The 550,579-nt window shown below is 46.3% G+C and overlaps 2 protein-coding genes and 1 long non-coding RNA gene across 3 annotated transcripts; 2 read left to right on the forward strand and 1 right to left on the reverse strand.

The window, feature by feature from the left end:
• The first annotated feature begins 38,196 nt into the window (after positions 1-38,196).
• PERCC1 (proline and glutamate rich with coiled coil 1) lies at positions 38,197-66,122 on the forward strand. Its single transcript, XM_085628469.1, has 2 exons — positions 38,197-38,328; positions 61,679-66,122. Exon 2 carries the CDS (start codon positions 61,711-61,713, stop codon positions 62,548-62,550), a length of 840 nt encoding a protein of 279 aa, XP_085484595.1. The 5' UTR covers positions 38,197-38,328; positions 61,679-61,710; the 3' UTR covers positions 62,551-66,122.
• Positions 66,123-83,801: 17,679 nt separating this feature from the next.
• Positions 83,802-210,305, forward strand: LOC146790114 (uncharacterized). The gene is made up of 4 exons (XR_014969539.1): positions 83,802-83,894; positions 189,291-189,400; positions 189,510-189,667; positions 209,768-210,305. It is a non-coding gene; the product is annotated as an uncharacterized LOC146790114 (long non-coding RNA).
• A 32,963-nt stretch (positions 210,306-243,268) lies between these two features.
• Positions 243,269-479,475, reverse strand: CLCN7 (Cl-/H+ antiporter 7). Its single transcript, XM_085628470.1, has 25 exons — positions 479,152-479,475; positions 428,754-428,825; positions 405,363-405,434; positions 400,341-400,406; positions 374,276-374,408; positions 364,540-364,649; positions 356,587-356,667; positions 355,161-355,223; positions 354,339-354,422; positions 347,214-347,307; positions 335,910-335,974; positions 335,388-335,504; positions 299,165-299,219; positions 293,003-293,063; positions 289,471-289,609; positions 282,766-282,859; positions 281,913-282,082; positions 281,197-281,248; positions 279,255-279,382; positions 278,564-278,649; positions 277,064-277,184; positions 264,523-264,582; positions 261,248-261,424; positions 248,820-248,900; positions 243,269-246,478 (listed from the first exon to the last, which is right to left on the reverse strand). Exons 1-25 carry the CDS (start codon positions 479,320-479,322, stop codon positions 246,392-246,394), a joined length of 2,439 nt encoding a protein of 812 aa, XP_085484596.1. The 5' UTR covers positions 479,323-479,475; the 3' UTR covers positions 243,269-246,391.
• Positions 479,476-550,579: the final 71,104 nt, after the last annotated feature.

The raw sequence follows: 550,579 nt of genomic DNA on the forward strand, positions 1-550,579 counted from the left end.
GGGGGCAGAAAGACTGGCTTTTGGGGGGTTGGGGGCATTGGGGTGCCCATTCTGGTCAACCCCCACCCTTGCGCAGGGCCGGCTTAAGCGCTGGTGGCGCCCTGTGCAACAATGTTTGTTGGAACCCCCAATGACCACCTTCATTAGGGATTTCCTCACTACCACTCTTCTAGAGTTCCCCTCAACTCTTCATAACTACTCTCTCACAGATGCATTAAATTAGTTTTATAGCATCACCCATACCAGTTTACTGTGTCAGACCCTTTTACATCACAAATATTACACAGAGACAATCAATCCAGTGGCGTAGCTAGCCCTTTGGCTGCCCGTGGGGGTCACTGCATTTGCTACCCCGCGGTGGCCGATTGAAGAGGTTTGCAAGGGATTCTGGGTAACAGAACCTGGTGAGAGCCAGACAGTCACCCCATCCTGGATTCCCCTGGGTGTCTATTTTTTAAAAATGTATAGGTTTGCCAGGTTTCCCTAGGTGCCGGCAGAGGTAGGGTTAAAAATCTACAGCTAGGCACTTTGCAAAAAAAGGGTCCGTTCTCACTGTGAAAATGTGGTGAGTCCACGTTGTGTTTTGGGCTGTTTCCTGCTGCGGGCACTAGCCCTACACACACAAGTGAGGTACCCTTTTTCTCGGGAGACTTTGGGGATTGCGGGCGTGTGGAATTTTGTGGATCCACGCAGATTCCAGAACTTTCCACCACAGAAATGTAAGGAAATTGTGGGGTTTTTGACAAAGTTTGAGGTTTGCAAGGGATTCTGGGTAACAGAACCTGGTGAGAGCCAGACAAGTCACTCCATCCTGGATTCCCCTGGGTGTCTAGTTTTCAAAAATGTATAGGTTTGCTAGGTTTCCCTAGGTGCCGGCAGTGTTAAGGTTCAAAATCTACAGCTAGGCACTTTGCAAAAAAAAGGGTCAGCTTTCACTGTAAAAATGTGGTGTGTCCACGTTGCGTTTTGGCCCGTTTCCTGCCGCGGGAACTAAGCTCTAGGTTTGCAAGGGATTCTGGGTAACAGAACCTAGTGAAAGCCACACAAGTCACCCCATCCTGGATTCCCCTCAGTGTCTAGCTTTCAAAAATATATAGGTTTGCTATGTTTCCCTAGGTGCCGGCTGCGCTAGGACCCAAAATCCACAGGTAGGCACATTCTGAAAAAAAAGTCAGTGCCTAGTGGGCTTTCTGCTGCCCTGGGGAGGGGGGAAATCAGGGGCTATTGCCCCGATATGCCCCAGAGGGGGGCAGAAAGACTGTGGCTTTTGGGGGGTTGGGGGCATTGGGATGCCCATTCTGGTCAGCCCCCATCACTGCGCAGGACCGGCTTTAGCGCTGGTGGCGCCCTGTGGGACAATGTTTGTTGGCGCCCCCCAATGACCACCTTCATTAGGGATTTCCTCACTACCACTCTTCAACAGTTCCCCTCAACTCTTCATAACAACTCTCTCACAGATGCATTAAATTAGTTTTATAGCATCACCCATACCAGTTTACTGTGTCAGACCCTTTTACATCACAAATATTACACAGAGACAATCAATCCAGTGGCGTAGCTAGCCCTTTGGCTGCCCGTGGGGGTCACTGCATTTGCTACCCCGCGGCGGCCGATTGAAGAGTGGGGGGGATTTCTGAACCGAGACAAAAGGTAAGAGTGGGCGGAGGCCGCTGCCACCAAAACTCGTGCTGCCTGGGGTGGACCGCCCCCACCTCCCCCTTTGCCACACCACTGAATCAATTATACGTGTGTAAATAAGTGTATGGGAAACATTACATAAGACAGAGGACTACAATAGGAGTCATGTCATCCATACTCGTTGGCAGTATAATTTAAGAGTGCTTGGTCTGGGGTTCTCTTTGATAATCAGAATTGATTTCTGCCCAAACTAACCCATTTTGCAACATTAGGATAATGAAAGACCAGTGAAAAATCATAATGCTCCAATCTATACCTTGTAGTTTGCATACAGCGGTTTGATGACAGTTAATAGCTCCTTGTTCTACATTAGGATTTTAACTTACAAACTGCAAGTAACAATATGATCTCTCTGATAAAAGCAGTAACCTACTGACTTATTTAGAGTATAGGCTCTTTAATATGTGCATGGTACATGTTCTTTGCAGCAGGCATCTTAACCCTCTGTGCTACCTTATACAATGAATCAAAACTTCCACTTAACTAAGCTCTAATGACTCTTCCTACTGTAAGAATATTAATCACCAGTTACTCTGACATGTTTATTGTTGCACGAAAATTGCTGGAAGAAAAGAATGCACCAGCAGGTGCTTTCAAACCCATAATATATGTTGCACCGCCACAGAGCCGGCCCTGCCTAAAACTTACATGTTTTAATTAATAACCTGAAAGTGAATTACACAAAATTAAGCTGGCATGGAATGTCTCTAGTAATCAAGGCGGTAAGAAGACATACTGAAAGTGAAAGTTGTCCAGCTTGAGTTTGTCTCTTCCGTAGCCCAAACCTTCTTTACTGTATTCTTCCATCAGTACTGGATTTCTGTAAACAGGCCTTTTAATCTTGTTCTTATTGTGTCACATTTGCTGTGCATTCAAAGACAGAGGTCAAATGTCAAAATCTGTCTTCCGGGAACTTGGTGTTTACTTTTCTTTCTCTGAATACAAAGTGAGAGCATTTCTCTGGCAATGATGCTGGCTACATAGGATATCCTTGAGGAAGGCTGCTCAATGTTATTTTTTTTCTTGCAAACAGCAAAATTTAAATGTCTGTATAGGAACTGTGCAGATATTTCAAAATTTATCAGAATTTGGACGGCGCAAATGAAGCACATATTTTGGTAATGCAGAAGTGTGCTGGAAATAAATATTTCAATATGATCAAAACAAATCAATAAGCTAGCTGATGATATTTCCACTCATTATTGTTTGTGCGCAGTATACTTTCATCAGTAAAACCTTATATCTATGCAAATGTAATAGGCATTTCAATTGAAGATCTGTTGTGTATTATTGCTATACGTTACCACGCCTTGCATAATCCACTTTCCCCTATCCCACTCTACTCTGCACTACTCCACACCACTGGACTCTACTCAACACTACTTCACTGCATCACTGCACTCTACTCTGCCCAATCCCACTCTAAGCCACTGTGCTCTGTGCCTCTCTACTCTACACAACTCTACTCTATGCTGATGCGCTCTACCCTACTATGCACCACTCCATTCTTCACCATTTCACTCAACACCACTCCACTCTGCGTCACTCCACTCTGTCACTCTACTCTGCAACACTGCACTTTATGCCAATGCACTTCACTCTGTACCACTTTTCTCTATGCCAGTGCACTCTATGCCAGTCCTCTCTACGCTATTCTAATCTACTCTGCACCACTGCACTCTACGCCACTCTACTCTACACCACTGTACTGTATCGTGCACCTCTCCACTCTGAAACAATCTACTCTACGCCATTGCACTCGATGCCATTGCACTTGGAGCCCCTGCAAACAGCGCTACTCCACTCTACTCTGCTCCACTCTACTCTACGCCACTATACTCTACTCTGCAACACACTGTGCTCTAAGCACACTGCACTCTACACCACGGTACTCTACGTCACTTCACTCTACACCAATCTATTCTACCCTGCACCACTGTACTCTATGCAGGGCCACTGGAATTATGCAATTGTGCGGCTGTGGTGTTTTTTGAATAATTGGGGATGTGCTGCATTTGCCACATAATCCATCATCTGCTGCATAATTTGCAGACTTTTAGCAAATAAAAATTGTTTCTAGCTCAAGTGGTTCAAAAACTCAGCAACACGTGTTGCAGAGCAGTAGAAGGCACTTTGTAAAGGTTGACTGGTCACCTTTCTGTTTATTGCAATGTTTGGGAGTCAAACTGGTATCAATGAGGAGTAACCCTTGTCCAGACAGTATTAACAAGTGTAAAAATGACAAAATAACAAACAAATCGTATCAGAAAATATGCTGCATTATGCTGCATAATTTGCCTTTTCTTTTTTTTTTTTTTTTTTTTTTTTTGAAACCGTTTATTACAATCTCAAATATATACAGGCATGGGCCTACAACCTTCCGGCCGGCCGCTAAAGTGACAGAAATAAATGACATAGATACAATAAGGCACTTGGCGTTACAGAGACGCTAAAGCAGGAGGTATCAACAACGTGGGCCACATGACTCTGAGCCCACAATACGGTTTCGTTTTATACAACACAACAACATAAAACCACACCCGCAAGGCAACCCGAGAGCGAAAGTGACAACATATGCTCCTCAAATGGGGGGACCCCAACCATACACTAAAATCGAAGGAGGGGAGGGGGAATAGGTCCGGGACTGGGAAAACACTGTGCCCGGGATTGAGGGAGGGGGTCATCTAGGGGGACGGAGCTGGTGAAGCGGGAGGCAATAACGGCGGCTCACAAATACCCCCGCGGTATGCGTTCCAGGGGCCCCAGACCTTCAGCCACGCCCCAGGCTTACCCCGCGCCACATACACCACCTTCTCTCGGAACATGCACCAATCCATGTGTTCTTTCCAGGCCGACACTGCCGGGGGCCTCTGGGATCCCCACAGTTGAGCGATGTCACGTTTAGCAATCATATAACCCAGCGTCACCCATCGCGTCTGCGGAACCGAGTAGTCGGTCGGTTCCCACACATTCAGCAGGCATCTCCTCGCTTCAGGCACCAGCGCGACATGCGTAACCGCTCGCAGGACCTCATGCACACCACGCCAGAATCGCTCCACCCTCGGACATTCCCACAGAATGTGTAAAAAAGTCGCCAATGCACCGCACCCACGCTTACACAGTCCATCCTCGGCATAGCCCATACGCAGAAGCCCTGGCCCCGTCACGTACACCCGGTGAAGTATCTTAAGCTGGACGAAGCGAAGGCGAGCCGGGATGGCCACCTCCTTCGGGGAGGCCACCGCGGAAATCCAGTCCTCGTCGTCCAGCTCCAACCCATCGGCAACCCAAGCCTCGCGGAGCCCAGTCAGTAAGCTCGAGCGGTCATTAATCAACTTCTTGTAGATGAGGGAGATCGTGCTGTCCGGAACGTGGCCATCTAGCACTCTATCCTCCAGTGGGGAGGACTCCGGGATGGCGGCCACGTCTGGGAAGACAGAGCCCAGTGCGTGACGGACCTGCAGGTATCGAAAGTATTCACTGCCCTGCAGCTGAAACTCCGCCTGCAGTGTCTCGAATGTTTTGAATCCTCCCCTCGTCCAGAGATCCCCCACTGTACTAATGCCTATCGTGTCCCACCTATCGAAGCCCTTCGAGGTCCATAGGGAGCCCAACCTCTCAGACGCATACAACGGTGACGCCCGGGTCAAACGGTCTTTCCATCCCATAGCTGCATTGGCCGCGTGCCATACTCGCACCATGACACGCGTGGGTCCCGTCAGGCGGGAATCGGGCACGCTAGTGTAGAGCGCTCGATTGTAATCGCCACCGGGCAGGAGCGTCTTGTCCATTTCAAACGCCGGGTTTAAGGCGGGCCCGTAAAGGCCGTGATTAATTGCAGCTAATTGGGAGGCCCAGTAATACCGCTTAATATCCGGGAGGGCAATCCCTCCGTCATACCACGGGAGCGTCAACTTTGCCAGGGCTATACGCGGCCTCCCGTCCCAGAACAGGCGGCGCTGCAAACTCTCCACCTCACGGAAGTAGCGCGCCGGGACCAGGTCCATCGAGTTCTGGAGAGCGTACAGAAAGCGCGGTAATGACATCATCTTGAACAATGCCGCCCGGCCGAGCGGCGAGAGCGGCAAGCGCCGCCTGCGCGCGACGTCCTCCTTCAAGCGCTGGAGGGGGGGAAGCAAATTCCGCTCGTAGCGGGCCACCGGGTCCAGCGTAATATAGACGCCCAGGTAACGAAACCCCTGCGAGGCAATCTGGATCGAGCAGCCCCGCGGGAGAACAGGAGCCTCCCCGGAAAGCACATAGACACAGGATTTAGCCCAGTTGATGACAAGACCTGAGTTACGGCCGAAGGAGCGCAGAACATCGACCAGGACAATCAGTGATTTACGCGGGGAGGCTAAGTACAACAGGATGTCGTCGGCATAGAGGGACACGCGGTCCTCATACTCAGGGGTCCAACGGAGACCACGGATAGAAGGGTGCCACCGCAGCCACTCCGCCAGGGGTTCCAAGGCCAGTGCAAACAGGAGTGGCGACAGGGGGCAACCCTGTCGCGTGCCCCGTCCCAGCACGAATGGGGCCGAGACTCGACCATTCACCACCACCTGCGCCAATGGGTCAGAGTACAACAATTTGACCCAGCTGATGAATCCCGGGCCAAATCCAAATTTCGCCAACATCGCCCAGATGTACGGCCACTCGAGCGTGTCAAACGCCATGGTGGCGTCCAAGGACGCCAAGATGGCCGGCTCCCGCACGAATGGAACACGCGCGAGCACCCCGTGCAAGCGCCGCAGGTTAAGGGCCGTGTTGCGATGGGGAATAAAGCCGGACTGGTCTTGGTGGACCAGATCGCCCACCACGCCGACCAGCCGGTTGGCAAGCACCTTGGCGAGGATTTTAGGCTCCGCGTTTAAGAGCGAAATCGGCCGATAGGATGTAACCCGGTCTCGCGGTCTCCCCTCCTTGTGGATAACCACGATGGTAGCTAGACGCTGGTCCGGCGGGAGGGAGCCCCGCGAGTGGGCCGCAAGGAACATCGCGCGGAGGTGAGGTGCCAGTACATCCGGTCGCAGCTTATACAATTCGATAGGAAGGCCATTCGGGCCCATGGCCTTGCCCGAGGCGATCGAGCGTATGGCGAGGGCGATTTCATCCGAGGTGGGAGCGGCATCCAACGAATCCCTGTCCTCCACTGAAAGCGAGGGCAGCGCGATGTCCCGCAGCAGGGCATGGGAATCCTCCTCCGAGCAGGGAGAGACCGGAGAATATACCTCGCGGAAATAATCCGCGAAGCAAGAAACAATGCCTTCCGGCTCAGTAATTCGTACACCATCCATCCTCTCAATCAGCGGGACCACACGACTAGCTCTCTCCTTCTTATCCAACCACGCAATCAGTTTGCCAGCCTTATCACCCACATCGTACAGTCGCCCCTGTTGCTCTCTGCTAAGGCCCCTGGCCGCCTCCGTGACGAGGGCCCTATAGGCCGCCTGTTTAAGGTGTAGAACATGCAGCGCCGCGTCAGTCACCCCACTCCCCAGACCACCCTCCAATTCAGTAATTTCGGCTTCCACCCGGGTCACCTCCTCCTGTGCGCGTCTGCGGGCATGGGAGATAAAGGAGAGGGCCTCCCCTCTGAGAACTGTTTTGAAGGCTTCCCACAGGGAGATAGCCGACGGGACGGACCCCACATTATCCTCAAAATACCGTTGCAATGATTTAATCAGGTCAGCACGAATAGTGGGGTCACGCAGGTACCAAGCATTGATTGGAGCTACCCTGCCCTCTCCCTTCGGGAAGACACCCAAGTGCAACAGGAGCGGGGAATGATCTGAAATACCCCGCGCCAGATGGCGCACCTCTCCCACCCTCCCAGCATAGGCCGCAGGGACAAGGACATAATCAAGCCGCGAGAGGCTACCATGGGCACCCGAATGGAAGGTGTACTGCAGCTGGGTGGGATGCTTTAAACGCCAGCAGTCCACCAATCCCAGTGTGTCCAAAAGGCCCGCTAGCCACGCCTGTGCCCGGGGGAGGTCCCTAGGGGGATGACGATCCATAGTCCCAGAAGCCACCGCATTGAAATCCCCCCCAACCACCAGAAGCCCCCCCGGGAGGTCAAGAAGGAGGCGTCCCAGATCTGCAAAGGTGGTGGACTGTAGCCCCGGTGGGACGTACACAGAGACAAAGACAACTACCTTGCCCTCCATCCTCCCCACCAAGACAGTGTAGCGTCCCCTCTCATCATGGCGCACCTCGTCTATTTCTAGCGGGAGCGAGGTCTTGACCATAATGCCCACCCCCCGCGAGCCTGATGTGAAGCCCGAGTGGGCCACCAAGCGAAAGCCACGGCGATTCATGGCACAAAAGGAGTTACCAATAAGGTGTGTCTCCTGCAGGAAGACCACATCAGGCGAAATCCGTTTCAGATACTGCAGGACCACACCCCGCTTGATCCTATCACCCAGTCCGTTAACGTTCCAGGACAACAAAGTCAAATCCCTACCCCCCATCACATAACGAAGCCATCATTTGTCCCCTCTAGAGCATCTCAAAAACAACAATACAATAACGGGTTTGCCTTGCGGTAGAAACGAACCACACCCCACCCCAACCCACCCAACCCAACAGAACTCCCCCCACCCTGCACCCCTGCATGAGCCCAAACAGCCCCCCCAAAGTGCAGTGTGCCTGTCGCCCCATAGATAAGAAAACTAACTAGTCCCCCAGAGGAGGAGGGAGATCCCCCAAGAGACCCCACACGACCTCCACCGGAGGGGAACTTACCCTAACAGTCAATAGTGACAACAACGCAGTCCAGAGCAAGGCCTACCATTAGTCCCTCAGTCCTGATCCGGCGGGCCCTCCCCACCAACCGCACCCCCCCCACCCCCCCGGCCCCGATCTCCGGGCAAAGTGTCTAGCCAGTCCCCGGCCACCTCGGGACGATCAAAAAAGTGCGCGTGGCCATCCACCTCCACTCTCAGCTTAGCTGGAAAAAGCATCGCATATTTGAGATTCAGGTCCCTTAGGCGACGTTTAACTCCAAGAAAGCTCAGTCTCTGCTTTTGGACTGCCGGAGTGAAGTCAGGATAGAAATTGATGTCCATATTGTCAAGTTTGACCGGCCCTTGTAGCCTGGAAGTCTGTAGGATAGCGTCTCTGTCCCGAAAATTGAAGATCCGGGCGATGAGAGGCCTCGGAGGGGCTCCAACCTTCGGCCTACCCCCGGGGACCCTGTGGGCACGCTCCACCGCAAATAATTTACTCAGCCCCCGAGGCTGGAGATGGGTGAGAACCAGGTCCTCAACAAATAGATCCGCCGCCTCCGCCTCGCGTCCCTCCGGCACCCCGATAATGCGGACGTTGTTCCTCCGGGCCCGACCCTCGGAATCCTCCAGCCGACGATTCATCAGGGCGCTCGCCTGGCCAAGCCTGCGCACCTCCTGTTGAAGGGCCGCCACGTCCGTTGTGAGGCCCGTGGTAGAGTGGGCCAAAGAGTCGACCCGGTCGTTGGTTTTAGACAAATCAGCCCTCACGAGGCCCACGTCCACGAGGACCGAGTCAATCTTCTGCGCCAGAGTGTCGAAGCGCTGGTCCACCGAGGCCTTCATCTCGGCGATGGCGCCCATGACGTCTCGGAGGGTCAGGTCCGTGGGCAGAGCGGAAGCATCAGTCGGGCCCGTAGGGGACCTACGCGGCGCCTCTGGGGATCCCTTCTGGAGGGTGTAGCGGTCCATACTGTTGGATTGATGGGCCGCGCCACGGCGGGTCGATTTTATCTTAGCCCGATCGCCATCTTGTTTTGTGGACATGGTTTCAATCCCCAAGACGAGTCAGTCTCCTCAAGAAAGGGGGGGGCCGACAATCCAGTTCAAGGGGTCCAGGGGGGAGCGACCACCGCTCCGCAGGACGGACCGCAGCTGGCGGACCGGCAGGGCACCCCAACGAGACCACACCACCGCACACCGCCCCGCAACCCAACCTCGCCTGGCAGCAAGGAGGGCGCAAAAGCGAAAGTGAAAGTGCGGGGTACGCGAGTCGCCCAGCCTTGCCCGCCGTTGTTGTTCACTTTGTGTCCGGATCGCCCCACAACTCCAGTACGGGGGGCCGGTGTGGAGAAGGCCGCAAACCTCAATCGATGCTCCTGCCGGTGTCCGAGGTCCGATTTAAAAACGGAAAACGGGCGTCACCTCTGCTCGGGCTCACAAATACAGTCCCCTCATCTGGGACAGGATTCTGTCAGGATTTATGCAGGAGGTCGCGGAGGTCCTCGGGAGCCTCGCACCTACGCGGCCATCTTGGTTGCGCGCTAGGCTCCTCCCCAATTTGCCTTTTCTTGCCATATAATTTAGTCAATGATGCCTCATAATTTGGCCCACCCCTGCCACATAACTCCAGTGGCCCTTACTCTATGCCACGGCTCTCTATGCCACACTACTTTGCACCACTCTACTCCACTGCCCCACACCAGTTCACTCTATGCCAATCTACTCTGCATCACTGCACTGTATGCCACTATACTGTACTCTATACTGTTGCACTCTACGCCACTCTCTTCGACACCATTTTACTGTACATCACTTTACTCTGCACCACTGTATTCTTTTGCACTGTACACCAATGCACTCTACACTACTGTACTCTCTGCCACTGTGCTCTTCGCTACTCTGTGCCACTGCACTCTACTCTGCACCACTCTACTGAACTGCCCCCAACCCAGTTCACTCTATGCCAATCTACTCTGCATCACTGCACTGTATGCCACTATACTGTACTCTAAACTGCTGCACTCTATGCCACTCTCTTCTACACCATTGTACTCTACATCACTTTACTCTGCACCACTGTATGCTTCTGCACGCTACACCAATGCACTCTACACTACTCTACTCTCTGCCACTGTGCTCTGCGCTACTCTGTGCCACTTCACTCTACTCTGCACCACTCTACGCCATTCTAATCTACTGTGCACCGCTGCACTCTACGCCACTTCACTCTGTCACTCTACTCTGCCACACTGCACTCTATGCCATTACTCTATGCCACTGCACTCTACCCTGAACTCCTCCACTCTATGCCACTCCACTCTACTCCACCCACTTCATTCTACCCTGAAACAATTTACTCTACGCCACTGCACTCTATGCCACTCCACTCTCTGCCATTATACTCCACTGTACACCACTCCACTCTACACCACTGCACTCGATGCCACTGCACTCTACGCTGTGCCTATCTACGCCACTCTACTCTGTGCCACTCTACTCTACGCCACTGCACTCTACACTAATGCATTCTACACCACTTTACTCAAACCAATGCACTCTATGCCAATGCACTCTATGCCAACTACTTTGTAGCACTATACTGCATGCTGTCCCACTCTACACCTGCGCTCTCTTGTCAATGCACTCTGCGCCACTCTTTTCTACTCTGCACCACTGTACTGTCTGCCACTGTTCTCTACACCACTCTACTCTGCACCACTGTACTGTGCACCACTCTACTCTACACCAATGCACTCTCTGCCACTTCACTCTACAATACTGCACTCTACAACACTGAACTCACCACTATGCTACTCTGCACCACTGCACCCTATACCACTGCACTTCCTGCCACTGTACTCCACTTTACGTCACTCCACTCTACACCACTGCTCTCTATGCCACTGCACTCTACAATACTGCACTCTACAACACTGAACTCACCACTATTCTACTCTGCACCACTGCACCCTATACCACTGCACTTCCTGCCACTGTACTCCACTTTACATCACTCCACTCTACACCACTGCTCTCTATGCCACTGCACTCTTCGCTGTGCCAATCTGCTCTGTGCCACTCTACTCTGTGCCACTCTATGCCACTGCACTCTAAGCCAATGCACTCTACACCACTTTACTCAAACCAATGCACTCTACGCCAATGCACTCTATGCCAACTACTTTGTACCACTACACTGCATGCTGCACCACTCTAAACCTGCGCTCTATTGTCATTGCACTCTACGCCACTCTTTTCTACTCTGCACCACTGTCCTCTATGCCACTGTTCTCTACACGACTCTACTCTGCACCACTGTACTGTGCACCACTCTACTCTTTACCAATGCACTCTATGCACTCTACGACACTGAACTCACCACCATTCTACTCTGCACCACTGCACTTTATGCTACCGGCACTCTATGCCACTCCACTCTATTTTGCAGCACTCAAATCTAAAACACTCTACGCCACTTCACTCTGTATCATTCCACTCTATGCCACTCTAACCTATTCTGCATCAAAGCACTTCACACCAGTGCACTCTAAACCAATTTACTCTATGCCACTGCACTCTACGCCCCTCTACTCTACACCTCTGCACTATATCCTGCACCGCTCCACTGTACCCTGCACCACTTCACTCTATGCCACTTCATTCTACTCTGAAGCAATCTACTCAATACCACTGCACTCTACGCCACCCTACTCTACTTTGCACCTCTCCACGCCATTTCATTCTACGCCACTGCCATCTAATCTGCACCACTCTACTCTATGTCACTCTACTCTACATCACTGCACCCTATACCAATCCACTCTGCATCACTGTACTTTATGCCACTTCACTCTAGGCCACTCTATGACACTCCACTCTAGGACACTGCACTATACTCCACTCTATGATGCGCTACGCTTTTAAACTCTACTCCAATCTATGCAACTCAACTCTACAACACTCTACTCCACTGTACGCCCTTACACTCAACAATATTATACTCCCTTCACAACACTCTACATCACTGCACTCTGCACCACTCCATGACATTGCACTTCACTGTACTCCATGCCACTCAGCTCTACTCTACCCACTGTAAGCCCCTCCACAACTCTCTATGCCACTCCATAACTTTCCAATCTACTCCACTTTACAACACTCTACACCACTCTCCTTTACCGCACTAACTTTTAGCCATACTGAACAGCAGCAACGGCGGTGTATAGCGTGGCTAAAACATAATGGCAAAGCCAATAGCCTTTGCATAAGCGAGACCTATTGGCTTTGCCAATGCTTGTTACTGTTGGTTTTCCTGATAGTAAAACAAACATTGCCTTTAGCCATTCAAAATCCACGCAGTCTTCCACACTGTGCAAAACATTTCTAGAGAGTGTCTTTATAAGTTTAAAACTGCCCCAATTTTCAAACATGGGCATTTTTTTTTTAGCTATCCAATAAACTAATGAGGGTCACTTTCATTTTAGTGCCGGGTCTATTTTCAGTCACAGTCCCAACTTGTCGCAGGGCATAGAGTCAGGCACTGTTCCTACATTTAGGCACATGATTGTTGATCAGTGTCATGCAGCGATGCCTGACCCAGGCACATGGACCTCTCACGACCATCGGTTGCAGAGTAGGATGCAGCATTTCAGGGTTCAGACACTCGGGCCACTCATCCTCATCATCAGGCATTGAACATGACCCTGTGATGCAAGATCCAGACACACAGGAGCGAGCAGGCCAAGGGCCTTGCAGGCCAGGGGCCACAGAGGTCAACTGAGCAGCCACACAGTTGCATCTCCCACTGCTGTGGTGTGCAGAGAGCTTTGAGGGAAAAGAGGAGAAGTGACCATGCTGAAGGGGCAGCTTATACTCGGGCCCGGGACAGTAACAGTTCTACCTTTCCTTTCTAAGTTTCTGATAGGCAGTTGCTCCTCTCTGGACTGAATATGGGGGTGGAACAGCTAGCCCAAGTCTTTCTCTAGGTGGTCCCAGTCTTTACCTACGCGTTGCTTTCTGGCCAGGTGACATCTCGGCTTGCTGGCACGGGTTCACTCACAGTCCCTTGCGACAATAGATCCATCAAAGCTAAACCTCAAGTTGGAGCCCAGGAGAGCATGCAGGGAGAGGAAAGGCAGCCAACTCTGGCTACCAGTAGCCCTGTCGAACTTTATAGAACTTTATGGGCTACCTAGTCGCTGGCCGGACCCGAGCATGGGTGTACCACCGCACGTGTCATTCAAGCAGGTGCAAGCACATGCCACTGACAACCAGTGGGAGGGTAACCAGCCATGACACTCAACAGGGATTTACCACTGAGAGCCATTACACATCCTTCCCATTGGCTTCAGGTGAAATGGACCATCCCAACACTATCATTATCAGCTGCCACCAGCCAATATCATAGTCTGGTCATTGGGGCAGTAGTCATCTATGTTAAAAGGAGTACCACTTTGGATGGTCCCCAAAATCCAGCAGAGTGTAGCACTCCACTGGTCAGCATCATGCTGTAACAACATAGAGCATTGGTCAAAAGACTTTGACATGGGTCTCTAACAGCAGGAAACATACTGGGTCTGTCGGAATATTAAAATTAGGAGCAGAGTCTCAAGGGGGCGCTGAGCCAAATAACTTTGAACCCTTTTCACAGTTCTAGGGATTCCCTACCAGTATTGAATGTGAAATGTCACATGTTCCATACTGACCAGGGCAGGATCAGGATGCTGGGCACATGGTCAGATACGGGTTTTTAGGTCATCAAACCCCACTTGACTCAACTCATCAGGGTACCTCCGACAAGGAGCCAAGGCCCAGCTCATTGGAGGTGGTGCAAAGGATGAGCTAGGCACAGTATAAAACAGCTGCCTCAACACACTCTCCATACACTTCAACTTCGAGTAACTTAGAGTTATTACTTTACAACGACAAAGCACTTACTAGCCACCTTAGAAGAAGAATCCAGTAAAAATGAAGAATTCTGAAAATCTGAAGCCTCTGGCTCCCACTTTTGAACTAATATTGTTGAAAGTAGCTTTCTGGTTAGTGTGGTGTCACACTGTTCATTTCGACCTAGTCAAATATAAAAGGCTGTAGGGGCAATATTAAAATATGAGAGTTCAGCACCATGTATTGTACTGTATTGTAATTGCATTTATATAGCTCTTACTACCCCTTACGAGGCGTCAAAGCGCCTTTTCGATGAGTAGCATGCTACTCAGAACCCATAAAGGATTAGTGGTGAGTTAGTATAGTGAAATATAAAATAAATTGACCGGTGGATAAGTCCCAAGATGTCCTCAGTGCTGCAAGCTTTTAACATGGGAGCCTAGAGGCGTCCTGGAGCATGTTGCACCCAATGCTAGTGGGAGTTACAGTCTATGAGCACTGCCAGGGTCTGGCTCATATCTTCTCCCATTCCAAGGTTTTCGTTTTTTTAGTCTTTCATAAACTGGTCCAGACCCCAAAAGTGTTGATATACCAGTTCCTAATATCCATGTTCATAAAAAGACTACCATGACTGATATCTCATGAGCTACAAACAGCAGTGCAGTTGCAAAACTCCATTGTGCAGCAAAGGCCTATTGAGAGAGTCTTCTGGTGGTCTCATGTAGATGAGAAGGCTAGGCGTGACCCGAGACGGGGAGGCACAATAGAAGGGCATCCGGTGGAGCTTTTAGCTTTTTCCCAGACTAGAGGAAACAGACAAGTTACAGAATGCATGGTGGCTACTGGACCATGCAGGTCAGGTTGATGGTATTTATTCGAGCTTGGAAGAGCTTTGCAAGGATTCAGCTCCAAACAGTAATGTGTCAAATATCAAAGTTTAGGATACCAGTGATTTTGGAGATTACCGATTTGCAGGCTTTTCTCTTTCGCTGAGCCTTGGAAACTGTTTTATGTATATTCCACGTCCCAGATTACAGAAGACAAAAACAAGCATTTGCAATGCAATAGGTCTCGCATTTACGCGAGTTTAAGCTATTGGCATTGTAAATGATGATGCCTTTTATTTATGTTTGAAAAACGAAAACACAAATAAAAGGCATTGTTATTTGCAATGTGAATAGCTCAAACTCGCGTAAATGCGAGACCTATTGCATTGTAAATGCTTGTTGTTCCTTTCACTGTAGCAGTGACCTGGTTTGTTTTAAAAAAAATAAGACCTCTTTCCTCACGCTGTTTGTTCATTTGCATCTCCTGATGCTGGGAACAAAGAGATTGCAATCTTTACTGCCTTTCTTTACTGCTGTGCAGCCGCGAAAGTGAAAGCAAACAAGTGCTTTCAGGCCTCCAAATGGTGCGCGCGCCCGGCCGGCGCACATGCACTGTATTTGGAGGCCTGAAAGCACTCGTTTGCACTTCCAGATCCCCATTTACAAAAGCTCTCGCGAGGGCAGCGCTAAAGCGCTGTCTCAGGCGAGACCTGATAACTAATATGAGTTTCTTCCTTCCTCTAGGACGGAAATGTCGCAGGCCTCCTCTCATACTTTTTGGTAGAGTGCTTGCTGGGCAAACATTCTGTGTATTCAAGGGAGTGCCAAGGCAGGGATAGGCGGGAAGGGAGTGGTCACATCTGCTGCCTTTGCAGGCACTAATCCCTTTCAAAAAGGCATATTTTTTCAATATATGTTTTGCACTACACACTCGAGGTGAGAGGAAAGTGGTCCACATTATGGGGGGCTGTATGGATTTTAACAGACCTTTCCACCTGGAGTACAACACAAAAGAACACCTAGCAGCAGCCTAACATACAGCTGTAGAAGCACTGACACTGGCATCTGAGTGGTGTCTTGGATGAGGGGCTACAGAATATGTTCAATGGGGAGGGGGCAGAGTTTGAAGGAATATTGAAAAGATGCATAGAGGGACGGGTGTGAAAAACAGTTGTGAACTTTTGTCACCCAAATACGCAGTTAGTACATAAGTTGCAGAAGAGTTGTTTGTAGATGGGTAGTTCTTATGAATCTAGTCTGTAGATCAATGGTTTATGGGTGATAGTGTGAAGGTGTGTTGTTTGACAGTTTGTACAGAGATAGTATAGGGATTTGTTGTTTGTAAATGTCTATAGTTTATGGATGGATAGCATGTGGCTGGATTTTCCAGTTGCATTGTATGTAGATGGATCATGTGTAGATTGGATTTGTTCATGGGTATTGGTTGGAGCGGGACTGTCTGATTGTTTGTAGACTAACAGTTGGTAGATGGGTAGTTTGTAGATGGCTTGATTATGAATGAATCATATGGGGAGAGATTGACTGATAGTATGCTATGCGGTGGATTGTTGGTTGACGAATGGTTTGTGGATGGAAAGTGAGTTTGCAGATTACTTTTAGCTGGATGGTTTGTAGATCGTTTACCGGTGGATAATTTGTAGATCCTGCCAATTCTACCAACAACATTTTCAAGAATTATTTCCCACTTGATTAACAAAGTTCTGTGAATACTAAGGTTTCTGTGGTGTAGGTCCTAATATGTAGATCTGCATATCTATGTGGTATTTGGCTTACCCACCGTTAATTAAATATTGAAACTGTGAGACGTTGGACTGGTATATGCTGTCCACTAGTTATAGTGGGCACCTTGCACAGTCCAAACAACCCTTATTGATGATTAGGTTAAAGACAACCTTTATTAAAAGCCATCTTAGTGGTAGCTATGGAGAGCAGCCTTCAGGCTAAGTCTTGAAGGAATGTAAAGCAGCTTGGTTTACCAGATTATAACCTCTTGAATAACTAAATGAAAGGAGAACCACACAAGGTATATATATATATAAAAATATAGGTATTTATTTCTAAACACTCTCTACTAACCTCTTTATGAGATTAGAGAGCAAGGCTCACAATAATACCGTTCTAAAATGACAGTAAATAGCACAATATACAATGGGCCCTAGGAAAGGACCAAACCATATATTAAGAAAGTGGTATAAGAACCATGACTTGACCAGGCACAGTGCCTGGAGCACGTAGAATCACTGGGACCCCGAGGAACCACCCAAGGTAGTGACACAGGGGACCCACGGGGTACGTGTGCAGTGTGAGAACACAGCCGCGAGCTCCGTATAATCCTATGGGAAAGTCGCGGTTGGATTTTTAGAGTTTAAGGACACTTAGGAGAGGACTTGGAGCAAACCCTTTTAGACTTAGAAGGTTCTAAGGCCAGCACCCACATGAGCACCAGAGCACTCGTGTTACCTAACCCAGGGAAGCCGGGTGCCTAGGTGTCAAATGGTGTCGGGAATCTTGAATGTCGTCAATGGAGAGTTGCTGCAAAGTGCTGCTGCCGTGGAAAGGAAAAGTGTCTGGTGTGATCCAAGCCTGGATCGAAGATGTGAGGAGCCTGAAAGCAGAGGGATCAGAGTCTGGGTCACGTGCCAGTGACCAGGGGCACGACAGACGAATACCCACCGATGTCGGGTGTTTCAGGTGCAATGAGGTGAAGCTTGACTCCACTGCCACGGAGACCAGGAGGTGTCGACGATGACCACAGTCTGCAGGCAAGCTGTCCCATGAAGGATGTCGAGTGCTGGGGGGTCGGTGTCCAGATTGGAGACCAACAAGCCTTGGCAACGGCAAACCACATTGTGAGAGTAAAACGGCTTTGGTGTAGACCAGCAAGGTCCTGTGGACTCCCCAAGCGATGGAGAGTTAGGGCACGTCTGGAGCAACCAGGTAAGCCCATTGAAAGTCAAAGTACCCTGCTCAGGGACCCACAAGTCCACAGACAAGTGATCATGAAGGGACCTTGAGAGGAATCACCAAATACCAGCCCACGGGTCACTCGAGGAGTGTAGGCCAGTAACCTTCAGTGGAATCACTGCTCGGGGTCTGGACTATAAGTAGCCCAAAGCACAGCCTCAGGGATTGCCAAGAAGCATATGCTGCTACAAATGTGCACGGTGTCCAGGGGTTCGGGTTGCACGGTCCCCATGAGGGCTTTGGATCTCAAGATTGCTGAGCGCATGGATCGGCCTCAGGGAAGCTTGGAACCCTACCTCCTGTGTTTCAAAGTCTTCAGAGTCCTTCAGGAGCTGCGTAGTTGAAAACCGGACAGGTGCGTCTTTGGTGCCTGCCTTGCAGGGGAGTAACTCCTTTACTCCAAGGGAGATTCTTCGGTCATCCAACGTCATGTAGATAGTAGAAGTTCTGGGATTCTGTAGCAGAGTTTCGTCCAGGTAAATCTAAAGTCCTGTAGTCAGGGGTTCCTACTTTATAACCAAGGAAGGGGTGGGACAAACTCTGGGGACCCACCTATGGGAGTGTCAGGACAGAGGGGTGGCTACACCCATGTCCTTTGGCCAGTTTCGTGCCAGAGCAGGGGCCGGTAGCCCCTGCAACCGGTTTGAGCTGGACTATGCACAGGGACACCAAATGTGCCCCCAGTGCAAACATCAAAGCACACTTGTAGTGCACCCATCCAGCCCCAATACACTAAAGCCTGTCTGGGAGGTGGTCACACCTCCCTGTGACAGGAAGCCTATTGTCCAGACACCCCTACCGGAGTTTTGTCCAGCAGCAGGAGGGCAGACTCGTGTCTGTGGCTGGCAGCATCCGTTTTGTGATGCCAGGGTTCTGTGAAGCTGGTACTGGGTGTACTGGTGAAGTCATATTTCTCCCTCTAGTAGGGTGGAATCAAACCTCCCCCGCCAGTTACTGGCGGGGAGGTATGATTCCAAGGTGTTTGACACCAAACACAACATGTTTCCATGCAGCCATTCCAAAGTTAGCATTTACCGCGAGGTTATAATGCACTTAAGAGTATATGGTTTGGCTGAATCACAAACAACCCCGGAATAAAGGTTCCGAAGGCTGCAGAGGGGCTCAGCTCATGCATGGGCACCCTCTCACATAAAACCCAGCATCCTGCCTTCAGGACGGATAAGGCCTGCCATAGGGGTGACTGATAGGTGTATATGTGCAGTGATATGGATAGATATAGGGAACCTATATCTAGGTAAGGGGTGCATACACCACCTTACACAGGCTGCTGTAGCAGAACTGTTGTGTCATTTTAAATGGTCTCTCATAGGTGGCATAATACATGCTGCAACCCCTGAGAGGCCTCTGGGGTACGTATGCCCTAGGTACATAGTATACCATATACTAGGGACTTATAAGGGTACCCCAGAATCCAATCGGTGGTGTACCTAAAGTACATGCAATCAATTTAGAGAGGAAGCAGCTAGGCTGAGGCCCTGGATAGCAGGGTCCCAGCCAGACTAAAGTCGAAAAACAGTGAAACATCAGCAAAAAGTGGGGGTAACCATAAGAAGCAGATCCTACTCTCCTACAGAAACTACAACCACATGTGTTGATATAGCAAGCCGAACTTCATTGTTTCAAAATTAGATACTGTATATTGATGACCCTTAACCATAAACCTTGAACCCACAGCGCTTATACTCCGAACATTTAACACTTAACTCTATACCGCTCATTTAACTCTACACCCGTGGTCCTTTACACTTAACTCATATCCTTAACCCTATACTCCTAAAACGTATACCTCTATCCTGCAACCCCTTTACCATGTAAAAAAACCCTATACTCTTCACCCTATAGCCATAACTCCTATACTCTATACCCTTAAACTCTACTCCTAACCCCAACCCCTTCACACCCTACATTTGAATCCCCAAAACCCTTAAAAACATACCCCAAACACTTAATCTCATACCCTTAACTGCAAACCATGTACCAGTGTATCTCAAACCCTTATCATTATACCCCAAGTCCATAACACTATATCCCAGGCTCTTAATTGTATACTTTTAACCCTATACTCTGACACCTTAACTGCCTACACTTATCCCCGTACACTTAACCTTATACCCTTAACACCTAAATATTTCTCTTAACCCATAATGCCTTACCCTCTAACCTCATAACCTTGAACACTACACTTAACCCTCCAATCCTTTCACACTCTCCTTACTTAAATATAGTTTGGGAACAAACATTTTCCAATGTGTTTCACTTTCAGTATTTTTATACTGATTCATTTTAAAGTGTTGTTTTTAGAACTGTTGCTTTTGAAGTTTTGAGGCAATATTGAATAGTTTGCTTCTTGAGTGTTTGCAGATGAGTACTTTGTGGATGTATTGTTAAAGAGTCTGTGAATGGAGACTTTGTGCATAGCTATTGTTTGTCGTTAAGATTGTTTGCAGGTGAATAGTATGTGAAAGGGTTGTTTGATTGCTTGTAGTCAGATAGTTGGCAGATGAGTAATTTGAAGGTGGATGGTTTTTAGATGGATGGTTTATAGATGAATCATTTGTTGATGGATTATTCAAAAGTGCATAGATGGAAGGATTGCAGGTGAGAGGTTTGCAGATATATGGTTTCTGTGGGTGGACAAAATTTAGATAGACATTTGTGAATTGATTGTTTGATGGTTTGTCAATGGGTAGTTTTGGATGGGAATCTGAAGGGTGGATTCCTTGTGGGTAGTTTGTGAACTACTTGTTTGATAATGTGTGTACAGGTGTATTTTGTGCATAAATAGTTTGTAGATTAATTGTCTAATGGTTTGAAGATGGTAGTGCGGAGACGGAGTGTTTACAGTTTGATAATTTGTCCCTCAATGGTGTGCATATGGATTGTTTCTTGAAGGATGGTTTGTGGGTAGATTGTATGTGCATAGTTTGTAGACTGATGTTTTTTGTATGTAAAATATGTGGATAGTGTGTTAGTGGGTGGAAAATGTGTATATAAATATTACTGAAAGGATTGTTTGGAAGTTTTTCATGGATACTTCGTAGATCAGAAGTAAGTTTTAGGTTGGATTGTTTGTAGTTGGGTGGTTGGTAGACTGTTTGGTTGATAGTGTACGTAGGTTGGGTATTTGTAGATGAACACTGTGTAAATTGACTGATTCATACTTTGAAGATGGAGCATTTGCACATGGTTATAGTATACTGTCGTGTTTCCTGCATGGCCCATTGTAGTTTTCCCTATATTAGCCTAACTGTGCATGGTGGAGGCCTCATTTTCCTTTGCACATGTTACTATATAAACATATTTTGCTTTTGTGCCACATTCACTTTCACACGGAACCTGCATACGTATTCATGTTCTGTTCTTTTCCTGGGATTTGGTCTGAACACCATGGACAAGGTCAAACAACAATGTCCCTTGTTATTCTTTCTGGCCAGGCACTAGCACCTAGACATAACACAAGAATGCAGCTGTTGTTTATGTGCACACATGTCCTGTCATATAGATGGGCACATGAGCAAAAACGGACACATGGAACGAGAGTTCAGCGACAAGAGATCTGCGTTTGCTGAGATGTAGCGCAACCATCTGTGTATGCTAAGGTACGGGGTCTGCCAGTAATCCCAGAGATCTTTGATATATTATCATTTTGGTTCATTAGCAAGGGGGGTGGGTTAGGTTACGCTGTCCTATAAAATGACAGGAATTTTCACGATATATTAATTATTAACCATGCTAACAGTATGTTTTATTTTCTAATTGTGTTACGTATACTGCACTTCAAAGCACGATAGTTTAAATAGATATTCGAAACTGCCTTTGTGTCTCCTGGTTATCTTATTATGGACAAGTATGAGTGAGAGAGCGAAAGGGGGATGTCCCTTTCACCACAATCCATGAGAGGGATTGAGAGTGTTGTATTCTGGGGTGACAACTCACTTGTTTCTCTGTTACGGTTAGGAGGGCAAGTGAGGCACTACAGCTAGTCGGACTCGGACCCGTGGGTACTGGGGTGGTATGGTGACTCAGTCCCTGCATATTGATGTTCTATGGTTCTATGCATAGTTCTGTTCTAAGAGCAGAATCCCTGCAGCAGTACATGGATTTATTACAGATGGATAGTTGTCCATTGATAGTGTGTAGAAAGATTGTTGTTGATTGGTGGTTTGTAGATGGATAGCTTGTAGATGGTAAATTTGTGGATATGATGTAGGAAGCTGACACTGTATATACTATACCAAAAGAAGGTATAGTGTGCACAGAGTCCAGGGAGTCCCCAGAGGTATAGCAGAGGCTAAATTAGGTGAGTACTAACAGCTCTATTTATGGTAGTGTGGGGGAGCAGTTAGGCTTATCCAGAGGGTGCGTTAAGCATTTATTGTATTAACTCAATCAAGACTGATACACACACTCAGAGACTGAATCCAGACCAATTGGGTAAGTATAAAAAATGTATACTTCTATTTTATTTCTAGAACCAAGCAGGACACGGTACAGGTAGGTAAAATATACTTTCAGTTGTAAACCTTTACACAGAAATGCAATTGAGGATATATTTGCAGTTGTTACAGGTTTGTATCACTTTAAAATGCAGTTTGAATTACACAGTAATTACTTTCAGAATATTTGTTTGTTACTTTTGGATTACTTTGAGTACTGGGGTGGTATGCCTAGATATCACACATTAGAATCTCACAATACACAATAAGTAAGACGTTTTAAAGTTTACAGTTTAGTTATCTTTTCTCCATGCAACATCAGTTTTAGGCCCAAAATCTCTTAACATAGGTTTCTAAGGGAGAAAAAGTGTTAGCGATTTCTCAGGTAAGTACACATATTACGGGTGGGAGTTTTGGGGGTTAGGACCACGGTTCCCCAAGGTCTAGATGGACACTTGAGTTGCACCACCAGCTGCACTGGGGCGTCATGGTGAAGAGTGCAGTGGCCCAATGTTAGCCAATGGGGCAAAGGGGGCCTTCGGTTAGGGTCTGCTGATGAACAGGCCACTCAGGTGTGGGAGCAAAGTGCCTGGGGTTAAGGTCAGCACTGCAAGGGCCAATGTCCAGCTCAGGAGCTACACCACCACCGGCACTGGCACAACGAGGTTCAGGGTGCCAAAATGATATCTGGACCCTGTGCTTTAAAATGGAGACCTTTGGTTCGGTGAAGTTTCTGCAGGCTCTGGCAGGGAGACTTCCTGAAGGCAACCACTGGCTGGAGTGGTAAGCTGGGATCTTGGGGGATGCCTGGACACTGTTGGCTGGGCCACCCAGGGCTTTGGGGTGTCAGGTGCAGGGGTGTCTTTCTGCGTCAGGTATTCTTACCAGCTCCTATCACAGTCGTGGGTACCTTTCAGGTTAAGGCGGGAGGCGTTGTCATGAAGCTTGAGGGAGGTCGGGGATCACCAGATCCCAGGTCAGGATTGCTGGGAAGATCTCCTTGTGGTGTTGGGCCACTTTAACTCGGCCCATGGGCGTCGGGTGCAGAATCGCGAAGTCGCCGGAATCCAGATCCTGGTCTTGCAGTCTTTGTTGAGAAAATCCGGTGCTCACAGGAGACAGAATCTATAAGGTGGGTGTAGGGCAGGTCCTCTGGACTCTGGGGGGCTGCTGGACATGCCGGTTTCTTTGTTATAGGCAATTTGGAGTCGGACAGGCCGGTAGGGCTGGGGCCTAAGCAGTAGGCGTCCTCTCCTTCCAGGGTCAGCACAGCTCTTTGGTCCTTCTTCTTTCTTCCTCAATTCTGAGGAGGCAAGGTTCAGAGTTGCTCCTAAATACTAGATTTAGTGGCGTTTAAAGGGGTGTGCAGGTTCCTTCCCTGGGATGGGTACACCCCATATTATGCCACCTTCCAGTGCGAGGGGGCATGAGCCTCTCCCTAATTGGTTGCGTCCCCTCATCTTCAAGATGGAGAGGACTGAGGTGCGCTTCACCTCGCCTCCCCCACCTGAGGTTTGGGGTTGGCAAAGGTGGGCACACCCCTCTTCCTAGCTTGGTTTTTCCAGCTGATTCTCCAATTCAAAGTGGGAGGCAGAACCAGTAGGAGGCAGTTGTTGGGGGCAGCAAAATGCAGGGTCATCTTCCAAAGGTGGCAGGCCTTTGCAGCTTCCCCTTCGTGGATCCAGCCCATCCCGGGGGAGGAGGCATGACACCTCTGCCCAGGATGGGCTTTGTCTCTGGACCCAGAGAGAGGAGGGTGGCTACCTAGGGGTCCAGAAATCTGTCTGGTGGTGGCAAATGGCGGGCAACCATTCAGGAACCCCACCAGGGCTGGTTGTTTTTCAGGGGCCATCTCTAAGATGCCCTCTGAGTGCATTTTCACTTAAATCCCACAGTGGCATCAGTGTGGGTTTAATGTGCTGAGAAGTTTGTTAGCAAACTTCCCAGATTTTAGTAAAGCCATTATAGAGCTGTGGAGTTCGTAATGACCAACTCCCAGATCATATACTCTTTATGGCTTAACTACACTTACAATGTCTAAGAACAGACCTGGACACTGTAGGGGTACATGGCTCATGCCACTGTACCCTCATCTGAGGGCTAGTGCACCCTGCTAGAGGGGTGACTTTACTAGGCCTCAGCCAGTGGGTTGCAGGCATGGCACCCAGGGATGTCTGCCATGTCGAGTCCTCACTTTTCTCTGCACCAAAACACACTGCCTGCAATCGCAGTGTGTGGTTGCGAAGGTACAGGGCCCCTAAGGATGCCACAATAGGGGCTACAGCCCTTTGAGGCCTTGTACATTAACACCCACACACCGGTCACAGTGCCCTTGGTACCCATGGTACCTTTTACAAGGTGCTTACCTGTGGCCAGGGATGTTCCAATTGTGAGTACAAAGGTACAGTTTTGGGAAAGAGCACACACCCTGGGGACCTGATTGGCAGGGACCCAGGGCACATCAAATCAGGTTGCATCAGATGTCCGGCAAAAAGTGGGGGGTAACCATGCAAAAAGGGCACTTTCCTACATAAGTGGTTAGAGGGTGGACAGTTTTTACATAAATAATTGTGAAAGGATTATTTGGTAGTTTGTTGTGGATGACTTGTAGAAAAGTAGTTTGAAGATGGACTGAATGTTGTTGAAAGGTTTGTGGACAGATTGATAGTGTGTGTAGGGAGCAACAGTTTGTCTACTGACTGATGGATAGATTTTTTTATGGATAGTGCATAGAAGACTAGTTTGTAGATCTATATATTTGAAAGTGTCTAGTTTGTAGGTGGATAGCATGTAGATGGGGTGGATTGATTACTCATGGATAGTTTGTCCTTGAATAGTCAGTTGATGGACTTTTTGTTGCTAGATGATTTATCAATATTTTGTAGGTGAACTGTTTAGAGATGGATAGCTTGTTGATGCATAATTTATCGATAAATTCTTAGCTGGTAGCAAATTTAAAGATATTTATTTGTGAATGGATTGTTTGTTGGTTTGTTGTTGATAATTTGTAGATGAGTAGTTTGAGAATGGATTGTTTGTGACAGATGTCTCACTTTGTAAAGCCCTGCTCTACATTATACCTGTGTCAGGTATAATATATGCAAGGTGGGCGTTCCCCCGCAAAAAAAGGCTCGTAGAAGAGTCGCAATGAAATCTATGAGATTTCACTCTGACACTCCTAGGACGCCACTCTGTCAAATCCTTATGCCTTCCTCACAGCAGGCGTAAGACTGACGCAGGCCCTTTCTGAAAGGACACATTGCTGGAGTTGTGTCTGTTTTCAGACACACCCCAGCAATGCATCACTATTGGCCTACAGATACGTCAGGAATACTGACGTATCTGTAAATCCTTGCGAAATGGAGCACAGTAAAGTAAATACGGCTCATCCATGGTGTCACAAGGAGGGCGCACTGAAAAGTGTTGCGTCGCTGTTTTCATGCAGCAATGCAACACTTTTCATAAATGAGACCCTATGTTTTTAGGTAGGTTATTGTAGATGAACAGTTTGTGATTGACTGATTGATAGCTTCTAGATGAATGATTTGTTGATGACTAGTTTATAGATATTTTTATATTTGAAGGTGAATAGCTTGTGGGTGGAAAGTGTGTAGATGGATTGATTATGGATGAACAGTTGATCCCTGAGTAGTGTGTTTTTTGAAGATGGTTTCTGGGTATTTTGCTGACGGATAGTTAGTGTATGTACACTTTATGAATAGACTTAGCCAGTGGATAGTTTATGTAGAAATTTATGAGTGGATTGTTTGTTAGTTTGTTGTGGATAGTTTATACATGAGTAGTTTGAGGATGTATTGTTTGTGATTGAATTGGCTGTAGACATGTTGTTTGATAGTGTGTGTAGGTAGGTCATTTGTAGATGTACAGCTTGTAGATTGACAGATTAATAGTCTGTAGTTCGCTAGTGCATGAACCACTAGTTTATAGATATGTATATATTTGAAGATGAATAGTTTGTAGATGAAAAATGCCTGATTGATTAATTATAGTTGAATAGTAGGCCCCTGAATAGTCTGTTGATGGATTGTTTGTTGATGGACAGTCTCTGGATATTTTCTGTAGATAGTTTCTAGACGGACAGTTTGTGGATTGATAATTTGTGAATAGATTGTTAGTCGGTGAATAGTTTCTAGACGGACAGTTTGTGGATTGAGAATTTGTGAATAGATTGTTAGTCGGTGAATAGTTTCTAGATGGACAGTTTGTGGATTGAGAATTTGTGAATAGATTGTTAGTCGGTGAATAGTTTCTAGACGGACAGTTTGTGGATTGAGAATTTGTGAATAGATTGTTAGTCGGTGAATAGTTTCTAGACGGACAGTTTGTGGATTGAGAATTTGTGATTAGATTGTTAGTCGGCGAATATTTTCTAGACGGACAGTTTGTGGACTGAGAGTTTGTCAATAGACATTTTGGTATGTTTAGTTTTGTAGTCTGTTGGGGATAGTTTGTCAATGAGTAGTTTGAGGATGGATTGTTTGTGGATGGATGGTTTGTAGAGAGGGTGTAGATGAATGGTTTGTGGATAGAGCATAAATGAAAGGTTTTTAGAGGGATACTTTACGCACACAGAGTGTTTGTGGATAGTTGGTTTGTGTATGGATAGTTTGTGGATAGAGTGTAGATGGATGGTTTGTGGATAGAGGGATATATTGTGAATAGAAGGTTTTTAGAGGGATAGTTTAAGCACCCAGAGTGTGTGTGGGTAGGTGGTTTGTAGATGGATGGTTTGTGGATAGAGGGATATATTGTGAATAGAAGGTTTTTAGAGGGAAAGTTGAAGCACCCAGAGTGTGTGTGTGGGTAGGTGGTTTGTAGATGGATGGTTTGTGGATAGAGGGATATATTGTGAATAGAAGGTTTTTAGAGGGAAAGTTGAAGCACCCAGAGTGTGTGTGTGGGTAGGTGGTTTGTAGATGGGTGGTTTGTGGATAGTGTAAATGAAAGGTTATAGGAGGGATAGTTTATGCACAGTGTTTGCGGATAGGTGGTTTGTGGATGGATGGTTTGTAGGTGCCGCTCGCTGCATTTGTTTGCTGGTCACTGGGAAGCTGGTCTCTTTCCCTGCCTGGGACCGCTGACTTCAAAGGACGCTGAACCTGGGGATGTCGTTGTGAAGCACCGCGACCTGGGACTGCGAGTACCAGGGTGCTCGCTGTTGCGCTGACCCAGCACACCTGTGTCCTCTTCCCGGCTCCACCCCCACCAAGTACTTTACCTCTCGCGGCCCCCGCTTCGCGGGAGCCGCTCGCTGCATTTGTTTGCTGGTCACTGGGAAGCTGGTCTCTTTCCCTGCCTGGGACCGCTGACTTCAAAGGACGCTGAACCTGGGGATGTCGTTGTGAAGCACCGCGACCCGGGACTGCGAGAACCAGGGTGCTCGCTGTTGCGCTGACCCAGCACACCTGTGTCCTCTTCCCGGCTCCACCCCCACCAAGTACTTTACCTCTCGCGGCCCCCGCTTCGCGGGAGCCGCTCGCTGCATTTGTTTGCTGGTCACTGGGAAGCTGGTCTCTTTCCCTGCCTGGGACCGCTGACTTCAAAGGACGCTGAACCTGGGGATGTCGTTGTGAAGCACCGCGACCCGGGACTGCGAGGACCAGGGTGCTCGCTGTTGCGCTGACCCAGCACACCTGTGTCCTCTTCCCGGCTCCACCCCCACCAAGTACTTTACCTCTCACGGCCCCCGCTTTGCGGGAGCCGCTCGCTGCATTTGTTTGCTGGTCACTGGGAAGCTGGTCTCTTTCCCTGCCTGGGACCGCTGACTTCAAAGGACGCTGAACCTGGGGATGTCGTTGTGAAGCACCGCGACCCGGGACTGCGAGGACCAGGGTGCTCGCTGTTGCGCTGACCCAGCACACCTGTGTCCTCTTCCCGGCTCCACCCCCACCAAATACTTTACCTCTCGCGGCCCCCGCTTCGCGGGTGCCGCTCGCTGCATTTGTTTGCTGGTCACTGGGAAGCTGGTCTCTTTCCCTGCCTGGGACCGCTGACTTCAAAGGACGCTGAACCTGGGGATGTCGTTGTGAAGCACCGCGACCCGGGACTGCGAGTACCAGGGTGCTCGCTGTTGCGCTGACCCAGCACACCTGTGTCCTCTTCCCGGCTCCACTCCCACCAAGTACTTTACCTCTAGCGGCCCCCGCTTCGCGGGAGCCGCTCGCTGCATTTGTTTGCTGGTCACTGGGAAGCTGGTCTCTTTCCCTGCCTGGGACCGCTGACTTCAAAGGACGCTGAACCTGGGGATGTCGTTGTGAAGCACCGTGACCCGGGACTGCGAGGACCAGGGTGCTCGCTGTTGCGCTGACCCAGCACACCTGTGTCCTCTTCCCGGCTCCACCCCCACCAAGTACTTTACCTCTCGCGGCCCCCGCTTCGCGGGAGCCGCTCGCTGCATTTGTTTGCTGGTCACTGGGAAGCTGGTCTCTTTCCCTGCCTGGGACCGCTGACTTCAAAGGACGCTGAACCTGGGGATGTCGTTGTGAAGCACCGCGACCCGGGACTGCGAGGACCAGGGTGCTCGCTGTTGCGCTGACCCAGCACACCTGTGTCCTCTTCCCGGCTCCACCCCCACCAAATACTTTACCTCTCGCGGCCCCCGCTTCGCGGGAGCCGCTCGCTGCATTTGTTTGCTGGTCACTGGGAAGCTGGTCTCTTTCCCTGCCTGGGACCGCTGACTTCAAAGGACGCTGAACCTGGGGATGTCGTTGTGAAGCACCGCGACCCGGGACTGCGAGGACCAGGGTGCTCGCTGTTGCGCTGACCCAGCACACCTGTGTCCTCTTCCCGGCTCCACCCCCACCAAGTACTTTACCTCTCGCGGCCCCCGCTTCGCGGGAGCCGCTCGCTGCATTTGTTTGCTGGTCACTGGGAAGCTGGTCTCTTTCCCTGCCTGGGACCGCTGACTACAAAGGACGCTGAACCTGGGGATGTCGTTGTGAAGCACCGCGACCCGGGACTGCGAGGACCAGGGTGCTCGCTGTTGCGCTGACCCAGCACACCTGTGTCCTCTTCCCGGCTCCACCCCCACCAAGTACTTTACCTCTCGCGGCCCCCGCTTCGCGGGTGCCGCTCGCTGCATTTGTTTGCTGGTCACTGGGAAGCTGGTCTCTTTCCCTGCCTGGGACCGCTGACTTCAAAGGACGCTGAACCTGGGGATGTTGTTGTGAAGCACCGCGACCCGGGACTGCGAGGACCAGGGTGCTCGCTGTTGCGCTGACCCAGCACACCTGTGTCCTCTTCCCGGCTCCACCCCCTCCAAGTACTTTACCTCTCGCGGCCCCCGCTTCGCGGGAGCCGCTCGCTGCATTTGTTTGCTGGTCACTGGGAAGCTGGTCTCTTTCCCTGCCTGGGACCGCTGACTTCAAAGGACGCTGAACCTGGGGATGTCGTTGTGAAGCACCGCGACCCGGGACTGCGAGGACCAGGGTGCTCGCTGTTGCGCTGACCCAGCACACCTGTGTCCTCTTCCCGGCTCCACCCCCACCAAGTACTTTACCTCTCGCGGCCCCCGCTTCGCGGGAGCCGCTCGCTGCATTTGTTTGCTGGTCACTGGGAAGCTGGTCTCTTTCCCTGCCTGGGACCGCTGACTTCAAAGGACGCTGAACCTGGGGATGTCGTTGTGAAGCACCGCGACCCGGGACTGCGAGGACCAGGGTGCTCGCTGTTGCGCTGACCCAGCACACCTGTGTCCTCTTCCCGGCTCCACCCCCACCAAATACTTTACCTCTCGCGGCCCCCGCTTCGCGGGAGCCGCTCGCTGCATTTGTTTGCTGGTCACTGGGAAGCTGGTCTCTTTCCCTGCCTGGGACCGCTGACTTCAAAGGACGCTGAACCTGGGGATGTCGTTGTGAAGCACCGCGACCCGGGTCTGCGAGGACCAGGGTGCTCGCTGTTGCGCTGACCCAGCACACCTGTGTCCTCTTCCCGGCTCCACCCCCACCAAGTACTTTACCTCTCGCGGCCCCCGCTTCGCGGGAGCCGCTCGCTGCATTTGTTTGCTGGTCACTGGGAAGCTGGTCTCTTTCCCTGCCTGGGACCGCTGACTTCAAAGGACGCTGAACCTGGGGATGTCGTTGTGAAGCACCGCGACCCGGGACTGCGAGGACCAGGGTGCTCGCTGTTGCGCTGACCCAGCACACCTGTGTCCTCTTCCCGGCTCCACCCCCACCAAGTACTTTACCTCTCGCGGCCCCCGCTTCGCGGGTGCCGCTCGCTGCATTTGTTTGCTGGTCACTGGGAAGCTGGTCTCTTTCCCTGCCTGGGACCGCTGACTTCAAAGGACGCTGAACCTGGGGATGTTGTTGTGAAGCACCGCGACCCGGGACTGCGAGGACCAGGGTGCTCGCTGTTGCGCTGACCCAGCACACCTGTGTCCTCTTCCCGGCTCCACCCCCTCCAAGTACTTTACCTCTCGCGGCCCCCGCTTCGCGGGAGCCGCTCGCTGCATTTGTTTGCTGGTCACTGGGAAGCTGGTCTCTGTCCCTGCCTGGGACCGCTGACTTCAAAGGACGCTGAACCTGGGGATGTCGTTGTGAAGCACCGCGACCCGGGACTGCGAGGACCAGGGTGCTCGCTGTTGCGCTGACCCAGCACACCTGTGTCCTCTTCCCGGCTCCACCCCCACCAAGTACTTTACCTCTCGCGGCCCCCGCTTCGCGGGAGCCGCTCGCTGCATTTGTTTGCTGGTCACTGGGAAGCTGGTCTCTTTCCCTGCCTGGGACCGCTGACTTCAAAGGACGCTGAACCTGGGGATGTCGTTGTGAAGCACCGCGACCCGGGACTGCGAGGACCAGGGTGCTCGCTGTTGCGCTGACCCAGCACACCTGTGTCCTCTTCCCGGCTCCACCCCCACCAAATACTTTACCTCTCGCGGCCCCCGCTTCGCGGGAGCCGCTCGCTGCATTTGTTTGCTGGTCACTGGGAAGCTGGTCTCTTTCCCTGCCTGGGACCGCTGACTTCAAAGGACGCTGAACCTGGGGATGTCGTTGTGAAGCACCGCGACCCGGGTCTGCGAGGACCAGGGTGCTCGCTGTTGCGCTGACCCAGCACACCTGTGTCCTCTTCCCGGCTCCACCCCCACCAAGTACTTTACCTCTCGCGGCCCCCGCTTCGCGGGAGCCGCTCGCTGCATTTGTTTGCTGGTCACTGGGAAGCTGGTCTCTTTCCCTGCCTGGGACCGCTGACTTCAAAGGACGCTGAACCTGGGGATGTCGTTGTGAAGCACCGCGACCCGGGACTGCGAGGACCAGGGTGCTTGCTGTTGCGCTGACCCAGCACACCTGTGTCCTCTTCCCGGCTCCGCCTCCTGTCTCACTACTACTTCCGCATAAGAGTCCCGCCTCTACGCGCCAGCGGAACGCGCCCGGAGCGAAGACCGGGCAAAGAGCGGGCCGTTTGAGGCCGTTAGAGGGCGGGAGAGGCCGGGCCTGGCCCATCCCCCTTAGAACATTGTTGGACGTAGCGGGCCATCATCAGCACTTCCCTGTAAAGATGAAGACAATAGAAACAAGGAGTAAAAGTGCCATGGCTGTTGCACCTTTATCAAAGGGAACACTGGATAACTATTTTGTGAAAGCTGGGTCACTGCTAATTGAAGACATCACGCTTCTGGAAAGGCGAATATCCCAAGAACTTGACTGGGTGCGGAGATCGTCTATGGGCCCTTTGGCTCAGGCAAAATCTCCTGTGGTAAGCCCTGAACTTATTGTGTCGGACACAGGGGTGGATGGTGTGAATAATCTCTCTGAGTCGCTGGATATATCAAATTGTATTTCTCAGCTAAGTAGGAAGGATTCCAGTGATTGTGCAGATCTTAGCATGTTAATTCTCCCGCCTGCTCAACCCCACCCCATATCTATTACTTTAAATCCCACGCCAGATATTGACAATACTAACACCAGAGTCACTAAAGTGAACAAGAGAAAGGGGATCAGAGAAGGAGCTATCCCCAAAAAGAGCGGAGGACCCAAGAGCAAGGGTGTGCGAAAGCCAAATATCACAAAACTATGCACAAACCAGTTAATAAAAAGCTCTTGTTTGAATGTCAGGGAAAAATTGCAAATAGACAGGGCTGGGGCCATGTGTTCTGATATACCAGGGGAGACAAGTAACCATCCTGAGCTAAATCTACTAGAGCCTACTGAGGAGGATATTACCCTTGCGGACATAGGTGCCCTCATAACAAACCTCCTCAGTCCACTGGAAGAAAGGCTAATAAAAATGGAAGCCAGGCTAGTGGTCATAGAAAAATCCACAGTCCAACTAGCTGACAGTCTGAAAGCAGCCAACAGTGGTGTAATAAAGGGTCCCGATAGAGGTACAAAAACAGGTTCCTCCCAGCCTATTAATCGGGCTAAAAGCGCCACACATATAACACAGCAGGCAACACCCATCTTGCCCACAAATACTAACACTCATTCGAGGGCAGATGCTCCAAAAAATCATGCAGCTCAGCTCAATCATCCATTTTCTCCCCCAACCAGGACAGACCAAATTGGGCAAAGTGACTTGGCTCCCATCGACTCACTGAACAATGTGGAGTCAATGGCAGAGGGAGTGAGCAAGAGGCCAAACTCTGGACCAATAAACCTCCCCCCAGAGGCAGCTCCATATACTGTTGTCCTGGTAGGGGTACCAGAATTGAATGTTACCTCCAAAGAATCCACTGCTTCCCTCAAAAATAAGGTGATTAATTGGCTATGTACTTATAGACCGCTCCCTGAAGGTATATCAAGCCCCGTTCTCATGGTACGTAGGGTCCCGTGGTTGGGCAGCTTAACTAAATCCATAAATGGTGACTGCGTCATAGTTAATTTTAAAGACCAGAGAACCGTCCGTTATATTTGTGGATGGACCGCTAAGGAAGAGGGGACTATTATCCAATCCCTACCCCTCTCCTTTTTTTACCCACCTCTAGCATATAATAGGGAGGATGAGATCTGGGGGGCCCAGATACAAAGACCGGCTGGGAGGGGAGACTCTTAAAAAAAGGGGAGTCCTTTATCACCCTAGTAGACACCATCAAGGGTACCCTGAAATCAACACTCACCACTCACACCCAGAGAGATTGGGCGGGGGACCACCAAGAGGTTGGAGAGTATTACCCAACTCTCGAAGAGAGGAGTTAGCCCATTATTCCTCCAATATGGCTGAAGAGGGTTGGGAAATCTGCCACAGGAGAGGCGGCAATTGGGGCCTAGGTCAGCATAATCATTCTTCCTGGGGACCCTACCAGCAATTTTATCTTCCAACCCAGAATAGCTACAGCCTACTAGATATGGTTGACTGACTGCCTACAGATGCAGGCGGGAAGTCTAATAATTTTGTATCATGGGAGACTGTGGACGAAAACAGTCAAGAAATAGAACTGCCCAATCACCTGGAACACCATGTGCCCTTGAGCAATTCCGCCAGCAATATATTTCATAATGCGGGGGAAGAAACAAGCATCTCCCTGTCACACATAGAGACTATGACTAGTGATAAAGGGAACGTTTGTACCCTTACCACTACTCCGAGTGATAGGCCCCTGCCACTAAAAATACTATCATGGAATGTGGCGGGTTTGGGAAATAAGTCCGATTCCCTGGAATGGATTGAATATATTGATTCCAAAGACCTATGTATGTTCCAGGAAACCTGGGAGAGAGAGGAGCATGCGAGACAGGGCTTTGCAGTATTCTCCATTCCCGCGAAATGGGGGGGAAGGGGGCGCCCATCAGGTGGACTTGAAACATGGGTCGCAGTTCATTTAGGATGCAAAGCTACGCGTTTTCCAGTGGTTTCAGAAGATATACTAGTGGTTCTACTGGAATGGTCCCACTGCTGTAGATTAGCGGTGGTGAATGTCTATTCGAGACCGGTCGCCACTTCGCAGGAATCCCCTACAATTGACAAACTCACAGATCTTTTGGCTGAATTGCCCAAGGGGTTCCCCTTCGTAGTGGGCGGGGATTTGAATTCACACTATGAACCCCTACCAGGTCTCTTAGATGGGGCATGCCTAGAGGAAGAGGCAAGATGGCGAGTACCACCGATAGAATCCATTTCGCCAAAAGCTTGGAGCCCATTGGCAGTACAGATTACCGCCCTAACTTTGAGACATGGAGTTAGGGCTTGCAACGGGCGAGTTAAATCTGATATCCCGAGCAAACCCACATTTAATCGGAAGGGCAGGGAATCAAGACTTGATTACATCTTAGTACAATTATCCTCATGGTCGCACGTCATTGATTTTAGGGTCACCGACAGAGAAGACAGCGACCATAATGCCCTGGAATTGGACTTTCTCCTCCCTGGTCGGGGCTGCGGGGAAGCAGAATTGTATAAGACACACCCTGACCTGGTTCTAGAGAACAATAGGAGAAGAATTAAGTGGGAAAAAATAGTAACTAGCGCAGATAAACTCCCCCCGCTTTATAATAGCCTTATTCCCACCTTGGAAAAAAAGGCGCTTTTGAGTACTGAATCTAGTACAGGGGCTAATAAAAAACAAATTTGGCTACTTCATGAAGAACTCGTAAAGACCCTATCTGTGGATCTATTTAACAATGGTCCAAGGAGGGGAAGAGGAAGGAATCAGTGCACCTGGTACAATGCGGCGTGCCGTAGGGCAAGGAGAGATCTCTTGTCGAGCATCAAGAACCGCAATAGCAGGTTGGAGATTCAAACCAAGAGACGTGAATACAAGAAGTTAATTACTAATGCTAAAATAGACTGGGACCAGAACAAATGGGAAAAACTTGCTAGTGCTCTAACCTCCATGGACTCACGGAAGTTCTGGAGAATTGTCAACTCAGGCTCTGAGGAACTTGTTTCGGCAATAGAGCCAAATATTTCTTCCAAGACCTGGCAGGAGCATTTCCAGTCTCTGTATTCAGAGGTGCCAGGCCACGGCAGCTGCACTATTATCCCGTTGGTCTATAATTGCAAGGAAGGGGATCCATTCACTATAAAGGAAGTCCGGCTTGCTATAACAGGCTTGTCAGCGGGAAAGGCACCCGGCTTGGATGGCCTCCCAGGTGATCTCTTCAAACAGGAGCCAGATATATGGGACCCCTATTTTTTGGCGTCATTTAATGCGATTCTCAAGGGCATGGATGTGCCTTGTACTTGGCTGGGCGCAGAGGTGGTTCCGATCTTCAAGAAAGGCTCGCCTCTGCTCCCATCCAACTACAGACCCATCAGCTTGATAGATATGTCGCAAAAACTCTTTGGGAGGCTTATTCTAGACCGTCTGCAGAATTGGATAGAGGAGACCGCTATTATGAGCCCTTACCAGGCTGGGTTTAGAAAGGGGGTATCCACTACCGATCAAATTTTTCGCCTTAGTCTCATTTACTGGAGGACGGCACTTTTGGAAGGGGGCAGCCTGTACACGGTATTCGTGGATTTGCGGGCTGCCTTCGACCTGGTGCCTAGATCCAAACTCTGGAACGTCCTGGGCGACATGGGAGTCCCGTTAGACATCCTGGCTATACTGATTAAATTACATCAGGACAACTTTGCGCAGGTCAGGTGTGGCCGGATGGGGGGCTTAACAGAAAGATTCCCCGTTGACAGGGGGATGAGGCAGGGATGTGTATTAGCACCCACCCTGTTCTGCCTCTTTGTCAACGGGGTAATCGCCCATTTGTCTAGGTTAAAAGACATCGACGCTCCCAAATTGAACGGCAGCAGGGTGCCTGCTGTAATGTTTGCAGACGACACCCTGCTGCTCTCCAAATCCCCCATGGGAATTCAAAGGATAGTGGACGGGTTCCTGGAATTTTGTACTGAGAGGGGTCTTGAAATTAATGCCTCCAAGACAAAATTTATGATTTTGAACCCAACATCTTCAACACGTCCAAACCCTCTCCTAGGCAAGGTGCGATTGGAGAGGGTCTCCACATTCGAATATTTGGGGGTTACCCTGAATGAGAAAATGACATGGGGGACTCATCTAACTAAGGCAAATTTGAAATTATCACAGAAGGCGGGGGAATTCTAAGAATGGCGGGTAAATCTATATATCGCCCACTGGGCCCCATGATACAGATTTACAAATCCCAAGCTCGGGGCTCAGTTGTATATGGGGCGGAACTTTGGGGCCATGTTTCTGCAAAAAATTTAACAACTACTGAGAACAGGTTTCTTAGGCAGTTAGTGGCCCTCCCTTCGAGTACCCCACTGCTTCCCCTGAGATTGGATCTAGGTTTAAGGCCAATTGCCGAGGAGTTGGGGCTGAAGCCCCTGGCCTTTTGGCGAAGAATATGGAGCAGCCAGGATCTGGGTGATTACAGAAGAGAGCTCCAAGAGTTTATGGCTTTACCAAATATTTGCAATATCCCCTGGTTAAAATATATAAGGAGTACATGTGAAAGCTTAGGTCTTTCCGAATTATGGATTGACCCTGCTAACTCATGTAAGAGGACCTCTCGAAAGGCACTTTCACAATTCTATTATCAGTCAAAGTTGACCACTGATATAGATAATACACGGGTGGGATCACTGACCTACAACTGAAAGATTCCTACCAAATGGAAAGTGTATTGGATGGAATGGGTCCTGTGCTGGCAAGAAAATTATACCTACAATGGAGATACGGATCTCTCCCTCTGAGGGCCTTCACCAGTTCTTGGTCCAGGCCCTCAGTGGAAGAGCAGTGTCCTGCCTGCACATACCCTCATGAGAGCGACCTACATGTGGTTCTCTTTTGCAGAGCTTACCAAAGAGCGAGGAGATACTGGCTTCTACCTATTCTTAAAAACATGGGCTTTAGGAAATATTTGCCCGCGTTTAGAATCCTCAAAACTGACTTGTCACCTCCGATTGTTTTTGCACTATCAAAGTATTTAATGGCCATGTGGTATGTTCGATCTCGCATCTTAAAAGCGGGGGCCTCTGTTTAAAGTATTAAGACATCGGTGTATCTTTTATGACCTTTTTAATGTTTTTTTAATGTTTTGAATTATGAAATTTTTGAAGGTTATTGAGTGATTGAATCTGTTTAAAACATTGTTAACTTCCATCTTTTTAAAACAAAATGTACTGTATTTTTATCTTTGATGGTCTAAATGACCGAGAATAAAGATTATTGATTGATATTGGTATAGATTCGTGCATTTCTGCCGAAGGAATAGTTACTGGAACCCCTTCCCCTGTGTGCTGACAATAATTGCTCTGTGTATTTAACAGCTCAATGTTATTCTATCAGGGGAGGCCCAGTTCCCCGGTGGACATCTTTGCCCATTACGATCAGTGTCCTGTTTGCACAAGCTCTGTTTGATAAGCGTTACTGTATGTTCTTTTTCAAGATGCCTACTCCAGTAGTCAAAATAGCATGAAATTTAATTTTACGCCTATTTGAGCAAGGGAGATAGGGCCCGAAACCCAGGGTGGCGATAAGCGTGCTCGCCACAAGGGCCCGGGGCCGGGGCGGCATCTGCGGCTCCCGGTCTAACAGCTGAATGTTTGGGAACAACACTCGAGTGTCTCCCGGAGAGGGGCCATTAATGCGAGGACGCCGCCCGCCCCCAGCCGCTGCCTTGTCCCATCTTCCCCCGTTGCTGGGTGCAAACAGCGAGCCCGGGCTCTGTTTGCCAAGCTGGCTGTGACAATATGGCCCTCAAATATTTGTCAGCCGCCGGCGCAGAGGCCTTGTATAAATACGCGTTTCTCTGGCGCAGGGCGAGAGGTGCCGCAGTCTTTCCGAGAGGGCCCTGACTTCATCAGCGACAGGTAAGGGGGTGTCAGGCTGGAGTGCACCCAGGGGGGAGCAGGTACGGTGGTACCCACAGGCTGAAAGCCCCGGTAAAGGGTTGTTGGGTCAAGCGGGGTTTCGTTTTCCAAAGGTAATGTTTAATTCGCGGAGATATGGTTTTTAAATCATTAAATGTAGACACGTCTTGAGCAGCAATCCCGGCTCCCCACTTGACCAAATTGTGGTCCTGGCAAAAGCGCTTAGTCTCAAATCAGAGCTACGTCCAAGACCAGTGCTATACAGACAGGAAATGTGACGTGTCTCAGGTGCGAAGTCCGGCATGCGAATCCTATACTTTACTCTTCCCACGTTTCATGAAATAAATTCCGATTTCAGTTTTGTTTATTAATATTAATAGTATACTAAAGGTTCCGCGCGGTGCTACACAGAGCGCTTTGAGTGGAAGCGCTATACAAACAGTCAATGAATAGCCCCGCGAGCCGCAGTGTCTTTATCCATCAAGGCTGTTCCAGAAGAAGCGGGTTAATTGCCAATTTGATCCCCATCACGTCCCTCTACGGTGCTCTTATTTTGACAATATTACTTGAATTACTTTGCCCCCATTGCTCTTCTGCTCTTGTGGGGGGTCAGTGCCTGTAGGCGTGCTTCTAGGCGCGCATTAAGTATTAGAGGAGTCTATCGCTATCTCGGTCGGTTCGAGCATGACGACGCAGCTGACTTTCCGATGCAGCTCAGTGGGCTAATGCTCATTTAGCAGGATCACATGTCCGACTTAACTTTTTCCTTAGTCCGATAAAAACCGTATATTTTGGGTGGTTAGTATCAACTCACGTCTAAGTCAGATAGACTCATTTTGTGGCTGTGCTCTATACGCGCAGAAGAACAAATATATCTGCATATATTACACAAGGACACATTCATTTTTTTGGGGGAGTAGGCATGGGGTGAATAAGTGATTTGCCCAGATTCACAGGATCTTGAGCCGACGCCGTGGCTCGAACCTGGTTCCCTAGCTCCAAGCTCGGCAGCTCTGACCATTACGCCCCATTCTCTCTTTCCAGAACACATCTTCTAGGTACTTGTTTTCTTGTGGAGCATTCACAGTGGTGTGGAATTGTTGATGTGGGAGTTTTTTAGGGGCATATTTACGCGCCCCTTGTGCTACTGGGTCACGTTTTGTGGCGCTCTGGTGGCGCAAACTACTAAATCATATTTATGAGGTCACGCCAAGCCAGTTGGCGTGGCTTTGAATGGCCTCACGTATATGAAGTAAGGCAAGGCAGCGCAAATTGCTGCATTGCCTTACTCTGCGTTAGGGAGGCGTTCCATGGGCGTTGCGCTGGGTTTTCCATGCAACACCCATGGGTTTTGATGCTTTACAAGAATTACAAAACCATGTAAACCTGGGGATGCGCCAAAACCTTACGCCTCCCCAGGGGAGGTGCAACGAGGAGAAAAAAACTTTATGGCTCCTTGTTTTTTAGGTCTCGCCTGACCCAGCGCATGCGCTGGGTCAGGCGAGATATTTTGTGAGGGCTCCAAAAAGTGCTACCAGGCCAGCCTAGACCTACAGTGCATGTGCGCGGGCGCGCGCGTCGCGCTTTACTGCGATTACTTTCACTTTCACGGCCGCACGGCCGCTTTGATGTTTGATCGGGAGGCTTCAATAGATTGCAGCAGTTAAAACAAGCATTGGCATAGCCAATAGGTCTCGCTTTTGGGACCTTATAAATGTTTAGTTATGCAACTGTTGCATGGCTAAACACTTATAAGGTTCCAAAGGTGAGACCTATTGGCTATGCCAATGCTTGTTCCTCTTTCCATGGGTGCTGCATTTTGCAGCACCCATAGAAAGGGGAAAAAGCCTCCCAGAATTCTTTTTGTCCAACTAGATGCCCCTTCATGCCCAAAAACAATCCTACCGACAACAAAGGCCTCCTTGCACCATGGTGCAAGGGTGCCTGCATTGGGCTAGGCTGCCGTAATGGCGCCATCTCAGGGGGAAGGGACAGGAAGGGACGGTATTGGATAAATACAGCGCATTCCTGCCCTTTTACTTTGACATAGGGCAGCGCAGCAAGGTGACTTGCTGCGCTGCCCTAGGCCAAAGCACCTTTAATGAGGCCCATTGTCTGTGGTATAATTATTCAAATTTGGGCTTCTGTGGCGCAATGGAATGTAAATCGTAGGCCCATATTTAAGAGGCCCTTGTGCCACTGTTGCATCACTTTTTGTGACTCAATGATAGCGCAAACCATTAACTCATATTTAAGAAGCCGCACAAAGCCACTTTGTGTGGCTTTGAATGGCCTCATAAATATGGAGTAAAACAAGTCAGTGCAAATCAGTGTTACCTTACCCTGCACAAGGGAGGCGTGTCATGGACGTTGCGGTTGGTGTTTCCACACAACACCCATGGATTTTGAGACATCCCCAGATTTACAAGACCATGTAAACCTGGGGATGCGCCACGAGGAGAAATATCACTATTAAGCCCCGTTTTTTAACTCTTTCTATGTGTGCTGCATTCTGCAGCACACATTGAAAGAGAACAAAGCCTCCCAGGATTGTTTTTGTGCAGGAAAGTGTCTCTTCCTGCACAAGAACAACCCTGCATGCAATGCAGACACACTTGCACCATGGTGCAAGGGTGACTGCGTTGGCGCTAGGCTGCTGAAACAGCACCAGCAGAGGCAGAGAGCAGGAATGCGCCGTAGGCCATAGATACAATGTATTCCTGCCATTTCCCTTTGACGCAGGGCAGCGCAGCAGGGTAACTTGCTGCGCTGCGCCAAAATCTCATAAATAGGCCCGTTAGTGCCTATTTACTATACACTAAAAAGGCTTGCATGAACAGTGCAAAAATGTTTGCTCCACTCAATTACCTCGCAAATCTTTTGTAAATATACTACTAATACATGCAGCTGCCAGGGATACCTATAAGGATTATGAGTGTTCTTAATTAACTAAGCCCCAGATTTACGAATATTTTGATTTGAGAATTCATTACTTTTGTAATGCAAACCCGATGCAAAGTGTTAAAGCAGGATTTACTGTCCAATGCAACTTTGGATTTGCATTAGATGGTACCCCAAAGTAACGCAAAGTTGTGCAATGAGCTGCCTAGCGTTAGTTTGCGTCAAGGGGGTGTTCCATCGATGGTAGGCGGGCATTAAAATGGTTCCACCCGTGGGTTTTGATGCAATCACTATAAAGAATCGTCGACAGGGATTTGTGTCAAAATCCTATACCTCCTTGAGGTAGGTGCAACAAGAAAAACGTTTTTCATTTCTCCTTGTTTTCACTACTTTGAATGTTTGTTGTGTTGGGCAGCACACATGCAAAGTGAGGAAAGTCTTGAAACATAATATTTGTACTGGAAGAGACCCCTAAATACAAAACCGATGCTTTAGGGAAAGCAGACACAGCTTGCACTAAGGTGAAAGGATGTCTGCATTGGTGCATGGCAGCTAAAAATCACACGTTTCTCCTCTCTCCCTTTCACGCAACGCAGCACAGCTACTTTAATTCTGCGCTGCTTGGCAAATCTGGCCTTTATTGTTTCCCCGAATCAGAGCGTTTTTAAACATACATCCAGCAGGCCTGTTAACCTAGGCTGGTATCATTCAGGACATAACTTAAAACAAGCCGGCTCTATTACATGCTGAGCACTGCACTTCTTTCATTTAAAAGAGAGAGAACCAGCACTTCTCAGGACTGAACAAGATACTAAGAGGGTGCACGTGAAATCTCAAGAAAGAAAATACAGGACCAACATGTAATGACCAGAGAGTGTGGGAGAGCTATAGGAGGGTTTACAATGCCAGGAAAGCGAGTGCAGTCAAAGGAAGCTTGGGTCCAGATGTATTAAAAATGGTGGGAAATTCTACAGCGCTGCTTTACACAAAATGTGTGCAATCACATATTTATAATGCCTTGCGCAAAAGTTTCAGGCCACAAATAGCAGTGAGCGGTGTCCCACACCGGCATGTAAGAGGAGGGATGCTGACAGATTCCAGCAACGGCCGGAGTGGGGTGGACTGTGTGATGGCTACCGCCTGCGACGGACACAGCTTATGGGTGGGGGAGACCGCTGCCCCCAAAACTCGTGTCGCCAGGGGCGGTCCCCCCCCCCCCCCGTTACGCCACTGGTCCTGCATTAAATTTGCTAAATACAAATTTTAATGCACCATCAACCAAAACCCGTAAAATGTGTAATTTCCCAAAATTTACATGTAATACTTAGAACCATCACATGATATTGTGGTTGTCTATTGTTTACACCTGGTTTCATTTGGCTCTAGGAATTAAGGCAAAACACGCTATGGAACTTCAGTAGATCTGAAATCTTATGGGTGTTTGTGCTCTTCCCCATTATGCCCGCTTTGCGGGAAATTAGTGCCAGCTTGGTGGTATATAATGCATAGGTATTTGGTGCTGCACTCACGTAAACTTTCGACTCCAAACATTCTTTTGCGCGTTAAAGTTGATTGAACCTGCCATTGCGCTGCTTTGTGTCGCGAAAAACCCCTCAGCATATCGCCAGGATTTGTGCTAACCAATAGTGAATCCAAGCTTGAGTATAATGTAAGAAAATGGCGTCCAAAGCTGAGTGAGCACTGTGCAGGGAGAGTGAGTATAGTATAGGGTGAATGAGTGCAGTTCTCGATTATTGGGTGCAGTGCCAGAAGAGCGAATACAATGCTAGGGAAGGTAAGGAGAGTGAATGCAGTCAGGCAGATTAAGCGTAGCATAAGGAGAGTATGTGCATCACCTGTAGAGTAAGTACAGGGAGAGTGAGTGTAATATAATGGCAGGGCCACGAGAATGACAGCAGTGCATGGAAAGCGAGTGTAGTACTAGGAGGACATGTCCAGTGCCATGAGAGTGAGCGCAGTGAGACACGTAGATTTTGAAGTCTCGTATGGGTACTTGTGCAAATGATGTCCGTTGCAAGTGGGTGCCGTTTCAGTGAGAGTCGCGACATTTGACGGAGAACATCTCAATAGGTGAAAGATTGTCCAAACAGTGTGTGCGTGGGAAGGAGTGGGGGTAGATTTACTAAGATTTTGTGCAGGCACTCAGTTACACAAAGCAGTGCTAGGTCTTGGAAGTGTATTTACTTTCAAGAGCAAAAGTTGTTTTGTGCTGGAAAGGTGCCCTTTTATCTGTGTAAATAGCGAGTGCTCTGTATTGCCTCACTTCGCCCCAAGAGGCGTTACACAGTGCTTAATTTGAGCCAGAGGTTTCCGGTGCTCAGCACCAACACTCAATCATCAACACCGGCACTTTTCATGAGCACCAGCTAAGGACACATTTATTTATGTTGGGTACGAGGAGATTAAGTGATTTGCCCAGAATCACAGGATGTTGAGGTGACGCCGAGACTCGACCCCATCTCCAAAGTCGGCAGGTTTGGCCAGTGCCACATTCTCTCCCCTTTTCTTGGTTAATAGTTGGTTCTGTGTTAGGCGGCGCTAACCGGAGAAATGGGCTGGTGCAAGCTGCCTACTGATGAGAGCCCCAGCTCTTCTTTTTGTACAAATTAACTAATGGCGTTACATGGGTGTGAAATGGGTGGATCAACACGAACACCCGTAGATTTTGACTCGAAGAATGATTTTCTTTGACAGCCAGACCAGGTTTTGCGTAAAAAATCTACGCCCCGTTGAAGAAGAGGTTAACTTAGAGAAACATTTTCATTTCTCCAAACCTGGCAAACATTGCACGTGTGCTACACTTTGCAGCACATTTCCAGTGTGTGCAACATATTAGAATGTGCCTAGGCAGAGGATTTTGTACTGGATGGGTATTCTTTCTGATAAATTCTATGCTAGACATCACACACCGGGGTGCAAAGGTTGTGTTTGGCGCTAGGTAGCCTGTTTATGTACCAGCACTGGAGATGACAACAACAACAAGCCATTTTAGCAGTTTTGAAGGTCGTGTGAGTTGTAACACAGGAATAATAGGCCAGTGTCAGTGCACTTAGAGTAGGGTGGTGGGGATGCTCACAGAGGTACTGCATCAGGGGAAGTGTCTGGTGGGCAGAACCACTACCATGACATTCGCAGCTGCCAAGTTTCCCGGGCCAGGCATGATGGGCTGCTCGGATCCAGGTTTTCCTTTGCATTCTGGGATGTGTAGTCCTGTTTTATAATGGAATAAACAAGAACACAAGTCCCAGAATTCAACACAAAAAGTTTGGACAGGAGCAGCACATCACAGATGGACCTGGGAAACTTGGCTGGCTGTGCAGTGAGGGGTGCCAGTGCATCATGGCAGTGTCAAAGAGCGCATGTGGTACCACTGTAAATGGGCATGAGCAGCATCATGAGAGCGGCTGCGGTGTTGACGCAATTATGCTGGAAAGGGGGCATTGTCCATTTAGCACAGGCTCCTCCAATGAGTAGCTCGTGAGCTACTGGTAGCTCTCCAGTTACTTGTAAGTAACTCTCCTCTGCACAGCCTGGACTAGTAAATTAAAGGCTTTTGGCTGGTGAATTAATATATATATAAACTCAAATGGAAATTCATGTATTTGAAACACAAGTGAGTGTATTTGCAGAACTTATGAGCTGATCCTCAACCCAGGAAAAACAGAGGTTATGCTGATGGGAAAAGCCATAAATAGCTGGTCGTACGGCTGGTGGCTGTTGTATCCTTGTTTCAATGTGGTTCATGCTCTGCCAGTGAGATTCTCTCAGAATGATGTAATATGGAATGTTGGGAGTGAGAGGCTACAGTTGGAGAAGGGCTGAGCAGCATGCTGGCTGCTCCTGGTGGGGCTGAACTACTGGACATGTAACTTATACAATAAATACTCTTGAAATACTACAACCAGCCTGGAGTCAGTTACTACAATTTTATGGCGACGATTTAAAAGAACCTACTTCTGCTACCTCTGTAACCTTCTTCTTCAAGTCCAGAGTCCCTACTTTCAAGCTCAAGCAACTACAAGCAACTCAAGTAACCACATCTGCGAATGTTCAACTAACTGGCACATCATAGCCCCACCAGTGACCCCTACAACGGTCGCCCTCTACGCTACAGTGCCAGTTCCTGTTTCTACTCCAGCTCAAGTCTCTGGTTGCTGTCAAGGGGGGTAAGCCTCTGCTGTGCCCTCATGAGAGGGTAAGCCAAACGTCTTTATCAAGCGCTGTTCCCTTTTGTTGTGCCCTGAAGACTGGGTAAGCCTGTGCTGTGCCCTAAGCTTGACAATTTACTTCGTCCTGTTCTGTGCTGTGCCCTCAGAGGATAAGCCTACCTACGTCTACAGCTTTCTGAATTACATCATAAACATTCTTTTTTGGGAGTTTCCGCAGCTTAATATTTCTTTGGATCTGTGACATGTTATTAGCGCTGCATTTGCGTTATTTCCGCATTAACCAGCATCTTCATTTTGGAGTTGGCATCAGTGAATGACAAGCTGCAGTGTATGGCATTTTGAGTAAACTCGCACCCTTCGTGAACACTGGGGTTTCTGTAAGCCTGGAGGCATTCCAAATTACATGTGCTGGGCTATATTGTGCTGAATTGGAGGTGCGACGTTTCTCTGACTGGTTGCGGCTGGTTTTCAGTGTCATCTTAAGGTCCCCTGCCTGCTGCTGAAGAATGGCGTGATATTTTTGCCTTGGTAAGGTATTATTTTATTTAAAGGCATGTTTGTTTTTCAATGCCTGTAAAACTTGGCAGTTGCGCACTATTTTGAATTTAAAATTGTGTGCTCGCGCACCTTACCTCATCTATGGTGTCGCGCTCTTCAGCTCACGAGCCTCTTCTGACGTTTTCCGAGGTTCCCATCGACGTTTGGTGGCAAAGGCGTGCCGCGAACCACCCTGCACGACGTGGGATAGCGTGAGGCCATTTTGGACTTGGAGGATTCAACCATACAAGCTGTTTGTTTGGGAATGTGAAATATTCCTCCTCGGTAATTCTTGCCAACCACGTTTGTCAGTTGGGGTGTGCTAATAAAGTCAATTCAAGCTTTATTTTGTCAGCTGAGGGAGCAACAATTACAACATACTCTGTTCAACATTATTTCTGCTCGTGGAGTCCGTGACGTTTTCCGAGGTGAAGATGGAAGTTGAGCTGACAGAGTATTTATGTTATTTCAGCATTTCATGATACTTCAGCAAGAAGGTAATGAGCAAAACTTGCTTTGAAGATTTTACGGAACCAAGTGACATTCAATCTACAACAGTGACTTGTTTCATTTGTGTGGTGGCATTTCTGTACTCTAGTGCAGCGTTGTGATGTTTAACAGTGTGGAATCTTGTAGTTGGCATTTGATTTTTCACTGTTCTGTGTTACGCTGCCATTTTGTGACATTTTGTCACATTGTTAATTTGAGGCTTCATGGGCAATATTTTACCTTGGAGTTTTGGTGTGCGATCTGGAAGCTCAAATTGAGTTCTGTTCAATGTTCTTTATTTGTACAATGTATGTCACTGCTCATTAATCGCTTAATTGCGTGAGGAGTCAATCTTTAGAACCAGTAGGTTTTTAAATTTGCACACAGTGCACAATCGTATACTATCTATGTACCTCTCCGCGAGGTGTGTTTTGGGGTCTTGTCCCACTTTTATGTGCACATCAGCTTATCTCTAATTGAGGTATGTCGCACGGACGTGTTTCCCGTGTTTAATGCACAAATTCTTGACCTCTCCGGAGGTGTGTTTTGGAGTCTTTACCCATTATCTAGTGCATAATGATTTTTTTGTACCTCCACACGAGGTGCGTCCGTAGGTGGACATCACATTATGTGTCTATTGCCTTCATGGCAGTGCACATTTGCCTTTCTTAGTTTTCTAAGGTTGGTCAGTTTTTTTTTATGTTCAAAGGTGCACATGTTCTTACCTCCACATGAGGATGCCCATGCACATGTAAATGTCTTTGCCCTCAGTGGGTGTGTGGTTTAGTCGCCACAGTGCATGAGACACGTTACTCTGGGCGTTTCTATTGTTCTAGTTCTAGTTTTTACGCTCTAGCCCAGTTGTATTCGATTTATTGTTGTTGAGGTGCTCATGTTTTCTGTGACCGCATCTACTGGAACTGGATTTCAACTTCAGCTCAAGTCACTGCATGAAAGGTAATTTAATGACCTTGTTTGTATTTCTTGTGTGCCGTGAAGTGTTCCTATCTAACCTACAGTCTTCAACTGCACAACTGGAAAAGTTACATACGAGCTTTTGTTTCACGGTCACTGTGCTTGGTGTGCGCCACGTGGGTGCGATTGTGGCAGCTTGGGGCCTTCAACCTGTTTCAACCTGCTGCCTCCCCACACTGGGATCGAGATCCCCATTCACTTGTACCGGCTCAGAAGTAAGGAGAGATGAAATATCGCTCGTGAGGAGACACGGAACGTCTCTTCTACCTCCAAGGTGTGTTTTAAGATCGGCAGCAATTTGAAAGGTTTGAGACAATTTTTGTTGTTTAATATTGGGGTCGTTTGAGCAACCCTGCATTTTCAACCGCTAGGTTTTCTTTTGAAATGTTAGCGCAAGCCTCTTTCAGGACGCTCTCTCCTACTTGTTCTCTGCAGTCCTGCTATGTTCGTCATGGTTCCTCTATGACGCGTGCTCTTCCTCTGTCAAAGATGTGTTGGGGAGCACTGGCATGCCGTGAGCCATCCGGCTCGGCATCAGGGACATGCCTCCATCTTGCGTTTGAAGTCAGCACTTACACTTTAGAGCCATGTTTCTTTTTGTATGATCTTCGTGCTTCAGGACATCTGTGCAACGGATTATTTTATTGCTCTGCAGGTACTGTTTCTTCTTGATGAACCTCTTGTAATATTCCTGCATCCGACTGTGAGTCACATGACTTTACCATTTCTATGGTTTGACTTACCCAATGACCTGTGGAGGATAGAAGAAATTATCTTTGAATGCGACCACTTTCTCTTCCTGGTGACATGATTTCTCATCCATTGTTACAGTGTGGGTGAAATGATTTGTTTACCTTTGTTCTGTTACACAAGCAGTGGATGTGCATCTCAGGTGAGAAGTCGCTCACCGGCGTGGACATTTGTTATATAAATTCCTATAGCTACCGTTTTCTATACCTTGTCTATTAACAGAGCTTGTTTACTAATGTTTTTTTTTGTTTCAGAGGAATTTCACGTCCACAGCATACATTTCGCAACTTCCTCAGTATGGGTTGCCTTGCCTAGAGAATATACACTGTTTTAGTGTTTTTATGCATGCTCAACTACAGAACCATTTAGATTATGTTACTTTAATTTGTGCAGTGTTATTGCGCATAATTGACTATTGCATCACATTTTTTAGTAATGCCACACTTTATATTTTCTTTTGCAAGGAGTTTTCTAGTTTTTCTTCTAGTGGCATTCACGTGTATTCTCTTCCCTAAAGCATAGGCGAAGGATAGGTTGTTAGCTCCATCCATGCACAGTGCATTTCTTGACCCTTGGAGTTTGATTGCACACAGTCATTCTATCTCTAGTCTTGAGTCAGTTTTCGTTTTCAGGTTCTACATTCTCGTATACCACTACCCCACACGGGGTGTACGGTGTGGGTTTTGTTCCCATTACTACACTCTTCAAAAATACATTTACCCCACGTATGGTGTAAAGCATGGGTCTACCCCATCTCTACAGTGCACGTCAACAGACCTCCACACAAGGTCAAAGTTTCTTGTTTTGTTGCCCATTATAGGGTGTGTTTTATGGATTCTACGGCCATTGTTTCAGTGCACAATGTTTTACCTTAAAGTATACAAGGTGGGTTGCGTGGACTGTAGTCCCGCTCCTACAATGTACAGCTCTTGACCTCTCTGTGAGGTGTATCTGTTGGGTCTTCTCCCATCGTTATATGCATAACACATGACCTCCATTCGAGGTGCGTCTTTTTATGGATTTTCATACGCTTACCTTATCTTCACTTTTTAGTGCATGTTTTTACTTTACGTAAGGTGTCTAGTGTGGGTTATTGTCCCACTACTCAGTGCACAGCATTTGACCTTTCTCTTACTTTCGTTACATAGTGCACATTTTACAGTGTGGGTGTTTCTTTATTGCAACAGTGCACAATGTCTTACTTCCTCTCGAGTTTATCCCTGCACAAGCGAGTTGTTACCCTTATTGGGTGTATGGTTTGGGTCCCAACCTCATTTCCATAGTGCATGGTCTACGTTACACTGGGTGTTTGCTTTTCCAGGTTTCTTGTTTTTTGTCAACATTATATTGGAAGGAAGGATGGGTAGTGGATTATGTTTATCTCTATCCTCAGTTTCCCTTGTTGCCTTTCCTCATGCTTTTTCTGTTGTCTTCTGGTCTCTTTTAGCCTTTTCCCTTTTTCTTGTTTTTCTTTGTTCTTCTGTATTTGTGGGTATTCCTTCTTCTTCATCATTTTTTGGGTTTGTTTTTTGTTTTCCTTTTGGAAGAAAGGAGGATATGTTGTATCCTTGTTTCAATGTGGTTCATGCTCTGCCAGTGAGATTCTCTCAGAATGATGTAATATGGAATGTTGGGAGTGAGAGGCTACAGTTGGAGAAGGGCTGAGCAGCATGCTGGCTGCTCCTGGTGGGGCTGAACTACTGGACATGTAACTTATACAATAAATACTCTTGAAATACTACAACCAGCCTGGAGTCAGTTACTACAGTGGCCTATCCAATTGGGTCAGCCCCCCACCCCTAAAGAGTCCGTAAAAAATCTCGGCCTAAAACTGGATCAGGCCTTGACCATGAAAGATCATGTAGCGGCGACAACTAGCTCATGTTATTTTGGTTTAAGGCTGCTTAGGAAAATCTTTCCCTATCTGCCTACCTCCCAGCGCAGAACCCTAGTCCAGGCGATGGTTGTTAGCCGTCTGGACTATGGGAATGCTTTGCTGGCTGAAGTGGGTCAAATTCAACTGGCGAAACTGCAAGTGATTCAGAACACGGCAGCACATCTGATTTTGAATCGCCCGGCAGGCTCAGCTTCAACCCCCCCTTCTGAGAGAGCTGCACTGGCTAACAATAAAGAAAAGATCCTTTTTCAAGATCTGTTGCCTTACTTACAACGCCTTGAGGGGAAGTGGCCCTCTCTACCTTCGGAAAAAACTACTTAAATATTGCCCAGGTAGGAAACTTAGATCCAGCTCCTTAGACCTTCTTCAAGTCCCCAGAATTCGTCTTACCCGCACTGGAGGAAGAGCCTTTTCATATTTAGCTCCGAGCTACTGGAATAAGCTCTCTATAGCTGTTCGAAAAATCCCTTCACTAATTACCTTTAGGAAACATCTAAAAGCCTTCTTGTTTCAAATTTAACTCCCCTCTGAGATAGCTTCTTCCCATCCCTCAGTTTAGTCTCCCAGTCAGCGCCTAGATGCCCCAGGGTGAGTTGTGCGCTTTATAAGAAAAATTTAACATAACATAACATCCTTGGAGAAAAATGGCTACATTTCCAAAATATATTTAAAACTGATATTTTATGATGATATGATTATCACTTTGGTGCCAGGGGCATTACAGCTATGGCTATTGACAAAATCGTTTTTTACATTATTAACAGCAACCCTTCACCAAGATGATCATTGCTGGTAATCTTGCGTGCCATGGCCACTAATGTAGTCTTGTCTAATGTGCTCACTATTAAGACACTAATTATATTAGTAGCGCGGGTGATTTTCATTGAACATAAGTAGCTCTTACTGCAGAAAAGGTTGGAGACTGACGATTTAGCATAATTCAGTGTGGTGCAAGCATGTGTTGCCTACCTGCGTTCATATAGATGTGATCAAACAGTGTGGGCAAGATTTATCAAAATGTGACGCAACACAACACAACTTGCAGTGCGGAGCGACAGAGAGAGAGCAGGAATGTGCCGTATCTACTAAGATATGATGCATTTATTCTCTCGCCCTGTGCTGTGCACTGGATGCTGCCTAGTGCCAGTGCAGGCGCCCTTCCCAACGCAGAGTAATGCAGGGCAGCAATTTGCCCTACCTTGCATTACTAAACCATGCAGAGTCACGCAAGGTGGCTTTACGTGGCTTAGTAAATCTCACTTAGGCTGTAGCGTGGCGTAAGGGCAACACAAGAGCTTAGTATATCTGGCCCACTGGACACACGCATGGACATGGGCACATCCCAAATTCACTGTCACAAACATACAAATTCATCTTTTTAGTATTCATTATTTGCTAAATTATTTTGTCCAATTCGCATGATCTGCTTTTTAATGAAATGTGTATTTTGTATTTGTGCAAGTAATGAACTAAACTTAATTTTACCAACTTTATATTCATTATATTTCTTGTGCTTACATAAAAAATGCACATCACTTAGTTAAGCTGTACATAGAAAAATAAAACTAGAAAGGAAAGCTATTGTATTCCCCTGCCCTGCTATATGTGTAATGCATGGGGACTGAAATGCGAGTATGGTTGATGGGCAATTAATTGGCAGATTTCGGCACAGGGAGATGTTCTCCTTAGGTGGTGTATGTATGAGTGGCTGTATGGGTGTGTGAGTGGCTGTATGGGTACGTGAGTGGCTGCATGGGTGAATACGTGGGTGTGTGAATTTCAGTGATTTTTTTATGAGTGAAACCTGAGCCTAACTATAATGTCCCCATCACATTTGTTTTTTTCAGTATATTTACTGAACTATAACTGCTGAATTTCAATGGTTTTGTACGAATGAAATCTGAGCCTAAATATAACATCACTGTGGGCTGCCAGCAGCATTTTACTCATGCTGGGCCCCGCGCAGGAGGTAAATAGCAGGACAGTAGAAGAGTTTTAGTAGTCAAAGGCAGATAGAGAAAGGTGGCGATCACAAGGATTTTTTGTAGGTAATGTTAAGCAGAGAACGGTGTTTATCTGTGTCCTGAGGTTTAAGGAAAATTACTCTTCCCTCCCTCCTGGCTAAGCCTTGAAGATAAAGCAGTGGATTAATGCATGCATTGTAGATATCTTCGGGTAAGCTGGAGGTCACGGGTGTAAATCTTGGCCGGGTCCACTCAGCCGTTCACCCTTCTTAGGTCGATAAAGTATGTACCATTGAGTTGGATAATAATTAACACCAGTAAATCGCATAGACTCTTGACAGATAGTGGAGTTTGCTACATTATTAAGGGTAATAATAATAACAATAATAATAGCACTACTACTACTAATAATAATGATAATAATAATAATAATAATAATAATAGTGGATTGCTGGCACCAGTGCAGAGTTTGACCCTGCCTAGTCCCGGGTGTTCTCCTGTTGTTGATGGGGTTGTTGGCTCATGAGTAGTTCAAGTGGAAGGGGTGCCGATTGGTGGAGAGTCTGCCGCAGAGCATGATTCCAGTTTGTTTTCTGATCAGCTTCATTTGGTTGCAGGATATCTAGACATCTCACTCAGGTTGGTGGTTTGGCCAGTCTGCGTTTGGCTTGTTTTGAATCTGACCCGTGTGATTCCTATACACTTGAGAAAGGTGAGACAGAGAGGAGACATAGGTTGGACCCCAGAGGATCACGCTGGGGTAAGGGATAAATTCTTGGGCCGACGAAAAGGCGCAGATGGGCGTGGGAGTACAGAGAGGGAAGAGTGACTGAATTTTTTTTACTTTATCCCTGGCTAGAGTGACCAGATACCAATGGTTGGTGCTTTGTGTTTTTGGTGCCATTTTATTTCAAACTTTCAAAAATTCACATCTCTGGTTCAATTTATTGGATATTTGTCATTTTGGTGTAATTGTAGTTATTAAAATGTACTCTAGTTTTCTTAATTGATTTGAAATCTTTCTTGTGTTGTGTTTTCACTTTATTACTCTTTGAGTGGTGCATAAATACTTTACACTTTGCCATTAAGTTAAGCCAGAATGCTTTTGTGCCAAGCTACCAGAGGGTAAAGAACAGGGTTATTTAGGGACTTTGTGGTTCATGCTGACAAGGATTATGATCAACTACTACTCCTGTTTCTTCACTTAGTGAAAAGAAGTAATGAAATGCAGCGCAAAGAGCTGCCTTGCATTACATTGCATCAGTGAGCAGTTCCATTAGTGAAGCATGGGCGTTCCAGTATATTCAACTCACGAATTTTGATGGAAACCCAGAATTAATAAACTCTGTAAAGCTAGGCTTGTGCAAAAAGTTGTCCCTATCAGAGGCAGGCATAACAAGGAGAAACATCTTTATTTCTCCTAGTTACTTCCTCTTTGCATGTGTGCTCCATTCTGCAGGACACAAACTAGCTAACTAACTAAGAAGTTAGTTCAGTTCTTTGCATCTCTGAAAAATGGAGTTTGAGAGTTAATGGTGTGTTTAGGTGTTCAGGTGTGGTCCAGCTTTTGGTGCTTTTGCCTGCCAATATATTGCCACCCCACTTGTGTATCCTCTTCTTGTCTTATGGAATCTGTGCTTTCTGTCTGCTGCAGCTTTTGCAGGTCACTCACCCGATCTAGAATGTGTTAATCCTCGGTGCCTGCTGAAAACCAAATGGCTTATCCTCAACTTTACCAGTGGCGACTGCCATGTTCTGAGGGTGGTAGGGGGGGGGGGGGGCAAAGAAATAAAAACAAAAAACACTTACCTTCCTACGTTACGTCCTCTTCACTACGGTCTCATCCAGCAAGCTGGCAGCCTCCAACGCGGGACCAGGAAACTCCCCAAACCAATCCTGGCACAGCTCTCACAGCATGAGAGCAACACCAGGGTTGGTTGAAGCAGCCTCTCTCAGTGCTCCTGAGTGCATTGGAGGCCTGCGCTTTCTTTGACCCAGCTGTCTTTGACAGCTAAGTTAGAGAACTTTAAAATGCGCATGGCTGGCCGGCCCAAGATGGCCGGCCAAAGAGACATGGGCATTTTAAAGCACACTGTCACAGCTCCATGCTGCTGCCACTCGGCAGCGCTAGCCCCGCCCCGTCCTGACACTTATTTCAGGACGGGTCAGTTACTGAAAAATAAAATGGTAAGAATTAACTTTATTTCCGTTTTATTTTTCAGAGGGGATTGTGGGGTGATGCTCCTCCACTCAAATGGAGGAGCCGCACCTGAACTTCACTAGAATAAAGGGAGGGCTAAGGAGTCACTTGAAGCTCCGCTGTAAAGGTCTGGGACAATCTAACATGGAATTTTGATCATGCCCTGATCTGGAAACAATTAGTAAACATCATAATAATAATAATAATAAACAAGTTTATAAAGCGCCTGGTTACACTAGACTAGTGTGTACCCGCGCTACGGTGGAGCCTAGCGGCCCTCTGACATAACATGTAATTTACAGCCCCTCACAGAAAAAGACCGTAGTGGTCACTCTGCGGTAAAAAGATATGTTTTCAGCTCCTTACGGAAAGCTGCCTCCGATGCCTCCAATCGGATCCCCCACGGAAGTTTGTTCCACTGTTGAGCCGCCAGAAAGCGAAAGGAGCGACCACCCATCCTTACTTTCCTGATGAGAGGTTTACTAACCTGTCCTGTCCCTCTAGATCTTAACTGACGGGTAGGAATATATGGAGTTAAAAGATTGGATAGGTAGGTAGGCCCCTTCCCCTGTAAGATCCGATGGCTAACACAGAGGGCTTAGTACAGGATTCGTTTCTTGATCGGAAGCCAGTGCAAGGTGGCCAGAGCCCTCTTAGAGGGAGCTCTCTTAGGCAGCATCAAAACCAAGCGAGTTGCAGCGTTCTGGATGCGCTGCAGCCTCTGAATGCATTTGACATTAGCTCCCAAATAGAAGACATTCCCATAGTCCAGCCTTGATGTTACCAATGCGTGGACCATGGTTTTTCTGGGTGTAATAGGTAGCAAGTCCAAGATCTTCCTGAGTCCCCACAGGACTCCAAAACATGTGCCCGCCACTTGTCTTGTATGGTGCTCAAACGAGAGCTTAGTATCAAGCCACACCCCTAAATTCCTGACCTGTTTGCTAGGCATGGGAGTAGGCCCCAGCGACTGTGGCCACCAAGCCGATGTCCACACTGATGGAGCCTTCCCTATGATCATCACCTCCGTTTTGTTTCCATTCAGTTTAAGACCGTTACTAACCATCCAGGACGCTTATTCTTGCATACATGTTGTGAAGTTACTGGCTGCCTTCTCATCTGGTTGTGTGAGGGACACAACCAGTTGAGTATCGTCAGCATAGGACACAACCTTAACCCCAAATCTTTCCGTGATCTCAGCCACCGAAGTGACATAAAGATTAAATAGGGTTGGACTGAGAGTGGACCCCTTTGGCACCCCCTGTTTCAACATGATGTTTTTTGACCGATAGGGTCCCTGCGCTACCTGAAAACTGCGGTCTTGCAGAAAGGATTCCATCCATTCCCAAGCCTTACCAACCACCCCTCCCTTTCTAAGACACTGTAGCAACAAATGATGGGCTGCAGTGTCAAATACGGCACTTAGGTCTAATAGAATTAAGGCCGCTGTTTGTCCCTCATCCGCATATTTCTGTATGGTCTCAGTAGACAAGAGCAGAGCCGATTCAGTCGAGTAAGAGGCTCGAAAACCTGATTGGGTCGGGTGGAGAAGACTATGTTTACTAACATGAGCCATCAGTTGGTTGTTAACTATCTTCTCTGTGATCTTCGCAGAGTAAGGTAGGAGCGAGATAGATCGCAGATTATCCAATTGATCCATGCTGACATGGGGTTTCTTTTTCAAAGGGAGAACAACAGCCTCCTTCCATTTTTAGGAACAATGCCTGTGCTAAACGAAAGCTCTAAAATATGTCTGATATAGGGCTCAAGGGTCTCAATGCTCCCTCTCAGCACCTTGGGCGATGCCGGATCTTTGGGAGAACCAGACTTAATGTTAGCAGCTATCTTGTTTAGGGTATCACAGGATGGAACAGTGAATGTATCAAGACATTCTGTCCTCGTTATATTACTGGGTACATCATTGTCTATACACCCCTCCCGAGCTGCGACCGGGTAAGGAGAGTAGCTCTTCCTTACCTTCTCTGCAAAGAAGTCAACCACCCGATTGCAGGACTCTACTGAGCCTACCAGGGGTGTTTCCCTGTACCAGGGCCTTGTTAAAGTTCTCTGACAAGAAGCCCACCCACCTTCTGCGTTTTTCTTTAATTCCCGCCTTCTCCTGTGCTTTGGCTGCAGGCAGCCTAACCTTAAAAGAAACCAGAAAATGGTCTGACCATATAACTGGAACCGGAGGTTCTATTTCTAAGGCCCCCCAATTAGCAAAAATCGGGTCAAGCAAGTGGCCCAAATAATGCGTGGGGAGTCTAGATTTTAATGTCATCTGTAATGCTGCCAGTTCCTGACAGATCTCTTGAGCCCCGGCATTAGATGCATCATCAAAGTGGAGATTTATGTCCCCCATTAAAAGTAATTTCTCATATCAGTTTCAGAGAGACCTAGGTATAGCTTTTCCAGCCATTTTGAATAACGTAATGTATTTCCAAGTAATGCAGCTTTAAAATATATGTAGTTATTTTATTAGGATTATTGTATATATTTTTATCCATTTTAGTGATAACCTCACTAGGTAAGTAATTTCTTGCAAAGCTGTTTCAACAATGCAAGAAAATTAATATTCTGTTGATGTCACTTCCTGTGATGTCACATCTTAGAGGGGCCTCGCATGTTCCTATTCTGCCCGGGGCCTCCACAAACCCTAGAACCAGCCCTGAGCACAGGGAGGGAGCTGAACAGCACTATGTCTTTGTAAATATGGGGCAGTTCAGCTTTCTTCCCTTCACGCAATGCAGCAATGCTTGTTGCCTTGCTATGTTGTGTTGCATGAAAGATAAGTAAATCTGCCCATTAATCTTTTTGCCCCGTTACTTTTGAAAGAAGAGGTTAATTGTCATTCATATAGGGCACAATCTACCATTACTATAGCACTAAAGTACTTTGGTAGTCTTGGGATGACTTTCGAGTGGTTTGAGGTAAACATTGCAGGCCAAACTCTGACTCAGTTTGCCAGATGATGAGTCAGTGGCGTTTTGGCCTCTGTTGGGTGAGTGACTTAGAAAGATGTGCGTTTGAAGGGGATGAGGCCGGAGGTCTGTCCCAGATCACTTATGTGTCTCCTCGTGAGATGCACCTGCTCTTTGCATGGCAGTTGTTCATGTGTGTTAGGCAGTTAGGGGCATTAGGGGCTGTTGGTTGCCCCAGGAGCCATTTCATACTGGCGCCGTCTTGGGTGCAGTGCATAATTTGAGCCAGTGGTTTCCGGTGCTTGGTTCCAGCACATAATTGTCAGCACAAGCTCTAGTCAGATCCTCCAGCATTTCGCGATTTTGAGATTCACGAAAAAATCATGAAATTAGCTGACAGGCGTGATGGCCGCAATATTTACTATTTCGGCCGCAAAAAAAGGTCTCCCGGCAGGCATACAAAAAATGCTATTTTATTGGCTGGACACGCATACGCCCCCACGTGAACTGCGTTGTACAGTCGTAATAGCTGCCTGCTTCCTCCATTACAATATCAAAGAAAGACAAGCGAAAAAATGAAAGTATTGCTTCTCTGGCACATTCTGTAAAGACTATAAATGATGCACAGTGCGTGCATCATTTATAGGGACAACTAGACAAGCATGCCCTACAGGACACGTCTGCCGCCATCGGATGGTGTCTGGGACCTAGTGACCCATCAATGGCTCGCAGTGGCAGAAGCTGGCCGACTCTTGCTCTCCAGCTCGCAGGCTCGACTACTTCATGTGTTCACGTTATTGCAGGAAAGACTGTAAAAAAAAAAGACAGAGGATCCCAGCACGGGGACGGGCAAGGAGGGCAGAGAAGGAAAATAACTCTGGAGCATATTATCAAAGTACAGCGTTAAATAGCGCTGAGCGGGCTTAGCGAGGATTTGCCTAACGCCGGCTGTCGCCGGATCAGATCGCCAAGATATCGCGTAATTTACAACGCTTATCTCCATGGCGATGTGAAATCCGGCAATGGCCTGCGAAATGCAGGATTATCACTGGGAATCCAGCGATAATCCTGCAGCGATAGAGGAATACTTGATTATAGGGAGATGTGGCTTTAGCCACTCAATCCTCCTCCCATCTAAAATATATGTTAGTCAGGAAAAAAGCAGACGTACAATAACGGCGATAACCATTGTTAGCGCATCTTTGAATATCGCTAAGGGTGTCCTGGGCCGTATTGTAAATACGGCAAAGGACAGTTAGCGAAAATCTCCCATCTGTTTTCCCAGGGAATGCCTACTTTGCATCTCATTAGAGATGCAAAGCGAGGCGTTCACAAAATGGGAGCAGAATCAAGGAAACGCGCCCTAGCGTGTCCTTGTAAATAATGCGATAATATTATCGCCGCTTTTCGTCCGAAAATGGACGCTAAAGCGGCGATAATATCATCGCCGCACCTTGATGATATGCCCCTCTATCTTTTTCTTTTTGCCCAGGGAATACAAGGACAGAGTCCACTTCTGCTCTGTGCCTTCAGCTGCCCCCCCTTTCTTTCTTCCTCTTATTCCCTCTCTTTCTGTCTAGCTCCTTCTCACTTACTGAAAACCGTGACTTCAAGAAATGGTTCTCACCTTCTCTTTCTTTCTTTCGTTTATTCGTCCCCTGTGAAATAGATCCAGCTAAGAAAAACACTGGAAATGTCATCTTTTACTGACATTTTTCAATTCCAAAGTGCAGCTTCGGGAATAAAAAGTTCAAAATATGAAAAATAAATAACTAAATAGAGCCAGAGTGGTAGCAAAGTGGCCAGATTGATTTTATTCACACCCAAACACATTTGCGCCACTCTATAGAGTTTGCCAGTGAAGCGTTACTTTTGTTTTCTTGTGTTTTTTAGGTCTCGCCTGACCCAGCGCATGCGCTGGTCTGGCGAGACTTATTGAGAGGGCTCCAAATGTGCTACCAGGCCAGCCTAGAGCTACAGTGCATGTGCTTGGGCGCGCGCACCGCTTTTACCGCGATTACTTTCACTTTTGCGGCCGCTTGGCATAGCCAATAGGTCTCGCTTTTGGGACCTTATAAGTGTTTAGTTATGCAACTGTTGCATGGCTAAACACTTATAAGGTCCCAAAGGCGAGACCTATTGGCTATGCCAATGCTTGTCTTTGAATAGCATTGTCTTTCCCGGGCAGGGAACTAGTGAACCAATCCTGGAGGTACTGCAACAGGTGGATTGGAAAACAAAATGTGTACTGCGGCTCGGTGTTCAGGGATGTGGTCTTTTTACCATACGGCTTACGTTTTGTAAGGATATAAGCAATAGACATTGCAATGGGTCCATTTCGTGCCCTGTAGTCATGTCCTTAACTTTTCAGGCAAAAGCACTCACTGATTTCTGAATAGTGAGTGTAAAAGCGTTAAAGTAACCATGTTGTTCCTGCTTACATTTCACATGCTTTACTTAATCTTGCACCCCCTGAGTGTTTGCTATTTCCAGGATGTTGTTACTTTTTTTTTGTAGGCAGCATATTGCTCGTCTAGTGCGTAAAGGAAAATGAGCCGCATCCAGGTGTCTATAGCAGAGCACAATTGGGTTGGAGTTGAAGGTAGTGCGAGTTTCTCTCAGTGGGGCAGTATGGTGTTCAGTGGGTGAGAGGATGTGGCACTATGGTCAGAGCTGCAGAATTTGGAACTGGGGAACCTGGTTCTGAAGGATGATTATTGCGAGATGTCAGTCCTGTCAGCACTACCTATAAATGGAGTCAGTGCACGCGACACAAGAGGTGGCTGTATGTCTGTACCCAGGGAGCGAAGGGGGGCCGTGTGACTGAAACCAGAGAGTGAAGGGAGCTGTATGACTGAAACCAGAGAGGAAAGGGGCTACGTCTTAAACCAGAGAGTGAAGGGAGCTGCGTGACTGAAACCAGAGAGAGAAATGGGCTGCGTGCCTTAAACCAGAGAGTGAAGGGAGCCGCATGACTGAAACCAGAGAGGAAAGGGGCTACGTCTTAAACCAGAGAGTGAAGGGAGCTGCGTGACTGAAACCAGAGAGAGAAATGGGCTGTGTGCATTAAACCAGAGAGTGAAGGGAGCTATGTGGCTGAAACCAGAGAGGAAAGGGGCTACATCTTAAACCAGAGAGTGAAGGGAGCTGCGTGACTGAAACCAGAGAGAGAAATGGGCTGTGTGCATTAAACCAGAGAGTGAAGGGAGCTATGTGGCTGAAACCAGGGTGTTGTGAAAGTGGTGCCCCGGCAGGGGTGCATACATGGGCGCTAGAACATCCCAGGGAGAAATTCAGCCCCCTCCCACAAGGTTAGCAGATTGGAGCTGTGGTTACGTAGTGCTGCAGAAACCTTAAGCATGCCTATTTCAAGGTGGAATACTCTGATAAAACAGGTTCCATTGATGAAGGGCTGAAAAGGAATGATTACGAGTAAAATACAGTGCCGCAATAATGCTGCAAAACTTAAATTTTTATGTCGCTAAATTTCAATTTTTGTGCTGCAAAACTTGCAAATCTATGCCACAATATCCTGGGGGTCTGTCTAGTGACAGTCCACTATATGGTGGTGCTGTCTTGTTAAGTTCGAGATGAGCACAAGAAGTGTGTCTAATGAGTCAAAATACATAAAAATAGTCTGAATTGTATCACTTTTAGGAGTGGGACGGTTAGTAGTTGTGTTGGTACTGTCATTGACAGCACAGCAGGGGCAATGGATGGTCCAGGCAGCAGTGGCCTCCTGAGAAGGGCCCTGGCACTTACTGTTTACAAATTAAGCACTGTGAGTGTATGTTCAGAGTTCTGTTTTCATACCTTCAGAGGCAGGAAGGGTTGCTGTGTGTCCTGGAGAACTCTGCTGTGCTCACTGTGATACTGGGCTGTGGGCGTCATTACCATGGCCTTGGCATAGGGCCCGTGTTAACCCCGACCTAGAGAATTACCAATACAAGGGGCATCGCTAATAGTACGAGGCCGGAATTACCAAGGATGACGGGGTGTACTCTGAGGATCCCTTAAAAATGACCGTTTACTGGAGGAATCGAGAATATCGCCCCCCAGTTCCCCTGGGAATTCCTCAGTTTCCATGGAGTTTGATCCTGATATTGTGACTGCTTTTTGCAGCCAGAGACTTCGGTTGTGTAAATAAATTGTGCTGCTTGCAATTTATTTAAAAAAAATATTTTACAAAGTAATGGTTTGAGTGTCATCCATCACTGATAAAATACAACAAAAATGACCTTTTTTTTTAACCTTTACAAAAAACATATATATATATATATATACACATACAGTGCATTTTATCCATACAGTGGCAGTGAAAGTGAATATTGTGATGCGCTAACCAAGGCATTTTGTAGTTTGTTTTGAAAGTCTCTCTCTGTGTGAGTTCTAATCTCACTTATTCTGTTGAATGAGAGTAATGTTATGTATAGTAAGTAAAAATGGCATTGCATCTGTGTTGTGTGTATGCGGCCATCATGAATCCCAGCTGCCTGCTGACCACCTTGTTATTTTCGTCTCCTCAGACCGCGGCATCCGTAACTATCCGTGACTAAAGATGGCGGCCGGGGTGATCCGAACCATGTCCGAGTTCTGCCTCCTACCTGCCTCCTTTCAGCGCCCTTACCTCCCCACCAGCCTCGAAGCCATGAAGCTGGACTTCCAGGAGACGTCCGACGAAGAGGAACTGGATGAAGAGGAGGAGGAGGAGGACGAGATGGAATATGAGGGATCAGACGACGGCTCTGTCAGCCTTGAAATGGCAGTTGGCAAAGTTAGCCCTGAGCTCAGTGACGCAGATATGACCAGTCAGCTTCTTCACTTCTCTGATCTCATCAGCCGAGACATCCAGAGGTACTTTGGGAGGAAGTCTAAAGAGGATGACCCAGACTCCTGCAATATCTATGAGGATTACTTGTCCCCTGCAAAGTCTGGGCGGGAGATGTACTACGCTGACCTGGTGAGGATTGCACAAAATGGTGGCATTGATGACGATCCCTACAGCCCCACATCCCCACCGGTGGAGATCAACCAGCAGGTCCTGAAGTCCATCTGCTGCCAGGATGGGCCGGGGACACTTGGGCCTCTCGCAGAGCTCTTTGAGGTGGGCCTCAGGCGATACATCCGGCATAGGATCTCAGAAGAACAGGAGAACAAAAGGCCAAGGGTGGCCAGGAAATATGAGCAGCTCATCCCCATGCACAAGCGGCAGCTGCCGCTCTCATTTTGGAAGGAACCAACGCCGGCCCCGTCCTGCCTCTTGAACACCAGTGCACCAGACTTCAGTGACCTGCTGGCTAACTGGACATCAGAAAGCGGGCAGGAGATGCAGCAGGCCAGCCGGGATCTGGCCAATGAGCTCAGCCGACAGGCACTGGAGGAGGACCCCTTCAGCTAAGACTTGGTTTCACCTACCTCAACTTGTGCCTGATTGTGCATGGTTGACTGTCCCATTGAATAGTGAAAGCCGGAAGGTCAAAGCAAGGAATCACCTTCAACTGAAGGCAAGAGCCCTGACCAAATCACACTGTTGACTGGAACTGGCGAAATGGTATTTCCTTGTGGGCAGTACCAATGCGCCATAGTAAATGTTGTCAGCCAATCGTATAGTTCTGTTCGCGCAAAAGGTAAATGTGAGTTTCTCTTAAAAGAAGCAATTGGCTCATGGAAGTGGTAGAGAATGACAGAGAAACAGGCCTGTCAGATATTTAACACAAACATTTGGAGAAGTCACATAAAGGCCCTGCACTCCACAATGAGTAAAGGCACTTTACTGTAGCCAACCAACTGAGTGACGGCAAGTGAGCAGAGACCAAAGCTGAGAGACAGCTGGGGAGAAAACTGTGAGCCGACTGGCGGGGAGGGAATGGAGACCTCAGCTGAGTGACAGTGAGGGAACAGGCACTGCAGACCAAGTGGAAGTGAGGGTTGCGGGACTGTGCGAGAGTGATATATGGGGACAGAGAACAGCAAAGACGAAATGGCTAACAGTGAGCAAGTAGGGGCAACAAGCCAGTGATAGTGGGTGAGTACAGAGAGTGGCTTTCTGAGGGAGCAGGGGCAACACATCAGTGGTAGTGATAGAGCACAGATGTCCTTGGGATAGTGAAGGAGCAGGGGTTGGAGGGGAGTGACAGTGAAGACGGAGGGGATTATGGGTTGATTGACACTGAGGATTCAGGGATAGACAGATAAAAGGCAGTAAAGGAATAGGAATAGCGGACTATGGAGCAGTGAAAAGCTTGGGGAAAGGAGAGTGAAAGTGTGGCAGCAGCAGCGGACAGTCGGTCATGTAACAGTTTTTTAAAATTTATTTTTAGAGTTTTATATAGCGCGATCTTGACCCAAATCAGGTATCAGAGCGCTTTACATAGCACCAGTTGCATTACGTGAGAACACATTCATTTTTGTTAGACACAGGGAGATTAAGTGATTTGCCCAGAATCACAGGATATTCAGCGTCATTGCCGAGACTTGAACCCAGTTCCCCAGATTCGAGGTTGACCGCCCTAGCCATTAGGCCAGCTCCTCTCCCGGTGATGGAGCAGTCACGCCTGTAAGTCACTGACTATGCCAAGCCGCTCTACGGTACCCGTGTGTCTCTGTAGACTGCTCTGTGGTGTTGCTCAGTCTCTTTTGTGTGTGGTTTCACTGTGATTGTGTATTCAAGACTGCTCCACACCTGCTTGCATTGCTGAATTTCGACGGCGCATATATTATCAGCTGGAGCTGTACAGCCTCTAGATCGTCCCAGAAACCTTGCCTAATTACAACTGAATACATTGGGCCTGATACACAAAGGTAACTTGCACTTTCGAGTAAGTTTACACTTGTGGCTGCTATGTTTTGGTAGTCACAAACTACACTGTTGTAGTAACTTACACTTTTGTAGCAAGTCCAGCACTACACATGGCCAACAATTGGTACTTCAACATCCTCCCGTCGAAAATAACTGCATTAGGAACTTACTATGAAAGTATAAGTTACTACAAAAGTATAAGTTACTATTCAAGAGAAGTTTTTGAATACTGACAAGTTGTAAAATTACTCATAAGTATAAGTTACTACAAAAGTGCAGTCTGTGAATAGCACTTTGTAGGGCTTTTTGTACTACTACTGTATTACTACAAAATTTACTATAAAGTGAAGTTTGTGAACCAGGTTCACTGTGTGTGCCGTTGTGGCTTACAGGTTGCTCCCTCAAGAGGGAGAACAAAATTATATACTCCCAGTGTTCTAATAAGCACAGTTTCATAAATAGGAGATGTTTTTTGTAATTTGTACTTCTCTTTGCCCCCACTTAGAAGAGGCTGCAGCCCCTACCCAAGGTTACCTGCTTAGTACATACTATCGAGCCACCATATTCCACTCCAGCTTTTTCTTCTGCACTCCATTGTAAACAAGAACTTTACCAAATAGTTTAGCTGAGGTGAACCAGGATCACAACTCGCAGAATGCATTAGGGTCCTAGGGAAGCTCATGCCTGAAAGATGTTGAGCGTGACAATCTTATGCTGCCATAACTTGTAATATCCTTAACCCTAGCATTGCTGGTAGACTAAACGCAAGGAGGGGGCAATCAGAGAGAGGCACTCTTGCCACTTTCCATTTGAACAGAGGGTCCAGAGAATCAATAACATAGTCTCAGGGAATGGGGAATAGAGAGAATCCAAATAATCATCACTCAGAATTAAGGAATCAGATGATCCATATCAAAACCACTCAGAATCAGTGGCAGAGGATCCATATCGGTCACTCACAGCAGTCTTGCATAACAAAGGGGGGCAGAATATCCAATGCATAGTCACTCAGAACTGTCCCTAAGGTGACTGTCTTTCCATGTAAAAGTCAGTGCTTAATTTGAGCCGGTGCTTTCCGGTGCTGAGCACCAGCACCAAATTGTCAACACCACACTTAGGGCAGTCTGCCACATGGTGGCGCTGCTCATGTAATTTAGAGATGAGCAGTATAACAGTTGTTTAGGAAAACAATATACATTAAATAATGGCTAATACCTGCCTCCCCAGCCGTTCCTATAGTTTTGGGGACCTGGAATAATCTGAACTGTCGCAGTTACATGCAAGAGGAATGGTTAGTAGTTGTTTTGGCAGCAATGAGAAGGGCGAGGGGTGGTGCAAGCTGCGGTGGCCTCCTAGTCAGAGCCCTGGCACTTAATATTTTACAAATTAGACACTGGTAATAGTCCCTAAGAACAGTTGGCCCCCAAAGAGTCTAAAGGGTAATATCTAAGTCACTCAGAACAGTGGGACTAGATGATTCAATCCATAGTCACTTAGAACAGGGGGATCAGAGACTCTACATCAGTAACACACAACAAATAGATCAGACAATCTATGTCATATTCACCATGAAGATGGGAACCAGACCGCTCATGTCACAGTCACTCAGAAAAGCGGACCATATAATTTGTACCAAAGTTCCATAGACACTGAGACCAGAGGATTCACCCCACAGTCACTCAGAATGGAAAGTTTGCCCTATCCGTGTCATAGTCACTTACATCAGGTGTTTCAACAAATTCATGTTTAGTCACTCGGAACAGGGGGTTCAGCCAATCCACGTTTAGTTGCTCAGAACAGGGGGAATCAGCCAATCTATGTCATTAACACTCAAAACAAGGAGTCCAAAGAAGAGAAATTGCTTTGAGACCAAACCACTGCTCTGTATATAATGAAGTGAAAAAACAGATTTCAGATTAGCGTTGGAAAAAGAGACCAGACGTTTAGGACTAAGTAGCCCTGACAGAAACATTCTGTACTGCCACCTTAATCATGACTCCATGCCAAGCAAAGAAAGGATCAGGGCTTTCCACAACTTTGCACACAGCTAAAATGTATTTTTCATGATAACTTCTTTGGTTGTTTTTATTCTGTTCTCACTATTGAATGCCAATTGACCATCATTGCAACATTTGTGATTCCTGCTATGTGAAAATAAATGTTTATTTTTGATATTCCATGCCTTGTCTTCTGTTATTGACTTGGGGATTGGGTTCTAACTTGAGCTAGAGCTGGGTTGCTGTTTTGGGAATGTCCAACTAAGCACATCGGAGGTGGCTATCTGAGAGGGGCCTGTTGGTATGGCCTTGCTGAGTGCACGCTCAGTGATTGACGATGAACCAGTATATCCCATGCTCCTTTCTTTCCTATTTTCACTTTCTCAACTACCAAGTATCTTCAATTACTTGTTTCCTCCTTACTGTCTCGGAAGAAAATGATGACCTTGATCAGAGAAATTGACCATCTACTGAGAACTGGCCATTTCTTTTGGTCAGCTGCGCCCAGTCAGATTTCCTTAGCCCCCAAATGTGGCTCTTGCCTCTGCAAAAAAGAAGGAAAGTAGATGAGTATTTTTCACACCTCCTGCTACTTATGAGTACAGAGGAGGTATATGGATTTAGACAAACCCACCAGAGAAGCTCTTACTCTTGGCAGGTCATTGATAAGGGACCCCAACCAAAGCCTGGAATCAGTACACTCACAAAAGTTGGGGCCAGATTTATGAAGTTTTGATGCAATGCAATGCAGCAAGATGCCTTTCTGCGCTGCGTCAAATGGAGAGAGCACTCTGCACTAGCACACTGTGCACTTCCTAGTGCAGAGACTCTTGCACCAGGACGCAAGGGTACCTGCGTTGCAGACAGGATTGTTTTTGTGCATGAAGGGGCACCTTTCTGCACAAAAACAATCCTCAGAGGAATTTCCCAGAATGCAGCACATGTAGAAGGAAGAAATCGCGAGGAGAAATAAACATACTTTTCCTTGTTACGCCTCTGTCGGGATGGTGTAACATTTTGACGCATTCCCAGGTTTACTACCCCCAGTAAATGCGACAATGCACCAAAATCCATGGGTGAATGCGCGGGAACACCCAAACTCCACCCATGGAACCCTTTCCCAATGCAAGGTGGCTTTGCATGGCTTGGTAAATGTGACTTAAGCCCTTGTTTTGCTCTGTGTCAAGTCAAATTCACTTTATTCGATTAATTAAAATCATAAAAGCATACTACATCAAATATCAAAGGTTCATCCATAAAACAGTTGATAAATTTAATACAATATTAAACAATTTATGAGTTAAAAAACAGATTAAAAGGGCGATAGATACGTAAAATACATTAAAAAACACTCAAATGGGCAATATGGCTGAATCCATATTCCTATTGTTCTTCCAAACTTAGCCTTATTTTCTTGCATCTCACAGATGCGGCTAGAAAACTAGCAGTGCAATACATAATAAGAGGAGAAAGCAACATTTGTAAATAAAACAGTGCAGGCTTATACTGGATAAATCCCAAGTCCTTCAGAATAGATTTTAAGTATTTTATACGCGGTTCATGATAGAAGGAACAAAAAAACAAAAAGTGGGCGTTATCCTGAACAGAGAAACCATCACATTTGCATGGAGCCGATTCCTCCAGCTTGCACCAGTCTTTCACATCCCACAGCACTGTATAAATTTGGTTAAACCGAAATTTGGTTAAAAGCCATCTATGGAAATGGTTGGTTACCGTGATTAAATAGGGGGCCAGCACACAGGAAGGGGATATCAAAACGTGAGCCCTCACGGAGGGTTTACATAAATCGCGGGCTTCACGCTCGGCCGTGCGAATTCTCAGAAAATTTAATTTCACCCACTGTAAGTCGGCTCTACACAAGGCTTCAGGGCTACTAAAAATTTCAGGGCGTCCCAAAAGAGCTGTCATAGTTTCAATATATGACAGCCACTGAATTTCCCTTCTGTGATCAAGTTGGAGGCAATCTTTGATGATCCGATGGTTTAGGCTAAGGTTTGGGTTAAGCCAAAGCTTTATCCACATCAAGAGTGGAGCTAGATTTAAAATGTCTAAAATATAACCCATTCCCAGCTCTACATGTACTGAGAAGGTAGCAGTTGACTGGGGTAACCCCAGCAATGAGCGAAAAAATTTATTTTCCTCTGTCTGGATATCTGTGACATTAACGTAACCCCAGACAGCTGCACCATATCTAGCAATAGCAATTGTCTTGGCTTTATAGATGGCCATAATGGCCTCCATAGGTTTTCCCCCCAATCTCTTTGCAAAACCCAAAATTGCAGCATATGAACTTCTTACCGCATTAATTTTGGATGTTACCTGCGGTGTCCAGGAGCCCCTCTGATCAAAGATCACACCCAGGTAGGTGAAAGTCTTAACACTAGTGATCACCTCTCCGTCACAGTAAAAGGATTTTTCTCTACGCATACCACGTCCGACGGACATGGTATGTGATTTACTTTTGTTGATCACCAGATCGAGACTACTCATAAAGTTACAAAAGGCGTCCAATAACTTTTGTAGGGCAACTGGGGTCCTAGCTATGAGTACCGCGTCATCTGCGTAGAGGAGCACCGGAATTGGTGCACCCCCCATGCACGGGAAATCTTTTGTAACAGACGTTAGGTAACCCTCCAAAGAGTTCACATAAAGCGTGAACAACATTGGAGCCAGGATACAACCCTGGCGGACCCCTCTGGTAGATCTAAAGCTCTCAGTGCACTTTCCATCGGTGGTCATTCTAATGCGAGCCCTCAGATCTTTGTGAAGCTCCGCTAGAAAGTACACCAAAGGGCTATCGAGGCCCATCTCCAGCAACATTGCCCACAGCTTTGATCTATTAACAAGATCAAAGGCTGTGGACAAGTCCATAAAACCCAGGAATAAGCTGCCCCCTTTTGCTTTAGTATATTTGGACAAAATAAGGTGGAGGTTGAGGCATTGGTCCTCAGTACTCCTCCCTGACCTGAAGCCAAATTGAGCCTCGGATAAAATGTTATTTCCCCTGGCCCACGCGGAAATCCTCGCCAGGACAACCTTGCCTAAAATTTTAACCGAGGAGTCCAAAAGCGATATGGGTCGATAACATTTTGGATCTCCTCTCTGCCCTTTTTTAAATATAGGGACGATTGTAGCGAGGGACCAGGATTCAGGGAAACCCACTAATGCGGCGGCATTAAAAACTCGAGTTAAAATATTTGCCCAAAACAGTGGATTTGCCCTGTACATATCTGCTGGTACTCCGTCGGGGCCTGGGGCCTTACGCCCTGCTGTCTCCTCTATGGCTCTAAGTACCTCACAGATTTCAAAACTCACAGGCTCCTTTGGACTACCAGTTGCAGGGGTTATAAGAGGGCCCAACTCTCTGTGGCTGTCATATATTTTTTCAAAATGGGACAGCCACTCAGCTTCTGAGATGTTTAATTCCTGTACTGAGTTTTGGGCACCTGTTAGAAATGGGGAATTTATTATTGTCCAAAACTCAGCGCTGTTTTTTAGGGTAGCTTTGTCCCTTAGGTCCTCCCAAGCTTTACTTTTTAATTCTTTTTTACGTAAAGTGATGGCCGTATTATAATCCTTCCTCAGTCGTGCCACAAGCTCCTTGTTCCTTGGGCGGGCACTCAGGGCTTTTTTGAGGCGGTTATGAGCTTTGCTACAGTTATTATCAAACCAGCCTTTTACCGGATATTGTTTATTCCCCTGCCCTTTAGCTAGAAGACTACCAGACACAAACCGGCAAATGCCTTCAAATGAAGATATAACATCATTGTCCCCAGCTAGAGGAGTAGCACACACCCTTAACTCATCTGCGACTGAATTAGATAAAGTTACAAAAAAAAATTCCGGTACAACCGACTCCCATTTAAGTCTTCTCCCCTGGTCCTTTACTTTTAAAGGCAAAATAGTCTGCTGGAGAACAACCGATTTTGACAATAAGGCACTATTTGTTAGCACCAGACCAACCGGATTGTGATCACTCATGGGCATATCAATAGCATTATAAGTGATCACATAATTGAGAAAGAATCTCGAGATAAAGATATAGTCAATAATCGAATCGCTAGCCCTGCCCGTGTAGGTAGCAACCCGTGTGGTGATATCAGAAAATTCAGGTTCGAATAGCTCATTTCCCAGCAGTACATATTCAAGTGCTCGACCATTCAGTGTGTGTTCTAAATGAGGGGGTGACACACTGTCTGGCCCCTCCAATTCAACCATAACACATTTATAGCACAAATGAACATTAAAATCACCCATTAAAATAATTCGAAACAAAGTGGTTTGCTTGTCTCCGTAGAGAGTTAAAAAATCTAATAACCAGTTAAAATGCAGAGATTCTGGGTTGCTATTGGGGGCATTGTAACAGTTAACCAACAACAATTTATCACCATCCTCTACTGTTAACTCCAGAATGATAAAATTTTTGGAAGCACAGTCTAGCATAATCAGTTTGCCTTTCAGATTCACTGAAACCAACATCATAAGGCCGCCTTTGTTCCGACCAGCTGGAGAAGGCGAAGCAGGGACGAAAAAGGAAGTGAAGCCATCTAACCAGTAGTCACATTCCAAGTCCCAAGTCTCTTGCAGGGCAACAACATCGTAACTCTTGACAAAGCTTTCCCAGCTGGGGTCTCCCTTCTTGGCCCGCAAACCAGCGATATTCCAAGATAACAGCCTAACCGTTCCCCCATTATCGCTAATAATAATCTCAGGTAAATTGTTCTTGACCACCTCAGAAGAAGGTACGTGGACCATAGATGTTGGGGCCGCGGCCGCGGCGTCCTCTGTCCCCTCTCCCTCTTCCCGTCAATCACAGAGGTCAAGACCTGAGAGCACATCAAACCTATTATGCGTTAAAATTGGGGGACCCCATGAACTGGCATTTTCACGGCCCTGCAAAGAACATTGCTGCGCCGGATTAGGCCCCACCGGGGTAAACGGATAAGATCTTGGTCTCGACGCGGAGGGAAAATTGGCCTTATTGTAGAAATACCCCAATGGACGAACACGAATACTGTTACAGTCCTCCATCAGGGAAGCTGCCCGCAGGAGGACAGTGGCCACGTGTTGTGGATATTTAAAATTCACAACCACGCAGTCCCCTCTACAAAATTTCCTTGATGGGCCAATCCAATTCACTCTCCTTGTCGTGATTATGTCTCAAGCAAGTTTGGAAGGAAAACCACATTTAGCACCTAACCAGGCCACCACTTTGTTCTTGAGGGACTCATGCGCTTCCACTTGCAGCTCTGTGTTACCTGAGCAGAGTAGTGGGACGTCTGTAAGTACAATGACGTATGGGGCGCATTCCGGGGGCAAATTAATAGTGTTGGCGCGTCTGCTTTGTACAGCACTACTGCTAATGTCAGGTCTCTGCAAGCCCCTCGCCTGAACGCAATCCACATCTGTTGATGGGGGATGAGTTACTAGGGGAACAGTAAGATTATGGCCCGAACTAATAACAGGACGAATCATAGGAAAAGAGTTGGGAGCTTTTGTAGCACTACGTCCCGTCTCCCCAAGGTTAGCTAAGCTATTGTGAGTGGGTGAGGGATTCGCCTGAGAGGTTTTAGCCAGCTGTCGATCCAATAGAGCTCCAAGTCTTTTGATTTCCGCATTAGCGGTATCCAGTTTGACTGTAAGACAGTCGATACAGGCTTTAAGTTTTAGGTCTACCGCAGCCTCAATACGTTTGATTAACAGATCGAACTGCTCTAGGCTCAGAGAAGTCTTGGGATCCTTCATAGACTCTGTAATTGGGTTGGATTTGGGGGGACTGTGGCTATCCGGCCGATGAGTTTCCACCCTTCTCCTATGGGTGGTCTTACCCCCCCTCTTACTTTGGAGCCTTCTGCATGTTCTAACGGGTCTCTTGCCCCTAATTTCTTCCACTGTTTCTGACTCTCCCTCAGAATCAGGACGTAACGTATCATTCACTAAGGAGGCCATTGCTGCGTTATCATGCTCCTGGAGAATAGGGGCTACTGTATTGCAAATTAGTTCGGTAACGTTATTATCTTGTGGTAATAAGTCCGTGATTCTATCGCCAACTAGGAAATCCTCCAATGTAGCGGCTGTAGCTAGGGAGGGAGTGCGAACCGTATCATCTACCTTGCCCAACGAAGCTCTTCTATCCTCGTTAATCTTGGTCACCCTCTTGACTAAAAAGTTGTTCATAGAGCCAGCCCCCGAGACTATCTTATTTTTCTTGGGACCTGACATCGTAAAATATGGCTAAAAGTTGCGGTCCCCACGACAGGACCCAGAAAATAGCCACAAGTTCGACTATACTGCACAGCACCACAACAATGCACAAAGGGCGAAGCAGTAAAAGTAGCGTACAGCAGCAGTACCAGTAGTGCGGTGGGTGATCAGGTGTCCGATGTCAGGGGGATGGCCCCGCCCTGCCTCCTTCTGCCCCTGACGGCCACAGACGGCCCGCCCTCTGCCCGGGCTCAGCCCGGCGCCGCCCGCGCGCGTCCCGCGACGCGGAGGAAGGCGCGGGTTTTTGAAGCGCCTCCGGGCGCGTTGGCGGCGTCAGCAGCCGCAGGGGTGCTTGGGAGCTGTAGTCTCCCCCCGCTCTCGGCCGCAAGTATGGTGATGGCGGCGGCGGGGGAGACAAACAGCGAAGAGTGACCCAGGCTGTAGCGCCAGCAGCGCTGGCGTGACGGTATCCAGGCGGCTCCCTCAGCGGCGGCGGCAAGCAAGTGGCGGAGTCGGTCAGTTTCCCAGCTCCTCAGTGGGAGGCGCGGGTTTTTGAAGCGCCTCCGGGCGCGTTGGCGGCGTCAGCAGCCGCAGGGGTGCTTGGGAGCTGTAGTCTCCCCCCGCTCTCGGCCGCAAGTATGGTGATGGCGGCGGCGGGGGAGACAAACAGCGAAGAGTGACCCAGGCTGTAGCGCCAGCAGCGCTGGCGTGACGGTATCCAGGCGGCTCCCTCAGCGGCGGCGGCAAGCAAGTGGCGGAGTCGGTCAGTTTCCCAGCTCCTCAGTGGGAGGCGCGGGTTTTTGAAGCGCCTCCGGGCGCGTTGGCGGCGTCAGCAGCCGCAGGGGTGCTTGGGAGCTGTAGTCTCCCCCCGCTCTCGGCCGCAAGTATGGTGATGGCGGCGGCGGGGGAGACAAACAGCGAAGAGTGACCCAGGCTGTAGCGCCAGCAGGGCTGGCGTGACGGTATCCAGGCGGCTCCCTCAGCGGCGGCGGCAAGCAAGTGGCGGAGTCGGTCAGTTTCCCGTGACTCAAGGGCAAGGCAAGGGCTTAGTGAATCTGGGCCTTGGTATTTTATAAAATGTGCGATTATTATGTGCTAAAAAAATATTAATAATATGGATAGAATTATCACCATAATGATAGGTAAATCAACAATTATGAATGCTGGCTAGTCAAAAAAATATATACCCCAAACATTATTCATCATACATTCCTAACCTATTAGTTTAAAATTCGCTATTTGCTTTGCAGCATTTTATTATTATGTTACATTATTGTTATTTATTGCAGACTCATGTAATGCCGCCACATACCTACTGTGAATTGAAGGTTCTCAGTTCAATGCCCCGCTTTTGGTTTGGTTTCTTTCCACTCCTTCCTACTTATTGAGGCTTTACGCATCCTTCGCCTCAAAGAAGTCCTATGGAGCTTTCTCGACGGTATTCCCAATGTTGTAACAACCAGCTGAGCACAATGCTCTCAGGTGAAGCATACTGACGTTTTAGTAGTTGTTACATTTAGAAACTCGCTTAATAAGGATACCAAGGGGCATATCAGCAAACTGGCGATGAAAAATTATCGCCGCATTAGCGTCTGTTTTCGGACGAAAAGAGGCGCTAATTTTATCGCTTAATCAGCAAGGTCACGCTAACGTGTGATTCCTTGCTTTAGCTCCCTTTCCCATAACGCCCACCTTTGCATCTCTAATGAGATGCAAAGTGGGCGTTCCGTCCCAAAATAACTGGAGAAATGTCGCTAACCGACATTTCTCCAATTATCAAGGGAAACGCTAACAGGCATAGCGATAAGAAAAGTAGCGCTAACCACAGTTAACGCTGCTTTCCTTACGCCTGCTTTCACCCTGACTTAGCCATTATATCCAATGTAAGGTGGATATAATGGCTAAGTATGCCCTGCCTTATCAGCAAGCTAACGCCAAAATGTGTGAGAATATCGCTGGGTTTCCAGCGATAATCTCACTTTTGGCTGTTAGCGCGAGGAATTTTATCGCTTTTGAGATAAGCGTTGCTGATAGCACGCTATCTCAGCGATAAAATTCCACGATATCCGGCGATAATTATCTTAGCGCTAAGTGCGCTTAGTGATACTTATCGCCGGCCCTTGCTGATATGCCCCTAAATTCTCAGCAAAGTCACATTGTAGAAAGCTGAAAAAGATCTACATCATATATTCAACAATATAGAGCAACAAAAAAAATGGAAATGTCCCTTTCATACTGAGCAGCACAGAAGAGCACAAGACTTTTCGCAACGTTGAACGCACAAAATAAAAAAAAAATATTCTGCCTGCTTTACACAGATGAAGCCAGAATCTCTCACTTATGAAAAGGGGCTGATTTTAGGTCTAATTTTAAGAGAACACACTCATCTCAAACAAGACTTGTGGGAACATATAATAAGACATGTAATATATATCAACACAGGAATAAAATGCCAAGGCTAATATAGGAAACTTGGCACACCTTGTTTCTATGTGACTACACCTAGGGCAGAAATGGAGGAACCAGTTCTGGTCATTAAATGCAAAGAAAATAATTTGGGTATTAACAGGATCATTTAGAACTTGGCAGGCTACCCATCTTCTCACAAGGTCGACGGAAGCTATGGCTATACTTCTCAAGCGAAGGACCACCTGCCATATGTACAGATCTTTACCAGAAAGACTGTGTTCTCTGGTCTTCAGTGGGATCGCCACGTCTCCCCTTAAGGGGTTGAAGCTTTGTCGCATGGACACCATGTTTTATGCGCCACTTCAGCAAACTTATTTTGTTTTCAAGAAAAAAACTCTAAAAGCTGGAGTTTGTTTCATTAAAACAGGGAAAACACAACGGCACTGACACATTTCCCTTTGTGCATTTTCCCTACCTTGGACGGCCATGCTCCGCACCAGCAGATTGTTGGGATTGTGCGGCGTGCTCTTGGAAATACATTGGCATGGTATCTCTCACAGGACATTTGCATGGTATCTCGCACAGGACACTGTCATGGTTTACTATCTCTCACAGGACATTGGCATGGTATCTCTCACGGGACATTTGCATGGTATCTCTCACAGGACACTGGCATGGTATCTCTCACAGGACATTGGAATGGTATCTCTCAGGGGACATTTGCATGGTATCTCTCACAGGACATTGGCATGGTATCTCTCACAGAAGTCTGTTTATATAGTGACCTTTACATAAGGACATAAAACAGAGCTAAAAAGGAGGTTTCTGTGGGGCATATTCTCAAGGAGCTATCACCGAGTTATCGGCACTTTATCGCAGCCAAAGTCGTGATAAATGTACCGCCCCATTCACATGCCGGTGCTAACAGCCCATATCACCAGTTTTCCGGCGATAGCATCCTCAAAAAACATCGCCACGGATGACTCCGGCATCTATGTCTAATGAGATGCAGAGTAGGCGTTCCTGAGGTAGAAGCAGGAAACTAACACCTGCTCTGACCTGGTGTAAAGTCATTTTGACAACTGGCACCAGACAAGGGAGCAAGGCCAGAGCCACACCTGAAGAACAACAGATGCCATGGAGCCAACAATCCTGCAGCTCGGAGCCCCAACAGGGCCACAACACCCACCGCAACACATCCCAGGACCACCCCCCCTCCCCGGACATCCCCCACCTCCCCCGGACCTAGAGACTGCACATCAATGGCACGAAATCATGAACAAAATCATCTGCCTGATGCCGCAGAATCACAACAGCTAACTGTCATATGAGTACAGAAAAAGCAGAATGAATCATTCACCATTGAAAGTCCAAACAAAATGTAACAATCAAAGTTCTCCCCAAACAGCTATTTGGAAGAGTCATGGCAGGTCATCCCTGGACAATCTGTAAGTGATAGCCTGTAAGACAATATCCAAGATAAGAAGGTGTATCAGGCACTCATCAAAGGACAAAGAGAGAGATAAAGAGAGAGAGCGAGAGACTGAACAAGAGGCGCAAGGACAATCGGGCCCTTGGCTCATACATGCCAACTGTTGCTTGTGTTTCGCAATTGGTGCACCCTAAATCTAAGGCCTGGCAACGATTTCAGCGTGAAGGCCACATCACATTTCAGAAATGCAAGCAGTAGTCAGACTAAAATTGGGCATGAAAGCATCTTTGTCTCAATACACAAGGCAGAAGGACATCCGAACCTCTGACCTTGGTCTCCATCGCTCCCGGCACCTCCTGAGTGAGATACCATACCAGACTCCTACGACTCACACACCACGAACTGCACTAAGGAAAGAGCAACGTGTCCACACCCCACACACACTTGTCCCTGCCCGAGGTACACTTGCATAGCATGCCCCCAACACATTACCCAAAATAAAACCATACGTGCAAACGTTGAACACACATACGACTCATTTCTCCGAGCTGTGGCATATCGTCCACAGAACTGCCGCCGGACTGAGGAGTGCTGGTGGTACAAGGCCAACAAATGCAATGGCAGGCAATCTCGGGCACACGCACAACCCCTGTCAAATGGAACTGTACCGTGCACGAATGCTGCATCTGTTGGGAGCCCTGCCAGTGGCAGTTTTGCGAATCAGTTACCGTCTGAGTTTCCGGCTTGCGTACGTCACATGCATCCAGCCCTGGTTCCACTGTCGATCATGCACATTCGAGTGGCCCATGGAGGTCTGCCTATCCAACACAATGGTAGCCGAACTGGATTATGACTTGTGTGTGCACCCCCTGTTGGCCCACGAACAGGAGTGTAACCAGGATACCCGGGCATGGGATGCCTTGATATGTGGTGTCTGTGCCAGCAGCAGTGGATGGGAGATTGCACAACTCCTCGTGTGCAGTGACCACATTGAGGCGCTCACCCATTGGGCTGTGTTGCGGATTGGTGTAACTGCGTAGTCGGAGCACATCTGTCCGGACCAGTTAATGGATTGGCTCTCCCTCGTGTTCCTTGAATTCGAGAACAACGTACTCCTGGAATTGATTGCCTACGAAGTAGCGCTCGCATTCATGGACGAGTAACTACCTTCCCGCAGCCACAACTGATTGACACCCAGAGCACAGGTCACAACACCATGTTACATCGTGAAGGAATGGTCCCTTGAGCCAGAACAACAGTGGACATGTCTGCATTCGGACTCAGAATGCGTATGCGTGCACCTCCGAGTGTTGTCACACACCTGTGCAAGGTGAGGCTGTACCATGGGCGGAGCTGCACAGCATCGTTTGGCAACGTTCCTAAATCTGACATACTGCAGGAGGGAGACTACACACATGGCAATGTAGCACGACATGTGACCTTGTTGGTCCCTGTCACCTGCTCACTGTCAGCATAGCACACAGTCGGCGCAGTCCGGTGGTACAGCTCCATGCAGATACCATGGGCTGTGAGTGGTGTCCCCTGACACGGGACCATGAGCAGACGCCTTACATCACATGACTCATCCAGCAAGGAAAGGTGGGCTGAGACCGTTGCCAAATGTAAGGATATGTGTTCATTTTTGCGTCCCCATTTGTTGCACCTCGACACATTCCCAGTCTGCCAGCAAGTGTCTCAAGCATTTGTCGGCCTGTCGTGGCCCATTAGTTGCCCGTACTGACATGCACATGCCAATAAAGTCTATGCAACTACAACAGTGTACAACTGTGATGAGTGTTGATTTGTATGTCAAATCGTGTGCCTCAGTGAGCATTGTCTATACACAGGGAGGGACAGACTGCCCCTGGTGCATAGATGGTGAATCCCTATTCGCAGCTCCACCTCTGTGAGCCAGACATTGTGTCTTGTATAGTTGCTGGTAGACCTGTACTCTTACGTGTCTTCAGCAATGTGAGTATGGTGTAAAACCTCTTGCCATGTGGATCTATATGATCCATTAAAACAGACTGTGTCCACAACTAGTTCACACCTTCACATTCATCTAAAGGTCCATGTGGGTCAGGGTCAAACATGCGCATTGATGACATTTACCAGGGTGTGCCTTTTGTGTGCCATCAATTTCCCTACATTCATCCATTCATGTACACGTGAGTGAACACAGACATTACACATCTGTGTGATTTGGAATGTTTTATTCACTTTCTGGGGAGTGTCGGAGCCGGAGGGGTACATGACCAGTTCAAGCCCACATTACATGGTTGCCCAGTGGTGGGACAACCAGAAACCTAGGGGAAATGCAAAGTTAATTTGGAGAGGAGGAGTTCAGTCCTCAGCCAGATTGATATGTTAGTGGAACAGAAGCAGATATGGCAGTACATGTTGGGGTCCAGGTGAATGTTGCAGAGTGTTCTGGGGGACAGTGGGAGGTGTTATTCCAGGGCATGATGCATAGGGCTGAACCAGGCAGGGACAGGCCATGTGGCGGCTACGGATGCTACTGCCTCCTTCCTCACACAGTCATTACCCTCCACATCGTACTCCTCTGAGACGCCTTCTGTGTCCGGTGTGTCAGGTGTGTGTGGTGGTGCTATGGCCGCATCACTGTGTGCCACTGACACATCAGGGGTCGGAGGTGGTAGGGCTGCATCACCATGTGCCACTGACACATCAGGGTGAGGTGATGTGTGTGTGTGTCTAAGTTCCAGCAGCACTTCTCTGTGACAGGCTCTGTGGCAGCAATGGCAAGATGAGGATCTGCATGGCATGGAAGATCACCAGCGAGATGTAGCTGGGTTCAGCCGTGGCAGTCCTACTGCCAGGCTGCATCGGCTCCATGGTCTCCATTGTCCTCTGCAACTGTGCCAACTCTGTGCTGTCATCGCTGGAGCCTGTCTGACTAGACAGTTCTTGTATCCGAGGAATGACCCCAGCGAGGTCACCCAAGTATTGTTGGTGAGCATGGTGCGGACAGTGGGTGTCCGTTAGGGACTGTAAGTAGTCCCTGATGGGAGTCAGACACCCACTTTTGTCTGCCATGAGGTCTAACCCCACCCGCAGCTGATAAGTCTTCTTCTCCTGGCACCCTAACACACAACGTTGGAATTCCATGTGTTGGTCGTGGAGGTCCTTTGAGTCAGCCGTGGTGGTGTGTGCTTCCTGCTGTGTGGTCTGTGCAGGGTGTGGTGTGACCGTGATGCAGCTGGGCCCTCTGCTCCTGGGGTGGTGTGCAGATGCTGTCCACGAGCCGTTGGAGGGTGTCTGGGCAAATGTGCATGGTGTCCTCTTCATCATCACTGTAGACATGTGTGGTCTGCTCTGCAGGGGGTTTTGATTGTCCCTCTGCAATGTAACGGGGAGATACAGGTTAACAGTGTGTTCCATGTATGTTCACGCATTGGAGATGTTTACATTCAGACTGCATGACAGTGTACATTTTGGCTGTTTTGGTGTAGCTGGCTATTTGATGGGAGACAGTGGACATTTCGCCTACATGATGGATGTGAGGTTGTACTCGTACATTATCATATCACAGTGTCATGCATTGCCAGATGTGATTGGCCAGTTACTATGCACGGGCGGCAACAGTTGTGTCATCTGTCCTGTGGTGTAAGGGTTGCACTTTGTATGGTCAATGTTGATGTACTGTGCTTGCATGTAAAGGTCCACAACTAGTTCACACCTTCACATTCATCTAAAGGTCCATGTGGGTCAGGGTCAAACATGCGCATTGATGACATTTACCAGGGTGTGCCTTTTTTGTGCCATCAATGCCCCTACATTCATCTATTCATGTACACTTGAGTGAACACAGACATGACACATCTGTGTGATTTGGAATGTTTTATTCGCCCACATTACATGGTTGCCCAGTAGTGGGACAACCAGAAACCTAGGGGAAATGCAAAGTTAATTTGGAGAGGAGGAGTTCAGTCCTCAGCCAGATTGATGTGTCAGTGGTACAGGAGCAGATATGGCAGTCCATGTTGGGGTCCAGGTGAATGTCGCAGAGTGTTCCGGGGGACAGTGGGAGGTGTTATTCCAGGGGATGATGCATAGGGCTGAATCAGGCAGGAACAGGCCATGTGGCGGCTACAGATGCTACTACCTCCTTCCTCACACAGTCATTACCCTCCACATCTTCCTCCTCTGAGACACCTTCTGTGTCCGGTGTGTCAGGTGTGTGTGGTGGTGTTATGGCTTCATCACCGTGTGCCACTGACACATCAGGGGTCGGAGGTGGTAGGGCTGCATCACCATGTGCCACTGTCATATCAGGGGGCGGAGATGTGTGTGTCGAAGTTCCAGCAGCACTTATCTGTGACAGGCTCTGTGGCAGAAATGGCAAGATGAGGATCTGAGTGGCTTGGAAGATCCCAGCTACATCTCGCTGGTGTTCAGCTGTGGCAGCCCTACTTCCAGGCTGCATCAGCTCCATGGTCTCCATTGTCCTTCGCATCTGTGCCAACTCTGTGCTGTCATCGCTGGAGCCTGTCTGACTAGACAGTTCTTGTATCCGATTAATGTCCTCAGTGAGGTCACCCAAGGATTGTTGGTGAGCATGGTGCGGACAGTGGGTGTCCGTTAGGGACTGTAAGTGGTTCCTGATGGGACTCAGACACCCACGCTTGGCTGCCATGAGGTCTAACCCAACCCGCAGCTGATCTGCCATCTTCTCCTGGCACCCTAACACACGGTGTTGGAATTCCATGTTTTGGTCGTGGGGGTCCTTTGAGTCAGCCGTGGTGGTGTGTGCTTCCTGCTGTGTGGTCTGTGCAGGGTGTGGTGTGACCACAATGCAGCTGGGCCCTCTGCTACTGGGGGTGGTGTGCAGATGCTGTCCACGAGCCGTTGGAGGGTGTCTGGGCAAATGTGCATGGAGTCCTCTTCATCATCACTGTAGAGATGTGTGGTCTGCTCTGCAGGAGGTGTTGATTGTCCCTCTGCAATGTAACGGAGAGATGCAGGTTAACAGTGTGTTCCATGTATGTTCACGCATTGGAGATGTTTACATTCAGACTGCATGACAGTGTACATTTTGGCTGTTTTGGTGTAGCTGGCTATTTGATGGGAGACAGTGGACATTTCGCCTACATGACGGATGTGAGGTTGTACTTGTACATTGTCATCTCACAGTGACATGCATTGCCAGATGTGATTGGCCAGTTACTACGCACGGGCGGCACCAATTGTGTTCTCTATCCTGTGGTGTAAGGGTTGCACTTTGTACGACATTGTCGTCAATGTTGGTGTACTGTGCTTGCAGTGTGGGTGCTGCATTGTTGGCGAATATCCCATGCACCTCTGATTTTGCAGCCCCTTATCCCTTTTAGATGGTGTGCCTTTGACTTGTGTGCTTTTCAGGTGCTGGTATGTTTGCGTCTTGGGTCATTTGTGCTCTTGTACGGTTTTTGTACTCTTGTGCATTGTTTGTCTGCAGATGTGTTTTTGACATCATGGGTTGTAGGTGCACGTGGATGTGTCAGAGTGTGGCCTGCTCCTTTACGGATGTGGTCCACACTCAGCCACCTCAGAGTCGTCTTGTGCAACATGTCATGTATTGTGACTGCAGCCATGCTATCTGTCATGCAGTGTCACTTGCATTGTCCGTGTGGCTCACAGAGCCTCAGCTTTTCTGGATTCAGCACATGTACATGGGTAGGTTGTGTCATTGGTGATATGGAGGGCGGCCCATTTGTGCACATTGTGGACAGGGGCCTAGTTGGTGTTTCTATGTGTGCTGCAGTATGCCAAGGGTATCAGGGACATGTTGGACACTCATTGTGGCTGTGCAGTGTGCTGCTCATTATTGTGCATGTGTGCCATTGTGCCCATCTCCCTCCGTCCCCCCAGTCCCTGGTCGTTACTCACCCTGTTGCTGTTGGGTCAGGTCATATCGAGCTGTGTCCAGACCCCCAACTCCTTGCACCATATCCACACTGATGACTGTGGCCATCATTTCCTCCAGCTCTTCCAGCTCCTCCTGTGGCGCAGGACTCCCACCTCCAGTTGGCTTTGCTGCCTTCCTGTTGGCAGCGAGTTTCTCCTTGGTTTGGCTGTGCACTTCATGCCAGTGCCTCTTGGCCTCCTCCACTGACCTCCTGGATACTCCGACTGCATTCACGATGGTGACGATGGACTGCCATATTTCCGTTTGTGTTGCCAATGATGCAGTGGAGGTGAGGAACAGTTGTTGGTAGTGTTCTATAACCTCCGTGACGGTGATCCGGTCCCCTGCGGCATGAACCCTGTCTTCCTCTTCTCCTTGCCCTCATCCGACCCCGGGGTTCCAGGCTGGTCCTTCGTGGGGCTTGAGGGGCTTGGGTTGTCCTCTGCACTCGGTCCGGGTGCATCCATGGTGCTACGCAGATTGTTTTGGTATTGGTGGTTTTTTTTTGCTTTTATAATGCTTTTTCAGGAATGACGCATGGGAATTGCAGGCCTGTGGCTGGTGTTCGCTGATTTTTATATCGCGATTGGCCTCATCGCAGCTTTTTTTGTGTTGATGTTTCACATTTGTGCGGTGTCGCGTTGACTTTATTGCGGATATTTGACGCGTTATCGTGAGCCTATCACATGGTACCGCCGTGTTGTGAATACCACGTTAACACGGTGTTATTTTCCCAAGAGGGACTGCGAAGTGAAGAGTTGCGTTAAGCTACTTTTGCGGTAGTGATCACACGTTCTTGAGAATATCCCCCTGTGTTTGTTGGCATCCAATTTATGTTCTGTCTGTGTTCAGTCAGCTGAACCCTCTGTGTCCTGGTTTGGCTCATCACTGTCATTGCCATATTTAGATTAAATTGGTAGTTGGTCTTCGAAAGGGGCCTTTGGAAAAGGTGTTACTGACAGAGGACGGTAGCACACAGGCTGACCAGATAAGGATACGGTAACGGGGTGGTGGTATCGGTTTGCGTGCAGGTGTCACCGAGGGTCTTGCGCCCCCCTTGACGACTCCTTCTACCTGGTCCGTGGCACATTAGAGTGTATCTATGCCGCTGTATTGGGAACTTCAGTCGTAGTGAGTTATGTCACTGATATGCACATGTATGCACAAATACATGCTTATGTACAAAAACGTACATTTACCCTGGAACACAGCACTCGTGACCCACGTCTGCACGCGCTTGCGGTTTCCCACCTCCTGGTTCACGCCTCCTGCTATAGAATCTTGATTGACAGCTGTCAATAGTATCATCTAGGTCCAATCTCCTCAACCCAGCCGAAATTTGGGCTCGGATTGCAGGCAGTGCTTTTTTCTAAATCCCAGCTTCTGTTCGGGCATTAGGTCTCTGGAGCAACATGCCCCAGAGAAGCTCCATTGTACTGCATCCTATATTTCTTAAAGCATGCCCTACAACAGCTGCACCAGAAGCGGAACACTGGAAATGGAACGTTCATGAGATTACTGGCCCTGCGACATGATGTCTCGAGCCGAGGCCCAATGCACGTGCAGAGGGGAGCCGCCTCCACTACAGCAGAGAGAAAAGGAAAGACCACCGTTGGGACCGTTATGTAGGACAGCATTGGGTCTTCCTTAAAATTCACGTCTGGATCATTTTTTGTGTGAAATAGATGTATCTCGTCAATAAATCACCTTTTGAACTTGCCTTGTTTGGATCCCCCCGTTAACATGAAAAACATGAACTCGCCCACAGTGGTGATGTAAGATGACATGCTGACAGCCTCCATTATGACGTGTCCTTGGTGTAAAAGGCTGGTATCCAGGGACCCGCTGCACTGCACACAGGGACACCAGACCAACAGGACCCGTCTGTGTGACTGGGACTGGAGCCACTGAGAAGTCGGAAGCTCTAGGGGCTGAGCAGGCTCCAAAACGGGGGCGGGAGCAAGAGAACAAGGTGAGTAAATGAACCAAATGAAAACTGAACTGAAAACCAAACTGAACTCGAAACCAAACTGCACTCGAAACTAAATTGAACTGAAAATAAAACCGAAAACGAACTTGAAACTGACCTGAAATTCCCATTATCCTTTATTTCTTCAACCCTATTCTTTCAACTTGCAGCCCTTTCTACCCAATCCTTAATTTCTCGACCTAATATTTTCTTAAATTCATGCCCTTTCATTCTCTCCCGTCCTCTCATTCCCTCCCCTTCAATCTCCACCCCTACTCCTTTTCTGTTCTCGTCTTTCAGTCCCTTCTCTTCCCTCCAACCCCACACATTCCTCTAATTCTCAAGCAAGCCTTTCTCCCATTTCTTTCTTTTCCCCCTTCCTTTTTTTAATGTAATGTTTTTTCATTGTATTTATTTTCCACACCCTTCCATTCCCCTCCTCCCCCTTCCACTTCCCTTCTCCCCACCTCCATTCCTCACCTCTCCCCTCATCCCTTCTACTTCCCCCGCACATACCTTCCTTCCCTTCCACTTTCTCTCCCCTCCCATCCCGTCATCTCCCCTCTTCGACTTCCCTGTTCTACTTCCCTCCACCTCCAATGCTCTTCTCCCTACTCTTATACCTTCTACTTCCCTCCCACCCCTCCTCTCCCCTCTCCTGCCCCATCTTCCCTTCCCTCCACACTCCCATCCCTTCTCCCCCTTGCCATCCCGTCCTCTTCTCTCCCCTCCCAACTTTTCCCATCCCTTTCTCTCCACTACCATCCTCTGCTCTCCCTTCTTCTTACACCTCTCTCTTAATCTTTCCCATCCCCTCATCTTCTCTCCCATTCCTTCCACTTCACTCCCCTCTTCCACATTATATCACATCCCCTCCTCTCCTCTCCCCTTCCCTCCTCCCTCTCATCCTCACCTATCTCCTCTTCTCTTTCCCCCCTCATCCCCTCCTCTGATTCTCTCCCCTCCCACTAACCTTCCTTCCCCTTCTCATCCTTCCCCTTTCTACTTTCCTTCAATCTTCCCCTCCCATCCCCTCTTTTTCCCCTTCCCCATCTCATTTCCCATCACATCCCCTCCTCTCGTCTCCCTACTATCTTCCACTCCCCTCCCATCCTCTCCACTCCCCTCCTCTTCCCTTCCACGTACCTCATCTCCACTTCCCTCTTCCCATACACTTTGCTCCCAACCCATTCCCTTCTGTCCACCCCTTCTACTTCTACCTCCCTCCCCCTCCCATCTCACCTTCTTTCACTTCACAAATCCTTCCCATCCCCTCATCCCCCCTCTCCTTCCATTTCCCTCCTTTATCTCCTTCCACTCCACTCCCCTCCCTGTCCACTTCCCTTCTATACCCACCCTCTCACCCCCCTCCCCTTCCCGCACCTTCCCTCCTTTCTCCCCTTCCACTCCCCTCCCCGTCTACTTCCCTTCTACACCCATCCTCTCATCCCCTCATCTCTCCTCCCCCTTCCATTCTACTTCACACTCATCTCTCCACCCATCTACTTCCCTCCCTTCACATCCCCTCCTCTCTACCCTTCCACTTCCCTACCCCTCCCAATCCTTCTACTTCCCTTCCAAGTTTCCCCCACCTCTTCCCTTCTCCTACTCTCTTCCCTCCCCCTTCCCTCCCATCCCTTTTCTCTCCTTGTATTCCCTCCTTTCACTCCTCTCTCCTCCACCCTTCCCATGCCACCCTTTCCACTTCCCTCATCCTATCCTCTCCTCTTTCCTTCGACTTCCGTCCCACCCCCTCATCTCCACTTTCCTTCTACTTCCCTCCACCCTTCCACCCCTCCACTTTTTCCTTCCACTCCCCTCCTCTTCTACTTCCCCTCCCATCACTTCCACTTCCCTCCTCCCCTTTTTCCTTCACTTCCACTTCCCTCATCTCCACTCTGCTCTTCCTTTCCACTTCCCTTCCATCCACTCATCTCTACTCCCCTCTTCCCTCCTGTACTCTTTCACTTCCCTCTGATCCCCTTCCCTTCCACTTCCCTCCCCCTTCCATTTCCTCTACTCTTTCCTTCCACTCCCCTCCCTGTCCACTTCCCTTCCACCTCTACCCTCCCATCCCCTCCTCTCCTCTCGTTCAACCCCCTCCCCTCTTCCATCCCCTCCTCTCCCCTCCCCTTCTATTTCCTCCCTCCCATCCCTACACCATCCTTCCTCTCCTCTCCCCTCCTACCTCCCAAGACCTCCTCTTTTCCCTTCCACTTCCCTCCCTTCTGTCTACACCATCCCTTACTCTTCCTTTCCAACTCCCACTTCCATCCACACTCCTCTCCTACCCTCTTCCCGCCCATCCTCTCCCTTCCCACTTCTCTACCGTACCCTCTTTCCTCTCTCATCTCATTCCCTCCTCTCCCCAGTCCCCTTCCATTTGCCTCCCCTCCACCATTCCATTCCCTCTTCCTCTCCATCTCCTCTCCTCTCCTCTGCTGCCCCCTTTCTTCTCATCTTCTCTTTTCGCTCCTCTATCCACTCATCTACGGGGAACAACCTTTACAACGCAACTTTTACAACGCACTACACTTACAACGCATTTTTTACAACGCACAATCCATTACAACGCATGACATTACAACGCATGACACTACAACGCATTTTTAAAAACTACCTTTACAACGCATTCCATTACAACGCATACTACCATTACAACGCATACCATTACAACGCATAATATAGTAATTTTTACCCCTATACTATCCAACACTTACCCTACTGTTGCACCCCCTGGAGTTAGAATAGTAATTTTTACCCCTATACTATCCAACACTTACCCTACTGTTGCACCCCCTGGAGTTAGAATAGTAATTTTTACCCCTATACTATCCAACACTTTCCCTACTGTTGCACCCGCTGGAGTTAGAATAGTAATTTTTACCCCTATACTATCCAACACTTACCCTACTGTTGCACCCCCTGGAGTTAGAATAGTAATTTTTACCCCTATACTATCCAACACTTACCCTACTGTTGCACCCCCTGGAGTTAGAATAGTAATTTTTACCCCTATACTATCCAACACTTTCCCTACTGTTGCACCCCCTGGAGTTAGAATAGTAATTTTTACCCCTATACTATCCAACACTTACCCTACTGTTGCACCCCCTGGAGTTAGAATAGTAATTTTTACCCCTATACTATCCAACACTTACCCTACTGTTGCACCCCCTGGAGTTAGAATAGTAATTTTAACCCCTATACTATCCAACACTTTCCCTACTGTTGCACCCCCTGGAGTTAGAATAGTAATTTTTACCCCTATACTATCCAACACTTACCCTGCTGTTGCACCCCCTGGAGTTAGAATAGTAATTTTTACCCCTATACTATCCAACACTTACCCTGCTGTTGCACCCCCTGGAGTTAGAAAAGTAATTTTTACCCCTATACTATCTAATACTTACCTTAAATGCAATTTAATATTATGCGTTGTAATGGTATGCGTTGTAATGGTAGTATGAGTTGTAATGGAATGCGTTGTACAGGTAGTTTTTAAAAATGCGTTGTAGTGTCATGCGTTGTAATGTCATGCGTTGTAATGGATTGTGCGTTGTAAAAAATGCGTTGTAAAAGTGTGCGTTGTAACGACATACATCCGTCATCTACACTCCTCTCCTCTCTTCCCTTCCACTTCCCTCCTTCTCCACCCCTCCCTTCTACTTTCCTCCCATCCATTCATCTCCCCTCCTACCTTCTACTTCCCTCCCCTTTCCACCCCTATTCTCTTTCCTACCACTTCCCTAATCTTCCACTCTCTAATCACTTCCACTCCTCTCCCCTCTTTACTTCTACTTCCCTACACTCCATCCAACCTCTTCCAGTTCCACCTCTCCTCTACCCTTCCATGTCCCTCCCCTCCTCTACCCTTCCACGCCCCTCCCTTCATTTCCTCTTCAATCCCCCTTCTTTCCCCTTCCCTCCATCATCCCTCTCCCACCCCATTTCTCTTCCACTTACCTGCACTCCAATCCCCTCCTCTATCCTTCAGCTTCCTTCCTATCCCTTCCTCTCCCCCTCTGACCTTCCGAATCCTTCTTCCCCTCTTTCCTCCTACCCTTCCCTGTCAACTTCCCTTTCCTTCCACCTCCACACTCCCATTGTCTCTTCTCCCCCTTACCTTCCACTACCCTTCCATCCCCTCCCCTTTTCCACCCTTCCTCCTCTCCCCAAACCCCTATCCAATTCCCCCTCTCCTCCAATCTCCTCCTACCTCCCAAGCCCTCATCTTTTACCTTCCATTTTCCTTCCTTCTCCCTACCTCCTCCCATCCCTTACACTTCCCTTTCAACTCCCACCTTCATCCCCACCTCTTCCATTCCCTCCTCTCCCCATTCCCCATCCACAGGCCTCCCATCCACCTTTCCCATACCCTTGTCTCTTCCCTCCCCTCTCATCCACTCCCCTACCCTACTCTTTTTCCTTCCACTTCCCTCTTCTCTTCCACTTCCTTTCCACCTCTATCCTGTGACCCTCTCGCCTCCCCTCTTTTCTTCTTATTCCCTCCACGCCCTCCTCCCATCCGCTTCACATCCCATCCTCCTCCTCCTCCGATCTCCACCTCTCCTCTCCCCTCCCCTACCCTAACCTCCCACATCCCTCTCCAATCCCCCTTCCCTCTATTCTCCCCCTGCCACCTGTCCCCATTTCCCTTCCACTTTCCGCCATTCCCATCCATTTCCCTTGCCTTTTGCTTCCCTCCCATCTCCCCATCTTCCCTCTTAACTTCCACTTCGCTCCTCTTTTCACCTTCCCAACTCTTTCCTTCCACTCTCTTCCTTTTCCACTTCCTTTCCACCTCTACCCTCCCATCCCCCTCTTTCCACTCCCCTCTTTCCTTCTACTTTCCTCCACTCCCTCTTCCCCTTCCTATCATTCCATCCCCTCCTTTCCACCACTTGCCTTTGTCTCTTCTTTGGTCTCTCCTCCATCTCCCAGTCACTCCACTCCCTTCCGCATTTACCTTCCACTTCCCACCCCTCTACCCCTCCCATAACCTTTTCCCTTCCACTTCCTCTCCTACTCTCCTACTCTCCCTATCTTCCCATCCACTCCCCTTCTCACTCCCACTTCCATCCCTACCTCTTCTCTCCCTCTCCCATCCCCTCATATCCCCTTCTTTTCCCTCTTTCCTCCCCTCCCATTCCATCCGCTTCCTATTCCACTTGCCTCCCCTCCACTCCTCCCATACCCTCTTCTCTTCCACTTCCTCCTCCTCTCATCCCCTCATCTCCCCTCTTACCTTCCACATTCTTCCTCTTTACTTCCACCACCCTCCTCTTATACTTCCTTTCCACCTCCACCTTCACATAGCCTCCCATCCACTCCCCGCCCCTCTTTCCTTCTATTTCCCTCTACTCTCTCCTCCCCTCCCACCCCCCCTCCCCTCCTCTCCTTTCTTCCCTTCCACTTCCCTTTCACCTTCCGAATCCTCATGCCTCCCCTGCGCTCTTCCCCCTCCCATCCACTCCTACCCTCTTCCACCACCCCTCCTCTTTCTTCACTCTTTCCTCCACCTCCCATTTCCTCCTCTGCCCTCCCGATTTCCCTTACACTTCCCTCCCTCAACCCATACCCTCTTCCCTTCCACTTCCTCTTCTCCCACCTCTTCCCTTCTACCTCTCCCTCCCTTACCCCCTTCTCCCCTATTCCCTTCTACTTCCCTCCCCTTCCCCTCTCATCCCATCTTTTTCTTTTCTACTTCCCTTCCACTTCTATTTCTCATATACTCCTCTACCCTTCTACTTCCCCTCCCATCTCCTCCTCTCCTGTTCCTCCTCTCCCTTCCCTTCTCCTCCTCTCCCGTTCCCTCTTCCCCTTCACTTCCCTCCTCCTTTCATCCCCTTCTCTCCCCTGTCCTTTTCCCTACCACTTCCCTCCACCCATTCCCCATTCTCTTCTCCTACATCCCATACCCTCTTCTCTTCCCTTTCACTTCCCTCTACTCTTCCCATCCCTTCCAATTCCCTTCCAACGCCCACTTCCACTCCCCTTCCCTCTTCTAATTTTCCATCTTGCTTTCTACTTCACTCCACTCCACTCCCTCCTCCCTTCCCACCTCCCATCCCCTTCCCATCCCTTCCACTGCCCCTCCTGTCACCAACTCTCCCTTACCCTCTTCCCTTCCACAGCCTTCCCTTCTTCTCTAATCCTCCCTCCTCTACCCTCCTCTCTATCCTCCCCTCCCATTCCTCAACTCCCCTCCTCATGTCCCCTTCCACTTCCCTCCCATCCCCTCTTCTTCCCTTCAGTATCCTTCCAGTCCCCTCATCTCCCCCTCTTTACTACCATTTCTTCCCCTTCATTTCCCTCCCATCCTTTCTTACCCCTGCCCTTCCCCTTTCTGCACCCATCCATTCCCTCCACTCTTTCCTTCCACTCCACTTGCTGTCCTCTTCCCTTGTTATGTTATATGCATTTATATCGCGCGCGGCTACTCAGGAGTGTGCCGGCGCGATACCTTGTGAGCAGATGGGAGTCAGTCAACGGAGTTCTCTACAAAGAGCAGTGTTTTCAGCCGTTTCCTAAACAGCTTGGCATCTTGGATGCAGCGCAGTTCCAGAGGAAGTGCGTTCCAAGCCACAGCAGCCCTATAAGCCAGAGATCTACCGCCCATTCTCACCTGGCGGAAACGTGGAGTCACTGCGAGAAGCTGTACCATAGAATGTAGGTTTCTTGAGGGCACATAGAATTTAAAGCGCTTCCTAAGGTAGCCAGGGCCCCACTGATACAGGGCTGCGTGCGCTGTGGTAAGGGCTTTAAATCTCACTCTTTCCGCAATCGGCAGCAAGTGGAGATCACGCAGATGTTGTCGTATGCTTGACCTTCGAGGGATATTCAATAAAACCCTGGCTGAGGCATTCTGAATAGACTGGAGTTTTTTCAACTGGTAACCAGGAACACCCACATAAAGAGCATTTGCATAATCAGTGCGTGATAATATTAGGGCGCGAATGACCATCTCTTTAGCCGGCTGTGGTAGAAGTGGCAGAAATTTCCTAAGAGAACTTAGGACACCAAAACATTGTTCGGCTAATTTTTTTATCTGAGCGGTAAACCTGAGATCCTCATTGAATCAGAACCCCAGATTTTTTACAGGTTGGCTCTCTGAATTAGCAATAGGATATTCGGCCGGCCAGAGTGATTCCTTAAAATGCGAAGGAAAGGAAGCGTACTATAGGATTACGGACTTATCCTCATTGCACTTAAGCTCCGCAGCACAAAGCCATTTAAAAACAGCTGTCAGGCAGGCTCTGGCCAGAACCGGAGAAGAATCATCTTTATTCCAGGTAAAGAGGAGCTGGGTGTCATCAGCATAAGCAATGACCTTGGCCTCCAGCTCCTCAGCCAGATAAATCAGAGGGGTCATATAAATATTGAAGATAAGAGGGCTAAGGGTAGAGCCCTGAGGGACTCTAGTGGACAGAGCTTGAAGCGTAGAAATGAACAGGGCAGCCAAACTTGCTGTGAGCGTTGGTCCAAAAAAGAACTGACCCAACACAGCGCAGACCCTGTCAACCCAATGTCAGCCAGCCTGGCCAGCAGCAGCATGTGAGGGACAGTATTGAATGCCGCAGAGAGGTCTAATAAAATAAGAGCAGCTGTCGCCAGCATCCAAACACTCTCTGATGGCCTCAGTCACATCAACTAAGGCCGACTCCGTACTATGCTTGGCCCTGAATCCAGATTGAGCTGGATGAAACAGGCCTTTGTCTTCCACGAAGACAGTAAGTTGTCTATTTACCGCCTTCTCACAGACTTTAGCCACTGCAGGCAGAAGCGAGATTGGCCGGTAACTTGTGGGAATCAAAGGATCAAGAGATGGCTTTTTAAGCAAAGGCACGAGTTTGGCTTGCTTCCACGTCAGAGGGACAGTGGCTGTCTCCAGGGAAAGATTAATCAGAGTGTTAACCTCTAGGTTAATTGTCTCAGTCACTGAAGCCAGCAGCCTGGCCGCGCAGGGATCTGACAGAGAACCAGATTTGAGAGCTTTTAGAATTGCCAAAGAATCTTGCAAAGTGATTGAGTAGAAAGCCGAGAAAACAGAGGATCCAAGTGGACCCCCTGGTGCGGCTGACGGGATAGCGCCCTCAGCTGATAGAGACATGGTAGAGGATATCTTAAAGTTTTCTTTAATTGCCAGAATTTTATCGATAAAAAAACTCAACAGTTTCTCACACCAAGCAGCCGACGTGGGAAGAATAGTGTTTTCAGCCGTGGGTGCCTGAAAACTCTGTACAATTGAGAACATTTCCTTAGCATTATTTTTTGAGAGAGCAATTCTCTCAGCATAGTACATGCTTCCACCCTCCCATATCCTCTTCCCTTCCACTTTCTTCACCTCCCTCTTCCATGACCTCCTCTCCCCTCCCCTCTTCCATCCCCTTAACTCACATGCCCTCCTTTTTTCCCTTCCACTTCCCTCCCTTCCCTCAACCCTTTGCATTCTTTCCACTTCCCTTTCATCTCTCACTCCCACCTCTTCCTTACCATCTTTCTCCCCCTCCTATTCCCTACCTCCCCACTCCTCTCCCTTCCCCTCCTTATTCCACTCCCATTGCCCTTCCACTAGCGTCCCTTCCACCCTTCCCATACACTCTTCTCGTCCTTTCCACTTCCCTCCCTTCTCATCCACTCATCTCCACTCACCTATTCCCTTCCATTTCCTTCCTCCTTCCAACCCCCTTTTCCCTTCAGCTTACCTCCCATCCCCTCATCTCCCCTTGTACCTTCCACTTCCCCCTTTCCGCCCTCTCATCTTTTTTCTACTCCCTCGCCTTTAACTCCGGGCAGGTAAGTCTGCTCCAACAACAGAGTTTGCAAATTTTTGCCTACTCTACGCTCCGTTCCAAATGTGGCATTTAGGCAAAAACTCCCCTCCATGGTGGAGCGGAGTTAGCCAGCCCCTCCACCTCCCAAATTAATAAAAAAGAAGGCACTTACTTGCATGGCTGCCTCCTCTTCTGCCTGGCCAATCTCCTTCCTGCTCATTGCCGTCCTACTCCAAAAAAAAACCACCACATTGTGCGTCTTGCGTGTGCGCAAGCCCAAGATGCACAATGTAGTGTTTTTTCATAGAAGGACGGCGAGGGAGCGTATTACCACTGAGTTTTTTCAAACTATGTGGAAATACGCGTAGCGGCACTACGCCTGCTACGCCCACCCATACTCATCTTCCTTTCCACCTACACCCTCCCATCCCCCTCCTCCCCACTCCCCTTTCCTTCTATTCCATCTACTCCCTCCTCCATTCCTTCCACTCTTCGCTTCCACTTTCCTCCATCTCCCATCCCTTCCACTTCCCTTTCACCTCCCCCTCCCTCTCCCATCCCTACCTCACCCCTCCCATCCCTACCTCTCCCACTCCATCCCCTCCTATCCCCTTCCACCAACCCTCCTCTTTCTCCGCTATTTCCTGCACCTCCCAATTCCCCCTCTCCTCTCCCCTCTCCATTTCCTTTCCACTTCTCTCCACTCTGCTCTTCCCATACCATCTTCCCTTCCACTTCCTTTCTTCCCCTCTTCTCCCCCTTTTCCCTTCCACCTCCTCTCATACCTTCTTACCCCTTCCCATATACTTCCATCCCCTTCTCCTCTCATCCCTATCTCTTCTTTTCCACTTACCTTCCACTTCCATTTCCCATCTACTCCTGGCCCCTTCCACTTCACCCTCCCATCCCCTCCTCTCCTGTCCCCTCTTTTCTTTCACTTCCCTCCCACACCGTCCTCTTCCCTGCACTCCCCTCCAATCCGTTCTTCCCTTTTACTTCCCTCTCCTCCCCTCCACCCTCCTATCCCATCCTCTTCCCTTGCCCTTCCTATCCCATCCTCTCCACCTCCCGTCTTCTACTTTCCGCCAACTCTTCCCATCCCTTTCTCTCCCCTCCACTCTCATCCCCTGCTCTCCCCTTTTCCCTTACACTTCTTTCCCCTCTTCCTTCCCAGCACCTACTCTTTAATCCCTTACACTTTCCTCCCCATCCCATCCCATCCCATCCCAACCCTACCCCTGCCCTCTTCCCACTCATCTCTCTCCTCTCCTCTTCACTTCCCTCCTTCATTTCCTCCTTCTCTTCTCTCCCCTCCCACTTCCTCCCCTCACCCTTCTCATCCTTACCCTTTCTACTTCTCATCCATCCCCCTCCTCTTCCCTTTCCCTCTCTTATCCCCTCATCTTCTCTCGCATCCCCTCCTCTTGACTCCACTCTTCCTTCCCCCATCCACTGCTTCCTTTCCTCTCCCCTTCCACTTCCCCTTGCACTTCCCTGATCTCCACTCCCCTCTTTCACTTTTCACACATTCTGGTCCTTTTTCTTCACTCGCCTCTTTTCCCCTTCCACTTCTCCCATCCCCTCACCCCTTCCACTTTCCTCCTCATCCATTCCCTGCTTTCTTTCTACTCCCCTCTCCCTGCACTTCCCTTCTACTTCCCCCTCCTATCCTTGCCTCCCCTGCTTTCCTCCCATCCCCCACCCATCACCTCCCACGCCTCCTCTCTTCCCTTCTGCTTCACTCCCCTACCCCTTACAATTATTCCACTTATCTTCCAACTTCCCCTACCATCTTCCCTTTCCCTCCCACCCCCTTATCCTTTCTCATTCCCTCTTTTCTCTCCTCCTATTTCCTCCCTTCTCTCCTCCCCATTCTCTTCCCTTTCCATCCCATCCACTCCCCTCCTCTTCCCTTCCACTCCCCTCATCTCCACTCCCCTCGTCCCTTTCACTTACCTCCATCCCATTACCTTTCACTTCCTTCCTTCTCCCATCCCCTCATACCCTCCCATCTTCCCTACCACTTTACTCCCTGTCGAATTCCCTTCTACCCCCTCATACCCTCCCCCTCTTCCCTTCCACTTTCCTCCCTGTCTAATTCCCTTCCACCTCCACTCTTCCATTCCCTCCTCTCTTCTTCCCTTCCACTTCCCTCATCTTCTTCTTCCATCCCCTCCTTTCCTCTTCCCTTGCATCCCTGCAGCATCCCCTCTTTTCCCATCCTCTCTTACATCCCTTTACCTCCTTTTCCATTCCATTGTCCTCCATTCCCCCACGTCTCCCATCCCTTCCACCCCACCCTCTTCTCTTCCCCTCCACTTTCCTCCCCTCTCATCAACTCCTGTCCATTGCCCTCTTCCCTTCCACTTTCTTCCTCCTCCCACCCTGCCCCTAACACTACGCTCCCGTCCACTCATTTTCCCTCTTATCTTTCACTTCCCTGCCCCTTACACCCCCTCTTCTATTACCTTTCGTTTCCCTCCTCTTCCACTTCGTTTACGCCACCACCATTCTCCCATCCGCTCCTCTCAAATACCTTTTTAGAAGACTTAATGACCCAATAGCAGAATGCAGCAGTGTGTTGGCTTGTGAGCTTCAACAGCAGCTATCGGTTCGGGAGCGAATGATTGAGGAAGAGGTCTTTGAGCTGTCTCTTGAATTTTATAAAGGAGGTGATAGTCCTGATATGGACTGGAATGGAGTTCCAGATTTTTGGCGCATTACCAGCGAAGGACCGGGTTGCAGTTTTTTGTATGCGTGTTTTCAAAGGGGTGAGAAGTAGGGTATTGGTGCTCCTGAGGTTCCTTGCCTGGCCGGCTTTCTTGAGTTTGGAGGCCAGGCATTCAGGTTTCCCTGTGTGCAGGGCTTTGTGCGTAACACAGGCGGTTCTGAAGCTGGCACGCATTTCGACGGAGCCGTTTTAGTTCTCTGAGTGCGGGTGAGATGTGATCGAATTTCTTAACTCTGGTGACCATTCTAGCTGCTGCATTGAGAGTTGTTCTGAGGGGAGCTAAGTGGGATTTTGCTGTCCCTGTGAGGGTTGCGTTCCCATAATCGAGTCTAGACAGCACTAGCGATTGAGTCGCTTGTTTAAGGTCTCTGTACGGAATGAAGGGTTTTATTTTGTTGAGTAGTTTCATGTTGAGGAAGGCACTTTTTGCGGAGTTCTTCATGTGTTTTGCCATTTCGAGTCTTGGGTCTAGGGTGATTCCCAGCGATTTTACAGAGTCAGCCAAGGTGAGATTGCTGTTGAGGGTTCTTTTCTTTGTTGGAAATAAGGAGGATTTCCGTTTTGCCTTCTTCCCTTCACCTCCACCTTCCCATACCCTCCACCTTCCCATACCCTTCTCTCTTCTCCTTCCCATCCCACTCACTTCTTCCCCTACCCATTGCCTAATCTCCTCTCCAGTTGCCTACTCACCCCTTCCCTTTCCCATACACTTTTCTCCCCATATCCTCCTCCCTCATCCCTTTGACTTCCCTCTCCTCACCCCTCCCATCCCCTAATCTCCCCTTCCCTTCTTCCCCTCATCCCCACTTCTTCCCTCCTGTCTCCCATTTCTCTCCTCTATTTATTTCTTCCCTTACTTCCACTCTCTTCTTTCCTCCCCCACGGTGCTCTTCCTTCCTCCCCACTCCCATATTCCTTTCCACTATTCCCTTGCCTCCTCCCAACTCCCTTCTTCCCTTCCTAGCCCCACCTCTCTACTCCCCTCTCTTCTCTGCCATCCCCTACTCCCTTCTTCCCTTCCACTTCCTTTCTCACTGTCCCTTCTCTCTCCTCTCCCATCCCCCAAACCCGTCCCTGTCTACTTCCCTCTTTCCCACTTATCTCTTCTCTTCCCTTTCACTTCCTTCTTCCCCACTCCCCTTTTCCCTTCCACCTACCTCTTCCCCACTGGACACTTCCTTCCACTTCACTTCCCCTCTCATCCATTCCTTTTCCCTTCACCCTCCCATCCTCTTCCCTTCTACTTCCTACCCCTTCCCATCCTCTCTTCTCTCCGTCCACTTCCCCTCTCTCCCATCCTATCTCCTCTTCACCTCTCCCTCTCTCTTCCCTCCCACCTCTGGTGTCCACTCCCATCTTCCCTTCCACTTCTACTTCCCACCCCTCTTCCCTCCACTCTCACCTCTCCCCTTTCACTTCCCTCCCATCCCCTCCACTACCCCCTCTTATTCCATCCCCATCCCCTGCCATCCCCACTCATCCCCTCCCCTCCTGATCCCCCTTCCGATCCTCTCCCCTCCCACTTTCTTCCCCTTTCCCTCATATCCCCTCTTCTTACCTTCTACTTCCCTTCCCCTAATCTCCCCTCCTATCCCCTCCTCTCCACTCCCTTCTACCTCCCCTTCCAATTCCCTCCAATGATCTCCTCTCCCCACTTCCCTTCCACGCCCCTGTACCCTTCCACTTCCCGCCCCTCTCATCCCCTCCTTTTTACTCCCCTCTTCCCTTCCACTTCCCTCCCCTCTTTCACTTACCGCCATCTCTCTTCCCAACCCCTCTTCTCTCCTTCCACTTCCCTCTCTTTCCCTGCTCTCTTCCTCCCCTCTCTGATTTGCCCCCTCACATTTCCCTCCCATCAAGGCTTTCTATTTCCCTTCCACCTCCCCCTCTGATTTCACCCTCTTCCTTCTGTCTCCTTCTCATACCTTTATCTCCCCGCCAACAGCCTCCTCTGCTCTCACTGTTTACCTCTTCCCTTCCACCTCTCCCTTCCCATCCCCTCCACCTCTCTCTCTTCATTACTACTTTCCTCATCTCCACCCCACTCCCATATTCTACTTTCCTTACCTCCTCTCTCCCCTTTCACTTGCCTCCCGCCCCCTCTTTTTCCTTTCAACTTCCCTTCCACTTCTTGCAGTCCACTCCTCTCCCTCTGCTTCCACTTCTCACCCCCTCCTATCGCCTCTTCTCTATTTACCTCTTCCCTCTAACCTCCCCCTCCCATCTCCTCCACTCCCTCCTCCACCCTTCCATTTCCCTCATCTCTACTACCCTCTTCCTTTCCACTACCATCTCTTCTTCTCACCTCTTTCCTTCCACTTCCCTCCTCCTCCCATTCCCTCTTCTTTTCTACCCTTTCACTTCCACTCACAGCCCCCTCCCATCCCCTTCTCTTCCTTTCCTTCTACTTCTTCTTCCCAGCCCCTCTCCTCTTCTCCCCTCCCCTTCCCTCTCACATCTGCTCTTCTACCATTCCCTCTTCCTTTACACTTCCCTCCCATCCCATCATCTCCTCTACCCTCCCCTCTTCCCTTCCATTTCCCACCCATCCCCTCATCTCCCCTCCCCTCTTCCCTTCCCTCCTACCCACTCCTCTTCCACTTATCTCCCAGTCTCATCCTTTTCCCTTTCCACATCCTTCCCCTTCTATCCCCTCTCTCTTTCCCTCTTCCTTTCCACTTCCAGTCCCTCCCTTTCCCATTCCCTCTTCTCACATTCCACTTACCTCCCATCCCCTGTTCTAAACCCCTCTCATCCATACCCTTTCTACTTCCCTTCCACCTTCCCTCCCATTCCCTCCTCTTCCTTTCCACTTCCCCTCCCCATTCTCTTATCTCCCACTCCCTACTCCCTACTCTCCACTAACCTCTTCCCTTCCACTTTTCCCTCCAATTCTCTCCCCCTTCCGTTCTACTTCTTTCGCCTCCTCTTCACTCCTCTCTTTCCTTCAATTTCCCTACACCTCCCATCCCTCTCCAATTCTCTTACGCTTCCCTCCCCCTCCCATCCCCTCCTGTTCCCTCTCCTCTATCCTGCCACTTCCCACCCATCCCTTTTCTTCTCTCCTCCCCTTCCACTTCCCTCCCCCTCTCATCCACTCCTCTTCCTTTCCCTGTACTCTTCCACTCCTTACCCATCCCATAAACTCCCCTCTCCCCTTCCACTTACCTCCTCCCTAATCCACTTTTCTACTCCCCCTCCCATCCACTCATTTCCCTTATCACTTCCCGCACTTCTTACCCCCTCCTCTCCCTTCCCCTCTTCCTTTCCACTTCTATCCCCTTCCCTTCTCATTCCCTCTTTTCACCTTCCACTTCCCTCCCATTCCCTCCTCTCATCATCCCCTTCTCCTCTGATCCACCCCAACCCATCTATCCCCTTTGTATTTCCCTTCTACTTCCCCTCCCCATCCCATTCCCATTGCCTCCTCACCACTCACCTCTACCTTCCACATCCCCCTCCCATCCCCTACTCTATCTCTTGCGTTCTACTTCCTTCCCTCCTTTCCACTCTCCACTCCCCTTCCATCCCCTCCCCCGTCAATCCCCTCCTGTCCATCCCCTCTTCCCTTCCACTTCCCTCTCCTCCAATTCTTTCCTATTGTCCTCTTTTCCCTTCCACTTCAGCTTCTCATCCCCACCTCTTTTCTTCTTCTTCTCTCCCCTTCTAATCCACTCCTCTCAACCCTTTCACTATCCACCCATTTACCCATCCTATTCCTTTCTCCTTTCTGTCTACCTTCCCTTCCTTTCCACTCTTCTCCTCTCCTCTTCTATTTCCCTTCCCCTCTCATCACTCTTCTTCGGTCACCTCTACCCTTCCACTTCCCACATAACCCCTCATCTCCTCTCCGCTCTTCTTTTCCACCTCCCTCCTCCCCACTCCACTCTTCCACTTTTCCCCTTTCCCATCCACCCTCCCATCTACTTCTTTACCTTTCCCTCCTTCCCTTCCCTTCCCATCCCTTCCTGGTCCTGTCCACTAATCTCCCCCATTCCCTACTCTCTACTTACCTCTTCCCTTCCATCTGCCATCCCCTCCTCTCCCCGTTCCGTTCCACTTCCCTCCCCTTCTCTCCACTCTACTCTTCCCTTCCACTTCCCTCAACCTGTTCCCTCCCCTATTCCCTTCCACTTCTCTCCCATCGCCACCCCTATTCCCTTCCACTTCCACTTCCCCTTCCCTTCCCATCCACTCCTCTCCCCTCCTTCTTCCCCCTCCCTCCCCTCCTCCCCTACCTCCTCTTCCCTTCCACTGCCCTCCATTCCCCTCCTCTTTCCTCCCATCTCCTCCTTCCCTTTCACTTCCATTCCCTCCCATACCATTCTGTCTCCATTTTCCCTCCCTCTCATCCCACCTCTCCCTCCTTATTTCCCACTTCCCTCTTCTTTTCTTCCCACTCTCTTGTTCCCTTCTTCCCACTCTCATCTTCTTCCCTCACAACTGTCCTCTTCTCTTCTCTCCTCCCCACCTCCATCTTCCCTTCCCTTTTTCCTCCTTCCAGCTCCCTTCCACTCCCTACTCCCCGCCTTCTCTCCCATCCCCTACTCCCTTCTTCCCTTCCACCTCCTACCTTAGTACCATCTCTCTTCTCTATCTCCCACTCTACTGTTCCCTTCTACTTCCCAGTCCAGCCTTCCCATCCTTTCTTCTCCCCTTCCACTCCACCTCTCCCAAACCATCCCTTCTCTTCTCCCCTTCCCCTCTTCCCTCCCGCATTCGACCCCCTCCTGTCCACTCACCTTTTCCTTTTCAATTCCATTATCCCGTCCATTTCTGCCTCTCCCGTCCCTCCCATCTCCTCCCTTTTCTTCCACATCCCCTCCCCTCCAATGCTCTCCCTCTCTGATCGTCTCCCTCTCATTTAGCTCCCCTTCCCCTCACATCCCTTCCTCTTACCTTTCACTTCCCCTCCCCTCTCATCTCCCCTCCCCTCCCCTCTCTCTTTCACTCACATTCCCTTCAACTTCCCTTCTACCTCGACCCACCCATCCCATCCACTTCCCATCCATTTCCCTCTTACCCTTTTCTGTTTCACTTCCCTCCTTTCTACTCCCCTCCCCTCTCCTCTCCCACTCCCTCCTCCCCTGTTCCTGCTTCCCTAATCCCATCACTGCCACTCTTCTTTTTTTCAAACCCTCCCTTCTCCTACTCTAACCTCCAATCCACATTCCTGCTCTTACTCCCCTCCAATTCCCTTCTTTCCTCACTCTACCATCTCCTCTTGTCTCTCTTCCACCCTTCCCATCTTCCCGCTTCCTTCTCCTACTATTGCCTCTCCTCCTACCTCCCTCCATCTCTCCTCTTTTCCTTTTACCTCCTCTCGCCTCATCTTACCTCCTCTACCCCCTCCCCTCCCTCCCCTCCCATCTCATCCCTTTCTCTCCCCTGCTATCCCTTTTCTCTCCTCACCTTCCTTCCTTCCCTTGCCCTCCTCTCCCCTACCATTGCATCCTTTTCCTCTCCTCACCTCCCTTCTCCCTCCTCCTTTCTCCCACCTCCCCTAGTCTCTCCTCGCCACTCCCCTTATTCCTCTCCTCTCCTTGTGGGCTATGTATTGGGGTGGAGCACCAAATTATTCAAATCTGCCTTGATGCGTGGTGTTGTGATGTAAGTTATAACGTGCTGTTATTTACTTATTTTCCCTTGTGCTTTTCCTTAACTGTACCTTATTGTACTTGCCAAATGGTATTAAGATGGGGAAACAGCATTTACAACGCTGTCGGTACAACGTGGTGCCATTACAACACGGTCAGCACAATGGCCGCGTTACCACGCATACCAATACAACTCAAGTCATTACAACGACTTGCTGTAGGGGGTTTTAGGTGTTGGATTTTAAATCCAAAACCTTCCCTACTGTTGCACAGACTGGAGTTGAAATAGTAAATTATACTATTCCAAACTCCAGCGCCCCTACAGCAAGTCATTCTAATGACTTGCGTTGTAAAGGTATGTGTGGTAACAATGCAGTTGTTGTACTGACTGAGTTGTAAAGGCATGCATTGTAAACGCATGCGAAGTAACGTAATATATTCATTAAGCTGTCATGTTAAAATGTGGACATGGTAGGTGTGTATGGCACTGGAGAGAGTTGATTGTTTGCTGCTCTCCGTGTTCAGCCGGGACTTTATGTGTAATAAAAAGCTTAACTTATGAAGAGCGTGTGAGCGGTAATTATCACAATTAATGGCGACAAGCTGCTCAAGACCTCAGTAATGGAACCGATGGTGTCGAATGAAAGGGGAAGGCAAGGAGTTTTTTTGAAGAGAATATGTGTGCGGATTATACAGAAATAAAAGAGGAATGTCCGAAACAGAAAAACCATCAGAAAAATAAAATACTACATTTGGATGCAGGCTTCTAGTAAATAAACAATACTGGATGAACGTACATTGAATGGCAGTTAAATCCATATAGCAGTTGAGTTCGTTGAGGAGCGAAGATCCGCACGCACAGTGAGTGAAGGAGGAACCTCTGTGACATAGTTACTACGAGGCAAGTTATCGGTCGGGTCCCACACATAGGTGCCAATTCCGATCCGGTAAAAACCGGGTACGAACCGTCGGACGGAGCCTTTTCTCCGTCCGACTCGTACCCGGTGCGAAATCCATCCGAAAATGCAAGTACGATTCATACGGAAACACCATTTCCGTACGATTCGAACAAAACACCGACCGAACAGAAACTAAACACAATTCCGATCCTGAAAGGAGCCGACGTGACGTCGGTACGCATCCAGCCTACGTTTCACGAACCAGGAAGTACGATTCGAACCGACGTCATCCCGCACGGAAAATATTTACCGGCTGCCAAAAACTGCCGGGAAATCAGGACGACACACGCAAGGAGCAGCTGGACGCGACGAACAGACATGGACCCGAACCTACGTGCCATCCCTGCCCTCCTAGCAGTCCACCTGGCGTACAGGAACCGACGCAGACGCCGCAGAAGGTCAGCACAACAACCAGGGGCAAAGGGGGGGGCAGGGGCAGGACACACAACACCAACACATGGTACCAAATCACACATGGCCTGGACATACCTGACCATCAGGGCCTGGTCACTTCCAGGGGGTGGGGGCAAGGCCAGCAACGCAAGCGTCCGCCACAACGGAAGTGGATGGTCACGCGAACCGGTACGTACCCTACCCAGGCCGCAAGAGCGTGGGTACGGAACGTACCACGCGTCCCCCTACGTCACTCCAACAATAGCGGTACGGCCCGTACCCACGTCAGAAAGGCCTTGGTACAGCTCGTACCAGCATTGCTGGGGTCATGTAGGGGTACGCGTGGTACGACCCGTAGCCACGCCCCCAAGGGCTGTGTACGGTGCGGACCCCACGGCCCGCAACAATGGTGGGACGCACCGTACCCACACACCAAAGGCATGGGTACGGCCCGTACCCAGGCACGCAGAGCGTGGGCAGGGGTATGTACGGACCGTACCCCCACCCGTGGAAGTACGGCCCGTACCCCCACCCGTGCATGTACGCCCCGAACCCCCACTCGTGTATGTACGCCCCGAACCCCCACCCGTGTATGTACGCCCCGAACCGCCACCCGTGTATGTACGCACCCAAGCGCCACCCGTGTATGTACGCCCCGAACCCCCACCCCACCCTGGTATGTACGCCCCGAACCCCCACCCGTGTATGTACGCACCCAAGCGCCACCCGTGCATGTACGCCCCGAACCCCCACCCCACCCTGGTATGTACGCCCCGAACCCCCAGCCGTGTATGTACGCACCAAACCCCCACCCGTGTATGTACGCACCAAACCACCACACCAGCCGTGTATGTACGCACCAAACCCCCACCCCAGCCGTGTATGTACGCACCGAACCACCACCCGTGTATGTACGCACCGAACCACCACCCGTGTATGTACGCCCCCGAACCCCCACCCCAGCAGAGTATGTACGCCCCGAACCCCCACCCGTGTATGTACGGACCGAACCCCCACCCCAGCCGTGTATGTACGCACCAAACCACCACCCGTGTATGTACGCCCCCTAACCCCCCCCAGCCGTGTATGTACGCACCGAACCACCAGCCGTGTATGTACGCACCAAACCCCCACCCGTGTATGTACGGACCGAACCCCCACCCCAGCCGTGTATGTACGCACCAAACCACCACCCGTGTATGTACGCCCCCTAACCCCCCCCAGCCGTGTATGTACGCACCGAACCACCAGCCGTGTATGTACGCACCAAACCCCCACCCGTGTATGTACGCACCTAACACACACCCCAGCAGAGTATGTACGCCCCGAACCCCCACCCGTGTATGTACGGACCGAACCCCCACCCCAGCAGAGTATGTACGCCCCGAACCCCCACCCGTGTATGTACGGACCGAACCCCCACCCCAGCCGTGTATGTACGCACCAAACCACCACCCGTGTATGTACGCCCCCGAACCCCCCCCCAGCCGTGTATGTACGCACCGAACCACCAGCCGTGTATGTACGCACCAAACCCCCACCCCAGCCGTGTATGTACGCACCGAACCACCACCCGTGTATGTACGCACCGAACCCCCCCCCAGCCGTGTATGTACGCACCGAACCACCACCCGTGTATGTACGGACCGAACCCCCACCCGTGTATGTACGCACCAAACCCCCACCCGTGTATGTACGCACCCAAGCGCCACCCGTGCATGTACGCCCCGAACCCCCACCCCACCCTGGTATGTACGCCCCGAACCCCCACCCGTGTATGTACGCCCCGAACCGCCACCCGTGTATGTACGCACCCAAGCGCCACCCGTGTATGTACGCCCCGAACCCCCACCCCACCCTGGTATGTACGCCCCGAACCCCCACCCGTGTATGTACGCCCCGAACCGCCACCCGTGTATGTACGCACCCAAGCGCCACCCGTGTATGTACGCCCCGAACCCCCACCCCACCCTGGTATGTACGCCCCGAACCCCCACCCGTGTATGTACGCCCCCTAACCCCCCCCAGCCGTGTATGTACGCACCGAACCACCAGCCGTGTATGTACGCACCAAACCCCCACCCGTGTATGTACGGACCGAAACCCCACCCCAGCCGTGTATGTACGCACCAAACCACCACCCGTGTATGTACGCACCAAACCACCACCCCAGCCGTGTATGTACGCACCAAACCACCACCCGTGTATGTACGCACCAAACGCCCACCCGTGTATGTACGCACCAAACCACCACACCAGCCGTGTATGTACGCACCAAACCACCACCCGTGTATGTACGCACCAAACCACCACCCCAGCCGTGTATGTACGCACCAAACCACCACCCGTGTATGTACGCACCAAACGCCCACCCGTGTATGTACGCACCAAACCACCACACCAGCCGTGTATGTACGCACCAAACCCCCACCCCAGCCGTGTATGTACGCACCGAACCACCACCCGTGTATGTACGCACCGAACCCCCCCCCAGCCGTGTATGTACGCACCGAACCACCACCCGTGTATGTACGGACCGAACCCCCACCCGTGTATGTACGCACCAAACCCCCACCCGTGTATGTACGCACCGAACCACCACCCGTGTATGTACGCACCGAACCCCCCCCCAGCCGTGTATGTACGCACCGAACCACCACCCGTGTATGTACGGACCGAACCCCCACCCCAGCAGAGTATGTACGCCCCGAACCCCCACCCGTGTATGTACGGACCGAACCCCCACCCCAGCCGTGTATGTACGCACCAAACCACCACCCGTGTATGTACGCACCAAACCACCACCCCAGCCGTGTATGTACGCACCAAACCACCACCCGTGTATGTACGCACCAAACGCCCACCCGTGTATGTACGCACCAAACCACCACACCAGCCGTGTATGTACGCACCAAACCCCCACCCCAGCCGTGTATGTACGCACCGAACCACCACCCGTGTATGTACGCACCGAACCCCCACCCCAGCAGAGTATGTACGCCCCGAACCCCCACCCGTGTATGTACGGACCGAACCCCCACCCGTGTATGTACGCACCAAACCCCCACCCGTGCATGTACGCACCGAACCTGCTATAAGAATGGGGTGTGCAAAACACCCCCAGCAGTGCCCAGACACAGGAGGGGTGGGTGCAGGGTCCTCCCAGCAGTGCCCAGACACAGGAGGGGTGGGTGCAGGGTCCTCCCAGCAGTGCCCAGACACAGGAGGGGTGTGTACCTATCACTCCCAGCAGTGCCCAGACACAGGAGGGGTGGGTGCAGGGTCCTCCCAGCAGTGCCCAGACACAGGAGGGGTGGGTGCAGGGTCCTCCCAGCAGTGCCCAGACACAGGAGGGGTGTGTGCCTATCACTCCCAGCAGTGCCCAGACACAGGAGGGGTGTGTACCTATCACTCCCAGCAGTGCCCAGACATCGGACAATATACCCCATCAACAAGTTCAGTGACCTACAAGGGTGATACCCCAGATGCAGGCGGAGCCATCGCTGAGCCAGCATGGCTATATTGAAAGGCAACCCTCACACATCCAGGAAATGTAGACACAGCACAGCACAGCATTTGGGAGACACCCTGCAGGAAAAATGGCCTGGGCCACAGAGGACGGAACACACCTTGGGACAATGTCACCATACAGTGAGAGCAAACATGACCAAATACCATTTGCAGAGACCTTTGTGATGGCACGCAGATGGCAGGGTACACCCCATGAGCAGCACACTCCAACATTTCACAGACCCCTAACACATTATCACCACCCCAACGCAGGGAGCACCAGCACCAACAGCAAGTCCAGGAAAGCATCAGTGTGCAAAACAAAAAGAAAAGGCTTTATTCAGCAGGAAAATATATCAGAGAAAATGTCCACTATGTACAAGGGCCATGGGCCAGCCCAGCAGCAATGTCCGGGGGGGGGGTACACATCGGGACGTGTGTCCCCTAGCTTGCCTGCACAGTTCACAAGTCCATTTCATCCACAGAAGAGGGGGCATCAGGGGGGAGGGTGGAAACAGGCACCGCAGGGACAGGAGGGGAAAGGGTAGGTGTTGTGGGTGCAGGGAGGGATGAATCTGCCACAGGGGGGGTGCCAGCGCCAAAGGTGGAGGACAGAATGGCGCTGCACACGTCGGCAAGTTCCCCCAGCGACTCCCCCGTACCCAATCCAACCACAGGCCCCAAGGAGGGGGGGGGGGCAAAGGGATGGGTCGCAGCGCCACTGGGGGAGGGTGTGGACAGGGTGGGGGACTCAACTCCCCTGGCCGGGTCCCGCCTCCACCGCTTGCGGGGTGGTGTCATCCTGGGGCTGGGGGGCACACTCGCAGTGGATGATGCTGTCACTGACTGTTGGCCAGGAGAGCTAAGGGGAGTGGATTTGGAGGGAGTGGGTTGTGTGGAATGCGGACTCCCACTGTGGCTGCGTGTTCTACGTTTCCCCCCCGACCCAGTGGGTGTGCCTTCCTCACCCTGTGTGTGCGTGACAGGAGGTGTGCGCTTCGACTTCCCTGGTGGTGTGGTGCCTGTGTCTGTTGGGGTGCGTGCACGCTGACGTCTGGATGTGCGTGGGACAGGCACGGGAGTGGGAATTGTGGATGGGGCAGGGGTAGGGGGTGTTACGCAGCGCTGCAGGAGATCCAGTGCTGCAGTCAGTGTGGAGTCTATGGACCTCAGCAACTGCCGTTGGTCAGACTGCGCAGCCGACATGCCCTCCATGTATGCCTCCATCTGGGTCAGCACCTGGGTGTGGGCATGGAGGACATTTAGCATCGCAGTCTGACCAACCTGCAACTGCCTCAGGATGTCCACAGACTCCGCACTCACCGCAGCAGTGGTGACAGGGGCAGGGGGTGCGGTGCCTGGCAGGAAGGAGACATGTGGGGACCGAGCACGGAGGGAAGGGCCACGAGCATGTGGGAGGCCGGTGATGGAACCTGAGGTGGCGGGGGGATGTGGAGGGCTGCCATCAGCTGGGGGGGCAGACTCCGCCACCTCTGGGAGCTCAGCCTCGGACCCGTCTGCGTCATAGTCTGTGTTGGCAGTCAACAGGTCCTCCGCCTCACTCCCTTCGGCCTCCGTGCCACTCCATGTGCCAGACAGGACAGCACTGCTGGTACTGGTGCTCAATCTCTCCTCCCGGTCCGTGCTAGTGTCTCCTTCCGTGTCCCCCGGCGATGCTGTGGGCAAGGTGAAGAGACAGGAGAAAATCAGACACCTGTACACTTATGTCACATGAGTCAAATATACATAGGTCACATTGCATAGCCTGAAAAGCAACAGGAGTAACACCTACAAAACAATGTACACATGTAGGCCATGGAACACACAGTTTTTCTACCCACCATGCCACTGAGACACAATGGAGATCATGACACAACAGCAAATCACTGCACCTGAAATTTTAGAGAGGAGTCAGCCTCTGGGGACAAATGTGCACAGCACCTGCACCACACTGCGTCGTCAAAAAGGGATGAGCATGAATCATATCCATTTACTCTTGCCGCATGCTGCAAAGGCAATACATGAAACCAGGCCACACATGACAGGGTCACTGCACCTTGAGCGTATGTCCAGTCAAACATCACACACAGGCTAAACCCAGCAAGGAGGATGAAGCTTCTGACATGTAGGCCTTGTACGCACAAACCACCCACACCTGAGACAATCTCATTGAGACGGAGAAAGTATGTACACCTCTTACTCTGGGATGGAAACACATGGCCTCCACTAATTCATGACTGTAAACACACAGCCCCTGGTGGCCATGTCCACACATCATTGACAGGCAAACATCATCAGATTGTCTCAACAACACACACAGGTAATGCCCACTGTGAGTATGCACAAGCAAAATGGGTCCCCCTGTACAGTGGACACATGTAGCAACCTGTAGGTCCTAACAGTTGAGCCCAGGGTACAATGCCACCCTACGCAACCCATGGCAAAGACACAGTGAATGGCCATATTGTTGGATGACGCACATGATACCTAGGAAGAGGTGCCCCAGGGCACAGTAGTGCCCACACTCCTCCATGGTCCAGGATGGACATGACTGCAAATTAAGCAACCGTCCCTGCACTTAGCAGGCCTCCCACTCAGGCACATCATGTCAGAGGGCACACAATTGGACATGCATGCTGGAAGGCTGTACATTTTGGAGACACACCCCTATGTCGTGATTCACAATCAGTGCCAAGTGACATGGACACCACAATGACTGAAATTGGCCATGGCACACGCAAGGTCCCCATACCTGTGGCACATCACCCCCACACATGATGCTGATAGCATAGGGCACCTGCATGAACTGCCTGCATAAATAACCTTGTGCAAGAGTGGCGACAGACCAGGGAACACATTGCAAGGAGGGGAAGGGAGGGAGTGAGAACAGCACTGTGCTACTTTGTGGAGAAGTTGACGCACTGCACAATCAAACCCTGGCAGTGTATCCATGCAACTGCACACTTACATTGGCTGGGGACACACAACTGACACACATGTACCTACCCCCTTCCTGCTGCTGCCTCTCCTGTAGGCGCCTGTCCATATCGGGGAAGACCACCGCCAGCACACGCTTCTGGATGTGGGTCAGACGACGGCGGCCACGGTTCTTACGGCTCTCAGGTGAGTCCCCCAGCAGGAGCCGTGCAATCCTCCTCGTCCAGCACCGGATGTCCTGCCAGCGTTTCCTCACCTGAGACAGGCTCCGCCTCCGACCCTCTGTACCCCTCACGGCACTGACGGCTTCCCTCCAGATCTCCCCCTTGGCAATGGCGCCTACCTGTGAGGATGCAAAAGAGAGAATACATTAATCCACATGAGCAAAGACACAGAGACACACATATAGAACAATCCTCATTATGAACAGGCCATGGTATGCATGCAACTAATTGCACCTTTGTCATAGGGACATTATCCACTGTGGAAGGCCAAATGCACTACGTGCCAGTGGAAGCACACGGGTGGCATGAGGGGTACCACACACTCACTGACCAGGGATCACACTGTGCCTCACAGGCTACACCAGGATTATGTACAGCACCTCACAGCAGTCACCTGCCCCAGCACACTGATGCTACCTCAGCAGAGTACACAGACACACACAGGTACAGGACAATCACATGGCATTGCCAACTGCGGGTACACACCTCACTCTGCCCATGTGCCAGTAGACGGGGGTGTCACAGGTGTGGGGCTGGCTCAGCACGGCATGCACACAGCACTGCTCCCTGCTCACATCCGATGGCCAGGCCATATCCATCCCTCATGCTGCTTGTGTGCAACACTCCCCATATGCACTCACCCACATGACAGGGGACTAACACACACACCAATGTGCAGGGGACGAACACGGCCTTTGGACACTCACAGCACAGGTACACTGAACAAACACACATCCATGGGTACTGACACCTGTCACACTGGGGGGAACACAGGATCACATCAGGACTGTGGAAACAACATCCCCAGGAGGAGTATGCAGGCAGAATGTGGCATGCACCTTGCATTCATTGTCACAGTAGGCACTATGCAAGTGAGGAGTGCACACAGGAAACACAGCATGCTCTGCATGGGTGACATGAGGCCTTCCACACCCTGGGACCCACTCCAAACAACAGTGCATGTCTGTCACACATGGACACAATGCCAGAAGTCACTGTCACACAAAAGGGGCACAGTCTAAGCTAGTGGAGTCTGCACTCACCTGAACCCCTGGTCGACCATACAGGCTCTGGAACTGTGGGAGGATCACATCTATCAGGGCAAGGTTCTCCTCCTGGGTGAATGGCTGTGACCTCTCCACAGTCCTGGACATGGTGCCAGAGGAATCACTATCAGCAGCAGTGGTCAGGGATGAATGGATGTGCAGGCAAGTGCTCTCTCATGGGACCTGGCTGCCTTATATATGCCTGGCTGGCCTGTTCATGTATAGGAGTACAGATTGATTGGTCAGTCACATTAGCATCCTACGTTTCATCCAATCCCTTCAAACCTACCCCAGTGTGTGGCTTTGCATGGTTTCAGTTTTGATAATGATGTCAAGTCAACATCCACATTGCAACAATGTAGATTCTTTCAAACTGACTTCTGCTGTGCACCTGGTGCTCAAATTCAAAAATTTAACTCAGTCTCCATGGCAACCATCAGGCATTTAGGCCCTTATACTTGTCCCTCATGTGTCCCCTATGTGTTTTCATACATTTACACACAGGTACGGTGCGTTCCACGCCCTAGGGCACCCCACAAGCAGTGATACCGACCGTACATGCGCTTGTACGGTCCGGATCACAATATGGGCGCTGGCGTATGCGTACGCCACAGTAGTACGGACTGTACACGCGCTTGTACGGTCCGGATCACAATATGGGCGCTGGCGTATGCGTACGCCACAGTAGTACGGACTGTACACGCGCTTGTACGGTCCGGATCACAATATGGGCGCTGGCGTATGCGTACGCCACAGTAGTACGGACTGTACACGCGCTTGTACGGTCCGGATCACAATATGGGCGCTGGCGTATGCGTACGCCACAGTAGTACGGACCGTACAAGCGCGTGTACAGTCCGTACTACTGTGGCGTACGCATACGCCAGCGCCCATATTGTGATCCGGACCGTACAAGCGCGTGTACAGTCCGTACTACTGTGGCGTACGCATACGCCAGCGCCCATATTGTGATCCGGACCGTACAAGCGCGTGTACAGTCCGTACTACTGTGGCGTACGCATACGCCAGCGCCCATATTGTGACCCGGACCGTACAAGCGCGTGTACAGTCCGTACTACTGTGGCGTACGCATACGCCAGCGCCCATATTGTGATCCGGACCGTACAAGCGCGTGTACAGTCCGTACTACTGTGGCGTACGCATACGCCAGCGCCCATATTGTGATCCGGACCGTACAAGCGCGTGTACAGTCCGTACTACTGTGGCGTACGCATACGCCAGCGCCCATATTGTGATCCGGACCGTACAAGCGCGTGTACAGTCCGTACTACTGTGGCGTACGCATACGCCAGCGCACATATTGTGATCCGGACCGTACAAGCGCGTGTACAGTCCGTACTACTGTGGCGTACGCATACGCCAGCGCACATATTGTGATCCGGACCGTACAAGCGCGTGTACAGTCCGTACTACTGTGGCGTACGCATACGCCAGCGGCAATATTGGCCCAGGGACCCTATACACGCGCTCCGAGCGTATGTACGGTGCGTATAACAACTGTCAGTGGTGACAGGCGGCACACAGACAGGAATGGAGCGGACAGGTATTGCCAAGGGTGGACACCAATGCATTGTCTGTGCAATACCACCTGTGTGTGACACAGGTGTGTCAGGATGTGATGTGGCACTTTACCCCTGAGGTGTGGGCAAAGCACATGTACGATGAGCTGTGTACACATGTCGTGTGTGATGGTGCGCATTGTACCACACATCCCCTGCACTCCTTTGACATGTGTGCATGTCGTACACACTAGTGGAGCCATGAGTCACTTGCATGTCCCAGTCACGGACACCCGCACCTGTCCCCTGATGCCAGGTACACGGAATATTACATATGACACGTGTATGGCTGCGTTGCATGCTGCAACCATGTCATGTGTGTGGCATGTCTTTCCATGATTTTGCTGTAGGTGTGTGATTCAATGTGTCAGCAGTTGCTGCTGCCAACATGTGTCTGTGTGTCGATGGGCATGGCACACTGTTCCGCACACCAGCCCACATATGTGATTTGCCATGAGGTGTGTATGTATCCAACTACACGGAGTATCAACACAAGTACATATCCACATGCTCCCTATGTATGTTCTGTCTCGACATGTACTCCTCAAAGGCAATGTGTGTGGCCTGTCCTATTCCTATGACATGTGACCAGTGCATATCGCATCCAACTACCTGTCTGTACCATACGCATACTACCTCTGCACATGTGTGGATGTCTGTGAATCCTGTGATGCGTGTGCATGTTCACTTACACTGGCCCACAGCTAGTCTCATGCCATGTCATCGTGATCTTGCCCCCCTCCGTTAGTGGCTGTCCCTTGGTAGGAGTGTAACCTGACTGGCGTTCGTGTCCAGGAACTGTGGCACAGACCTGACTCACAACGTGGCATATGTGTATTGGCTGTGTAACATGTGCTCAGTGCATTGACGATGTTGTTGTACAGTGCTCACTCTTAGGTGTTCCTTCCATTTCACTGCAGGGCTCCGCCTCTCCCTCGACGTATGCCAGACATTGCTGCCCTGCATGAACGGGACTGTATACGCCGCTACAGATTCAGCCAACGGTTGATTGATGAGTTGACTGGCCGGCTGGAAGCACAACTCCTCCCGCGCCACAGGTATCCAAGTGCACTGACACCCAAGTTGAAGGTGATGGCAGCCCTACATTTCCTTGCCACGGGTACGTTCCAACATACCATTGCTGATGTCGGGGGCATGTCCCAGACGATGTTCAGCCGTGTTCTGCATGATTTCTTAGAGGCCATGTTGGTTCACCTGGATGAGTACATTAAATTCCCAAATCGTGAGCAGTTGACAGATGTCAAGCGTGAGTTCTATGCCCTGGGAGGGATGCCCCATGTCATTGGGTCCATAGATGGGACACATGTTGCGTTGGTACCACCACAGGCACAGGAGGTGGTGTATAGGAATCGCAAACATTATCACTCCATTAATGCCCTTGTGGTGTGTCTGTCCAACATGGTGATTTCACATGTCTGTGTTCGCTTTCCAGGATCAGCACACGATGCCTTCATCATGAGGCGTAGCAGGGTGCCAGAAATGATGCTGCAGCTGCGGAACGAGCGAGCATGTATTGTTGGTGGGTAGACTCTGGCAGTTCTGTGTTTGGCGTCATCTTCCAATCTCACTGCCTGTGCTGACACACTTCTGTCCATGATGTTTCCTTGTAGGGGACGCTGGCTATCCCAACATGCCATGGCTGATGACGCCTGTCCGCAACCCCAGCACGGCTGCCGAGCACCTCTACAACAACGCACATGGGCGGACCAGGAGAGTCATTGAGAGGACGTTTGGACTTCTGAAGAGCCGATTCCGGTGCCTCCACAAGACCGGCGGAGCACTCCCATATGCCCCGGTGAAGGTGTGCAAGATCATCATCGTCTGCTGCATGCTGCACAACATGGCAGTGGAGGAAGCTGTTCCACTCATACTGGATCAAGATGACCAGGACCATCCACCCGTGGAGGATGAAGGGCTTGGTGACGGGGCAAGTGATGTGGAGGAGGAGGAGGCTGTGGAGGACATGCGGAGTCGGCTCATACGCAACTTCTTTGCTTAGTGGTGAGTTCCAGTGTCTGAGTGTGCACGCATTGGGCCGTGTGTGGCATGTGTTGCAATGTGTGTGTCCATCTGCATGTCTGCCAAGTGAGTCAGTGGTGTGTATTGAAGTGTCACTCAAGTGATGGCGCAATGGAAGGATGTTGTCTGAGGGTCATCATTGTCACCTGTCATGTTAACAACATGATACGTGTTAAGTACATGCTTGCGGATGTGCTCCTTTGTGCTGAATCCTTGTGTGTCTCTCTTCCACAGGTCCATGTGCATGCTGTCTGCTGGTGGCATTGTTGTGCTCCTGCTACTCCTCATGAACACAGCGACATGTGCTGATTCAGCGTCACATGCACGGGCAAGTGTTGAAATCTCCTCAGGGTAAGGGATGCCTCACGTCGTTTTGGGTGTGTGAATTGTTTGTAGTCTGTGTGCACTTCTCCGGTTCATGTGTGTTCCATTTGCATACATGGTGATCCTACATGGGGAACATGACATGGGGCAGGCTTCACCTGGAGCCATGCTCAGACTTGGTGACTGTCATGTGGCAGGGGATTGGGGATTGTGATGAGGCCATCATTGTGTGTAACACTGGCCTCGGAAACATACAGGTTGCACCGGGTTGACATGGTGTGTGATTGCCCCATCAGGGCCTCAATGGTGTATAGCGGCCTCTCCGTGGCAGCAGGGGGTGTTTAGCTGTTATCCGTCACTTGTGTGCCAGGTCAATGGGATGCCAGCATCTGTGTTGCAATGGGGGGTGCCAGTGTTGCTCCCACATGTACATCCACATGACCTGTGTATGTGTTGACAGAGTATCATTGTCATTCCAACACACATGACTAATAAATTTGTCCCTCTGTCTCCAAGGTGCCTCTTCCCTGTCAATGGTGCCCTGTTGCCACTGTGCGTGCCGCAGGTCTGGCATAGTTTTCATAGGTGGTGCATATGTGTCTATGTGTAGAGTGACAAGATGCTAGGGGTTTGTCAGGGAGTGGGAACTGTATTATGCACAAGATGCACAGTTCCATCCACCTCAAGGCAAGAGAGACCATCCCCCAGGGAAACTACAACATCTGTGTAGAATCCTACCCTGCAGTCTACGGACATGTGCCTCACGACTCCCATGGTACTTGTCCATATCCGGAGTGCATCTGCACAGCTCTGCTACTGCGTCGGGCAACCAGGCCACATCAACGTCCTAACGGGATGGGGGGAATGTTTCACAGCCAGCTGCAGGATGACCTTCTAGATCCACGCCCACACTCATGATGCAGCCCACAACCCCAACACAACCATGTGGCACAGTGATCCTAAACTGCATTCTGGCATCTCCATGCATCCAACCTTGGCCTAGCCACCATTCTCAACATCCGCCTGACGCAAGCATGCTGCACATTGTAGGGACACATGTCTAGACATACCTGGGAGCGGCAAGCCAGGTCACTCCACATGATCCCTGACCTCTGCGCATGACTGTTGCTCCCCTGAATGTGTCTGTAGCCACAGTTGTGCGGGAACCACTCAGCTGGTTGGGCCCAGCACAGGTGAGTTTGGTACTCCATGTCTGTATCAGATGAGACATTGGGACCCATGTGTGTCCTGTGCAAGACTGCGACCCCACGGTTTGGATGGTTGGAGTTAATTCTGAGATCAGGCATGCTTTGACTGTACGACACACACATGTATTGTAATAATGTAGAATCACGGCATCATCTTGTAAGTGTGATTAATTTATTTGTGGTGGGGTACGGGTTTGTGGGGATGACAAGAGGTGCACAGCGGGAGTGTAGAATCCAAAGTTCACTGGGGGAGTTGGTATCCTTGTCGTAGCAAAATGTCAGAGTCCATGCCACAGTCTTCGTCAACATAGGTCAGACAGTGACCAGCAAGTCCATGTGGCAGACAATGTCATGTGCTGCTATTGGGCCAGAGGGCCAGGTGCCAGGCCAGGTGACCTGGGAGATGGTGATGTTCTGCTGACTCTCACAGTCTTTTTCGTGGACGACCCACCTTCCTGCGGGGACCCTCGGAAGCAGTCCGTGACGATGTCTGTGACGCTCCGTCGGATGAATCCTCCTCCTCCTGATCCCTCCCTGTGTCTGGTAATGGCCTTCGCCTGGTGCCACAGGGAGGGTTGCCCATGTTGTCGGCAATCCGACGGAGTACACCGGTCATTTGGGTTTGCACCGCCACGAGCTCAGCCTGTCTATCCTCCATCCTTCCTTGGTGTTGCAGTTGACAGGCATGTTGCTGGGACTGCAGGGTCTTCATCTCCTGGAGGGTCCCCTTGATGTCATTGAGGGTGGACGCAATCTGGTCCATGCCCCTGGTGTCACGCCGGTATGTATCCAGGATGTTGCTGACCTGGGACACTACCGGGTCCTGAGCTGCCTGGTCAGGTTCGCGCCTCCGCCGTCCTCCACTCCCGCCACCCCTGCCCACGTGCACCTGGCCTGCCGTTGTGGGTGCATCGGGTCTCCGGGACCCCTGAGGGATGGCATCTGCGTTGCCGCCTGCCTCCTCCTGGGTGCCCGGAGGACCGTGTCCCTCCTGGGCAGACTGGCTGGGTGGTCGTGTGCGGGCAGGGCTCCTGGACGTCTCCTGGGATGTGGCAGGAATGGGGGTGGTGGTTGGCACAGTTGTACCTGACGCAGGTGCTGCAGGTGGTTGGACACCAGAGGGGCCAGGTTGGTCTGGGTCATCCACGGAGTGGTGAGAGTCATCGCTGGCGGTGGGGTCATCATCCCGCGGAGCCTGGTCCTGTGTGACTTCCCCCCCAGTGTTGGGGGGTGTTCGTCGACGTTGACCTGTGTGTGAGAGAGACAATGTTGACAGTGTCACATGTGGCATCCATGTTGCATGCATTTCTGATTTGGCACTCTTCCTCTGGGTAGTTGGATCTGTCCTGCATTCCTCTCACAGTGCACTTGTGCATGGCTATGTCCCTTGGCCACAGCTGTCAGGGCTTTACGCATGTGTGAGACACAATCTTAGTTGATGCATCTATTTGGGTACACAGTCAGCAGTGTGGTGTGCGGGCGTAGCGAGCCATGCAGAGGCGCCTTACGTGTTGCACTGTACGTGGCCAAATGGTGTTTTGGCAAGGCAATTTGATGTTGCAGGTAGGGGACTGAAGCATTTGTGACAGGGTTCTTACCGACACGGTGGGTGGGTATACTGGGTGTGTGGTTAGGTCTGTGCCTGCAGCACGGATGGACTCGTGCACAGATTGACACATGGACCGGTCTTCATCTACGGAAGGGGGGGTTGAGGCACTGCCAGACCTGGTCTGCATGCACACAGTCCACCGGCTGACGAGTGGACATGGCCACACCACCCAAGGGTGATTTAGTCTCCCTGTGTCTCCCTTCCTCCCTCCCTCTGTCACCCTCCTCCCTCCCTCTGTCGGTCTCCCTCTGTCACCCTACTCCCTCCCTCTGTCTGTCTCCCTGTGTCCCCCCTCTGTCTCCTTCCCTCTCATTCCCCCTCTCCCTCCCTCTCTTTGTCACTCTCTGTCACCTCAGGCCAGCTTCCTGGGCACACACAGTTAGCCGGTCTTTGAATGGCCATTGGCTTGTTCATGTGAGTTAGTCCCTGTTCTCCGGGCACCCATTGGGCAGTGTGTCTGAGTGTAGGCTGCTGCTGTGGCGGTGTGTGCTGAGACTCTATCAGAGCGATGCATCTTCATTGTCTGCTGTTATGTGCAAATTGTGCCTTCAGACCCATGGCATCCTGCATGGCAGCCATCATTTGCAGGCAAGACAGTACTGTGTGGGTACACACAGTTTGTATGGCTGTGCCCTGGGCCATATGGGCTGAGGGCATTGTTGTGTGCTTGTGAGTTGCTCAATGTTAGTTTTGCTGCCCCCACTCCCAGCATCGACCACATCCTGTGTTGTGTTGGTGTATTGTGTGGCCTGTGACTTGGCATGGCCCTGATTGATGCATGGGGCATGGAGGTGCCAGTGGCATGTGTGTGTTTGTGGAGTGTTGTTGTGTCCGGTGGTGGCTTGGGGGGGGTGGCATGCATGATTGATTGTGTATGGCATCCCCCCCATGTGAGGTGAGTTGTTTGTGTACTCACCAGGGTCTGGGAGTCCTGGCAGTCCGTGTAGTCCCTCCACCGCCAGCGTGGACATCACCTTCTCCTCCCAGGGATGGTATTGTACCGGTCTGGGGGGCGGCCCTCCTCCAGTGATGTTCCCCTGGTTGTGATTGTCAGTCATCTTCCTCTTGACCGTCCTCCGCAGATCGTACCACCTGGATTGGCACTCGTGCCTGGTCCTTCTGGTTGTCCCAACAGCATTCACAGAATCGACGATCCTCTGCCACATGGCGGTTTTTTCGGATATGCTGGTCTGTCTGACCAATGTCCCAAAGAGCTGTGGCTCGACTCTGAGGATTTCGTCGACAAGGATCTCCAGCTCCTCCTTTGTGAACTTTGGATTCTTGGTGGTGGACATGGCGTGGGGTGTGGTTGTGGGGGTGTGGGTGTGGATGGCTGTGGGTGTGTGGGTGTGGTAGTGGAGGTGTGTGTGTGAATGTGATGAGGGGGTGTTTGTGTAGGTGGTTGTGTGAAGGTATGCAAGTGTGAGGTTCAAGTATGGTGGTGTGGGTCGTCTGTGGGCTCTGGCAGCAGTGGGTCTGTTGCAAAGGCTCATGGTTTGTGTGTGTGGTCCATTTTTATTGGTCCATTTGTGGGTGTGGCTGTGTTTGAAATTTGTGTGGGTGTGTTATGAGGAGTGATTGAGTTTTGGGCCTCTGTTTGGCAGTTTGGCAGTTGCAGGTGAGTGTATGTGATGTTTGTGGGGTTGTTGGGCCTGTTTGGTGGTGTGGGGAAACTCTACTTGACTCTCCTTGTGTAAATATGGTTTGTCCGGGTTCAGTACGTGTTTTTTTGGCGTCAGTACGGTCCGTACATGCACTGGTGGGGGTGCGGTCCGTACATTCCCTGGTGGGGTGGTGGTTCGGTGCGTACATACACGGCTGGGGTGGGGGTTTGGTGCGTACATACACGGCTGGTGGTTCGGTGCGTACATACACGGCTGGGGGGGGTTCGGGGGCGTACATACACGGCTGGTGGTTCGGTGCGTACATACACGGCTGGGGGGGGTTCGGGGGCGTACATACACGGCTGGTGGTTCGGTGCGTACATACACGGCTGGTGGTTCGGTGCGTACATACACGGCTGGGGGGGGGTTCGGGGGCGTACATACACGGGTGGGTGTTTGGTGCGTACATACACGGCTGGTGGTTCGGTGCGTACATACACGGCTGGGGGGGGGTTCGGGGGCGTACATACACGGGTGGGTGTTTGGTGCGTACATACACGGCTGGTGGTTCGGTGCGTACATACACGGCTGGGGGGGGGTTCGGGGGCGTACATACACGGCTGGTGGTTCGGTGCGTACATACACGGCTGGGGGGGGGGTTCGGGGGCGTACATACATGGGTGGGTGTTTGGTGCGTACATACACGGCTGGGGGGGGGTTCGGGGGCGTACATACACGGCTGGTGGTTCGGTGCGTACATACACGGCTGGGGGGGGTTCGGGGGCGTACATACACGGGTGGGTGTTTGGTGCGTACATACACGGCTGGTGGTTCGGTGCGTACATACACGGCTGGGGGGGGTTCGGGGGCGTACATACACGGGTGGGTGTTTGGTGCGTACATACACGGCTGGTGGTTCGGTCCGTACATACACGGCTGGGGGGGGTTCGGGGGCGTACATACACGGCTGGTGGTTCGGTGCGTACATACAGGGCTGGGGGGGGGGTTTGGTGCGTACATACACGGCTGGTGGTTCGGTGCGTACATACACGGGTGGGGGTTCGGGGCGTACATACGCGGGCGGGGGGTGGTGGGGTGTTCGGCGCGTATGCGGGCACATGTCTCCATGGTTGCTATGGGAGTTCGGTTCGGACGGTGTTTTTTGCGTACGGTTGTGAAATGGGGAGGACGGGAGGGATCGTACTTGCGCAGTCGGACTTTATTTTTCCGCACGGTGGGTTTCTCGCCCGGGGACGTGTCGGTGACTTTTCCCGACCCGAGGACGTGTGGGGAAATCTTCCCAATGCGATTCGTATGGACTTTTTTCCGTTCGAATCGTACTTGGCAGTTTGTACGCTACTTTGACGATTCGGACGGAAAAAAATCCGGATACGAGTCGGACGGGGAATTTTTTTACCGGATCGGAATTGGCACCATAATGTATGTCATGTTAAAGACTGTGGAGGCCATTTTGGAACGATAAAAGGGACATCAAAAAGAATGGTCAGCAATAAATAGGTACAGGCAAAACGACGCTGAGCGCCATTTTAGGATTTTTTTTTATTTTGCTGAGGTGCAATTGTATGATACTAATACAGCAGAATGTAAAATAGCTATTGCGTACTGCGAGACTTCGGGTACAACTGGGATATACTGCTTTTTTGAAGAGGACAGCACTATGGGTTTGCTTCCGGCTCCGGGGTGCAAGCTTTTGGAGCTGTGTTCCTTCCCACCATGCCGCAAGTCCGACCTGCCTGTGACGCTGGTGTACTCGATGTGGCGTACTTTTTTATTGTTTTGTGCTGTGGTTCAGTGTTGAGCTCACAGTGGATGCCATTCAGCCACAAGCGTTGAGTTAGGAGGCCGTGTGCAACAAAAGAAAAGACGTGCGGCCGCCATTGATGAAGATCAAGCTTGAAACTTTAAAAAAAACATGGGCGAGCCCACAACAAACGAAAAGACGCAAGGCTACTATTAAAGAACAAGCGCTACGATCTGCCACTCTATAACTAGAGAGCTGGTGCTTACATAAAGTGCTGCAATAGCTTTTGGTCGGGTTCGTGCTAGAATTGCAAAACAAGCAGGCAAGGTCAAAACAAATATATTTAAGAAAATAGTGCTCGGAGGCTGTAATCAAAGCCTACCGAGTAACAACACATGTAACAGGGGTGTCCTTATGGGCGGTTACAAGAAGAGAAAAGGTGGTACTAAGGAGGGACTACTAAGCCTATTGACAAATGAAAAGCCACAATTTACAAAGGTCAGGGACAGGAGCAAATTAAAAAGATGGGTGGAAAGTGGGCGTGGCTTCATGCCCTTATCCTGAATACCTGGCCACCAATATAGGACGTAACCCCCTTTCTTAGCTTCACTTATGCTGAATACAGCATATCTCGAAGAGACAGCGCAAGCACTGCTTGGGCGACACCTAAAAAGGTGGGTGGGTAGGAGAACTCAAGTGAGGAAAACAAAGACAAAAAAGAGAGGTAGGGGCTGAGAGGTGAAAAGTAGATAATGAGTCTTAGGGCTCCCAGTAAACAGGTGTATGCCGGTAACTCAATGAGGAAAAAAAAGGCAAAGGGGAGGTAGAGGTTGTGAGGAAAGAAAGGGGATAAGGGTGCTTAGGGGCCCTAATAAACTAGACTGATGGGGGCACCCAGGCAAAGGGCATGAGGAATAAGAAGATAAAGGAAAAATGATAGGGAATGTGGGTGAGACGGAGTACTTTTAGAGGGTGAACCAATTGAAATCAATGGAGATGAAACTTTGTTTTGATGATGAGGCATGTTTTTAGTGCAAGTGGTCCCACTGAAGTCTGTGGGCGGTCTTTCCTTCGTCTGGAGGGTAAACTTGGGATCAAGGAGGGTAAGATGAGTTGTATGGAGAAACTGGAGATGGGTGCTGAAAGTCCACAAGACCGTTTCTCAGGGAAACAGGAGGTGGCACTGAGAAATCTGTGATTGGGAAATGGGTGCTGGGAAACCATATCGTAGGGAGGTAAGGGAAATAGAATACGGGGGCACTACTGTCCCTACAGCACCGGTGATAGCAACACTGCTACTTATAGGCCTAAGAGTTCTTCATTCTACTTGTCTTTCCTATCTTCTCCCTAGGTCTACCCCTCTCTCTCCTCTAACTGTTTTTTTTCTACGAGCCGCTCTCCTCCCTTTTCCCTATCCTCTCCCACTTGGACCCTCATTACAAATAAGGCAGAGCAAATCTCAGGGTGAGGTAGTACTCCGCCTGATTATATCTGCCTCCGGTATAAGTTCACCTGGATTTCCAGGTGCAAGAAAACTGTGCCCAATTATAAACCCCAGTAAAATCAGATGAGACATGCCTGCGAGTGCAAGCTGACCCTGCCCCCTGCCTTTTTCTTTAAACATATTTTTATTAATGTAACTTTTGCATCACATACAATGTGCCAAAGTATGTTCATACCATGTAGAAAAGAGAATATTGTGCAGTGAGGCTGGTTAGGCTTCACTATGCAATACTCTCACAATATCCCAGATAGGTCCTGTATATTCACACTAATAAATCCCTACCTCAGTCCTGGTAGTGTGGCAAAGAACAGTCCGGCTTTATTAGAGAAACATGTGTTAAGTATTTCAGATTCCAACATGGACGATAAGTAATTGACACAACTCGAAAGAAATCTGACATCAATTTATAACAAGCATATTTTTATATAAATCTAGACACCAAAAGGAAGGCAATTGGATGAGTATAACCAGAGTTATGGATTTTAGAAGGAAACATAAATCAGTGTAATATAGTACTTCAGAATTTAGCACTGCTCTCAAGGGAAGAAAAGCTGGGTGCAGAGTTGTCCTGACTGTCCCTGATGCTGAAGGGGGAGTCTCAGAGGAGCTGGTTTTACTGCTCAGACGGTGGTGGTGAGGAATAGGACAACGGGGCAACTGAGCTTGTCGGTTGAAGGTGCTGTGGAGTTCCCTCAAGCTGCAGGGTCGATTGAATGTAGAGGTAGCAGGACTGGCAACCAACAACCCTTAGCAGCAGTTGGGTCAACAGGAAGATAGTCTGAGGTATGGAGGTGCAGGGAAAAATGGTAGAAACCTGAAACTTGGTGAAGGTCAGGACTACATTTCCCACAAAGCACTGGACCATCTACTTTTGGACCATCCCTCGGAGGATCTATGGTTCCGGGAACGTGCATTTTCCTGCGGGCAGCAGGGGACTAGTGCCACTAGTCCAAGGGAGCCTGAAGTCACAGACTTGGGTCTCTTGTTGGGTCTCTCTTGCAATTTGAATCAGAACTGAGGTTCTGGTGCCATGGGTTCCCCTTAAATCCTAGATTTTGGGGTATTTGGGGTGTGGGTGCAAGTAACCATCCAGAGGTGTGTGTCACAAGTGTTACCCAGAACCCTCTATTCTGCCACATTTAAAAATCGCGGAAACCTTCCTTGGCTATACAGACCAGGGCGCCCGCTCTAGTGGTGTGGCTAGCCTTCTGGAGGTGTACACCTCCTTACTACATAATTTTCCTGCCTGCTCAAGTGCAAATGTCCCTGGGGGCAGGGGGTTGGCTGTTTCCTCCTTTGGGAAGCAACCTGGATGCATGTCAGTGGCAGTGTAAGTTTTGAAGCTCACCGCCTTGATGTGCCACTTCATTAGCCATCCTGTCAGGTGTCACCTCCTTCCCGGCAAGGCATTGGTTTCTGACTCCTTGGAGTGTTCATACCTCTTGGCAAGGGGTCAGATTCCTGTCTTGGCAGCAGCAGCTGCGGGCTGTCAGCCAGGGCACAGGAAAGACTGAGGCAGCCAGGTGGGCAACCTCTAAGGTGCCCTGGGTGCATGTCACATCAACTCTGGCATGAGAATCATGTCAGGGGTGATGGTACCAAACATGACATATTTCAGTGGTACAATAATGGAGCTGGCAATCTCGGGTGGCCAGATGCCAGCCTATGTTATCCTGTGGCCCGCTAATCACTTATAGTAACCCTTAACGGAAAGTGGCTACTATAGGGACATATTAGCTTACACTTATATGTCCACACCTTCAATATAAAGGACCCTGCGTCCTGGGTTCAGGAGGACTTCCTTAGGGGTGACTGACCTATTTTAAAAATAGTGCTTTGACCGTGCCACACATGAAGGCAAAGGGGAGTTTGGACAATTTGCACTGCTAATGCAGTCTGCAATGGCAGGACTGCTGTCATCTGTTTACCTTGGTCACTCAGGGTGGCACAGTTAGCACTTCAGGCCATGGTGACTCCTTTAATTCCCATGCCCTGGGTACTGCTGCTACCATTTACCAGGGCCTTATAAGAGGGTTAAAGTCCTTGTCAATTGGGATTATCAATTCACATGTATTAGTTTTAGGGAGAGAGCACTAACACTGAGACCTGGTTAGCAGGCTTCAGTGCACTTTCCGAGTCATACACCATCAGCTAGTAGTCCAAATGGGGACAAAAGTGGGGGGACACCTGTTTACTCACAAGGGGTGATGAGACAAGTTGATATATTTCAGTGGGAGCATAATGGAACTAAATCTTGGGGAGGCACAGGTGCCAGCCCATGTTATCATATGGCCCCCCAATCACTTATAGTAGTCCTTAATGGAAAGGGTGCAGAGACAGAATATCCATTAAAAAATCGAATTGCACAAATATCGTGTCAAAAATATAGCGGGTCAGGAATATCAACAGACACATTCTCGTGGTCAAGAATATCGATTTTAGGTGAGTAATATTGATTAAAAAAATAAGTGTTTAATATCGTTTGCAAAAGTATAGTTGTTAAAAATATAGATTTTTTATTAATGTGCTGTATTTTAGTGTATATTTTATATGTGTGTGAAGTTTGTTTTTTTGTATAAGAATTGTTTGTATTTTTATATGTGTTAAAATTCTAGTAGTTATTAATTTTTATTTTTTTTTATTTTGCGTTTTTAGTTCCGTAGCAGGTTGTGGGTTTATACTAGGGGAATAGGGTGGGAAGTAATTTAATTATATAAAATGTATGGATTATTTTAGTAGTTATTATTTTTATTTGAAAATTTGCGTTTTTAGTTCCGTAGCAGGTTGTGGGTTTATAGGGGAACAGGGTGGGAAAGTAATTTAATTATTTTACATTTATTGAATAATTTTTATTTACTAATATTTGTTTAATTGAGATGTCATAGTATTAAACGTGTAAATTAATTTATTATTAATTATGTAATAATTAGTTGTTAATTTTAAATTAATTAGTCATTAATGATGGCAATTGTGTAATTAATTTTATTTGTGTGTTGTGGTGTTTATAGATGGGAAGTAATTTATTTTTTATTGATGAATTACTAATTAGTAAATTTAAATTAATTAATTAGTCATTAATTATGGTAATTGTGCAATTATTTTAGGTGTGGGTTGTGGATATTATAGTGTTAAAAAATGTATACTCAAATGTTATCTTTTTTATTAATAATCTTTTTTAATTCATTATTAATTATGTTAATTATGGAAATAAATGTAATAAAAAATGTCAGTCTTTTTTATTAGTGTTGTGTTATAGGGTAGGAAATAAAATAAATACATTTATGTTTTAAATAATTTGTTTGTTTGTTAATATTTGCTCCTTTTAAATAAATTGTTTATAAATGTATTTATTTTTTTAATTTAATACGTGTACCTTTTTGTTATATGTAATGAATATTATAATATTTGTTCTTTTTAGATGTTTAATATATGTAATAATATATTTTTAAAATATTGTTTATTTTTAAGATTATTTAATTTTTTTCAATTGTTTAAATGTTATTAGTAATTTTTGTTTCTCTGCTATCCACCACCTTCTCTACTGTTGCACTCACTGGGTTGGGAATAGTAATTTTTACCCCTCCGCTATCCAGCACTTTCCCTGCTGTTGGACTCATTTGAGTGGGAATTGTAATTTTTACCCCTCCGCTATCCAGCATTTTCCCTATTGTTGCACTCATTGGATAAGGAATAGTAATTTTCACCCCTCCGCTATCCAGCACTTTCCCTACTATTGCACTCACTGGAGTGGGAATAGTAATTTTTACTCCTCCGCTATTCAACATTTTCCCTACTGTTGCACTCACTGGAGTTGGAATAGGAAATTTCATTCTTCGGCTATCCAACATTTACCCTACTTTTGCACTCACTGCAGTGTGAATAGTAAATTTTACCCCTCCGCTATCCAACACTTTCCCTACTGTTGCACTCATTGGAGTTGGAATAGCAAATTTAATTATTTCGCTATCCAACATTTTCCCTACTGTTGTATTTATTGTATTGCGAAATGTACGTTTTAATTTTTTTTAATAGATTCATGTTTTGATTAGTTATATAATGTTTTTTTATTTTACATTATTGATATATGTATATACTTTATTTTTAGATAATTTAAAAGTTTACCATTAAATAAATATAACAGTTAATACATTATTTTTAAGTAAATATATGTTTATGTATAAATTATTATGTTTGTGTGTTTATATTTTTTTAATTAAGTTTATTTTTTATATTTAGTTAAAATGTATAGTAAATTAAATTTATTTTGTTGTGAAGGGACGTGGTGCAGTGGCATGCACAACGTGACAGGCAACGTGTGGTGCCTGCCACCTTGTTCATGCCAGTACTGGGTGCAGCCCCACACCCCCCCACCCACCTGGGGGCCCGCAATTGGCCCCCGTAGCATTTACCGCATGCCTTTCCATGGCGGAGTCTCCGCCATGGAAAGGCATGAATAATGCCCCATAATAATATGGATGGCAGTGTCTTGCAGACACCGCCACCATATGGAGTCCCTTTTCCGCCCGGTTGATGATTCGTCTGGCGGAAAAGCGGCGGACAGTCTTCCCGTCCGCCGCGGTGCCCCACGCCATGCTAATATGGCGGGGGTAGAACCAGGGACATATGACGGGCGGATCTCTACCGCTGGGCCGGCGGTGAGCACCGCTGACCTGGCAGTGACGATCTGCCCGACTTTCTAATGGACCCGATAGTGAGAGCAAAGTCAAGTTTGAGCAGTTTTCACTGCTCATGCAGTCAGCAACGGCAGGACTGCTGTTTTCTGTTTATTTGGGTCACTCAGGGTGGCACAACCAGTGCTTCAAGTCCTGGTGACCCCTTTAACTCCCATGCCCTGGGTACTACTGGTACCATTCACTAGGGACTTATAAGGGGGTTACAGTCCTTGGCAGTTGGAGTTACTAATTCACATACATCATATTTTGGGAGAGAGCACTAAGGCTTGGTTAGCTCCAGTGCACTTTCAGAGTCAGAAACTAGCAGCTAGAATGCTAAATGGTGGCAAAAAGTGGGGGGAAACCTGCAAAAAGCCTGTTTTCTTACAGAATGGGAGGAGGAGGCAAGAGGTAAAGGGGCATAAGAAGGGGAGGGGGAGGGAAATGGAAGAGGGTAGGGGAGGGTAGAGAATGGGAGGGAAGTGGAAGAGAGGAGGGTACGAGAGAGTGGAAGAAAGCAGATGGGAAGAGGGTAGGTAGTGAATGAGGAGGGGAGAGGAGGGCATTGGAGAGAAGTGGGAGCAAAGAGGGAATTGGGGAGGAAGGGAAGAAGGAAGAGGAGTGGATGGGAAGGGTAACAGAAGGGATGGGGAAGTGGAAGGGATGTGGGGAGGGGAGATGTGGAGAGGGAGGTGGAAGGGGTTGCAGAGGATTATAGGGAGAGAAGGGTGGAATGTGGGTATGGAGGGGATGGGAGTGGGTTGGAGAGTGGAAGAGAGGAGGGTATGGGAGAGGGGAGAGAAGGCATGAGAAAGGAGGGGGAAATGGAGGAGATGAGAGGATGGGACGGGATGAGAGTGAAGAGATGAGAGGGGGTGGGAAGGGGAGGGGAGGGGAGGGGAGGGAAGAGGGGAGAGAAGAGGGGAGAGGAGTGGCTAGGAGGAGCCAGGGCACAGGTAGAAATGAAGATGAAGCAAATAAGGGAAAAGAGGGACGTGGAAGGGAAGGGGGAGTGGATGGGGGAGAAAGTGGAAGGGAAGAGAAAAGGTTATGAGAGGGGTGGAGTGAAAGGAAGTGGAAGGGAAATGGGGAGTGGAGAGGAGAGGAGGAAATGGGATTGGGAGTAAAGAGGGGAAGAAGAGGTGGATGGTAGGGAGTAGGTAAGCATGGGAGGGGGATGAAAGAGGGTAGGGGAGAGGTGGGTTTGGGAAGGGAAGGTGGAAGGGAAGTCAAAGGGATTGGGGAAGGGAAGAGGGGAAGGGAGGAAGAGAAGGGAGAAGGAGGGGATGGGAGGGAGGGAGGGAGAGGGATGTGGAAGGGGAACAGAGGGGATAAGAAGAAGGAAGTGGAAGAGAAGAGGGGAAGGGTGAAAATGGGTTGGGAGGGGAGGAATGCGGAAGGAGAAAATGGAGTAGGGAAGTGAAGGAAAAGGAGTGGATGGGAGAGGGAGGAAGGGAAGTGGAAAGGATGAGTGAGGAGGGAAGTGAAAGGTAAAATGTGAGTGAGGAACGAGGGAAGTTGAAAGGAAGAGGGGAGTGGATTTGAGGGAATTGGAAGGGAAGAGAGGAGAGGAGTAGGGGATGCAAGAGAAGACCAAGGAGATGTTGAAGAGGGAAGTGGAAGGAATTAAGAGAGTTGGGGGAGGGAAGTTGAAGGGAAGATGAGCAGGGGGAGGAGGAAAGAGGAGAGTGGGAAGGAGGGCAGAAGAAATTGGGGAGGACGGAAGAGGAGAGTTATCAGGGGGAGTGGAGCGGAAAGAGATAGGAAATGAGCGAAGTGTAAGGGGCGGGAATGAGAAAGGGACAGAAGTGTACGGGTAGAGAGGAGGATGGGAGGAGAGAGAACAGGATGAGAGGGTGGAGTGGTGGCAAGTGGAAGAGAAGGGAGCAAAGAAGAGGAAGTGGTAGGGGAGGAGAGAGCTGAAGGAAGAGTGTGAGAAGTTGACCTGGTATATGCTGTTCACTAGTTAAAGTGACCACCTTGTACCATGCCAAGCAACCCTTATGGTGTGGTTGTAAGTCAACCTTTTCGGACTAGCTGCCCTAGTGGTAGCGTAGGCTAAGCAGTCTTTGAGGCTAAACTCGTTAAAGCGTGTTAAGCAAGCTGTTTTACCATATGTAACCCCCCTTTATACCAATGAAAGGACACCACACAGATATATATTCAAAATATATATGTATTTATTACTCAAAGTATCCCCTAGACTCTTTATGAGCACAGGAGCACAAATCGTTAAACAAGACAATGTTATAATATACAGAAGTTGCACTTTATATGGATAGGCCCTGGTGGCCGATCAAACCATATACTAAAATAGTGGTATAAGTACCACGAACAGGAAAGGGAAAAGGCCTCGGGCCTCTAGAATCGCTGGGCCTACAAGGAGCTAACTTCAGTTAGTGACCAGGAGGTCCACGGGTCGCGTGTGCAGTGAGGAAAGTTACACGCGTGCTCCCATAGGTTTTCAATGGGTGCGTAAAAGTTCAAAAGTTACTGCTAGAAGGGTCTTCTGGATGGACTACGAATTTAAGATTCAAAACACAGACACTAGAGATGTTTCTCTACACTTGGGCACTGGAGTGCCAGCTTTACCTCACCCACAGGAAGCGGGTGCATAGGTCTCGAAGTGCGTCGGGTTTCTTCTATCGATTCAATGGAGCCTGATGACAAAGATGCTGCAGGCGGTCGGTCCAGAAGAGATGCGGTGGATCCAAGAGTGGATCGGAGTTGTAGAAGACCTGAAAGCAGAGGGGACAGTGTTCACAGTCACCAGCCAGTGACCGGCGTGGCACCAGGTAGGTACCAGGCGATGTTGGGTGCAAACAGGTGATGAGGTGTAGCTTGTCTCCGCAGCCACGTGGTCCCTGAAGGTCGACGACGTCCAGGAGTCGGTTCACGAGCTGTCCCACGCAGGCTCTCGCTGTCGGCGGTGTCGGCGACTCGAAAGAGGCAAACAAGCCTTGGCAAATGCAGGAGTCGTGGAAAGAGAAGAAAGCTGATTGTTCTGACCAGCAAGGTCAGAGGGGCTGCTCTTTTGGAGAGCAGCTAGGGCCAGTCTGGAGCAACCAGACCAGCATCGTTGATTTCAAGTTAGGTCGCCAAAATGGCCACTAGCCAACGGGCCAGGGACCGGGCAGGCGCGTCGAGATGCAAAGTGCAGAGGGGCCCCACGCAGATCGTGGAGATGCTGGAGGGCTCACCTTTGGTGCAGATGCTGCTCGGGTGTTGGGCTTCTCAGGACCCAAAGCACAACTTGGAGGGAGCCTCTGTTGTCGCGCTTGCAGCTTGTCGTCGGTCTTTCAAGAGGGCTGGCTCCACGTGTCTCGGTGCCTCCACGGGTTCCTTCTTTTCAGGGACTGTGGATCGGCGGTGAGAAGTCTGGAGGTCCAGGTCTTGTCTGGCTCTGGGCTCGGGCTCCGGCGGGAGGCGGCAGCAAAGCAGACGTCGAGTAGCTGGTTGATGCTTGCGTTAGCAAGATGGTCACTCCCTGACCATAGGGGAGATTTCCTTCTGTCCTCTGTGCAGCAGAGCGTCGAAGTTCCCGTCTTCTTCTTGTAGTTAAGTTGATTCCAGGATGTCTGAAGTCTTAGGACACAGCTCCTACCTTTAAGCGGATTCTAGGGGCCGGACTACCTGCTAGGTCCCTCCCTAAGGGTGGGACCAGGAAGGGGGGTGGTTACACCCCCAATCCTTTGTCCAGCTCGCCCCAGGTCCGGGGCTGGGTGCCCCAGGACCGGTTTGAACTGGCATATGCACCGATTCTCCTTGTGAGCCTCAGGCATGTCTGATTCCTTTCAAGCCCTACCTGACCAATACACAAAATCCTGTCTGGGGTGGTGCTCGCACCTCCCCTGGCAGGAAACCCTTTGTCCACGTCTCCCAAGCTGGAAGGACTCCCAGCAGCAGGAGGGCAGACTTGTGTCTGTGGTGGCAGCATCCATTTTGTGGAGCTGAGGCTATGTCTGATTTTACCCGGGTTTCAGGTACTGTACATGTCGTGTCCCTCTAGAAGGGTGGAATGCTAACCCCGTCGCCAGAATTGGCGAGGGGTTAGTATTCCAATTCGTATGACACCGTACTCGACATGTTTTGATAAAGCCAAACCAAAGATAGCATTTAACCGCGAGGTTCATAATGCACTTAAGAGTATATGGTATGACGATATCTGGAAACGGTAGAAGGAAGTTGTTCCGACCACTGCAGACAGGTTCAGCTCATGCCAGAGCACCATCTCACATGGAACCAAGCACTCTGCCTTCAGGATTGTCAAGGCCTGCCATAGGAGTGACTTATAGGTTACCAGGTGTCCCATTTAAGGTTAGGTATAGGCATACTACACCTAAGTAAGAGGTGGTTACACCAACTTACCCCAGCTGAGTTATCAGCTAGTTGTGTCAAATTTGTTAGGCCAGACCTGGGGTGGCATAATACATGCTTCAGCCCCTGGTAGGCCTTAGATACACCAATGCCCTGGGTACCTAGTGTACACTGGTACAGGGGCTCACAGGGTGATCCAATTCCAATTGGTTATGCACCTAGGGTGCATAGTGTCAATTTAGTTAGAGAGAACAGCAGGCTGGGGGTCTGATTAGCAGGCCCACAGCCTCAATATGTCAAAAACCAGTGAAGCAAAAAGCAAAAATTTGGGGTGACCATAGGATAGCAGACCCTACTCTCCTACACAACCCCCCCCCCCAAACGCAGGGACATTAAACTAGCCTTGACCAGTCTCGTCTTCATGTCCTAAGTGGAAGTACCTGGAGAGACAATCTGCATTCCCATGGTCTGTACCTGGCCGGTGCTCCACTGTACAGTCCATCCCCTGTAGGGAAATGGACCACCTAAGCAGTTTGGGGTTTTCACCCTTCATCTGATTTAGCCACAAGAGGGGCTTATGGTCGGTCTGAATCTTGAAGTGAGTGCCAAACAAGTATGGCCTCAGCTTCTTCAGGGCCCACACCACAGCAAAGGCCTCCCTCTCAATAGCTGACCAATTCTTCTCTCTGGGGGTCAACCTTCTGCTAATAAAAGCAATGGGTTGGTCTTGACCATCTACATTAAGTTGTGACAGCACAGCTCCCACACCCAACTCAGAAGCATCTGTTTGGACAATAAACTCTTTGGAGTAGTCAGGACTTTTCAGGATAGGTGCAGAGCACATGGCCTTCTTCAGGTCATCAAATGCCTTTTGACAGCTTACTGTCCACTGAACCTTTTTGGGCATCTTTTTGGATGTCAGATCATTAAGAGGAGTCACAATGGACCCATAGTTCTTAACAAACTTCCTGTAGTACCCAGTCAAGCCCAAGAAAGCTCGAACTTGAGTCTGGGTGGTTGGAGGAGACCAGTCCTTGATGGATTGTATCTTACTCTCCAGTGGTTGAACTTGGCCTCCACCTACAAGGTGGCCCAAATACACAACCTTACTCTGCCCTATCTGGCACTTAGTAGCCTTGATAGTGAGGCCTGCCTTTTGCAGAGCCTCAAGTACCTTCTTCAGGTAGATCAGGTGATCCTCCCAGGTGGAGCTAAAGACAGCAATGTCATCAAGATATGCTGCACAAAAGTCATCCAACCCAGTAAGGACTTGATTCACCAACCTTTGGAAGGTGGCAGGTGCATTCTTCAGACCAAAGGGCATCACCAAAAATTGATAATGCCCACCTGGGGTTGAGAATGCTGTTTTGGCCTTGGACTCCTCAGCTAACCTGATTTGCCAATAGCCAGCTGTGAAATCAAATGTGCTCAAAAACTTAGCAGAAGCCAGTTTATCTATGAGCTCATCTGCCCTTGGAATAGGATGTGCATCTGTCCTAGTGACAGCATTGAGTCCTCTGTAATCCACACAGAACCTCATCTCTCTCTTGCCATCTTTGGTGTGAGGTTTGGGGACCAGAACCACTGGGCTAGCCCAGGGGCTCTCTGAGGGCTCAATGACACCCAGTTCCAGCATTTTGTGTACCTCAGCCTTTATACAGTCCCTGACGTGGTCAGGTTGTCTGTAAAGTTTGTTCTTTACAGGCAGACTGTCACCAGTGTCAACCACATGGGTACACCAGTCAGTTTGACTAGGTATCAATGAAAACATATGCTGAAATGATTGTAGAACCTGTCTACATTCAATCTGCTGATGATCAGTGAGGTTGCCTCCAAGGGTCACTCCTTCAACTGAGCCATCTTCAGGGTTCTGAGACAACAAGTCTGGGAGAGGGTCACTCTCTTCCTCCTGTCCCTCATCTGTAGCCATGAGCAAGCCCATGTCTGCCCTGTCAACATATGCCTTTAGCCTGTTAACATGGAGTACCCTGTGGGGACTCCTGGGAGTTCCTAGGTCCACCAAGTAGGTAACCTCTCCCTTCTTTTCCAGGATTGTATGGGGTCCAGACCATTTGTCTTGGAGTGCTGCTGGGGCCACTGGCTCCAACACCCATACCTTCTGTCCTGGCTGAAACTCAACCAAGACAGCCTTTTGGTCATGCCAAGCTTTCTGTAAAGATTTTCTGTTGGATTAAAATTTTCTTTAGTCCACTAAGCCACAAATAGTGAGCACGTAGTCAGGTGGTGCACCTACACTCCACCTTCATTGTAAATAATAAGAGCACAATATAGGCACAGTAGTATTTTCAATATGTTTATAAAGTATAAATGTTGAACTGCTTCTGTTTGATATCTCTAATAGAAAAACTACTGGTGTCGGAGTACGAACACGTACAGGTGAGTGCATTAGGCCTCACTTTCGGGGTGCATGCAACACATGCATTGACACACGGCAGGGATATACAAATACAGAACAAATACATCACCCTGACGAAGGCCCCCAGACCCGATTGGGCTAGTTGTAAGGGCCGAAACATGTTGGCACAAAACTGAGGGTACATTTGAATTAAATTAGATTCAAAATAACCCTAACACGAAGTTTTTAACGATACCAAGAGTACCCAAGAATAAAGGACCAATTAAGGGTATACTCACAGGTATTTTTAATTATAACCTGGTTCCCTGCTTAACCAGTTACCCACTTATCTAAGAACTCCCATTATATCTTTGGTTGAGTCCGCCCGGAGAGTACCATCTTCTCTGGGTGTGGAGTATTTGCCTATGATGAAGCATGTCACTATTATGTGAGTGAGGCTTTTACTTCAATATCTTTGATATTCCACCTGACAATTGGGTTTTGGAAGATTACTCCACTACAACGGAAGATTATTATTTTCCACTCTTCCTTTAACAGTTGCTCATTGTGAAAAAAAAAAGTCTAGTACGGGAGAACGCAACTGTGCCGTTTACTCTCTCACTCTCCATGTGTGAAAAATATATAAGCTTTCTGTAAGGCCTGGCTTGCCTCAAGGTTTTTGGATGCCTTCTCCATATACTCAGCCATCCTGGAGCGGAGACCAAGTACATAGTCCACTATGTCTTGTTTAGGCTTTTTGAGAGGTAACTCCCATCCTTCCTTCACTAAACACAGTGGGCCTCTTACAGGATGCCCAAACAACAATTCAAAGGGGCTGTAGCCAACTCCTTTTTGTGGGACCTCTCTGTAAGCAAACAGAAGGCAGGGTAGAAGGATGTCCCATCTTCACCTGAGCTTTTCAGGTAATCCTTTGATCATACCCTTTAGGGTCTTGTTGAATCTCTCAACAAGCCCATTGCATTGTGGGTGATAAGGAGTGGTGAACTTGTAGTTGACACCACATTCCTTCCACATAGCTGTCAAGTATCCTGACATGAAGTTGGTACCTCTGTCAGAAACCACCTCCTTAGGAAACCCCACTCTGGAGAATACTCCTAGCAGGGCCCTGGCCACAACAGGCGCTGTAGTGGTCCTAAGGGGAATTGCCTCTGGATACCTGGTGGCATGATCCACTACCACCAGTATAAATCTGTGCCCAGATGCAGTGGGAGGATCCATGGGACCCACTATATCTATTCCCACTCTTTCAAAGGGAACCCCCACCACAGGAAGTGGTATTAGGGCGGCCTTTGTTGTGCCACCTGATTTGCCACTGGCTTGGCAGGTTACACAGGAGCGACAAAACTCCTTGGTATCTTCATTCATCTGAGGCCAGTGAAAGTGAGGGACAAGCCTGTCCCAAGTCTTGTTCTGGCCTAAGTGTCCTGCTAGAGGAATATCATGGGCCAAGGTAAGAAGGAAGCCCCTAAATTGCAGAGGTATAACCAACCTCCTGGTTGCACCAGGTTTTGGGTCTCTAGCCTCTGAATAAAGGAGCCCCTCATCCCAATACACTTTATGGGTACCTTGAGCATTCCCAGCAGCCTCAGCAGCAGCCAGCTGTCTGAGGGGTTCAAGAGATGGACAGGATAACTGAGCCTGCCCCAAGTCAGCCCTGGAAGGTCCCCCTGTCCCCAGAAACTCAACCTGATCAGGTTCAAGTTCTTCAGGGACAGTTCCTTCAGGGTTCTCTAGATCATCTTCCTGGGAAGGCTGATCATCACTTGGAGGCAGGGGGGAAGGCACAGCCTTAACCCTCCTGTTCTTCTTCTTGGTAGGTGCTTGGTCCATTGTTCCAGGATCCAAGACCTGTGGTTCAGTAAGGCACTTTTTGGCCTGTGACCTGGTCACAGCAAGGACATGTGGTGATGTACCTACCATCTCTGCATGTGTCCTGTACTCCACTTCTGACCATAGAGAACTCTCTAGGTCATTGCCCAACAAACATTCTACTGGGAGGTCTGCACTAACCACAACCCTTTTGAGGCCAGTTACCCCTTCCCATGAGAAGTTAACAACTGCCACACTATGTGAAGTAGTGGCATTGCTGGCATTGGTCACCAGGTAATTCTCACCTGGTATGTACTGTCCAGGGTCCACAAAGCCTGGTGTCACCATAGTGACACTGGCACATGTGTCCCTGTAGGCTTGAGCCACTTTTTCATTTATTAAAGGAGTCAGTCTGTACTTGCCCAAATTACTGGGGCTCACAGTCAGGGACAAATCCATGTCCCCATCACAGATCAAGACTGCCTGTGTCAGGGTTCTGTCTAAGTCAGAATCTCCTTCAGTTCCCATAGTGATTCCCACTACACCCTTTGTCTGGGGACCAACACTGCTAACAGTAGTACTGGGAGCAGGTGCCTTAGGGGCAACAGTGTTGGGGGCTCCACCCTTCTTACAATCACTAGTCCAGTGAGTTGTATTCTTGCAAGATTTGCACCAGGGTTTCTTTGGACCTTCTTTCTTCTTCCCTTTAGGCTGGGACCCACCCTCGTTAGTACTAGTTTGGGGCCCTGTTGAAGACTTCTGGTCTTTAGATTTCTGATCTCCACCCTTTTGGTCTGTTTTCTTCTGATCACCCCCTTGGCCCTGGTTCTGGTTCTTTTGCTTAACCCTGGTTCTGACCCATTTGTCTGCCTTCTTTCCCAATTCTTGGGGAGAGGTCAGATCTGAGTCAACCAAGTGTTGATGCAGTTGCTGGTTCTGACAGTTATTTAAAATCTGTTCTCTCATCATCAAATTGTACAACCCTGTATAATCAGATACCTTACTTCCCAGCAACCAACCCTCCAAAGCCTTAGTGGCACATTCAATGTATTCAGACCAGTCCTGAGTCTGTCTTCTGGGTGTCTCTGAACATTAACCTGTACTGTTCAGTGGTTAAGCCTAACCCATCAACTAGGACACTCTTCAGGGCTCTGTAGTTTCTGACATCCTCCTCTCTAACAGTGAGGAGTCTATATTTGCCTCTTCCTTCAAAGGAGAGCCATAAGATTGCTGCCCACTGGTCTTCAGGAACCTGCTGCACTTTGCAGGCTCTCTCAAGAGCAGTCATCCATTTGTGGATGTCATCCCCACTTTTGGAGGGGGGCACAACCTTGGACAGGTTCCTATTGTCAAAGACCCTATCTTTGTCCTTAGGGACAATGCTGCCACCAGTGGGTATAGACCCACTCTCTCTAGGTTGCCTAGCCTTACTCAGTTTCTCTTCCATCAGAGCTACTTCTAGCTCCGGTCTCCTGATTCTCAGCTGAGCTTCCTGCATTCTGGCCTCATGTTCCCTCCTCTGAGGGGTGGTCATCCTTCTTCTGGAGTGACCTTGAGAGCCTCTAGAGGCATGGGAAGCATTAGATTCACCTGAGTGATTCCTTTGCCTCCCAAACCCCTGGTTAAGTCCACTAGGGAGATCCAATGGGGTGACCCCATTGTCAGTCCCCAGTAGCCTTAGGTTAGCTGGGCCACGTATAACACTTGGCACTGGGCTAGTTCTCCCTTCATCCCCACTACCTTCTGTCTCAGTACCCTTATCACTTTCATCCTCTGTAGTATGATTCTCATCTAAGGGGTGACTATTGGAAAGGGGTACCTCAGTAGCATCTTCAGAAGGGGGGCCTCCTGTTCCAGTCCCTAAGGGGCTTAACTGGGAGGCTTTCTTGAGAGCTTTCTGATCTTCATCAGCTTGTAACAGCTCTCTGAGCTCAGCAGAGGTAGGGTTCTTGGGCTGTTTAAGGCCCCTGATATTTGCCAACTGCCTGAGCTCATTTTGGTTTAGGGTAGCAAAGATGGATGGTGCCCTCTGGGGGTCACTCTCAACAGAGATGGGTACATTGGACCCCTCTGCCCCAGCCATTGCTCTTAAGTGTGGGTGGGTGTGTTGCAACTACCTACACTTGGGTTTTCCTACTAAACCTATCTAGTAGTTGTAGTCAGGGTGTGCTACTCCCTTTGCTCTACAACAACTAAGTTCAGTAAACTTAAGCATATCTATCTTGTTTTATATGTACCTAAAGGTACCTGTATGCTCTTTCAATTGGTAACAAAGAGATTACAGAGGTAAAACACAGCAAGCTCAAATCCAACCGCTGCTCACCAATGTGAGAAGTTGGCCTGGTATATGCTGTTCACTAGTTAAAGTGACCACCTTGTACCATGCCAAGCAACCCTTATGGTGTGGTTGTAAGTCAACCTTTTCGGACTAGCTGCCCTAGTGGTAGCGTAGGCTAAGCAGTCTTTGAGGCTAAACTCGTTAAAGCGTGTTAAGCAAGCTGTTTTACCATATGTAACCCCCCCTTTATACCAATGAAAGGACACCACACAGATATATATTCAAAATATATATGTATTTATTACTCAAAGTATCCCCTAGACTCTTTATGAGCACAGGAGCACAAATCGTTAAACAAGACAATGTTATAATATACAGAAGTTGCATTTTATATGGATAGGCCCTGGTGGCCGATCAAACCATATACTAAAATAGTGGTATAAGTACCACGAACAGGAAAGGGAAAAGGCCTAGGGCCTCTAGAATCGCTGGGCCTACAAGGAGCTAACTTCAGTTAGTGACCCGGAGGTCCACGGGTCGCGTGTGCAGTGAGGAAAGTTACACGCGTGCTCCCATAGGTTTTCAATGGGTGCGTAAAAGTTCAAACGTTACTGCTAGAAGGGTCTTCTGGATGGACTATGAATTTAAGATTCAAAACACAGACACTAGAGATGTTTCTCTACACTTGGGCACTGGAGTGCCAGCTTTACCTCACCCACAGGAAGCGGGTGCATAGGTCTCGAAGTGCGTCGGGTTTCTTCTATCGATTCAATGGAGCCTGATGACAAAGATGCTGCAGGCGGTCGGTCCAGAAGAGATGCGGTGGATCCAAGAGTGGATCGGAGTTGTAGAAGACCTGAAAGCAGAGGGGACAGTGTTCACAGTCACTAGCCAGTGACCGGCGTGGCACCAGGTAGGTACCAGGCGATGTCAGGTGCAAACAGGTGATGAGGTGTAGCTTGTCTCCGCAGCCACGTGGTCCCTGAAGGTCGACGACGTCCAGGAGTCGGTTCTCGAGCTGTCCCACGCAGGCTCTCGCTGTCGGCGGTGTCGGCGACTCGATAGAGGCAAACAAGCCTTGGCAAAGGCAGGAGTCGTGGAAAGAGAAGAAAGCTGATTGTTCTGACCAGCAAGGTCAGAGGGGCTGCTCTTTTGGAGAGCAGCTAGGGCCAGTCTGGAGCAACCAGACCAGCGTCGTCGATTTCAAGTTAGGTCGCCAAAATGGCCACTAGCCAACGGGCCAGGGACCGGGCAGGCGCGTCGAGATGCAAAGTGCCGAGGGGCCCCACGCAGATCGTGGAGATGCTGGAGGGCTCACCTTTGGTGCAGATGCTGCTCGGGTGTTGGGCTTCTCAGGACCCAAAGCACAACTTGGAGGGAGCCTCTGTTGTCGCGCTTGCAGCTTGTCGTCGGTCTTTCAAGAGGGCTGGCTCCACGTGTCTCGGTGCCTCCACGGGTTCCTTCTTTTCAGGGACTGTGGATCGGGCGGTGAGAAGTCTGGAGGTCCAGGTCTTGTCGGGCTCTGGGCTCGGGCTCCGGCGGGAGGCGGCGGCAAAGCAGACGTCGAGTAGCTGGTTGGTGCTTGCGTTAGCAAGATGGTCACTCCCTGACCATAGGGGAGATTTCCTTCTGTCCTCTGAGTAGCAGAGCGTCGAAGTTCCCGTCTTCTTCTTGTAGTTAAGTTGATTCCAGGATGTCTGAAGTCTTAGGACACAGCTCCTACCTTTAAGCGGATTCTAGGGGCCGGACTACCTGCTAGGTCCCTCCCTAAGGGTGGGACCAGGAAGGGGGTGGTTACACCCCCAATCCTTTGTCCAGCTCGCCCCAGGTCCGGGGCTGGTGTGCCCCAGGACCGGTTTGAACTGGCATATGCACCGAGGCTCCTTGTGAGCCTCAGGCATGTCTGATTCCTTTCAAGCCCTACCTGACCAATACACAAAATCCTGTCTGGTGTGGTGCTCGCACCTCCCCTGGCAGGAAACCCTTTGTCCACGTCTCCCAAGCTGGAAGGACTCCCAGCAGCAGGAGGGCAGACTTGTGTCTGTGATGGCAGCATCCATTTTGTGGAGCTGAGGCTATGTCTGATTTTACCTGGGTTTCAGGTACTGTACATGTCGTGTCCCTCTAGAAGGGTGGAATGCTAACCCCGTCGCCAGAATTGGCGAGGGGTTAGTATTCCAATTCGTATGACACCTTACTCGACATGTTTTGATAAAGCCAAACCAAAGATAGCATTTAACCGCGAGGTTCATAATGCACTTAAGAGTATATGGTATGACGATATCTGGAAACGGTAGAAGGAAGTTGTTCCGACCACTGCAGACAGGCTCAGCTCATGCCAGAGCACCATCTCACATGGAACCAAGCACTCTGCCTTCAGGATTGTCAAGGCCTGCCATAGGAGTGACTTATAGGTTACCAGGTGTCCCATTTAAGGTTAGGTATAGGCATACTACACCTAAGTAAGAGGTGGTTACACCAACTTACCCCAGCTGAGTGATCAGCCAGTTGTGTCAAATTTGTTAGGCCAGACCTGGGGTGGCATAATACATGCTTCAGCCCCTGGTAGGCCTTAGATACACCAATGCCCTGGGTACCTAGTGTACACTGGTACAGGGGCTCACAGGGTGATCCAATTCCAATTGGTTATGCACCTAGGGTGCATAGTGTCAATTTAGTTAGAGAGAACAGCAGGCTGGGGGTCTGATTGGCAGGCCCACAGCCTCAATATGTCAAAAACCAGTGAAGCAAAAAGCAAAAATTTGGGGTGACCATAGGATAGCAGACCCTACTCTCCTACAAAGAGGGAATGGAAATTGATGGGAAGGGGGAGATGGAAGGGAAGTGGAAAGGAAGATAATGGTATGGGAGGTGGAAGGGAATTGGAAGGGGAGAGGGTGGGAGTAGAGGGTATGGCGGTGTGAGGTGGAAGGGAAGTGCCATGAAGGGTATGGGAGGAGGAGGAAATTTGAAGGGAAGAGGGTGTGGGAGAGGTAGAGGGGAGAGAGGTGGAGGGAAGATGGGAAGGAGACAATAGGGAATGAAGGGGGAGAGAAGAGGGTAGGGGAGTGGTGCGGATGGAAGGGGGGATAGATGGGAAGAGGAAGGAATGGAGAGGGGAGGGAACTGGAAGGGGGAAAGTAGGAGGGGATGGTGAAGGGATACAAGGGAAGTAAAAGGGAAGAGGGAATGGAAAAATAGGGGATGGAAGGGAGAAAGTGAAAGGGAAGAGAAGAGGGTAGTCAAGAGGATGGGGGGAGGAGAGATGAGGCAATGGCAGTGGGAGCTGGAAGGAAAGAGGAGAAAACTGGAAGGTGAGAGAAGTGGAAGGGAAGGAGGAAGAAGTGGAAGAGAAGACTTCTGAGGAGGAGGTGGGATGGGGTAGGAAGGAAAGTGGAAGAGGAAAGGAGGCGATTGAATAGGGAGGAGAGTTAAAGGGGAAGAGGGGAGGGAGAGAAGGGGAGAGAAAGGCATGGGTGGGGGAAGGCAAGCAAAAGAGGACAGGAGGGGATGTGAGGGGGAGGGAAGTGGAACAGAATAGAGGCACATATGGAAGGGAGAGGAAGGGAAATGGAAGAGATATGGGAAGAGGAGGGGATGGGAGAGAAGGGGATGGAAAGAGTGACGAGGAAAAGAGGGGATGGAAGGGAGAAGTGAAACAAAAGAAAATTTGGAGTTGGAAGGGAAGAGGGAAGGGAGAGGAGGAGATGGGAGAGGGAGGGGAATAGAAGGGAAGAGTGGTGTGGGGAAGAAGGAAGTAGAAGGGAAGAGGGGATTAGAGTGGAGGGAAGTGAAAGGGAAGAGAGGAATAGGTGATGAAATGGGAGAGAAGTGGGAGGAGATGCCGAGGAAGGAAGTGGGGAGTAGGGATGGGTAAGAAGAAAGGGGAGTAGAGAAGAGGGAAGTCGAAGGAACAAGGGTAGTTGGAAAGTGGAAAGTGGAAGGGAAGATGACAGTGGGGAGGTGGGAAGAGGAGAGTGGGGGAGGAGGGAAGAGGAAATTATAAAAGAGGAAAGAGAGGGGGAAGTGGAACGGGAGCAGAGGGGATGGAATGGGAGGGAGAATGGAAGTGTGAGGGCAGAGGGGAGAGAAGGGAAAGCAAGTGAAAGGGAAGAGGACGGAGGAGGAAATAGGAGGGGAGATGGGGAGGAGGGACGAGAGGATGGGAGGATAGTGGAAGGAGATCGAAGGGGCGTGGATGGGTTTTGGGGAGGTTATAGGGAAGTGGAAACGAAGAGAGGGGCATGGGAGGGAGAAGGGGACTGGAAGGGAAGAGGGTAGAAGGGGGTATGAGTGGGGAAGGTGGAAGGGAAGTGAAAGGCAGAGGTGATGGGGAAGTGGAAGTGAAGAGGATATGGGAGGGCGAATGTAGGGGGGAAAGGGGAATGAGAGGGAAGAGGGTAGGGTAGAGGTGGGGATGGGAGTTGGGAGTTGGAAGTGAAAGGGGTGGGAAGGGAGTGAAGTGGAAGGGAAGAGAGGAGATAGTAGGTGGGAGGGAAGAGGGGGGGTGGAGGGATATAAGGAAAGTTAAAGGGAAGAGATAAAGGGGAAAAGGGGGATAGAAGGCAGGGAATTGGAAGGGAAGAGGGGATCGGAGGGGAGTGGGGAAGAGGGAGGCAAGATGAGGGAAGGGGGAGGTGGAATCGAAGGGGGTAGGAGAGAGAAGGGTATTTGATGAGGAGGAAACTGAAAGGGTAAAGGAGGATATTTGAAGGGGAGGAAACTGGAAGGGGAGAGGAGGGTAAGGAAGAGGAAGGTAAGAAGGGAGGAGAGGCAATGGGAGTGGGAAGGTAGAAGAAAAGAGGGGCAGAGGAGGGGACTGGAGGGTGAAAGGTAGGGATGGGAGGGGAAATAAGTGGAAGATGAGAGAAGCAAGGGGGTGGAGGAAAGAAAGCTGAAGGAGAAGGGAGGGGATGGGAAAAGGAGAGGAGTTGAAAGGAAGAGGGAAGGAGAGGTAACATGTGAGGAGGATGGCAAGCAAAAGAAGAGGGAGGAGGGGATGCCAGGGGGAGGGAAGTGGAATGTAAGAGAGAAGAGTGCATGGGAGGAGAGGGAGGGGTATGGATGGGATGAGGGAGGAAGGAGGATGAGGGAGAGAAGGGGATGGAAAAAGAGGGATGATGGGATAGGGAGAGGAGAGGAGGGCATGGGGGAAATGGAAGGGGACACAAGAATAAGGGATGGGAGGAGGAGGAGGGAAGTGGAAGGGTAGAGGGGGAGGAGTGGATGAGAGGAGCGGGGGAGGTTGAAGGGAAAAGGGGATAAGATGGTATGGGAGGAGGAGGGTGGTGGAAGGGAAGAGGGGAGGGAAGAGGAAGGGAAATGGGGAGAGGGGTCTGAAGGGGAGGTTGAAGTCATGCAGAGAGAAAAGAGGGGATGGGGAGGAAGTGAAAGGGAAGATAGGAGGGTGTGGGTGTAGAAGAGAGGGAATGGAAGAGAAGGGGAGAGGAGGCGAGGAGGGGTTAGGAGAGAAGTGAAAAGGAAGAGAGGATGGGACAGTAGGAGATGGGAGGAGAAGGGAGAGAGAAGGGTTGAGGGGTGAGGAGTGAATGGGAGGGGTTGGGGAAGTTGAAGGAAAGGGGAAGATGGAGATGGGAAAGGGGGAAAGAGGTTAAGAGAGGTGGGAATGGGAGGGTGAAATTGAAGGGCAGTGGATGGGATGAGAGGGGCATGGAAGGGGTAAGGAAATGGAGGGAAGTAGAAGGAAAGAGGGGAGGTGGATGTAGAATGGAATTTGAATAGGAGGGGTGTTGGAGTTAAGAGAGGAAGAAATGGTAGGGGGAAAAGTGAAAGGTAAGAGGCGGAGAAGAGGGCATGGGCGGGAGAGGGGAAGTGGAAGTGAAGTGAAGAGAAGAGATGGAAAGAGGAAAGAGGAGAGAGGAGGCAAGGGCAGGGGAGGGGTTGGGAGGGAAGTGGAAGGGAATAATGGACAGGAAAGTAGGGCACAGGAGGAGGATGGAAGTGAAAGGGTAGAGGGGAGATCAGAGGATAGGAGGGGGCAAGGGGAGGTGGAAGGGAATTGGAAAGGAAAGGAAAAAGGAGAAGATATGGGAGGAAGGTGGTGGACAAGAATGAGGAGGAAAAAGGAAGGGACGGATGTGAGGGGGAGGAACGGGAACCAAAGAGGGGGGGGTGATGGGAGGGGAGAGAAGGGGTAGGGAGGGAAGTGGAAAGGAAGAGGGTAGGGGAGAGGTGTGGATGGGAAGTAGAAGTGGAAGGGATGAGAGATCAGATGAGATAGGAGATGAGGGGATGGGAGTGGAGGGAAATAGAAGGGAAGAGATGAGTAGAGAGGAGAGGAAGGGACGGGGATAGGGACAGGGAAGTGGAAGAAGAGGGAAGTGGAAGGAAAGAGGGGAGCAGAGGGAAGTGAAAGGGAAAGTGAAGGAAGGGAAGAGGAGAGGATGGGAGTGGACAGATGTGGAAGAGGATGGATGGAAGTGGAAGGGAAGAGGGTAAGGGAGAGGAGGGGAATGGGAATGGAGGTGTAAAGGAAGTGAAAGGGATGCTAGGGTGATAGGATGGGAGGGGAAGAGGGAGAGGAGGGAAGTAGCAGGAAAGAGGGAAGTGGGGAGGAATGGATGGGAGGGCGGAGGTGAAAAGACGAGGGAAGTGAAAGTAGAGAGAGGAGGGGTGGAAGAAGAGGAAGGGATGAGGGGGATGGGAAAAGGAGGCAAGTGAAAGAGAAGAGGGAATGGAAGGTAGGGATGAGAGGGAGGGATGTCCAAGAGAAGAGGGTGTGGGAAAGGTGAAGGGGACGGAAGTGGAATGGAGATGGGAGAGGAGGGAATAGAGGAAAGAGGGGGAAGGAAGAGAGTAGGGGAGAGGTGGGGATGAGAGGGAGTGGTGGAATGGAAGTTGAAGGGAGAGAAGTGGAAGGGAATGATGTAGGGAAGTAGAAGGGAAGAGCAGAGGGGATGGAAGGGAGAGGGGAGGGAAGTGGAAAGAGGGGAGGGGAATGAGAGGGTGGAGGTGAAAGGAAAGGGGAAGGGAAGTGGAGGGAGAGAGTAGGTAAGTGGAAGGGGAGGGGAGGGTATTTGAAGGATGGGGTGAACATGGAAGGGATGAGGGAAGTGGAATGGAAGAGGAGTAGAGATGAGGGAAGAGGAAGTGGAGTAGAGGGGATGGAAGTGGAAGGGAAATGGGGAGGAAATGGGGAGGGAGAGGAGAGCAGGGAAGGGGAAGGAAAGGGGTAAGGGAAAGTGCAGAGGATGGAAAAGGATGGGGATGATAGAGGGAGAGGTAGGGATGGAAGATCGAGGTGAAAGAGAAGAGGAAAAGATGGGAGGAGAGGGGGAAGGAAGTAGAAGGGGGAGAGGAGTGGAGTTGATGGGTAGAGGAATGGGAGGGTAGTAGAAGGGAGGAGGGGAGGGGAGAGGAGGGGATAAAAGGGGTAGGGTAAGGGAAGAGGGGAGATGTGGGAGGAAAAATAAGGGGATGGAATGTAAGAAGGTAGGGGAGAGGGGGTATTGAGAGGGAGGGACGTGGAAAGGAAGTGGGAGAGGAGGGGGTGTGGTGGGGAGGAAAGTGGAAGGGTATCAGAGGATGGCAGAGAAGTGAAAGAGAAGAGATCAGGAAAGAAGAGGTGGAAGGGAAGAGAGGGCGAGGAGGATATTGGAGGGGGAGAAAACTGGAAGGGGAGAGAAGGGAATGACAGGAGTGGAAGGAAGTGGACAGGAAGAGGGGAGGGGCGAGGAGGGAGTGGGGTTGTTGGAGAAGGAAGTGAAAAGGAGTAAGGGAAGTGGAAGGGAAGAGGTGGGAGAAGAGCATGGGAGATGGAAAGGAAGTAGTAGCGGGGAGGGAAGATTGAATTGGAAGAAGGGAGGGCGGTATAGGAGGGAGGGGGGAAGTGGAAGGGAAGAGGGTAGGAGGAAGGAGAGAGGAGGGGGAGGGGTGGAAGGGGAGAAGAGGGGGTGGAACGTGAATGGAAGGAGAGGAACATGAAATGAAGAAAAGGGAGAGGGGAAGAGAAAGATATGGGAGAAAGATGTGGTTGAGAATTAGAGGAAGGTTTGTGGGGGTTGGGATAGAAGACTATAGAAAGGAGTGGAAGAGAACAGAAAAGGGTTAGGGCTAGAGAGAGAATGGAAGCAGAGAGGGGGGTTGTGGAGGGTAGTAGAAAAGAGAACGGGAGAGAAAGGAAGGGAATTAAATGGAGAAAATATTAGGTTGAGAAATAAAGGATTAGGTAGAAAGGGCTGCGAGTTGAAAGAATAGGGCTGAATAAATAAAGGAAATGGGAATTTCAGGTCAGTTTCAAGTTCGTTTTTGGTTTGGTTTTCAGTTCAGTTTAGTTTCGAGTGCAGTTTGGTTTTCAGTTCAGTTTTCATTTGGTTCATTTACTCACCTTGTTCTCTTGCGCCCACCCCCGCCGCCATCGTTTGGAGCCTGCTCATCTATCTGCCCCTGGAGCTTCCGACTTCTCAGTGGCCCCAGATCCAGTCACACAGAGAGGTCCTGTCGGTCTGGTGTCCCTGTGTGCAGTGCAGCGGGTACCTGGATACCAGCCTTTTACACCAAGGACACGTCATAATGGAGACTTTCAGATGTCATCTTACATCACCATTCTCTGCGATTCCACGTTTTTCATGTTAGGGTGGGGGGGGGGGGGGGGGTGTACAGCACAAGGCAAACTCAAAAGGCTATTTATTGATGATACATCTATTTCACACGAAAAATGAACCAGCCGTGAATAAGGAAGACCCAATGCTGTCCGATATAACGGTCCCAACGGTGGTCTTTCCTTTTCTCTCTGCTGTATGTGGAGGCGGCTCCCCTCTGCACGTGCACTGGGCCTCGGCTTGAGACCTCACGTTGCAGGGCCTGTAATCTCATGAACGTTCCAGAGTACCGCTTCTGGTGCAGCTGTTAAGTCCCGGACGAATTCAAAAGAACTTTAATTTAATTTCTGAAATATTATCTCAAATTTATTTGAAGAAATAAAACCTGCTGTTCAAAGAATTTTAGAATGTACGTTTTTCCTCAGTTTAATATAAATAATATAAGTCAGCATAATGCCCATCCTCACAGCCAGTCGGTAAAGGGCTCATTCGATTTATGTATAAATGATTGGAAGGGATGAGTCTTTGCGTCTCCCCTTGGAGGTCTTTAGATTGAACGCTCCGCCATGTTGGTAGCTGCCGTAACCGACCCTACTTATGGACATCTGACTTCTGTGTTTGGATGTGTTGCTCCTTATGAGGACTGGCCTGCGGCAAGTGTACTTTCGGGGTGCACTCAGTTGAACTTGCTGCATCTAGCTGCAGGGGGCAGCTTGTGCTGTGCTGTTGGCTCCTCTCCTCTTCACTTCTGATAACGAGCTCCTTCCCCTCAGAGTCTAGTACGAATGAGGAATTCCTTTTCCTTGTACGTGGTCACGTTTACATAAAATAACATAAATGAAAATTTCAATATCAAAGCGCAGCACTGTAACGAGCCTTGTATACGAGCCTTGGAGAACACGCTACAGGCCGCGCTGCTCCGCGGCGGCGAACACACCCAGCCCACACCAGTGCCTGGATTGGAGACCACGCCCCGAGCGGGCGGCTCCTTTTATTAGTAACCCCGCAGGACACGCCTGGCCCGCGGATGCGGTGTGACGGCCTGACAACCACTAGACCGTGAGATGTTACATCCCTATCCAAATCAGTCAACGAAAACAACAAACACAAACTCAAATAGTTCAAACAGTTCAAACCACAGAGGTGGTGGTACTTGCGTGCACTCCGTCGGCAGCCTCGGGATGTCTTCAGCAGGCAAAGTCCTTCAGCCGCTGGCTGGGGCGAGGATTGGGCCTCAGGCTGTACCTTTGCGGAGAGCCTCACAGTCGCGGACCGGTGGGAGGTCCGCCCTCTGGAGCTGAGCTGGGTGCCAGTACCGTGGTGGCCTCGGTGGTTTCGGGTGTCGGTGTAGGTGCGCTACCTGTTGGCCCTTCCAGGAGTCTCTCGGGGTGTCCTGGGGGCACTTCTTTGAACCAGGACACGTTTTGGGTGACCTCCTCTCCTCCCATTTGGGCTGTTATCATGGTCCCCCGATTCGCGGTGACTGTCCAGGGCCCTGGTTCATAGTTCATTTTGAACTTTTCTCCAGGGCGGCGGTCCTTCAAGAGGACAGTGGCCCCTGTGCAGAGTGTCCTCGGCGTGGCCCGGCAGTGAAGGCTTGCCCGTTGGTTTCGGCGGGCTCTCCTGGATTGCACGTCCTCGGCCTCCATTGGGGGTGGCGACCACCCTGGGCAGGTAAGGAGTAAGTCTCTCCGTGGGCCAAGGAGCATCAGTGCCCACGGGTTCCTTTGGGTGGTGCAGTGTGGTGAGCTTAGATAGTCCCGCAGGAATTCGTGGAGTCGTTTTTCCGGGTCCGCTTGCTCTACGCCCGCAATGCGGAACACCTTGTTTAGCGTGCGCATAAAGTGTTCCACATCGCCGTTGGCTTGTGGCCACTGGGGGGTATTCGCCTGTGATGTATTCCTCTCAGCCTTAGAAACGTGGCGAACTCCGCTCCCTGAAAGGGTGGTCCGTTGTCGCTGCGGATTTCCTGTGGGAACCCGAACATGGCGAAAACTTTCTCTAGGACGTGTTCTATTTGGGCAAACGCCGTGGAGGCCACCGGTTCTACTATGGGATATTTCAAGAATGCATCCACTAGCACCAGCGTGTGCTTTCCTCCGGGGAAACTCCCAAAGTCTATGCTTACTTGTGACCACGGGACGGTGCATGCGTCTTCGGTGATCACCGGTGCAGGTCTCCCCAAATTGCCGGTCAACTGGCATAGCGGGCATCGCCGGACGTACTCTTCCACCATACTCTCCAGCTCCGGGAACCAGACCTTCTCTCGCATTCTGGCTTTCATTTTTGTGATTCCCTGGTGTCCTCCGTGGGCCAGTTGTGTCGCCTTGTGTCTCAGGGCCCGCGGTATTACCAGCCTAGGTCCTCGGAGAAGGATCCCGTCGCTTGTGGCGCTGAGTTCATGTCGGATGTGCCACATTTTCGTTGAGTTTTCTCGCTCTTCCGGGCTCCAGGAGTTGGCTTGCCGCAGGTAGTTTGTCCACGACCCTTCCTGGACTGCTTTCAGGGTTTTGCTGTAGACGGCGTCTTCGGTGGCCACCTCCTTGATGTCCTCTAGGGTAATGTTCACAGGACAGGCTGCTGTGGACACTAGGTGTACGTAGTGTTCGACATCCTCATTGTCTTCTTGTGTTTCGGCCGGGACAAAAAGGCGGAGGGGTTTTTGGCTCCTGGTCGGTATACTACCTCCATTTCATACGGTTGCAGCTGGGCTGCCCATCTCTCGATGCGCGGCGGTGGGTGAGGCGCCGTTCCTTTGAAGAGTGGCACGAGTGGTTGGTGATCTGTGACCATCGTGAATGGTTGTCCCTTGAGGTACAGGTGGAAATGGTTGCAGGCCCATTTTGCTGGGTCAAAATATGTGAGTGTGGCTTCCCCTAGAAGGGCATCTTTTATGCCTTGGAACGCCTCTTCCTCTTTCTATCCCCACTGCCACTTTGCGTCTGACCTTGTGAGGGCTCTTAGGGGTTCTGCTCGCGTGGCTAGTCCTGGGATGAATCTCCCACAGTATATTGCCATACCAAGAAAACTGCGTACTTCCGTTGGGGTTGTTGGTGCGGGTGCATCTTTAATAGACTGTGACTTCCGTGGGTCTACCTGGATGCCTTCTTGGTTGAACACGTACCCAAAGAACTCTAGCGAAGGCTGGAAAAACTGGCATTTGTTCTTGTGTAGGGTCGCCCCGTGTTCTTTGAGGCGTGTCAGGGTGTTGCGGAGGTGTTTGTAGTGCTCTTCGGCCGTCGCCGAATGGATTAGAATATCGTCACTTACGTTGAGCACGCCGGGTAAACCGGACAGCATTTCTCGTATCGTGTTTTGGAACACTTCCGCCGCTGACGATATTCCAAAGTTGAGTCTTTTGTACCTTCGTAGACCTAGATGGGTGCTGAAGGTGGTGATATAGCGGCTTTCCTTGGATAGCGGGAGCTGGTGGTATCCTGCATTTAAGTCAATTTTTGAGAACCACTACAATCCGTTTACATCTGCAATGATATCATCCATAGTTGGCGTGATGTGACGTTCCCTCCGTATGGATTTATTTGGTAACCTCATGTCGATACAGAGGCATATCGCTCCCGGCTGTTTCAGTTTCTCCGCGATCACCATTGGTGATACCCAGGGCGTTGGGCCCGACACCTTTTCAATGACACCTTGTCTTTCCAGGGTCTCTAGCTCCTTTTCTGCCAGCGGCCGCAGGTGGAAGGGGACTCTCCTGTGTCGCAACGTGACCGGGACGACTGTCTTGTCAATATGTAGTTTGACCGGGTCACATCTGATGCGTCCGAGTCCTTGGAATAGCTCAGGGAACTGATTGAGCAGCTCTTCTACCTGGTGGACCTGTATCCTCCTTGCGAAAGAAATTAGACCCAGGTCTTCTGCGGTGTGGCTGCTTAGCAGGGTGTCTGCTTCCCTATCGATAACATGTACTGTCGTCGTGACTTCCAGGTCATCTGCCTTGACGGGGACTGTGATTTTTTCCTTCAAAGGAAGGGGGGTGTCCGCTCCATATGCGTAGATTTTGGTTTTGGATGGCTTCACCGGAGGACTGGGCTTTAGGCGTCGATATTGTTGGAGGCCCATGACATTCACTGTGGCCCCCGTGTTGATGACTGCTTGCACTTCCGTTCCTGCCACGTGGACCACGCACGTTGGTTGAGGCCTGCGGCGTAGCTTGAGTTCCCGCGCGAATGAGATTAGGTACGCTTCTCCCTCATCATCGTCCAATGATTCTTCACTCGTTTCCTGGTATCTCCTCCCTTTCTTCTTCGAGTCTTCTGGCGGCCTCAGCTCTGTTACCGACAGGTGCCGTACTGCCTTTGTCGGGGGCCTTCGGTTTCGAAATTCACGGCCTCTAGTGCGTCTTTGGCATACGGATGCAAAATGGTTAGGTATCCCGCAATTGGTGCACGTTTTTCCTTGCGCGTGGCAGTCCTTTGCGGCGTGCGGTTCATGCCCGCAATACCCACACCTTGGTTTGGTCCCTTCGGGTTTTTGACTTCTAAATGAGTCTCCTCTTGGCTTGGCTCGGAGAGCGTCCGCACGTTCTACTTTAATGTTCTCGGACCGTTCCGGGGGTTTGGTGAGCGCCTTGTCCATCTCGTTTGCTCTGGCTGCTGACAGGTCATGTGACCTTGCTAGTACCAGCATATCTTTGAGCGCGATTTTCGGTTGGCGCAGGATGAGTCCTCTCAACGTCTTATCTCGGCACCCTTGGATCAGTTGGGCGCGTATTTCCTTGGGCTGGTCATCTTCTGTACATGTGCTGGCGAGTTCACGAAGCCTGGCATAAAACATGTCCATCGATTCCCCTTATCTCTGTCGAGCTTGGCGCAGCTTGAATCGTTCGAAATCTGGGTTCAATTGGGGGTCAAAATGGGCGTCGAGGGCGGCCACCGCTCCGTTGTAATCGGCGGCTGCTCCCGTGTTGGGCAAATGCTTGAATAGCTTGAAGATTTTGTCTCCCGCGTAATGCAGGAGTAAGGATCTTTTCACTGCGTCGTCCGTCTCCCTGGTTGCGATAAAGTAGTTGTTGAGTCGTTCTACCCAGATCTTCCATCGGGGAGAGGCCGTCGCAGGGTCCTCCAGCTCACTGAACGGGGGCAAAAACTCCAGAAGCCGCGTGTTGGAACGGAGCGTGGGCTGGCACTGCAGCTTGACCTTGTGCGGCCCCTGGGCCTGGTGCTGCCCCCTGGTCGTTGTCTCCCATTGTTTCCTTGGGGCATGTGGTTTACCTTGCCTGTGCTTGCCTGCAATATCGGTTGTGGTGGCCCAGAGTGAGTGCCTTGTATTACGTGACTCTATGCCCTTTTCTGGCTTGTTGCGGTTTGGCGGTAGTGGATCCCCCGGTGGGGTGCACTGTGGGCCTGTGTTTTATCTTTCCACCATTTTTTTTTTCTCTGCCTTCAGCAGCCTCCCTTGGGGCTCAGTTTACTGTTGGTGTGCCTTGTGCTTGTTTGTGGCTCCTTATGGTGACAGGCTGGCTGTTTGTTTCTGGGGACACGTGTGAGACTGCACTCACCGTCTTCCTTCCCCCTCTCTGGCAATGCTGCAAGGCCGGGTGCTTTCTCTGAGGCCTGGTGCACGTGCGCGCGCTGCCTATCGGCGCTCCGATCCACTTTTGTTTTTTTTGGGTTTTTTTCCTTCTCCTCCGATGCGTAGCAGGCGCTCGGTAGCTGGGGCGCGGGTCTTCAGACGTCCCGCCTCGTCGCCAGTGTAACGAGCCCGTATACGGGCCTTGGAGAACACGCTACAGGCCGCGCTGCTCTGCGGCGGCGAACACACCCAGCCCACACCAGTGCCTGGATTGGAGACCGCGCCCCCGAGTGGGCGGCTCCTTTTATTAGGAACCCCGCAGGCCACGACTGGCCCGCGGATGCGGTGTGACGGCCTGACAACCACTGGTCCGTGAGATGTTACAAGCACCGCACCATATACATATTAGGTGGAACAACACAAGCTTTCGAAAAGAGCGAATCTGCGCGACCAGGCACCATTTTGGAAACCGTGAATATGCTTCAAATTTGAGTTTTATAAAAGCTTAACTTTATGTCCCATACTTTTCATGTTTCACTGTAGCTTTTCCGTCCGTTGTTCTCAAATATAGCTTCTATACAGCTCATGTGCACAGAGGGTAGTATCTCCTTATAGGTATCCTAACACGCAGAAGAATTGGTCACCAGGGCCGCTCCCACCCCTTAACAGCGCCCTGGACGGAAAACAAATGGCCGCACCCTATAAATTCAAGCCCACACCTTATAAATTCATAGTTCAAAATGCACAAAGAATCACAAGTGCTACCTTTTCTTATTCACAGAACAGTTACTACACTGGCAGAATCAGTGCAAGCAAAGAACAGGTGTAGGACAGCCAGCCATGCAAGCTTCTTTGCCACAGGCATGGGCGCAGCATGTACATTATAGTTAGCAGCAGGGCTTTAAATGGGCCGGTACTGTCCGGTTCTGAGTACGGGCATTTTTTAATTTTGAGAAGGAGAGTACCTGCACTTAAAAAAAAAAAAGTAATACTTTTGATTGGAGAGTACTGGCACTTCTCAGAAACAAGCAGACACTCTGGTACAGAGTACCTGCACTTCTATTTTTCAATTTCAAGCACTGGTTAGCAGCAATACTTCACTGCGACATAGACCTCCCCACGTGTGAGTAGTTCACCCCGTCCTGCTGATTTTGTTTTGTGCTTCCAGTTTTAATCTTTTTAATGTCAGAGCTCTAGAGACCAGAATACATAGCTTTCATATAGCACAAAATGAACATCATCAAATTGAGCCCCACCTGTGCTTGGAAACGGCTGAATTTAAGAATGAAGCGCTATACAAAAGCAAGTTATTAAACAAGCATTTGCAATGCAACCGGTCTCGCCTTTGGGACCATATATGTATTTTGCTATGCAGCACATTAGCCTGGGTGCTGAAACATCTACTGTTCTTTAACATGGAGGGAAAGTAAGCACCAAACTGCATGATACGCCAGGTATGGGAAAACATGGAGAGGAATATTGCCTTTCAGCAGGAAATGGTATAGTCCAAAGCTCTGTTTCATTCATTCTGATGCATTTCCAGGTTTACGATTTCTTGTATATCTGGAAATGCGGCAGAAGCCATGGGTGTTGGTGGGAACACCCACAGAAACACCCATTGCACGCCCCTTTCATACAAAAAGTTGCGTGTAAAGGGGCCATATTTACAAGGACACGAAAAGCAATGCAGGGAGGCTTTACATGTCCTTGAAAATATGAGGCAGCAGGTTGTGCTGCCGGTGCGTCATAAAAAGTGATGCACTGGCGACGCAAGGGGCTTGTAAATATGCCCCAAACAACTCAAATTTGGACAATACGTAACTCGTGTGTATCATTTTTGGCTTCCTTGATGAACAGTCTAGTTATGCCGGAGTAGTTGGGATTTATCTCGAGCAGGGTTACGCTCAATAACTTGGGAACTTTTTTTGCAGTCCTGCCGCAGGTCTGCCAAATTTGAACACTGTATCTGTACAGCTTGATGCCGAAAAGCCATTTGAGTTACTTGAGTGTTCTTTGTGTTTGTTGTGCTCTGTAAGCGAGGTATTCCCTTTGAAATATTAAACCTAATTAAATGGCTAGAGGCTAACTCCATTGCTAAGATCCGGGTTAATGGCTGCCTCTCAGAGCTGTTGCTTATTGGCAGCGACATGTGACAGGTATGCCTTCTCTCCCCTCTCTTGTTTGCTCTCGCCATGGAGCCTCGACTTACTTTCCCAAATAAGTGTATATTACTGTTTCTATATGCCAGTGACATACTACTCTTTCTCAAAGATCCAAATAAAAATCTCCCACCGCTCATAGCCGAAATCGTGCAGTATGGAGTGATGTTGGGAATACTCATTAACTGGTCAAATTCAAAATGTTTACATTAACTGCCTTGGCCAGTAGTCCAGCGCTGGTTTTCCCCTTTTCCTTGGTGTGATGGCTCAGTCTGATATTTAAGAATTACACTCCACAGGTATAGACTTAGGTATAGGCCATCATGGTCTCTCTATACAGTCTCTAGATTAAGGGAGACGTTAAAACTCTATCTTTGGGAGGGGGGGGAGGTGGAGTCTGACTGCATCTAAGATGGCCAGCTCCCACTTAAGCTCTCGAGCCACCCGGCACTCCCCTGGTGAATAAGGAAGACCATGGACTCCTGCACTGTGTCATTGAGTGGTCTTGATGTGTGGGGAAGGAGGGTGCCACTTGGGATCCCTTTGGTAGCTCCCAATGGAACCGTAGAGCCCAAGCGGGGCCAGCTCTTTCCCTCCCTATCAGCTCAATCAGCATGGCAGATAGACTGATTTAGCCGACCTTGGCGCTTGGAGGAGTGCAGATATGGGGAAGTGGGCATTAAGTAGTGGCGAAGAACTGCAGTCGGACCCTGGTGGCCTCAGCGACGACACCCCAAGAGGCCTATGGGCCTCGACCAGCTCCTTGACATCTCTGCTTGCTGCGCACTGACATGCTACGCTTGTGGGCTGGGTTCCTGTCTTATAAGTTCACACAGGTGGCCTTTGCCTATCCCTGGACCCCGGCTGGGACTTGTTGAATTTGACATTGGCTGGCCTCCTTGATTTCTCAAATGTTCTCGCCCTTCACAGTGCCCTGACTAACGGCTTAGGACCTGACTGCTCACAGTGAGTAGAAACTTACACTCAGCAGGAGGCCTCCCTTACCTCTATTGCGCTTTATTACATCCTGATTTGTGGCTGCTGACTGTCTGCTATATCCAGGCCTATGCTTGATGGAAGGCTGGGGCCCAGCCCAAGTACTGTGTAACTGTGGTACTCTGCCTGTGCACCTAGGTGGATCTGCTGCACATATCTTGTGACCCCGGGGCCCTCACACAGTCTCCATACACTGCAGATGATTGTCATACAGTGTAAGCTACCTACAAGCTATACCCCGGCCAGGGGAACTCCCCAGGAGAGGGAACACCCTGTTGATAGAGTACACAATCGCATAGATTCTAGTCCCCCCCTCCACCCTCCAGAGGAGAGGTGTTGGGCCGGACATTGGGCATCAAGATCACTCACTACCACCTTGTCTACTCTGAGACATCTAATTTCCATAGTGGAACTCTTGGTGTCACTACAGACTCTCACTGAGGAGTTCTAGCATAGGTACCCAGCTCTTGACCACTGCCAATTCTCAACCACAGTCGCTGCAGCAGGACCACGGTTCCTTGGATCAAGTGGGCCTTGTGCTTGGGGCGATAGCGGATTAAGAGGCAATTTCAGTTACCCATAGATATCTGTCAGTGGTGCCCACTTGTGACAGGCCACATCACCAATCCCACTATTTCCTAGTGCATCTGTGGTACCGCAGGTGAGTCACACCTCATCCAACTACATGCAAACTCACGCCTTTCTGATGTCCAAAGGTAAAAGCATGCGTCTGCTCCTTTTCACAGACGTATTGGCTGGAAAGCCGAAGCCCGTTGCCTCCACCATGCCAGACATTACTTTAGAAACGCTAATGAGAGAACTCACGGACATCAACTCGATGGACACAAAGTCAACAGCTGTTGATCTTAAATCTCTCCTGACAGACCCCATCTCCTTGCACAAACGGGTCGAGGATACAGATCACTGAGTGGAGGCTGTAGATGATTGTCTGACTGTCCTGGAATCAAATCCTGGTGTGGGTAGCGAGGTCTGGCACCTTCGCAGGTGGCTAATGGAGGTTGAAGACCTTAGTCGCAGAAATACTGTTCGCTTCTTTGGCATACCGGAGGAGATGGAGACGAAATACTTGGATGTTTCCTCACTGTTCTCCTCCCAGAACTCATGGGCCTGGCCTTTGCCACCCCTGTTGGGATCCGGGATTGGGGAGCTGCACTTCGAAACACACCGCAACCAACAATCCATTGTTTCTTTCAGCATCAGCAGGCCGGACAGTTCATTACAGCGACTAAGAGATATAACTGCCCTTTCCTTTATAAAGGTGCCAAATCCATGTGGCAGCTGACGTCTCAAATGTCAGTAGTCTGTTGAAAGAAATCCTTGGGGCTCCGACTGACTTTGAGTCAACTTGATATCCATAGGGAACTCCTTGGACAGGCCACTATGCTCCTCTCTATTGATGGGAAACAAAGAGTTTGATGATCCGGGTGACCTTGAACACGTTTTGTCCTCGCTGCCCAGTGCAGACATGGAGTTATCATGGCCTGACACTGCGAACCCATGCACGATGATGCCGGGATAGGATCTGGCAAATTCCCAACGTGATGGCCTGAGTGATGACACCCTGGAACACCAGAGGCTGAACACTGTGATTAAAAGATGGGAGTGGAGGCCGGCTCGAGACTGAGCAGACTCTGCTGCATGGGCTGCGATGAGTTGTGCTCACACATCAAACCTTGGCTGCATGCGGCCCTCAGACTCATGATCCAGACGTTTTGGTCTCCATCCTGGGGATCTAATAGGAGAGATCCGTCTGATATTGTGTGCGCTACAGATGGGTGGACAACTACATGGTTACTGTGGGCTACTTGGGGAGGGACGGCTGTCTCTCTCTGGGATGAACGCTTGGATTGGCACCTCCTTGCCAAGTTTGTTTTTCTCTCTTTTTGTTGGTGACTGCTGCATTTGTTCTTGGAATGCTGGGGGAGAGGGTGGTTCTGGGAAGGATATGGGGTCCGGAGTGATCATGGTTTGTTGCTTGTATATGTTCTTGATGGGTGATGTTGGGAAAGCAGAGGCTGGGAGGTTCACTCCCCTGTTTAAAGTAGTTTATATCTTTCTTATTAAGCGGGGCCATGTGCTACTCCCTTTTGTCATCCTAAGTTATTGCTTCATAGGAAACCAACACACACCTGGTGTAGATCACCTTCATAGTACTAGCATCCTCATTGCCTAGGCCCTCGTTGCGCATTATACTGCACCACTATTCTGGGTCTATGCCTGCCATTGTCGTCTCACTTCTGAGATAAACGTCTGCCCTTGCTTCTCCACCACTGTTTGCTATGACTTTCACCTGACTTATGTCTCGGTCACTACAACCCAAAAGACTTTGCAGAATATGGCCAGGGAGTCGCAGATGTTCCATGAGTACTTACCATTACCTAGCCACCCCAATACCACAGCAATGCAATGAGCCAATTTCTTACTTCTTTGGGTTATGGGTCGTAAGACCCCTGGCCGTATTTATTATTTTTCCACACAATGAAAACATTTTTCATAACATTTTTACACAGTAACATTATTGACATCTTGTTTACAAGTTAGGCCTAGCCTTAATAGAGACTTTAGTGCATGGGGATCACCTAACCAGAACCAGTCTGTCCCTGTGCAACCAACGAAATATTTCATAACCGTTCCAAGTGACATTAAGACTGGATCTGTGCCACTTCTTTTTACCCCTCCTCTGTCCCAAAGGATGGGGCTCCACCTTCCCTCTCCCATCCATACTGGAAGATCTCCCACCTCGGAGGTTCTTGTGCAGGGGGCCTGCCTGCCCTTAGGATACCTACCGCGGGTACCTCCTACACCCAGGTTCCTTGTCAACCAAGGGCCAGTGCTAGGTTTTGCTCAAATGTGCCTGCGTGGGAGGTTGATAGGCAAGAACTGCATGTCAGCGACCACCCAGAACCCCCCCCCCCCTCCCCTGCCACCTCCTTTCAACTTGGTGGCAGCACCCCTTGGAGGGTCCAGGGATGCAGATGTTACATTTGGTATAAAAAAGAATGCACCCGCCACAGGCCAGCAATGTTTACTGACTATCTGCCCCCCCACACACGTTGCACGCTGGCCTGGCCATGCCTGCAAATTTTCCAGAAACATTGCATTACCTTGTTTTGATAGGTGCACTCCATCCTGTAATAGAAAACGCTCCCCCTTGATGCACCCATGAGTTATGGCTGAAAAACGGACTGCCATGAACAACTTACCCACCTTCCGGTTTAACCATTTTACCAACTCATTTATTGCTCTTACTGACTTACCACCTCTCCAACTCTACCTCGGGATAATATTGGGCTACGCAATTATGGCCTCTGAAAATTTCTTTAAGAACACAATTCAGAGACAGTCAACTCAAACAAGTCTCTCCAACCTAGATCTGCCAAATCTAGGCCTCCTTGATGGACACTTATCACCCCTGGAAGCGTAAGCCTCCGGGGATACATTTTGTCCAATGAAGTTCTCCAGTGGGCTACGCGTAGCCCCCCCGACCACAGAAAGTCCGCTGATATCAGTCTTTCCTTGCTCGTGATGCGTAGTCATCTGCAGTATAAAAACTCTGTTCACCTCTATTGGAATGGCCCAACACCAGCACGTCTGTAGCACCTCTTGCTCCAGCGTAGATCCGAGGCACTGAAGGATCCATCGGCTGCATGCCCTTAACATCTCTTCCACCTGTGTTGACAGGAGAATATGGTAAGGAATGGGAAAATTACGCAAGAAGAAAACAGGGGGCATTTACTACATGTTTAATCTCACATAGCGCTTGTAGCAATCTGACTTCCATCTGCCTAACCTTTGAACTTTCTGCCCTGCCAACCCCATAATTGCAGCAGCGGTCGCTGCGCCAATCCGAAATAAATGGGCGAATTGGAGCCTTTTGTGTGGCGTCCCATCCTCATGTAACAAAAGAGTGCCTCCCGTCCTTTGCACGCGGTGATCCATAAAGGCTTCCAGATTCCACAGTGGACAGCAGTCATTCCATGGGGGTCGGTGCAGCAGTATGCGATCCGCTCTTCCAATTTAGTAGGTCTCGGAACGGGTATTGGTGACTGCCAGGGAGCCATTTGGCCATTGAAAGTCTGTTCGTTGCAGACCACCCTTCATATTTCTTTTTTCTTTGCTTACAGTTCGCTCACCCGCAATGCCCTGTAAAATGCCATGGAGAACACACCCTAAATTGGCGAACTTCATTGAATGATCTACATTCCCTGTCCAGACAGGCCATGATATTTGCCAGTATCACTGTGTCTATGGGGCACCTGGAGTCTTTTCTACACCCCTCTAAGTGCTGCCAGCCCTTCAATGCCCTTTGCACCAGGAATGTTTTTGCCCCATCCGTGTAACCCATCGTTTTTGCAAAAAATTAAATTGCCATGATATGTCGCTTGGCATTGGACACAGGTCTTCCCTCCCCTCTCAGGTGCCCCAGGAATGAGATTACTGACTCATGTGAAAGCCATCCCCCCACCCCTTGTGCTTCCTAGGCCCTGTGATTCGTGCAATAGGCCCCATCATAGGCAAACCTTGTCCTAGGCCCTAATCTGGCCGTCACGAGGCCAGGTAGACTGTGGCACCAATCTGCCATAGTTGCTCTGGGAACGATGAGGGGAACTCTGCTGCTTCTGGGTGGTGATACATGAAAACCTGCATCTTAAAATGAGATAAAGCATCCGCTGCATTGTTCAATACACCAGGCACATGTTTCAATCGAAAGTCAACATTTAGTCTCTAGCATAGCAGTATGATTTCTTTCAATAATCGCAAGATCATTTTACACTTAACAGCTTGTTGGTTAATGCACTCCATCACTGTCTTGTTATTAGACCAGAATACCAATGAGAACTGTTCTGGCCACATCGTGAGGGCCACCAAAATGGGAAAAAGCCAGCCACGGCTCACCCATAGAGGGTGCCAGAGCGTCGACTAACCAAGCCTGCTTCCATCTCAAACTAGCTGCTGACATGGTGTTACACTTTTTCATGAAAATTATTTTTTTTCGTTTCCAAATTAAAGTGCAGCATCATGCCAATAGCAAAAGGGGGCTCCACTGTTCCTTTGAACTACCCATGTGTCAGGCAGTAGCTTCTTCAGCCACCCTCACACATTTGCAATACAGAGCCGACATGAAGCTCTTGCCTCGGGCAGTGCAGCATGTCTGCAAATGAGGCTACGGTGGGACTCATCACTCTTCATCTCCATATCCTATCAGAAGCCAGGATAGAGAAGGAGGGCCCTCCTCCACCCCATCCTTGCATCTGATAGAGCAGCTGCACGTGTTCCAGGCCAGGACAAGCTAAAGCTGGGTGGCTTCTGCTTGTACATTGTGGCTTCTGTGGGAGAAAGAGGAGACAGAATCTCGGAGAAAGTATCATGCAGAGGTCCAATGTCTGAAGGCAAAATGTTATTAATAGCACGTGTGTACGCATGCATGTTTGTATGTGCGCATGGCTGTATGTCTGTGTATCGCATGACTGTGAGTGCATGTGTGCATGACTGTGTCAGTAAGTACCAGTGTACATGACTGTGACTGACAGTGTGCAGGGCTGGACTGGCCATAGCGGGCACCGGGCGTTTCCCCCATAAACTGCCAGGGTGGGGGCCGTTTTTCGGCCCCTGGGGGCTCTTTTTGTTACCGGGGGTCTGCAATATTGGCCCCCTGTAACAGAATCGCAAATCGCTCGGCCACACCGCCCTCCCCTACCAGGGGGGGCCGGCCGAGCAGTTTGCCAGGGTAACCAGAACTGCAGACTTCTGATCTGGGGATCAGTTCGAATCCAGTCATCAGATCAACATCCTCTGATCCTAGGCAACTCACTTAATCCACCCTTTGCCTAAATTAATCCAGCCAGTGCCCAAAAAAGATTAACTTGGTCTTGTGTAATGTCACTGGGGATCTACTTTCCATCCCGATAGGCCGACCCCGTTCCCCTGGGACTTCAAGTAGTCTGAAGGCTAATAATAACAGCAGCTACTACCTGACAAGACAGGAAGCAAATGATAGGACATACCTTCTAGAAAGGATTTATCTTTCTAAGCCTGCAAGCCCACGTCTTCTTCTTGTGCCTCGTGTACAGGCTGATGCCTCCAGGCCTAATAGAGGTGCAGGTGAAATAACTGGCTTGAGAGACTCACATTCAGTTGTAAATAAAGAGGAATACTTTGAAGAACTGTAAAAATGGCCCTAAAATGTAGGCACGCTGCTACACAAAAGTAGTGTGTACATTTTAAGGATTTTATTTTTGGGTGTGTGGACGAAATTCAGGGCTCCTGCTTTGGTGCCACAGCTTGAGGATGATAGGACATTTTTAGATCTGGCTGGGACACCACCTATTATAATTAGAATATACATAGAGTGGTCTTTAACTCCACTCAGAGCTGTATATACCCCTCATCTAGTGGAATTGGCTCAGTTTTAAGAATAAACACATGAGGTAAATGACTATTGAGTCACATATGGAAATGTGAGCGAATGTGATTGTTCAGTTGCTTAAGCTAGACATGAAATTTACCTTCATGCTTTCTCAAATTTGCTCATAATCCAGCATTTGTCCACCCTTTATTTGAAATAAATTATCGGGTGGAGAACCCCCCCAAAACCCCTCCACAATTTTGGTGGGGCTAGCTCGCTTCACTCTCACCACATCACACTCAGCCAAAATTTTAAACCACACCACTTTAAAATGTCACCAACCACTACTGCTGACACTCGCCTCGGTGCACCTCTCGTCCCAACAGTCCATGGGCCACAAAGCACAAGCTCCCTATCCAATCCAGACGCTGCTCTCATGCTATACCTACCATGAGAGAAGTGCCAGGATTGAGCGGGCTGATCTGATGTTCACTCAGGCACAAGAAGCCTGTGCCTTTTCTCCATCCAGCTATGCTACTCAGCTCAGCTGGAGAAACATAAGTGCGCATGTCGGTTTGGCCGTCCTAAACTGGTCGGCCAAACCCGCTTGTGCAATTACAGTGCCCACCGCTCCTTCTCTCTGCTATAGCCCGGCCCTAGACTCCATCTTTCGGCTCGGTGAGACAGTGATAAATATAATGATAATAACATTGCTTTATCATCATTTTATTTATCATCTTCTGGCTCTGAGCAGTGGGGCGACGCTCCTCCGCCATTACGAAGGAGCCTCCCCTGCGTGGAGACAACATGTGGCCCACAAGTGAGGGATCCCTATGCCAGAGCGCCGAACAACGGGTTTCAATGTCTCCCGAGGTGCTGATGCATCGAAGAGACCAAGTTATGGTGACTAGTTCTATCTGATGCGCTATGTTCGAAAAAGATCTTTTTGGGTCTCAAGAAACAACATCTCCACATGCCGAACTCAAATGCATCTCAGTATACACTCGAAACCGATGGTGGAAAAAAAATCCTATCTAACACCGAGTTGGTGTCCATGCACATTGTCCACCAAGAGGAAGAGCCACATCACTTATCAAGCCCAACAAGACTTATTCTAGCCCTGAGCTATATTGCTGAGGTATGCAAAGCATATATATCTACTCAAGAATTGACGACCTATTTGAAAATAAAAGACTTCATAATTGATTTCGACTTTAAAAAAACACAAAAGGCAATCTATATCCCTGGATTCTGTGCAAAAAATAGCTAGACATGATATCTATCTTCATGCTTCTCAAATTTGATCATAATGCAGCATTTGTCCACTCTTTATTTGAAATAAATTATCGCGTGACGATCCCTTACCGCCCAAACCCTCACTGATGTCGGTCGGGCTAGCTTGCTTCACTCTCACCACATAACACTCAGCCCAAATTTTATACCCCACCACTTTAAAATGTCACTACAGCCAAAATGTTACACCCCCTACCACTTTAAAATGACACTAGCCGCCACTGCTCAGTATATATTTGCGCGTGTGGAGTATGAGATCCTATTCTGGTGGTGTTATTATTATTATTAAAATCTCAATAAAGAAATGTGCAAAAAAAAAGAATGAAACTCTATCCTTAGGATCTTGGGGAAAGCAGGGGTGCATTGAGGGGTGTGAACCACCTACAGTTAAAGGTCTTCTACGGTAACCTGCTGCTTGGTCAGCATAGTTCAGGTTGTGTTGCAAAACTCACATTTTCATGTCTTCTAAATCTATCTACTGAAGATTTCAGACATGACAAAAACAGGACTACAAAAGAGCTGTCTACTGGAATCTCAACAAGACCAAATGCATCATGCCTCTCTTTTTCACCAGGTTCACCTAGAGCAGGAGCGTTGCAAGTCTTGGTGCAGCAGGTGCAGTGGCACCGGGACCCAGAGCCCTGAAGGGCTCGTTGAACACTGATAATCGCTATACTTTGTTGCCCCGTCAGCAGTCAAAGTGGTCATTTTCCTTGCCTTACCAGGGCCCACGGCATCCAGGCTACGTCACTGACTAGAAATAGACAGGTCTTCCTTAAACTGGGTCTTCCCAGACAAAAACTCAAACTCGCAACCCGTTTTCACACATTTTTGAATTTATATAAGTATTCTAGAGTGGCGATGTTCTGCTGTAGATCGGCCAAGCAACCTACAGCTTCCAAGAACCTTTGCGCCCCCAAAAAATCCAAAATAAATACAAACCTATAAATACATAATAAAGATGCCATAGGAAATGTAATTCCAAATCTACAAAATGTTTGCAAGGGTGTATACATGACACGTCTACTTACTATTATATAGGCCTGCGTGCAAAACACTAAATTATGCGGCGCCTCATGAGTGCCTACACAAAATGTAATAAATGTGGCTAAATACCATCTTCTTTGAACACTTCTGTGAGTGGCATTGCTAATTTTTTTCTGCAGTAACAAGATACTCGTGACATAGTTCAAATCTTGCCATATAGGGCAGAAGACACTTTTAGAGTTTGGTGGAAACATATTTCTCCAATTTGTAGAGGCAAATGAGAATATGCAGTGAAATCCTCCGGTTAAATTTCCTTCACTATATTTCCCTGTGGAGGGATTTCAACCAGTGGATTTTACTGCATATTTAAAGTTCCCTCCAGATGATTTACAGTTCCTCCAGATTCTAAATAAGGCTCTGTGGGCCACTTGTATGAAACAATTTTGCATTTGCAAACGGTGCAAATTGCAAAATTCATCCGTTTGCGAATGCTAAATAGCCTTTCATGATGTATGAAAGGATATGCAGTTGCAAATTTAGATGATCAAAATTTTTGGCGATTACCCAAAATTGCAAATGCAAATAGGGAATCTCAGTTTGCGATTCTGTAAGCACATGAAGGAAGCCTTTCCAAATGCAAACTTTGAAAAATGTACAAAACTGCATTTTTCAAAGTGCCATGCAGTGGCATGTGTGTGCTTTTCATGTGCGCATTATTTTTTTGGGGGTGCTTCAGAGGGAACTTAGACCCTCAGGCACCCTTGCTAATTTGCCATTACCAAGTTGGTAATCACCAAAACCATTCGCACCTATTGGCCTTTTGGCCATAGGAACGAATGGAGTAATAATATTACCTAATAGCAATTCGCTATTTGGTAATCTTAAGGAATCACCACATCTTTGGCGATTCTTTACATACATAGGGCTTATTTACAAGCCCGTTGCGCTGCCAGAACGTCACTTTTAGTGACGTACCAGTGGCGTGAGGGGCTTGTAAATCAGCCCCACAGCATTTTGCAATTACCAAATAGGGATTCGGTAAAAATCGCTATTTGGTAATCGCAAAATGCTAGTTTGATACATGTGGCCCTATTTCTGTTAATAGGGTTCTTTGATGTAGGCATTTTTATGTCGAAACTGAGTAAAGCGGGTTGCACCCTGTAGTCTGCGTTATCCTTGTGTTCACAATCAGCGGGAGTGGCCGGGAGTTGCTTGAACCAGCTCCGGAGATATCTTTCGGGGCAGGGGCGTTCTTTCACAGGAAAAGCTGCAGGGCAAGGAAGGCGCAGGAATGTCAGGGGACTTGATGGATTTATTGCAAGGATGTCAGACCTCCGGGATTACCTGAGGGCGGGGACAGATAAGCGCTCGGTGTGTACCGACGTTTGGACAAATCTTCCTCTTAAACTTAAGGGTCTTATCTGCAGCGAGCCAGCCCCTCTTATCTCGGGTAAAGGCCCCCCTCCCATCCGTTTATCCACTCCTAAAGACCACCCTTATCTGGAGACCCGGCTGCTCCCTCTCCGCTCGGGGGTTGAGTGACAAGGTAAACGGGGCTTTCATTCCACCGAGCCCCAGTGATAAGCAGAGCGGCCGGTCAGCACGATGTCAACACTACCGACCGAAACGACCACCGACTCAAACTTGAGCCCCCACCCCGGACTTTGGATTCAAACAAGCTGCCAAGCAGTGGCTTCACGCAAAATGACGCCCCCCCCCTCCCCCGGCCCCCCAGACTGTGAAGGGGGGGCCCTGAATCACGTTTCACAGATATTCATTGCTATTTAGCTGTATGGGGCCCCATGAAGTTCAGAGGGGCCCTGAAGGGTTTGGGCCCCCACTGACCCACAGGGGCTGCAGGGGCCTGTGCTTCGACCCTGCTGCGAAGAGAGAGATTCTTGGGGTGGGAGCAGGAGCGGGGGGCAGAGGGCGTTGAGGCAGAGGTCCACCACAGGCATGAAGGGTTAGATGGAATGTCTGCTGCACCCGGAGCCTACAGTGTCCATGGAGGCTGCGGTGCATACTTTGTGAAGATGCAAGTCCCATCAATACACACCATCAACTACACTCCAAAAAATCTGACAATTCCAACGATTTCATCTCAACCAATAACAGGCATTGACAAAGCCAGTAGGTCTCGCCTCTGCAAGAACTGTTGGCTTTGCCAATAGGTTTTAGCCGTGTTGTACTCCAGCGTGGCTGCAGTTCAGCGTGGCTAAAAGTTAGTGGGGCAAAGGAGAGTGGTATGGAGTGGAGTGTTGTAAAGTGGAGTAGAGTGGAGTGTTATGGGGTTGCGTAGAGTCGTGTGGAGTGGCGTACAGTAGAGTTGAGTAGCATGGAGACGAGTGAAGTAGAGTGTCATAGAGTAGCGTACAGTGTTGTGGAGTGTCATGTAGGGAGAAGTTTCCTAGAAAGGAATGGCATAGAGTAGAGTGGCGTAGAGTTGAGCACAGTGTCGGAGTTGAGTAGTGTCATAGAATGGAGTGGCATCCAGTGCCATGGAGTGGTGAGGGGCAGAGTGCAGTGGCATAGAGGGTGCTGCGTAGGATGGAGGAGTGTTTTAGAGTAGAGCGGTGTACAGGGGAGTAGATTCTCAGAGTGGAGTGGCATGGAGTAAAGTGGATTATAGTGGAGTAGTATGTCAGAACGGAGTGGAGTCAAGTGGCATAGAGGGGGTTGCGTAGAGCACCACAGAGTGTCGTAGTGTTAAAGAATGGCAGAGTGGAGTGGCATAGAGGGGGTTGCGTCGAGCGCCACAGAGTGTCGTAGTGTTATAGAATGGCAGAGTGCAGTGGCATAGAGGGGGTTGCGTAGAGCGCCACAGAGTGTCGTAGTGTTATAGAATGGCAGAGTGCAGTGGCATAGAGGGGGTTGCGTAGAGCGCCACAGAGTGTCGTAGTGTTATAGAATGGCAGAGTGCAGTGGCATAGAGGGGGTTGCATAGAGCGCCACAGAGTGTATTAGTGTTATAGAATGGCAGAGTGCAGTGGCTTAGAGGGGGTTGCGTAGAGCGCCACAGAGTGTCGTAGTGTTATAGAATGGCAGAGTGCAGTGGCATAGAGGGGGTTGCGTAGAGCGCCACAGAGTGTCGTAGTGTTATAGAATGGCAGAGTGGAGTGGCTTAGAGGGGGTTGCGTAGAGCGCCACAGAGTGTCGTAGTGTTATAGAATGGCAGAGTGCAGTGGCATAGTGTGGAGTTGAGTGTCAGTGGAGCAGAGTTGAATGGAGTAGAGCATCCCAGAGAGGAGTATCGTGGAGTGTAGTGTCGCAGAGGGGCTTAGTGTGAAGTGGCATAAAGTAGAGTGGTGCAGAGTGGCCTGGCATAGAGTGCAGTGGCGTAGAGTGCAGTGATGCAGAGTTGCGTAGAGTGCATTAGCATAGAGTAGAGCAGTGCAGAGTACATTACAGTAGCGTAGAGTGCAATGGTATAGAGTGGAGTGAGGCAGGGTGGAGTAGAGTGGCGCAGGGTGGAGTAGAGTGGCGCAGGGTGGAGTAGAGTGGCGCAGGGAGGAGTAGAGTGGCGTAGAGTGTATTGGCATAAAGTTCAGTCATGCAGAGTAGAGTGTCAGAGCACACGGTCGTAGAGTGCAGGGTTGTAGAATTCTAGAGTAGAGTGGTGCAGAGAGTAGTGACTTAGAGCACAGTGGTGCAGAGTAGAAAAGAGTGGTGTAGAGCGCAGTGACATACAGTGCAATGGTGTAGAGTGACGTAGCATCCAGTGGGATAGAGTGCAGAGGCATAGAGTAGAATGTTGTAGAGTACAATGGTGTACACTGCAGTGGTGCAGAGTAGTTGGCATAGCTACCCTGGCATAGGTTGCATTGGTTTTGAGTTAAGCGGTGTAGAGTGAATTGTTGCAGGGGTTTCGAGTAGAGTGGCGTAACGTAGAGTGCAGTGGCGGCTAGTGACTTATGAAAGAGGTGAGGCAAAAGCAGCAGCAGCAAGACTCAGGGCTCGCAGCTACTGCTTTAATATGTCACTAGTCACCACTGCATAAAGCGTGAAAGATCTGCGGTCTCATTAAGGCTACTCCGTTTGAAGCTCACAGCCCAGTAGTAGAGTGGACATGCTACTTAAGAACTATGCAGATAAGGGCCGGTCAAAGACTGTGTGTAAATTCTGTGCCCGCTCCGCTTGATTAAACATAGCCTGTTCATTTGTACTCAGAAACAAAGAATCGTAATCTGCAATCACAGAGAGCAAGTAAGATGAATGTGTGGGTGCATTTTGGTGCACTTGCCACATTAAAAAACAATATGGGGTGATAACAACAAAAGTACTTATAGACATCAGGGGGCTGCTTACTTCTCCTCTCAGGCACACACGAAAGGCAATGCTCGTGAAAGGAAGGCAGCCAGAGTGAGAGGCGGAGGTGGCAAGAAACTAAACAGCACATGCAGTGATAGGTGCAACGGAGGAAAGGAACGTCCACCGCAACTGTTCCCAGAAACCACCATGGCTTGAGCAAACAAACAAAACCAATCCTGGAGCTGCTCTCATGGTCGGAGCAGCCTAAGGCAGCACTCCTTTCCAGGCTAGGCCCCTTGTGTACTGTCCCCGGGGCTGTTATACAGCTCACAGATTGCTGCAGTCCGAAGTACACGTCGGGCTGGCCGTGGCAGGACAGCCGGCCAATCGACATGCACACTTGAGGCAACTTTCTGCAAGATGTAATGGCCTGCCCCATCCTCATACACAAAGTGCACTAGAATGGTAATCACAATTACCATTTTATTTAATATTTGTTAAATGCAGCTGCAGGTGGGGTTACGCTTCTCCACCCTAAAGGAGGACCCGCCACTGACAGAGTGCAGTGGCATAGAGTGGCTCAGCATAGAGTGCAGTGGCTTAGAGTGGAGTGGCATAGAGTGGCTTAGAGTGCAGTGGCATAGAGTAGATTGTTTCAGGGTAGAGTGAAGTGGAGTGGTGCAGGGTAAAGTACAGTGGTGCAGGGTAGAGTGCAGTGGCATAGAGTAGTGGCATAGAGCACAGTATCATTGAATCAAGTGGCACAGCACTGATTGCAGTGGCATAGAGTGGAGTGGTGCAGAGTGGAGTAGAGTGACGTAAAGTGCAGTGGCACAGAGTAAATTGTTTCAGAGTAAAGTGAAGTGGTGTAGATTGGAGGAATGGCGGGTGAGTGGAGTGGTGTAGAGTAGTGGCATAGAGTGCAGAGTTGCTGACTGGAGTGGCATGAAATGCAGTGGCGAAGAGTACAGTAGTGCATAGTAGAGTGGGGTAGAGTGCACTGGCATAGAGTAGAGTGTTGTAGAGTAGAGAGACATAAAGTGAAGTGGCATAGAGTGCAGTGTCGTAGAGTGGTGCAGAGTAGAGTGCAGTGGCACAGAGTAAAGTGGTGCAGAGTAGAGTGGCAGAGAGTTCAGTGGCAGAGAGCACAGTGCTGCAGAGTAGAGTATTGTAGAGTGCAGTGGTGTACAGTGGTGCGGAGTAAAGCGACAGAGTGTATGGTGTAGAGCGCAGTGGTATAGAGTAGAGTATAGTGCAGTGGTGCAAAGTAGATTGGCATAGGGTGCAGTGGTATAGTGTGTATTGGTTTTGGGTAAAGTGGTGTTGAGTGCATTAGCGTAGGCATAGAGTGGTGTAGAGTGCAATGACAGAGTAGATTGTTTCAGAGTAGAGTGAAGTGGCATAGAGGAGGGTATGGTATAGTGCAGAGTAGATTAGAGTGGCTTAGAGTTCAGTGGCATAGATTAGATTGGCAGAGAGTGTAGTGCTGCAGAGTATATTGTTGTAGAATGCAGTGGTGTATTGTAGTGCAGCGGCACAGAGTGGAGTGTCGTAGAGTGCAGTGGCGTAGCATACAGTGGTGCAGAGTGAAATAGAGTGGCGTAGAGCATAGTGGTGTAGAATGATTTGGTCCAGAGTGGTTTGGCTTAGAGTGCAGTGGCTTTAAGTAAAGTTGTGTAGAATGCATTGGCATAGAGTACAGTGGGATAGAGTGCAGTGCTGCAAAGTAGGATGGCTATAGAGTGGAGTGGCATGGAGTTGTGTAGAGTGCAGTGGCGAAGAGTGCAGTGGTGAATAGTAGAATAGTGTGGGGTAGAGTGCATTTTGCATAGAGTAGATTTGGAGTGTTGTAGAGTAGAGAGAGGTAGAGTGGAGTGGTGCAGAGTAGAGTGCAGGGGCATTGAGTGGTACAGAATACAGTGCAGTAGGGTACGTGAAGTATGCATGGTATGGTAACGTCCTGACATTACAGACAACAAATCTTCAATTGAAATGGCCATTACATTTGCACTCACATTAAATTTTACTGATAAAAGTATACAGCACACAAATTATATTGTGTGGAAATGTCATCACTCAATGTATTGATTTACTGCATTCCATCCATCATCTGTGTGTCTTTTGCTTTCTCGCTCTAAGTGTGCTGGGTATGCCCAGACGTGGGTCCCAGGCTCAATGTGCCACTGGATTCAAGCTAGCCTGGCTGATATGGGGTGATGCCCCGAAACCGGTCCCAGAATGGTTGTTTCTGGTCCAGGGAGGACCTGGCTTGGCAGTTTGGGCTGGACTGTTCCCATGAGGCACAGGGTCAAGACTGATTTGCATATGGCTGGGTCTAAACTGGGGTGGCATGGTGAGCAAAAGAACAATAGATTGAACCTAGATCTCGTGACTGGGGGTGAATGTTTGATTTGCTCTGCATTCCGACCATCATGTGTGTGTCTTTTGATTTAATCGTCAGCACAGTTCATTTACAGACATTTCAATTTTTTTGTTGTGTGCTAGAAAAAAAATATGCGCTATTTGGAAGGCTCGATCTAAAACGTTTTCCCCAAGGCTTGAGTAACAGTTTCGGTCTAAAACTCGCCCCCCATTTTATTCAGTTAAGAAGCATGCTCAATATATGCCACTGATCTGTCGGACAAAACAGTTTGATAGATTTCAGTCCATTCTCTTCTTTGGATGTATATAGGGCACAAACATTCAAGGTGAGGAGTAACCAACACACCTACTAGCCAATGCTCCACCATCCTAATACTATCACCTGATTCTTTTCAAAATATATGAGGATGGTGAAGTGACATAAGGCATCATAAACGTTATGAGGCAGATAGACATATTTTCTGTAAACCCTCCTTTTCACTCAGGATGGGCCTAACTCATAGTTTCATTTTAGTCTTATGTATGTTAGCTAAGAGCTATATGGAGCTAGTTCTAGTTCTTCCTAAGATACCTCCTGGAACTATGGGGTATATCTACTAGGGAATAGTGCCACCAGAACGTCACTTTAGCGAAGTTCTGTTGGTGCTATACCCTTCTCCATATTTACAAAGCGGCCCCTTTACCAGCATAACTTCGCATGAAAGGGGCATGCAATGGGTGTTTATGTGGGCATTCCACCGCAACACCTATTGCTTTTTGATGCTACCCCAGATTTACAAAGATCTGTAAATCTGAGGCAGTGCCAAAAACTAACGCCATTCATGACCAGGCGTCAGAATGGTGAAACAGGGAAAAAATACTTTTATTTCTCCTCGTTTTTGCTTTTTCTATAAGTGCTGCATTCTGAAGCACACATACAAAGAGCAAAACCCCATTAATGATTGCTTATGTGCAGGTAGGGACACCTTCCTGCACATAAACACTCATTAAATAATGGTGATTTGCTACTTTTATGTATGCTGTATTCTGCAGCACACATAGAAGTAAAAAATCACCATTATGGATTTTTTATGTCCTGAAGGTGTCCCTTCCTGAAGTTTAACCATCATTCCCTGCAACGCAGACACCCTTGCACTATGGTGCAAGGGTGCCTGCGTTGGTGCTAGGCAGTTGATTTTAGCACGAAAGCTAGGGAAAACCCCGGGCTGCTCCGTAGTGTTGTAAAAATGGCACATCCCTATGTTCTGGAAATGTCAGAGCGCAGCGCTGCCAAATTTTCACTGTTGCACAAATACAGCAGCAGTGCAAGCTTTCCTATTGGAGAACACGTAGTCTACGCTGCTTTCTCATTACATGAGCTGGTTATATTTTTAACCTCAAAAAGCCACACTTTGAAAAGTGCACTCTACAAGTCATACAGCAAATCAATTTACTTTGATCAGAAAATACTCCAATGCAAGTATCATGCTCACAACAGCTACTGCGCTGTAGTGCACTCACAGAGCATTATTCGTTCACGCGCAGGAGTAGCACACCACAGCGGCCGGTGCAAGCACTCCTGTCATGCAGATACATCAAAGCACTAGCAGTACACACCCAGCACAGCACTAACATCCGGAACGCCGCTTCCCTACCACATAAAAGAAACAGCCGTGCAGTGTCAGTGCAGGCTCCTGTTACACCCACTGGTAACTTTTGCCCATAGACATATAGGGGCACATGCATGAAGCGTTTTTGTATTCGCAAACGGGCCGATTTACAGAATCGGCCCGTTTGCAAATACAAAAAAGGCATTTCACATGCATCAAACCCAAATTGCGGGAGGAGGAGCCAAGATGGCGACCGGGACGGCAGCGTAGACTCCCGGCTCCGTGAACCTCCGCATCCCGCACGGATATCCTGCACGAGATCCTTAACCTGTGCTACGGGGTCGTGTTTCTGAAGGAGAGTGGCACCCGACTGTGTGACTCCGAGGTTTCTGGCTGCGGTATCGCTGGAGAAATGTGCATTTGAACTTTGCGGCCTGTGCGGCCCTGGAGCCGGGACCTCGAGTGGACGCCGTGGCCGGGTGGCAGTTCAACAACAGCGGCCTGTTGTGACTGGGTGGAGTCGGTCCACCGGAGCGGTGCCAAACTCGGCCTGCATTTCGTCGTGGTCGTCTCTACTGTCAAGCGTAGCGGACCGAGTGCATGCCCGGGGGTGCACTTCTCAGATCCTCCGGTGGCTGCCCCTGCCTTTGAGAGTGAGCTGCCAGGCCGCCGCCCGTATCCTGCCCTGATCATTGCGGGCCGCCCCCGAATTTCTACGGGAGCTGGTCCGTAGTGGGGACGACTGTTGCCCGTGACCCCGCAACGGATAACTTTTCGCCTGCCCCCGGAACCCGGTCACCAGCGACGTGGACATCGAGACGCTTGTCCCAGGGTCCCGGCCCCGGTGAGGGTCGGGCATACTTGGCGGCCATCTTGTTGCGATGAAGCCTACCATCCTGTCCGCTGGGTCGCAGCGGGATTGTGAGAGTGCGACTTTCGGGAGTGTGGCGGCGCGATCGCAGAGAGCTGTACTGGGGTACGGCGACCTCCTCGAGGCCCTTGGTGCTCTTCACTCCTCCTTGATTCATGGTGTCGGGGCCTTGGGGAGTAAGCTCGACGGTGTGGCGTCCGCGTTGGGGCAGTGGCGGCCCGCCTGTCCGCACGTACACAGGGACTACCCACACTGCGCACAGGAGGACACTTTGGCGGCCACCCCTGAGGTTAGTGCGCGGCTGGATACTCCGGCCAGTATTCTACAGTGTGTTCGTCCAGCTGAGGACCTGATCTGCCCCGGAGGCATTAGACCTGAGTGGGATGTGGTAACCTCGTCCCGTACGTGCCCTCCTGCGACCCAGAGACAACTCCAGCAACTATTGTCTGCTTTGGCTGCTTCTGCCTTCCTGGACCTGGAGTGCAGTGCATATCCTTGGGCAGCACTGGGAAGCCTGTTTCTCCACGCTGCGGACTGTGTCGATGCTCAGAGACTTCCACCCCACCTGTGTGCGTCGCTTCTCGGACGTTTTTGGACAATCCTCTACCTTGGAACATCGGATATGGTGCTGGGTCGAGGGGTAGGCATGGGCGGACTCCCAAAGAGTGGTCAGGGATGAGGCTGATCCTTCAGGGGTGGTCATCTAGTGGACGGGCGGGCTCAGGGGTTGCGTGCTCTCCTGGCATAGCTAACAGCATAATAGGTGCATAATGCTCCCCATTTTTCTTTGAGAAGATAGATTTTGTGCCGTTTATTGTTCACCTCGGGGGAAACTTACCGTGCGGGAGGGAGAAGCCGGGGGTATGTTTTGAAGGCCCTCCTCCAGCTTATTAATACTTTCTCTACCCCCCCGTCTGGTGGGGTTCTTTTCCTACTTCTTTTTCCCTATTCTCCTATATTTCGGGTCTGGTTCCAGGGCGACAGGCACACTGCTTGGGGGGGGGGCCGTACTCATCTGCAGAGGTGCAGGGTGGGGGGTTGGGGGAGGGGATTCTTTAGTCTTTTATCTCTTTTTCCATGGCCTCCTTTTTCTTCTCTGATTCTTTTCGTTTTTCTTTTTCTGGGATCCGCGTGATACACCTCCTTTGCTATGACTCGTTGCCGCTCCATGTGTACCACAATTTCCGGGGTGCTCTCCGGGAGTCCTGGCGTGGGACTGCAGGCGCAACTGCTTATGATATTCTTCCCCATCCTGATGTTCTTGTGTTTGCGCCATTGACCTAATGGATTGCTGTAAATCGCTTACGTTTATTACTCTGCATGCCTGTAATTGCTGTTTGAAAATTGTCTCGCACCTGATCCTTCTGCCTTGTTTCATTATAAAATGAAAACCTTTTTCTCCTGGTGCCCTACCTACGCTGTTCACAGTATTAGCGTTACGATCCTGCTCCCCGAAGTGCTGCCTGTGTTTACACTTGCCTGTTTTTGTTCTGATTGCTTAGCGGCCGGCCCCGGGGGGTTGTAGGCCCATACTTGTTCTTGATTGAACTGTCAATAAAGGTTTTCAAAAAAAAAAAAAAAAACCCAAATTGCGATTCAGTAACCTGTTACCGAATTGCAAATTGGGTTTTGCGATTCGGTATTTGGAAGGGGCGTGTTAAGGGCATCCCTTCTAAATACCGAATCCTAACAGAATGCATGAATGTTTTTTGACCGTGAATGCGGTCGCAAAACATTTGCATATTACTACATACTTCAAGTAGGTGGTAACCCATTCGCAAATGGGAAGGGGTCACCAAGGGTCCCTTCCCCCTTTGTCAATAGTTGTTAAAGCATTTTTAAGCGCAGGCAGTGGTCCCACAGACAACTGCCTGCTCATAAAAAATGAAAGGAAAACTTTTCATTTTACTTTTTGTAAAGCATCTCTTTTTCCTTTAAGGAAAACGGGCTGCTTTACAAAAAAAAAAAAGATTGCTTTATTTAGAAACACACAGTCTCATCATTTCAGAACTGAAGCATTTCAACTATTTTATATAAAGATGCCATTGTTGGTGCTTATTTGTCTTATGCAACTAACAACCATTGATAAAGCCAGTAGCCTTGGCTTGCTGCAGGTGTAATGTCACTTGTTGTATTATATATCTGGATGCAAAGACAGAAAGAAGCAGTGAAGTACCAGTCGGGTGGCACACTATCTAAGCAGAGATTTCTAACTTATGTGTTTTAAGCCACGCCTATAATTATATTAGCCACACCTGGCCTGAGGGTATGGGGTGCGATATTTCCGGCTTCACGCCGGACACAACAACAGGACCGCCGACCTGTTACATACCACCTCAAATCAGTCTCTTTGTTCTTCTTGTTGGGGCACAGCTCGCTAGGTGGCAACCAGTCTCTGAGCTGAGAGCTCGGGGGAGGATTTTCACGCAGGCGGTACCTGGGTTGGTGACTGAGTCCCGATCGTTCCATGTCTGTCATTGGGAGTGACGTGGTTGATGCCAGGATGGTTTTGGTCAGAGGGGTGGGGGTGTTGTCCTCCTGGGCAGCCGGTCCAATGGCCCCTTCACTCCCGGGCCCCTCGTCCTCCGCTTCGGTCTGGTCTTCACTGAGGGATCGGGGCAACTCTTTCTCCACTCCTTTGAACCTGGATATGTTTCTGGTCACTGTCTCTCCGTTCTTCTCTGCTGTTATCATGGTGCATTTTACTTCCGTAGTCCGCCAGGGGCCTGGCTCATATGGTGTCCTGAACTTCCCGCCAGGTCTCCGATCCTTTATTATCACCAGATTCCCTGGTTGTAGGTCTCGGGCTGGGCCCTTCTCTTACGGCTGGCGGCCACATTCCATTGTTCTCGCTTGACTTGGGCTTCTTCCTCCCGGTACATGGGTGGTGTCCACCCCGGGCAGGTCAGTATAGTATTCTGGCGTGGCCCATTGAGCATCAATGCCCATGGTGCCGTTCAGGGTCTGAGCCTTCCGCTACTGCGATCCTCAGGACTTTTAGAGTTCGCATAAACCTTTCGATCTCGCCGTTGGCTTTGGGCCACTGTGAGGTGATCTGGCGGTGTCGTACTCCGTGGAGTCTCATGAACTCGCAGAATTCCATTATCAAGCCAAGGTGACCTTTCTTGGCTTAATAAATCGCAATGACCTTTTTTGTCGCACTTAAAACCCACTTGTGTGGCGCAAGGGCGATGCAAAACCTTGATTAATCTTGCCCTTAGTTCAATAGAAGAATGCAGTGTGGGCAAACCAGAGAGCTGCAGCAATGCACTCTCTAGCAGACCCATAGTGCAGTCTCTGGGGCTCTGCAAATAGAGGGTCTCTGACCCCTCAGGAAGCTTTACATGTTCTGACTCAATGCAGAGGCTTTAACCATTCACACGCAGTCCAAGAGCGCACTCCGCTTATCTCCAGAAATAACTCCGCTGCCAAGGATATGCCACCACCCCGCCTCAACCCTTTCAGGAACATAACAAATGTACTATTGACAAGCCGCGTTGGTGACGTGGGATCGCCTCTTTGGTGAACGATTTCTGGAAAATAGCAGGCTTTTTGTAAGTTGTAAATATCTTTGTATCATGGTAATCTTCATCGCTGTTTTAGTACATGGGTGAGGTGGATCATAGCAGATTTCCTAACGTCTAGGTTTGTCTTGCAAAATGCAGACAAGAACAACCAAAGCGACAGGCAAGATTCGCTGTCGTGTAACTAGGATTATGTGAGGCAAGACGTCTCGTCATCATCATCATCAATAAAAGTTTACTCAGTTTTTACCAAACCATAAAGGTCACAGAAAAAAACACAATACATCATGTACGTTTGATACATAAATTTCAGAAAAAAGCAGCTTAGCATACTTAAGGTTCATGAGGATACATCAGGACCATCCAGATCAAACCCTTTAAAATTCCTTATATTATTCAAACACAATAAAACAATGCTCATTCAATTATATTTAAATATAGAACATTTTTGTTAAATGTTTCGGGCATGACACAGAACCCTGAGAGTAAACATATTGTATTTTAAAGTGCAAAGTGCTTTTACCCAGCGCCAAAAGAATTTCGGGCCCGACATGCAGCCTTAGAGACAAACTTTTCTTAAAGTGCATAAAGTGCCAGAAGAGAATTAAAAATTCTAAAAGAGAGAAACATCATTTCCAACTAGCCTCCTGAAACGAATTGTGTCAGAGATACATCTATATCATTTCACAGGTATATTCTGTTTGAAGCAGACAAAGGTGGAATAGAGTTCGCCTGCTTTTTCTAATATTCAACACCCTCAAAAAAGTGGTAAAATTAATTCCCTGCATGGAATGTCATATAGCTCACAAAAAAAGAAAATGCATTACATTCTGACATGATTTATAGTCACAGGAAGGCAAGGAACCAAATGGGCATCCTGATATATTTTACTAGGGTATGACACCAGAAGGTGAGCGATGCCAAGTTTAAATCTTAAAAGATAAAAATGTTTAGACGGACTAAAAGGGTACAAAAGATATGGCTGAGTTCCGTCATTGGTTACCAGGGGTAGATAATCGACTACATGCTTTTTACTAGCCTCCACGGATTCCTTACACTCCATTAAAGAATTTTAAAATTCTCTCTTTAATTGGGGTTTCGTAATGGAGATAATAAGATAAGGGTTAGTAAAACAGTCCTGACTCCCGACGAGTGCCCTCTGGGTCTAACATAACGAAGCCACGGTATTCTATGTACATGGTCACACTTTAAGCAGTCCTGAATTATTGCTTGGTTAAGGGCCGGTACTTCATTTGCCCAGATAGAGCACCATAACATAATTGGGGCAAATTGTATACGATCTACCAGAGGAATTTGCCCCAGCTCCTTAAAACAAATAATGGAGGGAAGGCTGGGGGGGGGGGGGGGCGGCTGGGGCAGACATTAATCTTCTGAAAAAACCATTTTCAATAGTTTGTAGTGTTGATCAGTTACAGAAACCCCAAACCGCAGCCCCACACACAAAAAAGACATCTTATGCCTTCACCACAAATAATGAAGACCAATAACATTCTCTTTTGAGATGCAGTAGTCTCGGATTCCATGCCAATTTCATGGAGAATTATGCTTTGCACTTTACCTTTTCCCTCTATTTTCTGTTCAATGTACACTGTACTTTCATGGGGATATCTTCTGCTACCACTCGCCATCTTATGCGTCACAATCAGCCCACTTCAAAATGGAGGCTCGGGCAGAACAGTGCTTGAAGGGCAATGCACCACTGGAATGGCTTCTTGTCGTCACAACTCACCTGTGTGCCAAAAACACTAGCCTCTTTTCTCTGCTATGCTAGTATGTCATCTTACAGCCTCTTATTAATAGATAGCTCATGGTCAAACATCGACCATCTGCTTATTCAGGCCACTCCCAAAGGAAGCACGCGGTATCTCAGTCTTTTCTCACTCTTTGAGGAAGAAACAGAGGCTGTCATTCAAGTTGGCCAGAGGATCCCAGAAGGTCTGACTTTCTTGGTCTACTCCCTGGAAATGACACTAAAATCTGCGTGCGAGATCTGGACTTCGTACTGGAGCCAGTGAGCCTCTTGTTATGGTAATTTGCCAAGTAATCCAGTTCTTTATATTCATCCTTCCTTGATTTTACCCAGTGGTGCCATCTAGATTGTAACATTCTCAGGCATCCATAACCTCTTGGGCTGCTATTGTTTCTTTCCCTAAGTTTGTGGCATAAAATAACCAATTCTTTAAAGCAGCTCAGGAAATGCAATAAGAGAGTGCCACTTGAGGCACTCTCAAAAGGCGAGACTGACTTGAACGTAACGTTCTAGAACATTCTAAAACTCTCACTTGTTAGAATCAGTCTATTGTAAAGAAAGGCCCAACAGCACTAGTGTATGAATTTAGTTAGTAACAAAAATAAGGTTCGTTCACACATCCTGTAAAACCATCTGCTTGGTTACTTGAGTGGTGAGAGTCTTACAGATACCATAAGTGAAGTCACCCGTTGTCCAGTCTCCTACCCTCAATCTTCTGGCGGCCATTTCTGTTGCTGATGAGTAGACGCCGCTGCAGCTGTGAAGCACCGGACGTACGATAGACATTCCCAGTTTCAAAGACCAGGAAGTGCCTTGAATTTGAACCCTTGTTTTTACCATGGAACACTGTAGAACCTTTTCCACTAGAAACATCTGTGCCTTTACTTCAACTAGAACAACGAGGTACACTTCAAAAGAGTTTACACCACACAGAGGAGCAAGTAAAGTTGCCGCGTTCTGTGAATGGGAGGGAGCAGAAGACCACCATATCTACATAAAAGTGGCACAGTTGAGCTCTCTCCTTGAGCTGGTGCACTTGTTGCCCTGCACCATCATAACCACCCTTGTGTATTAGTTCAAGGGTCTCAGTGTTGTACTCAGCATGGATTTGTGCAGGAAGAAGTTACTTCCTTCACAAAAATGATGCTTTAAGACATTTTCTTTTGTGTATATGTGCTACAGATTGCAGCACACATGCAAGGAAGAAAATACAAAGACAAATTATTCTGAAAACATTTCTCCTTCTTACGCCTGCCTCGCATTTAGGGTTAGTCAAGATTTAGCCTGTCCTAGCCTTTCACTGGCTTCACATTGATGTGTGGGAGACAGCCTTGTCCCTGTAGGTTACCATGCCAGTTGCAGCAGCCTTTATTATCTATGATAAGTGGAAGTTTGTAATTTCTCTATAAACAGCGACTCTTCCATTTCTTACTAGAGGGCGGTGCATGCAAGGCAGAGACGCCATTTTAAAAACAGAATCTTTAAAAGTGGGCCTTTCCACCCGAAACAAAGCAAAGAAGTGATCCCTGCTCAAGCTTGAGCTGCAAATCCAATCGGTCATTTTTGCTCCACTACTCACATCTGACCCGAGAGAAACTGAGGGTCCGGTGGAGATGTAAATATCAATTTACTCTAGGGCATAAAATAAATACTCACTAGAATAAATTAAAAAGGATATTGCAATGCTTCCCAGAGTTCTGGGATCCCTCATACCAGCATTTGGCCTGCAGCGTTGCTCCTCTGTATGGTCACAGAACACCTCAATGACTTCCTTAGAATGTAGAGGTGGGGGTACTTCATCTCGTATAGACGCAGATGACATTAGAAATTACACCACTGAAATCCGTGAGATTACATTTAACTTTAGCATTGACACCATCAATAAAGCCAGGGAAGCCGCAAGTGATTCGTCTTGGACATATCCACTTGCAAACAATACAAATACAGTCCTGTTTCTAAAAGAGACCATTACTAGGGCATCTGAGACAATGTTACATTCCTCTTCCAATTTATGAGGTGCATTTTGGTGGTTCATGCAGTTGCACCAGACATCATCATTTATGGTTTATATCTTTTTATTGATTTTATGGATGCAAAGGTTAACAATAGCCGCCACCTACATCTACTGGCCGGTGGGGAGCAATAAAGAAGGTGGGTGTCACAAAGAGACTAAGAAAGGAAGAAGTTAAAGTATAGAAGAAGAAGGATCAAAGATTATGGTGCCTAAAGGTGGTCCCTGACTCAATATTGCTGACGGTTGACCACAGGGGAGTGGTCATTCTTCCTGGGGGTGGTGTTCCAGGTGGGAGTGTGCGTTAGGGAGTCACAGTACTCGGAGGTATCTTGAGCAGGTAAGTTCCCTGAATTCAGAGGAGAGGAACTCGATGGTGGTGCCGATGTTTGATCGAATCTGGGTGAGACAGGCCTGCTGTGATCTTCTCCATGCCCATTATCGCCCAGATCTTGTATAGCCAGTCTAGTTTAGTTGGAACCTCTTCAGTTCCCAATCGGAACATCAACACCTGCTTTGCGGTACCTCATGTTATGATTGCCTGTCCCAGGCATGACTTGAGAGGGTAAGTGAGTGGATTTGGAAGTCCCAAAAAAGTTTAGCTGGGTAATCTGGGTATTTCTGTGTGATGAATGGCGTTGATGTCCTGCATAATTGTTTCCCAGTAGGTCTTTATTTTCAGGCACCGCCAAAGAATATGAGTGAGTGTACCAGGTTGTCCACAATTGCACAAGCAAAGATCCTTCCCACCAGGTTTCCATCATGCAGTTCTAACCAGGGTATAATACCATTAGTGCCCTATCTTTAAGAACATTTCTTTCCCAGCGGTGCTACATGAGGAGGCTCTGGCTCTGTGAATTAGATCCTGCCACTCTTTAGGGGAGAATTCACGATCCCACTGCGATTCCCATCTACGCTGCGCGGGGGTCTTAATGTTGTGTTTGGGCTTATTTAGGGTGGAGTAAATATCTGACCGCAGGCGTTTGTCTGCGGTGCGAGTTATATACCATAGTTCAAATTTAGTGAGGGGGCGGCTAGCGTTGGGTTGCACATCAGTTTGTGTTACCCAATGGCAGATCGGCAGATCTTGCCAATATGTATCTTTGAGAATTCCAAAGTCCGACACAAGCCGGGGGAAATCAACGATTCCTTTCTCATCAAAGAAGTCACCAATTCTTTTACAATTGGCCTCTTGCCATTTAAGATATCTGTTCCCTTCCTTCGCTGGGGGGGGGGGGGGGGGGGGAGTCTGGGTTGCCAATGAAAGGGGTCAGGGGAGACATGGAGGTTGAGAGGCCATGAGGTTCCTGCACCCCGTCCCACACCCGAGGGTAGCCCTTAGCACCGGCAAAACATAAACTCAGACAGGCTAATGTCGTTTAGGGAGCCAGGGAACGTTCCAGATATGCATGCCTGCGATTGGGCGGTCAACAAAGCACCAATGTTTCTCCGACTGTAGTTTGTACCATTCTATCATATAACGCAGTTGCGGTCCTTGAAAGTATCTCTCCAAGTGTGGGACCCCAAGGCCCATAATAGCCTGTGTTAAGTATGTTTGATGTCGTGCCATACAGGCTTTCTTACCTTCCCATATAAAGCCTCCTATTAGTTGCTGTATTTGAGCTAATAATCGAGTTGGAGGGTACAGTGGGAGCCTCTGCACTACATATAAGATGCGGGACAGAAGTGTCATTTTGATTGCCGCCAGTCTACCTAGCCATGACATTGCATGTTTATTCCAGGTGAGAAGCTCACGTTGGGTCTCATCTAAAAGCGTTGAATAATTCACCTGAAGTGTCTTTTCAATCGTGGGAAATATCTGCAGTCCCAAGTAAGAGACACCCCAATGGGCCCACTATGTGCTTAATTTGTAAAATATTAAGTGCCAGGACTCTGGATAGGAGGCCACTGCAGCTTGCACCACCCACCGCCCTTGTCATCGCTGCCAAAACAACTACTAACCATCCCTCTCGCATGTAAATATGACGGTTCAGATTATTCCAGGTCCCCAAAGCTAAAGGAATGTCTTGGAAGGCAGGCATTAGCAATTTTAATGTATATTGTATTCCTAAACAACCGTTGTTCTGTTCATCTCTAAATTAGATGAGCAGCGCCGCCATGTGGTAGACTGTTCCAAGTATTGTGTTGACAATTAGGTGTCAGTGCAGAGCACCGGAAACTAATTAAGTGCCAGTGATGAGCACTGGAAAGCACAGGCTCAAATTAAGCACTGGGCCCACGCGAAAGGGAATCTTTGCCTCAGATGTTCCTGCTCAGCTCTGGGGAGGATCAAGCTGAGAGTCAGAGTTTTCTGTATATTAATTTTGAAGCCAGAGACCTTGCTAAATGTTGTAACTTTTTCCAAGAGGGGGGCAGGGAGTGCAATGGCTGCATGCAGAAGAGCACCACATCGTCCGCATACAGGGAGATTTTGTGTTCCCTGTCCCCCATCCGACTCCCGGTGACGGAGTGGAGGTTTCGGACTCTTTTGGCAAATGGCTTCATATAGAGCGCGAAGAGTAGAGGTGAGAGCGGGCACCACTGACGAGTACTCCTCTCAATTACAACAGGGCAGGCAGCTATACCGTTCCACCTAATGTGCGCTTCTGGGGCGTTGTAAATACAGTTCATCCATCTCAGATAGCATTCCCCCATCCCAAATCTGTAGAGAACGTGTCGCAGATACGGACAAATGTACCTGGTCAAACATCTTCTCAGCATCGACCGACAGAAGCAGCGTAGGTTGCTGAGTGCGCTGGGTTTTGTCTATTAGGTGGCAGTCGCCTCATCCCGACATTACAGTTACACTCCGGAATAAAGCCGGACTAGTCTGGGTCCACTAGGCCTTGCATGTATGGAGCGAGGCGGGCTGCCAAGATACTGGTGAAGATCTTTAAAATCGACATTTAATAAAGATATTGGGTGATAGGAAGTGCATTCTGGTGGGTCCTTTCCAGGTTTTGGTATTACTACTACCTCAGCCATAGATATTGTAGGGGTTAAGGCTCCTGTTTCATTGAATGTATTGAAGAGGCGCACAAGAAGCGGGGTAAGTTCGGGGGCAAAGGCTTTGTAGAAATCTACTGAAAAACAGTCCCCTCCTAGAGCTTTCCCTGAAGTGAGTCCCTGAATAGCCTGTAGAACCACCTTCGGGCAGATATCCGGGTCCAGCACATCCGCGCCCGGTGGGGATATGAGAGAACACTGGTGCCTAGCGGACATAGTCCTCCGCCGCATCCGAGTCTAAGTGCTCCACCGTATATAGAGTAGTATACAAGGTTTCGAATTCAGCTGTAATAGCAGCATCACTCTGGTGGGTCTCTCTCTGGGGAGTCTTTATCCCTGTGATGCGGCAGAGTTCATTTGAGATCTCAGTAGGTGTGCTAAGAGTTTCCTGGATTTGTTTCCCCCTTCATAGTAGAGCTGCTTAGTGCACAGGAGCGCGTATTCTGCTCAGTCGCAGTCCAAGGCCCTCAGCTGCTTCTGCGCTATATTAAGTTGTCTTCTTGTCTGAACCGCGCCCCTCTGATGGTGAACCCCTTCCAGTTCCCTGACCTGTATCTCTAGCAGCTCCTGTTTGTCCCTCCTGTCTTTATTCAGTTCCGCCACAATGACCAAAAACCGACCTATCATGATACCTTTTAGTGCATCCCACACCTGGGGAAGCGGGAACGAGCCATCGTCGTTGGTTGCCAAATAATCTTGTATAGCTGCCTGTATGTCAGTGACATTGGAGTTGTATGTGATTTAGTCTCCAAGACATCTGGCAGGGAGACCCTCTGGGTAGGTGTAACACCAAAGATATAGGGGAGTGATCCGACAGAGCAGCCGTCCCTATTGCAACGTCTTTTGTGTATCTCGTAACCCGGGGGATGTCCAGAATAAATCTACACGCGCATACGTTTGGTGCGCCGCAGAGAAAAACGTATATTTCCAGACAGTGGGATAACGCTATCTCCAAGCATCTGTCAAGCCCACTTACCTCAGCCTCTGGAGCATAGAGTCGGAGAGTGACCCAAAGTGTCCTATCCACTGCACTGACTTATCTATCTGTGAGTTAGGCACTATGTTAAAATCCCCACCCCCCCATAATAAATCCTCATCTGGAGAATCAAGAATGGTATTTAGCATATCCCAGAGAAAGACTTCTTGATGCTCATTAGGGCCATAAATGGAAGCTACTGTGTACGTGTGGGCCCCCAGCAAGATTCGCAGCGCCAACAGCCTACCTGGTGTTTCTGCGTGTACCCCCAGCACTGTTCCCGGTAACTGTGTATATAAGAGGATGGCCACCCCCACCTTTTTCCCCATGGCTGAGGAGAAATATTGTCTATCATACCATTTGGATCGGAGGAGTTTCCAGTTGGCGCGTAGCAAGTGGGTCTCTTGCAATATACAGATATCATAGTGGACTTCTCTAAGCATTGAAAGGAGGGTGCTCAGTTTAATGGGTGTATTGAGAAGTCGAACTTTAAAGCTCATTATTAAGACCTTAAAAGTTGACATATGGGTAGTTATGGGGATCCAAGGTGAATCTCGCCAGGGGTCCCGTGAAGATCGGAGTTACCCCCCCCAACCCACAGCAAACCAGAGCCCAATGTGTTGGCATGCTATAGCAACATAGGCATCCTCTCCATTTCGCCTCAGGTGGCACCCGACAGGGAGCTAGCATGACCCCAGTGTCAGTTCCCCCTTTGGTACCGAAAGGTGTATGTAAGGCATAGTATAGTGACCCGTGAGATTGAGCATCGATTATCTTAGGATAGAGGTATTTCCTCTCCCCTTGATTTCGGACTGCCTCCGTCTGTGTTTTAGCCTCCCCTATGGTTCCGTGTTTCCCCAGACCACCCGATTGATAGCCTCCCCCACCTGTGGTAACAATAGCTGTAGGCCCCGATTAATAGAAAAGAGAAAGGAGAGAACAAGATAGGAAATAAAGAAAGCAGATAAACTAACAAAAACATAAAAAGCACCGTCAATTGGGTGTGAATCACACTATCGTGCATGGGTCCATGTGTCCGGTGGTCAGTCATCCCGTAGATGGGAGCGAGCACCCTCCACCAAGACCAATTTTCTTCTTCCCAGGACACATCTGTCAGTTGGTAGGGCCCGTGGGTAGAGGACACCTACAGCATATGCGATCAAACGTTCAGAGTGTCTCCGGATCCGTCTCAGTTCTGTATCTGTCAGAGAAGCGACTCCCTCTCTTTCTGGCTCTCCGTTGCGGAAGGTTTGGAAGGTTTCTCTCGTTTGGTCCCTCGTCGTCAGCCCAGCTTTGACGACCTACAGATTGATGCATCGTCTGTTGGTGACCTGGAAGGACCCCCCTCATCCAAATCAAGACCTAACACCTCCTGCGCTTCCTTTAGGGACCGAACTGTCTGTAGCTCCTTAATCCAAACAAAGGAAAGCCAGAATGGGTGTCCCCAACGATATCGGATTCCCTTATCACGTAGGTAAGCTGTGGCTGGCTTCAGGGCCTTGCGTCTTTGGAAGGTGAGCGGCAACAAGTCCAGACAGATTTCGACCTGGAGACCCTCAAAGGCAATGGTCGCTTTATCCCTAGTTGCAGACATGATGATCTCCTTCTGCTGGTAAGAATGGAGGCAAGTGATATCTTGTTGCTGACCAGGGTCATTGGCCAGCCTTCTGGCGTGATGCGTGAGGTCCAGAATGATGTCTTTGTCTCCAAGCTCCGGTGCAGTGTGCCGGAAGAATCAAACCACCCAGTCCTCCAGTTTTCCTCCATCTGCCAGCAGAGGAATGTCTTTGATGTGGATGTTGGACCTCCTGGAGCTGTTTTCGAGGTCCTCAAGGCGGAGATAAAGCTCCTCGTTTCAGCATCTATCTAAACTCCAGCAGCTCTCCGGCCTGTTCAGTGATCTCTTCTTCTCTGCAGTCACCATTCCTTTCTAGGGAGTCGACTCGGTCTCCAATTTCCTGGATCTCCGCTCTGATTTGCTTGATAGCAGAGGTGACGTCCTGCCACAGGCCTGCAAAGTCTTCCCTGAGTGTTCCAAACAGCTGCTCCAGGAATCAGAGAGTAATTGGTTACTCCAAATGTTCTCCAGTGGGTTCCATGTCTCTCTCCTGGGAGTGGGACACCTGCTGCTCAGGGCCGCGTCCCTCAGACTTTCTGGTGCCTGGTTTCTGAAGGAGATCTTTAATTGTCAGCTCCTTTCTTGTCCGGTGTGTGGTAATCTCTACAAGGGCGCCTTTGCTAGATTCCAAGGAGCTCACACGCTCGGTCAGACCTATTCTAGGCTCTAGGGGCGCTGGGAGAGTCCGCAGGTTTCTGCGTTATGTTTCTCTGTGCTAGCACGCCGCTGAAGTTCCCCTTCACGTCCAGGACAAGCAAGTGTATATCAGGGGGCGCATCGTCTCCGTAGCCCCAGAGCAGTACCCTCTCTGTGTAGGTATCTTTCCTGTGGCTCACTTACAGGCCTAGCATGTGGGTTTCCGCCTCAGCCCCGGGACCAGCCACTAATAGCATTCCAGTTGGTCGCAACTTCTGTTAGGCCTGTTTCAGCCCCCAGCGCTCCTCTAGGTCCCCACACATCGAGCAGCATAGTTTATCGCTCTTTGGGGAAGCCGGAGCTAGATCTGAGCCACTTTGCAGAACAGCTCACCACCACCAGCCGAGGAGCATCATGGGGGGGCCAGGGAGGATTCACTGCCCACTCTTTTCAAACAAGCTGCGCCGCTCCCCTGCGTATACACCAGTCTCTAGCAATGGGGCCCGATCAGGTCACTGGACAAATCCGGTTGTCCCTGTTTTAGCTGATCTCCCGGGGGGTGCTCCAGGTCGTCACCGGTGCTGCCTTCACTTTCCTTCAATGCTTGGGTTGTGGCCTTCTCTTCTGCCCCTGGCCCAGACTGCGCTTGGCAGCCCAACTGTCCTGGCAGCGCTCACCTTGGCAGAGCCACTCATGGGCTATTTCTTCGTCAGCGGCATCGGCTCCCAGCCGGGGCATCTCTGTTAATCTCTTCTTGGGTCTTCAACCCCTCAAGCGGGCCTGGGCCCGCCATAGCAACGCTGCGCTGTGTCCTGGCCCGTCATCTAGGCTGCACGTCTCGTCCCCTTCCCGGCCCGGCCTCGGCCACACAAGCTGCTCGCTCCGTGACTCTGCCTAGACGCCGCCAAGCCAGTCTTACAACCGCAGGCAGCGTCCCTGTCCCTTTGAGCGTCATGGGTGTGCCATTTTGCTTTGGCACAGGCACAACATAAAATGTACTTCGGAATGTGCAAAGCCACACAGAGCCGCATTTATGAGATTTGTAAGAACAAACAAAAATAGTATAGCACTGCCTTGCATTCTTGTGCGTCGAGTGGGCGTTACATGGGTAGAGCATGGGCGATCCCGTGCACCCACTCATCTATTTTAACATAAACCCAAATTTACTAAAGTCTGTGAACCTGGGTTTGCACCAAAATTTTGAGTCTATCCGAGGCTGGCGTAACAAGAAAAAATATCTTTATTTCTCCTTGTTACTTCCTCCTTGCATGTGTGCTGCAGAATGCAGCAAACATACAAAGATTAATAGGCCTCTAAGCATAGTAGGTACTCCTGCACAAAACTATTCTTACCACAACACAGGCACACTTGCACCATGGCACAAGGGGGGCCTATGTTGGTGCTAGGCAGCCCCAAATGGGCATTCACAGGGTGAGACCTGAAAAGTACCATATCTTTGTAAATATGACACAGTTCAGTTCTCTCCAATTCACACAACGTAGCGCTGCAGCTTGGCTTGCTGGAGCTGTTGGTAGATCTGAGTCTAGGTCTTCACCCAAGTCTATTGTGTGCCAATGTTGTTTCATCTCTGCTGCAGAGAAGAAGCTGTCAGCATAATTTTTACATGCTCAATATGGGACAAGAGACAAGGAAGTTTGGAAAGATATTGATTTGTAACATGTTCGATGCACAACCATCAAAATGGTGGGCATTACGGGCAACTTAATGTAGCCAAAAGGAAGAGCAACTTCAAAGAGCTGGTGTTTGCCCCCCACCCTCTGCACTTGTCCACCCCCCCTGCTCACAGTCTTTGGTTGTGTATAGCAGGTATGGACCGAAGACACCCGAAGCCCACCATGCACAGCTTTGAGTCGCCAAACCTTTGACCCCCCACTCCACATAGCGTAGCGCTCTCCATAGTAATCCGATATCAGCATCAGTGAAGTCATCAATGATGTCATTTGATATGCCATCATGTCCTAAATGATGTAATATGTGCGGTCATAAATATTGTACATAACTGGTGAAATTGAGGGCTTCTTTGGTTTTATTATGTAGCACAATCTTTGACATAATTTGTTTCAGACATCTGAGCTAGAAACAATATTTTTTGTAAAATCTGCAATCTATATGGCAAATTTGGTAAATCCATAATAATGTGGTAAAAGCTGCATTCACAGAATCACAGAAAGCCATGGGCCCTAGCCATTGTGTTATCAAACATGTATTCATGGAAGATAAACAAAATCTAAACTTTCGAATGCGACTCAGTGCCCATTATTAGGTGCACGTTAAAAAAAACAGATTTTTCTATCTAACTACCCCTTAGATAAATATGTAATGTAAAAAATACATAACAGTAACCTGCAATATATTCCTATATTGCTATGTCAAGATTCTGGTGACATTTACAAACCGCTCGTCCTTCAGCCTCTTGGTTTATGTCACCAGATCACCTCGATGACATTAATTGACCATATTACGCGGTTACCTGTTATGTATCCTCTTTTTCTATCTACATATATACTTGTATATGTGAAAAACAAACATGAGGTACTCAAAAGAGTTACATGGCAAATTATGTTTATTTAGTGACAAAAAAGCCTCATAAAAATGCAGACAACCTTCGACTGACACTGGTCTTGGTCTCTGCAATCAATTTGTCCTTTCTTACTATTGATGAGCTTTCCCAGACCCACCTTAATTCTGTGTCATGGCGCACTGCATCATCAAAATGACACAGTAAAGTGCTCTGAAAAGAGCTTGCCCCATCGTGTTTCAAAGATATGTAAATTAGCACTGTTCATTGATCTGTCTAAAGTGTACAGAAACGTGTTACTGCTTTATGATTCTCTTAGTTAATTTCGTATTAGGGTAAGGATGCGGGGTATGGTTTATTGTCAGGTCAAAGGTTCACAGGCTAAATGCCGACAGCGAGAGACACTCTTTAGATCCAGAATGTTTCAAGACATAATGAAAAACACAGACGCAAGACGCACGTAATGAAAACGTGCGCGATGCGTCAGCGGCCGTTTGGGTGTGACAAGGGTATAAATAGCCACACCCAACGATGTCAAAATGCTCTGCCTTCCTCCGCACTCACTAGAAGACTCACCTGAGTTCCTGGAATCCGTTCTTCATTTGAATATCGCTGGAGCCTGCCGAAGTTGAGGATTTCATCCTTCACAAAGCTGCAAGGAAGAAAAGAAGCTAAGTGAACGTTTTATTTCTTACACAATTCCAGGCGCCCACCGCAAGCCAGCTACCAGCGAGGATCAGCATACTTACTTGTAATCATTTTTTAAGGCAAACCTTTGGAGTGGACTCTGAAAGACAAAAGACATTTTAAAAGACTTGAGTATTTAGTGCTTGCAAGATTTATTGGCAGATTACATTTCTGGCGCATTTTAGAGAACAAAGTAGCATAACTTAGTTGGTATTGTTTGGTGTATGTTTTTGTATTTATTTCTTATCAAAATACAGGTTGTGAAGATAAACAAGTAGGAAATTTAAAGGAGTAAGTGAAACAGAAGTGAGCTGTACTAAGTATTTTGGCGCTGAAACCATATAGAAATAACCAGTAACTTATTCAAATGTTAACTTCTTCACATAGGTGAACAAAGACTTTATTTCTTCAAACTACTCACCGCTGATTACAAGAGAAGACAAACCACACGTCACAACGACAACACGGACGCGACACCAGACTTCCTAAGATCGCAGGTAGGGTACACATCGTGAATAGTTAGTAATAACTGTACTAAAGTTAGTGAAAGAAACTAGATAGATAGGGAGATTGTTACTATAATCCTGTTTCCTTGTTGCCTCGCAGGTCGACAACCAGGAACAAGTAGAGTCCCCGATCCGGCCCTCCTCCCTAGGTCCTACCTAATTACCTTAGTGTTAAGATCCATCACAGGGTGTTAGTTAAGGTTAAAGGGAAGTCAGTCCATAACGTCTCTGCGAAATCTACCAACAAGCAACCAACAGGTAAGATTGCTTGTAATACTGACATTCTGAGAGATGTAGTCCATATTTAAAATGTTTAAACTATATACTTCTTTCACTGAAGCACGTTTATTACATCTCAAAACTGTTAGCAACAGTTTCAAATCTTATTTATGTTCAATCCAGGACTTTTTCATGATTTTCCAGCCCATATGTCTTTTGACTAACATTTATACACCAAACGCATTGCTATCATCTTACGATCATGACATTGTCTCGAAACACAGTAAGTGGGTCATGTCTAATTTTTGTTGATGTGCAATTACAATTATTTTATGCCAGTACGTGTTAAACATTACAGTAAGCTGCCACATCCGAAAAGTCAGTCTATCACCAGGATAAAAAAATTATTTTAGCCGATTTAAACCTTCATTGTACTGTGAACAGTATGTCTGCATACCCACCTTCGGATTTCCTTTGTCCCAGTATCATCTTAGTTTGTTAAATCATTTCATTACAGAATATTCTCATTTCTTCCCCTTGTTCCTTGACCATAAATGTACAAATAATTTATCATCATTGTTGAACCCAAGTGGTGCTTTTGTTTTCAATTGTATGATATGCTCTGATTCCAATTGCCTAACATTTCCAACTGGTGTCCTCCTCTCTCACTATTGGTACCTTGTGGATTCCATGGGATGCCATACATACACATTCCATAAAGAAAAGTCAGAAGCGAGTTAAGGCAGCCTAATATAAACAAAGTAATGACATTCACAAGTTAAGGGGCCACTTTCACCTCATGTCCAGTGGCGGCTGGCTTGTAAAATGTAAAAATCCAGTATTTTGTAAAGCGCACCGCTACCCGTAGGCATCCCGGCGCTGGGGGCCGTCAGGAAGATTAAGCAAGCTATTGCCCAGAGTCACATGGTGCTGGGCTGACCTGGTGCCGGGGATCGAACCGTGATCCCCAGCGTCGGTCGCCCTGGCCGCTGCGCCACACCTCTTCCCCTTGTAAAGAGGGTGGTGGGGTAGGGGAATAAATAAATAAATCACAATTGACTTACCTTTGTAATTTGCCTTGCAATGTCATCCATCTTGGGTGTCTTCTCTCCTCCTGGAAGCTCTGGACCAGGAAAAAGCACTACCCAATCCTCGTGCTGCTCTCACAGCATCTCACAGCATGAGAGCAGTGCCAGGATTGGATAGAGGAGGCTCTCCCAACGCTCCTAAGAGCACTGGAGGCCTGCACTTTTTCTCACCCTGAACTTTAAATGAGCATGTCTGGCTGGCCGCACTTTAAAGGGCATAGCTCTCTGCTGCCACTCAGCAGCACTGGCCCTGCCCTGTCCTGACTCTTAGTTCAGGAGTGGTTGCTGAAAAATAAAATGGTAATAAATATGCAAGGAATCCAACTTGGTAATAGGTTCAGTGTTTTGGACCTGGTAGATTGACTACCCCCCACTTATCCTGACCAGGATGAAACCCCTGTAGAACAAACCAAGTTCTGTGAAATAGCAGGGAAACAGCCTTTACCACGAAGCATTTTCTACGCGATACGTTTACAACGGTACACTTACCTCGTAAACGTCTTCACAACGCGTATTGCTTCAACGACGTCTTTAGCACGCAAGCAACGTCATCACGGAAAAACGTCTTCCTGGTCGGAAAAAAAGCGTCAGTCCTTCGTTAGTGTCGGCGAAGACCTAAGAAAAAGGAAAAAAAAAGAAGAAAGGGGGCTTGGGGGGGGTCTCCCCCCCCCCCCCCCCCCAAAAACGAAAAAGCGGGGTAAAGGCAAGATCGAGGTAAGGGCAATGCGAGGAAAAAACATTTAGTTGTAACGCATGCGTGGTAAAGGCATGCGTTGCAACGGAATGCGTAGTAACGACATATATTCGAAATAGCAGGAGGGGGACTCCACCAGTACTTTGGCCTAAGAGGGGAATCAGAGAGTGATAATGGGCCAAAGCCCCCCTAGTTAAACTTGTGGGGGAATTAGAAAGGAATGCAGTTCCATCAATAACAGCCTTAATAGACTGTCCTGCAGTAGGGCGAGTGACAGAATTTGCTCCACCAACCATTGAAACTCTAACTATAGCTGTGGGTGAGGGAAATGCCAGTTGGAGTACCCAATTGGTCCCAGGTGGCCCAAAACGTCTGTCCTGGAATATTGCAGGCCTTGTGTCTAAATTAGATGAACCAGATTGGGGGGACTATATTGATTCCCACAAAATCTGTTTATTCCAGGAGACATGGGCCGTAAATCCCCAATATAGGGTAGGATTTGTGGCGTATTGTGAGGCGGCCGCAAAGGGACCAAAAGGTAGACCCTCGGGGGGACTATGCATATGGGTAGCTTCCCATTTAGGCTATAAGATCAAATGTGTGGATACACATTCTCCCGATATAACATGCATAATTTTGACACATTGTAAATTACCCCATCTAACGATCATAAATGTCTATTCCCGCCCTGTGAACTATGGTGGGACTTCACGGACCCTAGACCTCTTGTTTAATCTTTTGAATTCATTAGCAGGAACCACAAATTTTTTAATCGGTGGAGATTTTAACTGCCACTACGAACCTTTTGAGGGTAATATCCAATCCACAACTAGCGAAGAAGACGACACTTGCTCGATACCGGTTCCTAGCATGTATTCAACAAAGCATTGGACTCCTCTGGTTCTTCAGTTGACTTCCTTAACCCTGACTTTCTCATTAAGGGCCTGTAATGGTCGGTTTCCGGGAGATAATCCCGGCCGACCAACCTTCAAGAGGCCACACCGGGTAATAGTGATTGATTATACCTTGATCAGCGTAGAACTTTGGCATAGTGTGTTGAATTTTGGTATTGAAACACGTAGTGAGAGTGACCATCACACCCTTGTTCTAACATTAAAATTTCAGATGGGGGGCCATGATCAAAATCCTGAAATGTTTAATCCAAATAAATTCGTGGTGGTTAATGGAGGGAGGCGAATCCGATGGACAAAAATTATTCACTCGAGGGATGCACTGTCAAAATTGTACGCAACTATTATACTCCTCCTAGAACAGGCCAGCCTTGAAGCGCAACACCCTCTTATCCCAAATAGCGCTAGCAATGCCGGGAGAATCCATCAAGAGATGGTGCAGGCTCTCTCTGGTTTTTTTTTTTGTGATGTTTCTACTAACAATAAATTTAAACTTCCAAGGGATAGAAAATTACAGCAAGTGCAAAGGCAGAGTGGGAAACCGAGAGATGGTCAAATATTAAGATGGCTTTGGAGCTAAAAGACAGTAGAAGTTTCTGGAATTTGGTCCATCATGGCCAAGCTGAAGGTAGGACTGTCATTGATTCCCAACATCGATGAGGATACATGGCACCAGCACTTTAAGGAACTCTATTCCAGTCCCCTTACCGATGTAAGTGCGGTGAAGCCATTGGCCTGCCTTCTCATTCCCGAGCTTGTTTGTGATATTCCCCTATGTACTATGAGTGAGGTTACCTCTGCCCTCGCGAAACTCCAGCCAAATAAAGCCCCTGGATTGGACAGAATTCCCGGGGATTTATATAAAAGTGAACAGGCAGTTTGGGCCCCATATTTATTAGCACTTTTTAATGCAATTTTGTGTGGCCTACCTGCACCAGAAACATGGGCTGGCGCTGAGATTGTTCCAATTTTTAAAAAGGGCTCGCTGATTGAACCAGCGAACTATAGGCCCATTAGCCTTATAGATGTGTCCCAAAAAATCTTCGGGAGGGTTTTGCTGGCGAGATTGCAGGATTGGATTAAAGACTCGGATGTCCTGACCCCGCTGCAAGCAGGCTTTAGAGCCAAGATCTCACCAATCGACCAGTTATTTAGATTGCAGATAATATACTGGAAACATGTGGTTTTGGAAAAAGGGAGTCTATACCTTACCTTCGTGGACTTAAAATCTGCATTTTACCTGGTTGACTGTGCCAGCTGTGGAAGATTCTGCTGGACATGGAAGTTCCACCCTATTTATGTCTCCAATTCAAACGCCTTCACGAGGGTGCATATGCCAGAGTCAGATTTGGCAAGAATGGTCAACTGACAGCCCCCTTCCCTGTTGGTAAGGGGGTGAGGCAAGGCTGCGTTCTTGCGCCTACTCTTCTCTCCCTCTTCCTAAACGGCCTAGTTAATGACCTCTTGGCCGTAAAGGATCTGGACTCACCCAAATTGTCGTCCCGCAAGTGTCCCGCATTAATGTTTGTGGACGATACCCTGCTCCTCTCGAAGTCTCCGATGGGGATGCAAAGACTATTAAATGATTTTAGCGAGTTCTGCAAAAAAAGGAATCTTGTGGTCAACATAAATAAAACGAAATATATGGTTTTTAGTTCAGCTCATACTAACTTCCCTGTTCCCAATTTTAACAATATACCGCTAGAGCGGGTCCAGACCTTTGACTATCTGGGTGTCTCTCTAAACGATAAAATGGGTTGGGGTACCCAAATTGATAGGGCGAACCTGAAATTAACCCAAGCAATAGGTGGTATACTGAAAGTTCAGAATAGTTGTACCCAAAAGATCATAAGTCCCCCGCTTGAAATATATAGAGTGCAAGCGCGGCCGGCCTCATTATACGGGGCAGAACTCTGGGGGCATTGCCCAAAGCATGCATTGACCCTAACAGAAAATAAGTTTATTAGGCAAATTATGGCGCTTCCAGTAAGTACTCCGCTAGTACCTTTGAGAATGGACTTGGGTATCCTCCCAGTGGTGGATCTGATCTCGAGTCGTCCATTGTTTTACTGGCGTCAACTATGGAGCACACCTGAGTTGAGACACTACAGGGAGGAACTCAAAGTGGTAATGCTTTCACTGGGCGCTGTTAGGGGTATACCCTGGTTGTCTTTTGTGAGGGATTATTTGCGTGACATGGGAAGGGGGTATCTATGGGATACACCAGAAGAATCTTGTCTAACTACTTCCAAAAATTGGCAAGATCATTGAAAGAGTACCAGCTGAATAAACTAATTGGGGCTACCAGAGCGAATAGTCTAACGTATGCCTTTCTGGATTTGAAGTTAGATTACCAGTTTGAGCAGGTGTTAGACACAATCCAGCCAGTGCTAGCTAAGAAGTTGTTCCTCCAATTTAGGTATGAAACCCTTCCACTTTTTGTAAAAACAAATAAGTGGGTAGGGGACCTGCCTAGTCTTTGTCCTGGATGTTGCAGGGAGGAGGAATCAGAGATTCATGTATTTATTTTTCTGGCTGGCATACAAACAGCCTAGGTCTAAATGGATCCTACAACTCTGCAAAAATTTGGGAATAAGGGAATTTCGCCAATTCTATAGAATTCTTAAATCTGATATTAATCCACTCTTTGTTGCAATTTCGAAATTTCTTTTGGCCATGTGGATCAAAAGAAAGTATTTGTTAAAAGTACAACATGGTTAATTTCAATATTTTATTCTGCCGCAACTATAGAGTTTAATGCTACTGTTGTAATCACTATACGTGAAATAGACCAAGCTCTTCCCACTGGCCACACTGGCAATTGAAGATATTCCCAATGAGGAATGGCTTAATGATATCTTAAAGCTTTTATATTAAATTATAGTTTTAAATTGCCATTTGTAACTATTAGTAACAATGATAAAGTATTTTTTATTCTGCTCTCCTGAAGCCCTGGCATCTATAACTATGTATATCAGCCCCTTGACACTATCCCTTTTTTATTTGATTGGAGTATGTCTTTTTATTTCTGTAAAATTTGTATGTACTTTTATGGCTGGAATTGCCACAGTAAAGTAATATTGACTGACTGACTGACTGTAATAAATACACTTTATTACCAAATGTATTTTTCAGCTCTGGGGCTTGTGGGGCAACGCTCCTCGGCTTAAATGGAGGAGCCACCTCTGGTCCAAACACAACTTTAACTTCCACCCATAATATCACTTGTGAAAACTTGAAAAGACATGTGTTTGAGAATGTCATTGATTATGCTAATAAGAATGGAAAAGGTTGTATGAAGGCATGATTAATTTTGTGGACTGACCCTGTAGAACACTGGTAAAGGGTGGCTGTGTAGGGTGCACTGGTCGGGGTGTTTGCATTTGATGGTTAAGGAATGGTGGTTGTATCTCTGTGCTATGGCAGGATGTTTAAATAAGTGATGCTATGCATGTTGCATATGATGGTGACTGTATAATGGTGGATATGTGGAGAAGTGATGGTGTCTGTATGGAGTGTGTGAATATAGCTTAATTTTTTTATGGGGTAGATGCTGAGAGGACTTATATTGATGGGTGTACGGTGCTATAGTCATGAGATGCCAGGTCTTATATGATGTTTGGTGGGTGACCATATGATGGTGGGAGGATGCATATATAAAGGGCTGTGTGTTGGCATATTAATGTGGATTTGCTGACATATTATGTTGGGTGCGTGCACATATGGTGGTACATGTGCTGGCATATGATGGAACTAATAAAGGGGCATATTAGCAAGGCTGAGCGATAATTATCGCTAAGCGCGTTTAGCGCTGTATTTTTTATCTCCGGCTATCGCTGGTTTTCATCGCGGAGATAACGCGTTATTATCACGTTATCAAGGCGATAATAAACCAGCGATAGCGGCGATTCTCCAGCAATAACGCGGGAATTCCAGCGATGAATTCTGTAGGAGAGTGGCATCGACTGCATAGTTGCCCCCACCTTTTTGCTGATGTTTTAACTGTTTTATAACTCTAGCCAGGCTGTGGCCCTGCTATCCAGGACCCCAGCCTATCTGCTTCTTCTCTAAACTGATGTGAGTACCCTAGGTACAACCCAATTGGATACTGAGGATACCCTGTCAGCCCTTGTAGATGGTACCCTAGGTACCCAGGGCATGGGTCCCTCAGAGGCCTACCAGGGCTGCAGCACTTATTGTGCCACCCTGGGACAGCCATATCAAATTACACCACCAGACCACTACTGTCATCTGGGTAAGGTGGTGCTTGCACCCCCTTACAGGGATACAGGTACCCTGTATCCCACCTATGTACAACACACATATTCTCATTGGTCACCCCTCAAGCAGGCCTTGCGAATCCTACAAGGCAGGGTGCTGAGATATGTGTGAGGGGGGACCCCTACCTGAGTAGGGCCCCTCTGCAACCCTCGTAAAACCATTGCTGGGTTGTTTGTAGTGTAGCCATACCATATACTCTTAACCGCATTATAAGTATATCGCGATAGCGTGATAACTTGAGAATGGCTACACAGAACCATATCGTGTTTGGTGTCAAACATGTAGGAATCATACCCCCAGTCCAGTCATGGGCATGATTCCTCCCTGCTAGAGGGGCGATATGGGAAATGCGGCAGAATTTAGACACCAATTTAAAAGTGCACACGTATCACAAAATGGATGCTAATCGCCACCCACACGACTCTGGCTGCCTGTTGCTGGGGAAAATCCCAGCCTCGGCAGCTGGACAATAGGGATCCTGTTGCAGGGAGGTGCCAGCACTTTCCCAGACAGGCTATGTGGATTGGAACTGGGTGGGTGCACCATAGGATACCTTTCAGAGTTGCACGTAGGCTGCCACAGCGCCTACATTCGCATACACCGCCTGGAACCGGTTCACGGGAAACACACAAAGGGGAGAGGGTGTAGCCACCCTTTCCCGCCTCAACTACCATTGGTGGACACTGATCTGGACACGCCCCTAATCTTGTGGATAAAGGTGAATAACGTGTCCCCGGAGAATCAGATTACTCTTGGACTTCACAGACTTGACCTTCGACGAGCTACTGCCCAGCTGACTGAAGAAATCTCCCTTGGGGTAAAGGAGTTACCCCCCTGCTTGGCAGGCACCTGAAACACTGCAAGTGTCCCGGTTGGAACTTCGCTGCTCCTTCGGACATCGACGACTCTTCTCAACCTTGAGGTGGGTTTCCTAGCATCCCAGAGGCCAGTGAGCGTGCCCAGCAAGTCTGAGCACCGTGGACCGCGTGGGTGCCGAGATCCCCGATACCCCACGACACCGGCCACCTCTTGCATAGCACACGACCCTGACCAGTGGGTAAGTTGTGCTTTGGCCCAATATTGAGCCAACCTCTCAGCAGCAACTGTGCCAAAGATCAGCACCCTAGCTCACTCCGGTGGTCCGTGGGCACCCTTTTACTCACTCCAAATTGCTGCCTGCCGCGGACCCTTGTCTCTCGACTTGTGGGCCCTGGCGGAGGGCAATCCTTACTTTTAAGAGTTCCTCTGGTTGCTCCAGGCCTGCTCTACAGTCTCCTCGAAGGAGACCTCTCACAGACCTCGTGGGTCTGCACCAGTAGCTGATTTGTTCATCTTGCGTGGGTTGCAGTTGCCAAGGCTTAGTGGATCCAATCCGGACACTAACACCGCAGCGACTCTCATTCGTCGTGGGTCAGTCGCCCTCCAGAAGCTGGCCTTCCTTGAAGCCTCCCGGAGCCCGTGGCTGCAGATCCAAGCTACACCTTTTCCACTTGAAGCACCCGACATTGAAGGGCTCTTTTCTTTGAGCTCCCTGGTCACTGTGCCGTGACCCAGACTCTGTCCCCTCTGCTTTCAGGTTCTTCTCTACAAGATCTACAACTCCAATCTTCACGGCATGATCGACGCTTTTGGCTAGCAGCAGTTTTGTAAATTTTCCCATCGAAAATCAGCCCGCGACCCGACATCGAAAACGACCTATGCACCCGGCTTCCCTGGGGCAGGTAACAGAGGTACCTCGGTACTCCCGTGGTAGTGGGCTCCTCAAAAGCTTAATTCTAAGTTTTTAACTTTGAACTCCTGCTAGAAGTGTCTTTAATCTGTTTAAATCAAACCGCGACATTCTCCATAGACTTTAATAGAGATCCCAATAGCAGCTATTTCCACTGCACGCGCCTCCCGTGGGTCCCCTTCCTCATAACCTGGGGTGGATTCTTAAGGGGCCAGCGATCCTAAATGCCCTAGGCATTGTCTGTAGAATTGTCGTGGTTCTTATACCACTTTTTTAATATATGGTTTGGTCCCCCCCCGCTGGGGCCCTGTGATTCCAGTGCTATTTATTGTATCTATAAATGCTTGTTTGAATTGTAACTTTACCTCTAGCCTCATAAAGAGACTTGTGGGATTCTGTTTAGAATAAATACATACATTTTATATATATACCTGTGTGGACTACTCTTTCATTTGGTCATTCAAGAGGTTATCTATGGTAAAACAATAAGCTTAACACTCCTTCAATACTTAGCCTGAAGGCTGCTCTCCACAGCTACCACTAGGATAGCTTTCTTTAAAGGTTGTCTTTTAAACCTATCTCCTTAAGAGTCTAATTGGACTGGTGCAAGGTGGCCACTATAACTAGTGAACAGCATATGCCAGGCCAACTTCTCACAAATTCCCATTGCTAAGGAAAAGGTAACTAATAGGCAGGTGAGGATTCAGCCGTAGAATCCACCTCCCATAGAAAACAATGGCTAAGTCAGGATTTTAGCAGGTGTTAAAATCCAGCGATAATCGTTGTTAACTTGAGTGTTTTTTATCGCTTCGCGGGCATTGCTAATAGGGAGAAGTTGTGTTAGCAACTTCTTCCTATTACTTTTAGTGAGGAACGCCTACTTTGCATGTCATTAGCGATAAATATCGTGGACATGGAAAGCGGTAAAAAAACGGCCGCTAGCGCCATTAAGCTGTCGCTAACAGCTGTTAGCGACAGCTTGCTAATAGGGAGATAAAAATATCGCCGCTTTATCGGCAAAAAGTGCCACTAAAGAGGCGATACTGCGCTTGCTAATATGCCCCAAAGTTTTCAGTTTTGTAATTTATTACTTTATGTTTGAAGTCGCGTGTGACAGTGCACAGATTGTATGCTGGGGGGATAAAGCTGACTGAGTATAGCAAGGGTTGGAAATTAGGTGAAGGTATCACCTCACCTTGTGAAATTCAGGACTTTATTTTTTTTACGGTGAAGGTACTGTTAACATATTAGTCACCCTTAACTCCCGTTCAACTTCAGTTTTTTTAGGTAATTACATTTTTGGGGTATTTTTTTTCCTTTGTGTGTTGGCTTATGCTAGTTGTGTTTGATACTGGCTTTGGAGGTGGGTTTGTTGGCGTATGATGTTGGGTAGTGTGGGTGTATTGTTGTGTATCATGTTTTGTGTGTGACATATGAAATTGGGTATGGTGGATTATGTTGTTTGCATGTATGATGGTGTGTGGTGATGTATGATGGCTGTGTAAACGTATGATGGTAGGAGTGTTTGACAGCCATTGTCCTAGTGAGTGATGGCGTTAGTGTTGCCATTTGATGGTTGTAAGTATGTATGATGTGGCTATATTGTATGGATGTATGAATGTGGATGAAATGGCATATGATATTGATTCTCTGGTTGTGTGTATTGGTAATGGGTGTGTGGGCATACGATATTGTTCATACTGCCATATGATGGGTGTTTTGGAATTCAATGGTGGCTGTGTTGGTGCATATGCTGGTTATTTCATGTGTGGTCATACAAAAGTGGTTCAACCTGGCTTGAGCCAAACATAGCAAACTCTCTTCTTCTTGAGAAAACGTGGTTTTGTGACCCATCTTTTGGCACCACAAACAACATTTTCTTCATTTGAAGCAATATGAGGACACTGTGGGTGGTCAGTTTTCCTGTTTTTAAATGTCTATACATGTTTGAGATGAATTCAGATATCGATATGGTCTGATCTCTGGAGTTGTGCTGTCAAATTCAAGGATGTTAAGTTTGGGTGGAACAACTGACCTTGCGATCTTGTGAGGTTTAGTCTGCTTGGCAGCCTCTTGTTTGTTTTACTGACATATGTAGATGGTCCCAGAGCCACAACTGTCTTGGCCACAAGGAGGCAATCACGATCAGTGTTTCCTGTGAATTATAAAGTTCACAGATAAGGCCAGTGATGTACGGAATCACTGAAAAGGTGGAGAGTAATTCCTTGATCAGCTTATCTAAAGGGCATTGCAGAGAGAACCTGGTTCCCACCTTTTTGATGCAAAATCTTGGTGTTTTTAAGTTAGGAGCATAGCGAAGAGATGAGACCCATTTCTGTAAAGATTAATTGAAGAATCCAATCATTTTCCGCCCACGTGTTTTTTTCGTAGCACCTGCTGAGGAAATTCTTTGCCCTCTAATTGAGGTTTGGATGGCCCTTAAAGTCAAACTTCTGCCTTGGATCCATGGTCAGATTTTGTGAGCTTGCAAGTACAAGGATCTAATTCGTCCTTGTGTGTATAAGTATTGCCTTTTTGTGTTGTCTGTCTGAATAACACTGCTGCTCATCATCAGAGATGGTAGGATGGCATTGAGCGCTAGATGGATTGCTCTAAACCCCAACTTATTGCTGCAACAGTTGCTCATCAACCAGCGATTTTGAACAGGAAGGGCATCCAGTAGGATTTGTCCGAGACTACAGTCTTGCCTTGTTCTTCTTCCAGCACCAAGAGAAAGACTACTTTGTTGTTGTCAAAAGCTGAAGTCTGTTGTTCCAATTGTCCTTCTAGTCTTTCATTCAAGACAATGAACATTCTAAAAGCCATGGAGCTCAGTAAGTGATCACTATATTTGTCTTCAGAAGTGACTGGACATCTTTGTGGCCATGATGACTTGGGAGTGCTGTAAAGAATTGCAGTTGCCAAAGGCCTGTCAGCTAGGAGGACTCATTTACATGAAGCATTGTATTTATTATTTGCAGCTTTTGTCTTCTTAATGTGAGGCTTTCATCCAACCCCCTCCTCTTTCCTTTTAACAACCAAACCCCAGGTCCTGCTGCCAGTCTTGTCCTGGAACCTTGTTTTGGGATGGCTGGTTAGCCTTAAAGGAGTCTGATACACACCTCTCTTTTCCAATGCAGGCCCTTAATTTGGATTTACTAAGCCACTCAGTCAGTCAACTCACTTTAACCGGTTATAAAGATAAAACCTTAAAAGTAAACAATAGAAACAGAGGCTCATGTCTACATGCCCATTCCCATAGCCAGTGGCCTTTAACATTTGTAAATATTACATCATAGAGTCCATCTCTTAGAAAACAACTCAACATCCTATGTGAAAAGTTAATTACAATAATAATAGCAGTCTCCCATTTCTTGTTTAGTGCAATTTAATCAGTTCCGCAGGTATCGTTTGTAGTCAAAGAGAGTTTATAGGAGTCAAATTTACAAGGTAGGCTCATAGTTTAAAACTTCCAAGTGTCCAAGGTTTTTTCTTTCTCCCCAGGGCAGATATGATAAAAGCTACAACACGTAGACAAATATCCCCATTTTCCAGAGAACAGAGGTCGTAAAAAGCATCCTGATGATAAATATATTTGCTAGTGTTAAAAATCAGTGCTAAAAAACGTTTCCTAAGATCCCTGTAAAAGCTGCAAAATAGAATAAAGTGCATTGTGCTTTGACTAGTTCTACCGTCATATGGAGAAATTGGTAAGATGTTATTTTGTGTCCCAATTTTAGGGAAGTCAACCCAACCCTTAGATGCAATGTTCCGTCTGGTAAGGTAGAACCTATGTTGTCTATTCTTTACAGTTGTCAAATAATTTTGTAGTCCCACCTGTACTGGGTCCGAGAGATATGTACACACCGTAGAATTATTTCTCTCATGTGCATCTCTTTCTAAATCTCTTTCCCCTAAGTATAAGTTTGATATCAGTTTTGGTGTATTCTTGGACTTTATCTGTATCCTAAACTCCAAAGGTGTTAACCACCCATTTAAAAAGATTATCTATGTATTTATTTATTTACTTGTCTTGTAGAGCGCCCGAATCACCCCCAAAGGGGTACTACGCGCTCTGGAAGTGCTATCAGGTCAGCATAGGGATTCTGAAGAAGAGTTATCAAGTCGACGAGGATATCTGGAAGAGTTCGGTTTTGAGAGACCGACGGTATTGCAAATAGTGCATTCACAAAGGTGTAGAGGAAGTTGATTCCAGTATGAGGGGGCCAAATGGTAAAAGGCTTTCCCCTCTAAACGTGATTTCTTTAAACGAGGAACCACGAGAAGTGATTTAGATCCAGATCGGAGTGTTCTTGAAGGCTGATACCGTATAAGCCTGTCACTGAGGTAGCTGGGAGCATTGCCATGAAGCGCCTTATGTACTATACAGCACATTTTGAAAACTAATCTGCTTGTGAACAGGTAGCCAGTGTAGTCCCTGGAGTAGGGGGCAAGGAAGCGGTCCTAGCTGGAGAAAAGGAAACCAATCGGGCGGCAATATTTTGAACCGCCTGGAGTCTGTTGAGAGAGGCTTCATTGGCTGAGATTAGGAGGGCATTGCAATAGTAAAGGCGGCTAACTACAAGAGCCTGTAGTAGGGGTTTCCTGATTGTCATGGGGAGGAAAGGGAAAACCTTCCTCAGGAGACTTAATATATAGAAACAAGAGCTCACGGTGGCTGTAACTTGCTATTTCGTAGAGAGTTTCTGGTCTAAATGCACACCTAGATTTTTCACCACTGCTTTTGGAATAGGAGCGGGGCCTAGGTTATTAGGCCACCATTCTGGAGACCAGAGTAGGGGCATCTCTCCGAAGAGCATAATTTCAGTTTTACTGGCATTTAGCTGGAGAAAGTTTCAGTCATACCTTCAGAGAAGGCCGACTGAGCATTGATGGAGTTTCTGTCAAATGCCATTAGGAACTGGGTGTCATCCGCATAAGAAATGGGGATGAAGCCCAGGTTCCTAAGAAGATCTGCAAGAGGGGCCACATAAATGTTAAACAGTGTGGGACTCAAGCAAGATCCCTGAGGTACATCTTTGGTCAGCTCTGATGTGAGAGATTGGAAAGTGCCCAGATTAACAGTTTGAGTGCGTTTTTTTTTTAAAGTTTGACTGCCACTGAAAGGCTCGATTTTGGATACCAACATTTCTTAATCTAGATAGTAGAATGGGATGGGATATTGTGTCAAACGCTGCTGACAGATCCAGCAGAACCAATAGTACTGCCTGTCCATTATCTAGGAAATGTCTAAGGTTATCTGTGACTGCAATTAATGCTGTCTCCGTACTGAATCTGGGACGGAAACCAGACTGTGAAAGGTCAAAGCCTCCTATTGCTTCCATAAAATCTGAGAGATGTTTATTCACATGTTTCTCCAGGAGTTTGCTCAGGTAGGGTAGCAAACAAATATGGCGGTAATTAGATAAATCTTCCGGAGGAGCATTGGGTTTCTTCCTGATCGGAATTATTTGGGCCGCCTTCCATTTGGAAGGTAGTATGCCCATGGTCCGGGAGGAATTAAGGATGGAGCATATTAGGGGAGCCAACTGTTTGTGAAGCAACGAGGATACCTTAGTGGGTAGAGCATTCTGATGTGAGCCAGATTTTACTGTTTTCATAAGGGACTCCACTGTGTCTGTTGTGAGTGGGGGGAGGCAATCCAGAGGATTTGGAGAGTGAAAATGTGATGGGTAAGAGGCAATATTGTTTTGTTGGGGGTCCTTGTCTTTAGTGATGCTGGCATAAATGCTCTCAATCTTCTGGGTAAAGTGATTAGCCAGCTTATCACAGAGGTCAACCATTTTTTTTGCTTCCGGGGATCTAACATTAGACTGGCTCAAATTATTGCCTTTGTAAACTCGTTCCCTGCTTTACTCCATATATTATACCACATAAGGGTGGGACTAATGTATAAGTCATCCTCTAAAAAGGGAACAGCCACTTCCTTATGTGTGATATATGCTGAGCTCCTTTTTGGGACGGACAGCAAACGAGCCAGGAACATATTCTCAAGGGTTTGCAACTGGGCACAATTAGTATACCCCCACAAGGCAGCTCCATACCCAGCACTTGGGAGGCATTTACTTTTATACAAAATCAGCATCTATCTAATTGGTTTCTGTCCTATTTTGCTCTCAAATCTAAAGATGGATTCCATAGATCTGAGGAATTTCATTTTAGAGATTTTATTGTACTTTCCCAGCGCCCTGATGCAGTAATTTGTATTCCTAAGTAAGAAAATATTTGGGACTCAGCTAGTCTCTCTCACTTTATATGATGTGTTCTCTTTTTAGCTCGTCCCTTTCCACTCACCATAGTGACAGTTTTCTTTAGATTTACTGCATATCTTTGTTTTCCCATAAAGATAACAAAATTATCGTTCAAAAGCTAGAGCCCATTTGCTGTTCTGGATAAAAGAACAGCATCATCTGCATATAATAAAATTGGCACAGGGCGAGATCCAGCCATAGGAGCGTTTTTGTAAACAGTCATCCACCCCATTTATATAGAGTGAAAAGAGTAAAGAGGCCAGAACACACCCGTCTGATCCCTCGGGCAACCTTGAATCTTACAGTGCATTCCCCCTTTGGACCGTAGCGCACCTGTGCAGTCAGATGGGACAAATAATGTATAATGCCCATCGGTGCACCCATATCCGAGAGGGTTGCCCATAACTTATTGTGATTTACCAAATTGAATGCACTATTTGAGTCTCCGAAGCATAGGTGCAAGTGTCCCTCTTTTGCAACCCTATATTTGTTAAGGTGTAAATTAACACATTGTTCTGTCGTACCAGAATCGCTCCTGAACCCATACTGAGTGTCAGTAAAAACATGTTTCTCCTCCACCCATTGTTCCAACGTACCCAGGAGGATTCTGCCCATTAATTTAGCACTAGAGACCAGGAGGGATATTGGGGATAGCATCTCGGGTTCCTTCTTGATCCTTTTTCAAAAATACAATGGCAGATTTACAAGCCCCTTGAGTGACTTTTGCGCTGCTGTTGCGTCACTTTTATGAAGCAGCCGCGGCGTAGATGTTGTGGCCCATTTACAACATGATGCATCTAGGGAGATGCATCACGTTGTAAAGCCCTGCGTCACATTATACCTGCGTCAGGTATAATATATGCAGAGTGGGCTTTTCCACGCAAAAAGCCATGTAGAACTGATGAAGTGAAATCTACAAGATTTCACTGCGTCACTCTACACCTTCACTGCGTCAAAATCCCTACGCCTGCTCAGACCAGGCGTAAGGAATGACACGGAGCTTTTTGAATGGGACTCACCCATATATTGTGGCGCATGTGGCAATGCGTCACTTTTGCACCAACAGATGCATCAGAATTTTTGACACATCTGTTAATCCTTGCGCCATAGAGCACTGTATTGTAAATACAGCGCATCCATAGTGGTGCAAGGGCCTTCGGCTCTGACGCAAGGAAACTGACGCATCTATGGAGATACGTCAGTTCCTTGTAAATCTGCCCCTGAGACGATTGTACTTTCTGTCCAAGAGACAGGGAGGAAACCCTTGACTGCGAAATTACATAATTGTATTAGCATGGGGGCCCATAAAATGGGATGTCCCTTAAAGGTATCTATTGGGATCCCATCTGGACCCGCAGTCTTACCATTTGCAGATTTAGTTAGGGCATTAATTACTTCTTCTAAACTTATGTAAGGAATAACTACAGAGTTAATAGAAAGCACAGTTGGAGCTGCTGGCTCTTTAGGGCAGTTTTCTGGATTAAAAATAGTACCAAAATGTTCTAACCAGTCCCCCTGTTGCACAGATATCTCTACCCCGGATTCACCTTTGTTCTTAAGGAAGGGTTGGTTTATGATTTTCCAAAAAAGGGAATTATTCTTTAGATCAGCAACCTGCAGTAGGTTATCCCAAATCCTATCTTTCAGCTCCACTTTCTTTTTTCTAGGGCGAGTTCATACTTGGCTCTTAATTTACAGATTTTATCCCTATCTCTCAGCATGTCCTGTAAGGCTTTCCTTAGGTTCCTATTTATGGCAGATCAATCTTGGTTAAATAATACGCTCTTGCTAGTTCCTTTTTTCTGGCGGGGTATCTTAGTTTCTACGTGATTTCTGCCATCATTTTACAGAACGATATCATAATGCATTCCGGTAAGGACTTCAGATCCGTGCATGTATTATAATCTCTGACGTTTTCTGCCATGATTTTCCCTGTAATGGCCGTGCTATCTAGATTTGCCCATTTTAGACTAATTCCATTTCTGCCCTGTATTTCAATTTGATTTGCGGTATATTTAAGCTTGGAATAATTATTTTGAGGACCTCTGTCAAAATTGCATGATTACCAAGAGCACTTGGGCTAATAACAAAAGATTCTATTATTCGCTTCCCATTTTTGGTCACCAAGATGTGGTCAATTGAAGAACTTCTACCATTTCCATAATATGTTGGTACTAATGATCAATCTTCCCCTTTACAATGTTCTAGCAAATCTAAGCGATATTTAAAGATTATTTTGTTTAAAGCCTCTCCATATGCGTTATGTAAAAAATACCTCATTTCTCCCCATCTGTTTTTACATAGCCAAAACCTTTGGATCCCCTCCAGCTACATGTACTCAGATTAAAATCCCCTAACCCTATTAATATGTCGTCATCCTTGATGTGGGTAAAAAAAAATTAATCTCCTTACTTAAATGAATAATCAGGTTTACTTTAGTTTTATCAAAAACATTGTTTTAAAAGTTAATTAGCACAAAGTTTGATTTTGCTTCTATTTGTAAGTGGAGGAATTGGAAGTAAGGAGAGAACATATGGTACCTAAGTAGTTTCAATGATGTGATTATTGATATTAAAACTGCCAGACCTCCCTTTGCCCGCCCTTCCTCTGAGGGGGTTGCCAGGGTTAAAAATGAAGCAAAACCCTCCACATAAAAATCATCTGTGGCCCAGGTCTCTTGCATACAGACTAAGTGAGTTTTGCTGATAGCCTCCAGCCATTCTGGATTTACTAGTTTGTTTTTAAGTCCCGCAACATTCCAAGTCTTGATTACAAGATTTGTGTTTCCGATCTATAATACAAGTCGGAATTCCCCGATTTAGAATTTGTATTTCACAATCTACATATTGTTCATCAGTGGGGTAACTACCCTTCCTCCCCTCCCCTCCGTCAATCCTGTGTGTCAATGTTTGAGAGGGGGAGAAACCAGTTTGTAGCTGGAATTGTTATCCATGGTTTATTAGTTGATATAATTTGATGTCGGGTAAGATTCTGATCAGCAGGTAACTCTATTTGTGCAGAGTATTGACCCTGCCTGAGAACATTTCTGGCCAATAGAGGGCCCTGCATCGCTGAGTAGGCAAAGTCGGGAAGAAAATACAAGTCAATTTGTAGGGCCTGCCTCCTCAGACGGTCCCCAGACATACATGCTCCTCCTCTAGTGGGGTTCAAGTTTGTGAGCTAATGGCTCTTAAAGCCTCCTATGGCATATGATCATCTTCCAGTGGGTTACAAAACTGCAGTGGTCCTATTGAAAACCCCATGAAGGCACCAGCCATCCGAGGTGCCCCAAATCAGGCAGATTCAGACACTTTACAACACTAATACGGTGTCGGATTAAACCCTGTGGAGGCACCTAGGCAGGCACAATTTCGGGGGCCCCCTTGCAAATTAAGATAGCTTGATTGTAATTTTCTTTCAAGATCAAATAAATATTATTTTGATCAGTTGTCGTGGGGCCCCTAAAGGATAAGGGCCTATAGGCATGTGCCTACTTGCCTATTTGGTAATACAGAACTTCACCTATAGTCAAATAATGCAGCAGCGGGACAGCAGAAAATCAGCGAACCCCACACTGTAGTCAGTGTGTCTCTGAAGGCAGGTACACAAAACTGGGTGTAGGGCCTCCACCATCCAGGCCCAGGAAGGGGCAGAAGAAGAGGGAGGGCATGGAAGGGCCCCAGGTCCTCTACGATATGGCACAGAAATGTTGGTCTGGGTAGTCCAATCAGCCCCTACCCCGCACTCACCATTAGTGCTTGAGTTATGCGGCAGGATCGGGCATTGGTGGGGTCTAGCATTCCTTCATAATGTGGAGAGACCATCTCGTTCAGTTGTCTCCTTCACCGGTGCGGCATCCTCCTCACAATTACAGGAGCGCCAGCTCTCACAGGATCCACTTGTAAGGCATTCAGTGCGCTACTCCTGCAGATTGCCTTCCAGGGCATGGATCCCACCAACAGCGCTCTCTGACACGTTATCCTGCGAACACACCAATGGACCACCTGTCTCCCTCACCTCATGGGGCAGCGCAGCTGTCTTTTCACAGTTGCTGACTCGGGCTACGTGGTCGTGGTGAGAGTGAGGGTGAGGGTGAGAGAGCCAGTGTCTGGGCCATCTCATATGGCCGACAACAATGAGCCTTCCCGCCAGTGAGGCCACCATTTTGGCATCCCACAGAGTTGGGCATGAGGGGCAGACAAAGCGCAGTTTGCAGGCCACTCGTGAACCAGGGCTCCAGACTCTTCCTAACAGTCATCTTCACTTGTGACGTTTGGCCGGAGGAGGCGAAGCCGGACCAGATAAGGGCCCGCGGGGAACCCCTAACGGCGGCGGGACCACCAGAAGTGCAAAGGGCGAAAGCCCGCGAAAAAAAGATGCGTAAGGATTGGGTGCGCCTTTTGAAAAGAATGAACCACCCAATACCATGGAGAAGGGCGGGGCAACCAAGAGGGCCAAAAGGCGGCAGGGGCTGATGTAGCTCAGATTTCATCTGGATACAGGCATTGCTTTATTTTTGTGCTTCAGACAGACTGCATTTAAAATGGCACACAGATTTTGGTGCAAGTGAAAAACACATGGCACATGAAACATGAAATGAGGCCTAGTCAAATGCTTATTAAAGGTGGCTATTTGGTGCATTCAAAGTGAAAGACATGAAATGAGGCCTGGTAAATGCTTTCAGTCTGAAATGCTTGTGTTGAATTAACATGTGTTTTTGCAGTGTAGAGAAACTCGTGATCGCAGATTTTTTTTTAACTTTGAAGATAAGTATGGAATATGTTCTCTCTTTCCAGCTTCTTTTCCCTGTAAATTACACTCCCTGTTCCTGCCTCAAGAGACTTTGGCTTTGTTGCATATTTAGACACTACACGGGGACTAAAGCATTTTGCATAAAAAAGCCATCTAAAACATTAGAGTATGTTGCTATAAGTATGAATAAACTGCTTGTGCTTTGAAAAGTTACACTGGTGCATGTTTATGCTACGTTGTACATTGCACATGTTTGCATGTTGTGCACAAATAATAGAAAAGCTGCTTTGAATTAATAGCTTTTGCTAGGTAATAAAAAATACAGGGTACTAGTATGGGAGAGGTAAACAGAATGGGTTTTTATTTAGTAAATTAATATTCTTTTTGTGTTTGTTTTGTTTTTGGGCCTAAGATAAAATGGCTGCCTGTGAATCCAGCAAGGCTGTGAATTGTATTGAATGAGAGACGCATGCGCAGAACCAGCTACATACTGCCAAGTGCCTCAAGTGAAGACCTGGTTCAAGGCCACCGTGAACTGTACATGCTTGTTGTCCTGCCAATGTACCAGTGTTTGTGGAATATGTTTATCCTGCGTGCGATGTGACAGGAAGGAGGAAATGGACTGAAACATTTTTTCCTAGTAAATGTTGCTGAAACATATAATTGTATTAATCATAAACGCTTCATTTGTTAAAAACGGATTTGCAATGAGAACAGGATGGTGAGACCCTCATGTCATCTATGCCAACCAATCACGGTGCAAGCTTTACTGAAAACTGAAATCTGCAACATTATTAGTGTAGTCAGCTAAGAATTAGAGTATAAATAATGACCTCTTTGGAGACGTGTTAGCCTTTAGGAGGAGAGAAGAGGGGGCAGATGAGACCAGACATCATATGGGTTAGGTATGTGAACGTCGCGGGTGCAGCCTGGGAGGAGATTGCGTCCGAGGAGAGACAGAGGAAGGTGGGGGGGGGGGGGGGGGGGCTTTGCTCATATTTTTCAGAGTCCTTGCACGTCATATTTTTGGCAAGTCAGATCACATTCTTCTGTGGTCTGTGAAGGAGGGGCCTTTTCAGGAGCAGTCTCTCTCTGTGAAGCACAGAGGCGCAGATGAACAAGACCAGGGCAGAGACAGCAGCTGATGAAAAAAAAGTTTATCCTTTGACTAACTAAATAGTTTTTGAAAAGATTTTATTTGTCTTATGCATTTATTTCTCTTTATGGGAGATTTTTTTGCCAATTATTAATTAGCCTTGCAAACTTACTCTTGAATTATATTTTTCCTGAAACTCTTTAAAGAGTTCTGACTGACAAAGAATTAGGGGTTTTTCCCTCCTGTATGCAACCTATAATATGTTTGTATTAATTCTATTTTTCCAATTTTCAATTCTGTAACCTGATTGATATTTGACTAAGTGAATAAAGGGTCCGAGAACTTTAGCTTTTAACTAGAAAATAAAATCCTTTAAAAATACCCACAACTCTCTTTATTGGCTTAAATGTTATTTATTTTGATTTTTCATGTTTATGTAAAGTCTCCTGAAGGTAATTTACAGTGGCAAGGGTCCAGTACCTTTACAGCGGTAAATTAGAGGTAAATGAGGTTTTGCATTGAGAAATTACCGCTGCATCAGACCTCGCTTCATCACCTTGGAGATCGCCGTGCCGATTGATGTCATCAGGACATCATGCAGGAATAGGGGAGTGGTGAGCATCCAGGAAGACGATGCCTACTGCCACGATCACCGTGCGGAGAATCGGAGTGGGACGCTGCGTCCTACCGAGGAGCCTTGGACGTGGCGAGCGGCGGGGACTCACCTGGGCACATGTCCAATCGGAACGGTGGTGATGCCCAGACGTCAGCAGTAGCGATGGAAGGCCTCACAGGGAAGCCCTGGGCCAGCACCGGTCATGGTGGGAGAGGCATCTTGAGATTGCAGGCTGGTGTGCTCGGAGCTGCTGCCTAGTAGGGATAGGTCAGGTGGGCTGCCGCCACACCGCATGTGAGGTCGGTGTGGGTGGCGGTGCCCACGAGCCTGTGGTTGTTGACGTCTAATAGAGGAGGTGAGCGTGGGGCTGGAGACAGGCTGCGGGAGTTCCAGCTACGCAGGTAACATGTTCGCAGCCCCTCCCTCCCCCAGGCCACTATGGTATGCAAGGATGGCTCACACTTGGCATTGCCGGCGCAGTGGGGAGGGAAGGGGAATCGGTGGGCTTGCAGCATGTGTGCATTGCGTTCGCTAGAGCAGCTGCAGGGGGTGAATGGTGTGCTGGCGCTGACGTGCTCGTGGGGGCAGCGACTCAGCCGGCTCCAAGGGGAGAGAGAGAGAGGAGAGTCACTTTGCTCATGAGGGTTTTTCTTTTTTTTAAGGGTGAGGCACTTGGTGTGATCGCATGTGTTGGAGAGAGGTGAAGTGGAGTGGGGGAAGTGTGCGGTCAGGATGTTTCATCGAATGAGTCACTGTGCAGTCTGCTGCAGTGTGTAGGGCTTGCGGCCGTGCCCCAGGGGAGGGATCTTCCTGCGAGCAGGCCAAGCCTTGACTGGCATTGCAGAGGGCACGTTCGGAGATTGCTAAGGGCACAGCAGGAGAGCGATGACATGGCATTCCGACCTGAATGGACCATGTGTTTCTTTGTTCCCCTGGGTAGGTCCAGGCACTGGAGCGCAGGATGGTGAAGGGGCAAATTCCCAATGAGTGGCCTTGGGGATGGGAATCAAGGTATATGATGGGGGGAATGGTTTGGGCCGTGAAACAGAATGCTGTGCGGCAGAACACGAGGGAGAGTCTGCATGGCCAACACGGTGTGCGTGTTTAATGAAGAGGCATTGTGAGCAAAAAAATGATGGATTTAGGCCCAGATCTCTGTACTGAGGTGAATGTATGACATTGTTCTGCATTCTGTTCATCAATTGCTCTTTTTGCATTTGTCACCTCGAGTGGGACGGGTATGCCCAGATGTGGGTCCTGTGCTTTCCATGTCACTGGAGTCAAGCTATCCTGGCTGATGAGGGGTGAAACCCCAAAACCAGTCCTAGGATGCTTGTTTCCAATCCAGGGAGGACCTGGCCTGGCAGTTCGGGCTGGACTGTTGCCATTGGGCACAGGATCAAGACTGATTTGCATATGGCTGGGTTCAAACTGGAATGCCATGGTGAGAAAAAAAATGATGGATTTAGGCCCAGCTCTCTGTACTGGGGTGAATGTGTGACATTGTTCTTCATTCTATTGCTGGAGCAGAGTTTTCATTGAAAAAATTCAGGGGCTTTTGAAGTTCTAGTATGTCTATGCGTTTTATTAATTACTAATGAATAACAATTAATTATTTGTTTTGTGCAAGTATGTTTTTATTAATCAATTCGTTTGTCTTAACATAAGAGAAAGTTATACGAGGGTTAGCATGTGTGTGCTGTTTCTGTTTCCTAAAAAATAACGTGCAAGTTTTCATGTTTAAACGTTGCTGTGTGCTGTTTATTTTGAGCACAAAAGCTGTCTGAATTAATGCTTTTTTATGTCGCAAAAGCTAGATAAATGCATACACATAAGGGTATTAGTGGGGTTAACACTGTTTAATCATTATGCTGTAGTAACGTTTATTTTGTCTCTTTAATTAAAGATGGGCTATTGTGGCCTATGGAGGCCTGTATTAAGATGGCTGAATTTTGAAGCCTGGCCTCGAGTGAATATGTGAAAGACGTGACGAAGGAGACCCCTGCTGGAAATGGTCTTGAAGTTGACTGACCATGGTCCTTCTATGAAACTTTCCATGAGGACAGCAGCAGTTTTTGGGAGTTCTCCAAGAGAAGTAAAAGTGTCCATGGCAATCTCGAAAGACAAAGGAGCCTTAGAGGAAAACTCTGAACTGTGGCTCGATGGCCGAGGAGAAGCCGGATTAAATGGGATACATGTTTTATTTTCTTGGTTCCTGTTCCGTAGTCTTCGCTATGTGTATTTTTCCTGAGCGGAGGTTCACAAATGTTGCAATGTTGCATCCTTTCCTTCTCGCTCTGCTCAGTGATTCAGTGTATTTTGCAAACTTGATGAGTGTTTCCATTGTAATTCTTACTATAAAAACTGTTAGCTTAGAGAGGGTTCTTGCCACCCTTCGCCACCCTTTTGCCACTTGCCGTTTTACCTTTGCTGCGTGAAGCTGCGTTGCTGAGGATTGATGCTGAGGACTTCGTCTTGAAAGACTTTACCGAGAGACTTGTCCTGACCCGTTCTGACACTTAGTTAGAATAGGTAACTATGAGAAATGATTTATTCTGATTGATTTAACTTTGACTAATTTTAGATAAAGCAATATAATTTAAACATGGTGTTGAACTTTCTTTCTTGTCAATTATTGGGTTTATATTTTTGATCATTATTGTATATGTTGTGTAGATTATGGACAGTCACTAAACCAGATCTGATCGACCTGATATTGATGCAGGGTGTTTAGGTGTTTTCCTTCCACAGGTTTATTGCTGGTAGAGTATTTGAGCGTATGTTAGTGAAATGGGCCCTAGCGTATGATGAATGTATGTGCGTGTAACTGTGTGATTACTCTATCCGTGGTAGTGGGCATATTTTAGATACCCTGATCTCTATCAATTTCCTGGTAGCAGAGGATGGTTTAGATGGTTGTCTTGATCTGATAAGATTGCATGTACATTGGCTTATTGATTATTGATTTTATTTTGTCGATATTGGTATATGTACTAATATTATATGTTGAAGTCGTCATGTTGAGTTATATGTAGTGCTTCAGGAACTTGGAAGCTGTTGTAGCAGTTCCGTAGTAGGGCAGAGGAAAGTATATGCTGCTCTCGGGAAAGACGGGATTGTAAGGAATAACGTGTGACAATTGAAGTTGCGCGTTCACATTGTCTGGGTTCGGAATCAGTGACATCGTCGTATGTTACTATTAGATATTTCTGGTATGTAAGGAGTGTGTATCGTAGTGAAGGTTATCTGTGAAACTCTGGTCTTAAGTCCCAGGGATCCGTAAGGATTTCCGTTAAAGCTTATTGCGGGAGGAGTAATAGGTATTCTCTGAGCTTATTTGAAGAACTGGGCGAACTTGCTTAGTTAATGTGTGTTATAATTCTGTAGTGGAGCAGATTGTCTGTTCTCGGGAAACAGGATTTCTGTGCGTATGTACTATATTTTTCTTGCATGAATGTGCGTGAATGTATATACATTTATTGATTGTAAGACTCTTTGGATAAGTCCTAGAGGAAACAGTTATGAGATGTATGAAAGTTTGTTGATTCTTGAAAAATAGACTCTCTTTTACTATTCTGTGGTTAGCGAAGCAGACAATGGAGATGTTTTTATGTTGTAACTAATAGATTTTGTAGAAATCTTGACACGAAGTCTACTGGGAGATTTTGTAAAGGAGGGGTAGACGAGTGACAGAAGACAGAGACAAACCGCAGCGACTGTTGACGTCAGAAAATCCGCGCTCTGATTGGATAGTGGATCAGAATAGGGTTCGCGCTAGGATTGGTGCGTTAGTGTGAGTCGCGCAGGGATTGGAAGAGCTGTTTAGTGACGTAGACGCTCCAGGACTGGTGCGTTAGTGTAAGTCGCGCTGCTATTGGTTGAAAAGCTCGTATTGTATATTTATAATACGGAAAGAGTAGAGAGTTTTAGTAAGCGCTAAAATGTATTATCAAGAGAAAAAAAAGAAAAAAACATTCTTTGGGAAAGTTAAAAAGTGGTTTACTAAGGATAAAGAGGTTAAAACGAGAGAGGGTGAGTTGCTACCTCCAGTGAAAACACCTGCATCCTTCATGGTTGCGAAATATGGAATCTGAAAGAAACACGTTAGTTAGATTCCTCACCTTAGAATATCCCCAGGCGTCAGACTGGATCCGGAAGATTTTTCGTCAGCAATACCCCTTGCGCGTCGCTAGGCGTCGTCTGCGGCTCCGCGTCCGTCGTCGGCGTCGTGCGCCGGAATGACGTCGTCGGAGTACTTAGACGCCGCCCTCGCGCGCTGACGTCAGTTCTTCTTTTTTCCGCGCCAGTAAGCGCAGATCCGGGAGAGCTACCCCTTTTAGTCTTTTTTGACTAAATCTTTTTTGATCATTTTTGATCCTTGTCTGTCGACATCTGGTGCCGGTAGGATGCCTGGGTTCAAGGCTTGCGAGGATTGTCATCGACTGATGTCGGTGACCGATCACCACCGCCGGTGCCTCTACTGCTTAGGCCCCGACCACGACGCGGAGTCGTGCAACGACTGTCAGGCCCTGACTTCGAAGGCTAGGCGGGAGCGGTCCCGCAAGCTTCTCGAGCTTCGCCACTCGGCTCCGCGTCGTGCGCGATCCCGGTCCAGGAGGAGGTCCAAGGATCGCTCGCGGAGCCCTAGCCGACGCCACCATCGATCGTCGGGCTCCAAGTCGTCGGGTAAGTCCAAACACTCTAAGAAGTCCAAGCGGCGACATCGCTCTTCGGACTCCCCTCGCCGGTCGCGCGACTCGGCCGAGGGTCCAAGTGGTTCCACCCCCGCGGCTCCGGCGGAGCCGCAGGTGCCGCGTCCGCCCCCATACCTTCCGGTCCCTGGGGCTGACGCGGCGCCGGCGGAGATCAGTGCCTTCCTCTCGGCCATGAGGAGCCTGGCCCCGCCGTCGACGCCCGCTGGCGCGCCTTCGGGCCCCGCGGACTCGACTGGGCGACCTCGCGTGCCGGCGGCTCCGGCCCCGTCGACGACTCCGGTCTCGACGCCGCAGGTCCCCGCGGGGCCCTTGCCTGGGCCCCAGTCGACGCCGGTTGACCTAGTCACTCCTCCACCGGCGCCGACGCCTGAACCACCGACGCCGTCACCGGCGCCGCCGACGCCGACGCCTGTGACGCCGACGCCCCAGTTTAGCCCTCATCCGGACCCGACGCCGGCACGGCGTCCGCCGACGCCGCATCCGACGCCGCTTGAGTCCTACCATCTCTACAGTCCGGTTCCGATCATTCCTCCTGTTTATCAGGAATCGGAAGAAGGGGGCGACTGGGAGGGGTTCGAGGACCCTCTGGCTGTTCAGTCACAGCTTTCTCAGGACTGGGCAGATGAACTGGGGGAGGCCAGTGGGCTGGACACCTCGCCAGACACTGGATTCACTTCTCCTCCGACCGTGGCTTCGGAGGAGGGTGCAGCATTTTCTGTGGTGCTGCGCAAGGCGGCCGAGGCCCTTGGGCTCGAGTTGCCTGCCGTGGCTGTGAGGACTAACATCCTCACTGAGGTGCTTCAAACCTCAGCAAGCTCCACTGAGCCTCTGCTGCCGTTCAACGAGGCCCTCACTGACGTTCTGCAGGGCACCTGGTCCAAGCCCTCCACAGTTCCTCCTGTGGATAGGAACGTTGCCAGGCGCCACCGCCCTGCTCCGGGCGACCCCAGTTTCCTGTCCCAACACCCCACCCCCGAGAGTCTGGTTATCCAGGCCTCTACTTCCCAATCCTCCTTCCCGACCGCTCCGCCGGATCGGGATTCCAAGAGACTCGAGCAGTTCGGCAAGAAACTGTTTTCGTCCCTTAGTTTGGGCCTGCGGTCCTTAAATACCGCCTGTCTCTTGGACCGTTATTCCCATTCCCTGTGGGATACGGTGGAGGACGTGCTGCCCCTGTGTCCGGAGGAGGTCCGGACGCGTCTTACCCAGGCTTTGGCCGATGGGAGGGATGCAGCACGGCACGCCATACGATGTGGGCTTGACACCACGGACTCGCTGGGTCGGGCGATTTCGACCACGGTGGCGCTCCGCCGCCACGCCTGGATGCGGTCCACGTCATTTTCCGGGGATGTCCAGACCACCCTCATGGACATGCCCTTTGATGGCACTCGCCTGTTTGGTGAGAAGGCGGACAGTGCGCTGAACCGCTTTAAGGACTCCCGGGCTACGGCCAAGTCCTTGGGCCTCTCGGCTCCGCGGGCGCACACCTCCGCTTTTCGCCCCTTTCGTGGCCAAGGAAGGGGCGCCTCCTCACGTCCGCAAAGCCACCAGCCGCAGAACCAACCTGCGCGCGGTCGCGGACGTGGCTTCCGCCGTGGCGGAAATGGAGGCCGACGTGGTCAGCCCACTTCCACCCCTGCAGCATCCGCCTCAAAGCCCTCCTAGTCCGAGCTTTCAGGCCCATACCACGCCAGTGGGCGGCAGAGTTCGCCATCACCTGCTCCACTGGCGGTCCATAACATCGGACAGGTGGGTGCTGCAAATCGTCCGAAGGGGCTACTCCCTCCCCTTCGAGACGACCCCTCCAGCCATGCCACCGCAGCACCACCGTATCTCGGGGGATCATTTGCATCTTCTCCGCGAGGAAGTTTCGGCTCTCTTGGCCAAGGGGGCCGTCGAGCGCGTTCCGAGTCCAGAAGTAGGTCGTGGTTGTTATTCCCACTACTTTCTGGTTCCCAAGAAGGGCAAAGGGGGCCTACGCCCTATCTTGGACCTCCGGAACGTCAATGCCTTCCTCCGAAAGGAACGGTTCAAGATGCTCACGTTGGCTCAGGTTTTAGCTGCCCTAGACCCTGGAGACTGGATGGTAGCGTTGGACTTGCAGGACGCATATTTCCATATCCCCGTCCTGCCGGCCCACCGGCGTTACCTGCGGTTCACGGTGGGCCAAGAGCACTTTCAGTTTACCGTGCTCCCCTTCGGCCTCACCAGTGCCCCTCGGGTGTTCACGAAAGTGATGGCGGTGGTCGCAGCTCATCTGCGCAGATCAGGGGTTCCAGTCTTCCCCTATCTCGACGACTGGTTGTTGAAGGCGGGCTCGCCCCGGGCAGTCGTCTCCCACCTCCAGACTACGGCGGATCTCCTGCATTTGCTGGGGTTTTCCATCAACGTGCCGAAGTCACACTTGAGTCCCTCTCAGAAGCTCCTCTTCATCGGAGCGGTTCTCGATTCGGCGCAGTTCCGGGTCCATCCACCGGAACAGCGGGTCCGGGATATACAGGCCCTGATTCCCATCTTTCGGCCTCTATCCCGGGTTTCGGTCAGGCTAGTGTTGCGGCTTCTGGGGCTGATGGCTTCCTGCATCCTACTAGTGCATCACGCCAGGCGGCGCATGCGGGCTCTGCAGTGGGACCTGAAGTTTCAGTGGGCCCAGCATCACGGCAACCTGTCCGACCATGTCTTGATCTCGGAGGGCACTGCACAGCAGTTGCAGTGGTGGCTCACGGACCGCGAGTGGGTCAAGGGCAAGAGCCTCTCCCTTCCCCAACCAGAGCATGTCGTAGTGACGGATGCGTCCCTCCTGGGATGGGGTGGCCATATGGGAGAGGTGGAGATCAGAGGCCTCTGGTCTCCGGCGGAGTCTCGTCTCCACATCAACCTGTTGGAGTTGAGAGCGATCCGGCTTGCACTGAAAGCCTTCCTTCCCTCTGTCAGGGGAAGTGTCGTGCAGGTGTTCACGGACAACACCACCGCCATGTGGTACTGCAACAAACAGGGCGGGGTGGGGTCGTGGACCCTTTGTCAGGAGGCTCTGCGCCTCTGGACATGGCTGGAACACCAGGGCGTCACCCTGGTGGTTCAACATCTGGCGGGCTCTCTGAACGCCAGAGCAGACGAACTCAGCCGCCGGTGCATGATGGATCACGAATGGCGTCTGAACTCCGAAGTGGCGCAAGGCCTCTTTCAGCAGTGGGGAGAGCCTTGGTTAGATCTATTCGCCACCGAAGAGAACGCGCAATGTCAGCAGTTCTGCGCGTTGGAATTTCCAAGGCGGCACTCGCTCGGCGACGCTTTTCGTCACGAGTGGAGTTGCGGTCTGTTGTACGCCTTTCCGCCTATACCACTTCTGCCCAGAGTGCTGAAGAAGATCAGGCGCGACCGGGCCCAAGTCATCTTGGTGGCTCCGGATTGGGCACGAAGATACTGGTATCCCGAGCTACTCAGTCTGTTGGCCGATCCCCCGATACGTCTGCCCCTTCGGGAGGATCTTCTGTCGCAGCAGCAGGGGACGGTCCTCCACCCGAACCTGTCCAGCCTCCACCTCCATGCGTGGAGATTGAGCGGCGGCAGTTGATGCCATTTGACTTGCCTCCTGAAGTCTGTGATATCATTCTGGCAGCCAGGCGTCCCTCCACAAAGTCGGTATACGCCTGCCGGTGGAACAAATTTGTGGCATGGTGCACAGCAAAGGCTGTGGATCCCCTTTCCGCCCCTCTTTCTGAGGTTCTCCTCTTCCTTCTTTCTCTGGCCCGGCAGGGCTCTGCCCTGGGCACCCTGAAAGGTTATCTTGCTGCCATCTCCGCCTTCTTGCGGCTTCCTGATCAGCCTTCTCTTTTCAAGTCCCCTGTGGTTACACGCTTTTTCAAAGGCATTACACACACGTTCCCTCCTGTCCCCTTTGTAATGCCTCAGTGGGACTTGAATCTGGTATTGACATTCCTGATGTGCGCTCCCTTCGAGCCTCTTCACAATTGCCCTCTTCGTCTTCTAACTCTAAAGACTGCTTTTCTGGTAGCCATCACCTCGGCTAGACGGGTGAGTGAGCTCCAGGCTTTATCTTCAAAGCCTCCTTTTCTGTCTGTTCATCCGGACAAGGTTGTCCTTCGGCCTCGTCCCTCCTTTCTTCCTAAAGTGGTGACTCCATTTCACCTTGGGCAGTCTGTCACCTTGCCCACCTTCTTTCCGCCTCCGCATCCTTCCAAAGAGGAAGAGAGGCTCCACCGTCTGGACCCAAAACGTGCGCTCTCCTTTTATCTGGACCGCACAAAACAGTTCCGGGTGGACGACCAGCTTTTTGTTGGGTACGTGGGCGCTAAGAAGGGGAAAGCTGTGCACAAAAGAACCATCTCTCGGTGGGTCGTTTTGTGTATAAAAATCTGCTATTCCTTGGCTAAAAAGGACCCTCCTGTTGGGCTGCGCGCCCATTCTACTCGGGCCACGGCGGCTACTACTGCCTTGGGACGGGGAGTCCCTTTGCAGGACATCTGTCAGGCGGCGACGTGGGCTTCGCTACACACGTTTGCCAGGCATTATTGCCTTGACAGCCAAGTCCGGAGGGATGGCTTCTTTGGCCGTTCTGTCCTCCAGGACTTTCTGGTGTGATCTTGGTTCGCAGACCCACCACCGGGGATGGTATTGCTTGGGTATCTATTCTAAGGTGAGGAATCTAACTAACGTGTTTCTTTCAGATGAACAAGTTACTTACCTTCGGTAACGATGTATCTGTAAGAAACATTAGTTAGTTAGATTCCTCACCGACCCTCCCATCCTCCCCGTTCTGCGAACTGACATCTAGGGTTAAGGTTATCCTTTTCAGGCCCCTAGATTTTCTTTTTGGCACCAGTGTCGGTCTTTGCATGGCTCTGCGTTCCTGGCGCGGAAGGCTATGTGAAAGAACTGACGTCAGCGCGCGAGGGCGGCGTCTAAGTACTCCGACGACGTCATTCCGGCGCACGACGCCGACGACGGACGCGGAGCCGCAGACGACGCCTAGCGACGCGCAAGGGGTATTGCTGACGAAAAATCTTCCGGATCCAGTCTGACGCCTGGGGATATTCTAAGGTGAGGAATCTAACTAACTAATGTTTCTTACAGATACATCGTTACCGAAGGTAAGTAACTTGTTCTTACATACCTGTATATGGTTGCAGAATTGGGTTAGGTATACTAAAGAAGATGGTGTTCTAGCATTTCCAGAACATGGTTCATTTAATTTGGCCGTGTTGAGAAATTTACGGGAAAAGATGGTACGTCTGGACCCGAAGCCGAGACCTACACAGTTCGAGGCTTTAGTGGAATGGGAAGAGGAAGTTCATGAGCGAGAAAAGCAAAGGTCTGGAGCATGGTTCCCTCTAACCTGCGCGCCTGAGCGGGCGCGCACACCTAGGTTTCCCTCCGCGCAGACACCTACAATGAGCGCGCACTACAAAGGATTCCAGTAAATACTTCACTGGAGCCCTTGAAGTGCGGCTCATGGCGATGCTGCTGCGGTTCCAAATGCATTTCTAAAGACGTGGATTTCGTCTTTAGAAATCCTAATGGGGGACGTTTAAATGCCTGCAACGCGGTCATTAAACAGCAGGAGAGAATTCCGATAGCTTTCTCTACAGCCAGAGTCCCGTTGTTTCATCACCGAATGTCAACGAGCACGCAGTTGTTGCTGCCGAAATGGGGCACAAGTGCACGGTATATGAATAAATTAAGTTTGTGTTAGGGAGCCCGCCCGGGCGGTGGGTTCATATATACAGATGAACCAGGCAGCGGTCTAGTTTACCAAGCATCGTGAAAGTGCCATATTCGATTAAAAAATAAAATTACAATGCAAAATACATTCCCGGCGGGGGTGAACTGCGTGATTTGCCTCGGATTCTGTGCTTGCAGTGTGTCCAGAGGTGCCCCCGCTGAGGAGTGTGTAGCTGAGCTGTGTTGTCACTTCCCCAAAGTCGTGATTGAAGATCCTACCTGTCTGCCTCGGAGCGGTCACAAACATCTCCTGTGTAGCGAGGGTTTCTTAACACCGAGATGCTCGTTCAGCTTGAACTTTCCACGGAAATTCATTGAACTGGTTGGTTGTATTTAGTAGACAATCACATTTGCAAAGTCCAGGGACCTCTATCTCCTCACATAGCTACCAAGGTTTCAGATTGCCATGTGTGACATCTTTGTAATTTTAGAGTAATTATGAGTGCATTTCAATGACTGTGAGTGACATTGAGAATTTCATTTTAAATAAAATTGAGAATAATTTTTGCTGAAAGTATATGAGAAATCTTTCAAGCTTTTAAAGTGAAGTAAAAGGAGGTGGGAAATATAATTAGACTGCTGTTAATCAGGGGAGCGATGCCCTTAACCGAAATCGATTACATTCAGAAACTAAAACAACATATATTTATCCACTATACCAATAAATATATCGATCTAAGACATTAGTATTGCTAAATCTCTCTCATGTAACAGATAGTGATAGCATTACATGCTGTGTCAGATAAGTTTTTTTTGTCGCCCGACTGATCTGAAAATGATGCCTGCATGTTCATTTTCGTATGTGATTCATTTTACTGGTCTGGCATAGGAAGTAGAGTGGTGTGAAAGCCCATGTATTTAAGATGCGGCACCATACTTATTTTTTAGGTCCAATAAAAAATATAGCATCCTACAACACTGAAAAGGAAACTAGTAAAATGTGCTTTACTAGAGAACCCATAATAATACGTTGATTTTTATAAAGCATTTTTTACTGCACTTTTGGGGCTTCTCACTTCTCAATATAACAGGTGTTATTGTTTCCTAAACTAATGGCATCCAGTTTATCGCGAGCAAAATCAAGCAATGAAGACAAGGGGAACACATAAATATCAGAAAGATCACCAATTTGAGCAACGAGAAACTAAGTTAACTGCTGCAAAACGTAAGAAATATAAACAACTTTGCTTTATCAGACTCTAGCCAAAATTGCAGACAAAAGATAAGGCACACTGAAAGCTGCGTGACTCGCAGACTCACATACAGCGACATGAGCAGTAAGCACAGCTACATTCTAAAGCTGAGAGTGGGAGACAACTAAGCAGGCAGCTGTACTTTATGGGAAGGCACTGTGATTGACATGATCCACACTTTACATGTACAACTGGGTGAGCAGTCCACCTATGTTTGCACTGTCTGTTGCCATTAGAATGATTGCTTGAAATTCTTTGTATTTTAAGAAGATGCCCTCATAAATCGAAAGTAAACTGTGCCATTTAATTGGGCACCAAGAATAAACCAGATACAGCCTACGCTATTTTACAAAACGCTCTAATAAATATTCGTTCCCTATGGGAGATGGTTTGCTGTGCTGTGATAGCTGATCTGGCCGGCCGGGCAGACTGAGGGCTTCTGGATTAACTAAGTGAAGAATCCACCTTCATGTGCGGCTTCTGACTTTTTTGCCTCTGCATGTGAGGAAGATAGACCTGGCGCTGTCAAGAAACGGGGATGGGACTCCTTGACCAAGAAATAAAACAGGCCACAACCCGCTTCAGATACCCGCTCTCCCAAGGCTCCACAGAGAGACACCCAAGGCGCAGCGGAACACAGGCCATGAGGATATATCAATATAAATGCATGACTTTGCATTTCAGTGCGGTGATGCAGATCACCACACTGAAATGCGTTAGTCTAACGCCTGATGCATGGTGCTTGGCAGAGCTGCCTCCACCTTTCTGCTTTCTCCTTCTGTGTCTGGCTGTGGCATCACACATGCTTGTCTGAGGCCTTATCAGTCGGTATGCTGGTTGGTCTCAGTTCAGCAGCCTCTGCTATTTTTGCTGCCCATTCACCTCTGCAGTGACTTGTTAAACGCTCTTCACCGGCGTGCTGCACCTTACTTCACTGCCTCTGACCAGGCCACCTCCTGATTTCTCCAGTTCTTCTTTTTTTTTGCACTGTGTGGCGTCACTGGCTTCACATGTGCTTTTACTGTTTGTAAGATGCTTCCATCCAATACAGCACCTTCAGCTGTTAATGTTAGTCAGTTACCTATGCAGTGACTCCTAAAATGCTCCCTACTGCATGCTGCCATTCACATTTGTGTCTCCCGCCTCAAACTGCTCAATATGTTAGTTTTTCATTCCACTTCTCGAAACTGCCAGGTGTTCTGCAGTATGTGCCATTGACACTTAGGCAGCGATTACACACACAGCAGCAGGGCTAGTTCTAGGGTTTTTGGGGCCCTAGACAGATTAGGAACAAGTGAGTGCCCTTTTCATATCTTTTATTAGTGAAACAGGTTATTGCCAACTGTATACACATGACAAAGCAAAAGATAAACAAATAGGGCAAATATTTTAGGCTTAGCAGAGAATACACTCTAAGTGGCCACTGAAAATACTTGCCCAGACACTAAGTACTTAAAAGGTCATCAGGCATTATGGGGCATTTGGGGAATGACTTAGTAATATTACTTATCTGATTATAAAAACAAACGTCAAGTACTTTGGAATGTGAACCAGAAACCAAGGACTGGCAGTGGACTTCCCAAACAATAGGCCTTTGCCTTTACCTACAAACCAGTTCACCAAGTTCTCCCACTCACCTCCATTAGAAACGTCGCAAATCAACATTTTTCAAACAATCATAACCTTTTTGAAAGTATCTTTATTTGAATCAATCAATCACTCAGCATTTTTAGTGTGCAGCACTGTCACCCCAAGGATATCTGGGTGCTAGAATGCAAGGCCTCCGTCAAAAAGCCAAGTTTAGAGTTTGTTTCTGAACTCCGCATGGGAAGGTGTCCTGGGGGGAAGTAGAGGCGCTGGGCAATAGGCGGAGGAAAACGGCAGGAAGAGGGCAAGAGACGAGCAGAAAAAGCAAAACAGAGAGCAAGAAGTAAGCAGAAAAGGCAAACAGAGGGTGAGAAATGAGCAGATAAGGCAGAAACAGAGAGCAAGAAGTGAACAGAAAAGGCAACAATAGGGCAAGAAACAAGCAGAAAAGACAAAAAGAGGGCAAGAAACAAGCAGAGAAGGCATAAACAGAGGTCAAGAATTGAGCAGAAAAGGCAAAAAGAGGGCAAGAAATGAGCAGAGAAGGAGGCACAAACCAGGGGCAAGAAACAAGCAGAAAAAGCAAAAAGAGGGCAAGATACGAGCAGTGAAGTTAGAAACAGAGGGCAAGAAATGGGCAGAAAATGCAAAAAGAGGGCAAGAAACGAGCAGAGAAGGGACACACAGAGGGCAAGAAATGAGCTGCTTTGTTTAACTTTATTATGGCACACATGTCTGCCATTTTTAGCCGATAGCATGTTGTATTTTTCTACTTTTATTCTTTCAATTTATCTTGCAAATGTGACTCAACTTGTGTATGTGCTGTATTGTGGTTGTGTATGTTGGTGAATGCAAGAATGAATAAGTGATTTATGGATGCACAAGTGCAAGGATGATTGACAGGGTGCATGTGTGATGACTTATTCAGTGCTTAAACCAATCAGTGACCAAGAAGTCACTTTTAATTAAAAGCAAGGCTTATTGGCAGTGCCAATGCTTGTCATTTACCTATAAGTGGTAGCGGATCGACTTGCCTTGTTGCACATCTTATCACTCAGTTGCGCACACAAGCAATAAAAGAGTGCACACCAACATTCTATTGCCACACATAAGAAAGAAAAATTAGAGGGAACATTGGTCTGGAGGGTATTACAGGAACATGTTTGGGAGGAAACATGATCGTGAAACACATCATGATCGGATGAAAAGATGGCGAGATGTTAATATGTCAGAGGGATTATATCCTATGAGAACAATTGAAGAAGGAGCAGTTGGAGTTAATGAGTATGATGATGAGGTCTTAAATGACATGATTTACAAGAGACCACCTCCATATAGACCAGAGCCAGATGAGAGTACACCAGTTGTTTCTCCGATAAGAGATACAGTCTGTATTATTGAGAAAGAAAAAGTGACACCTGAATCAAGAAGTAGTAGTTCTTTCAGGGAGAGAGAGAATCGAAGTAGTGAGGAAAATGCCAGAAAATTAGCAAAAACGACAACAGAACTGACTGAGAAAATTAGGGAGTTAACGAAGAATCTGGAAGCTGTTACGGTGCCTGTAACAATAGGTCCAGTTATGCCTGTGTTTGACAAACAGAGAGCAGGTGAGAATGGACTGGTGATTCCATATGTTGGGAATAATTTGACAAATTCAGTTGGTCCTTCAGGAGATTCAGATAAAAGAGCAGAAAGAAGTGACCTGAGACAAGCAAGACAGGACACATGTAGTGAACTACTGGATACTAGTGAACCTGGTTGTTCAGGGATGCCAATTTTAGAACCGCAGAAGAGAGTGGTTCCAGTGAGAAAAACTGCTGAAATAACAGTTGATGATTTGAATGATTGGATGAAGGTCCTTCAGAAAAAGGATAAGGATTCACAAGTTATTGATGTGGCTAGGTTACGTATAGAATTAGAAGAGCTTGTGACAGGAACAGTTCCAATAGAAATCCTGAAGCGTCATCATGATGGTGAGCTGTTGTTTATGTGCAAAAGTGTTACCTGGAGAGCAAGGAATACACATGACAGGCTAAGAGCAATAGCAAATGAACAAGGAGTTGACATTGATAAAGTGAAAGCTTTACAGAGAACTTACAGGATGGATTTTACTGAGAAGGACATTGAAAATTTGAATGCTTCTGGTAGAACAGGACAGATTAAAGAAATGGTGGCATTATTGCGAAGATGGGGTGATGTTGAAAAGTGGAAGGCTAGGTGGTATAAGAAAAGAGAGGAATCTGTAGATAGAACAACTTATTCAGCATTTCCAGTGAGAGAAAAAGAGAAACCAGTGGATAATTATCCTATGAGAGAAATACCTGGAGGAGGATATGTACATGTTCCATGGACCAGACAGGATATTTTATCATTTACGAATGATTTCCCTCGATTGAGAGAAAAGCCCGTCGAGTGGTATAGGCAGGTAGATAGGTTTGTGAAATTGTCAAAAGTGCTGTGGGTTGACCTGAATAGTCTGTTTGATATAATTGTTCCAGCAGACTTGTGGACTGAGTGTAAAATAGTTGTGAGTTGGCCTACTGAGGAATATCCAAGAGATTCAAGAACAGGGGCACCAGATCCAGAAGTAATGAGGAAGTATGATCAGGTGATGGTATACCTGAAGAGTAAAGTTCCTCCAAAAGAGACAGACTGGGTTAAGATAGATCGAACACAACAGGAAGCAAAAGAATCAGTTCATGCTTTTTACGAGAGGCTGATACTGGCTTTTAAACAATTCAGTGGAGACGAACACCTGGGTGACAAAGATTTGAGTCACTTTGTATACAGATTTGTATATGGTCTAAGACCTGAAATTGGTGAGAGAATTCGTGAACACACAGTGGATTGGCAGAGTAAAAAAGTAGATGAGATCCTGAGACATGCAAAATACTTCAGTGATGAAATTGAAGCGAAAAAAAAGTTCCCTTGTCACAACTGTGGCCAGCTGGGACATTGGAGATCTGAATGTCCTAATCCACCATTAGTGAGTAATGAGAATAAACCTTTAAATCAACAGGTGCAGAACCAGAACGAAGGGAATAATCAACAGCAACAACAGAAAGTTGTGAGACAGCAGAGTCAAGAGCCAAAACCGCCCTTGCCGCAGAATAGAGGGTTACAAAAGTATAATCAGGAATCAGGATTCTACAATGATGAGCAGGTAAACAAACCAAGACGTTCTAACAAAGTACAGCAGTACTTGTTAAAGAATGAAGGGAGTGAGTCTGAGGGTGATTATTGACGGTGCCGAAGAGAGGAGGAAGAGTGCATACTTGGTGCAACTCTAGAAATAGACCAGGCAGGACCATTTGTGGATGGGAAAATAAATGAGGAGAGTGTTACTTTTTTGGTAGACACAGGTGCGACAAGATCAACTGTCAGGTCAACAGATGTTAAAAATCTTCCTCTCTCGGATGAAGCAATCCAAGTAGTTGGTGTAGCTAATACACAAATCAGAACACGTCTTACTGAACCAGTAAGAGTACAGATAGGGAAATTTTCAGACATGCACAGATTTATTGTCTGTGACACGAGTCCAGTGAACCTGTTAGGTAGGGACTTATTGTGTAAAATGAACTGCACAATTTTTTGTACACCAGATGGAATAGCTTTTGAGACACCAGATGATGATCTTTTCTACCGAATGACTCTAGAAAATAGAGAAAGTGAGTTAATTGGTGCATTTGCTGTGTTTAATCCGGAGGATTTGCCTCAAGAGCTGAGAGACACAGTGAAAAGAGCAGTTTGGGATTTTACAGGAGAGGATGTGGGATTGATGAATAATGTAGATCCAGTGAAAATTGCAGTGAAAGAGGGAATTACGTATCCTAACATTCCTCAGTACAAAATGACACCAGAAATAATTGAAGGGATAACTCCTATAATTGAGAAAATGATTCAGCAGGGAGTTCTGAGAGAGCTGCTGAGTAGTCCGTGTAATTCACCGATAATGGGACTGAAAAAGCCAAATGGCAAATTTAGGATCGTGCAAGATCTGAGAAAAGTTAATCAAATTGTGGTGGCATGTTGTCCTATTGTGCCAAATCCATCAGTGATTCTGTATCAAATTCCACATGATGCTGAGTGGTACACAGTGATTGATTTGTGTCATGCGTTCTTTTCAATTCCATTGCATCATGACAGTCAGCCGATTTTTGCATTTAGGTTTGGCCAGCGTATCTTAGCATGGTGTCGAATCCCACAGGGGTATACAGAAAGTCCTTCGATATTCAATCAGTTATTGAAGAAATCGTTGGAGAGTTTGATTATGCCCGAAAACTCAGTGTTAGTGCAGTACATTGATGACCTACTGGTGGCATCAAAGACACGTGAAGCTTGTGAAGTGGATACCATAGCTTTACTGAATCATCTGGCAGATGGAGGGTTAAAGGTATCTCCAGCCAAATTGCAATTTTGCAAGAAAGAGGTTCATTATCTTGGACACAATATTGAAAAAGGTCTGAGAAAAGTGACTACTGACAGGATCAGAATAATCAGAGAAATGAAAGCTCCAAAAACCCAGAGAGAAGTGAGAATGTTCCTGGGTATGGTGGGTTATTGTCGTCAGTGGATAATTAATTTTTCCTTGATAGCAAAACCACTGATTAAATTGACAAAAAGTGAAATGACAGATCCATTAGATCTGGATGCAAAACAATTGGCAGCATTTGAAGAGCTCAAAAGTAAAATGTGTGAGGCTCCAGCTTTGGGTATGCCTGACTATGAGAAAGAATTTGAGCTGTACTGCAGTGAGAGAAATGGATGTGCACTTTCAGTGTTAATCCAGAAACATGGACAATTGAGGAGGCCTATTGCGTACTTCTCATCAACACTTGACCCTGTAGCTGTGGGTTTACCAGGTTGTCTGAAATCTGTGGCTGCAACATGCAGGAGCCTGGAACAGAGTGAGGGAATCAATGGGATATCCTGTAAGGGTATTCGTACCTCACAATGTGGCAATTCTTTTAACAAGAAGCAGAACTCAGTACATGTCACATAGTCGGTTGACAAAGTACGAAAAAGTGATTCTGGGAGCATCAAATGTGACTCTTGAGAGATGTGTGAATGTGAATCCAGCGACACTCTTGCCGGATATTGAAAATGTGGGTATAAAGATGGAAGATGATCATGATTGTTTGGATGTGCTTGAGTACTGTACGAAACCAAGACCAGACATAAGGGATATTCCCTTACCTGAAAATGACCATGTGTTGTTTGTGGATGGATCATGCTTGAGGAATGATGATGGTGTGCTATGTGCAGCATATGCGGTGTGCAAAGTTTCAGAGGTCATGGAAGCATCACCATTGAAAGGAGTGAAATCTGCGCACGTTGCTGAATTAATAGCATTGACAAAAGCTTGTGAGATTGGGAAAGATTTGAGGACGACTGTGTTAACTGATAGTCAGTATGGATTTGGAGTGGTGCATGATTTTGGCCAACTTTGGCTACAAAGAGGTTTCTTGACATCGAGTGGAACTCCAATAAAGAATGCTGAAATGATTGGTAAATTGCTTGAGGCGATACAGCTGCCTAAGGAGTTAGCAGTTGTAAAATGTGCTGCCCATGGTCAGGGGGAGGATTTCATAACGATTGGAAACAGGTACGCAAATGATGTTGCGCAGTATTGTGCCAAGACGAATCAGTCCATTAACAGGGAAAGAGAAAGGGAAATGTCTTTTCTTTCTGTGATGTTTACTAATGTCCTAGAGACCTGGGATGAAGTGAAGCAGTTACAAGATGAGGCAGGAGATGAAGAGAAACAAGATTGGATTAAGGCAGGATGTGCTCCAAGAGAAACAGACCATGTTTGGGTCTACAGAGATGGCAGACCAGTGATGCCTAACTCTATCTTGTCGTCAATGGCAAGGATGTATCATGGCCAGGGACATTTGGGGAGAGACGCGATGGTTAGGTCGTTTAAGCAGACCTGGTACAATGCAAAGTTCAGGACAGTTGCAGAAAGCATCTGTCAGAGGTGTTTAGTTTGTCAGCAATTTAACACTGGGAAAAAGACAGTGGTGAGTCTGGGAACAATAGGCAGAGAAGGAGGTCCTTTTACAAGAATGCAGATTGATTTCATTGAGATGCCTCAAGTGAACAGACTGAGGTATGTTCTAGTGGTAGTCTGTTTGTTTTCAAGGTGGGTGGAAGCTTACCCGACTAGAAGAAATGATGGATTGACAGTGGCAAAGTTACTGTTGAGGGAATTGATTCCTAGGTACAGGTTTCCAGTTACAATTGAGTCTGATAGAGGTAGACACTTTCAGAATGAGCTCATGGGTTTGATTTGTGAAGCATTGAAAATACAGCAGAAGCTACATTGTGCATACCGACCAGAGGCTTCTGGTGTGGTTGAGCAGATTAATGGCACGATCAAGAATAGGATTGGAAAGATGTGCTTAGCCACTGGCATGAAATGGCCAGATGTTTTGCCTCTAGTTCTGATGACAATGAGATCTACTCCAGATAGAACTACTGGTTTGAGCCCGCATGAAATAATCATGGGACGTGCTATGCGCCATGCATTCGTGCCTGTCAATAAGTTGGTGACAATAACTGATGACATGATTTTGGATTACTGTAAAGGCCTGGCTGACGCAGTTCATTCTGTGTTTCACCAGGTTGGAGAAGAAGCTACCACACTTGAGAAGAAGCAAGCCCATGATCTTAGTCCAGGAGACTGGGTGAGGATTAAGGTACACAGAAGAAGAAATTGCTTGATTCCAAGGTGGGGAAGGCCGAGACAAGTCATTCTGACTACAACGACTGCAGTAAAGTGTGCTGGAGTGAAGCACTGGGTACATGCAAGTCATACTCTGAGAGTTCCAAACCCGAAAGAAGGGACTGGTAAAGAGTATTTTGAAGAGTCAGATTCCAGTGATGATGAAGATACAGAATCAGTGGGGAAAGAAGTAGGAAGAGCTTCGAATGAACCACTGCGAGTATCAGAAAGGAGATCAAATTCTATAAGAGAGCCTGAAGTTTCAAACAGCAGTGAAGGAAAAAGAAAAGAAAAAAGAAATCACACAGAGACTACTCCTGAATCAGAAGAAGAGGAGATTGAAGAACCACTTGAGATTATACTTGAAGAAGTAGGGTCAGAAGAAGATAGAGAGGGACAGATTGCGGAAGACCCCCGGGGAGGTGTAGGGAACATTCATGAGGAGCTAGGTGAAGGGACAAGTAGACAGCAAGAAGATTGCGTGTCGGAGACCCGAGGAGGGACAGGAGTAGGGAAGTCTCAAACAGTGGTGAAAAAATCTGTGGAGAAGAAGAAAACTGCTGGGAAACGGAAACAAGAGGCACTTGAAACAGATGATGAGGATGAACAAACAGAAGGTCGAGTTCTGAGAAAGAGAACTTGGATTGGAGAAAGGAGTAATAAAGAAACAAAGCCGAAAAAGGTGTTAAGAGGAGACCGTTGGCCTAATAACAGAGTTAAGAGGCTGAGATACAGAGTAATAAGAGCAAATTCATCGAAAGCTGAACAAGTGAATGAAGTTTCGAGTCAAAGTTCAAAAGCTGAAGGAGAAGAATCAAAGGAATCAAACGAACCAGTGGAAATAAAAAGAGTAAGAAGACCCAACCAAAAGTACAGATCACCGGAATGGTCTTATGTGGCACTGTCTGAAGGAAGAGAAGAAGAAACAGTGACTCGAGATAATCCGGAAGTGGTCTTGAGAGAAGTGGTTGAGGAAGATACTGGTGAAATTCTGAAAGTACTCTTGACTGACATTGGAGAAGAGTCGAGTACTGAGGATCTTGATGTTGGAGATCTGATACAATTTGATGTTGAGGAAATTGAAGTGAAGAATGACAAGTATCCAAACTGAGTGAAAAGAAGGATTCACTTGGATCAAGTGAACGAAGAGATCATTTGGATAAACTGAAAGCTGAAGAATTGCTGAAGAATTGAAGAAGTTCAAACAGTAGTGGAGTAGTACAAGCTAAACTAAAATGGCTAACATAGAGGATAATAGAAATAGATGTGCCTTCTTTAAGAGGTGGTGTAGAATGTGCTGCTGTTGTACTGGATTATTAATGCTTCTATGGGGTGTTTTAATTTTATTAATTACTTTTAGAGTAGAATTTGGAATGAATATAGAAAATGTGACAAATGTAGAGAAGAATTCACAAAAAGTAGTCCCAATTAGAAGTAGTAGTTACATACACAAAGATAGGTCAATTAATAATTTTTCTAGTAATGTTTTTTCTAAACTGTTATATGAATATGTGAAGACAATGGAAGTAAGGGATTGCTACGTCTGTATGCAATTACCTGCATCTGTCTCAGAGGGTGTTACTTATCACCATTTACCAGCTACATATGGTATTTCCTGTAGTATTTTGAGTAGTGTTTTTTATTTGTTAGGGAAAGTAGATTATAAGATGTCTAACAGAGATAGTATTTTTGGGCACTTGCCAATGAACAAAGAGCTGAATCCAGCTAAAGAAGCTAACACTTTTGGTGAGATTTTTATTGAAGAAAAAGGATTAACATTAGATTACATTTTTAAGAATAATTTAACTTGCAGTTTGAAAGAAGAGGAGAGAGCTTTCCTGGATATGGTAGAAGAAAGGAGAGTGAACATGCATGAGAAAGGGGGAAAATATGAAGTGAGTGAGACAATTTGGGACATTGAGATGGGAAAAGAGTTGAAGAATGGGGCTAGTCCAACTTTAGCTCTAGATGCACCGCAGAAGGGTAAACTTTGCATTACAAGAAGGAAATCCCATTATGATACATATTTTGTGGGAACTAGTGATTGCCATGATACATACTTCATTGCGACAGGTTGGGGTTTCAGAGGTGGAGAGGATACGATTTTTCCAGGAGTGTACTATGTTTGTGGGAACAAGGCTTATTACAAGTTGCCTGACCATTGGTATGGCACATGTTATGTGGGCCTGGTTTTTCCTAAGATTTTTCATACAGATAAAATAAGAGATGTAGAAGATATTAACTTATTAACACGTTTTAAGAGAGAAACTTGGTCTGAAATTGTGGGTGATATTTTTGGGGTTTTGATTCCAGCAGTGGGAATTTCTTTGAATGCTTATGGAATTCGGAAACTGTCCACAGTGGTTGATCGCTTATCGACAAATACTGCAGGAGGGTTTCTTTTGGTGAATACGGAATTAAGTGCCGTACGTGCCATGTCTATGCAAAATCGACTTGCCCTTGATATTCTATTGGCCAAGGAGGGTGGAGTTTGTGGAATATTGAAAGTTCAACATTGTTGCACTTACATTCCTGACGAAAGTAAAGACCTAAAGGTCTATATCAAAAATATTACTGATTTGCATGAAGAATTAGTACCACTTGAAGCTGGGAGTTTGTGGACTAAAATAGCTAATAAAATGATAGCTGTTAAAGATTTTATTGCAAAGATAGGTAGTACTATTATAGGTAGAATATTGTTTCCCTTGTCTTGTATAATTGTGGCTTTATTAATAATAAGATTGGTGTGTGTGTGTTGTAAAAACAGGGGAGGGAAAAAGAAATTGAATAAGGAAAAGAAAAATAAGAAGTTGAGAAGAGAACCTCAAGAAATTGAACTAGAAGAATTGAGGGAGAGTGTTTATTTAGAGACAAAGAGAGATGATGAAAGAGTGACTGGTGTTTAATGTTGCCTAAGGGGAAAAGACATTTCTGATTTCTCCTAAAATGGGACTAAATTTTCACGAATTTTTTTTTTGGGTTTATTTGGTGATAAAATCACCAAAGGGGGGATTGCTGGAGCAGAGTTTTCATTGAGAAAATTCAGGGGCTTTTGAAGCTCTAGTATGTCTATGCGTTTTATTAATTACTAATGAATAACAATTAATTATTTGTTTTGTGCAAGTATGTTTTTATTAATCAATTCGTTTGTCTTAACATAAGAGAAAGTTATACGAGGGTTAGCATGTGTGTGCTGTTTCTGTTTCCTAAAAAATAACGTGCAAGTTTTCATGTTTAAACGTTGCTGTGTGCTGTTTATTTTGAGCACAAAAGCTGTCTGAATTAATGCTTTTTTATGTCGCAAAAGCTAGATAAATGCATACACATAAGGGTATTAGTGGGGTTAACACTGTTTAATCATTATGCTGTAGTAACGTTTATTTTGTCTCTTTAATTAAAGATGGGCTATTGTGGCCTATGGAGGCCTGTATTAAGATGGTTGAATTTTGAAGCCTGGCCTCGAGTGAATATGTGAAAGACGTGACGAGGGAGACCCCTGCTGGAAATGGTCTTGAAGTTGACTGACCATGGTCCTTCTATGAAACTTTCCATGAGGACAGCAGCAGTTTTTGGGAGTTCTCCAAGAGAAGTAAAAGTGTCCTTGGCAATCTCGAAAGACAAAGGAGCCTTAGAGGAAAACTCTGAACTGTGGCTCGATGGCCGAGGAGAAGCCGGATTAAATGTGATACATGTTTTATTTTCTTGGTTCCTGTTCCGTAGTCTTCGCTATGTGTATTTTTCCTGAGCGGAGGTTCACAAATGTTGCAATGTTGCATCCTTTCCTTCTCGCTCTGCTCAGTGATTCAGTGTATTTTGCAAACTTGATGAGTGTTTCCATTGTAATTCTTACTATAAAAACTGTTAGCTTAGAGAGGGTTCTTGCCACCCTTCGCCACCCTTTTGCCACTTGCCGTTTTACCTTTGCTGCGTGAAGCTGCGTTGCTGAGGATTGATGCTGAGGACTTCGTCTTGAAAGACTTTACCGAGAGACTTGTCCTGACCCGTTCTGACACTTAGTTAGAATAGGTAACTATGAGAAATGATTTATTCTGATTGATTTAACTTTGACTAATTTTAGATAAAGCAATATAATTTAAACATGGTGTTGAACTTTCTTTCTTGTCAATTATTGGGTTTATATTTTTGATCATTATTGTATATGTTGTGTAGATTATGGACAGTCACTAAACCAGATCTGATCGACCTGATATTGATGCAGGGTGTTTAGGTGTTTTCCTTCCACAGGTTTATTGCTGGTAGAGTATTTGAGCGTATGTTAGTGAAATGGGCCCTAGCGTATGATGAATGTATGTGCGTGTAACTGTGTGATTACTCTATCCGTGGTAGTGGGCATATTTTAGATACCCTGATCTCTATCACTATCAATTGTTCTTTTTGCACTTGATGTGGAGAGCAGCTGCATGTCTCAATTGCGGCAATGCGGGACAGGCAGGGCTGCATGCCATATGCGCGATGGAGTGGAGCTGAGAAGTTGGCCAGGGCGCACACCAGTGTAGCCGGAGTTTAGCCAGAAGCCAGGAGCATTGGACAGGGACTGGCAATGCAGATGTGGATGGCCGAATTAGTGGTGCAAGTTGGAGTGCAGCCCGCGTGAGTGGGGAGTATGCAGGAAATTGAGACAGGAGCTGCCTTGGAGGGGATTTGGTGGGGAAGCACCAAGAGTTTAGCACTACAGGAAATAGGGCGGGGCTCACATTATATGGTGCATGCTAGTGGGCCTAGTGCTCACCATCAGGCCGGGGCCGGATGTACGATTGGCATCAGAATGGTGCTTGGCTCGCTACCAGCCCCAGTGGTGCCCTGCCCCCGGCCTCTGCATTGTCAGGCGAACAGGAAAGGTCGAGATAACCTCTGATTAATGTCCTGCCAGGGGAGGGATTGGCGTTTTGTTGGGTAAAATTGCTGTTTTGATCGAGAGGCAGTACAGAAGGTTAACGGGCCTGCAGCAAAGACGGTACCACACAGAGCACAAAGTTCATTGCAAGCTCAGACCAATCACAACACTGCTTAGGAGAGGGAGCCTGGGTGCTTCCTGTTTGCAACAGGTGCTGAGGAGAGACGGTGACATCAGAAGGGACCTGAGAGGAGGAGAGACGGCGGCCGGCAAAAAGTAAGTGCCCTTTCTTTTTTCCTCCCCTGCCCGCCACCCCCATCGTTCCCTGACACCCGCCACTGCATCCACCCCCCCACCCCAAGTGGGAGACCCCTTTGCCCGAGCTCCGAACAATGGATTTCAGAGTCTCCGGAGGTGCTGTTGCGTAGAAGAGACCAAGTAATGGTGAAAAGGTCTATCTGATGCGCTATGATCGAAAAGGTACTTTTTGGGTCTGAAGAAACATCAGCACATGCCGAACTCAAAGGCATCTCAATATGCGCTTCAAACCGATTGTGGGAAACAATCTTCTCTAAAACGGAGTCGGTGCCCATGCGCATTGTGCACCAAGAGAAAGAGTCAAAACACTTATCAAGACCCGCGAAACTTTTTAGCCAAGCGCTAGATTGCAGTTGTATGCAAAGTATATGTATCAACTCAAGAATTGACTACCCAGTTAAAAACAATAGGCTGCATAAACATACAATCTATCTCATTACATGCATACTCCTCTTTACAGAGAATGCAGCCATCATAATTGTTCTCGACTTATAAAACAAAACAAAAAGCCAACCTATATTAAAATGGCAACTGAGTATTGTTACTTAACAATGAAACATTCAAAAGGTGTGGCTAACAAGGTGGCTGACTAGCAGTGTTTTCTGCGAGCTCAGTTAGCTTGTTCATAATTCTGACTTATTCCAGCCTGCTGCCTGCCATCTGGCCCAGAGACTGGCCTCTGTAGCACCGAAGAGGTGCGGGAGAGGCCACATAATTTACAAAATCTACTTTTGCGGGGTACAAGCAGCTTCTGTGGGCACTGAGACGCCGAACAGGCTCCAAAATGGCGGTGGCAGAGAGCGGATGCCAAGCGCCGACTGTGCCGAAGACTGAGTGAGGTGATCGCTGGCACCGAGATGCATGCCAGCCTGGGCTGGTGCTGTTCAGCTCTCCTCTCCTGCTGTGCCTGCCATTGGTTGCATTGCCCTGAGGCCGGGACGCAGCTAGAGCGGACCAGAGAAAGGTGCCAGCCAGGTGAGCGAGACCCCACAGGTGAGCAGCCCCTGGAGCAGCTGGTTTGCGTGAGGGTGAAGCAAGAGTGTGCCCTTTCCTCCACCACAATAGGAAACAAGCATTTGCAGTGCAATAGGTCTCGCATTTATAAGAGTTTGAGCTATTGGCATTGTAAAATTACAATGCCTTTTATTTATGTTTTGGTTTTTAAAACAAATGAAAGGCATTGTCATTCACAATGTCAGTAGCATAAACTCGCATAAATGCGAGACCTATTGCATTGCAAATGCTTGTTAATTCTGTACTTGAGGAACGATCATCACGTTTGCGAAAGGTAATTTGAATATGGAGTGAATCAGGTAATTGGCTCAAGGGAAAGACTTGGACTACCCTCCTCATTGCAAGAATATTGATCCAGAGTGACGAGTATGATAAAAGTAAAGAGAATATTTTACTGTTTATTATCTTATTTCTAAGTTATTAAGGACTAGTTACCCACCGCCTGGGCGCATGCCGACGCTAAGCTTCATCACTCTATAAAGCTCTTGGACGCAAAGTAGTTTGACACTAATTTATACAGCTCACCGATTAACTATTGCACATGTTAATCTCAGAAAATCAGCTGCTCTCCAATAAACCAACTCAATCACAGAACGAACGTCGGGCACAATCAATTGATGGTTTTCATATCCTTCAACACAGGAAACTCAGAGTACAAATATAAAAGCTGTGGAAATTGTGGTTGGCGAGCAGTAAAAGAAGGCGTGGCACTTGTGGAACAGGCGCTGATAGTTTGAGTGTTTACAGCGTGACGGGCGAGGGAGGGGGCAAGTACGATTGTTGAATGTGGGTCTGTGCTATTAATCTGAAAGGGTGCATTTTCGTAGGTCTGTACGTAATTTAAGTTTAAAAAAAATATGTTTGTGTGCTGAGTGTACAATCATGTGTTCCCATGCTATTAATCTTAAAGGGTGCATTGTGTGGCCCCATTGTAAAAGTAAAAGCATGCATAGCGCTCTAAATAAATTAAAAGTGCCCGCTATTACTAAAGCTGGCGTCCCACCAGTGCTCTTTCGATAAACTGAGTTAAACAATGCGTTACTAAGCAGGGACTAAAAAAAGCCTGTAAATTAATCAGAAGCAACCATTTACAAACCACTGCAACATGAGAAAATTGAAACTAGTATGAAGCTTTTTGCCTGTCACCCTCTGAGGAAGTTGGCCAGGAGTTTGTTTGGTTTGTTACTAAGCCGTCGAGGGAGGGGGTGGCAAATGGTGAGCACTTTCGCGGCCGCTTTGATGTTCTCAGTGGCAGCGCGGCTCACTGAGAACATCAAAGCGGCCGTGAAAGTGAATCGGCAGGCTGACAAATGGTGCGCACGCCCGGCGCACATGCACTGTATTTGGAGGCCTGAAAAGCACTAGTTTGCACTTCCAAATCCCCCGTTTACTAAAGCTCTCGCCAGAGCAGCGCTAAAGCACTGGCCTCAGAGAAGGACATCTGTGGGAAGGGTATGATCTAGGTTCACAGGAGGTGAGGGACTCATCGCTGGGGGCCCAGAGATCCAGAAGGAACGATTGGCCCACTACCCACAGGTGAGAGGTGCTGCGGGACAAATAAACAAAAGGGAGCAGACAGCCGGACGAACTGGCAGGGGGGCCGATTCCCCCCCTCCCAAACTGGGCCTGGTTGTTTCACCTGCAGCTAAATAGTGGCATATCGAGATTGCGTGAGGGGGGCCTCTCCTTGCCCCTGGGTTGCCTGTGCAACAGTATATACACTACTGGGGGCTAGAGGTGCCACTGAGGGGGCCCTTCCCTTGACTGAGTGCTGGGACAGTGCAGCAGGACAGCGGCCTTCCACCCCACCTATCCCCTGGCGATTTGGACCATAGTGGCATATACACCTCCCCTCTAAAAGCCGCACAATAAACAGGAGTTGAGGGTGTTCAATTTTGCACGCACAAGCCTTCTGATGATATGACACCTGGCCTCGAGTGGTGTTGGTCCCCAATTGGACTTTGAACAGTGCACTTAAAATCTTGGGGCCCGCAGGTGGCCAGTGGGAGACTACGAGCGCACCTGCACCCCGAGGCAGCGTTTCGTCCCTAAGGCAGTAACACTGGTCCAGAGGAGCTTGTTGGGCCGTGCCCACCCATTTTTTTTGTTGCTGGACATCCTCTGTACCAAATGTATGGCCAAGGACAAAGATCCCAAACCCCCCAAACAGGGAAAAATGGACGACTACACCAGGGTGTTGACCTCGCAAGTAGGATCCGAAGAGGGCACACCGACTATGCCGGACAACGCAGCACTCCTAATGGCAATCCAATCCCCTAGGGAGGTTCTTGAAGGGAGAATTAGGGAAGTGCATTCTGAAGTCGCCCTGCTCTGACAGGACCTACAGAATGTGAATTAGATTGTCACAGCAGCCGAAAACCGAATCTCGGATGTAGAGGACACGACCAAAGGCCTTCACAAAGAAGTGACAGAGCTAAGCTCTACAATGAAGGAAATGGTCTGGAAAGTGCACAATGCGGAAAACCACACAAGGAAAAATAATTTGCATTTTGTGGTCTTTCCTGAGGGGTTCGAGGGGTCCAATGTAGGTGCCTTGCAGGATAAATGGCTAAGAGTCTTCCTTCCTCCAGAACAATTTTCTTCCTGCTTTATCATAGAGAGGCCCACATGGCGTTTAGTGCAAAACTTCCTCCAGGGACACCTCCGCTGTCTGTGTTCACCCATTTCTTGAATTTTCAAGATAGAGACATGATACTGAGGAAGGTGCACTGTATGAGAGGGATATGTCATAAAAATGCCAGAAATATGGTTTTCCCAGACTACACCTGTGAGGTTCAGAGACAGAGACGCACCTTTGACTACATCAAAACAAAGCTACGGGGCCTCCACCTGCAATATATATACTGTTATTCCCAGCGAAGCTCAAAGGCCTCTATGAAGGTAAGGCACGCTTCTTCCAGTCACTTGAAGAGGCCTGGACCTGACTGGAGGAGCGTCTGCCCCAGAGGATGGATAGAGGGAGACGTATGATCCAGAGTGCCTCCTTCGCAGCCGGGGCAAGCCCAAGGACCAAAGTTCGGGCAGACTAAGATAGAGCCACACCAAGGGGTGAGGTGGCTCAGGCGGACTACTTGGCAAGGGGTCTTTTGGACCACATACCCCTATTAGTCCATATGAAACAATTCAGGGAATAGATGGCCACGGGGTGGAAGTTAAAAACCTGGGACCTGAAAGACCGAGAGGTGGCATAGGGTCTGCAGGTGGACACGGAGTTATACTTCACGGAAAATGAAGACTCAGTGGATACTAAAATTGTACTGTGGGAAGCGTTTCAGATCATGCTTCGCGAGGGAGCCCAAAATCTAATTGCGCAGAAAAACAAATGAGAAATAGCAGAGTTCGAGGAACTGGAAAATTAGATCTTACAACTCGAGGGGTCACCGGGATTGGCCACTTATCCCCTACTTCTAAGGCAGATAGCAATGTGGCAGGCGGAGTATAGGGACTTGGCACAGGAAAGGGCCAAACAGACGGTGGCCACATTGCACCGCCTACACGAAACAGGAGATAAGGCAGGTAAACGGCTGGCATGGCTGAGTCATCATGAGCAGGAAGCTTGATGGGTGCATAGTATCGTCAACCAGGCAGGGGTCAACAGCGACACAGATGCCTGAATCGTCGACGAGTTCACTCGTTCATATGAACAGTTCTATAGGGCAAGGCCACTTCACGACTCAAACACCATAGTGTAATACTTGGCCTCAATCCCCACCCCTGTGCTGGATACAGAAGCACGAGAGTCCCTGGAGGGCGATCTCACACTAAGTGAGGTTCAGGAGGACACAGACAAACTGAGAACGGGCAAAACACCAGGCCCCGTCGGCATCCTGGATGAGTTTTAGAAACATTAATAAAACCTGCTAGCACCTCACCTGCTAAATCCGTTCTAGGAGGTAATGAAGGCGGGAGGGTCCGTCAGACCTTTGGAGGACTATCATTACTGTACTCCCCAAAGAAGGGAATCCCAGAGACCAGTGCGACTCTTAACGCCCGGTCTTCCTGCTCAATGTTGAGACAAAGCTATTGGCTACTGTCCTGGGCACACAAGCCCTAAAGGTCATTACACCTTTGATACAACGTGACCAGTTGAGATTTATGCCCAGCAGGACAACCCGCCTCAACTGGAGATGCACGCCTAATTGGATGACGACAGTCCAGACCCATCAGGCACTGCATCTTTTCCTCTCCATGGATGCGGAAAAGGCATTTGACGCAGTTCACTGGCATTTTCTGAAGCAGACTCTGCAGAAATGTTGTTTTGGCCCTCAATTTAGGAAATAGGTGGCGGTTTTGTACTAAAACCCTGTGAGGACAGTTAGGGTGAATGGAAAGATGTCAGCTAAATTCCCAAATGGTGGAGGAACCAGACAGGGATGTCCACTATCTCCACTTCTGTTTGCCCTCATGGTGGAATCTTTTGAATGTGAGGTGAAATGACACCCTGGAGTGGATGGCTTCTGAATCTCGTCCACTGACGAGACGGAGGTGAAAATATTTATGTATGCTGATGATGTACTTCTATACATAACAGACCCAGCAACCACTATTCTGGGACACTTTCAGATACTGGGGGAATACGAGACCTACCCGGAATACAGGATTAACTGGGACAAATCAGTGCTGTATACCCAGCAGGGTTCATGAGACCCACTACTGCAGCCACAAGGCCTCTGCGTGGCCAGGGATTGGTTTAGGTACTTGGGAATTTTTGTGACATCACAAAGGAGCACTGCTCTAGCCGGAACATTGGACAGGTGCTGACAAACTTCCAGGTGGACGTCGGTAGGTGGAGGGGACTCCCCCTTTCATTGATGGGACGAGCGGCCCTCTTTAACATGATTACGCTTCCAAAGTTACTATATGCATTCCAAAATACTTACTATCCTATCTCCCAGGCGGTGTTTACCAAGATTAATGAGTTGAGGCCCTGCTGTGGGATGGAGGTCACCCTAGAATATCACTACGAATGGTACAGCGTTCCCGCTACAATACAGGGCAGGTGCTCCCAGATATTGAAGGATGCTACTGGACAGCCCACTTGATTAATATTTATAATTGGATCTATGTCCCACAACAGCATCAAACACTCAGACTTTAATATGCAGTGTTAGAACAGCACTCGCACCTACACTAAATGTACGGAGGGAAGGGATCCAAGAGACTGCCGCTGGCAAGGCAGGTAGCCCTGGTAGCTTGGGGTAAGGCCACAAAGATATTGGGGTGGGCACACAAGGTCATCAGGAAGACGCCCCTTTGAAAAGGGATCCAGTTGAAAGAGGTAGTGAAGCCACCAAAAGCTAGAAATGACACAATCTGGCGTGGCATGGCATTAGATGCATAAAAAGCCATCGGTTGGTTAGAGTGTCTAACATCTCTTACAGCACTTCAGTGCCAGGGTCAGGTTAAGAAATTCACTAACCATGATAAATTCCTTTATGTTTCACGAAAAGCCGGGTTTCTAATCCCTGATCCTTTTGATTGCCCTCTGCACTCGGCCAAAAGCCTTTTCCAGGAAATCTATAGATTGGCTACTACTGGAGTGTTTGAGCTAAACTAACCAAAAAAAAAAAAACTAAGCTCATACCCCTCAACCAAACCCTGCTTTCAACAACACTTCGGAGGTTGCAATACAACGTGGGGACAGACCTGAACTATGATACAGACGTCACCAAGCTGACTTACAAAATAAATCAACAAGAAAGGCTGTATCCTGGAACAGGACTCAGATCAACTCTCTAAAGAAACCTAGATTTGTATCTCTATGTTCTTTCTCTTAGTACACCTCACACACACCATACTCCTCCCGTGGAGTGTCCATCCTACGCCTTGACGTCTACTTACTCCCCCTCTAACTTGCTCATTGGTCTACTTGCATGGACCTTAACCTTAATGTGATATATCTCTTGCAATAGAAATATGAAATAAAATAGGTGTTTACAAAAGCACAAAAAAATAAGATAGTACAGGCCATCAAATGGATATTTCTATGGCACTTGCGGACAACGATTTAACAAAAATGACATCACTTATTTATAATCAAAGTTTTTATTGCTTACATTGTCAAAATTGTACAGTTCAGAGACATTGATCACTAACTCGCTCTTCTGATAACCCTCTTTCATTCAGGAACAGAGAAGCAGGAACTTGTCTTAGGTTAACAGTGATTATTATGGCTGCTCTTTTTCCTACAACTTCCCCATCTTTTGGAATGGCTTATGGAGACGTTTGGTGGCATTAATATCTTATAATTTGCATTGGAAGGAATGGAAAGGTGCTGTGTAACAGGGTGCTGAAGGGGAAAACCCTCTGGGATAACTGTTCCAATTGTGCAGCCCTTGGTTATCCTACAAGGCAAGCACATTCCTGAGGAGACATGACATTAAGTATCACTGGGAAGGATATAGTGTAGACCGGAGATTATGGTAGCATGACTCTTCTACTGGGCACATTCTTCCTGCGGATTAAAAAACACTAATGCCATCGCTATTTATTTACTTAGAAGACCTAAGGAAAGTGTAGAAAATGTGCTTCCATAACATTTCACAGGATAACGTGGGTAAACCAACATTCACATGAAATTATTGTTTTGCAAGAGTATTAAAAGAGATCAAAGTTCTTGTATCCATCCCACAATGCAAACCTCAACACTACGTGTTGCACTAAACCAGAAGTGCTTCGCTGGCCAGTGGGGCAATGACCCGTGAGCTATTGATACAGTGGTTTCAGTGAAGAACAAAGCAAAGCTGTATCACATTCTCGGTTCATTCATGGTTGTTCTTGGGGAGGCCTCAATCGTTCCCAAAAAGGGTTGTGGTCTAACTTCCCCTGTCCTTAAAATGACACAGCTCAGCAGATCTTTAGGGAGGGACACCCTCATATGTGGCGAGCAAATAAAATCCCTCCGTTTTGGCACCAAGCACGCCATCGCCATGAGTTCACTTGAAATGGTAAAGTAACATCAAAAAAAGGGTGGCAATGACCTATGATGCACACACTTTCAAAATGTTATAAGACAAGGCACTATAGGCACTCTTCGACGAAGTGCCCTAATCCCTGGAGCGGCTTCGTCCTCAATACGTCCTGGCCACAGTCTCTGCAGCACTTAAAGACTGAAAAGGAGCGAAGCTCCAGCATGAACGTTTGCAAGGAACAATATATTTGCAGACCTACACCTCTGTGAAAATTTTGGGCAAACCAAATTACTACAGCAAAGAAAGGAAACAGTTATTGGAGGCGCCCAGGGCGAGATATACACAGGCGGCTGCCACTTTAAAACTGGCCAATGAGGCTATTCCAAAAGATGAAGACTTTGAAGAAAAATGGCATCCATTAAAGTTAAAGCACACAGGGGTAAAAGTTAAAACACAATTATTACAATGCAACACAGGGGTACACGATGCATGTAAACCAGGTAAAGTCAGCTACTTGTTGAACAAACAATAAATAAAAGATAAGTCATGTGCTCCTTCTAATTCTAGTTCCAGATTTCAAAGAAACACCATCCCGCCCGGTTGGTGGATTCAATGTCAGAGCACACACCAGATCATAGGCCCACACAACCTGTTGTGCAGGTTACTACAGTGAAGATGTACATATTATTGTTTGGGTGCAATGTACAGGCTCACCAATCCTATCTAGTACGCTGAAGAAGAATTAATGTACTTCGGAATGTTCAGGGCTATCGCCGTTCATGGGGTGCGGCACTACAGTTCACCATACTACAGTTATTCATCTATCACAAATTGCAACACGCACCAACTCAAATTTGGAAGGTGCTCGATAGTTTTGAAAGCAAGCCCAAGACAGGAGACCGAGGCATGCTGGGTACATACGAGCGCAGGTTTCGAACACAGTATTTGTGGAGCACTATGGTTTAACTTACGCAAGGACTCTCATTCGTGAGAAGAGGCTGGCCGCAGTCCCTGTGCAGCCTTATCGGCTGCATGAATGGTAATTCCACAAGCACCATTTTAACACACTACATCTCCAATTTGGCCATTGGTGCTTGTTTCACTGCATTTTTCGAGTGCTAACCGGTCCCTCCTCACATAAATGCAGTGCCCCCAAGTGACTACTCTGGGGTTGCATCAGTGACACTACTGCATCCGTGGAGCTTCCATTTGTCCCCCAAAGATAGGTCTACAACTGCCATCAGCACATGGACGTGCACATCCTTGGCTCTCCATGGAGTGCGGAAACATTCTTCTCTGCATCATCAACCATACAGCTCTGCTGTGTACTTCATGTTACCTTAGCTGGGCTCTCAGCAGGGCATTCCCTGCTGCTCCAAAAGGAGTCAATTTCTCCAGTGTTTTAGCACTGGAGAACCATTGCTGGATGATGTATCCAACATGCACCTCCAGGATCTTTTCTCAATGACCGAGCACTGCTGCGGTTAGAAGACTGCACAGCAGCTCTAAGGCGGGATCTCACCTCTTTGGATACATTAAAAACGGGTGTTAAAAAAAATGATTAAAGGTTTGAAATGTAGAAAATAATTTGCACAAAATGTTTTGACTTTAACATCATCTGAAAGGATCTTTCTTATTGAAATAATGTTAATGCAAACACTAGCCCTCCCAATAAAACAAATAAAAATACACGCCGCAGTCAACAAATGTTGTAATGTTACATGACATAGCACACAATGACCTGGTTTTCAGAGAGATAAGGTAAATATCAATTAATAAAACAAGGAGGGTTAACACTGCATAGAAAACATAGTTCGAGGAAGTGTGTGACACACCAGGGAAGGGAGAGATCTGACAACACTACAAGTGAGGGGGGATCTTCAGAGTGGAGGCTGGGCCATACAGAGCAAAGTTACACCCATCAGAGCACCACTGTCTGTGCAGGATCAAGGAGGGCGGCGATCATCTTGTTGGGAAGAAGAGTAAGACACTGTCAAGGCCCGGGCTGTCACAAGCGGAGTGTGACATGTAGACTGGAAGTGTGACACCAAGCAGGCCATTCTGTTGCGTAGACCTCTCAAGTAATTGTGCTCAGTCATACAAAACTCTGAGAAAGAGACCTTATGGTTCCAGTGTTCCAAAGGATGTTTTCGCTAAGCGACGGGCTGTTTAATACTGATAGCAGCATAATGGCAGATGGATGCCCATGGTCTTTACGGGAAGGACCAGAGTCAAAGACCATCAAGTCTGTGCCAAAGAGAGCTCTTCCAAGCCTTCCTTCCCAATACGGTATCGAGCAAGGTCTTTTCTGGTTACCATCCCCACCACCTACATAAAAAAGAAGAAAAAGCTAAAGTCAAAGGACTTAATCATGAAGATTGTAGTTTCAACTTACGACAGCAAGGATGCAAGCTTAGTGCTGCGATCTCTGAATACAGCAGGGCGCCCCGTAAGAGCAACAAGCCAAGTAAACCTTATTTTAATCCACATTATTCGACTTGCTGCCCTTGGTCACTCACACCATAACCCTGGGGCTTTCCTAAGCATTCCACTCCCAACCAGGCAAAACCAATTCTGTTTAGAGGAAGCAGACAATAAAGACCAGATGCCAAAGATCAAAATCTTTCAATCTGCTTGTCACGCAAACAACCCATACAAGCTATGTGGGTAGAGGCAAAACACACCACCACTCTCAAGGCTCAATCCTCTGCAACATTTCCCACTTGCCCAACTGGAATCAAACATTCAAGGAGGGATGCCAAGCATTTTTGCTGTGCTCTCTCATTCCCCACAAGATAACCACAAAACATGCACAAGGCTGAAGATTTGAATTGAACTTATATAGCACTTACTATCCCTGACGAGGTGCTTTTCGGTGAGTAGCACGCTATTCCGGAACCCAAAAAGGATTAGTGGTGAATTAGTATAGGGAACTATAAAATTGATTTGAGTGGTGGACATGGGAGTGTTATTTGGGTTGAAAAGGATAGTGGTGGGATACAACAGGCAAGGGTTTGCATTTATATAGAGCTTGGTACCCCTGATGAGGCATCAAAGCGCTCGGAGAAGCAGCGCGCTACTCCGGAACACAAACAGGATTAGTGGTGAATTAGTATAGAGAAATATGAAATTAATTTGAGCGGTGGGAATGCGAGTCAGTATATGGGATTGAAAAGTATAGTGGAGGGAGGTGTTTGATAGTTTTCATGTTTGCCTCCTCCACATCATAAAGATATTTGCCATTGTGAGTTTGTGAACCTCTACATAAAGTATCCAAAAGTCAACTGTTGGGAGGTTGGAGGCGTTTAGGTTTCAGGTTCTTGGCAGCAGAAATCAGTCTTTTTGGTTACTGAAATATCAGCAAGGGCTGTATATTAATTAATACCTTCGTTTTTACAACAATGTGTGTGATATTGGGTGAGGCGGGTTTGTCATAAGGGGCACATCAAACATTCAGGGGTGCATGTGCTTCTGCTGCTGGTCACAGCTGAAACCCCGCTACTGTCATGCCCCCACTGTCCAGTGCCCCTTCTACCAACCCGATAACACACAAGTGAGGACGGGGCGGGAGTGTTCAATAACAGACACCCTTTCCAGAGATACACCTAGGGTTTTGAGAGGAGGAGGAGGAGGAGAAAAAGAGTAGTGAGCTGGAAATAGATTTGATGTCAAGTGACCAGAATGTACTGAAGGCACATAGAGGATAGGTAGCTAGTGCTCCTATGAGTTCAGGTAGGTTTTGTAATATGGGAGAAGAAACCTTGGAACAGATCCTTTATGTTCAGAGTTGCTTGAGCCCAAAGGACCAAATTAAGAACAATCCTCAAAACTAAAGGACTAAGAACTATTTACAAAGCAACCCATTTATGGCCCATGGGGAAAACCCAAAAATGTGTTGGTCATGTCACCGGGTTTTTTAAGTTGACTTTTAAGTTATGGGATGGTAAACCTTCAGTGAATTCTGTGCCATAATAATTATGAGCAGGGCCTGTGGCCTGCTGCTAGCTGAACGGGTTTATGCACTGACTGATGGTCTGTATGCCATGCTGCTGCTTTTAACTTCATGTGATTTATGGACTATGCTGATAGTTTCCCTCGGGTGCTGGTTTTGGCATGTTATCTTTTGATTGGTGATTTTGTTATGGTGTTTTACACTGTATTGTTATGGCTGGTTTACCATGTTTCTGCTATCAGCCTCGCCCATTTTACTGATTATACTGATGGTTTCCCTCCAGGTGGTGGATTCTGATCTCTTGATTAGTGATTTATTTAAGGTGTTTTATATTGTATATGGTTTTTATATAAACTTACACAAACTCACTTACTAATAAGACAGGAAACACTGCATGGAGTTTAGCTCTAAGGAAAGACGGAGGTGGGGCAGGAAGATGTAGCCAGATCTCGGCACCACACAACTGAATGTATAGTTTGAGTGAGGAGCTATACAGGGAGAGGAGCGTGAGGTTTAGGTATGTAATGCTGCACAGCAGGTTAATAAAAGTTGCATGAGCAAAGTTGATTTATTCCTAAATTAGAATTTTTTTTACATACCCTGTTTTGATTATCTACCACCACCAGATAACGCTAGGTATGTAATGCTGCACAGCAGGTTAATAAAAGTTGCATGAGCAAAGTTGATTTATTCCTAACTTAGACATTTTTTACTTACCCTGTTTTGATTATCTACCACCACCAGATGACGCAGCCCTAGTGCGCGGAATAATTTGAAAACCCGCGTCAGCGAAGCTGCCTGCAAGAGAAAGAAGACCGCAGTCAGATCATGAAGATAAATATTGCATTATTCCTGCAATCCATTCAGATTCTAGCTTCTCAACTCAGTTTTTTACTGTGTTAACTTCCTTCCCCCAATCCCTTTCGGCCTTCAATTCACCAAGACCTTATGCTAATGATGCAGAGGTCATTCGGTCTCCGCTGATGAGACCCAGGCCCCACCCAGCATTTACAATGGCAGTGTTTAGATCTCCTTTAACTGTACAGACATTCCTGATTAAGGCAGAAGACTTTCCAATTTCTTTGTTAGGTAAAACCAAATATGTTAATTTACGTGTTTACCGCTTAAAACTACCTCCACCTGAATGCAGGTTAATGGGGAAATTAAATGACCCGGTTTTGTTCTGCACACCGAGTCCCTTGTAGGTGTGCACACAAGCTTGCAAGTATGGACTCCCTTGTTTGGCCCTATATGACACCTATCGCTACCAGCTGGGAAGCGTTTTGCTGGCATGGCTAATAGTTGTAAGTTAAGGCCAGTCAAAAACAAAACCTGCAAAATGTGGCAAGTTTTTCCTCTTTGAAATATGAAGTCATAACGGCGGATGTATTAATAAATCGCTTAAAATGTATTCCTTTCCAAGGCTAATTATCAACTCGTAAATGTTTATTGAAGCAGTCTGGGGCATAATTGCCATGTTAAAATTAATGCACAGGATTTTACATCAAGTCTTATTCAAGTACCTGCCACGAGCCCCTCAAAAATGTCCAAAAATGGACGGTACTCCTACCCGGAAAGGTGGCAACCCGGATGACAATCGATGCACTGCGATCCTCATTAGAAATGGTTGCCCGTAAACTGACCGTCAGCACCACTGTCCGATAAGTTTTACGGTTTCTTGGTTTGGGCAAGATTTAGTGCTTTTCTGACCCTTTATTTCAACCTCTAACCAAAAGAAAGCAACGTCAAGAAAACTACACGTCTTCACGTTTGAGTCACAGATTAAAGTGAAATCCATTTACTTTTACCATTAAGTACTTTTACGTCTCATTATGTGGAAATATCGCCACCCTGTGGACGACACAGAAATGATCTAAAGCCATATATATTTATATGGCGTGACAAACATGAACAAGCGCCCATAATCATGTCGCCAGGTCTCCTACGTCTCCCTCCTCAGAACAAATCCTTGCGATTATCAGAACAAAATTAAACACTGTGGGCATTCGTTGGGCAGACGAAAATAGCTAAAAACCAGATAAGGCAAAAGAGGGCTATAAGTTTAGTCACGACATAAAAAGTGGTCCAGACGGTCTATCTATATTTAACTTCTTATAGAGTTTTTTTTAACTCATAAAACTATCAACGGCTTCCACTATGAATACAGAATCAAATTCATATCTTTCCTGAACAATTTCAATACCAGTTGTTTCTCATTTTCTTCTCGAGGGAGTAGAGGATGTGACAGGAGACCTTAGAAGGTTCTCAACATTTTTTTATTTTGCAGAAGTATTTTTTTTGTTTAAGTTTAGGCTAACGCTCAATTCGAAACCACTCTCACACAGCAACGAACGAGTGGATTGAGAGAAAAGGGTGCGCTACATGATAGATTTTAATGTATACAGAGAAGTAATATTCCAGAAAATGTAATATAAAAGTATCGAGCGGTTAGAGTGTAGGTTTGCCACCTTTCCGAGATAAAAATACCGGCATTTGTTATTGTTTTAAAAGTCTGCAAAGGCCTGGACATGATCTTAAATAGGACATCACACAAAATCGAATGTGACTTTCCTGCCGTTGCTTACTTGAAATATTACTCATGGATCGTTAACGCCGCTCCAGAACACATTTAAAAGTGTTTTCTATCTAGGTTTGCTGTTGTATGCATGTATGCATGTATGCATGTATGTATGTATGTATGTATGTATGTATGTATGTATGTATGTACAGATGAGGCTAAACAAATACCGCCTTTGGGTGATATGGCTTATTTTTGCACTGGCGGGACATCAAAATACCAGTAGCAAAGCTGCCAAGGTTTCAGATTGCTCATGTGTGCCATTTTCATAATTTCAGGGTCATTATGAGTGCTATTCAAAGACTATGAGTGAACGTTTCTCACCAGCAAAATCAAGCAATAAAGATGAGGGAAACATATAAATATCAGAAATGACACCAATTTGAGCAACGAGAAACTCTAAGACGATATTAAATCTTTTGCAAGCACCAGAAATGTAAGATCACTAACCTCGCAGGAAGGCGCGTAGTGTATAAACGAATCCAAAATTGCCAGTAAGATTTAACCTATTTAATATTGAAGTGAAAGTGCTTTTGAAGAAGTGCACCACAGCTGCAGACTCTGGACCGCTGCACACCGACACCTAGGGTGACCAACCGTCCGAAAATTTCACAGACCGTCCGTAATTTGGACCTCACGTCCGTTCACCGCTAGGATCCCTTTTTCGGACGCCTTTTGTCTGTAATTTTGGGCCTTGCAGGGAGCAGAGTTGTTCCCCTGCGAGAGGCCTCAGCTCTCTGATGGGACCGCCTCGCACTCATCCTCTGAGCACAAGAGCAGCCCCACCCGCCCATTGTCATTCTGTATGCGGCCGATTGTCACATACAGAACGACAATGGGCCAGTCTGCCCTCCTTCTGCCTCGGTCTAGGGCAGGGCATTCTGTTAGGGCTAGATGGAAGAAATGCACAAAACAGATGTACAAAAAGTATGTGCCAGTTCATGAAAAGAAACTGGCGAAAGAAGTTAAAAAGAGGTTATAGTTCTTACATAGTCCCATCATTTCAGAGCTGAAGCATTTCTAATATTATATACAACGAAGCCATAGTTGCTGCTTTTTAATTAATTTTATGCAACTAACATCCACTGACAAAGCCAATAGTCATGGCTTGTAGTACATCTAATGTTACTGGATGCAATGATAGAAACACCAAAATACCAGTCGGGTGGCATATTATGCTCAGCACATTTTTTAGCTTAGGTGTTTTAAAGCCGCACCCTCAATTACATCAGTCATGTCCCTTAGGGAGACCCCCAGTTTTTTTTCATCCCACTCAAAGCCCTGGAAACAACGCCATGTCACAGTCACCTCACCTCCTGGCACTGTGCATCATGCATGACTCATTACTTCCAAGTTTTCAGATTGCCCATGTGCAGGGGCATAGTGAACCCTTCCCCACCCCACCCCACCCCATCCCTTGCTTTAGGAACTACAGCAAGGGTGAAGTTCTTGATTGGCCTCTTCTGTCAACCTCCATAGACAAACGCACAACTCATAGTTAATGTGAAAAGGTGGGTGAGTGAGTAAGTGAAGGATTGGGTAAATGGCTGGATGGATTAGTGAAAGGATGAGTGAAAGGGTAAATGGATGGATTATGAGAGAAAGGATAAATGGATATGTTAGTGGAAGGATGGATGAGGGTAAGTAAATAGATGATGTATGGGTGGAAGGGTAGATGGATGGGTAAAAGGATGGATGGATGGATGGATGGGTAAAAGGATGGATGGATGAGTGAAAGGGTGGATGATGGATGCGTGAAAGGGTGGATGACGGGCGAGTGAAAGGGTGGATGACGGGCGAGTGAAAGGGTGGATGACGGGCGAGTGAAAGGGTGGATGACGGGCGAGTGAAAGGGTGGATGACGGGCGAGTGAAAGGGTGGATGACGGGCGAGTGAAAGGGTGGATGACGGGCGAGTGAAAGGGTGGTGGATGATGGGCGAGTGAAAGGGTGGTGGATGATGGGGGAGTGAAAGGGTGGTGGATGATGGGCGAGTGAAAGGGTGGTGGATGATGGGCGAGTGAAAGGGTGGTGGATGATGGGCGAGTGAAAGGGTGGATGATGGGCGAGTGAAAGGGTGGATGATGGGCGAGTGAAAGGGTGGATGATGGGCGAGTGAAAGGGTGGATGATGGGCGAGTGAAAGGGTGGATGATGGGCGAGTGAATGGCTGGACAATGGGCGAGTGAATGGGTGGCTGGATGAGAAAAATGATTGATGGATTGATGAATTGATAAGAGAAAGGGTGAATGGATGAGTGAAAGGGTGGATGTAAGGATGGACGAGTGACAAAGGGAGGGTAGATGGACAAAAGGGAGGGTAGATGAGTGAATGGATGGATGGATGGATGAGTGAAAGGATGGATGAGTGAAGGTCATTGGATGGATTCATGAGTGGATGAGTAAATGGATGAGTGTGTGGATGGGTGAAGGGTGGATGGAAGGATGGGTGGTTAAGTGAAAGGGGAATGGAGAGAGGGAGGATGAATGTTTGGCAGAATGGATGACTGAATGGGTGCATGGATGAGTAAAAAGAAGAATGTAAAGATGGATGAGTGAAAGAATGCAGGTGGAGAGCTGGAAGAAAGAATGGATGGGTGGATGTGTGAGTGAAAGGTTGAATGGGTGGATGGATGAGTAAGTGAAAGGATGGCTGGATGGGTGAAAGGTTAAATGGTTGGATGGATGAGTGAGTGAATGGATGGATGGGTGGAAGAGTAAATGGAAGAGTAAAAGGATGGATTGGGTGAAAGGGTGGATGGATGAATGAGTGAAAGGGTAGATGGAGGGATGGATGAGTGAAATGATGAATGGAAGAATAGATGATGGATAGGTTTGCAAATGGTTGAAACGGTTTGGATATGGATGGGCACACAGATGGAAGCTCAGAATGGATGGTGAAAGACTGAATGATGAATGAAAGAATTAATAGATGACAGAATGTACATTTGAAATAGTGGATATCAGGGGTTTGATGGAAGGATGAATGGCTTGATATTTGGACAAGAGAGATCTTCTTAAGAGGGTTGTGATGACTTACTTTGCTTCCTTGGTGTCATAGGAGTTTTAGTTCAAAGTGGGAGGCATTTAAATTCTCTTGCTACTCCCTTGCCTATGTGTTATTATTCTGTATTTGCTGTGTGCTTATGTGTGGTATCTATACATCATGCATATGACATTTTGAGTGACACCCAACTGCTACTTGAATGTTAGACTACTAATTGTAAATGTTTGCTTGTTTTGTTTTAGGTGTAAGGTTTTTAGGGAGCCTCATAGTGCCATGAGCTGGGCTTGAGATGTATGTTGTGTTTGTAGCAAAAGGTAAGGCGTCAAAAATAAACTATGTAATAGTGTATCAACAGTGCGCTCTTTAAGAAAGCTGCAGGGAAAAGCACCTTTGTGACTTCCGTCAGCTAGTGTAACTCTCTGCGGAGCCCCCATAAGCAAAGTCACATTCCATATTTTAAGTTCCACTTGCTGAAACACCCATTTTGCATTCCCTATAGTGGGTTCATCACAGCAATCCTCCCTTTAGTTCACCTATGCGTGCCGCTTAACATCTCACAATGGCACTCAGATATGAGATGCTAGTAACAAAGTCTATCAGAGCAGATCTTCCTGACCACTTCTCTCACCAAACATGCCTGCTCAGAATTATGAGTTGTAAACAAAATATCAGACTGGACAAACCAGTGCAGTACCATATAAATAGATTATCATATGAAATACCACAAAAAGACCTGCACAGTTACTCAAAGCTGTGCGCATACCGAAAAACCGTGAAGTGCACGATTGTCTCAACCTAAAATAAACTTATTCTGACTTGTACTTAAGTGGTTGTCTATTTACTTACTTTTATACTATCGTGCAACTTCCTCTGAAGTGTCTGTAAAACATACCTTTTGTCCCGAAGTTTTGTCCTGAAATTTTGTGCTGAATTTTGACCCTTTGTCCTGAATTATTACACTTACTGTCCTGAATTTGCACCCATGCCAGTTGGTCACCCGATTGACACTGCAGGGATGGCCTTGCAGATGAGCAGTGACATACTACAGCTCTCGGCTCCTCAGGCCAGCTCCGCTCTCTGAAGGTCTTGCAGGGCTGCTTGATGGTGCTGGCGCGGTCGTGTGACAGGCAGCCTTTCTGTTGTAGTGTCTCTCCCACGGGTCACGTTAGGGATGCAGTCACAGCTTGCCTATCCTCCAGACAGGGACAAACGCACTTGACTGTATGGCTTCACTGGTAAGGGTGAAGTCCCGATCCATCTGGCCTGCCGATAATGTCCAGATGGGCTGGGGCACCTGCGTCGAGCTCATCAACACAATCCCGCTGCCCTTTCCCTCGATCTCTCCTCGTGGTCCGACTGTTTCCATGCAGGCCGGGTCGCTGCTACGTGCAACAACGCTGCAACCCGCACCCTCCACAGGCCTCCCGGGGCTGGGTCTCTAATGTCTTGGGTTTCTAGTGTCTGACTGCTGGCTACAGCTAGCCCCTGGTAGCAGCTGGGCTCAGCTCTAGTGCCCCACTATCAAGCGAGGAGGGCGATGGCAGACGTGATCCATAGCAGACTGCTCCCCCAGGATGCATATGAAGTAGGCCTCCACCCCAGGGCTTGTGACTGCAGGAGCGGGCAGCGGCGTTGGGTCACCTCATACTGCTGTCCAGGATGATGGGGCAGGAAGGGAAGGCTAATGGTGCAATGGGGTTCAGCGAGGAGCTGCCTCTGGGACAGCTCTTGGCCACTCCTACCTCCTTTTTGATTCTTAATCAGACAATATTTGCGGTGTCTACCAAGACAGGAACCCAGGTAATGCACGTCTGCAGCAGTGCGGCGCAAGGCGTTCCATGCAGGCACAGGAGCTGGCTGGCTGCGCGATTGGAAACTTTACTTAAACTGGACACTGCTTGCGCACCACAGGTCAGGTGGCCCACCTATTGGTGTGCCTCAGTGACACACGAGTCTCTGACCTCGTTGTCTGGGCAGTAGCCATTGGGCAAAATCATACTGACTCTCGTGACATCCGTCCTGAATGCCGTGGTGTATATGTAACATTGTAGCCAGAGCCAGAGCCAGCTCAGCTGAGCCAGCTCCCGAGCCCTCCACAAGCAGCACGGATCATGCGCTGCCACTAGCTTGCTAAGTCAGTCACAAAGTGGTGCTAATTAGAGTGCTCGGTTTCACCACTGTAACAGCACAATGAATGTGTGACTTTGCATTTCAGTGCGGTGATGCAGATCACCACACTGAAATTTGTTATTCTAACATCTGATGTGTGGTACTTGGCAGGGCTGCAGTAGTGCTGGTACAATACCGGCCAGGTGGAAATCCTATTAGAGTGTCTTCCCAAACGAATTCCTGGGGGGAAAAAAGTCTCAGATTTAAAAATTTAAAGCATATGGGGACAGTATGACAGCTTTAAAATTAATAAAATGCAATGACTACCTTCCATGAGGGTTCTACTCTAAGATATAATGAGTGGCAAATTGTTCATTTAGAACACTGAGATTGCACTAGAAATATTTCAGCAGGCGATGGAGAAGGTGTGGGTTCCCCCACAAGCAAATACTGAAAAGAAGCACCAAATTGTGCATTTAAATAATATCAAGCAAATACATTGCTAGACAGTCAAAATAATTTGAACGTCTCTTCACTGCGGATTTTGCAGCCACGGCCCAGATAATTTTGAGTCAACGGAGCGGCAAATGGTGTATTTTACAGTAAACCGTAGCAGTAATATTGGTGAAAACCTGACTGGACTTAAGTTCCCTTTCTGTGTGCTCCGTCACGTTATACGTCAATCTCAGGCGGTGCCGTGAAACTATAAGAGAGACCATTCTGCCGGAACAGAGGCAAGGTCTGTGGCAATCCCTTAAAACAGTGTAAACCAGACTGCGCTTATTGAAATAATGCCACAGTTAACATGCATTGTTAGTTGCCAGTTAGTACACGTGCCAGTTCCATTCAGCACATCATTGCCATTTTCCTATTTGCATCTCGTAGCCATATTACATTAGCCACATTACTGCCTTTTTTCCAGTGACATTATTATTCTCATTTTGCCATAAGCAGCTCTACTAAAGAGGCCATTACCACTTCCCAGTGAGCACATGGTGCTTTTTCACACTGCGTGCCATCACCTTTTTGTGCAGTGCTAGGGTGCCATGCCCACCCTCTTCACTGCAGATTTGTTCTGTTAACTGTGAGCAAAATGGCTAGAATCACCACTGGTTACAGAGTGGGCCTGGCGGGCGAATGGCCCTGCCTTCCCCTTCCACTTCTCGCAAGTCACAGGCTCCAACTGCTACAAATCACTGGCATACATTAAAAAACACAGGCCCACAGTACACATTTTGGGTGGGGCAGACACAGAAAATCCGGTACTGCTGAAACACACAGTAGTGTCAGCACAGTGCTCGGGGCATAAAAGTACTGAGCTATTGCAAGGGTGCCAAGATACTGCTCTGGGAGACTTACTGTTGATTCTTACACGGGGGCTAGTATAGCAGGCATGGGGCTCAGCACCTGTTGCCTCCTGACCCCTTCTGTAATGTCTTGCCCCAGCGCAGACTTAAAACCCAGACATGGTGCCCAGAGCAAGTGTTGCACAGCTTCAGTGTGACAAGTTGCACAGTTCTGTAACTGGGATGACTGGTGAGACTACTTTGAGTTTGCTGCCTGCTAGTCAATGAACACAAAGCTGAATGCTCAATTATATTTCTGCCCTGTTCCAGCCCAACTTTTACCTCCACGCACGGAGCGGCCTAGCACTCTTTCTGTTGCCGGGACGCTGCTGTGACTGTGCAACGCCCAGTATTTTGGGTTATTTACAGACCTGCTCATACTTTTAGCTCCAAGCCCAGAGCTGGACAGCAGTCCCACTTTCAGTTTGTGCCAGTACACTGCTGCCATAATGCCGCATCCATTCCTGCTCCTGTCACCTGTCTGACTCTGTGGGGCGCAGGTGCTCTTCACCAGTTTTGGAACATTCTTACCGTTTGCTGGGATGTCTCTGCTCGGTCCTGTATGTCCTGCTTGCATTTTGGATTCATGGACCATCTTCCCCCTAGGTACTTTTTCTATTTGACAATGGCCATTTCAGGCCCATGTTAGGAGCATAGTTTACTTACTAACCTTTTTAATTCGAGCCTAGACAGCGCTTGTGCTGTCTTTTTGAGACATGCTGGGAACACTTTGTGGGCTTATAGTCCGCCCATTGCTTTTTTTTTGTTTCTTTCAGTGTCCATTAAAAATCCTTTCTTCCAAGAGGTTAACCTTTCCAATTTGTCCCCACTTTTTGTCGATGGTTCACTCCCATGGAGCAGCGCCCCATTACTTGTAGCCTTCCACTTGTCTTATTTTAGTTACTACCTCAGGATTTATTTATTTTTTCCATTTGGAAGAAACACTTCACACAAACGTTCGTGTTTTGAGTAGCAGCAAGCTTTTCTGCCAACAGAAAGGTTCAACTTGGTCTTATCTTGTCACATTTGCTGTTCATATAAAGATCGAGTTCAAATGTCAGAGGCTGTTTCCACGAATGCGCCTGTTTCCTTTTGACTATCTTTTGACCATCTGCCCCAGTTTAATTATAGTGTGTGATGCCAGGGGTTTTCATTGCACCAAACTTTTAAATAGAACATAAGTTGTTAAAAAAAGTTTTGCATCATCTCTCATATGGTGATGTACTGCATCAGCACTGGCAATTTGTACCTTGTTCTGTAACATCTTACATGTTTTGAAAGTGTACCAACTGATCTTGTGTGCGCTTGCCTAAATGCACGCCTGTGTGTACTGTTTGCAGATTGTAGATTGTAGATTGTACGTGTTGCTTCTGAAAATTATTTTAACATCCTAGCCCTGGAATGAAAATATATTGTTTTGGAGATGTTCCATTAAGTGCGAGCACCCATCATTAATCCGCCCTCCCGTTTACCACCCCCACCGATTGCCAAAGACAATAGCTCACCCATGAGCGTGACCTATTGGCTTTGCCAATGCTTGTTTACTTTTATGTAACAGACCCAGTGGAATCACTAATTTGGCAACTCTCTAAGAGGTGAGTCTCGGCCACTTGTATTTTTGGCCCACTACCATGCTGGATCTTTCATGAGCGGTTCACATTCTCTTTGTAATTTCTCTTTTTCTCATAGGGGCTCTAAAAGCCCTTCTGTACTGCGAGTACTTTTACCATATACTATATATCTATTCCATGTGTAATCTTCTCACTATTCCTATTCTCTTTCCATCTCAGCAGGAATCTCGGGCTCAACTGTATCAAGGAGTGTCCTGATGATGATCCGCTTTTTTCTGAGGGATCGAAATATCGGCTTCATACTCTGACCCTTTTCTATATTGTTTATTGACTGAGAATGGCCCGTGCTATTCTTGCCTATTAGATACATACCATTATCACTTGTGTGTATCAGGGTTGCGAGAGTGCCAAGCACATGTGTTTCACCCACACCCACTGCGCCGCTGGATATTGGTTTTTACTAATAAATATGTTCACGTTTGCTGTTTTGAAAAAATAACCATTTGGTTGGCAGCATTGTTAAATTTCTGTGTCAAAGGGGCATGTTATTTCTATATCCGAACGGCGCCAGTACGGAGCTGCACGGTGCTACCCAGCGGTTAGCAGAGGTACTGTCCAAAAGTTTCTAGATCCAGTCTGACGCCTGGAGAATATTCAAAAGGTGAGGAATCTGAGGCGAATAGGCCACGTTATAACGCATGCGTTTAGAATGCATGCCATTACAAGGCGGTCATTACAACGACCGCGTTGTTACATCGCATACCATTACAACGCAAGTCATTACAACGACTTGCTGTAGGGGCGCTGGATGTTGGAATAGTATAATTTACTATTCCAACTCCAATCTGTGCGAGAGCAGGGAATATGTTGGATTTAATCGTCTAACGTTTACCATCTGAGGCTAGAAGTCTATCAAAAGGAATAATTTCAAAGCTCTGGGAATGTCAACACGTGTAAGGTTTCCTCAGCTAAAGAAGAATGGTGGTGTGCCTCGACAACAAACAATTATTATCTATTTTAAGTGAAATTTCATAGGGATTCTGAAATAAACCAATAACCTTCTGAAGAACAGCGTTGTCCTTGTGGAAGACTACGAGTGTCCTTTGATTCTTCTGGCAGAGGAACGTATGGTTTGCGCCATGTGTTAAAATAATTTTCCTAAACATGGTCTGCTAAAATTTATTTTCCAAAATATCTAACAAATTCCTTGTTTTTCTTATGTATCCTGTTCTTTTGACTAACAGATTCTGATCTCTACAGCTCCTTAACAAATCATTTCACACTAAGACTTGTGCCCTAAGGGTTTGTAGATTTTTGGCCCTTGAAGAGCTGTACTTCTAATGAGCATGGAGACATACAAATTCAATCTACTAAAATATCTCTCAGAGAACAGGTTTCTCAGGGAGTGTAAACTTCAACGGCCAACAAGTAAGAGCAGTATGTATCATGGCAGGAACAGGGTCCCTTTTACTACAAAATAGGTAATGAACATAAAGATTCCATTTAGGAAAGTTTGTAAAGACCTTGAAGTGAGGCTGTCTGGTGACGTTCTTTCTAACTGGGTATTATTGGAGATTTCCAGATGTGTCTATGCTAACTTTTTAGGAACCAAATCGTTAACTTTAGCAACAGATGCGTTCAAGAATCAATACTCTTTGTTGGGCAAGGGATATGAACTCTACAGAAGCATCATACTTTTCTGCCACAGAAGCCCCATGGACAATACATGCAAGACCAAAACAGAGCAATTAGAATCATCCTAGAATTCAGGACCTCTAAAGATTCAGATGAATAAAAAAAAAGGAGGAGAGGCATACTATTCTCCTTTTCAACAAAGACTTACACAATAATCACTTTAGCTGGCTAGGAAAATGGTGTATAGCAATGTCCACTTCAGTACTTTTATATATATATATATATGTACAGAATACCCAACAGCTACATATTCTAGTTTCAAACATCTAATGTTAAATGGTGTATCAGGAGACTATTTCTCTACTTTAGTAACTTTAGTATGTAGACCTCTAAGGAGGCATGCCTACCAGTCTGTATAGACTGGATGCAGGTCAACTCTGCCAATAAAGTATGCAGACACATGTACAGGGCAGTTTTGTATGAGATACTCTGTCTAACAGTGCATAAGCAGGGTCATAGAGCTGTGGAACTGTTCTCTGCTACACTGACCAGCATAACATATGGTAGGCTGGACTTCAAATATTTACTTACATCAATATTGAGGTGCTTGAATCAGAAAATCATGATTTTGTCATTTGGCTCATCTGGATTTAGCCTCCAAAGGCTGATCATACGCAGACACATTTCAACAAAAGATGACTTACTGAGCGGGTGAGCCTACAGAGTTGAAGTCAGTATTGCTGCGATGTTATACTAATGCAGACGGTAAGCTGTATAAATGTTAATTCATGATAACAGTAAGCTAGATGGAAGAACGGGTGACAGCAGGGTAACAGTGTTTACGTAGGTTGGATATATCTAGCAGGGTGATAAATGGTGCTGTTCGAGTGTAGCAGCATTACCTGAGGTACGGTGTAGGGTGATGGGTTCATGAATTCAGTGACGTCCATCAAGCAGTCTCTCTCATCCTGGGACACATGTATGGACTGGATTGGAGGAAACCTTGGGTAGGCATCTCGAAAATCTTTTAGCATGAGCCGCTTGTGAGTTTGGCCCAGATTCGCCCTTTCCACAAAAACCTGAGCAAAGAAACAAAACAATCATTTACAAAATTACATAAAGAAAAGCTCTTTCTGAACCTGAGAGTTCAAGCAACCATGGACATGTTTCTAAATAGATGCTATGAAACGAGTCTGGAGCAGGTGGCTGAACTACTGAGGAGTTGCATGGCCGCATAGTTTGAAGAGAGTTTCTCCTCAATGAGTGGTTTCTACCAGCAAATTCTACATAATATATTAGAGAAAGCCCCGAAAACAGTTCCAGACAGTACCAGACAATCATCTCCATTAAGAGACGTCCACTACCCCCAGAGAACAATTCTCCAGCATCACAGCTGCTGCCTGAGTAAGCAACATAGCAGCATGAGGTTGTTGATGGAGACTATGGGGTTGGGTTAATATCAGACACAATGAGCCACTGCTCAATAATTTTAATTCTTTTCAAAGGGGAAGAGACAATAATGAGTCATAATAACGACCAAATATTGTCCATTACTCTTAGGTGAAGAAACAGCATAAAGTAAACAATTGCGTTCAAGTTGCAAACAAATGAATTCAAGTTGATTAATTTGACTAACATTCAAGTTGATTAAAGTGGAATTGTTGACACAGGAACAAAACAAAAAGCCCAACAGAGTATTGAATCCATGGAAGATTCAAAAATAAAAATTTCAAAAGCAGTGTTTTGAAAGGTAAATATAATATAAACGTACAACTTGAATAATCCAAATAAAAGAGCTCATTTCATAAACGTGACCAATGAAATGCAGACAAATCGCAAAATAACATTAGTCAGCCTGTATTCAGGAACAAAAAAACAGAAACTCATGGATGGGAATTGCAGAATCAATCATTCATTTACTGACAGGAACCAACCATATGTGAAACAATCTTGTTTTTGCCCCATTGGACTGTTAACTACTCGTCCACATAATAGGTTATGCATATTTGTTCGGCACGCATATCATCCGGTAGTTGAACCTGGCACCGCTACACAGGAACATAAGCAAACTGGATGTATTTCAGCCTTATTGGGCCTCACTGTTGAAGAGGCGCTAGAATTCATATGAGAGAGCATGTCACAGGACCCCTTCATAGCATACCCAAGCTTCTTAGGGCAATTACCTGTGAAGAGCAAAAACTGATGTATGGAAACGCTTGAACGAATTGCAATCAACGATAAATACACTAGGCACATTGTATTCAATCTTTTTTTTCTCCCTGTGCTATTACAGACAAGAACTAACCATATGCAAATAGGTCTTGGGCTTATTGAGGGGAGGTGCATAACAGTACATAGTAGTCTATCTCTATTATGCGGATTTGCCTCTCTCTGTATACAATAGTAGTGAGCACCGAACTGATGAAATGTAATATGAGGGACAGTGACTCAGTAATTGCTATTGTTGAGAATAATTCACGGACTCCATTAGTGACGCCACCAACAGAAGAACACTGTTCAAGAAAATCCAGCACTGTATCAACTCACTGCAGGATCCACCTATTCCTCACACCACAGGAAGATGCAATGCCACCAACCTCTTCTTCAGTGAAAAAATACAGAAGTTTAGACAGCACATCAATGACACCAAGCCTGCTTCATTTTCTACACCCACCCCTTCCTGTAGAATCCCACAATGGTCAGCATCTCTAGCCCTATCTTTCCCACATCTCACTGACACACTCAACTCCCTCAAAGCTACTTCTTATCAAGAGGATGTCTTAACATTGTCCTTCATCAAAGCTCTTTGGGGACAATCTCGTACCCTGCTTACTATTGTCAATGCCTCCCTCACTTAAGGCATCTTCCCAGAACCTCTTAAAACAGGCCAGAAGCTCCCATTCCTAAAGAAATATAGCCCAGATCCTGATGACATTGCTAGTTAGCGGCCCTTCATTCACCTACCATTCATCGGCAAGATATTTGAAAGTCTATGTTCAACTCCAAGATCACATCATCTTCTGCATGACTACCGGACTGGCTTCAGATCACTCACCAGCACAGAGACTGCTACCTTACACAATACTGACAATGCCCTCTTAACCACGGAGAAGGATGACCACTGCCTTGTCACGTGGTCAGTATTGGCCAGGTTAGAAACGCTACCATTTAATGCTCATGTTTCTTAAGTTCCCTTCTCATTGGATGACACTTACCCACAGGTAAGGAGGAGTTAGACCACCCAGTCAGGGATTTGGCAGATCACCCACCCTAGGCTAGACCAGGTTAGGGAGAGCTAGGTAGGAGTGCACCGTACACCGTACTTGTATGCCCGCCTATATATTCACTGTCTTAGGGCAATAGTTGAAATGTTAATCTTTTTCACTATTTTTGTAACGCTAATTAGTCTGATCTGTTTAACTATTATCGTAGGACACATTTTATTCAAGAATCACAATGCTTCAATAAATATTGAAATGTCTTGCTGAGTATTTCTTGTGTTTTGCATTAGGTATGCATGAGAGGCTAAGAATAACTGTTCAAGATCTGTTACCACAATTTCCTTGGGGGATCTGAATCGTCATGTTCTGAGGTTGCACACACATTTGTTACCCAGTAAGGTTAGGAGTGCAGATGTTGCACTGTGGGCTAGGCTAGCAGGGAGAACGCCTGCAGGCCTAGGGCTTTTTCAAGGCTTGAGGTAAGTTGCAAGAACTAAGCAAACAGAAAAAAATTATCTCACTTGGTTCTAAACGTGTGTTCATCATGAGCGCAGTTTTGGATTCAGAGTTGGATCTGATACTAAGGACAAAGTGTTCTGGTCAATGAACGACCAATCCTCAAGTGGAATTCGGGTACATGATCCAAGGAAGGAATCACGTTCGCTAGGAAATAATCCCTGTTTTAGCACCTGTCTGCCCTATTGCCAGGACACAGAATCCAAAACTGAACTCAGGATAAACACGTTTAGCATCTTGTAGGACGGATTTTTCCTATTTGCTCGGTTCTTATGGTGAAACACTTGTTGGCTGGTAATTGGGATAAATAAACCAACAAACATCCTTAACTGAATGATCTGTAATGAGTTCTTGTCATTAACCAAAAAATAGGTTATGGTTAAGGCATCCACCATGCTTATTAGCCTGTATTTGTCATCTAAGAAATAACATAAACTGACCTTGTGTTTGAGAAGCACAATGAGCTGTGATCGCAAGATTAATCCACACAGTCTTGATGGCTGGAAATAAAAAAAGCACAATTACATAGATCATCATACAAACCTCTAACAACTTCTCAAGTGATCCAGCAACACACCGTACTTAAGAGCTCAGAGACGCAATAAAAATGCATTTATCTATATTGCTTTCAGGATGAACACTTTCCACATGCGTTTTTTCTGCCATTGTATGTTCCAGCATATTGATTGCCATGACTGTTTCTTTTAGGACCAAAGATTGCCATTAGAGAAGCTCCCAAACCATTATCTAACCACATACAGCAGGATGTGATTCAGAGCATGCATTCAGTCTCATCCCTCAATTGGATATAAACTTTAACACAATCAGGTTGTGGATGCAATCCTTCCACAGGAACTTTAAGGCTTACAAAGTGCTTGAAGATATCCCCCTTTTAGCTTGTCCTTGCTCAAAATAAGGAAGAAGTAATAAATAAAACTTTACTCTGCCCATGAAGCACATTCTGTTCTGTCCATGGATCAAAAATGAACTAAAGTTTGTGAACAAAATGGGAAGTTGGCGAGGTTGCTTGACATTTTGAGATCTTACAGAAAAAAGATTTTAACTGGAAGAAATAAAACTGTTTACGTCTTCTAAGCATCTACTGATCTGAAAGCACAACACAAGCGTGAAGAAATCTGAATAGCTTTCTTACGACTGGGATCCAGTCTGATAGAACTGGATTCCTGCAGCAGATTTCAAACAGGTAGTCAACCCAGCAGATTTCAAACAGGTAGTCTACTTAACAGATTGTAATCTATTTAAGAACAGAGAGCTTCCATTATGACTAAGAAAAGGTCTGCAAGTTTGTGCACTAATCCTTTTTTTCTACTGATCTGTCTAACAGGTGGAAAGGCTGCAAGTGCTTTTCTCTGGAAGGTCTGAATAAATCTTAAAATCTGTCTGCCAAAGTCATTTATTTCAGAAAACAGTGAAAACTTACAACAACAAAAAATGATGGCCCTTTGCTTTATGTGTGTTAACCCTTCACACTAAGTCAGCGGGCTTGTCTTCTAAAAGTCCTCTTGAGAGTTACTCCATTCTTCATGGACATTTGAATCCTTTAAAGTTTCCATATTTTAAAATTTAGAGCACATTGTTAGGCGACAAATAAAACCATACTAAGACCAATCCACAACAATCTCAAACTCAACACATACACTCTAAAAATTCTAGCTTCTGATAAATCCAGAGAGGACTCGGAATCCACTAACAAGTAGTTTAGTCAGGAAATTGCTGAGCAGAAACAGACCAATTGGAACTTGGAACAGCAATGGTAAACGCCATATAATGAGAAGTATAAAAATGCCATCAGGGGATGCAAAAAGGTTTGTTTCCTCAAATCTGTATGTGGCCCCCAATTAAATGAAGAAAATGCTCAATTATTTTCAGGATCTGTCTCACAAAGACACCCTAAAAGTTCTGTGCCCAAACAACGCTGCAAAGACCTTCCCAAGTTCCTGGAGAGTAAAATTATTCCAATCGGTGACTAACAGTCCAAACAGCTTTGCTACCCCTCCAATTTCACCTCCTTCATGACAATCCATTTTCACCCCTTTTAAACGTTTGGAAATTTGAGGGTATAAACCGGGCCCTCAAAACAATCAACCAACTCTATTGTTGACCCTTGTTCTGTAAGAGACAACTATCATGAAAAATGCCACACTTTTCTCCAGAATTGTTCCTGGCCCTATAAAACAAGTTATCATCAAACACACTGGAAAAAAAAATCTGCAGACCCAAAAACACTGTTAACAACCAGCCTTTCTCCAAACTCCCTTATCTCATGAAAAGTGAGGCGACGAGACCAATTCCATCTTATGTAGAATGAAATCACTTTCTCCATATGAAGCACGAGCTCCTTCTGCTTCAACGATTATCTAATTGCTCCCATACTCCTTGACATTTCTGCTGCTTAAGATAGTCAGCCACACAATACTGCTGAAAAGACAGGCAAATTGAGCCAAGAAGGTTGCCAAGAAGGTGAAGCTCCAGCTTCCCACCCCCTGTGTAATCACCACCAGAAAACATTGCCCTGAAATCATCAGTAATTTTTTTTTAAAAAGAGTACTTCTCCCAAGGATTTTCTTTCATTTTGTCTGCAAAAGTTGATTTTTATTTGGTACCAAAATTGTTGGGGCAAACTGTTGCATGTACTTTAATGTGCCTATTAGTGGACCGTACTATCGTCATTTTTTTGGTGAAAACTATTGGCTCACCCAAAGCCAATGTGCATTTGATCTGTTGGATTATTTTTTTTCTTTCTTACAGGTAGTCAACTTTTAAAGTCTGATAAATAAGACATTTTGACCCCAGACCTACACCTGTTGCTACCACATAACCCTCTATCTTTCCTGTCTGGACATCATATTGAAATGGTCACAGCTCCTCTTTCCCCTTCCACCAACTCCTCCAAACATCTAACTCCGGGAATCCAACTTAGGTGTCTAGAAGAAGGGCAGAAAGGTTAAAGGCAGCTTTTATGCTTTGGCCTCTCACAGACTGGAAACAGTCTACAAAACCTCTACTTGTTTCTCTCATATCCATGTCTCTTCTGAGCTCTTCCTCCAATCATTACTTATGTTTAACCAACCAATTATCCTACAGTATCACCATGTTGCAGACTATCACGGTCACCTTGTAACACCAACTCCAATAAAAATGCCTTCACATTATTTCTGAGTGAGCCCACAGCTGTGAATGCTATTTCCTGGGGCAGCGCCCTACATCACCTGGGTTACAAGTAGTTTCATGTACACTATAAATATACTTGTGGTCGCCTTCTGGCTACTCTGCCTGTAGTTGGGCCTCTGTGACTCATGATAACCTCCATATGACATATTAACTGGCTCCTTAAAGCACCTGACATGTAGTTGCAGATAGGTAATTATTTCGATTTTAACACGCTTTGCAGCACTTCATATTTGAGCACAGCACCGTCACCACACAAAACTTCATGCGCCTCACCCAACTCCTCCCTAAGTGCCCATTCTACAACCAATACATTTTTCAACCATGCACTTCAAGGGGATGCCCAGGTACCAAATGCAAACCTGAGCGCTTTGTAAACCCTTCGGGGGATAAAACGGTTGTACTGAAATGGGTCCAAACATTCTCACAAACCAAAGAGTAAGAATGTAATTCATTGAATCAACCAGACATCTTGTAGCATTCCTAGAGGATCCCACATTCTGCAAATTATTTGTAATATCTTTAAATGCCACCTGGCACAGTTTCTTGAGCTCTACTAGGTGAACTTTCAAATTTATGCCAAGGACGAGACACAACCCCACGTAAGCTTGGAAAAGTGTCTGGGGAATCCAAACAACATTAACTTGTGCTAGGACTGGGCGTTAAAGGAAAGCTTGAGTTTGCTATGCATGAATGGTGCACAGACCGAAAACCTAATACTCTGTTATTATGAGCCCCATTCACTACCCTATGAATGGTCCCCAGAATATGGAACTCCTAAACATGCAAGACAGGCGTAAAGCTCAGAAAAATGCACACATAAAAGAGAAGAGCCATAAAACAACTGTCTGTGGGCCCACATCATGATACCTTTAGAAGCAAGGACCAAACCTGGCTACCATGAGGTCGGATGAAAATGGCAAAAAAAAAAGCATGAGCCAATCTCCAAAAAGAAAACAACTGGCTGAGAGAAAAGAAAATCCCAGAAAAACTTGTTGGTTCAAGGACTATATGAAGCACTCTACACTCGATAGCTTTACCTGGGGGTAGAAATGTCTTCTCCTCTGCTCCCTAAGCAAGGTGGGTCTTGTTACTATCACATGCAATCTTGATAGTGGAGCAGCATGCAGGAAAGTGGACATTCAACACCACAGACGCAAAGCAGATTACCCAATGTCGTCTCCATTTAGTTCCAGTAATGAGACAACTAGGCATGAATATTCTTATGAAGAACCTATTCCTCCTAAAAAAAGAGGCGATCCATCCTTAGCAAAAGTGGAAAATTAAAGAACATAGAAAGAAACGTAATGAAGGTAAGTGACAACCCTCTTTGAATAGTTTGCTGTAAATGTAACACTTGCTCCAGTTCTAAAATGAATGTCTCCTTACTGAGAAGTGGAAGAATAGGAGAAGTTGAGCAATGTGAATCAAAGTTTCACCCAACAGGAGAAAATCTTCCAGAGATCAACCACTACAGAGTTATTCCACTGAAAGTATTGATTGAAACTCCTCCAGATGAAGCAACCCTGTAAAACAGTGATACAAGTAAGTTTGAATGAATTGTGGCCAATACTGGAACCATGAGTCATGCCATCTTGTAAATAAACGCCACCTTCTGAAATAGTGGAATCCTACCCCGAGAACTTCAAGGCACTCACCAATAACCCAGTTACTAATTAGAGGTGTTGGATGAAACCTGAAAGTGAGGATATCAAGAGGGTGAACTTTGTAAGGACATTAAGTGATAAAGCCACACCAAACAGAAGTACTGTAAGTTGAAAATCAACGATACCCGGTACATGGGTCTGCAGGACTAAAGAATGAAAAACACATTCTGAAGGGCCAACAGGACAAACCTAGACTACCGGACTAAAGCATCTGTGTCAGTAATTAACCTAAGATAAAGGAAAGCACGGAATTCTGCCATCCATTATTTTCCATTCCTCTCAGGAAGTGACAACCCCCTAGAGGACAGCCTGCTATGAGCTGCTGATGGCCGGATAGAAAACAAAGTTAATCATACTATAACCAAAGAAGAATTCCCATACACAACCAAACACCAAAGCGGAATGGAAGATTAACTAATAAAGAACTTTTGGACATTTAAAAGTTGAATGGAATCAATGATTCATGGACTTGTTCACATGATAAGCTGTAATAATTTATAACCGATATACATTTGGTGTTTATATAATTACTTGACTGTTGTATGTCAGTACTTGTTTGTTTTTTTTGGGACAAATGTATGGAGGTGCCTCTTAAACTGTGGTGTATATTGTAATTATAATACTAGTGGCATTTTACTACTAGGTAGGATAGTTGTGCAAACCAATGAAGGATCGAGCCTAGCTACAGACAGATGCCTTGCTATGGCTCAGCTCTAGGTTGTCTCGGATTCTCAAGGCTAAAATGAACAGAGCTTTCAAGAGTCTTCTGCCTGCCATCGACACTCTAATGGCATGCATCTAGAATTAAATGAAAAGCATTAACCTTTGATGCACAACAGGAGAGAGCAGGAGCTACCCCTCTTAAGGGAGAATTGCTCAATGGAAAACTAAACAACATGGGATCACTCCTGGCTTCGGTGCTTGGCCAAATTGTGTGAGTCCTAGGTGAATACTGTGTTTCACCAAGCCTCCTTTTTCTTCATTATCATATTTGAGAGCACCTCAGGGTGTGCTCTGAACAAAAACATCTTGGATTTGATTTATTAGATTATAATGTTGCTCGGTATATAATAAGAATCTATACCCATGACAACCAACTTTATTGTTCGTTTACTAATAGCATTGTCAAGCCGTTCATGAATGTCACTAAGTTCATATTCACTTGAAATAAATGCCTCTCACTGCAGTGATATAATCTCATGTACTAAGGGGAAATGCTTCTGCATGCAAAAGAAATATACTTTGTTTAATTTTGAAGAGAATATCATTTTTACGTAATGCTTTTTGCACAACTTGAATAGCAAACATTTTCAGGGCTTGGCTCATATGCAACTATGTTGGTTCGCCCACCTGTACTGGATAGTTCAGTTTCTTAAAAATAAACTCTGTAAACATCTTTAACTACTCAAAACAGTTACTTTGCCGATGTGTTCTCTCAAGGGGAATCACCATCTGTGCCACAGCCCAAAAGCATTTGATTAGTGCACTAGCAGACATGTGGCATGGGATGCATGAAGAACAAGGTTCCCACAGAAGAAAAACCTATTTCACACAGTCTCAATCCACTGTGATTCTCAACTTTATTGAGAGGATGGAAAAGAGCAAGAATATTGTCTGTAGATATAAAGGTCCCAAAGTACCAGACCTTAAGGTGACTGATGTCAGGACATAAATGTTGGATCATCAGGAGTCGGGCGAGCAACAAGCAAGGTTGTAGTAGATCTTAACCCAAATTGTCAACATAGGGCTGGAGGGGGAGTCCGGGGCGGGGAGGGACGGGGGGGGGGGGGGGAAGGGGGGAAAGGGGGTGGAGTGCTTGTTAAAAGGAAACAAGTGCTCAGTTATAAAACCCAGGGCTGAAGGATTTCAGTCAATACCTCATCTTAATCTCTGCAAATAGCAAACATATTTCAAGGATGACATATTTCAAAGAACCACCTTAAAAGAATGAATGTCCTCCACAGGAAGCTCAGAGCAACATTTAGAGACCGCCTGTACACAGAAGTCCTGAAACGGTGCCTAATCAAAGGCAGCAGGATGTTGAAGGTCAGCCTACCCCATGCATTCTATTCTACAGTGACAAAACCTGCTCTGTCTCTAGATAACTTTGAAAAAAGATCGAAACACAGCATTGTGGATGAAGTACGTTTTGGCACTAATTCCAAAACAATCAGCAAGGCATTTGGTGGCAAAGGAGGAGCTTTCATTGTCAGGATGCCATCAATGGGGGTAGATCATAATCAGGGACATCTTAAGGATTTGGGGGGCCCTGGGCCAAACATATTTTGGGGGCCCCTGTTCAGGACACCTTTGAATTTATGATCTAATTTGAGCCCTTGTTTCCCACGCAGTTTCCGCTTCCTCAGCTGCGCTAGCGATCCAGTCTGCATCATAGACATTAGCCTATATATTCCCGATGTAAATGGACATGTGCAGCTTACAGGTGTAGGATTCAGGGTTTCCTGCCCTGCTACTACGTTTTTAATACTTTTTTAAATTGTATATGTGTGGCTGAATTACTCTGTGCTTTTTAACAATGCCTCCTACCTATGCGCCCTTGCACTTTACTTGATTCTGCTTGCCAACCCCTCCTTAGCTGCTCCGATTCACATTTCGGTTTTCCTCCAGTCCTGGTCCGCTGCTGCTGATACGCCGATTGTGTGGAGGGCTGGGGCTACTATCGGGCTACTCACTTCCGCCCACGCAGTTTCCACTTCCTCAGCTGTGCTAGCGATCCAGTTTGTATCATAGGCATCAGCCTATATATTCCCGATGCTAACGGATGCGCGCAGCTGATAGCTGTAGGATTTAGTGTTCCCTGCCCTGCTACTAGGTTATTACTTTATTACTTTAAATTGTATATGTCTGGCTGAATTACTCTGCGCTTTTTAACAATTTCTCCTACCTATGCGCACTTGCACTTTACTTGATTCTGCTTGCCTACACCTCCTTAGCTGCTTCAATTCGCATCTCGCTTTTCCTCCAGTCCTGGTCCGCCGTGGCTGATACGCCGATTGTGCGGAGGGCCGGGGCTACTATCGAGCTCCTCACTTATGCCTATGAAGTTTCCGCTTCCTCAGCTGCGTTGGCGATCCAGTTTGCATCATAGGCATTAGTCTATATATTCCCGATGCAAACGGACGCGCTAAGTGGACGTGCACAGCGGGCGCGCCGCTGGCGCCGAAGGTAAGCCTGTCTGCGCCCGGAGGCATTCAGCGCAGGCCATGCTGCCCAGTTCCCCTCCGGTGAGTTTCTTCCACTATATTGCAATAGGGAAAAACTGCTTAGCCTTAGGCGGCTACCATTATGTCACTGTACAGCCGCTGATCCGAGGTTGGAGGTAGACTTTCGATGCAATAAGTGCAACTGGACTCTCCTCCAGCCCAGGAAACTCGCACCCAATATCCTCCCACGCAACAATAAGTGTAAAAACAATAAGAAAACAGAGGACTTAAAGGCCACCCTTTTAAATTGTCACTCTATACAAAAGCATGAACCATACATTTATGGCCTACTTTGAGACTAACAGTCTGATCTTTTATTTCTCACTGAGACCTGTCTGTCTGAAGCCTCCAACCCTACTATCACCTCGGCCATCCCTACGGGTTATAACATTCTTAGGAGGCACCGATCGAATGGGAAGGAGGGAGGTGTTGCCATAATTTACAATAAAAAACTAGACTGCTTAGGCTTCTGCTGTACCTTATCCCCCCCATCATAGCATAGCTGGATTTCTGATTTACAGACCTCCCAGTGCTATTGGAAATGTTATTACTACGCTTAATACAGCCTTCTACCTTAGTTCTAATAGCAAATTTCACCTCTTGGATCCTCCATCTTTACTAGCTTTCCCTGAGTTTCAGCTTGAAGAGTCACTGACCCCTCTCCAAAGCATTAAGTCTGGCTCTCCTACTGACCCATCTTCAGGGAATATCTTGAACCTATTAGCTCCCACCATAATACCCACAGTAAACCCGCTGTTTAATGCTTCTCTCTCCTCAGGCAACATGCAGAAATTATGGAAGAATGTTAAGATTCTTCAATTGATAAAAAAGGCTAACGCCAAACCGACGGACCCTGCCAACTACAGGCCAATCTCCCTTCTTCCGACCCTCTCCAGAGTACTAGAGAAGCATGTAAACAAGGCCCTCCAAAAACACATTGAAGATGGGAAGCTCCTTCATGAGTCCCAATCCGGTTATAGGGCTAACTAGAGTATGGAGTCCGCTCTGCTGGAAGTGACTGAATTTCTCAAGGGTAAGCTGGACCAGGGAGGCAAGACTGTTCTGATACTGCTCGATACGTCGGCGGCCTTCGATATGGTCTCACATGAGAGGCTCCTGGAGAGACTTGCTAACATCGGTCTGGGGGGGGACCGCCTTAACATGGATGTCATCCTTCTTGGCAAATAGATCTCAGGACATCTGGCTCCCCCCTTTCTCATCCCCAGTTCCGGCCATGAAGTAGGTGTCCCTCAGGGCTCCATTCTCAGTCCTACCCTTTTTAATATATATCTATCCCCCTTGTATTTCTGGTAGAGGAAGAGGGCGCCAAAATTGGTTCCTATGCTGATGGCACTCAGCTGATTTTTATGTGTGAAAAAGGGACCGACTTTGACAGGGCAATGATTAGGTCTTGCCTCACAAAGGTTTTTAACTGGCTTAACCCCTTCAGTGCCCATGACGAGCTGGACTCGTCATGGGCCGCGGTTGCGCTGTGCCCATGACGAGTCCAGCTCGTCATAGACCCCGCCCGCTAATGCAACGGCCGGCACAGGGCGGGGAAAGGGGCGGGCACTGAAGGGGTTAAGATCAATCAGCTGAAGTGCAATCCTGACAAAACTGAAGTTGTTTTCTTTGGTAATCCATAAACGCCTGACTGGAGTGCTTGGTGGCCAAAAGATCTGCCGCCCCGCCCGCTGAAAAGGAGAAAGTCAAAAACGTAGGAATTGTCATAGACAAGACACTCTCCATGTGCTTTCAAATCCAAAATCTAAATGGCACTTGCTTTGGCATACTCTGGATGCTAAAAAAAACTCCTGCCACTGTTACCGCTTGAGAGCAGAAAGATCGTGGTGCAGACTCTGGTGACATCAAAGCTTGACTATGTCAACAGCTTGTACCTCTGTCTTCCCAAATCCCTTATCCAGCGCCTACAATACGCGGCGGCCAGAGCCATCCTGAGACCTAAACCCAGATCTAGTATGACCCCTATTCTTAAGTCTCTCCGCATAAAAGAACGGATCGGCTTCAAAGCGATGACCATCTTCTTTAAAGCTTTCCATGGCTTAGGGGCCGGCTACATAAATAAGCGCGTTAATCGCTACACAACAGCTAGACCCCTAAATTCTTCCAATGCCAACCTGGCCATCATGCCTAAAATATGCAGTGCCCGCATTGGAGGGAGATCCCACGGCTTTCTAGGCCCAAAATTGTGGAATAGCCTCCCTGAGTCTCTGAGACTAACCACATACCTACTCTCTTTCATGAAAGAACTTAAAAACCTGGCTTTTTGATAACTGATGGGTCTTTTACGCATGTTTTCCTCCCACTGTCATGCGCCAGGACACTCTAGTCTGAGTAGCTGCGTGCTTTATTAAATACACAATTTCATTTCATTAGGTCCCTGACAGTGCAAAGGAAAACTCATCCAAATTCTAAGCGCCTTATTTATGAGGCTTTGCTTCACTTTTAATGCCGCTGGTGCGTCACTTTTTGTGACGCACCGGCAGCATAAAATATGTGCAATGTTACGCCCTATTTACAAAGTGACGCATCTAGGCAGATGCTTCACTTTGTAAACCCCTGCACTGCATTATACATGCGCCAGGCATAATGTATGCAGGGTGGGTGTTGCCCCGCAAAATGCCTCGTAAAAGTGGTGCATTGAAATCTATGAGAACTCAGTGCGCCACTTCTAGGACACCATTGCGTCAATAACTTACACCTGCCACACCCAGCAGGCATAAGACTGATGCAGGCCCTTTCACATGGGGCTTGCCCCATGTGAAAGGACACATTGCTGGAGTTGCGTCTATTTTCAGCCACACCCCAGCAATGCATCACTTTTGCGCATACAGATTCGTCAGAAATACTGACATATCTGTAACTCCTTGCGACATGATGCGTCGTACAGTAAATATGACACATCCATCATGTCGCAACGAGGGAGCACTAAGAAGTGACGCATCCCTGTTTTCACACAGCGATGCATCACTTCTCATAAATAAAGCCCTGAATGTGTTTACATCTAATATTCAGGGATAGTTATGTGTGTTTTCAATATTGTAACACAGCAGCAATATTACTACAAATAATCTCTGTGACGCCCTCCCATTTCTTATATGTTAGGCCTTGTTTTGATCTAAAATAAACGTTTTTTATGTATATTGCATGAAACATAAACACACAATTTCTCTGCAAAATGGCTGTACTAGACTCTCACACATCAGGTACATAAGAAATAAATAAACGGAAAACAGAATTTAAAACAAACTGTTTAGGAAATATTCAAGGTCATTAGGGCAAAACTCTGGAGAATGGAGCTGACTGTCAGGGGGCCCCCTGAAAGGCTGGGGCCCTGGGCCAGAGCCCACTTTGCCCATGCATTAAAACGTCTCTGATCATAATGTGTGTAGAAAGTGTCAGCAGGGGCACATTTGAACGTCCCACAGGTGCCTCGGGCCACAAAGGCGCATCTGAGGGAGCTGGAGGAAGATAGAAAACAGCCAATTAAGCTTTGGTGAGCACTGCCACTTTAGTGGGGTCAGTGCCAGGAGTTAAAAGAGGAAGGTGCGGTCTGGCAGCATCAGATGCCGAACCAGAACAGAGCTGGGCATTGGTACCGGGCTCAGGCCGAAGTCAGGCAACATGCCTGCTGACCAGAACTGCAACCAGGCGCAAAGTCAAGAGTAAGAAGAATTGCCCTTTCAACACATACTCCTTAAACTTGGTGGAGGAATACTTCACTAGTAACTAAACTGTCCTCCTGTACCAGTAAAAAAACGGGATCTTAACAGAAAACAACTCCATTGCTCCACGAGGTTGACAAAACATTCCACCCTACCCTTCTAGACAGCCATCGAATCCAAGAAGCTACAACCAAAAGGACACCGGGATGCATGCGCATGATCCATATCCCAAAGGCAGACACCAACAGAGTCAAAAAAGGACCTCCGAGAGTAACAGGAATTACATGTATGAGATCCTGACCTCATGTAGGATGTTTTCCCTAAAGACACCACCAAATATTTTAATTTATTAAACAAAGTTCTAGTGGGTAGCAGCTCTACATCTATGCAAAAGCACCCTCAGGTCGACTGGGTGGTGCCAAATGCAATTCTGCGATGTCACATGTTGTGAGGCACATAACTCATGGTTGCAGGAGTGCTATTTCAACTTTTATAGATCCAGTCTGGTATCTGGGACATTCATCTGGTCAGGAATCGGAAGGTAGAAGTATACATCAAAACTCTTTTTCATAGACACGGAGTATGTCTGATTCTCTACAAGTACTTGTATAAAAGTGGAGTAGTCTCTTCCATAGGCAAGGAGCCAGTCTTATGAATAGGAACTTATGAAAAGTGCTTGCAGCCTCCCCATCCCTCTGGGTGAAGTCCCCGACTTGAAACAGAAGAAGAATAGAAGTCGTAATCTTATGAAAATTCATCAGTGGACCCAAGAAGGTTTGGTAGGTCTATGAAGGAAGCTGGGGTGTCACACATGCACACAATGGGTCAAGAGACTGTCCATATACAGCAGACAGGTCAGAGTTTACTGAGCAAGCCTTGTAGATCTCCTCAGGGATAAAATCTATGGAACCTCCAAGAGGAAGACAAAGTTACTTACAGTGTGTGGGAATGTAGGCTACCCAGAAATAAAGTTTAAAATCATTAATCAGGAAATTTAGTTAAGGCTATTTTACGTCCTTGCACAACCAAAATATCTCAATCAAAGTTCTCAGCAGACTATGTAGAGACACTCAAAAATATCAACTAGCAACAGTTACATGATTACCAAATTAGTTTGTCTGTAGCTCAACAATTTAAGCAGAATGAAATGCATCGTATAGAATAGCATTTATATATCAGCATGTTGATGAAGAATCTGTAGAAGGACAGACTCACAGGTTTGTTCTCCACTACAGGAAAACCATTGTGGTTGGATGATGTGTCGCTAAGGATATCCACAATGATTCCCACTTTCTCCATCCTCTTCAGACAGGTGACTGGTGCGCTCATCACCTCCCTAAAAGAAGCAAAGGGTATCTAAATGATGACAGGAGCATGACAGTAGATATACATCAACAAATCTGAATCTACACAGCAGGAAGCAGATGTCGCAAGTGTACTAATACAAGAGGGTACTGACAGACATGTATAGTACTCCAAGTGAAGCTAGCCTATTCCTTTATACCTAAACGTGTATGCATCTTCTACCAGCACTCCTGCCTTTCTCCCTTTCTCCATACCCATCCGTAAACGTCCACCCATGTTGTCAAAATCTGCTCCAATGTAATTCTTGTACTATATAAAGCTTTCTGTAGCCCGACTTGGTCCCTACGTCTGCCACCTTTGAATTGTTCTAGCCTTCTGTAGAGGAAATTAAAGACTATGTAAGTAGTGCTATGTCAGATAAATGTTCATCAGTCTATAAGTAACTAAGGTACAGCATGCTATGAAAAAGAAAAAGTGCAGTGCTTATCCTCTGTTCCTCTTGATTAGCGACTAAACAGGAAGGGACAAAAGTATTCTCTTTAACTTGGTAAGCAGCAAAAGAATAAGTCAATATATTAGCCTGTCAATTTTCTACATCACCAACTAAAGTAATGAAAGCAACCTGCATTAGTGCATAGTTCCCCTTGTTTCTCACCAAATACGTATACAGTGAAAATCTCGAAATAAAAAAATAAAAAGACAAACAATAAGCTAGAAATAAAAATAAATTGTAACTAATATAGCCCCATATAAAGTCCAGGGTAAAATCACAGGGTAAAAGAACCAGATGTGCAAATCAAACAAAGTGAGGAGGTACCGAAGCAGTCCCAGATTAAAAGGGGTGCGGGGAAGAGAGGAGGACATATTGGAAGTACTGGGGAAACCTTACTATGTGTAAACATGAAAAATGTAAACATTAACCTACCAAACACAAATTTGAACCTCTAAATAAATCAACATTACTATTATTGTGATTCAAGGCACTACATTAAAAATGTTCACTCTGATTCCATTAACCTTGCCAAGGGTCAAGCTTACATGCTGAGCCGTGATTACATTAAGAACTCAACTACCCAACACTGTCAACCAAGAAGTTCTACCAAGGATGAAGTCACAGCAGTAACAAGGACCTAAAACGCCTGTATAGGACAATCTGGCAAAGGGGACTAGTCCATAAAGTAAAGGATTCAATCCCAGTTGCATGTGTAGAAGTCCTACCAAACTGATATATTGACAGTAAAGTCAAACTATTTCCCTACTAGGTCAGTTTTCACCTATTATATACAATTTGCCTCAAGTATGTACATTCATTAGAGCTATCATTTAAAACAATTCAAATTCATAACTGTGCGTGAACTGGGCCACTTAACTAACCATTCTAAAGCAGAAGTGAGTGTTCTCAGTTTTTACCTGGAGGTGAGGGAGTGTGATGTCACGGGTGCTTCCCAGTGCAGAAATGGAACACTCTGGAGCTGGATGTGAATGTCGTACAGACCCTGGAATGTGTAAAGAATGAAAACATTTCTCAAAGCATTAGACAATATTTTCCTTAAAAACACTCAGTCACAGAGTACAGAGAAGGTTGATAAATCTTAAATAATTCAGACAACACAGCTTTAACATCTTATACAAATCTTAGAAATATGGACTGCAGTAGACAGCAGAAATAGACTACGTGTTTAACAAATCTTTTAAGACAGATCTATAGTATATATTACAGATTACAGACAGAGCCTTACACTGTACATCCATTGCTAAGATTTTATAATTCTTAGTGGGACACCCAGTTAATACTAAAGTGATCGTGCATGTGATGCACACAATACAAGCTCTGGCCACCCGACTGCAGTTACCTCTGAGATCACAAAGGTTAGTCTTGCATGGTAAACAAATAAACCATCTTTAAAGCGGTCAACTATTGGAAAACACAAGACAGTAACAGTAAATCAGTCCTGTACTGAATAAGTAACTAAGTTACCCTTGAGTGGCATGGCTATTTACTAGTGAAATGGCATGATCCATTGTTCTAAATCCAATTCACCAGACGACTTCAGATTAGTGCCTCACAACATCCTTCAAGCACAAACAATGAATGTCTTACCTCAATAAAATAATCCCCAACAATTTTAGCTGTCATCAGGACCAGCATGATTGGGAAGCCATAGGTGACATTGCTGGTGGCTTCAACCATAATGACAGTCAGACTCAGTGTCATCCTCACAATACCACCTGAATAAAAGAGGGAGTATGTCATCACAGGCAGCCTCCGATTTGAAGTACAAAGACAATCAGTTTAGGAAGATGGTTGGAGATGGCAGAGAAAAGTCCCCTGCTGTGCAACTTTCAAAGCAAATCTAATCCACATACAATTTAAAGGAGACGCTGCACCCAAATGGTTCTCATTGGATGTCAACCACCATATGCAATCTAATTCATCCACTTGTTGTTGTGCCTGCAATGGAGCTTCTATGACAGTTCTGAACACTGAATGCTGGACAGTCACTGGCTCCGATTGCGCTCTTGCCTCTCACCTCGTCTGAACGGCGGAAATGAAGCCCTGGCCGTGCCTAGCAAAATCATCTCTGGCACAGTAAGCAGATACTTTTCAGACATGTGCCTCTGGAGAACAACACATATACAGTGTAATGGTTTTAATGTTCACCAGCCAAGGGATGTACAGTTTGTTCCAAGCTGTGAAGTTTAAGTTTTGTATATTTTTAGGGGCTCTTGAATTTTTAGGTAATGCCAACAGGCTCGCCATAATTTGACTTTTTAGGTGTCCCGACAAAAACCTCTCTAACCCCTATTCTGATATAACATCCACTGTACAGCACCACTGTAAAAGTCTCCGACTGAACAATGATGCCAAATATTAGCTGATGTGCTATGCAATAAGGAGACTCCACTTGGAAGCCATTCAGCAAAGGACTTGGCAGTTCCCCCTGCTTCATCAATGCTGTAGTGACCATCTACGTCCAGCAAATATAACTCACTATCAAAGCCCTGCTGGCTATCTAGGGCCTCATACACTGCTCCCAAGCACTATCTTTTGTTTGAAAAAAGTCAACACATACCTGCAAACTCCAGCATAATTTGAAGGAAACGGGGATGGACAGAACTGGTACAATGGAACAATTCCAATATAAAACACAGGTGGCTCCACTGGTGTTTGAGAGGGTGACATAGGCACTGAATACCAAAAGGAAAAAAACGAATCTAATCTGCAAATTACTAGTCATTTCAAAACACCCCTGATAATTACACAGCTCCAGGATGCTCTGCATACCATGGTAGCAGTTAAGCAGAACAATAAAGCACTTTACATTATTGTTGTCAAAGGGTACTAAAGAGAAACCTAGAGCTTATGTAACTGGTTGAGCACCCTCTCAAAATAAATATAGTCCTTTGCAGCCACCAGGACAGATAAGCAACAAGTCTTAGCTGCAGGTCCATAATGAGGGGCACATCCATTTTGGGTGAGCCTCTCTCATCAGAGTAAAACTATGCTGTAAAAACATCTTAATGTGCAGATCTTAATCGTGGGACAATAATTTGCTCACACCTTCCTTCCCTAAAATGTCACCCAGCCATAAAAAACACAAGTTCTATGGACCCCAGTTTGCATCTCAAGTGTGAACCCACTGGATCAGTATACTTGGATCGTGAACTGTGACCACTGAGCACAGCAGCTCCGAGTGCTCTGTATTATATCTCTCTCTCACGGAGTTCTGCAATACCTTCAAGCAAACACTGGCTGGTGCATTTTGTAATGTAGCAGTGCAGGACTACAAAACTACTGCATTTATGTTTGAAGGGAGAGAATCACATTGGAGGTCTGGCTCCTCAGTCAAATCAGCAAAATGCTATCCAAAGATAAGATTGTTGTATGGGGAGGGCACGTCAGAAGATTCACAATCCCCTAGCAAGGTCGATGGGCGCAAATGATTGCATAACTACTAGTGTTTGTGGAGAAGTCTCACAGGTTAACAGCTCTACCATGCACAAGTAACCGACGACCAATGTTAACCAAGAGGCCCACTTACCCAGCTGGGCAGCTGCTCCCATAAGAGCATACTTGCCAGGGTCAGCCCAGGTCTGAAAAACAAATAAGACACAAAGGAGTGATATCATAATTACTCTTCAGCAGGGCATCCATGTCCAACAGGTGCACAGAAAGGCATAGCAACATAAAAGGCAAGCATTTAGGGGAGCTTGACTTAGGGGAAAGCAGGAATAAACAATTGGCAGTGAGGTTAATGGGCCAGAAGAGAGCAGAAGAAGAAGAGCAAAGGGAAGGGAGAAAACAAATGGGGACTTTATGCACACTTAAAGCAATGGTGGTTTCATTAAAGCAATAGATATTTCATCGAATATACAAGATATAGCACTGCATCTTTGATATTTATGTGGTATTCCTTCAGACATTTCAACATACTACACATGCTACACTAAGGGAAAGGCAATCTTAGTTTGTTATCATCTCAATGACTAGACACAAACTTTGCAATTACATAACACTAATCAGAATAAGAACCCACTCCAATGACTTGGTAAGAAAAAAGGGCAACCACTGTGGCACGTGAAGAACCATCAACACATGGCCAAGCATCAGAACATTACAAACACAGGAACAAACAGTTCTATCACATACACACAGAGAAGTACCTGTCAAAAATGACACGAGACACTCAATGCCCACATCACAGCACACCCCCCTATGTTAAGTGAAATCACACTAAAGTGGTGAGAGGACACTCACAACTCCACCACGTATTGAGGATAGCAAGATGCCAAACAGTCTTCCCCAGGCGGCCCCAATTAGAAGAGATGGAATGAAGACTCCTGCCGACACAGTGAGGCCATACGTCCAGCAAGCCAAGAAGAAATACACGATTGTGAACAGGCCAAGGGTGAGAGGATTAAAAGAACCTAAGAAAAGAAGGAAGAGTTAAATGGCCATTCTTTTGGCTGCTCCATCCTGACTCTACGAAGCATCGAACACCTTAAACACTCGACCAGAGTTATGCTCCCGCAATATTTAAAACCCAAGAAAAGTCGAGTGGGCAGTCCTTAAACAATACCTACAGCAACTGGAGAGTGAAACACCCTTACAATGGCTTCAGAAGACTAGGGGTGAGATTAGATCTGAAGTAATACTCAGACTCCCTCAGACAGGGTGAGGCACATTTAACATTGGCAATATAACTTACTCTCTTGATCTAAGAGTACTGTCAATGCAACTTCCTTACAGAGAAGTAGAGCACAGGATTGGTCTTTCAGTGACAAATGAGTGCCTATGTGGCAGACCCAAGTCTATCATTTACAATGACTTCTTCTGACTTCGGTTGCGAGTGGTGCTAAGGATACAATCAATGGAAGAGTCATATACTGCGTTAACAGTAATACCCGCTGGGAATTCAATTGTTCTCTCTATATTAAAGTTGATGTTTCCCTGTAGCATAATGTAGTCTTATTCCCATTCAACCAGGAGCCTTTGTGCAAATAAAGATAAAATAAAGGGCATGATGATATGAAATTGTGTACATTTCTCTGTTAGAGGTTTCAGGAAGGCAAAGCGCATTAAAGAGCTGTAGACTGGAAGGGTCACAGACCTGCTGGTTCATGGAAGAGGCTGCGCACACTTCTTTCCGGTGTGTTGAAGAAGGCAGTGGCCATTGAATTGTATTCTCCATCAGAACAGAAGAGCTGTTGTGAAATATGAAGAAGTCGTCATCAGAGAAGTGATCATACTGGAAAGAATTCAGACTCAATTTGGGGAGTAATGGTAGCTGTACGTGGGGATAGATTCAAGCCACAAAAGTGTACATTTGCAGCCAGCAGTACTGTACCCGGTCAGTGGCAATTGTTTCCTTTTTTCTAACCATTGTTTATTGATTTACCAATAGTGTATATGTTACAGACACATATCAAGTCCATGCTCCAATTGTGTATGGTTCTCTTTAAATACATGGGGTGTGTTACAGCTGGTTGCTGTGGAAGAAGACTTTTTTTTTTTTTTAGATATACAGTATGAAATGAAGAAAAAACACCCCCAACCACCCTCAAAGCAGTCCTCCCTTCCCTCCCTGGTGTAGGGCTTGTTAGATCAAAGCAAGAATTAATGAGCTCAGTAAAAAGCCTAAGCTACCACCAGTAATAGGTTGCACTTGCAGGTAACTCACCACCCCCACAGGAGGCTTTTTAAAGTCCAATTTCTTCTCTCCTCCCTATCTCCATTGAAGTGTCATTAAAATAAGTTCAGTGCTCGAAGGCCCAGTGGATACATCCACGCAGCGGCTCCCTCCATAAGATAGTTTAGCAGAGGCTATTAAAAGATTGCACAGCCTTTAGTATTATCTGCCATATAAAATGTCAATCTTTCCACTGCCAAGAGATTCCAGAGCAGAGAGTGCCACTGGTTAACATCCCAGGGGTCTTTAATATTTCAAGATACCACTATAGCTGGCTTTTCGGCCCCCATGCATTTCTATGCAATAAACTTGTCACTTCTCGACTAATATTGCACGTTGCTTTCATGCCCCAAAAAGCACCTATGCAAAGCTCTCTGGGAGAAGGGTGGCCCAAAACCGCATGCAACCCGGCCTGTACCTCCTTTCAATATGGTTTATCTTTGGACATGATCACCAAAAGTGGGTGAGATCGCCCACCCCTTCACATTCACTCCAGCACGGTGGACTGGTTGTGTTGCAATATTTACGTAGTTTAGCTGGATACATATACCAGTCATACAGCAATTTCTACAGGGCCTCTTTAGCTAGGATACTGTGGGCGTTCTTGTGCAGATCTTGCGACACGTGCCCATTGTTGTTCTCCTAGTTTATGGTTCATAGATGTATCCCATGTACCGGCATATGGGTGATTGTTTGTTGTTCTTGATTAAATAAGGATGTGACTCCTCTTTTACCTGTCGCCGGCCTACCAAATCGCTCTATATGGGTCAGTTTGTGCAGAGCAGCTACTTTAACGGTTGGATGTGATAACCAGTGCTGCAATTATCTGCATCACAATCTGACTCCTCTAAATGATGTTTCCGTTTACATTCAGTAAAAGATTTAACGATGCCCCCTCGTACATATCCCTCACCCTTAGGCATCCACTACTACGCCAGGTGTTGAAGGGGTGCAATGAGAAGGCAAGAGCGAAGGCGGGGTTAAAATAGATGGAAGTATAAAGAGAGGGATAGGAAGTCAAGCCCAGTTTCTTGTTTGCTTCATCTCATACTTTTAAGACTGTATTTGTTGGGTTGCTAAGCGCTGGCTTGCCTTTTGCCTTTTGCCTCTGGGTTTCCACACCAGATCCTATAGGGATGAGCACTCAAGGGCTCTGTCCATATGGACCCAGGCTTTCTCGGATCCTCTCGAAATCCTGTCTGCCAGGGTTTAGAGCTGGGATGCCAAGTAGTAAGAGCGAACATCCAGAAGGGCTAAGCCTCCCTTCTCTATAGGTCGGTATAGGACCTTGTAGGACACCCTTGGCTTCTCCCGTCCTTCGCTGTATTTCAGAAATGAATAAGCTCTTGAGGGTATGGAAAACTGATTCCTTTAAGAGTATGGATAGAGCTTGGAAGATATAGTGAAATTACTGCATTTTTGTTTTCTAAAGGAGAATAACATCTATTTATTACTAAATCACTAAAAGTAAGTATTTAGAAGAAGAGACAAAATGTTCTACTTTCAATTTGAAATGAACAAAACAGCAACACAGGGAATCTGCACAATGCAATTATATTTCTTCTCAGCTGAGGTATCTAAAGAAAATGTTTCTTCTAGTTACATCTTCTCTTTTGTTGCTTGGCTCCAAGCTAGATTCTGTTTATATGTTAGCAGTTTCCAGCAGAATGAAAATAAAACTGTTTACAGCACTTATTCATTTTCTGCATAAACTTAGATTTCTGAACAAGTTGGGCTAAAGCACTGCATATTTTGGCAAATGCTGGAGGTTTCATGCCAGGTAAGTCTAGAGAGGCAGCATACACAACTTTAAAAACAGAGTGGCAAAACAAAATAAAGACTGTAAAATCTTAGGTTTACTCCTACCAAAGTTTTGACATACACCTAAATCAACAGTCAGGCACTTGTACTCAAATACATTAGAAATTGAATTAGAATAATATATTAACCTTATTCTATAGTAGATAATAAATGGGTTTAGCTGTATTTCAGAATTTAAATTACATTTTTGTACAGTAACTTTTTTCTAATGGTGATATTTTGACAATCTGTATTTTTGCACAAAGTTTAAACAAACGCAGAACTTAAGGTAACACAGAACAATTTAATAAGATACTTTTAGACAATGTAGGAATTTCATCTGATTAACCAACATACTTTGGAAAGAAGATTCTCTTCCTGGAAGGTCTTATTCCGAGGCTTGTAACAACAAACATTCAGTATATAAAACGTTACTCTCGTTCAAATGCTTTGAAGATTGAGACGGTTTGAAATTTACATGCTATGCTTCATCCTACATCTAGATGTTGAGCTCAGAAAAGCATGTTGTTTACTTGAAATACATTTTATGGCCTTCCGACCATGACGTTATCATATTACATCTTCCCTGCCACAGTCGAACATGTGAGGTTACGTGTAAGTATGACAGAATGTAGTGTTTAACACTACTCTTCACTGCAGATGTGGAGGCTCAGGTTTAAATTTAGCTGTAGAACTACTGTTACATATAGGTAAGCCTTTCCAGCATGAATGTATTCTAAGGTAAATGACGTTCATTTAAGGAAGAAACAAGTAACATGCCGCAATGGTTTTGATGCTTGAGACAATTCTAGTTTCACAAGATACCAATTATTCCATGATCAAGAGGCTGTTCTGGAAAAATATTTATAAAAGAATACACTTTTTTTCTTTATCGGATGGCAACCGCAGACCGAGTCTAAATGACTCATGATGATGTTGAATCAAGCCCACAATACCCCATCACATAACTACCATCTTCAGAAATATTTTGCCCACCATCTGCTCTGAAAGTATACAAGTGTTTAAATTTAGGAAGTAGTTTAGGAAGCAGTTTAGGAAGCATTCATCTGTGTTTTCTTTTATTAGTCAAGTTTTTGGTTCAGAGTCAGTACCAAACCAAAGACGAACTTAAGATTTGGACTTTCTTCAAGGTGCTGGGCGTGAAGCGGGAGTGGTAGCAAGTCAGCCCCATGGTCATCTCTTCTCATGTACACAAGTCCACGTAGAGTTTAGTGAATGCATGAACCAAAGACCAAGTTACAGCCTTGGATGTGTTCACATACGACCGTGCCATGAAAGCTCATGACGAGGCTTTCTTTTTAGGCAATTTGTCCATGATCTAGTAAGTAATGTTTTGTTTGAAAGGGAGGACAACAGCTGTATGCACTGCACAATCCAGCAAACAATAGAAGATTTGGTTGTAGACTTGTCCATGATCTGTGCAGAATGCCAAACAAAAATCTGTTGGGACTTCGTAAAGTTTTTTGTTGATCCAATGGAGTTCGTTAAACCTCTCTGGGTGACACCGGTGTCCAAAAGTTTCTGCAGACTTGTTGGGGTCTGGAAGTAAGAGGACAACCGTAGAAAGACACGGAACCCCAGGCCATCACCCATGAAAACTCTCTCCCTCTTTATCTGCGTGAATGGCTCCTGCACTGTAAGCATTGTTGGTGCATGTGTGCTATAAAATTAATGTTTTCAAATTTTTTGGAAGGCACCCTTAAGCTGGGGAAGAATGGTTTATCAGGCAGTAGCCTTTCATGTTTAACCTGCAGCTCCGACATCAACTGGACAGACACAGTGACCAATGTGTAAACACCACCTTCAGAATTTCAGTCAGTTAGCTTGCAAAAGCAGCTGAGCTAGAAAATGTTCAGTGAAGAAGACACAAATTAAGATGAAGGGTCTTTGATGACTCAAAGGACTGAATTACAATGATTCCAATTTTGTAAAATTCTAAGATTTTTGGAAGTTTACAATTTTGGTCTATGGAGAAGACTGCTTTAGGTTCGTCAAAGTTGTAATTAAAGGTTCACTTGGCTAAACAAGCTCCAACTCTGCAAACACTTTTTGCCTCATGCCAATGAAAACACCTCATTAAGGGCCTCATGTAGGAAGCCAAATAACGGTCGGTAACGGCCGAAATTCGGTAAATATCCCGTTACCGACCGGTATTTAGGCATTTGCTATGTAGGGGGCTGATTTCTGGATTCGGTATTTACCGAATCGGAAATTAAGAAAATCGGTAAAATACCGATTCGGTAAATACCGAATCCAGAAATGCAATGTAGGGAGCACTCTAAAGAGTGAATGTCAGTATTAAGAATTCGTTATTTACCACCAAATACAGGTTGGTGATAAATAACGAATACCTTGCAAAAAGCAATATTTTGCTGATTTAAGAGTGCCATGTGGCAGACATACATGCCCTTAGGGCATGTATGTGCGCCACATGTGCACACATGCAAGATTCAGGGGTGCAACAGGGTGTCAATGTGACACCCTGCCACCCTTGTATATGCTCCCTCCAGGCCCATAGGAATCAATGGGAAGGTATGCCTCATTACCGAATCGGTAAATACCGATTCATATTTTCCGAATTTTTCCGATTCGGTAAACTTTACCGAATCATTACCTACATCACATTTACCGATTCATAAATACCGAATCGGTAAAATTCGGTATTTATGAATCGGTAAATGTGAGGCTACCTACATATGGCCCATAGTGTTTACATGAATTTCATATCCAAGACTGCTCAAGTAGAAACACTGAGCCATCAGGAGGTTGCATACTGTTTTCATTTAGGTCTCAAAAAGGCCTATGGCAAAGCCTCTTTCAGCTTCCAGTGCCAAATCAGAAGAACCACAGTTTATTTAGACTTAGGCGTTGGAAATCGATGGTGGTAAATTCAAAATACTCAAAGCACACCTTAAAGTGCAAAGTCAACAAATATTAGGGACAGCTCATGTAGAATCCCTTTACATGTAGGTTGAACAAGTCTCCCTCCAGAATCCCAAGAGCACAACGTTAGTACAAGTGATCTCTGGATCTGAAGATATCCATTTCCTGCAATGCCATTGTCTCTGTCCTATGGTTGACGAAGAAAACAAACCTCACAAATAGTTTGGGTAATTTTTCTAAATTAATTGACATGCTCTTTAGTATATTCCTTTATTTGACACCAGAACAACGCTGCTATAATATAACAGGTACAGTTGTGTATTTTTTGTCATACTTTTGTTACTATTTTGACCTTGGTTTCACTTTTGCTGATTATCTGTGTAAATATGACCATGGGCCTGATTTAGAGTTTGGCGGACTGATTACTCCGTCACAAACAGTGACGGATATTCCGTCCGCCGTATTACAAGTGCCATAGGCTATAATGGACTTGTAATACGGCAGACGGGATATCCGTTATACTTGTGACAAAGCAACCCGGTTCGCCAAACTCTAAATCAGGCCCCAAGTAACAAAGCACGTACAAATTCTTTGTTAAGTGCTCTGACACTCTTGATGCATGGGTTAGACTATAGCTAATAAATTGTCATTAAATTTCACTAACCCTACTTACTGAGGGAATCACAATTAAAATGGAACCCTAAAAGTCAGCAGCTTGAGAGTAAAGCTACTAACTGGGTGAAAAGTTAGAGTCACCAATTTAGTAAGTAACAAACTTAGGTTACATAAGAGCAGTTGCTTGAGGCTTGGTTATTTAATATAAGTTACCCATAAGAGAAATGTACATATAAGTGGCACCCCATTTTCTAGGTCTTTTCTTGGAGCTCAGCCCATGCCCCATTTTTTTAAAGTGATCCATTGTACCAGGCCCCTGAACTGATAACATTTTTTTTTTAAATCAGCTAAATTACCAATTCAGTCCTTTTTCAGTACGATCCTGACAAAAATGACCGTGGACCATTTATTTCGGATGAACCACCTTCGGAACTCAGGAAACGAGTAAACTTAAAACATGTATGTACATGGTTCAGAAAACTAGGACACTGATTTTAGGTTCTCAGAACATCTCCGGAACAAATATCTAAGTCCTTCACAATCAATTCATATCACAAAGCTTGAAAGCATACTAAAACACATATTGTTTCTATACCTTCTAGCTAGGCTTCACTTATTTATTAGTAATGTTTACCAACACTGTGTGGGATCTATTTTGTTTGCTTTAGTTACATACCAGCTGTAGGAAGTGTGTTTTACCTGCAGCAAGTATTTGTTTGGGGCATGCAAAACAAATGCAGTGGATATTCTAGGGAGCAACTGGGCGTAATGAAGATTTGTCCTTAACGGAGATGTCAGTTACCGTACCTGTAGTGGGTATTCCACAGCAGTCCCTCGAATAGGTTTGCAATCATTTGAGTAGTAGATCAGGAGGAAGGACACCGTGGCGGTTACGGCTGCTAGCAGTGTGGCTTCAATGACTTGTAAGTGACGGCGATGCAAATAACTAGCATGAGAGAAGGCATAAAATAAGTCTAATTATAAAAAGGAAAAACAAAAGACAAATAAAGGAAATTCCTCAACTTACTGTAATTCTCAGTCTCCAAGTTCTATGTTCTTGTAGGGTTACATTATTAAATTATCCATTTCTATAAAAGTGAAAGTGTACAACCTACACCAGTTGCCATACATGTACATCTAGGCCACTATGACTATGCCCTATTAGAACCTTACCCTACATCTCCCAAGCATGTTGTGTTTACAGAAGGGAAAATGAATTAAATAATGGTTGTGTGTACATAAGGAAAGTTTCATCTTCTATTATGAACGGAGTTAAACATTTGACAGGTTAGACTAATATCTATCAAAAGCGCTTTTCATCTTCCAGGCTTATGTGGGACGAGGATGGAGGTATTGGTTCAGTTTACTGTAGCTAATTAAATGCAGGGAAATTACACAGGGGAAAGATATGGTAGGATGGTGAAGGTAGCGGTTCAGTACATCGTGGCTAATTCAGTCAGTGCAGAGAATTCCACAGTCAAAATTTACCAGAAAGAAGGTGAAGTACACAGCAACAACAAAAAAGGTAGAGTTGGGCGGCGAAAGATAGAAGCTGAAATCTGGGAGAATGGAGGCAGTCCATCAACGAGGAAAAACAAACAGAGGGGAAATTCAACATGGGCAAGGACAGTTGATATGGACAGCGAGGATCCCCATGCTGAATTCACCTAAAACCAGTGGTAGATGTCAAGTACATTAATGCTAACAGAGCACATTCTGTAGGGTATACCAGCCAAACCAGACATTGATCAATGTGTTACAATACAAGGTTCACAATAAAGAGGAACCCCAGGAATTTGTAGGAGTGAACCTGCGATTTGCATAAAAGTACTCATTTATTGGGATTCACTAAGTAGCAGTCAGTCTGCCCAAATCCTACAACTGTGGACTGTCCAAAGAGTGGAAAATCCACAACTCTCAGTAGCATAATGTGCAACTGCACATTTCTTTTTGTTTTTCACTTACATGCAAGACATTTTCTATGTGGAAAAATCGCTACTTGCTACATACCACAAAAAATGGGGATGTTCCTTGCTCCTTCCAATCCTAATGACACCAGTTGCACTTTCCTTACTAGATAGTAATAAGTTGACAAGAATAACTCATCTACCTTGGTCTACCTAATCATCAAATGCCCCTCCTGCAAGTGGTTACGAATGCACATTCAAGCTGATAACTCGAGAGAAACCATACAACACGTTGTCCAATTCTGAATTCAGTCCAAAGGCTCTTTCTCAACACCAAAATTATCATTCTATTTTTATTATTACTCTGCCACACACACAAATTATTCCATTTTGAAGCCCCAACACACTTCGAATTAACATATTTCAACACTACATTGTTGAATGCACACTGGGCTCATTTGACAGCAGCTCAAAAGGAGAGGGGCTAGACAATGAAAAAAGATCTGGCTGTGGTCAAACTGTATAATAACATGTTTTGCCATAAGAAAGATCTCAAAAAGTCCCTTTCAGATTCTGCCACTGTAGCCAAAAAGTCAGAAGCAGCTTTGGCCAATTCAATTAGAAGAGCGGCCCTTTACAATAAGTTTTTCCAACTGCTAAAAAATGACAACAGACCTGCTTGTTAATGTCTGAAAATGAAGAGTATCTCTTCCCTTAGCCCACAGGAAACAAGGGTTAAATAGCTCATGTAAAGCAATTAAAAAGTAGGAAGGCAAGGAAGAAAGTACAGAAGATCACAACTCTCCTCCATCAAAATGAAAAAAAGTGTATATAGAAAAACAGCAAAATAACATTGGAGCTTTAGTCTCGTGGTAACACAGCAAATTTTAAAAACAATCTTTTCCTCTAAAAACACAAAAAAGAGGTGACAATGGGTGGAGGGTGCTGCTCTCCTCAGCAACTGGAAAAACAAAAGCAAGGCAGCTCAACACACTAAGACGCAAGAAAAGGGAGCACTCTTCCCAATGTATAGGAAAAGGAAGACTTATCACTGCTACCATACAGCAGACTGGAAAGGAGGGGAGCAAAACTCTCCTAAATTACTGTGCAAAAAAAGGAGCATCTCCCATCCTCACCCAATAAGAAAATCTTCTAACTGTTTGCCTCAACCAATGGAACAGGGAATAATCATGTCAATCAACAAACAACAGAAGAACGTACCAGCTTGCTTAAGTAATGCAAGTATAGTGGGAACCACAGATCTCCTCAAGAAATGAAACTTGTCATAAGGGTAGGGAAGATCACGAACAAATGACAAAAAATAGGATGGGCATGAGCCCCTCATCTAATATAAAAAATAAGGAAACAGGAGCAACCTTTTCAATTCTATCGTAAAGCAATGACTTTAGAACCTCTTTAATGTGAACAATATTTTAATGTGTCGCAAAGCCAAGCTAGCCTTGCTTTCTGGCAGCACAATCCGGGCCCATAAATAGCCTTCTGTCTACCTCAGCCAACAACTGGAAACGTCACGCTCTCAAAGGAATGAAACAAGGCAGCACAGGATGTACATAAAATTTTCAACTGTTTCTTCGCTCAGGGAAGTAAATTATATTTCAGTTACTAAAAATAAACCACACATACACGAAGGTTACCATTTCCTTAGAGTAGCATTTGTCCAGTAAAAACATTCATATGGCTTCTATGATGCTGCCTCTCTGTGGTAGTGATCATGAGCCACAGATGATCATGTTTCTCCTAATCAGGTCACCAGCATTTTTGCTTATGGGAGAAAAAAAAGTTGCCATACACCGAATGCTGGATGAGTTGCTTGAATCACGGCTGTAACACACCATTAAGTTGAAGAGTTTAAAGAGACGGGGAAAGGAAAAGCAATAAGAGGCAGCAAACAAACCAGAGAAAAAGGGAAAAATGCAAAAAGCAACTACTGCTGAAAAGAAAAAATGGAAATCTAATAGTAATTGAACTGCTCGGGATACCAAGTGGCAACAACAGAGCAAAACACACAACACAGACAGGAAATAAGCTGTAGGAGGAAGAAAATGTAGTAGGGAGTTAAGAAACTGAGTCACAACCGATCCACTACTCTCTAGAAGGCTCTGAAGCACAATGGACTGACCCAATTAGGTGCCAGCATCCAGAAATCAAGCAAGCGAGGGGGTTGCCTGCATTGGGGGGCATTACCACATTAGTTAAATGCATTTGTGGATTTCTTATTAGGTGCCATATAAACCGGATCCATAGGAGTTTATAGAAGACATTTTTGAATCTGTTTTATAAGTATCAGTAGTAAATGGTGTTTTTCTGTTCACTGTTATGTTTTATACTGTGTAAGGTGTTTGACCCTAATATCATTTGATAGAATTTGGTTTAGAAACTGGCTTTTTTGGTTGGCGGGTAGGTCATCTTACCTGATTCTAAACATTGTAAGCCAGTAATTAAGTTGGTTGAATAGAGCTCCCAGGATGCCACCTGAATTAGAGAGGAAAAACAGGATGAATGTGACAATGAGCCATAGCTCACCATACACAGGTTTGGTGTAACAATGTGCACAAACTATACACAGGCTTATTTTTCATTCACAGCAGCGTAATGCAGAAGAGTCCGCTGGTTTACATGCAATGGAGCAGGCAACTGACAGTCTCAACATTAGCTTCCACTATAAAAATCTTTATTGCAATATTCATTCAACTCTTCGGAGGGCCAATTGAGGCTCTATTCATATCCGGCCTCACTGAATCTAGAACACATACATGGCCATATTGCCATTGTGTAACTGGACATCAAACATATGCAGCGAATCCACAATTTATAATCTGTGTACAGAGAGGAGTCTGCACAGTGCAGTTATTTTTGCACCTAACAAGCTGCATGTAACAGTTCCATATCAGGGGATGAGACTGGTACCTCAGCTGCACTATTTGGGGCCCACAGGCAGTGTGTGAAGGACGTTTGGGGGGGGGGGCTAGTGCGCTGATGACATAGATGTCTAAAATAAGGTTTTTAACACAGTAGGACCAACTAAAGCCTGCTGACGGGTTTGGATGCCCACACAAGAGTGTTTGCTTAACATGTGTGGCACTGACCAGGTGGTAGATTTTGCAGAGGTCTCCTAAAGGGTTGTTACTCGGGAAAGTTGTAATAGCTCCCTTTTTGAGTACAGAACGTGCACTAGGAATCCGAAACAGTGTGCTTTTGGCCTTGGCATAGCAGGTTTGGATGCATTTAACAATCAATTTCGCAATGCCGTACACAGAGATGGGGTGTCTCATACTGGCTTAGCAAAGGCTGCAAAAAGTTGTTTTGTCTTATGAAAGCACTTAGTCCTGTTGATGTACATGAGTTGGGGTTACTGCAGCTGCAGATGTGGCTTTTGGGCATTGAACTCATGGAGTAAGGACACCGCTGTTTGAGTGCGTGGTAGGCATTATTGTCTGCTGTTGCTTTTGATGATGCTTTTGATCAATCAGTAGCCTAGATAAGTAAAGATGTGAATAGCATTCATGCCATGATGCACAGCTATCACCGTTAAACATTTTGGTAACACCCATAGAGCCTTTGTGAGACCTTTGCACTGGTAATGTTGTCACTTGCCACAACCAGAGCTACCGTGGTGACACAGGCGAATCAAGATATGGATGTAGGCATCTTAAGTCCAGCGCTTCCAGGATTTCCCTGGCCAGAGTAGCTGGGTAACTTCTTGCACAGCGGTCATGTAGAAGAGCTACGACTCGATGCATTGGTTTAGGGGTCGCAGGTCTACGATCAGCTACAGGGGCAATCCTTCTTGGGCATAAAGAGGTATCATGCTGGTAAGGGGGCACCAACTAGACAGCTCCTTTGGCTAACAGCGCCTGCACCTCCTCCTTAAACAGCTGAAGATGGTTGGGCTGAGGACGTAATATTGAAGCAGAATATTTGGTGGCATGATGTGGAATTCTAGGCAGTACCCCTGCTGCCTATCGAGAACACCCACTTTTCAGAGGAAATTCTGCCCCACTGGGCAGGAAAATATTCAGTCCTTCCCTGACAAGTGCTGTCTGATCAGGGTGGAGGGGAAGGGGTACTGGAAGAAGAGTCACTGCTTTGAGTTTGAGGTGCCCGGGTTAGAGCAGACTCATCCCTGGTCTAGAACATTGCCTCCGTAGCCACTTCATATAAAGGTCTTGGAGGGTTGTGTTTCCTCAAAGGATTGTTGCTGGTAGCCCTGCCTTTGAGTGGATGCTGAAGCTTTAGCCCAACATCTAGTCTTGTGCTTTTGAAAGGTGGACCTTGGGTGGAGCACTGAAGGTCACCCATTCAGTTAGATAGCTCTCTGTCCTTCATGCTATTTTTAAAATCCTATAGACCTGGGAGCTGAAACGATACTCCCCAGCAAAAAAACACATTGAAAAGGTGCTGCTGTAACTCAGACCGGAAGCCAGATATTTGAAGCTAAGCATGACACTGTAAGAAGATGCCGGTGTTTATTACTAGGAATAATGTGGAGCTAAAGAGAGTAATTGAAAATAACAGTAACACAACAGGTAACATGAGCAGTCACGTGGTACCTCCACCAAGATTATCTCCCAAAGGTACCATCCCAGGCCCCTAAAAGATCAAGTAGCGTGAGACTGAATTGCAGTGAGGGAGACAGCAGGTTGTGCCATAGCCCCGCAGACAGGAAGGGCGGGGAGAAGGCCTAATCCCCGAATGCGCCTTTCAGATCATATTAGCTCCTGAGTAAGTCTCAAGAGGAAAGTGGGGCATTCTAAATAGAGGAAACATTGTGAAACTTTGTGCTAGCACTCGAGGAATGAAGGAAACTACCTCCACTGTGATCGATGGAGTGGCTTTCCTCCCCTGAAACCGGAGTTAAATGAACGCAGTGAAACTACTTTCACTAACAGTAAATGCACAGAGGAGGAAAAGCGTGCACATGCCAAAATAGGGATTAAAGGTCAATCCCTACAGTGCCAAAATATCCCACAGTTCTCGTAGAGGAGAATGTCATCACCAGTAAATCGCTAGACCAAGGGATAAAGAACAGCAACAAATCAAGTAACCCCACCACCTCTGTTTTAAGGGGTATTAAAAAGGTAACCCGCCTTCCACCAATCATAGAAGGAGAACTCATAATAACAGCAAATAAAGGGGACAGCCGACATTACGTTACACGGTCATTAAAACCCACGGATTGGGCTTTACTCCCAAATGTCCTTAAATATCGATCCTAGTGCGCGGCCTCCTGAAAATATCACCCATGCAAAAGGTCACAGCTGAAAATCAGTTCACGGAACATAAGGGGTTTAACTGGGTGGGCAGAAAAGAAGGAAGACATTAACGAACTGAAGAAATGTGATGTGATATTGCCCTGCAGGAAACCTGGGCACTTCTCTAATTTCCTTACTCTATGAAGCTCCAGCAATGGCATCTCAGGGGAGTGTGTGGGGGGGGGGGGGGGGGGGGGGGGTCATGGCTCCAGCGGTGTGTCAGTTTATGTAAAAAATTAACTGGTGGCAACTGCCACAAGCTTTGCATAGGGATCAGTGGCTACATCTTCCTCAGGGTCTTCTTGGCTAAGTCAAGTAAAGCAACGCCCTTATCTTCACCCCCCAAAAACAAGACAGGAAGCCACCCTGGCTGTGCTGCCCCCAACATTGAAGGATCTTTTATTTCTACACCTAGATGACATGTGGGTCGTGATGAGAGACTTCAACGCCAATCTAATGAATACAGAGTTGAATAACGCATTTGTGGAACTTGATGATCAAACATGGGCCATACGCTGATTGAAAGGCAGTTTCAAAGGGATGATAAATTGGGCAGTGGCATAGCGTGTTTCCTAAACCAACTAGGTTTGAGAATACTATATGGAAGATTCAAGTCAGACTCACATGCGGCAAATATGCGCACGTCCTGCTTTAGGATGGCTACTCTTGCTTACATTCGGGTATCCTTGGAGCATTTCCTATTAATAATTAAGTTTGAAGTGATCCCAACTCTGGCCAGGGATCCTGCAACCCTCATGTGTGAAGCAAAGATCCCATGCCCTATTTGCATTAAAACAAGACTTGTAGGGAAACAAGAAGAGCTGGAGCCAAAATAAAGTGGTCTATGACAAATAATGATGAGCAAGGGGTAATCGCGGACCAATTCCTGGACAAGATTCAGTGAGCAAACTGTGAAGCTACAGATCTAAACATCTGGGGCCTCCTGGCTGATTACCTAAGGGAACATCTTGGAAACTTGAGAAGGTCCGGCATGGGTGAGGTTACTGTCCATGCCAAAATGGCAGCAAACAACAGGAATGAATTAGTGGCCTAAAAATTAGGCTAAATGATATCTTGAGAAGGCTCAGCCGTGATGGGGGAGAATAAAGGGCTATGAAGCGGGGTGGCTGCGATATGATTGGAATATAGGAATGCTCTCTTCGCCCTACTGAGGAAAAAGGAGATTCAAAGATGGATTGCATCACATGAGGTAATAAAATCAAAATACCAGAGGAAATGCTGGCTCTGGATTAATAAATGCTCTACCTTTTGAAAGCCATTATTACTCTATAAACTGACCCATGGGTAAAGATAAGAGGCAGCACCAGATGAACCACCACGGAAATCTGGACAAATAAAGGCCTGAAGCAAGGTTGCATACTGGTGCCGTTATTATTTAATCTGTACCTTGGCAAGAGCTTTCCCTCCAAAAATGGATTGCCTCAATGTACAACCACTCCAGTATGCCAATGATACAGTCCTTTCAGACCAACCGCCAATTGGCCTCCAGAGGCCCTTCGATGCACTGGCCAGCTACTGCAGGTCCAACAATCTGGAAATCAATGTAACAAAAAACTAAGGTAATGGCAATCTCTTGTAAACTGAAAATGAAGTTAGCCTTGATTCATTGAGGGGGAAGGGCAATGAAGGGGTTGACTCTTACAAGTATCTGGGGGTCTGGCTGGGCCATAGAGGCTGTACGGCACCACACATTAAGGCCCAACAGTAGGAAGGAAAGTCCCTAGAATTGGCGTTCCACAAGTTTCAACAAATCACTGATGAACCCGGATCTAGCCGCTCTCTTGAAGGTAATGGGAAGCACATTTCTCCCCACTATTGCTTATGGGGCTATGCAATTTAGAGACAAATTGGCTGGACAAGGAACAGTCCTCTTGTGACGGAAGAGTTTTACCCTTCCAAACTGCACATCACACACTCCATTTCAGCAAGAGTTCGGACTAGCTTCACAGCATTCGATACTCAAAACAAAGTTTCTGCCTTACAGCCTCAAAGTAAAGCAGGCCAAGAAGCATGCATTGAAGAGCACAATTTGGGAAGTGATAAGTAATCAAACTGGTACAAGTATCGAAATCACACCCTAGAGGCACTGGAGATAAATGACATGTGATCAAGTGGCCTGCTCGCGCCCATGATGGCCAACCTGCTGATTAAACAAGCAAAGCTAATATCATCAGAACATGACGCATGATCAGTGAAGAAATTGGCATATGGAGGGAGGGCCTTCTCACTGTACGAGTCAGGATTCCTTCCATCCAGTCTCTCCTTCTCTCTTGGCCTCAGTATAAAACGTCAATTAATGGGCCTGCAATTTAGACCACCTTTGAAATCATACTGGTATGGAAGCAGAGACTCGGATGACACCGCTGTTCTAAGGTAGAGGAATCATTAATACGCATTCTTTGAATCTGTGGCAATTTGCTCCCATTAAGAAAGCTTTGGCTCCTGCCGATATGGTGCATTTTAAATGTCAGGACCTGCTGAGGCGCAGTAGAAGCCGGCTTGAGAGGAAAGTCAGCCAAGGCTAGCCGTTTGTTTTGTGGGATTTATGAACTCTGTATCCATGCTGTTCGGGTCCCCCAGACCTAAGTATCTCCCTTATGCTGAATCACTCATGTCTAAAATGATCATCTTGTCAGGGCTGGGTTAACCTGTTTCTCAGTCTGGTCCTTACTTGTGACTATGAAGAATGGTTGAAGAGGGATAATAGGGAGCTTTCAAGATGGCAGGGGAAGGGGTTGCCTACCACCAACAATTTTATTTTTATAATAGTTTGTATAACTTTTAACACATGAGAAGCTCTGCAAAGAGACTAGTTAAAATGGTCTTTGACCCCAAATCAGAACCACGGCAACACCACCACCAGTCACCACACAGCCAGAGGGAGAGGTTAGCAGCCACTATTACTCTGTATGGGGGTGCACCTCAAGTGTCCCTTACACATCAAACCACGGCTCGGATGTCGACAAAAGAAAAAAAATCATGTAGCACTTCCATAAATATCGTGTTTGCTAAAAGAAAATCACAGAGATCCAGAAAAATTTGCAAGATGAGGCTAGCAGATGCCTTTCATCCAAACAATGCTAGTTAAAGACGGCTGTACAGAAAGGCGACACACACACAGGCGCTACCAAAGGAGATCAATATAAATAAACTGACTACACATACGTTAAATAAGGAGTTAGCTTCAGTGGCAATGCCAGTCTGATGTTAAAGAAGGATTTTTCCATTTAATTACCAAAATACACCTATAAAATGTAATTTGTTTCTGTGTGAGAGATTGAGCATAAAGGGCACACTTACCAATAGCTCCCATGCCGATGAAGATCGGGAGCTCAAAGATATTGTAGGCATTTTCCTGAGAATAAATGAAGAGAGTTTTGTCATTGGAAGTGTTTCAAACAAAGGCTAAAGTCAGTAATACAACACTAAACTAGGCCTAGATGCATGGTTAAAAGAATAAATTCCCAATGGGCACAAGCATAAGCAAGATTTACAAGATTACAGGAACAACATCCTGGGGGAATTTGAATTGACCACCAAGGTTATTAGATCACAATGACATGCAAAGTTTCAAATTATAAAATTACTCATAACAATATGCAACACCTTACATCTGTACCATGGCACCCCGGCACAAATGGCAACGACACTCACCAAGCCTACAAGATCACTAAGGCACACCAAGACCCTGGAGCCATGATGCACAAAGTCTCTAAGCGCTGATTTTGCCTGGCCCAAAATTACTTTACCCACGCAAGCACAACTGCACACCCAGCTTTCAAGTGCACAACTGCCTACCTAGCTACCTGTGACAAAGCTGTAGCCCAACTTTCCAATGCAGCTGTGCAGACACACAGTTACCAGTAGTAAAACCATTTCAAAAGACACAGCTTCCAGTGTTTACCATAAAACAGCAGAGCACAAATCTAGGTGCTACTGGAAGTGAATTGGACCGACTCTGCTGTGAGCGTCAGGGATCCTATTAGCTCAGCAACAGGCTTATCTAAGTGAATGGTTTTGGTTTCATTTCAAGTGCTAGAAACCCATATTCTGTTTGTGGACGGCATCAGATCACCAGTAGAGAGGATCAACCCAGCCATGTTAGCAGCTAGTTAAATTAATCTTCCCAGTTCTGCCAATGGGTGCTATCACAATGCCTAACAGTGATAGCTAGCACTATTTCGATAGCAATGACTGCAGATGGTCAGTGTGATCATTCAGACTGTTGGTGAAAGTAGCTGCCATCTGTATAGCAGTTCAAGTGGACTGGATTTGCTTAACTCACGTGTGGATTTCAGATTAGAGGGCAGGGGTGATTATGATGGCTGCTGGTGTGCACTGGATTAATAGGAGATGTAAAGAGTTAGCTCAGCTGTTGCAGGCATCAGCTGGTAAAACAAAGCTGCTACTGCCAACTAGTGTACCAGAACATCCACAGCGAATGGATCATTTGAAAATGGACATCGGTTTGGGTGCGCTTCTTCAACATCAAATGCTACACTTGAGGTAGGGGCATTCAAACGTTTACAAACTTACTTGCAATTAGTTTAAATATCTTAAATAATTTATGGCATGTTGTACATCAGAACTAGCCCTGGTTTTACTCCTGGAAAAACTATCGGAGAGTCACGGTTTTTGACGGTTGACACCAGCTGTGCTTGTGTCACTATAACACTCCTTTTCGTAGACCCACGGTATCCCCAAGCACATCAGCGTCCACATTGCATTGTTTTCGCATATGCACAATGAAAGAAAAAGTAAGCCCTGAATGATTTGCCAATAACCTTCAAAACACATTACAATAACTAGCACATACCATCTTTTTAATGATACCTTTCTGTCATCAACCTAACACACCAACATCACCACAACTCACCTCAAAAGCTCATCATTGTCATTCCATAAGCCATGCGCATAAGAACCCATGTACCAGTTGACTTCACTGTGATCCAAAGCCTTTCCCACTCCTCTCAAAGTAAAGATAATTGTTCACACTGGATAGCAGAGTGTTCGTAGTGCAAGTGTAAGATGGAAGTGTTGTAGACGAGCATGATCTCCTGGAAAGGACTCCAGTGAGTTTAGAAGAAGGCAGAGCTAGGAATGCTATGGCCGCATGGGACAAAGTGGATTATTAGGTGAGGTGCTTATGAGACCCCATCAAGTAATAATGTCACTATTCCGTATTAGGTCCAGTTAGATTTCTTTAAATCAAACCTCAGCTCAGTCCTGGGTAGCTGAGAGACGGAGCAGTCAGGCGTAAGTCAAACGAAAACAAGTATACAGCATTTATCAGTATCAATATAGTCAATTAGTTAGAAACATGACACAATTAAACCTCACTCCAATTCACAAAAATAGCATAAATTTTCTATCGTTAAATAGACACCAAAATGACAAAAATCTGATGAAGGGAACTGGAGTTACGATTTTTGTAAAGTTGTCATAAATCACTGCAATTTACTCAAATAGTTTTGTAAATCACTGCTTTTCACTGTTTGTCGATTATTATTATCAGCATTTATTATTAGCTATCCCGTAACAGGCTTTCCAGCGCTAGCTAACCTTGACGGAGATCATCCCCCTTAAATAAATAAAGTGAGCTGACTAGAATATAGGTATGCCCGATAGCAGTCGGGCTGCCACTTTCTGGATAATTTGCAGCCTGGTGGTCATTGAAATCGGGCTACCTAAAAACAGAGAGTTACCGTAAAGAAAGCGTGATAATGTAAGCCCCTGTACCACAACTCTTTAAAGGTCCAGGAGAGCCATTTGATGGTCTGCCTCAAAGCGCTTAGGAGACCGAAGCAGGTGGCTGCTACTTTTCTCGCTTGCAGAGCCATGGAGAGCCGGCTGTCCAAAATAACACCCAAACTTTTTAACTCCGATTTAGAGAACAGACGATCACCTAAGGACAGTTGGTCCCATAAAGATGGGTTATTTTCAACCACCATGACTTCCGTTTTCTCCCTATTTAACTTGAGTTAACTATCTACCTTCCACTTTGTGACTCGCTCTAAGCAGCAGTTAAGAAGTCTGTGGTAAATCGGCTCACCATTAGGAGAGAGGGAGTGACAATTATCTGGGTGTCATCAGCGGAAGAGAGCATAGTGAACCAAAAGAACATATAATGTCCGACACTGACATATACGTTAACAAGCATTGAAAATGCAATAGGTCTCGCCTTTGATTAAGTTAAAGCCATTTGCTTTGTTAATGGTATTCTATAGCAAAGCAAATGGCTTTAACTTAATTAAAGGAGAGACCAATTGCATTTTCAATGCTTGTTGTTTATTGCGTTATCTTCTGCTGCTGGCTTTTCTGATGTAGTGCTAGCAGGTATCCTACACTGCAACCTATGATGTGCTTTAGTGTAGTAGCAGCAGTTTTCAGTGCAGCCCGGTCTTGCGGTCATGGTTATAGCTGTACTTCACATTACATTTGGCGGTAGCAGCAAGTAGGTATTTTGCGGTGGAGGGTGGGGTGGCCTATGGTAGTGCCCGGCTGCTGTTAGAGGTGTACACATAGCTTTTCCATATGCTCTTCGTGATGAGCGGCAACACATGTCTCTCATGCCAAGACATGAGAACTCTTGCTCTGCTTCTAGGGCCTCGAGCCAACCTCTCTCCTGACTTTGCACATGGCTTTACCCAATGGCAAATCACAACGAGTCCTGATTTTTAGGTCTTGAGATGGGCAAGAGCTCTTGATTTGACCAGAGTTATAGATACATTATACTTCACAATGGGGATTTTCAGTCACCACTCTATATCCATTGGTCGGTCATTCACATTTTTCTTCCGCCCTATACAGCCTTTAGGATGGAGCAGTGGGTGCCGGGGATTGTTGAAACCTGCCCTGCAGTGCTTAATTTGAGCCAGTGGTTTCCGGTGCTCTGCAGAACACTGGCACTTATGACTGCCGCCACATGGTTTACAAATTAACAGAACAACCGTTATTTATTAATTCAATATACAATAAAAATACCTGCCACTCAGGTCATTCTTACGGTTTCCGAGGCCTCAAATAGTGTGAATTGTCAATTACACACATGTACTGCCATTGGCAGCGCTGGCTGACATGGGCCTAGTACTTAATTGTTTTATTATTACAAATTAAGCACTGCCCACCAGCTGCTGAGACTATGCTGCCGGGAAGGGGTGGAGCAGCAGCAGGCGAGCAACTGCCAGTCCCGGGGGTTGTTCAGTCCCTGAACTCATCTGTGGGGCCTGTAGCGGTGCTTCTCGGGTGAGCTCTGATACTGTACTGGAGATGGGCAGGAGTGTGTCCCTGTGGCTGGGCAGTACCTGGCCTGGTGTTGAGGTACTGTACTGCATGGCGATGGGCCCCAGTCTCTCCCCCTGGACACCAGTGCCAGTCCCGGGGTGTGCAGTACATGGCCTGCTGCTGCTCTGATGCTGTGCTGCAGTGGAGGGGACACACGTACTAGTCCCGGGAGCAGTTCAGTACCTGGCCAGCTTCTGATTTGGTGTGTTTTGTTAGGAGTTTAATGCACTGCCTGTCCGGACGCAGCCCTGGCTCTGTACAAGTGGGCACTGCACCAGTGATTGGGTAGTTATTGGCCTGGTAATGTGAACAGCAGTACCTGCCCCTGCCGGCAAGCAGGCTGCTCTGCATCTAACAAGGTACACCCCAGTTTCTAATAGCGAACAATGAAAACAGCTGGCTGCTTTGTAGATAAATCGCACATTACGTGAAGAAATAAAAATGAGATTTATTTGGAACCGGGCGGTATAAATAAAGCAAGCACTAAACCAATAATGTCTGCCAATACTGAAGATGAACAGTAAAGGATGTAATATGCCAACGGAACGCTGATGTAAGGCGTTAAAACGTAATATGCGCAATGTTGTCATGATCGGTTTTCTTGAAAAAATAGTTTTAGAAAAGAAAGCAAAAAGTACAACATATTAAAACAAGCGCATGCAGATGGGCCCCAGTCTCTCCCACTGGACACCAGTGCCAGTCCCGGGGTGTGCAGTACATGGCCTGCTGCTGCTCTGATGCTGTGCTGCAGTGGAGGGGGCACCAGTGCCAGTCCCGGGGTGTGCAATACATGGGTTGCTGCTGCTCTGATGCTGTGCTGCAGTGGAGGGGGCACCAGTGCTAGTCCCAGGAGCAGTTCAGTACCTGGCCAGTTCAGTACCTGGCCAGCTGCTGTTAGAGGTGTACACATAGCTTTTCCATATGCTCTTCGTGATGAGCGGCAACACATGTCTCTCATGCCAAGACATGAGAACTCTTGCTCTGCTTCTAGGGCCTCGAGCCAACCTCTCTCCTGACTTTGCACATGGCTTTACCCAATGGCAAATCACAACGAGTCCTGATTTTTAGGTCTTGAGATGGGCAAGAGCTCTTGATTTGACCAGAGTTATAGATACATTATACTTCACAATGGGGATTTTCAGTCACCACTCTATATCCATTGGTCGGTCATTCACATTTTTCTTCCGCCCTATACAGCCTTTAGGATGGAGCAGTGGGTGCCGGGGATTGTTGAAACCTGCCCTGCAGTGCTTAATTTGAGCCAGTGGTTTCCGGTGCTCTGCAGAACACTGGCACTTATGACTGCCGCCACATGGTTTACAAATTAACAGAACAACCGTTATTTATTAATTCAATATACAATAAAAATACCTGCCACTCAGGTCATTCTTACGGTTTCCGAGGCCTCAAATAGTGTGAATTGTCAATTACACACATGTACTGCCATTGGCAGCGCTGGCTGACATGGGCCTAGTACTTAATTGTTTTATTATTACAAATTAAGCACTGCCCACCAGCTGCTGAGACTATGCTGCCGGGAAGGGGTGGAGCAGCAGCAGGCGAGCAACTGCCAGTCCCGGGGGTTGTTCAGTCCCTGAACTCATCTGTGGGGCCTGTAGCGGTGCTTCTCGGGTGAGCTCTGATACTGTACTGGAGATGGGCAGGAGTGTGTCCCTGTGGCTGGGCAGTACCTGGCCTGGTGTTGAGGTACTGTACTGCATGGCGATGGGCCCCAGTCTCTCCCCCTGGACACCAGTGCCAGTCCCGGGGTGTGCAGTACATGGCCTGCTGCTGCTCTGATGCTGTGCTGCAGTGGAGGGGACACACGTACTAGTCCCGGGAGCAGTTCAGTACCTGGCCAGCTTCTGATTTGGTGTGTTTTGTTAGGAGTTTAATGCACTGCCTGTCCGGACGCAGCCCTGGCTCTGTACAAGTGGGCACTGCACCAGTGATTGGGTAGTTATTGGCCTGGTAATGTGAACAGCAGTACCTGCCCCTGCCGGCAAGCAGGCTGCTCTGCATCTAACAAGGTACACCCCAGTTTCTAATAGCGAACAATGAAAACAGCTGGCTGCTTTGTAGATAAATCGCACATTACGTGAAGAAATAAAAATGAGATTTATTTGGAACCGGGCGGTATAAATAAAGCAAGCACTAAACCAATAATGTCTGCCAATACTGAAGATGAACAGTAAAGGATGTAATATGCCAACGGAACGCTGATGTAAGGCGTTAAAACGTAATATGCGCAATGTTGTCATGATCGGTTTTCTTGAAAAAATAGTTTTAGAAAAGAAAGCAAAAAGTACAACATATTAAAACAAGCGCATGCAGATGGGCCCCAGTCTCTCCCACTGGACACCAGTGCCAGTCCCGGGGTGTGCAGTACATGGCCTGCTGCTGCTCTGATGCTGTGCTGCAGTGGAGGGGGCACCAGTGCCAGTCCCGGGGTGTGCAATACATGGGTTGCTGCTGCTCTGATGCTGTGCTGCAGTGGAGGGGGCACCAGTGCTAGTCCCAGGAGCAGTTCAGTACCTGGCCAGCTTCTTATTTGGTGCGCGATGTTGTCATGATCGGTTTTCTACAAAAAAAAGTTTTATATAAGAAAGCAAAAAGTACAACATATTAAAACAAGTGTGGCGCACGGATGCTCCTCTCGCTCTGCTTTGGGCGAGCGGGGTCAGCGCGGTCCCGAAAGAGGATCGCACCGGAGCTTGGCTTTATGGGGCCATGTGTTTGAAACACATGGCCCCATAACGATAAGAAAACGTTTACGACGCACGGAAAGCAGGAGAGCCCGTCCAAGTAGGTCGTCCCAAAAAGCCAAAGGGAGGCAACCTAAAACTCTCCTTTTCAATGGGAAGCCAGCGTTTAGTATAAACGCTGACGCTACCCAATGAAAATGAGGGGTGCGCCTAGAGTCCCCTTCTCCAAACTTAGCTGATTACTGTAAGTCTTGAGGCGAGGAGCACATGCGCGCTCCAACGCCAGCCGAGACCAAAAAAGTGTGGGGCTGAGGGAGCATCCCTGTAGCACACCACACTTTAGCTGATGCATGCTAGAGCAAAAAGACCTTCCATAACTTGAAATCTTCTATTAGTTAAGGATGCTAGCCATTTTAAAGCAGTGCCTGTGATGCCAATCTTTTTCAGTCTGCGAAGGAGAACAGAGTGTGCCAGAGTATCATAGGCTGTGCTTAAATCCAACAGGATAGGTGTAGCCACCCCACTCTGATCTAAGAATAGCTTTAGATCTTCTGACGCTATTAGCCATGCAGTTTCTGTACTATGACTCTGCTGAAAACCTGTTTGCGAGGGCTGCAAAATGTTGTTCACTTCCCAAAAAATTGCAAGATATCTATTAATAGCTTTCTCCAGAATGTTACTAAAGACTAAGAGTAGTAAGATAGGTTTATAATTATCTGTTTTGGGTTTAACTATGTTTTTTTTAAGCAATGGGAGTATAATAGCATGCTTCTGGGACCATCCCACTGCCCAGGGCTGAGTTATAGATATCTGCCATCGCTGTAACAATGGCATTGCCTCCTTTTAGGAAGATATCTAATGGGGCAGGGTCCAGCAAGAAGCCCGATTTGATCAGCCCAGCAATTTCAGGCACATCTTTTTTCCTCACTGGAGGAACCATTTCAAGCGTAGGATTTTCTTGACTGACGATGGTGCTTGCAGAATTCATATGGTCAGATTCAGCTATATCCGACAAAGCATTGTAAATCAGACTTACTTTACCTAAAAAAAACAGTTGGCCAGTGCCTCACAACGAGACTCAGTGGGGAGGGCCTGTCTATGCGCCTCAAATGAGAGGGTCCAGGCAAACTTTAAGTTTCAGGGCAATCGTGATGAGAGTCAGATGTAGGGACAGAGTTGGTCCTGGTCAAGTTTTTACCTCTGTACCTAGAAACTGCTCTGGTTCTTTTCCTCGTCAACAGGCTAGTCAAAGGTGTTCTCTGCAGCTCTAGTCTGGCATTAGGTCTGATGGACAGGGGAAGGCCATCGGGAGTCCTACTTCTCAAAAGAAGTTGGAGGCTACCTGTGTGCTGGCAAAGTAGCAGCAGTGTATGAACCTCTCAGTTCTGTTGTGAGGCGTACACTCTAGCACCTCTTGGGGGCTATAACTCAATCTCAGGAGCTACACCAGTGGAGTCCAGGGCAAGTTCAGTGGCAACTTTGGAAGTGCACGGTTCCTTTTGCTTTTGTGTACCTGAAGCTTAACAGGAGGATAGCCAAATAGCCCTTGGAGTCCACTCACTGGTACTTTGCACAAATGGGAGCAGGTCCAGCCCTGCAGGTCTCTAGCCACGACGTGAACAGCAGAAGCAGCCCTTCTCTTTCTGAGGTCCTGTCTTGGTTCAGCAGGTGAAGTCTTTCTTGGTGCAGCGTTTCTTTCCAAGGTGCACAGGTTCATCAGGTTCAGTCCTCCTTCTGTTCTTTCTGAGTCCAGTAGTGCTTTGAGGCTGGTAGCCAGGAGTGCCACTTGTGCCAATTTCAAGTTTGTGGGTGGGGAGGACTCCTAACCAATGGGGGGAGAATTCCCATGGGGCATCCCTACATACTCTTACATCACTTCCTGGGGGATTGAAACTTACAATTCCACAGTGCATCTCCTTGCCCAAAATCCAAGATGTCCGAACTTTCGTTCCCTCAGTCAGAGCGGTAGACACACTCCTGAACTGTACAGTATAATGAGTCACCCCTCCTAGAAAACCAGTTTTGCAATGGGTTTCCCCCTCTAGGAGAGATGCCAACCTGCCTACCTAGACAATGAAGCAGGTGAGCTAAGGTTTGACTTGTATTTCACATGCGGCAGCCTCTTTGAAGCTGGGCAACTGCGGCCACAGCCCTCTGGACATCTTGCCAGGAGGCAGTGTCACCTACTCCCACCAGCAAGCCTTTTCCTCTACTTTCCTGAGATAAATTCACACCTTCTGGCAGAAGGGCAGCAGGTTATCTCAGGTAACAGCTGCTGTAGTGAATCTGAACTGCTTCTAGAACTTTAGGACAAGAAGGTGGTGAATTTCTAAAGTAATCATTATATTAAAAGTTATTTTAAATCAAAATTCAGAACTAAGTCAGATTTAATGTAACAATTAAGTTATTACCTAATGGAGTACTATATTTGGTGGTCCCAAATGGGACTTACTGCATGGGCTAATGTAACCTTGGTAAAGCCAATTACACTAGCAGCCTTGCTACAGTGAAACCAACAAATTGTGAGCCATGTAAAACAAAAAACATGTGCCTCTTATTTTTCATCACTCTGCATTATGGGCTGCTAAGACTTTCACAAGCGGAGACTTCTAGAAATTAGGAAAAAGGAATGTTTGGACGTCACAAAAGGGTTTATTTTGCCATGTCGAGTGGCCAGTTTAAAAGCTGCCCGACTAGGCTGAAGTGTAGGCCTAGAGTCACGATTTCACTTTGTCACTGCAGTGGTGGCACAATAGATGCTGCAGTCGACTAGTGGCACTTAAATTACTAGCCCTGGGTACACTTTGAGGGGGTCAGAGCGCGTGCCCTGAGGCCTAGTCAGCAGGTCCCAGTGCACTGCAGAGCCGAAGGAATGATCCAGGCAGCCTGAAAAGGAATAGTCAGCTGGCCAGAAAAAGAACTACAGAGCAGCCAGAAGAGGAGCACTGTCAGAGAAAAGTAACGAGAGGCCATGGCAGAGATAATGACCGGAAACATTTTATCTGTATTAAAATTCCTATTAGTGTATCTAAACTATTTGACAAAGTTAATCTTGCATTTTAAAGCTGGTCTCTCACTCATGATACAGTCTTATTTCAACCAAAGAGATTACCTAGTTCAAAAGCACTTTGGGAATAAAGTATCAGAGGTGATGTGGTACTACTTTTTCCTGGTGGATTTATTTTCCACAAATTCAAAGGATGTTGGCATAAAAGGCTGTTTGGTACTGCAGGAGATTTGTATGTGTAAAGACATTAAAATTATATGGGGTTAAATTATATATTAGAGAATATAGGAGATAGGTTCATAGTCAATTTTCCATCTTCAGCAGTGTAAGAAGGTCCAAGAACCAGATTGGAGAGCTGAGGCTTCAGCTATGAAATTAACATATGATATTAACTAGATTGATGTGTGTGACACAATGACACAAGCAGAAGTATAAAACTTGAGTACACTTGCAAAACATTATCATCATGGTGAAATTGAGTGAAGAATTCCTCTCGATTTAATGCCTGTATTCAAGGAATAGTCCAGACGATGCAATTGCCACTAGAAATGCTACTTTTAAAGTTTCCTCCTGTGGCATTTGCATTAAGGCTCAATAGGTGCACTCACTAACCCGGATAGTACTGAATTCAAGCCCAAAACAGAATTGGTTGTCTTGCAGGCGCCAAGACTTGAGGCTTTCTACAAATCGTTTGTATTCTATAGTTATCCATTCTGCTTGGTGTTCTTGTAATTGGTAAGAGCACCAAGATGACTTATATATGCATACAATTGGTAAAATGTACAGAAGGCCAAAATGGTTGCAGCCTCATAAAACATTAGTTAATAAATGCTTACATACATAAAAAATAACAAAAAATAAACTATTATTAAAACCATGTATGTGACCTTGCTGACTTCAGTTCATCTAAAAGTTTCTGTGACAGTTGCAGGTGACTGGATGATGACTTCAAAAGAGAAACTGCTGTATTCAACAATCAGCGGATCATCTCAATGTTCACAGTCCATGGCATGAGATAAAACCCTGCTCTTGACTCCCTCTTATCATCAGATATGTAGGAGTATTATTTGACATAATTTCAATGGAGTTATTCATCCCCTCAAGCACAAAGATGGTTGTTTTCAGCTTCTCAAAAAAAACCCACATCAATTCCCATTTGAAGTAGACAAAACCTTGATCAATGCATTAATTTTCAGGAAGCTGAATGTCTGAACCAGCCAACTGCAGATGGTACCCAAAACACACAATTGCTTCCTATGAGAAAATTATGAATTTCTCTCGATGACACTCTTCACTCCGCTTAGTCAGTCTTCTACTTCAATATATACAGAACAAGCATCAGAGTGGCAAATCGCCAAGGATACAGCATAGATCAAGAAACTCACCGTAGGCCACAAAGAATGCACAGTAAGTCCCACTCTATATTTCCCAATTGTTTCAAGAAACACTTCTGGTTGTTATACTGCAATCAACCAATATAACACCTCTTCACCATATTAAGACCCTCCTGTGTTCCCTCATGGTTCTCTTTCTGGCAAAAACGCCTCTTCCATGGAACATTCTCACAAACTACATCGAGGAAATCCCACTGCAATTGACTTTCACAAAATTCTAAAAGCTGACCTCCTCACCATAGATCAACTAAAACCACTGCATTTTACCCACTATGTGCATCACTACACCAATGTAAATTTCTAATACTGTATTTATTATTTTCTCCATACAGAGTAAACTGAATATACTGAAAGAAGAAACACCTAAGCAAGAAAAAAAACATAGCCTATAGTATTACAATTGTATAATCGTGGCTTACAACCAACGACCCTTCGATACCAGTCCTAGCATATTGTAGTATATGCATTTGGCCAATGAGAACTTACAGGTTACCTATCATCATGATGTGGCAACCTGACAACAATATGTCTCCCTAGAGGGAATTCACACGTGTCGGTATGTGTCTGCCCTCTGTGTGAGCCCTGTTGGGTAACCCACCCATAAGCCTTTTGCTGCTAGTCATTATTTTCCGGGCGGAAGTGGTCTAGCTAGCGAAGAGCTAATTTTGTAGTATCATATTGCCAAATCGTCTGAGACCTCCTTGTCAGTTCTGACTTCTTTCATGCGCTACTTCTTTGCCAAAGTCCATTTTAGTGTGTCACTCTGCTATGCAGATATGGTAGGGGCTCTAATTGCTACTCTTCGTTTTCCCAACAATAAACATGGAGTAGTAAATCTGTATTGCATCTTCCTTTTTTAGGTTTAGGAATAATATAGAGCAGACATTGCTTTACTGTGACATCAATCCTAATGGCTGTCACCTGATTCAGTTTCACAACCACCACCCTCCAAAACATAAATATTCATGTCCAGGACAAGTGTATGAATGTGGCGTTCCCTCCTCCACATTTAGTGCTTGTAGGGGGATCGGTCTTCAATCTTGTTTAGCTTCAAAAGGGTAAGGTAAGTGTGATGTAGGAAACTGAAATGTGCCCGTCTAAATCTGACATTATTTGCTAGCATCTGCACCTGGGCACATGTCTTTTGCAATTCACTGCAAGTAAGACTACTGCAGGTCATCACCCCCCTGCTGCCAAGCTCTTCAGGGTGATTTTAATCTATCTTTGTTGAGAGCCTTCCATAGGCGCAATATCAGTTTACCACCCTGTTTGCGGTCTTGCCTCTAATAGGACTTCTAGTGTAGAAGACCTTACTGAGGCAGGAAGGAAGTCAGTCTTTAGCTCATTTGAGAGGGCTAGTTAGCTTTGCAAAGAGCAGAAACTATCTCAGGCCTATCTGAAACGTATTGCATGCCTCCTCAAATGAGATAGATGTGTTGGAGGCATATAGGTCACCAAGTGTGAGGCACCTCCTCCTTCCTTCGGGCCATGGACATGGTCTGGTTTATTATGAGGAATAGTTGTAACCACCAGATATGTAAAGATCTGGAAAAAGGGGAGTTGGCATGGAACACCTGGTGCATAATTCTAGGGATCTCCCTAGGCAGATCTACCCCTGCCACATCCCCAATAAGCACACAGGTAATGACGTCTCTCCCAAAGTTCCCTTGAGGAGTCTCTTCTCTCATTTATCTTCCTCGGTGCACAAACGTCACGTATACTTTTCATCAAGGAGCACATGCATGCCAATTTTGATACTTTTACTGGATGTCAAAACCCTTGTTCATTTCTATACAATAACACTTCGAAGAACCAACATTGTCCGCAAACAGTTCAGGGCCCTGAAGATGTCCTTGTAGGACGAAACACTTTGGCTACTCTGGCTACTGTCTGTTGCCGTGATTTTTACAGAAGAAAACAAATAAAGAATCTTTGAACAAAGAAATCTTATTGATATGCAATTGTTGCATGCATGCTATTAAGTTGTTATGAATACTTATGCTGGGTAAAGGTAAAAAATACATGTTGAAACATAAATGCATCAATTTTATGTAATTGTCAAATTTTGAGTGCTGAACCACATTTAATGCAAGTTGATAGGAAATTCTTGTTTCCTTAAGAGTATAGAGGGCTGTACTCTGGATTCATTGCACCATTAGTAGCTTATTACACTTTGCCTAAAACTGTTTCTGACAAGTGCAGGATTCTATTGCCTCAACCTCTCTTTATGTGCATGTGAAATATAGAATAACTCCAGATTGGGTTGTCTCAAGCCTCCCTCTTCTCTGTTTCTTTTCAAACTTTCCAACAGTACTCTGCCCCTCGCTCCTGCCCATGCCACTGAGACCAGCAAATTATCCAATTCTTTAAACGTTCACTTAGAAATTGGGCACTTAGTTTTGTAAGGTGTAAAAGCATCAAGGAAAGAGCACAATATTCATTATCGCAGCACTACCCTTAATGGAGACTAGGAGGGTGTTCCCGAATCCAATTGAAACCCTTTAGCTTTAGAGTAGCCTCATTATAGGACTACTGTTTCTCCGTCATATGGGCAACATGTCCAAAGATATTAGAACTTGGCCATCTCACATCTCTGACCTATCTCTGAAAGAATCTGATGAATTATATCCGCTAAGGTAGCTAGACAAAACAATACAGTTTTGTTCTTATTAACTTACAGGCAGATACACTTCCATACTCACAACAGTATGGGGACAGAAACCAGTTGCTGGGTTAATTATAGAAGAGGGAACCTTTGGCGTACACTAACACTGCATGGATTGTCTCGCCTTAATCCCCCGTCCTTCATTGCCTCATGCAGACATATTGCCAGAGACTCCATCACCAGGACAAACAGCAACAGGGACAAGAGACAATCCGGTCTAATGCCCCTTCCAGTGGTCCAGCTATCTGATGCCAAGTGACATGATTTAACCCCTTACAAGGGGTCTGTGTATAATAATTTAACACAACTCCGGAAAATAGGGCCTAGCCCATCTTCTCCAGGATGGTAATCATGTAATCCCAGACAAGTGTTCCTTCCATCTAAAAGTTTTCTGCAGCATGAAACACATGATCAAGCCGCCTTATATTCATGAGGGTGCTGCGCCATGCAGTGAAGCCACATTGGTTCTCATGTATCAGGGAACCCATCACATAAATCAGCCTGATCTAGGGTCTTGGACAGTATTTTGTGTGTTTGCATTGATCATAGAGAAGAGTCTATGAGATCCCAAAGCCTCGGGGTCTGTATCTGGTTTTATCATCATGAGTATGGTGGCCTTCCACATAGTGACCCAGAATCTCCCCTACAATCTGGCCTCAACATAAGCCTCAAGGAGCTTTTCTGGGAGTTGCACCAGAAATGTGTGGTAAAATTCTGGAGGAGACAGTCTGCACCCGGCATTATGCCCCTCAACATTCCTTGAATGGCCTGTATCAGTTCCTCTTTTAACTCAGCAGTTTAGTTGTCTGCAAGCCTGGGGTTCGTGACCCAATCCAGAAACTCTTGAACCGATACATAATTAGGTGGGGGCAGGCATAAGCACACAGCTGCCAGATACTGCGAGAGGGTGTGGTTTATACTGACTTGTCACTGGCGTGGTCCCATATGGTCTGTTCAGGAACAGTAGTAGGGGGAAAGGCCTATTCCTTTTCAATTGCTAGGCCAGAAGGAATATGCTACTTACCAGTATGCATCTGTTCTTGGCATGTAGAGCTGCAGAGTCACACACTGAGGATAAGATCGCCATCTGGTGTTGGGCTCGGATGATTGCAGGTTGTTGTCGTCTTCAGGAGAAGCCTTTGGTCACGAGGTTGGTGACTCCTCCCCTGGACAACAGTGCGCATGGGCATCCACTCCATCGTCAGATTGTTTTTTCGCCATGAAGGGAAAAGATGGAGTGTATAGGAATGAAAGAAAGGATGTCCATGTGTAATGTCTAAGTAAGACAGATGCTGGAACAGATACAGGTCCCGGGGAGGCGGGCGGGCGTGTGTGACTGCAGCTCTACATGCCAAGAACAGATGCATACTGGTAAGTAGCATATTCCGTTCGAGGCATATGAGCTGCAGATCACACACTGAGGATAGATTGTATAGCAGTGCTTCCCCTTAGCGGTGGTCGCCTGTATCCGTTGCAGCAGTTTGAAATAAAGTTTTTAGGACAGCCTGGCCCACGAGGCCTGTTGTTTGGCTTGCACATCAACACAGTAGTGTTTAGTGAAGGTATGCGTGGTAGACCACGTGGCTGCCTTGCAAATGTCTTCTAAGGGAATGTTACCCAAGAAGGCCATAGAAGCCCCTATTTTACGCGTGGAGTGCGCCCTAGGGGGAACTGTAAGTGTACGTTTAGCCTTTTGGTAGCATATTTGGATGCATTTAACTATCCACCGGGCTATACCGGATTTGGAGATGGGATTGCCTTTATGTAGTGGTGCGAAAGCAACAAAGAGTTGTTTTGTCTTTCGAAAAGGTTTCGTCCTGTCGATGTAATAAAGCAAGGCTCTTTTGACATCTAAGGTGTGTAGGGCCCTTTCAGCTACGGAGTCTGGGTTTGGGAAAAAGACTGGTAGCTCTACTGATTGGTTAAGGTGGAAAGGGGAAATCACTTTTGGGAGAAATTTAGGGTTTGTCCTAAGAACCACTTTGTTACGGTGTAGTTGTAAGAAAGGTTCCTCTAGTGTAAGGGCTTGTATTTCACTTACTGTTCGTAGGGAAGTGATTGCGATAAGGAAAGCTACCTTCCATGTTAGGAATTGTAATTCACATTTGTGCATAGGTTCAAATGGGGGACCCATACGTCTTGTTAGAACCACATTGAGATTCCACACTGGGGGAGGTGGTGATCTTGGGGGAAGAATTCTTTTGAGACCTTCCATAAACGCTTTGATGGCTGGTACCTTAAAAAGGGACAGGTGTTGCCTATTTTGCAAGTAGGCTGCTAAGGCTGCTAGGTGTAAACGTATAGAGGAATACGCTAGATTGCATCTTTGCAAGTGTAGTAGATAGCAAATGATGTTTTGGATGGAAGCATCCAATGGATGTATGTCATTATTAGCGCAGTAGATGGCAAATCGTTTCCATTTCGCGGCGTAACACGCTCTAGTAGTAGGTCGTCTGGCTTCCTTTATGATATTCATACAGTCTGGAGGGAGATTGAGGTATCCGAACTCTAAGACCTCAGGAGCCAGATCGCTAGGTTCAGTGTTTGAGGATCTGGGTGTCTGATTTCTCCATGGTTCTGGGTTAATAGATCCGGGGAGAGGCGTAGCCTTTGATGTGGAACTAAAGATAGTTCCAGAAGTGTGGTGAACCACGGTTGACGTGCCCAAGTGGGAGCTACTAGTATTAGTGTTAGCGACTGTTGTTTCAGTTTGCGTACCACAAATGGAACTAGTGGGAGAGGCGGAAAAGCGTACGCAAATCTGCCTGACCAGTTCATCCATAGGGCATTGCCCTTCGACTGTGGGTGTGGAAACCTGGCGGCGAAGGTTGGGCATTTTGTGTTTTCGGGAGTGGCGAACAGGTCTATGTCTGGTTGTCCCCATTTTTGGAAGAAGGGGAGTAGAACCTTGGGGTGTAATTCCCATTCGTGGATCTGCTGTGTGTGGCGACTCAGGAGGTCGGCCACCTGATTGTGGATCCCTGGGAGATGTTCTGCTAACAGGTAGATGTTTTGGGGAATTGCCCATCTCCAGATTTGCTGTGCCAGTTGGGACAGTTGGAGAGAATGTGTCCCTCCCTGTTTCTGTATAGAATACATTGTCGTCATGTTGTCTGTGCGTAGGAGGACAGTTTTGTTCTTTAGGTGTACCTGAAAGGATTTTAGTGCTAGGAACACTGCTAAGAGTTCCAGGTGGTTGATGTGGAGCAGTTTTTGTTGACTGGTCCATCTGCCCTGAGTGGTATGGTGAAGGAGGTGGGCTCCCCACCCTGTGAGAGATGCGTCGGTAGTTAGCACAACTTGTGGAAGAGGCTCTAAGAACGGTCGCCCTTTGGACAGGTTGATGGTGTTCCACCATTTCAGTGAGCGAAGTCAGCGACTGTCCACCAACACCAGATGGGTAAGTTGTCCGTGAGCTTGGTTCCACTGTTGTGCTAGACATTCCTGTAAGGGACGCATTTGAAGTCGTGCGTGTGGGACTATGGAGATGCATGACGCCATCATGCCTAGGAGCTGCATGAACACTCTTGCTGGAAGAGATGGATGAGTTTGAAATTGTGAGATGAGATTTTGTATACTGGCTATCCTGGCAGTGCTGGGATAAGCAATGGCTTTGGATGTATCTATGGTTGCTCCTAGATACTGATGTAAGTGGGAAGGTTGTAGATGGGATTTGGGGTAGTTGATAGTGAATCCCAAATCGTGGAGAGTTTGAATCGTGCGATGAGTGTGGAGAACGCATTTTTGGTGTGTATTGGCTTTTATGAGCCAATCGTCCAGATAGGGGAAGACATGGATCTGTTGTCTTCTGAGGTGCGCTGCCACGACTGCTAGGCACTTGGTGAACACTCTGGGTGCTGTTGTTACTCCGAATGGGAGAACTGTAAATTGATAGTGTTGCCCATCTACCACAAATCGTAGATATTTTCTGTGAGCGGGATGCATAGGGATGTGAAAGTATGCGTCCTTGAGGTCCAATGTGGCAAGGAAGTCTCCCTGTTGTAAAAGTGGGAGGACTTGTTGGAGGGTGGTCATATGAAAATGATCCGAATGTATATACTGGTTTAGTAGTCTGAGATCCAGTATGGGCCTTAGTGTTTTGTCCTTTTTGGGAATGAGGAAGTATAGAGAATATACCCCTGTTCCCTGATGTTGAAGAGGGACTGGTTCTATCGCATGTTTTTGTAACAGGGATTGAACTTCTTGTTTGAGGAGAGAGAGATGATGTGAGGACATTGGACGTTGTTTGGGCGGTATGTTTGGGGGGGATTGTATGAGTTCGAGGCAGTAGCCAGACTGGATAATTTGTCTTACCCACCTGTCTGTGGTGATGGAAGTCCAGACAGGTAGGAATTGTTGGAGCCGCCCCCCGACCGGAGTGGAAAGGTCTGGGGGGAGTGGTGGCAAGTCACTGTTTAGTGGCTGGGGAGGTGCGGGTGTTATTGTTGTTGCCCCGCCCTCGACCTTTGTTATTGTTTCCCCGATAACCTCCTCGGAAATATCCTCTGTTAGGGGATGTTTGTCCCGAATTTTTAAAGGTGGATGTGGTCTCAGTTCCCGTGTTTTTGGAGCCTCCTCTATAAAAGGAGCGACGAAAGGAACCCCGGGTTTGAGGAGACTGCAGTGCTCCCATAGACTTGGCAGTTTCATTATCCTTTTTCATTTTCTCTAATGCAGTATCCACTGCAGGGCCAAATAACTGCTCTTGGTTGAAAGGTTGAGCCAGAATTGCGGTTTGAACCTCCGGTTTAAAACCGGAAATACGGAGCCAGGCATGTCGTCTGAGTAAGACGCTAGTATTGACCGCCCTAGAAGCAGTGTCTGCCGCATCTAAGGCGCATTTAATGGAGGCATTAGATATTAACTTGCCTTCTTGGATGAGGTCAGAGGCCTGGGACTTAAAGGGTTCAGGCAGATGTTGCATAAGGTCCTCAAGTTGGTCATAATGCGCCCTATCATACCGGGCTAACAGGGCCTGGGTAATCGCAATACGCCAATGGTTCGCCGCCTGCGCGGCGACCCGTTTGCCTGAGGCCTCTAAAAGCTTAGACTCCTTGTCCGGGGGAGGCGTTTCTCCAGTTGCCTGTGAGTTAACGCGCTTCCTGGCATTTGATACGACCAAGGAGTCTAAAGGGAGCTGGGCTTTAATGTATGCAGGGTCCTGCGGGGCTGGTCGGTACTTTTTTTCGATGCGTGGGTTGAGAACCCTAGCTCGAACAGGGTCTTTAAAGACTTCAGTGGCATGCTTTATAACCCCTTTGATCATGGGCAGTATGTGAACAGTTTTTTGTGACTGCTCAAAAGTATCGAGGAGAAAGTCCTCTTCAAGGGCGTCTGTGTGCATTGTGACGCCGTGGAATGTTGCTGCCCTATTTATAAGTTGGCCAAACCCTAAGTGGTCATCAGGAGGGGAGGGCTTGGAGGGGTAGGTAGTGGGGTCAGGCATGTCAGGTATTTTGTTTGGATCAACAGGATCATTAAATAAATCAGGGTCCACCATCCCCCCAAGTCTTCATTATCATCCTGTGGAGGAGGTGAATGATAGGGGGATGGTAAAGGTAAAGGTAAAGGAGGAGGAGGAGGAGGAGGGGGGGACGGGTTAGGAGGTAATAAAGGAGAGGAAGGACGAAGTGGTGAAGTAGCACAGTCCTTCTTCCGTATGGGAGCTGGAGGTGGTGTGATGTCCAGCTTCAGTTTCTTGAATGGGACGGCAGTCACATGTCCGGTTTCGGGATTGATGTAGATCCGCTTTTGAGTAGGATCTGGGCGAAAAAGTTCATCTGGCTCCGAAGGCGGTGGTGGTGATGACCGTTTCGGGTCTTTATGAACTTTTTTCGGCGTGGACGGAGTTTTCGGTACCGATGGATTTTTCGGTGCCGACAGAGGTTTCGGCGTCGATGGGTTTTTCGGCGTCGATGGGTTTTTCGGCGTCGATGGGTTTTTCGGCGTCGATGGGTTTTTCGGTGCCGAGGGACTTTTAGGCATCGATGTCGAAGAACGTTTCGGCGCCGGTGGAGACTTCGGTGCCGAGGAACGTTTTGGTGCCGAAGGAGATTTCGGTCTTGAAGCCTGTTTCGGTGCCGACAGTGGAGTTTTCGGTGCCGAAGGTGTTATAGGTACAATCACATGAGGTTTGCTCGAGCCCGAGCCACCTACAGGCTTAGATGTCTTCGGAGCCGGGCCCGAGGGCGGGGCTTCTGAAGAGGATTTCCGGTCTCGACTGGGCCCAGCTGGCGGAGTCTTGACCAATGTCTTTTGGATGGGGCAGGGGCAGGGGGGTTGGTACTCACACGCTGCCCTGGAGTGATGAGGTCATCGGAATCGTCGGCCTCGGACACGATCTCGAGATCTTCGGTGTCATCTTCAGGAACATCCTGAGCAAAGATGTCCTCCGGTTCTGGAGCTGGTTTGGCCATAATATGGCGTCGAGCTCTTCGGTCCCGGAGGGTCTTCTTGGAACGGAAAGCGGAACAAGCTGGACAGGTCGATTCGTTGTGTTCCGGCGACAGGCAGAGGTTACAAACCTCGTGGTGATCACTGTGGGGGAACTTCGCTCCACACCGGGGGCATTTCTTGAAGGGTGTCCTGTCCATCAGCCGCTTCCGGAACCGGTCCGAGATGATTTCGATGTCGATGGAAAGAAGATTGAAGAATTAAATCGATTGCTGAAAGTTTTCTGCTGGAGCGGAAAAAAGTTCATCCGAACCCAATGGCGGAAAAAAACAATCTGACGATGGAGTGGATGCCCATGCGCACTGTTGTCCAGGGGAGGAGTCACCAACCTCGTGACCAAAGGCTTCTTCCGAAGACGACAACAACCTGCAATCATCCGAGCCCAACACCAGATGGCGATCTTATCCTCAGTGTGTGATCTGCAGCTCATATGCCTCGAACACCTCCTTTCCTGGTCTCATACCTTCTGCTGTCTCTGCCCATAGCCTCTCTGGGTAAACTTATCCAGGGCATCCCAGGTTCCTCCCCACCTTACATTTGGCTATGATGAGTTCTGACTTGTTGGCCGGATCATCCGTCTTTATGTTCATTTTAGCTGATCTTCTTGCAGACACAAATTATGCTGTAATTGTTGGTGGGTATTATACATCTTACTCATACATTCTCCAGCCAGGAGCCCTTTTAGTTCCTCCCTCACATTTGCACTGCTATTAGTCAACCCCCAATTGCGTTCTACATTTCTGGTTATGGTCGTTTTTAACTCACTTTGAAATGCTGGATCCCTAAGAGCTTCCGATTGTAAGAGCCATGGGAGTACATTGCTGTGTGTCAGTCCTGTTGTACTCTATCTATCAAGAGAGGAGAGTGATGAAAAAAGAACCTGCCAAAATATTGTGCCACCTGAATTTTTGTTGTCAAGTTTCACAAGACCAACACATGATCTAGCTTGCTATACGTGTTGTGCGGCAGAGAAACAGAAGTACTTGCTAAGAGATGCCTAAAGTTCTCTATAGACACCGCTTCAGTCTACACTGTCCATAAGGTCTGCTAGCATTTCTATCATATCAGGTTTAGTATGAATGCCTATCTAGATTAACATCTATTCTGCAGTTAAAGTCACATGTCCACATCATAGGAACATCAATGCAAGGAATGATCAAATCAGAAAGGGTCCAGAAATAAGTCCTGTCATCTATATTTGGAGCATTAATATTTACTGGACATGGAGGAGCCTAGCGCGCATCTAAGATGGTCGCGTGAGCACAGGGCTCCCCGGACCCTTTCTGCTCCTCGGAATATATCCTGAGATTATCCTGATTTGGTTTATGGAATCTGGGAGATGAAGACCAGCTGATCATATATCTCTTTTTAAAACTCTAATTGGACCTGGGAATCCTGAGTTGTCGTCGTCGGAACTTTTGGGACCCACCCGGCGGAGGTGGCCGGGGTGAAGGTGACCCGTGGGGCCGGGCTGCAATTGAACAACAGCGGCCTCAGCGCGGTGCCAGTTGCCGAGTCAGCGCTTTCGGTTTCGATTTTGGCCTTCAGGAGATCGGCTGGCGTGCGTGCTCAAGGTGGCGAGGTGCCTCCTGGGCCTCTGCCCGAGGCTTGCTTCCATCTGCTACTGGTGGGCCTGACGCCTCCGACCCCCACATCGGCAGTTTGTGGTCCTTTTGCTGGCGCCCGCACACCTTTTGATCGGAGGTCCCATTGAGAGACTGCGCTCGCATGGCGGGCAAAGGGGGTCCGGAGGGGCGCAAGACCAAGGCTTCTCTGCGCGGGGGAGCGGTCCAGAGCAACAACATGGACCGCTACACCCAGGGCAGGGGGCCCCCTGGCGCTACTGGCCTCTCCCCGGATGCTGCAGGGGGAGGCACGACCGTCTCTGCGGAACTTTCCCTGCAGGACATTATGGGCGCCATCGAGGGCATCAGGGAAACCATCGCGACGCAATATGAGGCCCTGGCCCGTAAGATCGACACTGTCGCAATCGATGTCACCCTGATTCGGGCCGACCTCTCCAAAACCAACGAGAAGGTCCAGGCCCTTGATACACGGACCTCCACCCTGGGTGCGGAGGTGTCGGATCTGCGGGCCGCGCTTGGGGACATTAGAGTGGTCAACGACCATATGGCCCGGCGGCTTGAGGACTTCGAGGGACGGGCCCGACGCAACAACATCCGCATCATTGGTGTACCGGAGTCCTCAGACGGCCGCCCGGTGGACCTCGTGGTCGAGGAACTTATCCTGCAACAGCTGTCCCCGGCTGGCCTAAGCAAATTCTTCGCCGTGGAGCGGGCCCATCGAGTTCCGGGCGGCCGGCCGCGGCCGGGGGCCCCCCCGAGGCCTATCGTGGCTAAACTGTTCCACTACCGGGACCGCGACGCTATTCTGCAGGCTTCACGGACCCGTGGCCCGGTCCGCTACGAGAACTCGACCATCAATTTTTATCCGGACTTCACGCAACTGGTCCAGAAACAGCGGATGGGATTCCAAGGGGTGAAGCGCCGTCTCCGCGAGCTGGGCCTGAAGTATTCGATGATCTACCCGGCGAAACTCCGAGTGGAGCATGGAGAGCGGACAGCCTTTTTTGACTCTCCTGTGGCCGCAAGTGACTGGCTGGACTCGCTGCCGGACGGGGGTGGCCGGCCCGGGCCCTCTGGGGGCACCGCAGGTGACGGGTCCCCTTAGACTGACATTTGGTCCTTGCTTTTGCGGTTTTGCACTGGACAGTTGGGTCTTACTTCTTTTGCATACTGTGTCTTACCAGGACCCGTGAGGGGTGCGGGCGGGTTCGGGTCCCTTTCCTCCTCCGGGGTCTTTTTGTAGAATGGGGTTAGGGGGGCGACAGGCACACTGCAAGTTGGGGGGGGGTCATTGGCCCGCAGGGGTGCAGGGTGGGGGGAGTTGGACTTGGGGTGGGGTTGGGGGGGAAGGGGGGTTGTTTTGTTGTGTGTTTTTTGTTTACAGGGCGAGGTATTGATTTTTGTCCATATTTGGGAACCGTGCTGCGGGCTGGGGGCCTCTTGATCTATTGGAGGGGATGGGGGGAGACGGGTTGAGGCTTATGTCATGGAACGTCAATGGGTTGGGGGATCGTATTAAGCGGGGTGTTGTACTGCAATCTTTGCGTCGTGTGACTCCTGATGTGGTGTTTCTCCAGGAGACGCACTTGGTCGGCAATGTCTGCCATGCGATGAACAGGGGGGGATACCGCCTCGTAGCCCATTCTGGTTTCACAACGGGCTCCAGGGGGGTGGGCATTCTCCTGCGAACCTCCCTTCCGGTGGAGATCACGAGGATAGTCTCGGATGACAGAGGGCGCTATGTGTGTTTGATTGGGAGGTGGGAGGGGCAGCCCCTTACCCTGGTTTCAGTCTACGTCCCCCCGGGTCTCCAGAACTCCACCTTTACTGACTTGGGTCGAATGCTGCTTGACCTTCCGGACGGCCTCCTGCTCATGGGCGGGGACTTTAACTCTGTGGTTTCGGGTGAACTGGATCGTCACCCACCGAGGACCCTCCCCGCTGCCCAGTCATGGCTGGGTGGGATGTTGGAGACCTTCGGCTTGGTGGATAGTTGGAGACTAATGCATCCGACCCAGTGTCAGTTCACCTTTCATTCGGGGGCGCATGGGAGTCTCTCTAGGCTGGACTACTTCCTTATGCCCGCGGCGCAGACTGGTCGGATTCGAGAGGTCAGACACTTGGCGCGTGGTATCTCCGACCATTCTCCGCTGTGGCTTCTCTTTGACACCGGGTCGCGGTCTGCAGGGCGGATAGCTCCTATTAACCCTTGGTACCTGCGGGACCCTGCGACTCGTGACAGCCTGGTTAGGGCCATGGACCAATACTTCAGTGAAAACGAGGGGTCGGTGTCGTCTGCGTTGTCCCTTTGGGAAGCCTTTAAAACTGTGATACGCGGACACGCCCTCGCCCAGATAGTGGTGGCCAAGAAGGTTAGGAGCGAGGCGGTGGTGAAGCTGGAGACTGACATCTCGGGGTTGGAGTCGGCCCTGGAGGCGAATGTTACTCCGGACGGGCTACATGCCCTTAGCCTGAAACAGTTCGAATATAGGTCCCTGGTCACTGACGCGGCCAAAACTATGTATAGGGAGCAGCAGGGCCGATTGTATGACGCGGGGGACAAGGCGGGAAAGTTGATCGCGTGGCTGGACAAAAAGGAGAGAGTGAATCGTGTGGTCCCCGAGTTGCGTGCTGCTGACGGTGTGTGTGTGACTGAGCCGGATGAGATTGTGGAATGTTTCGCTGACCACCTCCGGGCGGTGTACTCCCCGGTGACTGACAGGGATGAGGATGACTCTCGCCTCCTACTGAGAGATATTGCTCTGCCCGGCCTGTCCGTTGAGGACCGGGAGCGGCTGGACGCTCCCCTGTCGTCGGATGAAATAGCGACCGCGATCCGTTCCCTTCGCTCGGGCAAGGCTATGGGTCCTAACGGTCTGCCCATTGAACTATACAAATTGCGTCCTGATAAGCTTGCGCCCTTCCTCAGCCGCATGTTCCGCGACTCTCTCGCGGCGGGTTCCCTTCCGGCCGACCAGCGCTTGGCCACTATAGTCGTTATCCCCAAGGAGGGCAAGCCGCGAGACCGCTGTACTTCTTACCGGCCCATTTCACTGCTCAATGCGGAGCCCAAAATCCTGGCGAAAGTCCTGGCCAATCGGTTGTTGAGTGTCGTGTGCGACCTTATTCATCCGGACCAATGCGGCTTTATCCCGCACCGCAACACCGCTCTTAACTTGCGGCGTCTTCACGGTGCCCTTGCCAGGGCGGAGTTCCTCTCCGAACCGGCCGTGCTGGTTTCTTTGGATGCCACGATGGCCTTTGATACTATTGAGTGGCCATTCCTCTGGGCCGTCTTGGATAAATTCGGCTTTGGAAAGGGATTTATTGGCTGGGTGAGGCTCCTTTACACGGGACCCATGGCTCAAGTGGTGGTGAATGGGCGGGTCTCTCGGCCCTTTGCCCTCGGCAGGGGCACGAGGCAGGGGTGCCCGTTGTCCCCGTTGCTTTTTGCTCTCGCCCTGGAGCCACTCGCTGCCTGGCTCCGTTGGGAGCCCTCGCTTGGAGGGATCCGGTGGGGCCAGGGCTTCGAAGATCGGGTCTCGCTGTATGCGGACGACATTCTCCTGTATCTCACCTCACCGCGGCAGTCACTCAACGTCCTCTTTGACGTTCTGACCTCCTTTGGGAACAATTCGGGTCTCACGATCAATTGGTCTAAATCCTGCGTTTATCCCATCTCTGGTGGTCCTCCTCTCCTGCCGCCTCGGCTCCCGATTCAGATATCTCTGAGCGGCTTTAAGTACCTGGGGATATACGTTTCGCTGGACCCGGTGGCTCGCTATGAGCAGAATCTCCTGCGTCCACTTCGGCGGCTGCGGGAGGACACGGCCCGGTGGTGCAGGCTCCCCCTGTCCCCGCTGGGTCGGGCCGCGCTGTTTAAAATGATGTCCCTTCCCAGGTTCCTCTATGCACTCCAGAACTCCTTCGATGTTATCCCAGTGGCCTACTTTCGGGAGGTGGAGAGCCTGCAGAGGAGACTGGTGTGGGACGGGCGGGCGCGTATTGCTCTTGCCAAGCTCACTCTCCCCTGGTATGACGGGGGCATCGCGCTTCCTGACATTCGCAGGTACTATTGGGCCTCGCAGCTATCTGCCATTAACCACGCCACGTATGCGCCCGGCTTGAATCCGGCGTATGAGATGGACAAGTTCCTGCTTCCCGGCGGGAACTACAACAGGGCACTTTATTCCCGCCTGGCTGGCCGGACCCTTACGGGTCCTACTAAGATTGCGGTGCGGACCTGGAGGGCTGCCACTGCGGCCATGGGCTGGAGTGAGCGATTAACATGTGCTACTCCCTTGTTTGCTTCCGACCGCCTGGGTAGCTTGTGGACCACGAAGGGGTTTGACCAGTGGGACACGATTGGTATCAGCAAAGTGGGAGACCTGTGGCGCAAGGGCACGGTAAAGACTTTCGCGGTGCTCCAGGCCGAATACGAGCTGACCGACAGGGAGTTCTTCCGCTACGCCCAGGTTCGACACGCCCTGCTCTCGGTCTTCGGGGAGGGGACCAAGATCCCTGTTTCCTCGCCCCTCGAGGACCGCATACTTGACGGACATGTCCCTGATAGTACTATTTCTTTAATTTATAAAAAATTAATTAATCACCGGGCGGACCTTTTGGTTCGCCTTCGGGAGGCTTGGACTGGGGACGGGGTGGAATTGGACGACGAAGATTGGCAGTCTGCACTGTCGTCCCCCAAGGAGGTTGCCATTCCGGCTCGTCTTCGGTTGGTACAGCTCAAGATTCTCCACCGGGTGTATGTGACGGGTCCGCGCTTGGTCTCGATGGGATTTTCCGGCGACGGGCTCTGTAGGCGAGGCTGTGGGCTCAGCGCCACCTTTCTTCATATCCTTTGGGAGTGCCGCGAGGTGGCGGACTACTGGCGCCGGGTCCACACGGTTATGGGACAGGTCACCGGGGTTGTGCTGCTGCCGGAGGTGCGTCGCTGTGTCCTGAATGTGTGGGAGCCCAATGACTACAGCGCGGCTCAGACTCGGTGGGCGGCCCTAGGGAACATGATTGCCAAGAGGGACATAGCGCAACTTTGGGGCGCTCAACGGCCGCCCACCGTGTCAGTATGGAAGGAGAATATGGACTGGTGTATGTTTAGGGAGAAGACTGTGTATGTGGCCCGTGGCAAGCCGGGGGCATGGGGTAGAATTTGGGGGCAATGGAACGCGTATCGCGGAGGCATCTGTACGCCCCCCCTGGTAGATACCGATATCGCCATGTCCCCCTGACCCTTGATGGCTCCTGGCGCCTTTTGGAACAACTACATATGGACGTTCATCTTCCTTGACCCCCTCCCCCCCCCCCTCCGTCCCCGGCCTCCCGGTACTCCTCTCTTTAGCGGTTTGCTCAATTGTCCTGACTGGAGTTGCCCGGGGGGAGCCTGCCCGCACTGGTTTCCCTCATAACTCGCCTTATGTTGTGTATTGTTTGTCCTTTTGTTTTTGTGATTGTTGGACTTACGCTTCCTGTTCCTCGAGAACTATCTGGAGCCACTGCAGGGCAGTGCCCTGGGAACTGATTGTAGCCTTGATATGTGTAGATTTCCTTCTGTACCTAGCGGCCGGCCCGGGTGGTTGTAGGCCCGTACTTGTAACCGAATTATTGCTCAATAAAACTTTTTCAAAAAAAAAAAAAAATATTTACTGGACATATCTCAGCCTGACTATATGAACAAGTTACTTACCTTCGGTAACAACTTATCTGGGAGAGACTATCTAGCCGCTTATTCCTTACCTTATAATTATTCCCAGGTGTCATACTGGATCTGGAAATTTTTCATGAGCAGTATCCAAGTGCACTGGTAGGTGCCATCATTCGGCTCAGTTTGACATCGTCTGCGCCAGAAGTGATGCCGGCAGTGCATATATAGGCGCCACCCAGGCACGTTGACGTCAGTTACTTTTTGCAAATTTCAACGCCAGAAACACAGAGTCACAAAGTACACTGACCACTGGTGTGGAAAATTAGGGTCCTGAAAGGGGAAATCCCTGCCCCTAGAAATCTATTCGTAGAGCGGGGAGGATGGGTGGTTCGGTAACAAATCTGCAGCAAAACAGAGGCTCTACCAGATATGGTGTTACCGAAGGTAAAAAAACAAGTTACTTACCTGTACACTATGGTTCTCGAGTATTGATATCTTGTATAGATTCACATGCTTGAATCTTCCCTGTCGTCATGATGAGAGTCCCACAATAACAGTAAAATAGCAGTATAAAAAGTCAAAAGGACAATCTACCTTGAGAATCAACAGTATTTAGTAACGAGATAGCCTCATTAAAGAACATCCAAACTCCAGCCAATACCATTGCAGACCCCTGAGTATTCATCCCCTGCAGGGCCACCATACCTTTGACTGGCACATTTTTTGTGAGGGATTAAGAGGTGCAGAAGGAGGAGCAGAACCGGGTCTTTTTTGCACCCGAGACGAGCCAGGCTGCTCTTTTTTCGCTCTCCTTTCCCCTGAAGACTCCTTGCACTGAGATCTTAGTTTCTTCGGATCTCTCTGACTAGAAGAAGAATCCTCTTCCGTCCTTTTATATGAGGAGGTATTAGGCCTGTCCTAACTCTCAGAGTCAGATTCCCTCACAGATCTTTTCTTCTGAAGCCAAATCAGAAGTTTTCCAGACACGATCCTTGAGGGAGTATGAGGAAAACGTCCAGCAATGCTTACATTCTTTAGGTTTGTGATCTGGGTAAAGGCAGTACAAGCACTCTTTATGAGGGTCCTCTGAGAAAAGCCTGCACTTTACACAAGTCTTGCAGGGCCTAAACAGCCTTTTTTTTAGACTTACATTCTGTAGAAATTACAGAAAATACAGAAATAAGGAGTAAACTCACTTTCTAGCATCACCTCAAATGAAGAGAAGATTAGAAAAAAGAACTGCTAGCTGAAAGTCGAAAAGTTCAATGTAGAAATACTGTGACTGAGCAGAGCTCAGGGAGACTCCCTAACACACGACGTGCGGTATGAAATCTAAGGTATGGTGGCCCTGCAGGGGATGGATACTCAGGGGTCTACGATGTTATTGGCTGGAGTTTGGATGTTCTTTACTGAGGTTATCTGGTTACTAAATACTATTGATTCTCAAGGGATATTGTCCTTTTGACTTTTTATACTGCTATTTTACTCTTATTGTGGGACTCCCAACATGACGACGAGGAAGATGCAAGCATGTGAATCTATAAACGATACAATACTGGAGAAATAACTTGTTAATCTGAAAGCGACTTATAGCCGTAGATTCCTTACCTCAGAATAGATACTGAAACAATACCTCCCCGGAGGTGGGTCTGTGGACCAAACTCAGACAAGGAAGACTTGCAGGATCAAACGGACAAAATGCCAGTCTCTATGGGCCCGACTGTCCAGGTAGTAATGTTTGGTAAATTTGTGCAATGTGGCCACCGCTGCTGCCTGGCAGACATCCAGGAACGGAACTCTGCACACTAACGCAGTGATCACAGCTTTTGCACTGGTGGAATGAACACATAAACCCTCAGGGGGTTGCTTTTTTGTGAATGTTTAGCAGATTTTGATGCAGAGCATAATCCATCGTGAGTTGGTCCACTCCGGCATAGCCCGTCTTGTCTTTGCTCCAACATACCCCACGAAGAGTTGGTCTTCCACCTGAAACTCATGTGCAGTCAAGGTAAAACGACAATGCTCTTTTTGGGTCCAGACAATGCTCTTCTTGTGGAGGAGTGCAAAAAGTAGGCACTGTGATGGATTGTCCAACATGAAATGGACGACCACTCTTGGAAGAAAAGAGGCTCGTGTGTGAAGCACCAGTTCGTCAGGATAAATGGTGAGGTAGGGAGCCTTCGATGATAAGGCCTGAAGCCCATGACTCTCCGGGCAGATGTCACCGCAACAAGGAAGGCTGTCTCAATGGTAAGGATCTTGAAAGAGCAATTATGAAGCACCTCAAAGGCAGCATACATGAGAAATGTCAAGACAAGATTTAGACAACACTGAGGCATGATATAAAGTGAAGGAGGAAACATATGTTGAAATCCTTTTAAGAATCTATTTAGAACAGATTTTAAGAGAGAAGGCTGATCAGACAACCTCAAAAGCAGAGATAGCCCTTAGGAGTGCCCAGAGCAGAGCCCGGCCGGGCACGAGAAAGAATAAAAAGATAAACCTAGGAAAGGGGGGCAGAAAGGGGTTCAACATGTTTTTCTGAACACCATCCCACACCTTTTTGCCAATGACAGGAATATACCTTTGTGGAGTGTCTTAGTGGAGGGACCCCTGACTGCCAAGATAACGTCACAGACTTCAGAAGAAAGGTTGAGATCCGTCAACTGCTGCCGCTCAATCTCCACGCAAGATGGCCAAGAGTTGACAGGTTCAGAGACTTCCCCTGCTGCTGCGACAGAAGATCCTCCTGAAAGGGCAGCCTGATCAGAGGACCGATGGCCATGCTTAACAGTTTGGGTTACCAGACTTGAGAACTCTGGGCAGGAGTAGTATGGGCAGAAAGTACAGGTGACCTGAGCTCCACCAGAGATTAAGGGTCTCTGAGCGATAGCCACCTTAGAAACTCCAGTGCGCAGAACTGCTGATATTGTGTGTTTTGTGCGGCGGAGAACAGATCTAACCAAGGCTCCCTCCACTGCTGAAAGAGACCTGGCACCACTCAGGATGGAGGAACCATTCGTGATCTGCTAGGCTTCTTCGGCTTAGTTTGTCTGCTCATTTATAGAGCCCACCATGTGTTAAACCACCAAAGGATATGCCCTGGCATTCCAGCCATGTCCAGAGATGCAGGGCCTATTGACAAAGGGTCCACGACCCCACTCCACTCTGTTTGTTGCAGTACCACATGGCGGTGGTCTTGTCCGTGAACACCTGCGCTAGCCTTCCCTTGATGGAGGATAGAAACTCTTGCAATGCCAATCGGATCGCCCGGTGCTCCAACATGTTGATGGAAAGTCCAGATTCGGCTGGAGACCAGAGTAATCTGATCTTCAACCTCTACCAGATGGCCGCCCCATCTCAAGAGTGATGCATCTGTCACTATCAGATCTGGTTAGGAAAGGGAGAGGGGTCTACCGCTACCCATGTGCTGTTCATGAGCCACAATTGCATTTTTTTGCAGTTCACCTTGAAGAGATTCCCCTGATGCTGCGGCCACTGGAATATCAGATCCCACAGGAGAGCCCGCATATGCCCGCGGGCATGTGTCACTAGCAGGATGCAAGAGGCCATAAGTCCCATCAGCCTCAGTCTCACTGAAATCAAGAATAGAGGCTGAAACTTTGGGTTCATTACATGAATATCCTGGACTCACCGTTCAGGAGGATAAGCCAGAAACTATTGTATCCAGAACAGCTCTGATGAAAGGAAGCATTTGAGAGGGAGTCAGGTGTGACTTCGACATGTTGCTAGTAAACTCTAGCGAATGCAGGAGGTCCACAGTAGTCTGGAAGTGTGAGACGACAGCCTGGGGCGAGCTGGCCTTCAACAGCCAGTCGTCCAGATAGGGGAAGACTAGCACCCCTGATTAGCTGCAACCACTTTCATCACCTTGGTGAACAACCGGGGGCCGTGGGTAAGGCCAAAGGGAAGCACAGTGAACTGAAAGTGCTCGTGGCCTACTGTGAACCGCAGGTAATGCCTGTGGTCTGGCAGGATGAGAATATGGAAGCATGAATCATGCAAGTCCAATGCTACCATCCAGACTCCTCGGTCTAGGACAAACAGGACCTGAGCTAAAGTGAGCATTTTGAACTTCTCCTTCTTGAGGAAGTAATTGAGAGGGCATAGATCTTGGCTAGGATGAAGGCCATTATCTTTTTTCAGCAATAACAAGTAGTGGGAATAGCAACCACAACCCACTTCTGGCGTCTGCACTCTCTCTATGGCTCACTTGGCCAAGAAAGCCATACCTTACTGGCTGAGAAGAGACAAAGGGTAATCTGTCAGCCAGTTGTAAGATGGTGGCATGGGGGTAGAGGCACTCATGAAGGGGAGGGAGTAACCCACTTTCGATGATCTGCAAAATCACCTTGTTCAATGTTATGGACTGCCAGTAGCGAAACCTGCTGCCAACTGTGTGCCCATTATGCTTTGAGGGCAGATTAGGAGGGTTTGCAGGCTGTAGCTGCAGGGGGTGGTGGACTGACAAGACCGCTAGCTGCCCGACCTATGGTACCGCGTCCTCTGTCATGCAGATGCTGGTTTTCTGGCTGGGAGGGTAAAGGTGCGGTTGGAAACCCATTCACTAGCCACAAAAGGAGAAAAAGGCAGACTGGGAGGGACAAGGGGTCATAGAAAGGCCCAAGGACTGGGCCATAGATCTGCTGTCCTTGAACTGCCCTAACACCGAATCCACCTAGTCTCCGAAGAGGAGGGAGCCATCAAAGGGCATGTCCATAAGACATGACTGGACATCCCCAGAAAAGCCATTCGTTCTCAACAAGGTGTGGAGCAGTAAGGGCACCGTTGATGAAACTGCTCTACCTAGTGAGTCAGTGGTGTTCAGTCCACATCGTATTCTGAACTTCACTGCAACAGCTTGAGAAAGTACAGCCCAGGGCCTTCTCCTGGACTGAAGGCAGCAACTGCACAATCCTCTAGGATTCCCTATTTGAAGGTGCGGTAGGGAATGCACCAGGATTTATATGGGGCATAGAGGCTAAGACTACCATGCTCTCTGGGGTAGAATGTGGTGTGAGGAAGTTTGAGTCCTCTGGTGTGGGGTGGTGGCAGAGGGCAATCATCATCATTACAGAAAACCCTGTGCCGGGCTTGGACTAGGTCCTAATTAGGGTGTCTGTGGGGGCCTTCGTGAATAGGAGTAGAGGATCTGAGGGGGACACTCCTGGTTGCAGCCACTTTGTCAAGACGTTTGTGTTGACTGCTTCTGAGGGTAGATCAAGGACCTCAGCCACCCTTGGTACCACCATAGCCATAGTAGGAGGAGAAAGCATATCAGTATCTGGAGAAATGTCCAGTCCACTGGCTTCACAGAGATCCTCACATCAGTCCATGTTAGTTTTGTCATAAGCTGGCATTATTCAGGGTCCAGCAACCCCTCCACTTCCTCCCCGCACCCTAGCCCATAAGAATAGGGCTCAGGCTCCAGCCTAGATGGCATGGCTCCAGTCAGTGCTGTGTCGGGGAGGAGAACGGAGATGGTGCCACCATTAGGTGCCAGTGGCACTGTGAGAGTTGCCTCGGGATCACCAGGGAGGGTCAGAATGGTACGACCAGCACCGATCCAGATCTATCAGTGGACCCCTGGGGCCTGACTGGAGCCGGGCCGGGACCGGAGCCACAGCTGTAGAACCAGCAGGGACCCGTTCCAAACCTGCAGGGCTCGAAGGAGTGCCAGTGTGGATGGGCAACGGAAATATGAGGTGTATAGCCTCATAAAAGTCTCGTAATTGGGAGGCGGTCACCCCAGCTCCCGGAAACTAGGAAAGGTGCAAAGCTGGCCCAGACGCTGGCTCAAACACGGAGCCAGGCTTTGTATGGCGATGCTCCCTCTTCCTGTCGATCAACGAATGAGGTGAAGTCAAAGCTTCCTTCTCCAACCTTTTTGTGGGACCAAGACTTTCTCTAATGGCTCGATGACGTGGATTGAAAGGACTACCTAGGGCTCCGTGATTGCTTCTGGGACCTTACTCTCAACCAGGACCTCGATCATCGTGGTGTCACATGTTGAGCTGCCAAAAGCTTGAGGGATCGCTCCCACAAGGCCTTCAGATGCATGGCATAGCAGTCAGAACAGGCCTTCAGATCATGGTTTCTTTCAAGGCACCAGAGGCAAAGAAGGTGTGGGTCCTATCACCGACATCTGCCTGTGACAGGTACCGCACAGCTTGAAGCCGGCCTTCTTAGATGACATTTCTGCCACACCAGCAGGTAAGACCTCAAAAAGACTGACAAAAGGTCGAAAAAAGCTTAGTTATAAAGTGACTAAGGGGTAACTCTCCCAGGATCTAAGCGTACTGGTGAGGAAAGAAAGGAACGGATGTCAGCGAACCTAGGTGGCGCTTATTTAGGCACAGTGAACTTCACTTCCAGTTTGGACAATGCCGAGATGCAGTGCTGAACGATGCCACCTACTAGCGCGTAGGATACTGCTTACAAAAAATGACGGATCCAGTCCGATTCCTGGGGATAATTCTAAGGTAAGGAATCTGCAGCTAGAAGTCTCTATCAAATATTAGTAGAAGTCTCTATCAAATATTAGTATAAGTCTCCCTTCCACATCTGATTCAGAGAAGTGGTGCTGGAAAGGGATCGGGCTGCCATCCAGATAAACATACCACATGCATAGGCTTAGTAAGTACAGGACGAGAGTTGGCCCCACTCCATTTTTTTCGGATCTTGCCCTCCTCATCTGTGAGATGTGTGTCCTGGAGGAATGTGGATGGACTGTTGTCTAAGGTATGTGCGCACCCCGTGTCTTTTAGCAAAACCATTAAAGCTGCAAATATTCCATGTGAGCAACTCTATATTCCCACACATCTTAGTGTCTGCAGGGCACGGTTTCTGGTCGCCTCTGTGAGTCTACGACAGGATGCCCCATGCATGTGACAATATGACGATCCCTTTTTCTTTAGTGCTATATCAAGAATTTTGCTGGTCTGAGTGGCGTCATTTGGTCGTGCAGAATGTTGTGTCTACAAGCCACTACGCTCACAGTCTCAAATCAATGTACAAAATAGCACTGAGCCCCATGGCTGCCAGTCCTCCCAAGGCATGGTCACGTCTGCATGAGACCAACGAGATGCTGCCCTCTGAACATCAGCCCTCCTGCGACCTCAGGTTATACCATTCTCAGAGCCAAATATCAGCAGGCCCTCACAAGGCTAATTGGACACCACAGAATAGAACCTTCTACTTCATACTATATCAATTTGGTGTACTCAAAATGATGAACTATAGTTTGTCAAATAACTGGCATTTATACGAGTTTATAATCTAATAAAATAAAGGGTTTAAAAACCATAGGGGATTTAGAAAACCATGCATATGGTTTGTTATATTTGATAAGCTTACAGGAGATGTATATTCATCTCAAAACTAATCACTAGGGGAAGAGGTTAGACAAAGGTGCTGTGTGCCCCAAGGATTACACAAAGACTTGCAGCTGAATATTGAGGGCAGCCTTGGTATTGAGACTGCAATAGAGGATAGATCACATCAAAATGTTAATAATTGCACACAGCAGGGTAAGATGTGAGTGCATGAATTATGAAAGCAAGATCACCATCTATATAACAATACCAGAGACCAGAAAAGTCCAAGTTGGCCCACAGCACCACAGACTTCAAGACTATTAAAAGAACCGAGCATAATGGTAAAACGTCTTATAAATAAAGCACATTTTAAAGATGTATATTTTAATGGAAGCAAAACAGGTGCTTCTAGCATCATAAACATGCTTTACTGAAAAGGGCAGGAGGTTGGGGAATTGGGGTGGGGGGGATGCAAGATTCTTATGTCCTTGCTTCAGACAGGTTAAGCTTATTCTGAGACAATGGCACCGTATACATTAGCACAGAGCCCAATTTAGTACAAAAAAAGCTAAGTAAATGTGGGGGTTGGGGAATCATTGAGATACGATTCTGGAATGTTTATGCCTGACAAATGTAAACATTTGTGTAAGAGTGTGAAACTACCAAAAACCAACTCATGTCCAAGAAGCTGAAGCATCTTGAAATGGAACCCTAATGCAAACCTTAAGAGGAGCCTAGGCTGCAGTCCGACCACATTCTTTCAAGCAACAGTGAGATAATACTCAAGATGGCCTTTCATTTAAACCTTTATAAATTGAGTGTATTCTGTCTGAAAAGTGCATCCGTTTTGAGTCAAATGAAACAAATGTAGGTGTGGGGTCTACTGTAGTGCCAGAAAATGGGCAACTCGTCCCATATGAGCTGCAGATTATGGTACATCATAATGAATACTCCAAGACCTACAGTCTTCACACACAGACGGCAAAAAGTCTCTGGAAGGTATAATCCACAGCGATGTACTCCATCCTAGAAAACGTCAGCTACTGAAAGATACCTTTTAAAAAGTTTGCAGGTCGTTGAGCCCTTCATGTGTGGTATGGGCCAGTCAACATCAGCAAGAAAATACTGACGCTCAAATGCGATTAGGGATCCACTATATCAGTCTAAGTGCCCACTGTTCCTCTGCCATCCCTAGGTCAGCTTTGGAAGAAAGACAGATACAAGAGTAAATCTTGTGTCTAGATCTCGTATCCTTACTGTCCCAAAAAGGTTTGCAATATCTGAAAAAAACACAAAGGTCACAATTGCATCTATTGTAATGCAAATATGGGATTTCATGAGTCTACAATATTCATGTCTATAATTGGGTCAAGACCCTTTTATGTAGAACTTGAATAGGCTGATTGACCTTGGATTAAACAGGGTGCCCTTACCTCTGACCCAAACCTCCCAAAGTTGACAAGACCTGGATTGGAGAGATCGCCTGGCTTTTCATTATAGATGCTCAAGATGAAGTTCAGAGTGAACGTGGAAATCATGGAAGCAAAAAACTGGAAAGAGAATATACACAAATGAACGAAGGTTACAAAACACACCGACATTATAAAATATGCAATACAACTGTTGAGAAAAAGAAGATGAGACAACCCAGCCATCAGGCAACCAAGCCAACACAGTGTTGTGTTTTAAGGTGCACAGATAATCCAAGAAAGGAAAGTTGCCCAGTTCAAACAGCCCAGCTCCAATTTCAATGACAAAATAAAATGGAGGGCACTATGGACAACAAGCCCAGGTCATACATCCAGCAGGGCATGTGTCCCAGACAACTTTAGCACATCCCCATGATTCACTCACAATCTTACAAGCAGCTGTGATATAGCTCTATACGGTTGTTTATCAGCTCCACTATCGTAGTTTTACTGCCTTCGCACTACAACAGAGCAGCAGGCACTTACAATTCTCCATGTGAGCATCTGGTTCCAAAAAGAAGCTCCTTCCTCCAAGCTGAACAGGACACCACCTGCAAGAGATAGAATAGAAACAAAGCTCTTTTTCTGGAAGAAATCCAATTTTCCCAAGGATTATTCAAACATTTGGTGACATCACAACTGCCAATGGACCAGAGCTCCAAACTCCACAGCTGTTTTGTACAAACAAGCCAACAGCTGACTGCAAACAATAGTCAATTACCACGAAAAATCCATCATCGTCTCCTATATACCAATGATCCCATTGGGAGCTTTTCAACCATAACTGTCTTTGTGCCGAAAATACCAGCATGTCCTTTCAAAAATACATTCCCTCATATGACAATCAACTTGCAGAAGCACACCATAGAAGAATGTAACCAGCCCAAATCCTTAAGGCTCATTAGCAGATGAAGCAATGTGATAGAGTGCTCTATCAGCAATTGCAGGTTTGCTTGATAAACGTGCCTTCAGTGCCACCTGGCACTCTGCCAGAGCTAGAGCCATAGCTTAATGGTACCAATTCCACCGGAGAGGCCACCAGATACCCCTGGTTGTATTCAGATTGTCTACATCCTCATGTGATTCCTTAGAAGTGACTTTGGTCGTAATCACTGAAACTTTGTTTTAGTCTCCTCTGAGGTAATACTGTAATATCGCCCCACCAAGGAAGATCCAGATGAAGTGACCTTCATGTTGGGAAAGTAGCAGAGATGGAACCCAGAGAACAATTGACACCCCTGAGGTGAATTAAGGTCACCTACGAGCAATCGTGATTGTGGAGGTTGGCAGTCCCATGGCATTATCCTGGGAGTCCTGATGAGTAGGCTTCCCTTACATGTAAAAGCATAATTGTCCACAAGACGTTGAGGGGTCTCTTGTTCATGAACAGATGCCGACTCTTCCTCTGTTGAACTCAAATACTGATTCACAGTTTTACTCTGAACATCATCATGCTAAGGAGCTACACTAGAAAACTGCTGATCTAACAAAGAAATATACATCATAAAACAAATGATGTTGCCCCACTCTGACATGGAAAGTTTAGTGCAGAGTCTTACAATCAGTAATGAATGTCTTTTGATCTGTGGAAACCTTGACTGTGAACCAAAATTCACTGCTGCAGCTTGGTTCGCGAGGACCTCAGCCAAGAGAAGAAGGGCAATTAACATGGTGGTGCTCAAAGTCTCACATTTTTCCAAGTAGGCAAAATAGGGCTTTGTAAGGGGCATATAAAAGGCACAGATAGAGCAGACTCTCATTCTTTTTTAGGTCTCGCCTAGGCAGCGTGCATGCGCTGCACTAGGAGGGCCTTTGGCCATTGGTCTGCTCCTTTTCAAGCACACTCGTGCTTGTGGTGGCATTCACCTTGCAGGAGCGAGCAGCGGCTCGTGTGCTAAGTAGCCGCTGCTCCCTCCCGCATGGCGGATGCCACCACAAGCACGAGTGTGCTTGAAAACAGCTGCTGCTTGTTTGAGTTTCAGCATTAGTCATTCACAGTCATTAAACACAGCGCGGGCCGTGTTTTTTTTTCTCATTCCCCCCTCACTCACTCTCTCTTTCGCTCGCACTCTGTCTCTCGCTCTCTCACTCTTTCTTGTCGCAGGTCACACAGACAGCAATTCGTCTTACAATTTCCTTTGTAATGACAATTAACAATAGCCTCAATATAATGCAGACACTACTGGGCCCTAAAATATCACATTATAAGTTTTCCCTCGTGCACGGCTCTCTCTCCAAAGTGTCCCATCACATTCATTGCATTATGTTTGCATGTTACTTACCTACTACCCACTGCGGGGTATAAAGTGCATTGAACACAAGCAGTGTCAGTACTTTATCCGGCGCGGGACGCGCTTTTTTTTCCGTTCCCCCCTCACTAACTCTCTCTTTTGCACGCACTCGCACCACCACCACGTCCACCACCACATCCACGTCCACCACCACTACGTCCACCACCACCATGTCCACCACCACGTCCAACACCACCACCACCACGTCCAACACCACCACCACCACCATGTCCAACACCACATCCACCACCACTTCCACCACCACGTCCACCACCAACACATCCACCACCACCACGTCCACCATGTCCACCACGTGCACCACCACATCCACCACCACATCCACCACCACCACATCCACCACCACATCCACCATCACCACCACCACCACATCCACCACCACGTCCACCATCACCACCACGTCCACCACCACCACATCCACCACCACATCTACCACCATGTCCACCACCACGTCCCCCACCACCACGTCCCCCACCACCACGTCCCCCACCACCACGCCCACCATCAACACGCCCACCATCACCACGCCCACCATCACCATCACCACGCCCACCATCACCATCACCACGCCCACCATCACCATCACCACGCCCACCATCACCATCACCATCACCACGTCCACCACCATCACCACGTCCACCACCATCACCACGTCCACCACCATCACCACGTCCACCACCATCACCACGTCCACCACCATCACCACGTCCACCACCATCACCACGTCCACCACCATCACCACGTCCACCACCATCACCACGTCCACCACCATCACCACGTTCACCACCATCACCACGTTCACCATCACCACGTCCACCATCACCACGTCCACCATCACCACGTCCACCATCACCACGTCCACCATCACCACGTCCACCATCACCACGTCCACCATCACCACGTCCACCATCACCACGTCCACCATCACCACGTCCACCATCACCACGTCCACCATCACCACGTCCACCATCACCACGTCCACCATCACCACGTCCACCATCACCACGTCCACCATCACCACGTCCACCATCACCACATTCACCACGTTCACCACCACCACGTCCATCACCACGTCCATCATCACGTCCACCACCACCATGTCCACCACTTCCAACACCACCACACCTTCACCTTGCAGGAGCGAGCAGCGGCTCGTGTGCTAAGTAGCCGCTGCTCCCTCCCGCATGGCGGATGCCACCACAAGCACGAGTGTGCTTGAAAACAGCTGCTGCTTGTTTGAGTTTCAGCATTAGTCATTCACAGTCATTAAACACAGCGCGGGCCGTGTTTTTTTTTCTCATTCCCCCCTCACTCACTCTCTCTTTCGCTCGCACTCTGTCTCTCGCTCTCTCACTCTTTCTTGTCGCAGGTCACACAGACAGCAATTCGTCTTACAATTTCCTTTGTAATGACAATTAACAATAGCCTCAATATAATGCAGACACTACTGGGCCCTAAAATATCACATTATAAGTTTTCCCTCGTGCACGGCTCTCTCTCCAAAGTGTCCCATCACATTCATTGCATTATGTTTGCATGTTACTTACCTACTACCCACTGCGGGGTATAAAGTGCATTGAACACAAGCAGTGTCAGTACTTTATCCGGCGCGGGACGCGCTTTTTTTTCCGTTCCCCCCTCACTAACTCTCTCTTTTGCACGCACTCGCACCACCACCACGTCCACCACCACATCCACGTCCACCACCACTACGTCCACCACCACCATGTCCACCACCACGTCCAACACCACCACCACCACGTCCAACACCACCACCACCACCATGTCCAACACCACATCCACCACCACTTCCACCACCACGTCCACCACCAACACATCCACCAGGTACACCACATCCACCACCACCAATACGTCCACCACCACCACGTCCACCACCACCACGTCCACCATGTCCACCACGTGCACCACCACATCCACCACCACATCCACCACCACCACATCCACCACCACATCCACCATCACCACCACCACCACATCCACCACCACGTCCATCACCACCACGTCCACCATCACCACCACGTCCACCACCACCACATCCACCACCACATCTACCACCATGTCCACCACCACGTCCCCCACCACCACGTCCCCCACCACCACGCCCACCATCAACACGCCCACCATCACCACGCCCACCATCACCACGCTCACCATCACCATCACCACGCTCACCATCACCATCACCACGCCCACCATCACCATCACCATCACCACGTCCACCACCATCACCACGTCCACCACCATCACCACGTCCACCACCATCACCACGTCCACCACCATCACCACGTCCACCACCATCACCACGTCCACCACCATCACCACGTCCACCACCATCACCACGTCCACCACCATCACCACGTCCACCACCATCACCACGTCCACCACCATCACCACGTCCACCACCATCACCACGTTCACCATCACCACGTTCACCATCACCACGTTCACCATCACCACGTTCACCATCACCACGTCCACCATCACCACGTCCACCATCACCACGTCCACCATCACCACGTCCACCATCACCACATTCACCACGTTCACCACCACCACGTCCATCACCACGTCCATCATCACGTCCACCACCACCATGTCCACCACTTCCAACACCACCACACCTTCACCTTGCAGGAGCGAGCAGCGGCTCGTGTGCTAAGTAGCCGCTGCTCCCTCCCGCATGGCGGATGCCACCACAAGCACGAGTGTGCTTGAAAACAGCTGCTGCTTGTTTGAGTTTCAGCATTAGTCATTCACAGTCATTAAACACAGCGCGGGCTGTGTTTTTTTTCTCATTGCCCCCCTCACTCACCCTCTCTTTCGCTCGCACTCTGTCTCTCACTCTCTCTGTCTTTCTTGTCGCAGGTCACACAGAGACAGCAATTCGTCTTGTAATGACAATTAACAATAGCCTCAATATAATGCAGACACTACTGGGCCCTAAAATATCACATTATAAGTGTTCCCTCGTGCACGGCTCTCTCTCCAAAGTGTCCCATCACATTCATTGCATTATGTTTGCATGCTACTTACCTACTACCCGCTGCGGGGTATAAAGTGCATTGAACACAAGCAGTGTCAGTACTTTGTCTGGCGCGGGCCGCGCTTTTTTTTTTCCGTTCCCCCCCACTCACTCTCTCTTTTGCACGCACTCGCACCACCACCATGTCCACCACCACCACATCCACGTCCACCACCACTACGTCCACCACCACCATGTCCACCACCACGTCCAACACCACCACCACGTCCAACACCACGTCCACCACCACATCCACCACCACGTCCACCACCAACATATCCACCAGGTCCACCACATCCACCACCACCAATATGTCCACCACCACCACGTCCACCACCACCAATACGTCCACCACCACCACCACCACATCCACCACCACCACCACGTCCACCAACACCACCACCATGTCCACCAACACCACCACCACGTCCACCACCACCACCAAGTCCACCATGTCCACCCCACCATGTCCACCACGTGCACCACCACATCCACCACCACGTCCACCACCAAGTCCACCATGTCCACCCCACCATGTCCACCACGTGCACCACCACATCCACCACCACATCCACCACATCCACCTCCACCACCACCACCACGTCCACCACCACCACATCCACCACCACCACGTCCACCACCACCACGTCCACCACCACCACATCCACGTCCACCACCACCACCACCACCACATCCACCACCACCACCACATCCACCACCACATCCACCACCACATCCACCACCACATCCACCACCACATCCACCACCACCACCACGTCCACCATCACCACCACATCCACCATCACCACCACATCCACCATCACCACCACATCCACCACCACCACCACGTCCACCACCTCCACGTCCACCACCTCCACGTCCACCACCTCCACGTCCACCACCTCCACGTCCACCACCTCCACGTCCACCACCTCCACGTCCACCACCTCCACGTCCACCACCTCCACGTCCACCACCTCCACCACCTCCACCACCTCCACGTCCACCACCTCCACGTCCACCACCTCCACGTCCACCACCTCCACGTCCACCATCACCACGTCCACCATCACCACGTTCACCATCACCACGTTCACCATCACCACGTTCACCATCACCACGTTCACCATCACCACGTTCACCATCACCATGTTCACCACGTTCGCCATCACCACGTTCGCCATCACCATGTTCACCACGTTCGCCATCACCACGTTCGCCATCACCACGTTCGCCACCACCACGTCCACTAACACCACCACCACGTCCAACACCACCACCACCACCACGTCCAACACCACCACCACCACCACGTCCAACACCACGTCCACCACCACATCCACCACCACGTCCACCACCAACACATCCACCAGGTCCACCACATCCACGTCTACCACCACGTCCACCACCACCACCACCACGTCCACCACCACCACCACGTCCACCACCACCACCACGTCCACCCCACCATGTCCCCCACGTGCACCACCACATCCACCACCACATCCACCACCACCACATCCACCACCACATCCACCACCACCACATCCACCACCACGTCCACCATCACCACCACGTCCACCACCACCACGTCCACCACCACCACGTCCACCATCACCACGTCCACCATCACCACGTCCACCATCACCACGTCCACCACCACCACCACGTCCACCACCACATCCTCCACCACCACCACGTCCACCACCACCACGTCCACCATCACCACGTCCACCATCACCACGTCCACCATCACCACGTCCACCATCACCACGTCCACCACCACCACCACATCCACCACCACGTCCACCACCATGTCCACCACCACCACATCCACCACCACGTCTACCACCATGTCCACCATCACCACGTCCACCATCACCACGTCCACCATCACCACGTCCACCATCACCACCATGTCCACCACGTCCACCACCACCTCGTCCACCACCAGCACCACCACATCCACCACCACATCCACCACCACATCCTCCACCACCACCACATCCTCCACCACCACCACATCCTCCACCACCACCACATCCTCCACCACCACCACATCCTCCACCACCACCACGTCCACCATCACCTCGTCCACCATCACCTCGTCCACCATCACCTCGTCCACCATCACCTCGTCCACCATCACCTCGTCCACCATCACCTCGTCCACCATCACCTCGTCCACCATCACCTCGTCCACCATCACCACCACATCCACCACCACGTCCACCACCACCATGTCCACCACCACCATGTCCACCACCACCACCATGTCCACCACCACCACCATGTCCACCATCACCACCATGTCCACCATCACCACCATGTCCACCATCACCACGTCCACCATCACCACGTCCACCATCACCACGTCCACCATCACCACCATGTCCACCACGTCCACCACCACCACCACATCCACCACCACCACATCCACCACCACCACATCCACCACCACCACATCCACCACCACCACATCCACCACCACCACATCCACATCCACCACCACGTCCACATCCACCACCACGTCCACCATCACCACCACATCCTCCACCACCACCACATACACCACCACCACGTCCACCATCACCACGTCCACCATCACCACGTCCACCATCACCACGTCCACCATCACCTCGTCCACCACATCCTCCACCACCACCACATCCTCCACCACCACCACATCCACGTCCACCACCACCACGTCCACGTCCACCATCACCACGTCCACCATCACCACGTCCACCACCACCACCACATCCACCACCACATCCACCACCACGTCCACCATCACCACGTCCACCATCACCACGTCCACCATCACCACGTCCACCACCACCACCACGTCCACCACCACCACCACGTCCACCACCACCACCACGTCCACCACCATGTCCACCATCACCACCATGTCCACCATCACCACCATGTCCACCATCACCACCATGTCCACCATCACCACCATGTCCACCATCACCACCATGTCCACCATCACCACGTCCACCATCACCACCACGTCCACCACCACCATGTCCACCACCACCATGTCCACCACCACCATGTCCACCACCATGTCCACCACCACGTCCACCACCACGTCCACCACCACGTCCACCACCACCACCACGTCCACCACCACGTCCACCACCATCACCACGTCCACCATCACCACGTCCACCATCACCACGTCCACCATCACCACGTCCACCATCACCACGTCCACCACCACCACGTCCACCACCACCACGTCCTCCACCATGTCCTCCACCACCATGTCCTCCACCACCACGTCCACCACCACCACGTCCACCACCACCACGTCCACCACCACCACGTCCACCACCACCACGTCCACCACCACCACGTCCACCACCACCACGTCCACCAACACCACGTCCACCAACACCACGTCCACCACCACCACGTCCACCACATCCACCACCACCACCACGTCCACCACCACCACCACGTCCACCACCACCACCACGTCCACCACCACGTCCACCATCACCACGTCCACCATCACCACGTCCACCATCACCACGTCCACCATCACCACGTCCACCATCACCACGTCCACCATCACCACGTCCACCATCACCACGTCCACCATCACCACGTCCACCATCACCACGTCCACCATCACCACGTCCACCATCACCACGTCCACCATCACCACATCCAACACCACCACATCCAACACCATGTCAACCACCACATTCAACACCACCACGTCCAACTCCATGTCCACCACCACATCCACCACCACCATGTCCACCACCACCACCACAACCACGTCCACCACCATGTCCACCACGTCCACCACCACCAAGTCCACCACGTCCACCACCACCACCACCACCACGTCCACCACCATGTCCATCACCACGTCCACCACCACATCCACCACCACCACGTCCACCACCACCACCACGTCCACCACCACCACCACGTCCACCACCACCACGTCCACCAAGTCCACCGCCACCATGTCCACCACCACCACGTCGTCCACCACCATGTCCACAACCACCACGTCATCCACCACCACCACAACCACCACCACCACCACCACCACCTGTGACAGGTAAAGTGTCACTGGAGGGCAGGGGTAATAGGAGTGTCAACCCCGGCTGTACATGGGACATTTTAGATGCATTGGGTGCGAGAAGACGGGAATAGGAGCTAGAAGTATTACACCAGACCCATGATACATTTTGAAGAGGCGCAATGTCACAGGGGCTCCTGTAAAAGCACTTGCAGCATCTCTACCTCATAGTGGCATACCTGCACGAGCCACTCACTCAAAACAAGCATTGGCATTGCCTTTAGGTCTCGCCTTTGAGAACTTATAAGTGTTTAGCCATGCAACACTTGATGTTGTTGCACCAAGGATATTGTGCTGGATAACTAAACACTTATAAGGTCCCAAAGGCGAGACCTATTGGCTATGCCAATGCTTGTTATGCTATTTAATTGGACTCCCGACTAATTTATTTTTCAATTTGCTGCTAAACATTTCACAGTCGCAGTCCCACCTTTAAGGAAAATGCAGATTTGCTATTCAAGTTCAGTGCATCTGGAACAACCCCCCTCCCAGTACCTGCTCTTGGAACAATCTGTCCAGTTTCAAGCGCTTGCTCAATGTAATAATTCCAATCGCAGCGATAAGTCAATGTTTAGGCATCATCTCATGGATGAATGCACTATTTATGTTCACTAAACTAGTTGGCCAAGTTGTACCCAAGTGGTTCATTTTTGCCCATACATTTGACTCTATCATTGAGTATGCTTCTGGGATGGATTTGGCAGATTATGTAGTGAATCCCCCACCTTTCACATGACCGTCCCTCACTTTTTAGATAGCCATACACAAGCACACAAATACCTGCACACACGCATTTCTGCTCTACTTGCCATTTGAACAATACCTAAAATAGACTCTGTTACACTGCAGAGTCGTCTTGATCATTTCCTACTTAGATTGCTTCTTCGGTCTTCCAACTGCCTCATTGTTTTGCAAATATTCTCCAACAGTGTCTCTACAGACTGCCATCCAACTTTTTTTCTAGCTTCTTCACCTAATATTTCTTTTTAATTGCCTAAGAAGGTTTGCTTGCCCCTGAATTGGTCTTCTTCCTTCACATAATTATTTTATATAAAGCGCATTATGAAATTCTACATCTTCTTACAGCCTGGAGTCCCCCCACACCTTGGACCACTCCTTTGTAGCTTTGTTCTTTGTCAGTTATCGGGGGTGACACTTTCAAATTATCGTTGTAAGCAACTGTGCCTCTCCTGTAAGGGTATCTTATTAATGTAATTTTCTACGTGGACTCCAAAAGATAAAACAAATAAAAATGTGTTCATAAAAAAAAAAATACAAAAGAAAAATCTACAACTTCTTAAAGATGGGTCTCCTGAAATCAAAGACACAAATCTAAGCCTGGGGGTGAACTTTGCTTCGTTCTCAGAGTTTGCAAAGTTTTTTGCACTCTGCAGAGCTCGCGGAGTTCCAAAAAACTCAAGCAGAGTCCTTTCCTCGCTCATGCTTGCCATCAGTAAGTTGGCTAGCGAGGAAAATCTAACGCTAGACCACTTGCCGGCGAGATTTCTCAACGCGGGCAGTCGCGGATGGTTGCTACCATTAGCATTGAGAAAGCTTCTGTTCGCTTTTAGAAAGTGACAGGAAGAAGCAGCGCCCTACTGCATTGTGTGAGATGCAGTTTGCACTCATTTTATAGTGCAGGACAAACACCCGGCACTAAAAATCAGAGCGAACGCCGCGAGGTAACCCACTCTGCCGCTCGGGGAACCCGCAAAGCTTGGCAGGGTTTTGTAGTGGAACTCCGATAACTCTGCCCAGGTTTACACAAGTCTATGCAGCTGCCTGTTCTACCACTTTTCGGCAATAACCCACACTGTGGATAGTGGTTAGACACGTCCTGGTGTGCTCTCATATTAATGTCCATAACAATGTCCTAAAAGGTGAACAGCCACTCTAACATAAACGCTGTAATCAGCCCCAGAAAAGCGCCACAGTTAGAGATTATTAAAATGGGAAGTTTAATCTGAGTGTAGTTGTGGCCGAGATGCTTCAGTCAACATCTTTGGTTCTAAAATCTCCTACTCCTTCACTAACGGTGGCTAGCAGCTTTCGCAGCGATGGTGGTCTGTACAGTGTTGCAGTTTCCCATTTTATTCACAGATCAAAAGGGATGAGTATACTGAAGACCTTTTGAAAACGGAAAGGTACTATAACAGGCATGGAATAATCTTTGACATAGATAGAGTGACTGCAGATTTGAGGCAGAACACATTTGCAAAGACAACACAAATATGCAGTTAGCTTCACCTCCTGCATATTTATAAGAGAAGCTCATTTTATTTTCAAGTACTTTAGCAGCTGAAGAAACAGAAGCATCATATTCTTACCCACAGGAGCCCCAAAAGCAGCTGAGACACCGGCAGCGGCCCCAGCCGACACAAAATCCCTTTTTTCTGTGTCTCTGCGAAAGTACTCAAAGATCTGAAAGAAGAGAGAGCTGGATAAAGAGAATATCAGCTTTGTTCTCTTTTGCTTCCTGTAACACTAATCACCAAATGGAAAGAAATTAGTTGGCCAGTGCAAGAAAATGAATCACCCACAAATCACCTTTCTCAGTTTCCAGGCCCAGCCTTGTAGTAACTCCTATAATTTGGGGTTTTCATGTTAATTACCTGGTACCATTTTCACACTGTGGTTTCCTTATTCATATTTATTTTGATGTTAGACAAATAGCTATTTTTTATAAACATACGTTTAAAGCACATGTATTGTCCTACTTGAAACCAAACTCTGCTTTAAGTCTCCTCAAGTTTGGCTTCTTTGCACATTCTCAAAAAACATTTGTATCCTAACCTCCCAATAAACACTAGCAACTCTACTTCCAACAATTGAAAGCTCCCTTGCGCCCAACAAATGCCAGTGACTATTCTCTCATCCAATGTCCGCCCCCTTCTCCTAGCTATGTGTTTCTCACCTTCCAGCCAACATCTGTTTCTTTCCCAGACCATTACCTGCAATTTCCTTTTGAATCATCTCACACCAATTTCTTTGACCAATCAATCAACACCTCCTTGCCTCCTCCCTACAACACAGCTCCTGCTTCAGTCATCCCAACTAATATCAGATTCTCCCATCCCATTGACTGCTTTACCCAACACCTGCTTCTCCCCTTCCAAAGAACTAAGGCTTGCTTATTCCCCATGTCCCACCAACCTAACCAATACATGCAATTTCTCCCATGCATGCTTCTCCACTCCCAATCAACACCTGCTTCTTTCCTCCCAAACAAGAGCTTCCCTCCTTCCAGTCATGCATGCTTCTCTTGAAAGAACCAACTTCCCAACATTTGCTTCCTTCCCTCCCAACCAATCACCAAATTCATGTTTATCCGTGTCCAATCAACCACCCAGAATCTGTTTCTCCCTAACCAATCATCACCAGCATCCACAAAACCAATTCATGGCTGCTTCTCTTCTTCCAACCAATACCTGCTTCTCTCTTCCAACCCAATGAATGCTTCTCTACTCCATGCCAACATCTGCTTCCCTCCTCCCAAGTGGTGCCTGCTTCTGTCGTTCAAAGCAGTATCTGCTTCTCTCCTCCAAAGCGGTGCCTGCTTCTCTCCTCCAAAGCGGTGCCTGCTTCTCTCCTCCCAAAGCGGTGCCTGCTTCTCTCCCGTCAAAGGGGTGCCTGCTTCTCCCCTCCAAAGGGGTGCCTGCTTCTCCCCTCCAAAGGGGTGCCTGCTTCTCCCCTCCAAGGGGGTGCCTGCTTCTCCCCTCCAAGGGGGTGCCTGCTTCTCCCCCTCCAAGGGGGTGCCTGCTTCTCCCCTCCAAAGGGGTGCCTGCTTCTCCCCTCCAAAGGGGTGCCTGCTTCTCCCCTCCAAAGCGGTGCCTGCTTCTCCCCTGCCAAAGCGGTGCCTGCTTCTCCCCTGCCAAAGCGGTGCCTGCTTCTCCCCTGCCAAAGCGGTGCCTGCTTCTCCCCTGCCAAAGCGGTGCCTGCTTCTCCCCTGCCAAAGCGGTGCCTGCTTCTCCCTGCCAAAGCGGTGCCTGCTTCTCCCCTGCCAAAGCGGTGCCTGCTTCTCCCCTGCCGAAGCGGTGCCTGCTTCTCCCCTCCAAAGTGGTGCCTGCTTCTCTCCTCCAAAGCGGTGCCTCCCATTAAATGCCTCCTTCTCTCCAATGAACGCTCATTTTCACCTCCCAATCAAAGCTGTTTGACCTATAAACCAAAACCTGCTTTTCCCCTCTAAACAATCAACACCTGCATTACTCCAGCCAATTAACAGCTGCTTGTCTCCTCCAACCAATGCTTCATTCTCTCCACGCAAACAATTCCTGCTCCTCCCAACCTAAGCCTCCTTGTCTACGGTCAACCAATACCTGCCTAACGAAGGGCAGCTCCTTTCCATTCAATCAAGATCTACCTACTCAGATCTTCTCAATAAACAGCTGATACTCTTTTCTTCCCTTACCTCTTGATTTGTGACCATACAAAGTGCTTCCTGTCTAAACTAATATGAATGAATGATGCATTTGTAGAGCACACGGCTACTCAGCAAGAGTGTCCCAGCGCAAATAGTCTCAGTCTAACTAACCAAAAATACCCCTAACCACGGAATAATCAGGTTTTGGGTAGTTTCTTAAAGACAGCCACGTCAGTAACAGTTCTGAGGGTTACCAGGAGATGGTTCCAGGCTTGGGCTCCCAGGAACCTGAAGGAACTTCCTCCCGAACGGGCTTGGCGTATTCTAGGAACGCAGGCCATGCCCATGGAGGATGACCTCAGAGTTCTGGCCGGCATGTAATGGCTACCTCGCTTTCTGAGATATAAAGCGCCCCTGCCATGAAGAGCTTTGAAAAACAGCACCAGAGCCTTAAATCTGAGCCTCTTTCTCATAGGAAGCAAGTGTAATGCCTTCAGGTGCGGGGACATCTGAGTCCTGGGCTTAAGCATAAGTACCAGTCTAGCAGCAGCATTTTTAACCAACTGCAAGAGGTGGAGAAGACACACTGAGAGGCCAAGGTACAGAACATTGGCATAGTCCAGTCTGGATGTGACCAAAGGTAAGGAATCTGTGGCTAGATAGAGTCTCTACCAGATAGAGGTAACCGAAGGTAAGCAACTTGTTCCTCCGATAGGGCCGTCTGGCTGAAGAATCCTTACCTTAGACTAGATACCCAACCAATACCTCCACTGAGGAGGGTCTGCGGACCAATTTCACAAGTGGAAGTCCTGCAGGACCAAATGGGCAACTTGCCCATCTCTATGAACCGTACTGTCCAGGCAGAAGTGCTTGGTAAACGTTTGCAGGAAAGCCAACGTTGCTTCCTGGCAGATGTCCAGGACTGGAATTCTGCAAGCTAATGAAGTGGTTGCAGCTTTAGCTCTGGTGGTGTGAGCATGCAAACCTTCAGGGGTTTTCTTCTTAGTCGATGCGTAGTAGATTATGATACAGAAAATAATCCATCAGGAGATGGTCCACTTCTGTACAGACCATCCTTTCTTCACTCAGACATACCCCACAAGGAGATAATCATCCACCCAGAACGCTCATCTGCAGTCAAGGTATATTGACAGCGCTCTTTTTGGGGGTCCAGATGGTGAAGTCTCTCCTCTTCCTTGGAGGGATGCGGTGGAGTGTTAAAAGTAGACAGAATTATGGTTTTGCTCATGTGAAATGGAGTGACCACTTTCAGAAGAAAGGGCGCTCATCTACAAATCAGCAGTTTGTCTGGGTAGATGTTAAGATAAAGAGGTTTAGATGACCAGGCCTGAAGCTCACTGACCCTCCTTCCAAGTAGATGTTTTAGCCATGAGAAAGGCTATTTTGATAGTAAAGAGCCTGAGTGGACAACTGTGCAGAGGCTCAAAGGGAGCGCACATAAGGAAAGTGAGGAGATTGAGGTTGCACTGAGGCATAATGAAAGGAATGGGAGGAAACATGTTGTAAACTTTTGAAAACCTATGTACAATAGGGGATTGGAAAAGGTAAGGCAACTAAAGAAAAGCAGGGATTGCAGAAAGACACTCCCGGTTGCAGCATCGGAGTCAAGACATTTGTCTCAACTGCCACTTAGGTTAGGCTAAGGTCAAGGACCTCGGCTACATTCCGCAGCACTATGGCGAATGACGCTCTCTCCTCCGTAGCCAAATTAGGGGGGAAAAGCATGGCAGTTAATGGAGAAGTGTCCAGTCCACTGGCTTCACCCAGATCCTCACACCAGTTCATGTTTGCCTCTCATCAGGCTGGTATTCCTTAGGATCCAGCGACCCTTCCTAATCCCCCCCCCCCCCCCCCCCCCGAGTCATAGCCGAAGAACAGGGCTCAGGCTACGGCCTGGACGGCAAGGCTTCAGTCGCCACTGGAGCAGACGTCTAATGATGGCCCTCTGGCTCGTGTCGGATTTCAGGATGAGGATGGGTATGGCGCCACTGGGAGCATCTGCTTTAGGGCTGGCACCAGGAAATATCGGGATGGTATGACTGACACCAGTTCGGATCCATCTGTGGATCCAGGAGGCCCAACTGGCACAGAGGCTGGAGCCGACGGATTGAATCCATAAGGGGCTCCTCCTGAACCCATAGGACATGAAAGCGCACCAGTGTGAATGGGCCACCCAAAATATGAGGTGCATGGACTCATAAAATTTCTGAGTTGGGCGGGGTCGCTGCGACCCCCGTAAACTCTGGGAGGCGTGAAGCCAGCCCATGCACTTGCTCGATCAGGGAGCCTGGCCTCGTTGGCTGACAGATGAAGTGAAGTCGAAGCACGCTTCAATTTCTCCTTTAGTTGGAACTTAGACTTATGCGAATGGCTCTACGACTAAGAGTGCGACAATGACCGCGATCTTCACGACAGCTCCCAGGACCTTTCTATCGACTGGGACCTCAATCGATGCATATCAAGCCCCAGAAGCTTTTGGGATTGCTCCCTCAAGTCCTTTGGGTGCATGACATGGCAGTTGGTGGAAGGCCTTCGGGTCGTGGTCCTGCTCAAGGCACCAGAGCTAAACAAGATGAGGGTCCGTCACTGAGATCTGTCGGTGACAGGTGCTGCAGGGCTTGAAGTCGGCCTTATTAAATGACATTTCTGCTACACCAGGAGGTAAGACCTCAAAAAAAGTTGAAGAAAACTGGTCAAAAAATGACTAAGGGGTAGCTCTTCCCAGATCTGCGCTGGCTGGCACGAAAAGGACAGACGTCAGCACGCCTGGGTGCTGTCTATATAGGCACCGCAAAGCCATTTCTGTTGTGGACGACACCATGTGGAGCTGGACAATGCCACCAACTGATGCACACGGGTACTGCTCACAAAAAATATCCGGATTCAGTCTGATGCCTGAGGATAATTCTTAGATAAGGAATCTGCATCTAGACGTCTCTATCAGATGAACAAGTCACTTACCTTCGGCAACGCCTTATCAGTTAGAGACTATTTCTAGCCCCAGATTCCTTACCAACCCACCCATCCTCCCAGCTCTGCAAACAGATTTCTAGGGACAGGGTTTTACCCTTTCAGGGGCCTAGTTTTCCACACCAGTGGTCAGTGTACTTCGGGGCTCCGCGCTACTGAGGTGGAAAGCCGTGAAAAGTAACTGATTTTCGTATGCCTGGGTGGCTCCTATATAGGCATCACAAACGTCATTTCTGGCGCGGCTGACGCCAAGCGGAGCCGAACACCACCACTTACTGGCGTGCAGGGGTACTGCTCCACAAAATATTTCCAGATCCAGTCTGACTCCTGTGAATAATTCTCTATCAAATGGGCCAGTAGTCAACCTTATCAGCTTGGGGTACGTTGATAAATTACCTGTTTCACAAAACTATCAACTGAGTGACACTGAACATCAGTTGAGTCATGGTCTGAACATTGGAATGGTATTCTTCCCTGTTGAGAGGAGGCGAAACAGGGGAGCATACACATTTCCAACCAATGTGGGACACCGCACAGGTACTTGTTAAACTCTTAATGCTAGGCACATAACAAATGGTGCCATGAGAAGTAGGGCAGCATGTAGTTACTGTGCCAAGGAGCATCAACCTGTCATGTAGTTCCTATAAATCTATACAGGATATGCACGTTTAGACAACATAAACTGTGGGTTTGGTGGACAGGCTGATTCCAGACACCCCCACCGGATATGTTTGCCTGTGTACCAGCTAGCTCACAGTGCCACTATAAACCCCTCTTACCAAGGAGAAAAAAGTTTCTGGCAACTATCGAACATGACAACCCTGTCTTCTCAGGGATCGTGGAAAAAGTACAGTACTTTTCGCTCAGTCACTCGTGCTCACTTTGTCTAAGAGAGATACACAGAATAAAGGATGGGGACGATTTCAATAAGCATTTTTTTTTTAAATCAGCGTCATTCTAGTGTAAAATGTGTGTGCTGCGACAACCATGAGACAGAAACAGATGTATACTGTTATAAGCACCAACAGAGTAAATAGATGGGAGAATTCTACCATAGTGCTCAAACAATGGATATATGCAGGCATATAGATAAATGACAGTAAAAATGCATACTCCTACGATGCTAACCCTAACTAGATGTACCTAAATGTACCTAGCATGTATGCAGTTGTATGGCCAAGAAAACCCTTAGGAAAGAGCCATTCCCATTACCTGATGTGAGAGAACGAAGAACCCCGTCTTGGTCTTGAGATGGACACTCCGTGAGGGATGTCAGACCACTGCCTGCTCGAGTGTCTGCATGCAGGAACCTCAGCGTCTCATGTCAGAGTGTCAGCCTGAAAGTCTTTCTACTCTGCCTGCCCCAGCAAAGATATGGTGTTTATATATCCAATAGGTAACCTCAGGGGTTGTACCTTGCTGTGTCATGTCAGCCGAGGATGACAATACTGATGAACCTTATACACAGTTATTATTTCGAAGATGGTAATCCTGCTGTTACTCTGAGAATCCTCATGCATATAAATGAGGCTAGTTTTCAGAGAAAACCACACATTTATTCAGCACCTAACTAGGTAAAAGGTCAGCATCAAAACCGTTAACTAGTACAATGGCTGGCTAAATGTAGGTGAAAGGTTAGGTGACTACCCAGGCCTATATTGGGGTACATTACGAATCATAAACCTTAACCCTAGGATCCCCATCAAGCATCACTTTCCTTCAACCAGCCACTGCTTTCTCTTCCCGTCACTCCACATACTTGCCTGATCCATTTCACCTTTCACATATCTCTTGAAGTTGGTTTCCTTCCCATTCAGACCTCTCTCTATTGGTTTTTGCTCTGTGATCACATTAGCCATGATACCATTACTGATTTTATATATTCTCATACTCATAACCTTACACAACATTATGGGACATTTCGTTTTGTGTTATTTACAGGGGAAAAAAGATGCCTAAGCAGAGAGATTCAATCACAGAAGTGAAAAGACACTAAAGCCTATGACTGGGTAAAACAAGCAGATTTGCATAATCTATGATGACAATGCTTATCACCGACTTCAGATGTTCATTAAATCTCACTTTGTTATGAAGATTTTACCTTAAAATCTCGCTTTAGTGACGTGGATCTTCCTTGCGAAATGCCAGCAGCTACCACAGCCCCAGAATGGATCATCGGGCCTTCCTGAAGAGGAGAGATGCATGTAAAATGTTATCAGGAAGATGTATGTAATATGTAGTAACAAACAAAGCTCAGGATTACAGCTGCAGAGTGAACGTGGTACTCCAAACATGGGAAAAACACCACAGAAACTATAACAATTTATTGGGTTTTCTCCTTTTTAATGTGCCTTTAGGAAAAGTTCTCAGTTTCATGGCAGAAACTATGGCCACTGGACACCCTTGGAGGATCTGCACCCCAACAAATGCAAAGATAATAATACTGAGCTTCAGGTCAGCTTATTCTTGTAAACACTTGAATAAAACTTATAATAAAGTTCAGTTCTGCTCAAGGAGTAGGTGATTAAAGAGACTTTCAAACAATAGAGTTTTGCTCTTAGAACTACAACTAACACTCCATTCATACATTTTCCTTTCCTGGACATGATGTCCTATCACTCGCCTAGGCTGAATCTTCCTTATTGATGATGCCTTATAACATGATCTCTGCCACATGACACATCATCATACTTTCCTTCATCAGGAGACTGCCATTACAATGTGCATTACTCTTCTTTCTTTCCTCTCTCAATGGCACTCACAACACAGCCTATATCACTGCACATCTCCCTTAATGTCTCGTTTCCAGTCTGTACAGCTGCCTCACTGATTGGGCCCCAGCACACCGTTGGTAAGCTCCTGGCTACTGGAGAGAGGACCCATGTTGTCAGTATGTTTAATTTATTTCTTTTGGACCTTTTACCTTTCCTACAGCGAGTCCTCCAACCACTGAGAAGATGACTCCACAAACTTTCACCATCAGCGTCTGCAAAATAAAACAAATGATTACTTTAGTTAGCATTTTCCTGACACTTATACAAGGTATGAGTTTGCCATCTTTTTTTGAGAGGCAGGTGTTTAGCCTGTTTCCACTTCAAAGAAAGACGTCCTGGAGTCCTGTGTTTTTCAGTACCACAGGTTCTTCCAAACACCTTGCTCCCAGGTTTCAGGTGCCTGCCTTTCCCATTTGTCCCCTGTAGGAGTTGTTGTTTTTAAAACCTTAATCCTTACCAGTAACCCCATCAGCCTCCTGGGATCCTCCTGCCAGCTTCACCTCGATGGTCTTTTGGGTTGATGGATGCTAACTCTACCTTTGCTCTACTTGTCAGAGACTTACCCAACATTCAGACCATGTGGCAGGTCCTTACCTACCCTTAGTATGTCTGAATGTATTTGCACCTCGCATTCCTCCCCTACCATTTTCCTGTGTCCTTCCAGGTGGTAGATATTTGGTTGCACATTGTGGCTCAGATGCTCCTGTCGCTAATTCTCAGATGAGTCAAATAGGCTTAGTTCCCATTGCAACCATGTAGCAGATGAGTTACAAGGATTTTTAAAAACCTTTTCAGCAAACATTTTTCAAGCAGGAGTAACTGGTTGCCCTCTTCTTCCTTGATAACATGTTCTCAATGCTTACTTATTCATTCTGAGTGGCAAAGGATGTTACTCACTTTCCTATTCAGACTTCAGGTAATTGCCACCTCCCAAAGTTGACACTTTGTAAGCCAGGTGCTCGTCATAACTGTTCCAAATATATACTACGTTTCCCCTTAAAGGTATTTAAAGTTGATGTCTCAATAAGTTAACAATGAGACCTGGTACGATTGTGGACTCACTGCCAGAAACCCACCCCTTCCTCCTCAAAAATGAAGAGGATAAAAAAAGACAACCGAAGATTGGGGCAAAATAACCTTGGGTGTGGATTCAGCATGAGACACTGGCATCCTGCGAGAGAATACTTCCCTTGGTGTGGTTTCTAGAAGCGGCTTTGCAGGCTGTCACCTTTGGTCTTCTTTTCAAATATTCTCTACCATCACAGCCTGTTGATTTCATTTCCTGTGTGTGTACGCCATTATAACATTCACCTTCTCACTCACTCCGTCTATCCAGCCATCCATCAATCACTCCATTCTTCCATCCATCGCTCCCTTCATCCCTACCTCCCTCCATCAATCTCTTCAGCCCTCAATCTCTTCATCCACACACCCATTCCTCCACCTATGACTCCACCCATCCTTAAGTTTTTGCTAGTGCCCTGCCATTGGTGCATCAAGCCTCCATTGAACACCATATAAATGGTACAATACAAAACAATACATATTAATATGAGAGTGTGGAGTACTGCTTACCTTGAGTCGCACCACATGGGGGATCTTTACCCCATTCAGAAAGCATTTAATCTGTGGAATTCCACTACCAGCTGCAACAGGCTAAGGAGGGAATAAACATTAGGACCTGTAAGTATACGGTCATCTATGAGAAAGACATATCATTTTGAAATGTATCTACCACACACGTTGTGACCAGGACTTCAACATACCACTGTCTATTGGCTTTTTTTTGGATAATGAAGCCCTACTGGCTTCAGCATGAATCAGGAAACATTTAAAGTTTCCGTTTGCAAAGATAACTATCCTTCACATTTGTTTTAACATTATCTCTACCTCCCCAAGAGCAGCAGCAAAGCGCCAGTAAAGAATGAAAATGTTTTATTCTCAATTACTTAAAATTGATGCAAATCATTATACAATGAACTTCTTAAAATATTAAAACACATCAAGACAGAATCTAAAAAAACAACAAAATTCATGACAGATTCACTAGTTCATGTATTTAATTGGATACATTTCTATTTTTTAAAACCTCAGTGAACATCACCAGGGATTCACACTAAAGTCAAACATGCCTGGCCCGAATACCATCAAGCATGTTGTCAAAGTAGCCACCCCAGACATAATGAATTCCCTGCCTGAAAGTATATATTACCAAAAACATAAGGAATATGATACTTACCAGTATGCATCTGCTCTTGGCATGTAGAGCTGCAGATCTATACACTGTGCATAGATCGCCATCTGGTGTTGGGCCCGGATGTTTGCAGTTGTTTTTCTCTTGGAAAGTCTTTGGAAGTCACAAGGTATGCGACAACTCCTTTGGATCCTATTGCGCATGGGCTTCGGCTCCATCCTCAGATTGTTTTTCGCCAGCGGGGAAATGATGGAGCTTTGTAAGAAACAGGAAAGATGCCCATGTGTGCTGTATCTAAATAAGATAAAACTGGAACAGATAAAGGTAGCCGGGGAGGCAGGTGGGCGTGTGTAGATCTGCAGCTCTACATCCCAAGAACAGATGCATACTGGTAAGTAGCATATTCCGTTCGAGGCATATGAGCTGCAGATTACACACTGTGCATAGATTATATAGCAGTACTCGCTCCTAGCGGCGACCACCAGTATCTGTTGCAGTTGTTTGAAATAATGTTTTGAGGACAGCCTGGCTCACACTAGCTTGTTGCCTAGTTTGCACGTCTACACAATAGTGTTTAGTGAAAGTGTGCGGTGTAGACAATGTAGCTGCTCTGCAGATATCATCGAAGGGGATTTTCCCTAAAAATGCCATGGAAGCCCCTATCTTACGTGTAGAGTGGGCTTTTGGGGGAACAGATAGCGTTCGTTTTGCTTTGTGGTAGCAAATCTGTATGCATTTAACAATCCACCTAGCTATCCCAGATTTGGATATGGGGCTGCCCTTGTGTGGTGGTGTGAAAGAGACGAACAGTTGTTTGGTCTTACGAAAAGGTTGTGTTCTCTCGATCTAGTAGAGTACAGCTCTTTTGACATCTAGGGTGTGTAGAGCTCTTTCTGCAATGGTTTGTGGCTGCTAGAAGAATACGGGCAGTTCCACAGATTGATTGAGGTGAAAGGGAGAAATGACTTTAGGAAGGAATTTTGGATTAGTGCGGAGAACATCCTTATTATGATGCATTTGCAGAAAGGGTTCTTGAATGGGGAGTGCTTGTATCTCACTGACCCTTCTGAGCGAAGTAATGGCTACAAGGAAAGCAGTTTTCCATGTTAAAAACTGAAGCTCACATTTATGTAGAGGTTCAAATGGAGGCCCTATTAGTCTGGTGAGAACGAGGTTTAGGTTCCATACAGGTGAGGGTGGCACTCTGGGGGGAATTATTCTCTTAAGGTCTTCCATGAAGGCTTTTATGGCAGGTACTCTGAAGAGTGATAGATGCTGTTTATTTTGTAGATATGCTGCTATGGCAGGAAGGTGTAGGCTAATAGACGTGTTGGCTAGGTTGCATCTTTGTAGGTGTAGTAAGTAGCCTATGATGTGTTGGATAGACACATCTAAGGGATTGACGTTATTGTTGTGACATAGGTCACGAAACGTTTCCACTTGGCTGCGTAGCAAGCTCTAGTGGTAGGTTGTCTAGCTTGTTTTATGACGTTCATACAGTCGGGGGGAAAATTAAGGTAACCAAATTCTAGGATTTCAGGAGCCAGATCGCAAGGTTGAGCTGAGCTGGGTCTGGGTGTCTGATTTCTCCATGGTTCTGGGTTAAGAGGTGTGGAGAGAGGTGTAACTTGTGGTGCGGAACTATGGAGAGTTCCAGCAATGTGGTGTACCACGGTTGTCTGGCCCAAGTCGGAGCAACTAGGATGAGAGTTAGGGAATGTTGCTGTAGTTTGCGCACTACTAATGGAATGAGTGGGAAAGGCGGAAAAGTGTACGCAAATCTGCCTGACCAGTTCATCCATATTGCATTGCCTTTGGACAATGGGTGTGGATATCTGGCGGCGAAGCTTGGGCATTTGGTGTTTTCGTGGGTGGCGAAGAGGTCTATCTGTGGTTGCCCCCACATTTGAAAGAATGGTTGAAGAACTTGTGGATGAAGTTCCCACTCGTGGATCTTTTGTGTTTGACGGCTCAACAGATCTGCAATGGTGTTTTGGACTCCTGGGCCATGTTGGGCTAGGAGAAAAATGTTTTGAGGTATGGCCCACCTCCATATGCTCTGTGCTAGCTGAGAGAGCTGCAGAGAGTGTGTGCCACCCTGTTTTTGGATGTAGTACATGGCTCTCATGTTATCCGTGCGGACTAAGACAGCCTTGCCTGAGACTTGTGTTTGAAAGGCTTTTAGGGCTAGGAATATGGCCAGTAACTCCAGATGGTTGATGTGGAGTAACTTTTGTTGAGGTGTCCACCTGCCCTGCATGGTGTGATGTAGTAGGTGAGCTCCCCAGCTGGAGAGCGATGCGTCCGCAGTTAGAACTATCTGAGGAACCAACTCTAGGAACTGTCGCCCTTTGGAAAGGTTTTTGGTGGTCCACCACTGCAGAGAGTGATGGGCACGACCGTGTACCAACCCCAGATCTGATAATTGGCCCTGAGCCTGGTTCCATTGGCGTGCTAAGCACTCTTGGAGAGGACGCATCTGGAGTCTTGCATAAGGTACTATGAATATGCAAGAGGCCATCATCCCTATAAGTTGCATGAACACTCGGGCTGGAAGAGAGTGTTGCGGTTGAAATTGGGCTCGAAGAGCTTGTATGCTTGCTATCCTGGCAGGACTGGGGTAGGCTAGCGCTCTTGAGGTGTATATGGTGGCACCGAGGTATTGTTGTACGTGGGACGGATGCAGATGGAACTTGGCGTGGATTACTGTGAAACCCAGGTCGTGAAGTAGTTGGCTAGTGGCATGAGTGTGTTGTACACACTGGTTGTATGAGCTGGCTTTTATGAGCCAGTCGTCCAGGTATGGGAAGACGTGGATGTGTTGTCTTCTTAAGTGTGCTGCCACTACTGCTAGGCACTTGGTAAACATGCGTGGTGCTGTGGTCACTCCGAATGGGAGTACTTTGAACTGGTAGTGCTGACCGTCCACTACGAATCTGAGAAACTTCCTGTGAGCGTTGTGAACGGGAATGTGGAAATAGGCGTCCTTGAGGTCTAGGGTGGCAAGGAAGTCGTTCTGGGAGAGCAGAGGAAGTACCTGCTGGAGTGTGACCATGTGAAAGTGGTCTGAGTGTATGTATTGGTTTAGGGGTCTAAGGTCCAGAATGGGTCTGAGAGATCCGTCCTTTTTTGGTATGAGAAAATAAGGAGTACACTCCCGTGTTTTGTTGGTGGGTCGGAACTGGTTCTATTGCACTTTTTTATAGGATGGAGATCACCTCCTGCTTTAAAAGTGACAAGTGTTCCTGTAACATTGGGCGCTGTTTGGGTGGAATGGTTGGGGGGGTAGATGTTAGTTCTAGACAGTAGCCTGATTGAATTATCTACAGCACCCATTTGTCTGAGGTGATGGTAGCCCAGACAGGAAGGAAATTGTGGAGTCTGCCCCCGACTGGAGTTGAAGTCATTGGGTGGGGAGTGGATGTCACTGGGTGGGGGGGTGCAGGCAGAGCGGGAGGTGTTAGTTTTGCCTCTGCCTCTGTTGTTGTTACCCCTGTAACTGCCTCTTTGGTAACCCCTAGTGAAGGTGGATTTGGTAGGGGCCTTGTAGGAAGTGGAGGCGCTGTCGGAGGAGTAGCCTCTGGTGGTGCTTCTAAAGGAGGAACGGCGAAAGGAGCGCCTGAGCGCTTGCGATTGCAAGGCTCCCATAGATTTTGCCGTGTCTGTGTCCTTTTTCATTTTTTCTAGGGCTACGTCGACATTAGGGCCAAACAGGTGTTTCTCATCAAAGGGGTGGTTGAGGATGGAACTTTGAACCTCAGGTTTGAACCCTGAAATGCGTAGCCAGGCATGCCTACGCAGAAGGACGCTGGTATTTATTGCCCTGGAGGCAGTATCAGCTGCATCGAGGGCACAACGGATGGAGGTATTAGTGATAGTTTTACCCTCTTGAATTAGATCGTTGGCCCTATGTTTGTATTTATCAGGGAGGTGTTGCATTATGGCCTCTAGTTCGTCCTAATGTGCCCTGTCATATCTGGCTAGGAGCGCTTGGGTGTTAGCAATGCGCCATATGGTAGCCGCTTGGGACGCTGTCCGCTTGCCAGAGGCGTCCAGGAGTTTAGACTCCTTATCTGGTGGGGGAGCCTCACCTGATGCCTGGGAATTTACATGTTTCCTCGCATTGGAGACTACCAGGGAGTCTAGTGGTGCGGGGCCTCTAATGTAGGTTGGATCTGTTGGGGCGGCCTTATATTTTTTCTCAGTGTGAGGGTTGATGACCCTGGCCCTAACTGGGTCTTTAAAGACCTCTGGTGCGTGCTTAAGAACGCCCTTAAGCATGGGCAGAATTGAGGTGGACCTCGGTGCAGTGTCAAATGTGTTCAAGAGGAAATCCTCCTCCACGAGGTCTGTGTGGAGATCAACTCTGTGGTAGTGGGCAGCCATATGGAGTAGCTGGTTAAAGCCCATTGTGTCTTCTGGGGGCGAGGGTCTGGAAGGGTAAAGTTTGTCCTGCGGGACGTTAGGGACGTCTGGGATGTTGTAGTCGTCCCATGGGTCTGGGGAGCCGGTAGGAGTAGGGTCCCCTGTTAGTTGGTCGTCCATTCCGTCCCCTGTGTCGTAGCAAATGTCATCATCATCCTCATCTGGAGATGGTATGGGAGAATGATGGGGTGGGGGAGGTGGGGGAGGCGGAGGAGGAGGAGGAGGTGAAGGAATCCTCAAAGGGGAGGTGGCAAAGTCTCTCCTTTTTGGTGGTGGAGCTGGTGCAGGCTTGTCCAGTTGTCTTTTTCTGGTGCCAAGCTTCAAATGCCCAGTCTTTGGATCCTTTACGAGGGTTTTTTGGTAAGGATTGGGTCGAAACAGTTCATCGGTAGCGGGCAGATCCTTCGGAGCCAATGGTGTCGGAGCCGTGGCTTTTTTAGGCGTGGATTCGGCACTGGTTTGGGGTTTAGAAAGGTCTTTTGTCTTCCTCGGTTCCGAGAATCGGTTTCGGCTTCGAGGATTGGGAGTCTAGGCTCTTCGGTTTCTTGCTCGGCTCCGAAGAGGTTTTCGGTGCCGAGGAGCCGGTGCCAGTCTTCGGCGCCGAGTGCTTCGGTGTGGTGCTCGGCGCGGACGAGGAAAGGGCCGTTTTCTTTTTCAGTGCCGGTGTCGATGAGAGTTTTTTGGCACCGAGGGACGGCTGCCGCGAGCCCGAGCGCCTGAAGGCTTGGTGAGCTTCTTAACCGGGCCCGGAAGCGAAGTATGGGAAGCAATGTTTCGGTGCAAACCTAGGCCCGAAGGCGTGACCGAAGCCTTCTTCAATGGTGTGGAGGGGGATTTGGGGTCGGGATCGACGTTTGTACTCACACCCCTCTGTGCCGGAGTGATGTCCTCGACGTCGGAGTCATCAGCTTCGGAGGCGCTGACGAGGCCTTCTTCGGTGTGCTGTTGTTCCGGAACATCGACGCCTTCTTCGAAGAAGTAGTCGGGGATCGAAGTCGACGAGTGAGCCATTGTTCTCCTAGCTTGTCGGTCCTGAATCGTCTTCTTCAATCAGAAGGAGGTGCAAGCTGTACAGTCCCTCGCCTCGTGTTCTGGGGAGAGGCAGAGGTTGCACACCTCATGTAGATCGGTGTGGGGAAACTTTGACCCACATTGAGGACACTTTTTAAATGGCGTCCTTTCCATCAGCCAGGACAGGAGACCCAGGTAGGCCCGAAGGCCTTCGTCAACGACCGGAATCGAAGACTTCAAGTGTTGAGAGCCGCGACGAGTGTGGAGAACGCGATCGAGACAATACCTTCGAAACGGGAAGGATTGCGCGCCGAACAGGAAAACTGGAACGGTTCCGAACTGGAGCGCGAAGAACACATTCGAGCTCGATGGTGGAAAAAAAACAATCTGAGGATGGAGCCGAAGCCCATGCGCAATAGGATCCAAAGGAGGAGTCACATACCTTGTGACTTCCAAAGACTTTCCAAGAGAAAAACAACTGCAAACTTCCGGGCCCAACACCAGATGGCGATCTATGCACAGTGTGTAATCTGCAGCTCATATGCCTCGAACATAGCGATATGGAAGGAACCCCTCCCTGTTTGTCTGTTCTATTCCTGTTTGATGTAATATGAAGAAAACCTTCCTTTTGTAAAATGAGGTGGCATACTTCATCATTAGGCTCCTACTTGCATTGGTTGGAATGATTACCAATGTGGGCTACTACCATGGTAACGGTGAGCTCTTGATATCCATATAAGTGTGTCAATTGTAGTGGTGTCCTAACTTAGGGAACAGAGGGGAAGGACAATAACTAAAACTACCGACTGGTAGACTAATGAGTTTCAAGTGTGTAGGGTTTAATTTGCTAGGGAATAATTCAACCCTGTAAAGAGGTCAAAAACGGTCAGTGGGATTTCATCAGGATCACGACCATCTCTGTGATGAAATAGGACAATTAGTGATGTGTAGTTTAATCGTTATCTTCAGCAACTAGTGATACTAGACCAGAACTTTCCAAGGGTGGGTTAACCATCTTCGATCACACACAAACTATGGCTTTGGGTAATCCTCCGACTGCACTTCAGGTCGGAAAGCAAGATGAATCTTTGTGTTCAGCTGCCGCATTCTTAGACTGCCTCCAAGCGTCCAAGAGGAGAAGAAACAGGTCGAACTAATTCAGGGTCAAATTACTCCCCTCCTTTATAAACCAAAAAGTAAGTGCGAGTAACTTGCTCAACTTGCATTATTGGGTCTTTAGTAAGGCTGTAACATTTTCAGTACAGTGAAATGTGAACACAGGCAAGTCTGGTTACTTTACTCCTTAATGGGGACAAGTGATGTCAACAGTCCAAACTTTCTCTTAACTCGATACTCAGCAACATTAACTTGAGGTTCTCCAAACTTTTTGCTAATTTACAAAGATGTTCAGCTCTTTGGTTCATCTCTTGTCATTTTCAAATATCAACACCATCACCTTAGAGAGATTAATCATAACAGTGTTTCACTCTTTGTACTTTTCCAATTCTCCAACTATTGTCTGTAACCCTATCTGAGTTCACACTGACAAAAGACTGGGTGTTACTGTACACATAAGAGGTATGATTACCCAGAGCAGGCTTGCATGATAACAAGCAAAGTTTGGTGATGTAAATTGACCTGTCTAAGCAGAGTGAATTAAATGCATAAAAGTAGATAGGGTTAAAGATGCATACCTTGACAAGACTATGGTGGGGCCACAGAGCTGATAGTGAGACTTAAAGATGAACACAAACGATCCAGTCAGATCTGTGGCCAGACTTGTTAACATACAAGTACTCATCTAGATAAAATAACTAAAGAACTGCTGTATACATTACAGCTAGAAGAAAAGTTCATTGTCGGTACATAATAATCGAATGTCTATTTTTGTGCAATACCTCAATGTAGGCGACAATGATGGAGCCAATGACGACAAATGCAGAGTTCAGGGTTGCCCAAAGCAGCAGAGAGAAAGAGAGTCCCCCTGAGTCAGTGAATTTATCAATATCTAGACATTTTCATTAAGGAATCTTACAAAGTCGAGTGGAAGAAGAAAACCAATTACCATTTCTCAAAGATGCTTCAAAAAACATAAGGAAAGGCTTACGAGAGAGACTATGCATCAAAATACCTGTGCATTACCAGTATTTCATCAAGAAAATGTTACTTACCTTGTAACCATGTGTATGTAGCATGTAGTGATGTAGATTCAGATGTTCTGCATAATGCTGCCACCTACTTACAACCCCAGACACTTGCAACTTGTTTTTCTTTGAAGAAGTTATGAGTCAGATGACCTGCTCCATCTTAGATAGTTTTCTGCTCAGCGGGCCAGCAGTGTAAGTGGAGCCTGTTTTCTAACACAGAGTGTGTTGTGGATAGCAAAGGAAGTTAAAGTAAATGTAAAGTATCTGCAATAATTTGTTGCTTCTAGGGAGTCTAGGAATCATATGAATTTAGAGCACTGCACGCTAAAAACAGATGCTTACAGGGTAGCATTTTACATTCATACCATATGTGGCTGTAGATATGCATGCTCTGTATAGACTATAAAGCAGTCCCTCTCCAAAGCAGTCTGCAAGCAGATAACACAGAAGTTTAATAAAATATGCATAATAGCTCTTGCCAAATCAACAGCTGATGGTGTTGAAGGAGGTCATCACAATAATGCTTGGTGAAGGTGTGCTGCGTTGACCAAGTAGCAACTTCGCAGATATTCCTTTAAAAGAATGTTACCCATGTTGTTGGGGGCATAGAAAGTGTGTGCTTAACCTTGTCATAGCGAGTTTGAAAAAACTTACCATCCATCTGGTGATGCCAGCTTTAGACATGGAAGAGCTCCTGTAGGGTTTGGCAAAGGTCACAAAAAGTTGACTAGAGTTCCCAGATGGCTTAGTCCTATCAATGTAGGACATACGCACTCTTAAAATCAGAAGTGTGCCAGATACTTTGGTTGTAGGAAGAACAGGGAGCTCAATACTTAGGTTCATGTGTAAAGGTGAAACTACCTTGGGCAGAAATTTGGGGTTAATATGAACAACAACCCTGTATTTATAAACCAGAATAAATTGTTCAATGTAAGAGCCTAAAGTTCACTAATGCTTCTATGGGAGGTGGCTGATATTAGGAAAGTAACATTCCAATACACAAAAATATAGTTGAGTGTATGGGTTCAAAATGAGGACCCATGAGTTGTATAAGAACTACGCTGAGATTCAGGCGGGTGCAGGCAGAGTTTTTGGAGGTACTGCCTTCTTTATAACCTCAAGGAGGCCATTAATGACCGATATACTAAACAGGTAAGAGTGTAATCTGTTTTGTAAGTACCCTGCAACTGCTGTTAAGTGTAACCATATAGGAGTGTAGGCCTGCACTGTATAACTGTGAGAGGTATCATACAATGTCCTGCATGGAAACGTTAACAGTTAGGAAATGCAGTAATGCATAAACCTTTTCCATTTTGCAGCAAAGCAGGTGCAAGGAGTAGCTTTTGTGCTTCCTGCAGGATAGTCAAGCATTCTTTTAGGAGACTGCGGTAATCAAACTTTAAGAACTCAAGAGCCAAATCACAATATTTCGCTATTTGTGAACTGGATGTCAGAGTTAACCCTGATGCGGAGTGAGAAGGTGAGATATATGCGGGAGCTTCTTGTGAGGTTGACTGACATCTCTAAGACCATGAAATACTATGGCTGTCTGGCTCAGGTAGGTGCCAATGCGTTGAGTCAGGAACACCTGTCTAATCTTCTTTACCATTTAAAGGATGAGGTGGAGAGCTGGACAAGCATAAGCAAATATATCTGCCCTGTTTATCCATAGTGCCTTGCTAATGAACCGTGGGTGTGGGTACCCAGGGGTGACATTTTGGCATTTTTAATTTTTGGCGGTGGCGAACAGTCTATTGTTTGAGTCCTCTACTGTTGGAAGCACTTCTGGAGGACCTTTGGGTTGAGTTCCCACTCATGGACTTGTTGATTCATCTTGCTAAGCAAATGCGGAAAGTGGTTCTCCAAACCTGGCAAATGTTCAGTCAGTAGGTGAAGGTAGGCGTGGGTTGCCTACCAAATGTAATGCGCTAGCACAGTGAGCCGGGAGGGCAAAGAGCCAGAGGAGGGTGTACCATCCTGCATCTGGATGTAGAACAAGGCTGTTATGCTGTCTGTTTTTAGTAGTATTGTTTTCCTCCAACATAAGTGGGAGGAATGCTTTGAAGACTAGTCTGATAGTTGTGTGCTCAAGGTAGTTTATGTAGCACCCTTGTGGTGCTGAGAGGTGCAATGGTTTTGGACCGTCATCTCACGAGTCGCATCAGTGGTGATGGTCACTTGCAAAAGGTGGTCTAGAAAGTGTCTGCACAGTAACAGATTGTTGCTGTTTCATCAAAGTAGAAAGTATAGACCCTTGGAGTGTATTTCTAGATCTAGCAACTCGATCTCCTCGATGTCAGAGCTGCAGAGAAGCATGTCTCTGGGCCTCTGGATGCCTGGAGTGTCAGAATGCCAGCGGGACCAGCCTCTCGTTCCTGGGTGCCAGGCACAACTTCGCCTCCAGAAATGTGGAGTGTCTCCAACAACAATTACCACTGCATCTTTTGATGTGCCCACCTTATCCCCCTTCGAGAGTGTTCTTACAAGGGAAGGCATTACAGGATGTCTCAACATGCTCTTGGGAAAGGCAGAGGTTGAAGACCACGTAGTGATCGCCCCAGAGCTATTTTCCATCACACCTGTGACAAAAGTGGAATGGATTGCATTTTTGAGAGTCCCTTTGTAGAGTTCATCTGAACTGTTGTCTAGAAGCTGTGATATGTCGAGACGCTGCAGTCGTTGACCGTTGGTTCCGAAGACCATTGGTACAAACAGAAACCTCTCAATGCAAAAAATTGTTTTCCACTGCAAAGCTAAAGAAGGGGCTGCTCAGTCCGATAAATAGAAGACCTGGTGCTTTTAAAAGCGTCAACTTTGAAGCAGTGTTCCTGACACCCGAGCCCAGAGGCGGAAGAAAAACTGAGGTGGAGTTAGTGTGCTGCTGCATTGTGGACAGAGAGTGAAGTCACAACAGGTCTTGTGACTCAAACGTCTTTGAAGAAAAACAAGTTGCAAACATCTGGGCCCAACACTAGATGGTAGGAGTGTGCAGAGCATGTGTACCTACAGCCATGTATATAACAAATACAGAACTTGCCATTAGTTAAGAAAGTTGTTAGTAAGTAAAAGAACAAGATTATAGTAATTACCCAAACCACTGGCATTATTACACACAACAGTTCAGAATGTTTTCTGGAAAGAAATAAAAAGGAGTAAAGCAGGAGAGTTGTGCCACATTAATGTGGCTGTCTGAACTCTACTTCTAGTCCAACAGAGAAATATTAGGTAGAGCAACGGATAGTGACCAAACATAAAAAGAATAAACCTACACATAATTTCCCGAAAAGTGGCAGAAAAAGTGGGTAACAACTGAGTGGAAGGAGGTGAGGCAATGATGCAGTGTTGGAGATGCGGCAGCATTGTATCAATCTGTGGCAATCGAGGGGAAAAAAACACTGGCACCATTGGCTCCAGCTTTAACAACTTCATTCACAAACCTTCCAAAGGATATAAGCCATTGTGATCCCTCTATCACAGACCTCAAGGCAGGTGACTGGTCTAAATCTAGAGCCAGATATACTAAGCCATTTAGTGGGAACAATCCACGAGATTCTCCAATTCACCAGGTTTGCTACCACTAGATTGCATTTTAGCATGTCCTAAACCCTTTGTGCGATTCAGTAAGTGCTTACCGAATCATGAAATAGGTTTAGAAATGCATACCAAATCACTATTTGGAAGAGGCCGTTTTTAGGGCGTCTCTTCTAAAGTGGGAATTGGAATGCTATGCAGCAATGGTTTGCCACTGCCATTTTGGTCGCAAACCATCAATAGGTTACAGATTTTTTCAAATGAGCTGGAAACCCATGGTAATCCACTCGCGACCCAAGTGGCCAGTGGTCTAGGGGAACCCTGCCAGACCTTAAACCTTTAAAAATAAAGTTTACAAACAAAAATGCAGCCATATTTTCTTTATACCATTTTGAATATGTCACAATTTGCAACCAGCTTCATGGTCAGATTGCAACCCACATCGAATGGTGATTACGTGAACAGGCCTTTTAATACATATGCCAGTTTCCATAATCTCAATGGAATATCAAAACGTCCGTGAGCAATTTGGGACAATTTTTTGCAAAACATTTTTCATACATCTAGTCCTTAAATCTCAGAAGGTTTTGGAAATATTGTCTTCCCAGCAGCGCAATCCAATTGTTCACTGCATCTCTCCTCTCCATCCATATCACAGAGCAGTAGTTCCCCGTAGGCAGCCTTCAAGGACTAGTGCCCCACACACCCCTGGTTGCACTGTCCACAGAAAATGTCACCTGCAGCTTGGGAAGGAAGGGTGTAAAGGAATGAGCTGCCCAGATAATCCTCATAGGATTCAAACAGCAGCCCAAATAGCCTACGTCTCCACAGCACAACTGAGGCTACTGTGCCTTGCAGCATTACGAAAAGGTTTAGATTAAGTTTAGTGTCATTCAAGCACCAACATGACGATTCCTGCTGCTTTATTCACCACTATCTTTTTCTTCCTACTCTTCACAGCACTTTGCTGAATGCGATTATTAGACTGCTATATTCTATACACAGCAAAATGGCGAAACGTAATTGTTGCTTTATTTTCATTTAAACCACTAATACAATTTAATAAGTGGATTTGCACTTCTTCAGATTACTAGGTTTTCAACCCTCGTCTGACGTTGCTTCCTCTTTCAGGTGTTGAAAGCATATAAAAAAAAAATCGGAGAACTGTGAAAATATGAAAACACTAACAAAAAAATTAAATATTAAAGGTAAAAAGAGACAAACAGCATTTTATTGTAATGCCCTTTTAAAAGCCTTCACCAATAAAGGTATACAGAGACTATATGGGGTTTGTCGAGCCCCAATAACCTCACGGCTCTGCAAGGTGGTTGTTAAGGCTTCATCAAGAGGCAGCCCTTATAAACCTTTCCCTGCTCTTAATTTTAGTCATCACCAAGCAGCGATGGACTCCTTTTTCGGTCCTATGACAACATTTTTTCCTGTCTTAATTTCAGTAATTTCACCAATCAAAAATTAGGCCAATCATATTTCTCCAATTCTTATGTTATATTATATGAGATTAGCACAACAGACTGTGCTCTCATCCAAGACATGGAGTGCTGATGGTCTGATCTTCCCTTGGTCAGAGTGGACCTTTCTCATACAGGCAGACCGCGCTATTTTCACAAAGTTAACCACGCATTTCCTTGGTCCCGGGCCATGTGGTTCACTTTGAGAGTCACCTGTGTCCATTGCTCGTGCCATCGGTCTAGGTCGTTCCTCTGAATTAACACACTGTGCAATATGTTTGGTTACTCTTCACAAGCAGTTCAGAAGCACACTAGTCTTACTCAGTCCACCTAGCTACTCCTCAGTATAGCCACCATTATGGCTAGAGATGCACGGATAGATTGTGCTGGAGTGGCTCAGATGATTCTTCATGTTATCTGCGGTCCATTAGAAATGCAGGAGGAAGAACAAGAAAGAGGTAGAGGGCACGGATTATCATCAACTTTGTGACCAATGCAGTTCATCATGTGCTCAGTCCTCTCATGAACAAGTGTCTCCACCAGGCCTTGCTATTTACTTGACAGGCCACCAGCCAGTGCATAAGGAAATGGCACCACTCTGCCCTTGCGAAAGATACTTTAGATGCCTGCATTCCTTACTTGGAACACAATAAGTATTTCACCAGATAATACATTAAAAATGATTAATGGCTCAAGATGAAGGAAGCACCGTCACAGCAACCATATTAATTTATATGATTACATATCTAAAGACCGATTTAATGAAAATGTGGTTATATCTTCTGGCAAGTACAGAAATACTCTTATAGCAGAACGGTATGCTCTAAGCAAACTCTGCAGAAATATGCTAACGATGTAGCCTTCCACAGCCTCGTGAGCGCAAAATCTGGATGTTATTAAAGACACGGAGGCTAATATGATGCAACTACATTTAATGCCACTAATCACAGCAGCTCCTTTAAAAAAAACACAAGAATTATAACACAATAATATCACAGAACCCCATCCTTCTTTTTTTAGCGACTGCAACTGACACAAACATTTTAATCTTTAGCACAGTCTATTTAGAACAGTCTCTGATTAGGTAATTTCTCCAAAAACCAAACAAAATCCTTTGTAAGATGTTTCTAACACCAATCTTCTCCATCTGTTTTACTTGCCCTCTAACTGCAAGTTAAACAAATAACAATTAATTCAGGGTTGGGCTAACGAGAGGGACATTAGCCTCTGTCTCTTTATTAAAATCCATAATTTCTGCCCACCAGGCTGTGGAAAATCTATATTTTATGGCAAGACCCAACGGCTAACATTATCGAAGTTTAAAGCTTTTCCAATACACAACTCTGCACATTTCCAAGAGGTTTGTAATCAAATCTTCTAAAAGTCACATTATTAGACAAATCAGCACATCTCCAAATGTCTTGCAATGAACCTGCCATCATAAAGCCTTAGATGCAGCTGCCCCTCTCACTGAATGGGCTCTAAACATACTCACATCCATCACTTCTCTCACCCATCTCACACGCATTGGAGAAGACACAGCATATAAGTTTTCTTAAAAGAAATAAGTTATTGATTCCCCCGTGGTCTGACCGACGAAGTTCTCTCCTCATACTCTTTCACACACTTTACCACACATAAATTTTCCTTTTCATCCAAAAATGTATTAAAAGAAAATTCAATTAATTTTTGTTCTTTTACTCAGATAAAAACACACATACTAAGGAGAAAATTCCGCTTGCTAAATCAAACGCACGTACATCTGATACTCTCCTGGATGAAACCAAGCACACAAAAAAATTCAATTTCAAGGACAAATCTCTTAAAGGCAACAACTCATTTGATTCCAAACTGTTAAGAATAACTAAAGCCTTTGCATCACCCCAAACTGAATTATACCTGGATACCGGAGTTTTTGCCATTCTAATGCTTCTCATTAATCTTTGTGCCAGAGCATCCTGCCCCACCAACAGACCACTGACCAACTCATGACTAGCAGCAATTGGTAATCTTTATACATTCACAGTCCTATAAGACAATCCATCTTCATACCTTTCCGATAAATAATTCACCACCTCCACTGAAGACATTAAAACTGGATCAAACTCCTCCACGCACCAGCAAACCCATTTCTGCCAAGCCAATCTATATATTTTTCTTGTTCCTGGAACTCAGGATTCCTTAATAAGTATCAAAGCTTGTAGCGAAAGGCCTTGTACCTCCCAAACTCTCCTGAAATTCTCCATGGCACCAACCTCAATTAGACTGTGACAATCAAATCGTACACCCCCCCCCTGCAGGAGTTCAGTAAACCTTGGAAACAGAATGGGAAAATCCATTGACAATTCCAGCAGAACAGGGTACCACACCTGTGCTCTCCAAAGTGGAGTTATCACCACCGCGGTCTCCTTCCATTTGCAAACCATCATTGGCACACAAGCAACCATTGAGAAAGGAGGATACGCATAAGGACTGATACCTCTCCTATCCTGCCAGAAAACGTCTATCCCTGAAGACTCTGAATCCGGACGACAGCTGAAATACTTTTTTCCTGATAATTAAGTCTGTTCACAAACAGATCCAGACCATATGGCCTCCAGATTCTCTCTACCTGTAAGAAAACCACCCTGTTCCAATCGATTGTATCCTTGAAATTTCGAGAAAATCAATCTGCCACCACATTGCTCAAACCTAGGATGTGTTCTGCTCGAACACAAACCCTTCTCTTCAGACAATATTCCCAAATAACCTTTGATAAATCTGCCAAATGCTTTGATTTCGGGTCCCCTGGTTTGTTTACAGACTGAACCGTGGACACATTGTCTATCCGCAGGAGCACTGAACATTTCACCATGCTCTATGTAAAACATTTTATCACAAAAGATCCTGCTGGCAACTCCAGTCAATTTATATGCATCATCTTCTCCTCTGTCCAAAGACCTCTAGTTGAAACTGCACCACACCGAGCACCCCAACCATCTAAACAAGCATCCGACTCTATTATCAACTCTTGATTTTATCCCAAGCTCTCCCTACACAAGTACTTATCTGCAGCAGCAGCAAAAAAGAAAGACATGGGTTGGGGGGGGGGGGGGGGGGGGTTCTGTGTTTTTATTGTGTTGGAATTCTTGTGCTCTAATTTCTTTAAAGGTGCTGCTGTGAGTAGTGGCATTAAAGGATGTAGCATAATGTTAACCTCCGGGTTGTGCCATAAAGTCAACTCACATTTTGAAAGCTAATACTGTATTGGGCCTGGTGAGCTCGGTAAGTCAGATGTAAGCAGGTCATGGTGGTGACGATTATAATAAACACCATCTAGTACTATTTTGAGACATCAACGATTTTGCATTGTTATAAAACGGAAGCTGCTTCTACAACCATGAGGATGTGGAGTAAAGCAGATTTACATCTGATTGAAATTACAAAAAGGCCTGCAGCCAGGAATAATTGCTGGCTAGGTCATGGGGACACACCGACACAGTGCTGTAATGTGCTTCATAGAGAACAATAAACAGAGGATAAGTACAAAATTAAAGGCAGTGGGGTTGATGAGAGCAGCATTTCAAAACTCAGAGGAATGAGTTAAAAAGAAGAAAGAAAGAGGCTATGACGCAGGCAATACTGGCTGCATCAAAGCACTTATTTTTTTTTTTTTACTTTTAATGACGTTGTCTTAAAAAGATTGAAAATCCAAATAGAAGACTTACTTGGCATAGTCAATCTGTTCTTAACCATATTGTAGAACTGCTTGGCTGCTGTACCACATGGCAAAAAAACAAACATTAACCAAGCCAATAAATCTTGCACAGGCGAGACCTATTGGCTTTGCCAATGATGGTTTTTGTTGTAGGTATGAGCCTTTAGGGGTCATGGACTGTAATCAGAAAAGAAAATGCGCATTTTTCTCTCCCCAATGCCCTCATTCACAAAGTGAAGCTCTCTCAAGGACAGTTTTCACTTTGTGAATATCATCACCTGCTTTCTGGAATCTGTACCCAACCAATGGTTTTTGATTCAAACTGTGGTTGCAAATCATTGCTGAATTGTGGTCTCGGGAAGGCCCCCTTTCACGCCTCCATCGCATTCCGAGTCACAAAGTGCACATTCGGAGCCAGAAGGACATTTTCAATCATGATGCACCTTTTGTACATTGAGACCCAAACTGTCACAGCTGCACAGCTTGCAGTTTTGCTAGTCACAGGATTTCTGTCCACAAAGCAGTCCTACTACACTATAAGAACAGTTCTATGTTCTTATAAAAGAAAGAGGGTTACGATTGGGCCTCGTTCAATTGACTAACAAAAGATCCCTTTTACTTTACATTGCTGTATGTCAAAGATTTGTTACTGCTGCTTACTTGATTGGATGGATCTTCAGCACCACTCATTAGGGAAGGGATCTAGCATTTGTATAAAATCCTTCTTTGGCAAGTAAGAGAGAAATGTTTGGTTTTACACCTAGATATAATCCATGTTTTTCAAGGATACTTTCTTTCACAACCCAGTACTTGATACCAGCCAGTTGCTCCACCACGATGTTGATAAAGCAAGCGATGACTCCTGTAAAAATTCCAATGAAGCCACAGATGACCCAGCGCTGGATTTCCACCGTTCGGAATCTCTGCAGTGAAGTGGGAGAAAATGAAACATCGTTGATAAAGATTTTTTTTTTTTTTTTTTAAAAGGCAAATAATACCATTTAGGAGAGCATTGTTATTTATTCCATGTGGGGTTTCAATCAAACAGTAGATCGCAAGAGGTAAACGAAGAAGTCAGAAGTACTTGAGACCCATGCAAACAAAGCAGTTTTTGTAAATACTGTACAGTTAGCAAGGTGAAGAAAACCCCTATTTACCCATAACTACAGTCTACCAGCGCTGCTATATTAGAAGGACTCACAGGCTTAAATATTTTCCTGTTACACGGGAAGGAGTCCCACAGTAAACTTAGCAGTATGAAATTATAACAAGCCTGGAAGACCTTAAATTTGTGTTGTTCGAATAGCACACTCATCTCACTGAAGAAAGCCCAAAGTCAGCCAATGGGGTAAAAGTATCCACAAGTCCACCACCTCCCAGAGGTCATCTTTTTCCAGCAGGCGTGTGGAAAGAGCAAATAACTGGAGGTGCGCTTCTATTCAGGGAGAAGGGACAGCTGCATGTGCATCTATGAAACCTACTTATACTGAAGGATTAAAAATTACAGGCAAGTGACGTTTTCTTCTATAGCATTGAATCTTCCATAGCTTAGAATATTTGAACCAAAATAGCAGTCAGCACAACTTAGTATACCTTAGAACAGTGTTTCCCAAATTGTGGGTCGCGACCCACCAATCAATTTTTGGTGGGTTGCACAGGTCGAAGCAATAATTAAGGTGCCATTACATACTGTATTTATTTTAGCACATTAGCTGCACTTCAGAGATGGAGGTCAAATATCACACTAGTTTCCTGATCAATTGCTGCTTATTATTACATTTTTTTAACAAGGGGATTGGTGTTTACAATCTTCTCTTACATTGCAGAGAAAGAAAAGTGAATTGTGTGACAATCTTGCTGGGGTAAGGAGTGTGAAAGGAAAGTATGTAAGATGTATTTTTTTGTAACACACAACAAAATGTAAATATCTGTACATGAACTGAACACATTTAGCAGTTAGGAAAGCAAAAATGAAGCACGTTTGTATTTTATTATGATCAAAACATACAGAAAGACACTTTACTTGGTGATGCCCAAATGATAAATGATCACTGAAACCCAAATTCCACGGATTACCATTTGCGTGCAATATAGTTTTATCAAACTGTACGTCTGTATAAAATTTATGTTCATTTTGCTGAAAAATGTGCTATCTGTAATGACAGTGCAGTACCACACAATGATTTAGTTACATTAAACAAATCACCTGCCTTATGTCAACTATAGTTGGGTAGGTCGCAAATGTTTGTCATTCTAAAAATTGGCTTATGGTTCTAAAAGGTTTGGGAATCACTGACTGAGTACACCAATACTGGAGAAAAGGGATATGAACAGGAATGCCCACAATATCTGTAGAGATTGCAAACTGCTGCTTGTGCCACCATTCCATCTGTCTGCAACTGCATCCAAGCAGCAGTGCTGAGTGAAGGTGTGTTGATTTCTCTATGTATCTGTGCGGTGGATATCCATAATGGACATTCAAGAGTAGCGAGGCAGTGAAGATAACGAAGTCTTGTGAAATGTGCTATGATTTTGCCACTTTTCTGTGGCACGAGGGGACAGCTGCCTCTACCCATCTTGAGAGTCCTTGCTTTCCAAGGGATAATCCTTCCTTGGTAAGAGAATGCTTATAGTAATGGATCAGAAATTCAGAACTCTTTTGTCCTGACCACATCTAATTTTAGGCATTTGGGCAGATCAAAAGCGTGGAAAGCTCTCTCTGCTGCATCTAAATAATGCTTGGGTAAATCTTTGAGTACTATCACTTCATTGAGGAGGAAGTCGGTAGGAATTTTCGGTATGAACCGTGGAATTGTGCGCACTGTGACCTTTTTGTTTGTGAATTGCAAAAAGGGATTGTAAATTCCTGTATTTCACTTACCCTCCTGGATGAAGGAAGAGCCAGTATTAGCACTGTTCTCCAGGAGAGGAATACGAGACTAGCCCTGTGTATTAGTTAAAATTATTCATTAGTTGTGATAACACTGTATTGTGTTTTGGACTTCTTGGTGGATTCCTTGACAAAAGGAAGGCTCTGAAAAGCACTTTACAAATTCCTGGACGATCCTGTGAGACGATAAAGAAGGACATGTCAGAGAACGGAGGTACCTTGAAATGGCTACGAGGCGAACTTTGATTAATGTGTGCCTGAACTACTGGGTAAGGCAAATGCAGAATCTCTTGCATTTAGCTGTCTTGTTATGTTAGTGGATAGCACCCTGGCATACACAAGAGTTTCTTTACAGTCTGCGTGAATGTCTACAAGAAAGAATTCAATGAATCCAGAAAACAAGCCAACACAATTACGGATCACAGTAATGATGATGCCCTTAGCTTCTGAAGAGTAGGTTCATCTGCAAACCCAGTGGAATTTCTTCTAGATGAAGCAGTTCGTGAACTAGTATTATCGAGGCCAAGTCTGAGGGATTAGAATCGTCTGGCATGGTTCTAAATATAGCTTCACGATGACCCATGGAATTAACAGGAAAGGTGGAGAAGCATGTGCATAAGTCCTTGATCATACTAACAAAAGGCATTCCCCCACAATCCTACTTGTATTTACATGCTTGAGCATAAGTGGCATTTCTTGTTTGGTAATATCGAAGCAGGTCAAGCATTGGCTTCTCCCATGCACTGAACACTTGCCTCAAAAGGTGTTGTTGATCTCCTATTCATGGAAAACCTTGAGTTGTGCAACTGTAGTAATCTGCTTGGTTGTTACCTGTTCTGCCAAGGTTTTTGCCTTAAAAACAAATCTTGTGTCATATGGGCTAATATCAGAGATGTTGAGCCCGGTTGATAATATTTGAGACTAATGTCGGCCTACTTCTTGAAGTATAACATCAACGTCAGGCGACTTGTCCAGAATAAGTAAGTTTTCATCTGTCTTTTGATAGCCCTGGGTTCCAGCACGTTGCTTTGTAGGTTCACCTCCAGAGTACACAACAGCCCTCTAGCTATTAGCTCCTTAACATAGGCTCCCATTGCTTAACCCTACTATGATTTGAGGTAGATGAATGAAGACCCACACCGCTGTTCTTAGCAGAAATTCACAAGACGAGTATTTTTTATTTTCAGTGTAACCTGAACACAGATGTCGAAGGAGCCTGATATTTGTGCAGATTTCGTATCTAGTTCTTCCTGTATTGGCTGTAGGGTTTGCTGGCAAAAGGGAATGAGACATGGGACAACATAATGCACAGCAGCTGCTGCAGAAGGTGCACTTCGAAAATTGGTCGGTTTTGGATTTGGCTTGCTAGTGCAGCTAGGGTAGTTTGTCTTTTCTGTGAGGGGTACACCCTCTATTCTTTAGTGTATGGCCTCGCACCTAAGAAATGGATTGTGTGTTTCTGACGAAGGGATGATTTTTCTTGGTTAAGAGTTGGACGCAGCCTCCTGAATAAATGGGTACAGGCCTCCGCTGAGGACAGAACTGGCTTTTTATTCCATCAGGCATTTCCCGGTAGGCTGTACCAACTGGAAAACGGTTTTGAAAGTCCAGGACCCCTGCTTGTGCCTCTGTCATTTTCCCTATCCCCCCACCTCGACCCCAAGATTAATTGCAGCAGGAACAGGGAGGCTTCGAGAAAAAGAGTGGGTAGAGAGAAAGCGATCAGAAAAGGAGTAAAGAAGGAGAAAGATATTGGATGGAAAGAGAGAGGATGAGAGTGCGGGGAGATTAGGAGCGCAAGGCTGGTTTAAGCATTTTTGTCAGCCCTGCCGTCACCGACTTTTTTGTGGCATTGATGGAAGCGTCCTTGCCCAACCAGTCATTGCGGTATTGGTGTTCTAGATATCCCAGACATCAAAGATGGGCAGGTACTGGTGGAATATTTTCTGACTGCAGTTGAGACCAAAAGGGAGAACTTGGATTAAAATTGGCAACAGGCTTCCTTAAAACTTAGAAAGTTCTGGTGCAGAGAAGGGGTATGTCAAAAAGTGTTGGAGATGTAAAGAAGCCAAACATTATTTTTCCTTCAGCAGCTGCAATAAATCCTGCAGGAGAACTATGAAGAACACCTTTTTCTCAAGAAGTGGACCTAATAGGTCTCCTTTCTACTGGCCTTTTCTTTTTGATTTGAAAACGCTGGGAATAGAAGCCTACCTTCTGATAACTTTTCTGAACTAGGCTAATCCCTCCTCTCTGTTCTATGATAAGGTTTTGGCCTTTAGCAAACGCAGAAGTTTGAATTTCAACTAGGGCAAAAGAGTTTGCAGAGGACACTGAACAAACCTCAGAGTGTGTCCTAACTAAATGTAAATGTAAAATGTAAATGTAAATGTCAAGGTACTTATAGAGCGCACTGTCACCAGACGGCTACCTTGCGGTGTCGCCTTTGCAATTTCCTGACGCTGATACTCATACCGCTGTGGAACCCCTCCTGGCTTTCTCTGTGAAGTGTCCACTCCTGGGCACCCCCAGGGTGAAGACAGGCATCCTTAGCGCTGTTGGGGCCGGTGTGGAGGCTAAGCAAGCTATAAGGCCGAGTTCCTTCCACCTATGGTGTCATCGAACTTAAGGCTGATATCCTTCCCCTGGTACTGAGTTGAGGGAGAAGTCCGTGAAGACGTCCCATCCCCTGTGACTTCGAGTGACTGACACCTCTAACTCTGGTCTGGGGTTTGTTATAGGCTGCCGCTAATGCATTTTTATATGCATGCTGTTGATGCAGCCCAAAATACTACTCATTGTATTGTAAAAGTTCTGGTTGATAAGGTTAGTCAAGATAATTTTGGTATGCTTAGCAATACGCCTTGGTCCTTTCCCTGCAAAAGCAACAGTTGATGGACAGAATGCAGAACAATGTCATACATTCACCCCAGTACAGAGATCTGGGCCTAAATCCATCGTTTTTTGCTCAACATGCCGTTCCAGTTTGAACCCACCCATATGCAAATCAGTCTTGACCCTGTGCCTCATGGGAACAGTCCAGCCCGAACTGCCAAGCCAAGTCCTCCCTGGACTGGAAACAAGCATCCTAGGACCGGTTTCGGGGTTTCACGCCTCTTCAGCCAGGATAGCTTGATTCCAGTGGCATGGAGAGCACGGGACCCACGTCTGGGCATACCCTTCTCACTCAGGGTGACAAATGCAAAAGCAACAGTTGATGGACAGAATGCAGAACAATGTCATACATTCACCCCAGTACAGAGATCTGGGCCTAAATCCATCTTTTTTGCTCACCATGCCGTTCCAGTTTGAACCCAGCCATATGCAAATCAGTCTTGACTGGGTGTGAGTGTTTGATTGGTTCTGATGCTCCGTCCATCACCACCCCCTTTTGTACCGCTTTGTTCGCTATAAGTTGGCACGGTATGCTCAAGACGTTGAGTCCCTTGCTCACTATGCCACTGGATTCAAGCAAGCCTGGCTGAAGACGGCTGAAATGCCAGAAACCCGTACTAGGAAGCTTGTTTCCGGTCCAGGGAAGGCATGGCTTGGCAGTTCGGACTGGACTGTTCCCATGAGGCACAGGGTCAGACTGATTTGCATATGGCCATGTCTGAACTGGGGTGGCAGAGTGGGCTAAAGAACGGTGATGGATTAAACCCAGATCTCTTGACTGGGTGTGAGTGTTTGATTGGTTCTGATGCTCTGTCCATCACCACCCCCTTTTGTACCGCTTTGTTCGCCATAAGTTGGCAGGGTATGCTCAGACGTTGAGTCCCTTGCTCACTTTGCCACTGGATTCAAGCAAGCCTGGCTGAAGACGGCTGAAATGCCAGAAACCGGTCCTAGGAAGCTTGTTTCCGGTCCAGGGAAGGCATGGCTTGGCAGTTCGGACTGGACTGTTCCCATGAGGCACAGGGTCAGACTGATTTGCATATGGCCATGTCTGAACTGGGGTGGCAGAGTGGGCTAAAGAACAGTGATGGATTAAACCCAGATCTCTTGACTGGGTGTGAGTGTTTGATTGGTTCTGATGCTCCGTCCATCACCACCCCTTTTTGTACCGCTTTGTTCGCCATAAGTTGGCAGGGTATGCTCAGACGTGAGTCCCTTCCTCACTTTGCCACTGGATTCAAGCAAGCCTGGCTGAAGACGGCTGAAATGCCAGAAACCGGTCCTAGGAAGCTTGTTTCCGGTCCAGGGAAGGCATGGCTTGGCAGTTCGGACTGGACTGTTCCCATGAGGCACAGGGTCAGACTGATTTGCATATGGCCATGTCTGAACTGGGGTGGCAGAGTGGGCTAAAGAACAGTGATGGATTAAACCCAGATCTCTTGACTGGGTTTGAGTGTTTGATTGGTTCTGATGCTCCGTCCATCACCACCCCTTTTTGTACCGCTTTGTTCGCCATAAGTTGGCAGGGTATGCTCAGACGTGAGTCCCTTCCTCACTTTGCCACTGGATTCAAGCAAGCCTGGCTGAAGACGGCTGAAATGCCAGAAACCGGTCCTAGGAAGCTTGTTTCCGGTCCAGGGAAGGCATGGCTTGGCAGTTCGGACTGGACTGTTCCCATGAGGCACAGGGTCAGACTGATTTGCATATGGCCATGTCTGAACTGGGGTGGCAGAGTGGGCTAAAGAACAGTGATGGATTAAACCCAGATCTCTTGACTGGGTTTGAGTGTTTGATTGGTTCTGATGCTCCGTCCATCACCACCCCCTTTTGTACCGCTTTGGTCCTTTCCCTAGCACTTTGAAATGGCTGGGAAAGTCATTGCTATGAGGCACCAAGGGATCGATGTGTGTCCGGCTAAGTACATTATCAACATGTTTCCCAAATAACAACTGTACATCAAAGGATATATCCAATATTCGATTTTGAACTTCAGGTCTAAAGCAAGTCGCTCCGAGTCAGTCTTGCCTACAATTTACAACAGCCAGCGAGCTGGTGTAATTCAAGATTGCCAACATCCACTGCAGTCAATGGTAACTATTGAAGTTCTCTTTGCCTCGGCCTCTTGGTTTTTGTCTTTTAGCAAGAGATAAAAGTAAAGATTGATATCAGGCCACATCTGTTGAATGCATCTCCCTAAGATTACATTCTGATCGATGAGGCTGCCTTTAAAGATACCCTCTTTCCAAAGACATCCATTCTATGACCATCTGTGTCTGCAGAAGCTGTGCATGGAGTAACTTGGTTTCTTGACATCCTCTGGGCTGCCTACATTACCAGAGAGTCTGCCTTGAGTTATTGTTAGGCAACTTATATGCTTTGTCAAGCCTTGAATTACTGTTGCCTGTATTGGCATTCATTTTAATCCTTCTTACCAGTGGTAAATCTACATTTATATGGTTTTGAAAGATTTTATGGCCAATTCCCAAAATTCATATAGGAATGCATCGGTTTTCATGGTCTCTAACTGCATATACATAGATCTCTCTTTATGCGGTTGACATGTTACTGTATCTTAGGGGGAGGGACACCGACCTCATGGGGGCACCAGTGGCATTATTGCACTTCGGGGCTCAATCTGGCCTTACGGTCAACTGGGACAAGTCATGCATCTATACCCTGAAGGGAGATGCCTGTGAGTAAGGTCCTATCCCTTTGTTTCTAACATTGCAATGGGAGTGAGATACAGTGTGGTACCCTGAAGTGGCCGTTTACCACTCCCCGGACCTGCTGTATGAGGGAAGCTTCGGGCGTGCATTGACTGGGCTGTGTTGAACCGTTGCCTTCTGGACCACATCGCCTCTGTCGGTCAAAGGCCGGGTAGCCATAACCAAAATGATCATATTACTGAGCCTACTTTATCGGTTTGCAGCACTTCGGCTGCAATTGCCCAAAAGATTCTTTCGGGAGCTAGATGATCTGCTGCTCTGGCTTTTATGGGGCACTTCATGTCGCCAGGTTGCGCTCAGGAAGTTGCGTTAACCCATGGCTGAGAGGGGCCTAGCTGCTCCCTACTTGGAATAAAACAACTTTGCGGCCCAGCTGCATTAAGTGCACGCTGGCGGCCTTTCTCTGAAAGGGCGTGGGGACTGCAGAGTGTGGTCTCCTAACAAGGATTACCCACTAGGTTTTCTACTGAGACCAACGCATGCTTTCAGAGTACCGACCTCAAATTTCCTGATTAGCACTGCACGCTTGTATGCCGACCTCATACCACTGTGAGCTTCCTCTTTTGGCGATTAGGTGTTGGAGGCGCCTGGGGGTCTGGTCGGGTCTACGCGAGTGGCCAGCTGCGGGGATTGACGTTCTGGGTGAACTTTTTGCGGGGGTGAAATGTGTCCATATTCAGATCTCCGGGAGTCTCATATCATCCCGGCAGGCCATTTCCTGCTTCATGTTGCCCTGATGTGCAAGATACAGGAGTGGTGGGATGCAAACTTCACAGAACCTACAAAACATGACTACTTGCACCATCTCTTCCTTAACGTGGGTTTAACGAAGGTGGTCACATTGCTTTACATGACTTTGTTGGAGCGGATGCAGCAGACACTCGCGACACTCCAGTTACGCTGGGAAGACTAAGTTCAGGATGCCTCTCTCTGATTACTCTTGCAGGAAAATGCTCGAAAGTAGTTTTAGGGTATCTAGAAATGCCTGCTTCAAACGCATTCACTTACTCTACTTACATCGGGCCTTTTTGACCCCATGCCATGTTCTCAACTGCGACCTCGGAATGCCCCAGCTGCGCTGTTGAAGATTAGGATTTTTTCCACTTGGCCTGTTCTTGCTTGCTTTTAACACCCTATTGGATGACAGTCCTCCAGGTGGCGCAGGGAACCATGGATAGAGACTTCCCTCTCGGTCCCTCACTGTGCTTGCATGACTATTCGGCGGCCAGGAAGGTTTCTGGATCTGGCCTTGATCTTTGCCGGCAGGCAATTGACCATGAGTTGGAAGTCTGTTCGGGATCCTGATGTCTACCATAGTGGCTGGACTTGAAAAAGTGGGCGAACTGCGAGAGGGGCGCGATCAGCCTAGAGGAGACTAGGGAGGTTAGAAGGGTACCGTTACTACCAGCATGGGATGCCATTTTGTTAGCTTGCACGCGTGTGAAACGTGGGGGATGGGTATTTGTAGATGACACCCTCCTGAAGGTTCTGTGTCGGGCTCGAATGATGGCAGTTGAGCACGGCCCCGGCTGGCTCTCTGTAGGGGCATTTGCTCGTCTTTGTTCCCATGCTCTGTATTTCCACCCCTGCTGTGAGTGGGAGATACTGGGATGTGTGAATTGTGTGCATACGGGGGGGATGGTCTGAACAGGCTGCTCTTATTGTTTATATGTCCCATTCTTGCGGTCTCTTCTAGCCCTCATATTCTGGTGCATCTTCCTTCTTCTGGGTGTGATGTTATTCTTGTTGCTCACTGTACCATTATTAGAACATGTAATCAGATTTTCGCTGACTTGTCTTTGCTTTAAGTCTGAAAATATGTTCTTATACACATTGGTTTGTTGAGTAGTGCTGTAAATTTTAATGCAAACATTTACACACACAAAAAAGGAATGCATCGGTTTTCTTGCTTGTTCACAGTTCAATCGTTTGGAAGCTGAATCTATGCCATCCAGTGGCGTATAAATCAGTGAAGGTGTGGCTGGGCTTGTCATCAGAAGTATATACTGATACCACTCGCTTCTGCAAGGTCTTGAACCTTTAGGAAGTTGCCCTTCTTCAAAGTCATCTCAGTACTGATTATCCAATCTAGTCCTCTGAATTTATCTTGAAAGGAAGTTGGGGTCTCAGTGTCATGGGTTCCTGTGGTATCTTTTCTGCTGGCTGTGGAGGTTCTGGTTGAGGTTTTGAAATCTCTAGTGGTGGAGCAGGACTATTTTGAGAGGGAACGCCATGCGAAGCCCTGGAAAATGGTTCAGTAGGCAAATGAGCATACTAACCCACCATTATGTGTTCTTTAACAGGTCTTCTGGCACCTACATTATTAGTAGTTGATTGTATTCTTCTTAAGTCTCCCTCCTAAGGACCACTGCTGTGATCATAATAGACCGGTTCCCCGGAAATTTCTCCTCCCTAAATCATGGATTGGGAGGTTGATAATGTTGTGATGGCGGGTCCATATTATGCTGTGATGAATAACTTGTTCTTCCTCCATGTCTTGCCATTTCACCTTGAGCTGGCTGCACCAAACTGATCAGGGTCTGACTTCTTCAGGCTCAATTTCAAGCAGCTTTGGCTATGGAGGTGGATTCTTACTTGGGGATCGGTACTATGGCAAAAATATATTTTTTAATTTGTTTATTAAAGTTTTGCAATGTACAGCATTAAACGAATCATGGCTGTGAATGTACTTTGAGCAGTTACATCAACATGGACATCTGAATTCTCATAACTTCTTTGGTGAGACACTGCACAGGATATTGCCGTAATGAGGGAGATAATCTCTGAAAATTCCAAAAAGTAGAGAGGGACCCTTTGAAGACCAAAAGACTAGGGTTCTATAAAGAAATCAAAAAACAGCACTGTCCTTTGGTTGACCAATAATGCAACTCTTTCTCATACAGCCACTATGCCCCTTAAAACTCAAAACAGACTCAACAGGGGGGAACTCAATTATTACCTCAAAAGCAATGTGCCAACACACAAATGTGGTAAAGAAAATATTATATATCAATTTATTAAAATCATTAAAACAAGTTTGTCAAGTTAAAAACATGAAACGTTTGATCACATGTATTTCTTACACATAAATACTTAATGTAAAGCAGCACAAATCATCACAAGATAGATCAAAGATAAAAAAAGATAGAAAGAGAAAAGAAGAGTGTATCAAAAGACAGGACACTTTCTCATAAGAAAAACTTATCCATGTTAAAATGGCATTAAAGCTGGGACCCGATATACTGGAACTAATCAAATATCTAGTATGCCAGCCTACTACACGGATTATGTTGTCAGTGCATCGACGCGCTTCGATGGTATTTTCCAGATTAAACCATCTTTATCAAGACTGTGAATATTTCTCTCGGAAGATATACACGAAGAGAATCTGCGATTAAAAAACATGAAATTACATATGTATGTTAAAATTTGTGGGTTTTTTTAATAGAGGAAATGGGCCTGTAACATTAAGATGATTTCTTTTTTCTTTTCCCTCTTCCTTATTGCATATCTGTAGGAATATTGCCTGATGCATTAATGTTGTGTAGTAATTTCATTTTTTAGTCACAGATTCTCTTCATGTACATCTTCTGAGTAATATTTATAGTCTTGATAAAGATGGGTTTTATCTGGAAAATACCATTGAAACGCGTTGACGCACTGACAAAATAATCTGTGTAGTAGGCTGGCATACTAGATATTTGATTACTTCCAGTATATAAGGTCCAAGTTTTAACTCCATTTTAACTTGGATATGTTTTTCTAATGGCAAAGTGCACTGTCTTTTGATACTCTCTTCTACAGCTTTTCAACGGATCTTCAGCTTTTCAATGAGGAGGGGACACTAGTTTAAGACCTCCCAGGCGTGGTATGATTTCATACAGCTATTGTAAGTTTAGCATGAGATGCTCACCTGAAGGGGAATGATTCAAACATGTGAATCTATGAATGTTTTAATGCTGGAAAAAGTGTGGAATCTAGCTTAGGAGCTCTCACAACACAAACTCAGCACAGGGACTGAAATTGTACTCCTTCACAAGTTCAATTGTAACATTGGTTAGTGCTGCTGGATGCATTGGAAGCGCAGAATGGAAGTGGTGTAAGGTCCAGAGGGGATATTCAAGAGAGCTTCGGATGTAATAACTTATGATGAACACTGAGGAATTGACAGATGCATGTACAGACTTGCTCAGAAAAAAACCTTCAATCTAAATTATGGAGAGCCATAGCCATTGGATTGAGTCAACAAAACCTTTTCACACATACCCTGATAACTCGTGGAATTTATTACTAGAATCCTGTCCCAGGAAGTTCATAAAAAACAGTTGAGGAAAACAATTGAAGCTGCCAGGAATAGGTGCTGGGAAAAGAATTTTAAGTACTTAATATTCTTCCCAGACAAACTGAAAGTCATTCATGAAAGCAGAGCACTATTTTTTTTATGTTGGCAAAACAGGCCTGGGACAGGAAATATTGGATATGTATTAAATAGGTAAATTAATCCCTTATGTTGGAGACCATCAAACAGAGAGAGGGTGGAGGAAGACACTAAGCAGAGATGCCCTATAGAGGAGTTGGAAGAATTTGAATGGGAAACTGAGCCTTTGAAAAAGAAAGGAAATACACTGTCTAAAACTATTGATGAAGAATGGTAATACTGCAACCTGAATGAAGGTTGGAGGGCAATGGTGCAGACCTAGAGGGTTACCATCAAGTGATAAAAATGAGTGAAGGCCCATGGCTGTACCTCCCCATGTAAATCCCTCCAAACTGAACAGAGTGGTAGGAGCTATATCAGGTCTTACTGCCAGACAGGTCTGTGGTTGTTAAAGGACAGGGGCAGCTAAAGCACAACAGGACTAAACATTTATGTTTGGGTTTGTTTATAGTTGTATCTAATATATTTTGTACTATGACATGGCAGCATCTACTTGAGCCTATGTATGGCATGGGACCCATGCCTGGCTTCGGGATACATAACTTGGGCATGGATACTTGAGCCCCCACTGCCAAAGTTCCAGATTCAACTTGTTATAAGATTAAGATGCCCTACTTCGAGAAGGATGTGTTACTGAAGAGACCAAACCAAAAGGTGGGATTGGGAAGCTGGGTAAATATTTCACTGTCAGGAATGACACATTACTAATGTTAACATGGAACATCAGGAGACCTGATATTTAAGTTAAACACTTGTGGTGCATATCTCTGCAGACACAGTGTACACACAGCCTGTCTCCAAGACACAAACCTAGTAGCAGGAAAAGTGGATAAGGTGCACTAAAACAGATTGGCCCTTTTTACCATGAAGGCTAAAGACCATATTCTAAAGGAGTTGGGATCTGAGTAGCCCTGCTGTACTACCTGCTGTATTTTAAAACAAAAGGCTATCTGATGTTAAGGGAAGATGCCTCTTATTGTGTGGACAGATCAATGAAAGAGTCAATTATTGTTAAGAGTCTACATTTCCAATAAGGACTATCTTGAGTTTTTCATAAAACTGAGGCTCCTCACAGCACAATATTTGAATCCTGCTATGTTCATTCTGGATGGACAAATGTCATTGTGTACTGAATGGTGCACTAAAAAGGATATCCCCATGTTCAAGCCACGAAAAGACTGAATCAGACCTAGTAGAGCCTGGTAGGAGTGTGACAGAGGCCAGCTGAACACCAATTGATGATACTTTTTAAAAAGAGGATTTTGTTATGTTATCTAAAATGGGAATGTCATCTGTCTGAAATGCAATACTGAGAAAGGATTTCAACAAATCACCCTCCCTTGCAGGTTTAATAGAACTGGTAATACAGGCCCAGGATCCCTAATTGGGGACTGTATCCATCAGTTCTACAAGACCAGATATTCACTAATGACATAGGAGATTACATTTAACATTACTTTGAAAGTAGTGAGGGAACAGGTTTCATTAGAGGGGTAGAATGGAAAGTACATAATATCGTGGTTATGCTGTTGCACTAGTTGAATCTAGGGTAAATGATCTGGAAACATATCCGTACTGATGAAATAGAAATGGCTAAGCTGGACAGGAAGAGTGGGCCTTATAGGTTGATAACACAGGCTAAAGGAGGACTGTGGTAAAAAAAAAAAAAAAACCTCCTATAGAAATCTACTGAATGAACTCTTGCAGAATACTACATTTAGGCAAATGCGTCATCAGGAAAGGGACTAGTGGGGCAGGTTGTTGGCTTGGTTACTGAAGAGAAATATACCTGAGGGCATTTTAAAGAATACACAAGATAAGATTAACAAGGTGTTTCACATGCTTTAGAAAATGCTATATTCAACCTGAATAGGGGCATACTCCTGCTGATTACCAAGTTCATAATACGCAAGGGCTGTGAACATGTTGAGGAAATACAAATCTACATCAACAAAAGCCATGAATATTAGATTGCAATTTAGTGAAGATGTTGTCTTTTTGCTATAATAGACATTTACAAAGTCAAAATTAATCATTTGTTATGATTTTCATCCTGGCAACTGAAACGGTCACTAATCAACAGTGCAAAGACTTAGATAAAAGAGTATAGTGGTCATTGGGACTAGCCATATTGTGTCACTGTCAGCAAATGATGCATTAGTACATCTGAGAGATCTGGTGAGTTCAGTGGAGATACTGGTACATATTTTAGATCAATCTGGAGAACCATCAAGACTTAAAATACATAAGTACAGTTTTAAGATCTTAAGAAATGCACTGACTAACTTAATCTGGGCATCAAAAGAAGAATGAGAATGGAAACACTAGAGTGTCAATAAGAAAAGGGCAGCTTTCAAATACCAAATATGAAGGACAGTGTTTAGCTGCTCAGTTACAATTTGCTGTGGTTAGTGGGGATGACATGAGACTTGATAAAGAATTTTTGAATGGGCCACACTGAGTCATCTGAAAATTGGTTAGGGCACGTCAGGAATGTGATGCCTTACGGCCAACAAATGGCTCTCTTTGAGATCCTTGAATTTAAGAAATTAAGGGCCTCATTTAAAGTTTGGCATACAGTGTAGTATGTCGCAAACAAGATGAAGTACTTTGCCTGCCAACGTCTAGGTCTGTGTGACTCAATTAGAGATGGGCGGACCGTAAGGTTTCCGTCGATGGACCCCGTTGGCTCAGTTGCCGGAAAGCTTCATCCGACAGCCTTATAGAGTAGGGGCCATCAGAGGAAGGGTATTACAAAGCCTGCCCTATTTAGGGTGGACAATAATGTCCTTTTGTTTCTGTCCATCATCTCAAGGAAAAAGCTGGTGGTGAGGACACAAAAAACAATCATTTGCAATGCAATAGGTCTCGCAGTTACGCAAGTTTAAGCTATTGCCACTGTAAATCACAATGCCTTTTATTTATGTTTTTAAAACGAAAACAAAAATAAAAGGCATTGTTATTTGCAATGTCAATAGCTCAAGCTCACGCAACTGCGAGACCTATTGCATTGCAAATGCTGTTTTTTTTATAGGTGCAATATATCCAAAGTGCAATACATACATACATACAGACGCCTTTCAACACAGATGTTTATAACTAATTTAGAAAGAAAACCTTGTGAGTCGATTTTAGGGAGGAGCTTGTTTTAAGGCATCAATATGTAGGAATATTGATGGTCTCACAGTAAAAAAACAAAATTTCATGGAGGTACATGAAATTGTATAAAGGCCAGGTGCATGGCACAATTTGTCTTTGCAGACACACGTGGGAAAGAGTAAGTGACACGAGTACAACCCAAAAATTACCAGTATTCAACTATTAAGTCAATGGTAAGACATAGCACACCAACAGTCAGCTAATAAGTAAGCAGCAGAAACAATGAAAAAATAATGAGAATGTAATCGATTATTTACAAAACAGAATTTCATTAAAAAAAATGCTATGCCTTGTTTGCGCTGAATGAGCAGGGAGATTTCATAAAAACATTTACTGTGGATATGCAATTCCCTATTCCCACTAAATTGCTATGTATTTTAAGATTTCTTAATCAATAATGACACGGTGATCACAGCAAACACACAGAAAGGGGTTAAACTATTAAAAAAGAGTAAAATCTCCATAGTGGGTATCAATGGCTTGAGATTTTTCAAACACCCATGACCAATATAGTATTGACTTGAGTGCTGAAACAATTATAGCTACAGCACAAACAATCCATGCCTCTAGTACTGTACCTCAACTATTTTGACTATAAAACTCAGGTTTTATCTACCATAGGGGAGCGAGTGCTCCATCTTGAATTTCATTTGATGGCACCAACTACAATGCTGATTTCTCCCTAAACAACTTAAGTATTTTTATCCACCAACCACAGCGCCGCCTGGGATTCTGGCTGAGAGCGCGAAACTGAAAGCGCGGTGGGAGCGCACGAGACGCCATGAACGTGCACATCGGCTGTCCCGGCGTAAGCTGAGGATCGCCAGAGAAGACACGCCGTCTATCCGCGCTGAGGCTCCAAGTTTCAATGGGAGGCCGAACTGTCCTTGAGCCTGGCACGCACCAAAACACACTCCTACGGCAGATAACGGTCATTCATTAAACGTTTTGTACCTTGAAGGGACCTGCTGTGACGGTAATTCCTTTTGAGGTACAAAGAGTACTGCTGGGCCGAGGGTCATCTCTAAACTTGGGTAGCCGTCAGGATGGCAGAGCCTGACGGACAGACTACCTTCAGTTAAACCTTTAATTAGGCCCCATGCAAGATTATGGGTCTGACACAGTGGATGACTGTGGAAGATTTGTGCCCAACACATACTCTCTTGACAATGGAAGAGGAGAATGAAACCTTCCAGTTGCAAACTGGACAGTTTTTGCAATACTATGCCATATGCAAGGTGGAAGGGAAAGCCTGAGGTGTGGCGACCAGTCTCACAAAGACATGAAACACTGGCTCAAGCAGGCGAAGGAAGTAGTGCAATTACCAAATTACATTCAGCCATAGTAACTGAACCACCCAACAAACGTTTGGCTGTGAGGCACAAATAGGAGTCAAATTTTGGGTCATGGATTACAGATCAGGTTTGGTGTGAGGATCTACTATTGATTTGTCAGATGTCATTTACTGCACATTTCAGACTGCTACAGAAAGTGCATATAACTCCAGCAACACTACACAATTGGATTCTAACAAAGCAGCTACCCTCCTTAAGTGCATTTAGTTGGGAGGGAGAGGGCCACATTTCTTCGGTTTACACACTAAAATTGCACATTCATAACAGGCGGCAAACGGGAGAGATTCAGAACATATTCAATTCGCCCTCTGGAAACACAACTATACATTATGTTATTCGGACAAATGCGCAATTAAAAGTGTTTGCAAAACTTAAGCTAGCAATACAGTGGATGGCAGTCATTGGCAACTGATGCTCTGAAAAAGCTGGACGCATCTCCTCAATCCTTAAAGGCGTTTAGCGGCATCCAAGGGACACACATTTTCACTTTTTATGCCCACAGTAACAGTGCCCTGGAATGCATAACCGATGTTTGGTCCACCATAAATTCGCAGATACTATCAGATCATTCAACACCGAAGGACAAGAAATCCCAAGCTTTTGCATGAGAAAATTGACTGTCACATCACGGGGGCATTTGCTAAATATTGCTTTCTTTTTTCTGCCTGTCCTCCAACAGAGGAATGCCTTCAAACAGCTATGGTACTCTGTCGTCATACTCCTAATCATTCGTGTATCTTATTTGCACATTAGCCAATATTAGCTTTCTGTACTGCAAGCTTGTAAGCTTTGAAACAGACAGTGGCACAACACCTTGCTACATAAATCTCGCAAGCTACACATTGGAAGAAACAAGTCAACTTTTTCTTTATTTTGCAAACACCGCAAGTGTAGTTCACATTTCTACACTCAAAAATTGATCTATTGGATGAAGCTTAAAGGCATTGCTGAAGTGACTTAAAATAAATAAAACAGTACTCATTTGTAGCAATGATGCTTGTATGTGGGGTTGTCTGGTGGCTCAATCATTCATATCACTTAAATGAATGTAAAGTGCCAGTGTTTCCACAACTCATCTACCCTCATACCACTTTATGCATAGGTGCTTCAATCTAAGACAGGATACCAGTATTCTGGTGACTCATACACAACACCAATTCTTTCCACATTGGAAAAAGAACAATTCAACACTCGTCCAACCAAGCAAACCCACTGGACGTAGCATACTATCTAACCACAGGGGTATGAAGTGCTTTGCAAATCCAACTACATTATAATTCAATAGGAGCTGATTAAAAGCTTTTCTTATATGTTGAGCACGCACAGATGACCTCCGAGAGGAACATCATTTCTAACAACCCCCACCACAAGAAAACCTATTTGAGGATACTATACTTGGATAGGATCACCTTTAACAGCACAGACAGTGATTATTTATGGAATTAAATACCTGTAAAAATGAGGATTTATCACACTGTCTAGGAGTTCAATTACATCATAATCGATTGCAAAGTCCACTGCTGTCTTTTTAGAGACAGTCTCTCCATTTCTTGATGAAATGCTGTTTTTAGGTCTCTGCTAGAGAGCGCATGTGCTGTCTCTTCAAGACATTTAGTTTACAGTTAGTGGATAGAGCCTGCCCCAAAGGGCTTAACATTTGTTAGCTACAACGTCGCTCTTCTATCTTTCGTAGCAGTTCGCCATGGCATGCATGCGTCATGCTTTTTCTCGTGGTTGGACCTCTCCTAGAGCATTGATCAAGTACTTGTGCCCATCCACTGCTCCCATTTTCAGAACTACTTTTTTCACTTATGTTTAAGCACTCCATCTGAGTGCTCGGGTTTTCAGTCGCTCCATTTCCTTCCCACCTGCCCCCATTCATGTGGCTTCTTTTCTCCTCCCACCCACCCCACCCCTGTTGCTTCTTTTCCATCTCACTCCCTCCCTGTCTGCTTTTTCTTTACCAACCAACCCGCTTCTAACTCCCCCTCCCGCCCTCGTTCGTGTTTGGCTTTTTTGTTTCTTATTAATAATTCTTCTTTTGTTTAACAGTTATGTCTGTCTAAGTATCTGGAAGGCACTACGGTTATTACTGTGATATTTTAGTGTTTAACTGCTGCAGTGCCTAGAAACACTTTAACCTGTATAGTGTGCTATAGAAGGAAACATCATGAAGTGAGATGCTGCATTTAAAAACAAAGGGGCACCTACTGAGCATAGAGAAGCCACGTCCCAACACCCTGACTGTAAACACTGCAGATCCAGGAACTGTGTGTTAGGCCGGGTTATGGCGGACAGCTTAGATGGAGGGCTCCGATGCAGCAGGCAGCCTCTTTTCCTTCCCTCTCTCCTTCCCTAACTAATCAATCAATCAGGTTTCTTTTAAAGCGCGACTACTCACCCGCTAGGGTCTCAGGGCGCTAAGGTGGGGAGGGGGGAATCCGTGGTTCAGTCAAAGAGCCATGTCTTAACGTCCTTCCTGAATTAAGGCAGTGACGGCGATTGCCTGAGATGAAGAGGCAGGGAGTTCCAGGTCTTCACTGCGAGGCAGGAGATGGATCTTCCGCCAGCTGGGGTCTTGCAGATCCATGGGACTGTGGCCAGGGCCAGTTGGGCAGCGCTGAGAGATCTGGTGGATGTGAAGAAGGAGATGCTGTGGTTGAGGTATGCAGGTCCTGTGTTGTGGAGGGCTTTGTAGGCATGCACAAGGAGCTTGAAGGTAATTCTTTTGTTGATCGGGAGCCAGTGGAGGTCTCTCGGGTGACTGGTGATGTGGCTGCAGCGGGGAATGTTCAGGACGGGTCTGGCGGAGATGTTCTGCAGTTTCTTTAGGAGTTTTTGGGTGGTGATGGCGTAGAGTGGGTTGCCATAGTCGAGTCTGTCGCTGATGAGTGCAGGGGTGATAGTTTTCCTGGATTCAGTGGGGATCCACTTTGAAATATTCTGAAGCAGGCGAGCGAGTTGAAGCAGGCGGTTCTCCATCCATCCAGGTGTCTCACTCGTAGCCTCTGCAGCATTTTTCTTCCTTTATGATATCTTTGCATCGGACTATCAGGCAGCTACTACTGGGGAGTTGTAATGGTTGTTAGCTGCTGCAGTGCCCAGGTGCCCAAGAGCCTGTACAGGGTGATATGCAGGTTCACAACACAGCACATTAATGCCTCAAACACTTCTCACATGACAGGATATAACCTGTTCCCTGCTGGAAGGTGCCATAAGAAAAACTAGCACTGACAAAGCCAATAGGTCTCGGAAACGCGAGAGCTATTGGCTTTGTCAATGTCTTTTAGACATGTTTTATAGCAGCATGGTTGAGTCAGGGAAAAAAGTGCTTTGATGGGGCTCTACAACATGGCTAAAAGACATTTATAAAGCCAATTGCCCTTGCATCGGCTTTGCCATTGCTTGTTTGTTAACAGCAAACAGTTGTGTGAATAAACATTTGAATTATTCCGGTAGCCCACCAGCACACTGAAGAGAAAAGTAAGTAAAGTTACGTAAATTGCAATTTCAGATCTTTATGCATACAATGTGCGTTCTGACGTCACAAATTGCAGAAGGATGGTTACGGTGATACCAGAGGACCTCACTACTCCAACATCAGAATAAGCGGCAGCATTTTAAGTGCTGGTTGCCTTTTTACAACATGTGCATAACAATTTTTCCTATCACTTCTGAAGGATGGCCCATCTTGCAGAGCGTAGTCCCGCACATTTATATGACCTCATTATGTGGTTTCATAGTATTTTTAAATATTAGGAAGCTATTACTCCTTCAAACAGACTCTTTTGAAGATTTGTCAGTGCAATACAGGGCAATTGCCTGTAGCATGTGAAAGTACTTGTTCTGTCTCCCTACATGGGAGCTGCCAGGCATCCATCTACCAGCCCACTTCCACTTCTTTCAACTAGGATATGTAGGAATTGCAAGTGGCAAGTGATCAGAGATTCTCCACGCTAGATATGACTGATCTTGGAATATGTGTGTCTGTAGTGAAGAAGTAATCTAGCCTCGAGTATGTGCTATGTTCTCCCAGAAAGAACAAGTAAGCTTTTCGGTGTCATACAAGCCCTTTCATATAGATCATATATGCCCATGGCATAAAGAAAGCCACACAAGTATTGGACTTGGCACTCATCCATCCATCATCAAGTTGAAATCCCCTACCATTATCAGCAGGGCCGAGGGAGCTCCAACAAGATTGTACCTAAAGGCATTAACACAGAGGATTGCTTAATGGCACATAAAAACTGATCAATAGCAGCTGTTTACCCTTCCATGTTCCCCAAGACCGCAGTATATCGACCTCCCTTCCCTCCAGCTGTATCTGGTCATGATTTTTCTACATGAAATGCATTGGATTTGTGTATCAGTATTGCCACCCCTTGGGATCCAGGTGCGCAACCTGAATGACAGAACAGTCTAGATCTTCCACAACCTATCACACTGAAATAATTTCTGATAGGAGGCATTTCTTGTAGCTATACTATTTTGGCTCCCTGATTTGATGAGCTGGACCACTACTCTATTTATCCTGTTATGCTGTGTATTTATGTTGCAAGACATACATTTGAGGCACATTGCCACATGGATTTTTGTGTAATGTATATATCTGGGCATCTCCTCTTCAGTATATTGTAGATCTACAGTAACACCTAGTCTCCATTCAATAATGTTACAACTTCGAAAATCACACCACGAGCTTAAAACTGCCCACCATCCCAATGCATGTGGTACTTGTTGCAACAGTATCAAATAATTACCTAATCTACGGTGCGGGGACCCTTCTGCTCACATTAAAAGCAAGGGTTGAAGTCCTCCAGGCGGTAAAAGGGGAAGGGGCCCAAGTTACTCAACAGTTCCCAAAATCACACCTCCAAACCTCCCCCATTTTGTGAGAAATCAAACTATCAGATCTTAAAGAGTGAAGCTACTTTTGTATTTACAGTTTATAGTCTCCAACTTGTATCAATATCAGCAGACTATTCGAAATCTATTTGGATTAGGTTTACTCTAGGACACATCTAGCCCTTTTTATCATTTCAGTTCCCCTGCATGTTAATAAACATCAATAACATGCATGTTACCAACTGTTGTATCATTAGTAGATTTTCTGGCAACAATTTTAGGTTCTTGTCCACTTAGTCCCATTTTTGTTTCTACCGGCATCAATTGCAACTGCTGTATAAACATCACATCAGTCCCCACAATCTCTATGCCAGTCTCTTGTTATGGATGAGCCAAATTTAAACACATAGATTCAGTTGGTGCTATGCCCTATATTTCAGGTCTTTATTCTTTTGTAGTTCTCTCGCGGCATACATGTCGCCATCCATTTAACTATTCTAGATGTTCTAAAGTGCAACATCTTTTCGAGACAATTTGGTGGAGGGAAATCATGTTGTATTGTAATTCTTTTTCTCAGATAGTCTTTTTACTGTGTATAAATGCACACCATGGGCTTTTTCAAGACAGACAGACAGATGTGAAAGTTCCAATCATGGTCTTTGTGAAAGTTCTCATAGGTCACCAAAAAGAGTCTCTGCTAGGCTGAGCGCAAAAACTTGTTTTCGTGCCCTACGAGAACCTTCACAAGGACAATGATTGGAAATTTCAGATATATACTTGCCTTGAAAAAGCCCTTGGTGTGCCAATCATGTGGACGAAACACGTGTTGGCTGTTCTTATGCTTTTATCACTTGGTTTCAAATAAACATAGAACTATACATATGACCTCTGGATATCAGGACATTCATTTCAAGACTGAATCATAATTGGCATGACCTGTCTTTTCTAAAAGTATCTCTTGAAGTTTGGTTGATCATGGGGAAGTAACCACCCGACAGGTTGCTCTGTCTTTGAAGTGCTCATTAGGGTCCTGTCCTGATTGTGCACGAACCCCACTATTTATACACCCCCTAAAATATAACTTCAGGAATTATTCCTTAACTAAAGAGTCAGGACACCTCACAGACGACAGTGGCTCTTTCCGACCATGGGGCAGTTGGCAATAGAAATTATCTGCTAGATCCATGAGCACTTCCCTTAAAAGGAAAAACGATATAGTGAATAAATCAGTGTAGCTGACATGTTGATAAGTAAGCTGTAATGTCAACACAACTATAGCACGCAGCACAAAGGTCATATCTCAGAGACAAGCATTCAGAGGATGCTTTCCACACTTGCATATAAAGCAAAATTTAACAAGCATTCAAACCCATATTCGTACAACAGGCAATAGACCTGTGTTTACAATCGAATAGGAGGATCGCAATTAAAAACGGCAGATTTAAAAAGTCAACTTTAAAAAGCTAATATGGGCTTCAAATATCGTTTTTTGTGCAAAAAGCTGCCTTTTAAATTGCAAAATTTTCAGCATAACTCTGATTTTCAACTTTTGAAACAATATGAAACTCCATTGTTACAGTTTGTAAAGAAATAAGCAGGTCAAAATTAATGTAAACATAGGATTTTGATTGGCCACACTTGTTTTATCCATTTTATAAATAGCCCTTTTTCCTGCCGAAAAAAATGATCTATTATGAATAAAATGCCTACCCACTTTTTCTTGTAAGAACTTTCAAGGGTTCACAGATAGTTGCCATATTATATGCATCTTTAGCGCTAAAGAACTGTGGCCAACTACCCATCTACTGTGGAAAGAAACTATGACATTTGCCCACTTTGTAAGAAACCTACTAGCTACGACCAAGTCCATTCCAGCATGAAAAGGGAGGCAGACGCGTCCAGAAGTCAGCATTCAATTTCTTAGATCATGTGGAGTCAGGAATAAATGGACTAGGGAAGAGTTTGGTGGAGGAATAGGAGAGAAGCTTGGGGAATACTTTGGGCTGCCATATTTGTTGCCAAATATAAAAACAAATTACTACAGGATAGCTTTTAATGTAAGGAACTTTCTGGATACCGAAACTGGGCCTCTATGCTTTAAAACGTAGCTATGCAATTGAAATGTTTAGTTCTATTTGTGTAGGAATTGTTGCCAATCACTGCAGAATTCAACTTTTGGAACTTGCTGTATGCCTCCTTTCTTTCCTACTACCTTCTGGGAGATTTACCGTCTGGCCAATCGAAGGTGCTTGAGAGAACTGAGAGTATTTACCCTCAATCTCGGTGACTAGAAGGATGCTCCAAGTGACAAGGAATCTGAACAATAAAGACAGAGGATTTGAGGTACCGCACATGAGAGAACACTTATTTCTGGAATTTCTCTTTAGAACTAAGTGATTGTAAACAGAGAAGAGAGGGAGATGCATTTGACTGGAAAAAATCTAAGATACTCATGGCAAATGTATTTTTTGCTCAGCCAGCCCATATGAAATGTTTCCAGCATTGGGAGTGTGCAGAATGCACTGTGTCAAAAGGAGTTTAAGTTATTGTAAAAAGAAACCAAAAACAGTCACAATTGGACATTATATAGTAGACCACAGCTGTTGTTGTTGGGAACTCCTTGCAATTGGAAATCTAGGACTGGTGCCTGATAAACTAGTCCTGAATTTCTGAATATTTCTTTTCCATTGGTTACGTTTTAAACAAGGTTTGCAACTACTAGACAGAAAAAGTATTTTAAAGGACTCGCATGATTAAACGACTCTCCTGTAAACAAATTCCATGTTGGGGCATAGTTTTCAGTGCTCAAACAAATGCAGTCTCCATCTCGATTAAGGGAGCGTTGCGATTTAAAACCATTGTCAGCCTAATGCATTGGTTGACATGGCTCCCATAAGCCTACTTCAATAAGCAAGCATCCCATTCATTTTGTGCTTTTGATCTCTATATCAGATACCTCTCATTTCTGTGGCATTCTGTGTATTAAAAGCATATGTTTTACATTCTTTATTTTCTTAATTCTATAACCGTTTTGGTCAATTGCAACATCACATATGCATTCCATAAATTTCTCTGAAGGATGCCTTGCTGCAAGAGCCAGTTTCAAGAGCAAACAAGGTATATATACCTCACAGAACTCCAATTACCTAATGCAGCCATATTTATTTGGGCTTTGTGGAAATTAGTTCGAAGCTCACATCACAATTGCTATTTGATATCCAAACATCAACAATTCAATTTCCTAAAGATAACTTGGGGTGCTATTTTGAAGTTAGCAGCACAGCATGCTGTCTTTCTGGGGAGTCATATTGCACCTCGTGTTTACTCTGTATGACTTCAACACTATAGGTGTTAGCATCCCTCTTCAACAGTAGAAGTTACTGCCAAAATAGTAAAAACCTGCAATATATGCTCAATGAAAAATGAAGAAAAGAAAAACATTGAACACAAGCTATTTCAACCCAGCAGGAAAAAAAAGAATCTTGGGTTCACATCCTTAGTAAATTCAAGTAAATCCATCACATTAATAAAGCAAAGGGTTGGCTATCAAAGGTCTCAAAGATCCCAAGGTGTTTTAACAGAGAGGTGCTGAGCAGTCAAGACTACACATTAAATCAGAAAATAATTTGTCCGCAGAACTTGGTGAAACTTAGTAAAATCATCAAAAGAGTAATAACATCAACCATGGTACACAGAGGCAGGTGGAACAACAAATGATTTATGAAACATAACAGGTCAATAGAGAAAAAAGGTCCCAAAAACCTGATGGGCAAGAGGGGTCTTACCACTCAATGTAGTAGTTCAAGGACCACCTGCCTACCTACAACAGCGTCAAGCTCATTTGTTGCTCCAACACAGCTTTCCAATTAATTTAAATGCATCTAGCCCCCAGAGGGGGGTGACGGTGATCTCAAGTAATGCTGGCCCAGACAGCCCACGATAACAGCTGTCTAAAACAGCGGAGAGGAAAGAAAGTCATTATCAGCCACGGGTCAACAGTGGACCGGCAAGACCTGCCTCTCTCAATATGACATCAGATGCTTCAGGCAGTAAGGATGGGGTGTTGAGGGCCAGCAGTGCAAGGAAAAAGCCTACATGCTTCCATAACATCTTTATAATCCGTTGTGCATAGTACAACAAACCCTGCACTCCAAGGGCAAAATATTCTTTTACTTACTCATTCTTGAGCCAGGGCGTTCAAACAGAAGATGGCGCTTTACGGCAGTGTTACAAGCATTATTCTTACTATAAGGCAATCATGTCTATTTAAAAACTCAGATCTACGCTTCTTAATCCTTGTTAAAATGCACTTTATGAAAGACGATGATTACATTTAGAACAGTTTTCTCCTGTTGGGCTTCAGGTGTGTAAAAGTTCAGCAAAACAATGAAGTATTTGGTAGTTCAGTCAAAGCCAAATTAAACATCAAATCCAACAATAGTGAAACATGATAAAGAAGCATTAACATGCATGTATGAGGTTTGTGATCCTTTGTAAACAGAGGCTGTTTTTTTGTCTTGTTTTCAGACATGTATTTTACTCACATCGTGGCTAATGCGCCGCTCCTCTTCCATAAACAAATGGTTCTCGGAGTTGTCATAATCCAGGCTCTAAATAAAAAAAAAAACAATCTGTCATGAGCTGCACACCCCTAACTAGACAGACCTATTTCTCAAGAGAGCTATGTGCATGTGACAGCCCCAAGGCTCTACCATAGACTGGCAGAACACATTCAAGATCAGCAGCAAATTCATCTCCAAAGCAAGGAAGGTGCACACAGTCCTCGGGATTGTACCCCCAGTGAACTAAGTACCATTGAAATAACATACACAGCAACCAAAGTGTTCAGAACTGCAGTGCATTCTTTCACACATCCGTTGTGCCCCGGAAACATAACAATGAAAAATGAATGTGTTATTTCTTCATGCATGCTGATTCTCTAGCCCACCTAGTAGGAGGTATGTTGCATTTTCGGCCAACATTCCCACTCCTCAGACATGAAGAAGAAAGCGCTCTCCTAGTCACACAGCGCTATAGGTGAAAAAGACGATACCCTTGCACCATTGATGTTCCAGCCCTAAATTCAAATGCTTTACACCTCGATGTAAATTCAGTCAACCATTTCTCGAGGCATACCACTTTAACTTATGCAATGTAGCTTGAGTTACAATGCTTGACAGTACTGTACCGATTGTGTCCTCCATCCACAGGTGTGGAATGTGGTGCAATCCTACGCTGATCGCAAGGTAAATCTTGAAACAAGCATTTAAAATGCAATAGGTCTCGCCTTTGATTAAGTTAAAGCCATTTGCTTTGCTAATGGTATTGTATAGCAAAGCAAATGGCTTTAACTTAATCAAAGGCGAGACCTATTGCATTTTTAATGCTTGTTTTTATTGAAAGTGCTCAAAGAGTTGAATTTTGCAGCTGCTAAAAGAGCCGTAAAATGCGATCTAGATAGGATTGAGGTACTTGTGGATGCTGTGACTGACAGCAGTGGAATGCATGAAGCAACAATGATTCACCCCCTGTTGACAAGCTACAAGGTCCGCGGATACGTGTAGCAACACGCACTGAGAAACACGGGCGGCCAAGCGCATGGGACATTGATGTGCAAACAGTCACCATTGGCAACATGAGCAGCGAATGTGCACTGTGAAACTTCGCTGTCAGCACCAACACAATTAATTCATTCATTCACATTGGCTTGAATGCATGCACAGTGACACTTGCACAGGTAGACGCTGGGACACTCCTGCACGACGATACGAGCGGCAGTACTAACACACATGGGGTGTGTTGTCTACATAGACTGCGCACCCAGGCTCAACAGTTCTGCTAACCATAGTCTTAGTACCACAACCGCAGGACACACACCCCATCCAAATGAGTCTTACATTGCACAAGCCAACTCATGACAAGGTGACAAATACTGACTTACGCCGTACAGCCAGCTTAGAATGTTGTGAGGGTATAGCAAGGTGTGCTGTACAAATCACATTTTTTTTGCAACTTAGCAGCAATATTCATTTAATTACATGTGTGGGTGCAAACTGTATTTTCACTTTCGGGATAACTTAGGGGTCAGGCCAAGGTACTGGCACACGCGCGTAATGCTTTTATTTACTTTATTTTCACTTTTGCTTCACACACGCTTTATCTTCAGCCAGTTTAAGCTAAAGTGTGGGCGCCGGGATTGTTGAAAAAGTAAACAAATAGAAAAACATCTATTTCTTTACTTTTTCAACAATCCCAGCACCCACGCTTTAGCTTAACATGGCTGAAGATAAAGCGTGTGTGCCGCAAAAGTGAAAATAAACTAAATAAAAGCATTACACGTGTGTGTCGGTACCTTGGCCTGACCCTTAAGTTACTACGAAAGTCAAAATAAAGTAAATAAAAGCATTACACGCGTGTGCCGGTACCTTGGTGATGTCCTGACTGTGATGCTGGAGTAAGGACAGCCCTCTGACTCCAGGGAAGTTTGCTGAGGGAGTGGTTGCCATGACAAAGCAAAACAAGATAGCGTCGGACTGTCCACTGTCTGTACGATGCGTGCACGTACGCATGCATGTTTACCTTTGGCTGATGGGCGAGAGCAGCCATCTTTGTCCATCCGTATGAGCTTTAGCTGAATCGATTGCAAAAGGCACTCACAATGGCGAGAGCACCGCATGTGCGCTGCTAACGCCAGGCGAAACCTAAAAAAAAACTTGAAACTCTTCCAAGTACTAAGAGTAATCTGCCTCCAAAGGCCTAAACGTATGGCTTTGCACAGGAAAACATATTAGCTTTGGCAAAATCACTGAACTTCTCACATCAGCTACAAAGATCTTAAATTCTCTGTCATAACGCAGAGCTGTCCAGTCCTAGAGGTGAAGGTTATGTACCGCGAGTCCAACTTAGAGCACCCATCCGGAAGTACAGACTCATATTCGACACCACCATAAAGACACAGCAAATCAGTTATTGTTGTAAAAAGCACAACTTTTGCCAAAACACTGATTCCTAAATACAGACAATCCAAATCTCGACGTTACATAATGAGCTGCCTCCAAAAAGTTTGAACATTATTTCAACACTATATCCAGAGAGGTGTTACACAACTGGGGCAGGGATAATATGTTCTTCGTATTCCAGTCCTAATCTATTTGGCAGAAAGTGCATAATATTGTGCTTAATAGTGGGTGCAGTTTTTGCGGGGAGATATATATATATAAATAGTCACTTAAAACTTAGGTCTGTGTTTAGGAGTCTCAGTTGTTGCAAGAAATTATTTTGAAGTCTAGGTTTTACATGCTAACATCAAAATTTTCACATTTGCTCAATCCCGGCCAAAAAAGAATCGCTACACAAAACCCAGTAGCTGCCTATTTGCTTTCGTGAAAAGCTTTTTAGGTGTGTGCCAATCCACAGGATGCAAACACTCAAAGCAAAGGGATAAAAAAATATCTGTGTCAATGATCTTCTGACTAATCCAGTCAAGGAGATTAAATACACGGCATCACTGTGACAATCCCAATGCTATCCATTTTCAGATGTTAACAATGGTCATCAAGCCAATTTGATCTCAGGAATGAAGACTTACTTGTAAGCTGCCACTATCTGGAGCCAAGGGAAATGATAACTAACCAACTTAGGCTGTATTCGCAGTGAACCATTTGAAATAGGACACTGGCCTTCTAATTCACGTATACTCTTTGCGTAGTCTCTTTGTCACCACACAGTATAATGTCAATGGTAATCTGATGTCTGTGATATTCAGGAGGAGGCTGGAGTTGCAGTTGCTTTGGAGAGGGCAAAAGTATTTCATACTCCAATGCATGAAAATATAAAATACTCCCTGAAGACAACAAAGTATCATACAGCACAAGATGAAGAGTTTGATGAGAAGGCCTTATGTTTTCTGAGTCAAGATGCTGGCTTAGGCCATACCGCTGAACTACCATATCAGCAACTACTAATTAAAATTAACAGTTCTGATAAAATGGAGTTGGCAGGTCTCTGAAAAGAGGAAAGTCACTCATCGGTTGTGTTATTGTGAGAAGAGCGAAAACAGGATATAGATGAAAACAACTTTTAATTTTGAGGTGGATCTCTGTAAAAGGTGGGAACGTTGGCTAAAGATATGACTGTATGTTAATGAAGAAGCATAACGGATGAGAGACTGAAGGTGTGTCACCTCACTACAACTCTCTTGAGATTTCGCAAAAGTTAGTCTACGTAGCTGTACTGTAGACTAAACTTGTGCGTCATCTGCAATTCTGGCTTTGTAGTTAGCCTCACAATTCTATACATTCATTTTAATATTCATACCTGTAGTATATGATACCAAGTTTTCTTAATGATGATTTTGCAGCAGGTTTAAAGCAGAAAAGAGCTGCAATTGCCTCTAGAGGTGCAAAGCACTGAAAAGCAAAGGCTCACTGTTGATATTAAAATGTCATGTTGTACCTCCCTCTGAGAAGTTGGTGTTGTGCATTGCATTTGTGAGGAGAAGGACGGACAGGAGAAACACTTCTCCCGTTATTACCAAATAATCAGGGGCAGAACACAGAAGAACGATTTCCAGTCCCAGCTCCTGCCAAATACTACATGGTTTCCAATGATGCCCCCAAAAAGTATGCAACGAAGATTAGTGTTTGACATACTTACGCTTGGGATCGTTTGTGTTTTTTTATTTTTAGAAAGATCGCTTTACCACAATTGTTAAAAAGGTACTTGCATTAAATGCACTGAAAGATGAGTGCTGTAAATGTGGTGGCCATGAGTGTCATGGCTGTTCAACTCAGACAAAGAGTGAAACAAGTAAGAAGGCAGAGGGGAAGATCACAAGACCTCTGTGGTGAGAACAATTTAGGCACCCCAAAAACATAAGTTGCTGCTTTCAATTCTTACATACCGAAGATAAGGCTCAAGCAGATGCCAAAGTATCTACTTCTACAAATTCTTAACTATGCGAGTGTTCTTAAACATTGCCAGCACAGCCCACTGCGTGAAGGATGGCTTACAACACCTCACAAAATGTTTCAAAACCCAATTATACTCCTTAAAACAAAGAATTCAAATCTGTGTCTATATATTTATGCACATCACTTACCACAATTTATTTTGTTTCTTTTACTTTTCCAACTTCACTACCGTCGAATTTACCCTTCCACCTACAAGCATTGCTGTTCCAATTCCACCTTTAATCTCCTCGGCTTACAATACTTCTCATACATTGCTAGAAAACCCTCCACTCCACTTGTAATGCCACCTCTCTCGACGTTATCAATTGACCAAAACATGCTTCGTAAGCTTTGCCTCTTCATCTTTCATCTGCCATTTCGATTTGTACTTTATGTCAAATACATATACTGCAGGTCTTGTTTCTCAACCTCATCAAAGGACTCACCCCATATTTCCTTACTCTGTTTCTCCAGTTCATGTTTAATATCATCACCAACATTCTCTGCTCATACCTTTTCCGTTTCTACTCCTCTTTGAGTCAAGGTGGCATGCCTAAACGTAGAAATATAAAATACAATCGACACTGGGGATGAAGAAGATGAAGGATAAGTTACCTCATATTTGAGCGAGAGAAGCTTCTCATTGTGTGGAATCTCTTGCAGGTCAGACAGCATGTGTTCATTTTCCTTTAGGACAGAAATCAAACGTCAGTACTCATTCTGGACAGCATTATTTTCAAGTCCATATTAAAACCATCTAACTGGAAAAGATTATGATCAGGTCTTCAGCTCGCAATGGCACGTCCTACAATTATTGGGTGGATAAAGACATAGGAAGTGAGTCCACCATTCACATGGAGCGTGCAATACAATTAAAAGACCAACCACGACGGCAGTGAGACATAATAAGAGCATGAAGAACTTTTCTAGAAGAACCTAGAATTGAAACAGATTTGAAATTAAACTAAGCTACAAGGTCATGTACGCAATGAAGGTATTAGAGTTGGTAGTAAGGAGAAATGGGTGATTACAGCATAAAGGGAGGGGAGGTTATAGTGGAGAGACAGGGGTGCAAGGTGAGGACTACAGGGAGGGAAGAGTAGCAGAGTTGCCATCTGGGAAAGGGTGGTAGTGGAACACCTTCAGGTGTGGTCAGGTAACCTGGTTACCCTGTCCTAATATTCTGTCTGAACAGATGGGTTCTTAGTTCCTTAGGGAAGTGGTAAAGAGATGGAGCTCTGCACTGGTCTTAACACAAAGACTTTTCGCAGGGATTCCAATGTCACACAAATGAGTGTTCAAATTGAACGATATGGCATAATAAAGACCTTCAAGGAAATATACACGAAAATGTTCACAGGGGAAACAGAAAACTTCCAAAATATTTACAAAGGTAATGCTCTAGACATTTAGAAATATACTTGAAAGTTGCCCTTGTGCACCTTTAACTTACAGACTGCACAGAATGCTTACAAAACATCTAAGAAAATAACGTTAATATGAACGGTGAGAGGATATTCAGAGGTTACAGCATAACCCCAAAACAAACAAGCATTGGCAAAGCCAATAGGTCTCGCCTAAGCAAGAGCTATTAGCTTTGCCAAAATGTTTTAACCATGTTGTACATCAGTGTGGCTACTGATCCGAATGGCTAAATGTTAGGGGGTAAAGAAAAGTGGAGTGTCATAAAGTGGAGTAGTTATGGAGTGGCGTACAGTGGTGTAGATTAGAGTGAAGTGGAGTGTCAGTCTTGGAGTGGTGTAGAGTGTTGTGGAGGAAATAGGCTGGCAAACAGTGAAGTAGTGTCATGGAGTGTTGTAGAGAAAAGTGGAGTGGCATAGAGGGTATTGCGTAGAGTGTTGTAGAGTAGAGTGACAGAGCAAAGTAGATAGTAGAGTTTTGTAGGAGAGCGGAGTGGCACAGAGTGGAGTATGATGAAATAGTGTGTCGAACAGAGTGGAGACAAGTGGCATGGAGGGGAGTTGAAGCAGTTGTGTAGAGCATCACAGAGCGGTGTTGTAGTGGCATAGGGTGGAATAGAGTGTTGTACAGTAGAGTATCATGGAGTGTAGTGGAGCAGAGTATCATGGAGTGGAGCAGAGTACCATGGAGTGGTGTAGAGTGTCACAGTGTGGGGCGTCGTGGAGCGGGCCGTCGTGGAGTGGAGTGCCATACAGTGGAGTGTTGCGGGGTAGTGTAGGGTAGAGGGCAAAGGTGTAGAGTGCAGTGGAGAGGAGTGACACAAAACAGATTAGAGTGTAGTGGCATACAGTGCATTGGCAGAGTGTAATGTTATTGAGTGGTGCAGAGTAGAGTGCAGTGGTATAGAGTGCAGTGGCGTAGAGTACAGTGGTGCAGTGAAGAGTGCAGTGGTGCATAGTAGAGCAGGGTAGGGCAGAGTGCACTGGCATAGAGTACATTGGTGTAGAGTGGATTGGCATAGAGCGGACTGCCCTAGAGTGCAGTAGTGTAGAGTGAAGTAGAGTGGTGCAGAGTACAGTAGAGTGGTAGAGTGGAGTGGCGCAGAGTGGAGCAGTAAAGTGATGAAGCTTGTCGTAAAATGCATTAGTGTAGAGTGTGGCACAGAGCAGAGTAAAGTTGCACATAGTACAGTACAGTGGCATACAGTACAATGGCATGGCGTAGAGTATAGTGGCATAGAGTACAGTATAGTGGCGCAGAGTGCAGTGGCGTAGAGTAGTTTATAGAGGCTTAGAGTGTATTGATTTTCAATAAAGTGGCGTAAAGTGTGTTGGTTTTTACTAAAGTCTCATAGGGGGATTGGTTTTGAGTAAAGTGGCGCAGCGTGTATTGGTTTTGAGTAAAGTGGCGTACAGTTTATTGGTTTTGAGTAAATTGGCGTAGAGCGCAGTGGTGTAGAATAAAGTGGCGTAGATTTCAGTGGTGTAGTGAGGAGTAGTGTAGGGTAGATTGCAGTGGCATAGAGTGCAGTGACAAAGAGTAGAGTATATTGGGATAGAGCGTAGTGGCGTAGAGTAGAGTATAATGGCGTAGAGTGTATTGTTTTTTAGTAAAGTGTCGTAGGGTGTTCTGGTTTTGAGTAAAGTGGCGCAAAGTGTATTGGTTTTGAGTAAAGTGGCGTAGAGCGCAATGACGCAGAATAAAGTGGCGTAGAGTGCAGTGATGTGGTGAGGAGTGGTGAAGGGTAGATTGTTTTGGCATAGAGTGGAATGGCGCAGACTGGAATAGATTGGCTTAGATTGCAGTGGCGTAGAGTGGATTGTTTCAGAGTAGAGTAAAGTGTTGTACATTGCAGTGGCATAGAGTGCCGTGGTGCAGAGTAGAGTAATGTGGGTTAGAGTGCATCGGCATTAAGTAGAATGGTATAGAGTGGAGTGATGCAGAGTGAAAAGGCGTGGAGTGGTGCAGAGTAGAGTGTAGTGAGTGACGCAGTGTGAAGTGGAATCGAGTGGGGTACTGTGAGGTAGTGCAGAGTAGAATGAGGTGGCGTGGGGTGGGGTAAAGTGGAGTATGAATCGTTTGGTAGCACACTGCCATTACAGACACCACACCTTTAACTGAAATGACCATTACATTTGCCTAGACATACTGTTTTACTGATAAACGCATACAGTGCGCAATCGATAATGTGCGGAAATGTCATCACCTAGTGTATTGACTTGTTTTGATCCTATTAAAATATTTGTTTCAAGCACACTTCACAATTACCCAAAAATTGCTTAATATCCGTATTCTGAAGTATCTGCACGGTTCGTTTACATTTTGCCTTGTGCTAGGAAAACAAATAACTTTGTACAGTACAGCCTGAGATGCCAGTATGATTGTCACATACATCCTCTCACTTGGAAGTCAGAGAAAGAAAAGTAAACACCAAACTCCCTGGAAGACGGAGCCTGACATAGGACCTCGGTCTTTGAATGTGTAGCAAGTCTAACAAATAAGAACAAGATCTAAAGGCCTGTTTACAGAAATTGAGCACTGGTGGAAGAATACAGTAAATAGAGTTTGGGCAAGGGAAGGGACGAACTCAAGCTGGACAGCCTAAAACAAATAAAGCCAGCAGATAGAAAGCAAGCAAATGCGAGTCACAACCCACAAAGCCAATGGTAAGCAATGGGCCGAATGCACTCCTAGGAAAGCTTTCTGAAGGTCCCCAAGATGATGTTAGCAAACCAGACAGCGCAGCGGTCTGGTAGGCTTTGACATAAAAATCATCAAAGATCATAGGGAACTCACATGGCACACTTGCGAAATAGGTACATGCAAATAACTCACTTGCAATAATGGTTTTCTATGGCAATGACAGAAGAACTATAATAAGTGAATTGGAATTATGAGATGTTGCATTGCTTTTAAGTTTAAAAGTAAGTTCAAATGTTATTTTATTTTTTTCAGGTAAGTTAGGTTGAGTTTGTCTGCTGAATGTCTATCGTACTTTGATTTGTTGGTCAGGAAGGGAGGTGGGGTAGGCAGAAGAATGGTGGCTGGTTTTCCTGCTTTTTTTTGTCTGCGTTGTTGTCAGCTGTGTGCCGAGTGGCCTGTCTGGTAGAAACCAGTCTGCACAGAAGAGTTGGAGTTGTTTTGAGCATTGTGTTGGGAAAAATAAGTCACCTACATCATTGCTTGATAGTGGAATCTTTTAAGAACTTTGAGAGATCAAAGTAGAATGATCTGAATCTTTTCAAACCCAGGGACATCATCAAGGATAAAAGGAAAAACGCAAGTATCCACTCACTTCAGACTCTATTTACATTTTGAGAAGAAACAGGCCAGTATTAAAACATGACCAGCAATGGAGGTAGAGATGGTTCCTGCACATTTATGTGAAATTATAGATCCCGAGAATAATGAAGAATCATCATTCTGAATTGTTTTGTGGCTCTTTCAATCACCAGTGGAGGATTTACAGGCAAATACGCATGAATCAGGGATGTGGACAGCTCACTACTTAATCAATATTTCTAAATGACATTGACAGATCCCTGAAGCAATTCCCAAAAAAGTCAATACGTTTAGGTCCCCAGTGCGTAGAAGCACTTCATAAAGTAGTTAACCGTACCTTATTAGCTCATGCGCAGAACTCACCAATGTTCACAGTGTAAAATGGACTAGAAATCAACAATGCAAGCCATGATTTTCCGAAAGTCAAAGTTCAAGACTTTTTGGCATCTTAATGGTAATCTCATATTAATGTCACTTCCAATTGCTATTCGGATATGTTACATGATCACAGATTTTCTTGATTGCAAGAAAGGTTCTTGAACATTGTTGTAGGAGCCCTAGTGACATTTTGTGTCTGTTATGGAGCTATTCTTTTCTGCCACTTAAGAAAGTGTATGTTGCTACGGATATGCCTTTACCAGTTATTGGGTTTGCCATTAGCTGTTGTGCGGTTTCATTTGGTTGCAAAGATTGGAATTGGGCAACCTTCCCCACTTGATGCCATCACAAATGAGATGGGTCTGACATCATGACAGGCTCCAGAGCAGACATGGAATCCATATTGGTATCAATATCTTAACCAGGACCAAACTAATATTTTATGCAATTGTATATTGTCTGAACTCAAAGAACCAGGTTGTGATTAATGTTATGCCTTTCTTCTTTGTTGGGCATGCTCTTTAGGAATACTTGGGTGGTCCTTGGATTTTTCTATTCCATAATTGGCTACCAATATGTTTAAGGAACTGTAAAATAAAGAAAATTGATTTCTGGCTGACTAAATTAATCTGCAAAATCAGTCTTCCTATTCGTTGTACAACAGTAATGCAAATAGTTCTTGAAAGTTATCTCTGTATGGAGGTCTCCTAGACAGATGCAAAATGATAAGGCTAATGCACATTAGGCTTGGAAACATTCTTATCCTGGATAAGATCTCCAAATGGAATTGTGCTATTATAATTATCAATTTAATGCAGAATCTATGGTGATTGTATAGAATCTATGCCTCAGGTTCTCTTCGACTTAAAGGCACTTAATTCATATCAGAAAAGAATACAACACAAGAATCACCTGATAGGATGGCGAGCACAAAGTAACAAACTTTCCATAAAGAGGTACTTTTCAGAACAGATTGACCTACACAAATGTTTTTGCTAAGGTCTTTTGACAATTAAAACCCAGATTATCTGGCCAGTTTTGGAGATTACTTTACCTACCCAATTTTGGTAATATCTCAATCCTGAGTGTACAACCACTTTATGTTGTACTAAGCACTGAGCCCACTAACTTTCCTAACTCTTCAAATCTACAGTTTCTTTTCATGACAAACCTACCCATAATATCAAGGCTTGAGTTAAAGAATTTTCCCTTGCAGTACAAACCTCAAGGAGACATCTTTGGGTTACAAATCAATACCCCGACAAATAAAGATCAAAGCAGAGGGTACATCAAAAAAGGATATTGGTGGAGAAGGAACTGGTGGAGAACCCTGACTTGTTGCACTCATGTTTGGCGGACGTCTACACCTGGATGAGCAGCTCAGCCCTGAAGCTGAACGGCTCTAAAACAGAGATTATGCTGCTTGGAAACAAAGCGCCATCACTGCCACCTTCATGTTGGCCAAGCTGTATGGGTGACTTCCCAACCATGAAAGAGGAGATCAAGAGCTTAGGAGTCTGGCTGGAGCAAGATCTTTCCCTTAGAACTCACGCCAAAAGAACTGCGGGAGTCTGTTTTGCCCTGCTGCGGGCTGCGCGGAAAATTCTTCCGCTTCTTCCTTTTCCATCAAGGAAGTTGTTGATTCAGGGTTTGATAACATCCCGCCTTGATTACAGCAACAGTCTGTTTCTGGGCGCCCCTGAATCGACTTTTAACAAGCTTCAGCAGGTGCAAAACGCGGCAGCTAGACTCCTTATGGGTATCCCCCGAACAGAATCCGCCAGACCCGCTCTCAAGGCACTGCACTGGTTACCGGTGCGGGAGAGAGTACAGTTCAAGGCACTGTCCATCGCCCATAAAACATTCCAGGGCGGTGGGCCCCCTCTTTTAGGGAGCTTGGTAGTACCTTATAAAGCGAATAGAGCTCTGAGGTCGGACCAGAGGTGTCTGCTCCAGGTCCCGAGAGTAAAAAGATCACGCACGGGAGGGAGGCGATTCTCTGTGCATACAGCAATGCTCTGGAACTCCCTCCCATTAAAACTTCGCGCTGAGACCTGTACCCTGCGTTTTCGCAAATACTTGAAAACACATTTGTTTCCCCGGTGAGTCGCTATCTTCACTCCATGGTCCCACGGTTGATGCACTGTTCATAGCGCCGGGATGCCCCAGGGTAGCTGCGCGCTATATAAGTCTTAATAATAATAATAATAATAATATTAATATATAGAACACGAGACAAGAAGGTTCAAGGAAAGTGTAAGGTTAAAGAATTTAAACAACCAACGAAATAGGCTGTCAAAACACAGACATGTCTGGAACTACAGTAGAGTAAAAGCTTAGAACCTTCTGAGGTTGAAAGAGTAACAAAGGCTTGTGAAGTACAAGAACATAACCAGGGGCCTGCTATGGTGGCACCAATAAGGTCGGTGCATAGAGATGGTTCACTAAATTAAGCTGTAATTTAGAAGAGTAGTTGATCCAGCTAGAAAGCCCAGGTTCTAGCTTAAAGAGTGCTTCTGCTCGTTAAAGGACAAAATGAAGTCTCTTCCTTTCAGGTTTGGCTCAATGGTAGGGCAGTGATCAATTCTCCAGCTTTGGCCGCCAACTACTCAACAACTGTGCTTTTATCACTTGAGGTGGGATGTGAGGGGGAATTAATAACACACGCGTTTGCTGTGGGCCACAGTAACATTTATTATGCAGGATTCCAGCAACGAGGTCATGGAAGTGCACTGGTGCGGGTGGAGGGTAGTCTGGTTGCATATCCAACCGTAATGTGGAGAATTTCAGTATGTTTAGGTTTTTTTTCACCACAAAGTTTATTCGTTTTTAAAGGTACAAAATGGGCAGGGCCCAACAGATACATTACATTAATGCAAAAGACATAGTGTACCTGATTTTATCGTTCCATACCAACTACACCGAACCCTACTAAATATTCATATTTGCGTGTCGTTTCAAGACATGTCTGTTAGCTATCACTTTTGTCTGACTATGGTATATATATATATGACCCTTGTATTACCCAGTGGGATTATGAAAGTCTGAGTGTGGCAAGGGGGTAGGTCAATGCCCCTATATGTCGCCCTAGTATGTTTAGTTTTGACTATTAACCATACCATTCCTTCAACTGAAAGAAACAATCAAAATATTTTAATCACATTGGTTAGTAAGCGACCTTTTAGACGACAATAATTTCACATTACAGGCATAGCTGCAATTCCGAAAAAAATCACTGAAAAAAAGCAATAACAAGCGGATATGAATGTGCATATTCCAGTGACTGCTAAGCCCAGCCTTTGACATGGACCAGAGGGCAAAGAGAGCTGCCAAATTTGACTCATTATGCTCAGTGCCCTTACCTCAATGCCACTGCAGATTGCTGCCATCTGTGCCATGCAGGTGCTGAAAACGTGGCTTGTCCTAGTACCCCTTACAAAAAAAACACACTCAGTTGGCACAGGTACTCCAAGAAAATTCTTAACACCAATATCCTTCTGCCCTTGATAGAAACAAATCTACTATTGTTTTCAGAGGAGGAACATCTTGCAAAAGAGCAAGAATCTTCACAAACTTGTGAGGGTGGACCTGCTCACAACTTTTCCAGGTGGACCCACTATAGAACACTGAAAAAGCTTCCTCTAACCTATCAGAAACAGATTTGCTCACCAAATATTAGACAATTCTGGTAGAAAGGTCCCAGAATTGCACAGGTGTATTGTCTTCTGACACCTTTAAGAGTCAATACAGTCTTTTACAAATTATACTATGGTTTAAAAAATAGTCTAAAAGGCAGCATGTCCACTGTGACTAATAGGAGTCCCACATGCACTAGAAAGAAGCATTGGCAATGCCAAGAGGCCAAGCTTATGAATGCATTGTAAAGCTAGACTTAAATATCCATGTAGGTTAATGACAGCCCTTCTTCCATCTGTGATGCTGCCAGATAAAAAACACAATAAATTATCTTAGCTATCTGAGACACTTTAATGGCATTACATTGGCATGTGTGTGCCCCTTAAAGTTAAAGCTCAAGGAGCTGGCTAAATTAACAAAAGTATCACAGCTGTGTGGAGGGCAAGCACTTTTTGGGGGAAGCACACAACTTGTGCCCAATCAAACCATGTTCTTGTGGCTCTCAGCCCACATCCTGGTGGCTCTCACATAATTGTCTGGTGACAGCTGCAGTGTCAAGCCAGAACAAAAAATAAAAAGCGTCTGTGTTTAGGAACCTTTGGAGCACAGGCGACAGGTAATCCAAGCAGGGGTTGTGGCAGATCAGCATGTTTCAGGTGAATTGCCGCTGGTTTGATATGGCACAATGGAATACAGCCTCCACTGACAGTGGAGGTAAATTGCTTGCATTCCCGGAGCTGGAAGGAAGAGCCAAAGTCACTGACGTGTGGAAGGATGGAGACACAGCTGCCTTCAGGAATTCTATTAGGATGTTTTTTGCATGGAACTGATGATTAGTTTTCTTGGGAGCTGCCGTTTGTTTCATCGAAGAAGAACAGAGGCGAGTCAGCAGATTCTGTCAGGGGTTGGGATGTTTCTAGGCAGCGCCTGCCTTTTTGTCTTTCCTAGAAGGCTTCTTCACGAAGGCTAATAGCTTGTTGTAGAGCCTTCACATTTGATTGTGCTTATGTTTTGGATACTCCTGCCTGGAGGCAACACAGTTGTTACTTCTAGCGAGAGTTCTAGCGAGAGTCATCACTTTAAAGAAAGACTGTGTCTGCACTGTAGCCAAAAAATTACATTTGAAAAAGAACCACCCAAAACCGGTTCCTGAAGCTAGGCAGTGGATATAGAGCCCCAGTCTGGAAATTTAGTATAAAGGTGGGAGCCAAACCATCCCACTGTGTTCCAGTTTCAAGTTCTTCTTGACCAAGGATGGGAGTGCTCCGCCGCGTACTTTGAGAGCTACTGTGACCCAGGGCTGATAACCACCTCATAGCCAAACTCCCACACATGAGGGGATATTAACTGACGTTAGCACATCTGCTTGAGATCTGTGGCTCTGCCCAGTGCCTAAATGTCTGCCTGCTTCTAGGGAGAAGCCGTATGTCTGGCCTTACAGTAGTAGAGACTGTCCAGGGTGAGAAGCCCATCCAGGTCCCAGGCGTGTGGAGCACCCTGAAGAACATACTTGTTACCAGGAAAGTAACCGATTCTGAATTTAAATCTGCAAAGGTCTCAGATTATGAAATGCAGGAGAGTTCACATCTGGCAGTTGTGGTTTTAGCCACTTCTTGCCTGGTAAAAGATCACAGTGTTTTACAAAGATGTGTTACGTCTGAAGGATGTTGCCCTTTTCAGATTAAACAGACAGGTAGAGATCAAGAATAGTCAAGGTGGCTTAAGGTTTCCTTAACTATCAATAACCACAATAATCACATGGATTAAACACTAACCTTACATTTTGGAGACTCATGCTGTTTGCAGTAAAGCACTTCAATACTTCATTAGTAGTAGTAAGTGCTATATAAATGCAATTACAATACAATACAACCAAAGAAGCAGGGTGTATGGTCTGCTGCAAAAAAGAGAAAATAATTGCCATGCTTACATTATGTGCCAAGATGTGCATTGTGCATGATTTGAGACCCACTTAGGCAGTTTGGAAAATCAATTTTCTGAAGTTAATGACAGAGGGTTAAGAGGAAGATTTGGGCAAGTGAAGAACACTTACTCATCATCATCATTCATCATTTAGTCTTTATTCGATTAAAAATCATAAAAGACACAGCGTCACAATATATAAGCCACATCAATAAATTAAGTAAAAGAGCATTAAATACACCAAGACTAGTATAATAACAGTGAATCAATAATAACAATATAATCTCATAACTCAATAATAGCTTTTACGTTTGCAGGTGATTCAGATGATTCCTCCTTATGGCCCAACACATGGACCAGAACTTCGCCATAGCAACCACAATCACCTCCTTAGTATCACACTTAAGGATACGCAGAGCTGTTTGCGCTGAGCTTATGCCTAACTGTTTACACAGAGGCTTGATCCATTTCATACGGGGAGCTCTATATGCTGGGCATACAAATAACACATGTGGAATTGTTTCAGATAACCCAGGGCAACAATGACAGGAGGAATCCGCATTTGAAGCCTGATTGTTTCCCCATTTTTTAGTAAAAGATTTTAGGGGCAAACATCCAACTCTAAATTGATGGTACAACTTCCTGTCAATGGTTCCAATAATAATGTCCCAGTAGGGTTCCAATAAATAATCGACCTTATGAACCATAAAGAGATCAGATAATGAATCTCTGAGAGTCTGGGCAAGGGACCTAAATTGGAGCATCTCAACATACAATCTCTTAAATTCACTCTTCGATGGAATGGGAGATCCTTCTGGATCTGACCAAAGATGGCCTAAGTTCAAAGCCGTAAGAACTACTCTAATGTTATGTAACCAAGAAATTTGACGGGACTTGTCCACCCCTATGAGATATTTAAGGGCCAAAGCGTAAGGAGCTAACTCTGGGGTGGTCCACAAGCGTCTCCAGTACGCCAATGGTCTAAACCCAGCTATCTCTTCGAAGGACACACACCCCAAATCCTGCAACAATGGTTTTAAAGGTGTAGATTGGGGTAAACCAGTGAGAGATCGCAAAAACTTGTTTTGGGCCAGTACCAGAGGACGCAAGTTTTCAAAACCCCAGAGTTCCGCGCCATAGAGTATTGACGCTCTAACCTTCCCATGATACAGCTTCATAACTGGAGCTATAGGTTTTGTTAGGGAGGATCTATGTTCTTTTAAAAGAGCTCCCGCCAGTTGATTATGTTTGATTACTGAGAGATCCAACTGATGGTTCCAATTAAGTCTCCGCCCCAGAGTCACCCCTAGATATGCGAAAAAATCAGTTTGCTCAATAGGAGCATTATTCATTCTGAGTGTAGTACTGATTTTCTTCTTCTTCTTATGAAGAACCATAAATTTTGTCTTCCCGACATTAACCTCCAGCACATTATCACTACAGAAGAGTTGGAAGCGATCCAGAGCACGTTGAAGGCCGGGTTTAGTTTTAGACAATAAAAGGGTATCATCTGCAAACATTAAAATCGGGATTCTTAATCCATCAAGTGTGGGGGCATCAGAAGGAAAATCAGTGAAATAGGGAACGACATTGTTAATAAAAAGGGAGAATAAAGTGGGTGCTAGAACGCACCCCTGGCGCACACCTTTGGCGACTTTAAAGCTATTAGTGATCTCCCCTTGCCCTCCCCATCTCACACAAGCAGAGTTATTTCCATGGAGCCTTACAATAAATGATAAAATCCCTAGTGGCATCCCAGTCCTTTCCAGAGATTCCCAAAGCTTGTTACGTGGAACTAGGTCGAAAGCGGCTTTAAGATCCACAAAAGCTGCGTATAGGGCACCACCGCCCAGCACTACTGTGTTCCAGTACAGCATCATAAATCTGAAAACCTGGTCAATAGTGCTGATATGGCTCTGGAAGCCCGCCTGAAAATTGGATAGTATACCGTTTTCATCTATCCACTCCAACACCCGATTAAGTACAATTTTAGCCACCAGCTTCTGGGTTGTGTCAATCAGGCTGATGGGCCTATAATTAGATGGCAGGGCCCGATCACCTTTTTTGTAAATTGGTATGATTTCGGCCCCTAACCATGAATCGGGTATTGGGGCACCTCCTGCGATACCATTAATCATTAATTGGATGTATTTGACCCAGTTTTCCCGTTCAATTTTAAATATATCAGATGGGAGCCCGTCCGGACCAGGTGCTTTCCCGGCCGGCAGACCATTCAGTAGGTGCTCCACCTCTGCATAGGAAAATAATAAAAGTCCCCACACTGGGATCAGACGGGAGGGAAAACAGAATCGGAGTATTAGAACAGGCGAAGTGCGTTTCGAAAAAGATGACCCAATCTTCTGGAGATACATGGTTTACCGGATTTGGATTATCAATACCACTTCCCCATTTAATTTGGTGCCAAAATTTACTCCAGTTCCTATCCCTACAGGATACCAATAAATCTCTCCATCTTGACTCATCAAACATCCGCTTAGCTAGATATTGGGTTTGCTTGTATGCCGCACGACATTTCCTTATTTCTGGAATTGACCCCATTTTGATTGAACAAGAAAGAGCTCTGAAAGCCCTCCTGCAATCGCCATTGTACCATTTGGCCGACTTATATTTAATATCGTTAGTACATTTGTGGCTTTGACCCGATTTAAAAAGAATTGATCTCATCTTCTTAACCATCGCTAAGTGGTGTGATGTTAACCCATGAACATTACTTCCTGCAGCATTTGGATTTAACCGAGTAACAGCAGCTAGGGTATCTAGTAAGATTTGCCTAATCATAGAGCAAATTACTTCATTACTTATAATCTGATCCCACTTAACTCTGCGACTATTATTAGTGAGTGAAATAGAGGGCGTTACACCAACTCTTTCAGTATCTGCTCTCGCGTTGGTGGAGATTTTCAACTGTACTAGGAGAGGGTTATGATCACTCTCTGTCCTAGATCGCACCTCCATGTCAATCAGTTTGGGCCATAATTCAACACTTAGGATAAAGTAATCTATCCTGCTATGTTTTCTACCCATGTTATATGTAGATTTACCATGGAGGTCTGATTAACTGCCATAAGCCCGAATCCCATTGTGAGTGCCTTTAGCTGGAGTGCAGCTTGCGACCAAGTTTTGACCGGATCTAATGTCAGAGACGGGATACCCCAAACTGGATCCTCATCACACGTAAGATTACCATCTTCAAACCCAAGAGGTTCAAAGGTACAGTTAAAATCTCTGGCAATAATTAGGTTGCCAGGATTATTTAAGGACTGTAAAAACGTGTCAAGAGCAACCACTGTGGGAGATATTCTTCCACCCGCCTGGCCTCTGGCGTATACATTCACTAAGGTGCACTTAAGGGCATTACCAATCGAAATGGAAAGAGCCAGGATATCCGGATCCTCCATTTCTAACTCCTTAACTAAAATATCAGCCCGTTGGCAAACCAGAGTTAAAAGACCTCCCATAGATCTTCCCTTATCCCTAGGTGCAGGAGTAGCCTGCTTCCCAAAGGACAGAAAACCTGGCCTAAAGTATGTTTCCCTAGCCCAGGTTTCTTGTAACATTATAATATCCGCCTCTTCTATAAATGATGACCAATCCTCTGAGTCAACTTTGGACCCTAAACCCGCTATGTTCCATGAAAGTACTTTGAATGTACTAGACATAAATGGACAAAATAACCCCGGAGTGGCAACTCTCTCGACTACAGAGATAGCACTACAGGAGTTATTTTCAACAACCGGGCTCTCAGTGGGAGCTTCCAGGATAAAGAAAGGCAGCATAGACTTCTCAACTCCCCGCCCCTCCTGCGGAAGTCAATCACACTCTTCAAGCCCTGATAGTGGAGCAAACCTATTAAAAGTAGAAGCGCCCTGTGATCCTTCCTGAAGCACCCCTCTGTCTCTTAATAAACCACCCTGCCTTCCATGACTTAACAAAGATTTGTTTGGGGGGTTATAAAATGCACTTAGGGGGCAAACCATGATATTGGATGGAACACTTACTCTCAAGGGGAAGTATCAGCCCAGCCCAGAGAGGTGAAAAATCTCTTCCATTTCCCCCCAAACAAAAGCAATAATTGAGACAGTGGTTAGTGATCCAAATCAACAAGTTTGCAAATAACGTGATGGGTTCACAATTAGGTGGACAACTTTGATCTGATCCTTAAACATTTAGGAAGCTTAAAAATTACAAAATTTGATGGCCAAGAACCCAGAGATGAAGGCAAGGGGGGTTCTGTGGATGGGTCATAGGAAGTCGCAAGAGGGCACACTACAGCAAAAGCTTGATGGGATCTGAATAAGGGCACCCACATTTGTGGGATGTTAGGGACTTTCCACACAGTGTGGTCAAAATCCATGGTCCCTACTGGGCACTGCCATAGGCAGATGCCAATGGTACTTTAAACAGAAGCCAAAGTAGATGGCACAAAACCGAAAAATAATCTCATAATTGTGAGTGCCCAAGAGCTCCTTCTTCAAACATTTAAATTTTTTCTTAGTGGTATATTCTCTATTATTTATTTATTTAGTTAGTTATTGATTTCACATGGCGCGGACATGACCTGGAGGTATCACAGCGCTTCACTATATAGTTAGAACATATCAATAAAAAATGTACATGTACATTAAAGGTGGAGTGATCGCCAAGTCAGCCACTCCCGGGAGGTACAGCATTTCACAAAAAATCATACCAAAACATAGCAATGAACAATAGTTTGGGTAGGTTGAGCTTAGTATGCTTTTGGAGGAAGAGTAAGAAGTGGTTTAGGCCGCGTGCTGTTCAAAGAGACAAGCTTTGAAGTCTTTTTTTTAAGGTGACATCACATGTGGTCAGGCGGGGCTTGGCCAGAAGGAGTCCAGATTCTGGAGATGCTTGGAAGACTCCTGAGTTCCTGGGGATCGCACAGAGGGTTTCCGACGTGCCGTAACAGTTGAAAAATAATATGTGTAATTAAAGGAGCAGCTCTGTGCAAAGCGAGTTGGGGAAGATATAAGCTGTGCTAGAATTTGGAAATATTCCGCTCCATTTATACACACTTGAAGTAAGATGGGAATAAAAGCATGGGAGATAGGACATGATCAGATTTAACTGCCCTTTGCAACATGTTATTACAAACTGCCACCTTGGTTTTGCTTTTATTACTATTTTGCACATGGCACTTTGGAACTTTATATCTGACACTTTAGAAAATGAAATTTTGCACTTGACATTTTGAAATTCTATATCTGGTATCCTTGAGCTTGAATAAATGGAATTTTGGGCATTTATAATTTTCGAATAGTCTTGTTTTGATCTCATCATAATGCTGGATTTGACCTGACTGGCATGCTGAAACATGTTTGCTCTTTTCCCTGCTTGCACTTTGCACTTGCACTTTATACTCTGAAATCTGTATTGGTGGTGTATGGATACTATTTTTAGGGTGTCTATGTATTAAGAGGTAATGCAGATTTTTTTTTTTAAGGATTGTGCAAAGGCGATCTAGGTAGAGGTTTAAAAGGGTTGAGGACAGAATCAAATCTTGAAGGACCTCTTGTTGCAGGCTGATTGGATCAGAGACATCATTCCCAATTTCCACTATTTGGAAGTGGTTAGATAGGTATGAGGTGAACTACTTAAGGGCAACACCATCAATGCCCATTCGATGCTTCAGGGTGTTTAACCGAGCCTGCTGGTTGACTGTGTCAAACGCAGGGAACAGTTCAAGGAGCTCAAGTAGACGGGAGTTACCAGTGCCGAGGATGAGGATGGAATGGTCCACAATCAGTAGAATTGCAGTCTCAGTGCTGTGGCCCAGACGGAATTCGCATTGAATAGAGTCAAGGAGGTTGTTGTCCTGGAAATGAGAGGATACATTTCTTATTGCCCATACCAAGTGCTAAAAGGTCTTTATCAAATCAAATGATGTTTGAAAAGATAAAGTAGCAAATGGGAAGAGTATGTGGTCATTCCTTCCAAGTACATAAAAAGGACCTCTGTTTTCATACATGCAGGTGACATGGAAAATGTATCTGTTAAGCACTCTCAGGTGACGAGAGAGAAATGATCAGGATCTGTTTTGGAAGATACAAATTACTTGACTATATAATGATAAAGTTCTTAATTCATAAATACATAATTGACAAGCTACAAATGGCCGCTATGTCAGTGATGCAACAGGAAGCATCTACTTCAACACACCTATTAAATAGTGATATCGTGTCACTTACTAATTATTACCAATCTGAGGTGCAGGAGAGTGCCACTATTCATCCAACTCCACTATACTTGAACTATACTAAGGTTTAGTTGTTATACAGGTATTACATTTTCTCATCAGCATTGGGCTGGTTTCAGGATTTGCACTCACGGTAGTCAAGTGCTTTCATTGTTTTGCACAGACTAGTCTTGTTTTTAGAGCTGGTATACAAAGATTTGTCAAAACAATGTCTTGATCACAGATTGAAGAAAAACAGAGTTAATTTACAAAGTTAGAAGTTGTCACTCGGTCTATCGGTTCACAATTCCAGGTCCTGTCAGTGGCGGTCCGAGGGTTTGCCTGGGGGGGGGTCGTGCAGGTGTTCGATTTCTGCTTTCGCCACCCCCAAAACTCGTGCAGCCAGAGGCTGACCCAGCCTTTGCTACATTACTGGTTCCTGCACACTTCAGAAGAAGAAAGAATTGTTTTTATGGCCTTCAGCAGATTCTGTATCTCCATTATAAAAATTACATAGTAGTCTTAAGAAGAAAATGAGTCCTGCACCAGAAAATGGAGCACAGATTCCTTACATTAGAGAGGCAGCAATGTTCCAACATAAGAAACAAACACCAGAAGTAGATTAAAATTATAAAAAGTCAAGGCCATTTTTTTTTAGAAGTATGAATGTAGCACATTTCTTTTTAAGTTTGTTCATAAAAATGTCTGCAGTGTCATAGAAAGTTATCAGATTTCGACTGTTTAGTTTCATCTTTGATTAATTTGCCAGGTCTTGTGATTAGTCTTGTGGGTGAAAATCGAAGAGATTGGCCCAGTAACTGAGCCACTGTTTGATACCCAGTAGACAAAATGGTTTTCAAGTTATATTTACCACAATTTGACGACGCTTTAATTAAGAAATGAAAGGGGCATTGGGATAAAATGGGATTATCCAAGTCTCTCGTAGACTTGGTCCAAGGATATTAATAAAACCTATTAAACCAAACAAGAGGGGGGACCAAGGAGCTGATTAAGATCCAGTGTCCGTGCTCCTTATACTGATATTATAATCAACAGGAGGACAAAGTTCCTATGCCAGGGTGCAAAAAGTGACCCGTGTAGTGAAACGAGAAAGAAAAAGGAAAAGAAACAATAAGGAAAAGAAGAAATCCTAGGTATAGAAGACCCAAATGTGAGAGGGAAGGTCATTCTTCATCCTTATTTCTATATTGTAACCTGCTGCCTGGGTAGCATTATTCCGTCCTACCACTGCTGATGAGCAAGATGTCGTTGAAATTAATCACCTGTTAGAAGTATCCATTGACTTAACTCTACATCTTTGACATGTCCCACTCTTCCACTGTGCACTTTTGGGACACTTGGAAATGTGTAACGTTCTCTGCACAACAAAAATAATTCACGTTGAACTAATAAATCAAAATTCAGAAATCTGAAAACGCAATGAAAAAATAAACCATGTGCTCTCCCCTTTGATTTTTTTTTTTTTGTCTGATCTCCTTTCTTGAGTTCACCTAACTCGCGAACTTGCCTCAGTGATGGCAAATCATGGTACTGACTGATCTACACCAATGATGATACCACTCACTGCGCTTTGACTACATCCCAGACATTGGAAGGTATTTACTGTTCAAATTCCATCAACATGTGAATGATTTGACACTCCGTCTCATAGGACACAACATTCCTCAAATCGTGGTCCAACATACTGAGATCCAATGCCCTTTAAGTGATGAGAATCGAACATTAAGCGAGTCTGATAACAATATTATTGGCTCCGGCAAAGGTTAACCTGCTGAAGTCTTGATAAAGATTCCTAAAAAAACATCCTGGAACATGGAAACACATGTCAACTACAGTACTACACACAACTTCATTTTAAAATAAAAAAACAGATATTAGCTGGCGAAAAAGCCTCAGACCGACTCAGCGTTGACATAAGTGTCATTTACTTTGTATGAAAAGCGAAGAAGTTGCGAGTCGTGTCCTCTGAGGGGGCTTCAGCAAATTTCCGAGCTGGTGCTAAACCATGCGAGGACTGGATCCAACATCCAAACACCATAGAAGCCTTGATGTCCTCTTGTTCATCGTGTCTCGTTGCAAACCTTGACAAGGTAGACAGACACCAAAGAAGGGACATGCACGGCGGGGGGAATATTCCTGCACAGGTGCGTGGCGATGGCAGTCGCGAGTCTCAGCATGTGGGTCAGCCGTACTCCTGGTACTAGGATCGGCAGCAACTGGAGCCTTTGACTTCCTTCTTCACGTAGTCGTGGAGTTTAAATTTAGGCTCGTTGGGCAGCTTCATTGAGCGATGCTTCAACTCCTTTCCAATGGCCATAAAGGCCAACTCCACATTCATCCCCGACTTGGCGCTGGTCTCCATGAAGGGCACTCCATATTCCTTTGCTAGTTTCTCTCCATCCTCTCTCTTCACCGCCCGTTCATGAGCCGAGTCCACCATATTCCCCAACAACATGATGACGAAATCCTGCTGCGCTTACTCATGGATCTCTGTCAGCCAGGGCCCTGAGTGTATACCGAGGGAGGGGGACTTCTAATAAGTAAAGTTGGTGCGAAGGCTCAAGGAAGGGTCCTTTTACGTTTTTGTTTAAGGGGAGCTTACCACTTGTTCCCTGGAGGTGGGAACCACAATGGATGCTCAGCGCTGGGCGTAACTCGTGGATGGAAATAGACTTGTGGGTTTATTAAAAAATTAATATCATTACAGAAACCAAAAGTAGTTAATAAAGTGCATTAACAAGCAGCCTGGCCCAATGTCTGTGTCCAAAGAAAGCCCAGAATATCACTGATCACTGCGAAGTACTTAAACGTAAATTGAAAAAGTCATCTGTTCCCCGAAAAGCATATCTTGTATAATGTGTCCGGAATAGAAGGAACACACATTTATAGCATGAGGTAGAAGGGTCACCTGCGGCTCCTCCATTTGAGCGGACGAGCATCGCCGCCCCCCCCCCCCCCCCGATGTGGGAACAGCAGAAGTGAAAAATAAAATGGTAAAAAAGTGACTATTACCATTTTATTTTTTGCTCTGCCTGCTGGAGCTGGGTGTGAGAGAGGGCGGGTGGGGCCACTGTTGGAGACTGGGATCAGAGAGTGGTGGCTGGCTACACCAGTTTAAAGTGTGCATGCCACTTTGGCCAGCTGTCTTGCGAGGGGCAGCCTGACATGCGCACTTAAAACTTCTCCAACCTAAGTTGTGTTAGACAGCCAGGTGGATAGACGGCTCAAGTCTAATGTCAGTATGAGGGCTGAGCCAGCCCTCTGCAACCAATCCTGGCACTTCGCTCATGCTGGTTAACAGCATGAAAACAGTGTATGAATTGGTTGGGGGGAGTTAGCTCTGGGGACCCTTGCTCAGAGGACTGGAGAGAGCACCAGGACCAGAGTGCAGCCAGAGGGTGAGTTAACATTTCATTTTTTATTTTTATACTTAAGCAATATTCCACAGAGAGAATTTTTGTCCGAATAGCTTTCCAGGCTTTAAAGACATCATTTATCACTTTAAAGTGCGTCCTCTTATAGTAACTACCATCCACTTCTTTAAACAAACAGTTTTCAACTTGCGTTCCTAGAAGCATTTGATAGATTCACGGTGCCTCTGCCACATTACTGACTTCCTCTCCAGCCAATAATATCCGCATATTGGACAAAAAGCATGCATAATAATAAAACGTGAAATCAGGAATCGACCAACCACCCCTTTCTCTAGGAAGGGTCATAAATCGTCCTGCTCGCCTAGGTTTACCCGGGGCCCAAAGAAATTTAGCGCAGAATGCCTGTAAGTATTGTAGTTGAGCCCGCGTTACTTCCAAAGGTACCGATCTAAAAAAATACAAAACTTTAGGAAGTATGTTCATTTTTAAAATATTGCCTCTACCCACAAGTGTAAGATGTAAACGCCCCGCCTTTCTAAAGATTCTCTCTGGAGGGGATAACCTATTATACACCCACGAATGCTTCTAAGATACTCCCACCAATTTTTTGGGACCATGTAGCTAGAAGTTGGAGAAGTAAGGGTATATCTCAAATCGGTGATTTTTATGAGGTTGGAGGGCTCTATCCCACTTTTTTGGATTTTGCAAGGGAATAGGACTTACCTAGGACGCAGTTTTTTAAGTTTCTCCAAGTTAGGGATTTTTTAGGTAGTAAAAATCTAGCTTTAGTACCGCATAGGCTTGTTGAAGCTGTTGGGCGACAGTAGAAAAATGTTTTTTTATAAAATGCTGTTAACTTCTAGGGCGGATGATCTGGAGAAGCATAATCTTAGATGGCTAATATTTTGGGAGAACATGAACTCTCCTTAGAGAAAGCTATTGCTATGTCCAGGGGAATTAGGCAGGATTTAGAGGCTGGGAAACCTATGTTTAAATATCGTTATTTATTGTTTATGGCGATGGGTGTTGCTCGTCTATGTACTGCTGCTTCCTGGCTGCAGTCTGATCCCCTGTTTTTTAAATGTGGCGTGCTAGAATGTATAATATATTTAATTTAGAATTCCATTTATATTCAGCAAAGGGTTCAAGGAAACGAAAGACTGGTATTTATATGTGGGGGGTGTTTTATGAACATATGAATGCCGGAAGTGGGATGTAATGTTGTGATACTGTGGATCAATAAAAAGAATAAACAAAAAAAAGCAATATTCCACAAATAGAATTAAGAAAGTCGGGGTGCTAAATGTGGGGTCTACACGCACTGCCAATAGCATTGAACGTTGCATGGTGACCAGGGAGCGTCTCACCCTTTTTTACTCTTTTAACCTTTTTTGAAATACAGAAAAAGAAAAGTTGAGGCTTCTGGCACCCGATATACTATAAGAAAATAGAAAAATAATACTACATATCTTTTGTTGTTACATAGGCCTGTAAATAAATGCTTGAGCACAGTTCCTTTTAATAACTTTGATGTAAAAATGCAAATCCTTAAAGGGGAGTGGAAGCTGGTAACCGATGTAGCTCCGGTTAAGTTTATCAGACTAGAGGTTGAGCTCTCAAGATGCCTTGTGTCCAGGGTAAGTAGATCTCCCAGTGCATGCTGGCTTTTGTAGTTATGCATTTGTACAGAATGCATAACTGCAAGTCTCACAATGCACGCTGTACGTATTGGATCACAGACTTTTGTGGTAACGCTTCACGTCAACTGGTAAGGCAGCACATTGGGATAATGCACCTGCTATAAAGATCTGAAAGCAAAAGGTTCAGATATCGCCTTATACTTTTTATCACAAAGAGAACCATTTAGTAGAATATGTCAGCACAGCTTCTTCCAAACTCTGCTGATTCAGTACATCAACACTTAAATAGGCACAGCGAATAATCACACAGGTGTAGTAGCAGCGGTGGAGTAGCTTCCATAGGTGCAGCGGCACCCGGCCAGAATGCCCCACTGAACCAGGAAACTGCTGTATTTTATAATTCAGACAACAGCCGGTGGAAGGGTGGGGAGCTATTTACTGCCTTGCGCTACCGCCCTGTGACACGGGCTATGCTAAATTGTGGGGACGTTTACCTATTGGAAGCCTTACTTGAGACCATTATACCTACTTCTCGTTTCTCCTAGACTGAAAGAAGCTGCCTCTGTACATGGACCGTGTATAATCCAGGTCCCAGCTTAAGTCCCCCGGTGATCCATCGAGCACCTGCTGCAGGCCCCAGGCACCTCACGCTTTATCAATGCAGAGCTGAACTGCATACCTCCATCTTCTGGTTCCGGATTTGCCACATAATTTCCTAAAGAGAAGCCGCTAACAGAGGGCTGAACTTGGCAGCCAGGAGCATCGGATGTAATAAATTTAAAATTAGATCTGTTTGACTACATGTGACCGTTAGACCTGGAACAGTACGGTAAAGACATAAGTAGTTCTTTCAGTGTGTGGAGAGTTAATTATTTGCTCAGACAGAAGAGACCGAGAGGTTAAAGCCTACACATTTAGGACCAGCCATATGTGACACTTGATTTTGTGAATCGTCCAAGTGAACGACAGAACGAGTATATGTATCAGACCAGATGTACTCAGAAAAAGAAGCTCATATCAAAGACGAGTAAATATATTCCAAAAATCCAAATGTTAGCTTCATTTTTGCCTTTTTTTTTAACCATTAATCAACAATTTTCTTTTCTTGTTTGCTTAGATCCACCTCTTTTTTTTTTTTATAATTTTTATTGGGTTCTTGGCAATCCATTAGTAACAGATAATACAGTTTATCATACATAAGTAATATGCTGGATCTAAACACAGTACATTGACAGAAAACAGAAAAAGCGAGACCCCAACAAAACATACATACAGACAACTCAACGATTTAACTTATAGTAGCGAATAACGAAATTTATCTACCACAATCAGAGAGATAGTTTCAGTCAAAATAAGATTCCCAAATTTTGGTGAATTTACGCAGTGCTCCAATCCTTTGCGCAAATATAAATTCGGATTTCCTGACTTTCTTAATTTTTTGGTACCATTCATCTACAGTTGGAACTGTTTCTGTCTTCCAATACTGAAGGATCAGTGATCTAGCCACTGCTACTAAAATATACAAGAGTTTCGCCATAGAATCAACCAAATTTAACTCTGGATCCAGTCCAAATATAATTAAATTTTCATAACTGGTGATCGTAAAATGTAAATGAAGAGAAAGCAAAGAAAACATTCCTTTCCAGAATAACTTAATTTTAGGGCGCTTAGATCCACCTCAAGGTTTTTTATAGTTTTTCTCTCATGAACTGTAAAAATTGCAAAAAGTGAACGGGAGTCCATTTCTGACAGAGTAAATTATTTTAACCTTTAGATGATAATTACATTTGTTGTTATATACAGTGCCATTAATGTTTCATGTTATTTCATGGTTGAAAACATGCATAAAACAAATTAAGATCTAAACTCTGTAGTTGGGCACTACAAGCCGGTCAAATGGGCTCTCAGACTTACAGTCTGGAGTTTAAAGGACTGCGTCATACTCAAGGTTGCAGTCAAATGTTTGAGCCTATACTACATGAGAGAGGTTTGTGATGTCCATGCACCCTTTACCAAGCTCTTGAGAGGCACAGGGTAGGGTGCGAGTGGCATGGGAGGCAAAGCTTTCTTGGCATCTTCCACAAGTTGTGGGTTTCTCAGCTCCAAGTCTACTAACCATTTCCTGGTCATCCTCGCCAAGGTCCACTGTGCTCAGCTGCCCGATGCTCAACAGGCTGCAGTTGGGTGTCTGAAAAAAGGAAACAGATGAGAAATTAAAACTGCATGAAGCAGAAATGAGATCCAGCAATGCTTCTGGCAGTGACCTCAAGGACCTTCCTGAGGAGCATTCAGAATCTACACAAACTATTAATATGTTTCATCTTGTATGCTAATTTGTTATGAAAGAACACCTTTCTGTAATGTCAATGGCTGTAATGTCATGCCAGAAATGAAAGGTGCTTGAAGCATAATGGAAATGACAATGCTCGAGAACCTTTTTTTAAAAAAAATATCCACCCATTCATTACAGTCAATAGTAATTCGAATATATTTCTCAGGTGGCAATAGCACCTGTGCAGTTATGATTTATTTATTACACACAACAATATTTATATCCATCCTTACGAATCTTTGTTCTGGTGTGCATACTGGCCCCTGTACTTTGTTTTTGGACAAGAGCAAGCAATGGAATAAACCTTTGGGCATTAAAGTAGATTCCAGAAGCATTCAGTAGCTCTTGTGATGTACGAGCCAGAACTAACCAAGAAACAAACGTGTGCAGGTTTGTTTTTTTGCTACATGTAGTCTTGAAGGTAAGTGGAGTGTGGTATCTCAATGCTTTGCTTAATGCATAATAAAGGATTAGCAATTTCGCTCTGAAGGGATAATGGTGTTCCTTCTTCAAGCCTTTTTGCCAAGCATGGGCAAGTTTGTCCCTTCCCTTTGACTGACTCCCTGTTTTTGCACATGGTCTAGAAGAAACTATGACATTTTGGACCCTAAGGAAGACAGAGTAAGGAGTTGCATGTGTTTGGCAGAAACCAAAAGAATTAGATGACACTTCTGGTGTCCTCTGAAGCACTTTAGTTTGAAATGCCTGCTTGGATTCTGGACCAGGACTACCAAGCGGCCTACAAAGCCGAGTTTTTCGACAACTACGAACTAAGACAACATTCTTTATATGGAATATTGTGCAACAATAACTGGGGTGCTTTGTGTGTGCTTCTAGTTACTTCACTAAGAAGCTATTCCCGTTTTCTTTTGATAACCGTACCCTGCTGCCGAGAGAGAGAGAGTGCGCGCGTGCGTGTGTGTGCGTGTGTGTGTGTGTGGGGGGGGGGGGGGGGGGAGTTCTCGGGGCTTTAAATGCACGCCTCAGCGAGGTACACAACGCATTTCAATCGGTGCCGTCGGTCGCAGGGAGGGCGCGCTTCGGTCCTGCTTTGAATGCATCTTGAATAAGTAAAGAAAATACGAGTCAGCACAGTACTATTTAGGAAGAAAAGGGCGCGGCTGGAGCCGAAACGGGGCATTCCAGATATCTAAGCAAACCTGAAGACACACTAGTACGATGCCAAAATCAACATTTGTCTGATTTATTTAGGTCTTTCACGGCGCTGGTGTGGAGAACAGATAAGGAAATACAAGAAGGACTCAGCAAACGACGAAACAAAATACTCTAATTACCAGCAGCTGCGCATTGTGCCAAAGAAAGTCGAAATAAATAATAACATGGTTATACACTCTAAGAGCGCTTCAGAGAAGAGGAAGCAACATAAGGAAAGGAACGTGTTCTCTCAATCTGTAAAGAGGTACCTTGAACAACGAATGAATTAACGTTGAAGTGTTGCTCTGCAAACTGAACCGCCTCAGGAAACGTCACTATTGCAGGGACTAGGGTCAGAGTGTTGTTCAGAATAAGAGAGCGGGCTGACTTTATTTTTTCCTCTAAAAGGAAGGGACTCGTTTCGGTGTGAGTGCTCATGGTCAGTGCATCCCCACAGTCGTGGTACCAGGACTGAGAACCGCCTGCCGCGTTTCGAGCCTGTATGCAAAAGAAACAATTGATGGACGGAATAACATAACATGTACTTTTGTATAGCGCACGTATCACCCGAAAGTCTCAAGGCGCTGAATAACAGATGTATATTGTTACCCAACTCAATGGTACTCATTTTATCGACCTCAGTTGGATGAAAGGCTGAGTGGACCCGCCGGGATTAGAACCTGTGACCATGAGGTCAAACACAGGCCCCTGCAGTGGATGCATTTGTCCACTGCGCCACCAGACCCGACGGAATGCTGTACAATGCAAACATTCACCCTCCAGTCACAAGGATCTGGGTTTAATCCATCATTCTTTTGCTCACCACACCACCCCAGTTTGGACCCAGCCATATGCAAATCAGTCTTGACCCTGTTCCTAATGGGAACCGTCCAGCCCAAACTGCCAAGCCAGGTCCTCCCATGACCCGAAACAAGCATCCTGGCACCGGTTTCAGGGCATCACCCTTCATCAGCCAGGCTAGCTTGAATCCAGTGGTTTAGTGAGCACGGGACCCACGTCTGGGCATACCATTCCCACTTAGGGCGACATAAACCAGCGAGAATGTCTCAAAAGTATGTGAGTGTGCGGAAGAGGAGCCAAATTAAATTATGATATCCTATTTAGAAGAAGGAATAAAATCAAGAAGCACTGATGAATTACCACAACGATTACAACAGAATGAATTGTCACTTGTCTGTTTATCCGGTGGACGAGCAATTGACATTTTTTGAACTTTTCTTTGAATACATTTGAAATAAAACGTGCTATGATAATGAACCAGAGCAACGATAAAAACTGCAATCAATGGAAAAACTCAGTGAATCTTTTCCCCAATTTCCATATTGGCTCAACGGAACGTTGAAATACACTAAGTACGCCAAGTAGCAAAAGGTTAACACCACCCAGCAAATATATCCATGCGTAAACCTTCATGCACAAGCCTACACATCACTTTTTGGAATCACTAGATCTCTAAAATAGGAAGTAGTCACTTTACACACAACATGACACCTGGGCTGTCCAATAAATATAAACCATTGAAATCAGCAAACAATGGCTCAGTCATAGGCCATTCAATCATCATGGACAACAACCCTAAGAAAAATGGCTACTGTGTAAACAATCTTATATCAGGCCTTTCTTATTTATTGCACTATTGGCTGGAGCGAACGCTTTTCACTTCCGTCTTCGTATATAGCTTTTTATCGAAGCATGATTACTCATTTGGTTTTAAAACAAGGACTGGAGACATGTCCAGTAGCTACCAATACTGGCTGTCGTCACTGTAGTTTCGGGCAGCTCATCACTGATGTGCACATCACTGTAGGAAGGACGAGCCAGGGAAAGCGTCAGTAAAAGGGGCTACTGGTTATAAATTCAATACGGCCTGCCACAAATGGATATTTGTACTTCGCGTTTCTGTAGATCTTAGCTCGACAATAACCTCAGTAATAGTGAATGCTTGCGTTTCCTACTGCTAATCTGGAGGGTTATGAACCCATCCAGGTGTCATCAGTTCTCTATAATAAAGGTATGCTAGTATCATTACAACGCAACTTAAAAATGTGCCTGTGGTGGTGTAGGTTGATCCGTTTACTTCCATACCACCAAGCGCATGGGTAAAAACGCTCTGCACATGTTAGGGCCTTCATTGTTGAAGGGCTGTCATGTTTCACTGCCTTACACATTACTGTATATTCAGGCTCAGAGAAGATTTTCTACAATAGTCACTGGAGAACCTGATAATACACCAAGAGGTGAGACCAGTGAGTAGCGGTAAAGGTGAATCAATTTCTGCTATATGCCCGTCCTGTGTATTGCTATGTGGACACGCTGCAGCACTTTGAGCACCAGCTTCTGGTTGGCGAGCCAAAGAACTTTTAAATTTGTCGCAAGTTGGTGGAGTTCCAAGCAAGTGAACGTTAGGGGGCAGAAACTCCACCCGTGCTCTCACAACCACCTTTGCTTCATCTTAGCTCACTTCTCAACCTTCCGTTCAGCCCTGCCCTCCCGCATGAATTCAATCCACCCCTCTCTTGTTCACCTCTCTTTAACTCTGCCCCATGCCGTAGCTTCTCTCTACCTTAATCTCCTCCGCCTCGCTCAACCACTGGCTGGTCATCCTCTTTCTACTGCCCTGCCATCCCTCTTTTCCACTGGCTGATCATCCTATCAATCTACCTTTGTCCTCTCTCCATCTGTGACCTGTCCCCCCCTCTCTCTCGCCTCTGCCATGGCCCCCTCTCCACATCTGCCCTGTCCCACCCCCTCCACCTCTGCCCCATCGCTCTCCACCTCTGCCCTGGCCACCCTCTCCTCCCTCTCTCCACCTGTGCCTCGGCCTGTCCTACCTCCCCCTCTGCCCTGCCCACCTCTCTCCCCCCTGCCCTGCCCACCTCTCCCCCTGCCTACCTCTCCCCCCTGCCTTCTGCCATAGCCCGCATTGCTCCACCTCTGTGCCAGCTGCTTTCTCCGGTTCACTCGTCTCTAGCCTATTATCAATAGTAGAGACCAGACACAATATGGAATGTTCTAGAAGTGCAGCCATTATTATTATCGCTTTCCTTTTCTGTTCCAGGCTCACCCCTCTTTGGTGCTACTCAAAGTCTCCTTGGGTATAAAAACAAAGAATGAGGCTTGAGGTCATGCAACACTGGCAGGAACCCACTTCGGGACTTTAGCAGGCTGCACTGACCACCACAATGCACAGCTGCCTGCCTTTGAATGTTACATCCGCCATGTGTGAACTGCGAGTCGAAACTGAGAGGAAAGTCGCTTCCCTTTTTGTAGGGAAATAAACAGGAGAGCGACTGCTGAACGTAGGTTTCCTAGCAGTACTAGTTTCACAATCCTAGCTTCCTTTGACTGGCATTACCGCCCCCACCCCTGTACACGTGCATACGCACCAGCCTACATGGGTAGATTCAGACTGGGGGGAATCAGACAAACGAAAGAGGAACTCGTCGATAATGGAGCTGTCGTTCAGAGGCGACGAGAACGCAAGCATACTGGCGTGGGCGGCCTTTGCTCAGATAGCGCCCTGGGCAAAACCAGATTTAGCCTCTCTCCCACTCGTCTTTAATTTTCTGTATGTTGAAAACTTTGACGGGATAAGACTAAGAAGAGGGAGTTGGGCGGGGCAAGGTTAAGGCGCTCCACGTGAAGAAAACGAAACGATATGACGACACGGTCACCAATAGTCTTCCTACAAAGTGTGCACACTTTTCTTGTCGGCTATATGGAAGGAAGACTACTGCAGGCAGATCCTGAGGCCCTCGGAAGGGACAGCGCCCTATGCGTGGCCCCAGCTCGCCCATGCTATAGGCCCGCCCTGCAAACTGGGCAAGTTACACAATATTAAACTTACCAGAGCAGTTACTTTCCCAGCACTAGAGCTAGGGTTTTTTTTCCAGTATGAGAGAACGTGCACAAACCTACGTCATGCAGAGACCCGCAGCTGATTGGTAGTCCTGTGTTTAAGAAGGGCTCTCACTCCTTAGCATGGAAGGCCTCAGAGCACTGTAATAACTCGGCCGCTGCCAGAGGGCTGTACTATAGTATCAGCAGCACAAACACAGCCAGTGACAAATGCCAAGAAGGTATCACAGAAACCACACGAGAGGAACAGAAATATAGAGGCAAATGCTAAACAATGAAAAATTGCTCGCAGTAAGTGAAAAATAACTATTACGAGTAGCTGTTCATTTAATGTGCACTGGAGAGAGTTAGATACTTTTAGGTCTCGCCTTGCTATCGCGTAAGCGATCGCAAGGCGAGACTATTGTAAGGGGCTCCCAAAAGTGCTCTGAAAAGCGGATTGCATGGTGAGCACGCGCACAATCACGCGCATCGTGCCGCCATGCAATCCGTTTGGCATCGCACTTCAAAGGGTCCGCTCCCCCGCCCCCGCCAAGCGCACATGCCACGCTCCGCCAGGCTTGTCCTACTTGGCTGCACACGACTGGAATTCCATGACCTCTGCTTTCAACCCTGTCTCTGACTTTCCGTAAACAGCCCAGAACTTGGCTTTTCTCGCTGCCGGTTTAACAAGGCTCTATGTTGATTTCCTCTTTAGCCTTCCGAGGGCAGAACAACCATGTTGGGTAACAATTGAACTAAAAAACATAATTTTGTTCACCATCGCATTCAGTTCAAATACTCCTCATTCCTAGTCGGCTGCTGTTGTTTTCCACTCTCTGCATTCCACACAAGCGCCATCCTCCTCATCCTGCAGTGACGCCCTCTTTTCCCAATGTTTGTACAAGAGAGCTCTCTGCAGTGGCCGGGCCTGCACATAGCCCCGTGCACTGACAGGACTGCACGTTAACAGCAGTGTGTGCGCGCGCCGTTTTACACACGCACTAAGGAAAGGTTGTCACATTAACAGATGTATGCCCTGCATAAAGAGCTTACGTCCATCCCTGCACACAGGCATCTTCGACACAGGATGCCCTGTGAGTGGGTGCCGTGTGCACTTCAAGCCCTGTGCAATGGCAGCCTTACAAATAAAGATGTCCTCTGAGAACGCTCTGTTGGCAGTCCTACACACAGAGAAAGAACCCTGTGCGTCGGCAGCCCTAGGGAGGGCAGCTCTTGCGCAGTCAGCCCTCCTAGTACACGTGCGCTCTGACAGGCACGTTCACAGGTAAACTGGGCACCAAACGCCAAGCTGAATCGCTGCGCATACAGTCCTAGTGAGCAGCCGTGCCTTTTTTTTTTAAGGCAGATTTATATAGCGCTAACTCGACCCAAAGGTATTGGAGCGCTTTACATGAGCACCGGTTGCATTACACATTCAGGCATGGGGAGATTAAGTGATTTGCCCAGAATCACAGGATGTGGACGCGACCCCGAGGCTCGAACCCTGGTTTCCAGCATCAAAGTCGGCAATCTAGCCGATGGACCACACCCTCTTCTGTAGCCATGCAGAACTTCATTATGCAGCAGAGAAGCCACATGCTGTCCACCAAGGCCTGAATCCGCTCTGTTCTGTAGGTGTGAACACTGCCAGTTCGGTCTACTGCCAACCCTGAACACTGGCAACCACAAAGTAGCCCATTTCTCAGCCCGGTATGCAGTGCTCTGCCGCCTACCTGACACTCCTCACTTTTGCATACTACCAGGCTTCTTTTTTTTTTTTTTGCATATTTATTTAGCGCGAACTCGACCCAAAAGGTATTGGAGCGCTTTACATAGCACCGTATTTACATTACACGTTCAGGCACAGGGAGATTAAGTGATTTGCCCAGAATCACAGGATATGGACGCGACCACGAGGCTCGAACCCTGGTTTCCTGCACCAGAGGCGGCCAGCCCTGTGCTCTGCATGTTATCAATATATGGTACCAGTCCGAAAGAGTGTCAGACCAGAATTCAGCCCAGTGCCTGCTTCCGATGTGCACTGCCAGCCCTGTGTTTCCCCTCACCATGCACTGCCACCTTGCCCTCTGCCAGCTCAACGTCTAGACTCTAGAGTGGCTGTATCAGGCACACGCAGAACTGCACTAAACATGATATTGTCAAAGTGAATAGTATAGAAGTGTCAAGAGAAACGACACATCGGGTGCTGCAGCACAATGACGAGCTACGCGATTCAAACAACTATGGTCATGCAAATAAGGCATTTATGCACTGTCTGTGTGCTTGTAAAAAGAGGCAGCTCCAAAGGTAATCTATGGAAGTCTTTAATGAGCATCAAAGAGCGGCCAGTAGCCCTGGCAGGGATCAGCAACTGCCACCGTTCCAAAGGAAACATTCGAATACCACTTTTCTAATTCATAAACGTTCTAACATTCTATTCCCCTGGCATTAAGAACCCAAAACCTTGGATGGGAGGGCACGAGAAGCGGCAGCCGGAAGGTGTTGGAGCAGCTGGCAGATCAGTGAATGGTCTGATCAGAGGAGTGGCTTCCCTCCCCTGCCCTGGACCCGGGCTGCCGAACCTTTCCTTGCCTCTCAGGAGCCAGGCAGGGATCAAAATTTGTCCCGGGTACTGTCAAAACAAGCATTTGCAATGCAATAGGTCTCACATTTACGCAGGTTTAAGCTATTGGCATTGTAAATGACAATGCCTTTTATTTAGGTTTTGAAAACCAAAACATAAATAAAGGGCATTCTCATTTACAATGCCAATAGCTCAAACTGCATAAATGCGAGACCTATTGCATTGCAAATGCTTGTTTGTCTTGCAACAATGTTTTATGTGGGATTCAGTGTCAAAGTCCCGCTGTAGGGAAGGCACAGAAAAGATGGCTGGTTAGTGGACTAATAGATAATATCAGAATAAGAAACATGCATAGTGCTTGAAACTGTACCTTTAAGAGACGGACATTACCAATCACAGATAAATCAACCTTTTCACCTGCCACTCTCCATGCATTACTGAAGGTCACCATTTATTCAATGATATGGAATAATTTCCTCTTTAATACTCTTGCCCACTCGTCCCTTCTCTCCTCATTCCGAGAGTGACCTCTTGCTCTACTGAGTAAGAGAAATGAGGCGGGGAAAGAACAGGGAGGTATTGTGAATATCAAAGGAAGAGAGGTAAAGAAGGGAACAAGTTGGGTTGTAGTACAGGTAAGGTAGAGAGATGCTGAACATATAGATAGATCACAGCTAAGGAGATGAAGGTGAGGTAGCCAGATTGAAAGCTGCAGAGGGGAAGAGGTAGGCAGATGGATTAACATTAACGTCGAGTGACCAGGAAATGCAAACGAGGGACAGGGTTGGAGTTCAAAGAGAATTCTGACAGAAGGAGGGGAGTTTGAAGAACTAAAGAGGGAGAGATGAGTGAGGCGTTTAGAGAAATGGAGACAACAGATGCAAAACAGACAAAGAGTGGTGAGGATCAAAATGCGGAAAAATGCTAAAAGACGCGTAGGTAGACTGGTCAGGTAAAGACAGTGGTGAAGCCAAGAGAAAGATAGAGCAATGGGATGATGGGTAGAAAGACAAGTTGTAGAGAGAAAGGAGGTGAAGCAGAAAGACAAAGGGGAAGTAGTTAAAGATAAGCAGTGTTGATATAGAAGTAGCGAGACAAGGTAAGGTAGAAAGGAGAGTGGCAAAACAGGCACAGAGGTGATGTAGAGATCTATAAAGAGATGAGGTAAAGAAGGTAAACTGAAATAGAGAAGGAGGTACAAAAAGAGAGAGAAGAGAGCGAGAGCAAGTAATGATTGATAGGAGTAGAGGTAGAGAGAGCAGAAAGGAGAAAGGCAGAGAGATGGGCTAGAAAGAGGTTTTAGAGGGGAAATATAGAGGTAAGATTTAAGAGGTGAGATGGAAACAGAGCAGTGAGGTGCACAAATAAGGACAGGGTAGAGAGAGGTAAAGAACAGAGGGCTAGGGAGGTAGAGATGTAGAGGCAGGCAGAGAGAAGCTAGACTGTGAGGGGTGTGGTAGAAAGGTGTATTTCAGAGAGACAGGAGCAAGAGAGAATTTCAATAGAGATTCGAAGAGGCAAAAAAACACAGATACAGAGCTATGTAATGGTAAAGAGGTGAGGTAGAAGAAGGGAGTTGAAGTAAGAAAAGGGATGATATAGCAGAATAAGCCAGGCAGAGATAGGTAGAAGATGGCACACAGAAGTCTCATAAGTAGTTAGAGAGAGGGGTATATAGAAAAATGATTCTTTTAGATCTTATTCTTTTTTAACCTTGTTCAAATGCTCAGAGAGACATCTGTATTTGCAATTGCTGAGGCGCATACATTTATGTATTGCTAATGGAATGCCTATTGTTCGGATGCTTTTATGAATTTTATTCGAATAAAGCCGTTTTTGATTGATTGATTGAAAAATGAGATAGAGAGACTATGGGATAGGAATGTCTGCTACATGTTGATCTAGCATGTACCCCATCCCTGACTTTCCGACTACATGTATATCTGGTATCTCGACTTATTTGGACTATGGCGGCATGCTAATCCAGCGTGTACTCAGAGATCTAAATATGCAAGGCCCACGACACTACAAGCATGCTTTCCTAGTGGACAGAGGATTGTTGTTCGTGTCTTGCTTTTAGCACACAGTGGTGGTGGCAGCATACTGTGTTTCGAGATTGAATGACTAGAACATTTTATTTGAGATAGTGAGAGAGCAGCTTAATGACGCTCTCATGCAAAATTCAGCTGTTATGTGAATACCCAATACCTTGCGCGGACATCATGTATGCATGTTGACTGCCCGTGCCTTTGGTACATGTGTAGTAGGTCTGTGTGTGCGTGAGTGAGTGAGAATTGAAGCCAGTGGAATCTATTTTGGATGCCACTGGTTTAGAATGGCACAAGAGGGAGGATGAAGATAGCTACCCTAGATAATGGAAGTGTATTACCTGCATTCCTGCGACTGAAGGGTGGAGATCCAGACAGTGAAGTGAGGAGGTTGGAGACTAAGCTAATTTTACAAATTCCATGCAGATTGTTTCATCAAAGGGTTGCCGATTTGCGCTTCCAAACTGAGCCCCTTGGTGGCTTTTCAATAAGAAGGAAGGGGCTGCAGTTTCTGTTGTTTAAGTTGAGATGTTTCTGGGCCAGGCCTGTTTCTTCAGCTATCCCAGATTACTGCTTCAGAGAGGCTAACAACAGCTAGGTGCAGGCACCTCACCCTTCGTTATGGTCATATCCTGGATGCTTCAGTTTGGAGACAGCACCAGGACTACCTGTTGTAGAGGTTGTGTTTGGAAAGGAGCCTGTAAAGAACACTTGAAAGGGAACTACCTCAAACTGATTCCTAAGTATGAGGCAGTGGGTTCCCATTCTCGGTCTAGAAAAAGTGCATTAAAGTGTGACCTTCACCACCCCACCATGATTGTTTCAAGTTCTTCATGACCAAGGCATGGAATGTTCCACAGAGTACTTAAAGACTGTTGTGGGAGCAGCGCTGGTGTCTTTCTGGCAGCCAATCTCCCATAGGTGAGGGAATGTCACCTACAGTCTATATTTTCTGCTGGAGGACAAGTGGATCTGCCTACTGCCTAGAAGGCTGACTGACTGCTAAGAGAGAAAGATTCTGTCTGGCCTTGCGTGGGAAGAGACGGTCTTGGAGGAGAAGCCCAGCATATTTCTGGTCATAGGAACACCTCGAGTAAATATACTGCCTGACAACAAAGCCAGGAGAGGCTTGTGCTGCAGAGGGTCTTTCGGTCTTGTATGTGGTTGTCAATGAGAACCACGAAAGACCTACATGCTAGCCACTAAGAGCAAGAACTTGAGCAAACAAGTGAACTGACTTCACATTTGACTTCTGGGACACTGAAATGTGCACGTGTGCTTGAGGCCTCCCTGGGAGATGGACCGGCTGTATGGCCACCGGGTGGCACCAGACCAAGCAACGTTCTCCACAATGCCGACCCACAAGACCACAAAGGACTCTAATCTAAAGGATATGTAGGCAAAGGCCAATACCAAGAGCTCAGAGGCACTGCGTGACCGGAGCCCAGACAGGGGGGCACCCTCCCCCTTGAGGGCCTCGATGCAGAGGGAGGAACCCCTCCTGAAACAAGACTTAATGGAGGGCTTCTTTGGCAGACTCCACCGGGACTTCATTGTTGAAGGTCTAAAAGGACTTAAAAGTCATCGCCCATAATGTGACAGAACTGGGCCAGCAAGTCTCATCGCTGGAGACAAGTGGTGACGCGAGGTAGATAGAGTTGGAGACTTACTGCATGAACTGAGGGACCTACGGGACCTCACCCTACAAGCACACCTCAAAAACTTGGAAAATAGATCTCTGAATTCCAATATCCATATCCTGGGTGTCCCAACAGGGAGGGGGCAGAATAAGGAGATGTTGAGACGTATGTAAAACACCTGCTCCATCATATCCTCCCCAGTCTAGCGGTAGCGGACATAAAACTAGAAAGAACCCATAGAACGGCTAAGACAAAAAGGCCCTGGGAACACACCTCCGGATATCTTGACATCTTTAGACGCCTTTTGGTGGAAATAGCATATCATGGAGGCAGCTTCACAATCAGGCCCCATACAATTTGAGGGGGGCACAATCCATCTGTCAAGACCTGGCAGTTGGAACTCTACAGCGTCAGTGACAACTTAAACCAGTAACAACTTTCCTACAGACCTAAGCAGAGACATTCCGCGGAGCGCATCCCTTCCGCCTACTCTTTACATAGAATGGAGAACCCCAGAAGGTCAGGTCGCTTGCAGAGGCGGAGTCCATCCTCGATATCCGAGGGCAAGCAGCGGAGGCCTCTGGGTCAGCCCCACAGCTCGGTGTGGTGCGACCACTGAGGCAAGTGAAGTGATGGTCCAAAGTGAAGCAAAAGAAGCCAATAGCAAAGCATACAGAGGAAGAAATATGACATGAACGTCAGGCAGTACTCAACAAATTGAGTACTCTGGGCCTTGGCACCAGGGCCCAGACTAGTCAATGCCATACAAACCAGACGAGAAGACTTTTGAAAGGGTTCACTGGCCATTCCTGCAAGAGGTTCTTTGTAGAACTGGAGTGGGGCTAAAATTTCGGAAATGGGTAATGGGCGATTATACATACTCAAAAGCTAGAGAGGATCCATGGGGTAACACCAGGCCCTATCAAGATACAGCGTGGGATGTGTCGGGGTCTACGCAAGCTCCAGACCATACAGAACAGCGCAGCCAGACTCATCCTCGACATTCCTCGACACGAGCCACCCAACCAACACCTACGGAACCTCTACTGGCTCCCTGTAGAGAAGAGAGTCACTTTCAAGATACTCACCTATGCCTACAAATGCATCCACAACACCAGACCCCAATACCTCAACGAGAGAATCTCCCTCCATGTACCTAAGAGAAACCTCCGATCCGCCGACCTCGCTGAAATCCCACGCATCCGCAGAGCCAGTACAGGTGGAAGAACCTTCTCCTACATCGCAGCCAAGACCTGGAACGAGCTCCTGCTCAACATCAGACGCGCCCCCTCCCTGAACATCTTCAGGAAGATGCTCAAGACCTGGCTCTTCGACTGAACGGAGCTGCTCACCCCTCTCTAACCCCCCCCCCCCCCGAGCGCCTTGAGACCCTCGTGGGTGAGTAGCATGCTTACAATTCCCCCGATGGATTGATTGAGGGTTGGCCCCATCCGCACTCCTTGTTGCCCTCTATATGGAGCTCCCTGCAGAGACTATTCACTGCAACACCCAGATCATGGGGGTGACCTTTGACAAAATGGAATACAAAATATCCTTATATGCTGATGACGTCCTCCTGACGCTCACTAACCCAAAGGCCTCACTCCCCACCCTTTCGAGAGAACTGGAAGCCTTTGGTCTAGTGTCCAAATTTATGATTAATACACATAAACCCCAAATATTGGTGTCTGGGGTGATCAGAGATACCCTGCAAGACCAATGCCCTTTCTCCTGGCTACAACAATATGTCAGATACCCGGGCATACCTCTACACCAAAGCATACAGCAGAACAGAACTATTGGGATCTCCTCCAAACAGCCCCCTGAGAGCTGCAGAACTGGCAGATGGGAGCCTCCCCTACCAAGGTTGCATGGCAGCAATCCTCTTGCTGAATATATTGTACATGATGCAGGCCCTCCCTCTGCCACCACCCAAGGGCACAATACATGCCCCACAGAAATTAAAGAAGATTTATCTAGAAAGGGAGGAGGGCACGGACTCTCAGGTGACACAAATATGCTTTACCAAAGGTAGGAGGGCTAGGGATACCTTTACTTAAGTATTACTGTGTAGCCACTCAACTTATATATATTGCTGAATGCCACCACGCGGCCTTCGAGAAACATTGGTGTTTTATGTACCAGTCCATACCCGGCATTCATGTTTGGAAACTCCCTTGGCTATATAGTTACACAGAACATGAGCAGTTGTAGCTCCCTGATAACATGGGCCCCGTAGGCAGCTTGGGATGCTGTGGCCCTACCCCTAGTCTTGACTAGTTTGCTTTCTACAATGAACCTTATCATTGGTAGCCCAGAGTTTGCACCAGCCAAAGATTTTTGATTGTGATGGGATTCAGACATTTCGACAAATATGAAAGAGCTGCAAACTGCCGGAGATGGAACAAATCTGCTACCTGCAGATCCACCACTATGTCACCCAACCAGATACGTAGAAACTCACATCACACCAAGTGACTGCTTTCGAGAAATAGCTACTTACTAAAACCGAAGATACACACCAGGTCTCTGTCCTATATAAACTCCTCCAGAAGGTAGTCCCATACCACGTACAGCAGCGCAAAAGAGAAGGGAGGAAGAATTGGAATACCCCCTCAAGGACAAGGAATGGGGGAGGGAATCTTCCACTGCATACGCACGACAGCATCCAGCGTCGCAGGCAGGGAGATCATGATTAAGATCGCTTAATATTGGTATTACACGCCAGCCCAAGTACACTCATGGCCCCTAAGCAGATCACCGAATCGCTGGAGGGGATGCGGCACATTGGGAACGTTTGTCTATCTCTTATGGCACTGCCTAAAACTAAAACCCTATTGGGTGTCCATCATAAATATCATTAATGAAATATTCCACACAGACATGCCTCCATTTCCTGTATACACGATCCTAGGCTTACCTAAAACCTGCATGTTTCCCCTCCGCTCATAATAAGGGAAGGCAACGGCCCTGGCGCTCTGCGCAGCTCAACAGACTATTCTCACCCACTAGGGCAAAGGAGACCCCCAGAGTATGGAGCTTGGCTACACTGCCTCTGATATTTTCAAGGGATGGAAAAGATGTCTGCCACGCTAGGAGAGGTAATCCTGGGGTCCATCCATAACTTTTCTAGCCAGAATATAGAGAGCTCACATGCCCCAAATAGCTTTGAGTATTGTGGCTCGTCCCACCAGTATCCCCCCCTTTCTTTCTTAAGGCCTTACTCAGCATATAGCTGTCCCTTGGGGGCCTAGTGGTGCTATTCCCAGGTGGATGATGGGGATAAGAGACTCAAAAGATATTGATGAGGACCTTGAGAGAGGCGGCTGGGTGGATGGAGAGGGTTTGAGGCGGAGGGATTTGAATGGAGGGGGGGGGGGGGGTTGGGAGCCACCCCTTTTGGGATGGCAGGTCAGTGGTACAGATTAAGTTTATTGCTTTAGTCAATTGTTCGACTGGCATTCTGGAGTAGTTGGTATATGCTGTGAATAAATAAACCAGGTTAAACCATAAAATGTGCACACAAGTCTTACTCTGGCTTCGACCACCAATTGCTGGACAGATTCCTTTAGGGTCACCCAGGCAGGAGAGAACATGGAAGGAGATAAGGCATGTAGTGTCACAAGACAGCCATTTCCAGGATCAGATAACAACCCTGTATACAAGACTTAATACAAAGTATTTTCTATTCTAAATAGAAAACAGTGGGCTAGGCACTGACCTCAATATGTCATTTGCTTGATTTTAGAATCCTGAGCTTGTGAGCCCCACGCTATCTTTGAGACACCTGAGACTGCTCTCCTTTGCTACCCTGACACTGAAGTGCAGAAATGGTTGTATTTGGCCCAGTTTCCACCGCCACAGTAGAATAGCCAGTGGTAAATGACTTCAATCACCGTGGTTAAGATCAAGTAGCCCCTGCTGCCCTATATCCCTCCAACTAGCAGGATCTTTCAGAAGGGCTGGAATGTACTGGTTGATGAGGTAGAGAGATGCTGTACAACAAAATAGAAAGGTACGGAGAGAGAGAAAGGTGGAACAGAAATTGTAAGGTAGAAAGCCAGGAGAAGTGAAGAGTGAGGTAGAAGGAGGTAGAGTGGTGAAGTCAAGTAGTGAGAGACATTTCTACAGGGCTCATTTCTGAGATGAAGGGAGGTAGTTTCTCCATAATGCCTAGCGTGGATCGTGATACACAAAGCAAGAAATTGGTTCAGGGGACGCAGTCGCATCCAGATATGAACTGGTTGGACGTGCAGGCGAAAGCCATGGTGGGCAGAAGCGCACAATTTGTTATGTAAAACCCCTTACACTGTGTTGGCGAATGTGTCCATCAAACCATTGCGTATTTTGTTGGATTCCAAGAGCAGGATTTAATTTCTATGCTGATGACACCGTTATTAATTCACTGTGTGACAACTTTGCTATAGATTCCGAGGCCCAGGTACTCCAATAACAAGTGATTCTGAATTGAATGCACAATAGTTGTTTCTTATTGAACTCTGATAATCATGTTGTTGGAGGCTCACATACGCTGGTTGAGAAACTCCATCTGTCTCACTATGCTGGATCTTTCTCTCTCATAAAGAAAAACATCTGTGGGCGATTCTTGTGCTCCTGACTCACACCTTTAGTGCCCTATGATAGGAAGACACACAATTTATAGTGTCAAGGGGATTTTTACAGGCCCTGCCTAGTGAAAGTCTAAGAGTCTGCTGGGGTGTAGAAACTAATGCCTACTTGCCCGCTTCTAAATTTTAGTCTAGTGTCCCATGGCAAATATGAACCGTCACAGAGTTGCAATGTTTGCAAATATTGTGTAAACAGTTTTGCAATGGCAATGGCAAACATTGGAAGGTGTGCAATTACTATTGGGGCACCCGTTTTACGGTTACCTTTCGCTCATTGACAATATCTTTATAATTGTACAAATGCTTTTTAGGTCTCGGCTGCGCTTGCGCAGTCTAGCTCCGAGATTTAATGACTTGGAGAAAAGGGGCTTGAACCCGCCCCTCTTCTCCCCTGTTCTCCATTGGCTGGCCTCTTGAATGCTGGCCAGCCATTGGAGAAGAGGTCAGTCATTCCGATTAGGCCCCGTCCTTTTCGGATCGGGGGGCGTGTTTTTTGCAAGAAGTCTCAAGGAGGAGATAACAGCAAAACACGCCCCAGAATCCGAAAACGACGCTGCCTTTCTCCGAGGCATTTCTGTTTTGCCTCGGAGAAAGGCTGTGGTGTTCCTGGCCCTCACCTCGCCCGCTTCCAACCCCTCGTTCGCTTCCGCACTTCCTCCGGGTCTCTGCGCCTTCGCCAGGACCTCACTCACCCTTGCCCCCCCGTCTCTGGCCTGAAGTGCCCTGCGGCCTCGGCCAAAGCAAGGAAAGTTACTAGCAGGCGGCTGACCCTGTGGCAGGGGGTCCGCGCCTGTAGCTAAAGGAAGCTGCACTACCTGACTTGTTTCCCAGGAAGAGACGCTGTTTTAACTAGCGCTCCTGTATAAAGCGCAGAGGCGCGCTTTTAATCTTCTCTGCTCATCTCTTCCCCCACGGAAATCCTGACGCTCACCTTCCACTCCTTCTGAGTGCACCGGCACGGCACAGCGCTGAACACAGCGGCGGCTCGCAGCAGCTGGGGCCGACATCTTGGATTGGGCTGCTCGGGTGAGGCGAGGCCACGGTCATCTTGGCCACACCCCCACGAGTACCGCCCCTACTTAGGAGCACTGTTCATTGCAATCCTTTGGCACTAGCAGGCGGCTGACCCTGTGGCAGGGGGTCCGCGCCTGTAGCTAAAGGAAGCTGCACTACCTGACTTGTTTCCCAGGAAGAGACGCTGTTTTAACTAGCACTCCTGTATAAAGCGCAGAGGCGCGCTTTTAATCTTCTCTGCTCATCTCTTCCCCCACGGAAATCCTGACGCTCACCTTCCACTCCTTCTGAGTGCACCGGCACGGCACAGCGCTGAACACAGCGGCGGCTCGCAGCAGCTGGGGCCGACATCTTGGATTGGGCTGCTCGGGTGAGGCGAGGCCACGGTCATCTTGGCCACACCCCCACGAGTACCGCCCCTACTTAAACGGGCCATCATGTGTCAGCGCAGCGGACGAGCGCAGCGGGCGCGACGGAGGCGCGCCGGAGTTGCGCCTGAGTTAAGCCCGTCTGCGCCCGTCCGCGGCCGACCGGGACCCGAGCCCACTCCTCCTGGCCATTTTTATAAATACTCATCTCAGGAACTCCTGCTTTTACGCCCTCACAATCCTGATGGTCCCTGTAAGCACTCCCTAGCCCCACGCACATTGACTTGCATTCAAAGCCTAGGGCTTTCCTCTTCTATCAATGCTGTGCCTCATGCTCAGCCTTTAAAACAACCTTTTCCTGAGCCTCAAACTGCACCCTCTGTAAAACACAGCTTGCGCTGCTACTACCTCAATACTCGGTCCCTGGTCAAAAACCAGATAGACATTTTTCTTTTCCTGAAGGAGGTAAAACCTGACATCTTCTTATTAGCTGAAACTTGGCTAACCCCTCACTCCCTCCCCGACGTACTCGTGGCTCTTCCTGCAGAATACTATATTCTGACGGCCAACCGTACACCTGGGAAGGCCGGAGGTGGAGTAGCAGCTATAATCTTGAAATCCCTTCAGGTCAGGCAACTGCCTTCTTTGATCCTTCCGGACACTGAGAACTTGGTGATTAATCTCGACACTGAAAGTGGGTCCCTCATTCTGGTCCTGATTTACCGACCCCCCCAATACATGGCCAAATATCCATCCATTCTGGCAGAGCAGCTGGCTTCATATGTAGTCAGCTACTCTAAAATCATCCTTATTGGGGACCTAAATTACTGGTTTGATAGCATAGGCACAGATACTCAAGCTGCTGAATTGATAGATTTGCTAACAGACCTGAATCTAAATCAGCACATCCATGTACCCACTCACCAGAAAGGTCACAGCTTGGACCAGATATGGACGCATAATCTATCTTTATCCAATCTAGTCATCAGCCCATGTATCTGGTCGGATCATTTCATCATCTATTTCACACTAGAAGTAGGCGGAAATGTCAAACCCAAGCCATGCAAGAGCAAAGAATTCCGCAAATGGAAATCTATGGACCTTCCGGGATTTATTGACATTTTAAACAAAACCGTACCACCACCGTACGATGATCTGGACACTAGCGAGAGAGCGCTGTCTAACTGGTTACTTAACGCAGCTGACCTCTCAGCCCCCTTAGTACGGGTCCCTAATGTTAGAGGAAATGAAGCACACAAATGGTTCTCCCAAGAACTGAAAGATCTTAAACTGGGAGTTCGACAGAAGGAACGGAAATGGAGACAAAGCTACTCCCCTCAAGCCAGGACAGTGTTCTGTACCGCAAGAAAGGAGTTCCAAAAAATCTTGCTCCAACATAAATCTGACTATTTTTCTCAAAAAATTTTAAATTCCTCAAATAAAACTAAAGATATTTTTAACATAGTCAACGAGCTCTGTGACGATGATAGGACAGCCCCATCAATAGCCCCTACCCAGAAGTTGTGTGACTCTCTGAATGATTTTTTCAGAGAGAAAATTGTAAATATAAAACGCAACATTGCTAGCTCTCCTAAATCGTCTCCTTTAGATGATATTTTTAATAACCCCACTACATTAGACACCCTTCCTGCTATAGATGCTAAAACTTTTTCAACTCTCCTGGCACGGGTTAAGTCTGGATCACCCGATGACATCTGCCCACCCCACATTTTTACAGAGATTGGGCACTCTATCCCTCACGGGATCCTCTCTCTGCTTAACGACTCACTTAACCAGGGAAAGGTACCGGCAGGATTTAAGCATGCTCTATTGATTCCCCTGATCAAAAAACCCAGTCTTGATTCTCACGATCCATCTAATTACCGCCCGATATCCCTGCTGCCATTCCTATCAAAAATCCTGGAGGCACACGTTGCTAGCTGCCTTTCTAGCTTCGTTGAAACCACTGGATATCTGGAGCATAACCAAGCTGGGTTTCGACCAGGGCATTCAACCGAGATGGTGACACTGGCGGTCCAGAATGTACTAAGAAGCAATGCAGATAGGGACATTCACCAAGCATTGGTACTTCTCGACCTATCGGCCGCATTCGACACGGTCGACCACACCATCTTGGTCGACCGTGTCGAACAGGCTGGCCTGAGAGGCTCGGCACTTAGATGGCTGAAGTCATTTATCTCGGAGCGTACCCAGGCAGTGAGATTGGGAACTTTTACAGCGCCCAAAATCAAAAATGAATGTGGAGTCCCCCAGGGCTCGTCCCTGTCCCCACTTTTGTTTAATTTGTACTTACGACCCTTGTTATTTTCATTAAAAAAGTTTAGCGCCTTAATTTTTAACTATGCAGATGATCTGCAACTGATCTTCTGTCTGGACTCCCCTGGCGCTGCCACCGAATTTCGGGAGGTCATGGTTCACATTCAGAGATGGATGGGCCTAAATCATCTGAAACTCAACCCAGGCAAAACTGAACTGATTTTGCCTGGGAAGAGTGAACTGCATTGGGGACCACACTTCTGGCCTCCAGAAATGGGAGATCCTCCAGCTAAATCCCAAACAGTTAAGAGCTTAGGTATCACTTTTAATGAAGATCTTTCGCTCAAAAGCCAGGTAGGGACTGTGGTATCTGCAAGTTTCTTCCAACTTCGCAAGATTAAGAAGATCGCCCACCTTTTAATCCACCCTGCTCTGATTCAGGTCATCATTGCTCTTGTGCTGTCCCGTTTGGATTATTCCAATAGTTTATATCTGGGCCTACCGGCGGGGCAGCTCAAGAGACTCCAACTGGTTCAGAACCAAGCGGCCAGGTTGATCTGTAAAATTCCTAAGTGGCAGTCTATTAGACCTGGACTGGCCAGTCTCCACTGGCTGCCTGTAGCGCAGAGAGCAGCATTTAAAGCGGGATGCATTATCTTCAGGGCTCTACAAGGTAAGGGCCCTGGATTCATTAGCTGCCTGCTGGTCAGTTACACTCCCTCCCGTGCTCTCCGTTCTGGCCAAAAGAATTTGTTAGTCGTGCCCCGGATCAGGAAACAACGCCAGGGAGGAGGATCTTTCCACTTCCTAGCTTCCTCCCTGTGGAACTCCTTGCCACTGCCACTAAGACTCCACGAAGATCTGTTAGCCTTTAGACAGGCTTTTAAGACTTGGCTCTTTAAGCAAGCTTATCCTTAGTTAAATTTTCTTTCTTTCTGTCACATGTTATGTTTTGCTAGTCTTCCACAGCGCCATGAAGCCTACGGGCGTACGTGCGCTTAATAAATTTAATTTAACTAACTAACTAACTAACTAACTGCTGTGGATTTCCCTGCTTCGAGCTTCCCCAGGCTGCCTGCGCACAACGTTAAGGAGTTAGACAGGTGGTGGTAATTGGAAGCATTTTTTGTAGTCCTCCTATTTTTCGGATATCCTGTTCATCGCTTAGGCTGTGGATAATTGACCCCGAGCATAAGAATAGCATTGCCTTAAAAAAGGCGTGTGTGCAGATATGAAAGAAGGCCAGCTGTGGCTGGTTTAGGCCAATTGTTACTATTATCAGGCCTAGTTGGCTTGATGAGGAAAATGCTACGATTTTTTAAATGTCATTTTGTGTGAGGGCGCATGTGGCCGTGAATACTGTTGTTAGGGCTCCAAGGCATAGACAGATTGACAGTGCGGTTTTGCTTTGTTTAATTATAGGGTGAAATCGGATTAGTAGAAAAATACCGGCTACTACTATGGTGCTCGAGTGCAGCAGGGCAGAAACTGGGGTAGGGCCCTCTTGTGGCGGCCCCTACACTCCCACCTCTCTACTCCTCCCCCCACCCCCTTTACTTCCTCATCTACGTCCCCAGGGACCGGGCGCTCAACACCAATTGGACTCAAAGGGCTTCATCCCCCCCCCTCGTGTGTGGCAGCCCGGGATGAGACAGCTTCCCAGTGCCCACACAGCCGCACCCGAGCACTTCACAGGTCTTTGAAATACCATTTGCATGTTAATGAGGCCTCGCTGGTGTTTCACCCCTTCTAAGAGCCCCTGCAGCTCCACTCTGCCTATTGCTTAAAGATTCAGCCCAGCCCCCCCCCCGCGAAAAAATGTCTTAGCCCCCCCCCCCTCGAAATTGGGCTCTAGTTGCGCCTCTGTGTGCAACCAGACCTCTTGCACGGTCTGGGAGACACAACCTAACACATTGCTTTTATAAGTGTTCCCCTTAACTTAATTGTTTTGTTCGGTGTTGATTTTTTCTTCTCCCTGTCACATAATAATAAAATGCACGATACAACTGAAATGCTTGTGACAAAACATCACCAGTAAAACAGTCCGATGTTATTATTTTTAATTTCACAATATTTATTGCAAGCATATAGTGGATTGGTCAGGTAGCTGCCTGTTTTCTCTTTTTGTTTTTGTGCCGCTTGCAAAATATCCATTGCGACAGCTTGCCAAGTCCAGATACATTGGGTTTGCCAATGCTTGTTTGTAGTGGCTCGGCTTCCGCTTTGCACCCAGTGCGCTGTCTCAGCTGAGGTTTCATAGTGAGACGCGTGAAGTTTGAACTGCCCACTCCTAATTCAGATGTTGGCACCTCCCTAAGAATTGGTGCAAATAATGTTTGCTTCTGTGTTCAAGCATAGCGCCTAAGTGGTGTGAAGCGCTATTTACACTTTGTTCACTTCCCCCGTCATTGTTTACCGCTAGCAATAGAAAGTGCAAAAGTAAAAAGAAATGTGTAACCAATACAAAGAAAGGTGACGTAAAAGCCACTTATATGTGTTTCCTTCACTTTGGGGGTTATTGATTCATTGGCTGCAAAAGCGTCTTTTAAATTATATCACGACAAGAGACAGCAGGGTGATTCTTATCAGCGTGGTCATTTAAAGGACTCTTCCATTTGCCTTACAAAATTATTTAACTGCACAGAAATGTGAGTTTTTACATGATTAGCATAAAAGAAAGCAAAGTATGTACATGTCGTGAACTAAAATGGTGAAAAATCAGGAATGAATGGAAAATATAAAAAACTACAAGTCCCATAATGCCTCTGGTAAAACGAATCCCTCAACGGGAGCCGAGCACTTTTAAATGTTGCACGAGCTGATTTGTCGGGGTAGCTCTCACGCTTTCAAGCATATGAACGTGGTCCCTCGGAGCCTTGCTTCCTGCGCAGGGGTGCGTGCGCCCCCGGAGAGGCAATTCTGTCGCTTGACCTTTGAACTGCGTCATTGTTTACACTGTAAGTAGATGCTTTTTTTGTTGACAAAGATTACAGAAAAATCAACATATGTTTGTGAAGACTTAGAGTGCTGAGAAGGAATGACTGCCAATTGAGACTACGAATACCATGATGCAACGCGTGAAATAAATCTAAAGGGGGCTGGACCTGCCCAACCTGAAAAGCGTGTGATCTGCAATTCCTTTGCATCAATTTCTTTTCCTGTGTTGTCATTGGGACATCCTTCGCAGCATTACATTTAAATATAGCACCCAGAAGCGATCCAGTCTATACAGTGCTCTGTGAAACTAGAATTTCGCACTCAGTGCTAACATAGCGCAGCGAGGCACACAGGGAAATCAATGAATTTTCATGCAAACTCACCCCCAGCCTCATGTACCTCTGGCGCTATTACCGGACTGGTGGTCTGAGCTCCTCTTAATGTTTCTGGGCGCTATGTGTGTGGTTGGGGGTTAGGGGTCTGGCTTAGAACAGATAAGGGCATCATTGTAAAGAACAGGAGTGACAAAGAGTGTCTGAACTGTTTTGTTTGTTTACAAATTGTGATGTAGCGCTGGTATGCTGCCTGTCTGCTGTTTCAAAGCGCTTTGAGACACTGCAAGCATGCAGACATGACAAGACCGGGCTCAGAGAATACAGTGATAGTGTAATATGAATGCAGGGGCATGGGCTGTGAGATAATGTTGTCGCCTAGAGCCCCCCCCACCCCCATGGGTTCAAAGGGATCCAGCCAGCAGGATATATTCTGGTTGTCTATCTGTCCACCCCAGCTGTCAACTTGTATTAAATAAACAAGCATTTACAATGCAACGGTCTCGGCATTGTTAAAGTTAGAGCTATTGGCATTGCTCATGACAATGCCGTTTCTTTAAATGTTTTAAAAACAAAAACATAAACAATGTCATGAGCAATGCCAATAGCTCTAACTTTACCAATGCCGAGACCATTGCATTGTAAATGCTTGTTGCAAATGAGGATGGTTACTGGCTGCATAGCTCTAGGAAAGTAGACCAGCATTTAAAAGGAGCCAAAACCGAGGGTATGCAAATGAATGAATGAAATAATTTTATAAAAGCCCGCACATACCCGTAGGTGTCACAATGCTGGAAAAAAAAATGGCCGGATAATAGAGCAAGTAAGTCGTAAAGACGCAACATGACTCTAGAAGCAGCTTTTTCTACAATTTTGGTACAGAGCCAGGTTTCCAGATACTTCCTAAACTGCATTAAGGAGGATTGATAACACAGCGTAAGAGGTAGTGAATTCCACCATTTTCCTGCACAAATGAAAAAAGCCCTACCCCCTTCTTGCTTATTTGATCTGGGAATGATGACGCGTAAGGATCCGGATCCAAGGTTCCTGCTTGGCTTGTACCAGGAGAAATTATCCTGCAAGTACTTTGGGCCAGTCCGATGAATGGCCTTGTGGACCATGCACAAGGCCTTAACAACAATCCTTTTCCTCACTGGGAGCCAGTGGAGACTCTGCAATGATTCAGATACGGAAATAAACTTAGGGATTTTGCGCAGCAGTCTCGCCGCTGCATTTTGCAAAAACTGCAGTTTCTTTACTGCACATTTTAGGCACCTAAATATAAAGCATTACAATAATCCAGCTTAGAGAAAATAAGAACTTTCATATCAGTTTTCTGGAGGTCAAGGGGAATAAATGGGGAGGGGGGTGAAATGAGGATCTTCAACACAAAATGGCAAATGCAACAACAAAAATAGTTTAAAATAGCCAGAAGGTAAACATATGGAGTTTTTGTCTATTTTTAAGTTGGGGAAGCCAGTCTTATTTTGAAGATCAGGTGGCTAGTCGTCCCAACATTTGGACACTATATCTTGAGAGGAACTGCCAGCCAGCCCTTATTCAAAGATCTCCTTGGTCAGTTGACAGTATGGTGCCGAATCCTGGTTTTCCATGGAGGGGGTTACCAAATATATGATATATATTGCCACAAACTTCAACAAGACAGTGCTGGGATGCTTTTTTGTGAGTTTGCACAGAACGACTGCAGCTGAGATAGTCGCGGAGAGTGCCCCGCAGGTGGTCCGCAGAGGAGGCCCAGTTAGTTCCGGGGTGCAGCCTGCGGCCACCTGGCTGGACCCACTAGCACCCCAGGGTGCGAGGGAGGTCTTGGGCAAGCTTCAGCTCTCATTGACCACTTCATCAACAGCCCCCTTTGACGAATTGACCCCCAGTCCACTGGCGCTGGCACCCAGCTCTGTCCAGCACTGTCCCGCACCAGAAGGAAAATCCTTCAACTTCCAGGATTCCAAGACTGATGTGGAGTTGGCAAGTCACAGTGACACCACCGGTCACTGGTCCAGCCCTCATCAACCCCAGTAGGGGGGACAGCAGGGAGAGCCAAGACCCGAACCAGGAGTAAGCGTAGCTGCAAAAAGCGGTAAAGCACATTTCTGGCTGCTGTAGTAATCTGACCCGGTTTCATTAAGCGTTCAGGCGCAAACAGCTCGGGTTTGTGGCAGGGTAGTGGTCCATGGCAACTGTTTTGCCTCGGTCTCTGCCTCAACCCACAGCCCACATCTGTTTACTGCCAAATTGGAATGGCCGCCAAGGTGAGCGCTATATGGACCACAGTTTTAGCACTGCTGTTCCACTAAGTCTGCTGTTAAATCGAGGGAGGTCAAGACTCAACAATATGCCTCAGCATTAAGCAGCTACTTGACCGCTTGAAACCTAGGATCAGTATATCGATATCTGGAACCTTTGCAGTAAATCTTTTAAGCTAAATGCAGGCCAGTGGCCCTAGATCAATCAAGCAAGGAAGGGAAACTCCTCACAATTCAATAAGCCAATAAATAAATCTCACAAAAACAAATAAATAAAAACAATAAATAAAAACATAAATCCATATACTACAGAAAATAATGCAGACACAAAACTCTGTCCAGGCTCAGTATCAAGTAAAATATCGCCCACATAAAACAGCAAAGAGGCAAAAGACCAAAATGCTATACCTTCAAGGTGGAGGGCGTGTAAAACAAAGGCTGGTTTTCATGGCAGGTCAACAAAAAGAAACTTCGCCCACAGCATTTAGGAATTAAAGTGAAAATAATTAAATTAATAATGACAACAAGAAAATCTCCAACAGCAGAGGAGACATAAGAGCCTATCTACGTCAAATAACCCGGAAGGGACAGAAAGCAAATAAACCTCATGGAGATAGTGCTGATGCTAATCCCAACAAATATGAGGAAGCCCAAGAAAGACCACTGCCAAACGTCCTACTGTCCTCAGAAATAATAATCGTAGAGAAAAGAGTAAATGCATCAACAGCTGATTAAGGCCCACCAGAGCATAAAGCTCCCCCCTCCCCCCCCCCTCCCGCCCAATTTTTTTTTTTTTTAAATGGCGCTGTCAATTCTATAAAAGTAGCACAACTCAAAGAGGGAAATAGCTCCCCCCAATAAGGAGGAAACATGAGGGAAAACTGACCAGTTGTGACCAAACCTGGAATCTCCAACAGCCCCAGAATGATGGCGGCAGCAATTATACCATCAGGCAACCTATACAACGCCAGTTGTCCCTCCGCCTAATCCAAAGAGCAAGTCAACGTCCCAGCAGACTTGCAAAAACGTAATAAAGGTAACAAAGGCAACAAATTCAATAAGCGACAATTTAAGTACAGTCTAAATTATGAGATAAACACGAATACTACTCAAGCATCATCTCCTTAGCCCAATTATTATCAATTCGCCAACAGTAACAACAATATTAGAAATCCTGAGGAACTACAACAGGCCAACCAACAGTCTAGCACTACAATTCCAATGGCAAGAGATGACCTCCCTCCATTTCCAGTAAATACTACTGGAGAAAACACTAATCCCTCAAATCTTCAACCAGGGACATCTACCACCGAGCCCGCAAAACGACACTCTCAAGCCAGCTGGAGTCCAAACCTTTCGAATTCATGCTTCTTTACTCACAACAATGAGTCCACGAAATCCAGATCTCCTCCAGCTGAAAAGGCGCCTTACGCACCGATACTTAAAACGAGAACCACCTCACAGTGATCAATAACGTTCTGATCTCAATGACAAGTGCGGCTCTTATGTATGCCGACAAGCTTAATACTCAAATAAACATACTTCAGACAGTATCTGGCCCGATATCGGGCCAGGACCGCAAGTTCGAACGACTAAATTCCCTGATTCATAGAGCTCAGACAAGCGCAGAGCTAAACATTAAACAGGAGGAATGTGGATGCAGCCCTATACTACAGAACCTGGAAAATCTGCCTGAAATAATGAGTACCCTAGTTAACGACCTGAAGAGAGAGGTAGCCAGATGGCCGCAAAAAACAAACTCCACACCCCAGAAAACTTAAACTCAAACTTAAATTATGCTCCACAACTAAACTTAAATAAAGAAATCCATGAGCTCCCCGGGTGAACAAACAAATAGAATTAGGAGTAGAGAAATACCAATAACTCGTATAAACCTAGAGATGAGGCCCGACGGCAACCAGGAGAAGCTGGAGAGACATCAGGGAAATTAACCCGAACGAGAAGAGCGACATTAAACAAACATCAAGAATCAACGTACAGGTCTCAATAACGGACTCAAAATCTGACAGAAGAATTCCTCTCCATCTAACCATAAGCACTGAAATAAAAACTAGCCCGAAAACACCACCTATGGAAGCTCAGCATTTATCCAGAAAAAACAAGAAAAAAATAAGAAAATTAAATACATTGAACAAGGGCAGATGTAATACGGAAGGGCCCCTTTCCCACTGGCTCCTGAGTGAAATTAAGGAAAGGACTATGGACATTGTTCCACCTCTAAAATTAAAACTAAATTATAGAGCATCAGGAAAAGATCAACTTGGTAGAAGTCAAAGCGATACCACAAGTGCGCACGATCCCAAACGAACCACAGGATATCTGGGCGTAAAGCAGGTCATGAAAGAACCATTGCCAATAATGGATGAAAATGTACAATGCTCATCAGTCGAAGAGATATGGCACAAGGGAAATGAACTCTTTGAATTTAACACTGATGACCTCCCTCAAATCGGGGTTTCCGAGGGAAAAACACCCAAATCTGAAAGGTTCGCTGAAAAGTTAATAGGAGACTCTACAACTTTGCCCCTCCAGTTACCAGGGATTGAAGTGGACAGCCAAAATAAAAACAATACTCATCAAGGAAAACCTAAATCAAATACAATAAAAGGATACAACCCTAAGCCAAAAATATTCCCCAAGAGAATTCCACCCAAGTAAAACATAGAGCCTCGACAATCACAAATAAAAATGAAAGGGAAATAAAACCCGCTAGAACAAGTACTGATGACCCACCTTCCCCACACCGTAGAACCTGGAGTGTCGAACTCCTACAGGAAGTGCAGATTAGCCATCCTCTGGAAGATTTGGTCACCTGGAGGAGTCAAATTACAAACCACATGGAGGACTGATGCTTTGGAAGCAAGTCCCCCACAAAAACCATCTATTCCGGATCAACATGAAAACCCAGAAAATCTAAAGATAATGTTATATCCCGAGTATATTTAGCAAGGGAAGTGGGACATCCTCAACAGAGGAAACTTCCTGAAGCTCTGCTCAAACAAGCCGGGCTAAGTAAAAATAGGAACCACAGACATGGACTGCGTGGCTTTCTTTGCTCCAGAGCTTGGCGACATAAATGAGACAACAGAAGTAACTTTCTCCAACCAGGCCATGGTAAGTGCAAGTGCCCCAAGTGAAAACAAAAATCGATTGGATGACTTGGGGATTATGATCATAAACCCAGTAACAATAAAATATCCAGCGATCCTGAAAAAAGAAGCTGCCACTGTGCAGCAGTCAAAACAAGAAAGAAAACCACAAGAGCAAGAGAATAGCAAGAACACAACAAAACCTGCAACCGGCTCCATCCTGCACGGCACCAAAGATGGCCCGAGAACAATGACATGGAGCGAAGGGTTAATACAAATTACAAAGGATCCATAAGGGGGCAAAAGCCATTGCCTCACTAAGGGGAGGAATACCAAAGACTTGTCCTGGGTACCACGGGCTCTAAACCCCAGTCTCTAACCCCTTGGGGCTCCTATTTAATAAGAATAATTTAGCCCCCAAATTAAAAATCTGCTCTTGAAACATTCGGGGTCTAACCCATGATGAAGATAAAAGGGACGCAATACAACTCCTCAAGACTTATGATATCATTGCTGTACAAGAAACCTGAGCCCTGCGTTCAACACCATGGCTGGACTATACTGTCTACGAATCAAATGCAACAGTCTCACACGCAGGGGGCCAAGCATCGGGAGGGGTGGCAATTTACATCAAAAACAACTTGGCATTTCAGGTATTACTTCTATGTGAGGCAGGGCTCGAAAAATCATAAAAATTGCACTAGACCTGCAGGTTTAGTAACGTGAAACATCTACTCGACCTTACTGAAATGCACTTGACCTCGGACTCTGAAAGCTGAGCAAATGTGACAAGTTATCAAGATTTAAAAGCTTTTTTTATTGCTCATACACTTTATGAGCACTAAAGATGCATAAAAATCTTGCTATCTTGTCACATTTACTTTGCTTTCAGAGGCAGAGGTCAAGTGTCAATTTGTCTTCCTACTAGTCAGAAAGGGCGAGTAGGACGTACAAATAGCTCGTCCTAATTGAATTTGACTAGCAAATGCGAGCGGGCGAGTAGATTCTACGAGCCCTGTGAGGGAAGCGGAGATTATATATTTCTCAAGGCAAAGCTGCTAAAATCAGACCCGCCAACTCAGGCATAACATTCCATGAACCTTGGCTGCATTTATCGTCATCCATCTAAGACCAAACGAGAAGCAACGCTAAGTAGAATGCTACCAACAAACAAGCGACCTCCATTCTCAGTGTCGATAATAATGGGTGACAACATCAACTTAATGGAATCTCACCTGAACTCCTCTCTGGTAGCTCTGGATGAATCCACCTGGTCCTTTCCAGATTTAAGCAGTCAGTACCAACGAAAAGATAATCATGGTCTTAAACTGTCGGCTTTTTTCAACCATTTGGGTCTCCGAATCCTTAAACGGAAGATCAGCCGCCGACTCGCCAGCAGCTTATACTCATTCCTCACATTCTAGACTGGCCACACTGGATTATATTTGGATTTTGATTGCCCACTTTCATGTAATTCAAGACTTTGCTGTAATACTATCTGTGGCATGCAACCACGCAATCATCGCCTGTGATCTCATATCCCAGCAATGTCACCGGACAAAACTCAAACTGATCGGTGAGGAGGAAAAACTGGAACCAATAAAAATAATAAGGTGGGCGACGGAACATCAAGAAAAAATTAATACAGTAGTGGAATCACTCGAATAAAGTAATGGCGAATTATCCACGATAAAATCTTGAGAATCCTTCTTGGTAGAAATAAGAGAAAAATTAACCACTGGGATGAAGCCAAGACTCAACAAATTTTCCCCAAAAGATTATCGCCTCACAAGACAAACAACTAATAGTGACAACAAAATGCAAATTAAATAACATCATGCGCAAAACCACCAACAACATGCCTGAACATAGACCATTACAGGCTAAGGTTACAGTAATCCATCGGAAATATAGGAAAGCAAGATACTCCTATAGGAGAATGATCGAAGAAAATCACTGGGGTAAAGCACACAAAATAATGAAGCCTCGGACCAGAAGTGATTTTGGAACTGGATGAATACTTGTTTCTGATCAATCCAGCGATCTACAACCACAAACATCTCACCTGCAGCATGGGAAAATCACATAGAAGCCCTCTATGTGGAGACATCTAGCGATAATGGCCAAAACCCTAATATGAGGGACATTAACAACGCATCAAGGATCATGGAGCCACAAAATCGCTCCCACAACCAAAAAGAAATAACATCTGAGGAAATTATGCACCTCATTAAAAAAAAAGCGACAGGGAGGGACACATGGCCCAAAAGGTATACCGCCCATGGTGTATAAAGGGACAGCACGGAAATGGGCAACAATTATGGCGCCCTTATTTTGGGAGTATAGGTCGGAAAGAAGCATCCCTGAGTTATGGAGAGGCTCACTTCTAGTCCCGATACACAAAAAAAGCTTGCGATACGTTCCTGACAACACTTGCAAAACAAGCATCTGTAATGCAATAGGTCTTGCATTTACGCAAGTTTGAGCTATTGGCATTGTAAATGACAACGCCTTCTATTTATGTTTTAAAAACCAAAACATAAATAAAAGGCATTGTCATTTACAATAACAATAGCTCAAACTCGTGTAAATGCGAGACCTATTGCATTGCAAATGCTTGTTTTTATAGATTTCACTCTTTGCCCATCCTCTAGTCTCTATTTTGCAAATAGAAGGCTGCTGTGGGAGCCATGGATGGGACAGTCGTTCAGCCCTGCAGATGCCATTGGTGGGATCTTCAGCTACCACTGATGTAATGGTGAACATAAGTCCATGATACCAGTCAGTTCCTTTTTCAGTGCAATGCAGCTCAGACAAAAAAGATGTCAAACCAGTTATACCTTTCATGCTTACGAGTTGTAAATCTGCTCAGTGGCCTGCCTTTCACTCTCTTTGCTCACTTTGGCATGAGACATTGTGATGTCATAACTCAAATTCGGTTATAAATTACAATAAAATAGAGAGGCCGTTTTCTTATTACTGTTCCAGGTGCGATCCCAGAAATAGACAGTACGAAACTCCAAGAGGGTTTTGTGTAGGTATTCAAGTCTCCTAAATATATTGCTTACTCTTGCCACTGAAATAGATTAATACTCAACTCAATTGATCAACACACACACACACACGTACGTACGTGAATGTATTAATTGACGAACTACCAAGAAACGTTAAGATCTATTATCTCCTGCGTCACGTTACTCTGCCATTCTTCTTTTTCTGCAAAAAGAACGTGACATAAAAAGACACGGGTCTGTCTGCTATCTGGGGCTCTTCAGAGCCCGTATTTCCAGCCTGCTCTTGTTTGGTCATGTTCACTGACCTGCGCTGCGATGCTAAAAACAGACCCAGCCTATCAACCCCAGCAAGTGTGAGCTCAAATGAAGCAGAACCCCTGCTTTGGCAGTAAGATGCCAGGAAAAGAGCCATGAGGCACAGAACAGCAAGTGTAGCACCCCCCCTTCTTAGTGTAGTCACGCCCTCGAGATGTACAATGGCGCTACGGGAAGATAATGGACAGGGTGCGTACAACTGCCAAGGCAAAGACACCCAAAAGGAGAAGACCCGCGGAGTGCACGATTATATAAAACAATACTCTGGCACCATGAATGCATGATGGGTTAACCATTTTCAGCATAGAGGCAGATTGGGCAAGACTCGCTAAACATAGTTCCATAGGATTTCCTAGTTTGTAGAAACTGGGAGAAGGCTGAAGAACGGGTCAGGTCATGCGCGCACGTTCACAAAATGCATAAAATGGTGGCAGAATTAAATCAAGCCATTCGTCATGTTTTCATGGCTTCCACCTTTCTCACTGGTGTCCTACCTTCTTTTTCTCCTTCTTTCTCCCCTTGCTGCCTCTCTCTCGCTTGCTCTGGGTCAACCTCAGACTATGAACAATACTAAACTTGTGGTGCGCGCGCGCCACAGCGAGACATGTGTTTTCAATTATCGTGCCCGTGTCTGGGCACGATAATTGAAAATACATGTCAGCAATGCGTGTAATAGACACCAATAGGCCATGGGCGGAGCAATGCACCCGCCTTTGGCCAATTGCGTGTTGTCTTTCATAAAAAGACGCACACAAAGGCCAATAGCGTGGGCCAAAAGAAAAACCACACGCACAAGCGTGTGCGATTCCTAGGTCCATTTCCAAACCCCCTACAAAAAGACTCTCGCTGCACGAGCAGTGGTCCGCACTGCTCCATTAGGCGCGAGACCTAAAAAGGAAGGGCTCTGTATCCAGCATACACTGACTTCCAAACAGCCTTCGATAGTGTGTACCGCCCGAGATTATGGATGAAATTAAAAAACTGGGGCATTGACAACACTCTCTTAAAAGCATTGGTCGTTTAATACTCTGAAACCTGGGTCAAGATTAGGGTAACTTTTGGCTGGTCTACCACCCAAAAAATACAAACTAACAAAGGTTTAAAGCAAGGATGTATTTTGGCTCCAATGCTTTTTAACCTGTACCTGGCAGATTTACCGTAATGTTTGGCTGAAGCCGGAGATTTCCCTTCTAAATTTGCCGTAACTAAAATTCAATCGCTCCAATATGCGAATGACATAATATTGCTCGACCAAACTCCGATTGGGCTACAGCGGCTACTAACAGCATTGCCCTTATACTGCAGAGTTAAAAATCTAAAAATAAACACGGCAAAAAAAAAAGACAATGATAATCTCCAGACAAATAAAGAGAAGAGGTTCATGGCATGTTGAAGGTAAACCTATCGAGACAGTTACTGCATACAAATACTTGGGAGATTGGATCAATCACAAAGGAAGGCAGTCCACTCACATCACTGCAATGCAAGGAACAGCACAATCGTTAGAGAGGGCCTTTTGCAGAGCAAGGAAAGCAATGAGCTTACCAGATCTTACTCCCTTGATTTGTGTAATGGGGTCTAAATTTCCACCGTCAGTGGCCCATGGTGCAATAGCCTTCAAAGATAAAATTACAACGTGGCTGGATAAAGCTTTTTTCCGTAGAATATTTTTTCTACTGACTTCCATTTCCCATGCGCAAATCCATAAGGAATTCAATTTGCATCACAAAAGTGAATCCTTAAAGCCAGGTTCATAGCCTACTGTCTAAAAGCCAAACAAGCTTGGGACAACACGCTAAAGAAACAGATCTGGTCAATGATGAGCAGCCCAGGATCAACTTGGTGTGAATTCTTAACCCCTCAGCGTTGAAGTACTGGAAGCTCATGAAATCGGATCCGCCTTCATACGAACATCTGCAGCTGCAAAACTCTTAACAAAACAAGCAAAGATAATGTTGGCAGACAGTGACGCACAAACCCTGAAAAATGTAAGTCATGTAAGCTGGTCATCGAAACTTTACAACAGCAGGGGCCGGCCACATTACCTGTCCTCCCCTCTGAAACCAATTATGAAGCGCCAACTAATAAGACTACGGTTTGGCTTGATTCCATTATTGGCTTACAAGTATGGACGAGGGAATAAGAGACTGAAGCCACTCAGTGTCGAGCATGTGGGGGAGAAGAGGAATCTTTCATTCACATTGTGTATTTGTGAGAAATTACGTACCTTGATAATATACTGGCTCTGCCCCATCTGGCGTATTTTAAATTTACGGACATATCAAGCAGCACTGGTAGAGTGCATAAAAGGTGATTCAATGCAGCTGGCGGCACGCTTCATGAAATTCCTGTCTGCTGTGAAAGCCGCTCTGGACTCTGTTAATCATATAGAACTATAATCCATAATGCTGTGCTAATTGTTTTAATACCTATGTTTTTATAGTTGTCAACGTGGTGTCTAAATCCTTTGATCGCCAGAATAACAGGATGATAAACTGTCATGTATCTTTTTATAACATTGGAAATTATGCACTTTATATTGACTTTTATTTTTTATTGTGGAGAAGTGTGGCTCAATGATTAGAGCGGCAGACCCTGATGCAGAGGTCTAGCCCGGGACCAGGGTTCAATTCCCCACCTCGGCGGGTCTTGGGCTCAAAAATTCCACGGACCTGATAATTCTCGCCTCGGTGCCTATTCCAATCATTGAGTCCCACTCTGCAACTCTGGGCAATAGCTTGCTTAATCTCCACAACGGCCCCCACAACGCTAAGGATGCCTGGCCTCCACCTTGGGGGTGCCCAGGAGTGGATGCCTCACAGGGAAAGCCAGGATGGGTTCCACAGCGGTATTCGTACAAGTGCCTTGAGACCCTTGCGGGTGAGTAGTGCGCTATACAAGTATCAAATTTACAATTTATTTAAAATTTATTTTAACTGTTTGATTGCAATGTTTCTAATTAATTGTGCAATAAAAATTATTTATCTATGATATATATCAAAGTTATAGCTTTAAACTTCACATGCTCGGTAACCGAAAGCCAATGGATTCTTCACAGACTTGGGCTAATGTTGTCAAAACGACTCTAGCTGCATAATAATAAACAAAGTTTTAGTGAGTCGGTCACTCCCCCGTGGTGTCCTGGTGCTAAGTACATTGGGAGCCGCCTGTACATGCCTCAGGGTCTGGTTAGACATGAAGCGAAGATTTAACCACAACAGTAATAATGAGAGCTTCTGAGTGCCTGAAGTGCAGAAAAATTGTCCTCTGAAAGCAGTGGTTGCAAATTCGAGAGCTTGATAATGTTGTTTGAACTAACCCTCTAGACTCAGATATATGTTTAAAAAAATACAGTTTTAGTGGCCACTCAGGATCGGAGGAACATAAAACTAATCACAAAAAGAAAAAGATGCAGGACAATTGTAGGTAGAATTGGAAACGGAGGTGTAGGTAAGGCCCTTCGTCTTTACATACACCCTAAAAGTACTTTGTGCAACAGCAGTGAAGGCACTTTGACCTACCCTACACATGTAAGCAGAGGCATTAAACACAAGTCTCCCCTCTTTGGGTCCAAGCCTATGCACAGCTAAGGATAAAGGGCATCAGGGCTGGACTGTGGAACCAAAGAAACCCAGACACAAATTCTCTAGTCAGCCCTGCGCCCTCTACCTCCTTGCAAAATCTCTCTTTCCATCCATTCATTGTTTCTCTTTCCTCCCTCTCCAACTGCTTTCTCTCTACCTTCCCACTCCCTCCCCCTCTCTCTCTGAAACTCAGCATACTTGCTGCAGTTAACTTCTGGGAGCAGGGGTATGCGACAGAGGCACTAGGACCGGCCCCCTGCAAAAAAACAAAAAAAAAAACACTATGTGGGCTCTAGCCCGACCAGAGGAATGCCCAGTGGACTAAGAGGCATGCCTGCCCCTGAACGGTACCCCCATGACTGCAAGTAAACAGTATCCTTCACGATCAGCAATCAAACGCACACATCCATGTATTAAATCATAAAAAGCAGAGGTCAGTGGTTAACAGACAGCAGATGCTGATACATTAGACCAGCTCTCCTACTAACAAAAAACATGTGTAACACATTACTCTCAGGATTGGTCCCCGTAGGGCATTGCTGTCTGCCTCGGAATGTTTGACAAAATCAGGTTTCTTGTAGGATCAGAAGGTTACAAAGTATCTTTACAACTTGTTGCCAGATCTGAATTGATGCAGTTAATTTATGTACAGTCCCGTGCTCCAGATACATAAACAACTACAGTGGCTTGACCCCCCAACCCCTAACCCCCTGTACTTTACCCGCTGCCTGCCTGTGTGTAGGCCTGTTTTACGTTTTCAAACCAGGGGCGACAGAGGGGATATGAAATGAAGCATCAATGGAGGGGAGGGCTTGGTCTGATGCCGTTATTCTCTTCTCTGTGGGGAGCCTGCAACTCATTGGATTGCCAAGAACATGTACAGAAGAGGAATGGTGAGATGAATCGGGGGGAGGGGGGGGGGCGCTTTTTAATTTGAGCCTAGAGTCAGCGCGCATGCGTTGCTCTGCAAGACTTGTTGTACTGGAGTTTGGAACAGAAGGCCGACCACTTTCCGCCCATATTTGTCTTGGGCTTGTGTCATTGTCCTTCATAAATGCTGACTTCCGATTTGTAAATAGGCTTGTTAGTCCCTCCTTAGTAACGCCTTGTCTTCCTTTGTAACCTCCCATGGCGACTGGTCATTTTACTTGGCTTATTACACGGTGTGTGTTATAAGTAGGTGAGCACTATTTTGTTTATTGCTAACTAATGGGGACAATGGTGGCTGCTTTTTGTTGTATTTGCAGCGTGCCCACACAGCATAATGGCGGCCACTTTCGTATAGCGCACTATGCCGTTCCACACAGCATAATGGCGGCCACTTTCGTATGGCGCACTATGCCGTTCTAACTTTAAAAGTGGCTGCCCCCTACCTCCATAGTACAATGGCAACACTTTTTTAAAAATTACTTTTAATAAGAATGCGGCTTCCGCTTCAGGGACACTGTGCTTCCTTTTACCGTTATTTTTTTAATTGATTATAGACTTGGCATGCTGAGCGCGGCACCCGCTTCAGAGTCACCGCGCTCTGTTTCTTTTTTTTTTTTTTTTAACTTTAATTGGGAGTGCGCGCCCGCTTAATGGACACCACACTTTGCAATACAATAGGTCTTGCTTTTAACGAAGTTTGACCTATTGGTATTGTAAAAGACAATGCCGTTTAATATTATAAAAGGCTTTGCCATTTACAATGCCAACAGATCAAAATCGCAATTGCGAGACCTATTGCATTGTAAATGCTTATTTTTTTTATCTCATCACAGACACAAGTCATGCTAGGAGCCTTGAAACTGGTGAATCTGCAGCCTCCAACATTGGTTGACGCCAAGGTGAGACTGTAACCCTTAAGGCTTAATGGGGTGGAGAGGCTAGGGAAATTATGGGACATGGCTCCCTATAACTAGATACCTGGGAGGGGAAACTGTGCCATGGGGGTTGCCAAACAGAGAATGAGAAATCCCCCAAAAAAAAATTCACATTGAGCTGCATGTGAGGTTTCTCGTTGTGAAGTGATGCAGCATATACAGACGACTGAAGAACTTAATGGCTCACTATTAAGAACTGTTGCATCTGACGTGGTGACTGCACATGACCTTCCTCTTAAATGCCAATACAGAGATTTGGGGGAAAGAAAGTAAGGGTCACTGAAGAGAGGAGAAACCCTCTCCTGAAGCTGCAGCACAGCTTATAGAGGTCAACGCCCCCTGACTAGAACCTAGATGTACCAGTTCTGGGGCAAAGGATTGGTTCATGCCCACAGGACACAGCAGCAGGATATATGGACAGTTGGATGCGGCACAGCAGATACAGGCAAATATGAGCTCTAGATGGAAATGTTACCAAAAGTAAAGTGAGAAAGAAAGAGAAGAAGTACACAGCACCACTAGGCAGAGTGGAGAGCTTGAAACACTCAGTAAGAAAGAAGAGGATAAAAACTAGATTTTAGATGGTCATCATAGGAGATGTCCCTTGGAATGGCCCCTTGTGCAAGGTGGCCCTAATAGGGGATATCAAGAAGTTGCTTCTGAGCAGAATACAAGAAACAACTGAAGAGGCCTCCTTGGCATAGTGAAATATAAAGGACCCCTGTAGGACCCTGGAAAACTGAGTAAACAAACCTGCTGATGCACTCTCCTAGGCCATTGAACCGAGGAGGCCAACATCAGGGTCTGCAGCCCTTGAAAAGTGCAAACCACCTGAGCACATCTTGGCTCAACCCACCTGGGAATTTATCTGAGAAAAACATGAGTGATAATAGGGGATATATGTCACTGAGGGATTCATGTTTTGGGGGCGGCAGCTTGTGAAGTCATGTCATGAGCAGAGGAAAAGAGTGTGGAAAATTACATGAAACTGAGGAAGGTCCTTTCTATTGAGGCTATATGCTCTATCTTCCTACTGACCCTACCTGCCCTTCTCAACGTTTACACCATGTCTTACGCCTTACCTGCAAATAAACTCAGAATCACTTCCTTTTATCTTCTCCACCCACTCCTCACCACAACCTTGGATGGCACACCCACATAGGGCATCCCTCCTCTAATATTCATTGTGGCCCCCTCCACTTATTTTGCTTTCAATGTATCCCCTTTCGTGGTTTTACCCAACAAATATTACCATCCCCTTTTATACAATCTTACACATTTTGTTACTCTCCACCATCGTAACAGACCGTGGCTTTGGAACAACCACTGTATCAGTCCCTCAATCTGCTTCCTTCATGAGGGGCAGAAGACCTGCAAGGTTCATAGATGGCCACATCTATGATCATCAAATAGTAGGGATGGGATGCACACCTTGAGTCATTCGTTTTTAAACATGTTCATTGTGTTTTCCTTGTAATAGCGTGCAAACTGGTACGGTGCCAGCCCATATTGGCACCCATGTTAAACAGCACCAAAGAAAGGGGCGTCATTACGTCCCTATCCAGTTGCACAGCTCAATAAGCGCCATGTAGGTATTCATCTTTCATTAACTTTCACCTGACAGCAGTCTCACATTAGCACAGACAACTGAGTTTACAAACTGATATGAAAATTGATATATTGTGTGAATTATAAGAGATATTTAAAAACATATAGACACTCAGGTCAACCTCCCGTCAACTGTTAAGAGAAATATTCTGTTGCCTGTGTAACTTCCTTTTAGTAGTTTTGCTTCAAGTCACTCATTTCAAGAAGGCAGATGTGGTAAGTCAGCATCTTTGGAAATGTATGCTTTAATATGGAAAATTATGTATTTCTTATTTCCTTCCTCTTTAGCCCTTTTAGTCTAGTCAAAGCCCAGTAGGAGAGTGGCACTATATGAAACTTCTGGGGCGGTAAATAAAGAGGGATATTGGATTGTGGCGCACAAACCCAAGTTTGTGAGATAGCAGTAGGTGTAGCCATTGGTAGCCTATTGTCTTCTAGTAGCTGTCTGGAGCAGGGCTTTAAGCCAGGGTGGTTGTGCCTGATTCAAAGATCTATCCAAAAGCACACTGATGCTATCTATGAGTGTTTTACCAAGTTTAGTGGTAAGTGTCGGGACCTACATTTTAGTCAACAGGGACATCTTGAGTGTTGCTCGACCATTTGGAGTCTGCACCGCTGAAAGAGTTAGGTATTTAATTACCACTGGTCAATTAGTTATCACTTGGGAGGTCCATTTCAGATTTGCAGAGGAAGCACTGGGTCTTTAAAGGAGTTCTTTAGAAACAATTTGAAGATGATTAGGACTGTATGTCTCTGACAGAGTACGCGGTTTATGTAGACGTCACAGCAAAACTAGTGAGCAGATTCATTGTCTCGCCTTTTTAAGCATGAGCTACGGAAGAAATATCTGATTTTGATTTTTGGGGAAGCTGTGGGTCGAAAAACTGGTATGGGGCCGTCGTGTGCAATTTGGAAGTTGAGAGCAACAGAAAGATAAGAAGAAACTGTACATTTTTACAAGTGGCACTGTTCCATTTTTAGAGATGTGCTATTATTAGGCTTGTGAGAATTAGAAACCTGAACAGATTTACCCTTATTTTATGCCCTTATTTAGCCTGGTTTGTAAATATTTCGATGTTAACTTAGTATAGGGCTAGCTTTGTAAAAAGCTGTGAATTAAATTTGCTTTAGGAGGACAGATCAATGGGATCCAGTCATCGTTAATATATGTTTTACTTATTTAAAAAAAATAAAAAAAATATATATATATATGTTTTACTTCTGTGTATTTCAGGGATGGCTGTTCCCTCATGATTTGTTTTTTTATTTACTGAAGTGAATGTAAAGTGTATACTGTAAATATTCTTAATGAAACTGTATTGTTTTGTAATGTTATTTATATAGAACTTACTACCACTGACTAGAAGTAAAAGTGGTTTGTGGCAGGTTGCATGCTACTCTGCTTAAAACCATCAGGCACCTTCCATGATTGCATGGCTGCAGTTGGAGACTGGATGACTATGAATTGATTGAAATTAAATGACAATAAAACTGAGGTTATCATGTTTGGAAACTCCCCTTCTCCATGGACATCAGCCTGCTGGCCTATAAAACTAATCCCACTCCCTAAACCAGTACACAAAGCTAAAAATCTAGGAGTAATAGTTGATAATAATTTTTGATTTGTAGAGCGCAGGAATCGCCCCCCAAGGGGTATCTCCGCACTAAGGGAGCAGAATATGCAGAGCAGGACGGTCAGTTACTGAACAGTTCTGTCTTTAGAAGTTTCTTAAAGTGGAGGAGATTAGTGCAGTTCCGTAGTTGAACGGGCAATGCGTTTCAGTACACTGGAGTCATATATACAAAAGGTTTGCTGAAGTTTTCTGTAGTGGGGGATAACCAGCAGAGCTTTTTCCCCCGATCGAAGGGATCTGCCAGGCAGATAGTGCTTGAGATTTTCCGCGAGGTAGTTTGGGCCTCTGCCATGTAATGCCTTGTAGACTAGATTGAAAATTTTAAACTTGATTCTCTGGTGGATGGGAAGCCAGCGAAGCTGTTGCAACAGTGGCTGGAAAGGGTTCTGGGGGGCATGTTAAGAGCCAGGCAGGCTGCTGTGTTCTGAACCACCTGTAGTCTATTCAGCAGGATTCATTAGGGGACATAAGAAGGGCGTTACAGTAATCAAGATGGCTGATTACTAAGGCTTGAATCAGAATCCTGCGGACAGAGAAGGAAAAGAAATGGAACACTTTGCACAGCAGGCTCAACGGTTGGAAACAGGTACCTGATGTGGCCATGACTTGGTCTCTCATTGTTAGACAGTGGCCCAGTAGAACACCCAGGTTTTTTAGCCTCAAGTTATGGGGTAGGGGCTAAGCCCAACTCTGCGGGCCACCTGTTGGGGGACCACTGGGTTTGAGCGTTACTGAATAGCAAGATTTCAGTTTTAGCTGCCTTAAGCTGGAGGAAGTTTTCCGTCATCCATCCAGAGATTCGTCTCATACCCTCAGCGAGGAGAGATTTGGTTGAGACCTTGTCGATATCAAAAGATAAGAGGAGTTGGGTATTGTCCACATAGGAGTAAGGGGTGAACCCATGGTCTCTGATGATCATGGCGAGAGGGGCGACATACACCTTGAACAGGGTAGGGCTGAGACAGGAGCCCTGTGGTACCCCCTTAGTGAGCTATCAGGTGCGTGACTGGAGAGGGCCCAAGTTGACAGTTTGGGTACCCTGATCCAGGAAACTTGTGAGCCATTTTAGTGCCGGTCCCTGAATACCTATCTCATTCAATCTATAGAATCTATTGCGTTTCGGACCACAGGAAAATGCGGTTACGTCAACAACATTAAATGTCTTAAGGATGCTAAATAAGGTTTTCCCTTTTATCCCACTAAATGCCCAAAAACGGTAACCACGGCTCTTATACTTTCTAAAGTTGACTACTGTAATCCTTGTATTTAAATATGCAGCAGAAACACTTGAATTGGCTCCAGGTGCTGCAAAATGCAGCAGCAAGACTACTTTTGGGACTCCCCAAACATCAGTCAGACACTCAAGCCATCAAACCTCTACACTTGCTGCCTGTGAAACAGAGCATCAGATTTAAGGCCCTCAGCCTTGCCCACAAGGCCCTCCATGAAGACAGCCCTGAGTTTCTTAAACAGGCATTTAAATGGTACACCCCTAGAAGGGTCCTAAGATCTATGGGCTCTCGCAAAGTAGTTGTAAACAGATTCAAACAATCTAATTGGGGAGGGAGAAGTTTTGTAAACTCCACTTCGAAAGAATGGAATGCCCTTCTTTCCTCCATAAGATCAATCTCGAATCTATTTGCGTTTAGAAAAAGCCTAAAAACATGGCTTTTTCCAGTATAGCGCTCCTCTTTTCCCTTCTAATGGCAGTTTGACCCACTATCACTGACCCTTGAATTTGTTTAAGTTATTTTTGGTCTTAATTTTCTGGACTTGTTAAATGCTCCCTATGCTGCAGCGCCTAGACACCTACGGGTATTTGTTTGCGCTTTAAAAATCCATATAACATACCATAACATAGCCAAAGTTAGTGGTAAATCGAGTGATTATTCATTATGGTTGAATATTTTTGTTAGTCTAGCCTAAGTCTTATCCTTAAAGGAAACTGAAGAATTTCCTTTGTGTTCAATTTGTGATATATTAAGTTAATGAGAGTTAGTTGCAATTAATAGAGTGAGTTAATGTAAATGACAGACTAATTTACATCAACAGAGATTCGTTGTAAGTAAATGTATCTACTCAAGGGGGCATATTTACAAGGGGTTATCGAGACCAGATCGTCACTTTTTGTGACGTTTTGGTGGCGATAACCCCTTTGCCTTATTTACAAGGCGGTGTTAAGCCTCTTTATGTGATTTCACGCCTCCTTGTAAATAATGCCCCTATTCACGCAGTACTTAGCATGAAAGGGGTGGGCAATGGGCGTTGCAGTGGCATTCCGCCACAACACCCATTGCTGTTTGACGCTGCCCCCTATTTACAAGGCTGGTGCAAATATGGGGCAGCGCCTAAAATAAGACCAGTGAAAACCTGGTCTTTAACTGGCGCATCGAAGAGAAATTATTAAGTTCTCCTAGTTTTTGCTGTTTCTATATGTGCCGCATTCTGCAGCACACATAGAAAGAGCAAATCGCCAATAGTGATTGTTTATGTGCAGGAAGGGACGCCTTACTGCACATGAACAATCATTAAATAATTAAGAGTTTCAACTTTCATATGTGCTGCATTCTGCAGCACACATAGAAGTTACAAATCGCCATTAGTGATTGTTTATGTGCAGGAAGGAACACCTTGCTGCACATGAACAATCATTCCCTGCAACGCAGGCTCCCTTACACTATGGTGCAAGGGTGCCTGCGTTGGTGCTGGGCAGCTAAATTTAGCACCAGCAAGCGCTTGAAAACGCAGGGGTGCGCTGTGTTATTGTAAATAAGATGCGTCCCGAGTTTTCAGAATGTCGGAGTGCGGCATTACCAATTGTGGTGTAACACCGCGCTCCACCATTCTGTTGTAAACATGCCCCTAGCTGTCTTAGTAACCTATCAAGGACCAAAATTTCCAATCGTCCTTACCCGCACCCCTCCACCCAGTGTGACCGTATCATTGTGTTAGATGGCTGTTCTTGTCTTTGCTCGTTGCAAATCAACTGTTCTCTGTCCCCCCAAGTCAAGTATATCCAGTAATCTCTCACCCCCTCTTGCTGTAGTCCTGTGTTGTATGATTTTAATCCTCTCAGGCCCCTTACTCCACTGGCATTAAGCAATCTGTTTGGTTAAGCAAGATCTATAGATTGCTATTAGTGTTACCTCACAGTGAGATAAGTTTCAATATCTTGACACAGTATTCAAAATGCAAAGAAATTCCTGCCAATAGAGGAACTAAAAAAGAGGAATAAGTTAGGAGTGCCAAAACACTAGCTAATACGGAGACATGCTCAAAGTTATTTTTTCTAACATATCATGCCATACTCATATTCAGCAATCATCTCTTGGCACGCAGATTGCTTCGAAGCACTCCAGCAATCTTACATGCATCACTGTTACGCCACCGTGCTCTAGGTGTCTGGGCAATACACGTTTTTTCAACTCACGACAAGGAAGTGATTCACATGACAAGAAGTCTCCGATGGCCATCATTCAGAGTCACATTTTCAAAAGCCTGATCATGACATGGTTCCCCTTTCTGTTTCACAACTGACTAAATCTTCCAGAGGATCAGAAGCTGTGAAGGCACAGATAGTATTCGAGCATTAAGAAGAAGAGGCCGCAGGATGAGAAGACCTACTATCTACACAAGTGTTTTCCAATGTTAGTGTTGGATGAAGAGAGACGAGACAGATTTTCAAGAAATTCACATGAAATAAATTCTCATACAATTAACCTAAATGAAATTCATTAACACAGCCAGTGGTAAAACTGGGAGTCTATGCCCCATTGGGCCAGATTTTCAATAAATCCACATGGCGTTAGGAAACAAAAAATAGATGATTTTTTTTTTTTTGATTTTTTTTAACTCAGCAGAGAGGAACCAGCCATTGTTTATTTGTTCGGTAAAGGTTCCCAATTTTACGATGCTGGAGACGATTTAGTGGAGCGTAAAGAGAAGCACAACAGATTTAATTAGATCTTTTCTGTTTAGGATGTACAGTCATGACCTTTTCCAAGAGGGTTACTTCACCTTCAGTCAATCATTACCTCAAAGTGGGTAATAAGTCTTCAAGAGACACAGTGCAACCTATAAGGCTCTATTTAATCTAGTAACTAAAATGTGTCTGGAGTCCAAGGAATATGCAGAGCTCAAGGCAAGATTTGCTCAGAACAAATAAGCTACACAACCCCTTTCTTTTCAATGATAATTATTACTTTATATGGTGCTCCATGCCACACTTTGGCTTTTTTTAACCACTGCAAATAACAAGTGTTCCTGTTATCCATCGAAATGTACCCAGTTTACCAACTTTGGAAGAATGATTGGTACAGTCTGATTTTCCAGTGTGGGACGTTACTGCCAGCTAATCATAACAGACATCTGGGATGAGTGTTTAACCGTGAGCTATTTCAAGTTTTCAATAGGAAACAATATCGAATAATAGCACTGATGTGGGCTAAAAGACACTTGGCAAGTTACATTAGGAGATGACTGTCTTCTGAAAGTAAGAACGCAGCAACTTGAATTAGAATACTAGGCAGATAGCTGCAGAATATCTGTAACTAACTCAAAAAACAAAAGATATCTGCAAAATTAATAGCAGTGCCACAATATGGGGAAAAAACGACATGTTACTGATCTACCAAGTGCACATTCAAGTTGTGGCAAGATTTTTGTCAATAAGGAAACCATCACAACCATAAAATTACAGATCATCCGGAATCTAAATAAAATGTTCCTTTAAAAAAAACAATGAGTGCAATTTAGCCCCTGTGGGTTGCTCCAAAGCAGGTTGTCTAACATAGTTTAAGGAGGGATGGATCCATGACAGGTTTTTGGGATATCTAGTGGAGATAAAATTTGCCTACAATGAAACTCAATGGAAATAAACTACAAAGTAAAAGTTTATCCTGAAAATCTAGCATGGAAACAACACTCCTGGATCTACACTTGACACCCCTGTATATCAGGGTCGGGACTGAATGGTAAAAGCTGGTGGCCACTCAGTACCATTAGACAAAACGATACTCTCTCGCATGAGTTTATCAAGAGTTGCATCAACGGAGGTATTAATGACAAAGCTCCCTTTCTCTAACCCAACTACTTTAGTAAGAGGAAACAAAGAAAGATGCATGCTTGTAATGCCTGTAACATCTGCCAATATATATGCCACTCGTACAGACAAACATGACTCCTTGCTGCCAATGCCACCATTCTGAAGGTCATTCCAATGCCTAAACTTGCACGAGTAAATGTTGACAATTGGACAACCATTCAAGTTTTGTTAATTTCCAGGAAAAGAAAACCAACATTGCCAACTAACGCTTAGGCATACAATAAACAATATAAAAAAATGATATCGTCATTTGGATATAAAATTATGCTAAGAGACAATCAACACAACAGGTAAATGAAACGGGAGTAAAAAGCCTATGTATAAGTACATTAACGTGAAAATTGCTTCCTACATATTATGCTGCTACAACCTATGTGGATGACAGTATACAACGGTCGGTCTGTGCATGATTGTATCCCTCAGGTGTAATGTGCACTTAAGCGGCCAATAAAATTGTTGCCCGACATGATCAAGATTCCGAGCCCTCTGACATGTCTACTGGCCCTTCCAACTTTTACCTTCAAATTAGTGAACATGCTAATGACAAGCTGTCATAAGCTTTGCTGCGCTTTTATGTCTTCAAGATAGCTATAATTTAGTTTACTTCATAAGAGTACTCAAGTTGACTTGCAGACATAAAGCAAGTCATTGTTCCGAGTCATAAGTTCGTCGAAAAACCTGGATTGCTGCAAACATCGGACACTCAGCATGCTGTTGTTTTATAAAATAAAATCAAGTGGATAGGACGAACCCTTGATTAAATGGATAGAAAGGCAGTTTCTAGTATGGTTTTGGCCAAAATCCAACTTCTAATGGGCGATTAGTTAAAAGCTAGGTTAGTACTTCTACATTAACCCATTAGAAGTGTTAACGCTTAAAATCACCCTGACACAAACACGACTACAAGTTAAAGTAAAAGAATATTCATTTTGAAATGTGGATTTTAGAAAGTTGAATCTTGCTGCCATTTGTTGAATTTCGGGCTTTTATGCATTATTAAAACACAAGTTGTACTGTTTAAAAGGAAAGATTGAAGGAGGGTGTGTGAGAGTGCCGTTCGTATATTCAGCAAATTACGAACCTTCCCGAAAACAACCCTACAGCTTTGGGTTCCATACAAGTACTTGACCGTCTATTGGTTGTTCAGATTGATTCTAAAATGTGTATTTCAGACCACTTTAGGTCTGGTGGTTTCGTAGTGGGCATTTTGCAATACATTTAAAAACAGATGACTACAGGATCTTACTCTAACACAAATTAAACAAACCGAAGGGTGTACAAGTCGGGAGGTGGAGAGGCCGACTTTTCCTCATAATAACTTGACCTTCTGTTTCTATATCCATGCATCCCTTCAGAAGTAACCATCAAGACCCGATTAACAGACGCTTTACACATGAAAATGTCAAAAGTGGCATATGTGCAACAGCTTACATAGCATGAAAAAGTGTCACGTCTAAAAATGAATATACAACAAAACATTTGTCACCATTCATCGTGGCTGGAGGACAAAGCCTCACTCTCGGAAAGGTCCCACGGATGGATGACTCGGAATACATGTTGTGAGCTAGCTGCTCAAAAGTACTTCAATTTGGGCTAGGTAAAGCATACAAAAATTAGTTTTATGAAGTATAGATTTGGTCTGGTGGCTCAGTGGACTAATGCGTCTGCTGCAGGGGCCTGTGTTCGACCTCATGGTCACAGGTTCAAATCCCGGCGGGTCCACTCAGCCTTTCATCCATCTGAGGTCGATAAAATGAGTACCATTGAGTTGGGTAACAATAAACATCTGTTATTCAGCGCCAAGATACCCGTAGTGGTGAACGTGCGCTTTACAAAATACACGTGTTATGTTATGTTATGTCTGCTACCCTGCATACAGCATCTTCCACCCTGGCAAAGGGAGAAGGCGGACCCCAGGTGCCGCCTATGTGGCTCAGCACCTGAAGACCTGCTGCATTTACTATGCTCCTGCAAAGAACTCTTACTAGAACGGAAACAACTGCTTAAAGTTAATTTTAATCAGCGAGGGGTTCGAACTAGGAGACAGGCTGTTCTGGCATGTTTTACACCCAGCGACCCTCAATTGAACTGTTGCTTGGTAAAGTTCTTGAGGATATGCGAAAAGAAAATGCCGGAAACCTAGTTATTGATAATAGTTAACCTGCATACTGAACTTAATTACACGGGAAAAAATTCAGGAACAAAAGGGGGAGCACGACGTCAAGCACTAAGGAGCCCCATTTCTGAGTCACAAGCACCTCACTTTGTATGTATTAACTTTTTGATATTTAAAGGAATATTCAGACTTAAAACAGATACCTCAGAGAAAAAATGAGATGTGCACAGCCGGATAGAATGGGTCTAAAAAGTTGACACTAGATTTGAAAACTTTCACAATTATAGCACAGTTTAAAAAAAAAAAAAGTATTTTAAAGTTTTTAGAAGCATGGAGTTTTATACGTATAGATTGTCTTGAAATGAAATATTTTTGTATTGCAATGGTTTTAACAAACTATGCAAATAAATAAACTTTAAACCTTTGCACTACTGCACTCAAGGCCGAAAAACATTTTAAACAATAAAACACCTTTAAAACTTCGTCATCATTAATCAATTTCTTATCCAAACCCCTGTGAAAACGAGCGACCTTGTCTTTCTTCGAAACTTCAACACGAGACATTACATATATCTCATTAACATAGGTCCCCAGTCGGCCCCATTGGCATATCAATAACATAATCCTTCAACTTAATGACAATGGTCAAAAGTATCTGGACTGCACACCCCTTCCTTAGACAGATCCCCCTGCCTTTAACGAATCTTAAGAATTCCACAATGAGCAATGGTACACTTTGCTAAAATCACCAAAATCAGCTTTAGCTTTCAGCCAACGGCCACCATTCCCCAATGCTAGAACCTAGCACGAAACTGACCCAGAGTGGGAGAAGAGCCTCACTTACCCAGTGTCCCTCTCTTTCCATCTTACTGAACCATCACCACAGAGATCTCAGTGGCATCCAAGATCATTTCCCAACATAATATGGTCGGGCAAATCCTCTTATTTTTTAGACATCTTGATCAGGACCCTGAATCATCTAACAAACTAAATACTCAAAACAGAACAGTTCAAGACCACATCAAACATGCAACTGCTACACTGATTAATAAGAAAACAATCCAAATCAAACCAAGAACGACAAGATCTTCATCTGCCTTCCTCCCCATTTCAAACGCTACAAGAAAATAGTCATTGACAAACATCAGCCTCCCCTCAATGCTCAAAGGTTTCGCAATCATCTACAATAAGGGTGCCATCCTAGGCATTGCATAGTATAAGCCCTCCAGAATATCTGGGACAATGTTCCCAAAGAAACACATGAGGCAAGACCTTTCCGATTGAACTTTGCGACTCTTTCGCCACCACAGCCCATGAAACTATGCTATATGCATGATCCCTCAGTTACATTTCTTCTGACTGCTAGCTCCCTGGATCTGCATCCTTGTCTTACACAAACTGCAAGAAGTATCTCCAAGTCCCATCATGTCTCATTAGTCTTTTAAATATCTCCTTTATCGCCAATAATGTTTCGCCATCACTAGCTGTACCATTCCTACTTTGGTCACGCCCAACTCTTCACATATAAGTATGGATACGAGGCCATGAAGATCTGCCAGAATACTGGACGGAAGAAAGTTGCCTGGTGCACAAAGGAAACAAAAACAAACTCTAATCCTCGAAATTAAATGCTTTCCAGACCTTCTCTCAGTTCAATTATACTTCCGATCCAGGGCCATTTAACTAAACACAGTTTAAAGTTGTAATAATCATCCTCGAGCTCAAAATGACCCTTGAAATCCAGACTGGTTGATGTTCTGCCCAGCTCTCAACTACTTCCCACTACTCAATGCATCTTACTTCTCTTAAAACAACAAACTGTCTCACCAGCAACACCTACAACCTCACACACTAAAAGTCCTACTCAGGGGCATCTTCCATATGCTCACCCAGAGAACAACACAGCTACATTGGGAATCAACATAATCGCTAAACCAGACTTTCTACATTGACTGACATCGATGCGTGCGAGACAGACACACACACTACATTGCTGCCAACATTCACGTTTCCCTAACATCTACATAAACACTCCCCAACGCTCATGTAATCGTAATCAACCTTTCTAACTGCCCCGTGTTATCGGTCGATACCGCGGACCTCCCGCCCCCCCCCCCCCCCCCCAGCCCCCCCAGCCCCCCCCCCCCCCCCAGCCCCCCCAAGCTCCCTTGTGGGTCTTTTCTGTGTGTTCTACACATTGAGCGTTTCTCACATATGAATCACAGAGGCAGTGGACGCCCTTATCTAGTTCTGTGGCACATCATCTGACTGTCGTCTTCGCTTCTACTCTCTGGTTCTCAAGCTTCACAGACCAATATGTGAATAGCTCACCCTGACCAGCTGTGCTATTTTGCTTTCTAGGGCTTGTGGTCGTGATTTTATACCTGGATCAATAGAACCACAGATCCCAGAATGCAAAGAAAAAAATCCAGACTGGGTGAACTAGTCACATGTGGACCTGCCAAATTGGATAGCTCTGTTAGTTTCCTGCTAATAAACACACTTGGGTCACTGTTGTGTGATGTACTGTCACGACTACATTCCAAACCCAACATCGTTCCAAATCTCACTACATGCTCCCAAACTCCATTATATTATAGTTTCTTAAATAACCCAAGTCAATTATGTACATAGCTCACAATATAGCCCACAAGTCTACCTCTGTGCATACCCAGGGGCACCAGCACACAATTCGAACAGCTCTCTTCCAACCCTTGTTCTCACCTCCCTAGCCCTCCCGTCACCGCCCGGGCTCCCGTTCAGCAAGGGGGTGCGCTCGCTCTCTTCGTTTTCCCGTGCGGCCTCCGCCTCTCTCCGTAGCTCTTCTCGCCTCCGCCGTTCTTCCTCTGCCTCCCCGCGCCCAGACCAGGACACCTTCTTGGCCACGTTAGCCATGGCAGGCGCTGGGAGATCCGCTGGCGGGACTGCGGTCTGGGCTCCGAAGCTTGGTACAGCAGGCTCCGCCGTGGAGACTGTCTCGGCGCTGCCGGCTGATCAGCTGCTTCCTGTTTTCCCAGGTGACTTGGTTGGAGAAGTGATCAGCCGACTGACAGCCGCACAGGCTGATGGGAGTCGGAGTCCGGGCGGATCCTGCAGACTGCTTAAAGTGAGAGTTCCGGGTAGGTACTGCCTCCGTCATCTTGGAACGGTATTGAATTGTTATTTTTACTGTATGTTTGTCATTATTTACAGATACTATAGCGCGGACGTGGGCCAAACGCACTCCACACACGCGCGCCAGATTGCATTGCGCAAGGTAAACTTCATTGATGTAGGGACATTCAGTGATTTTCACAGAAGCAGAGAAAAGTGGGAGATTTAAAACAAAAACAAAATCGGGAGAATGTATTTCTCCCCCGGACTTTTACTGGAAGTGAGGCAATTCAGGCGGGAGATAGCCAAAATAAAGCGATTATGGCTTTAAAAAAAATCGAGTCTCCCGCACAAATCGGGTCTGCTCACTGGCATGTATGAAAGGATGTCGAGCTTACGCCTGGGCACCATCCTGGTTCCCCAATTACACAAGCATTGGCATAGCCAATAGGTCTCGCTTTTGGGACCTTATAAGTGTTTAGCCATGCATCAGTTGATGTTGTTGCACCAAGGATATTGTGCTGCATAGCTAAATACTTATAAGGTCCCAAAGGCGAGACCTATTGACTATGCCAATGCTTGTTTCTTTTACAAAGGTGTGCCCTGAGGCAACAGCAAGATTTAACAACTGTGTTAAATATAGATTCAGGACGTGCACAATCCACCTCAAGACTTGTCTTAGATCAAGCCTAAAACAAAAGTAGGAGTCATTAGAGCTGGTCCACGAGATGAAACAAAACCTCTGCATTAAGTGTTCTCCAATGTGACTCTTACTTCACTTTTTAAGTGTGTGTGTGTGCGAGAAATTGTGTGTGTGTGTGTGAGAAATTGTGTGTGTGAGAAAGTGTGTGTGTGAGAGTGTGTGTGTGAGAAAGAGTGTGAGAGAGTGTGAAAGAGTGAGAGAGTGTGAAAGTGTGTGTGTGAGTGAAAAAGTGTGTGTGAGAGAGAGTGTGAAAAAGAATGCGTGCGAGAAGTGTGCGTGCAAGAATGTGCGTGCGAGAATGTGTGTATGTGAGCGTGTGAGAAAGTGTGCTTGTGCAAGAAAGTGCGTGAGAAAGCATGCGAGAGAGAGCGTGCGAAAGTGCATGGGAGAGAGTGCGTGTGAGAGAGACTGAGACAGAGTATGAGAGAGCGTGTGTGTGAGAGAGAGAGTGAGTGAGAGAGTGAGTGTGAGAGAGTGTGAATGTGAGTGTGAGTGAGTGTGCCCCCAATATCATGTTTCAATATAGGACACAGGTAATTCAGCCATTGGCCCAATAATATACATTCTAGATTAACCAGGAAGAAAAGCACATTTTAGGTCTACAATAGATAAAAAGTGAAAGCATGCGAGCTTTAATGGCAGAAGATACATTCAGTTCCTAGGAAACCTCATAAGGCTGCTTTCCACTGGAAGCAGACCTGTCCCAGTGCAAAGAATCGCGCTCCAAGCCTATCCCTTACAGCGTTGAGTAACAGGGTGCAGTGAAGGAAACGTTCAAGGCTAGCTGGTGTCCATACGTAACTGGAGGGGCATGCTTTAAAAATACACATTTCTCTTGTCTGTCTGCTAAAACGTTTGTTTTCTAATCTTTAATTAATGTAATAATGGCTAGAAGAGAGAAGCCGGAGTAAGGTTCTCTAGGTTTATAGTCTAGAAACTTGCCTACACTCAGCAGTCTTTTCCGCCTGACTCCAGAATGAAGCTGTCGCTCTGTCCTTACACAATGGCAACCCCTGGCTTGCTATCTCCATCTGATGCCCATGTGTCCAGCGGTTGAAATAACACCCTGCACCGCCCTGTGTGTGCTGGAGCAGACCGCTCTTATCACAGCAGGACACCCTGCACAGTACAAGCAGGGCACGCAGGGAAACTCTGGAGTAGGGATCACATGCCCTTCTTCAGCACATAGCAGAAAACATTTATAGGGCTTTTCTGTAACCACCTCTTATATTATTAACCCAGGTGGTTTGGGAAGTGTATGGGACTTCATTTCAGTAAAGGCGAGCAAGCCTTACTGTTTTTTGGAGGTAGGACTACAGCATACTAACTCTTCATACATATAAAGAAGTACCTGGCGAGCTTCAAACCTTACAAATGCTGTGCTCTGCTATGATTAGGATACCAAAGTCATGAATGCAGGACTCTTGAGTGGAAACAGACACACGCAGAGGAATATCTCATATAGCAAGTAATCCAGTAAAACAACAAATTACAATGAAAGGAATGGCAAACATCATAATATAAATATTTACAGGCTTACATCAAAAGAAAGAGATTCTGAGATGTGGCATGAAGAGCTGCTGGAGCAGGGTTTTCTGTTTAAACCCGAACATCAGCTTATGATTTTGTATGTCATAATTAAAATTACTTAAGAATAATTACTAGATATTAATTTTGTTGAGTTTCTGACTAATCAACATTACTAATGAAAGAATTACACATGGGACTGCAGTTGCATGGCTTAATTAATAAGTGAACTAAGTTGGTGAGCGGATTAATTTAATACGTGTGGCTAAAGTGTTATTTGTTATGTGTTTGCGCTTTGAAATAATACGCTTTAATGCTTCTTTAGGTTGCAGATGGCTAGATAATTACATACACATAAGGGTTTTAATGGGAATTAACACTGTATAATCATTACGATATAGTAACGTTGTTTTGTGTTTCTTTTAATTAAGATTGTCCATTTTGGCCTATTGGAAAATGGCCGATATTTACAGCCTGCATTTGGGTAGATGAAATACGAAGAGAGGCCTCGCTGAATATGGTTGAACATGACCTCGGCCTCTGTCTGTATTAAAAGTTTCTGTGAGGACAGCAGCTCTGGGCTCGCCGCCAGCTATCCTTGGAAGAGAACAGTAGCCACAATGAACATTTTGATAATCTTGCAGTGGCTTCACTATAATTCCGGAGAAGATCATCCATGAATGTTGCAGTTTTAGTTTGTGCTTCCTTCTTCCGTGTTTTTATTTTTGTGATATTCGAGAGCGGAGGTTTTTCTAAATGTTGCGAGCCAACATCCTTTCCTGCTCGCTCTGCTCAACGGACGTTTGGAGTTTGTTTGTAGCTTTTAATGTGTAAGTTTTAGTATAAATATTGTTAGACCAGAGAGGGTCTAAGGCCACTTCTTCCCGAACTTATGCTCGAGAGGATCGATGCTGATTGAGAGGACGGCGACTCGGGAGACTTTACTGAGAGACCTGTCCTGACCTAATTACGACATTTAGCTAGAATCGGTAACTATGAGAATAATGATTTTGCTATTGGATGTCTTTCATTTGAATTAATTTAGATAAATAACCTTTGTTTGAATTCCAGTGTCGGGTGGTTATTTCTTTGTCATTTATTGAGATCTCAAATGTGTTCTTATTGTTTAAATCTTGACTCAAGACAAATCAATTAGGTCGCATTGACCTCAGTTTAGATGCAGATTGATTTAGGAGTTCTCTCGTATATTCAGTGTGGATAGAGTAATAGAATAAATGTTGGTGTGATGGGCTCTAGCGTATGATGAGTGTATGTGCGTATGACTGTGAAATTACTCTGTCCATGGAAGTAGGGAGAATTTATATACTCTGATCTGCAGCAGAGCCAGTACATTAAGAGCCACTGAGCGGCAGAATCATTTTTGACGCAAGTGGGACAGTAGCAGCGTCTACAAACAGCATGCCAGCCTACATTTCACCTTTGAAACATGGCAGATGAAGAGCTGTTCGTCAGTGTCTTGAGACGTTCACTCAGCTAACCCTCTCCCCCTTCCGAGTCAGACGTCTAATCTTGGCACGTCATTAATGGAATACTATAGAGGCCTTTTACCTATAAGGGCATTTAAGTGCACAAAGTCAACCTACTCCAATTCTACGTACACGTTTTAAAAATAAATATACAATCCAACTAGCAGCAAAAAAACACAGTTGACTGACTAAGCTCCATGAATATGTATTGTATTGAATGTTTCCTTTTACTGTTTTACCATATATTTTATTTTTATTTATTTTTTGTTCTTTGGGGGGGGGGGTGTTGTAGTGTATTTAACTTATTATTACACATTGTCAGAGGCACGCTCATGTCTGTGTTTACTTATGCCTTGTGTACCTTTTCTGTAATGGATCGGTGGTCGGGGACTCAAAGTTGACTTCTCTCAGCTGCAATTGGGTTCCCGAGCTGAGCGGTCTGTCCAGGTCGTGGGCAATCTTCGAGGATAAATTAATAAATTACCTGCTAATTACTTTTCGTTCTCCGGTGCCTTCCTTCTTCACAAGAAGATTGGCCTCTGTGTTTTTCATTCTTTATGATCAAAATCTGAGCCTGGTAGCCTTCACAAACTGTGGTGCTGAGGCAAGGGAGTTCCTGTTACAAGGGCCAACCTTAGAGAGAAGTTAAAACATTTTAGTGAAAATTTGCCAACTCTCCTCATGTCGCAGTTCCTGGGCACTTTAGCTAACTTGTAAGTGTTGAAGTGTAATTGGCTGTTGAACCGGGGGTGGGGGGGGGAGGGGGGTGCATATTTACAGGAGCGTGATTGGTCTGTCACTACCGGAGACAAAGGGGCCGGACGGGCCGGCGGAGGAGGCCCCATATGTCTGCAGGGAGGAGGCCTAATTGCACGGCTTGGCGATTGGGCCTGACACTGGCAGCGTCGTGAGGCGGGAGGGGCGTGCAGAGGCTGCTGTAGTGCACATAGTTGCAGAGGGCAGAGCAGGGTGGTCTGTGAAGGACTTTCCATGCCTAGAGGAGCACAGAGCAGAACATAGGCGGTCTGTGGAGTGTGACAGCCGTGCAGTAAAACCCAGGCCCTTGCTTGTGAATGCCTGACTGCCGGGCAGCATATGGCGAGAGTGAGTCTGTGCGTAGGGGCCATGCCCACACAGGGCAGGGTGGTCTGTGGAGCGTGATAGCCGTGCAGTAAAACAGAGGTGCTTAGGGTGCTGGCGAGTGCATGGCTGCCGTGCACCGAACAGCATATGGGTGGCGGGGTCTCGGTGCTGCTCTGTACATAGAAACAATGCTTACAGAGACAGGGGCGGTCTGTGGAGCGTGACAGCCGTGCATAATAAGCACGCCAGAAGAAGAATGAACAAGCATTGTCCGACGTGCGGCCGAGAGGTGCGCGCGCGAGGGTCAAAAGCAGACATGGTGCTAATGACCCATGAAAGACAGATGGCGGCTGCGCGCATGCACGTTCACGTGAATGCAAGCACTAGGCCAGCCAGTAGCACTTTGAAAACTCACCTACTAAATGTCTCTCCGGGCAGCGCATGCGCTGACTCAGCGAGACCTAAAAATGAGCACCTCTGGCCTCTGGGCCCTCTCGATTTTCTCTACCGTGAAGCAAAAAGGCACTTCAATAATCAGAATTCTTTCACAAATCTGTGTTTTTGATGTTTATTTCATTAGAAAAATGTTAACTATTCAATAGGTGTATAAGTTGTGTACAATGAGGCTGCCCACGGCACATGCAGCATGCCCACTTAAGAGGACGGCCACCCTAGTGCCACGTTAGGCACAGCAACATGTCTAGTGGTTGGGATCCTCCGGGAGTCCCCAAAGTCCAGCGCGGGCTATGCTTCACGTCCGGCGCATCAGAGGGTGGTGGGGGCAAGGTACCAGTGGCGGCTGGTGACATTTAGAAGTGGTAGGGCGTAACAGTTGGGTATGACTTTTATGTAAGCGAGCGACGCTAGAAAGCTTAATGGACAAACGTGGGGTCGAAGGTGAGTCCATGGTAGGACCTCCTCCCAATTAAACAAGCATTGGCATAGCCAATAGGTCTCGCCTTTGGGTCCTTATAAGTGTTCAGGCAGTGCTCTCAGCTTTGCCAATGTTTTTAAGCTATGTTATAGAGCATTGTGGCTGCTGTGCAGCATGTTGAAAAGTTATTAAAAAAAAGTATTATAAATATTTTTGTTACTTTGTATATAACCAAAAGGATATTATGTACAACTGAATGACCCAATTAAAAAAAGAATTACCATAAAAAATGTCTTGTAGTTTTTTTGTCGTTGCAATGCTAGCAACTTCTTCCTGGCTGTTCTAAAGTTGAGGTGGTGCTCAGTGATGTTGAGGTGGTGTTGAGTGATGCTATAGTGGTGCTTAGTGATGCTGTGGTAGTGAGGCATGGTGAGGTGGTGGTGTTGCGGTGGTGTTAAGGTGGTGCTGAGTTCTGTTTAACTGGTGTTGTTTTGAGGAGATGCTTGTTTGATTATGGAGGTGATGTTGCGCTGTAGGGTATATTTTTTAACTGATTGTATAAATTACACAATACAGCATTTAAGCACCGCAAGGCAAGCTCAAAAGAAAGCACTGCTGAATGTTTTCCAGCTTCACCTATGTTGTGTAATGTGTGGGAAGGGTGGGAATAATGTCGACCTAAAAAGAATGTCTATTGCTTTAATGAAAATAAAATAGTTTAACAGTGTTATGATGATCAGCTGTGCGCTACACAGGGTTTGGGAAGCTGGGAGGGTCTCTGCACACAGAGCTCCAATGGCTGTGACGGCAGTTTGCAAACAACCTAAAAACATGTAGCCCAGGGATTTCTGACCTGCAAGGTATACAGTCAACAACATGAAGCTAAAAATACAATGGGCCAGGCTCCCACTACGAACACATGGATTGCTGGAATCGATTACGTAATTAAAAACAAAACAGTAGAAAACTGTGCGGGAGAGTCTTTGTAAAGTTGCTATAGAGCTGATTTCCTAAAAAATAGTAATATAAACAATACCACAATGAAGGTACAACTTTCAAACTATACATCTGGAAGTTCGATGCAATGAACAGGTCGGAGGCGCCCCTCTGCCCAGGGTGCCCTGTCAGTAGTAGTTACCTTGTTTGCGACGGTGGGACCCCGCTCCTTCAGGCCGCACGCCCCCGGGGAGTGCTTTAGGAAGAGCGGCAAGAAGCAGCAGCATAGAGGCCTAATTGCTCCTGGGGCTGAGAGAACCCATTCCCGCGGGAGCCAGAGGAAGCGGCAGACACCAGCACTGCCGAAGGAAGGCTACAAGACGAGGAGGAGGAGGTGAACCTCCAAGAGCAACACCCCACGCATGCTCTCTGCCTATGCGACACCTAAATGCCACATCCTCGACATCTCCATCTAGCAGTGCTGCTCTTGTGTCCCACGAGTGGTGTGCGATGAGCGCGCGCTGTAAGGGTGCCCGCAAGTGGTGCGCACGCGCTGCAAGGAAGAAAAAACAAGGAATGCAGCTGCCACCCTGAGCACCGCTGCTCGCTCCCGCAAGCAAAACGCTGTGGAAGTGAACCTTTGCTAAAAAGGTGGGACCTTTAGCCCTTTGCAGGCTATAATGACGAAATGACATAGGCAACAACCAACCCAATGCGTGGGGGAAGTCAGACCAACACAAAGAAGTTTAGAGTGCTTACAAGAAGCCTCGCAGAGCAGTGCATACTCGACCTAAAAAGGGATCATTGTCTGGCCCAAGCTGCTACAGGCTAATAGCACTTCTGGATTCAGAAGGCAGGTACTTTGCAAACCTGCTTCTGAAAGACCTGGAGTCATTAGCAACTAACTCTAACTTAAAACCCTTCAACCAATTGCAGTTTTGTAGGTCAGCAAGTACCACCATCTTTCGACCAGAATATATATCAAGAAGTCGGGCTGACATCCTGAATAGAAGCAGTGCAGTAAAATGACTGGCAGCACATGAGTATTTAAGGCACATCAACTCCACTCATTTTGCACCCATCCAGTTTGACCATCTGCCACTCAAGTATAAAATGAAGCCACTCTAGACACCTGGGCATCTGAAGATATCACTAAATTCAATTTAAATAATGATATTGACTTTAACTGGGGAGTCATTGTAACAAAGGATACAACAGAACGCTATGCAGTGGTCTTGCGAGATGCGATGCCTTGCCATGTTAATCGATAAATCAAAAGCTAAGAAACACCAATTTTTATCAATTTCCGAGCAGCTATGACTGTGTAAACAGAGAACAACTATGGCAAAAACTTCCAGCTTGGAAAATCCCAGAACACCTCCTTTGAGCAATGCATTTCTTTATTCATCAACCTTTGTGAGGGGTCAAATAGGAGAAAACCACTGGCTGATTGCAAAGATCTTCACAAACTCTGGTTTGAAGCAAGGATCTGTATTAGCACCATTTGTGTTTAACTTGTATGCAGCAGACCTGAGTCGTCAACTAGACGTGGCTGAGACCGCATGTCCAAATTAGGTGCATGTGGAGTTACTTCTCTTCTATACAGAGTGGTATTAAACAAAACAGGGCAGGAGCTACAGAAGTTCCTAAATGTCCTAGTCCACTGTTACAAGGTGCGCCATATGAATATAAACTCTATTAAAACCAAAATAGTTGTCTTTAGCAGGCAGATTGGCAAAAAGGGCTCATGGCATATTGAAACGGCATCGCTAGGGTTGTTTTATTGTGGAGTCTAGTGTATCTAGTGAATTCAGCAATCTCAAATGTAAAGATGTACTTGGTCTACGTGCGTTTGTTTCCTATCGTATTCACCACTGCCAGCTGCTTGGTTTCTTTGTACTGTTCTACAAAATGGAAAAATAAAGGTTTGGGAAAAAAAAGAAAGTGGATCACTAGAAAACATTAAGCATTACAAATATTTAGGAGTATTGGTTGAAGAAGGAGGGGGCTGGTGAAATCTTTGAAATTAAAACCAAAGGTTTTATCACTATGTTTTGCATTAAATTCTTTGTTAAAAGCCGCAAAAAACATTTCTCCTGTTTCCAGTACTCAGAGTTGTCAAAGCCAAAGTAATCTCTACATGCCATAAGGCTGCTCCCGCAAGGTGGATGCTAGCACAAGCACGAGTACTTGAAAAGAGCTGACCGATTTGTAAAGGTCATCTCCTAGAGCAGCGCTTGCACGCTGCGCTAGGCTCGACCTAAAAAATTGGCAAATGGTGCATTTTAAAGCAAATGAATGTGATAAAGCAGGCTTATAAAGCAGTGGGAACGCATATTCTTGAAATATTACACATGGTAAAAACTGCCTAATATCTTACTACATTAATATGTTAAACGGTTACTGTAATGTGGAAATTGTACAGCGTGACAACTTCAGCCCTTTAAAGTGTGTGCTTGACTTGCCCATTGTCCTGCATTGCATGTGGCATCAACTTTGGAAGAAAATGCTGTAACCAGGCTTCGGGAAACACCTACAGCTGCAGTCTGCAATCAGTCATATAGAAATATATGCAGACAGGTCTTTAAGTGGGATGAAAAAAGTGAGGGCTCTCTTAAAGGGAACATGTAAAATGCATTTCTGTGATTCCCATAATGTGCCACCTGCTTGGTATTTTGGTTTATTTCTGAGATGTCATTGCATCCAGATATATAACACAACAACTGACATACACCTAAAACTGGACAATATAATTGGCTTTGCAAATGGTTGTCACTTGTCATGGAAGCCACATACTTCTTCCCTCAGCTATGTGTCAATATATAAAAGGCACAAAGAGCAACAACTATTTTTGAAACACAGACTAGCAGATATAATATTCATGACAACATTCTGTGACCATAAAAGTTAGGATTTTTCAAGTTTCAAAACCACACATAAGTATATTGTTTCGCCAGAAAATGTTTCATGAACTTTGGCTTGAATAAATTATGGCAGTGCTTCTAACCTGAAGGAAAGCATTTAATTTTCACCAAGTCACTGCAGCTGTGCAGGGATCAGGGGGTCAATACATTTCAATATGATATAAAAAGCAGTGGAAAGGCCTGGTTCCTGCTCTTCCAACACATTCTGGGCTCAGGATACGTTCACAATAGCATACTGCATGTATTGTCCGAGAATATCCATCAACCTGCATATCTTTACCAGCTCCCACTTCCAGAAGTGCTGTGTTAGAAGAATTACACATGCTGCATCGGAGGCCTGTTAGGCAGCAAGCGTAGGGTCTAGGGCCTGCTGGGTAAGCACATGGTATTAACTGAAAGAAATGGCGAATGCAAAACTTGGGAGCAACATCTAATGAAAGAAAGCAAGGATTTCATGTCCCAGAATGCACTGGACTGACATGATTTGCTGATAGAGAGATATTTAGGAACACCAAGCCTTATGGAATAAACTTATATTGCTATTCGACTTATACGGTTACAATACATGTCAAATCATCACAATGCCGCCCTGCCAACATCCCTGTCATGCTTGTGACAACTCCATTGTTTCCACCAATAACCGAAGGCAAGCAGAGACTTATAGTTTCATCTTCAGCTTTGCAGGTATGCTCAGTGACTAGGACTGGCTAGAGGTCAGTCTCATGCAATGTGCCCTCTTGAGAACTATGAATTAAGGGCGGCAATGGTTGATCGTGTATCGCTGCTTGCAAAATTACGGCCAGCTTTGCTACCTTTTTGTTTTAATTAATTTCTCAATGCTGATCTTTAAAAGTGAGTAGAGTTTTAGATTTTGATGATGATTTTAATTGCCACTTGTCCTTTTCATACAACAGGCTGGCTCGAGTTTTCAATAAGAGAAATTTAGTAGCCCATCATCGGGATTAAAGGTTGCATTATGTAATTTTCTGTGTTTTTAGAGCATGAACAGGGTGTGAAATAACTTCAACTATCAATGTAATGTGTGACTTTAAATGACTCCACTTAATAAACTGAGAGAGGGCGCAATAAAGATAGAAGCCTGCCGCTCACTTGGATGCTCCAACATTGCTTGCGACTGGCAGAACAATACAAAATTGTGCAAAATGGTTTGTGAGATAAATAACAAAGCCAGCGCGCTTTATATCTGGGTCAGTTGTAAAACCTAAAGAATGCATTAGCAAATTAAGTAAGTATTTAGCTTTTTACTATTTTCTTACAATCCCAGACAGACTTAGCAGCGCCAAGGAAATGCGATTTGAGGCCTACGAACCCACCCCCGTTTCCATCGGTAAACACCTAGCCTTTCATAGATGTTGGAGCCAACAATGTGAGCTCAATGTTTTTAAGCAGGGCCAAGCTACACTGACTGAGGCACCAGGAAGGCACTTTTAAAAAAGAAAAATGAGCAGGCATACTCACCTTCCAGTCCGGTTACGGGCTTCACTGTTCACCACCTCGGCCGAGCTGCAGCCCCACCCCCCATGACTCTTGAGCTAATCCTCGCGCTGCTCCACTGCCATATACAGCAGGAGAGCAGCACGAGGATTGGCTCGGTCGGGGGCTTCCAACGCTCCTCTGGAGACATGGGGGCTCTGGATGTAATCCATCCGGGCTCCTATCATTGCAGGTAGGCGAGGGATCAAGTGCACATGTCGGGACTGGGCAGAGCAATCCACCGTTCAACCGACATGCACACTTCCCTCCAAGGGGTCCCAGCGTCATCACACTGACTCACCAGCCACCATTCAAGCCCCACCCCCTCACCCACATCTGACTCCGCCCACCCGCACCTGACTCTAAATTACAAACGGCAAAGTTCACCCGACACCAGCACCATGCCGCACACTGCTGTGGCTAAAAAACTGAAATGTAATTGTTTAATATGGGGTGGGGGCAGAGGGGCAACGCCCCCATGCCCTCATAAAGAAACCGCCGCTGCTCTCTTCCCTTCTCTCAACCCCAGGGGCACTGTCCCTAATTCAAACAATAGGATTTCAGATCACGCCCACTGCTCGTCCTCCGATCACCTCATTCAGCTGGACACTCCTCATAGGTGATTTTCCATTTAATTTCGATATTCCCAACTCCTGGCTCGATGACCTTGATTCTGAGGGCTTCTCCAGCGAGAAAGAACACCGTCTCACATTATCAGCGCTTCTTGTGTGACTGTATCCTCTCCTCTCCTGAGCCTAACTCTTAAAACAAAAACGTTATTCTAACTAACAAAGACGGGTTTCTTCACCTGCAACAGAAACGTGAGGAAGGAACAAATCCAACATGCACATGAAATTCAGCTGTTAAATATAAACTCCGAGAGCATCAGGGAGACTACATTTCAGGCCTACAGAAATCGGCCAACCTAAGAGAATAGCACATAGGCCTCATGGAATCACATATAAATGAACTCCTTTACCGAACACTTCTAGGTCAACACGTTACATGGGCACATCAAATACATGAATAGGATTTAGCATCTAACACAATTCTACACGTTAATGTTTTCAGTTAAACACGCATGTATTGCAACCTTAATTTCTTCACGTTTATATGGAAAATATATTTAGCACATCACATTTTATATTATTACAGTACACATTCTGCTGTCACATGTTGATACGACAAGAGAATAAATGTAGGTGGGAACAACTCATGATTATAATGCACCCCTACAATTGGAAGAGAACCATTGCGCTCTATCAACTGTCTGTAAGAAGTCAGAAGGGTTTGCACAGTGTTATGGGCAGTGGACTTGCAGCGTGAGGGGTTTCGTATGGTTAACAAGTTTGTGAGGTTTGCAGTCTGTCAGAGGTCCAGGGATTTTCAGTGTTTGTCAGGAGTACCTGGGGCGTGACAAGTATTTTGGGTTAGTGGGGTTTGCAAAGTGTGTAAGTGGTTATTGCTTTTTCAATGTGTCAGGGGTCTTGCCATGTATTTTGGGTTAGTGGGATCTGCGGGGTTTATCAGGGGTATAAAAGACAAACCTAAAAGACGCATCCATCAGAGGAGCTGCCAATGTCCACAGACAGAAAACCCCTGCGGCATTCACAGCCTGCTCTAAAGACTTGCACCCCAAGAAAATAGGGAGATGATTCCCTGCACCAAAAGAATGTGGCCATCCTGGTCCCCAGATGCCCTTGTACACTACTATTGCTTGATTTTTTTAGGTCGAGTCTGGGCACCTCGTGTGCTGCTCTGCGAGCCATGCTGTATTGGAGTATGTACTTGAAGCCCCGCCCACTCTCGGCACATATTTGTCATTGGCTGGTGTCATTGTCTTTCGTAAATGCTGGCCTCTAATTCGTTATTAGGCTTGTTAGTCCCTCCTTAGTACCGCCTTGTCTTCATGTGTAACTTCCCATGAGGACTGGCCCTTTTATTTCGGTTGTTACACAATATGTCTTCTTTAGTCTGAAAGCACTATTTCCTTTAATGAGTTTCCCTCACTGCAGGAGGATCTATCCTGCGTTGTTGTGTCCATCAGCTTGTTTATTTAACTCCTAGCAAATGGGGAACCCTTAGGGGCCATGGGAGACAGAAGGGGGAAACTCAGCGATGCCTTCAAGTATTTGAAATGCGATAAGTCTCGCATTTGCGAGAATTTAAGCTATTGGCATTGTAAATGACAATGCCTTTTATTTATGTTTTAAAAACCAAAACATAAATAAAAGGTATTGTCATTTACAATGCTAATAGCTGAAACTCGCGTAAATGCGAGACCTATTGCATTGCAGATGCTTGTTCTAAGCATGTTTGCAGGAATGCAACCCACTATTTTTGTGTCACTTCAGTGTCTGGACATTATTCTCTGCCCGGGCCATGTACTGTAGTAAGAGTTGTGTTGCACTGGTACCTCAATGAGCTGATTTGCTCATTATAAGGATCTATGTTTGTTCCCAATGGTCACAGGTTCAAATCCACATAGCCTTTCTTCTTTCCTAGGTCGATAAACTAAGTACCATTGAATAGAGTAACAGATACCATCCTTTATCTTTCAACAGACCAAAGAGACTCTAGGAGTTGGATTTGCACTTTACTAAAATATGTGTTAGGTTTATTGTAACAAAAAAAGAATAATGATCAGAAATGCTGAAAAATAATAATCCCTTACAAACAGTGGCACTATGTGCCTCTACACAGGCAGAAAAAAACTCAACAAGGGGAAGAACCTCAGGAACCGCGTTGCTATAGCAGTGTTTAGTCCACTTGGAGGCACCAGAGACCTGAAACCCCATCACAGGCCATGCACCTCTGACCGGACTTCTATCAGAGGGCTCACTGGCTCTGGGACCCAGAGAGACCAACCAGCTGTGAGCTGCCTGCTGGCAGCAGACTTGGTGACCGTCTGATAACCTAGATCCCTCCATTTAGGTTGGCCAGATTTCTAACACTGTGAGGTGTGTTGAGTGCATTGCTTGATTTGTAAAAAATATAAGTGCCAGGGCTCTCGTCAGGAGGCCACTGCAGCTTGCACCACACATTGCCCTTGCCATACTGCCTATGGTAGTAACAAAACAACTACTAATCGTCACACTCCTACAAGTGTGGTATTTCTGACTATTTCAGGCCCCAAAGCTATAGGAAGGGCTTGGGCGGCAATAATTAACTGGTGTTGTGGCCATCTCTAAATTAGCCTGACAGTGCCACCCTGTGGCAGACTGTTACAAGTCCCTGTGTTAACAAGTAAATGTCGGTGCTGAGCACCGGAAACCACCGGCTAAAGTTTAGCACTGGTTGAGTATAAAAAACATTTCCAGAAAATGATCCCTTGAAACAATACATTGGAAATGACCCAGAATTGCAGGAATCCTGTGTCCTGGTTCTCGGTGAAAAAGGACTGTAAGGTGACAAAGCAATCATTTTTAGGAGGCTACAAAGTGTGGAACAGAATAGAGTAAGATGAGAGCAATTGCTGAAAAGAGAAGAATCTAGTGTGAAGGATGGGACAAGTGTTAAAGGGAGAAAGAAGGCTGCGGAGAGGAAAGGTTGAGGAGAGAGGAGTGATAGCAGATGAATTGTAATTGCATTTATATAGCGGTTACTAGCCCTGACGAGGCATCAACGTGCTTTTCTGGGAGTAGCATGCTATTCTGGAACCTGTTATTTGGGTTGAAAAGGATAGTGGAGGGATACAAGAGGGAGGGGTTTGCATTCATATAGAGCTTGATTCGCCTGATGAGGCATCAAAACGCTTTTCGAGGAGCAGCACGCTACTCCGGAGCCCAAACAGGATTAGTGGTAAATTGGTATAGGGAAATATTAAATTAATTTGAGCGGTGGACATGTGAGTCTGTTAGTTGGATTGAAAAGAATAGTGGATGGATAGAAGAGGGAAGAGCCTACAAAGAGTTTATTTGGAGATCATAGCAGCAGGAGCAGGGTTGAGAGGAGTAGAGGGGGGATAGTCAGAGGGAAGGGTTTAGAAAGGCTTGTTTGGGAGATCTGAATAGTAAAAGAGGTTTGAGATGATGCAAGGAGGAGTAGGGGAGAGAAGAGTCTAGAAAGGGTTATTTTGGGGATCATAGTAGTCAGAGAGTGGAGGTAGAGGATATATTGATAGAGACATAGGGTGAGAAATTGGGTAGTGCATTGCAGAGAGTACTAGATCGAGGTTTTGGATGAGTCAGAGTGGAGGTAGAGGATAAATTGAGCGAGGTATGGGGTGAGATACAGGGTAGTGCATTGGAGATGCTGAATCAGGAGTAAAGTAATAAATATAAAGATACATAACTACATGTAAGATATATATGTATAAGTAAGGTAATATATTGAGATTTAAGTTGTATTAATAAACTCAGACTTTCAAGTGTTGCTGTGCTTTAAGCTAATTTATTTGTGTGTGTATATATATATATATATATATATATAAGTCCACAGCAGCAAACAGGTATTGTGTCAGCAGACACAAATTAGAGCACTCGCAGGAATTCGTTAAAATTTTATTTTATTGTGCAGAACCTCGCCAGCACTGACAGACGCATTTTGCCACTACGCCTTTCTCGATGTCAGTTTGATCAATGTTACATACACCATTTTAAAGTGAAAAAGTGCATGTCGGTAAAAACATGTCTTACATAAACATAGAAAATGGATCAAAATGTGGTTACAATGATTTGACGTTTTGGCGGCCATCTTAAAACATGTTTCTGGCACACATTAAGGTAGATAAATATATATTGTAATGCTTTTGAGTCCTCTATTTTTTGGGCGAAATTTCAGAGATTTGTGGGGGCGTTTTACGGTATGCCAATAGAATCTACTTTTTCTGCAATTAAAATATTTTTCTCGCTCCAGTAAATCAGATAATGCAACAATTGTCATTATACAAAAATTGCCCACATTTGTTCAAGTTTCTATGTAGCCCTGAATGGGAAAATAACATTTGTGTCTCTCTAGAATGCCCATGCCAGAAACGCTATGTGGGTAGTACCATTCACCCCGCCAAAAAATGCATTTTCAGAGCACATGCGTGCGATTGCTAAAAAAGATAGTACTTACCTAGTAGCTCGTCACTTTGAGAGTGCCCACAACAGCAAACGAGATCTACAAAAGAAATTTGTTTTGACCAAGTCCCTAAAAATGAGAGAGGTGGCGATGGAGTCAGAAACTTAAGAGCACTAGAATCAAAGTACATCAAAAACACAATGGCGCCTTCTGGTTTGAATAATGACAAGGAATTATGGGCTCACTTAGAGTAAACTATATAATCTTGCATGACTTTGAATTTAGACATAGAGTCTTTTTGTAACATCTATGTGACTAGACTGTGATCAGACTGTGAGCCTTTGACCCCGTCCATATGCGTTACATAAGGGAATACATTTGACACACTGGGGAACAGTTGAATTGATTGATTTTTTGTACCCTATCTCCCCCCCCTATCTATCATTATAGGACTTTTAGAATATACACATGAATTTGCCCATACAGGGCTGTATAAAACTGGGATGATACATATATTATCAGTTCACCCTCGGTGGAGATGAGGAGTAAAATCATGACCACAAACACTGAACCACATTCTATTTTGTAATACATTGATTTTTTTATTCCCTTTGTGCATAGGTGAAATATGTACACCTTCGATTAATCATTTATGGTCATATAATTAGTGCTTTCTATAACCCTCCTCACGTTTCTAGAGATCCACAAATGTGATTTGCCCATTCAGGGCTACATAGAAACTCGAACAAATGTGGGCAATTTTTGTATAATGAAAATTTATGCATTATCTGATTTATGGGAGCGAGAAAAATATTTTATTTCCTGAAAAAGTAGATTCTATTGGCATACTGTAAAACACCCCCCAAATTTCAGAAATTTTTCCCAAAAAATGGAGGAATCAAAAGCATTACAATATAGATTTATGGACCTTAACGTGTGCCAGAAACATGTTTTAAGATGGCCGCCAAAAAGACAAATCATTGTAACAACATTTTTTAGCCATTTTCTATGTTTCTGTAAAAAATGTTTTTACCGACATGCAATTTTTCACTTTAAAATGGTGTTTGTAACATTGATCAAACTGACATCAAGAAAGCCTTAGTGGCGAAACACGTCTGTCAGTGCTGGGGAGGTTCTGCACAATAAAGTAACACTTTAACGAATTCCACTGAGTGCTCTCCTTTGTGTCGGCTGACACAATACCTGTTTGCTGCTGTGGACTTATGTGTAAGCGGCTCACCACCGCTGGAGAATTGCACCCAGGACATGTGGTGCGGCGGCGGTGACCCCTGTGTGTGATACATATATATATACAAATAAATATATATTCCCCCCAATAGTGAAGAAATTGTAGATGAATAGTTATTGTAAAAAACATATTTATGCAGTGACCTATATACATGTTAAACATAGAAAAATATAACCAGAAGTAATATGTACATTTGGTTAGCAAGCTGAATTTATCAAACAAAACATTAAGAAGCACAAGGGCTCAAACGTTTTTTTTAGCAGTCTGTAGTGGCGCTGCCAGGGTTGACATTTGCCAAGACTGATTTTACTGTATATCTCTTTTTTCCACCAATATGCGCTTCCTATTTAATTCCGTCTCGCAGGCTCTTGTTGATCCCTGCTTCCTCCATATGATGCCGTTATCTTATCTATCCTTCACTGATTCTCCCTTTTATGCCTTTGTGTCTCTTTCTCTGGGTCACAGTCTGATGATAAAAATAAGCGCTGGTCCCACAAACTGAGCGACTGTGCCCACCACCTGCACCTACAGGCTCGAGCTAAGCACTGGCTGTGTCAGGGAGAGGCCTGAAGAGATAATAGGAGGGGAATTGCTAAGGGATATGGATAAGGGGCGAGGAATGCTAGGTGCGTGTAGGATGAGTGTGTGAGGAGGAACAACTGAGTGGTGTAGTATAGAGTGCTGCACTAGGTGAATGAGAGGTGGGGGAGATGCCAAGAGGGGAGTGTGGAAGGGGTGAGTGATAAGAGGATAAAGGGAGATCAAGGACTGGTTGGTGAAAATTACATATTCCTTCTCTATTTTTCCTATGAATTAACCTGTTGCTTTCCATCTTGCTGCCATGAACAGGCCACCATGGGGGAGCAAAAAGCCAAGAGAGGCCCACTCTGTGCGCAGAATGTGATTGGCCACAGGGCCTGGCCTGCAGCCAGACCATGCGCTCAACCCCTCACGGGCTGCCAAGCCCCCCTCAGCACATGGCTTTATGCCATGCGCAGTGTGGGTTTGGCATGGGTGGGCAGGACTCCATTGCTGGCCAGCCTCCATGGTCTTGCAGTGCCCCAAGGTTTCACCCTTTTTTTCGGCATGATGGAAATACCGTGAAACTACAGAGAGGCCCAGTTTAGCACTGCAGTAGTACTGCAGTGCCGCAAAAAATATATTTGTAATTTGCCCCCTTATTTGTACCCCTACCCTGCTCCCTTATTCCTTAATTGTATTTGTTTTCTATGACCCAAAGACCAAGTCCACGAGTAAGAAGACACTTAGTTAAGTATTGGTGGGTAGCTCCCACTATTTTGTTTTGATTTGGGTCTTTGATTCGGCTATTGCAAAAGCCGAAGCCGAGGGGTGAGTACGTTTGTGCTGTATTATTTGATTTAACCCCTTGATGTTTGTGAAGAGTCCAGTGAAATAACGATGCCTGGTCTGAGTACGTTTAGGAAGTTCTGTTGCCTTGGTTGTAATAGGGATTCCCGGCTGGAGGACTCTTGTCCGATTCCTCCGGTTGGAAATCCCACCTATGAACTTTATTCAAAACATGGTGTCGGCCCCAGTGCCTTTAATAAGGCATGGATCCGATACACGAAGAACGATGCCGTTCTACAGTGGCCACAGAATGGTAGTTTTGAGCCTGACATATTAGACAATTTGGAAGCGATATTGTTCAAAAGACAAGCCCGTCCGGCAATGTTTGACTCTTTCCGCCTCTGGCGTAAGGAAGCCAAACAGAAAGAAACTAAGCAGGCAAAACGAGATAAGAAAGCACAAAATATGACGATTATACAGGCTGCCCAGCAGTTTAAAGATAATGAGATTGATAATGCAATGGAAATTTCAGAGAGACAGCATCGTATGGCAATAGATAGATGCTATCTGGTGTTGCCTAATTCCCCTTCTGATAAAAGTAAGGATCTGGAGGAAGACCCTTTGATGTCTCACCTATTGAGATTGCCTCCACCCTATGTACAAGGTGCTAATGCATCCCCATTGTTACAACCAGTTCAGCCATTAGTTGCGCCTCCGCCTGCTCCGGCTCTTCCGCATTTGCCCCTTCCGGTAGTGCCACCCCCACCTCTTCCGCCACCGACTTCTTTGCCTCCGTTTCCTGAACATCAATCTCCTTTGCCTTCGGCTCCCCTTATAACTGTTAATTCTTCTGTTAGTTCACCTAATACCTTGTCCCCTGTTCTTATGTCTAATTCTCCTACTGTGCGCAAACGAATCACAGATACTGTCTCTGGGTTTCTGTCTCCTTTCTTTGAGACTTTGAATATGTCTCCGGCTTTTTCTCGAAGACAGTCTCGTAGTCAACTCCCAGGTTCCGACGAACGAGTCGTATTGGACTCTCTCGCTCGCAAATGGATCGAGGAGGGTCCCCAGTATAGTGTGAAAGATATCATGATCACCTTTCATCAGTGGGATGCGCCCACGCAGAGATATGTATTTAATGTTATGTGTGACACTCTTGCTAAAGGATGGGAGGATATGGATTTGGGTTTACTTCCCCAGGGTCTGCTGGATGTTCAGGCTAATTTCGATAAAGGACTCATTGTGGGTTCTAGAGTTGAGGACGCCGTAAGAGCACTTGCTACTTTTAGGTCCTTATTTTCTTCACAAACTTTTCTTGATTCTGATCCTGCTGTTCGGCAGACATTGAAACATTACCCAATGAGAGAGGTTCCTCCGATATGGAGGGAAGAGGTTGCGCAAGCAGGTAATAATCCAGCTATTCCCGCTCACTTCCAGCGTATATGGGTACATGTCCCCTTGAAGAGACCTGATGTTTTGGCCCGCAAACAATCTTTACCGGATCCCCCTAAAAACCCTGCTGGTTACTTTAAAGAATTGTCCCAGACTGTTGATGCCTGTATTATGAATTTAGCCGATATTGACATGTTGATGGGAAATGTAGTCCCACAAGCGTTATGGGCTCGGATTCGTAGAGAGGATCACGTTCAAGAATAGGGTGGTACATGGGCTGCTATAACTGCCTCGGATAGAGCACAAGTGTGTGGTGCTAAGCCTGATGTTTTGATCACAGAACTCCCTGGTAGGATTATTACTTTAATGAAAACAATGATGCCCGCTTTACGAGTTAATTGGGATAAATCAGCTGCGTGTAGACAGAAGAAAGATGAGAGTGTCTCCGATTTCTTCACTCGTTTTGAGGAGACGTTTATTGATCACAGTGGCCAGGATATGACTACGGAGGGTGGACAGCGATTATTTGTAGATAAATTTGTATTTAATTTGCTCCCCGAGTTGTCACATAAATTAAAAGACTCTGAAAGTTCATGGGCTGTTTCTTCTTCTGCTCAGATATTGGCTACTGCTCAATATTACGAAAACAGGGACAAAGAGGAAAAAGACAAGCAAGAGAAAAAGACTAAAGAATTAAAAACGAAGGTTCTTCTGCAACAAGCTTATCCTCCTCGCTCTGCTCAGCGCCAGTTTCAACAGCCTCTCCAGTTTTAGAGGGTGTTTCAAAAGCTTGAGCCCTATATTCCGCGGCCTTTGTTAGGTCCTAACCAATGCACCTATTGTAGGGAGGAAGGTCATTTTAAGAATGGCTGCCCGGTTTTATTACAGCGTAATGGAGGACTATCTACTCCACGAGGTCGTGGTGGTTCCCAGTTAGCGCCCAGGGTTAGAGGTCGAGGTATGTCGCCCCAGACACAGCGTTCCCTTCCACCTCCACATTCTATGAACTACTTTGATCAGCAAAATACTCAGTCTACACAGTATTACAATGATAATTACTATGTTGGAGGTGAGAATGATGGTCTTCACGCTAACTAGGACAGCCATAGACAAAGTGAGGGAGTTGTATCGATTTCAGTAGATCAGAATGGGCCTTATGTTAATGTCACTACAATGGGTGTTTCAGAGCCATTTCTTTTAGATACTGGTGCGATGAGAAGTTCTATTATTCACTCCAAACTCCCTGGGGCACCTTTGTCTGGCTTAACAAACGTATCCGTAGGATTTTCTGGTGCCCCAGTTCATAGCCCGGTCTCTTGTCCTCTGCCTATTTCAATTGGTTCTTATGATTTGGAAGCTCCGCTTCTTTTAACGACTGGTTGCGGCGAAAATCTGTTGGGTTTGGATTCATTGAAAAGATTGCATGCAACGATATATTGTTCTCCTTCTGGTGTACATCTCGCTTTGGGGCAGAAACTGACTTCTCCAATGTATTTGTCTAAAGATCAATTTCCACCTGAATTGCTCTCTCTCCCCGCAACACTTTGGGCTACGGGTCCAAATGATGTTGGTTGTCTTGAGATCCCACCCTATGTCGTTACCCTCAAGCCCAATGCTAAATTGCCACGCATCCCTCAATACAAAATTCCCAATGATGGTGAAAGAGCGCTTTTTGCTATTATTTATGATTTGGTTCAGAAGGGTGTGATTGAGGAGACGAGGGGAAATGTATGCAATAGTTCTGTTCTCCCGGTTCTTAAACGCACTGATCCTTCTCAGCCTCCTGTTTATCGCTTTGTTATTGATCTACGGGAGGTTAATAAAATTGTTGTACCACAGTTTCCGGTTGTTCCAGATATCACTGCCCTGTTAACTATGATACCTGCCTCGGCAGCTTGGTTTTCTGTTATTGATCTAAAAAATGCTTTCTTCAGCATCCCCATTGCTGAAGAGAGTAGGGATATTTTTGGCTTCTCTTTAAGAGGCCGAAGTTTCCGGTTCAAGCGCGCACCCCAAGGCTATTGTGAAAGTCCCTCCATCTATAGCCAAGCTCTGAAGTGCCAGCTTGATACTTTTCCGTTGCCGCCAGGTGCTACCCTTATTCAGTATGTGGATGATTTATTGATTGCTGCTGATTCAGAGGATATTTGCAAGAGAGTGACTATTGCACTATTGCGTCACTTGTCTGACCTTCACCATAAGGTTTCACCTTCTAAATTACAATATGCCCGCCAAGAGGTTACCTATTTAGGTCATCTCTTGTCGAAGGAGGGAAGGCGACTGACCCCAGAACGTATTCAAGCAATTGCACAAATGTCTGTGCCATCCACACAAAGAGAAGTGCGTGCCTTTCTGGGCATTACCTCTTATTGTAGACAGTGGATTCCAAATTTTTCTTTGATGGCTAAACCTTTGTTGGCACTCACTTTGAAAGACACACCCCAACCCCTTCCTTGGACTGACAAATGTCAGAAGAGTTTTTCTGATTTCCGTGCTGCTCTGTGCTCTGCTCCTGTGTTGGGTACTCCGGATTACAGTAAGCCCTTCACGCTCTATGTCCATGAAAGAGAGGGTTGTGCGTTGTCAGTCTTAACACAACGATTTGGAGACAAGCAGCGGCCATGTGCCTACTTTTCGGCTACATTAGATCCCGTAGCCAAGGCATTGCCTAGTTGTCTTAAAGCTACAGCAGCAGCAGCAATTTCTATTCGTCAGTCTGCTGGAGTGGTGCTAGATAACACTCTTATTGTTATGGTACCACATGCAGTGGATATCTTGCTAAATAGGACGAAAACACAGCATCTTACAAGTGCTCGCTTGTCTGGGTATGAGCTGACGCTCTTGGCTAGTCATGTGCACATCAAACGATGTAACACTTTAAATCCAGCCACATTGTTACCTCTTCCAGAGGAGAAAGGTATTCAGGAACAACATGATTGTTTTCTCCGTACTGAGGAGGAGACGAAAGGTAGGATTGATTTGAAAGATACACCACTAATGGACCCGGATGGGATCCTATGGGTGGATGGTTCTTGTTTTAAACTCCCTAATGGTGAAACAACTTCAGCTTATGCTGTTACCACCTTGCATACAATCGTGGAGACAGCACGCATCAGACATAATTCAGCTCAGGCAGCTGAACTGATAGCTTTGACCAGAGCGTGTGTGTTATCTAAGGGGAAGAGAGTGAATGTATATACCGACAGCCAGTATGCGTTTGGTGTGGCACATAGTTTTGGTCGTTTGTGGAAGGAAAGAGGATTCTTTACCTCCCACGGTACTAAAATACAGCATGGTCAGTTGGTAACTGATCTTCTTGAGTCACTTGCTTTGCCTACCCAGATAGCAATCATAAAGTGTAGTGCGCATAAGAGGATTACTGATGATGTTGGTCGCGGGAATGCTTTTGCGGATGAGGTAGCGAAAGAAACAGCCAGAGATACTATAAGTTGCATGTATGTTGCAGGCCCTGCAAATTGGGTCAAGGAAAAAGGAATGTGTGAGGATACAATAGTAAGAGTGAGATCGATTCAAGGAGAGGCTACAGAGAAAGAGTTGAGTAAGTGGAAAGAGAGTACAGGAATGTTAGACGTGATGGGATGTTGGATAGAATTGTCAGAACATCAGCGTTGGCTGTTACCAGATGCCTATGTACTGCCTGTAGTTGCTATGGCACATGGTCCAGCCCACATCAGTGTGAAAGGAATATGTGAGCTTCTGGCTCCAGTGTGGCTGAACGAAGGGATTCCAAAATGTGCAGATAATTTAGTGAAGCATTGTATTGTTTGCTTGATGCATAATCCAGGAAAGGGAACCCCAACTCCAGCAGGTCACTTTGCTCCCCCAACATATCCTTTTGAGGTGTTGCAAATTGATTATATTCACATGGAACGATGCAACAATCTCAAATATGTTTTGGTGGTGGTGTGTGCCTTCTCCAGATGGATAGAGGCCTACCCCCTGAAGGACAACACTGCTTTGTCCACTGCCAAAGTTCTTCTAAAAGAGTTCTTCCCTAGGTTTGGTTTGCCACGCATTGTCTGGAGTGACAATGGAAGTGAATTTGTGGGCCAAATTATGAAAAAGGTGTGTGCCGGTCTTGGTATCAGGCAGAAATTCCATGCGGCGAACCATCCGCAATCAGCGGGTTTGGTAGAGTGCTATAACGGCACTCTCAAACTTAAGCTTGCAAAGGTACAGGCTAGCACGGGACTTGCCTGGCCCGATGCTTTACCTTTGGCTCTCCTATCCACTAGAACAGCTGTACATTCTCGTTTGGAACTCAGCCCATACGAGGTTGTTTTTGGGCGCCCGGCTAATGTTTGGGAGTCCCTCGCACTAAAAAGTATTCTGACATACAGTATCCAATGCTGATTGACTACTTACATGACCTCACCACTAAATTACGTGTTCTCCACCAACAGGTTCAAAACGCTTTACCAGAGGCCTCCACAGACCCAGGTCATTCTATCCAACCGGGAGACTGGGTCTGTGTGAAAATTTTTCAGAGGACAAGGAATTTGGAACCTCGTTGGAAGGCGCCTCGACAAGTTCTTCTGGTGACACGTACAGCAGTGAAAGTCAAAGGGAAAAGGAACTGGATCCATGGCGTGCACTGCAAAAAGGTGCCCTTGCCCTTGCCTTTTGACCAGTGGGTCCGTAAGGGTGTAGGTGATTTTGAAGGCGAAAGGGTCCCCCGGTTTGTACCTTTCAGTAGTGCACACCTAGATGGAGCTCGATCAGAGAAAGAAGATGACGACGTTTTACAAGAAGCCGTACCGCCACATCTCCGATTGAACACTACAGATCCACAGACACTATTTCAGGACCAAACTGTACTGAACAGAACTCGATATAATTTAAGGCCTAGACTGGTCTAGGACACCTGAGATTTTCATCTCTTTCGTGACATGTATCATCTGTCCAGGTTGCAGGGTCACGGTAGGAGTCTTGGTTTGTGACCTGTATAGTGGCTAGGCCCCCAGGACTTGCAGTGTCATAGGACGGCTAATAATCACAGCCAAGTGAGTAAGGAAGATTGCCGTGAGCAACAATTTTAGAGGATGGATGTCAAATTGGGAAAGAATAATAAGAAGGAAGAGATGAGAAAGAAATATTGTAAATTAGTGTACAGTCAATGTGGCATAACATTGTGTGTTCTTATGTTTTTTAGTACCTTATTGGCTTGTGTAGGTTGGATTGTTCATGCTATGCAGCACAAATCTGTCCCTACTTCTATTTCCTTGCCTCTTCATTCTACTATCTCCCCACATCAATTATATACACTTCCCCAACATGAACTAATCAGGAGAACAGAATATTTTAACAATTCATTTATCCAGTTGTTGCATCAACACCAATTGGTAGTCAACACAACCGACTGTTGGTTGTGTGGACTTATGCCTCATACCACAGACAAAGGGATGCCATATTTAGCCCTTCCATTTTCTTATGAAGGTTCCGCTTGGGCCTATTTTGTGATGTTTTCAAATGCACATCAGAACCGATTTAGACGTCCAATTGGTTCATATGGTAGTGGACAAGATTTTAGTCATAGTTCTCTGATAAAAGGAATAGTAGCTATGGCTAGAATTGTGGAGAATAATAGGGTTCCTGTTGATGAGAAACGGGCATACGATGGTTGGAACGTGACTCGTTACTAGCCTTACAGATAGTGTTAAACAGGGAAAATCTCCACCAATTTGGACTGTGCTTCATCGAGGTAACTTTTGTTTACAAATGAATGGCCAGACTACTGACACTGGACAAGAAAAGAGTTTTTGTTCTCATACATACATTTACACATCTCAGAATTCACCACCGTTAGTGCCATCCCAGGGCACGTATTTTGTCTGCCACGATAGAGCCTACACATGGCTACCAACGGATTTTTCAGGAACGTGCTATATAGCCTTTCTTCTCCCTCCTACATACACTGCTCCTTCGGGACATCACAGAAACAGATATGGCAGAGGGATTATTGATTCTAAAGACACGGCAGGACAAGAGGGAGGTGATTTCCTTAAAGGATTTCTCCCTTTTTGGGGCCCAATGGCCAACAGTAGAAACATGAGACAATTGGTTTGTGTTGTTGAGACTACCATAGATGTCACTGTGGGAGCCTTGAGTAATCTCACAGCTGAACTTCAGGCGGATCGTCTCATGACATTGCAGAACCGGATTGCTCTGGATGTTATTCTTGCGGATCGTGGTGGAGTTTGTAAATTGATCGGATCTAGCTGTTGCATTTATATACCTGACGATGCCCCTACGGTATACCAAGCCATCTCAAAATTACATGTGATCTCCGAGTCGATTCATCAGGACGAAGGATATTGGTCTTTATTGGAATGGTTTTGGGGATTACTGTCCAAATGGGGATGAAAGGTATTAACCTTCCTAGGAGTGGTTTTGGCCATCATTTTTTCCTGTTGTCTCTGTATGCATTGTGGCCCCGCCATCTGTGGTCTTTGTGCCACTATGTGTGTCCCAAGGCCTGTGTCACGGAAGACGCAGAGCATTAAAATGATGTTGCAGCAACAGCTTGATGACCTCGTGGCCATTGACGTCGACTCAGATTAAAATGAGTGTGTGCGTTTTGCCTGAGTAATGGCAAAAGAAGGGTCTGAGGTAATTCAGTTTTCTGATACCGTTCGTATTTAGCCACCATTTTGTGTCCCGCCGCCATTTTGTGTTGCCCTCACTCAGGCAGCACGGTGAACGAGGTGTTGTTTTCCCTCTTTCTACTGCAAAGTGTCAAATAACCTCCTGCCTCTGTTTAGAGCTGGTGTCAGGGTCTGGCCGACTCCACTAATCCTCGTCTGGTTTGACTGATCCCTGTCTCGACTATCTGTTGGTTCGCACCATTCTTTCCTGACTTTATCTTATCTTCTGGCCTTCGCTATTCTTTAGTTGTATTCTCTCATTTCACAACTGTCCTCCGGGGCATACAAATGTGTCCTGCCACCTGCAAGTCGAATTATAAACACTACCACTGATTAACTTGTGGGGAAGGGTGACAAACACAGTTGGAAGAGAGGCTTATTTGAGTTACTTAATATCTTGTTTTCACATTCTTCTCATTGGTTAACCCTGTATGCATTGGGAGTGTTCTTTGTGAATATGTGTGTTATAAAAGATTGTGCGCCACGAAGTAAAGTGGCAGTCTCCCAAGAACATACCGAGTGTACTTCTGGGACAACTGTACTTAGCTGCAGCTAATAAACCTTATCTTCTACGCCTAACGGAGTGTCCCGTGTCTCTGTTCGACAAAGCAGGTGAACTCAGGAGATTAAGGCGTACCCTGCGCCGCCAGGCCCATAAGGTCCCGGTTCTTCAACCTGTCAGCAACACCTTTCGCCTTTATGTAAGAAACACATTCCGAAGTTGCTTCAGCAAAGATTTCTTCCCTCATACCGGGTAGACACATCAGGAACACTGTAGGAAAGTATGTTTCTATTGCAGTAACCCCCCGCCCCACTTTTTGCCAGATTTCTGATGCACTTTGACGTGCCCTGGGCCCCTGCCAATTCTTTCCCTAAAAACTGTACCATTGTTGTCCATATTTGGCAGATGTCCGGCCACATGCAAGTCCCTTATAAAAGGTACCATGGATACCAAGGGCACTATGACCAGAAAAGGCCTCTAAGGGCTGCAGCACAAATTGTGACACATTCAGAGGTCCTGTACCTTAACACACACATTGCCATTGCGGGCTGCGTGTTTTGGTGCTCAGAAAAGTGAAAAGTCGACATGGCTCACATCCCTGTGTGCCATGCCTGCAACCCGCTGCATATGGTATAGGTAAGTCACCCTTCTAGCTGAGTGCACTATACCCCCTGTGGGAGTACAGTTGCATGAGCACTGTACCACCACAGTGTCTAAGTCCATTCTTAGACATTGTAAGTGCAGTAAAGCCATAAAGAGTACATGGTCTGGGAGTTTGTCATTACGAACTCCACAGCACCATAATAGCTTTACTGAATTCTGAGAGGTTTGTTAGCAAACTTCTCAGCACAATAAACCCACTCTGGTGCCAGTGTGGGATTTGTTATAAAATGCACAAGGGCATCTTAGAGATGTCCCCTGAAAAACAACCAGCTTCTAGTGTATTGGCTGACTGGTCTCTGCCAGCCAGCCGCCACCAGACAGGTTTTTTAGCTCCAGGGGGGAGGGAGAGCACTCTCAGAGGCCAGGAGAAAAGCCTGCTCTGGGTGGAGGTACTTCTCACCTCCCCCTTGCAGGAACAGCAGCACTTTGCGGTGAGCCTCAAAGGCTCCCCCGTGTTTTATGGTGATCTGCGCAGCTCCAACCAGTGGGGATGCCCGCCCCCTGTCCTCCCCCATTTGTTTTCCGCAGGACAAGCAGAATAATTAGTAAATAGGATAGGAGTGTCACCTTGGTTTGGACACCCTTGAGGTGGGCAGGAGCAGAGGTGAACCCCTCTGCCCAGAATTCTCCATCTTGGTTTTTGAGAATTAGGCCCAATCAGAGTTAGGGAATGTGCTCAATCTAGGGTGAGCATGCCAAGGGTGTAGTCACCCTAAGGTAAGTAGCCCATTGGCTACTACCTCAAGACTGCTAAAAAGCCCCCTAAATGTAGTATTTAAGGGACAGCCCTGAACCCAGGAATTGAGTATTCATGACCTATGAAGACTAGAACCCGAAAATGGTGCAGCAGTGAAGACTCCAGGCCTAACTGACTTGGCCCCAGCCCTACCGGGCAGCCTGCAGGTTCGAAACCCCTGCAAGAGACAACAACGGCTTCAAAAAGGATCAACAAACCTCCAGACTCAATGAGGACTGATCCCCAACTTCAATAAAGACTCAAGGCTCCAGAGGACAGTGGCCCTGTCCACAAAAGAAGATAAAGACCCTGCAAAACCAAGAAACCCTTCTCCAGGACTTACCTCTGCACCTGCCATCCATGACCCATCTCCAGAGGGTCCACCAGTCCTGAAGTGGTTTCCCAGCGGTTCTGACCTCCAAACCATTTAGAGGGTAACCTACAAGGTCCAGTGTCGACGCCTGCAGCCACGTCACGACGACCCCCCTCTACCATGACCTTCCGGTAATAAGAAAACCCAACGGCACCCGACCGCCCCTGTGCGGCTGATGGTGCGATATTGGTGCTGCCTTGGGTCCCCCTTTGCCCTCACCAAAACCCCTGAAGATCGTCACCCCAGCCCGATTTGCCTGCCCGTGAGCAGCCTCAAAACGCTGTGCCCGTAGCCCCATAGGATGAGATTGGCCCCAGTGCCAAATTTTCACTCTGCACCCGGCTGCCCCAGTGCCACTGAAGGTGCAGTTTCAGTGCAGAACCTAACCTTGCTGGACCCTGGTCCAGCACCCAAAAGCTATCACTACTAGGATAGGTAGTGATAGCCACTGAGAGCCAGAGGCTGTCTATTTGCCCCAGAGTGTCAATATTAAGACTGATTGTGATCCTGCCTTAGTCTTATATTTTGTTGCATGGCCACCGCTGAAGCGGGATAGTTGGGGGGTGAGGAACTTGGCTGTTGGGAAGACTGGGGTATCTCAGCGGAAGAACTCTCATAGATAGAGGAGCAAACTGATTAGGTCTCAAATAAAGATGTTTTAGGAAGTTTTCTAAATGTGCAATGGTCTGTGCATTGACGTATATAGAGCGGAAGTTTGTTCCAGAAGAGGCGGGCGAGGTAGGAAAAGGATCTGCCTCTTGAACAGGATTTGGTGATACGAGGTACCGCGAGCAAGGCTTTGTCACTGGACCTTAAGGCTCTGCCTGAACTGTAGTGGACACATTTCGAGGAAAGATAACTCAGAGCCTTGCCATGTAAGACCTCGTGAGTCAAACACTAAACCTTACAGACAACTGTTTTGCGAATCGGCTGTCAATGAAGCATGTGCAGAAGATGGGCAGAGGCCGATCTGACTGGAGGATTAAGAATGAGACGTGCTACTGGTGGAGCAGGTAAAATGTTTTCTTTTTATATACCCAATCCATTTATATAAGTCTATATTAAAATGACTAATTATTAATTCTAATAATTAATTGAATGACGTAATGGTACTAAACCAACCTTATTAACCAAGAGAATACACGTGGGAATGCATTTGCATGGCTAAAATTAATAAGTGAACTAAGTTGTATGCATATTAAAACGATAAGTGTGGCTTGAGCAGTGTTAATGTGATTTGCGCTTAAATAAACCAGCATTAACGGCTTTGAGTGTTGCATATGGCTAGATAAATACATACACATAAGGGTATTAGCAAGGGAATAACACTGTTTTAATCATTTCTATGTATTAATTACGATTTTGTGTTTCTTTGCTTAAAGTTGACTATTCTGGCCTACCAAAAGATGGCCGCCGACTGAATCCTAACTAAAGTACATGACTTCATCATTTGAACAATGGAGAAAGGCGCCTGCACTGACTTCGTTCGTGTCCTTTCCATGACCTGTCAGACCATGTCTATGAAGACTACCCTGGGCGAGGTGCCAATGTCCCTGAACCTGAACTTAATGTTGCAAAATGCCAATGAACTGCCGAAAAACTCTACCGGTTAACATCGAAAAGATACAATTTGTACCTGGGAACAGTTTTTCCCATATGCCTGAAAATATACTTCTTCCACATGTGAAAATCAGAAAAAGTGTACTAATGTATTGAGATGTATTTGAAACCAGCCAATCCCTGGCCTGGGAATTGAGAAAATGTTACGGTTATATGTAAATTTTAGTATAAATATTAGTAGTCTAGAGAGGGAAATTAGAACGAGACTCTCCCATGCTACACTCTATGCTGCTGCTCTTCGCTAGAGATCCTTATGCTGACGGAAGAGGACGGGGACTTTAGGACTCTGATGAACTCTCTGAGGACCAGTTCTGACTTAGAAAACGACAATTAGCCAGAATATGACAAAAGATAATATGTGATTGTTAGGATTTAACCTGCATTTTTAATTAGATAAAGAAATCATTATTTGAAGAACCGTGTCGGGTAATTATTTATTTGGAATGTTTATTGACTAATTCGAGAGTTAAAAGCGTCATCAAATTATACAACAACTAAATGATCCTATTGACCTCCGGATGGAGGAACTGTTAGGGTAATTCAGTAGATGTGGTTTCCTCTATCCAAGAGAACAGCTGTAGATTCGGGAATGGATATCCTTCTGTAGGCACGGATAGTTTGAGTGTATGAAAGTTGGTGTTATGGGCCCCACCAGCGTGTGATGCGTGTATGTACGTGTGACTGAGAAATTGTTCCGTCCGTGGAAGCAGGGGGAGATTTAGTGACCCGAACTGCACCAGTATTTCTGGTAGCTAGAGATGGTTTTTATTGTTTTGGTTTTATGATTTGGCATGTATATAGCTTATCGATTATTGATTGGTATTGATATATGTATTAACACTATATGTTGAAGTCGTCTTAAGTTTTATGTCGTCTGTGCGGCTTCTGGGAGGTAGGAAGTCGGGAATTGGTAACAGTTCCGTAGCAGAGCAGAGGTAAGTGCTGCTCTGGGGAAAGACGGAATTGTGGTTGCCCGTAGGTACACGGGAGAAACGTGTGACAATTGAAGTTGCAGGACGCATTGTCTGGGTTCGATTCGGTAGCATTGCCGAGTGTTACCATTAGTGATATTTCTGTATGAGAAAGGTGTGAATGATAGCAAGGGGTTACCTGTGAAATTTTTTCTTAGGTACCAGGAAACCAATTGGCATACCGATAACGCTTATCACTGAAAAGGTAGCAGGTGTTCTCTGAGCTTGTTAGAAGGACAAAGTAGAGGTAAGCGCTGCTTTGTTAACGTATGTTATAATTCTGTAGTAGGACAGACTGTTCGCTGTTCTCGGAAAAGGCAGGATTCTGTGTGAATGAACTATATTTTCTTGTGTAGAAGTGCGTGAATGAAATAGCATTCGGATTGATTGCGGAACTCTGGATTTATTTCTCAGGAGCATTGCGTTTCCACCTATTTGTCTTAATTCCAGAGAAAACAGTTAATTGATGCTTGATAGAAGGGTGAAGTAGAGGGATGCGCTACTTTGCCAACGGATGTAACGATTCTGTAGTAGGGCAGAGGTAGATGCTGCTCTCGGGAAAACAGAATTTTCGTGGGAAAGGTCTTTTGCTATTCTGTGGTTAGCGGAGCAGACAATGGAGATGTTTGTACGTTGTAACTAACCAGTATTGTAAAATTGAAACAAAGTCTACCGAGTAGTTTTTGTAAAGGAGGGGTAGACTGGAGACAGGAGTGAGGAGCAGGAGCTGCTGCAGCGACTGCTGACATCAGGAGGACCGCGCTGGGATTGGAGGTTGTGACAGTGACGTAGACGCTCCAGGATTGGTGCGTTAGTGTGAGTCGCGCAAGGATTGGAGATTGTGACAGTGACGTAGACGCGCCAGGATTGGTGCATGAGTAAGAGTCACGTTGCTATTGGACTAAAGATCGTACAGTTGCAGGAAAGACTAAAGGGTTTACGAAAGAAGGAAAATGTATTATCATTCACCCGAGAAGAAGAAAAAATCTTTGTTCAGTAAATTTAAGAATTGGTTTGTGAAAGACAAAGAGATTGTGACTAGGGAAGGACAGTTACTTCCTCCGGCAAAAACACCCGCATCCTTCATGGTTGCGAAATATGGGTACCATACTTGCATCTGGTTAGACAATTGGGCGAAGTATACAAAGGAAGACGGAGTTTTAGCGTTTCCAGAGGATGGTTCCTTTAATTTGGCAATATTTAGGAACTTACGGGAGAGGATGATGAACTTAGATCCGCAGCCTAGGCCTACGCAGTTTGAGGCGTTGACCGAGTGGGAAGATGAGATGCATGAGCGGGAAAAACAGAGAAATGGCAGTAGGTACCGATACATGTTCGGGCGGCCAAATGATCGCGAAACTCACTGTGACCGAATGAGAAGGTGGCGAGATGCAAGTATGACTGAAGGATTGTTTCCAGTGAGAACTGCAGGGGAAAGTGAGGGAAGAAAATGCCTAGAAAAGAAAAACAATGTAGAAACCAGAAGGTACGGAGCAAATGATGCAGAAGATGATGTCTTAGATGACATGTTTTACAAAAGTCCACCACCGTATAGACAGGAATCAGAAACGCCAACCGCAGATACACCCGTGAGGGAGACTCTGAGAATCATTAAGACAGAAGATGTGACTCCGGAGGTAAAGAGAAGGAACTCTCTTAGGGAACGGGGAAAGGAAAATAGGGCAGAGAGTGAAAATTCCAGGGAATTAGCAAAAACCCTATTAGAGCTGACAGAGAAAATAAGAGAATTGACGAAAAATCTAGAAGCAGTTACTGTCCCGGTGACCATAGGTCCTGTTATGCCTATTTTTGAGAAGCAGAAAGAAAGTGAGCGTGGTCTAACAGTTCCGTATGTGAGCAGTAGACCAGCGGATCAGCCCTAAATGAAAGCAAGGGAGAATCCTTGGAGACACACCATGAGGGAAGGTGGATTGAATATGTCAAATAACCCGTTTTACAGTCCTGATTTGATAGAAAGAGACAGATTAGCAGGAGGATCAATATTAGAACCACAGAGAATGACAGAACCAGGCAACGTAGAAAAATCAGTGGGTATAACTACAGATGAATTGAGTGAATGGTTGAAGAGTCTACAGGGAAAAGAGAAAGAACCCCAAACTATTGATGTGGCGAAATTACGCATGGTGCTAGAAGAGCTAATAGTAGGGACAATCCCCACAGAAAAGCTGAAAAATTACCAGGATGAAGAACTATTGTTCTTATGCAAAAGCGTCACCTGGAGAGCAAAGAATTTGCATGACAGACTAGCAGAAATAGCAAGTGAAATGGGAATTGACATGGACAAGGTAAAGGCTTTACAGAAGCCATACCGAGTGGATTTCACAGAAAAAGATATTGAAAATCTGAACCCTAAAGGACGAATAGTCCAGATTAAGGATATAATCACAGTGTTAAGGAAATGGGGAGATGTGGACAAATGGAAAAGCAGGTGGTATAGGAAGCGGGATGACACCTCAGACAGAGCATTTCCAGCATTTCCTGTGAGAGAAAAGGAAAAGGTAGTGACAGAGTTCCCCATGAGAGAGATTCCAGGAGGGGGGTATGTGCATGTCCCATGGACAAGACAAGACATTTTGTCATTTACAAATGATTTCCCTCGATTACGAGAAAAGCCGGTTGAGTGGTACAGACAGGTAGACAGATTTGTTAAATTGTCAAAAGTGCTGTGGATTGATCTGAATAGTCTGTTTGATATAATCGTGCCAGCAGACTTGTGGGCAGAATGCAAAATAGTCATAGATTGGCCAACCAAAGAATACCCGAGAGATCCCAAAACATGAGCCCCAGATCCAGAGGTAATGAAGAAATATGAACAGGTCATGGTGTTCCTGAAAAACAAGGTGCCTCCCAAAGAAACAGATTGGGTTAAAAAAGATCGAACACATCAAGAAGCGAAAGAGTCAGTTCACGCATACTATGAGAGGCTAATTTTAGCTTTCAAACAGTTCAGTGGGGATGACAATCTGGGAGAAAAGGACCTGAGTCATTTTGTGTACAGATTTGTGTATGGTCTGCGTCCCGAAATTGGGGACATGATTAAGCAGCATACCGTGGACTGGCAGAGCAAGAAAATAGATGAGATCCTAAGGCATACTAAATACTTTAGTGATGAGATTGAGGCAAAGCAGCGAAAACTAAAAGAAAAGGCAATGTGGGCTCAAGTGAAAGTTGCAGAGAGACAGGAAGCTCAGCTGGTAGAACAAGCTAATAATCCAGGCATTAAACCGAGATTTGGCTCAGGAAAGGGGAAAGGCATTATAGAAGAAGCTAAAAAGAATTTTCCATGTCACAATTGTGGAAGATTAGGGCACTGGAAATCCGAGTGTAAATATCTACCATGTATTAATAATGAAAATCCATCATTGAATCCACAGGTGCAGTGTGAGGACAGTGGCCCACCGCCGCAACAGCAGAAGGCTGTTAATCTACAGAATCAGGTGCCAAAACCGCCCTTACCACAGAGCCGGAATACCCAGAGATATTGTAAGGAGACGGGATTCTACAATGAAGAACAGGTAAACAAACCGCAATGCTCGAACGCTGTGTCACAATATTGGCTGCAAAATGACGAGAGTGAGTCAGAAGAGATTTATTGACGGTGCCGAAAAGAGGAAGCAGGGTGCGTACTTAGCGCATCTCTAGAGATAGATCAGACAGGACCATTTGTAGATGGGAAAGTTAATGATGAATCCATTACTTTTCTATTAGACACTGGAGCCACGCGATATACTGTGAGATCAGCAGATGTGAAAAATCTTCCTCTTTCGGATGAAACAATCCAAGTAGTTGGTGTATCAAACACCCAGATTAGAACGTACCTTACTGAACCGGTAAAGGTCAGAATAGGGAAATTTTCAGACATGCACCGATTTGTGGTGTGTGACACCAGTCCTGTGAATTTGCTAGGTAGAGATTTGTTGTGCAAAATGAATTGCATCATATTCTGTACACCAGACGGAATAGCCTTCGAAACACCAGATGAGGATGTTCTGTATAAAATGACCATAGCTAACAGAGATAGTGAGGTTGCTGGAACCTATGCAATATTCAAACCAGATGAATTGCCCCCAGACTTGAAACAGACGGTGAAGGCAGCAGTCTGGGATTTCACTGGAGAAGATGTAGGCCTGTTGAGAAATGTAGACCCAGTGAGAATCGCTGTAAAAGAAGGAGCAGTTTACCCAAACATTCCACAATACAGACTGACACCCGAAAAAATTGCAGGAGTAACCCCTTTGATTGAGAAAATGATCCAGCAAGGAGTGTTAAGAGAAATATTGAGCAGTCCGTGTAACTCGCCTATTATGGGACTGAAGAAGCCGTGTGGGAAGTTCAGGATTGTGCAAGATTTGAGAAAGATTAACAAGATTGTTGTGTCATGTTGTCCCATTATTCCAAACCCCTCAGTAATTTTGTATCAGATTCCTCATGATGCAGAATGGTACACAGTAATCGATTTGTGTCATGCTTTCTTTTCCATTCCGTTGCATCATGACAGCCAGCCGCTTTTTGCATTTCGGTTTGGAGAGCGTATTTTGGCATGGTGCCGAATCCCACAGGGGTACACAGAGAGCCCCTCCATTTCAATCAGTTGCTAAAGAAATCTCTGGAAAGTCTTACCATGCCTGAGAATTCAGTTTTGGTCCAATATATTGACGACCTATTAGTGGCGTCAAAGACACGTAAGGCCTGTGAAACAGACACCATAGCTTTGCTGAATCATTTGGCAGAAGGAGGACTGAAGGTATCTCCGACAAAATTGCAATACTGTAAAAAAGAGGTACAATATCTAGGTCATACTATCGAAAAAGGGCTGAGAAAAGTAACAATAGACAGGATCAGAATCATTAGAGGAATGAGAGCCCCAATGACCCAAAGAGAGGTGAGAATGTTCCTAGGAATGGTTGGTTACTGTCGTCAGTGGATAAGTAACTTTTCCCTGATTGCCAAACCATTGGTAAAATTGACGAAAAGTGAGGTTAAAGATCCCCTTGAACTGAACAAAGAAGAATTGGCAGCATTTAAACAGCTGAAGAATAGTCTCTGTGAAGCCCCAGCTCTGGGAATGCCAGACTATGAGAAAGAATTTGAGCTATATTGCAGTGAGAGGAATGGATGTGCACTCTCAGTGTTAATACAGAAACATGGAAGGCAAAGGAGACCTGTGGCATATTTCTCATCAATGTTAGATCCAGTGGCGATAGGTCTGCCAGGATGTCTGAAAGCAGTAGCGGCTACATGCCGAAGCCTAGAGCAGAGTGAGGGAATCGTGATGGGGTATCCAGTAAGAGTGTTCGTACCTCACAGTGTGGCGATCCTTTTAACAAGGAGTCGAACACAGTTCATGTCACATAGTCGGCTGACTAAGTATGAAAAGGTCATTCTAGGTGCAACCAATGTGAGTCTGGAAAGATGTGTGAATGTGAATCCAGCTACACTTTTGCCTGATGCAGAGAGAGTGGAGGTAAGAGAGGATGTTGATCATGATTGTCTGGATGTGCTTGATTACTGTACGAAACCTCGACCTGACATAAAAGATCTGCCCTTGCCAGAAAGTGATTATGTGTTTTTTGTGAATGGATCTTGCCTGAGAACAGATGAAGGAGTGTTGAACGCAGCATATGCAGTATGCACTGTTTCAGCAGTTATAGAAGCATCAATCTTGAAAGGAGTTAAATCCGCTCAAGTAGCAGAAATAGTGGCATTGACCAAGGCATGCAAAATTTGGAGGAATGTGAGAGTGACTGTGATGACTGATAGCCAGTATGACTTCGGAGTTGTCCACGACTTTGGCCAATTGTGGCTACAAAGAGGTTTCCTGACCTCAAGTGGAACTCCCATAAGGAATGCAGAAGTGGTTGGGAAATTGCTTGAGGGAATACAAATGCCCAAAGAACTGGCTGTGGTAAAATGTGCTGCTCTTGGGCAAGGAAGTGATTACATCACTACCGGGAATCGCTTTGCCAATGACATGGCTCAGTATTGTGCCCGAAACCAATATTCGATTAATCGGTCAAAAGAAAAGGAAATGTCTTCTTGCTCCATAATGTTTACTAACGTTGTGGGAACATGGGATGAAGTGAGGCAATTGCAGGATGAAGCAGGTGATGAAGAAATGAAGCAGTGGGTAAAAGCAGGTATGGCACCCAGGGAAAAGGATCATGTGTGGGTCTATCGGGATGGAAGACCAGTAATGCCTGATAGCATGATGTCAACCATGGCACGGATGTATCATGGCCAAGGACATCTGGGAAGGGATGCCATGATAAGGGCTTTTAAGCAGACTTGATACAATGCAAAATTCAGGTTGATAGCAGAAAGTCTCTGTCAAAGATGCCTGATATGTCAGCAGTACAATCCTGGAAGGAAAACTGTGGTGAGTCTAGGCACCATAGGCTGGGAGGGAGGACCTTTCACTAGAATGCAAGTAGATTTCATTGAAATGCCCCCTTATAACAAGCTGAGGTATGTTTTGGTGGTAGTTTGTCTATTCTCTAGGTGGGTGGAAGCATACCCAACCAGAAGAAATGATGGAATCACAGTGGCCAAGCTCTTGCTGAGGGAATTCATCCCAAGGTACGGGTTCCCAATAACCATAGAATCAGACAGAGGAGGACACTTTTACAATGGGATCATGAAATTGATTTGTGAAGCATTGGGTGTACAAAAAAAACTGCATTGTGCCAACCGACCAGAGGCTTCTGGTGTGGTTGAGCAAATGAATGGTACCATCAAAAACAGAATAGGGAAGATGTGTTTAGCCACAGGAATGAAATGGCCTGATGTCTTGCCTCTAGTGTTGATGACCATTAGGTCTACTCCAGACAGAACTACAGGTTTGAGTCCCCACGAGATCATCATGGGACGCGCCATGAGACACGTGTTTGTACCAGTCAACAATCTGATGACTATAACTGATGACATGATTTTGGATTACTGTAAAGGCCTGGCTGACGCAGTCCATTCTGTGTTTCACCAGGTTGGAGCGGATGCCACCACACTTGAAAACAAACCAGCCCATGATCTGAGCCCAGGGGACTGGGTGAGAATAAAAGTCCACAGAAGAAGAAATTGCTTGGTTCCGAGGTGGGGAAGGCCAAGGCAAGTCATCTTGACCACAACAACTGCTGTGAAGTGTGCTGGACTGAAAAATTGGATACATGCAAGTCACACTTTGAGAGTTCCCAATCCAGTAGACAGTATTGGAAAATAATATTTCGATGAATCAGAATCAAGTGATGAGTCAAGCAATGAGAATATAAAGTCAAACGAAAATCCTGAAAGGGGGGAAAATGAGCCAAGACTAGTCCAGACTCCAAGAGAAGAAATTCTGAGGAAAAGATTGCAGATTTCAGATGGTTCAGATTCTGGAGGCGAACAAAACGCCAATGGTGAACACAGAAAGAAGAAAAGAAAAGAATGTCCAGTCAGAAGTAACATTTACACCAAATGAGAGAATAAAAGAAGTTCCACCTGAGAAAATATTGGAAGGAGAAGAAGGGACAGTCACAGAGAGAGAGGGACAGATTGCGGAAAAACCCCGAGGAGGTGTAGGGAACTGCAACACCCAACTAGGTGAAGGGACAAGTAGTCAGCAGGAAAATTGCGTGCCGGAGACCCGACGAAGGGACAGAAGTAGGGAAAAACCGAACGAGACAGAATCTGAAGACAGTGAAACTGAAATACCAGAGGGTCGAGTTCTAAGGAAGAGAACTTGGATGAGGAAAGAAACAGTAAAGACGGCAAAACTAGGAGGAATGCTAAAGGAGATCTTTGGCCAAACAAAATTAAGAAACTGAGATATCGATTGACACGAGTCAAACCCTCAGAAGCTGAACAAGTGAATGAAGTAACCAGTCAGCACAAAGAGAAAGAGGGAGAGACGGAAGTGTCTGAAGCAAACAAACGATCAAGAAAACCAAACCAGAAGTATAAGTCACCTGAATGGACATACGTGGCACTGCCTGAACAAGGAGAAGAGGTAGATAGTCAAGGAAATCCAGAGGAGACTTTACTGAGAGTGAAAAAGGAGGAAGAAACAGGGGAAATCCTGAAAGTTATCTTATCCGATATCGGAGAAGAAGTGGAAGATCAGGAAATCCTGTATGTGGATGGCGAGAAAGAAGTGAAAAACGACGAGAGACCAAGCTGAGTAATTTCAAACAGGTCCTTGTAGGAATACAAAGGATTGAATAAGAAATTGAAGTATTTGGATCATCCGATAAGGTCTTAGCTCTTGTAGGAAAGCTACAAGAGGCGGAATAGAAGAGGCTAAGTCAAAAGACACGGTTAAATTTAACAAGATGGCTAACATAGATGATAACAAGAGTAGATGTACTTTCATGAGAAGATGGTGCAATACATGTTGTTGTTGTACAGGACTATTAATGCTTCTTTGGAGCATACTCGCTCTGTTGATCTCTTTCAAAGTAACTTTAGATACACTAGCGGGACATACAGAGAATATGACTAACATAGTGAAAAGCTCACAAAAGGTAGTACCATTTAGAACAAGCACTGAGCATATGCACAAGGATAGGTCAATAACTGATTTTTCTAGCAATGTTTTTTCAAAATTATTGTATGAATATGTAAAAACAATGGACGTAAGGGATTGCTACGTATGTATGCAATTACCTGCATCTGTTTCAGAAGGGGTGACTTATCATCACCTCCCAGCAACTTATGGAATAACCTGTAGCGTTTTAACTAGTATATTTTATCAAGTAGGAAAATTAGATTATAATCTGTCTAATATAGATAATATTCTTGGACGATTGCCCATGAAAAATGAATTGAATCCAGCTAAAGCTGCTAATGTATTAGGTGAGATTTTTATTGAAACTAAAGAACTAACTTTAGATTATATTTTTAAGAACAATTTAACTTGCAGTTTGAAGACAGAAGAGAAAACATTTTTGGATATGGTTGAAGAGAGGAGATTGAAAATACACAAGAATGCAGAGGGACATAAAGAAGGGGAAAACATTTGGGAAATAGATGGGAAAAAGGAGACAAAAGGTGATGCTAGACCAACCATAGCTATAGATTCACCACAGAAAGGAAAATTATGCATTATGAGAGAAAGATCCCAATATGATTATTATTATATAGGGACAAGTGAGTGTCATGATACATATTTTATTGCATCTGGATGGGGATTTAGAGGCGGAGAAGATCCAGTTTTCCCTGGACTGTACTATATTTGTGGGAACAAGGCTTACTATAGGTTGCCCGACCATTGGTATGGCACAAGTTATGTTGGCCTGGTCTTTCCAAAGATCTTTCACATGGATAGAGTAGAAAATAATGGACCAAATAACCTACTAATGCGTAGCAGAAGAGAAACCTGGTTAGAAATTGTAGGTGATATTTTTGGAGCCTTGATACCAGCAGTGGAAATATCTTGGAATGCAAATAATATTCGGAAATTGTCAACCATAGTGGATCGCTTGTCAACAAGCACCGCTGGAGGATTTCTTTTGGTAAACACTGAGCTGGTTGCCATGCGTGCTATGATTATGCAGAATCGACTTGCCCTTGATATCTTATTGGCAAAAGATGGTGGAGTCTGTGGAATGCTGAAAGTTCAACATTGTTGCGCTTACATTCCTGACGAAAGCAGAGATCTAAAAGTCTATATTAAGAATATTACAGAATTGCATGATGAAATAAAACCACTGGAGGTTGAAAGTATCTGGACTAGAATTAGTAATAAGATGGCTGCTATTAAAGCTTTCTTTGGTAAATTAGGTAGTAGTATAATAGGGAAAATATTATTTCCATTAACATGTGTGATTTTCATATTATTAATACTTAGATTAGGCTGTATGTGTTGTAGACATAGAAGAAATAAAAAGAAGGCTAAACGAGAAATTTACAAAAAGAAAGAAAAGAAACAAGAAAGAGATTTTAATGAAATAGAATTGGGAGAATGGAAGGAGAGTAGGTATGACAAAACCAAAAGAGAAGATGAAAAGTAAACATAATTTTCATATTTCTGTAAAGGGGGAAATAAATTGATGTTGTGGGTTTTGTTTGTGGTGATAAAATCACCAAAGGGGGGATTGATGGAGCAGGTAAAATGTTTTCTTTTTATATACCCAATCCATTTATATAAGTCTATATTAAAATGACTAATAATTAATTCTAATAATTAATTGAATGACGCAATGGTACTAAACCAACCTTATTAACCAAGAGAATACACGTGGGAATGCATTTGCATGGCTAAAATTAATAAGTGAACTAAGTTGTATGCATATTAAAACGATAAGTGTGGCTTGAGCAGTGTTAATGTGATTTGCGCTTAAATAAACCAGCATTAACGGCTTTGAGTGTTGCATATGGCTAGATAAATACATACACATAAGGGTATTAGCAAGGGAATAACACTGTTTTAATCATTTCTATGTATTAATTACGATTTTGTGTTTCTTTGCTTAAAGTTGACTATTCTGGCCTACCAAAAGATGGCCGCCGACTGAATCCTAACTAAAGTACATGACTTCATCATTTGAACAATGGAGAAAGGCGCCTGCACTGACTTCGTTCGTGTCCTTTCCATGACCTGTCAGACCATGTCTATGAAGACTACCCTGGGCGAGGTGCCAATGTCCCTGAACCTGAACTTAATGTTGCAAAATGCCAATGAACTGCCGAAAAACTCTACCGGTTAATATCGAAAAGATACAATTTGTACCTGGGAACAGTTTTTCCCATACGCCTGAAAATATACTTCTTCCACATGTGAAAATCAGAAAAAGTGTACTAATGTATTGAGATGTATTTGAAACCAGCCAATCCCTGGCCTGGGAATTGAGAAAATGTTACGGTTATATGTAAATTTTAGTATAAATATTAGTAGTCTAGAGAGGGAAATTAGAACGAGACTCGCCCATGCTACACTCTATGCTGCTGCTCTTCGCTAGAGATCCTTATGCTGACGGAAGAGGACGGGGACTTTAGGACTCTGATGAACTCTCTGAGGACCAGTTCTGACTTAGAAAACGACAATTAGCCAGAATAGGTAAATATGACAAAAGATAATATGTCATTGTTAGGATTTAACCTTCATTTTTAATTAGATAAAGAAATCATTATTTGAAGAACTGTGTCGGGTAAGTATTTCTTTGGAATGTTTATTGATTAATTCGAGAGTTAAAAGCGTCATCAAATTATACAACAACTAAATGATCCTATTGACCTCCGGATGGAGGAACTGTTAGGGTAATTCAGTAGATGTGGTTTCCTCTATCCAAGAGAACAGCTGTAGGTTCGGGATTGGATATCCTTCTGTAGGCACGGATAGTTTGAGTGTATGAAAGTTGGTGTTATGGGCCCCACCAGCGTGTGATGCGTGTATGTGCGTGTGACTGAGAAATCATTCCGTCCGTGGAAGCAGGGGGAGATTTAGTGACCCGAACTGCACTACTACTGTATTCTGGACGACCTGCCACTTGTTCAAGACATTCTCATTTATAGAAGCAAAAAGAACATTGCAGTAATCTAAGCAGCTGATGACCATTGCTTGTACTAACGTTTTCCTCACCGAATGTGGGAGGAGGGGAAAAACTCTCTGTAGCAGCCACAACACATGAAAACAGGTACCAGTAGTGGTAGCGACCTGGTCTTTCATTGAGAGTACTTGGTCAAGGCGAACTCCTCGTTTTTTTTACTATCAATTTGGGATTTGGAGCTAGGCCCAGTTCAGAGGGCCACCAATTAGGTGTCCAAATCTGTTGGGCCTTGCCAAACAGCATGGACTCCGTTTTGTTGGCATTCAACTGGAGACAGTTTTCAGTCATCCAAGACACAATAGCTGTCATACTTGTTGAAAAAGGACATTGTTCAGATCTGGATCAAAGGTGATGATTAGCTGTTGTGTCATTAGCATATGACAATTGGTGAAAGCTAATCTTTTTTGCGAGGTTGGTGAGGGGGGCCACCTAAATGTAAAAAAGTGTGGGGCTCAAACAGGAGCCTTGTAGCACCCCCTTATCAAGTTTCAAGGTGCGTGATTAATAGGAACACAGATTAATAGTCTGGGTTCAGTTGTTTAGAAAGTCTTTGAACCATGATAATGCCGTACTGAGGAAATATAAATTTTGTGATCAGTTATGTCCCCTATCTTAGACCCCAACGGCTCCATGTATATGCTACAAGTACATGTATGTTCCCTCCAGTTCTAGTTATGAAGACGCAAATACATGTGCGTCCACCGTTAACATGTCCTCTTTCAGATCCGCCATGAATGGGTCGGATATTCCGCTCCTAAGTATGAAAGGCCACCGACTTTATGTGGTTCACTTTCCCCGTTTTACAGTTCAGGCGAGTAGGCCCTGAATCCTGTCATCAAGTCTTTTCCTGCCTCTTGTCTCTGAAAGCTCCGGCCTGAGCCTGCATCTGTATCCATGAACTTTGTCCTATTCCCTGCGCGGCTAACGGTGCCTGACGCGGCCCGTTGCCTGCCAAAAAACTGTATTTCACCTTCAAGATTATCTGCTCCGCTCCTCATCCAATGCATTCCTGTCTAGTAGTTTAGGTAAACATTCTTCCAGCTACCGAGCGAAGGGCCCGGCCTTGCTGTCCTCGTGCAAGTAATTCATAGCCCCTGTTACCATGGAAGATTCCTGCCCCCTCGCATCTCATGTAGACACTTAGACGCTTGTACACGCACTAGCAGTCAGTATAGAATAGATTTCGCCCGAGAAACCTTTCCTTTCGGATAATATAGTTCTTTAAACATAAGATATTAGATATGATTTGGGATTAGGTTGACATGACCCCTCAGACTTCTGTCTCCACATGTAGAGCTAAATGTCAAGTCCCCTTCACCCTCTAGTTGCACGTCAATCACACGTCATGCGGCTGCGCGCGCATCTTTGCCAAGTATTTCTGCTGACATTGCAGGATTCTCTTATGGATCCGCCCACTTGTGACATCATGTTTAATGACGTATCTAGTTACGCCTGTTGTAACGCCTTTTTCATTACGTATGTGTATGATTATCAGCTGTTACGCCTCCTGCATCTATCTTAATGTAATGCTTTTCATATAAATATCATTACTTGTCAATAATGTATTGCCTTCCCTTCCTGAACCCTCGAGGTGATGGAACACGATGCCTACAGTTCGAACTGTAAAACTGTAATTCCTTTATAGAGGAATAAAAGCCCTTTTAGAACCTCTAATACCACGGATTCTGCCTCTTATTTTAATGAGTTATTCTTACTAGACTTTACCGCATAAAAAATAGTACCGGTAACGAAATATTTACCACATAAATTGGCGCCCGAACAGGGACACTTTCTCATCTCACGCGCCGGAGGTGCGTTGCAGGCCCGGTCTCCTGCTACAGCTGAATGGACAAAAACGCGTACCTGCAGGATTTCCTGTATCTCCCTCCGGCCAAGCGGGGGTGACTGAGGCTGCGATCAACACCCAGACGAGGCGGTGAGAAGTGCGAAGTATCCCGACCAGAGCCTAGCTGAGAGAGCAAGATCCGAGGTATACAGAGGCCCACCAGGTTCCGAAGTTCCGAGTCCAGTCGAGTCGAGTCCAGTCCGGTCCAGTCCAGTTCAGTTCCGAGGCCTTCCGTTCCGAGCTACCCGGTGAGTACCGTTGCCGGGGAGGCATTTAGACGTGCACATAGGTTGTGCCGGTCAAGACGGGTTTGGGTACACAAATCCGGTCTGCACTGTTTCAGCAGTGTATCTGTACTGTTTAGCAGTATATCTAGTATGTCTTGCATATAATTCAGTACCATCTAGTGTTAAGTATTATGACAGTAACTAGTTTTCTATTAGTTATCATTGTTCGTTAAATGTTAAATGTTAAATGTTTTATAACGTTCTACATAATGTGGTATGAATGATTGTTCATTATTGTGGTTATTGTATTAAGTGTGTTCAAGATTAAGTAACCAGATCCAAAAATGCCGCTCTTTTCGAAATTAAGACAGATCAAAACTAGAAAAGGGGTACTCGAAGAAGCTGTTCCCATTCCACCTAGGGACACTCCAGGGTACTTTATGTATCATAAACATGGCCTAGACGCCGTACTATTTCTTGATTTATGGGTGGACTACACCAAGGATTTACCAGAAAGTCAGAGATGGCCCGCAGCTGGGACCTGGAATGCAGATTGCATCATGAGAGTAGAAGAAGAATTATGGAAAAAGAAAGTTAGACAGTCACAGAAAGATGCCATCGAATTATGGCGTAAAGAATCATATAGACGTACAGAAAAAGCACTCAGACAGGAAGAGAAAAGTAGGGAGAATTCAAATAAAGCTCGAGAAAATATATTAATTGAGGAAGGTACCAGAGTAAAAGCAGAACAAGTAGACAGACAAAGAAGCACCCTTAGGAATGGTATGTATCCTCTTCTGGCCGAAGGGTTACCTCAGGCCACCCCGGAACTACCGAAAAACTTAACACCTCCATTACTCCCGATAAAAGCACATCCCAAAACAGCAAAAGACGTTTTCCTTTCTTCCTATTTAGACGATGTAGCTCCTGAATATGCTAATGTTCAAACACACCCACCGCCCATCGATGATGTTCAACGCCAAGATCATCCGTCTGTATCCCCGCAACAACAAACTCCTACGCACCTTCCCACAGGTCCGTCCGTTTCAACCGCTTTTCCCGCATCTACAATTTCTATTTTACATCCAACAAATCCTTTCGTGCCCAGCACCTCAGGCGGTGCTACGGGAGGTACGACAGACATTTTTGCCACGCCACCGCGAGGAAATAAATTAACCCTTAGAGAGTTAGCACTCCAACGTACACCCCAACTAGCAACTTCTGACATGTTTAAAGAACATCTTGTGGCTTGTAGATATGATCCAGTGCCAGGTAAGCAGGACAGACTGCTACTGTCATCACTACGTATACGACGAGCTACGTTGTATTTAATGACGATACCAGGAATGGTTGAGCACCTAGACAATATATATCACTTTGTCCAATCAGGGCGAGGCCCTGAAAGTATTAATGAAGCTATGGAATACCAGAAAGTGGATGTACAAAGACAACTACTACGATTTTTCATAAACTGCGTGATCAGGAACCAAGACAGGCCTGGGGCAGATTATGATACCATGCAAAAACTTGCCAAATGGGGTCAGAATATATCAGAAGAGAAACATGACAGACAGGCGTGTATAGTCGCCATGTATCGAAAGATCCGCAAGGAAGTAGAACGAATACATAAAGAAAGACGAGAAGCAGACAGAATTGAATCAGAGGGAGAGGAGGAGCTAGAATCAGAAATAGCCGCAGGACAATTAGAAACGATTGCTTACGTAGGTAGAGGAAGACCTCATAATAATACCAGAGGCTTTAATGACCCGATACGTCCGATACGTCCAGAAAGTAACAGAAATTTTCAAGCCCCTATGTTAAATACAAGGTCTCCTGAACACTTATTCCAAGCTGCTGATAAATTACTCCGAGACCGAAGGGGGTATCATATGCTCGATTCTATGGATGAACAAGAATTAGCCAGGTCAGCAGTACTATGGGCTGACAGTCCCGGGAAATATAGTGATGATTCACTAGCACACACGTTTCTGAATCTTACCCCAGACGAACAGCGTTTAGCTGGTATATACATGATTCAACACCTCCTTATATTATATAAAAGCCAACACTCCGATCCTGGACCCTTACCTGACATATTGACCGAATTACTCACGAATAAATGGAGAGGGTCAGGTACTGATTTAATTAAAGAAATTCTAGAATTTCGAAACCAGTATATAGTTTTCGTATGCCCAGAACATGTTCCAATTCCCACTATGGGAAGAAAAATGTATCACATAGATAGACAGAATCCCTTACGCGAAGTACACCCAATCAGAGGTGAAGATAATAACTTTACACGCGTGTTTGTGTACACGCCTATAACTAAAATTGAATTATTAGAAATGAAGAAAGTAGTACCCAGCCATGACAAAGATCCAGCAGGTTTCCACCGTGAGATAAAGGACATGTTACTCATGGGAGAGTATACCTACCCCGACATTATGAAAATATTGAAAGTATTAATGCCTGCCGGTGTTTACGAGAAACTCAAAGAAAAGGAATGGGAGGTGGGAGACCAAAAGATAGATTGGACAGCATTAGAAAACGAAGAAAAAGCTCGAGCTGCAGGATCAGGGCTTGGGGAAAAGACTACAGCACTACCAGGATTACTAGTGCAGGTACTGCCACGCTTATTAACAACGAAAAAGGAGGACTGGGGTGCAATCTCAGCCTGTAAACAAAAGCAAGATGAAGACACTAGTGATTTCTATTCCCGATTTGAAAAATGTTTTGGTATAAATAGTGGCATAAAAGCAAGTAGCGAGTCATATCCGCATCTGTTTGTGACAAAATTAGTTGAAAATTCCCTGCCACAAGTCAAGAATAGAGTATTGAAATTTGAGAGTACCTGGCAAGGTAATACCCCGTCACAGATGTTACAAATGTTACAATATCACCACAATAGGATTAGAGAGGAACAAGAACATGAACACAGACGTATGAAAGACACAAAAATGAAAATGCTTGTTGCTCAGTCAGTTCCAGCTGATGGTCATAAAAAGGGTGATTCCACAGGTCCTGTGAAAGGGACATGCAACTATTGTAAACAGTCAGGTCATTATATACACGATTGTCCCGTTCTGAAACATAATATCGCCACGGGTAGAACCCAGGAAAGACCACGTCCACCTAGACAGGATCAGAATCAACAACAAATCCCTCAGCATGCACAACCTAGACCAGCTCCGCAACAGGCAGCTCCACAACAAACCGTAGCAACACCACAAGCGCAGCCTATTGCTGCCACACAAGCAACGACACAACAGATGTACCAGTATGCACAAGCTGACTATCCCGATTATCAGCGATATACATGACATAGCCTAGAGAAGGAAGTTGGCTTACCCCTTATTGAGGTTCCTGTAGATCAGGAAGGTCCTTATGTACATAGTGAAATATTAGGGAAAGACAGAAAGATTTTACTTGATACAGGGGCAAGCAGAACAACTATACGACGCAGTGAAGTTCCAGGGGCACCCCTCTCAGGCTCGCAGAATATTTCCCTTGGATTCTCAGGAAAGCCTATCATTAATGAAGTATCGCAACCCCTTCCACTTACGGTTGGTCCATTGACACGAACCACAGATTTATTGCTTACTAAATCATGTCCAGAAAACTTGTTAGGTATAAAAACTTTGAAAGCTCTAGGAGCTATAATATGTTGTTCTCCGGAAGGAGTAAGATTATTTTTACGTGACTTCAAAGGTCACTACGTGTCTAGAGACATGGATCACCGGCTACAGAATTTACCTACACATTTATGGGCACAAGGCCCCACTGATGTTGGTTGCATGAACATTACACCATATCGAGTCACACTCAAAACAGGAGTGGTACTACCACGAATGCGACAATACAAGTTACCACCAGATGCTGTAGTGGCTTTACTGCAAATCATTGACGAGCTCATTGCACAAGGAGTGGTTGTGGAAACCGACTCAAATGTATGTAATTCCCCGATAATTCCGATTCTTAAAAGAACGGATCCAAAAGCACCACCAGTATATCGATTAGTTATTGATCTGCGCGAATTAAATAAATGTATTGTACCACAATACCCTGTGGTCCCAGATATCTCTTCATTACTAACAGCTATTGACTCAGAAGCAATGTTCTTCACTGTAATTGATCTCAAGAATGCTTTCTTTAGCGTCCCAATAGATCCGGAAAGTCAATACTTGTTCGGATTCAGTTTAAATGGACGAAGTTTTAAATTCACACGCGCACCTCAAGGATTCACAGAAAGCCCCAGCATCTATAGCCAAGCACTGAAACGAGAACTTGACAGTATCCACATGCCAGTTAACACAGCCCTGCTTCAATATGTCGATGATCTGCTGATCACCGCCCGAAGCGAACCTGAATGTGAAAAAGCATCACTGACGGTTTTACAGTTTCTAGCCGAAAAGGGGCACAAGGTGTCCCCTTCTAAGCTGCAATTCTGTGTCCAGCAAGTTGTTTACCTTGGGCACTCGCTGTCCAAGGAGGGAAGACAGCTTACACCCGACCGCATCCAGTTAATTGCTAACATGCCACCACCCAAGACACAAAAGGAGGTACGGGCCTTCATAGGTCTCACTTCATACTGTAGACAGTGGATCCCTCAATATGCATTTCTAGCAAAACCACTCATTCAGTTGACAACACAGGAGGCAGCGACATCGACTGTCCTCCCTTGGACTCAAGAACATACACAAGCTTTTGAAGACTTAAAGAAAGCTTTATGTCAAGCACCTGTTTTAGCAACACCATGTTACAGTAAGCCTTTTACACTCTTTGTTACAGAACGCGAAGGTACTGCCTTGTCAGTACTCACTCAGGAACAAGCAGGATCACACAAACCATGTGCTTATTTTTCTAGTACATTAGATCCCGTAGCTCAAGCTCTTCCTGCGTGCCTGAAATCAGTGGCAGCAACAGCTTTAGCAATCAGACAAAGCGATTCTATAGTATTAGGACATCAATTGACAGTACAAGTACCACATGCAGTAGAGGTTCTTCTGAACCGAACGCAAACACAACACTTGACTATAGCGAGACTTACCGGTTATGAATTGACATTGTTCCAGCCACACATAGAAATCAGACGTTGTAATACATTAAATCCTGCCACACTTTTGCCAGTAAACGGAACAGATCCATTAGCACATGATTGTATTGAAGTCATTACTATCACGACGAAACCCAGACAAGACTTGACAGATATCCCTTTGTCAGATCCAGACCTAACATTGTATGTAGATGGTTCATGTATGAGAACAAGTACAGGAGAGTTAGTGGCCGCGTATGCAGTCACAACAGACACTGAAGTCATCGAAACAAATTGTATTAACACTTTGTCAGCTCAAGCAGCAGAGCTCATCGCTCTGACACAAGCCTGTATTCAAGCCACAATAAGAAAGTTAACATATACACAGATTCACGTTATGCATTTGGAGTCGTCCATGACTTCGGCGTGCTGTGGCGAGAGAGAGGTTATTTAACTTCTCATGGTGCCCACATCCAACACGGATCCCTAATTCAAGCTCTATTAGACGCGATTCATCTACCCACTGCAATATCGATTATGAAATGCAAAGCCCATACGAAAGTTACCGATATCATTTCTCAGGGTAACGACCTAGCAGACCGAACAGCTAAACAGGCGGCTCAGAATCAGACTCATACAACTGACACGACAAAGACAATAGTTCCGATAGTAACACATTGCATGACAGTTAAGGATCCCGCACTTGATGTAATTGACATACAGACACATGCTACACCAGAAGAAATAAAGAAATGGACTGAATTAGGAGGGATCCAAACGGATCAAGGATGGATGACGAAGGAAAAATCTATATGGTTTCTTCCTGACTCCATGGTTCAAGTCATCATTAACACAATACATAGTCCAGCGCACCTAGGAGAAAAAGCTATGCTAGACAGTATTCAACACATTTGGTTTAACAAACACTTGCGAGCAGCAGCTAAACAAAAAGTTCGTACCTGTATGATATGTTGTCAGTTTAATCCAGGTAAAAGCATCCCCGTAGAGCAGGGTGGATTTCAACCTCCCGATCATGCTTTTGAAGTCCTCCAGATGGATTATATCCAGATGGAACGTTGTCGAGGATTCAAATATGTCCTCGTAGTTGTATGCGCTCTTTCCCGTTGGACAGAGGCGTATCCCGTCTCAGATTACACTGCCCCGACTACTGCCAAACAGTTAGTTCGAGAATTCTTCCCACGATATGGTTTGCCACGTGTTGTATACTCAGATAACGGCCAGCCATTCTCATCAGAATTAATGAAACACGTTTCACTTTTGTTAGGTTATCAATGGAAATTCCACTGTGTCCGACATCCCGAGGCAGCAGGTCTCGTGGAACGCCATAATCAAACTCTGAAAATCAGATTGTCCAAAATATGTAGAGAAAAAGGTGTCGATTGGATAGTAGCCTTACCAGTTGCACTCTTTTACATGAGAATGGTAGCACATTCTCGAACAGGGCTATCCCCGTATGAGGTGATCTTCGGTAGACCACCAAATATGTGGGGGACGCCTATGCCCCGTAAAATAACTGATGTTGATTGTAATATGCTGACAGATTACTTGGCTTCCTTGATGTCTGCACTACAATCTTGTCGTTCACAGGTAGCTGCAGCTTTTCCCGATAACACTGAGGTGAAGCCCCATGACGTGGTTCCAGGTGACCTGGTTCTGGTGCGGAATTTTGACCGAAAGACCCAGCTGGAGCCTAGGTGGAAGTCGCCTAAAATCGTTCTACTCACAACAAGGACAGCCGTGAAGGTTGAGGGACGCAAAGGGTGGTTACACTCGAGTCATATCAAGAAATTTTATGGACTATTGCCCGATGTGAAAAGTCAGCCCTGCATTCCCTCACAGACTGATTCAAAACTCCCTTTGGTTGAAAAGACTGAAAACGAACTCTATAAACTAAAACTAAGGTCTAGCAAGTCAGACAATTTGATTGTTTAAGTCCTCTCCAAGGTGAACCGGTTGAATTTGTCTCTGACATGTATCCTCTGGACCGAAATAGAGAGAGAAATAGACAGAAACAGCTTAAAAACCAGGCGTATTGTAAATCACTTCGTAGTCACTGCATAGTGACATTATTAATTATGTTTCTTCTAAGTTTTCTGATTATTGTTATTAGTGTATTGCTACACATGTATTACCCTATTTCTACACGTGCTTACAATGTTACTGCTGAACATTCATTTAGCGAATTACCTCCGCATGAGTTGTCCTATAGATTTGCGCTGCGCAACAACACTTTTATTAGTATGTTACATCATTCCCATCAGACCAGCAATGCTACAAATTGTTGGATATGTGGCCGACTCCCTCCCTATCAGAACTATAAGGGAGTTTTGCCTCTCTTTCCATATCCGTTCACACACAATGGCTCCTGTGGAGCATGGTTTAGTTTGATTAATTCCTTAGATTCAAATTCAGTAGTTTATCAAGACAACTGGGTATGGGGAAACCTGAACTTAGTTTGCTTAAAGTCTGCTACCCTAACCAGGAGGGACTCCCCAAAAGAACAGGAACTGATCTAGAAAATGAAGTATATGGATTAGGTAATTTTACCATTAATCTCATGATTCTGAATGTTGAATCCGAAGCTACACTAGTCTTACCTACCATGTCAGTATTTCCAGTTAAAGGTGAATTATGTGTAAGAAAGAATGGTTCAATCCACATGGGCCATAGCAAATGTACCACTGTAATAAAATTCAGTGATCAAGGCAAGTCTACATTTAGAGCTTCCCATCATTCCTACTTCATATGTGGCCAAACTGCATATATACGTTTACCTCTAGATTGGGATGGTACCTGTTACATAGCATTCCTTCTGCCACCTGTTTTCCTAGCCCCTCCTGATTATCATAGGAACATCCATTTAGTACACACTAGACAGCAGAGAGATATCCCAATTGTCGATTACACTGAAACGGCATGGGAACAATACACAGATTTTAACAAAGGTCTCTTTCCCTACTTAGGTGTTGTCACTAATAGTAAGCTGATACGTAGATTAACAAGAACTCTTGAAGCAGTAGTGAATGAAACTACCTCTGCCCTTGGAAACTTAACAGAGGAGCAGTCTGCGATGCGGATTGTTGTTCTCCAAAATCGTCTTGTCCTTGACGTCATCCTGGCCGATAGGGGCGGAGCTTGTAGGGTCATCGGATCAAGTTGCTGTGTTTTCATACCAGAAAACTCGCCGTCTGTATATAAAGCCATAACCCGTCTTCATAAGATTGTAAGCCAGATACACCAGAGTCCAGGCACCTGGACTTGGTCCGGTTGGTTCTGGAGCGTGTTGTCAGCCTGGGGATGGAGAATACTATCCTTCCTAGGTATTGGCTTTCTCATACTATTCAGTTGCTGCTTATGTCTACAATGTGGGCCAGCGATTTGTGGTCTGTGTGCCACATCGTGTATTCCACATCCAAGTTTTCGTTCAAGATCCCGGAAGAAGAAAGAAGAACAAATGATGCTATATGAACAGATTGATGGATTGCTGAAGATCGATATTTCATGAAGGGTCCGTAGGGGACAAGGAGGGAATGAGGAAATATGAATTTTGTGATCAGTTATGTCCCCTATCTTAGACCCCAACGGCTCCATGTATATGCTACAAGTACATGTATGTTCCCTCCAGTTCTAGTTATGAAGACGCAAATACATGTGCGTCCACCGTTAACATGTCCTCTTTCAGATCCGCCATGAATGGGTCGGATATTCCGCTCCTAAGTATGAAAGGCCACCGACTTTATGTGGTTCACTTTCCCCGTTTTACAGTTCAGGCGAGTAGGCCCTGAATCCTGTCATCAAGTCTTTTCCTGCCTCTTGTCTCTGAAAGCTCCGGCCTGAGCCTGCATCTGTATCCATGAACTTTGTCCTATTCCCTGCGCGGCTAACGGTGCCTGACGCGGCCCGTTGCCTGCCAAAAAACTGTATTTCACCTTCAAGATTATCTGCTCCGCTCCTCATCCAATGCATTCCTGTCTAGTAGTTTAGGTAAACATTCTTCCAGCTACCGAGCGAAGGGCCCGGCCTTGCTGTCCTCGTGCAAGTAATTCATAGCCCCTGTTACCATGGAAGATTCCTGCCCCCTCGCATCTCATGTAGACACTTAGACGCTTGTACACGCACTAGCAGTCAGTATAGAATAGATTTCGCCCGAGAAACCTTTCCTTTCGGATAATATAGTTCTTTAAACATAAGATATTAGATATGATTTGGGATTAGGTTGACATGACCCCTCAGACTTCTGTCTCCACATGTAGAGCTAAATGTCAAGTCCCCTTCACCCTCTAGTTGCACGTCAATCACACGTCATGCGGCTGCGCGCGCATCTTTGCCAAGTATTTCTGCTGACATTGCAGGATTCTCTTATGGATCCGCCCACTTGTGACATCATGTTTAATGACGTATCTAGTTACGCCTGTTGTAACGCCTTTTTCATTACGTATGTGTATGATTATCAGCTGTTACGCCTCCTGCATCTATCTTAATGTAATGCTTTTCATATAAATATCATTACTTGTCAATAATGTATTGCCTTCCCTTCCTGAACCCTCGAGGTGATGGAACACGATGCCTACAGTTCGAACTGTAAAACTGTAATTCCTTTATAGAGGAATAAAAGCCCTTTTAGAACCTCTAATACCACGGATTCTGCCTCTTATTTTAATGAGTTATTCTTACTAGACTTTACCGCATAAAAAATAGTACCGGTAACGAAATATTTACCACAGTACCATTGATTCCGTCTCCTGTAATCGTAGCAATAGTCTAGAGTGAGAGACGCAGTTGAAAGCTGTGGAACGGTCCAACAGCACCACTAGTGGAGGAAAGTTGTTATCGAGAGGAAATCTAATATGGTGGGTTACCGCGACCAAAATGGTCTTTGTGCTGTGCACATGTCGAAAGTCAGATTGGGATGGATCCAGCAGCTTGTTTATTTCAAGGTTTTCCATAAGTTGGATATTGATTTGACCTTCCAAAAGCTTTCCTAATAGCGGGAGAAGACAAATAGTTATGTATTTAGTATGATCCATAGGTAAAAATTATTTTTATTTGAATGACTAGTGCTGCTTTCCAGGTAGAAGAGAATTTACCTGAGGAAATAGACAGATTGAATAGTGGACAAATGGCCGAGGCAAGCTGAAAGGACAAAGAGGCGACAATACGATGATGGGCAGATGTCTGAGGGAGACCCAGATTTAGCCGTGGCAAGTGCATTCTGAATAAAGTCAAGTGACAGTGGCTTTAATTTGCTCAAGGTAGGACCATTGGTAGGAAACGATGAGCAAAGATTGAGTGTCTCACTATCTTGCTCAATTGTTTTAGGGAAGTTCTGGTAAATTGAGTTGATTTTTCCTTCAAAGTGGTTCACCAAAGCATCACAGAGAGCTTGTGATGGTACCATATTTTGAGTGTAGGCATGAGGGTTAAGGAAAGAGTTAATAAATTTGAAAAGCTCTTTAGAGGAATTTCCTGCCTGGTTAATTTGATATGAATTATATGTCTTGCAGGGTTTTTTACAATACAGTGGTACTTCCATAAGGCTTGTTTGCATGCTTCTTTATCATCGGGAGGGGTGAAATGGTGCCATCATCTGTCAAGCTTTTCACACAGAGCTTTTTCAGTATGCAGTTCCGGTGGGTACCAGGGTGTGTGCATACCATGATTAGAGTTAAAGCAAGGTTTTCAAGGAGCAATCTTATTGAAAGCCGCATTGGCCGCTGAGTAACATGGGGTCTGAAGATTGCTTCCCTCACCACCCATTCAAAATCTTAGCATCCACCCCCCCCCCCCCCAAAGTTTGGGTCTAGATGTGCCATTGGTCAGAGGCTCAGGTATTCTAAAGTGATTTAATGCCTGTTGAGTGCTAGAAGGAGAGGTCCAAGGGGGCCATAGACAGTGGCTGTTCCCTGCAGTCATTGGTGGCAATGGCCTTGCAGAAGGGTATGCACCATGATACCAGTTCATAACCAAAGAGGGTCTTTGTTATTTATTCATGGCCAGCAGTAAGAAGATGCTGCTCTCAGCCTACCAGACATGCAGTATTGGCCTCCCTACTCGTGGACGACTATGTAATGAAGAGTGCACGTGAAATTGTGGTGTAGCAGAAAGCGTGTGTGGTGAGGTAACGGCTGGCGTCACTTAGAAGAGCGAAGATAGGGTTGTGGATGTCTAGCTATGGATTCTGGAGACAGTCTGCCTTTCAGTGTGGAAAGCAATTCCGTGGCCTTTTGAGTTATTTTTGCAGTTTTGCTGAAGAGATTCCTATCAAACCTTAATGGTATTTTCTGGAAAGTCTAAAGGTATATTTGTTAGTATTTGGTCAAAGCAGAGGCTCTGATTGGCAGGCAGCAGCCAGTTGGCAAGAGCCTACACAGATAGCAGTGAGGGTGCTACGCAACACGCTGTTAAGATAAAATACCAACGCCGCGCTTAATCTAAAAGTTTAACCTGCAGCAGCCATCTTTTTTATTAGGTTTCACTAACGTATTAACCGGAAGCCCCTGCCTCACAGTGAGAAAAGGGTTGTACATAAAACTTAAGATATGAAAATTTAAAATTGCTGTGTGTATAGAATCAGAAGTACTTTATTTTCAAGAAATATATCCTTATAGATATATTTACACACATTTCTTGTTCCAAAAAAAAAGAGCAATTATAAAAACAGACAAGTTTAGTAAACTAAAACAACAATTCTTGGTTGTATCCTTCCGCCACCACTACTTGTAGATTGTAGATTATACAATTTCAACTATATAAACACTACATTTTATGTGAATAGAATAATGAGAAGTCGTGGACCGTTGCATATATACAATTGAAGCACACTTGCTCAGAGTTACCCTTTCTCGTGTTCTCATACTAACCAACACCTGCCTCCAAGAATATCGAAGCTTCCAACCATGTGATCTGTTCTACAGGTTTCTGATGTTTGATATAAATGTGTGCACTGCTTTACCTGTTCTACTTTTAAAAATCGAAAACTGTGAAATATTGAAGAAGTGCTGCGAATTTCACTTTTTGCTAACTTTGCCCGTGTAATTTAAACATCACCCAGGCCTACTGGTCATCCGACATGTTTCTTACCAGTGGGAGTGGCACGTCAGCTTTCCAGCAGGGTGAAATGTTTCTCTGTAAATGGGAGTGTGGCAGAGAAGTCAAGTTGTTACTTAAATAACTATTCTGGCTCTTGTAGTCCTGCTTTTGTCGGCATTTCTTTTAGCTCTATATCTGCAAGCGATAATTCCAGCGCCTGCACTAGCGTTGTTTGTACAGAGTGACACAAAGCGTTAGCAGGTGTGCATCATGTGGCGACCTTGAACTTTTTCATTGATCCCAGTTGGGGGTGTGGCCTCTGCTAGTATTTGATGGAGGAGCGCCCCCGGCAGGGCAGTCCAGGACATGACTACTGTTAGCCTCATGCAACCTCTGTTAAACATCTGGCAGAGCAGCCCCAGGCCCCATGCGGGTTGCATGTTATGAATACGCTCTTTGTAATTCTTTGCCCAGATGCTCCACCTGGGCTGGCTGGCTGTACTTTACTTCAAAGACAAATGAACTTCTGATTTCTGTCAGGAGGCTAGCACGGTGGGCCTCTGTCTCGCACTACAAGCCTTGCATTTATATTTCTTTGGTTTCACGCTGTTAGGAATGTTAGACAGATCTTTATTCTGAGGGCAGCTCGTCTCCCCAGCATAGTGTCATTGTGTCCAGTCCTCCTCTGCCTGTTTGACCCGTTTCAGATTCTTGTACATATCCTGTTCCTCGCTAGTAGGAGCGGTGTGTATCATTGAACAGAGAACCTGGCCAGCCCTCATGCATTCTATGTCAGGCGTCCAGCCTCGGTCTCTCGTCCTGTTCTAGTGCGCCCTTTTATTTTCACATTTGATTCCATTGCTCTCTTTTATTGGCAGGTCAGACTCTACTACTCTCCTTTGCTTTCACATCAGATTCAATTACTTCCTTTTATGTTCACATCAGATTCTATTCCTCCCTTTTATTATCGGGTCAGATTCCAGAACTACTTTTTATTTTGACATTAGATTAGATTTGATTACCCCCTTTTATTTTCAGGTCAGATTTCATTACTTCCTTTTATTTTCAGGTCAGATTCCAGAACTACCTTTTATTTGCACATCAGATTCAATGACTCCCTTTTATTTCAGATTAGATTCTAGTACTCCCTTTTATTTTCAAATCTGATTCCTTTAATCCCATCCACACCCTATTTACCATAAGTGGCAGACATGCCATTACTAATGACTCTGCTTGCTCTGCAAAGTCTCAGAGATGTTCTTGCCAGACATGTTGGTCTGGGATTGGTCTAGACATATTAGTCTACGGTTGGTTTAGACTTGCTGGTCTAAGGCTGATCCAGACTTGTTGGTCAAGGATTGGTCTAGGCATGTTCATCTAGGGTTGATCAAGACTTGTTGGTCTAGGATTGGTCTAGATATGTTTATCTAGGGTTGCTCTAGACTTGTTGGTCTAGGGTTGGTCTAGGAATGTTCATCAAGGGTTGGTCAAGACTTGTTGGTCTAGGATTGGTCTAGACATGTTAGTCTAGGGTTGGTCCAGACTTGTTGGTCTAAGGCTGGTCCAGACTTGTTGGTCTAGGATTGGTCTAGGCATGTTCATCTAGGGTTGATCAAGACTTGTTGGTCTAGGATTGGTCTAGACATGTTCATCTAGGGTTGGTCTAGACTTGGTGGTCTAGGGTTTGTGATCTGTCAGCCTATCTGGTAGAGCTAACTCCATGAAATACTGCCTTGGCACTTGTGATTTTCATAAAAAGGTAAGCATAGTGCCATTTACGATGCCATCATGTGGGCATAGGATGTGTAATTTGCCTCGTTGTTTTTCCTCCCCCCAAGATTTCCTTTCTCTTTATCTCACCTTTTCGTCATCCTTGCTTCCTCCCTGTATCACTGTTTTCCCATCTTTTTGTACCTCCTCCTTTCTCCCTTTCCTACCTTTCTATCTCTTGCTCTGGGTTAAAGTCGGAAGATAAAAAATGGTTCTCAGTCCCCAGAATGGAGCGCCAGTACAAACCATCTGCAACCACTGACACAAATTAAGCACTGGGACATTACTTTCCACTCTTGTGTTTCCGCTGACATCGCCCTGGAGGAGCTGACCGGCAAATCCTGAAGAACGAGTGTTTGTCAGGGGGAATAATTCTGTTGGGACTGCGAGGACCAGCGCGCTTTGCGCCCTGCTTATCCACTGCACCTGAGTCCTCTTCCCGACCCCTCCCTCACAAGGCACTTAACGCCTCACGGCCCCCGCTTCGCGGGAGCCACTCGCAGGCTGGGACATTACTTTCCACTCTTGTGTTTCCGCTGACATTGCCCTGGAGGAGCTGACCGGCAAATCCTGAAGAACGAGTGTTTGTCAGGGGGAATAATTCTGTTGGGACTGCGAGGACCAGTGCGCTTTGCGCCCTGCTTATCCACTGCACCTGAGTCCTCTTCCCGACCCCTCCCTCACAAGGCACTTAACGCCTCGCGGCCCCCGCTTCGCGGGCGCCGCTCGCAGGCTGGGACATTACTTTCCACTCTTGTGTTTCCGCTGACATCGCCCTGGAGGAGCTGACCGGCAAATCCTGAAGAACGAGTGTTTGTCAGGGGGAATAATTCTGTTGGGACTGCGAGGACCAGCGCGCTTTGCGCCCTGCTTATCCACTGCACCTGAGTCCTCTTCCCGACCCCTCCCTCACAAGGCACTTAACGCCTCGCGGCCCCCACTTCGCGGGCGCCGCTCGCAGGCTGGGACATTACTTTCCACTCTTGTGTTTCCGCTGACATCGCCCTGGAGGAGCTGACCGGCAAATCCTGAAGAACGAGTGTTTGTCAGGGGGAATAATTCTGTTGGGACTGCGAGGACCAGCGTGCTTTGCGCCCTGCTTATCCACTGCTCCTGAGTCCTCTTCTCAACCCCTCCCCCTGACTGATTTAGGCACGCGTCCCGCGTGAGCGGGACGCGTGCGGGACGCAAACCGGGGTGAAGACCGGGCAAAGAGCGGGCCGTTTGAGGCCGTTCGAGTACGGGAGAGCTAGGGCCAGGGCCACTCCCTCTGCTCAAAAAGTGTTTGCCGTTCATTGAACCAAGGACTGGAGCTCTGGATCATGACCGCCAGAGAAACACGGACCAAATCCGCGCTGGCCGCTGGGACGACAACAGGTACTCTAGACATGTACTTTGCTAAGGCAGGATCGCTGCTGATTGATGAAATAACCACCTTAGAAAGGCGTATTTCACAAGAAATTGACTGGGTCAGGAGATCTTCTCTGGGACCCCTTGCACAGGCCATCTCCCCAGTACAAATGCCGGAACGTCTTATATTAGATGCTGGGGGGAAAACTTGTATACCTGTTCTACCTGATTCAAACAGCTCGACTACATCTATCACAGATTGTGATATCTCTGCCCCTGTAGAGCTCAGTATACTACCCCCTCCACTACCTAGGCTCCCTCCACCCCAAATTATTCCTAAAGCAAGTATCCCCGTCAAGGTCTGCATCACTGACAGGATTCACTCGATTGCGCAGCCAATACAGGGGGAGCGGGAGGGAGCAATCCCGAAAAGAAAAAGAAGGGCACAAACCACAGGGGGGCGAAAGCCCAAGATTCTAAAGCACAATCTGATGGGGGAAGATAACCAACACGGTCCAGTTTGTAAGGGGTCAGATCCATCCTCAACAAAAAGAGCACTCCGCCCCCATATCCCGGCCCAGACATCTCCTTGTCACAATGTTACACTTCGACAGGAGATTTTCACTCTTTCGGATATCAATTCTCTCATGAGGAAAATGTTTAATCCCCAGAAGATCGCCTTGCAAAGCTGGAAATATGTTTAGTCACCCTCCAAAAGGGAATTGACCAAATAGTGGATGCTTCAAAAATAGATAGCCAATACATGAAGCCTTCATTAGTACATCCAGACAAGGAAGGTTGCCCTCCACTGAAGCTTATACAAACACACCACCCCAGATTACCCAGTCCAGAAACCCCAAAGCTACAGGCACCATCTTGTTTAGCAAATACTAGTCCCCACGAGATGATAGCGGCACCTGTAACACGGGTACAGGGTAATGGTACAAAATATAGGCCAGTTAATTTACCCCCGGAGGCCATCCCGTATACAGTTATTTTAGCTGGCATTCCGGAATTAAAACCATCAACCAGAGAACCTATGGAGGCTCTAAAAAATAAGGTAATCCACTGGCTTTCCACTAATAGGCCTCTCCCTGAAGGTATTCATAGTGAGGTCCTTATGGTGAGGAGAGTTCCGTGGTTAGGTAACACCAGAAAAACCATTCATGGAGACTGTGTACTGATTAACTTTAGGGGCCCTCGCACAGTCTCACATATATGTAGCTGGCCTTGCAACGCCCTGGGGACTTCTATTCAATCCCTTCCCCTTTCATTCTTCTACCCGTCCATCACTAACGAGCAGGAAAAGGAAGGGTGGGAATTAGTAGGCAGGAGAGGAGGTAGAGGGGGTCCAAGGGTAAGAAGGGATTACCCTACTCTTGGTTTTCCCCGATATGACTATCCTCCCACCTACAACAGGTTTAGTACCCTAGACATGGTGGATTGACTGAGCACGACGGGGGGTGGAGTGGACCAGACTCAAAATAAGATCAAAAAATCTAACAAACGATCAGGAATCCCCACGGTGAAGGATCATCCTGAGTTCAGCCAAGTCAACGGAGAGGGATGTGTAGGGACTATCAGTCCTTCACACAACATGCCCAAGGTGATGGCTCCCCAAGCAGATAGCTTTGATTTTAATTCATCATGGGGGATGCACTCTGGCGTGGTTGCGCCCCCAAATCTACAAACTGAGATAAGCAACCTCCCCTCGCTCAAGATTCTATCTTGGAATGTGGCGGGCATTGCCAATAAATTGAACAACCCGACCTGGAGTTCCTTTATTGAGGATAAAGACATATGCCTGTTCCAAGAGACTTGGGCGAGGGAAGATGTCACCTGTATGGGTTTTGCAACATTTTCCATACATGCAACATGGGGGGAAAGAGGGCGCCCCACGGGAGGCCTTGCAATTTGGGTGGCTACTGACCTGGGATGCAGGGCGGCCGTCCTCCCATCGAATACGGAGGACATCTTAGTTGTACTGCTGGAAGGGCCAAACTCGAAAACTCTCCTGCTGATAAATGTCTATTCCAGGCCAGTCAATATCACACAGGAGTCGCGGACCATCGAGGAGCTCCCGCTCGCCCTCAATGAAATCCCGGATGGTACCCCTTTTTTAATAGGAGGCGACTTCAATTGCCACTTTGAGCCCCTTTCAGGTACTCTGGAAGGCTTGGCCCAGGAGGAGGACCTGAGGTGGTCTATACCTCCCTCGCAGGCACCGGCCCCAAGAACATGGTCCCCTTTGGCCTTACAGATCACATCCCTAAGCTTGAAATATGGTCTTCGGGCTTGCAACGGAAGGCTAAACTCCGACATCCCTCCAAGGTGCACCTTCAATAGAGTGGGCAGGGAGTAAAGACTTGATTATGTCCTGGTTCCATTGACCTCCTGGTCACACATCAGAGATTTCTGGGTGACAGCTAGGGAAGATAGTGACCACAATGCTCTGGAATTAGTATACGATCATCCTGAGCTTGAGGTCAGGGGGAAACAAAGGGAGACTTCCGAGGAGGGCCTAGTCCTTGAGAACAACAGACGCAGAGTGAAGTGGGAGAAAATAGCTTCCCATCCAGGGAAGATACCCAAGCTGTACGCGCGGGTAATTCCCATACTTGAAAAGGTCCAGGCACTCAAGGTGAAAGGCATCACCCAGGGCGCATACATACAACTGGGGCAGATACACGAAGATCTTGCCAAACTGGTCTCCGAACTTTTAACCAGTAGACCAAAAAGGGTTAACGGAAGCATCGCTGGCCCCCTCCGGTACAACAGTGCCTGTCGCAAGGCAAAAACCGACCTTATGACTTCGATCAAAGCGGGAAAGGGAAGCGTGGAAATAAGGGCAAGGAGATCGGCTAATAAGATCTTGACTTCCAACGCTAAAAGCGAATGGGAGCATCAAAGGTGGGCAAATCTTACTACCTGCCTGGCTTGTGGGGATTCGCGCAAATTTTGGCGCTGTGTCAACACAGGCTCTGATGAGTTGGCCTCTGCCATAGAGCCTAACATCTCAGCTAAGGCATGGCAAGACCATTTCCAGTCCCTTTCCAAATCACCTGAGGGCGACAGGGTAAACTCCACCCAGCTGCCCAGTTCTACTCGGAATGGGGTGCCGTTCACACTAAAGGAGGTCCGAGAGGCTATTGCCGGGCTGGCATCAGGAAAGGCACCAGGCCTGGACGGCTTGCCGGGCGACTTATTCAAGCAGGAACCGGACGTCTGGGCACCCTATCTTATGATTCTCTTTAATGCGATCTTGGGAGGCATGGTTATGCCTGGTACTTGGCTGGGCACAGAGATCGTCCCAATATTCAAAAAGGGCTCACCTCTGCTCCCAGCCAACTACAGACCCATCAGCCTCATCGATGTGCCACAGAAGATTTTTGGTAGACTCATGTTAAATCGCCTCCAAGATTGGATTGAAGAACGTGCGATCATGAGCCCATATCAAGCAGGGTTCAGAAGGGGTATTTCCACTATCAATCAAATCTTCCGTTTGACTCTTTTATACTGGAAGACTGTTTTGATCTAGGGCGGCAGCCTATACACGGTGTTCGTGGATTTGCGAGCCGCCTTCGACTTAGTGCCCAGGGACAGACTATGGGCTGTCTTAGTGGACCTCGAGGTTCCCGCTGATATCCTATTAATCTTGAAAAGACTACACCAGGGTGAGATGTGGAAGAGGAGGCACTCTTTCGGATGCTTTCCCCGTTGACAGGGGGGTTAGGCAGGGTTGTGTGCTTGCACCGACCCTTTTCTGCCTCTTTGTCAACGGGGTTATCAACCATCTCAACGAGCTGAGTAACATCGACGCCCCTAAGTTGGATGGCAGCAGGGTTTCTGCTATTATGTTTGCAGATGATACCCTGCTGCTCTCCAAATCCCCCATGGGCTTACAACGGGTCCTGGACGGATTTGCGAGTTTTTGTGCGAGCCACGGATTGGAGATTAATGCTGCAAAAACCAAGTATATGATCTTCAACCCGCCCTCCTCAACACGCGCGAATCCCTCTATAGGGTCCTCCAGATTAGAGAGGGTTTACACGTTCGAATATCTGGGGGTAACAATCAACCAGTCCATGACGTGGGACTCACATAAAACTAAGGCAAACTTGAAATTGTCTCAGCTGGTGGGTGGCATTGCCAGGATGACAAAAGGATTGACTTACAGGCCATTTGGCCCCCGCCTCCAAATTTACAAAATCCAGGCAAGAGGGGCAGTGACCTATGGAGCCGAAATTTGGGGGCACACCACCGGCCAGAAGATGCAGGTCACGGAGAATAACTTCATAAGGCAATTGGCAGCTTTACCGACTGGTACCCCTCTTCTCCCACTCAGACTAGATCTGGGCCTAAGGCCGATTTCAGAAGAGTTGGGTCTTAAACCCATAACTTTTTGGTGTAAAATATGGAGCTCGCCGGAACTTTTTAACTATAGAGCTGAGCTGCTAGAGATTTTGCGTTTTTCTAAAACTGCACAAATCCCATGGCTAAGATATATTAAGCAAACTTGCGAGTTACTAGGTAGACCGGAATTGTGGTCCGATCCAGGGATTGCATGTCCCAGGATCTCACGTAAATCCATCTCTAAGGCTTATTATGAGCATAATTTACGCGCTGCAATTACGAGCGCACGGGAGGGGTCTCTAACCGAACACTTCCTGGGCTTTAAAGACTCATACCACCTATAGCTTACATTTGATGACATAGGCCCTTCACTAACAAGGAAGTTATACTTGCAATGGCGTTATAGTACTCTCCCCCTTAGGGCGCATACAGTTCACTGGACACATTCCCACTCTACAGTCCAATGCCCCGCTTGCGCGTACCCGCGAGAGACTGACTTGCATATTATATTCTTCTGCCCAGCTTACCAAAGAGCAAGGAACTACTGGCTTCGCCCACTCCTTAGAAATCTGGGCTTTAGGCAGCATTTGCCAGCTTTCAGAATACTGAAAACAGATCTATCTGCCCCAATTGTTTTTGCTGTTGCAAAATTTTTAACATCAATGTGGATTATTCGTACTCATTGTATTAAGCCAATACAGTTGAATGAATTTTCTTGATGATTTTAGTCTAATTGTTCTGCGACTAATCTAAACTGAACTATGTTTGTTAATTTTATTGTGCATAACTTGTATGTGTATATGTCGCTCTCTTTTATGGTCCTAGTGACCGAAATAAAGATGAAATGAATGAATTAAGCACTGCATGCAACATTTATTGTGAACATGTGTTTGTGGTGCCTGAGACTGTAACACCATGTGCTGGACAGGTGATGTCATACTTGTGAACCCTCAAGTGGATAGAGTTGACCTGTCTTTGAAAAGGTTTCACATTCAACATACTCTCCAGTGTCATTCAGTTTTCAGGCCATATTCCTGCATCTCACTTTTAGTATCCCTGGAAATCTCCAGTGCCCTTCAGTTTTCAGGCCACATTCCTGCATCTCACTTTTAGTATCGCTGGAAATCTCCAGTGCCCTTCAGTTTTCAGGCCACATTCCTGCATCTCACTTTTAGTATCCCAGGAAAGCTCCAGTGTCCTTCAGTTTTCAGGCCACATTCCTGCATCTCACTTTTAGTATCCCTGGAAATCTCCAGTGTCCTTCAGTTTTCAGGCCACATTCCGGCATCTCACTTTTAGTATCCCTGGAAATCTCCAGTGCCCTTCAGTTTTCAGGCCACATTCCTGCATCTCACTTTTAGTATCCCAGGAAAGCTGCAGTGTTACTCAGTTTTCAGTTCACATTCCTGCATCTCACTTTTAGTATCACAGGAAAGCTGCTACTCTGTAATAGTTCTTGTAGTCTGAGATGCTAGGATTCAACGTGCACCCTGCTCGGTATTCACACATGCCCCCTAGATCACAGGGCTGCCTCATTTGGGTGGGGGCATGGATCAATTGTGCCCCAAACATTAGCTGTTACTACCCTCCCGGCAGCAGCACAGGTCCCAATATTTAACAGGCGGACCAGTACTACTTCCAGAGTGGTGGCAGGGCATATCCCGCACCCCTACCCCGCTGAAGTCACCCCTGTTATACATGCCACTCTCTAGCCATTCAAACTCTAATGGAAGACCCTGTCTACTTCTCGATGGAGAGTGCAAAATACCTTTTTTGTTGCTTCCTAGCTATTTCTAAATTATATAAATATCCCTACATACATCCTTCAAGCTCAATAGAATCATGTATCAACGGAGGAGCAAATTATTTTGCAGGATTGACTAAATTATGCGGCGAGAAATAGCAATTTATACCGCATAATGTGCTACATTAAGTGGTGTTAAGATTTGACTATTTTGTCTTTCTAGCACATATTAAGACTGGCGGTGAACACGTTTCACCTCAGTATCAGTTTATTATCGGAATGCAACAATCAGCCACTAAAAGATGACCAGTTAACCTCTGCCTGATGATCCTGACACTGATCGGAACCTTTAGTGGTACTTTCCTTTAGTAACTTTTCATCCGTTTGAGATATAAATAATGTTTGGTGAAACCTACAAATGGGTCAGTAGATGGTTGATTGTGTGGCGAATGCAGTAAATATATAATTGTTTCGAAAACGCTGTAGGTGCAGAATCACATAATAACAGTTTCCCTAACATACACCTAGACATGCCATCTGACCAGACACTCACCCTCTCCCTGTCTCCCTATAAGCATTATTTATCTTTCTTTGGCCGCTGTTCTTTATGTTCAGCTTTCTGTTATCCCCTGCCTATGCTATACATATGTCCCCACATACATATTGAAACCACTTGGGAACTGAAGTCACTTCACGACACAGATACATTCTTGTGTACTAATAGCCTACATACAAGGCTCATCTATAGAAAACATTTAAGACAATCATCTATGTTATGGAGATAAAAAATACATCAGAACATATTTAGCTTATCCTGTTTGATGAACTGCCAAGTGTTGATTATACTTGTATATGTTTACATTTTTGTGATTGTCCAGTTTGAATGCTGAGATGGATGTGGTGTGTATGTGGTTTGTTTTACTTTATAATTTTGAACAAGGAATACTTTATTATCAATAAATAACTATTTTTGTACTTTTCTATATACATTAGTTTGTGTCTCTTCTGATTTTCAGTTCGTTTTTTGTTACTATAATTGTTGAAGATGCCCTAGAAATTTACAGTACCCACGTACATATTATGCACTAGTTTTACAGCTCTTCACTTGTCATTGCCTGAGAAAAATGGGATATCCTAAAGTCAGAATTACATCTTCTTGTGGTCATCATGTTACTATTGTTTCTAAGTCTGACATGGTCCTCAAATGGGCCGTATTACTGATTTTTTGCACATTATAAAGATAATAGGTTAGAGCCTTTTATCGGCTGCATTTTGAAAATGGAAAATGCCCTGAATTGACAATCATCACATTTATAAAAATCAAAACATGTCCCAATCAGGCAATCGAGCCATTGGCGGCGTGGTCCCGCTCCGATCCGGTCCTTCGGGGTATGGACTGGCCCTCGGGCCACTCTGATCGTATCGCGCTATATGCCGATGATGTCATCTTCTTTATGGTGGACCCGTGGGCCTCTGGGGCCCGGGTGCTTGAGATTCTGCGGGTGTTCGGCGAGACGTCGGGCCTCGTGGCTAACCCGGCTAAGTCCACTCTGTTTCCCCTGTATGGTGACCAGAGAAGCCAGGCTTGGGCCTCTCAATTAGTGCTGGCCCCGGACCATATCAAATACCTAGGAGTGCGGGTCACCCGCACGCCGGATCTTGCTTGGACTCTGAATATTGCGCCCCTGCTGACCCAAGTCCGCAATGAAACTAGGGTGTGGTCGCATCTTCCACTCCCCCTCTACGGCCGATCGGCCATTTTCAAGATGGTGACGTTACCGCGTCTCTTGTACCATCTCCAACACTACCCCTTCCAGGTGCCCCAGGCGTGGTTCCGCCAGCTGAATGCACTTTTGAATGAATTCCTCTGGCATGGCGGGCCGGTGAGGGTGGCCTTGGCGACATGTGTGCAGTCTACCTACTGCGGGGGCATAGCGGTGGCGGACGTTCAGGCATACTACAGGGCCACGCATCTCCTAGTCATAAATGACTGGTGGTATGCCTCCCCCGCGGATCCAGCCTACGCATTGGACCGGGCCGCATTGGCGGAGAAGCCTCTGCTGCATTTTCTTTATAGCCGTTCCTCGCTGGACCGGTTGCCCCCTGCGTGTGCTACGGTGATCCGGATCTGGCGGCAATCGGTCATCTCTATTGGCTGGCGCGGCAGGCTTACGCGGGCCACCCCATTGTGGCAGGGTACCCTGCTCAAGGAGACGGCAAGTCTTGAGGGCTTTCGCTATTGGGACATGATAGGGATCTCCTCGCTGGGGGATGTAATGAAGGGAGTGTCGCTTAAGTCGTTTCAGATGCTGCAGGCCGATTTTGAGCTGCATAAATCCCAGTTTCACAAATATCTCCAGTTGCGGCATGCCCTCACACCTAGCATCCAGCACCTAGACACTCTGCCGGAGTTCCACCCGCTAGAGGGTAGACTGTTGATGGGAGACCTCGGGGATCACAAAATTCGCCAGATTTATCAGACTCTGACAACCTTCATGAACACTACCCTAGATAATACCAAGGAGGCGTGGCAGCGCGATATCCCCGCGCTCACGGAGGATGACTGGGCAGACGCTATAGCGGGTCCGCGATATGCTGCGGTGGCCACCAAATACCGCTTCATACAATTCAAATACCTGCACAGGGCGTATTACACCCAGCACCGCCTTTGGCGCATGCACTTAATTGGGTCCCCCACATGTCTCCGTTGCGGCGATGGGGACGGTACATTCTTGCACACGGTGTGGGACTGTGGGCGGCTGCGCCCGTTCTGGACGGCGGTTCTGTCCTGCCTGGGGGGGTGCTGGGTTGGGAGCTTCCCCCCGATCCCCGCTTAACACTGTTGCATTGTACCGAGGAGATAGGGGGCAACATCTATAAGCGACACCTCCTGTTTTTGGGATTGACGCTGGCCAAGCGAGATATTGCCCAGCATTGGAAGTCTTCTGCCCCGCCCCCGGTTCAGGCCTGGAAGAAAGCACTAGATCGCTGCATGTCTGCGGAAGAGGCGGTATTCTTGGCAAGGGGTTGTCCGAGTAAGCATGGTAAAGTCTGGAAGAGATGGGCGCGATATCGGGGTATTGTGTTGTCTGTGCGGGGGGATGCAGTGCCATTGGACCCAATAGAGAGGCTAATCAGAGCCCCGGTGGGTCCCCCTTCGGGGCCCCGGGCCCTATGCATTGTGGATGGGTAATCGGAATATGGAGCTCATGCGGATAGGAAATATTGCATATCTGTGTTGGACCGTGGGCAGGTGTGATGTGCGGGTGGGGGGGAGGGTTTGGGGGTCTGATGTTCTGCAGACCAGGGGGGGGGCTGAACAAGGATGCCACTTCTCACTGCACTGTTCTTTTCTTCATCTTGGTACCGTGTATGGGGACAAATTCCCCGATGTCCTTACAAATGCCAATAAAGTTTGTTGTAAAAAAAAAAAACATGTCCCAATCTACTAAGGGAATTTGACTCAGAATTGCTGAAGGCAACCTGCAGAGGCGTACAGCGAATCCTGTTCGTAAGTCTTTCCAAAATCCTTCCTGGCTCGGTCTGCACCGGCATGTTTGCAGTACAGGGTCAGTAGCGACAGAGTGGCCAAAGGAAGTTGGCTGCATAGATCCGGATGTCATAGCTATTCTTCCTCTGAACATTGATCTCACACCAGCCAACTACAAATGGGTTTGTATGAACCACTTTATTTCTTATCACTTAGATTTCCTGCGCTAGGGAGCTAGTTTGTATGGTCCATTTCCCTATGTTCTGGTTCAGCGTATTCCTTTGTCAACGGGTGCTAACCTTGTATTAATCCAGGTAGACTTTTCAAAGTGTTTTGCTTATCTGTTGGGTCTGCTAAATGGGGCGAGGGTTGCTATGTATTCCTATTGTAGTGTGACATTAGGTTTTAGGAAACGATGATCTTCCAAGCATGCTGGAGCGTTAATGATCCCCAGATACCTGGATATAGATTTATGGACAGGCAGCTGCCGCGTTGACAGGGCTACAGTGGGGGTTATCCTAGCTTTAGTGAAGAAGAAACCGAAGAATCTGCATAATGTACCACCTCTTTGTTTTGTTGTAAAATTAGTTAATGAGTTGCAACATAATTGCAACTTTGTGGTGATCGTGAAGTGCTCAAAGTACCTAAAAAGATCACAATAATATAAACTCTCACTTAGATAGTCAGCATGGTCTTGGAGGAATAGAGTCTTTAAGGCGGCAAAACAGTGTCTCTAGTTCACAGGAAATAATAAAAACATTGCAACAGTTTAGACTCGATATTGATGTTAAACACCCTTCATCAGGACCGCAAGAGGTAGTTGAATTTGTTAGGTTGTCACCAAAGCAAGTTGGGTGGAAGAAGTACAGTTTGGCTGAAGTGCTGGCAGTCAACTACAGACAACCACAGATATTATATTCCATGTGACACCTGTGGCTTAAAACCTTCTGTGTACTCATTATACTCCGTTGAGCAAGGCACAACGAATGCATGAGTCTGCTGACTGAGGTTGCAGGACTTCCCCACCCCCTTTTAAGTCATTGATGGGAGCCATTCCTGTTCCTGTAACACTGCATCCCATTGGTTCTGACATATCATTTACTTATTTGCGATGTGGTATGTTATCAGCATTTATAGAGC

Source organism: Triturus cristatus, chromosome 10 (assembly GCF_964204655.1).
Source record: "Triturus cristatus chromosome 10, aTriCri1.1, whole genome shotgun sequence".
Taxonomy (NCBI): Eukaryota; Metazoa; Chordata; class Amphibia; order Caudata; family Salamandridae; genus Triturus; species Triturus cristatus.

Coding starts and splice junctions, on each gene's coding strand:
- PERCC1 (XM_085628469.1), top strand. CDS start 61,711: ATGGCGGCCGGGGTGATCCGAACCATGTCCGAGTTCTGCCTCCTACCT.
- CLCN7 (XM_085628470.1), bottom strand. CDS start 479,322: ATGGCTAACGTGGCCAAGAAGGTGTCCTGGTCTGGGCGCGGGGAGGCA. Junction 347,308..354,338: donor CACTAAAGCGAGATTTTAAG/GTAAAATCTTCA, acceptor CTCTTCTTTCAG/ATCTTTGAGTACTTTCGCAG. Junction 281,249..281,912: donor CCTCAATACGTGGTGGAGTT/GTGAGTGTCCTC, acceptor TTTGTTTTTCAG/ACCTGGGCTGACCCTGGCAA.